This window comes from Protopterus annectens, chromosome 3.part0 (genome assembly GCF_019279795.1).
Source record: "Protopterus annectens isolate FY-2018-M chromosome 3.part0, PAN1.0, whole genome shotgun sequence".
Taxonomy (NCBI): domain Eukaryota; kingdom Metazoa; phylum Chordata; order Ceratodontiformes; family Protopteridae; genus Protopterus; species Protopterus annectens.
Genome location: NC_056731.1, coordinates 1,518,233,146 through 1,518,809,861, shown reverse-complemented (window position 1 = coordinate 1,518,809,861; position 576,716 = coordinate 1,518,233,146). Strand labels below are relative to the sequence as shown.

General features: G+C 42.3%; 1 protein-coding gene and 1 pseudogene across 1 annotated transcript; one reads left to right on the top strand and one right to left on the bottom strand.

Moving 5' to 3' along the window:
* The first annotated feature begins 98,411 nt into the window (after positions 1-98,411).
* On the top strand, positions 98,412-482,844 carry PLAG1 (PLAG1 zinc finger). The gene is made up of 4 exons (XM_044065550.1): positions 98,412-98,481; positions 479,916-480,017; positions 480,681-481,038; positions 481,369-482,844. Exons 3-4 carry the CDS (start codon positions 480,797-480,799, stop codon positions 482,621-482,623), a joined length of 1,497 nt encoding a protein of 498 aa, XP_043921485.1. The 5' UTR covers positions 98,412-98,481; positions 479,916-480,017; positions 480,681-480,796; the 3' UTR covers positions 482,624-482,844.
* Positions 281,976-282,186, bottom strand: LOC122797448 (annotated as a pseudogene).
* Positions 482,845-576,716: the final 93,872 nt, after the last annotated feature.

The window sequence follows — 576,716 nt, the reverse complement described above, 5'->3', positions numbered from 1 at the left end:
GTGTGTGTGTGTGTTTGAACAAATAAAGTAACTTCTGGTTTTAAATGCAACAAAACAAGTTTAATTTCATCAGAAAACAATAAAGCAAATATTCAGTTTTTCAGTAAAGGAACAAGGTTCTTCAGAGCAACAGTAGAACATTGTATGAACTTCTGTACACAGAAGATTATCCCTTAGCAGTTGGTACACATCTCAACTGTACCTCATTGTGAGGAATGCTCCTCCTTTTGAGTCTTAAAAATCCATGTTCCACATTGAAGGAGTCTGTGTTTAAGAGTAGTAAGTAATACTGCATTATTTTAATTTTTCAAACAAATGTTTTCAAGTATATTAACAGTTATTACCTAAGCTGTGAGCTTCCCAGCTAAACGTAACTGTTCTGTATTTTGCCCATTTGTTCCACATTGAGAGGTAGCGTTCCACATTTTGAAGGCAGAAAACTGAAGCTGGCTTAGTTCAGCTTTACACAAAGTAAATACTGCAATTCCTCATATGGGTTCATCCAGGAGTTAACAGTTTTCACATACCTTAAGGCAGGCTTTACAACAACAACCAACTAGTGAGTGCTTTATCGTGTCTCATTTGTAACTTTTTTTTCCCAAAATGTTTTTATTTATTTTATAACACAGTAACTTAACAGTATAGTAATACAAAAAAGCAAATAAACTATATACAGTGTCCATAACAACTAAAAAAAAAGCAACATACATAGGCGAACACTTAATATTTCTCTAGCAGATTAGACAGTTTTGTCTAAGCAATTAAATGATGAGTTATGTTGTTAGTTTTTTGCTTTTATAGTAGCAATCTCATTCTTAGAAATGTATTTCATAAGATGAATAAACTCAGCTTTAAAGATAGGAGTAGATTGGGATTTCCAATTTTTAGTAACAATTTTCCTTGCTATAGAGAGGATAGACCATAGTAAAAATGTTTGGTTTTTAGGAATGACTTCAGTAACAGGAACATTGAAAAGGATAAGGAAGTCAGACATTATACAGTTGTTATTCCCTAGATCTTTACAAAAATATGTAAGTCTAACCAAAATGGGGAAATTATTTTGCAATTAACAATCATATGTATCCAGTCAGCTTCAGGGTGTCCACATCTCTAGCATTTCATTTCATCTTTCTTGTACGTTATTGCTAGTCTATGTGGGATGAAAAAAATCTATGTAAAACTTTCCATGTGTATACATGCCAGAACAGGGAAGATGTGGATTCCTTCACCGACTGTAAACAAAGTTTTATCTTTTTCTGAGAATACTTGTCTATTAACTTCACTTGAATAATTCCAAAAAGAAACATCTGTTTTGCTAAAATCATTTCTGAGAATTTTATAAATAACAGATATGTATGGGTTAACTCGGATTTGTAAGTGTGGCTTTCAGTTTGGGGCATTTGTTTGTATTAAGAGAATAAAACTTCAATACTTGAAGATGTGCATAGTTTTGCATGTTAGTATTAATAGGTTTTAGGGGTGTACTGACGGTTTGTTTGATTTTTTGTTTTGTTTGAAGGTTTTCAATAAAACAAAAAGTTTTATAAGATGTGGCATAATGGCTCAAGTGGACATGACAAGAAACAACTATATAAAAGTTCAACCCGCCAAACAGTGTATGCATGTCACACAAAAGTTGGAACTAGACATTTAACAAAAAGTTGTTGTACATAAAAAGGTGGAAATAACTTTTTAATACAGAGATCCTTTCTATAATGTCTTTAAATGTCAGTGGTCTCACAGATGAATACAAAAAAGAAAGAATAGTGAAGTATGTTAAAAAGTATAGAGTGCAAATAGCTATGTTACAGGAGACACACTTAGAAAGAACCGAACATGTGAATTTGATAAAGAAAGGTTTTTAAGATGGATATTCAGCGGAATATCAGGGACAAAGGAAAAGAGGAGTACTTATATTAATTTCAAGAGGAGCTCCAATAGTGATAGAAGAGAATAAAAAAGATAAGGGCAGATTTATAGTGCTAATGGGCTACTGGCAGAGGAGGAAGATTACATTGTCATGTATCTATATTCCACTGAAAACTACTATAATGGAGTTTAAGAAATTTCTTGGCGAAATAATCCGTTTTCAACAAGGAATATTACTTATAGGTGGGACTGGTATTGATTTGCATCAGTGAAGATGTGTCTGGGGGGTCCAGAAGGAAAAATATAACAAAGCAGGGTAGAATTTTGAAGAAATTTTTGAAAATATTTGGAGGGAAGGTGTGAATTCAGTAATAGTAGTTCAGAGGGAATTTACATATTATTCCCCAAGATATAAAAACTGGGCTAAGCTAGACAGAATTTACATTTCACAGGAACGTGTGCATTTAATTGAAGATCTTGATATGCACCCAATAACTATTTTGGATCATGCACCAGTAATAACTAAAATAAAAACGTGGGGTAAAGAAATAAAAATGAGACATTGGTGCTTTCCCACCTATCTGTTAAAAAGAGAGGAATTTAAGGAATGGGTAGTGGAGATTATTCAGGAGCTATTCAAAAGGATAGAAATTACTTCTGAAAATATAGCTAGGGAGTGGGATAAAAATAAGGTGGAGTTTAAAAATAAGGTGGAAATAAAAGAAAGGGAGCTATGGCTAAGAAGTAACAGAAATTATTTAGAGTGACTGACAAATTTTAAAGTATTGTAGAATAGGGGAAATCTCACAACAAGAGATCAACTGCAGAATGCTAAGCAGAAAATAAGGTACTACCTCAATAATATACACAAGTTTAGAAAGATTACTGTTAAGCAACTGTGTTTTAATAATAACAGTAGAGCATAAAAACTTTTAGCACAACGACTCGGGCAGGAGAGTAGAAAGGGTTGCCGTCAACCTTAGGGAACCTATAACAAGGAAGGTAACGAGATCCTGTAGAGGTATTAGAGATATTTTATAAATTCTGTGAAAGCCTGTATAAAGCAGAGACATATGGAAATCAAGAAAAGATACCAGTGGAAATGTTTATGGAAAAATGAAATCTACCAGGGTTAGAGGTAGATGAGGCTCAATTACTAACTGTTACGATAGGAGGAGATGAGATAAAAATTGTGATGTACAACCAATCTACAGGAAAGTTCCCAGGAATAGATGGTATTCCTGTGGAAGTTTGGAAGCTAGGAGGGAAAAACTATAAAGGTATGTAAGGTCTTGTTTAACAGTATTTTAAGAGGAGCAGAAATACCAGCATCCTGGAAGAACACATTGGTAGCTGTAATAACTAAATACCTAAAGTGAGTAAAGATACATTAGATCTAGCTTTATATAAGGCCCATTTCTATAATAAACTGTGATTATAAAGTGTTCATGTGTGTAATGCCTAAAAGAGTGACAAAAGTAATGCCAAAATTAATATGCATTAGTGTGATTTTGTGAAGGGGAGGCAAACATTTGGCAACATTAATAGAACACTGATGATCCAGAGGGAAGCAGAATGTAAGACAATGCCATTATTTTTGGTAGATCTTGATGCAGAGAAAGTATTTGGCAGAGTAAGCTGGGACTTTTATGAGCAGGACAATGGAAACATTTGCATTTCCTGAAAAAAATGATAAGGTTGATTAAGAGGATATATGAGGGATCGGAGATGAAAATTAAAGTGGTTGGAATCCTTTCTAATAATTTCTGCTTGAGCAGAGGAACCAGGCAGGAATGTCCTCGTTTTCCTTTGTTGTTTGCATTATATTTAGAACCATTGGTAAATAAAATAAGGGACTCAGAAATTCAAGGATATAATTGATATGGTAGTCATGAAAAGCTGTCTCTATTTGCAGATGATATTATTTTATACCTAACAAAACCAGAAAGAGACATTACAGTGTTGTGGAATATTTGAGATAGTTTCATATCTGTTTGGGACACAAAATTAATGAAGCTAAAACAAAGGCAGTAGCTGTAAATTATGTACCCACATATGAATTGGTTCAGCAATATCCATATTTAAGCAATATCCATATTTAAGGGGACATAAAATGAAGTATTTAGGAGTATGGATTGAAAATGATTGTGGTGTGGCAGCTAAGGATATTTGGGAGGAGACTAAACAAAAGATAATACAAAAACTGAGAAAATGGAAGCTTTGTTTTATGGATATGGATAGTAAGAGACGAGCAGTTAATGTTTTTAGTCCCGTTAGTCAGGCATATTTTTTTCAACCAGAGGAGAAGTTTTGGTTAGCAATTAATAAAGAGCTGAAGGACTTTATCTGGGAGGGGAAGATGGAAAGAGTCTAGTGGGATAAGCTGATTCTTCCAGTAGAAAAGGGCAGATTGGGGTTACCCAATTTGAATGGGTATTTCAGAGCTACACAGTTAAGGATAACATACACAACACAAGCAAAAAAACTATAATTTTAAGTGGAAAGGGATAATAATGAAACTGTGAGGAAGCTCAAGACACAAGGAGAGACTGGGATTTTGGATACAGGCCTTTAAGGAGAATAGCAGTAATCATACAGAATATATCTATAAAGTAGAAGAAAGTATCTTAAGAACTAAGTCAACATGGGAATGGAGAAAGGAGATTCTGCCAGTAGGGATGACTGCAATTAGGGATATAGACAAAAGGCAAGAGGGGGCTGGATTTTATTAGAGAAAATTGACAAAGGAAACAAGGTGGTTGTTGTTGTTGTGTCTTTCGTCTTTTCCTGGTTAGGGGTCGCCACAGCGGAACTCCGGTCCGCTAATGATTGGCAGTAGATTTTTACGTGCCGAGTTGCCGGCCCTGACGCACAACCTTTAACGAAGGTACGCCCATTCCCGCATGTCCCCACACAGAAGACGCTCTAGCTGAGAATCGAACAGGACAATGTCTTACTGTGAGCAAATAACTAGAGAGGGAAAGTTAATAGAAAAAGAAGACTGCAAAAACTTATTTGGACTGCACGTTAGAGATTGCCTTCCCTATCAAGCAGTGATGTTAGAGTAAAGGCAAAGTGAAAGGAAATATGGGGGGGTCTTAAATGAAAGACCAGCACTGGTAGAGTTTTTAGTAGAATCTAGAACTGAAGTTGCCGTTAAGAAAGGAATAATTAGTAGAGCATATAAAATATTGCATGATGACTATAAGACTCAGAGGAGGTTAGAAATGATTGGGAAGAAAAATTGGATGAGTAATTCACAAAGAAATAATGGGAGGATATATGTATGTCTCCCAAATATTCAACAAAATTTAGAAGAGTTAGGATTTTTGCTTGGAAATGTTTACATAGATATTTTTGTACCCCAAGTAGACTCCAGAAAAATTTTCCTCAGGTAGACAGCAAATGCTGGAGGTGTGACGAGTATGAAAGAGGTAATTGGGAGCATATTTTCTGGGAGTGTGGTGAGTTGGTGGGCTTTAAGGATTCCCTGCAGGATGCACTGCTGGAGATGCTAGGTGGGCATATTGGAGTGACGAGTGAGATGATCTCTCTGCGCTATAATACAGAATCAGAATTGCCTAGACATGGTGGCTGCCAAAACAGCAATTACTAGAAAATGGAAATCAAAATCCAGGCCAGCTGTACTAGAAGTACTGAGTATAGTAACAGAGGTAAAACAACTGGAATTGAAATCTTTAGAAAAGAGTAAGAGAAAACCACTTAGTTAAAACAGGAGTTGTGAGATCAATACATACAGGTGAGGAATGAGGTTTAAAAGAAGGCGAGACTTAAATGAGCTATGTAATGTTTGACTGAAAATTATTGAGTAGTTTATAAGTGATATATAAACTGGGAGAATGTCAGTATGGTTTGTGATGTAAAATGCTTGTAACTGGGATTGTGTTGGTGTGGTTTGTTTTCACTTAAAATGTATGATTATGATTGCCTCTGTCAAAAGTGATGGTTTAATAAAGATGTTTATTGTTTAAAAAAGGGCAGGAATTGAATAATTTATGTAATGTTGCTTAGGTTATATGATATATAGCGATGTATGAGAAGTATAATGTCTGTAGACATGAACTTGTCAATACAGTTTGATTATTTTTATATAAATGTAAATTTGCCTATGTCACAAGTGATAATTCAATAAAGGTGTTGAAAATAAAAGTGGAAACTAGCTTAGGAACAATGTTTAGTAACAACTGTGAAAATAAAAACTTAAATTGAGTAATTATGTTAAACTAGCAAAGTGGAATAAGTAACTGAACAAGCCTTGTAAATACTGGCTGCTTGTAATACAAAATGTTCTTCATCTCACATTGCTGCAGTCCTTACTTATGGGTAGTCCGCTGTCCTCGGTCGGCCCGAATACCAAAGTATTAGGCTGACGTCGGTCATGGGCGCTTAGATCTGACATCAGAGCGTCAGGGTATAAAGGCGCATGATCGACGTCATATCCTCAGTCTTTTTTGCCGCATGGTCCGATGCAGAAGCAGCGTTGCAAGTGCCGTTCGGCGTTCTGAAATTTTTCGTTTTCTGAGTTTCAGACCGATACCAAGTTGGGCTAAGTACCCCGTTGGGGAATATTTTTGTTTTTTCTTGCCTCAGTTACTTACCGGATGTCAGAAAAAGTGAATAATTGTATTTCTTGTGGGAAACAGATACCGCTTTGTATTCCTTGTTTGAGACCGGAGCACGACGTAGTCGGGTGTTGGTTTTGTGCTAGGTTTAATAAGCGCACTATAAAACGGAGGTTAGATTGCGCTAGGTTAGTCTTTGGCAAGAGGTGTAATTATAATATGCCGTCGGATGTTCCGACGCCTGCTTCTACTCAGAAGCGCAAAGACAAATCTTTAAAGCCTAGGCAGGATGATTCGTCCATTTCGGACGCCGGACCTTTAGAAGCTACAGCTGAACAGGTGGATCCGGCTGAAGTTTCTGTTGAGTCCCAGGGGGAAACTTTGATTTTACAGGATGTGGCCTCTCAGGAGGCAGGTCAGGCTGAAGGGGCCTCTCAGGTTACTATTCTCCCTTCTATGCCTAAGGTGGTTAGGCCTTCTGCTACTGTTTCTAAGGCTCCTTCTAAGGGCAGGTCTGTCTTGCCTTCCTCTGGTGTCAGTTCTGGTTCTTCAGGGTCTGTGCCTAAAAGCACATGCTTAAAATGGCAGAGGATTTGATTACTTTAATTAGAGGTTCTATTCCCCCTCCTGATAAAAGGCCCAGGATGGAGCCAGAGTTGGGAAGTTTGGAGCAGGCCTCAGATGATTCAGAGTCTTCTGCTGAAGACATTCAAGATTTCCCTCCTTATTCTGATTCTGATGCAGAGGATTCCACTCCTTCTGCTTCTCCTCCAGAGGATTTTTCATTTTCAGAAACTCTGCATTCCATGAGGGAGCATTTTCAGTGGGAGGGACAGGATTACTCTGATTCATGGAAGAGACATAGGGAGTTCTTGTTTTTACCACAGCATAGACCCTTAGCTATACCTCCGGTTTTGGATGTTGTTTCAGATGTTTTTTCGGAAGCTTCCCTTAATCCAGATTCTGTGCCTCCTGCCCCAGTTAAACCGGACAGGTATTACATGGGTGCCTGAGGCTCATAAATATCTGTATAAGAGTCCTAGGGCGGACCCAGAAACTATTAGTCAGGGGCCTAAGGGTGTTAGAGCCTCTGTTGTTAAGAATCCGGTTCCTCTGGATAAGGAAGCTAGAGCTTTGGATAGATGGGGTAAGAAGGTGTATACCTCTTCTACTTTAGCAATGAGAGCTTTGAACTGCCAGTTTCATATGTTGAAGTATCAGAATTTCCTCCTTTCTCAGCTAAGGTCTAAAGTGGATGCTTTGGCAGAGGGCATAGAGTGTTAAGAATTGCAGGATTTAGTGCATGTTTCTGAACAGGTGGGTAAGCACTCTTTGCAATGTGGTTTTGATGCTTTACAGGCTTCTTCTAGGGTGGCTGCCACTGGTTCAGTTATTCGTAGGCACGCCTGGCTTAAGGATCAGAATTTGTCTGAGCATGTTAAGTCTAGAATTCTGGATGCCCTTTACAGTCTGAAGTTTTGTTTGGTCCTCCTGTGGAGTCAGTCTTAAAGAAAATGGAAGACAAGGCTAAGTCTATGCAGACTGTTAAAGATTTTTTGCAGGTACAACCTCCAAAGTTTAGTAGAAATTGGCCTACTAAGGGGTGGATGTACCCTTCTTCTGATTCTCAGTCTAGGGGTAGATCTAGGCGTGGTAGGGGCAGAGCTCAGAGTACTTTCAGGCCGAGACAATGGAGTTTGCCTGCTCAATCTGCTGGTGAGGGCAGGGGCCAGTCCTTTCGTAAACAGGCCCAATGACCTACATTTTCAGCTGCCAGATTCTTCTTGCCTGGCAGCTCCTTTGGGAGGAAAGTTGGCTCTTTTCAAGCAAAATTGGCATTTAGTCACCCAGGACAAATGGGTATTGGACATTATAAACCGAAGTTACAAGTTCTATTTCCATACCATGCCTCCTTTCAAAGGCATGCCAGGCGCCCCTCCTCGGCAAAGGATAGAGGCTGCAGACAAATTTCTTTACTTCTTCAAATAGGAGCTATACAGCCAGTTCCTCTGTCAGAAGTGGGCCTAGGATTTTATTCTCGCCTGTTTCTAGTTCCAAAGAAAGGGAACACGTGGAGACCAATTTTGGATTTATCTATCCTCAACACTTACCTGGACATTCCAAAGTTCAAGATGCTGACTTTACAACAACTTTTACCTCTGTTGGGAAAAGATCACTGGATGGTTACTCTGGACCTCAAAGAGGCTTACCTTCATGTTCCTATCAGGCCCAGTTGCAGGAGGTACCTGCGTTTTCGGGCTGGAGATTTACATTATCAGTTCTCTGCATTGCCCTTTGGCTTATCTACTGCGCCCAGAGTGTTCACAAAGGTTCTGGCTCCAGTGATAGCATTTTTCAGACTGAGGAATATAGATTTATCCTTATTTGGACGATTGCCTGATTATTGCACAAGAAAGGGACGAACTTCTTCATCATCTACAGTATGTGATGGCAGTGTTAAGATGCCTAGGGTATTCTGTGAACGAAACAAAGTCCAGTCTAGTACCCTCTCAGGACATGTGCTTTCTGGGTGTGAGACTGAATACAGCTTCCCAGATGGCTTTTTTGACCCCGGACAGACAAAGAAGCCTTTCTCTTTATTTCCATCAAATGTCTCTACGGTCCAGGCTGACTGCAAGGACAGTCCTTCAAGCCTTGGGGTTCATGGCATCTTGTATTCTGGTGCTTCCCAATGCCAAATTGCATATGAGGAAGCTTCAATGGTATCTCAAAAATGTATGGACACAGCACTGCCAAGATCTAGACACTGTCATTCAGATAATACCTTGCATTCGGAAGGAGTTTTTGTGGTGGGCTCAGGAATGTCACCTAAACAAGGGACTCTCTGTGACCCGGCCAGAGGCGAGTCAGATTCTAACGACAGATGCCTCGGACAAGGCTTGGGGAGCACACCTCAATGGAAAATGGGTGCAAAACACGTGGCCTGTCAAACTCCCAACATTTGCATATCAACTTGAAGGAAATGTTAGCAGTCCAGTTTGCATTGATGGCTTTCAAAGATTTACTTCACCCAGGGCAGGTGTTGATTCAAACAGACAACACTACTGTCATGTGGTACATCAACAAGCAGGGGGAACCCATTCTTCCCTCTTTGCAGGCAAGCGATGATTCTGTGGGAAACTGCTCTCAATCTACACCTCAATCTTCAGGCAAGGTTTCTACCAGGAGCACAGAACTCCTTAGCAGATGTATTGAGCAGACAAATAGTGGATCCTCACGTGTGGAAATTGGATCCTCATGTATTTCAACAGTTGACAGTGTTATGGGGAACTCCAGACATAGATCTGTTCGCTTCTCCACTAAATTACCAGTTGCCAAAGTTTTGCACAAAAATGTTTCATCACACAGCTTGGAAGGTGGACGCTCTATCATTCAGTTGGAACAATCTGCATGTATATGCCTTTCCACCTCTGCCTCTTCTTCCCAAGGTACTCTTGAAGGCCAGACAAGACAAGCCAACCATGATTTTGATAACACCGGATTGGCCTCGATAACACTGGTACCCACTACTGAGGAGCTTAGTACGAGAACCTCCATGGCCTCTGCCTTTGATTCCGCACCTTTTGTCACAAGAGGACAGTCACTTCCTCAATGTCAAGATTCAGTCTCTACATCTAACAGCCTGGCATATTCTGTTTTAGACTCTGGAGGGTCTCAGCTTCCACAACAAGTTTTGAATGTTATTTTGGAGGCCAGGAGGCCTAGTACCAGGAAAGTTTACGCTGATAAATGGAGGAGATTTTTTATTTGGAGCAAAGGAAAGGACTTTGATGTCTCCAAACCTGATTTAAGTGTTGCTCTTCAATATCTAACTGAGTTATTGGACAAGGGTTTGTCTTTCTCCTCAATAAAGGTCCATGCTGCAGCCATTTCTGCTCACTATGATTGTGACCCTCCTTTATTCTCTCATCCTTGGTTTAAGCAATTTCTTAGAGGGCAAAGAATATAAGACCCCCGTAGAGCTCCTACTCCTGCTTGGGATCTCAATTTTGTGTTGGAAAAACTTACTCTACAACCTTTTGAGCCTGCAGCTACTGCCGAGTTAAAGTATTTGTCATGGAAAACTGCTTTTTTGTTGGCCATTACCTCTGCAAGAAGGGTTTCTGAATTACAGGCCCTCATGGCAGTGGAGCCTTTCCTGATTTTTCATAAGGATAGGGTATCTTTGCATACTAATCCTTCCTTTATGCCTAAAGTGGTTTCTAGTGTGGCCTTAAATCAAACTATTCATTTGCCTACTTTTTATGCAAACCCCCAAAATAAAGGGGAGAAAATTTTGCATACTTTGGATATTCACAGGCAGTTGCGTTATTATTTGAGCAGAACCAAGGAGTTCAGACGGTCTCAGCAGTTGTTTGTTTCTTTTGCTTTGGGTTCACAGGGTAAACCTGTTTCAAAACAAACTATTTCTAAATGGATTGGGTTTTGTATTTCTTTCTGTTATTCCCATCATGGTAAGGAGATTCCTGCTGGAATCAGGCCTCATTCCACTAGGGCTACTGCTACTTCTACGGCCTTTCTAAGGGGGGTAGCTACAAAAGACATTTTGGAGGCAGCTACTTGGAGTTCAGTGCATACCTTTTCTAAACATTACCACCTTCCTCTTTATTCTAAGTCTAGGGCTGGATTTGCCACTGCAATTTTACAGGGCATTTTAGCGGGCCCTAATGCTTTATGATTTTTACCATCCTCCCTTTCCCGTTGCTTTGGGATTCTACCCATAAGTAAGGACTGCAGCAATGTGAGATGAAGAACATAGTACAGTTTTGTACCTACCATAAATGTAGATGTTCGAAGATCCACATTGCTGCAGTCCAATTTACCCTCCCTCCTTCCCCACTGTAGTTAGACTTGGTGTTATGCTTTAGGTGATGGTTGTTGTTGGGCATGTTTTTGGGAGGTATTCTGTTTTTGGCTGTGGCCTTTCTGGTTTGGCCTTCTGACATCTGGGGCAAGAAAAGACTGAGGATATGACATTGATCATGCGCCTTTATACCCTGACGCTCTGATGTCAGATCTAAGCGCCCATGACCGACGTCAGCCTAATACTTTGGTATTCGGGCCGACCGAGGACAGCGGACTACCCATAAGTAAGGACTGCAGCAATGTGGATCTTCGAACATCTACATTTATGGTAGGTACAAAACTGTACTTTTCTGCAGTGTTCCAAGTAATAAACCTTTAAATAGATGTCAAAGCAGGCAGGTGTATAATTTAAGTATGCACTATGCATGTGTATTACACAGCATATACAATGAAAAGTGTTTCATCACAACAAGCATTGATTATTATATAAAAAAATTCCTCCTCTTTTGAGAAAATGTCATGCCTCCTTAATATATCAGTTTTTGTGAGGGAATGGAATAGAATGTATTCACGATTTGTCTGCCTTAATAACCAGAAATGTAAACAAATATGTTTATAGCTTTTATGTTAAGAAGAATATTCATAACTAAACAAGAACAGTATAATATAGTGCAATCCAAAAAAAAAAAACAGTAATTCTAATTATTTTACCATTTGGGAATGTGAATACTATAATGTACTGAAAGAAGGGCTTCAAGATATGATTTAAAAAGTAAGAGTGGAGCCTTGAACGTGACCAAGCTGCCTGAGGTTTGAATAGCAGATGGAGTGCTGCAGGAACCATAGAGGGAGGGAGAGGAGGAGTAAAGTGATGTGGGGGTAGTGTCCCAGGGTGTATCTTCAGTTAATTAATGCCCAAAGCGAAAGGGGACCTAATGGGTGCTGTCTTTTCAACATGGGAGGGCTGGACTGTCTGATGGGCTAAATCTCTCATGGAAGCAGAACGCAATCAAAGACAGCACCCATTGCACATCCCACCCCCAATCACTTAATGTCACACATTACGGAGGGGTAAATGCAAACACAGAAAAAAATTACCTGATTGCCACCTGGTGAGGGCTATGCCACGATCGATTCTTGCCTGCTTGAGAACAAATGGTAAGCCTATAAGTGATTGAACTAATGGTTTGCAGGTACATGGAAGACCAAAAAATTTACAAAAAAAATGTTTTGAAGTAAATATTGAATGGTTAGGTTATAATAATGTAAATGTTTACTGTCTGCAAAGCGTTGTCTTGGAAAACTCCTTTCTTAACGTCTGTCACATATGCTCAGAGAATCTCCAAGCTATTGTCATGGTCACAAAAACTTAAGCAGTTTTTTCATCAAGACACTGTGTCTTCAGGACTAATAAAGTAACTCTTTTGTGCCAGATGATGTGGTTTCTGTCATAGCTCTGAGCCAACTTGTCATGTTACTAGTGCTCTTCACCAAGACACATAATGAAGGGGAAATGTACTTGCATTTGATGTGCACAAACAGCTGAGATATTTGTCAAGAATTAAATACTTCAGGAACTCTGAGCAGCTCTTGGCTTTCCTAAAAGTAATGATACAAGACAATGGAAAAACTAGTACAAGGACAAGTGAAGGCTCATTCTACTAAGGCAAATGCCATTATAGTAGCCTTTAAAAAAAAAGTATCAGTTCAGTGTAAAGCAGCTAGTTGGACCTCCAACCATATCTTTTTTTATCAGCGCCATTGTTTTGACAGTCATGGTTAATATATTAGTCCCAACCTGAGGAAGATGTTCTATGATTTGTACCCTTGATTTGTCTTTGGTTGTTTTTTCATTATGTCTATGTATGGGTCCCCTTCAGATGATCGAAGTTTCAAAACTTCGACTATCATGTGACTGAGGACTATATGATCAAAGATTTGAAACTTCGAACATTCTGAATGGAGATCGCTGTACAGAGCAGAATGGGAAAAATTTATGTTTTACTCGCTGTAGTGTGATCTCAGAATTGGTATATTTAATTAGCAGGGGGTGTAGGGGTTGCAGGGGGGCTTGCCCCCCCTGCAAAAATGTAACAGAATTTTTTTTCCTTCTTTTTATTAGATGTGCTAAGTTTCAAAACTGCAATCATATGGTTCTCGGCCGTAGGATGTTCGAAGTTGTGAAACTTCCATCATTTGAAGTAGACCTGTGTGTGTGTGTGTGTGTGTGTGTGTGTGTGTGTGTGTGTGTGTGTGTGTGTCCATCTGGGCCAGACCTGCTCTGTTCGCCCTTGCTGCGCTCAGGCTTACTCCGCTCCCCTACCCTATCCCCATTTCCACCCACCCCACTTGAATTAGATTTATAGTTACCAACCACACCCAACTGCCACTCAGTACCTCCCACTGTACTAGTTATCCTCCACTCTGCACTAAACACCTACCACATCCTGGTAACCAAACCACACCCACACTCTGCCTAAACATTTTAGCTATACTTTCCTACCTTATGTTAATACTCTTTAATATTGGTTAATATGAACCATAGTCTACACACTCACATACTTCCAATCCTTTAACTATCAATTACCACTATCACCTTATTCCAACTTTCTGCCATCACCACTTACCACACTCACTTCCAACATGATATTTCCTCACCAAGACAAACTTCAAATGCTGTCCATAACTACCTGCCCCCATATATCAAAATTGACTCTGGCCTTCTTAAACCCTAAACCCCTTCACACTGACTACTGCCTATACAAAATACAGTCCAATAAACACAAACCACAAACCTCCCTACAGAACCAAAAAATAACATATAAATTTAACAAACTCTACCTTCACATTCTAAATATACTAACTCGTAGTGGCGACATACACCCCAACCCAGGGCCTAACATCACTCAGAGCCCTGACACTAATTTCATCACATCACTAATTCGTAGACAGATAGCCTCTCTCTTATTTCTCGGTGTTAATATTAGGAGTATAGTTAATAAAGTTCATGAACTGCATGTCCTATTAGCTCTGTATAATCCAGAAATTGTGCTACTGACAGAAACTTGGCCTAAAGCAGAGGTAATCAATAATACCACCAGATTATAGTATCATTAGCATGGACAGGAAAAGTAAAAAGGGTGTGGGGTACCACTACTATACCAAAATCACCTCAGTTTAGTACAACCACAATTAAATATTCCACACCTAGATAATGTAGAAATTATCCTTACAAGACTGAAACTAAATCCCAATAAACATATAAATATTATAGGTGGCTGTTTCCCACCAGGTAGCAACATAACCAATATGGAAAACCTACTAGAATCAATCTCAAACTCATTACCTCAGGAAACCATCTTATAAGGAGATTTTAATATAGACTGGCAAAATTGTACCAGCCAGAATCCGTCCAACCATATCCACCTGCACGGCTTTACCCAACTTATCTCAACCCCCACTAGAACTGACAAAACATCTAAGTGGCAATCCATTTTGGACTGGATTTTAATATCTGATTCCTCACTCGCATCCCAGGTAGGCTGTCTGCCAGACAGCCTAGTGACCATCAGCCCACTTTCCTACTCCAAAAAAGAACTCACCATATTACCCAACCATCTCTCAAAGTAATCAGGAACAAAAAGAACTTTAAACCCGACAACTTTATCTTTGCCCGAAGACAGTGCAGCTGGAAACCACTAACACAACGACCCCTAGAAGAAGCAGTTCACTACTTTAACTCATCCTTCTTAGAAATACTAAGTCATCACACCCACCCACCAGAACCATTAGAACTAAAGCTACATATGCTGCCTGGTTAAGTAGTGCTACTAAATCCATCCTCAAAGAAAGAAACAAGGCATTGCTACAGTACCACAAAAATAGAACACAAAACAGCATTACTTAGAACTCTGCAATAAAGCCAAAAAGCAAGTTAAATTAGATAAAATTAACCACAATCAAAACTTCCAAGAAAAACATTATGACAACCCCCAAAAATTCTGGTCAGCTGTGAACTCTTTACTTCTACCAGGGAAATCTGTAACCCCAACCCCAGCTGTAACTAAAAACCTAGAAGATATCCCCACCCAGTTTAACAAATACTTCACCAAAAATGTTAAGACCCCAATAGTACCAGCAGTGACCCACCCCCCATCCAAATCAGCATAAGCACGTATGACAACAACCCCCACTTCTGCCTAAACCCAGTTCCAGTCAACTCCATGTTAAAACTCCTCCACAAGCTAAAGCCAACCTCCCTAGCTGCAGTTAACTTACCAGATGAATACCTACAAATGGCCCATCCAATCGCAATTCTAATAAACAGATCAATATCAGAGTGTAAAATACCCATGCTATGGGAAATTTCCCATATCATACCACTGCATAAAGAAGATAATTCCGTAGAATTAAACAACTACCGACCCATAGCTATCTTATCGCCCCTATCAAAAATACTAGAAAGAGTCATACACACACACAGCTATGAACTTCCTTCTACAAAATAACCTCTTATCCAAATATCAGCATGGATTAGACCCTTGCATAGCACTACCACTGCTCTCATGTCCTTTATCAACACAATCAATAATCACAGAAATATGGGCCACTAGTCTTAGCCATTTTTCCAGACCTTTGCAAAGCGTTCGATATGGTCAACCATAATATACTCCTCAAAACACTATCCAACCTAAATATGAGCACCCCCTCCATCTCATGGTTTAAAATCTACCTACTAGGGTGAAAACAAGCAGTATTATGGTAAAATCAACTATCCGGTCTGCTGCTAGTATCCTTAGGAGTACCTCAGGGCTCTATACTCGACCCATTACTCTTCTCTCTATTTACTAACTAACTCTGTACCACCACACTCAATGGCTCAGTCATTCAATATGCAGGCAACACCACTCTTATATGTGCCGCCCACACACTACATGACCTCCACACACTAACCCAAGAATGCTTCTCCCTTGCAGAGACTTGGTTCAGCAACTCCCAACTTATCCTAAATCCAAATAAAACAAAACTTCTCATCTTTGGACAGGCAAATCCCGTCCATCCGATAACTTCACCATAACCTACTTGAATAATACCATGATCACCTCCACCTCCGATACCAAACTCTTAGGGGTAGAAATAGTAACCTCCGACTTGATATTTATATAGCCCAGACTGTTAAAGTACACAAAAAACTCTGACTCCTGTATCAGAACAAACCATATCTCACTAAGCAAACTAAAGTTATCATTGCTAGGACACATTTACTGTCCACCCTCCTCTACACTACCCCAACACTGACCAACCTTAGCAAGACCAACCTAAACAAAGTAGAATCTTGTTGCAACAAAATCGCTAGATTTGCTACTGAAACCCCTTATAGGACCCACCGCTGTGTAGCACTCAAACAACTAAACTGGTTGGAAGTGCCTCGCCTACTAAAAGTCAACCAATTAATACAGGCACATAAGCTATTCTACTACCCAACTAAAATCGCAGCACTCCAAAAGCTAGTTACATCATATTATACAAGAAGAACCCTAAGATCAACAACCCCAAACCACCTACAAGTCATCAAACATAATAATGAAGCCAGAAAAGCTCTCTTTGGCTATTCTGTCTCATGGAATAACTAACCATGCCACCTTACCCCCATTACCACCACCATACAATTTAAAAAATCCTCAAGGCTTACTTTATGAACATCTGGCTATGCTCCTTTAACCCCCCAGGATAAACAGTAATTCAACAACCTGTCCCCACCTCATAGATATTGCACCCTTAACTTAAAAACCCTGATGCTCACACTCACCTGGCTCAACATCACTACTTCACCATCAATAACTCAGTATAAAAATCTTGACTAGGATTTTTGGTTTCCAACTATGTAGAACTTGATAGTAAAACTTAATGTCCTTAGAGCCAGGGGCTATATTACATCTGCTACCTAACAGACAATCTAGCCTCTCAGTCTTGTACTACCTATTTTACATACTCCTGCACTATTGATTGCACAAACTGCATGAAAGCATGTACTCTGGTTGTTCAGTTTTTTCCATATGCTGTGCTATGTACTATTGCATTTCATATTAATTTTATTTTAAGTAATAATTGTATTGTAGTGCTTGTATGTTATTCTTTTGTGATTTATAATTTTATGTAAGCATTATGTATTAATTAGAACTTTTCTCCCCGGGCCTCTGCTGAAAAAGGACCTGTGTCCAGTCGGACTTCCAAGGTAAAATAAAAATAAAATTAAATAAATCTAGGTATGCGTATTTATATATATATATATATATATATATATATATATATATATATATATATATGTATATACATACATATGTAGATGACCGAATGTGTCTTGGTCGAACTTGAAACAATGAAAAGGCAAAATAGCGAAGCGGCTTTTAAGCAAATTCTTTCCCGCTTCCATTACTTTGCCGTTTTCGGCACTGTAGTGCGATCTCAGAGTTGGTATATTTAAGTAGGGGGGTGGGTGATGTATTCTTTCAATTTTTTTTCTTTTTTTTTTTTTTTTGAACAGCGATTTCCCTTGGAAAAAAAAATCACTGTTCTGAGTTTTCAAGATTGTAAGCTTTCGCTTACATGGGGTCGATTATTCATCGTTTGCATTTTTAAGCATTCGATGATATAATATAGACCCATTAGGTATATATACATGTGTGCATATGTATGTATGTATATTTATATACACACACACACACACACACATATATATATATATATATATATATATATATATATATATATATATATATATGTGTGTGTGTATATATATATATAATATACACACACACACACACATATGTACATATATATAATTTCTGGTAGGGTTTTTACAATTTCCAGCTTATTTATCGTGTGTCATATAACGTATTAAAATATTTTTTTTCTCCTAAACTATGCAGAACCACTAAATGTTCAACAATGCTTATATTCATTTGATTTGCAGAATTACACAGTTTTCTGTTTCTTCTGTCTATATTGTCATGGAATACAGATTTTTTGTCCTTGCTTTTATTGTTCTTACACGTACTATTAATCTTTATGTTGCATAACCTCTACTAACATTGCTAAGCTTTAAGTATTAACTTTGATGATGTAGTAATATCTTTCTACATCCTAATACATCTTACTTTATTTTTCTTTATATGTTACAACACCTTTTCCAACAGTGATGCAAGTTCTCATGCAAGAATACTGTCTTTGTTTGATGCCTTCTTGGTCTGGGTTATTTAACAAAAGGGTCCTTGAACCTGTGTACTTACCCGGTTAACACACGTACATATACATGTATGTATGAATAAGTAAACAAGCAAGTACTGGACATTTTTTTTACTAGAAGTAGATCTGATTTTGTTACTGTAGTGCTGTAGGGCATGCTAGCTTCCCCCACCCTGGGTCTGTAATTGGAATAGCTATTGATTTACCACTCTTCCCATCTATGATTAATAATACTGCAACAGTGATTTTTGTGATAAACATAGGAAAGTTATGTGATAAACACACCATAGCAGTAGATCTTTGAATACATGGATCACTGCATCAGTCTAGGCTCTTCCCTTCCATCCACTTTACTTTTTCTTCTCCAAAATTGGCAAATATAGAAAAAAAACATCAGTTAGACTTGGGAGTTCTTGTTTTTTTTTTTTTATCGTTTTATTTGTAGTGCATTGAATTTATACATAAAGGAAGAATGTTCTTAGCCCTTCTGTAGGAAGAGCTTATCAGACAGTATTACCTCACTTAACTACTCTCAGGTACTCACCCAAGGTCCATCATTGTGAATGTTATTATTTGAGGATAACATGTGGCTCCTGAAAGCCACATGGCATAAGGGGCCTATAGGAAGTACCTATTAATAGTGATTGCTCAGCCCGGGCTCTATGCTGAAAGAAGACATTTGTGGCAGTGATTTGCCTCCTTTAACAGAACATTTTTGAGATGTGCTATCTGCTACCAATTAATCAATGCTGGATTCATCAGGGAAAAATGTAACAGTTTCCTTGTATGCAGCCATCTCCATGTTTCATTTTTGGGGGTATATTAAATGTAGCAGAATCTTGAGACTGGCAGAAGCCAGAAAACCTTGTAATCTTCCTCGTAAATGAGAGATTCCAGTGGAAGAAATCACCTATATATTTGCAGGTTGACCCCATGAAGTCCACTGGTATATGAACATTACTAAAAATATTTTCTTGGTCTCACTTTTTTTCTCATACTTTCACAAACACAGGGAACTGAATTTAGGATTGCAGGCAGTCAGATGGTGTCTTCCATTTGCTTCATCATTATTATTATTATTATTATTATTATTATTATTATTGTTGTTGTTGTTGTTATTGTTATTATTATTATTCCTTTGTGGGAGAATGTTAGTTGTTTTTGTGTACTTTGTATGATCATCTTTCCATTATCATTTTAAATTGTCCTTTGTTTGACAAATGTATTTATTCATTTATATGAGTCTTTCAGCAAATGCATGTATTACTGTACAATAACTATGTCCTGCACATCCCACTGAGTTACAGACTTGTTTTACATGACGTCTACAGCTTTCTGTTGCATGACTTCTCATCCGAAGTACAGATGCTGATGTTCATCGTGCATACAGCTGCAGTCATAACAGATGGGTTCTCCTGCCGTCAGGCGGGTCCTCGGTCGGCCGAATTCCAAAGTCTAGGTCCAGCGTCGGTTGTCGTCGCCTCTTCCCTGACGTCAGTGCGACAGGGGTATACAAGAACCAGCCAACGCCATTTTCTTCAGTCTTTCTTGCCGCGCGGTGCCCGAAGCAGTTCACAAGTGCCGGTCGGCCAGCTCCTGAAATTACGAAAATTTTGCAACCGAAGTCTTCTTGAAAGCTAAGTACCCCGTTGGGGAAACTTTTCTTGCCTCAGACCGATGTCAGACAAAGTTAATAATTGTATTTCATGTGGGAAGCAAATACCGCATAAGGATTTCCATTCCCTCTGTATTCCTTGTTTAGGCCCAGACCACGACGTCTCGGCCTGTCGCTTTTGTGCTACATTCAACAAAGGCACCATTAAGCATCGGGCGGAGTTCGCCCAGCATTATTTTGGCAAAACATTTAACTATATTATGTCGTCGGATACTCCGACTCCAGTTTTGTCTAAAAAGCGCAAAGATAAGGACTGACACACGAGGTCCGTGGCCTCTACCGACACCACGCCAAAGCCGACTACATGTGGTCCGGTTCTCAGTGAGGCACCTACGCAGTCCCTGACTACCGACGACACTTCATTGGCGGTGTCTCCTGTGCCCGAGGTCGCAGGCTACTCTCCTTGGCCCACACCCCGACTACAGATACCGAAGCCACTCTTGGCGGTGAATCTCAAAATGTGGACAGGTCCACCTCCTCTCAAGGTGTCTTCAGACCTTCCTCTTCTTTTTCCATCAAGGCTTTCACTAAGTCTAAAGCAGCCATGCATTCTAAGAGACAAGCTACACAGGGCCCATCTCCAGGCCCCATGCCTAAAAAACAGATGCTTAAAATGGCTGAGGATTTAATTACTCTTATCAGGGGTTCTCAACCCCCCCCAGACAAAAGGCCCAGAGTGGAGGAAGAATCCCCCTCCTCTGATCAGGGCTCCATTATTTCAGAGCACTCTGATGATCAGGAACATTCTTAGTCCCCTTTTGAAGACTCTGATGCAGAGGAGTCCATTCCTTCTGTATCCCCCCCACAGGATTACTCATTTGGGGAAACTTTGCATACCTCAAGAGAACACTTCCACTGGGAAGGCCAAGATTATTCAGATTCCAAGAAAAGGCTTAGGGAATTTCTCTTGCTACCTCAGCACAGGCCTCTGGCTATACCTCCTGTCTTGGACATACTAGATGATGTGTACTCGGAGGCCTGCCTTAACCTGGATTCTCTACCTCCAGCCCCAGTCAAGCCTGACAGGTACTACAGGGTTCCTGACTCACACCAATTTCTATACAAAAGCCATGCTGCTGACCCAGAAACCATCTCACAGGGCCCCAAGGGAATTAAGGCCTCCACTGCTAAAAATCCATTACCTTCCGAGAGGGATTCCAGATCCTTAGAAAGGTGGGGAAAAAAGGTATATACCTCGGCTACCTTAACCATGAGGGCATTAAACTGTCAGTTCCATATGCTAAAGTACCAACAGTTTTTATTATCACAATTGAAAAGTAAAATGTCACAACCTGAATAACCAGACTTGAAGGAGTTGCAGGATTTGATGCATAGTGCAGAGCAAGTGGGTAAACATACCTTACAATGTGGTTTTGATGCTCTAGAGGCCTCATGTAGAGCTGCTGTTACAGGATCAGTCATACGTAGACATGCCTGGCTCAAGGAACAAACCTTGCCAGATCATGTCAAAGCTAAATTGCTAGATGCCCCTCTACAAAAGGATGTATTATTTGGTGCTAATGCTGAGGAGGTATTAAGGAAAATGGGGGAAAAGGCTAAATCAATGCAAACTGTGAAAGATTTTCTACAGGTACAACCCCCACGTTTCAGTAGAAATTGGCTTTCCAAAAATTGGTCCTTTCCAGCCACGGACAGACCCCAAAGAGGGAGATACAGGCGCCCGAGGGACAGAGGGCAATTCCAAGGATCGTTTAGAGGCAGACAATGGCAAGCTCCTACACAAAGAGGTGGTGAGGATAACTCGCAACCATTCAGAAAGCAAGCCCAATGACTTTCCCCTTTGCATGCCAAGCAAGACTCAAATGGCAGCACCCTTAGGCGGAAAACTGGCATTATTTTAAAAAAATTGGCATATTGTCACAAAAGACAAATGGATCCTGGACATTATAAACAGAGGCTACAGATTCCATTTTCACACCCTTCCAAAAATGAGAGGCATGCCAAACCTGCCACACAATCAAAGGGCAGAGGCACAGAGACAAATTACAGATCTCATAGACATGGAAGCTATTCAAGAGGTGCCTACGCACGAACAAAGTCAAGGTTTTTATTCCAGACTATTCCTGGTACCAAGGAAGGGAAAAGATTGGAGACCTATTTTGGACCTATCCATCCTAAACACATTTCTACTCATACCAAAATTCAAGATGCTCACTCTACAGCAGCTTCTTCCCATGCTGGGCAAGGAGTCTTGGCTGGTAACATTGGACCTCAAGGAGGCATACCTGCATGTCCCAATCAGACAAAATTGCAGAAGATACCTCAGATTTCTTGCAGGTTCAACCCATTATCAATTCTCTGCATTGCCCTTTGGCTTATCTACTGCCCAGAGTATTCATGAAATGCCTGGCATCAGTAATTGCCTACTGCAGACTTCAAGGGATACAAATATACCCCTATTTGGACGACTGCCTGATCCAAGCGGACAGCAAGCACATTCTTCTGAAACATCTGGCTTATGTAATAATGTTGTTGAATTCTCTGGGATACACAGTCAACAAAAAGAAATCAAGGCTAATACCCTCTCGGAAAATAATTTTCCTGGGTGCCAACTTGGACACAAACACCCAGATGGCTTACCTCACGCCAGAGAAGCAGGGGCAACTAACTCAATACTTCAGAGCACTAGCAAATTGCACCAGGCTGACTGCAAGGAAAATCCTGCAGGCTCTGGGATTCATGGCATCTTGCATCTTACTAATCCCATGTGCAAAGCTGCATATGAGGAAACTTCAATGGTACTTGAAAAACCTATTGTCTCAACACAGCCACAGTTTGGAAACAATAATACCACTAATTCCATGTCTTCAAAAGGAATTTCTGTGGTGGGCTCAAGCATGTCAAACAAACACAGGTCTCCCATTCAGCAAGCCTCAAGCAAATTAAGTCATCACAACAGACGCCTCGGACTACGCCTAGGGGGCGCACATGACAGATCGGTGCATTCAGGGCAAATGGTCCCAAAAAGAAAAGCACCTTCACATCAATCAAAAGGAAATGCTAGCTGTAATAAATGCTATTATAGCTTTCAAAGACCTTCTGCAACCAGGTCAACTATTGATAAGAACGGACAACACCACAGTAATGTGGTACATAAACAAACAGGGAGGAACACATTCCTACCCCCTATGCAGACTGGCCATGTCACTTTGGAACATGGCCATGGACTTACAAATTGAACTACAAGCACAGTACTTGCCAGGCAAGGAAAACACGCTGGCAGACAACCTAAGCAGAAATATGACAGATCCACACGAATGGAAGTTGCATCCTCAAGTTTTTACAGAGATAATCCAACCATGGGGAAGGCCAGACATGGATCTCTTTGCCTCCCACAAAAATCACCAATTGACAAAATTCTGCTCAAGTATTTTTCATCCAAAGGCCTGGAGAGTGGACGCTCTCTTTCAGTTGGACATCAATGACAGTTTATGCCTTCCCACCTCTTCCTCTGCTGCCCAAAGTTCTGTTGAAAACCAGAGCAGACAGATGAAAGGTGATTCTCATTGCTCCAGACTGGCCAAGACAACACTGGTACCCACTCCTGAGGAGCCTGACGCATTCCCCACCATGGACCCTGCCTCTAATGCCTCTTCTCCTGACTCAGCACAGCTTCAAAACTCTTCACAGTCAGCTAAAAACACTCAATCTAGCCGCATGGAAGATCCCTTAGCATCACAACAGACCCTACTCTCCAAGGAGGTGCAGGATGTCAATTTGGAGGCCAGAAGGCCATCTACTAGAAAAGCTTACTCCGCAAAATGGAAACGGTTTTGTGTCTGGAATGAGAAAAAGGGCCAGGATCCTGGAAAACTGAATTTACCTCAAATATTACAGTATCTAGCTGAGCTGCTAAGCAGTGGACTTTCATTCTCCTCCATCAAAATCCATGCCTCAGCCATTTCTGCAGAATACAACACTGATCCACCCTTATTCTCTCACCCCCCTCTTAAGACAGTTCCTCAGAGGGGCTAAGAATCTAAAAACCCCAAGGAAACAACCAATACCTGCTTGGGATCTCAATTTCATTCTGGAAAAACTGACCTTGCCTCCTTTTGAGCCAGCTGCCTCATCAGATTTGCATTATTTGTCCTGGAAAACAGCTTTCCTTCTGGCTATTACCTCAGCTTGTAGAGTTTCTGAACTACAAGCTCTCATGGCTGTGCAGCCTTTTATCATCTTCCATCAGGACAGAGTTTTATTACAAACCAACCCATCCTTTATGCCAAAAGTGGTATCCAGGGTAACTTTGAATCAGGCCATACATTTACCTACCTTTTATCCTAATCCTCAAAACAAAGGGGAGAGATTACTACATTCCTTGGTCATCCACAGACAACTGCGTTATTATTTGGACAGAACAAAGCCTTTCAGAAAATCAGAACAGCTCTTTGTGTCCTATGCTATAGGAGCTCAAGGAAAGCCAATTTTAAAACAGACAATCTCAAAATGGATAGCCAACTGCATACGCTTTTGCTATTCTTTTCATGGCAAAACTGTACCTACAGGCATCAGATCTCACTCCACAAGGGCCACGGCTACCTCTGTAGCCTTTCTCAGAGGAGTTCCTACCAAAGATATTTTAGAAGCAGCCACTTGGAGTTCGGTGCATACCTTCTCCAACCACTACCACCTTCCACTATACTCCAAATCTAGAGCGGGCTTTGCCACTGCAGTCTTGCAGGGCATTCTGGCTCCTCCTAGTTCCACCTAGTGCCTACCACCCCTTTCTTAGCTTTGGGATTCTACCCATCTGTTATGACTGCAGCTGTATGCACGATGAACATAGTACAGTTTTGTACCTACCATAAATGTAGATGTTTGAGTGCTAATACAGCTGCAGTCCAGGTTTCCCTCCCTCCTTCCCCTCTTGGGACAGGCTTATTGGCTAACATATCCTCATGCAACCAGATTGGGGTATTCATTCATGATGTATTTGCTTGCACTACTGTATTTTGATTATATGGCATTGCTTTATTACACAAATTTATGTATTGCCTTCCTTCTGGGGGCACCTGACATCTGGGGCAAGAAAAACTGAAGAAAATGGTGTCGGCTGGTTCTTTTATACCCCTGTCGCACTGATGTCAGGGAAGAGGCGACGAAAACCGACGCTGGACCTAGACTTTGGAATTCGGCTGACCGAGGACCCGCCTGACGGCAGGAGAACCCATCTGTTATGACTGCAGCTGTATTAGCACTCGAACATCTACATTTATGGTAGGTACAAAACTGTACTTTCTTATTTGTCACTGTTACAGTAAAATGCCTGAGCAGTGGGAAATAGCTGCAGGCCTAATTTATTTTATTTTTATGTTACCTCTTTGTGACCAGGTAAGCCCACTGGACACATTTGTCTCTTTTCATGGGTGACCCATGAGCACTGGTTGATTGTGATTTTCAGAGCCCTGTGGGCATCTCATTGGGGATTAACTCCTCCCAAATATGATGATACACAGCTGCATTCTGGATAAACAGAAAGTCTGTGGATTTATCTTTATTTCTTTATGCACATCTTGGTGAGAAATGTTATGGTCAGTCAGTCTGGTGTTAGCCACAGAACTCATGTTCTTTAATTTACTAAAGAAGTGCCTTGTTGGTGAAATTTTTATTTCTAAATTTTGTTCTGTACTGTTCTGATTATAGTTGCTTTTTGGCCTTTTGTTGGTGGAGATTTTCAGAGAAGCTGTTTGTCTCCCAGGACATGCCTTGTGTAGGCCCAAAGATCCTTTGAATCTCCAATTTCCAAATCCCATACAAAGATTTATATTAAAAGTACTTTGCTTAGGAGCACCTCACATCATGGTTGACTACAAAGTCTCTGCAGGTTTTGCTAGTAAAACCCATATGAGTAGAGAGTTCATTGTTCTCATGTGGTTAACTCAGAAGAGGCTAGATGATGTAAGGCAGGCAAACAAACTTCGATGTTCATCGTGTTTCACTGCTGCAGTCATAAAACTTGGGTTATCCTGCCATCAGGCGGGCCTGCAGTCGGCCTGAGTTCAAAAGTCTTGGTCCGGCGTCAGCTGCTGTCGCCTCCTCCCTGATGTTCATCCTGTTACACTGCTGCAGTCATCACACTTGGGCTATCTGCCGTCAGGCAGTCCCGCAGTTGGCCCGAGTTCCAAAGTCTTGGTCTGGCGTCGGTTGCTGTCGTTTCTTCCCTGACGTCAGTGTGACAGGGGTATAAAAGAGGCAAACGACGAAATTTTCTTCAGTCTTTCTTGCCGCGCGGTGCCCGAAGCAGAAGCAGTTCGCAAGTGCCGGTCGGCCGACTCCTGAGATTTTCAAATCGAATTTCAGACCGAAGTCTTCAATAAAGCTAAGTACCCCGTTGGGGAACCTTTTCTTGCCTCAGTCTGATGTCAGAAAAAGTTAATAATTGCATTTCTTGTGGGAAGCAAATATCTCATAAGGATTTTCATTCTTATTGTATCCCTTGCCTAGGCCCAGACCACGACGTCACAGGTTGTCGGTTTTGTGCTAGGTTTAACAAACGAACTATTAAACGTCAGTTTGATTTCGCCCGACATTATTTTGGTAGAAAATTTAAATATGCCATGCCGTCGGAGCAACCGACAACCAGGTTGCATAAAAAGCGCAAAGATAAGGACAGGCAGCCGAGACCCAAACCAGGCACCGAGTCCTCTGCTAGGCCAGTCACCGGTTCTCCGGTTTTCTGTGAGGTGCCTACGCAGCCCCTGACGACCGCTGATTTAGAACCCCAGCCTGCATCCAACTCCCAAGCGGAGATTGCAGGGCCTCCAGAGCCTTTATCTTTAGGCCCTTCTGACTCCATGGCTGAAGGGGATTCCGGTGCAGTTGAAAGACCGTCAGTTGCTGAAGGTGTCTTCAGACCGACTGCACTTTCTATTAAATCCTATGCAAAACTGAAAACTCCATTAAAAGTAAGGAAGCCTGTACAGCAGTCTCCAGTGCAAGGCCCCATGCCTAAGAAACAGATGCTTAAGATGGCAGAAGACTTAATTACCCTAATCAGGGGTTCCCATCCCCCACCTGACAAAAGGCCTAGACAGGAGGAGGACTACGCTTCCTCTGACCAGTTTTCCATTTCCTCAGATTCTTCTGAGGAACAGGAGTATTCTTTTCCCCCCTTATGAAGACTCTGATGCTGAAGAGTCTATTTCTTCAGCATCTCCCCCAGAAGACTACTCTTTTGGGGAAGCTTTACATATCATGAGGGAACATTTCCACTGGGAAGGCCAGGATTACTCTGATTCTAAGAAAAGGCTCCGAGAGTTCCTCTTACTACCCCAGCACAGACCCCTTGCTATTCCACCTGTCTTAGACATTGTGGATGATGTTTATTCACAATCTAGCCTTAACTCAGATTCATTACCTCCTGCACCAGCCAGACCAGACAGATACTACAGAGTCCCTGACGCACATAAATTCCTATATAAAAGCCCTGTTGCTGACCCAGAAACCATTTCCCAGGGTCCCAAAGGGGTTAAGGCCTCTATTGCTAAAAATCCTGTACCGTCTGAAAGGGATTCTAGAGCACTAGACAGATGGGGAAAGAAAGTATATCCCTCAGCTACTCTAGCTATGAGGGCCTTAAATTGCCAGTTTCACATGCTGAAATATCAACAATATTTGATGTCTCAATTAAAACAAAAAATGAGCACACATACAGAGCAGCCTTATTACAAGGAAATGCAAAATGTGTTGCATGCAGCAGAACAAGTGGGAAAACATACTTTGCAATGTGGATTTGATTCATTGGAAGCTTCTTGCAGAGCAGCTGTAACAGGGTCTGTCATTCGTAGGCATGCTTGGTTAAAAGAACAAACTTTACCTGATCATGTTAAAGCAAAGTTGTTGGATGCACCCTTACAGCAGGATGTTTTATTTGGTGTGAAAGCAGAAGAGGTTTTAAAGAAAATGGAGGATAAGGTAAAATCTATGCACTTTTTGCAGACAATTGGCAAATCATTACAAAAGACAAATGGGTCCCAAATATTGTAACTCAAGGATACAGGTTCCACTTTCACACTTTACCAAGGATAAATGGAATGCCAAACCTGCCATCAAATCAATGGGCAGAGGCTCAAAGACAAATTACAGCACTCATGGACATGAGAGCCATTCAACAGGTTCCTACATAGGTGCAAGGACAAGGATTTTACTCACGACTCTTTCTGGTTCCCCGAAAGGATGAAGCCTGGAGACCCATTCTGGACCTTTCAATTCTAAACACATACCTGGAAGTACCCAAATTCAAGATGCTCACACCACAGCAACTTCTTCCCATGCTGGGCAAGAAGGCTTGGCTAGTAATGTTGGACCTCAAGGAGGCATACCTGCATGTCCCTGTCAGACAAAATCGCAGAAGATACCTCCGATTTATAGCAGGTACAACTCATTACCAATTCTCTGCACTGCCCTTTGGCTTATCTACTGTGCCCAAGGTCTTCACAAAATGCCTGGCACCAGTAATTGCATACTGCAGACAAAGAGGAATCCAAATATATCCATACCTGGACGACTGCCTTATTCAAGCAGACAGCAAGGACATTCTTTTAAAACCTCTGGTGTTTGTGCTAAGTTGCCTAGGGTACACAGTAAATGAAAAGAAGTCAAAACTAGTGCCCTCACAAGACATAATATTCCTGGGTGCCAGCTTAAATACAATGGCCCAGATGGCTTATCTCACGCCAGACAAGCAAGGACAACTGACTCAATACTTCAAAATGATGGCAACAAAGACCTAACTCCCTGCAAGAAAAATTCTGCAGGCCTTGGGATTCATGGCATCTTGCATACTACTAATACCATATGCCAAACTGCATATGAGGAAATTACAATGGTACCTGAAAAGCGTATGGACTCAACACAGCCACAGCTTGGAAACAATAATACCACTAATTCCCTGCCTTCAACAGGAGTTTTTGTGGTGGGCTCGGGCGTATCATCTCAACAAGGGTCAGCCTTTCACCTTGCCCACAGCCAGGCAAACAATGACAACAGATGCATCGGATTACGCCTGGGGAGCACACATGACAGGACAGTGTATTCAGGGCAAATGGTCTACAGATCAAGTGAATCTCCACATCAGTCAAAAAGAGATGCTAGCTGTACAAAATGCCCTAACAGCTTTCAAGGACCTCCTACATCCAGGGCAACTTCTAATAAAGATGGACAACACCACAGTGATGTGGTACATAAACAAACAAGGGGGCACACATTCCTACCCCCTATGCAGGCAAGCAATGACCTTGTGGAACACAGCACTGACCTACCAAGTTCAACTACAAGCACAATTCCTGCCAGGAAAGAAAAATACATTGGCAGACGAACTAAGCAGAAATACCATGGATCCTCACGAGTGGAAACTAGACTCACAAGTATTCACAATGATAACTCAAAAATGGGGGAGCCCAGACATAGATCTGTTTGCCTCCCCCCAAAACTACCAACTGTGAAAGTTTTGCACAAGGACATACCACACTCTAGCTTGGAAAGTGGACGCCCTCTCATTCAGTTGGAAAACACTAACAGTGTATGCCTTTCCTCCACTGTCTCTTCTGGCAAAGGTGCTGCTATAAGCCAGATTAGAGAGGCCACAAATGATACTCATTGCTCCAGACTGGCCACGCCAACACTGGTATCCATTATTAAGAAACATGGCTCAAGGCCCACCATGGATTTTACCTCAAATTCCTCACCTGCTGACTCAGCAAAACAATCAGATTCTACACAGCCAGCTCAAGACTTTAAATCTGGCTGCATGACAGATTATCTAAACAACCAGTCAACACTTCTCTCTACAGCTGTTATGGGTGTCATTCTGGAGGCCAGGAGACCCAGCACAAGGAAAACCTACTCAGACAAATGGAAAATATTCTGCGCCTGGAACCAGGCTAAAGGCCAAAATCCTCTTGTCCCAAATATTCCTCAGATTCTGCAATATTTAACTGAGATGTTGCACAAAGGCCTTTCCTTTTCATCTATAAAGATCCACGCTTCAGCTATTTCAGCTCATTACAACATGGATCCTCCTATTTTTTCACATCCATTATTAAGACAGTACCTCAGAGGGGCTAAGAACATAAGACCGCCCTGAAGAGCACCAGCACCAACTTGGGACCTCAAATTTGTTTTGGAAAAACTTACACTACCGCCCTTCGAGCCAGCTTTTTCAGCTGATTTACAATTTTTGTCATGGAAAACTGCCCTGCTGCTAGCAATAACTTCAGCATGAAGAGTCTCAGAGCTACAGGCCCTAATGGCAGTGGAGCCTTTCATCATTTTTCATCAAGACAGTCTCTTTACGAACTAACCCTTCCTTTATGCCAAAGGTAGTATCCAGTGTGGCTCTAAACCAAACCATTCATTTACCCACCTTTTATCCAAACCCTCAGAATAAAGGGGAAAGGCTCCTACACTCTTTGGACATTCACAGGCAATTACGTTTCTACTTGGATAAAACAAAGGTTTTCAGAAATTCTGATCAGCTCTTTGTATCCTATGCTGCAAGATCTCAAGGAAAGCCTATATCAAAACAGACCATTTCAAAATGGATAGGACATTGTATCCGTTTCTGCTACACACACCATGGGAAACCTGTACGTGGTAACATTAGGCCTCATTCCACCAGGGCTACAGCAACTCAGCAGCCTTCCTCAGAGGGGTACCAACCAAGGATATTTTGGAAGCTGCAACTTGGAGTTCAGTGCACACCTTCACCAAGCACTACCACTTACCTCTATACTCAAAAACCAGAGCTGGCTTTGCCACTGCAGTTTTGCAAACCCTGTTTAGTACCAACCACCCAGCCTTAGCTTTGGGATTCAACCCAAGTGTGTTTACTGCAGCAGTGTAACACGATGAACATAGTACAGTTTTGTACCTACCATAAATGTAGATGTTCGAGTGTTCACACTGCTGCAGTCCAGGTTACCCTCCCACCTTCCCCTCTTCTTACCTGGGTTTTATGTATAGCTCCCTGTTTATACAATCTCTAAGATGTATTTCTGTATGGTGTATTTGCTTACAGCTGTAGCTATTGTTTTCTACTTATGTAATTTACTTAGGATTATGTATTGCCTTCCTATTTGGGGGCACCTGACATCTGGGGCAAAAAAGACTGAATAAAATGGTGACGGCTGCCTCTTTTATACCCCTGTCGCACTGACGTCAGGGAAGAAGTGACAGCAACCAATGCCAGACCAAGACTTTGGAACTCGGGCTGACTACAGGACCGCCTGATGGCAGATAACCCAAGTGTGATGACTGCAGCAGTGTGAACACTCGAACATCTACATTTATGGTAGGTACAACACTGTACTACATTAGTGCGGCAGGGGTATATAAGAAGCAGCCGACGCCATTTTCTTTAGTTTTTCTTGCCGCGCGGTGCCCGAAGCAAAAGCAGTTCGCAAGTGCCGGTCGGCCAACTCCTGAGACTTCAAATTCGATTTCAGAACCGAAGTCTTCAATAAAGCTAAGTACCCCGTTGGGGAAAATTTTTTCTTGCCTCAGTCCAATGTCAGAAAAAGTTAATAATTGTATTTCTTGTGGGAAGCAAATACCTCATTAGGATTTTCATTCTTACTGTATTCCATGCCTAGGCCCAGATCACGACGTAACTAGTCGTCGGTTTTGTGCTAGATTTAACAAATGCACTATTAAATGTCGGTTTGATTTTGCTCGCCATTATTTTGGGCGAAGGTTTAATTACACAATGCCGTCGGAACAATCAATGACCGGAATGCATAAAAAAGCACAAAGATAAAGATAGGAAAAGGCTTCCGAGGTCCAAAACTGACGACGAAGCCTCTTGTAGGCCAGTTGCCGGTTCGCCGGTTATCAGTGAGGTGCTTTCGCAGCACCTGACACTCGCTACCTCAGAACCACAGGCCACGTCTGACTCCCACATGGAGGTGCCTAGGCTTCTGGAGCCTCAAGGTGTTGGGCCAACAGAGATTAACCCTTCAGATGGGTCTGGGGTCGCTGAGCAGGCATCGGCTTCTGAGGGTGTTTTCAGGCCTACTCAACTTACCATTACAACTTCAGCCAAGACTAAGCCTACACTAAAGACAAAGAAGCAAGTGCAGCATTCACCTGGGCAGGCCTCCATGCCTAAAAAACAGATGCTCAAGATGACCGAAGACTTGATAACTTTGATCAGGGGTTCCCATCCCCCTCCTGATAAAAGGCCTAGGCAGGATACAGACTATGATTCCTCTGACCAGGTTTCAATTTATTCTGATTCCTCTTCAGACCAGGGATATTCTTTACCCCCCCATGAGGATTCTGATGCTGAAGAATCCATTCCTTCAGCCTCTTCTGAGGATTACTCTTTTGGGGAAACGTTACATACCATGAGGGAGCATTTCCATTGGGAGGGCCAGGATTACTCAGAATCCAAGAAAAGGCTCAGAGACTTTCTTTTGCTGCCTCAGCACAGGCCCCTTGCTATTCCGCCAGTGTTGGACATTATGGATGATGTGTTCTCTGAATCTAGTTTAAACCCTGATTCTTTACCCCCAGCTCCAGTCAAGCCAGACAGATACTACAGAGTCCCTGACTCTCACAAATTCCTTTATAAAAACCCTGTTCAGACCCAGAAACTATTTCCCAGAGTCCCAAAGGGGTTAAGGCTTCCACGGCTAAGAATCCAGTTCCCTCGGATAGGGACTCTAGAGCATTAGATAGATGGGGAAAGAAAGTTTACACTTCTGCAACTTTAGCAGTGAGAGCTCTGAATTGCCAGTTTCACATGCTTAAGTATCAACAATATTTACTGTCTCAATTAAAACAGAAAATGAGTATAAATGCAGAACAATCTGACTATAAGGAAATGCAGGATTTATTGCATGCAGATGAACAAGTGGGAAAGCATTGGTTTTGATTCATTAGAAGCTTCTTGGAGAGCAGCAGTTACAGGATCTGTGATTCGAAGGAATGCTTAGTTAAAAGAACAAAGTTTACCAGACCATGTTAAGGCAAAATTACTGGATGCCCCTTTGCAGCGAGATCATTTATTTAGTATTAAGGCAGAAGAGGTATTGAAGAAAATGGAGGATAAGGCAAAATCTATGCAAACAGTAAAGGATTTCTTACAGGTACAGCCACCACGATTTAGCAGAAATTGGTCTACTAAGAATTGGTCCTTTCCAGTGTCAGACAGGCCACAAAGAGGCAGATACAGACGCCCAAGACGCAGATCTCAGCCACAAGGTTCTTACAGACCACAACAGTGGGGTGCTTCAAACCCAAAACAAGGTGAGGATAAGCCACAACCTTACAGGAAACAGTCCCAATGACTTCCCCCTTCCAATGCCAACTCTTACCTTTTGGCAGCTCCGTTAGGGGGGAAACTAGCACTTTTTTCTCAACACTGGCAAGCAATCACCCAAGACAAATGGGTGCTGAATATTGTGTCTCAAGGTTACAGGTTCCACTTTCACACTTTTCCAAGGCTAAAAGGAATGCCAGACCTGCCACAAAATCAATGGGCAGAGGCACAAAAACAAATTGCAGCTCTCATGGACATGAGAGCTATTCAAAAAGTACCACAGCAGGAAAAAGGACAAGGATTTTACTCAAGACTCTTCCTGTTACCCAGAAAGGACAAAGCCTGGAGACCCATTCTGGACCTTTCCACTCTAAATACTTACCTGGATGTTCTGAAATTCAAAATGCTGACTACAACAGCTCCTTCCCATGTTTGGCAAGAAAGCTTGGCTTGTTACTTTGGACCTCAAAGAGGCATACCTGCATGTCCCTATTAGACAAAATTGCAGAAGATACCTCAGATTCACAGCTGGTTCAATACACTATCAATTCTCTGCACTGCCCTTTGGCTTATCTACTGCACCCAGGGTCTTTACCAAGTGCCTGGCACCAGTAATTGCATTTTGCAGACAAAAAGGAATTCAAATATATCCATATCTGGACGACTGCCTGATTCAAGCAGAGAGCAAGGACATTCTTCTACAGCATCTGGCATTCGTAAAAAGATTAAGTTGCCTAGGGTACACAGTAAATGAAAAGAAATCAAAACTAGTGCCCTCACAAGAGATAATATTCCTGGGTGCCAGCTTAAATACAATGGCCCAGATGGCTTATCTCACGCCAGACAGACAAGGACAACTGACTCAGTATTTTCAGTTGAAGGCAATAAAGTCCCAACTCCCTGCAAGAAAAATTCTGCAGGCCTTGGGATTCATGGCATCCTGCATTCTACTAATTTTATTTTATTTTTATTTTTATTTAACATTTGTTGACCAGGAATGTCCGACTAGGTTCCACAGAGCCTGTTTTCAGCGGAGGCCTGGGGAGAAACAATTCCATATGCAAGACTGCATATGAGTAAATTACAGTGGTACCTAAAAAGTGTTTGGTCTCAACATTCACACAGCTTGGAGACAGTAATACCTCTAATTCCCTGCCTACAACAGGAGTTTCGATGGTGGGCACAGGCATGTCACCTCAACAAGGGTCAGCCTTTCATTCTCCCCACAGCCAGGCAGACTATAACAACAGACGCCTCGGATTACGCCTGGGGAGCACACATGGCAGGAAAATGTATTCAGGGCAAATGGACCACAGAACAAATGCCTCTTCACATCAATCAAAAAGAGATGTTGGCTGTACAAAATGCCCTAACAGCTTTCAAGGATCTTCTGCATCCAGGATAATTATTAATAAGGACGGACAACACCACAGTGATGTGGTACATAAACAAGCAAGGGGGCACTCATTCTTACCCCCTATGCAGGCAAGCCATGACCTTGTGGAACACGGCTATAACTTATCAAGTTCATCTGCAAGCACAATTCCTGCCTGGAAAGATAAATACTCTGGCAGACTACCTAAACAGAAACATCATGGATCCTCACAAGTGGAAATTAAATCCACAAGTTTTCAGCATGATAATGCAAAAATGAGGGTGCCCGAACATAGATCGCTTTGCCTCCCCACTGAATTGCCACCTACAAAAATTCTGCACAAGGACTTATCACACACAAGCATGGAAAGTGGATGCTCTTTCATTCATCTGGAAAAACCTAAGCGTTTATGCCTTCCCACCACTGCCTCTCCTTTCAAAGGTACTCCTAAAAGCCAGACAAGACAAACCACAGATGATTCTGATTGTTCCAGACTGGCCATGCCAGCACTGGTACCCAATCTTAAAGAACATAGCTCAAGGTCCACCTTGGATTTTGCCTCAAGTTTCACACCTTCTGACTCAGCAAAACAATCAGGTACTGCACAGTCAGCTCAAAACTTTAAACCTGGCTGCATGGAAGATTCAGTAGCCAAACAGACAACTTCTCTCTCTAAAGCTGTTATGGATGTCATTTTGGAGGCCAGGAGGCCTAGTACCAGGAAATCTTATTCAGAAAAGTGGAAGAGATTCTGTGCCTGGAACCAGTCTCAAAACCTTAATCCTCTGGTCCCTAACATTCCTCAGATACTTCAATACTTGACTGAGATGCTGGACAAAGGACTATCCTTCTCATCCATTAAGATTCACGCTTCTGCCATCTCGGCTGATTACAACACAGATCCTCCTTTTTTTCTCACCCTTTGCTAAAGCAGTACCTCAGAGGGGCTAAAAACATAAGACAGCCCCGGAGAGCACCAACACCAACTTGGGACCTCAATTTTGTTTGGAAAAGCTCACTTTGCCTCCTTTTGAACCAGCCAATTCAGCAGAGTTAAAATATATATCATAGAAAACTGCTCTGCTTCTGGCAATAACCTCAGCACGAAAAGACTCAGAGTTACAGGCACTAATGGCAGTGGAGCCTTTTATCATTTTCCACCAAGACAGGGTTTCTTTAAGGACAAACCCTTCTTTTATGCCTAAGGTGGTATCCAGTGTGGCTCTTAACCAAACTATTCACTTGCCAACCTTTTATCCAAATCCCCAGAATAAAGGGGAGAGACTTCTACAGTCCTTGGACATACACGGGCAATTACGCTTCTACCTGGACAAAACAAAAGCTTTCAGAAAAACTGAACATTTGTTTGTATCATATGCTGCAGGATCACAGGGAAAGGCTATTTCAAAGCAGACCATTTCAAAGTGGATAGGACATTGTATCCGGTTCTGCTACACACAGCATAGGAAACCTGTACCATCTAACATTAGACCACATTCCACCAGGGCAGCTGCTACTTCTACTGCCTACCTTAGAGGAGTACCTACCAAAGATATCTTGGAAGCTGCAACTTGGAGTTCAGTGCACACCTTTACCAAGCATTACCATTTGCCTCTTTATTCTAGATCCAGAGCTGGCTTTGCCACTGCAGTGCTGCAGGGCCTCATAGCCACACCAAATCCTCTATAGAGCCAGCCACCCAAACTCTGCTTTGGGATTCTACCCAAGTGTAATGACTGCAGCAGTGAAACACGATGAACATAGTACAGTTTTGTACCTATCATAAATGTAGATGTTTGAGTGTCTTCACTGCTGCAGTCCAGGTTACCCACCCGCCAGCCCCTCTTTCTTATCTGGGACTAACCTGTACTACTTTTGTGGTGTATTTGCTGGTTAATGAAGGTTTTATTTTTACCTTTTTTGTATGTTTTATTAGCAATATGTATTGCCTACCATTTTTGGGGGCACCTGACATCTGGGGCAAGAAAAACTGAAGAAAATGGCTTTGGCTGCTTCTTATATACCCCTGGCGCACTGACGTCAGGGAAGAGGTGACAGCAGCTGATGCCGGACCAAGATTTTGGAACTCTGGCCGACTGCAGGCCCGCCTGACAGCAGGATAACCCAAGTGTAATGACTGCAGCAGTGAAGACACTCGAACATCTACATTTATGGTAGGTACAAAACTGCACTTTCCTTGCCTCTGAAGGAAGCTTTACTCTGTTTCCCAGATGAAGTTTCTTTTGGTGAAACATTCAATGTTATGTGTTAAATCTAAATCTTATGAGAAAACTTTTTAAATTGGAATTTCAGGAGATGCTTGACAATAAGAAAAGATATCTCCACCTGTTTGGCTTAGAGGAACCAAAGTCCACAGTTGTCCACACCACCCCCACCCCAGTTGTTAAGGCATTCAAATATGCCTTTCTGGTATCTTCTTTACATCTAGATTCCCAGCCTTCTCCACCCAAGATATGCAGACAGTTCTGACAATATGTGGGCAAATCTACCCATCATCCTTCTGGATATGCAGCTAAGGTAGTTTAAATTGGTACAAAGGCCAGCACTGTTTAGTAGTAGGTAAAATAGAATCTTAAATATATTTAGTAAACAACAGTTTATACACTGGTCACATTTACCTTCAAGGTGATTAATTGCTAGATTCCTAAAGCAAAGTATCAGAGTGAAATCCTGCAACAGGTAGGGGATCTAGCTGCCAAGTGTAAAAGCTGGGACCCTGAGGATGAAAATTTCCAAACTGACCAACCTGACCTAAAAAGAAGATAAGCCTATGATTTAAGTGTGGCTCTGATACAGTGAGTGCTGCATTTGTAGTGGCAGTGCTGGATTGCATAGTCCAAAGGTATGCATGGTTGAGAATCCATCTGCTACTAGAAGATGTCAAGGGGCATTTACTTAGGGATCCTCATGACAAGACTTATTTTTGGGTCCTCTGACTCAGGATATTTTTAAGAAGCTTGAAGAAATGGAAGGACAATAGAGAAAGTATATCAGGCTTTTCATCCACCTATACATGCATGCATACTTGTATATGTACATACATAGCAATATTTCAAGCATGAGCATTAATACCCTTCTAGCCTGCCAAAATACCAAAACAGTTGTTCCCGTAATAGTTGTCCAGGCCCTTCTTAAAAATTTCTAAATTAGTGCTTGCTTCATTGTAATTTGGTAGTCTATTCCATGCATCAGCTGCTCTGTCAGATAACCAATTAGTACACTTCTCATTCCTGTAGAATCTTCTACATAGGTTGTCTGATGATTCTCTTCTGCTTTTTGATAACCCCAAACATTCCCATAGGTGGTTGCCTTTAAATGCCCTATATACACGAATTAGGTGTCCTCTTAAGCATTTATAAGAGACACTGTACAAGTTCAGATATGTTAGTCTTGCATAATAATTTTTCACATCCACGGATGCCTTTGGTATATTTCCACTGTACTCTTTCCAGTTTACTCATGTCTGTTTTCTTATAAGGTTTCCATATTGTTATTCCAATGATTGCTCATTGGTTGTTCTCTCCTACTGTTTTTGCTACTCCCACCATTGTAAATCTGTTCCATGCAAGGTTAAGGCAAGTTCCACCAAAGCCTTATGCTCTTCAGTGGCATATCGGAAAGGAGTGGACTCTAGAGGCAGCAACCTGGCTCTCTGTTTATACCTTTAGGAAGCACTACAAACTGCATTCTTAGGTTCCAAAGCCAGCTTTGTGAGGACTGTTCTCCAGGGGATCCTGGATCTTAATTCTTCCTCCTCCCTGGTAGGGTAAGCTTTGGGAATCTACCCATATGCCACTGAGACAGTGTGGATGATGAACATAGTACAGCTGCATAACTCCGATTCACCTGTAACAGTAGTTGTTCAATTTTCATACTGCTGGAGTGGGAGCAGTCACCCATCGTCCCCTTTTTTTTGTACATACTTCAATGGTATCCAACCTTGTGTTGTTGGTTGGGTTTCTTTGTGTTGTTGTTTTATTAATACTTTGTGAATGATCTCTCACCTGTACTGTAGTTTACAAGCTTTTCAAGATGTGTGATCAGCCGCTATGTGATCTTTATTGCATTGTCAAACCCAGACGTAGCAGTCCTCTTTTTTTCTCTTTTCTTCACCACAAGGCACCGCCAGTGAAAAAGTTTTGCACTCATGGCCATGGAGACTTCTGTATGCTTTATCTATTTCTTTTGATTTCCAAAGTGGTAGAGAAATTGAAACAAACCAAGACTAAGCTGATTCTGATAGCACCCTTCTGGAAGACCTAGTTTTCTACTTTATCTTCATAGTTTGTCCTACCCTCAGGCACCACATCATGTATGTTTGTTAAGCTTCACTGTAATCCCCATGCCCTGAAACTCACAACCTGGATGTTCATTGTGTTACCCTGCTGCAGTCATCACACTTGGGTTATTCTGTCGTCAGGCGGTCCCGCAGTCGGCCTGAATTCCAAAGTCTTGGTCCGGCGTCGGTTGCTGTCGCTTCTTCCCTGACGTCAGTGCGCCAGGGGTATATATATTGCATCCGACGCCATTTTCTTCAGTCTTTCTTGCCACGCGGTGCCCGAAGCAGAAGCAGTTCACAAGTGCCGGTCGGCCGACACCTGAGATTTTCGAAGTCGAATTTCAGATCCGAAGTCTTCAATAAAGCTAAGTACCCTGTTGGGGAAACTTTTCTTGCCTCAGACCGATGTCAGAAAAAGTTAACAATTGTATTTCTTGTGGGAAGAAAATCCCTCATAAGGATTTTCATTCTTACTGCATACCTTGCCTAGGCCCAGACCACGACGTCACTGGTTGTCGTTTCTGTGCTAGGTTTAATAAGCGTACTATAAAAAGACGCTTTGATTTCGCACGACACTACTTCGGTAGAAAATTTAACTACACAATGCCGTCGGAGCAACCGACTACCAGCGTGCACAAAAAACGCAAGGATAAGGACAGGCAGCCTAGACCCAAGCTAGACTCCGAGGCCTCAGCTGGACCGGTCTCCAGTTCACCGGTCTTCAGTGAGGCTCCGATGCAGCCCCTGACTACCGCAGATTTGGAACCCGAGACCGCTTCGGAGCCTTTGGCGGAGAGTGCTAGGCTGACGCAGCCATTTTGTTTAGCCCCTACCGACGACACTGCAGAAAGAGATGTCGGTGCTGCAGAAACACCTTCGGTTTCTGAAGGCGTTTTCAGACCGACGATGCTCACCATAAAAACGTATCCTAAGCTTAAGACTCCTATTAAACCTAAAAAGACTGCACTTCAGTCTCCAGTTCAAGGCCCCATGCCTAAGAAACAGATGCTCAAAATGGCTGAAGATTTGATCTCTTTAATCAGGGGTTCCCAACCCCCACCCGACAAAAGGCCTAGACAAGAGGAAGATTATGCCTCCTCTGATCAAGTGTCTGTTTCCTCAGGCTCCTCTGAGGACCAAGATTACTCCTTCGCCCCTTATGAAGATTCTGATGCTGAGGATTCTATTAGGTTCATAGGTTCATAGATTAGTACTAGGCTAACTGCCCTTCTGGGTCATTTTAAGCCTAGCCAATTACCCCATGTGAGAATCAAACCCTATACCTTGTGTCTGTAAGGCAAACACCTTAACCATTATGACATCCTCCCACTTTTCCCTCAGCTTCTCCTCCTGAAGACTACTCCTTTGGGGAAACTTTACATACTATGAGGGAACATTTTCACTGGGAAGGTCAGGACTACTCTGATTCAAAGAAAAGGCTCAGAGAGTTTCTTTTACTCCCCCAGCACAGACCACTTGCCATCCCCCCAGTTTTAGACATTGTGGATGATGTTTACTTGGAATCCAGTTTGAACCCAGATTCTCTGCCTCCTGCTCCAGCCAAACCTGACAGATACCGTAGCGTGCCTGATTCCCACAAATCCCTTTATAAAAGCCCTGTTGCTGATCCAGAGACTATCTCCCAGGGTCCCAAAGGGGCTAAGGCTTCTATGGTAAAAAATCCTGTACCCTCTGAAAGGGACAACAGAGCACTAGACAGGTGGGGGAAAAAGGTTTACACCTCAGCCACTCTAGCTATGAGGGCACTAAATTGCCAATTTCACATGCTAAAATATCAGCAATTTCTAATGTCTCAGTTAAAACAAAAAATAAGCACACTCCCTCAACAGTCTGAATTGAAAGAAATGCAGGATTTGTTGCATGCAACTGAACAGGTGGGCAAACATGCTTTACAATGTGGGTTTGATTCTTTGGAGGCTTCCTGCAGAGCAGGTGTCACTGGGTCTGTTATACGTAGGCATGCTTGGTTAAAGGAACAAACTCTGCCTGATCATGTTAAAGCAAAGCTTCTAGATGCTCCCTTACAGCAGGATGTTCTTTTTGGAGTTAAAGCAGAACAAGTCTTAAAGAAAATGGAGGATAAGGCAAAATCTATGCAGACAGTCAAAGATTTTCTACAGGTACAGCCCCTCGCTTCAGCAGAAATTGGCCAACAAAAAATTGGTCCTTTCCAGTTACTGACAGACCACAGAGGGGTAAATACAGACGTCCAAGAGGCAGAGGACAACCACAAGCCCAATACAAACCTCGACAATGGGGCACTGCAACACAGAAGGGATGAGAAGACAGGTCCCAAACTACCAGAGGGCAAACTCAATGACTTGCACCTCATCTGGCCAAGCAACACTCTCTTGGCATTCCCCTTGGGAGGAAAAATCGCACTTTTTTCAGACAACTGGCACATTGTCACAAAGGACAAATGGGTCCTAGACATAATTTCACGAGGATACAGATTCCATTTTCACACCTTGCCAATGAAAAGAGGAATGCTAAACCTGCCACAAAATCAATGGGCAGAGGCACAAAAACAAATTACAGCTCTCATGGACATGAGAGCCATTCAACTAGTACCTACACGAGAGCAAGGCCAAGGATTTTACTCAAGACTCTTTCTAGTTCCCAAAAAGGACAATGCCTGGAGACCAATTCTGGACCTTTCAATTCTAAACACCTTCTTACAAGTACCCAAATTCAAGATGCTAACACTACAGCAGCTTCTTCCCATACTGGGCAAGAAAGCATGGCTAGTAACGTTGGACCTCAAGGAGGCATACATGCATGTCCCTATCAGACAAAGTTGCAGAAGATACCTCCGTTTCATTGCAGGTTCAACCCATTACTAATTCTCTGCACTGCCCTTGCAGGTTCAACCCATTACCAATTCTCTGCACTGCCCTTTGGCTTATCTACTGCATCCAGGGTCTTCACAAAATGCCTGGCACCAGTAATTGTGTACTGCAGACAAAGAGGAATTCAAATATACCCATACCTGGACAACTGCCTCATCCAAGCAGAAAGCAAGGACATTCTCTTACAACATCTGGCTTTTGTAAAACATCTTCTAAGTTGCCTGGGGTACACAGTAAATGAAAAGAAATCAAAACTAGTACCCTCATAAAATATGACATTCCTGGGTGCCAGCTTGAATACAACGGCCCAGAAGGCTTATCTGACGCCAGAGAAACTACAACTGACTCAATATTTCAAAACAATGGCAACAAAGACCCAACTACCTGTAAGAAAAATTCTGCAGGCCTTGGGCTTCATGGCATCTTGCATACTAATAATACCATTTGCAAAGCTGCATATGAGGAAATTACAGTGGTAACTAAAAAGCATATGGTCTCAACACAGCCACAGCTTGGACACAATGATATCTCGTATTCCCTGCCTACAACAGGAGTTTCTATGGTGGTCACAGGCATGTCACCTCAACAAGGGTAAGCCTTTCACCGTGCCCCCAGCCAGGCAAACTATGACAACAGATGCATCGAACTACGCCTGGGGGGCACACATGGCAGGACAGTGCGTTCAAGGCATATGGACTACAGATTAAAGGAATCTGCACATCAATCAAAAAGAGATGCTAGCTGTACAGAATGCTCTGACAGCCTTCAAGAATCTATTACATCCAAGACAACTTACAATAAGGACAGACAACACCACAGTAATGTGGTACATAAACAAACAAGGGGGTACACACTCCTACCCTCTATGCAGGCAAGCAATGACCTTGTGGAACACAGCTCTGGCTTACCAAGTTCAGTTACAAGCTCAATTCCTGCCAGGAAAAAAGAACACATTGGCAGACGACCTCAGTAGAAACATCATGGATCCCCACGAGTGGAAACTGGATCCACAAGTATTTGCAATGATAACTCAAAAATGGGGCCTTCCAGACATAGACCTGTTTGCCAGTCCTCAAAACTATCAGCTAACAAAATTTTGTACAAGGACACTTCACCATCAAGCTTGGAAAGTGGACACACTCTCATTCAGTTGGAAAAACCTGACAGTATATGCCTTCCCTCCATTGCCTCTCCTCACAAAGGTGCTTCTTAAAGTCAGAAAGGAGAGACCACAACTGATAATCATAGCCCCAGACTGGCCACGCCAGCACTGGTACCCACTATTGAGGAATATGGCCCAGGGCCCACATTGGATTTTACCACAAATTGCCCATTTGCTCACACAGCAAAACAATCAGATTCTTCACAGCCAGCTCAAAACCTTAAATCTGGCTGCATGGCAAATCACCTAATCATCCAGCCAGCTCCTCTTTCCCAAGCAGTTATGGATGTTATTCTGGAAGCTAGGAGGCCCAGCACCAGGAAGGCCTACTCGGATAAATGGAAAAGGTTTTGCGCCTGGAACCAAGCTAAAGGCCAAAACACACTTCAGCCTCACATGCCTCAGATTCTACAGTATTTAACTGAGATGTTGCACAAAGGACTTTCTTTTTCTTCCATTAAAATCCACGCATCAGCTATTTCAGCCCACTACAACACGGATCCACCCTTATTTTCTCATCCACTTCTAAGGCAGTTCCTCAGAGGGGCAAAAAACATTAGGCCCCCCCAGGAGAGCACCTACACCAACATGGGACCTCAATTTTGTTCTGGAAAAACTTATGCTAACTCCCTTTGAACCAGCTTTCTCTGCAGATCTACAGTTTCTATCATGGAAGACTGCCCTGCTGCTAGTAATAACTTCAGCTAGAAGAGTCTCAGAGCTGCAGGCACTAATGACAGTGGAACCTTTCCTCATTTTCCATCAAGACAGAGTTTCTCTACAAACTAATCCTTCCTTCATGCCTAAGGTGGTTTCCAGTGTGGCTTTAAATCAAACCATCCACTTACCCACCTTCTTTCCAAATCCACAGAACAAAGGAGAAAGACTCCTGCATTCCTTGGACATTCACAGGCAACTTAGTTACTACTTGGATAAAACTAAGGTTTTCAGAAAATCTGACCAGCACTTTGTATCCTATGCTACAGCTTCACAAGGGAAGGCTATATCAAAACAAACCATTTTCAAATGGATAGTACATTGCATTCGTTTTTGCTATACCCATCATGGAAAACCAGTTCCTGCTACCATTAGGCCCCACTCTACTAGGGCAACAGCTACATCTACAGCCTTCCTCAGGGGGGTTCCAACCAAGGAGATTTTGGATGCTGCAACTTGGAGTTCAGTGCACACCTTTACCAAACACTACCACTTACCACTTTACTCTAAGACTAGAGCTGGCTTCGCCACTGCAGTTCTGCAGGGCCTTCTAGCCTCCTCTAACCCTCTATGACTCCTCCACCCATCCTTAGCTTTGGGATTCTACCCAAGTGTGATGACTGCAGCAGGGTAACACGATGAACATAGTACAGTTTTGTACCTACCATAAATGTAGATGTTCAAGTGTACACCCTGCTGCAGTCCAGGTTACCCTCCCTCCATCCCCTCTGATCTAACTGGCCAAATCTCTACAATACCTTCCTGATGTATTTGCTTATAGCTGGAGGGATTTTGTGTTTGTGCAAAAATTGCTTAATTTGGTACTAATTACTGACCATCTTTTTGGGGGCACCTGACATCTGGGGCAAGAAAAACTGAAGAAAATGGCGTTGGATGCAATATATATACCCCTGGCGCACTGACGTCAGGGAAGAAGCGACAGCAACCGATGCCGAACCAAGACTTTGGAATTCCAGCCAACTGCGGGACCGCCTGACGACTGGATAACCCAAGTGTGATGACTGCAGCAGGGTGTACACTCGAACATCTACATTTATGGTAGGTACAAAACTGTACTGTACTTTATGTCCAGGTGTAGCTCAAGACTCATTGCAGTCAAAAAGAGCTGCTTGCATCCTCATTGTTTTCACCAAATGTTACCAGTATACCATATGGAGGACATACACTTGTATCTTTTGGCTTTTCGCGGTTAGGTGTCGCCACAGTGGAACTCCGGTCCGCTAATAATTGGCAGTAGATTTTTACATACCGACTTGCCAGGCCTGATGCACATCCTTCAACGAAGGTACTCCCATTCACGCACGTCTCCACGCAGAAGACGCTTTAGCTGAGAATCGAACAGGACAACGTCTTACTGTGAGGCGACAACGCTACCGCAGCACCACCACCGCAGTAGGACATACACTGACAGATGAAAGTAAACTTCCAGCTGAGCACAGCATTGTCATTTGGACCATTATGTAACACCAATATCATAAATGTTCTGTCTGGAAAGCTCACTGATGAAAGATTGGCTTTAAACATTTAAGGTCCGTCTGTTAGTAAATAAGTATGTCTTATGTTACCAGATATCATTTATTTTACAAACTGTGTAGGTTTGTAGAGAGCTTTCCTCAGAGGCGTCTTCCGACTTAAACTTCCTGTACATTACCTTATCCCTGCTTGAGGCATATATTTCACATTGAAAAAATTGCCTTTTCAGCTTTTGATCCTCCCTCTAAAGCAAATGTAAAATATTCTTTCTGGAAGACATGATTCCCAGTGGCAGCAACCTTGGTCAAGAGGATTTTTGAACCACTGACCTTATTGTTTTAGCTGCTTCCATGTTTAGTGTTTCACAAGTAGCTTGTTTACCACTACACCAACCCTTTCCTTGTGCCAGACTTGGTACAGAAACTAGTATGAATCAGAGCTTCCACCTTTCAGTGATGTTCATCGTGCATAAGCTGCAGTCATAACACATGGGTTCTCCTGCCGTCAGGCGGGTCCTCGGTCGGCCGAATTCCAAAGTCTAGGTCCGGCGTCTGTTGTCGTCGCTTCTTCCCTGACGTCAGTGCGACAGGGGTATAAAAGAACCAGCTGACGCCATTTTCTCCAGTCTTTCTTGCCGCGCGGTGCCCGAAGCAGAAGCAGTTTGCAAGTGCGGTCGGCCAGCTCCTGAAATTACGAAAATTTTGCAACCGAAGTCTTCTTGAAAGCTAAGTACCCCGTTGGGGAAACTTTTCTTGCCTCAGACCGATGTCAGACAAAGTTAATAATTGTATTTCATGTGGGAAGCAAATACCGCATAAGGATTTTCATTCCCTCTGCATTCCTTGCTTAGGCCCAGACCACGACGTCTCGGTCTGTCGTTTTTGTGCTACATTCAACAAACGCACCATTAAGCGTCGGGCGGAGTTCGCCCAGCACTATTTTGGCAAAAAATTTAACTATATTATGTCGTCAGATACTCCGACTCCAGTTATGTCTAAAAAACGCAAAGATAAAGACCGACTCACGAGGTCCGCGGCCTCTACCGACACCACACCAAAGCCGACTACAGGTGGTCCGGTTCTCAGCGAGGCGCCTACGCAGCCCCTGCCTATCGACGACACTTCATTGGCGGTGTCTTCTGTGCCCGAGGTCGCAGGCTCCTCGGCCCACACCCCGACTACAGATACCGAAGCCACTCTTGGTGGTGAATCTCAAAATGTAGACAGGTCTGCCTCCTCTCAAGGTGTCTTCAGACCTTCCTCTTCTTTTTCCATCAAGGCTTTCACCAAGTCTAAAGCAGCTATGCATTCTAAGAGACAAGCTACACAGGGCCCTTCTCCAGGCCCCATGCCTAAAAAAACAGATGCTTAAAATGGCTGTGGATTTAATTAGTCTTATCAGCGGTTCTCAACCCCCGGACAAAGGCCTAGAGTGGAGGAAGAATCCCTCCTCTGACCAGGCCTCAATTATTTCAGAGCACTCTGATGAACAGGAACATTCTTACTCCCCTTTTGAAGATTCTGATGCAGAGGAGTCCATTCCTCTGTCTCCCCAGAGGATTACTCATTTGGGGAAACCTTGCATACCTTAAGGGAACACTTCCACTGGGAAGGCCAAGAGTACTCTGATTCCAAGAAAAGGCTTAGGGATTTTCTCTTGCTACCTCAGCACAGGCCTCTGGCTATACCTCCTGTCTTAGACATACTAGATGATGTGTACTCAGAGGCCTGCCTTAACCCGGATTCCTTACCTCCAGCCCCAGTCAAGCCTGACCGGTACTACCGGGTTCCTGACTCACACCAATTTTTATACAAAAGCCATGCGGCTGTCCCAGAAACTATCTCACAGCGCCCCAAGGAATTAAGGCCTCCACTGCTAAAAATCCATTACCTTCCGAGAGATTCCAGATCCTTAGAAAGGTGGGGAAAAAAGGTATACACCTCGGCCACCTTAACCATGAGGGCATTAAACTGCCAGTTCCATATGCTAAAGTACCAACAGTTTCTGTTATCACAGTTGAGAAGTAAAATGTCACAACCTGAACAACCAGACTTGAAGGAGTTGCAGGATTTGATGCATAGTGCAGAACAAGTGGGTAAACATACCTTGCAATGTGGTTTTGATGCTCTAGAGGCCTCATGTAGAGCTGCTGTTACAGGATCAGTGATACGTAGACATGCCTGGCTCAAGGAGCAAACCTTACCAGATCATGTCAAAGCTAAATTACTAGATGCCCCTCTACAAAAGGATGTATTATTTGGTGTTAAAGCTGAGGAGGTATTAAAGAAAATGGAGGAAAAGGCTAAATCAATGCAAACAGTGAAAGATTTTCTACAGGTACAACCTCCACGTTTCAGTAGAAATTGGCCTTCCAAAAATTGGTCATTTCCAGACACGGACAGACCTCAAAGAGATAGATACAGGCACCCGAGGGGCAGAGGGCAATCTCAAGGATCGTTTAGAGGCAGACAATGGCAAGCTCCTACACAAAGAGGTGGTGAGGATAGTTCGCAGCCATTCAGAAAGCAAGCCCAATGACTTTCCCCTTTGCATGCCAAGCAAGGCTCAAATGGCAGCACCCTTAGGCGGAAAACTAGCATTATTTTCAAAAAATTGGCATATTGTCACAAAAGACAAATGGATCCTGGACATTATAAACAGAGGCTACAGATTCCATTTTCACACCCTTCCAAAAATGAGAGGCATGCCAGCCAAACCTGCCACACAATCAAAGGGCAGAGGCACAAAGACAAATTTCAGATCTCATGGACATGAAAGCTATTAAAGAGGTACCAACTCAGGAACAAGGTCAAGGTTTTTATTCCAGACTATTCCGTGTACCAAGGAAGGGAAAAGATTGGAGACCTATTTTGGACCTATCCATCCTAAACACATTTTTACTCGTACCAAAATTCAAGATGCTCACATTACAGCAGCTTCTTCCCATGCTGGGCAAGGAGTCTTGGCTGGTAACATTGGACCTCAAGGAAGCATACCTGCATGTCCCAATCAGACAAAACTGCAGAAGATACCTCAGATTTCTTGCAGGTTCAACCCATTATCAATTCTCTGCATTGCCCTTTGGCATATCTACTGCACCCAGAGTATTCACGAAATGCCTGGCATCAGTAATTGCCTACTGCAGACTTCAAGGGATACAAATATACCCATATTTGGACGACTGACTGATCCAAGTGGACAGCAAGCACATACTTCTGAAACATCTGGCTTTTGTAATAATTTTGTTGAATTCTCTGGGATACACACTCAACAAAAAGAAATCAAGGCTAATACCCTCCCAGAAAATAATTTTCCTGGGTGCCAACTTGGACACAAACACCCAGATGGCTTACCTCACGCCAGAGAAGCAGGGGCAACTAACTCAATACTTCAGAACACTAGCAAATTTCACCAGGCTGACTGCAAGGAAAATCCTGCAGGCTCTGGGATTCGTGGCATCTTGCATCCTACTAATCCCATGTGCAAAGCTGCATATGAGGAAACTTCAATGGTACCTGAAAAACCTATGGTCTCAACACAGCCACAGTTTGGAAACAATAATACCACTAATTCCATGTCTTCAAAAGGAATTTCTGTGGTGGGCTCAAGCATGCCAAACAAACACAGGTCTCCCATTCTGCAAGCCTCAAGCAAATCAAGTCATCATAACAGACGCCTCGGACTACTTCTGGGGGGCGCACATGACAGATCGGTGCATTCAGGGAAAATGGTCCCAAAAAGAAAAGCACCTTCACATCAATCAAAAGGAAATGCTAGCAGTAATAAATGCTATTATAGCTTTCAAAGACCTTCTGCATCCAGGTCAACTATTGATAAGGACAGACAACACCACAGTAATGTGGTACATAAACAAACAGGGAGGAACCCATTCATACCCCCTATGCAGGCTGGCCATGTCACTTTGGAACATGGCTCTGGAATTACAAATCGAACTTCAAGCACAGTACTTGCCAGGCAAGGAAAACACGCTGGCAGACAACCTAAGCAGAAATATGACAGATCCACACGAATGGAAGTTGCATCCTCAAGTTTTTACAGAGATAATTCAAACATGGGGAAGGCCAGACATAGATCTCTTTGCCTCCCACAAAAATCACCAATTGACAAAATTCTGCTCAAGGACTTTTCATCCAAAGGCCTGGAGAGTGGACGCTCTCTCTTTCACTTGGGCAACAATGACAGTTTATGCCTTTCCACCTCTTCCTCTGCTGCCCAAAGTTCTATTAAAAACCAGAGCAGACAGACCAAAGGTGATTCTCATTGCTCCAGACTGGCCAAGACAACACTGGTACCCACTCCTGAGGAGCCTGACTCATTCCCCTCCATGGAACCTTCCTCTAATGCCTCTTCTTCTGACTCAGCACAGCTACAAAACTCTTCACAGTCAGCTGAAAACACTCAATCTGGCCGCATGGAAGATTCCTTAACATCACAACAGACCCTACTCTCCAAGGAGGTGCAGGATGTCATTTTGGAGGCCAGAAGACCTTCTACTAGAAAAGCTTACTCTGCAAAATGGAAACGGTTTTGTGCCTGGAATGAGAAAAAGGGCCAAAATCCTGGAAAACTGAATTTACCTCAAATATTACAGTATCTAGCTGAGCTGCTAAGCAGTGGACTTTCATTCTCCTCCATCAAAATCCATGCCTCAGCCATTTCTGCAGAATACAACACTGCTCCACCTTTATTCTCTCACCCCCTCTTAAGACAGTTCCTCAGAGGGGCTAAGAATATAAAACCTCCAAGGAAACAACCAATACCTGCTTGGCACCTCAATTTCATTCTAGAAAAACTGACCTTGCCTCCTTTTGAGCCAGCTGCCTCAACAGATTTGCAATATTTGTCCTGGAAAACAGCTTTCCTTCTGGCTATCACCTCAGCTCGTAGGGTATTGGAACTACAAGCTCTCATGGCTGTGCAGCCTTTTATCATCTTCCATCAGGACAGAGTTTCCTTACGAACCAACCCGTCCTTTATGCCAAAGGTGGTATCCAGGGTAGCTTTGAATCAGGCTATACACTTACCTACCTTTTACCCTAATCCTCAAAACAAAGGGGAGAGACTACTACATTCCTTGGACATCCACAGACAGCTGCGTTATTATTTAGACAGAACAAAGCCTTTCAGAAAATCAGAACAGCTCTTTGTGTCCTATGCTATTGGAGCTCAAGGGAAGCCAATTTCCAAACAGACAATCTCAAAATGGATAGCCCACTGCATACGCTTTTGTTACTCCTTTCATGGCAAAACTGTACCTGCAGGCATCAGATCTCACTCCACAAGGGCCACAGCTACCTCTGCAGCTTTCCTCAGAGGAGTTCCTACCAAAGATATTTTGGAAGCAGCCACTTGGAGTTCTGTGCATACCTTCTCCAAGCACTACCACCTACCATTATACTCCAAAACTAGAGCAGGCTTTGCCACTGCAGTCTTGCAGGGCATCCTGGCTCCTCCTAGTTCCACCTAGTGCCTACCACCCCTTTCTTAGCTTTGGGATTCTACCCATCTGTTATGACTGCAGCTGTATGCACGATGAACATAGTACAGTTTTGTACCTACCATAAATGTAGATGTTCGAGTGCTAATACAGCTGCAGTCCAGGTTTTCCTTCCTCCTTTCCCTCTTGGGACAGGCCTATTGGCTAAAGTGCCGGTCGGATCCTCATACAACCTGATTGGGACTTCATTTAAGTGGGGACTCTTTGCTTGCCTCACGATGTCAGAAAAAGTTAATAATTGTTTAACCTGTGGGAAACAAATACCTCATAAAGATTTCCATTCTTACTGTCTGCCTTGTTTAGGCCCAGCACGGGCGTAGCAGCCTGGTGTCTATAGGGGCGTCGTCGGTTGTTGCAGAACAGTTTTGGTTCTGACTTTTACATTATGTCATGAACCTCCGACTACACTTTCTGCCAAAACCGACAGCTGAAACCAACCTGACGGTTTGGCCGAAACCGAAAACTGATCTAGGTACAGCGAATCTATCTCACACTTGAGGCCCTGCTACAATTCTTGAATCGGCCTCTGAAACTTTACCCACTAACTTATCAGACACCATTCCCTGGATGTCTCTACCCCAGCACGTGGTGCTGCTAGGCCTCCAGCAGCCATGTCCATTAGGGCTAAAGCAGCCAAGACTACAAATCAGTGCCTGTTAGGCCCTCGTCTAGTTCCCTAATGCTCACCTTGGCAGAAGATTTGATTTCTTTAATTAGAGGATCTCAATCTCACAGATAAGAGACCTAGGGCAGAGCCCCTGAGCCAGTGTCCTCTGAGGATTCTGCAGATGAATCAGACATTACTGACCAGCCAGAGGCCCTTTCTCCAATTTTGAGGATTCTGATGCTGAAGAATCCATTCCAATCCTCCAGAAGAATTCTCCTTTGGGGAAACCTTGCATGCCATCGAGAGCAGTTCCAATGGCAGCAACAAGAATTCTCAGATTAAAAAGACTTAGAACCTTTCTACACCTTCCACAACACAGGCCCTTAGCTATACCTCCTGTTCTTTCTGTGGTAGATGACGCTTTAATGATGTCTGCAGGGTGCCTGACACTCATCACCACAGGGTCCCAAAGTTCACAAAACCATAGCTAAAACCCTACTTCTGAAAGGGAAGCAAGGGCATTAGACAGATGGGGTAAAAAGTATACACTTCAGCTACTCTCTCAGCTAGAGCTTTAAACTGCCAGTTTCACATGATACAATACAAGAGTTTATGCTTGATCAGTTAACTAAAAATTAACCACTGATGAAGCTCTTGATAAGAAATATGTATTAGAAATGGTAAATAATATACAACAGGTTAGTAACCATTCCTTAAAATGTGGCTATGATGCACTGGAGGCTTCATTTAGATCAGCCATGACTGGCACAGTGATAAGAAGGCATGCATGGCTAAAGAGCAAGCTCTACCAGATCATGTTAAAGCTAAATTGTTAGATGCTCCTATGGATAAGACAAGTTTGTTTGGTGCACCTGCCCAGCAGGTTATGAAGAAAATGGAAGAAAAGGCAAAATCAGTTCAAACTGTTAAAGATTTCCTGCAGGTTCAACCCCCAAGGTTTAGCAGGAACTGGCCTGCCAAGAATGGCTCCTTTCCTGACTCCACAAGAGTTCAAAGGGGAATAGACGTTCCAGAGGCAGAAACCAAACCAGAGGAAGTGCCTACAGAGGTGGCAAGGTAACAACAGAGTTTATTTGCAAGAACTGGCACCATATAACAAAAGACAAGTGGATTCTGCAAATTATACATCAATTCCACTTCCACACTATACCAGTCAAAGAGGAATGCCAAATCTACCTCCAAATCAAAAACAGAAGCTTTACAACAGATAATGGAGTTAGCAAACATGAGAAAAAGACTTCCACTCCATTAACTTCCTTCTGTCTATTACTGATACTTCCCAAGATGTCTCACCACTGTCTGGATAAGATTATCAAACTCCAAAGCATCATCCACCATGTATACTAAATCACTCACAAAATTTACTGAGGTCAAAATTTGATTATTCAGAGCATAAGGGTAGTAGATGTCCTGACTGAAGTCACTGTTGCAGTATTCGTAACAGATGGATTTGTCATCCGCTGACATCAGGCCGGGATAACAAAGCTATACCTTCCTGAGGGTGTCTGCCTGGATGATGACCTCAGCTTCCCGGCATAGGAGTGTATAAAAGGTGTATGCACAAGATCTTCAGACCATCTCGCTGCCAGCCCGAACACAGATCATTGCACCCGATGGACTGATATCGTTTGGTTGTTTGGTACCATAGCTTTGTTTGTTGGATTTAGATAAGTGCCTCATTGTAAATGCTTATTTTCTAACCCTATGACTATATATTAACTTTTATTAGATATCAGGTAGGAGGGGTAAGTGCGAGTATGCTTGGCAAATTCCATACAGTGACCTGCACACTAAGTGCCTGTTCTGTCTAGGGCCCAAACACGACTACAGATTTTGTTCTGTTTGTCAGTAGTTTGTTCGTAAGACTCTCCAGTCCAGGCTCTCCATTCTTAATACCTTCCTAAAGGTAAACCTCTTAGTCCACTCCACCATGTTGAAATCCCCAAATGACAGCCTTCCAAAAAGAAAAAAAAATGAAATGACCCAGAGAGGATTTGTCTTGTGTTGTTCTGAATTAGAACATACCTGTTGAGGTAGCTGAACCTACTTTATGTCAGAGTGTATCTCAACACCCTGCTACCGTGACCCTGGTGGAGAACAGTATGGCTCCTGAGGCTTTGCAGATGACCACTTGTCTGAAAAACCACACCTCATTATTTCAGAGGGTCCACGCAGAGTCCCTTTGATCTTAGTGTGGGAGGAAGTTCCAGGAACACTGATTGAAATGTGCTAAGGTTCTGAACTTCCTAAGTTGGTTCAGGCAGACATCACCCCTAAATATAATAATAATAAAAAAAAAAAACGTAAACATCTGACATCCCCTTCAGTTTCCACTGAAAATGTATGGATAGATTTTTCTCAGGGGTTATTTAAAACTGTTATGTCCCTGAAGCCTCCATTCTTTGTGACCCATCCTACCCAGGCTGCATCACAGAACTAGGCATTGGAACCAGAGGTGGATTCAAACCATTCTTTGGATTACTCTTTACAGCTACATTCTTCGGAATAGCTATCCTCTGACAAGGGAGACTCCCTGTCTCCTGATTCCCTTTAGAAAATGCTTCCTTTGGAGAAACTTTGCAAAGCAAGATGACGCACTTTGAATGGTAATCTAAACAGGAGTCAGAGATGCAAATGAAATTATACAACCTGTTTTTAGAGATGGGCAGTCCTGCATCACCCCCAGATATTCTTCGTGTTTCACTGTTGCAGTCATTACATTTGGGTTATCTGATTGCAGGCAGCCCTCAGTTGGCCTGATTAACAAAGTCTTGGGTCCTGTGTCAGTTGCTGTCCCTTCTTCCATGATGTCAGGTCGTCAGGGGTATAAAACATGCAGCCAACGCCATTACATCAGTCTTTCTTGCCATGCGGTGCCCGAAGCAGAAGCAGTTAGCAAGTGCTGGTCGGCCGACTCCTGAAGTTTTCATTTTCGAGTTTCAGAACCGAAGTCTTCAATTAAAGCTAAGTACCCTGTTGGGGAAACTTTTTCTTGCTCCTTACCGATGTCAGTAAAAGTTAATTGCATTACTTGTGGAAAGCAAATACCTCATAAAGATTTTCATTTGTACTCCTTGCCTAGGCACTGACCACGACATACCTTGCTGTCGGTTTTGTGCTTTATTTAATCAGCGCACTATCAGCCGTTGGTATATTTTCGCCTCTAAATATTTCGGTTCTCTGTTTAATTATCCAGAAATGTCGTTGTTTAGCCATCCGACTACCGGGATTCTGAAAAAACGCAAAGATAAAGACAGAGACAGGCCGCTGAGGTCCAAAACTGCCGATGACACTTCTAAGTCAGTCACCAGTTCGCCGGTACTCAGTGAGGTGCTTTCGCAGCCCCTGATACCCGCTACTTCTGATTCACAGGCCTCTACTGAGACCCATTCGGAGTCTGGTATGCCACGAGATGCTTCAACTATGGAACCCCATGGGTGTCTCTACCTTGGATTGGTCCGGAGCCGCTGTGCAGGCACCAGCTTCTGAGGGTGTATTCAGGCCTACTGACTTGCATATTAAACCTTCTTCACTTAGGCCTAAATCTCGAACCATGCCTTAAAAACTGACACCCAGGCCACATGCTCAGGCCTCTATGCCTAAAAAACAAATGATAAGAATGGCTGAAGATTTAATAACTCTAATCAGGGGTAGCCAACCCCCCCCCCCCTTTCTAAGAGTTCTAAGAGACCTAGGACTGAAATTGTTTATGAATCTTCTGCCCAGGATTCTGTTTTTTCTGATTCATCTGATGTAGATTTGCCCTTATCTATTTATGAGGATTCTGATGCAGAGGACTTCATTCCCTCTGCTTCCCCTCCAGAGGATTTTTCTTTTGGGGAACCTTACATACTCTAAGGGAGCATTTCCACTGGGAAAGCCAGGATTTTTCTGATTCAAAAAAAGAGGCTTAGGGATTTCTTACTCCTACCTCAGCATAGGCTTTTAGCTATTCCTCCTGTACTAGACATTGTTGATGATGCTTTTTCGGAATCTAGTTTGGCCCCTGATTCCTTGCTTCCTGCTCCTAGAAAACCTGACAGATACTAAAGGGTCCCTGAGTCACACAAGTTCCTTTTTAAAAATCCTATTGCAGATCCAGAGACTATTTCACAGGGGTCCCAAGGGCATTAAGGCTTCTACTGCTAAAAATCCTATCCCTTCTGATAGAGACTCCAGGGCGCTGGATAGATGGGGAAAGAAGGTTTACACTTCTGCAACCTTGGCCATTAGGGCTTTAAACTGCCATTTTCATATATTAATGTATCAGTAACATGTTATTGGATTGCTTAAACAGAAAATGATGTTGATTCCTGACTGTGTGGAAAATAAAGAATTACAGGATTTAATGCATGCTGCTGAACAAGTTGGAAAACCTATTTTGCAATGTGGTTTTGATTCATTAGAGGCCTCTTGCAGGGCTGCTGTTACTGGGTCTGTGCTCAGAAGGCTTGCTTGGCTAAAGGAGCAATCTTTGCCTGATCATGTTAAAGCTAAATTGTTGGATGCTCCCCTAAATCAGGACCGACTGTTTAGCAACAAGGCTGAGGAAGTTCTTAAAAAGATGGAAGATAAAGTTAAATCTATGCAAACTGTTAAAGATTTCTTACAAGTTCAGCCTCCTAGATTTTGTAGGCACTGGCCCTCTAAGTATTGGTCCTTTCCAGCCCCTTCCAGGTCTTCTCAAGCCAAACCCAGACACAGCAAAAGCCACAGGTTTCAGTCCCAGGGGACACACAGGACTAAGCAGTGAGGGGCCTCCACTTCCAAATCTGGGAGTAATAAGGCTCCCCCCTATGGTAGACTGTCTCAATGACTTCCGTTTAAAATTTCCAAGCACTTATCAACTGACTGCCCCTTTTGGGGGAAAGATTGCTCTTCATGCAAAGAACTGGGAAGTCATTACCCAGGACAAATGGATTTTAAATATAGTGTCCCAGAGATACAGATTTCACTTCCACACGTTGCCAACACCAAGCGGGTGGCTGGACCTACCCCCAAATCAGTGGGCAGAGGCCCAAAAACAAGTACTTTCTCTCTTAAGCATGGGGGCTATTCAGCTGGAAGAGGAAAAGGGACAATGTTTCTACTCGAGACTTTTCCTGGTACCCAGAAAAGACAATTCATGGCATCCTATCCTGGACCTGTCTACTCTAAACACCTTTTTGGAAATTCCAAAATTCAAGATGCTGACTCTTCACCAATTACTTCCTATGCTAGGCAAAGATGCCTGATTGGCAACACTAGATTTAAAAGAAGCATACCTGCACATCCCAATCAGGGAATGTTGCAGAAGATACCTATGCTTCAAAGCAGGCTACATGCACTATCCGTTCTCTGCGCTGCCCTTTGGCTTATCTACCGCGCCCAGGATATTCACAAAGTGCCTAGCTCCAGTTATTGCATTTTGCAGGCAAAGAAATATTCAAATATACCCATACCTGGACGATTGTCTAATTCAGGCAGAAAGCCAGGACATACTTTTGAATCATCTGGCCTTTGTACAAAGGGTTCTAATTTGTCTGGGGTACACCATGAACGAAAAGAAACCACACCTCGTACCCTGTCAACAAATTATATTCCTGGGAGCAAGCTTGAATACAACTTCCCAGATGGCTTACCTCACGCCAGAGAAACAAATTCAATTGACAACCTACTTCAAACAAGTGACCACAAAAACCCTGCTATCTGCAAGACAAGTACTGCAAGCCTTGGGGTTCATGGCCTCCTGCATTCTTCTGATTCCATATGCAAGACTGCATATGAGGAAACTACAGTGGTATCTAAAAAGCCTGTGGTGTCAACATTCTCAGGATCTAGAAACAATGATTTCTATCATACCTTGCCTATGCCTAGAATTCCTTTGGTGGGCAGAGGCCTGCCACCAAAACAAGGGACTACCTTTCACACCACCCCCTGCCGCCCAAACCCTAACAACAGATGCATCAGACTATGCATGGGGGCCTCACCTGGCAGGGAAGTGCATTCAGGGCAAATGGAACCCAAGTCAAATGCACCTGCATATCAATCAAAAAGAAATGTTAGCTGTACAGAATGCCCTTCAAGGACCACATTCTTCCAGGACAACTTATGGTAAAGATGGACAACACTACTGTTGTGTGGTACATAAACAAGCAGGGGGGTACACATTCTTACCCTCTCTGCAGACTAGCCATGGCACTGTGGAACACGGCCTTGAGCTACCAAGTGCACGTCCAAGCTCAATTCCTGCCAGGAAAATTAAATACACTGGCTGATGGACTAAGCAGAAACCTCATGGACCCACACGAGTGAAAGCTGGAACCAAGGATTTTCAACATGTTGACAAGCAAATGGGGGAGCCCAGATACAGACCTGTTTGCCTCTCCCTGGAACTACCAATTGGACAAATTTTGCACAAGGACTCCCCACAAGCCAGCCTGGAAAGTGGATGTTCTGTCCTTCAGCTGGAAAAACCTATCAGCCTATGCCTTCCCCCCTCTGCCTCTGCTTTCCAAAGTACTACTAAAAATCAAACAGGACAAACCAAGGATGATTTTGATTGCTCCAGACTGGCCATGCCAACACTGGTACCCCCTCCTGTGCAGTGTGTCATGGTTATCCCCATGGCACCTACCTCAGACTACTTCCCTGTTGTCTCAGCAGGAGAACCAGATTCTGCACCCTCAGCTTCTAACACTGAACCTTGCAGCCTGGCTAATTACATAATCTCTCCTCTATCTTCCCTCACCAAACCTGTGATGGATATCATTTTAGAGGCAAGGAGACCTCAGACTCCTTCCCTGTTTTCTCAGCAGGAGAACCAGATTCTGCACCCTCAGCTTCTAACACTGAACCTTCCAGCCTGGCTAATTACATAATCTCTCCTCTACCATCCCTCAGTAAACCTGTGATGGATATCATTTTAGAGGCAAGGAGGCCTAGTACTAGAAAATCTTATGCTGAAAAATGGAAAAGATTCTGTGCCTAGAACCAATTTCAAGGGATGAGCACAGCAGCACCCAATTTACCCCATATTTTACAATACTTGAGATATTTCACAAGGGCCTGTCTTTTTCCTCCATTAAAATCCACGCCTCAGCCATTTCAGCTCATTATAGCACAGAACCTCCCTTCTTCTCTCATCCACTGCTCAAGCAGTTCCTCAGAGGGTCCAAAAATTGAGACCACCTAGGAGAGCTCCATCCCCAGCCTGGGACCTTAACTTTGCTTTGGAGAAACTCACTCTACCTCCTTTCGAGCCAGCTGCTAATGCAGACTTAAAATGTCTTTCTTGGAAAACAGCTTTCCTTTTAGCAATCACTTCAGCTAGAAGGGTATCTGAATTACAGGCCCTTATGGCAGTGGAGCCTTTCATCATCTTTCATGCGGACAGGGTGCCCTCGGAACTAATCCATCCTTCATGCCCAAGGTGGTATCCAGTGTGGCTCTTAATCAGTCTATTCATTTGCCAACCTTCTTTCCCAATCCACAGAACAAAGGGGAATGGATATTGCATTCCTTAGATGTGCAAAGACAACTTAGATTCTACTTGGACAGGACTAAACCTCAAAGGAAATCTGAACAACTAATGGTGGCATTTGCTGCAGGGGCAGAGGGGAAGGCTATTTCAAAGCAAGCCATTTCTAAATGGATAGCCCATTGCATTGATTTCTGCTGTAAGCACCATGGAAAACCTATCCCCCAGGGGAACAGACCTCACTCCACCAGGGCTGCATCTACCTGTACAGCCTTTCTCAGAGGCGTCCCTACCAGTGACATCCTAGAAGCTGCTACCTGGAGTTCTGTGCATACTTTCACCAAGCATTATCATTTGCCAATTTTCTCTAAATCTAGAGCTGGCTTTGCCACTGCATTCTTGCAGGGCCTTATAGCTAGTCCTAATGCTGTCCAAATTCCTCCTCCCAACCATAGCTTTGGGAATCTACCCAAATGTAATGACTGCAACAGTGAAACACGAAGAACATAGTGCAGTTGTGTACACTTACCATAAATGTAGATGTTCGAGTGTATTCACTGTTGCAGTCCTGGTTACTCTCCCTCTAGCCCCCTTACTTCTTTTGGCTTTACCTCTATTTTCCTTTACTGTGCTTAAAAGCCTTTTTGGTGCATTTGTCTTTTGTTGGAGGTATATAATTGTACTTTTATATGTAATTGCTTCCCATTAGGGGAGCACCTGACATCTGGGGCAAAAAAAACTGATGTAATGGCGTCAGCTGCATGTTTTATTCCCCTGACGACCTGATGTCATGGAAGAAGGGACAGCACCCGATGCAGGACCCAAGACGTTGTTAATCAGGCCGACTGAGGGCTACCTGCAAGCAGATAACCCAAATGTAATGACTGCCACAGTGAATACACTCTTAACATCTACATTTATGGTAAGTGTACACAACTGTACTTTTCACCTCTGCTAGAGGCTTACCTGGATACATTTCAAGCTAACACCTCCACACCTGACCCTTAACGTCCAGTACCCAAAAGGTCATACACATTTTATAAAATTCTTGATGAATTTAAGGACCTATACGAAACTCCTGTGGAGGATCCAACTGCAGTTTCTCTGGCCTCAGACAAGCTTTCTAATCTGCTTCCTAACACTAATGTCCTTCCCACTGATAAGGACAGCCGAGCAATGGGATAGGTGGGGTAAAATGTGTGCAAGTTCTCCACACTGGCTTTTGGAGCCATTACCCACCAAATTCCAATGACTAAATACTTACTCTCTCTGCTTCAGTCTATCTGTAAGGTCATCACAGGGCCACAGACATCAGAATCTAAATAGTTAATCTAGACACAAGTGGCCTAGGTTTCCCAAAGAGTCAGACATTGTATTGAATGTAGCTATGATTCTTTGGATGCATCTTCCAGGGCAACTCCTACTCACTTAGTCATCAAGTGGTATGCCTGATGACTAAATGAGTAGCAGTGCAGTCATCAAGTGGTATGCCTGGCTGTGAGGTCAGACTATTCCTGATGACTTTCAAGTCTAAACTTTGAGTATATCCTCTGGTTCACAAGCTAGCAGTCTTTTCAAAAGCATTACAGGAACAAGGCAAAACAATGAAAGGCTGCCATCAGAGTCTTCTGTCCACAGTTTCTAGGTACCATAGAAATTATCCAGCAAAATCTACTTCCCTTGTGAAGAGAGTCTCAAGGCCCTCTCATAAGCAAAGGAAAACACTTGGGAAAAGATTCCCAGGTAAGCTTCAGAGGGATACTCCTCCAGGGAAACATCATTTTGGTAGCGGGCCTCTATGACTGTCTTCCCTTCCTCTCCCAGCCTGTCCCCAAACCCTCCAACCCTATCTCGCCCCTCTCAAGAAGACTTTCTCCCTCTTCCTTTCCCTATCGCTCTGTCCCCACCTTTCTGGGAAATAATGACCTCGGACAAATGGAAGCCAAACGTTTTTAAGGAGGGCTATGCTGTGACCTGGGAAAGCACTTCTTCTCTGGGGGAAATGCTCCTGCCTTCTCCCAACCAGATTCACCCTCTGGTCCCTGTCATCCAAGACTTGCTAGCACAGGGAACCATAGAGGAGGTCCCCTTAACCTTCTTAGGAGACGTGTTCTGTTCAAGAATATTTCATGTTCCAAGGAAGGAGGGCCATTGGGGATCTATTCTGGACCTCTCAACTAAACACCTTCCTAAAAGTCCCCACTTTCAAAATGCTTTCCTTGCACCCTCATATGTCTTTCCTGGTATCCTTAGACCTAAAGGATACCTATCTTCACATTCCCAGTCATCCTTCCTGCAGAAACTTTCTCAGGTTCTTTACTGGATCATCACATTTTCAGTTTACTGCTTTGCCCTTTGATCTCTCTACAGCTCCAAGGGTTTTTACAAAATGTTTAGGTCCAGTAGTGGCCATTTGCCGTACTCAGGGCATTCAAATCTTCCATTACCTGGTCAACCTTTTAATCCAGATTCTGTCCAAGTACATCCTTGTCAAGCATCTTCATTACACTTTGTTTCTTGGCTGCAGACTGGTCACTTCTGCAATGCATGCCTACATCCCGTTATACCCCTCAGATGAAAGTCACCATCCTAACCAACTACTAAAGAACACTTTCTACCGAGACTCATAGCATGGCAAGAGAGATGCTCAGGGCTGTATGCTTCATGGGTGCCACAATTTCTGTTCTCCCCCTTGTCAGACTTCACATGAAGGAGTCTCCAAAAGTTATGCCTCTAGCCCCCTTCTGACGAAGACAGTGTTGATTCCATTTTGTGTTCCATCAGTCAAAGAAACTTTCTGGAGAATTTGTCTACAACTGTACCTCATTACTCAACAGAAAGGGCAGCTCCTTCATCCTATTCTGACCTCTGTCAGTCTCACTCTCTGGATGATAGGATTTTAATCCCTAAGAGATATGTTTTCTCTTAAGAGATGACCAGGAAATCGTACACAGCCAAATGGAAAAGATTCTGCACTTGTTGCCTTAAAAACAAACTGCAACCCTTTTTGTTAGACATTCCCACTGAACTTCGATACCTCTGTGAGCTACCACATTCTAGTTTGGCCTATTCCATTAAAGCCCACGTATTTGCTATCAGTGCATGCTTACCTTTGGAGTCTTCTCACAAGTCCAGGACAGAGGTCAAACTTTTCTTGATATTTTTGCACCTTAAACCTTCAAAGAAGCCTATTACTCCACCATGGGACCTTAATTTTGTGTTTGAAACACTTACTTTGCCCTCTTTTGAGTGAGCAGCTTCTGCCATCCTCATATTCTTAACATGGAAAACCATGCTTCTTCTGGCCCTCACCTCAGCTCATAGAGTTTCTGAACTTCGTTTTCTCATGGCCATTTCCCTTCTCATCTTCCATAAAGATAGGGTAAGCCTAAGGGCCTATCCTTCTTTCATACCTAAAGTAGTTAATGAGTTCACCCTCAAGACTATTAGCTGTCAACTTTCTTTCCCAATCCCCAAAATAGGGGAAAACAAACATTATACTCTTCAGACATTGAAAGGCAATTGAGGTTTTACCTGAAGAAAATTAAGGATATCAGGAAAACAGATCAGCTGTTTGTCTCCTTCATGGACTCCACGTTGGGACACCCAGATGTTCTTCGTGTTTCATTGTTGCAGACATCACATTTGGGTTATCTGCCTGCAGGTAGCCCTCAGCCCACCTGAATACCAGAGTCTTGGAATTTCTGCGTCAGATGCTTTCGCTTCTTCTATGATGTCCGGTTGTCAGGGGTATAAAACATGCAGCCAACACCATTACATCAGTCTTTCTTTCCGTGCGGTGCCCGAAGCAGAAGCAGTTCGCAAGTGCCGGTCATCAGACTCCTGAAATTTTCATTTTCGAGTTTCACACCTGAAATCTTCTAAAAGATAAGTACCCCATTGGGATCCTTTTTTCTTGCTCTAACCGATGTCAGAAAAAATTAATAATTGTCTTGCCTGTGGAAAGCAAATACCTCATAGAGATTTTCATTCTTACTGCATCACCTGTTTAGACCCAGACCAAGACGTCCCTCGCTGTCAGTTTTGTGCCTTGTTTAACGCCCGAACTATACGTTGTCGGGCAATTTTTGTAGCTAAATACTTTCACTCTCTATCTCCGTACTCCGAAATGGCGTCGGTAAGCCATCTGGCTACTGATTCTTCCGAAAGAAACATAAGGATAAAGACAGAGACAGACTGCATAGGTCCAAAACTGATGATGCTACTGTTGAGCTAGTCGCTAGTCTGCTGGTACTCAGTGAGGTGCTTCCGCAGCCCCTGATACCCGCTGCTACAGATTCTCAGGCCTCTACTGAGAACCATTTGGAGTTCGGTATGCTGCTAGATGCTTCTTCGACTATGGAACCTGCGGATGTCTCTACTTTGGATGGGTCCAGATCCGCTGTGTAGGCACCAGCTTCTGAGGGTGTATTCAGGCCTACCAATTTTCATATTAAACCGACAACTTCATTTCAAGCCAAAAATACCGAAATTCTCAGGCCAAAGGTTCGAACTATGCCTAGGAAACCAACGACCAAAGCGCATTCTCAGGTCCACAGGCCTCAAAAACAAATGATTAGAATGGCTGAAGACCTTATTACCTTAATTAGGGGAGGCCACTCTTCCCCCTCAAAGAGACCTAGAACTGATTTTCCTTCTGATTCTTCTGATCAGGAATCTGATATCTCTGTTCCTTCTGACTACCAGGATATACCCTTATCTACCTATGAGGATTCTGATGCAGAGGATTCCATTCCCTCTGCTTCCCCTCCAGAAGATTTTTCTTTTGGAGAAACCCTGCATACCCTTAGGGCGCATTTCCACTGGGAAAGCCAGGACTGCTCTCAGTCCAAAAAGAGACGCAGCGAGTTTTTAAACCTGCCTCAGCACAGGCCTCTAGCTATCCCTCTTGTTCTAGAGATTGTAGATGATGTTTTCTTGGAATCCAGCCTTACCCCGGATACTTTGCCTCCAGCTCCCAGGAAACCTGACAGGTACTATAGAGTACCTGACTCTCACAAATTCCTTTTCAAGAATACTACTGCGGATCCGGAGACCATTTCCCAAGAACCAAAAGGCATTAAGGCTACTACTGCCAGGAATCCTACCCCTTCTGACAGGGATTCTAGGGCTTTAGATAGATGGGGTAAGAGGGTATACACCTCTGCTACTCTGGCCATCAGGGCTTTAAATTGAAAGTTTCATATGTTAAAGTATCAGCAGCATATTATGGGGCTAATTAAACAGAAAATGATGATGTTGATTCCTGACTGTACATGACACAAAGATTTACAAGAGTTATTGCATTCTGCTGACCAAATTGGTAAACACACTTTGTAGTGTGGTTTTGATGCTTTAGAAGCATCTTGTAGGGCTGCTGTCACTGGGTCTGTTCTTAGAAGGCATGCTTGGCTTAAGGAACAAAACTTGCCAGATCATGTCAAAGCAAAATTACTGGATGCACCCTTAAACCAAAAGCACCTGTTTGGCAATAAAGCAGAAGAAGTTCTCAAAAGGATGGAGGAGAAAGCTAAATCTATGCAAACTGTTAAAGATTTCTTACAAGTACAGCCACCCAGATTTAGTAGGCATTGGCCTTCAAAGAACTGAACCTTTCCAGTCCCTTCCAGGCCTTCTCAGTCCAAACCCAGGGGCAGCAGACCCCCAAGACTTCAGTCTCAGGTTATGCACAGATCTAAGCAGTGGGGTGCTTCCACATCCAAAACGGAGTAGTAAGCCACCCCCCCATGGTAAACGCACAATGACTTATCCTTAACTCCCCCAAGCCTTGCTCAAGTACTTGAACTTTTAGGAGGAAAACTCGCCCTGCATGCAAAAAACTGGGAATACATTACCCAAGGTAAATGGGTTTTAAACATTGTTTCCCTAGGATAAAGATTCCACTTTCACTCACTCCCAACCCTAAGTGGATGGCCAGACCTCCCCCCAAACCAGTGGGCGGAAGCCCAAAAGCAAGTACTTTCTCTCCTTAGCATCAAGGCTGTTCAACCCGTCCCAGCAGAACAAAGGGGGCAAGGCTTTTATTCAAGACTGTTCCTGGTTCCCAGAAAATAAAACCCCTGGTGTGCTATACTGGATTTATCTGTTCTCAACACCTTTCTGGAGGTTCCAAAATTCAAAACACTAACTCTCAACAGCTGCTTCCTATGCTAGTCAAGGATGCCTGGCTGGCAACCCTGGACTTAAAAGAAGCTTACCTGCACATCCCCATAAGGGAATCTTGCAGGAAATACCTTCGCTTCAGGGCAGTTCTCTGCACTTCCCTTTGGCTTATCTATTGCGCCCAGGGTATTTACAAAGTGCTTAGCTCCAGCCATTGCTTTTTGCAGGCAGAGAAGTATTCAGATTTATCCATACTTGGATGGTTGCCTGATTCAGATGGAAAACCAGGACTTGCTACTACAGCACCTGGCATTGTAAAGAGACTTATAACGTCACTGGGGTACACCATCAACGAAAAGAAATCACACCTAATACCCTGCCAACAGATTGTATTCCTGGGAGCAAGCTTGAGCACAACATCCCAGATGGCATTCCTCACTCCAGAGAAACACATTTTTTTGACAACTTACTTCAACCTAATGGCCACAAAATCCCAGCTATCTGCAAGGAAAATACTGCAAGCTTTGGGGTTCATGGCCTCTTGCACTCTGTTAATTCCATATGCAAGACTGCATATGAGGAAACTTCAGTGGTATCTAAAAAGTCTATGGTGTCAACATTCTGAGGACCTGAAAACAATAATTCCTATCATTCCATGTCTAAGGGCAGAGTTCCTTTGGTGGGCAGAGGCCTGCAACCACAACAAGGGACTCTTTCACTCTACCTCCTGCTGCCTAAATCCTAACAACAGACGCATCAGACTATGCATGGGGGGCTCACATGGCAGGGCAGTGCATTCAGCCAAATGGAACCCAAAGCAGATGCACTTGCATATCAATCAAAAAGAAATGTTAGCTGTACAGAATGCTCTGACAGCCTTCAAAGGCCTTATTCTTCCAGGACAACTATTGGTAAAGACAGACAACACCACAGTTATGTGGTACATAAACAAGCAGGGGGGAACACATTCCTACCCACTATGTAGACTAGCCATGGCTCTGTGGAACACAGCCTCGAGCAACCGAGTGCACCTACAAGCTCAATTCCTACCAGGCAAACTAAATTCACTGGCAGACGACTTAAGCAGAAATCTCATGGACCCACATGAATGGAAATTGGAACCCAAAATATTCAAGCTTTTGGGGAACAGATGGGAGACACCAGAGGTGGACCTGTTTACTTCCCCTCAGAACTATCAATTGAACAAATACTGCACCAGAACTCCCCACAGCCAAGCTTGGAAGGTGGATGCCCTGTCCTTTTCCTGGGAAAGCCTCTCAGTCTATGCCTTTCCCTCGCTGCCTCTCCTCTCAAAGGTTCTACTAAAGATCAAACAGGACAAGCCAAGGACAATCCTGATTGCACTGGCCACGCTGGCACTGGTATCCTCTTTTGCGCAGTCTGATAGTGCTACAACCATGGCACCTGCCTCAAACCCCTTCACTGCTGTCCCAGCAGGGGCGCCAAATTCTGCACCCTCAGGTTCATACCCTGAACCTTTGCAGCCTGGCTAATCCCCTGAACTCACCTCTAGCAACCCTCAGTAAGCAGGTGCTGGATGTCATTCTTGAGGCAAGGAGGCCTAGTACTAGAAAATCCTATTCAGAAAAGTGGAAAAGATACTGTTCCTGGAGCCAGTCTCAGGGAATGGGCACAATTGTGTCCAGCTTACCTCATATACTAGATTACTTAACAGAAATGCTCCACAAGGGCCTATCCTTCTCTTCAGTTAAGATTCACGCCTCTGCCATCTCAGCTCATTATAATACTGAGCCAACCCTCTACTCTCATCCTCTGGTAAAACAGTTCCTTAGAGGGGCCAAAAATTTAAGACCCCTCAGGAGAGCTCCCACTCCAGCCTGGGACCGTAACTTTGTATTGGAAAAACTTACACTCCCCCCTTTGAACTGGCTGCTACAGCAGAGTTAAAATTCCTCTCATAGAAAACAGCTTTACTTGTAGCCATCACTTCAGCAAGAAGAGTGTCTGAACTGCAGGCCCTTATGGCAGTGGAACCCTTCATTATCTTCCATGCGGACAGGGTTTCCCTCAGGACTAACCCATCTTTTATGCCCAAGGTGGTGTCTAGTGTGGCTTTAAACCTGTCCATTCATTTGCCTACTTTTTTTCCTAATCCTCAAAATAAAGGGGAAAGGATATTGCATTCTCTAGATGTGCACAGACAGCTTAGATTCTGTTTGGACAGGACTAAGCCGCTCAGAAAATCTGACCAGCTGCTAGTCAGCTTTGCTGTAGGGGCAGAGGGGAAGGCCATTTCAAAGCAAACCATATCTAAATGGATAGCACACTGCATCCATTTCTGCTACAAGCACCATGGAAAGCCTACCCCACAGGGGATAAGAACACATTCCACTAGGGCTACATCTACCTCTACAGCATTTCTCAGAAGAGTCCCTACCAGGGACATGCTGGAAGCTGCAACCTGGAGCTCTGTACACACTTTCACCAAGCATTACCACTTGCTTATCTTTTCTAAATCCAGAGCAGGATTTGCCGCAGCAGTCCTACAGGGCCTGACTGCCAGTCCTCATGCTTCTTAATCTACCTCCACTCTTCCTTAGCTTTGGGAATCAACCCAAATGTGATGACTGCAACAGTGAAACACAAAGAACATAGTACAGTTGTGTACACTTACCATAAATGTAGATGTTCGAGTGTATTTACTGTTGCAGTCCTGGTTACCCTCCCCTCCAGCCCCCTGATTGTCTTTGCTTTCACCTATCCTTTTTGGTTTGGCATATTTCTTATACTATGTCTGTTTGCTTTTTGTTGGGGGGTGTTCCACACCATATAATTGCATCCTATTTTGGGGGCACCTGACGTCTGGGGCAAGAAAAACTGATGTAATGGCATCGGCTGCGTGTTTTATACCCCTGAAGACCTGATGTCATGGAAGAAGCGACAGCATCTGACGCAGAAATCCCAAGACTCTGGTATTCAGGCTGGCTGAGAGCTACCTGCAGGCAGATAACCCAAATGTGATGACTGCAACAGTGAATACACTCGAACATCTACATTTATGGTAAGTGTACACAACTGTACTTTTCTAAACAAATTATTGCATCCTGAATTTCAAAGACCGTCTCCTTCTGCTACTCACACCATGGGAGGAACTTGCCCTCCTGTCAAAAGCACATTTCACTCTTGAGCAGTGATTTCATCTGGTGCCTTCAACAAGTGTGTAGACACCAAGTCCATTTTAGAAGAAGCCACGTGGTCTTCTGTTCACACATTCACAAAACACTACAAGTTAGATTTCTCAAGGTCCGGGATTGTATTTTCCAGAACCATTCTGTCCGGCCTCCTGGACTCTTCTCTTTTGTTTCCGGTTCCTTTTAATCTGCCACCCTCTTTCTATACAGCTTTGGGAATTACCCATCTGTTATGAATACTGCAACAGTGATTTCAATCAGGATGTTGTACAGTTGTGTAATAACTTTTACAGTAACAGTAGATGTCCTGCTGATCACTGTTGCAGTGTTCCTTCCCTCCTTTCTTATCACCCTACTCCACTCTTCTTCTCTTTCTCACAAGAAACACAAAAGCATATATACAGACACCCAGTTTTACATCACTCCTAGGGGAGTTTACTTACATGTTCAAACTGTGCTTCTCCTACCTGACCAGTCTTCTGTATCAGTTGTCTTCAGATGTTCATCGTGCATACAGCTGCAGTCATAACAGATGGGTTCTCCTGCCATCAGGCGGGTCCTCGGTTGGCCGAATTCCAAAGTCTAGGTCCGGCGTCGGTTGTCATCGCTTCTTCCCTGACGTCAGTGCGACAGGGGTATAAAGGAACCAGCTGACGCCATTTTCTTCAGTCTTTCTTGCTGCGCGGTGCCCGAAGCAGAAGCAGTTCGCAAGTGCCGGTCGGCCAGCTCCTGAGATTATGAAAATTTGGAAACCGAAGTCTTCTTAAAAGCTAAGTACCCCGTTGGGGAAACTTTTCTTGCCTCAGACCGATGTCAGACAAAGTTAATAATTGTATTTCTTGTGGGAAGCAAATACCGCATAAGGATTTTCATTCCCTCTGTATACCTTGTTTAGGCCCAGACCACGACGTCTCGGTCTGTCGCTTTTGTGCTACATTCAACCAACGCACTATTAAACGTCGGGCGGAGTTCGCCCATCATTATTTTGGGAAAGCATTTAACTATACTATGTCGTCGGATACTCTGACTCCGGTTTTGTCTAAAAAACGCAAAGACAAGGACCGACACACGAGGTCCGCGGCCTCTACCGACACCACGCCAAAGCTGACTACACGTGGTCCGGTTCTCAGCGAGGCGCCTACGCAGCCCCTGACTACCGACAACACTTCTTTGACGGTGTCTCCTGTGCCCGAGGTCGCAGGCTCCTTGGCCCACACCCTGACTACAGATACCGAAGCCACTCTTGGCGTTGAAACTCAGAATGTGGACAGGTCCACCTCCACTCAAGGTGTCTTCAGACCTTCCTCTTCTTTCTCCATCAAGGCTTTCACAAAGTCTAAAGCAACCATGCACTCTAAGAGACCAGCTACACAGGGCCTATCTCCAGGCCCCATGCCTAAGAAACAGATGCTTAAAATGGCTGAGGATTTAATTACTCTTATCAGAGGTTCTCAGCCCCCACCGGACAAAAGGCCCAGAGTGGAGGAAGATTCCCCCTCCACTGATCAGGGCTCCATTATTTCAGAGCACTCTGATGATCAGGAACATTCTTACTCCCCTTTTGAAGACTCTGATGCAGAGGAGTCCATCCCTTCTGTCTCCCCCCCCAGAGAATTACTCATTTGGGGAAACTTTGCATACCTTAAGGGAACACTTCCACTGGGAAGGCCAAGATTATTCAGATTCCAAGAAAAGGCTCAGGGAATTTCTCTTGCTACCTCAGCACAGGCCTGTGGCTATACCTCCTGTCTTGGACATCCTAGATGATGTCTACTCGGAGGTTTGCCTTAACCCGGACTCTCTACCTCCAGCTCCAGTTAAGCCAGACAGGTACTACAGGGTTCCTGACTCACACCAATTTCTATACAAAAGCCATGCTGCTGACCCAGAAACCATCTCACAGGGCCCCAAGGGAGTTAAGGCCTCCATTGCTAAAAATCCATTACCTTCCGAGAGAGACCCCAGATCCTTAGAAAGGTGGGGAAAAAAGGTATATACCTCTGCTACCTTATCCATGAGGGCCTTAAACTGTCAGTTTCATATGCTAAGATACCAACAGTTTTTGTTATCACAATTGAAAAGTAAAATGTCACAACCTGAACAACCAGACTTGAAGGAGTTGCAGGATTTGATGCATAGTGCAGAACAAGTGGGTAAGCATACCTTACAATGTGGTTTTGATGCTCTAGAGGCCTCATGTAGAGCTGCTGTTACAGGATCAGTCATACGTAGGCATGCCTGGCTCAAGGAACAAGCCTTGCCTGATCATGTCAAAGCTAAATTACTAGATGCCCCTCTTCAAAAGGATGTACTATTTGCTGCTAATGCTGAGGAGGTGTTAAGGAAAATGAAGGAAAAGGCTAAATCAATGCAAACTGTGAAAGAATTTCTACAGGTACAACCCCCACGTTTTAGTAGAAATTGGCCTTCCAAAAAACTGGTCCTTTCCTGCCATGGACAGACCCCAAAGAGGCAGATACAGGCATCCGAGGGGCAGAGGACAATCCCAAGGATCGTTTAGAGGCAGACAATGGCAAGCTCCTACACAAAGAGGTGGTGAGGATAACTCGCAATCTTTCAGAAAGCAAACCCAATGACTTTACCCTTTGCATGCCAACCAAGTCTCAAATGGCAGCCCCCTTAGGAGGAAAGCTGGCATTATTTTCAAAAAATTGGCATATTGTCACAAAGGACAAATGGATCCTGGACATTATAAATGGAGGCTACAAACTCCATTTTCACACCCTTCCAAAAATGAGAGGCATGCCAAACCTGTCACACAATCAAAGGGCAGAGGCACAAAGGCAAATTACAGATCTCATAAACATGAAAGCTATTCAAGAGGTACCTACGCACGAACAAGGTCAAGGTTTTTATTCCAGGCTATTTCTGGTGCCAAGGAAGGGAAAAGATTGGAGACCTATTTTGGACCTATCCATCCTAAACACATTTCTACTCGTACCAAAATTCTAGATGCTCACTCTACAGCAACTTCTTCCCATGCTGGGCAAGGAGTCTTGGCTGGTAACATTGGACCTCAAGGAGGCATACCTGCATGTCCCAATCAGACAAAATTGCAGAAGGTACCTCAGATTTCTTGCAGGTTCAACCCATTATCAATTCTCTGCATTGCCCTTTGGCTTATCTACTGCACCCAGAGTATTCACGAAATGCCTGGCATCAGTAATTGCCTACTGCAGACTTCAAGGGATACAAATATACCCCTATTTGGACGACTGCCTGATCCAAGCGGACAGCAAGCACATTCTTCTGAAACATCTGGCTTATGTAATAAGGTTGTTGAACTCTCTAGGATACACAGTCAACAAAAAGAAATCAAGGCTAATACCCTCTCGGAAGATAATTTTCCTGGGTGCCAATTTAGACACAAACACCCAGATGGCCTACCTCACGCCAGAGAAGCAGGGGCAACTAATTCAATACTTCAGAACACTGGCAAATTGCACCAGGCTGACTGCAAGGAAAATCCTGCAGGCTCTGGGATTCATGGCATCTTGCATATTACTAATCCCATGTGCAAAGCTGCATATGAGGAAACTACAATGGTACCTGAAAAACATATGGTCTCAACACAGCCACAGTTTGGAAACAATAATACCACTAATTCCATGTCTGCAAAAGGAATTTCTGTGGTGGGCTCAAGCATGTCAAACAAACATAGGTCTTCCATTCAGCAAGCCTTAAGCAAATCAAGTCATCACAACAGACGCCTCGGACTACGCCTGGGGGGCGCACATGACAGACCGGTGCATTCAGGGCAAATGGTCCCAAAAAGAAAAGCACCTTCACATCAATCAAAAAGAAATGCTAGCTGTAATAAATGCTATTATAGCTTTCAAGGACCTTCTACAACCAGGTCAACTATTGATAAGAACGGACAACACCACAGTTATGTGGTACATAAACAAACAGGGAGGAACACATTCTTACCCCCTATGCAGACTGGCCATGTCACTTTGGAACATGGCCATGGACTTACAAATGGAACTACAAGCACAGTACTTGCCAGGCAAGGAAAACACGCTGGCAGACAACCTAAGCAGGAATATGACAGATCCACATGAATGGAAATTGCATCCAAAAGTTTTTACAGAAATAACCCAAGAATGGTGAAGGCCAGACATAGATCTCTTTGCCTCCCACAAAAATCATCAATTGACAAAATTCTGCTCAAGGATCTTCCATCCAAAGGCCTGGAGAGTGAACACTCTCTCTTTCAGTTGGACATCAATGACAGTTTATGCCTTCCCACCTCTTCCTCTGCTGCCCAAAGTTCTACTGAAGACCAGAGCAGACATACCAAAGATGATTCTCATTACTCCGGACTGGCCAAGGCAACACTGGTACCCACTCCTGAGGAGCCTGACGCATTCCCCACCATGGACCCTGCCTCTAATGCCTCTTCTTCTGACTCAGCACAGCTTCAAAACTCTTCACAGCCAGCTAAAAACACTCAATCTAGCTGCATGGAAGATTCCTTAGCATCACAACAGGCCCTACTCTCCAAGGAGGTGCAGGATGTAATTTTGGAAGCCAGAAGGCCATCAACTAGAAAAGCTTACTCAGCAAAATGGAAACGTTTTTGTGTCTGGAATGAGAAAAAGGGCCAGGATCCTGGAAAACTGAATTTACCTCAAATACTACAATATTTGACTGAACTGCTAAGCAGTGGACTTTCTTTCTCCTCCATCAAAATCCATGCCTCAGCATTTTCTGCAGAATACAACACTGATCCACCTTTATTCTCTCACCCTCTCTTAAGACAGTTCCTCAGAGGGGCTAAGAATTTAAGACCTCCAAGGAAACAACCAATACCTGCTTGGGATCTTAATTTCATTCTGGAAAAACTGACCTTGCCTCCCTTTGAGCCAGCTGCCTCATCAGATTTGCAATATTTGTCCTGGAAAACAGCTTTCCTTCTGGCTATCACCTCAGCTCGTAGAGTTTCAGAACTACAGGCTCTCATGGCTGTCCAGCCTTTTATCATCTTCCATCAGGACAGAGTTTCCTTATGAACCAACCCGTCCTTTATGCCTAAAGTGGTATCCAGGGTAGCTTTAAGTCAGGCCATACATTTACCTACTTTTTATCCTAATCCTCAAAACAAAGGGGAGAGATTACTACATTCCTTGGACATCCACAGACAACTGCATTATTATTTGGACAGAACAAAGCCTTTCAGAAAATCCAAACAGCTCTTTGTGGCCTATGCGGTAGGAGCTCAAGGAAAGCCAATTTCCAAACAGACAATCTCAAAATGGATAGCCCACTGCATACGCTTTTGCTATTCCTTTCATGGCAAAACTGTACCTACAGGCATTAGAACTCATTCCACCAGGGCCACAGCCACCTCTGCAGCCTTCCTCAGAGGAGTTCCTACCAAGGATATTTTGGAAGCAGCCACTTGGAGTTCTGTGCATACCTTCTCCAAGCACTACAACCTACCATTATACTCCAAATCTAGAGCAGGCTTTGCCACTGCAGTCTTGCAGGGCATTTTGGCTCCTCCTAGTTCCACCTAGTGCCTACCACCCCTTTCTTAGCTTTGGGATTCTACCCATCTGTTATGACTGCAGCTGTATGCACGATGAACATAGTACAGTTTTGTACCTACCATAAATGTAGATGTTCGAGTGCTAATACAGCTGCAGTCCAGGTTTCCCTCCCTCCTTCCCCTCTTGGAACAGGCCTATAGGCTAACACATCCTCATACAACCTGATTGGTGTATTCTTTTATGATGTATTTGCTTGCAACTACTGTATTTTGATTATATTGCACTGCATTATTGCACAAATTTATGTATTGCCTTCCTTCTGGGGGCACCTGACATCTGGGGCAAGAAAAACTGAAGAAAATGGCGTTGGCTGGTTCCTTTATACCCCTGTCACACTGACATCAGGGAAGAAGCGACGACAACCGACGCCGGACCTAGACTTTGGAATTCGGCCAAGGACCCGCCTGACGGCAGGAGAACCCATCTGTTATGACTGCAGCTGTATTAGCACTCGAACATCTACATTTATGGTAGGTACAAAACTGTACTGTCTCTGGCTTGGATACAGTCTGAGAATCTTGCGCATATGTCTGTTTATATGCCCTTTATGCCGACTAGCTGAGGTCATCACCTGGATGTATGCCCTCAGGAATTTATAGCTTTGGTGTCCCCTGTGTTCATCAGCATACGACAACCCTATCTGTTATCAATGCTGCAACAGTGATCAGTAGGGCATCTACTGTCATGGTAAGTTCTTACACAACTTTATTTCCAGAACCAAAATGCATCATATTACATTTCTTGGCATTCCATTGTATCCCATTTTTGGTGTCCCACCTAGGGATCATTTTGCAGTTTATTATGGTTGTATGGTATTTGTATCTATACCCCCAGCTTAGTTTCATTGACAAATTTACTTAAAGTGTTGTCACATACTGGAAACCCAAGACTGTCGTTATGGTAGTTATTATTGTTTCAGAGAACAATGAAGTTGGTCATATTAGTATTAAGTTATTTGAAAGAATTTTTTCCGAGATGGTGGGATTAAGTAACTCCCAAGGGTTTAGACTGATAATTTAGTTATATTTTCCTAGTCCTTGTTATGTAGGTGTTAAAAAAAAAGTTAGCAAGGGAAATGACAAACGTCATACATAGTATTTCTGTAATCTAATCAATTCTGTCAAAATAATAACTACTTGGGAAGATTTAGAAGTTAAAAATAACTGCTTAAGCTGAAATGGGCATCAGTTGTGCCATTCCAGAAATAGATTAATAGGTAATTCCTTTAGGAAAGTTCATCTTTTTTAGATGGAGACAAACCCAAAAGGAAAATAGAAAGACTTCTAACGTGTCAGATATTTTCTGTGTTTCAGGCAACTAACAGTAATGTGCTTTCGATTCATTCTCAGGAGAACATTATGAATTCCTCTCAACACAGAATCGCCCAACATGACGACACCATTTTGTTTTTTTATCTCATTATGTCATGTTTCACACTGTTATCATACATTATGCCATGGAACAGAATTTCAGCATGTTCAAGAGATGCTTCTTTTGCCTATATATGTCAGAAGGGCACTTCCAAGCAGTCCACAAATGTGCAGCAAAATTTTTCTTGTGTTCATTACTGCACGACATGACATTCTGCAGATGTTTGGAGTGGCAGATGAAGGTCTTGGCAGGGCATTCCATACCAGTTGCACCAGCAGTGGAAAGGCAAGGTGGGCAGTCAGATTAGGCTCATATAGCAGCAGTACAACAACTGAGACGTAAAAGGGCACAATACTTTGCTGTACTGAGCAAGTTGGTGTCTTGTCCAAAGGTATGGGCCATGACAGTGAAGTGCAGAACAAAATGATGCATGTACTGTCACACCAAGGCTATGGAGGACTGTGCATGGTCTGCCCATGGTTTGCATAAGACATCACTGACATAACACAGTCATCACTTGCGCAGGTTAGAGTCACACATTGGCTGGAAAGCTGCAACACGGTGAGATAATAATACCCTTTAGGAAATCAAATACCCTTGCAAATTACAACATTGATAGCAGCCCCCTAAGAGTGGGACCAGTGGTGAGAGATCTGGGTACTCTGATAATAATCTAAGCTTTGAGCACCATGTCTCCATGGTGGTGAGGAAGTCTTCCTGTGTGACTCGGCTTGTTAGTAAGGGCATGACATCCAGATCTAAGGATTTCGTTTTGCCAATATACTCAGCCCTCATCAGGCCAATAATTGAGTACAATGCACCCTTTGGGATGTACCTCACCAGTCACCTGCAACAGTTGGAGCATACTCAGAGGTTTATCTACCCCCCCCCCCCAAAAAAAAATAAATGTCATATGCAGACCTAGTAAAAGTCCTATCATGGTATTTAGTTTTCTACCGATTTCGGAGGGGTGATCTGTGCATGATCTACAAGGCAGTGTCTGACATGGCCATGATGGAAATGTCGCATATTCACAAAACTAACTGAACAAGGGTTACCTGCTCCAAAACTCTTAACCTGATTATTGACATTAGTAGGTCATACTGGAGAGACAGATATGTGCCCCAGAAATTGCTCCTCCTCTGGAATAGGCTTCCTATTCACATGAAGCACAGCCCTTCCCTGACCTTCTTCAAGTGGAATCTGTACCAATGGATGGGAAATCACAAATTCACTCTTAGGTGGTAGGTGGTGCCTATGTCCCTTATGGACAGAGGCAGTCTGTAAAAATAGTTAATACCTACTTGCTGGCCCTTATCTTTCCCTCCTAGGGATAGAAAATTGGGTAAAATGTGGGTAAAACTGACTAGACTTGTAAGGACTCATTAGCCATTAGCCTAATAATCTGTGAACCTATGAAGATGGTTAGGCTGTGCATGGTGAAAATGGTCACCAGGTACTCTGGGAGGTTTTGGAGAGTCTGGGAATCACATCCTGGATTGGTGGATTCAAGCTGTCATAATGTGACTGCTGGAGTTCTTCATTCTTTTTGTTTGAGGAACTGGAGCTTGAAGCAATCTGTGGCAGGCAGGGAGTAAAGTACAACATGCAGTTCTACCCCTTCTGTGTCGTAGATTATAAGATGACAAGAGATCATCCTGATGAGGCATACTTTGTGCTGGTCCTGTTTCATCATTGCCCATGAAGTGATCATTATTCGTGAGTGGGTGTGACAATTTGTATGCCCATAGTTAACAGAGAAAGGGGAGAACTGCTGTATGTGGCATCCCAGGAGTAGCCATGAATGGGAATGAGTGGCCGTATACCCACAAGTGACAGTGATGTCACTCAAATGATCTGTGTAATCTGACTTGGGACAGTTTGTGTCCAGCTTTCACAGGTACTGACCCTCCAATGGGCATAGAAGTCATGGCCTCTGGAGGCAAACTGGAGGGCTGTTGTGTTGCAGTGTGTCTCGTGGGGGGCACTGACAGAGGCAATATTTTTCATCACTGACCTCAGCAGCACTGTCTGCTTTTTGTAACTATACATGTTGGTGTGCATTTGTTGCACATTGTCTCAGTCCACAGGCCACAGTTATTATCCTCATAAAGCTGTGGATGGCAGATAGCTGTACCTGGATCACTGAACTGCACATCTTCTGGTTAGTAACAAGTGTCACAGCTATTTCAGGGTTGTCCTGGAGTCATGATAGTGCCTAACCCTGCTGCATCTATATGTATGGTGTGTGTTTGTATAGATCAGTGGCAGCACACATTATAGATGCTTGTACACTGGGGCACTGCTTGAGGCTCTGAGGGACTCTCAAGTAGAAGCTGTCCATCATGCCCAGGTGAGGCTGTGTGCTTTGCCTGTACCTCTGCAGGGTCCTATGTAATGGCAGATGTGGGAGACCGCTCCCCTTGTAGTGTTGTAGACAGTTCTATAGCTTCATCTGCTTCAGTGTGACTGAAATCCACCACAAGGTTAGTTCTAGCTAAGGTACTTAACAGGCAGACCTACTCCTTAGACTGTAAAATCTCCTTAACTGTGTAAAACAGCAAGTTTACAGAATTTCTTTTGACTTTCTCCTATTCCAGTTTCACGATATTGAATCTAGTTGGACAGAATGCTTTCAGTCCTTCATATCCCACTAAAAAACACCAATTAGCTTGGTAGTTATTAGAATAAGTCTACTTAGCACTGTTTGTTTCTAAGTCACTGTTATAATGCATTCCACTACCCAGACATACTGTTAGTAGCCATGCACATTACAGTGATCATGAGGCATGTGATCAGTATGCTCATGCATATGGTATGTGTTCTGCAATAGGACTGTAGTGCACTGCTGCACCCGTTTATTCTGTCACAGTGCAGCGCTTGGGTAGTAACAGCAGCACCACTGTGCAGTACCAGATAACATGCCATGTGATCTACAAGGACTTCATTTTCCTCCTCAAGTGGATCTGAGTGAATGGCTGTGGCTAATCATCAGTGTGGTACTCAGAGCAATAATTTGTTAGTCATACATGCAAAAGGAGTTTCTGGACTGCCTTCTAGGCTGATATCATGGCTCTTGTGTTAAATAAGTGTCTAGTATGAGCTTGCCAGTGAGTTGAGTGATGCTACTGACATTGTCTGTTTTGGTGAGTTGTGTGGGTATTGTTACAGTGACCTGAGGCAGTGCCACCCTGACCTGTTTCGACAGTGGAAAATACAGTGACAGGCTGAAATGTAAAACTTATTTCTAGGACTGTTGTCTTCTATGTTACCTGTCTTATGTACATACTTAGAAATGCATACTTTGTTTTCCACCAGCAGTAAAGCATGAGCTTTACATGGTCAGATGTTACAGAAGGTCGGAGCAGGTCATCTAGCAGCAGGGTGTATATCACAACTGTGCCACTCAGCTGTATATTTGTGAATATAATACTAAGATATGTCTGCAGTTATATTTTTTCATTGACTCATCCTTCTCTAGGTGCATTTGTGGAAGAAGAGGAGGTGAGGCCCAAAGCCTTTAGCTCTATATCTTCAGTTTACCAGGACTGCGTCTTAGTAAGAGGGTAATGGTCTGCTGAAAGTGACCTGGAGGGTTCACTAGTCCACTCTGTGGCCACTTCTCAGTTTCAAGGGGTAAAGGCTTCTTTTCAGTGAATGGTTTGGAGGAGGCTGCCCTGGTCAGCCAGCAAAAGTTGCAGAAGCTGATGAATGCTGATGTGCAGCTGCAACTAGATGTCAGTCTCAGCAACAGGTACCGCATTCTAGTGCAGCTAACGAAGTCAAACAACTGGCAGGCTCCTTCTGTTGGATCACTAGGGGAACAGCTAGGCTATGACACAGACCACTGAGGTGAGTGATATCTGGGTTTGTTGCATTCTTGGCTGATTTAGCTTCTAAATATGGGGCCCTACTCTATCCCCATCTTGCTGTTTTCCACTCCTTTACATGTCACCCTCCTTTCTTGTTCACTATCTAGCTATCCCCATCACCATCTAGCTATAGCTATATGTCTGTGCCCTTCCATTGTTCTCCCAAACCCTTGTGTTTTAGTCACCAGTGCCTGTCTGAGTGTGTGTTTAATTGTCTGCCCTGGTGCCTGCCCTCCTCCCTCATTCCTATCTGCAGCACTCCTTAACTACCTTCCCCGTATAGCCATAAAAGGGTCTGTTTCCTTTAAAAAAAAAAAAAAAAAGTATATATGTATGTATGTATGTATGTGTGTGTGTGTATATGTATATATATATATATATATATATATATATATATATATATATATATATATATATATATATATATATATATATATATATATATATATATATATATATATATATATATATGGGTCTAGGACTGATGCTCGACGGTGCTTTTCACCAAAGGGTTAATGGCCGGGCATATTTACGCGAAAGTGCTTTTAACCGAAAAAGCACTTTCGCGTATCTATTCCTGCTGCCAGAGGGAGTCATGGGGGAATGACTGTTGTGGAGATCGTACTACAGTGTGGGTAAGGGAATTTTTTCCTTTTCCCCACTGCAGCGCAATCTCAGAGTGAGAATATTAAAGGAAGGGGGATGTCGGGGGCATAGCCCCCCTGCATAAACACCTTTTTGTTGTTTTTCCTCTTTTTTTTTTTTTTGATGGACTTTAACGAAAGTGCTTTTTTGGTAAAAGCGCTTTCATTAAAGTGTGTTCAGTGATTTTGGATTCGGACTGTTGAACTTTCGTTCAACAGTCCTAGATTTGTATATATATATATATATATACATATATATATATATATATACATATGTATGTATATATATATATATATATATATATATATATATATATATATGTATATGTGTGTGTGTTTGTGTGTGTGTGTGTGTGTATATATTTATATATATATATATATATATATATATATGTATATGTGTTTGTGTGTGTGTATACATATCTGTGTCTGTGTTTCCACATGTTTGCTGTTCTTCCCCTTTCTATTTTCTTTTCTGTTTGATTTCCTCATTCGTATGGTGAACAAGGTTGACAACATACTCTGCACACACACTGCTATGCTGCCCTTTTTTATGCCAGCCAAACTTGAATTTGCAGCTATGTGACATTGCACACATAAGTGTACATTACCATGGCCTGGCTAGCCTACATTCTTTGTGATGTATGTCAAGTCAGTCACACACCCTACTTTAGCACTGCCCCAGCTGTTGAGCAGCCTAACACTGCTTCTCCCATTAGCATTACTCTTCTCAATAAGTATGCAGTTGCTCGATGCACTATTCAATGCCTAATACATTTATGATTAGCTTTGTGGCTCTTTGCACAGTAACCTCCTGGAAAATTAATGCTGTGAAAGTGTGCAGTGCTTGTCTGTAAATTCTAGTCTGAATTTATATGCATGCATGCCAATAATGTTGGAGTTCAGTCTGTATAACTTTTTTCTTTAGGGAGAAGATAAAACTGACATCATCAGATTGCTCAAGGTGTGTGGATTTATGTTTTGGTTAACTTATACAGGGTAGTTGACTCTGGTTCTAATACTGTATCTAAAAATAGGATTGTGTTGGTATGAAGCACTTTGGGAAGATTTAAGTAGACAGTAATGTAGGAAGTATGCCTGCATCCCCTAATGCAACGCTTTTCATCAAGAGATGTTTGTAGGTATTTTGTGTAGATCATCTTCTAGCAAAATTTTTGCCTGGTACTTATTCTGCAGGTGTTCACTACTTTTGGATATTTTTCTTCTTTCATGTGGCACAGTGGTACAGCAGTTATTGAAACCTCACAGTGCTCTTTCTTCAGTTTGCTTCTTGGCTAAGTATCTCCTTCCTGTTTCTGCATGAGTTTTTGCCAGGTGCTCCAATTTCCAGCCATATTCCAAAGACATGTTATAGTTGAATTGTCAGTCCTTTAGACTTGAACATAAGTGCACACATCATGATTGACAGTGTAGTGTCTGTTTGGCTTCCACCCTTTCCAAGACTGTTTCCAGTGCTTTGTACCCACTGTGTTCTGAGATAAGCTTCGGCTCCCTCAGGTCCCTGAATTTGATTAAGCTGGTAATCAGAAAAGTAAGTTGTTTTTATTTTTTTTTGTTGTTTCCTGATGAGAACTGTTGTATTCACCTGCTACACGGTGCTGCTGTTAAGCTTCATATGTGTCATGGTGGAAGGCTCCTATCCTAGAGAAGGCAAAATGTGTTCACTGTTGCTGCTTTTGCTACTGACACACTGAAACACTCTTGGACTTGCAGATATGCTTATGGCGGTGGCGACAACAAAGCCTCAGTTTCACTGTATCTACTGTTATACAATAGCAGTTTAACATAAGGGCAGTCAAAACAAGTTTGGTTAAATAAAAGTTTGAACATCGTTAAAACAAGTTTGAGATGTTTTTTTTATTTTTATTTTTTATTTTACATTTGTTGACTGGGATAGTCCGACTGGATGCATGTCCATTTTCAGCGGAAGCCCAGGGAGAAAAGCTCCAAGGGTAAGCAGATACAGCATTTCATAATACTAGCATTACTTATTAAAAACAGACTATTTACAGAGATTACATAAATAAGCAAGTTAAACAAGTTCCACAGGTTACAGTTAATCCTGAGTGCAAGTCAGGATTAAATTAAATTACACAGTAAACTGGTTAACAGATTTTTACACATTCTAGAGAGAGTTAGCCAGGCTTGATACATTGACATAGCCAGTTAAGTGACAAATGTTGTTTGAGTCTAGTTTTAAATTGACCTAAGGTGGAAAGTGAGGTAATATCAGCTGGAAGAGAGTTTTAGGATCTACTTACAGAGTTTGCAAAGAGAGAATCACTGGCTGAGTTATTAATTTTGTTAGTTTGAATTAGTAGTTTGTTAGAGGATCAAAGCGGTCTAGGATTGTTATAGGGGGTGATAATATTTTAAGTGCAGGAGTTATGTCCGGATTATAGAGGATTTTATAGGCCATAATCAGTTGGTCATATTGGATTAGGCTGGGTAGTTCAAGCCACCCAAGCTGATTTAGATTGATGCAGTGATGTGTCCTAAAAGGCAGCCCAGTGGCAAACCTGGCAATGTGGTTGTAGCAAATTGAGAGTTTAAGGACAGTCTTGTTTAAATTCGAGAGTAGAGGGGATGCATACAGAAGGGTTGAAAGAAGGTGAGAGCGAGCTATGGCAATTTTAGCTGGAGGGGTTAGGAAGGCTTTTATTCTGTAAAGTGACCCTAGTTTTTTCTTGATGGTTTTGATAGTTTGGTTAACATGTAGGTCAAATTTTAGATTATTGTCTATGATGACACCTAATAGTTTTGTAGAGGGGTCAGGGGAGATTATTGTGCCATCATTTGATTTTATGGAAAAGGTGAAAGCGGTAGACCTACGTGTTGGTGAAAATAACAGCATTTTAGTTTTTTTGGGATTTAGGATCAGACGATGTTCAGAAAGCCAGTTTTCTATTGTATTAAAGGTGGTCTGGGTAGCTGACCATAACTCTACTGGAGATGTGGCTGATCAAATCAGAGTAGAGTCATTAGCATATTGGATACAGCTGACTTTTGGGATGACAGTGTACAGGTCGTTAATGAAGATGGAGAACAGCAAGGGCCCTAGTATAGAGCCTTGTGGTACTCCAAGGGTGTTAGGTAGAAGGTTGGAGAGTTTGTTCTGCCAGAGGACAGCCTGCTGTCGACCATTCAGGTAGGATTGAAACCATTAAAGGGCTCCAGTATCTAGACAGAATGTTTGCAGGGTGTGGATTAAAAGTTGGTGATCAACCATATCGAATGCCTTGGAAAGATCCAAGAAGAGGGCTGAGGATATATAATTATTGTTGCGATTATGGTTTATGGTGTTGATAAAGGCTAGGAGGGCTGAAGTAGTGCTGTGATGAGTACGGAAGCCATGCTGAGTGTCTGCCATAAGGTGATTCTGGATTAGGTGGTGCATGAGTTGTCTATGAATACATTTTTCCATAATCTTTGCAAGTGGAGAGAGTATAGCTATTGGCCTATAATTGGAGAATTCAGCAGAGCTGCCTCCTTTGTGAAGTGGAATTACATATGATATTTTCCAGATGGTGGGAATTTTAGCTTCTACTATGGTTCGATTGATTAGTATTGAGATGGGGTAAGCAATAACATCAGCTGATTTTTGTAGGTACTCGGCAGGGAGTTGATCAGCAGAAAGTGTAGTGGGTTTTAATTTTTTGATCAAGGTACGGATAAGTGAAGTGGCAACTGGTTGGAAGCTGAGTAGGTTTCTAGGGGTGCTACTTTCAGGACCAGGGGAGCTAGGAGGTAGTTGGCTAGCTAGGGCTTGAATTGTCTCAGTAAAGAATTGGTTAAAACTATCAAACATCTTCAGGGGTTTTATCAATAGTAGCAGCAGGGATTGGGGTTGAAGTTTGTCCAGGATGTAGTAGATTATTTAAACCTGCCCAAAACTTTTGAGGGTTATTTTGATTTACTGTCTGTAAATTACAGTAGTATTGTTTTTTTGTCTTGTAAAATTGATTTTTTGGTTTCGTTCCTGGATTGCCTGTATTTTATGTGATCTTGAGGGTCTTTAGAAGAATGTCATAAAGCCCATGCTTTGTTTCTAAGGGTAATTTTGAGTTTAGACTCTTTAGAAAGCCATGGCGCAGTTTTTGCCTTGGTTCTCTTTGAACGAACAGGTGCATGCAAATCAAGGATCTCAAGGAATTTGTTGCTGAAGTTTGCTACTGATTCCTCTAAGGGGAGGTGTTTTAGAATAGGCCAATTACATGAGTTTAGTTCTTGTTGGAATTTGGCAGGGTCAAAGTTTTTATTGTTTCTAACCTTTCTGAGTAAGAGTTGTTGAGAATTAATGGTTTTGTGCTTAATTACATATGTGAGAAGGTGATTGTTTAGGCCATCAAGGAGGGTACCAGAGGTGTACAGTTGGGGGTGACTATGAGTACCCAGTCAAGTATACATTATTTTTGGTTGGGTTTACCTATCCTGGTAGGGGTGGATATAAATTGTGTAAATGCATGCAGGTTAATATGGGTGGTTGAGGATTCTGAGGAACAGGTGCCCCAGTCTGTGTTAAAGTGTCCAAGTAGTAGGGTTTCTTGGGGGTAGTGACATGATAGCCAGTGCAGGATATCTTCAAATGTAGAAATGTTACCTGGGGGAGTGTACATACAGATGATATTAATGCATTTATTTTTATTAAGTTGTAATTTGGTGGCAAGAATCTCTGAGTTATTAATCTGAGGTGGTTGTATTACATCTATAGTGACATTCAACTCAGATTTACAGAGTACAGCTACCCCACCCCCCTTCCTCGAAGCATGATACAGCCTGTGTATGTTGTACCCAGGTGGTAACACTTCATTGTCTTTAGTGTTAGGTTTTAACCAGGTTTCAGATAAAAAGAGAATCTCAGGGGAGTGGGCATCCAGAAGTAATACCTTGTTATTAATGCTTCTAATATTGAGATAACAGACTAGGAGAGAGTTAGTTGGCCTATTAATTGTAGGTTTGTAGCTTAGATTGCAAGTAGAGGGGGTATGTGTATCTGAAGTGAGTGGGCCATGGTTGGGGTGAATATCACCACCAAGTATTAGGTTGAGTCTATACTCGGTGATGAACTTCAGGAATTTGTTTATTAGTTTGTGGTAATGTTTGGATCTAGAGCTAATGTGCCTGGTGTTGAGATGTTGATAGACTGAACAAGATGTTGGACAGGATCTGGTACTGTAAGTATGGTTGAAGGTGGGAGGATTTACAGCTGGAGTGATAGTATGGCCCTTTGGGACCTGAAATCCCGTGAAAAACTGGTTTTCGTACAAGGTAAGGAGGTATGGTGCGAACAAGAGGGGTAGTAAAGAGGAGTATATCATTATCTGTGATTCAGCTAGTGAGTTAAGGAACTGTTTTACCTGGTGATGCAACACCAGAAGATAGAGTGGTGAGGTAAAGGTACTGGAAGGGGGATGGGAGAATACCAGATGAAAGCTAATAGGTGCTATTAAAGTGTAGGTAGAAGAATGGGGGTGGGTGGAATTATCCCAGATGAAAGCAGATAGGATCTAGAAAGTGGGGGAGTGGCTATAGTACTATAAATTTAGAGGTACTGGGGGTGGGAGGGAATTGGGGGCAGGGAGGGGAGCGAAGAGAGCCCGAGCGTAGCAAGGGCGAACGTAGCGGGGCTGGTGAAGTTTACAAGGCTTCCTAGGTGTCCTAAAGCTATAAGGTAAGTATTATAGCTCTTAATGTAAGAGTCAATTTTCTTAAGTTACAGGGGAAGGAGGCAACCACTCAAGTAGAAAAAAAGAGCCCTATGGCTGACCAATATGGTGAACTGCTTAATTACACAGCACTGTAGGTGAAAGCTTAACAAATACTTTTTGTGTGTGCAACCTACTCTGTTTAAATTCTGAGAGAAACTGATTGCAGTCCTGTAGACACCGTTTTGTAGGGAACTGTAGAGTTCAATCTGTTTAAATTCTGAGAGAAACTGATCGCAGTCCTGTAGACACCGTTTTGTAGGGAAATGTGTAGAGTTCAATCTGTTTAAATTCTGAGAGAAACTGATTGCAGTCCTGTAGACACCATTTTGTAGGGAACTGTAGAGTTCAATCTGAGTCACACCAGGTCAGCCAAGGGGGGAAGAGAGAGGGAAATCCTAAGCACCTAGATTTGAAAAAAAATACAGGCACAAATAGTGGAAGTTTAAAGGTATGGCTGCGTATTAGATGCTATTTTCTAATTACTGGTATACACATGAGTATTACTGTTTTTTGTCATTAAAATTGCACCAGGAAGCACTTAGCTGCTGCTGTGCTACAACCAGTTTATAAGCAGAATAACAGTCGATGTCATGGCTGGTAGTGATCGTCTTACATCTGCATATGATTAACTCTGCCTATATTGTACAAACCATATTTAGCAGTAGAATATGCTTGTGTACGTCCACCAAAAGTGATTATTCCTCTGAAATGCAGGTGGGTGGTAGCCATTGGCCATGCCTGTAGTCTCCATTTGCAAGGCAGTAACAGAATGGATATAATTTAATGTATGGGAAATCTAGATTGTTTTGAGAGAAGATGCAGTTACTTCATTTTGTATGCCAAGCAATTGTATGTGCATTCTTTAAATTATGGTCGGAAGCAAAATACAGATGAATATAAACTGTATTTTTTTCCTGTCTAGTGACATTCTTATGGTTTAGCCATTGAGAGGCATTCAAACGGGGAAGAAATGTATTGGTATGCCGTGCTTTCCTTTTATTAGTGATTGCTTGATTTCAGAAATTCATAAATGTATTCCTTTTTACAGTTGTAATTGATAATCTCTACAGTGGATATAAAAAGTGTACACACCCCTGCTAAAATGCCAAATTTTTGTGATGTAAAAAATGAGACCACAATAAATAATTTCAAAACTTTTCCCACCTTTAATGTGACCTATAACCTGTACAATTCAATTGAAAAACAAATATGTTAGGGGAATAAATATAAAAAATAAAAAATGTACAATAAGCTGTTTGCATAAGTGTGCACACCCTTAAACTAATACTTTGTTGAAGCACCTTTTGATTTAATTACAGCATTCAGTCAGCTTGGGTACACACTTGCCATCAATTAAAGAGATTCTGATTAACCCCAAATAAAATTCATCTGTCCTAGTAGGATTTTCCTGATGTTTACTCAGTTGTTTGCTACAGCAAAAGCCATGGTTCGAAGAGAGCTTACAAAGCGTCAAAGGGATTTCATTGTTGAAAGGTATCAATCAGGAGATGGGTACAAAAAAATTTCCAAAGCATTGAATATACCATGGAACACAGTGAAGACAGTCATCAAAAAGTGGAGAAAATATGGGACAGCATTGACGTTGCAAAGAACTGGACATCCCTCAAAAATTGATGAAAAGACAAGACAAAAACTGGTCAGGGAGGCTGCCAAGAGACCTACAGGAACACTGAAGAAGCTGCAGGAGTTTATGGAAGTACTGGTTGTGTACTACATGTGACAACAATCTCCCGTATTCTCCATATGTCTGGGCTGTGGAGTAGGGATGCAAGACGGAAGCCTTTTCTTACACAGAAAAACATGCAGGCCGGGCTAAAATTTGCAAAGCAATACATCAAGTTTCCCAAAAGCATGTGGGAAAATGTGTTGTGGTCTGATGAGACCAAGGTTGAACTTTTTGGTCACAATTCCAAAAGGTACGTTTGGCGCAAAACAACACTTCGCATCACCAAAAGAACACAATCCCCATGGTGAAGCATGGTGATGGCAGTATCATGCTTTGGGGGTTGCTTTTCTTCAGCTGGAACTGGGGGTTTAGTTAAGGTCGAGGGAATTATGAACAGTTCCAAGTACCAGTCACTTTTAGCCCAAAACCTTCAGGCATCTGCTAGAAAGTTGAAGATGAAGAGGAATTTCATCTTTCAGCATGACAATTACCCCAAGCATACATCCAAATCAACAAAAGAATGGCTTCACCAGAAGAAAATTAAAGTTTTGGAATGGCCCAGCCAGAACCCATACATAAATCCAATAGAAAATCTGTGGGGTGACCTGAACAGGGCTGTGCACAAGAGATGCCCTCGCAATCTGACAGATTTGGAGCGCTTTTGCAAGGAAGAGTGGGCAAATATTGCCTAGTCAAGATGTGCCATGCTAATAGACTCCTACCCAAGAAGACTGAATGCTGTAATTAAATCAAAAGTTGCTTCAGATTATTAGTTTAAGGGTGTGCACACTTATGCAACCAGCTTATTGTACGATTTTTATTTTTTATATTTTTCCCCTAACAGATTTGTTTGTTTTTCAATTGAATTGTACAGGATGTCCTTCAAGGATGCATCTGCAGTCCTTACAAATGGGTTGTCCTGTCATCAGGCAGCCCTTCGGTCGGCCGGATTCAAAAGTCTGGGTCTGGCTTCGGCTGGTGTCGCACTTCACCCGACGTCATTGCGGCAGTTTTCGGGTATAAAGGCATCAGCCAACGCCATTTTCCTCAGTCTTTCTTGCCGCGTGGCGCCCGAAGCAGAAGCTGTTCGCAAGTGCCGGTCGGTCAGATCCAGAGATTACTACTACCGAATACTACTTCGAAGACTTCTATAAAGCTAAGTACCCCGTTGGGGACTCTTTCTTGCCTCAGCCGATGTCAGAGAAAGTTAATAACTGTTTATCTTGTGGGAAACAAATACCTCATAAGGATTTCCACTCCTATTGCATACATTGTTTAGGCCCAGACCACGACGTAGCAGCTTGTCTAGCCTGTGCTTCTTTTAACCGGCGGACGCTGAGACATCGCTCGGACTTTGCTGAACAGATTTTCGGCTCCGATTTTGCCTACATTATGCCGTCGGATCCTCTGACTACGCAAATAACTAAAAAACCGCAAAGAAAAGGACCGACACTCGCAGTCCGCGGTTTCGGCTGAAACCACGGCCAAGCAATCCACTAGTGTCTCGGTTTCGGCCGAAACCAAGCAAGCGGTTCTTTCTTCAGCCGATAACTTGCCTTCTACCGAGGCCTCTTCCATTCTGGTAGAAACGGCTTCTGAAATCCAGCCTTCTGTTGCGATTTCACAGGATTTATCAGACACCATCCCTCTAGATATTTCTACTCCTGCACGTGGAGCTGCTAGGCCTCCTCCAGCTATGTCTATTAAGGCCTTTGCCAGGGCTAAAGCAGCCAAAACTTCCAAACCAGTGCCTGCAAAGCCCCCCTCTCACAGGCCCAGCACCAGCTCCCATATGCTTTCTTTGGCACAGGATCTCATCACTTTAATCCGTGGATCCCAGCCTCATCCAGACAGGACCTCTCTCCCTCCTCCAGAAAAGAGGCCTAGAGCAGAGCCCCCTGAGCCAGTAGCCACAGATGATTCTTCTGATGATTCAGAACACTCAGATCCTCCTGAGGCTTCTTATTCTCCTTACGAAGACTCTGATGCTGAGGAGTCCATCCCTTCAGCCTCTCCTCCTGAGGAATTTTCCTTTGGGGAAACCTTGCATGCTATGAGGGAACATTTCCAGTGGCAGGGCCAAGATTTCTCAGACTCAAGAAAAAGGCTTAGGACCTTTCTACACTTACCACAGCATAGGCCTTTAGCTATTCCTCCAGTTCTATCTGTTGTTGATGATGCATTTAATGATGCTTGCACTTCTCCTGATACTTTACCTCCGGGCCCTGCTAAACCAGATAGGTACTACAGGGTCCCGGACACTCATCACCACTTATATAAGGCCCCTTTTGCAGATCCAGAGACTATCTCCCAGGGCCCTAAAGCTGTAGCAGCTACTTCTTCTAAAAACCCCTCCCTCTGAAAGGGATTCCAGGTCCTTAGAGAGATGGGGTAAAAAAGTTTACACCTCTGCTACTTTGTCAGCTAGAGCTTTGAACTGCCAATTTCATATGATTCAATATCAAGAGTTTATGCTTGACCAGTTGACTAAAAAGCTGTCCTCTGAAGAATCTTTAGATAAAAGTATGTTCAAGAAATGTTACATAACATTCAGCAGGTTAGTAACCATTCTTTAAAATGTGGCTATGATGCACTGGAGGCTTCCTTTAGATCAGCCATGACGGGCACAGTTATCAGGAGGCATGCATGGTTGAAAGAACAGGCATTACCAGACCATATCAAATCTAAGCTTTTGGATGCACCTATGGACAAGGTCAATTTATTTGGTGCCCTCGCACAGCAGGTTCTGAAAAAGATGGAAGAGAAAGCAAAATCTGTGCAAACAGTAAAAGATTTCTTACAAGTTCAACCTCCAAGGTTTAGCAGGAATTGGCCCTCCAAGAATTGGTCCTTTCCGGAGTCCTCTAAGGCACAAAGAGGCAGGAATAGGCGCTCTAGAGGCAGAAACCAATCCAGAGGTGCCTACAGGGGTCGCCAGTGGCAGGGTAACAACCAACGAGGCACGGACACAGCCACCACCACTACAACAACTCAATCACAGTGACTTGGCGGTGGCACCGCCTACCAGGGAACAACTAGAAGCTCCCTTAGGCGGAAAGCTAACCTTATTTTCAAGAAACTGGCACTGCATTACAAGAGAAAAATGGATTTTGCAAACTATAGACCAAGGTTACAGGTTCCATTTCCATACTCTACCAGGAAAGAGAGGAATGCCGAACCTACCACCTACTCAAAGGGCAGAAGCTCTAAAACAAATATCTCAATTATTAAGAATGAGAGCTGTGGAAAAGGTACCATCTATGGAGCAAGGGAAGGGATTTTACTCCAGGCTCTTCCTGGTACCAAGAAAAGAAAACAAATGGAGGCCTATTCTAGATCTCTCCGCTCTAAACACATTCCTCATTGTTCCAAAATTCAAAATGCTGACTCTACAGCAGCTTCTTCCCATGCTGGGCAAGGAGTCTTGGCTGGTAACTCTAGATCTCAAGGAGGCATACCTGCACGTCCCCATAAGACCAATTTGCAGAAGATACCTCAGATTTCTTGCAGGATCAGAGCATTATCAATTCTCAGCATTGCCCTTTGGCTTATCTACTGCGCCCAGAGTGTTCACGAAATGCCTGGCATCAGTAATCGCTCATTGCAGACTTCAGGGAATTCAAATCTATCCCTACCTGGACGACTGCCTGATACAAGCGGACAACAAAAACAAATTAACAGAAGACCTACAAAGAGTCATCTATCTGCTACAAGCCCTGGGATACACAGTCAATACAAAAAAGTCAAGGCTGATTCCATCCCAAATAATAACCTTTCTGGGTGCAGAACTGGACACATCAAAACAAATGGCATTTCTAACTGCAGAAAAGAAAGAACAACTTCCTCTCTACTTCTTGGCATTAACAAAGCAGAGCCACCTAACTGCAAGAAAAGTGTTACAAGCTCTAGGCTTCATGGCATCCTGCATAATTCTGGTCCCTCATGCCAGGCTTCATATGAGAAAGCTACAGTGGTACCTAAAGAATTTGTGGTCTCAGCACAAGCACAGCCTGGAAACCAAAATTCCAATGATCCCATGCCTGATGCAAGAGTTCTTATGGTGGGCTCAAGCCTGTCAGTCAAACACAGGACTGCCCTTCAGCAAAAGTCATCCAAGACAAACTATCACGACAGATGCCTCAGACCTCGGCTGGGGGGGCACACATGATGGACAAGTGCATTCAAGGCCTATGGACTCAACTGCATCTGCACATAAACCTAAAAGAAATGATGGCAGTAAAATTGGCAATCCAGGCATTCAGACTTCTTCTCCACGAAGGCCAGCTGTTGATAAGGACAGACAACACCACAGTTATGTGGTACATCAACAAACAGGGAGGCACACACTCATACCCCCTATGCCGGCTGGCACTAGACCTATGGGATGTGGCTCTGGGTTACAACCTTCAGTTACAGGCAATTTATGTACCAGGGAAGGAAAACATTCTAGCAGACATATTAAGCAGAACTACAACAGATGCCCACGAATGGATGCTGCATCCGGACATCTTCAAAGACATCACAAGAAAATGGGGATTACCACAAATAGACTTGTTTGCATCCCCATACAATTACCAGTTGAAGAAATTCTGCACAAGGACTTATCACCCACTTGCTTGGAAGGTGGACTCCCTATCTTTCAGTTGGAAAAGCCTGACAGCATACGCATTCCCACCACTTCCTTTGATGCACAAGGTGCTTCTGAAGATCAAAGAGGAACATCCGAGGATCATTCTGATAGCCCCAGACTGGCCAAGACAACATTGGTACCCACTACTGAGGAGCATGTCCAGGGAACAAATATGGAAACTACCACTGATCCCATTACTGCTGACACAGAACAACTACAACATTCTGCATCCAAGCCTAAAAACTCTGCAGCTAACTGCCTGGAACATTACATGACAGAAATTAACCCAAATTTATCCCAAAGGGTTAAGGACATAATCCTGGAGGCTCGTAGACCTTCAACAAGAAAGAATTATGCAGCAAAATGGAAAAGATATCTCATCTGGAGTGCTGCAAAAGGGCAAGATGTGACACTGGTGAACATAGCCAACATCCTGGAGTACTTGGCTGAGCTATACCACACAGGCCTGTCCTATTCCTCCATTAAGATACATGCATCAGCTATTTCAGCACAGTACAGCTTGGATCCTCCTGTCTTCTCGCATCCTCTGCTCAGACAGTTTCTGAGGGGAATTAAAAATGTAAAACCTCCCAGGAACCCACCATTGCCAGCATGGGACTTGAACTTTGTGCTAGAAAAACTGACTCTGCCTCCTTTCGAGCCAGCAGCTACAGCAGACTTACAATACTTCTCCTGGAAGACTGCCTTCCTGCTGACAATAACTTCAGCAAGAAGGGTCTCTGAGCTACAAGCATTAATGGCAGTACAACCCTTCCTGATCTTCCATCAAGATAGAGTGTCCATGAGAACAAATCCTACATTTATGCCTAAGGTGGTATCCAGAGTCTCTTTAAATCAGGCTATCCACCTTCCTACATTCTACCCCAATCCACAGAACAAGGGAGAAAAGCTCTTACATTCCTTGGATGTACACAGGCAATTACGCTACTACCTGGACAGGACAAAAAACAATAGAAAAACTGACCAGCTTCTGGTAGCTTATGCAACAGGAAAAGAAGGAAAACCAATTTCTAAACAGACAATCTCCAAATGGATAGGAAATTGCATTAGACTTTGTTACTCCTACCATGGAAAGAAAACTCCAGAGAACATCAGGCCTCACTCCACAAGGCCCACAGCCACTACCACAGCTTTCTTACGAGGAGTGTCTACCAAGGACATTATAGAGGCTGCTACTTGGACCTCCGTGCATACATTTGCCAAGCATTATAACTTACCTCTATACTCTAGATCCCGTGCTGGCTTTGCCACTGCTGTTTTGCAAGGGATCCTGACTACACCATAATCTATTCTCATTTCCTCCTCCCCTAGTTTAGCTATGGTATTCTACCCATTTGTAAGGACTGCAGATGCATCCTTGAAGGACATAGTACAGTTTTGTACCTACCATAAATGTAGATGTCCGAGAGGAATGCATCTGCAGTCAGGATTACCCACCCTCCTTCCCCTCTGAGGTACTCCTAGGGTACTTACCAATCTTCAGCTAGCTTGGGGATCTATTATGGTGTATTTGTTTGTATATATGTACATACATGTTTATTTTGTGTGTTTGCTCTCTACTATTTGGAAACTTTGACATTTATCCAAATTTAGCCTACCAAGAGGGCACCTGGCATCTGGGGCAAGAAACACTGAGGAAAATGGCGTCGGCTGATGCCTTTATACCTGAAAACTGCCGCAATGACGTCGGGTGAAGTGCGACACCAGCCGAAGCCAGACCCAGACTTTGGAATCCGGCCGACCGAAGGGCTGCCTGATGACAGGACAACCCATTTGTAAGGACTGCAGATGCATTCCTCTCGGACATCTACGTTTATGGTAGGTACAAAACTGTACTTTATATGAAACATTAAAGGTGGGAAAAGATTTATTGTGATTTATTGTGATCTCATTTTTTTATATCACAAAAACCTGGCATTTTAACAGGGGTGTGTACACTTTTTATATCCACTGCATCTTCTTCTTCTTTTGGCTTTTAGGGGTCGCCACAGCGGATCACCTGTCCGCTTATTATTGGCAGTGGAGTTTTACGGTGCTGAGTTGCCAGCCCGGCTCCCAACCTTCCACAGAAGACACACACATGCACATACTCACACCTAGGGCCAATTTAGAGTGTCCAATCCACCTACAGCATATTGACAAAATCATGACTGCTGATCCTGGGTTTTCATTCCAGTCAAAATCCCAATTTTCCTTTCATATTTCATGGTTTAAGTAATTCCTTTGTAGAGGTCTTTGAACTGTGTGTGTGGGTCAGCATGTGTCTGTCTTTGTGCACTTTGGTCTTAAAATCTACATATTATTGATTTCTAGCTATAAGAAAAATAGTTTTGTTACAGAGATGACCAGGAACCTAGCCTTAGTGGTTCTTTGATCCAGTGATTGTGACATCAGCAGAGCTTGCTGAAGTTTGCAAGGGCTTTCAAATGCATCAGTGTGTGTATTGCAGTTTGACCTTAAAATCAACATACTAGTGATTTTCTAGCTGAGACAAAAATAGCTTTGTTAAAGGGGAGTCTCAGAACCTAGCTGCATAGATATTTCGAAGGTCCAGAGGCAAAGAATGACATCAACAAAAATTGTTGGAAGTCCTGTATTCAGCTTCTATTCCAGGAGGATTATTTTTCTTTCAAATTCCATTATTTAAATAGTGTCTTTGAGGGGGCATTCAGTTGTGTGTGCTTTGAATTAATATCCAGTCACTGAACCTCAAAATAACTTTGTTGTGATCCTTTGAACAGTCTGCCATTAAATCAGTTCAGCTTCTTTTATATATAGCGTTTTGTGCAAATTTGCACCATCTATAAACTTTAAAGTAAAAGCAATTGGAAAGATTGTAAACAGGTATTTTTATATACACACTTTTAAATGTTTTAAGGCAGTGTTCATGTACAGTGATTCTACTATATTTATTTTATCAGGTCAGTCATTTTTAAGAAACCATGTTAATCTATTATCTAGTATTTCATGTGCATGTGATGAAACAATTTATGTAGGCATCTTTCCATGTAATTTTTTTCCATCACACTTTATAGTATTGGTCAGTTCAATAGAAAATTGTCATAAATAATGTTTCTGTTGACTATGAACCAGTATCTGGAAATCCTTTATCACCTATATCCCGTGACTGATATGATGATTTAAAGCTATTTTTGGTTTGCCTAGAAACCGTAAAAGTCTTAAAAATAAGTTGTAATAATCCTTTGAATATATTTGTCTGCAACCGTAGAGAAAGTCTGAATAGTATAAAACAGTTTAGGAAAAGCCATATCATTATCAGTTTTAATCTAGCCTCAGGTGTAAAGAAAACTGTATTTCATTTTTAATAGTGACTGGAAAAAAAGTCTGTAATAGTTAATTTGAGTGGTATTATGCCAGGATATTTGATGCTTCTTTTCTTCCAATGGAAGTTATATTTATGAGCTATATTGCCTGATTATGTATGACTTACATATACAATTACTCTTTTTCAGGTTATATTTCAGTTTGCATACATTTACAAATTCAGTTATAGTTTCCAAGTAACATCTACTGTCAAAAGAATGTTGTCGGCAAATAATTGCGTTTGAAATTGATCCCCAGCACAATTTCTAATCTTTTTAATTCATCATTTCATTATGTCATTTGTAAAGACTAGTAACATGAAAAAAAAAAACAAAACTGTGAGTAATTTGAAGAACAGAGAGACTCCAGTCAGTAAAACCAATTTAATCCGCAAAAGGTTAGCGGTTTCGTCCAACTACAGTAGTTTGAACTTTTTCAGACAAATCAATAAAATCACATGACCATATTTATACAAATCCATTAAGCAATTCACTAATAAACTCTAATTCAATTGGCAACTTGGGCTTAAAGGGGCAACAGTATAATAGTACATATAATACCAGAAATATATGTTGGATGTTAAAGGTTCTAATCAAGGGTAAAAAATAACCATAACATACAATATTAAATACACTGTCTTACGTTTTAGCATACATATTTCATCTATCTAATGATTTTAATCTTTGAAGGCAACCCAAGGAATAGTTCTTCTTCAATCCATGAAAAGAAAAAGCATTTAATTTGATTTGCCATAAAAGTTCTCTTAGTTCCAATTCTAAAAACCAAGGTCCCCCCTAATATTTTTCAATACTACATCTATCACTGTATATTTAAAATGATGTTCAGGGTTGTCATAAATGTGTTTTGGAAGAGCATTATTCAAGTTGCTTTTACTCACACTATGCTGGTGCTCATAAACACGTTGTTTCAGGTGTCACTCTGTTTTGCCAAGATAAAATGAGTTACAGAGGTGATGTGCCAAATAAATGGCACCTACTGTATTATAATTAAAATTCCCATTTATCCTGTATTTTACACCTCTAACAGTAAATTGATCACTAGTCGTCATATGTTTACAAGAGGAGGAAAAGACACATTTTTTTCATTCCTGCACTACGTGTATAAACCTGCGGGGACATTCAAGTAAATTCTTTAAAGTCCTGCCTCTCCTAACAATCAATGTAGGTTTTACATCTATCTTTTTTCTAGTAAATGGGTCGTTCAATGGATTATACCAGTTCTTATTCAATATATCCCTTATTATGTTAGTATCCATAGAAAAGGTAGTAATAAGGCTGATGGAAAAAACAGTAGTTAGATTTAATTCCGTCCTAAGTTGAAAATCACTGTCATCCGAATGTCTAGAGACAGCATTGTTATTTAAAACTGGGGCAAAATGACCTGTTTCCCTCTTATGACTAACTTCCAAAATCAAGTTATTCAAAAGGTCAAACAGGTAACCCCTTCTAAGGAACATAGATTTCAAATTGTCACATTCAGCCCTGAAGTCACCATCCAGTTAAGTCATACATGCAGCTCATAGCTGCCCTTTAATCACCCCTCTCTTTTGATGGTAAGGGTGCCCACTCTCGTAGTGTAGGAAACTGTTGGAATATGTAACCTTTCTATGAATCTTTGTTGTATATCTATTATTAGTGATATCTTTCATCAAAAAAAAATCCAAGAAGGAGATTGGTAGTCAAAATGAAAGGTAAAAACCAAAAAAATCTGTGGTTTAATGTATTCTACAAATTTCTCGGCACACTCAGAATCTTCTTTAATAATTAAGAAAATATGTTGCCCCTTTAAGTCCAAGTTGCCAGTTGAAATAATTAAAAGAGTTTATTACTAAATTGTTTAATGGATTTGTATAAATATGGTCATGTGATTTTATTGATTTGTCTGAAGAAGTTCAGACTATTGTGGTTGGACGAAAGCGCTAATCTTTCGTGGATTAAGTTGGTTTTACTGACTGGAGTCTCTCTGTTCTTCAAATTACTCACTCATTTGTAAAGACCTTATTAGGGAAATTAAATAGTTAAGGGTACAGAGGACAACTCTGTTTTGTGCCTTTGCTGATATTTGCCTCTTGTGATTTAAAAAAAAAAAGACTGTTTTAGCATTAGGTCTAGAGACGTCATACATTTGTGACATTAATTCAGTAAATTTGTTTGGAAATCCATAAATTTTGAGCACTGTGATGAAAATTTGCAGTTTACAGAATCAAAAGTTTTATCTACATCCCAACAGTCTGTGGCCATCTTATGCTTATTAAGGTTTGCATAATCAATTAAAGTAATTAATTGTTTTATATTGCCATGAGTTTGCCTTTTGGTGATAAATCCTGTTTTATCCTTATTTCTTAAACGTTGAACACATGCTGTCAGTCTTTGGAGAGGCATGCTATCAATCTTTTGACGAGAGTAGAGAGATTTTATAATCTACATTTATCAAAAATCAGTCTACATGAATTGGATTACGGGTTCTTGTCTTATTTTAAAATAAGCAGAATTGGCGCATAGTTTCATGAAAGTGGGATTTAATTCATATTGTGGATTAAATATATAATTTTTAAAATAATATAACTTTTATTTGTGATATTTTATATATTTCTGGTATTGGTCATCTAAACCTGGGGCTGTGTTGACTTTAAGTTTTTGTTTTTCTCTTTGATCTCTGCTATTTTTACAGCTTTCGTAAGAAATTATGTGTGATCTGGAGACATTTTATTTGGTATATTTTCTTTTTAAAAGCTTTCTACCGGAGTAGTTTCAATACAACTTTTTCCTTTTCTGTTTCCAAAAATATTGAATGAAAATAAAGTTTTAAGTATATCCTTTATCAGAAGATTTTTTATTTTTAATTTTGTAGGGAGTTGGCATAATGGTTAAGGGATTTATCTTACAGACACAAGGTACAGGGTTTGATTCTCACTATGAGAAGCAAAAAAAAAAAAAAAGAAAATCTGCATGGAGTCATTAGCCCAGTAATGACCTATGAACCTATATATATATTTTTTTTAACCTGTTCAGCTTTATATATTTTGTTCTGTTTGCTTCCCTATGTAAACTTTTATGATTTGATTATATGCTTGTAATCTAACTTTTTTAGTGCTATTGCATAGTATTTTGCTACAGTTCAACTGTTGTGCTTCTTTAATTTTTAATTACATTGACGTACTTATATATATGTCTGTCTGTATGCAACTATGTATTCATTGAATTTATTTTTGTTTCCAGCTGTGCTCTTCTTAGCAGAAAAGGTTGTGTGTGGCCCTAGCTGCTATGTTCTACCAGTGCTGCATGCTACAAGAGCCTTCACGAAGTAAGCATCATTTTCAGTCATACTTATGGAGAATGTCCAAAATGTGCTTTCTAACCATTATAGTAAACTTAAACACCAGGCTCAGAGGTTTTTGATGTGTTTAAATTAAACATAGCTATAATGGCATGTGCTTTTTAGTGGGTGCAATCATGCTTCTTTTTTTTGCAGATGATAATCTTTAAACAACTTTTTAATACTCTTGTTGATCATCGAAGTCTGTTGTAAGCACCTGCAAGCATTCTGCCATAACTGACACATCTGAACAGGATATATTGATATAATTATGAGAGAAAATAATAGGGATAATTGGAGAGGTGGCAGCAGTTCTAAAACAATTAGATAGCTACCAAACTACAAAAAAAAAAAATGATTTTAGCTTTTGTAAGTCTCCAGATTTACATCATCACAAATTCTGCAGAAAAGTGATGGCAGATTCACAGTAGACTTCCATGATGTTCGTCATATTGATCAATGCAACAGTAGCCTTAGCTGTATGGGTTATATTTTCCCAAAGATATAACAGCTGGCCAGCTTCTAAAGCTTCAGGTCACCCTCCATGTGTTCACACTGTCAGGCAGCTTGTGCGGAGATAACTAAAAGACAAGTTCACTTGTAAAGCCCTTCAGAGCTTTACTGCCACGAGGATCAGCAGTTGGCTTGTGATATTTAATAATTGTGTTTATTATTGATACTGTCCTCTTCAGGAAAAGTTATTTTAAAACTAGGAAATTTTCTTTTAATACACTGTCAGGAGACTGAACTATATTTTTAAATGGGAGCTGTCTTTTATCCTGTCAGTTTAAAAGTTGTTTAAAGTAACTGAAAACCATTCCTCTGTGAAGAGCTTGTATTGTGGGGCTGACACATTGTTTTAAAGTGCTTTTTATTGTGTTTTTATGAAAAAAGTGACTTTTAAAGGTTTGTTTTTCCACACTTTGCTGCTTGTTTTCCTAGGGAAAGAGACATAATTTTCGGTTTGACCTTTGAACAATCTGTCGGTCCCACAGTCAGCCCTACTTCCAGCCACAAAAAGAAAAAGTTAAGCAAATAGCCTTTGCCATCACAGCAAGCTAGCAGTTTGGCTCAGCTAAAAGTGGGTGACCCTGCTGTGGCCATTAATTGTACCTCAGACCACTCATATTTTTCCTGGATCCCTCTGGTGGAGCACTTGTGGCCACTATGGACTGGGAGTTAGCCACAGCCTCTGTGGCTGTTGGGGTCCCCTCAGTAGGCAAGGAAGATCCACTCTTGTCATTTCTGGGAAAGGGAACTGGGAAGCCTTCCCTGTTTTGTCAGAATGTTGTGCTCCATCCCTGGAGAAGCTGCTGCTTCCATTATTAACAGTATTGTCTATTTTTCCTGTCAAAAAGAAACCGAAAACTACACGTTTCTACTCCTCCTCATCAAATTTCATAAGATAGGAGTAGTTTACTCGGACTTGCTCATGGTTTAATTCATGCTATTAATCCTTCTTTAAGTTTGTGGTAAAAGAAAGAGGGATACCTCCTTTCCTGAAGAGATTAAAGATTCTGAATGTGGACAGGAGGATGAAAGGACACATACAGAGGCAGGTACAAGGTTTTCTACTCAGATTTCTTATTCAGACTCTGAATAGATCTCAATTTCTGACTCTGACTGGACAGAGGATGTTCTTCGTGTTTCACTGTTGCAGTCATCACATTTGGGTTATCTGCTTGCAGTAGCCCTCAGTCGGCCTGATTAACAAAGTCTTGGGTCCTGCGTCGGTTGCTGTCCCTTCTACTGTAACGTCAGGTTGTCAGGGGTATAAAACATGCAGCCAATGCCATTACATCAGTCTTTCTTGCTGTGCGGTGCCTGAAGCAGAAGCAGTTCACAAGTGCCGGTTGGCTGACTTCTGAAATTTTTGTTTTCGAGTTTCAGAACCGAAGTCTTTAACTAAAAGCTAAGTACTCCATTGGGGAAACTTTTTCTTGCTCTAAACCGATGTCAGTAAAAGTAAATAATTGCATTACCTCATAAAGATTTTAATTTGTACTGTATTCCTTGCCTAGGCCCTGACCATGGCGTATTTCGCTGTCGGTTATGTGCCTTATTTATACCAGGAACTATCCGTCGTCTGTATATTTTTGCTTCTAAATATTTTGGTGTTCGGTTCAATTATCCTGATATGTCTTCGGTAAGCCATCCGACTACCGACATTCTGAAAAAACGCAAAGATAAAGACAGAGACAGGCTGTCTAGGCCCAAAGTTGCCGACGACGCTTCTCCTAAGCCAGTCGCCGGTTCGCCGGTACTCAGTGAGGTGCTTTCGCAGCCCCTGATACCCACTACTTCAGATTTGCAGGCCTCTACTGAGACCCATTCGGAGTCCGGTATGCCATGAGATGCTTCAATTTTGCAACCTGCGGATGTCTCTACCTTGGATGGGTCTGGAGCCGCTGTGCAGGCACCAGCTTCTGAGGGTGTATCAGGCCTACTGACTTGCATATTAAACCGATGCCATCTTCTTCTTCAAGGCCTAAAACTTGTACCATGCCTAGAAAACTGATGCCCAGACTGCATGGTCAGGCCTCTATGCCTAAAAAACAAATGATAAGAGTGGCTGAAGACCTTATTACTTTAATTAGGGGAAGCCAGCCTTCCCCCTCTAAGAGACTTAGGACTGAGTTTGCTTATGATACTTCTGACCAGGATTCTGAATTTTCTGATGTTCTTCGTGTTTCACTGTTGCAGTCATTACGTTTGGGTTATCCTGCTGGCAGCTTGCCCTCAGTCGGCCTGAATTCCAAAGTCTTGGGTCCTGCGTTGGTTGCTGTTGTCTCTTCCCTGACGTCAGGTCATCATGGGTATAAAAGATGCAGCCAACGCCATTTTATTCAGTCTTTCTTGCCGTGCGGTGCCCGAAGCAGATGTTCATCGTGTTACCCTGCTGCAGTCATCACACTTGGGTTATCCTGTCGTCAGGCGGTCCCGCAGTTGGCCGGAATTCCAAAGTCTTGGTCCGGCGTCGGATGCTGTCACCTCTTCCCTGACGTCAGTGTGCCAGGGGTATATATAATGCAACCGGCGCCATTTTCTTCAGTCTTTCTTGCCGCGCGGTGCCCGAAGCAGAAGCAGTTCGCAAGTGCCGGTCGGCCGACTCCTGAGATTTTCGAATTCGAATTTCAGACCAAAGTCTTCTATAAAGCTAAGTACCCCGTTGGGGAAACTTTTCTTGCCTCAGACCGATGTCAGAAAAAGTTAACAATTGTATTTCTTGTGGGAAGCAAATACCTCATAAGGATTTTCATTCTTATTGCATACCTTGCCTAGGCCCAGACCACGACGTCACTTCTTGTCGGTTTTGTGCTAGGTTTAATAAGCGTACTATTAAAAGACGCTTTGATTTTGCACAACACTACTTCAGTAGGAAATGTAACTACACCATGCCGTCGAAGCAACCGACTACCGGTGTGCACAAAAAACGCAGGGATAAGGACAGACAGCCCCGGCCTAAGCCAGATTCCGAGACCTCGGCCGATCCGGTCTCCGGTCCTCAGTGAGGCTCCGACGCAGCCCCTGACTACCGCAGATCTGGAACCCGAGACCGCTACGGAAATTTTGACGGAATGTACCAGGCCGACGCAGCCTTTTACTTCAGGCCCTTCCGACGACTTTGCTACAAAAGACGTCGGTACTACAGAAACGCCATCGGTTTCTGAAGGCATTTTCAGACCGACGACTCTCACCATTAAAATGTTTTCTAAGTCTAAGACTCCTAAATCTAAAAGGACTGCACTTCAGTCTCCTGTTCAAGGCCCCATGCCTAAGAAACAGATGCTCAAAATGGCTTAAGATTTGATTTCTTTAATCAGGGGTTCCCCAGACCCCTCCTGACAAAAGGCCTAGACAAGAGGAAGATTATGCATCCTCTGAGCAAATGTCCATTTCTTCAGACTCCTCAGAGGACCAAGACTACTCTTTCTCTCCTTATGAAGATTCTGATGCTGAGGACTCTATTCCCTCAGCTTCTCCTCCTGAAGACTACTCCTTTGGAGAAACTTTACACACTATGAGGGAACATTTTCACTGGGAAGGTTAGGACTACTCTGATTCAAAGAAAAGGCTCAGAGAATTTCGTTTACTCCCCCAACACAGACCACTTGCCATCCCACCAGTTTTGGACATTGTGGATGATGTCTATTTAGAATCCAGTTTCAACCCAGACTCTCTACCTCCTGCTCCAGCTAAGCCAGACAGATACTATAGAGTGCCTGATTCCCACAAATTTCTTTACAAAAGCCCTGTAGCTGACCCAGAGACTATCTCACAGGGTCCCAAGGGGGTTAAGGCTTCTATGGCTAAAAACCCAGTACCTTCCGAGAGGGATTCCAGAGCACTAGACAGGTGGGGGAAAAAGGTTTACAACTCAGCCACACTAGCTATGAGGGCACTGAATTGTCAATTTCACATGCTTAAGTATCAGCAATTTCTAATCTCTCAGTTAAAGCAAAGAATAACCTCTCTCCCTCAACAATCTGAATTGAAAAGTACAGGATCTGTTGCACGCCACTGAGCAGGTGGGCAAACATACCTTACAATGTTGGTTTGATTCTTTGGAGGCCTCCTGCAGAGCAGCTGTCACTGGGTCTGTTATACGTAGGCATCCTTGGTTAAAGGAACAAACTCTGCCTGATCATGTTAAAGCAAAACTACTAGATGCTCCCTTACAGCAAGATGTTCTTTTTGGAGTTAAAGCAGAAGAAGTTTTAAAGAAAATGGAAGATAAGGCAAAATCTATGCAGACAGTCAAAGATTTCCTACAAGTTCAACCCCCCACTTCAGCAGAAACTGGCTAACAAAAAATTGGTCCTTTCCAGCCACTGACAGACCACAGAGGGGTAAATACAGACACCCAAGAGGCAGAGGACAACCACAAGCCCAGTATAAACCTCGCCAATTGGGCTCTACAACACAAAAGGGAGGAGAAGACAGGTCTCAAACCACCAGAAGGCAAACTCAATGACTTGCACCTCATCTGGCCAAGCAATACTCTCTTGGCAGCCCCCTTGGGGAGAAAACTCGCACTTTTTGCAGACAACTGGCACATTGTCACAAAGGACAAATGGGTCCTAGACATAATTTTACGAGGATACAGATTCCACTTTCACACCTTGCCAATGAAAATAGGAATGCCAAACCTGCCACAAAATCAATGGGCAGAGGCACAAAAGCAAATTACAGCTCTCATGGACATGAGAGCCATTCAACTGGTACCTACTCGAGAGCAAAGCCAAGGATTTTATTCAAGACTCTTTCTAGTGCCCAGAAAGGACAATGCCTGGAGACCAATTCTGGACCTTTCAATTCTAAACACTTACTTACAAGTACCCAAATTCAAGATGCTAACACTACAGCAGCTACTTCCCATGTTGGACAAGGAAGCATGGCTAGTTACGTTGGACCTCAAGGAGGCATACCTGCATGTCCCTATCAGACAAAGTTGCAGAAGATACCTCCATTTCATTGCAGGTTCAACCCATTACCAATTCTCTGCACTGCCCTTTGGCTTATCTACTGCGGCCAGAGTTTTCATAAAATGCCTGGCACCAGTAATTGCATACTGCAGACAAAGAGGAATTCAAATATATCCATACCTGGATGACTGCCTCATCCAAGCAGAAAGCAAAGACATTCTCTTACATCATCTGGCCTTTGTAAAGCATCTACTAAACTGCCTGGGGTACACAGTAAACGAAAAGAAGTCAAAACTAGTACCCTCACAAAAAATGACATTCCTGGGTGCCAGCTTGAATACAACGATATCTCTCATTCCCTGTCTACAACAGGAATTTCTATGGTGGTCACAGGCAAGTCACCTCAACAAGGGTCAGCCTTTCACCTTGCCCCCAGCCAAGCAAACTATCACAACAGATGCTTCAGACTACGCCTGGGGGGCACACATGGCAGGACAATGCATTCAAGGCCTATGGACTGCAGATCAAAGAAATCTGCACATAAATCAAAGAGAGATGCTAGCTGTACAGAAAGCTCTGATAGCCTTCAAGGATCTATTACATCCAGGACAACTTGCAATAAAGACTGACAACACCACAGTAATGTGGTACATAAACAAACAAGGGGGTACACATTCTTACCCTCTATGCAGGCAAGCAATGACCTTATGGAACACAGTTCTGGCCTTCCAAGTCCAGTTACAAGCTCAATTCCTGCCAGGCCAGAAGAACACATTGGCAGATGACCTCAGCAGAAACATCAAGGATCCCCACGAGTGGAAACTAGATCCACAAATATTTGCAATGATAACTCAAAAATGGGGCCTTCCAGACATAGACCTGATGTTCATCGTGCATACAGCTGCAGTCATAACAGATGGGTTCTCCTGCCGTCAGGCGGGTCCTCGGTCGGCCAAATTCCAAAGTCTAGGTCCGGCGTCGGTTGTCATCGCTTCTTCCCTGACGTCAGTGCGACAGGGGTATAAAAGAACCAGCCAACGCCATTTTATTCAGTCTTTCTTGCCGCGCGGTGCCCGAAGCAGAAGCAGTTCGCAAGTGCCGGTCGGCCAGCTCCTGAAATTACGAATATTTTGCAACCAAAGTCTTCTTGAAAGCTAAGTACCCCATTGGGGAAACTTTTCTTGCCTCAGACCGATGTCAGACAAAGTTAATAATTGTATTTCATGTGGGAAGCAAATACCGCATAGGGATTTTCATTCCGTCTGTCTTCCTTGCTTAGGCCCAGACCACGACGTCTTGGTCTGTCATTTTTGTGCTACATTCAATAAACGCACCATTAAACGTCGGGCAGAAGTTCGCCCAGCATTATTTTGGCAAAAAATTTAACTATATTATGTCGTCTGATACTCCGACTCCAGTTCTGTCTAAAAAACGCAAAGATAAGGACCGATACACGAGGTCCGCGGCCTCTACCGACACCACGCCAAAGCCGACTACAGGTGGTCCGGTTCTCAGCGAGGCGCCTATGCAGCCCCTGACTACTGACGACACTTCTTTGGCGGTGTCTTCTGTGCCAGAGGTCGCTGGCTCCTCGGCCCACACCCCGACTACAGATACCGAAGCCACTCTTGGTGGTGAGTCTCAAAATGTAGACAGGTCTGCCTCCTCTCAAGGTATCTTCAGACCTTCCTCTTCTTTTTCCATCAAGGCTTTCACTAAGTCTAAAGCAGCCATGCATTCTAAGAGACAAGCTACACAGGGCCTTTCTCCAGGCCCCATGAGTAAAAAACAGATGCTCAAAATGGCTGAGGATTTAATTACTCTTATCAGAGGTTCTCAACCCCCCCCCCCCCCAAGACAAAAGGCCCAGAGTGGAGGAAGAATCCCCCTCCTCTGACCAGGCCTCCATTATATCAGAGCACTCTGATGAACAACAGGAACATTCTTACTCCCCTTTTGAAGATTCTGATGTAGAGGAGTCCATTCCCTCTGCCCCCCCCTCCCCTAGAGGATTACTCATTTGGGGAAACCTTGCATACCTTAAGGGAACACTTCCACTGGGAAGGCCAAGAGTACTCTGATTCCAAGAAAATGCTTAGGGATTTTCTATTGCTACCTCAGCACAGGCCTCTGGCTATACCTCCTGTCTTAGACATATTAGATGATGTGTACTCGGAGGCCTGCCTTAACCCGGATTCTTTACCTCCAGCCCCTGTCAAGCCTGACAGGTACTACCGGGTTCCTGACTCATACCAATTTTTATACAAAAGCCATGCGGCTGACCCAGAAACTATCTCACAGGGCCCAAAAGGAATTAAGGCCTCCACTGCTAAAAATCCATTACCTTCCGAGAGATTCCAGATCCTTAGAAAGGTGGGGAAAAAAGGTATATACCTTGGCCACCTTAACCATGAAGGCATTAAACTGCCAGTTCCATATGCTAAAGTACCAGCAGTTTCTGTTATCACAATTGAGAAGTAGAATGTCACAACCTGAACAACCAGACTTGAAGGAGTTGCAGGATTTGATGCATAGTGCAGAACAAGTGGGTAAACATACCTTGCAATGTGGTTTTGATGCTCTAGAGGCCTCATGTAGAGCTGCAGTTACAGGATCAGTGATACGGAGACATGCCTGGCTCAAGTAACAAACCTTACCAGATCATGTCAAAGCTAAATTGCTAGATGCCCCTCTTCAAAAGGATGTATTATTTGGTGTTAAAGCTGAAGAGGTATTAAAGAAAATGGAGGAAAAAGCTAAATCAATGCAAACAGTGAAGGATTTTCTACAGGTACAACCTCCACGTTTCAGTAGAAATTGGCCTTCCAAAAATTGGTCCTTTCCAGCCACGGACAGACCCCAAAGAGGTAGATACAGGCGCCCGAGGGGCAGAGGGCAATCTCAAGGATCGTATAGAGGCAGACAATGGCAAGCTTCTACACAAAGAGGTGGTGAGGATAGTTCGCAGCCATTCAGAAAGCAAGCTCAATGACTTCCCCCTTTGCATGCCAAGCAAGGCTCAAATGGCAGCACCCTTAGGTGGAAAACTGGCATTATTTTCAAAAAATTGGCATATTGTCACAAAAGACAAATGGATCCTGGACATTATAAACAGAGGCTACAGATTCCATTTTCACACCCTTCCAAAAATGAGAGGCATGCCAAACCTGCCACACAATCAAAGGGCAGAGGAACAAAAACAGATTTCAGATCTCATGGACATGAAAGCTATTCAAGAGGTACCTACTCGCGAACAAGGTCAAGGCTTTTATTCCAGACTATTCCTGGTACCAAGGAAGGGAAAAGATTGGAGACCTATTTTGGACCTATCCATCCTAAACACAGTTTTACTCGTACCAAAATTCAAGATGCTCACTTTACAGCAGCTTCTTCCCATGCTGGGCAAGGAGTCTTGGCTGGTAACATTGGACCTCAAGGAGGCATACCTGCATGTCCCTATCAGACAAAGTTGCAGAAGATACCTCAGATTTCTTGCAGGTTCAACCCATTATCAATTCTCTGCATTGCCCTTTGGCTTATCTACTGTGCCCAGAGTATTCACGAAATGCCTGGCATCAGTAATTGCCTACTGCAGACTTCAAGGGATACAAATATACCCATATTTGGACGACTGCCTGATCCAAGCGGACAGCAAGCACATTCTTCTGAAACATCTGGCTTATGTAATAATGTTGTTGAATTCTCTGGGATACACGGTCAACAAAAAGAAATCAAGGCTAATACCCTCTCAGAAAATAATTTTCCTGGGTGCCAACTTGGGAACAAACACCCAGATGGCCTACCTCACGCCAGAGAAGCAGGGGCAACTAACTCAATACTTCAGAACACTAGCAGATTTTACCAGGCTGACTGCAAGGAAAATCCTGCAGGCTCTGGGATTCATGGCATCTTGCATCCTACTAATCCCATGTGCAAAGCTGCATATGAGGAAACTTCAATATTACCTGAAAAACCTATGGTCTCAACACAGCCACAGTTTGGAAACAATAATACCACTAATTCCATGTCTTCAAAAGGAATTTCTGTGGTGGGCTCAAGCATGCCAAGCAAACACAGTTCTCCCATTCTGCAAGCCTCAAGCAAATCAAGTCATCACAACAGACGCCTCGGACTATGCCTGGGGGGCGCACATGACAGATCAGTGCATTCAGGGCAAATGGTCCCAAAAAGAAAAGCACCTTCACATCAATCAAAAGGAAATGCTAGCAGTAATAAATGCTATTATAGCTTTCAAAGACCTTCTGCATCCAGGTCAACTATTGATAAGGACAGACAACATGACAGTAATGTGGTACATAAACAAACAGGGAGGAACACATTCATACCCCCTATGCAGACTGGCCATGTCACTTTGGAACATGGCTCTGGAATTACAAATCGAGCTTCAAGCACAGTACTTGCCAGGCAAGGAAAACACGCTGGCAGACAACCTAAGCAGAAATGTGACAGATCCACACGAATGGAAGTTGCATCCTCAAGTTTTTACAGAAATAATTCAAGCATGGGGAAGGCCAGACATAGATCTATTTGCCTCCCACAAAAATCACCAATTGACAAAATTCTGCTCAAGGACTTTTCATCCAAAGGCCTGGAGAGTGGACGCTCTCTCTTTCAGTTGGACAACAATGACAGTTTATGCCTTTCCACCTCTTGCTCTGCTGCCCAAAGTTCTATTAAAAACCAGAGCAGAAGACCAAAGATGATTCTCATTGCTCCAGACTGGCCAAGGCAACACTGGTACCCACTCCTGAGGAGCCTGACGCATTCCCCACCATGGACTCTACCTCTAATGCCTCTTCTTCTGACTCAGCACAGCTTCAAAACTCTTCACAGTCAGCTGAAAACACTCAATCTGGCCGCATGGAAGATTCCTTAACATCACAACAGACCCTACTCTCCAAGGAGGTGCAGGATGTCATTTTGGAGGCCAGAAGGCCGTCTACTAGAAAAGCCTACGCCGCAAAATGGAAGCGGTTTTGTGCCTGGAATGAGAAAAAGATCCAGAATCCTGGAAAACTGAATTTACCTCAAATATTATAGTATCTAGCTGAGCTGCTAATCAGTGGACTTTCATTCTCCTCCATCAAAATCCATGCCTCAGCCATTTCGGCAGAATACAACACTCATCCACCTTTATTCTCTCATCCTCTCTTAAGACAGTTCCTCAGAGGGGCTAAGAATATAAAACCCCCAAGGAAACAACCAATACCTGCTTGGGACCTCAATTTCATACTAGAAAAGCTGACCTTGCCTCCTTTTGAGCCAGCTGCCTCAACAGATTTGCAATATTTGTCATGGAAGACAGCTTTCCTTCTGGCTATTACTTCAGCTCGTAGAGTTTCAGAACTACAAGCCCTCATGGCTGTGCAGCCTTTTATCATCTTCCGTCAGGACAGAGTTTCCTTATGAACCAACCCATCCTTTATGCCAAAAGTGGTATCCAGGGTAGCTTTGAATCAGGCTATGCACTTACCTACTTTTTATCCTAATCCTCAAAACAAAGGGGAGAGATTATTACATTCCTTGGACATCCACAGACAACTGCGTTATTATTTGGACAGAACAAAGCCTTTCAGAAAATCAGAACAGCTCTTTGTGTCCTATGCTATAGGAGCTCAAGGGAAGCCTATTTCCAAACAGACAATCTCAAAATGGATAGCCCACTGCATACGCTTTTGTTACTCTTTTCATGGCAAAACTGTACCTGCAGGCATCAGATCTCACGCCACAAGGGCCACATCTACCTCTGCAGCTTTCCTCAGAGGAGTTCGTACCAAAGATATTTTGGAAGCAGCCACTTGGAGTTCTGTGCATACCTTCTCCAAGCACTACCACCTACCATTATACTCCAAAACCAGAGCAGGCTTTGCCACTGCAGTCTTGCAGGGCATCCTGGCTCCTCCTAGTTCCAACTAGTGCCTACCACCCCTTTCTTAACTTTGGGTTTCTACCCATCTGTTATGACTACAGCTGTATGCACGATGAACATAGTACAGTTTTGTACCTACCATAAATGTAGATGTTCGAGTGCTAATACAGCTGCAGTCCAGGTTTCCCTCCCTCCTTCCCCTCTTGGTGCAGGCCTATTGGCTAACATCTCCTCATACTACCTGATTGGGGTATTCTTTTATGGTGTATTTGCTTGCAACTAATGTATTTTGATTATATGACATTGCTCTTTTACACAAATTTATGTATTGCTTTCCTTCTGGGGGCACCTGACATCTGGGGCAAGAAAAACTGAAGAAAATGGCGTTGGCTGGTTCTTTTATACCCCTGTCGTACTGACGTCAGGGAAGAAGCAATGACAACCGATGCTGGACCTAGACTTTGGAATTTGGCCGACCGAGGACCCGCCTGACGGCAGGAGAACCCATCTGTTATGACTGCAGCTGTATTAGCACTCGAACATCTACATTTATGGTAGGTACAAAACGGTACTTTCGCCAGTCCTCAAAACTATCAACTGACAAAATTTTGTACAAGGACATTTCACCATCAAGCTTGGAAAGTGGACTCTCTCTCTTTCAGTTGGAAAAACCTGACAGTATATGCCTTCCCTCCATTGCCTCTCCTCACAAAGGTTCTTTTGAAAGTCAAAAAGGAGAGACCACGACTGATTCTCATAGCCCCAGACTGGCCACGCCAGCACTGGTATCCGCTATTGAAAAATATGGCCCACAGCCCACCATGGATATTGCCTCAAATCCCCCATTTGCTCACACAACAAAACAATCAGATTCTTCACAGCCAGCTCAAAACTTTAAATCTGGCTGCATGGCAAATCCTCTAAACATCCAACCAGCACCACTTTCACAAGCAGTTCTGGATGTTATTCTGGAAGCCAGGAGGCCAAGCACCAGGAAGGCTTATTCGGACAAATGGAAAAGGTTTTGTGGCTGGAACCAAGCTAAAGGCCAAGACACAATTCAGCCTCACATGCCTCACATTCTACAGTATTTAGCTGAGATGTTGCACAAAGGACTTTCCTTTTCCTCAATTAAAATCCATGCTTCAGCTATTTCAGCTCACTACAACACGGATCCATCTTTATTTTCACATCCTCTTCTAAGGCAGTTCCTCAGAGGGGCAAAAAACATTAGGCCACCTAGGAGAGCTCCTGCACCAACATGGGACCTCAATTTTGTTCTGGAAAAACTAACGCTACCTTCCTTTGAACCAGCTTTCTCTGCAGATCTACAGTTCCTATCATGGAAGACTGCCCTGCTCCTAGCAATAACTTCAGCTAGAAGAGTCTCAGAGCTACAGGCACTAATGGCAGTGGAACCTTTCCTCATTTTTCATCAAGACAGAGTTTCTCTACGAACTAATCCTTCCTTTATGCCTAAGGTGGTTTCCAGTGTAGCTTTAAATCAAACCATCCACTTACCCACCTTCTTCCCCAATCCACAGAACAAAGGTGAGAGACTCCTGCATTCCTTGGACATTCACAGGCAGCTTCGTTACTATTTGGACAAAACTAAGGCTTTCAGAAAATCTGACCAGCTCTTTGTATCCTATGCTACAGCTTCTCAAGGGAAGGCTATATCAAAGCAAACCATTTCTAAATGGATAGGTCATTGCATACGTTTCTGCTATACACATCATGGGAAACCAGTTCCTGCTACCATTAGATCCCACTCTACCAGGGCAACAGCTGCCTCTACAGCCTTTCTCAGGGGGGTTCCAACCAAGGAAATTTTAGAAGCTGCAACCTGGAGTTCAGTACACACCTTTACCAAACACTATCACTTACCTCTTTACTCAAAGTCCAGGGTGGGCTTCGCCACTGCAGTTCTGCAGGGCCTTATAGCCTCCACTAACCCTCTATGATACCTACCCCCTACCTTAGCTTTGGGATTCAACCCAAGTGTGATGACTTCATCAGGGTAACACGATGAACATAGTACAGTTTTGTACCTACCATAAATGTAGATGTTCAAGTGTTCACCCTGCTGCAGTCCAGGTTACCCCCCCCCTCCATCCCTTCTGATCTACTGGCTAAATCTCTTCTATGCCTTACTGATGTATTTGCTTATAGCTGAAGGGATTTTGTGTTTGTGCTGTGGTTACTCCTTTTGGTACTAATTTCTGACCACCTTTTTGGGGGCACCTGACATCTGGGGCAAGAAAAAACGAAGAAAATGGCGTCGGTTGCATTATATATACCCCTGGCGCACTGACGTCAGGGAAGAGGCGATAGCAACCGACGTCGGACCAAGACTTTGGAATTCCGGCTGACTGCGGGACCGCCTGATGACAGGATAACCCAAGTGTGATGACTGCAGCAGGGTGAACAGTCGTACATCTACATTTATGGTAGGTACAAAACTGTACTTTCGCAAGTGCCGGTCAGCCGACTCCTGAGATTTTCGTGTTCGAGTTTCAGATCCGAAGTCTTCATTAAAAGCTAAGTACCCCGTTGCAGAAACGTTTTTCCTTGCTCCAGACCGATGTCAGAAAAAGTTAATAATTGTATTTCTTGTGGGAAGCAAATACCTCATAAGGATTTTTATTCTTACTGTATTCCTTGCCTAGGCCCTGACCACGACGTTGTTAGTTGTCGGTTTTGTGCTAGATTTAACCAACGCACTATTAAGCGTCAGTACGATTTTGCATTAAGCTATTTTGGGTGAAGATTTAATTATACAAGGTCGTCGGATAGCCATCCGACTACTGGAGTTAACAAAAAATGCAAAGAAAAAGAAAAAAAGACAGGCAACTGAGGTCCAAAACCGACGACGAAGCTTCTCCTAAGCAAGTCGCCGGTTCGTCGGATCTCAGTGAGGTGCTTTCGCAGCTCCTGACGCCCGCTACTTTAGAGTCACAGGCCACTACTGACTCCCACATGGAGTTGGCCAGGCCGCAGGAATCTCAAGGTATTGGAGCCTTGGAGATTATTCCCTCAGATGGGTCCGGAGCCGCTGAGCAGGCATCAGCTGCTGAGGGTGTATTCAGACCTAATCAATTATATATTAAACCGACTTCAAAGACAAAGACTAAAACACCTTTAAAGACAAAGAAGCAAGTTCACCAGCCACAAGGACTGGCCTCCGTGCCAAAAAAACAGATGCTCAAAATGGCCGAAGACTTAATTACCTTGATCAGTGATCAGGGGCTCCCATCCCCCTCCTGATAAGAGGCCTAGGCAAGAGACGGACTATGAATCTTCAGATCAGGTTTCCATTTCTTCTGATTCCTCTTCTGATCAGGAATATTCTCTTCCTCCTTATAAGGATTCTGATGCTGAAGAATCAATTCCTTCAGCTTCTCCTCCTGAGGACTACTCTTTTGGGGAAACCTGGCATACCATGAGGGAGCACTTCCACTGGGAGAGCCAAGATTTTTCAGAATCTAAGAAAAGTCTCAGACTTCCTTTTACTTCCTCAACACAGGCCTCTAGCTATTCCACCTGTGTTGGACATTGTAGATGATGTGTTCTCGGAGTCCAGTCTGACTCCAGCTCCTGTTAAGCTGGACAGATACTACAGGTTCCCTGACCTTTTCAAAAACCCTACTGCAGACCCAGAAACTATTTCTCAGGGTCCAAAAGGGGTCAATGCTTCTACTGCAAAAAACCCTACCCCCCTCTGATTGGGATTCTAGGGCTCTGGATAGATGGGGGAAAAAAGATTTACACATCTGCTACTTTGGCTATAAGGGCTTTAAATTGCCAGTTTCGTATGCTCAAATATCAGCAATATATCATGACACTGCTTAAACAGAAAATTATGGCAAATTCTGAATGTGCAGAAAACAAAGAAATACAGGATGTTCATCGTGTTTCAGTGTTGCAGTCATGACTGTAGGGTTCTCCCCTGCCGGCAGGCAGTCCTCCGTCGGCCAGAATCCCAAAGTCTGGGTCTGGCGTCGGCTGCTCAGCCATGCTCCCTAACGTCAGAGCGCCAGGAGTACAAAGCTGACAGCCGACGCCATGTTCTCCAGTCTTTCTTGCCGTGCGGTGATAGCAGTTCGCAAGTGCCGGTTGACTGATTCCTGACAATTTTTTATAAACGTACTTTAGTCTGAAGACTTTCTTCTCCTACTCAAAGCTAAGTACCCCGTTGGGGAAACTTTTTTCTTGCTCCAGTCTGATGTCAGAAAAAGTTAATAATTGTATTTCATGTGGGAAGCAAATACCTCATAAGGATTTTCATTCGTACTGTATTCCTTGCTTAGGCCCTGACCACGATGTAGCTAGTTGTCGGTTTTGTGCTAGATTTAATCAACGTACGATTAAACTAAGGTACGATTTTGCATTTCATTACTTCGGTAGGCGTTTTAATTATAAAATGTCATCGGATATGGTTCCGGCTACCGGGGTTCACAAACAACACAAGGATAAAGACAGGCCTCCGAGGTCCAAATCAGACGATGTTGTACAAGCAGAGCCAGCTTCAGGTTCGGCCGTCATCAGTGAGGCGCTTTTGCAGCCCCTGCCATCGGCCATTTCGGAACCGATGGCCGGAACGGACTCCCACGAGGAGCCAACTAGGCCTTTGAATATTTCTGTTGCAGGACCTTCGGACAATGCTCCTTCGGATGGGTCCGGAGACGCTGTGCAGGTACCGGCTTCCGAAGGGGTTTTCAGGCCTACTCAGCTTCTAATAAAGGCAAAGCCAAAGACAAAGGCAAAGACTCCTTCCAAATCAAAGACTGCAGCCCAGGCTTCTTCAGATCCAGCACCCAAGTCTCAGAAACAGTTACTTAAGATGGCGGAGGACTTACTTACTATGATTAGGGGTTCACATCCCCCTCCAGATAAAAGGCCAAGGTTCACATCCCCATCCAGATAAAAGGCCAAGGCAGGAAGTGTATTATGACTCCTCTGATCAGGCTTCTGTTTCTTCAGTTTCATCTTCTGACCAGGAATATTCTTTCCCTCCTTATGAGGATTCTGATGCTGATGCTGAGGAATCCATTCCTTCAGCTTCTCCCCCTGAGGATTTCTCTTTTGGGGAAACTTTGCATGAAATGAGGGAACATTTCCACTGGGAAGGACAGGAGTACTCGGAATCTAAGAAAAGACTAAGGGATTTTCTTCTTCTTCCCCAACATAGACCCCTGGCTATTCCTCCTATTTTGGATATTGTGGATGATGCTTTTTCGGAGGCTAACTTAACTCCTGACTCTTTTCCTCCAGCTCCTGTTAAGCCAGACATATATTATAGGGTTCCTGATTCCCACCAGTTTTTATACAAGAATCCTACTGCTGATCCTGAAACCATTTCTCAGGGTCCTAAGGGGGTTAAGGCCGCTTCTGCTAAAAACCCCATTCCCACTGAGAAGGATTCCAGATCTTTAGAAAGATGGGACAAAAAAGTGTACAATTCTGCTACTTTATCTATTAGGGCTTTAAACTGTCAGTTTCATATGCTGAAATACCAGCAATTTCTTCTGTCTCTTTTAAAACAAAAGCTAACTTCCATTTCCTCCTGTGCAGATGATAAGGAATTACATGACTTAATGCATGCCACTGAACAAGTTGGGAAGCATGGTTTACACTGTGGATTTGATGCCTTGGAGGCTTCTTGTAGGGCTGCTGCCTCTGGCACAGTCATTAGAAGGCATGCATGGTTAAAGGAACAAAACTTGCCAGATTAAGTAAAAGCTAAATTATTGGATGCTCCTGTTCAGCATAATGTTTTGTTTGGATCTAAAGCTGAAGAGGTGATGAAGAAGATGGAGGACAAGGCAAAATCCATGCAAACAGTTAAAGATTTCTTACAGGTACAGCCACCCAGATTTAGTAGGAATTGGCCTACAAAAAATTGGTCCTTTCCCAATTCAGACAGGCCTCAGAGGGGTAGATACAGACGCTCTCGAGAAAGGCCTCAAATGCAAGCCTCTTATAGACCAAGACAGTGGACTGCTTCCACCCCTAGGGGAGGAGAGGACAGGTCACAAGCTCATAGAAAACAGACTCAATGACTCCCCCGGTTGGGCTGCAGGAACTTCTTGCCTGGAAGCCCCTCTCGGAGGAAAACTTTCTCTTTTTCACCTAAACTGGACTCATATAACCCAAGACAAGTGGGTTCTGGATGTGGTTTCAAGAGGTTACAAATTCCATTTTCATACCCTACCAAGACCAAGCGGATGGCCAGATCTTCCAAAACATCAATGGTTAGAGGCCTTAAACCAAGTGGAAGCTCTCTTGGCTATGAAAGCCATAGAACTGGTTCCACTTTCAGAGATGGGACAAGGTTTTTACTCAAGGCTCTTTCTAGTCCCCAGAAAGCAAAATTCATGGAGACCCATTCTGGATCTGTCAGTCTTGAACACTTTCCTCGAGATACCAAAATTCAAGATGCTTACTCTACAGCAGCTACTTCCAATGCTGACCAAAAATGCATGGATGGTAACTTTGGATTTAATGGAGGCATATTTACACATTCCCATCAGGCAGGAATGCAGAAAATACCTCAGGTTCAAGGCCGGATCGAGGCATTATCAATTCTCTGCACTGCCTTTTGGATTGTCTACTGCGCCCAGGGTCTTCACCAAATGCCTGGCTCCAGTAGTAGCTTATTGCAGACTCAAGGGAATTCAAATTTACCCTTATCTGGACGACTGTCTTATTCAGGCAGACAGCAAGGATGTCTTACTCCAGCATCTAGAATTTGTTCAGAATCTTCTCAAGTTCCTGGAATTCACTGTAAACATAAAAAAGTCAAATTTGACACCCTCACAACAGATAATTTTTCTGGGTGCTTTTCTAAACGCAACAACCCAGATGGCATTTCTGACGTACGAAAAACAATTACAGCTGGCTTCAACTTTCAAAACCTTGGCAACATTAACTCAGCTATCTGCAAGGAAATTCCTGCAGGCTTTGGGTTACATGGCCTCCTGCATCCTCCTCATACCATATGCAAGACTACATATGAGGAAAATACAGTGGTACCTAAAAAGTGTATGGTCTCAGCATTGCCACAGTTTAGACATACAGATCACCGTCCTGCCTTGTCTTCAGAAGGAATTCCTTTGAGGCATGTACTCTAAACAAAGGAAAACCCTTCAGTCTGCCTCCAGCCACTCAGATACTAACCACGGAGGCCTCAGATTATGCATGGGGAGCTCATTTTCAGGGCAACTGTCTGCAGGGCCTTTGGACAAAGGATCAGAAGCACCTGCATATCAATTTAAAGGAAATGTTAGCCGTAAAGAACGCTCTATTGGCCTTCAGGAATCTTATACAACCAGGACAACTACTGATACAGACAGACAACACCACAGTTATGTGATACATAAACAAGCAAGGGGGATCTCATTCCTATCCCCTTTGCAGACTAGCCGTGGATCTTTGGAACACAGCTCTAGCTCGCAAACTGGACCTTCAAGCACAGTTTCTATCAGGGAAGCAAAACTTCCTGGCAGACAGTCTGAGCAGAAACCTGTCGAACCCACATGAATGGATGCTGGACACTGAAATATTCAAGATGATTACAGCAGTCTGGGGATGTCCTCACATAGACCTGTTTGCATCCCACCTCAATCATCAACTACAGATTTTTTGCACCAGGACATTCCACGAACTAGCTTGGAAAGTGGATGCACTATCATTCAGTTGGAGAAACCTCTCTGGGTATGCCTTCCCACCTCTGCCTCTTCTTCCACGGGTATTATTAAAGATCAAACAGGACAAGCCCAGGATGATAATCTTGCTGGCTCCAAATTGGCCTCGACAGTTTTGGTACCCAACACTGAAAAATCTTTGTCTGGAGCCCCCTTGGGTTTTACCACAACACCAGGGTCAGGTTCTGCACTCCCATGGCAAAACTCTCAACCTGGCAGCCTGGTTAATCCAGGGTCTATGATTCATTCTCTCCTACCCAAGCAGGTTATGGATGTCATTTTAGAAGCCAGACATCCTAGCACTAGAAAATCTTATGCAGGAAAATGGAAAAGATTTTGTTCCTGGATGCAGGCTCAGGATTCAGATCCTCTTATTCCTAACATTCCTCTGATTTTACTTTACCTGACAGACCTCTTACATAAGGGTCTCTCTTTCTCTTCCATAAAGATACATGCCTCTGCTATTTCTGCTCATTATAATACAGACCCTCCAATCTTTTCCCACCAGCTCATGAGACAGTTTCTCAGAGGAGCTAAGAACTTAAGGCCCCCTAGATCTCCACCCATTCCTGCTTGGGATCTCAACTATGTTTTGGAAAAACTCACCTTACCTCCTTTTGAGCCTGCTGCCACATCTGACAACAAGTTTTTATCTTGGAAGACAGCCATCCTGTTAGCGCTGACCTCTGCCAGGAGAGTTTCGGAGTTGCAAGCTCTCATGGCTGTGGAACCTTATATTATTTTTCATCAAGACAGGGTGTCTTTAAGGACTAATCCTACTTTCATGCCTAAGGTGGTTTCCAAAGTGGCTTTAAATCAAACTATTCACTTGCCAACTTTTTTCCCCACTGCTCAAAATAAGGGAGAAAGAATCTTGCATTCCTTGGATGTACACAGACAACTACGTTTTTACCTGGACAGAACCAAGGACATCAGGAAATCAGAGCAATTGTTTGTTTCTTATGCTTCAAGTTCCCAAGGTAAAGCTATTTCAAAACAGACCATTTCTAACTGGATTGCTCATGGAATCAGATTTTGCTATTCACACCATGGAAAGCAAATCCCAGGGAGTATAAGGACTCACTCTACCAGAGCTGCTGCTACTTCAGCTGCCTTCCTCAGGGGAGTTCCTACCAAGGACATTTTGGAAGCTGCAACTTGGAGTTCAGTGCATACTTTTTCTAAGCACTACAATCTACCTCTTTACTCTAAGTCTAGGGCAGGCTTTGCTTCCGCAGTCTTGCAGGGCCTTTTAGCTGCCCCCTCTACTTTATGACCACCTCCCTTTTATTCTGCTTTGAGATTCAACCCTACAGTCATGACTGCAACAGTGAAACACGATGAACATAGTACAGTTGTGTACACTTACCATAAATGTAGATGTTCGAGTGTCTTCACTGTTGCAGTCTGGGTTTCCCTCCCTCCTGTCCCCTCTAATTTTTTCTTTTGTGTGGTTCCCTTTTTCACCCTTCTTCTGAGGTGTATTTGCAAAGGGTATGGGATCTTACTCATTTTAGAACACCTGACATCTGGGGCAAGAAAAACTGGAGAACATGGCGTCGGCTGTCAGCTTTGTACTCCTGGCGCTCTGACGTTAGGGAGCATGGCTGAGCAGCCAACGCCGGACCCAGACTTTGGGATTCTGGCTGACCGAGGACTGCCTGCCGGCAGGGGAGAACCCTACAGTCATGACTGCAACAGTGAAGATACTCGAACATCTACATTTATAGTAAGTGTACACAACTGTACTATTTATTGCATGCAGCTGATCAAGTTGGAAAGCATACTTTGCAATGTGGTTTTGATTCTCTGTAGGCCTCCTGCAGGGCCGCTGTTACGGGTTCTGTCATTAGGAGGCATGCTTGGTTAAAAGAACAAAATCTGCCTGACAATGTTAAAGCAAAAGTATTAGATGCTCCTTTACAACATGATACCTTGATGTTCATCGTGTTTCACTGCTGCAGTCATTACACTTGGGTTATCCTGCCGTCAGGTGGTCCTGCAGTCGGCCAGAGTTCCAAAGTCTTGGTCCGGCTTCGGTTGCTGTCGCTTCTTCCCTGACGTCAGTGCGCCAGGGATATATAAGATGCAGCCGACGCCATTTTCTTCAGTCTTCCTTGCCGCACGGTGCCCGAAGCAAAAGCAGTTCGTAAGAGCCGGTCTGCCGACTCCTGAGATTTTCAATTCGAATTTCAGAACCGAAGTCTTCAATAAAGTTAAGTACCCCATTGGGGAAACTTTTTCTTGCCTCAGACCGATGTCAGTAAAAGTTAATAATTGTATTTCTTGTGGGAAGCAAATACCTCATAAGGATTTTCATTCTTACTGTATTCCATGCCTAGGCCCAGACCACGATGTCACTAGTTGTCGGTTTTGTGCTAGATTTAACAAGCACACTATTAAACGTCGGTTTGACTTTGCTCGCCATTACTTTGGCTGAAGGTTCAATTATACCATGCCATTGGAACAACCGACAACCGGAATACACAAAAAACGCAAAGACAAGGATAAGGACAGGCATCCAAGGCCCAAAACTGACGATGAAGCCTCTTCTAGGCCAGTCACCGGTTTGCCGGTTCTCAGTGAGGCGCTTTCCCAGCCCTTGACACCCGCTACCTCAGAGCCACAGGCCGCCTCCGACTCCCACGTGGAGATGTCTAGGCCTCTGGAAACTCAAGGTATTGGGCCTACGGAAACTAACCCCTCAGATGGGTCCAGAGCCGCAGAGCAGGCATCGGCTTCTGAGGGTGTTTTTAGACCTTCACAACTTACCATTAAATCTACAGCCAAGTCTAAAACTCCATTAAAGACAAAGAAGCAAGTACAGCATTCACCTGGACAGGCCTCCATGCCTAAAAAACAGATGCTTAAAATGGCCGAAGACTTAAGTACTCTGATCAGAGGTTCCCATCCCCCTCCAGATAAAAGGCCTAGGCAGGATACAGACTATGATTTTTCTGACCAGGTTTCCATTTCTTCTGATTCCTCTTCAGACCAGGGATACTCTTTACCCCCTTATGAGGACTCTGAGGCTGAAGAATCTATTCCGTCAGCCTCTCCTTCTGAGGATTATTCTTTTGGGGAAACTTTACATACCATGAGGGAGCATTTCCATTGGGAAGGCCAGGATTACACAGAATCCAAGAAAAGGCTCAGAGACTTTCTTTTACTGCCTCAGCACAGGCCCCTTGCTATTCCGCCAGTGTTAGATATTGTGGATGATGTGTTCTCTGAATCCAGTTTAAATCCTGATTCTTTGCCCCCTGCTCCAGTCAAGCCAGACAGGTACTACAGAGTCCCTGACTCTCACAAATTTCTTTATAAAAACTCTGTTGCTGACCCAGAAACTATTTCCCAGGGTCCCAAAGGGGTAAAGGCTTTCACAGCTAAAAATCCAGTTCCCTCTGACAGGGATTCTAGAGCATTAGACAGATGGGGGAAGAAAGTTTACAGTTCTGCAACTTTAGCAGTGAGGGCTTTAAATTGCCAGTTTCACATGCTTAAATACCAACAATATTTAATGTCTCTGTTAAAACAGAAAATGCTTACAAGTTCAGAACATCCTGACTATAAGGAAATGCAGGATTTATTGCATGCAGCTGAACAAGTGGGAAAACATACTCTGCAATGTGGTTTTGATTCATTAGAGGCTTCTTGTAGAGCAGCAGTTACAGGATCTGTGATACGAAGGCATGCTTGGTTAAAAGAACAAGGTTTATCTGATCATGTTAAGGCAAAATTATTGGATGCTCCTTTACAGCAGGGTATTTTATTTGGTGTTAAGGCAGAAGAGGTATTAAAGAAAATGGAGGATAAGGCAAAATCTATGCAGACAGTGAAGGATTTCTTACAGGTACAGCCACCTCGATTTAGCAGAAATTGGCCCTCCAAAAATTGGTCCTTTCCAGTGTCAGACAGACCACAAAGAGGCAGATACAGACGCCAAAGAGGCAGATCTCAGCCCCAAGGCTCTTACAGACCACGACAGTGGGGGTGCTTCAACCCCAAAATGAGGAGAAGACAAGTCACAACCTTATAGGAAACAGTCCCAATGACTTCCCCCTTCAAATGCCAAGCACTTACCTTTTGGAAGCTCCCTTAGGGGGAAAATTAGCACTTTTTTCACAAAATTGGCATACAATCACCCAAGACAAATGGGTTCTGAATATTGTGTCTCAAGGTTACAGGTTCCACTTTCACACTCTACCAAGGCAAAAAGGAATGCCAAACCTGCCACAAAATCAATGGGCAGAGGCACAAAAACAAATTACAGCCCTCATGGACATGAGAGCTATTCAAAAAGTGCCACAACAGGAACAAGGACAAGGATTTTACTCAAGACTTTTCCTGGTCCTCAGAAAGGGCAAAGCCTGGAGACCCATACTGGACCTTTCTACTCTAAATACTTACATGGATGTTCCAAAATTCAAAATGTTGACTCTTCAGCAGCTTCTTCCCATGCTGGGCAAGAAGGCTTGGCTTGTTACTTTGGACCTCAAAGAGGCATACCTGCATGTCCCTATCAGACAAAATTGTAGAAGATACCTCAGGTTCATAGCTGGTTCAATGCATTACCAATTCTCTGCACTGCCCTTTGGCTTATCTACTGTGCCCAGGGTCTTCACAAAATGCCTGACACCAGTAACTGCATTTTGCAGACAAAAAGGAATTCAAATATATCCATACTTGGATGACTGACTTGTTCAAGCAGAGAGCAAGGACATTCTACTACAGCATCTGGCATTTGTAAAAAAGATTGCTAATTTGCCTAGGGTACACAGTAAACAAAAAGAAGCCAAAACTAGTGCCCTCACAAGAGAATATTCCTGGGTGCCAGCTTAAATACAATGGCCCAGATGGCTTATCTCACTGCAGACAAGCAAAGACAATTGACTCGGTACTTTCATTTGATGGCAACAAAAACCCAACTCCCTGCAAGAAAAATTCTGCAGGCCTTGGGGTTCATGGCATCCTGCATACTACTAATACCATATGCCAGACTGCATATGAGGAAATTACAGTGGTACCTAAAAAGTGTTTGGACTCAACACTGTCACAGTTTGGAAGCGGTAATACCACTTATTCCCTGCCTACAACAGGAGTTTCGATGGTGGCCACAGGCATGTCACCTCAACAAAGGACAGCCTTTCACTCTACCCACAGCCAGGCAGACACTAACAACAGATGCTTCGGATTACGCCTGGGGGGCACACATGGCAGGAAAATGTATTCAGGGCAAGTGGGCCGCAGACCAAATGCATCTTCACATTAATCAAAAAGAGATGCTAGCTGTACAAAATGCCCTAACAGCTTTCAAGGACCTTCTGCATCCAGGAAAACTACTACTAAAGACAGACAACACCACAGTTATGTGGTACATAAACAAGCAAGGGGGCACTCATTCTTACCCCCTCTGCAGGCAAGCCATAACCTTGTGGAACACAGCTCTAACCTATCAAGTTCATCTGCAAGCACAATTCCTGCCAGGAAAGAAAAATACTGTGGCAGACGACTTAAGCAGAAACATCATGGATCCTCACAAGTGGAAATTAAATCCACAAGTATTCAGCATGATAACACAGACATAGATCTTTTTGCTTCCCCAATGAATTGCCAACTACAGAATTTCTGCACAAGAACTTACCACACACACAAGCATGGAAAGTGGATGCTCTCTCGTTCTGCTGGAAAAGCCTAAAAGTCTATGCCTTCCCACCACTGCCTCTCCTTTCAAAGGTACTCCTAAAAGCCAGACAAGAAAAGCCAAAAATGATCCTGATTGCCCCAGACTGGCCACGTCAGCACTGGTACCCAATCTTAAAGAACTTAGCCCAAGTCCCACCGTGGATTTTACCTCAAATTCCACATCTTCTGACTCAACAAAACAACCAGATCCTGCACAGCCAGCTCAAAACCTTAAACCTGGCTGCATGGCAGATTCCTTAGTCAAGCAGACAACACCTCTCTCTAAGGCTGTTATGGATGTCATTTTAGAGGCCAGGAGGCCTAGCACCAGGAAATCCTATTCAGAAAAGTGGAAGAGATTCTGTGCCTGGAACCAGGCTCAAAGCTTTGACCCTCTTGTCCCAAATATTCCTCAGATATTACAATACTTAACTGAGATGCTGGACAAAGGCCTAACCTTTTCATCCATTAAGATCCACGCCTCAGCCATCTTGGCTCATTACAACACAGATCCTCCTATTTTCTCTCATCTATTGCTAAAACAGTACCTCAGAGGGGCTAAAAACATAAGACCGCCCCGGAGAGCACCAACACCAACTTGGGACCTCAATTTTTGTCTTGGAAAAACTAACTTTACCTCCTTTTGAGCCAGCCAATTCAGCAGAATTAAAATATGTGTCATGGGAAAACTGCTCTGCTTCTGGCAGTAAACTCAGCTCGAAGAGTCTCAGAGTTACAGGCACTAATGGCAGTGGAGCCTTTCATCATTTTTCACCAAGACAGGGTTTCTTTAAGAACAAACCCTTCATTTATGCCAAAGGTGGTCTCCAGTGTGGCTCTTAACCAAAGTATTCACTTGCCAACTTTTTATCCAAATCCCCAGAATAAAGGGGAAAGACTTCTGCATTCATTGAACATACACAGACAGCTATGATGTTCATTGTGTTACACTGCTGCCGTCATCACACTTGGGTTATCCTGCCGTCAGGCGGTCCTGCAGTCGTCAGGGTTATCCTGCCATCAGGCGGTCCCGCAGTCGGCCAGACTTCCAAAGTCTTGGTCCGGCGTCGGTTGCTGTCGCTTCTTCCCTGACATCAGTGCGCCAGGGATATATAATATGCATCCGATGCCATTTTCTTCAGTCTTTCTTGCCGCGCAGTGCCCAAAGCAGAAGCAGTTGGCAAGTGCCGGTCGGCCGACTCCTGAGATTTTAGAAGTCGAATTTCAGATCTGAAGTCTTCAATAAAGCTAATTACCCCATTGGGGAAACATTTTTCATGCCTCAGCCCGATGTCAGAAAAAGTTAATAATTGTATTTCTTGTGGGAAGGAAATACCTCATAAGGACTTCCACTCTTACTGTATTCCATGCCTAGGCCCTGATCACGACATCACTAGTTGTCGGAAGGTTCAATTATACCATGCCGTCGGATCAGCCGACGACCTCAATACCGAAAAAATGCAAAGACAAGGATAAAGACAGGCATCCGAGGTCCAAAACCGACGACAAAACCTCTTCTAGGCCAGTTGCCGGTTCGGTTCTCAGTGAGGCGCTTTCGCAGCCCCTGACACCCGCTACCTCAGAGCCACAGGCCGCTTCTGACTCCCATGTGGAGACATCTAGGCCTCTGGAAACTCAAGGTATTGGGCCTACGGAAACTAATCCCTCAGATGGGTCCGGAGGCACTGGCTTCTGAGGGTGTTTTCAGACCTTCACAACTTACCATTAAAACAATAGCCAAGACAAAGGTACCATTAAATACAAAGAAACAAGTACAGCATTCTCCTGGACAGTCCTCCATGCCTAAGAAACAGATGCTTAAAATGGCCGAAGATCTCATTACTCTAATCAGGGGTTCCCATCCCCCTCCTGAGAAAAGGCCTAGACAGGATACAGACTATGACTCCTCTGATCAGGTTTCCATTTCCTCTGATTCCTCTTCAGATCAGGGATACTCTTTTCCCCCCTATGAGGACTCTGATGCTGAGGAATCTATCCCTTCAGCCTCTCCTCCTGAGGATTACTCTTTTGGGGAAACTTTACACACCACGAGGGAACATTTCCATTGGGAAAGTCAGGAATACTCAGAATCCAAGAAAAGGCTCAGGGATTTCCTCTTATTGCCTCAGCACAGGCCCCTGGCTATTCCACCTGTGCTAGATATTGTGGATGATGTGTTCTCTGAATCCAGCTTATCTCCTGACTCTTTGCCTCCTGCTCCAGCCAAGCCAGATAGGTATTATAGAGTCACTGACTCTCACAAGTTTCTTTACAAAAACCCTTCTGCTGATCCAGAAACTATTTCCCAGGGTCCAAAAGGGGTTAAGGCTTCCATTGCAAAAAATCCAGTACCTTCTGACAGAGATTTCAGAGCTTTGAATAGATGGAGGAAGAAAGTATGCACGTCTGCAACTGTAGCAGTAAGAGCTTTAAATTGCCAGTATCACATGCTTAAGTACCAGCAATGTTTAATGGCTCAGTTAAAACAGAAAATGCTTGCTAGCTCAGAAGCTCCTGATTGCAAAGAAATGCTGGATTTATTGCATGCAGTTGAACAGGTGGGAAAACATACTCTGCAATGTGGTTTGATTCTTTAGAGGCCTCTTGTAGAGCCGCAGTTACAGGTTCTGTTATTCGAAGACATGCTTGGTTAAAAGAACAGAGTTTACCTGATCATGTTAAGGCAAAGTTATTGGCTGCTTCTTTACAACATGATACCTTGTTTGGTGTTAAGGCAGAAGAGGTGTTAAAGAAAATGGAGGATAAAGCTAAATCTATGCAAACAGTCAAGGATTTCTTACAGGTACAGCCACCTCGGGTTAGCAGAAATTGGCCAACAAAAAATTGGTCCTTTCCAGTGTTAGACAGGGCACAGAGAGCCAGATACAGACACCCAAGAGGCAGATCTCAACCCCAAGCCTCAAACAGATGACAGTGGGGCACCTCAACCCCAAAAGGAGGTGAGGACAAGTCTCAACCTTACAGGAAACAGTCACAATGACTTTTCTTTGCGTATGCCAAGCACGTCCCTTCTGGAAGCCCCCTTAGGGGGAAAACTAGCACTTTTTTCTCAAAACTGGCAAACAATCACCCAAGACAAATGGGTCCTGAGTATTGTGTCTCAAAGTTACAGATTCCACTTCCATACTTTACCAAAGCTAAAAGGAATGCCAGACCTGCCACAAAATCAATGGGCAGAGGCACAAAAACAAATTTCAACCCTCATGGACATGAGAGCTATACAAAAAGTACCACAACAGGAACAAGGACAAGGATTTTACTCAAGACTCTTCCTGGTCCCCAGAAAGGACAAAGCCTGGAGGCCTATACTGGACCTTTCAATTCGGAATACTTACCTGGATATTCCAAAATTCAAAATGTTGACATTACAGCAGCTTCTACCCATGCTGGGCAAGAAGGCTTCGCGTGTTACTCTGGACCTCAAAGAGGCATACCTGCATGTCCCTATCAGACAAAATTGCAGAAGATACCTCCGATTCAAAGCTGGTGCAATGCACTACCAATTCTCTGCACTGCCCTTTGGCTTATCTACTGCACCCAGGGTCTTCACAAAGTGCCTGGAACCAGTATTTGCATTTTGCAGACAAAAAGGAATTCAAATATATCCATACCTGGATGACTGCCTCATTCAAGCAGAGACAAAGGACATTGTTCTACAGCATCTGGCGTTTGTGAAAAAGTTGCTAATTTCTCAAGGGTACACAGTAAATGAAAAAAAGTCAAAACTAGTGCCCTCACAACAGATTACATTCCTGGGTGCCAGCTTAAATACAACGGCCCAGATGGTTTACTTCACGCCAGACAAACAAGTGCAACTAACTCAATATTTTCAACTACTGGCAAAAACATCCCGTCTTCCTGCAAGAAAAATTCTGCAGGCCTGGGATTCATGGCATCCTGCATACTACTAATACCATATGCCAGACTGCATATGAGGAAATTACAATGGTACCTAAAAAGTGTTTGGACTCAACATTCTCACAGTCTAGAAGCAGTAATTCCAATAATTCCCTGCCTACAACAGGAGTTTCGATGGTGGGCACAGGCATGTCACCTAAACAAGGGTCAGCCTTTTACCCAACCCACAGCCAGGCAAACTCTAACAGATGCTTCGGATTACCCCTGGGGAGCACACATGGCAGGAAAATGCATTCAGGGCAAGTGGACCACAGACCAAATGCATCTTCACATCAATCAAAATGAGATGTTGGCTGTTCAAAATGCCCTAACAGCTTTCAAGGACCTTCTACATCCAGGACAACTATTACTAAAGACAGACAACACCACAGTAATGTGGTACATAAGCAAGGGGGCACTCATTCTTATCCCCTATGCAGACAAGCCATGACCTTGTGGAACACAGCTCTAACGTTCCAAGTTCACCTGCAAGCACAATTCCTGCCAGGAAAGAAAAATACTCTGGCAGACGACCCAAGCAGAAATATCATGGACCCTCATGAATGGAAATTGAATCCACAAATCTTTAGCATGATAACACAAAAATGGGGATGCCCAGACATAGATCTTTTTGCCTCCCCTCTGAATTGCCAACTATAAAAATTCTGCACAAGGACTTATCACAAACAAGCATGGAAAGTGGATGCTCTTCTGTTCAGCTGGAAAAACCTAAAAGTCTATGCCTTCCCACCACTGCCTCTCCTTTCAAAGGTACTCCTAAAAGCCAGACAAGAAAAACCACAGATGATCCTGATTACTCCAGACTGGCCACGCCAGCACTGGTCCCCTATCTTAAGGAACTTGGCTCAGGGTCCACCATGGATTTTGCCCCAAATTCCACACCTTCTGACTCAACAAAACAATCAGATCCTGCACGGTCAGCTCAAAACCCTAAACCTGGCTGCATGGCAGATACTTTAGTCCAACAGGCAACACCTCTCTCTAAAGCTGTTATGGATGTCATTTTGGAGGCCAGGAGGCCTAGCACCAGGAAAGCTTACTCAGAAAAATGGAAGAGATTCTGCGCCTGGAACCAGGCTCACAGCCTTGACCCTCTTGTTCCAAACATTCCTCAGATTTTACAATACTTAACTGAGATGCTGGACAGAGGCCTATCCTTTTCATCAATTAAGATTCACGCCTCTGCCATTTCTGCACATTACAACACGGATCCTCCTTTATTCTCTCATCCCTTGATAAAGCAGTACCCCAGAGGGGCTAAAAACATAAGACCGCCCCAGAGAGCACCGACACCAACTTGGGACCTCAATTTCATTTTGGAAAAACTGACCCTACCGCCTTTTGAGCCAGCCAATACAGCCGATCTAAAATTTTTATCATGGAAAACAGCTCTGCTCCTGGCAATAACTTCAGCATGAAGAGTCTCAGAGCTACAGGCATTAATGGCAGTGGAACCTTTTATAATTTTTCATCAGGACAGGGTATCTTTAAGGACAAAACCTACCTTCATGCCAAAGGTGGTATCTAGTGTGGCTCTTAACCAAACCATCTATTTGCCTACTTTTTATCCAAACCCCCAAAATAAAGGGGAGAAACTTCTGCATTCTTTGGACATACACAGGCAGCTACGCTTCTACTTGGACAAAACAAAAGCTTTCAGGAAAACTGATCAACTGTTTGTAGCATATGCTGCAGGATCACAAGGCAAGGCTATCTCAAAGCAGACTATATCCAAATGGATAGGACACTGTATTCGGTACTGCTACACACAGCATGGAAAATCAGTCCCTAATAACATTAGGCCTCATTCCACCAGGGCAACAGCCACTTCAACAGCCTTTCTCAGAGGGGTACCTACCAAGGAAATTTCAGAGGCTGCAACTTGGAGTTCAGTGCACACCTTCACCAAGCATTACCACCTGCCTCTTTACTCTAAATCCAGAGCAGGATTTGCCACTGCAGTTCTGCAGGGCCTCTTAGCCAATCCTAACTCTTTATAGACCAGCCACCCAAACTTAGCTTTGGGATTCAACCCAAGTGTGATGACTGCAGCAGTGTAACACGATGAACATAGTACAGTTTTGTACCTACCATAAATGTAGATGTTCGAGTGTTCACACTGCTGCAGTCCAGGTTACCCTCCCTCCATCCCCTCTGAACTAGCTGGACTTATCTATACCCTTCTATCCTATACAACCTTTGGGGTGTATTTGCTGGTAACTGAAGGTATTGTTTTTATTTTATATGTATATTTTTGATTAGCAATATGTATTGCCTACCCACTTGGGGGCACCTGACATCTGGGGCAAGAAAAACTGAAGAAAATGGCATCGGAATCATATTATATACCCCTGGCGCACTGACGTCAAGGAAGAAGTGACAGCAACCGACGCCGGACCATGACTTTGGAACTCTGGCCGACTGCGGGACCGCCTGACGGCAGGATAACCCTTCCGACTGCGGGACCGCCTGACGGCAGGGTAACCCAAGTGTGATGACTGCAGCAGTGTGAACACTTGAACATCTACATTTATGGTAGGTACAAAACTGTACTTTTCTACTTGGACAAAACAAAAGCTTTCAGGAAAACTGATCAACTGTTTGTAGCATATGCTGCAGGATCACAGGGAAAGGCTATTTCAAAGCAGACCATTTCAAAGTGGATAGGACACTGTATCCGTTCCTGCTACATACAACATGGGAAAACTGTACCTAGCAACATTAGGCCACATTCCACCAGGGCAACAGCCACTTCAACTGCCTACCTTAGAGGAGTACCTACCAAAGATATCCTGGAAGCTGCAACTTGAGTTCAGTGCACACCTTTACCAAACATTATCACTTGCCTCTTTATTCTAAATCCAGAGCTGGCTTTGCCACTGCAGTGCTGCAGGGCCTCATAGCCGCCCCAAATCCTCTATAGAACCAGCCACCCTACCTCAGCTTTGGGATTCAACCCAAGTCTAATGACTGCAGCAGTGAAACACGATGAACAAAGTACAGTTTTGTGCCTACCATAAATGTAGATGTTCGAGTGTATTCAATGCTGCAGTCCAGGTTACCCTCCCTCCACCCCCTCTTTCTTAGCTGGGACTTATCTATACCTTTCTACCCTAAACTACCTATGTGGTGTATTTGCTGGTTTTACTTTTTTATGTATGTTTTATTAGCAATATATATTGCCTACCTATTTGGGGGCACCTGAGATCTGGGGCAAGAAAAACTGAAGAAAATGGCGTCTGCTGCATCTTATATACCCCTGGTGCACTGATGTCAGGGAAGAAGCGACAGCAACCGACTCCGGACCAAGACTTTGGAACTCTGGCCGACTGCGGGACCGCCTGACGGCAGGATAACCCAAGTGTAATGACTGCAGCAGTGTATACACTCGAACATCTACATTTATGATAGGTACAAAACTGTACTTTTGGTGTTAAGGCAGAAGAGGTGTTAAAGAAAATGGAAGACTAAGCTAAATCTATGCAAACGGTCAAGGATTTCTTACAGGTACAGCCACCTAGATTTAGCAGACACTGGCCTACAAAGAATTGGTCCTTTCCAGTCTCAGACAGACCTCAAAGGGGCAGATCCAGACGCCCTAGAGGCAGATCACAGCCGCAAGGATCCTACAGGTCTAAGCAGTGGAGTGCCTCTACCTCCAAAGGTGGAGAGGACAAATCACAATCATACAGGAAACAGTCCCAATGACTTCCCCCTGCCTGCACCAAGCACTTATCTTCTGGCATCACCCTTAGGGGGAAAGCTAGCACTTTTTTCTCAAAATTGGCACATTATAACCCAGGACAAATGGGTTCTAGACATAGTGTCTCAAGGCTACAAGTTTCATTTCCATACCCTACCAAGGGCAAACGGTTGGCCAGACCTGCCAAAAAATCAATGGGCAGAGGCTCAAAAACAAGTCGCAGCTCTCATGGACATGAGGGCTATTCAACAAGTGCCTCAGCAAGAGCAGGGACAAGGATTGTACCCAGAAAGGACCAAGCATGGAGACCAATACTGGACCTATCTATTCTAAACACTTTCCTGGATATACCAAAATTCAAGATGTTGACCTTACAGCAGCTTCTGCCCATGCTGGGCAGCAAGGCTTGGCTCGTGACTTTAGACCTAAAAGAGGCATACCTGCATGTCCCAATCAGACAAACATGTAGAAGATTCCTCGGATTCAAGGCTGGCTCAAAGCTTTACCAATTCTCTGCACTGCCCTTTGGCTTATTTACTGTGCCCAGGGTCTTCACAAAGTGCCTGGCACCAGTAATTGCTTACTGCAGACAAAGAGGAATACAAATATATCCTTACTTAGACGACTGACTCATACAAGCAGAGAACAAGGACATTCTACTACAGCATCTGACATTTGTGATAAGACTTTTAACATGCCTAGGGTACACAGTCAACAAAAATAAATCAAAACTAGTACCCTCTCAAGAGAAAATATTCCTGGGTACAAGCTTAAATACAACTGCCCAGATGGCTTATCTCACTCCAGACAAACAAAGGCAACTGACTATATTCCTGGGTACAAGCTTAAATACAACTGCCCAGATGGCTTATCTCACTCCAGACAAACAAAGGCAACTGACTACCTATTTCAAGGAAATGGCAACAAAGGCCCAGTTATCTACAAGAAAAATTATGCAGGCTTTGGGCTTCATGGCATCCTGCATCTTACTAATTCCATATGCAAGACTGCATATGAGGAAAATTCAGTGGTACCTAAAAAGTGTTTGGACACAACATTGCCACAGTCTGGAAACAATGATTACTCTAATCCCCTGCCTGCAACAGGAGTTTCGATGGTGGGCAAAGGCTTGTCACCAAAACAAGGGACAGCCATTCTCACTACCCCCAGCCAGGCAGAGCCTAATGACGGATGCATCAGATTATGCTTGGGGGGCACACATGGCAGGAAGAGGCATTCAGGGCACCTGGTCCACAAACCAAAAGCATTTACATATCAGTCAAAAAGAGATGCTAGCTGTTCAAAATGCCCTGACAATCTTCAAGGACCTACTCCAGCCGGGAAAACTACTGACAAAGACAGACAGCACCACTGTCATGTGGTACATAAGCAAGCAGGGGAGCACTCATTCTTATCCCCTGTGCAGACTAGCCATGGCTTTATGGGACACAGCATTGACTTACCAAGTTCATCTGCAGGCACAATTCCTGCCAGGAAAGGAAAACACTCTGGCAGACGAACTAAGCAGAAACCTCATGGATCCCCACGAGTGGCGCCTGGATCCACAAGTCTTCAGCATGATAACAAAGAAATGGGGACACCCATACATATATCTATTTGCCTCCCCTCAAAACAATCAACTAAAAAGATTCTCCCCAAGGACTTATCACAGACATGCTTGGAAAGTGGACACCTTATCTTTCAACTGGACAAACCTATCAGTATATGCATTTCCTCCACTACCTCTCCTCCCCAAGGTACTCCTAAAGGTCAGGCAGGAGAAACCAAAAATGATTCTGATTGCCCCAGACTGGCCCCACCAGTACTAGTATCTGATCTTAAGGAACTTGTCCCAATGCCCAGCCTGGACCTTACCTCAAATACCTCATCTACTGTCCCAGCAAAACAATCAGATTATGCACAGCCAACTCAGGAACCTAAACCTGACAGCATGGCGGATAATGTAGCCATACAAACCACATCTCTCAGTAAAGCTGTGACGGATGTCATTTTAGAAGCCAGAAGGCCTAGTACTAGAAAATCCTATGCTGGGAAATGGAAGAGATTTTGCGCTTGGAACCAAGCTCAAGGAACTGATACAGCTGTCCCAAATATTCCTCAGATTTTGCAGTACTTAACTGAGATGCTGGACAAAGGCCTATCTTTCTCATCAATTAAAATCCATGTCTGTGCCATTTCAGCTCATTACAATACAGAGCCACCACTCTTTTCTCATCCTTTATTAAGGCAGTACCTCAGAGGAGCCAAAAACTTAAGGCCTCCAAGGAGAAAGCCAATATCTGCATGGGACCTCAATTATGTCTTTGAAAAACTCACCTTACCCCCTTTTGAGCCAGATGCTACTGCAGATATAAAATTCTTATCTTGGAAAACAGCTCTGCTCCTAGCAATAACTTCTGCAAGAAGAGTTTCAGAGCTACAGGCTCTCATGGCCGTGGAACCCTTTATCATTTTTTATCCAGACAGGGTCTCTCTGAGAACAAACCCTACATTTATGCCTAAGGTGGTGTCCAGTTTAGCCCTTAACCAAACTATTCATCTGCCAACCTTTTATCCAAATCCACAGAACAAGGGGGAGAAAATTCTGCATTCTTTGGACGTACACAGACAACTTAGATTCTACTTGGACAAAACTAAAATTTTCAGAAAGACAGCACAATTACTAGTGGCATATGCCACAGCATCACAAGGAAAGGCTATCTCCAAGCAGACTATTTCAAAGTGGATAGGTCACTGCATTTGTTTCTGCTACTAACAGCATGGCAAACCAGTGCCTAAGGGCATTAGGCCACATTCAACCAGAGCTGCAGCTACTTCTGCAGCCTTTCTCAGGGGAGTACCAACCAAAGGCATTTTAGAGGCTGTTACTTGGACTTCAGTGCATACCTTTACAAAACATTACAATCTTCCTCTTTACTCTAAATCCAGGGCAGACTTTGCCACTGCAGTTCTGCAGGGTCTCATAGCTGCTCCTAATGCTGTTTAGCTCCAGCCCCCCAACCATAGCTTTGGGACTCAACCCAAATGTAATGACTGCAACAGTGAAACAAGAAGAATATAGTACAGTTGTGTACTATTACCATAAATGTAGATGTTCGAGTGTATTCACTGTTGCAGTCCAGGTTATGCACCCACCATCCCCCTTATTTTTGCTGGAACTTATCTTTACTTCTCTAATCTATGCAACCTATGTGGTGTATTTGCTTATAGATGAAGGTAAAGCTTATTTCTGGTGCATGTATGTTGTATTTACATACATTTAGCATACCCTTTTGGGGCACCTAACATCTGGTGCAAGAAACACTGAATAAAATGGTGTCAGCTGCATTTTTTATACCCCTGACGACCTGACATCAGGGAAGAGATGACAGCAACCTACACAGGACCCAAGACTTTGGAATTCAGGCCGACTGAGGGCAACCTGCCAGCAGGATAACCCAAATGTAATGACTGCAACAGTGAATACACTCTAACATCTACATTTATGGTAAGTGTACACAACTGTACTTTTCCTCTGATGACCAGGATTTACACTCATCTACCTATGAGGATTCTGATGCTGAGGACTCTATTCCCTCTGCTTCTCCCCCCAGAGGATTTTTCTTTTGGTGAAACCTTGCATACTCTCATGGAGCATTTTTGTTGGGAAGGTCAGGATTTCTCTGATTCTAAAAAGAGGCTTAGGGATTTCTTATTACTGCCCCAGCACAGGCATTTAGCCATACCTCCTCTACTAACATTGTTAATGATGCCTTTTCGGAATCTAGCTTGGCCCCTGACTCTTTACCTCCCTCTCCCAGAAAATCTGACAAATATTACAGGGTCCCTGACTCACACAAGTTCCTTTTTTAAAAATCCTACTGCGGACCCTGAGACCATTTCACAGGGACCAATGGGTATTAAAGCTACTACTGCCAAAAATCCTACCCCCTCTGATAGATACTCCAGGGTGCTGGATAGATGGCGTAAGAAGGTATACACTTTTGCAACTTTTGCCATTAGGGCCTTAAACTATCAGTTTCATATGTTAAAGCATCAGCAGCATATTACTGGATTGCTTAAACAGAAAATGATGTTGATTCCTGATTGTGCTGAAAATAAGGATTTACAGGATTTACTGCGCTCAGCTGAACAATTTGTTAAATATACTTTGCAATCTGGTTTTGATTCACTAGAGGAATTTTGCAAGGCTGCTGTAACTGGGTCTGTACTTAGAAGGCATGCTTGGCTTAAGGAGCAATCCTTGCCAGATCATGTTAAAGCGAAATTACTGGATGCTCCCTTAAACCAGGACCGCCTGTTTGGCAACAAGGCAGAAGTTCTTAAAAAGATGAAGGAAAAAGCAAAATCTATGAAAACTGTTCAAGATTTTTTACAAGTATAACCTCCAAAGTTTAGTAGGCATTGGCCTTCCAAGAATTGGTCCTTTCCTGCCTCTTCTAGACCTTCTCAGTCCAAACCCAGATCCAGCAGAGCTTCCAGGCTTCAGTCCCAGGTTACGCACAGGACTAAGCAGTGGGGGGTCTCCACTCCAAATCTGGGAGTAATAAAACTCCCCCGTGGTAAACTGTCTCAATGACTTCTTTTTAAAGCTTCCAAGCACTTCCCAACTAACTGCCCCTTTGTGGGGAAAGATTGCTCTTCATGCAAAGAACTGGGAACTCATTACCCAGGACAAATGGGTTTTAAATATAGTGTCCCAGGGATACAGATTTCACTTCCACACGTTACCAACACCAGGCAGATGGCCAGATCTACCCCCAAATCAGTGGGCAGAGGCCCAAAAACAAGTACTTTCTCTCTTAAGCATGGGGGCTATTCAACTGGTACCAGAAGAGGAAAAGGGACAAGGTTTCTACTTGAGACTTTTCCTGGTACCCAGAAAAGAGAGTTCATGGCGTCCTATCCTGGACCTGTCTACTCTAAACACCTTTTTGGTGATTCCAAAATTCAAGTTGCTGACTCTTCACCAGTTGTACCCTATGCTAGGCAAAGACGTGTGGTTGGCAACACTAGACTTAAAGGAAGCATACCTGCACATCCCAATCAGAGAATCTTGCAGAAGATACCTACGCTTCAAAGCAGGCTACACTCACTATCAGTTCTCTGCACTGCCCTTTGGCTTATCTACTGCGCCCAGGGTATTCACAAAGTGCCTAGCTTCAGCCATTGCATTTTGCAGGCAAAGAAATATTCAAATATACCCATACCTGGATGATTATTTAATTCAGGCAGAAAGCCACAACATACTTTTGAATCATCTGGCCTTTGTACAAAGGGTGCTAACTTGTCTGGAGTACACCATAAATGAAAAGAAGTCACACCTGGTACCCTGTCAAGAAATTATATTCCTGGGAGCAAGCTTGAATACAACTTCCCACATGGCTTTCCTCACGCCAGAGAAGCAAATTCATTTAACAACCTACTTCAGACAAGTGACCACAAAAACCCTGCTATCTGTAAGGCAAATACTACAAGCCTTGGGGTTCATGGCCTCCTGCATTCTTCTAATTCCATATGCAAGACTGCATATGAGGAAACTACAATGGTATCTAAAAAGCCTATGGTGTCAACAGTCTCAGGATCTAGAAGCAATGATTCCTATCATACCTTGCCTACTCCTAGAGTTTCTTTGGTGGGCAGAGGCCTGCTACCAAAACAAGGGACTACCGTTCACATTACCCCCTGCCGACCAAACCCTAACAACAGACATATCAGACTATGCATGGGGGGCCCACCTGGCAGGGAAGTGCATTCAGGGCAAATGAAACCCAAATCAAATGCACCTGCATATCAATCAAAAAGAAATGTTAGCTGTACAGAATGCTCTGACAGCCTTCAAGGACCACATTCTTCCAGGACAATTAATGGTAAAGACGGACAACACCACTTTTATTGTGGTACATAAACAAGCAGGGAGGTACACATTCTTATCCCCTCTGCAGACTAACCATGGCATTGTGGAACACAGCCCTGAGCTACCAAGTGCATCTACAAGCTCAATTCCTGCCAGGAAAACTAAATACACTGGCAGACAAAGCAGAAACCTCATGGACCCACACGAGTGGAAACTGGAACCAAGGATTTTCAACATGTTGACAAGCAAATGGAGGAGCCCAGATATAAACCTGTTTGCCTCCCCCTAGAACTATCAATTGGACACATTTTGCACAAGGATTCCCCACAAACAAAATTGGAAAGTGGATGCTCTGTCCTTCAGCTTGAAAAACCTATCAGTTTATGCCTTTCCTCCTCTGCCTCTGCTCTCCAAAGTACTACTAAAGATCAAACAAGACAAACCAAGGACGATTTTGATTGCACCAGACTGGCCACACCAACACTGGTGTACCCCCTCTTGCGTAGTGTGTCACTGTTGGCCCCATGGAACCTGCCTCAGACTCCTACCCTATTGTCTCAGCAGGAGAACCCTCAGCTTCAAACACTGAACCTAGCAGCCTGGCTAATTACCTAATCTCTCCTTTACCATCCTTCAGTAAACTAGTGATGGATATCATTTTAGAGGCAAGGAGGCCTAGTACTAGAAAATCTTATGCTAAAAAATGGAAAAGATTCTGTGCCTGGAACCAATCTCAAGGGATGAGCATGGCAGTGCCCAATTTACCTCAGATTTTACAATACGTAACTGAGATGCTTCACAGTGGCCTGTCTTTCTCCTCCATCAAAATTCACACCTCCGCCATTTCAGCTTATTATAGCACAGAACCTCCCCTCTTCTCTCATCCACTGCTCAAACAGCTCATCAGAGGGTCCAAAAATTTACGACCACCTAGGAGAGCTCCAACTCCAGCCTGGGACCTTAACTTTGTATTGGAAAAACTCACTTTTCCTCCTTTCGAGCCAGCTGCTGCTGCAGACTTACAGTTCTTTTCTTGGAAAACAGCTTTCCTTTTAGCAATCACTTCAGCAAGAAGAGTTTCTGAATTACAGGCCCTCATGGCAGTGGAGCCTTTCATCATCTTTAATGCGGACAGGGTGTCTCTCAGGACCAATCCCTCCTTCATGCCCAAGGTGGTATCCAGTGTGGCCCTCAATCAGTCTATTCATTTGCCAACCTTCTTTCCTAATCCACAAAAGAAAGGGGAATGGATACTGCACTCCTTAGATGTGCACAGACAACTTAGATTCTACTTGGACAGGACTAAACTTCAAAGGAAGTCTGACCAACTGCTGGTGGCATTTGCTGCAGGGGCAGAGGGGAAGGCTATTTCAAAGCAAACCATTTGCAAATGGATAGGCCATTGCATTCATTTCTGCTACAAGCACCATGGAAAACCTGTCCCACAGGGGATTAGACCCCACTCAACCAGGGCTGCGTCTACCTCTACAGCCTTTCTCAGAGGCGTCCCTACCAGAGACATCCTAGAAGCTGCTACCTGGAGTTCTGTACATACTTTCACCAAGCATTACCATCTGCCAATTTTCTCTAAATCCAGAGCTGGCTTTGCCACTGCAGTCTTGCAGGGCCTTACAGCTGGTCCTAATGCTATCTAAATTCCTCCTCCCATCTTTAGCTTTGGGAATCTACCCAAATGTGATGACTACAACAGTGAAACATGAAGAATATAGTACAGTTGTGTACACTTACCATAAATGTAGATGTGTGAGTGTATTCACTGTTGCAGTCCTGGTTACCCTCCCTCCAGCCCCCTTACTTCTTTTGGTTAAACCTCTACTCTCTTTTACTATGGCCAAAAGCTTTTTGGTGTATTTGCTTTTTTCTTGGAGGTATAACCTTGTATATTTATAGATTTAATTGCTTCCCATTAGGGGGGCACCTGACATCTGGGGCAAGAAAAAACTGATGTAATGGCATCGGCTGCATGTTTTATACCCCTGACGACCTGACGTCACGGAAGAATTGACAGCAACCAACTCGGGATACAAGACTTTGTTAATCAGGCCGACTGAGGGCTACTGCAAGCAGATAACCCAAATGTGATGACTGCAACAGTGAATACACTCGAACATCTACATTTATGGTAAGTGTACACAACTGTACTTTCTCTGAGTCTTTTTCTAGAATGTGCTAGTGTTTTCACTGGGAGAACACTGAGGTTTCTCAGTCCATAAGAAAATACTAAGAGCTGTTACAGAAAGAATTTACAGAACTTGTACCATTTCCTCCAGTTCTGTCAGCATTGGAGAATGTGTGTCCTTCTCCCTGCAGTTTTTCCAGACAGTTAGCCAACTGCCCTTAAGAGAGGCAGATAAGATGTATAAAGTTCCTCAGTCTTTTAAGTTTTTTTGTACTCTTTCCACACCTGATCCATCAGATATCTCTTTGGTTAATCCCACTGGTGATAAACATTTAATGAATTCCAATCCTATTAATTTCTAATAAGGATAGGAAGATTATTGATAAGTATAGGGATAAAAAAAGTGTATATCACTTGCTTCATTTGAGCCAGCTGACCTGGCTCACTTGAGGTTCTTTACATGGAAAAGTTTTACTGAGTGCTCTGACTTCTGCAAGAAGGGCATCTGAGTTGCAAGGTGTTATGGTGAGTCAACCCTATCTCATTTTCCAACAAGGATAGAGTTTCTGGAGAGTTGTTTTGAGAACTAATTCTCCTTTTATGCCTAAAGTGGTATCCACATTTTCTTTAAGCCAAGCTGTCCATCTCCTTCCTGAAGCCAAAAATGAGGGAGAAAGGATACTCTTACCTTGGATGTCCAGAGAAAATTTGGTACTATCTTGACAGAACTAAATCTCTGAGATCTTCAGATGAATTGGTCATTTCTTGTGAAGGTAAGAAAGTGACATGTGTCAAAACTGAACATTTCAAAATGGTTGTCTAAGGCTGTACTACCTTTTATTGCACTCAACACAGCAAAACTATTACAGGCGGGATCAAGGCCCATTGTACCAGGGCCTTGGCTTCATCTTTGGCTTTTTGGAAAGGGTTCGATGCTAGAAGTGTTCTGGAAGCTGCAACTTGGTCCTCTGTACGTACCTTTACAAAGTTCTATAAGCTTAATTCCTTCTCTAGGTCTGGTGGCTTTGCAAGGACCATTCTCCAGGAGCTTCTGGACTCTTCTCCTTCTACCTCCCAGATACAGTAAGCTTGGGTAATCTGCCCAGATAGCTAAGACTACTGCAGCAGTGATCAATATGATATTAGTATTGAAGAAGGGTTCTGCCCGAAAGCTTTGCTTTGTTATTAAAGGTGGTTTTTCCTATCAATATGATAAACATAGTACAATTGTGTAAGTAAAGTTACCATAACAGTAGATGTTTGAATGGTCACTGCTGCGCTAGCTGCTCCATCCCTCCACCCCCCCCCCCGTATTTTTTGGTGGTTGTTTATTTTTTGTTCTTCCTAGGATTGGCCTTTCAGAGCTCAGCCTCCCTCTTTCTGTTGGCAGGAACACTGTGAAGGGATTGGTGCCCAAACTTGTCTTTTAGTCAGCTCGGCTTGAGCTGCTGGACTGTTTGGGCACATGGAAGGTGCCCTGAAGCTTTGGAAGTTGGCTGGCTGTTATATGTTTGGCAGGATATAATCCAGTGATGGCAAACCTATGACACGCATGTCAAAGGTGACAGGCCGTGACATTTTGGGTGACACACCAATGTTCACCAATACCCAAGTTACCGAAGAAATTGAATGAACAAAAATACAAGAAATATGTGACCCTGCACTTGTTAAAGCTCAGCAACAAAAAAAGTCATTAATTGATGTTAATCAAATCAAATGAAATGTGTTCCATATTTTTTTTCAGTTCAGTTCAAAATTACTATTAAAAGTAGGGCAATTTTCTGGTGCACTGTTTTAAGCCCAATTATTAATGGGCATATCATTTTCTGTTTTGTAAGTAATTGATTTTTCTTTTACTTTTATAATATCTAACATCACACATGATTGAACTGTGTTTTTTAAATAAATGAATATATAAAGAATCATTTCTCTTTTGTTTGGGGGGGGGGGGGAGTTGACACACCAGCAGAGTCAAGATAGGCATTTTCTGAAATTTTGACACGCTGAGCCCAAAAGGTTCGCCATCACTGATATAACTCATGTAGCTCAGTATACTGCAACAGTAAGCATTCGAGTATCTACTGTTATGTTAAGTTCAAGTTATACAACTGTACTTTTAGCAGGAGTTTTAAAAAGTTATTTTAAGATAAAAACATGAAAGACGGCACCACTTTTTCTCAGAGAAGAGTTATGGCATTCATGGAGTTGCATTCTAATCCAACTGTGATTAAAGAACTGGAAATGAGATCCTTAGAAAAAGAAAGGGGCAAAATACGTAATAATAAGTGGAATTTGCAGTAACAATGCGTGCAAAATAATGTTCAGGAGGAGTAGTGACGTTTAAGAGAAGGCAAGAATTGAGCAATTTATGTAATGTTGGAGAAAATAATTTTTAAAAAGAAAACAGAAATAATGTATAATGCATGAGTATGACACAGTAATATAATTTGATTTTTTTTCTATTAATGTATGTGTATGTGTGCCTATATCTAAAGTGGTAATTTTGTAAAGGTGTTTAAAAGTGAAAAAAATATGGATTTAAAGCCAAGAAAGTATCCATTTTGGAAAACGGTAGTATTCTGTATGCCTTTGCTGCAAGAAAGGAGTGCAGTGCAACTTTAAATTGTTCCAGGCAGTACTGAACGTTCCTGAGTTGATACATTCAGAGGCACCAAATGCCTGTGCTAGATGAGGAGTACTGTTGTATTGATCTGTAAATCTTTTGGTAAAGGGTTAGCTATCATGGCAACCTAAACAGATAGTCTGTTTCAAGATGGCCAGAGTCATGCAGGTGTTACTTTGCCTGCAAACAAAATTCAACTGCCCGGTCTAAGCTCAAAGAATTATTGCCATTAATGTCCCTCTCTTAGTATGTGCCTTTATCATTTCCACTATGTGCCTTTATCATTTCCAGTACTTCCATGGTATTTCAATGATGTATTCAGTATTATTTGTTTAATTAATTATGGCCTAAAGCATTACACTTTGCATTATCGTTATCAACCCATCTTTTCACATTTTTCTACGTGGGGTTGGGATGTCCCATCAACTGCTGCCGTCTTTCTCAATTCCGTGTCACTTTTCTACCTTCTTCGATAGTCTTGGCTGACTGACATAGGTCTTCTCTGACTCAATCCACTCATTTGTTTGATGGATGCCTTTGTTTCCTCTTGTCTTCTTCCTCTCTCTTCCAAACTTTCTTAACCAGATTATCTTCTATATGTTCATCGTGTTTCACTGTTCCAGTCATTACTCTTGGGTTATCCTGCTGGCAGGCTACCCGCAGTCGGCCTGAATTCCAAAATCTTGGTCCGGCGTTGGTTGCTGTCGCCTCTTCCCTGACGTCAGTGTGCCACTGGTATAAAAGATGCAGCCAACGCCATTTTCTTCAGTCTTTCTTGCCACATGGTGCCCAAAGCAGAAGCAGTTCGCAAGTGCCGGTCGGCCGACTCCTGTGATTTTCGTGTTCAAATTTCAAATTCATTTAAAGCTAAGTACCCCATTGGGGAAACTTTTTTCTTGCTCCAGACCGATGTCAGAAAAAGTTAATAATTGTATTTCTTGTGGGAAGCAAATACCTCATAAGGACTTCCATTCTTATTGTATTCCTTGCCTAGGCCCTGATCACGACGTTGCTAATTGCAGATTTTCTCCTAGATTTAACCAACCTACTATTAAGCATTGGTACGATTTTGCATTTCATTACTTTGGCCGAAGATTTAATTGCACAATGTCATCAGATAGCCTTCCGACTACCACAATTCACAAGAAACTCAAGGAAAAGGACAAGGACAGGCATCCGAGGTCCAAAACTGACGACGAGGCTTCTTCTAAGCCAGTCGCTGGTTCTCAGTGAGGTGCTTTCTCAGCCCCTGACGCCCGCTACCTCAGAGCCGCAGGGCGCTTCTGACTCCCACGTGGAGCAGACTAGGCCACTGGAAACTCAAGGTATTGGACACTTGGAAAATATTCCCTCAGATGGGTCCGGAGCCGCTGAGCAAGCATTGGCGTCTGAGGGTGTTTTCAGGCCTACACAGTTATATATAAAACCGACTACAGCTTCAAAGGCAAAGACTAAAGCACCACTAAAGACAAAGAAACAAGTGCAGCAAGCCCATGGACAGGCCTCCATGCCTAAAAAACAGATGCTCAAAATGGCCGAAGACCTAATTACTTTGATCAGGGGTTCCCATCCCCCTCCTGATAAGAGGCCTAGGCAAGAGACAGAATATGAATCTTCAGATCAGGTTTCCATTTCCTCTGACTCCTCTTCTGAAAAGGGATACTCTCTCCCTCCCTATGAGGATTCCGATACTGTAGAATCTATCCCTTCAGCCTCCCCTCCTGAGGATTATTCTTTTGAGGAAACCCTGCATACCATGAGGGAGCACTTCCACTGGGAGAGCCAAGACTACTCAGAATCTAAGAAAAGGCTCAGAGACTTTATTTTACTACCTTAGCACAGGCCTCTTGCTATCCCTCCTGTTTTAGACATTGTCGATGATGTATTTTCAGAGTCCGGCCTGTCTCCTGACTCTTTATCCCCCGCACCTGTTAAGCCAGACAGATACTACAGGTTCATAGGTTCATAGGCAGGTACTAGGCTATCGGTCCAAGGGCCCTACGTAAGCCTAGCCAACAAGGTTCCCTGGCTTACACCACCCAAGAAAGTTATTTTCCTGTGCCACTGTCGAGCAGAGACACAAAAGTGATCCCCGGGGTGTATTTCCTATTTCCCATCCACTCATCAAGATTTTTCTTGAAGAGTGCTAATGAAGAACTTTGCTTGACATAGATGGGTAGCCTGTTCCAGAGTATGGGAAGTCTCTGGGATAGGAATCTATCCCTCCAGCATGTCCTGTTTATTGTGGTGACAAGGTTTAGGTCCCTAGAGCGTGTAGCTTGGAGGGATTGGGATTTCTTTAGGTGTAGCATGTCCAACAGCTCTGGGTTTGATATAGCTTTATATGTTAGGCAGAGATCACCTCTGAGTAGCCGATATGCTACGGAGTAAAGCTGGAGATTTTTGAGGCGGTCAGTGTAGGGCATTTGTTTGAGTCCAGTAATCCTCTTTGTGAGGTACTTCTGTGGCCTTTCCAGCTGCTGCAGATGTCTTGTGAGGTACATTCCAAAAGTGGCATTGTACTCTATAGTGGGTCTAATGAGTGTCGAGTAGAGGGGAACGATGACCTCTTTTTTCCTGGATGAGAACCCTTTTATGATGAGGTGTGCCACATAGAAGGACTTCCTGACTACTGTGGCGATGTGACTATCAAAGGAGAGACTACTGTCCACCTGGGTTCCAAAGTCTCTTATCACGCATTCAGTGTTAAGTAGATTGCTGCCTATGTGGTAGTTCATGGGTACAGAGTTTTTACCAAAGGGGATGACACTGCACTTTTTGGCATTGAGCTTGAGGCCATGGCTCTGACACCAGGCATCTGTCTCAGAGAGGCCCTTCTGTAGGATGTTCACATCATTTGGGGACTTGACTATGGCTCCTAGTTTGCAGTCATCTGCGAACTTCGTTAGCCAGAGGCCTTCTGTGTTAGCCTGTACTTCAGAGAAGTAGATACCAAACAGGAGTGGTCCCAGGACGGAACCCTGTGGTACTCCACTTGTCACTGGTTTGAGGTCAGATTTGGAGTCTGCAACATTTACAGTGTGGGTTCTGTCAGTGAGCCAGTTGGCAACCCATCTTGTGACGTAAGGATTAATGCCTAATTTATTGAGTTTAGCTATAATTCCAGAATGGGGGATGGTGTCGAAAGACTTGGCGAGGTCAAGATAGGCTGTGTGAACCACCTTACCCTCATCTACGGCTTTGGTGACTGCCTCAAATAAGTCGATCAGGTTCAGGAGGCATGATCTGCGTTTCACAAACCCGAACTGGGTGGGATCCAGAGTTTGGAGGTTACCAATGTCTTTGTTTATGAGTTCCATGATGATATGTTCCATGGCTTTGCAGACCAGGCTCGTCAGGCTAATAGGTCTATAGTTCCCGGGATCAGTGGTGGCTCCCCCTTTGTGGAGTGGGATAACTGTTGCTGTGCGCCATTCAGAGGGCACAAAGCCTGATGTGAGGCTATTATTGAACATGGTGCTTAGGTGGGGAGCCAGTTCATTCTGAAGTTCGTGTAAAACGCAGCCTGGGATGTTGTCCGGTCCCATGTATGCTGTGTTTTTGGCTTTAGAGAGTGCAGCTTTTACCTGCGTAGTTGTGATTACAGGGACTCTGCATTCTTCCTGTATAGATATGGGCCCTTTAGGGGGTGGGGGGTGGGGTAAAGTTAGCACTGAACCTATCTGCCAGGATGTTGGCAATATCAGTTGGCTCTGTAATTTCCGTGCCTTTGTGCTGTAACTCAGAGCAGATCTGAGTGTTGACATTGAGATTCTTGACATAGCTATAGAATGCTTTGTGGTTGTCCTTGGAATTAGTGGCGATTTTATTTTTGTAGCTAGCTATGGAGGATCTTATAAGGGATCTCAGCTTCTTACTGAGGCTGACCAGGGAGCTCCTCCACTCATGGGATTTTACTCTCTTTTGCAACAGTTTCTTCCTTCTGTTGTACAGTTTGTTTATAGCAGGGGACCACCAGATTGGCTTTCTTTTTTTGGAGGATAGCATCTTGGTTCTGTTTGGGATAGCACGATCCATGCACTCATGTAAGTGCTTATAAAGTGCATTTGTGTAGGATTCAGCAGTTGTAACTGTATTGTCCATCTGAAGTTCACTACTTCTGTCTTAAAAAGCATGAAGTTGGCTTTGCTGAATTTTTTTACTGTGGTTTCCTTAATGGGGGGTGGGGGTGGGATGTGGATATCAAGAGTGATTAGCTTATGGTCGGATCGGACCAACAAGAAGTTGACTTCAGGTGTGGAACACTGGTCACTCATGTTGGTAATGACTAGGTCTAGGATATTGTTGTCCCTGGTGGGGGTGTGGATAAGTTGATCTAGGGCATTGGAGTTTATGAATTCCAGAAAGCGTTGCGATAAGGAGTTGGTACATGAGTAGTTTTCCCAGTTAATGGTGGGGTAGTTGAAATCGCCCATTATTAGGGTGTTTGGTTGAACAGGGTTCCAGATTCACATAAATTTCTTTATAAAAACCCTGCTGCTGACCCAGAAACTATTTCTCAGGGTCCCAAAGGGGTCAAGGCTTCCACTGCAAAAAACCCTATCCCCTCTGATAGGGATTCAAGGGCACTGGACAGATGGGGGAAAAAGGTTTACACTTCTGCTACCTTGGCTGTGAGGACTTTAAATTGTCAATTTCATATGCTTAAATATCAGCAATACTTAATGTCACTGCTTAAACAGAAAATGTTAACAAATTCTGAATGTGCAGAAAACAAGGAAATGCAGGATTTATTGCATGCAACTGAACAAGTGGGAAAGCATACTTTGCAATGTGGTTTTGATTCTCTGGAGGCCTCTTGCAGGGCCGCTGTTACAGGTTCTGTCATTAGGTGGCATGCTTGGTTAAAGGAACAGAATCTGCCTGATCATGTTAAAGCAAAATTTTTAGATGCTCCATTACAGCATGATACTTTGTTTGGTGTTAAAGCAGAAGAGGTGTTGAAGAAAATGGAGGACAAAGCGAAATCTATGCAGACAGTTAAGGATTTCTTAAAGGTGCAGCCACCCAGATTTAGCAGGAACTGGCCTACAAAGAATTGGTCCTTTCCAGTGTCAGACAGGCCACAAAGAGGCAGATACAGACACCGCAGAGGCAGATCCCAGCCCCAAGGCTCATACAGGCCTAAACATTGGGGTGCTTCTACCTCCAAAAGTGGAGAAGACAAATCACAGCCATACAGGAAACAGTCCCAATAACTTTCCTCTGCCAGCACCAAGCACGTATCTTTTGGCAGCCCCCTTAGGGGGGAAAACTAGCATTTTTTTCACAAAATTGGCAAATGATCACCCAGGACAAATGGGTCTTGAACATAGTGTCTCAGGGCTACAGGTTCCACTTTCACACCCTGCCAAGGGCAAAAGGTATGCCAGACCTGCCACACAATCAATGGGCAGAGGCATAAAAGCAAGTTTCATCCCTCATGGACATGAGGGCCATTCAGCGAGTACCACAGCAAGAGCAGGGATAAGGATTTTACTTGAGACTTTTCTTGGTACCCAGAAAGGACAAAGCCTGGAGACCAATACTGGACCTGTCTATTCTAAACACATTTCTGGACGTCCCAAAATTCAAAATGTTGACTCTGCAGCAGCTTCTGCCCATGCTGGGCAAGAAGGCTTGGCTTGTAACTTTGGACCTAAAAGAGGCATACCTGCATGTCCCAATCAGACAATCTTGCAGAAGATACCTCAGATTCATAGCTGGCTCAACTCACTACCAATTCTGTGCACTGCCCTTTGGCATATCTACTGCGCCCAGGGTCTTCACAAAATACCTAGCACCAGTAATTGCATTTTGCAGACAAAGAGGAATTCAAATATATCCTTACTTGGACGACTGCCTTATTCAAGCAGAGAACAAGGACATTCTACTAAAGCATCTGGCGTTTGTAAAAAGATTACTAATTTGCCTAGGGTACACAGTAAACGAAAAGAAATCAAAACTAGTACCCTCTCAAGAGATAATATTCCTGGGTGCAAGCTTAAATACAACTGCCCAAATGGCTTAACTCACGCCAGTCAAACAAAGGCAACTGCCTTCTTACTTCAAAATGTTGGCAACAAAGACCCAGTTATCTGCAAGAAAAATTCTGCAGGCTTTGGGCTTCATGGCATCCTGCATTCTGCAAATTCCATATGCCAGACTGCATATGAGGAAACTACAATGGTATCTAAAAAGTGTTTGGACTCAACATTGCCACATCCTGGAAACATTAATTACCCACATTCCCTGCCTGTAACAGGAGTTTCGATGGTGGGCACAGGCCTGTCACTACAACAAGGGACAGCCATTCACTTTACCCACAGCTAGGCAGACACTAACAACGGATGCATCAGATTATGCCTGGGGGGCCCACATGGCAGGAAAATGTATTCAGAGCACATGGCCCGCAAGCCAGATGCATCTTCATATCAATCAAAAAGAGATGCTAGCTGTTCAGAATGCCCTGACAGCTTTCAAGGATCTACTTCATCCAGGACAACTACTGATAAAGACGGACAATACTAGTCATGTGGTACATAAACAAGCAGGGAGGCACACATTCCTACCCCCCATGACTTTGTGGGACACAGCATTGACTTATCAAGTTCACCTGCAAGTACAGTTCCTGCCAGGAAAGATACATACTCTGGCAGACGAACTAAGCAGAAACCTCATGGATCCCCACGAGTGGAAACTGGATCACAAGTCTTCAGCATGATAACAAGGAAATGGGGATGCCCAGACATAGATCTATGTGCCTCCCCTCACAACTGCCAACTACAGAGATTCTGCACAAGGACTTATCACAAGCAAGCATGGAAAGTGGATGCTCTATCATTCAGCTGGAAAACCCTAACAGTATATGCCTTTCCTCAACTGCCACTCCTCCCCAAGGTACTCCTAAAGGTCAGACAAAAGAAGCCAAAAATGATTCTGATTGCCCCAAACTGTCCCCGCCAGCACTGGTACCCAGTCCTAAGAAACTTGACTCAATGCCCAGCATGGACATTACCTCAAATTCCTCACTTACTGACCCAACAAAACAATCAGATCATGCATAGCCAACTCAGGACCTTAAATTTGGCAGCATGGCGGATAATGTAGCCATTCAGAACACTCGTCTCTCCAAAGCTGTGATGGATGTTATTTTGGAGGCCAGGAGGCCCTGTACCAGAAAATCATATGCAGAAAAATGGAAGAGATTCTGTGCTTGGAACCAGGCACAAGGAATTGACACGTTTGTACCAAATATTCCTCAGATTTTACAATACTTAACTGAGATGCTGGACAAAGGCCTATCGTTTTCATGAATTAAGATCCATGCCTCTGCCATTTCAGCCCATTACAATACGGAACCACCGATCTTTTCTCATCCTTTAATAAGGCAGTACCTCAGAGGGGCCAAAAACATAAGACCTCCAAGGAGAGCACCAATACCTGCATGGGACCTCAATTATGTCTTGGAAAAGCTCACACTGCCTCCTTTTGAGCCAGCCTCAACAGCTCACATAAAATTCTTATCCTGGAAAACAGCTCTGCTCCTAGCAATAACCTCTGCAAGACGAGTCTCTGAGTTACAGCCACTCATGGCTGTGGAACCTTTTATCGTTTTTCATCCAGACAGGGTTTCTCTGAGGACAAACCCGACATTTATGCCTAAGGTGGTGTCCAGTGTGGCCCTTAACCAAACCATTCACTTGCCTACCTTTTATCCAAGAACAAGGGTGAGAGACTTCTGCATTCTTTGGACATACACAGACAGCTACGCTTCTACTTGGACAGAACTAAAGCTTTCAGAAAGACTGAGCAACTTTTAGTGGCATATGCTGCAGGATCACAAGGAAAGGCTATCTCAAAACAGACTATTTCAAAATGGATAGGCCATTGCATTCATTTCTACCACTCACAACATGCAAATCAGTGCCTAGGGCATTAGGCCACATTCAACCAGAGCAGCAGCCACTTCAGCAGCCTTCCTCAGAGGAGTACCAACCAAAGACATCTTAGAGGCTGCAACTTGGAGTTCAGTGAACACCTTTACAAAGCACTACCACTTACCTCTCTACTCTAAATCCAGAGCAGGCTTTGCCACTGCAGTTCTGCAGGGCCTCATAGCCTCTTCTAATCCTATTTAGCCCCAGCCACCCATCCTCAGCTTTGGGATTCAACCCAAGAGTAATGACTGCAACAGTGAAACACGATGAACATAGTACAGTTGTGTACCTACCATAAATGTAGATGTTCGAGTGTATTCACTGTTGCAGTCCAGGTTACCCTCCCACCATCCCCCTTTCTTCCTTTCTTTTGCTGGGTCTTATCTGTACTTCTCTATTCTATACAACCTAGGTGGTGCATTTGCTTGTAGATGAAGGAAATGTTTACCGTAGTGCATGCATGTTTATTGGCATAATATTTTTAGCCTACCCTTTTGGGGGCACCTGACATCTGGGGCAAGAAAAACTGAAGAAACTGGCGTCGGCTGCATCTTTTATACCCCTGGCGCACTGGCGTCAGGGAAGAGGCGACAACAACCGATGCCGGACCAAGACTTTGGAATTCAGGCTGACTGCGGGTAGCCTGCCAGCAGGATAACCCAAGAGTAATGACTGCAACAGTGAATACACTCGAACATCTACATTTATGGTAGGTACACAACTGTACTTTTCCTGCACAAGTGTCCAGAACCATTGTAATCTGTTCTCTTTGACCTTCTCTGCAGTTGGAGCTACATGGACTTCTGCACTTATGTCTTCATGTCATCTGTCCCACAGGGTGCATCCTACCACCCATCTCAGGTACTTCATCTCTATCACTTCTAGCTTCCTCAACTGCTCTGCCTTCACTGCCATGGAATCTGCACCGTACAGTAGTACTTGGCCCATCACTGTTTTGTACAATTTGCTTTTCAGCTTCTTTAGCATTCTTCTGCCACATGCTACACTTGACACTCTGTACCAGTTGGCTGCAGCCCCTGACTCTTAACTTTGACCTCCTCATTCAGATTTCTTTTTGCCTCAACTACCCCTCCCAAAAATTTGGAGCTGTTAACTTGTTTAGTATTTTCCCTTATGGCTTCCATCATTTGCTGCCATGACAGCCGTCTTGTCTGCACTCTATTTCGTCTTGTATGCCTTTAGTTTTGCATTCCATTACTGCTATCATTTGCTAACATTTTTTTTCAGTTTTCTTGTAATGTGATATCATCTGCATACAGGAGCTTTTGGTTCATAGGTTCATAGGCGTGTACTAGGCTAACAACAAAAGGGCCTTTTTAAGCCTAGCCATACATCCCAAATCTCTGACAAGTTCTGGTACCCTTGATGATTGTATGCAGTGGCTTGGGAGACAAGCAGGGGCCTGGGAGATTAACAATTTTCAGGCTGCCTGTGTCCATTAGAGACTTAGGTGCCAAACCAGAGATGAATTTCTTGATGTTCTTCATGTTTCACTGTTGCAGTCATTACATTTGGGTAATCTGCTGGCAGGTTGCCCTCATTTGGCCTGAATATCAAAGTCTTGGGTCCTGCATTGGTTGCTGTCTCCTCTTCCATGACGTCAGGTCGTCAGGGGTATAAAACATGCAGCCGACGCCATTTTATTCAGTATTTCTTGCCACGCGGTGCCCAAAGCAGAAGCAGTTCGCAAGTGCCGGTCGGCCGATTCCTGAAATTTTTGCATTTGAGTTTCAGAACCGAAGTCTTCAACTAAAGCTAAGTACCCTGTTGGGGAAACTTTTTCTTGTTCCTTACCGATGTCAGTAAAAGTTAATAATTGCATTACTTGTGGGAAGCAAATTCCTCATAAGGATTTTTATTTGTACTGTATTCCTTGCCTAGGCCCAGATCATAACGTGTCTTGCTGTCGGTTTTGTGCTAGATTTAACCAACGCACTATTAAGCGTCGGTATATTTTTGCTTCAAAATATTTTGGATCCAGATTTAATTACCCAGAAATGTCGTCAGTTAGCAATCCAACTACCGGAGTTCACAAAAAACGCAAAGAAAAAGACAGAGACAGACCGTCGAGATCCAAAACCGATGACGAAGCTTCTCCTAAGCCAGTCGCCAGTTTGCAGCCCCTGATACCTGCTACTTTTGGGTCGCAGGCCTCTACCAAGACCCATACGGAGTCCAGTATGCCGTGAGATTCTCAGAGTATTGAACCCGCGGATATCTCTCCCTTGGATGGGTCTGGAGCTGCTGAGCAGGCACTGGCTTCTGAGAGTGTTTCCAGGCCTCAACATTTTTATATAAAACCGACGCCAGCTTCAAAAACAGTCAAAAACATCTTCTAAGTCTAAAAAACCGAGGCAAGAGCCACATGCTCAGGCCCCTATGCCTAAAAAACAGATTATCAAAATGGCTGAGGACTTAATTACCTTGATCAGGGGTTCCCAACCCCCCTGCTAAGAGGCCTAGGCAAGACACTGATTATGAATTTTCAGATCAGGTTTCCATTTATTCTGATCCCTCTTCTGATCAGGAATTTTCTATTCCACCCTATGAGGATTCAGATGCAGAAGAATCCATCCCATCTGCATCTCCTCCTGAGGATTATTCTTTCGGAGAAACCTTGCATACTTTAAGGGAACATTTTCATTGGGAGAGTCAGGATTTCTCTGAATCAAACAAGAGGCTTAGGGATTTCCTTCTTCTTCCTCAGCATAGGCCTTTGGCAATACCTCCTGTATTAGACATTGTTGATGATGTGTTTTTGGAATCAAGCATGGCTCCTAATTCCCTACCTTCGGCTCCTAGTAAGCCAGACAGATATTACAGGGTTCCTGACTCCCACAACTTTCTATTCAAAAGTCCTGCTGCTGCTGATCCTGAGACTATCTCACAAGGTCCCAAAGGTGTAAAGGCCTCTACAGCCAAAAATCCTACCCCCTCTGATAGAGATTCCAGGGCACTGGATAGATGGGGAGGAAAGGTTTATATGTCTGCAACCTTGGCAATTAGGGCCTTAAACTGCCAGTTTCATATGCTTAAATATCAACAGCATGCTATGGGCTTATTGAAACAGAAAATAATGTTGATTTCTGATTGTGTGGAAAATAAAGAATTACAGGAATTATTGCATGCAGCAGAACAGGTTGGAAAGCATACTTTGCAATGTGGTTTTGATTCCTTGGAGGCCTCTTGCAGGGCCACATTTACTGGATCTGTAATTAGAAGGCATGCCTGGCTCAAGGAGCAAAATCTGCCTGATCATGTTAAAGCTAAATTGTTGGATGCCCCTTTACAGCATGATACTCTGTTTGCTAGTAAGGCAGAAGAGGTTTTAAAGAAAATGGAAGACAAAGCTAAATCTATGCAAACTGTAAACGATTTCTTACAAGTGCAGCCACCCAGGTAGGCACTGGACTACTAAACATTGGTCCTTTCCTGTGTCCAACAGAGCCTCTCAAGGCAAATGCAGGTGCTCAAAAGGCTCAAGATACCAGTCACAGGGTTCTTACAGGTCAAAGCAATGGGGTATCTCCACCTCCAAATCTGGAGGAAATAAAGCACAACCCTTCAGAAAGCAGTCTCAATGACTTCCCTCTACCTTCACCAAGCACTTATCTTTTGGCAGCCCCCTGGGGGGGAAATTAGTACTTCATGCTCAAAATTGGCAGTTAATTACCCAGGACAAATGGGCATTAAACATAATATCCCAGGGGTACAGATTTCATTTCCATACATTGCCAATTCCAAACGGTTGGCCAGATCTGCCACAAAATCAATGGGCAGAGGCTCAGAAACAAGTTACGTCCCTCATGGATATGGGGGCTATTCAACCAGTACCAGAACAGGAAAAAGGACAAGGTTTTTATTCACGACTTTTCTTGGTACCCAGAAAAGACAATGCCTGGCATCCAATACTGGACTTACAGATTTTGAACACGTACCTGGACATTCCAAAATTCAGAATGCTGACTTTACAACAGCTACTGCCTATGCTGGGCAGGAATACTTGGTTAGTGACTCTAGACTTAAAAGAGGCATACCTGCATATCCCAATAAGGGAATCGTGCAGAAGATGCCTCCGCTTCAAGGCAGGTTTTTTGCATTACCAATTCTCTGCACTGCCCTTTGGCTTATCTACTGCGCCCAGGGTCTTTACAAAGTGCCTGGCACCAGTAATTGCATTTTGCAGACAAAGAAGCATACAAATTTATCCTTATCAGGACGACTGTCTCATTCAAGCAGAGAACAAGGACATTCTTCTTCAACATCTGGCATTTGTAAAAAGGCTTCTAACATGCCTAGGGTACACAATAAACGAAAAGAAATCCCAATTGGTACCCTCTCAAATAATTACATTCCTGGGTGCAAGCTTGAATATAACTGCCCAGATGCCAGACAAACAAAGGCAACTGACAACATACTTCAAACAGATGGCAACAAAAACCCAGTTATCTGCAAGACAAATTCTCCAGCCTTTGGGGTTCATGGCATCCTGCATTCTACTAATTCCATATGCGAGACTGCATATGAGGAAACTTCAATGGTACCTAAAAAGTTTATGGAGTCAACATTGTCACAGTCTGGAAACAATGATTCCTCTCATTCCCTGCCTACAACAGGAGTTTCTTTGGTGGGCAGAGACATGTCACCAAAACAAGGGTCTGTCATTCACTCTAAGCCCTGCCACCCAAACCCTAACTACAGACGCATCAGGCTATGCTTGCGGGGCCCACCTGGTGGGGAGATGCATTCAGGGCTGGGGCCCAAAACAAATGCATCTGCATATCAACTAGAAAGAGATGCTAGCTGTTCAGAATGCTCTGACAGCCTTCAAGGACTTACTTCATCCAGGACAACTACTGATAAAGACGGACAACATTACAGTTATGTGGTACATAAACAAGCAGGAGGGTACACATTCCTACCCCCTTTGCAGACTAGCCATGGCATTGTGGAACACAGCTTTGACTTATCAAGTACATCTTCAAGCTCAATTTCTGCCAGGAAAACAAAATACTCTGGCAGACGACCTAAGCAAAAATCTTATGGACCCGCACAAATGGAAACTGGATCCACAAATCTTCAGCATGTTAACACAGAAATGGGGAGCCCAGACATAGATTTATTTGCTTCTCCCCAAAATTATCAACTGGACAAATTCTGCACAAGAACTCATCACAAAAAAGCATGGAAAGTGGATGCCCTATCCTTCAGCTGGAAAAACCTATCAGTCTATGCCTTTCTCCCTCTGCCTGTACTCTCCAAGGTCTCACTAAAAGTCAGACAGGAAAAAATAAAAATGATCCTAGTTGCTCTGGGCTGGCCTCGCCAGCACTGGTACCCTCCTCTAAGGAATATGTCTCAACTTCCTCCATGGTACTTGCTTCAAATACCTTATCTACTGTCTCAGCAGAACAATCAAATTCTGCACACTCAGCTCCAAACTCTGAATCTTGCAGCATGGCTGATCAATTAATTATTCAAACACCTCTCAGTAAATCTGTGATTGATGTCATTTTGGAAGCCAGGAGGCCTAGTACTAGAAAATCTTATGCTGATAAATGGAAGAGATTCTGTGCTTGGAACCAAGAACAAGGAACGGACACAGCAAAGACCAATATTCCTCAGATTTTACAATATTTGACTGAGATGCTTGACTGAGATGCTTGACAAGGGCCTATCTTTTTCTTCAATAAAAATCCATGCCTCTGCCATCTCGGCTCATTACAACATGGAGCCTCCCCTCTTTTCTCATCCTCTGCTTAAACAGTATCTTAGAGGGCCAAAAAGTTTAAGGCCTCCCAGAAGATCACTAACTCCTGCATGGGACCTCACTTTTGTGCTGGAAAAGCTCACCCTGTCTCCTTTTGAACCAGCAGCTACTGCGGATATAAAATTTCTATCTTGGAAAACAGCTTTCCTCTTGGCAATCACTTCAGCAAGAAGGGTTTCAGAGTTACAGGCCCTCATGGCTGTGGAGCCTTTTATTACATTTTACCCGGACATGGTGTCCCTCAGGACCAATCCTCCTTTTATGCCTAAGGTGGTATCCAGTGTGGCTCTTAACCAGACCATTCACCTGCCAACATTTTACCCAAATCCTCAGAACAAGGGGGAGCGGATTCTGCATTCATTGGACATACACAGACAACTAAGATTCTCTTTAAACAGGACCAAATCTCTAAGAAAGTCTGAGCAACTACTGGTGGCATTTTCTTCAGGATCAGAGGGGAAGGCTCTATCAAAGCAGACAATTTCTAAGTGGATAAGCCACTGCATTCGTTTCTGCTACTTGTACCATGGTAAACCTGTGCCCAAGGGGATCAGATCACATTCCACTAGGGCTGCCTCTACTTCAGCAGCTTTTTTCAGAGGGGTTCCAACCAAAGACATTCTAGAAGCTGCTACTTGGAGCTCTGTTCATACCTTCACAAAGCATTATCATTTGCCTCTCTTCTCCAAATCCAGGGCAGGCTTTGCCACTGCAGATGTTCATCGTGCATACAGCTGCAGTCATAACAGATGGGTTCTCCTGCCATCAGGCGGGTCCTCGGTCGGCCGAATTCCAAAGTCTAGGTCCGGCGTCGGTTGTCGTCGCTTCTTCCCTGACGTCAGAGCGACAGGGGTATAAAGGAACCAGCCAACGCCATTTTCTTCAGTCTTTCTTGCCGCGCGGTGCCCGAAGCAGAAGCAGTTCGCAAGTGCCGGTTGGCCAGCTCCTGAGATTACGAAAATTTTGAAACCGAAGTCTTCTTAAAAGCTAAGTACCCCATTGGGGAAACTTTTCTTGCCTCAGACCGATGTCAGACAAAGTTAATAATTGTATTTCTTGTGGGAAGCAAATACCGCATAAGGATTTCCATTCCCGTTGCATACCTTGTTTGGGCCCAGACCACAACGTCTCGGGCTGTCGTTTTTGCGCTACCTTCAATAAACGCACTATCAAGCGTCGGGCAGAGTTCGCCCAACACTACTTTGGTAAAGCTTTTGATTATAAGATGTCATCGGACACTCCGACTACCGTTTTGTCCAAAAAACGCAAGGAAAAGGACCAACACGCGAGACCTGCAGTCTCCGCCGACACCATGCCAAAACAGGCTACACGTGGTCCAGTTCTCAGCGAGGCGCCTTTGCAGTTCCTGACTACCGACTACACTCCTTTGGCGGTGTTCTCTGTACCCGAGACCGCTGGGTCCTCGGTCCTTTTCCAGACTACAACCGAAGCCCCTGCTAATGTCGAGCCTACTAATGTGGACAGGTCCACCTCCACCCATGGTGTATTTAGGCCCTCATCTTCTTTTTCAATAAAGGCTTTTACTAAATCCAAAGCAGCCAGGCATCCCACGAGGCCTGTTGCACAGGGCCCGTCTCCTGGACCCATGCCTAAGAAACAGATGCTTAAAATGGCTGAGGATTTAATTACTCTTATCAGAGGTTCTCAGCCCCCTCCTGAAAAGAGACCCAGAGTGGAGGAAGACTCTCCCTCTTCTGATCAGGGATCCATTTTATCAGAACATTCTGATGCAGAGGAACACTCTTACTCCCCTTTTGAGGATTCGGATGCAGAACAGTCCATTCCTTCTGTATCCCCTCCTGAGGATTTTTCTTTTGGGGAAACCTTGCACACTTTGAGGGAACACTTCCATTGGGAAGGCCAAGACTTTTCATATTCCAAGAAAAGACTTAGGGAATTTCTTTGGTTACCTCAGCACAGACCTCTGGCTATACCCCCTGTTTTGGATGCACTGGATGATGTCTATTCGGAGGCTTGCCTTAACCCTGATTCTCTGCCTCCTGCACCAGTAAAACCTGATAGGTATTACAGAGTACCCAGCTCTCACCAAATTCTCTACAAAGGCCATAATGCTGACCCTGAAACCATTTCACAAGGCCCCAAGGGATTAAAGGCCTCCACTGCCAAGAATCCACTCCCTGCAGAAAGGGAATCCAGATCTCTAGAAAGGTGGGGTAAAAAGGTATATACCTCGGCCACCCTAGCCATGAGGGCCTTAAACTGTCAGTTTCATATGATTAAATATCAACAGTACCTGTTATCACAATTAAGGAACAAAATGTCTCAACCTGAACAACCAGATTTAAAAGAGTTACAGGATATGATGCATAGTGCAGAGCAAGTGGGTAAACACACCTTACAATGTGGTTATGATGCCCTAGAGGCTTCCAGTAGAGCGGCTGCCACAGGATCAGTCATTCGCAGGCATGCCTGGCTTAGGGAACAAAATTTACCTGATCATGTGAAAGCTAAACTTCTTGATGCTCCTTTACAAAAGGATGTATTATTTGGTACTAATGCTGAGGACATACTACGGAAAATGGAAGAAAAAGCCAAATCTATGCAAACTGTCAAGGCTTTCTTACAGGTCCAACCACCACGCTTTTAGCAGAAATTGGCCTTCAAAAAACTGGTCCTTTCCAGCCACTGACAAGCCCCAAAGAGGCAGATACAGACACACAAGGGGCAGAGGGCAATCACAAGGATCATATAGAGGCAGACAATGGCAATCTCCAGCACCAAGAGGTGGTGAAGACAGTGCACAACAATACAGGAAGCAAACCCAATGACTCCCTCATGTCCATGCCAAGCAAGTCTCAGCTGACAGCACCTTTGGGAGGGAAACTAGCATTATTTGCAAGCAATTGGCATATTGTCACAACAGACAAATGGATACTGGACATTATAAACAGAGGCTACAAATTTCAATTTCACACTCTTCCACAAATGAGAGGCATGCCAAACCTGCCACAAAATCAAAGGGCAGAGGCACAACTGCAAATTTCAAAGCTCCTAAACATGAGGGCTATACAAAAGGTACCTACACTCCAACAAGGTCAAGGTTTTTATTCAAGACTTTTTCTGGTACCAAGAAAAGGAACCGACTGGAGACCCATTTTGGACTTATCCATCCTAAACACATTCCTACTCGTGCCAAAATTCAAGATGCTCACATTACACCAACTTCTTCCCATGCTGGGCAAGGAGTTTTGGCTGGTAACATTGGACCTCAAGGAGGCATACCTGCATGTCCCAATCAGACAAAGCTGCAGAAGATACCTCAGATTTCTTGCAGGTTCAATCCACTATCAATTCTCTGCATTGCCCTTTGGCTTATCTACTGCGCCCAGAGTATTCATAAAGTGCCTGGCATCAGTGATTGCCTACTGCAGACTTCAAGGGATACAAATTTACCCTTATCTGGACGACTGCCTGATCCAAGCGGACAGCAAACGCATACTACTGGAACATCTGGCTTATGTGACCCGGTTACTGCTTTCTCTGGGATATACCATCAACAAGGAGAAATCAAGACTAACACCATCTCAGAAAATAACCTTCCTGGGTGCCAACTTGGACACAAACACCCAGATGGCATATCTTATGCCAGAAAAACAAGGGCAACTATCCCAGTACTTCAAAACACTAGCAAAAAGTACCAGGCTTACTGCAAGGAAAATCCTGCAGGCTCTGGGATTCATGGCATCTTGCATTCTTCTAATCCCATGTGCAAAGCTGCATATGAGGAAACTTCAATGGTACCTAAAAAATCTATGGTCTCAACACAGTCACAGTTTGGAAGCAATTATACCAATAATTCCATGTTTGCAAAAGGAATTTCTATGGTGGGCCCAAGCATGTCAAGTAAACACAGGCCTTCCATTCTGCAAGCCTCAAGCAAAACAAGTCATAACCACAGACGCCTCAGATTACGCCTGGGGGGCGCACATGAAGGACAGGTGCATTCAGGGAAGATGGTCCCAAAAGGAAAAGCACCTTCACATCAATCAAAAAGAAATGCCAGCAGTGATAAATGCAATTACAGCTTTCAAGGACTTCCTGCATCCAGGACAATTACTGATAAGAACAGACAACACCACAGTAATGTGGTACATAAACAAACAAGGAGGAACACATTCATACCCCTTGTGCAGACTAGCCATGACTCTTTGGAACTTGGCTCTGGAAAGACAAATCGAACTTCAAGCACAATACTTGCCAGGACTGGAAAACACACTGGCAGACACTCTAAGCAGAAATATGACAGATCCACACGAATGGAAGTTACATCCTCAGGTGTTTACAGAGATAATCCAAGCATGGGGGAGGCCAGACATAGATCTTTTTGCCTCCCACAGGAACTATCAACTGAAAAAGTTTTGTTCAAGGACCTTTCATCCAAAGGCCTGGAAAGTGGACGCCCTTTCATTCAGTTGGACAGTATGGACAGTTTATGCATTCCCACCTCTGCCCCTTCTGCCCAAGGTGCTTTTGAAAGCAAGAACAGACAAACCGAGGATGATACTGATTGCTCCAGATTGGCCAAGGCAACACTGGTATCCACTCCTGAGGAGCCCAACACATACTCCTCCCTGGTCCCTGCCTCTAATGCCTCTCCTACTGACTCAGAACAGCTACAAAACTCTTCACAGTCAGCTGAAAACACTCAACCTCGCTGCATGGAAAATTCCTTGACACCACAACAGTCCCTACTCTCCAAGGAGGTGCAGGATGTCATTTTGGAGGCCAGAAGACCATCTACTAGAAAAGCTTACTCTGCAAAATGGAAGCAGTTTTGCTGTTGGAATGAGAAAAGAGGCCAGGACCCTAGAAAATTGAACTTGCCTCAGGTTTTACAGTACCTAGCTGAACTGCTGAACAGTGGACTTTCATTTTCTTCCATAAAAATACATGCCTCAGCCATTTCTGCAGAATTCAACACGGATCCTCCTTTATTCTCTCACCCACTCTTACAGTTCCTCAGAGGGGCTAAGAATATAAGACCTCCAAGGAAGCAACCAATACCAGCCTGGGACCTTAATTACATACTAGAAAATTAACATTGCCTCCCTTTGAACCTGCTGCCTCAACAGATCTGCAACATTTGTCCTGGAAAACAGCTTTCCTTCTGGCCATCACTTCAGCTCGTAGGGTTTCTGAACTACAGGCCCTCATGGCGGTGCAGCCCTTCCTCATCTTCCATCAGGACAGGGTTTCCCTTCATACCAACCCATCTTTTATGCCAAAAGTGGTATCCAGGGTAGCCTTAAATCAAGCCATACACCTACCTACCTTTTATCCTAACCCTCAAAACAAAGGGGAGAGGCTGCTTCACACTTTAGACATCCATAGGCAGCTACGTTATTATTTGGACAGAACAAAGTCCTTCAGGAAATCAGAACAACTTTTTGTGTCCTATGCCAGGGGCTCAAGGAAACCAGTTACCAAACAGACCATTTCCAAGTGGATTGGCCACTGCATACGGTTTTGTTATTCCTATCATGGGAAATCTGTCCCTACTGGTATCAGATCTCACTCCACCAGGGCCACAGCCACCTCTACAGCCTTCCTCAGAGGCGTTCCTACTAAGGATATTTTGGAGGCAGCCACCTGGAGTTCTGTACATACCTTCACAAAACACTACCACCCACCCTTATATTCCAGAACAAGAGCAGGCTTTGCCACTGCTGTTTTGCAGGGCATTCTGGCTCAACCCAGTTCCTCATAGTACCTACCACCCTATGCATAGCTTTGGGACTCTACCCATCTGTGATTACTGCAGCTGTATGCACGATGAACATAGTACAGTTTTGTACCTACCATAAATGTAGATGTTAGAGTGCTAATACAGCTGCAGTACAGGTTTCCCCTCCTTCCCCACTTGGTAAAGGCATGGGGCCTAACAACCTCTTCATACCACCTGACTGGGTTATCCTGCTATGTTTTATTTGCTTGCTTACACTGATTTTGCATTACATTGCATTGCCTGCATATGTAGATAAGCCTTATTTATGTATTGCCTTCCTTTTGGGGGCACCTGACATCTGGGGCAAGAAAGACTGAAGAACATGGCGTCGGCTGTGTCTTATATACTCTGGCCTTACTGACGTCAGAAGAGTAAGCGACGACAACCGACGCCGGACCAAAACTTTGGAATTCGGCCGACCGAGGGACCGCCTGACGGCTGAAAACCCATCTGTGATTACTGCAGCTGTATTAGCACTCGAACATCTACATTTGTGGTAGGTACAAAACTGTACTTTCCACCTAGTGCCTACCACCCCTTTCTTAGCTTTGGGATTCGACCCATCTGTTATGACTGCAGCTGTATGCACGATGAACATAGTACAGTTTTGTACCTACCATAAATGTAGATATTCGAGTGCTAATACAGCTGCAGTCCAGGTTTCCCTCCCTCCTTCCCCTCTTGGGACAGGCCTATAGGCTAACACATCCTCATACAACCTGATTGGGGTTTTCATTTATGATGTATTTGCTTGCAACTACTGTATTTTGATTATATTGCACTGCATTATCACACTAATTTATGTATTGCCTTCCTTCTGGGGGCACCTGACATCTGGGGCAAGAAAAACTGAAGAAAATGGTGTCGGCTGGTTCCTTTATACCCCTGTCGCACTGACGTCAGGGAAGAAGCGACGACAACCGACGCCGGACCTAGACTTTGGAATTCGGCCGACCGAGGACCCGCCTGACAGCAGGAGAACCCATCTGTTATGACTGCAGCTGTATTAGCACTCGAACATCTACATTTATGGTAGGTACAAAACTGTACTTTGTCAGTAAACATAAAGCAATGCATACATTTTCATTGCTTTTTGTTGGTTTATTGTCTCAGGATTCCCATATCCACTAAGCTAGTAATGGAAATGGTGGGAAAGTTCATATCCACGGCAGCAGCGCCTTTTTATTGAGTAGACAGTTGCAGTGAGAATGTAAAGTAATGTCTGGAGTATCAGGTTTGCAACTCTGGGGGCTGTGCTTATCACTGTATACTAGTTGCTCTTTGTGTCACTAGGTATTGGTGAGATTTCAAGGGTGCTTTTACACAAAGAATGTCAACTCAGGGTGTCTATATCTTACAGGGCACTGCCAAACAGTTGAAGGGAAGCTAATATATATACCCTGATGATTTCTGGATTAAGCATTTAGGGAGATATTTTGAAGTTATGTTAAACAGCAGCTAATCGAGCAGTACTTACTGAAACGAAAAAAATTAGTTTCCTCAAGAATGATGAAAAGATGAGATTTGCCTGATTGGCTACTGCCTGGCTACTACTAGTGTTGATTTCACCACAGCTTCATGCTGCTTGGGATACAATGCTCCTTTGCTTCTCTCACCAGAAGCAAAACAGCAGCACCACTGCCAAGGTGGGAAGAAGGCCACAGGTTCCTTGGTGATCAACACTCTTGTCCCAGATGATGGAGCGGTCTGTAGGCTTGTAGCTTTTTCATGGTAGATGCCTTGAATAAAAAACAGACCAGGCAAGAATGTCCAACATTGAAACTCACTGATTTGTTAATCTGTCCCCACCAACATTCCACCACCAATATGACCTGCAGTGGACTCAAAGCTGATGCACACCCACTAACACTAGGAACTTTTCTTTGAGTCCAAACACTGTTTGTACTTGTGTCATTGAGTTATTGTACTTAGCGTGCAGTAATACTACCAATGTGTCCTGGACTTCAGAAGTTTGCAAGACTGCCTAAATCAGCTTTCTTGGGACATTGTCATACACTTTCTCCAAGATATTTCTCCTTGCATAGAGATTTTTTTTCTTAAGGTATTAACTATCATAATTTGTACAGTGGTGAGGGGTCAGTGGCACAAGTGATAGTTATTTCTTTTTTTACTAGTGGCTATAAATACATGTTAAGGACTGTAATGTGATAGTTTTCCCTGCAAAGCCACTTACAGAGTTTGATGAATTTACTTGTGCAAAGATACTTGCCTTGAAAAACTAAAGTCCATATTTGATTTTTATCCCATATCCCTGTCCACTTTAAACCTGTCCAAAACTTCCTGCTCGGAAAAGATCAATTGGGTAATCCTTTGCCAGTGTCATCTTCTCAGCAGGTGAGTGCCTGTTGGCATACCTAGTTTTGGAGTAACTGAAATGACATCTCAGAACAGGAAACAACCAAGACGGCAGTGAAAGTAAGAATCTTCATGGACTGCAAAGTGGATAGAAAGGGGCAGATTCTGTTTTTATAAGCTAGCTGTGCACAGCAGACTCGAGCATCAGAAAGCAAGTATGAATCTCCCAGCGGCTGGAAGAGATCGTAAATTGCATAAGATAGTCACAAATTTTTTCACACGGTCTTCATTTACATCTCATTACAACCATATTTGCATAATTTTTTTCTGAAACTGCTTCTTACTGCTACACTAACACATGTGCGGCTTTTGAATCATGGCTTAGCTGCATTTAGCTACACAAATACCCACCGCTCTTAACAGTGAATACCACCTTTTGACTTTTAACAAATATGGAGAGGTAAACAAGGTAACTGTTTGAAATGTTGGGCCCCACTAGAGTGAGTACATAAATGCGGAGATTGAATGGCCTAAAGAACGGACTTGCATATACTAAGTCTGAGATGCCATTTCTCTGAATATTCCCTTTTCTCAGAAGTATAGCAATCCTGGAGTTAGTATATATAAGTTCGGGGGTGTGGGGGTACAAAAAGAAGTTTAAAGGAGAGGAGTGATTTTTGAAATTCACTCTTCTGTGTTTTCTGTATTGTTTTTTTGGCTTGTCTGCACTCATCATTTCAAGTGCTGACATTTCAATAGGAAGCCACTAAATAATCCTGAGGGAACACTTTCTAAAAGTATTTGTCAACGTTAAATGTTTGGTAACAGATTTATATAGTTATTATGAAAACTGATGATGTTTTTCACATTTCACTGTTGCAGTCATCACACTTTGGTTATCCTGCCAGGGGTAGCCCTCAGTCGGCCCGAATACCAGAGGCTTATTATTTCTGCGTCAGTTGGTGCCACTCCAGGACTGACGTCAGGTCGTCAGTGGTATAAAATCAGGCAGCCGACACCATTACATCAGTCTTTCTTGCCAAGGAGCCCAAAGCAGAAGCAGTTCACACAAGTGCCGGTCGGCTACTACCTGAGTTTTCGTTTCCGAATTGAAGTTGAAGTCTTGTAAATCTAAGTACCCCATTGGGAATCCTTTTTCCTTGCTCTAACCGATATCAGAAAAAGTTAACAATTGTCTCGCCTGTGGAAAGCAAATACCACACCGAGACTTCCATTCTTACTGCTTCACCTGTTTAGGCCCAGACCACAATATCCCTCGCTGTCACTTTTGTGCTTTGTTCAACACCAGACCTATACGTCGTCAGGCCCTTATTGTAGCTAAATATTTTTGCTCTCAGTCCTCATATTCTGATATGCTTCAGTAAGCCATCCAACTTCCGATCTTCTGAAAAAATATAAGGATAAAGACAGAGACAGACCGCACAGGTCCAGAACTGCCGATGATGCTTCCATTAAGCTAGTTGTCAGTTCTTCAGTCCTCAGTGAGGCACTTTCGCAGACAATGATGCCCGCTTTTGTGGATTTGCAGGCCGCTACCGAGACCCGTTTGGAGTCCAGTATGCCGCGAGACTCTTCTTCGACTAGGGATCCTGCAGATGTCTCTACCGTGGATGAGTCCAGAGCCGCTGAGCAGGTACTGGCTTCCAAGAAAGTTCTTTGCACTACCGATACTAGACAGAAACCAACGACTTCTTTTGCATCTTCAGTTCTTTCTAAAATTACCGAGTTTCTAAGGCCCAGGGTACGAACTATGCCTAAAAAAACGATGACCCAAGCTCAGGCACCCGCTTTCATGCCTCAATCTCAAATGCTTAAAATGGCGGAAGACCTTATTATGCTCATTAGGGGAAGCCAGGCTACCCATTCCAAAAGAAAAAAAGACTTGTCCCCAGTAGTTTTATTTGAACAGAATTCCAATGACTCTGAGGTTTCTGAATATGAAGACATGCAACCCCTCTCTGCTTATGAGGATTCTGATGCAGAGGAATCCATTCCTTCTGCCTCTCCTCCAGAGGATTTAGGATTTTTCATTTGGTGAAACCTTACATACCTTAAGGGAGCATTTCCAATGGGAATGTCAAGACTATCCTCAGTCAAAAAAGAGACTCGGGGAATTCTCAATTTTATCACAGCACAGACCTTTAGACATTCCAGTTTGACTCCTGACACCCTTCCTCCTGCTCCCAGGAAACCTGACAGGTACTACGGAGTCCCTGACTCTCACAAATTCCTTTTCAAAAATCCTACTGCTGATCCAGAGGTAATCTCACAAGGACATAAAGGAATTAAAGCAACCACAACTAAGAATCCCACCCCCTCATACAGGGATTCCTGAGCTTTAGACAGATGGTGTAAAAAAGTATACACCTCTGCAACTCTTGCTATTAGAGCACTAAATTGTCAGTTCCACATGCTGAAATATCAGCAGCATACCATGGAACTCCTCAAACACAAAATATCTTCCTTTCCTGCTTGTGCAGAAAATAAAGAATTACAAGAGCTTATGCATTCTGCAAGCCAGGTTACTAAGCACACCTTGCAATGTGGCTTTGACGACCTAGAAGCATCTTGCAGGGCCGCAGTCACTGGTTCTGTCCTTAAAAGGCATGCTTGGCTTAAGGAACAGACCTTGCCAGACCATGTCAAATCAAAATTATTGCACGCACCATTGAACAAAGACAATTTGTTTGACACCAAGGCAGAAGAAGTCTTAAAAAAGATGGAAGAAAAAGCTAAATCTATGCATACAGTTAAAGACTTTTTACAGGTCCAGCCTCTGAGGTTCAGTAGGCATTGCCCCTTCAAGCACAGGTCCTTTCCAGCCCCCACCAGGCCAGCTCAGCCAAGACCCAGGGGAAGCAGACCCCCCCCCCCCCCCAGACAGCAGTCCCAGGGAGTGCAGAGATCTAAGTAATGGAGTTCCTCTTCTTCAAAAACAGGGAGTGCTAAGCCACCCCCTTATGGTAAAAACTCACAATGACTTTACACCTCCACCCCTTACCTCTTTTCACCTGCTTGTGCCCCTAGTAGAAAAACTCTCCTTCCATGCAAACAACTGGGCCTCTATTTCCAACGACCGATGGGTCCTCAACATAGTGTCCCAGGGATACAAATTTTATTTCCACACTCTGCCAACCCCAAAAGGGTTCCCAGATCTTCCCCCAAACCAGTGGGCAGAGGCCAAAAAGTAAGTCCTTTCCCCTGCTCTCCATGAGGGCAATACAGCATTTTCCTGCAAACCAGATACACCATGGTTTCTATTCCAGACTCTTCCTGGTACCTAGAAAAGAGGGCACCTGGCACCCAATCCTCAATCTATCCATTCTAAACACCTTTCTGGTGATACCAAAATTCAAAATGCTCACCCTCCAGCAGCTTCTTCCTATGCTTTCCAAGGATGCCTTGGCCTAAAAGTGGCCTACCTACAAATCCCAATCAGGGAATCTTGCAGGAAATATCTACGTTTCAGAGCAGGATCTGTGCACTTTCATTTCTCTGCGCTTCTTTTTGGCTTATCCACTGCTCCCAGAGTTTTTGCAAAGTGCCTGGCTCCATCCATTGCTTTTTGCTGACAAAGAAATATTCAAATTTACTGTTACAGCACCTGACCTTTGTAAAGGACCTGCTGACCTCCCTGGGGTATACTATCAATGAAGAGAAATCAAAACTAGTCCCCACACAAAAAATTGTATTCCTGGGAGCAAGCCTGGACACAGCATCCCAGATGGCATTCCTTACTCCAGAAAAACAAGCCTACCTGACAGGCTGCTTCTCTCAACTAGCCACCAGAACCCAGTTATCCTCAAGGAAAATCATGCAAGCTCTAGGGTTCATGGCATCCTGCATTCTACTCATTCCATATGCCAGACTGCATATGAGGAAACTACAGTGGTACTTAAAGAGCCTTTGGTGTCAACATTCTCAGGACCTGGAAACTATTATACCTATGATACCCTGTCTATGGAAAGATTTTTTTTGGTGGGCAGCAGCATGCAACCACAAAAAGTGACTTCCCTTCTCACAACCCCACGCTGCCCAGACCCTCACCACAGATGCATCAGACTATGCCTGGGGTGCACACCTGGGCGGCAGGTGCATTCAGGGCCATTGAAGCCCAAATCAAATACATCTGCTCATCAACCAAAAAGAGATGCTAGCTGTTCAACATGCCCTGACCACTTTCAGACCCCTACTCTTCCCGAGGCCTGTAGTGATCAAAACAGATGACACCACAGTGATGTGGCATATCAACAAGCAGGGAGAGACTCACTCTTATACTCTCTGCAGGCTCGCTATGACCCTTTGGCACACATCCTCAGCCATGCAAGTACACCTACTAGCACAATTCCTGCCAGGCTCCCTAAACTCTCTGGCACACAACTTAAGTAGAAACCTGCTAGACCCACATGAGTGGCAGCTAGACCACAGAACCCTCAACCTTGTAACCCAGAAATGGGGCACCCCGAAGGTGGACCTCTTTGCCTCCCACTCCAGTCATCAGCTCAGCAAATTCTGCACCAGGGAACCTCACAGCAAGGTCTGGAAAGTGGATGCTCTATCCCTCCAATGGGTAAACCTCTCCATATATGCATTTCCCTCTCTACCATTCATTTCAAGGGTACTGCTCAAAATAAGGGACGAAAAACCAAGGGCAATCTTGATTGTCCCAGACTGGCCATGCCAGCACTGGTACCCACTGCTACACAGCCTGTCACCCCTGCCACCATAGCACCTACCTGAGATCCCAACTCTCCTGACCCAGAAGAATGGAGAATTAATGCATCCACAATAGCAGACCCTGAACCTGGCAGCTTGGCTTATTCCCTGATCTCTCCTCCAGCTGCCAGCCTAAGCAAACAAGTATTGGATGTTATACATGAGACCAGATGCCCCAGTACTAGAAAATCCTATGCTGACAAGTGGAAAAGGTTTTGCACTTGGACCCAGGCTAAGGGAGCCAAAACAGCACAGCCCTCCCTACCTCTCATCCTGGATTACCTAGCAGACCTACTACACAGGGGTCTAACCGTCTCTTCTATTAAAATTCATGCCTCTGCCATCTCCACTCATTACAGCACAGAAGCACCTCTCTTCTTACACCCTGTCATCAAACAGTTCCTAAGAGAGGCTAACAACTTAAGGCCACCCAGAAAAGCTCCTACCCAGCCTGGGACCTTAACATTTTGTTGGAAAAGCTCATCCTACCCCCTTTTGAGCCTGCAGCTTCAGCAGAGTTAAAATTCCTCTCTTGGAAAACAGCCTTGCTTCTGGACATCACTTCAGCCAGAAGTGTTTCAGAGCCACAAGCACTCATGGCTGTAGAGCCCTTCATCATTTTCCATGCTGACAGGATCTCCCTCAGGACTAACCCATCCTTCATGCCTAAAGTGGTGTCCGGTGTGGCTCTCAACCAATCCATTCATTTGCCCACCTTTTTCCCTAACCCACAAAATAAGGGGGGGGATTCTGCACATTCTAGATTTGCACAGACAGCTCAGATTCTATTTGGATAGGAATAAATCTTTTAGAAAAACTGACCAATTGCTAGTCAGCTTCACTTCATCCATTTCTGCTACAAACAGCACAGAAAACCACCCCCAAAGGGGGTCAGGATGCATTCCACCAGGGCAACCTCCACCTCTGCAGATTTCTTTCAGAGGGGTCCCCACCAAGGACATCCTGGAGGCTGCAACATGGATTTCTGTTCATACCTTCACCAAGCATTACCACCTGCCTATCTTCTCCAAATCCAGGGCAGGCTTTGCCACTGCAGTCTTGCAGACCATCCTAGCCAGCCCCCAGTCTTCTTGACTGCCTCCACCCTTTTCTTCAGCTTTGGGAATCAACCCAAGTGTGATGACTGCAACAGTGAAACACGAAGAACATAGTACAGTTGATGTTCATCGTGCATACAGCTGCAGTCATTACATATGGGTTATCCTGCCGTCAGGCGGGTCCTCGGTCGGCCGAATTCCAAAGTCTAGGTCCGGCGTTGGTTGTCGTTGCTTCCTCCCTGATGTCAGTGTGGCAGGGGTATATAAGAGGCAGCCGACGCCATTTTCTTCAGTCTTTCTTGCCGCGCAGTGCCCGAAGCAGAAGCAGTTCGCAAGTGCCGGTCGGCCAGCTCCTGAGATTTACGGAAGTATTTCAGCCGAAGTCTTCTTGAAAGCTAAGTACCCCATTGGGGAAACTTTTCTTGCCTCAGACCGATGTCAGACAAAGTTAATAATTGCATTTCATGTGGGAAGCAAATACCGCATAAGGATTTCCACTCTTTCTGTATACCTTGCTTAGGCCCAGACCACGACGTCTCGGCCTGCCGTTTTTGTGCTAGATTCAACAAGCGCACTATTAAGCGCCGGGCGGAGTTCGCCCTTCACTATTTTGGCAAAAAATGTAATTATATTATGTCGTCGGATACTCCGACTCCAGTTTTGAGCAAAAGACGCAAAGATAAGGACCGACATACGAGGTTCGCACCGACTACTGAGACCACGCTAAGGCCGACTACCGGTACTCCGGTGCTCAGCGAGGTGCCTACGCAGCCCCTGAGTACCGATGACACTACATTACCGGTGTCTTCAGTACCCGAGGTCGCAGGCTCCTCGGCCCCATTCCTACTGAAGATACCGACGCCACTCTTGGCGGAGAAACTCAGAATTTAGACAGGCCTGCCATTTCTCAAGGTGTCTTCAGGCCTTCCTCCTTCTCTATTAAAGCTTTCACTAAATCTAAAGCAGCCATGAAAACCAAAAAACAGGGTCCTCAGACCCCCTCTCAAGGCCCCATGCCTAAAAAGCAGATGCTTAAAATGGCTGAGGATTTGATTACTCTTATCAGGGGTTCTCAACCCCCCTCTGACAAAAGGCCCAGATTAGAGGAAGACTACCCCTCCTCAGATCAAGCTTCTATTATCTCAGAACATTCTGAGGACCAGGATTATGCCTATTCTCCTTTCGAAGACTCTGATGCAGAGGAGTCTATTCCCTCGGTCTCCCCCCCTGAGGACTACTCTTTTGGGGAAACCCTACACACATTGAGGGAACATTTTCACTGGGAAGGCCAAGATTACTCAGATTCCAAGAAAAGGCTCAGGGAATTTCTTCTGCTCCCCCAGCACAGGCCCCTGGCTATCCCTCCTGTTTTAGATATATTGGATGACGTGTACACAGAAGCCAGCCTTAATCCAGATTCCTTGCCTCCAGCTCCTGTTAAACCAGACAGGTATTACCGGGTTCCTGATTCTCACCAGTTCCTATATAAAAGCCATACTGCTGACCCAGAAACTATTTCACAGGGTCCCAAGGGAATTAAGGTCTCTACTGCTAAAAACCCATTACCTTCAGAGAGAGATTCCAGAGCTTTAGAAAGGTGGGGGAAAAAGGTGTACACCTCGGCCACTTTAACCATGAGGGCTTTAAACTGCCAGTTCCATATGTTAAAGTATCAACAGTTTTTGTTATCTCAATTTGAAAAGCAAAATGACACAACCAGAACAACCAGATTTAACAGAGTTGCAGGATTTGTTGCATGGTGCAGAGCAAGTGGGTAAGCATACCTTGCAGTGTGGTTTTGATGCCTTAGAGGCCTCATGTAGAGCTGCTGTTACGGGGTCTGTTATACGTAGGCATGCTTGGCTCAAAGAGCAAACCTTACCAGATCATGTCAAAGCTAAATTATTAGATGCACCTCTTCAAAAAGATGTATTGTTTGGTGTTAAAGCTGAGGAGGTACTAAAGAAAATGGAGGAAAAGCGAAATCAATGCAAACAGTGAAAGATTTCCTGCAGGTACAACCTCCACGTTTCAGCAGAAACTGGCCTTCAAAAAATTGGTCCTTTCCAGCCACGGACAGACCTCAAAGGGGCAGATACAGACGCCCAAGGGGTAGAGGGCAACCTCAAGGATCTTTCAGAGCCAGACAGTGGCAAGCACCAACCCCAAGAGGTGGAGAAGATAGATCACAGTCATTTAGAAAACAGACACAATGACTTCCCCCTACACCTGCCAAGCAAAGCTTTAATGGCAGCACCTTTGGGCAGAAAACTGGCATTATTCTCTAAAAATTGGCATATTATCACAAAAGACAAATGGATTCTGGACATTATAGACAGAGGCTACAGGTTCCACTTTCACACCTTTCCAAAAATGAGAGGCATGCCGAACCTGCCACAAAATCAAAGGGCAGAGGCACAAAAACAAATTTCAGCTCTCATGGACATGAAAGTGATTCAAGAGGTACCTGCAAAAGAACAAGGTCAAGGGTTTTATTCCAGACTATTCCTGGTACCAAGGAAAGACAAAGATTGGAGACCTATCTTAGACCTATCCATCCTAAACACATATCTACAGGTACCAAAAGTCAAGATGCTCACATTACAGCAGCTTCTTCCCATGCTGGGCAAGGAGTCTTGGCTGGTAACATTGGACCTCAAGGAGGCATACCTGCATGTCCCTATCAGACAAGATTGCAGAAGATACCTCAGATTTCTTGCAGGTTCAACCCATTACCAATTCTCTGCATTGCCCTTTATCTACTGCACCCAGAGTGTTTACGAAATGCCTGGCATCAGTAATCGCCTTCTGCAGACTACAAGGAGTACAAATCTACCCATATCTGGACAACTGCCTGATCCAAGCGGACAGCAAGGACATTCTATTGCAGCATCTGGCGTTTGTAATAAAACTGTTAAACTACCCGGGATACACAGTGAACGAAAAGAAATCAAAACTAATACCTTCTCAACAGATAATTTTCCTGGGTGCCAGCTTAAATACAACCACCCAGATGGCCTACCTCACGCCAGACAAACAAGGGCAACTGTCTCAATACTTCAGCAAAATGGCAACTTTCACCAGGCTAACTGCAAGGAAAGTCCTGCAGGCTCTGGGATTCATGGCATCTTGCATCCTACTAATCCCATGTGCAAAGCTGCATATGAGGAAACTTCAATGGTACCTAAAAAACTTATGGTCTCAACACAGCCACAGCTTGGAAGCAATTATACCACTCATTCCATGCCTTCAAAAGGAATTTTTGTGGTGGGCTCAAGCTTGCCAAAGAAACACAGGTCTCCCTTTCTGTGTACCTCAAGCAACTCAAATCATCACAACAGACGCCTCAGACTACGCCTGGGGAGCACATATGATAGATCAATGCATTCAGGGAAAATGGTCCCAAAAAGAGAAGCACCTACACATCAACCAAAAGGAAATGCTAGCCGTGCAAAATGCTTTTATGACCTTCAAAGACCTACTGCATCCAGGCCAGCTATTGATAAGGACAGACAACACCACAGTGATGTGGTACATAAACAAACAGGGGGGAACTCATTCATACCCCCTGTGCAGGCAAGCCATGACCCTATGGAACACAGCACTGGAATTGCAAATTCAACTGCAGGCACAATTTCTGCCAGGGAAGGAAAACACACTGGCAGACAACCTAAGCAGAAATATGACAGATCCACACGAATGGAAGTTGCATCCTCAAGTTTTCACAAAGATAACTCAGGCATGGGGAGAGCCAGACATAGATCTCTTCGCTACCCACAGAAATTACCAGTTGAAAAAATTTTGTTCAAGGACCTTTCATCCACAGGCCTGGAAAGTGGACGCACTTTCTTTCAATTGGACAACATTGACAGTCTATGCCTTCCCGCCTCTTCCTCTGCTGCCCAAAGTTCTATTAAAAGCCAGAGCAGAGAGGCCAAAAATGATTCTCATTGCTCCAGACTGGCCAAGACAACACTGGTATCCGCTCATGAAGAGCCTGACACATTCCCCACCATGGATCCTACCTCTAGCCCCTCTTCTGTTGTCCCAGCACAACTACAAAACCCTTCACAGCCAGCTCAAAACCCTAAATCTAGCTGCATGGAGAATTCCTTCATTTCCCAACAGACTCTCCTCTCCAAGGAGGTGCAGGATGTCATCTTGGAGGCCAGAAGACCTTCTACTAGAAAAGCCTACTCCGCCAAATGGAAACGATTTTGTGCCTGGAATCAAGAAAAGGGCCAGAATCCCTGGGTAATAAATATACCTCAAATCTTACAGTAACTAGCTGAGATGTTAAACGGTGGGCTTTTCTTCTTCTCCATCAAGATCCACGCTTCAGCCATTTCCGCACAATACAACACAGATCCTCCTTTATTCTCTCATCCTCTCTTAAGGCAGTTCCTCAGAGGGGCAAAGAATATAAAACCCACAAGGAAACCACCAGTCCCTGCTTGGGACCTCAACTTCGTATTGGAAAAGCTGACCCTTCCTCCCTTCGAGCCAGCTTCTTCAACAGAACTACAATACTTGTCATGGAAAACAGCCTTTCTTCTGGCTATCACCTCAGCATGCAGGGTTTCTGAGCTACAGGCCCTCATGGCTGTGCAACCATTCATCATTTTCCATCAGGACAGAGTTTCCTTACGAACCAACCCTACCTTTATGCCAAAGGTAGTATCCAGTGTAGCTTTGAATCAGTCTATCCACTTACCTACCTTTTATCCTAATCCACAAAACAAAGGGTAAAGACTACTACATTCCTTGGACGTTCACAGACAGCTTCATTACTATTTGAACAGGACAAAGCCATTCAGGAAATCCGAGCAACTCTTGTCCTATGCTACAGGAGCTCAAGGAAAGGCTATTTCCAAACAGACAATTTCAAAATGGATAGCCCACTGCATACGCTTTTGTTACTCATTTCATGGAAAAACTGTGCCTGCATGCATCAGATCCCACTCCACCAGGGCCACAGCCACCTCTGCAGCCTTCCTCAGGGGGGTCCCTACCAAGGACATTTTGGAAGCAGCCACTTCGAGTTCAGTCCACACTTTCTCCAAGCACTATCACCTTCCACTATACTCTAAATCTAGAGGGGGTTTTGCCACAGCAGTCTTGCAGGGCATCCTCGCTCCTCCTACTTCCACTTAGTGCCTACCACCCCTACTTAGCTTTAGGATTCTTCCCATATGTAATGACTGCAGCTGTATGCACGATGAAAATAGTACAGTTTTGTACCTACCATAAATGTAGATGTTCGAGTGCTCATACAGCTGCAGTCCAGGTTACCCCCCCTCCGTCCCCTCTTAGGACAGGCCTTATGACATACACCTTATCATACAACCTATTTGGGGTATTCTCTTATGGTGTATTTGCTTGCAACTACTGTTTTTTGATAATTCTATTTTGCATGTCTGCATAAATTTATGTTTTGCCTTCCTTCTGGGGGCACCTGACATCTGGGGCAAGAAAAACTGAAGAAAATGGCGTCGGCTGCCTCTTTTATATACCCCTGCCACACTGACGTCAGGGAGGAAGTGACGACAACCGACGCCGGACCTAGACTTTGGAATTCGGCCGACTGAGGACCCGCCTGACGGCAGGATAACCCATATGTAATGATTGCAGCTGTATGAGCACTCAAACATCTACATTTATGGTAGGTACAAAACTGTACTTTTACACTTACCATAAATGTAGATGTTCGAGTGTATTCACTGTTGCAGTCCTGGTTTCCCACCCTCCATCCCCCTTCTTTCTCTCTCTCTCTCTTCCTCTCTCCTTACAGGGAATTTTTGGTATTTACTTTCTACTGGTGGTATTCTTCCACCATAACCTAGCTCCCTATTTGGGGAGCTCCTGACAATTGGGGCAAGAAAAACTGATGTAATGGCATCGGGTGCCTGATTTTATACCACTGACGACCTAACGTCACTCCTGGAGCGACATCAACCGACGCAGAAATACTAAGCCTCTGGTATTCGGGCCGACTGAGGGCTACCCCTAGCAGGATAACCCAAATGTGATGACTGCAACAGTGAATACACTCGACCATCTACATTTATGGCAAGTGCACACAACTGTACTTTTAGAGTAATACTGTGTGTGTGTGTGTGTGTGTACGTGTATATTTATATTTATCAACATAGAATAACATTGTAAACATATGTATGTGTGTGTGTATGTATATATACATATATAGATATATATATATATGTGTGTGTGTTTGTGTAAAAACGCACACACATATATACACGTATATATAAATATATGTAGGTACACACATGCATATAAATAGTGTTATATAATATTATTTTTATTATATTATATTATTTTATATATAAATAGTACATATGTGTATCTGTTAACTGAAGACACATTAACTGAAACCGGTATCATAAATTAAGTAATAATGCCAGTTTCATTGAAACAAGCACCTAGGAAACATTTTTGTATGGGGCTTCATCTTCTCCTGACAGTTAATTAAATATACTAATTCCATGACTGCACAGTCATAGGGAAAAATAAATATGCCTTGCATGTAAACAAAAATGTAACACATTTGCAGCACCAGAAAATAATAATAACAGTAAATTAAGAAGTGAAACAGACATTTAAGCAGAAATTCCAGCAAAACGAAATCAAAAGAAAAATTAAAAAAATCAACTAGAAAATAAGCAAGGATTGCAGATTTTTTATCAACAATACTGTCTCACTGTTACTTATTACAGGTATTTATTTGATATTACTTGAAATACAAGGACGCTGTAAAGGTGCCTAAGTAACAAATGGTGTCAACGTACCTTCAAAGGTTCAGTTTATTTAGGAGGACAAATGAGGAAAAACTGCATAAACATAAACATGATAGAAGTGATGCCAGTCATCCTTGTCCTGAAAAGCTTCACCTCACCCTAGAGCAAGGAGTTCAAGTAAAGACTGAAGAATACCACTGTCATGTCATACATTACAAGACAAGAGGAATGCATTCATAGGTTCATAGAGTAGTACTAAGCTAACTGCCCTTGCGAGCCATTTTAAGCCTAGCCAATTATCCCTTGTGAGACTCAAACCCTGCACCTTATGTTTGTAAGGCAAATACCTTAACCATTAGGCCACCCTCCCAACAAACCTGCTACCTGCTCTGCTAGCTGGCCATGCAAACTTGGGAGATAGTCTCAAAGGTGGGTATGACTCTTACTGCAACTTATATCCTCTCTCAGCTGAATGTGTTAGCAGACAGGCTGAGCAGATCTCATATGGGCTCCCATGAATGGAAGATAACAGAGATGTCTTTCTGGATCTGACCAGGCTGTGGGGTGTACTAGAAATAGACCTGTTTGCCTCCCATCTGAACAATCAAATAAAAAGGTTCTCTGGATGGATAGAATTGGAAAACCAATGGCATATTCCTGAATTGGACCAGTCTGTTCCTTTATGCTTTTCCTCCAGTTGCCTTGATCCCCCAGGATACTGCTCAAAGTAAAGGAGGAAAGACCGTAATTCGAATGCCACCCTTTTACCCAAGACAGCAGCGATTCCCTCTCTTGAACAACCTGACAAGAGGAAAATTATGAGTTGCCCAATCTTACAGACCTCCTGACACAAATAATTCCCTGCTGTACACAAACCTGGCAGGTCTAATGTGACAGCTTAGATAATATACCCTGATTCCTGGTAGACAGAGGTATTCAGATGACACTCTAAGTTGAGACTAGGAAATGTAATACAAGAAAAATTATTAATTTGTATTATTTTATATAAAAGCAAACTTTCAGCAAATTCATTTAACATAGATGGTCTCATGAAATGGTCACTTGCAGTATTTAAATAATTTCACAGCATTTATATCCTCATTGCAGTATAACAAATACTCTTTGAATTTCTGCAGACTCATACGTCATGCATACCCAAAGTCATTCCCCTCATACTATCCTTCCCTATTCATTTTGCACTGCATTATCCATCAGATGTAAGAGTCAGAGTACTCTGCTTCCTCATGTGCCATCCTTCAAGGTGGCTCCCTTACGGTAGATACAGTGACTCATTGCTGACACTCCCTGCTCTTGTAGTTAGTCTGACACCAGCTCTTTTATCAAGCAACTTATTTAAATTTTTCCTTTTCCATGGCTCTCAGCCTGTAATCTCTATTCTGAACTCCTCCTTGTCCCCCAAGTGTGGCAGCACTGCCTGACCATACGCTTAATATTTTCTTTATCTGTCAGTTAAGATCAGGGTTGATTTTCAAAATCACAGGTCAGAGCAGTCACCATTTCGAGTGACTAAAAAAAAAAGTCACAGAAACACATTAAAGAAGGTTGTTTAAGTGTAGCTTCCGTTAGGATGTGGGTTCGGACCACCATCAACACCTTCACAATTACCCGTGTCTCCTGGAGATTGCATTAAGTAAGAAATAGCCTCAGTAGTGCTTTACTATGTCTGCTGAATTCAGATTGTATGTCCCAGCTCAAAGTAATCATTTCTTTAAATACAGCCATTTGTTCTCCCAAAAGGATTTTGTCAAAGCGTTAAAGAATTTTTAAAATCTTCCAACCCAATTACATTTTTGAAAAATGTGCACCCAGATGTCCTTCAAGGATGCATCTGCAGTCCTTACAAATGGGTTGTCCTGTCGTCAGGCAGCCCTTCGGTCGGCCGGATTCCAAAGTCTGGGTCTGGCCTCGGCTGGTGTCGCACTTCACCCGACGTCATAGCTGCAGTTCTTCGGGTATAAAGGCATCAGCCGACGCCATTTTCCTCAGTCTTTCTTGCCGCGTGGCGCCCGAAGCAGAAGCTGTTCGCAAGTGTCGGTCGGTCAGATCCAGAGATTACTACTTCCGAATACTACCGAAGACTTCTAAAAGCTAACTACCCGTTAGACTCTTTCTTGCCTCAGCCGATGTCAGAAAAAGTGAATAACTGTTTAACTTGTGGGAAACAAATACCTCATAAAGATTTCCACTCTTACTGCTTTCCTTGTTTAGGCCCAGACCACGACGTAGCAGCTTGTTTAGCCTGTGCTTCTTTCAACCGACGAACGCTTAGGCGTCGGTCGGAGTTCGCTGAACAGTTTTTCGGCTCAGATTTTGCGTACATAATGCCGTTGGATCCTCCGACTACTCAAATTGTTAAGAAACGCAAAGAAAAATTTCTATGCAAAAATCCTAAAACTTGTGGACTTTGCTGCATATGTGGGAGCTTACAGATTTCTTCTCAAGTGCTCCTTTGTAAATTGCCTTGCAATTTTCTTTTCTCAGTCTTTTCTGTCATACTTTAATTGATTCTTATAGTTGTGCAATGTTTTATATACCCTACTAATTATCCATGTTTTTAATGATAGCTTCTTTTCTAGACTAAATTAAAAACACTTTCAGAGCTTTCACCTAGCTCTCCCCTTCCCTTTCTCTGTGCCTATGCTCTGTTACCATCCCCTAGTAGGCTTTTATTGCCTTTACCCTACAACATAACAAAATGAGGCACAACGTCAACAATTTTCAGAAAATCACAAATTTTATATAGAACAGACAACAGACAAAAATATGAGGAACAGACCAAAAATATGACGCAAACAATCTGGACATTCTGCAAAAATCTAGACAGTTGTATTGTAATCCTTACCAGTTTGGTATGCTTGTATGGAATTTGACTGGCTGTAATTGGTTTCCTTTACGACACTCCACCCCAACCCAGAGTAAATGTATGACTTAGAAAACGGTCAAAATCAAGTAGACATTCCGTAATGACATAAGTCGTCAATTCTTTGGACTTACACTATCCTGGCATACTGCAGAAATGTTTGCAGAGGGTTTAGGATCGGGAAGGTTTTAGTACTGTTGAACCGCAGTGGTTGAACTTTTTTTTTCCCCTTTTTTTTTTTTTTTTAAATGAGGTGACGGCATGCGTGTTATATGTACCAGAAGTACTGGAAAACAGTGTTTCATTCATTATCAGTCGCAGATTCTGCAGAAAGATTTTGAATAAGCTTATTTGTTCTGATATAAATGTAGATCTACTTTATAGTAACTTGCATTAGTAAGACCTATGTTGCAAGGGTGGGTTGTTTGACATTCTGTGAATACAATTATTCATGGTGTCGCATACTACATAGAAATGTTTTGTGTTGTGGCAGGACAGGTAGCTTACATCCTTCTAAGTTGCAAGTTGCTGATTGAAGGCTTAGTGTCTGTTATTCTAAGAGTGTATTATTTCTGTTTAAGCACTTGGGCTTCGGGCCAGTTATTTTACATTAAGAAGGTGTAGTCTGCACTCTTGTGGGAGGAGAGGGTAGATTCTGCCCTTCTGAGCTGGGAATTTCTGGTCAAAGGCTTATTGTGCCTGCTTATTTGAACTGTTTCTTTCTGAAATTGGTATGCCTTGTTTGCTGTAGCATAGACTAAATTCAGAACTACTTAATCTAGCTTTGTTTGTATAACTTGAGCACTAATCCAGACCATCTTTTCTTTTTGGAGAAGGTTCCCCTGCACCCTAGTGGCAGGAGTGTGCAGTTAGAACTTGTCTGATCTAAGACTGTTGGAACAGGGCTCAGTTTTTAGCTTTTATTGGTTAATTTGTTTAAATCAGTTTGCTCATTTGCTACTGTTATATTAAAAAAAATACACTTTATGCATCGCCGCTTAGGTAGGGTGAAACTATTCCTGGCGCCATAAAGTGTGCTCTTCAAAATTTCCCTTAGAACTAGCCAGTTTTTTAGTTTTAGCACTCAAATCTGTTTCTTTGAGCTCAGCGCTTGTTCAGAACTCATTGTAAGCACTAAATAAGCTACAAATTATTACAGCACTTAACTTTCCTCACTTGTCTAGAGGAAACCAGTTTTTAGTACATAATAAATAAGCACCTATCCAGGCATGTCCAAGGGTCAGCTCCTGGTGTTTTCTCCTGTCTACCTGATGAATCTGGGCATGTTGGGACAATGCAGCAATTGCCTCATGTACACAGACAACCCTCTCCTCCTACCACCCAACACTACAACCTGTGAGAGATGCACTTATATAGCCAAACTAGAAGCAAAGCTCTCTTCAACCCAAGACTGGACTAGACCATCAAGAGGAGAAGGTAAACACTTGCACCACACCACACTCATCATAGGTTCATAGGTTCATAGGTTGGTACTAGGCTATCGGCCATAACAATTCCCTGGAAATTTTTTCCCACAATATTTACTTCTCTGGGCCCCTGTCTAGCAGGGTGACTGACATGATCCCTGGGGTGAATTTCATATCTCCATCCAATCATCAAGGTTCCTTTTGAAGAGGGCCAATGAAGTGCTCTGCTTGACATGTATGGGCAATCTATTCCAGAGTATGGGGAGTCTCTGGGTCAGGAACCTATCCCTCCAGCATGTTTTGTTCAATGTGATGGTAAGGTTTAGATCCCTGGAGCGTGTGGCTCTGTGGGATTGGAATTTCTTTAAGTGGAGCATGTCCCAACAGCTCAGGGTTTGACATGGAACTCATTCACTCCAGTGCAACTATTTTGAGTATGTACCTTTAACTCCTAGTGGGTGTGGCCTGAGCCTTTAAAAATTAAATTATCACCTTACAATTCTAACAAATACTCATTGACAGAGGTCAAATATCAATACAATTGTGTTTGCCATCAGGTATGCTTCAAGATAAAATATTTTTAAACCTTGTATGTAGCATGGTTTTGGAATTATTAATGCAAATATGCATAAGTAATATTTGACGCCTAGAGGAGCAGTAGGAGGTAACTGCAGATGCACCTGGAGGCGTCACTCGGATGTAATGAGATCGCCTCTGAGTAGACGATATGCCACAGAGTATAGCTGGAGTTTTTTTAGACGGTCAGCATATGGCATCTGCTTTAGGCCTGTGATTCTTTTAGTGAGGTATTTCTGTGGCCTTTCCAGCTGTTGCAGATGTCTTGTGAGGTACATACCAAATGGGGCATTATACTCTATAATGGGTCTAATGAGGGATGAGTACAGTGGGACAATGACCTTCTTTTTTCTGGATGAAAAGCCCTTAGTGATGAGGTGTGCCACGTAGAAGGATTTCCTGACTGTTGTGGTGATGTGGTTATCGAAAGTAAGACCACTGTCCACTTGTGTCCCTAAGTCTCTCATCATACTTTCGATGTTTAGTGTCCTGCCACCTGTGTGGCAGTTCATGGGTACATGTTTTTTTCCAAAGGGGATGACTATACATTTCTTGGCATTAAGCTTGAGCCCATGGCTCTGGCACCAGGCATCTGTTTCTGTAAGGCCCTTTTGTAGAATATCCACATCATTTGGGGATTCAGTAATGGCTCCCAGTTTGCAGTCATCTGCAGACTTTGTTAGCCAGAGTCCCTTAATGTTGGCCTGTACTTCAGAGAAGTAAATGCCAAACAAGATTGGTCCCAGGACTGAACCCTGAGGTACTCCACTTGTCACTTGTCTGGAGCTGGATTTGGAGTCAGCTACTTTTACAGTCTGGGTTCTGTCAGTAAGCCAGTTGGCAACCCATCGAGTGACGTAGGGATTTATGCCCAGCTTAGTAAGTTTATCTATGATTCCAGAGTGGGGGATGGTGCCGAAGGCCTTGGCGAGGTCCAGATAGGCTGTGTGGACTTCTTTACCCTCATCCACAGCTCTGGAGACCGATTTGAAGAAGTCAATCAGATTCAGGAGACACGATCGGCCCTTCACAAACCCAAACTGGGTGGGGTCCAGTGTCTGGAGGTTGCCAATGTCTTTGTTTATAAGTTCCATGATAATGCATTCCATGCCCTTGCAGATCAGGCTTGTCAGACTGATGGGGTGGTAGTTCCCAGGATCCAAGGTGGATCCTTCCTTGTGGAGCGGGATAACTGTAGCTGTGCGCCACTCAGTGGGCACGAAGCCTGAGGTGAGGCTATGATTAAACATGACACTTAGGTGGGGTGCCAGTTCATTTTGTAGTTCATGTAGTACACAGCCTGGGATGTCATCTGGTCCCATGGATGCTGTTTTCTTAGCTTTGGAGAGTGCTATTTCTACCTGTGTGGCTGTGATTATCGGAATTTGTCAATCTTTTGGTATTGAGATGGGCCCTTTAGGGGGTGAGAGGGGAGTGAAGTTGACACTAAATCGATCTGCCAGGATAGTGGCAATATCCTTGGGATCAGTATATTTAATGCCATTCTGTTGTAGTTCAGAGCAGATCTGAGCATTGCCATTTAGATTCTTGACATAACTATAGAATGCCTTGTGGTTGTCTTTGGAACCTTTGGCAATTTTATTTTCATAACTAGCTTTTGAGGATTTTATGAGGGATCTCAGCTTCTTACTGAGGCTGGTGAGGGAGTTTTTTGCATCCTGTGATTTTCCTCTTTTCTGCAACAGTTTCTTCCTTCTGTTGTATAGTTTGTTTATAGCAGGGGACCACCAGATTGGCTTCCTTTTTTTGGAGAAGAGCATCTTGGTTCTATTTGGGATGGCACGATTCATGCACGAGTGGATGTGTTTGTACAGTGCCTTAGTGTAGGATTCTGCAGTCGAACTTCCAGATCCTGTCTGCATGGGTGTTGTGAAGTTTGTCACTTCTGACTTCAGTAGCATGAAGTTGGCTTTGGAGAAGTTTTTTAAGGAGGTTTCCTTACTGGGGGGTGGGGCTGGGATGTGGATGTCAAGGGTGATTTGCTTATGGTCAGACCTGACCAATGAGGGGGTGACCACTGGTGTGGAGCATCTATCTCCCATGTTGGTAATGACCAGGTCTAGGATATTGGAGCCCCTGGTGGGACAATGGATTAGTTGATCCAGGGCATTGGAATTGATGAATTCCAAGAACCTTTGGGAAAAGGAGTTGGTACCCGAGTAGTTTTCCCAATTAATGGCAGGGTAGTTGAAATCACCTAGTATTAGGGTGTTTGGTTGTATCTTAATAATTTCCAGTACGTTTAGGAATGTGTAGTGAGAATCTTGGGGTATGGTGGGGGATCTGTAGCAAGCTACAATTTGGATTGCAGTCTTACCTAGTGTTAGTTGCACCTGGAGAATTTCAGATGCATTGTGTTGGGCAACTCGCCTGGAGGTGTGAATATCCATGGTGAATATGGACACTCCTCCACCTTTAGTGTTTCGGTCTTGGTTTTGTGGCCGAAAAGTGTGGTAAGAATTGTAGCCTGGTATTGCAGGGGTGCTCTCTGGAACCTTGAACCAGGTCTCAGTCACTGCACGGATATCGATGTTCTCCATTTTTAGGAGTGCCTCGAGAGAGTGCATTTTGAGGTTTAGACTTCTAGCATTGAGTAGCATTACCTTCAGATTTTGCATGCTTGTATCTGTTACGGTGGTGGTTTTATCCTTTGAACCTTGCCTAAAAAAGGCACTATAGGGGTGGCAAGAGCTTTAGCCAGTAACCTGAATCCCAGGGGTGACAGGTGCAGACCATCTCTGGAAAAGCATCGTGGTTTGTCGATCATGTCTTCCCAGGCAGACAAATACTGGATCCCCTTTAAATTACACCAGAGTCCCTCAAAACCTATACCACCAAAACACACACATAGCAACACAAAACACACACTTACATTCACGGAGGCTCTCAATAAAAATCTGCTCAAGCAACAGAGACCTCCAAAGCAGAAACGCATGCAACCTCCACCCCCCCCAACACAACCCAAATGACACATAGCCCACAAACCCAGTGTGCCACTCAACCACAGCCCATAAGGCATAACAACTTACCCAACACTCTAGTCATAGGTGACTCTATAGTCAGGCACACTGATGTTCCACTCACCAGGCTAAACAAGTAGAAAGTTACTGTCATCTGCCTGTCGGGTGCCAGGATCCGCCACATAATGCACGCACTCAGTTCACTCCACAACAAGTACAAATATGACTCTGTCATTGTCCATGTTGGTGTGAATGACCTGAGACGTACCTCCCTGGACTACATGAAAAGAGAAATGGAGGAGCTCTCCGATCTTGTAGCCCAGGCAGGTATAACCCTAGCCCTGAGCAGCATCCTGCCATCACCCAGAATGATACCACAGTACAAGGGCAAAATGATTGGCTTCAACAATTGGCTAAGCTTCTGGTGTCATTCTAAGGGGATCCAGTATGTACCTGGGATGACATGATTGACAGACCACGATGCTTTGCCAGAGATGGCCTGCACCTGTCGCCCTTGGGATTCCGGATACTGGTTAAGGCTCTTGCCACCCCTATAGTGCCTTTTTTAGACAAGGTTCAAATGACAAATTCACCACCATAACAGGTACAAGCATGCAAAATATGAGGGTAATGCTACTCAGTGCTAGAAGTCTAAACCTCAAAATGCATTCACTCGAGGCACTCCTTAAAACAGAGAACATCGACATCTGTGCAGTGACAGAGACCTGGTTCAAGGATCCAGAGAGCACCCCTGCATTACCAGGCTGTAATTTATACCACACCTTTCGACCACCTAACCTGGACCAAAACACTAAAGGTAGAGGTGTGTCCATATTCATTAAGGATATCGACACCTCCAGGCTAGTTGCTCAGCATAATGCATCCGAGATTATCCAAGTGCAACTAACTCTGGGCAAGACCGCAATCCAAATTGTAACTTGCTACAGATCCCCCACCATGCCCCAGGATTCCCACTCCTCATTTCTTGATACACTGGAAAATGTTAGGGTACAACCCAACACCCTAATAATGGGTGATTTCAACTACCCTACCATTAACTGGGAAAACTACTCATGTACCAACTCTTTTGCTCAATGTTTTTTGGAATTCATAAATTCCTATGCCTTGGATCAACTTATTCACACCCCCACCAGGGGCAGCAATATCCTAGACCTGGTCATTACCTACATGGGTGACCGGTGTTCCACACCAGAGGTAAATTCCTCATTGGTCAGATCCGACCACAAGCTAATCAACCTAGACATCCACATCCTGCCCTTACCCCCCCATTAGGGAAACCACCGTAAAAAATTTCTCCAAAGCCAACTTCATGCTTCTTAAGACAGAAGTGGCAAACTTCACAACACCCATGCAGACGGACAATAGAGGTACGACTGCTGAATCTACACAAATGCACTTTATAAGCACTTACATGAGTGCATGGATCGTGCTATCCCTAACAGAACCAAGATGCTATCCTCCAAAAAAAGGAAGCCAATCTGGTGGTCCCCTGCTATAAACAAACTCTACAACAGAAGAAAGAAACTGTTGCAAAGAGAGTAAAATCCCATGATTGGAGAAACTCCTTGGTCAGCCTCAGGAAGAAGCTAAGATCCCTCATAAAGTCCTCCAAAGCTAGTTATGAAAACAAAATCGCCACTGATTCTAAAGACAACCACAAAGCATTCTATAGCTATGTCAAGAATCTCAATGGCAACACTCAGATCTGCTCTGAGTTACAGCACAACAGCACTAAATATACAGAACCAACTGATACTGCCAACATCCTGGCAGATAGGTTCAGTGCTAACTTTACCCCTCTCTCACCCCCTAAAGGGCCCATCTCTATACCAGAAGAATGCAAAGTTCCTGTAATCATGGCTCCACAGGTAAAAGCCACACTCTCCAAAGCCAAGAACACAGCATCCATGGGACCCGACAACATCCCAGGCTGCATTCTACATGAACTACAGAATGAACTGGCACCCCACCTAAGCACCATGTTCAATCATAGCCTCACCTCAGGCTTTGTGCCCACTGAATGGTGCACAGTGACAGTTATCCCACTCCACAAAGGGGGAGCCAGCACGGACCCCAGGAACTACCGCCCCATTAGCCTAACGAGCCTGGTCTGCAAGGCCATGGAATGTATCATCATGGTACTTATAAACAAATACATTGGTAATCTCCATACTCTGGACCCCACCCAGTTCGGGTTTGTAAAAGGCAGATCATGTCTCCTAAACCTGATTGACTTCTTTGAAGCAGTCACCAAAGCCGTAGATGAGGGTAAAGTGGTTCACACAGCCTATCTAGATCTCACCAAGGCTTTTGACACCATCCCCCACTCTAGAATTATAGATACTCACTAAACTAGGTATAAATCCCCATGTCACAAGATGGGTTGTCAACTGGCTCACTGACGGAACCCACACTATGAAAGTAGCAGACTCCAAATCTGACTTCAGACCAGCGACAAGTGGAGTTCCACAGGGTTCAGTCCTAGGTCCTCTCCAGTTTGGTATCTACTTTTCTGAAGTACAGGCTAACACAGAAGGTCTTTGACTAACGAAGTTCACAGATGACTGCAGACTAGGAGCTATAATTGTAACTCCTAACGATGTGGACATCCTACAAAAGGTTCTCACTAAGAAAGATGCCTGGTGTCAAAGCCATGGCCTCAAGCTCAATGCCACAAAGTGCATTGTCATCCCCTTTGGTAAAAACTCTGTACCCATGAGCTACAGCATAGGTGGTAGTCTACTTAACACCGAAAGTGTGATAAGAGACCTTGGGATATAGGTGGACAGTAGTCTCTTTTTTGATAATTGCATCGCCACAGTAGTTAGAAAATCCTTCTACGTGGCACACCTCATCACAAAAGGTGTCTCATCCAGGAAAAAAGAGGTCATTGTCCCACTCTACTCGTCACTCATTAGAACCATTATAGAGTACAATGTCCCTTTTGGTATGTACCTCACAAAACATCTACAACAACTGGAAAGGCCACAGAAATGCCTCATAAAGAGGATTACTGGCCTCAAACAGATGCCCTACGCAGACAGTCTCAAAAAACTCCAGCTTTACTCCGTCGCATATCGCCTACTCAGAGGTGATCTCTGCCAAACATACAAAGCTATGTCAAACCCAGAGCGGTTGGACATGCTCCACTTAAAGAAATCTCAATCCCTATGAGCTACACACTCGAGGGACCTAAACTTTGTCACCACAATAAACAGAACATGCTGGAGGGATAGATTCCTGTCCCAGAGACTTCCCATACTCTGGAACAAGCTACCTATCTATATCAAACAAAGCTCCTCATTAGCACTCTTCAAGAAAAGTCTTGATGATTGGAAGGGAAATAGGAAACACAGGAAAATAATTTTCTTGGGTAGCGAAAGCCAGGGTACCTTTTTGGCTAGGCTTGTATAGGCCTTAGGGCCAATAGCCTAGTACCTACCTATGAACCTATGAAACACGTGGGTTATCTCTTTATACTTTGTTTACACTTATTTTTTTGGATTTACTTCTGTCACTGTGAAAATGAATAGTGTTGATCTTGTAAGATTACAGCAATATATTCTTGCATTTATGGCATGGAAGTGGGCCAGAGGATTTGACTAATTTTGCAAAAGGAAAGGGTAGATGAGTTTCTTGTTCTGAGTCCTGACAGGTTAATTTGACCTTTTATATCAAAGTTGGAGCATCTGACTGAGCCGTGTCACTATGGCTTTATCATTTTTGTAGTGGAGTGGGGCAGTTATGAAAGTTATCAATAAGTTGACCAAATTTTATGTTTTCCCACTTAAATGAATAGCTTATTTAAATTAGTTTTCGGTAGGTTTTTTTGTTCAATCTTGATTTTCAGAGTGCAGTGCGGAGCTTGAGATTTGTCTGTTGAACTCGAGACTGTCCCGCTGAAATCAGGACATCTGGCAACTATGCTTAAGATCCACCCAGTTCTTGTCTCTGATTTCATCTACTGTATTGTAAACTTTGAGGCCCAAGTACTCCACCCCCCCCCCCCCGCCCACACACACATTTTTTTCATGGAGTGCATTGCTTTTCTTCATCTTATTCAAACCTGCTGTAATCACAACTGATTTTTGGGGATGTCAGTGTAGCCCTGATTTATAACCAACCTACTGAACATCACCAGTATGCCTAGAAGCTGCACAGCAACATTTTCAAGCAACATCATGTGATCATCAGTAAACAAATACTTCTCACTTCTTTTCTTAACATTGTTCTAATTTGACCAGTTGTCCCTCACTATGTGCACCAGACATTCAGTGACCATTAGGAAAAGCCCTGGCAATAGAGAGCAGCCCTGTCAGGATGTTCATCGTGTTTCACTGTTGCAGTCATTACACTTGGGTTATCCTGCTGGCAGGCAACCCACAGTCGGCCTGAGTTCCAAAATCTTGGTCCGGCATCGGTTGCTGTCTCCTCTTCCCTGACATCAGTGCGCCAGGGGTATAAAAGTTGCAACCGACGCCATTTTCTTCAATCTTTCTTGCCGCGTGGTGCCCGAAGCAAAAGCAGTTAGCACGTGCTGGTCGGCCGACTCCTGAGATTTTCAAATTTGAGTTTCAGAACCAAAGTCTTCTATAAAGCTAAGTACCCCGTTGGGGAAACTTTTTCTTGCTCCAGACCAATGTCAGTAAAAGTTAATAATTGTATTTCTTGTGGGAAGCAAATACCTCATAAGGACTTTCACTCTTACTGTATTCCTTGCCTAGGCCTTGGCCATGACGTTATCAGTTGTCAGTTTTGTGCTAGATTCAATAAACGCACTGTTAAACGTCAGTTCGATTTTGCTTTACATTATTTTGGCCGAAAGTTTAATTACATAATGCCGTCGGAACAACCGATGACCGGAATTTATAAAAAACGCAAAGAGAAAGAAAAGGACAGGCATCTGAGGTCCAAAGCCGACAACGAAGCCTCTTCTAGGCTAGTCGCCGGTTCACTGGTTCTCAGTGAGGCGCTTTCACAGCCCCTGATACCCGCTACCTCAGAGCCACAGGCCGTAACCGACAGCCACATGGAGACACCGAGGCCTGTGGAAACTCAAGGTATTGGGCCTATGGAAACTATTCCCTCAGATGGCTCTGGAGCTGCTGAGCAGGCAAGGGCTTCTGAGGGTGTTTTCAGACCTTCACAGCTTTCAATTAAGCCCACTTCAGCAGCCAAGGCAAAGTCAAAAACACCATTAAAGACAAGGAAACAAGTACAGCATTCTCCTAAACAGTCATCCATGCCAAAGAAACAGATGCTTAAAATGGCCAAAGACCTAATTAGTTTAATCAGGGGTTCCCATCCCCCTCCTAACAAAAGGTCTAGGCAAGACACTGACTATGATTCCTCTGACCAGGTTTCCATTTCCTCTGATTCCTCTTCTGATCAGGGATATTCTCTCCCTCCCTATGAGGACTCTGATGCAGAAGAGTCTATACCTTCAGCCTCTCCACCTGAGGATTATTCTTTTGGGGAAACCCTGCACACTATGAGGGAGCATTTCCATTGGGAGAGCCAGGATTATTCAGAATCCAAGAAAAGGCTCCAAGACTTCCTTTTATTACCTCAGCACAGGCCCATGGCTATCCCCCTGTGCTTGATATTGTTGATGATGTTTTTTCTGAATCCAGTCTGTCTCCTGATTCTTTACCCCCTGCACCAGTCAAGCCAGACAGGTACTACAGGGTCCCTGACTTTCATATATTTCTTTACAAAAACCCCGCCGCAGACCCAGAAACCATTTCTCAGGGTCCTAAAGGAGTTAAGGCTTCCACTGCTAAAAATCCTGTCCCCTCCAATAGGGATTCCAGAGCTCTGGACAGATGGGGGAAAAAAGTTTACATTTCTGCTACTTTAGCTGTAAGGGCTTTAAATTGCCAGATGTTCGTCGTGTTACACTGCTGCAGTAATTACACTTGGGTTATCCTGCCGTCATGCGGTTGACGTCGGCCGGAGTTCCAAAGTCTTGGTCCGGCATCGGTTGCTGTCACCTCCTCCCTGACGTCAGTGTGAAAGGGGTATATAAGATGCAGCCGACGCCATTTTCTTCAGTCTTTCTTGCCACGCGGTGCCCGAAGCAAAAGCAGTTCGCAAGTGCCGGTCGGCCGACTCCTGAGATTTTCATTCCGAATCCAGAACCGAAGTCTTCTACAAAGCTAAGTACCCCGTTGGGGAAACTTTTTCTTGCCTCAGACCGATGTCAGTAAAAGTTAATAATTGTATTTCTTATGGGAAGCAAATACCTCATAAGGATTTCCATTCTTATTGTATCCCATGCTTAGGCCCAGACCACGACGTCACTGGTTGTTGGTTTTATGCTAGGTTTAACAAGTGCACTATTAAACGTCGGTTTGATTTTGCCCGACATTACTTTAGCAGAAAATTCAATTACACCATGCCGTCGGAACTTCCAACGACCGGAATATATAAAAAGCGCAATGACAAGGATAGGCATCTGAGGCCCAAAACTGACGACGAAGCCTCTTCTAGGCCAGTCGCCGGTTCTCCGGTTTTCAGTGAGGCGCCTTTGCAGCCCCTGACAACCACTTCTGTAGAACCACAGGCTGCCTCTGACTCCCACGTGGAGATGGCTGGGCCTTCGGATGCACAAGATTTTCAGCCTACCGAAACTAACCCTTCAGAGGGATCCGGAGTAGCTGAACAACCCGTAGCTTCAGAGGGTGTTTTCAGACCTACTCAGTTAAGCATTAAATCTTCTGCTAAGGCTAAACCTCCTTTAAAAACAAAGAAACAAATACAGCATTCTCCAGTACAGGTCTCCATTTCTAAGAAACAAATGCTCAAAATGGCTGAAGACCTAATCGCTCTGATCAGGGGGTCCCATCCCCCTCCTGATAAAAGGCCTAGACAGGATGCAGACTATGACTCATCCGACCAGGTATCCATCTCTTCAGATTCATCCTCAGACCTAGGATACTCTTTACCCCCTTATGAGGATTCTGATGCTGAGGAATCAGTTCCATCAGCCTCTCCGCCTGAGGACTACTCTTTTGGGGAAACCTTACATACCATGAGGGAGCATTTCCATTGGGAAGGCCAGGATTATTCAGAATCCAAGAAAAGGTTCCGAGACTTCCTTTTATTACCTCAACACAGACCCCTTGCTATTCTGCCAGTGTTAGATATTGTGGATGATGTGTATACTGAATCCAGTTTAAATCCTGATTCTTTACCTCCAGCCCCAGTTAAGCCTGACAGATACTACAGAGTCCCTGACTCACACAGATTTCTTTATAAAAGCCCTGTTGCTGACCCTGAAACTATTTCACAGGGACCCAAAGGGGTTAAGGCCTCATCAGCAAAGAATCCAGTCCCCTCTGACAGAGATTCCAGAGAATTAGATAGATGGGGAAAGAAAGTATATACATCTGCAACTTTAGCAATGAAGGCCTTAAATTGCCAGTTTCACATGCTAAAATATCAGCAATTTTTGATGTCTCAATTGAAACAAAAAATGCTTCCAGATTCAGATCCTCCTAATTTTAAGGAAATGCAGGATTTATTGCATGCAGCTGAACAAGTGGGAAAACATACTTTGTAATGTGGTTTTGATTCTCTAGAGGCCTCCTGTAGAGCAGCAGTTACAGGTTCTGTCATTAGAAGACATGCTTGGTTAAAAGAACATACGTTACCAGATCATGTTAAAGCAAAACTATTGGATGCACCTTTGCAGCAGGATGTGTTATTTGGAGTTAAGTCAGAAGAGGTATTAAAGAAAATGGAGGTTAAGGCAAAATCTATGCAAACGGTGAAGGATTTCTTACAGGTTCAGCCTCCTCGATTTAGCAGAAATTGGCCAACAAAGAATTGGTCCTTTCCAGTTACAGACAGACCTCAAAGGGGCAGATACAGACATCCAAGAGGTAGAGGTCAACCACAAGGTCCTTACAGGCCTTGACAATGGGGTGCATCAGGCCAGAAAGAAGGGGAAGACAGGCCCCAACCATATAAAAAACAGCCCTAATGACTTCCCACTACAGCTGCCAAACAGCTCTCTCTTGGCAGCCCCCTTGGGGGGAAAACTGGCACTTTTCTATCACAATTGGCATATGATCACCAAAGACAAATGGGTTCTCAACATTGTATCTCAAGGTTACAGGTTCCACTTTCTCACTCTGCCAAGGTTAAAAGGAATGCCAAATCTGCCACCAAATCAATGGGCAGAGGCTCAAAAACAAATTACAGCACTCATGGACATGAGAGCTATTCAAAAGGTACCACCACAGGAGCAAGCACAAGGATTTTATTCAAGACTCTTTCTGGTTACCAGAAAGGACAAAGCCTGGAGGCCCATTCTGGATCTTTCTACTCTAAACACTTACCTGGATGTTCCGAAATTCAAAATGTTGGCACTACAGCAGCTTCTTCCCATGCTGGGCAAGAAAGCTTGGCTCGTAACCTTGGACCTCAAGGAGGCATACCTGCATGTCCCTATCGGACAAAACTGCAGAAGATACCTCAGATTCATAGCTGGTTCAATGCACTATCAATTCTCTGCACTGCCCTTTGGCTTATCTACTGCGCCCAGGGTCTTCACAAAGTGTCTGGCACCAGTAATTGCATTTTGCAGACAGAAAGGAATTCAAATTTATCCGTACCTGGATGACTGCCTGATTCAAGCAGAGAGCAAGGACATTATTCTAAAGCATCTGGCGTTTGTAAAAAAGTTATTAAGTTGCCTATGGTACACAATAAACGAAAAGAAATCAAAACTAGTGCCCTCACAAGAGGTAATATTCCTGGGTGCCAGCTTGAATACAATGGTCCAGATGACTTATCTCACGCCAGACAAGCAAGGACAACTAACTCAATATTTTCAATTGATGGCAACAAGAACCCAACTCCCTGCAAGAAAAATTCTGCAGGCCTTGGGTTACATGGCATCTTGCATACTACTAATTCCATATGCCAGACTGCATATGAGGAAACTACAATAGTACCTGAAGAGTGTCTGGTCTCAACACTGTCAAAGTTTGGAAACAGTTATACCACTAATTCCTTGCCTTCAACAGGAGTTTCGATGGTGGGCTCAAGCTTGTCACCTCAACAAGGACATTTTACTCAACCCACAGCCAGGCAAATACTGACAACAGATGCATCGGATTACACCTGGGGAGCACACATGGCAGGAAAATGTATTCAGGGCAAGTGGCCTGCAGAACAACGGCATCTTCACATCAATCAAAAAGAGATGCTAGCTGTACAAAATGTCTTTATAGCCTTCAAGGACCTTCTGCATCCAGGACAACTACTACTAAAGACAGACAACACCACAGTTATGTGGTACATAAACAAGCAAGGGGGCACTTACTCTTATCCCCTCTGTAGACAAGCCATGACCTTGTGGAACACAGCTCTAAACTATCAAGTTCATCTGCAAGCACAATTCCTGCCAGGAGAGAAAAACACACTGGCAGCTGACTTAAGCAGAAACATCATGGATCCCCACGAATGGGAATTGAATCCACAAATATTCAGAATGATAACACAAAAATGGTGGAGCCCGGACATAGATCTGTTTGCATCCCCAAAGAACTGCCAGCTACAGAAATTCTGCACAAGGACTTACCCATCCACAAGCATGTAAAGTGGATGCCCTCTCATTCAGCTGGAAAAACCTACAAGTATATGCTTTCCCACCACTACCTCTCCTTCCAAAGGTACTCGTAAAAGCCAGGCAAGAAGAGCCAAAGATGATCCTAATTGCCCCAGACTGGCCATGCCAGCACTGGTACCCAATCTTAAAGAACTTAGCACAAGGACCACCCTGAATTTTGCCTCAAATCCCACATCTTCTGACTCAGCACAACAATCAGATACTTCACAGCCTGCTAAAGACTTTAAACCTGGCTGCATGGCAGATTCCTTAGTCAAGCAAGCAATGGCTGTCTCCAAAGCTGTTATGGATGTCATTCTGGAGGCCAGAAGGCCTAGTACCAGGAAAGCCTATTTGGATAAATGGAAGAGATTCTGTGCCTGGAACCAGGCTCACAGCCTTGACCCTCTTGTCCCAAATATTCCTCAGATACTACAGTATTTAACTGAGATGCTGGACAAAGGCCTCTCCTTTTCATCCATCAAGATCCACGCCTCTGCCATCTCTGCTCATTACAACACGGATCCACCTATTTTCTCTAATCCCTTGCTAAAACAGTACCTCAGAGGGGCTAAAAACATAAGACTGCCCCATAGAGCACCTACTCCAACATGGGACCTCAACTTTGTGTTAGAAAAATTAACATTACCTCCTTTTGAGCCAGCTAACACAGCAGATTTAAAATATATCTCTTGGAAAACTGCTCTGCTCCTGGCAATAACATCAGCACGAAGAGTTTCAGAATTACAGGCACTAATGGCAGAGGAACCTTTCATCATTTTCCACCAAGACAGGGTGTCTTTAAGAAGTAACCCTACGTTTATGCCAAAGGTGGTATCAAGTGTGGCTCTAAACCAAATTATTCACTTGCCAACTTTTTATCCAAATCCACAGAATAAAGGGGAGAGACTACTGCATTCTTTGGACATACACAGGCAGTTACGCTTCTACTTGGACAAAACCAAAGCTTTCAGAAAATCTGAGCAATTATTGGTAGCATATGCTGCAGGAGCACAGGGAAAAGCCATTTCAAAACAGATTATTTCAAAATGGATAGGACACTGTATATGTTTCTGCTATACACACCATGGGAAACCTGTACCTAACAGCATTAGATCTCACTCCACCAGGGCAACAGCCACTTCAACTGCCTCCCTCAGAGGAGTACCTACCAAGGACATTTTGGAAGCAGCAACTTGGAATTCTGTACATACCTTCACCAAGCATTACCATCTGCCTCTATACTCTAAATCCAGAGCTGGCTTCGCCACTGCAGTCCTGCAGGGCCTTATAGCCACCCCTAATGCCTTATAGAACCAGCCACCCTACCTCAGCTTTGGGATTCTACCCAAGTGTAATGACTGCAGCAGTGTAACACGATGAACATAGTACAGTTTTGTACCTACCATAAATGTAGATGTTCGAGTGTATACACTGCTGCAGTCCAGGTTACCCTCCCTCCTTCCCCTCTTACTTGCTGGTACGTACCTATGTCTTCTACCCTTTACTACCTATGGGGAGTATTTGCTGGTAACTGAAAGTTGTTGATTGCTTTTCTTATGTATGTTTTATTAGCAATTTGAATTGCCTACCTTTTTGGGGGCACCTGACATCTGGTGCAAGAAAAACTGAAGAAAATGGCGTCGGCTGCATCTTATATACCCCTGTCGCACTGACGTCAGGGAGGAGGCGGCAGCAACGATGCCAGACCAAGATTTTGGAACTAAGGCCGTCTGGGGAACCGCCTGATGGCAGGATAACCCAAGTGTAATGACTGCAGCAGTGTATACACTCGAACATCTACATTTATGGTAGGTACAAAACTACTTTTCACATGTTTAAATATCAACAGTATCTCGTGTCATTGTTAAAACAGAAAATGGTTTCCAATTCAGAAAGTCCTGACAGTAAGGAAATGCAGGATTTATTGCATGCAATTGAACAAGTGGGAAAGCATACTCTGCAATGTGGTTTTGATTCATTAGAGGCTTCTTGTAGAGCCGCATTTACAGGCTCTGTTATTCAAAGGCATGCTTGGTTGAAAGAACAAAGTTTACCTGACCATGTTAAAGTAAAATTACTGGATGCTCCTCTACAGCATGATACTTTGTTTAGTGTTAAGGCAGAAGAAGTGTTAAAGAAAATGGGGGATAAAGCAAAATCAGTGCAGACAGTGAAGGATTTCTTACAGTTTCAACTACCTAGATTTAGCAGGGACTGGCCTTCAAAAAATTGGTCCTTTCTAGTATCAGACAGGCCACAAAGAGGCAGATACAGACGCCCAAGAGGCAGATCTCAGCCTCAAGGTTCCTACAGACCTAAACAATGGGGTGCTTCAGCCCCCAAAGGAGGGGAAAACAAATCACAACCTTATAGGAAACAGTCCCAATGACTTCCCTCTACAAATGCCAAGCACTTACCTATTGGCAGCACCTCTAGGGGGAAAGCTTGCACTTTTCTCAAAAAATTGGCACATAATCACCCAGGACCAATGGGTGCTGAATATTTTTTCTCAGGGTTACAGGTTCCACTTCCACACGCTTCCAAAATCAAAAGGTATGCCAGACCTGCCACAAAACCAATGGGCAGAGGCCCAAAAACAAATTGCTGCTCTTATGGACATGGAAGCTATTCATAGAGTTCCACAGCAAGAACAGGGACAAGGATTTTACTCAAGACTTTTCTTAGTACCTAGAAAGGACAAAGCCTGGAGACCAATACTGGACCTGTCAATCCTAAATACTTTCCTGGATGTTCCAAAATTCAAAATGTTAACACTACAGCAACTTCTGCCCATGCTGGGCAAGAAGGTTTGGCTAGTTACTGTGGACCTCAAGGAGGCATACTTGCATGTCCCAATCAGACAATCTTGTAGAAGATACCTCAGATTCATAGCAGGCTCAATGCATTACCAATTCTCTGCACTGCCCTTTGGCTTATCTACTGCACCCAGGGTCTTCACAAAATGCCTGGCACCAGTAATTGCATTTTGCAGACAAAAAGGAATTCAAATATATCCCTGCTTGGATGACTGCCTTATTCAAGCAGAGAGCAAGGACATTCTTCTAAAGAATCTGGTGTTCGTAAAAAGATTACTAATTTGCCTAGGGTACACAGTAAACGAAAAGAAATCAAAACTAGTGCCCTCTCAAGAGATAATATTCCTGGGTGCAAGCTTAAATAGAACTGCCCAGATGGCTTATCTCACACCAGACAAACAAAGGCAACTGACTCATTACTTTCAAATGATGGCAACACCCAGCTCCCTGCAAGAAAAATTCTGCAGGCCCTGGGCTTCATGGCATCCTGCATTCTACTAATTCCATATGCAAAACTGCATATGAGGAAACTACAATGGTATCTGGAAAGTGTTTGGACTCAGCATTGCCACAGCCTGGAGACAATCATAACTTTAATTCCCTGCCTACAACAGGAGTTTCGATGGTGGTCCCAGGCCTGTCACCACAACAAGGGACAGCCTTTCACCTTACCCACAGCCAGGCAGACAATAACAATGGATGCATCGGATTATGCCTGGGGGGCACATATGGCAGGAAAATGTATTCAGGGCACATGACCCAAGGAATAAATGCATCTTACATCAATGAAAAAGAGATGCTAGCTCTTCAGAATGCCCTGACAGCTTTCAAGGACCTACTACATCCAGGACAACTATTAATAAAAACAGACAATACCACAGTTATGTGGTACATAAACAAGCAAGGGGGCACACATTCCTACCCCCTGTGCAGGCAAGCCATGACTTTGTGGAACACAGCACTGACCTATCAAGTACATCTTCAGGCACAATTCCTGCCAGGAACAAAAAATACTCTGGCAGACAAACTAAGCAGAAATCTCATGGATCCTCATGAATGGAAACTAAATCCACAGGTGTTCAGCATGATAATGAGGAAATGGGGACACCCAGACATAAATCTTTTTGCCTCCCCTCAAAATTACCAAATACAGAAATTCTGCACAAGAACTTATCACTCTCAAGCATGGAAAGTGGATGCTCTATCATTCAGCTGGAAAGGCCTGACAGTCTATGCCTTCCCTCCGATGCCTCTTCTTACCAAGGTGCTCATAAAAGTCAGACAAGAAAGGCCAAAAATTATCCTGATTGCCCTAGACTGGCCACACCAGCACTGGTACGCAATCCTAAAGAACTTGTCTCAAGGCCCAGCTTGGCTTCTACCTCAAATTCCTCACCTTCTGACACAGCAAAACAATCAGATTCTGCACAGTCAACTCAAAACCTTAAATCTGGCAGCATGGCAGATAATGTAGCCAATCAAGACTGCACCTCTCTCAAAAGCTGTTATGGATGTCATTTTAGAAGCCAGGAGGCCCAGCACTAGGAAATCTTATGCAGAAAAATGGAAGAGATTCTGTGCTTGGAACCAGGCACAAGGCCTCGAGCCACTTGCCCCCAATATACCTCAGATTTTACAATACCAAACTGAAATGCTGGACAAAGGCCTATCTTTCTCATCAATTAAAATCCCTGCCTCTGCCATTTCAGCTCATTACAATACGGACCCTCCTATTTTTTCACATCCTCTACTACGACAGTACCTCAGAGGGGCAAAAAACATAAGACCGCCAAGGAGAGCACCAGTACCAACTTGGGATCTCAACTTTGTTTTAGACAAACTCACACTGCCGCATTTTGAACCAGCCAGCACAGCTGATCTAAAATTCTTATCATGGAAAACTGCTCTGCTCCTAGCAATAACCTCAGCAAGAAGAGTTTCAGAGTTACAGGCATTAATGGCTGTGGAACCTTTCATCATTTTCCAACAGGACAGGGTTTCTCTTAGGACAAACCCAACATTCATGCCAAAAGTGGTCTCCAATGTGGCCTTGAACCAAACCATCCATTTACCTACTTTCTACCCAAATCCCCAGAATAAAGGGGAGAGACTTCTGCATGCTTTGGATATACACAGACAGCTATGATTCTACTTGGACAAAACAAAAGCCTTCAGAAAAACTGAGCAACTGTTTGTAGCTTATGCTGCAGGATCACAAGGAAAGCCTATTACAAAGCAGACCATTTCAAAATGGAGAGGACATTGCATCCGCTTCTGTTATGCACAACATGGCAAATCAGTGCCTAAGGGCATTAGGCCTCATTCTACCAGAGCAGCAGCCACTTCAGCAGCTTTTCTCAGAGGAGTACCAACCAAGGACATTTTAAAAGCTGCAACCTGGAGCTCAGTGCACACTTTCACCAAGCACTACCACTTACCTCTCTACTCTAAATTTAGAGCATGCTTTGCCACTGCTGTTCTGCAGGGCCTGGTAGCCTCTCCCAATCCAATTTAGACCCAGCCACCCAACCTCAGCTTTGGGATTCTACCCAAGTGTAATGACTGCAACAGTGAAACATGATGAACATAGTACAGTTGTGTACCTACCATAAATATAGATGTTCGAGTGTATTCACTGTTGCAGTCCAGGTTACCCACCCACCATCCCCCTTTTCATTGCTGGGACTTTTCTGTACTTCTCAACTCTATACAACCTATGTGGTGTATTTGCTTATAGATGAAGGAAATGTTTATAGTAATATATGCATGGATTTTGGCATATTTTTATCTTTACAGCCTTCCTATCTGGGGGCACCTGACATCTGGGGCAAGAAAAACTGAAGAAAATGGCGTTGGTTGCAACTTTTATACCCCTTGCGCACTGACGTCAGGGAAGAGGCGACGGCGGACCAAGACTTTGGAACTCGGGCCGACTGCAGGTCGCCTGCCAGCAGGATAACCCAAGTGTAATGACTGCAACAGTGAATACACTCGAACATCTACATTTATGGTAGGTACACAACTGTACTTTCCTCTTCCTAATGTTATTTCTTCTGTATGTCCACCATTCATGAAAGCTGCAGTTTTTGGACCCTACATAGGGCTTTCAGTTTCTTGAGCCACCTAGAGTTTGCAATAGCATCTGTCAAGATTTCTCTCATGAATTCTCATGTGACATAGTCAAAGGCCTTCTAAATGTTCCCTAACACAACTCCTGCTTTACCATAGCCTTTGTCCTTAGCCCTCTGTGCAAAATCTATAAGAATGTGCCAATGATCCGTGGATGATCTGCCTTTAATAAAGCCTGCTTGCTCTTGCCATGTTAATCTCAAGAGAAACTTTACAATTTTGCTGTCAAACTTTAAGCAAAAACATTTGTATCGACATTACATAAAGATCTAGGGGTGTTTGTTAGCACTGGTCTCTTTCCCTTTCTGTTTATACAGTACTGTTGCTTCACTCCTCTTCCATACATTTGGTTAACTTCCCTTTCTCTGTAATATCATTGAAAATATCTGCCACTGTACTACTCATCTGGAAACCCACTCTTCTCTTTTATAAAAGTAAATTGGATAACCATTTGGTCCACTTGCCTTACCACCTCCCCTCCTGTGCCTGATAGCCTCAATTATGTACCCACTATGTATGGTAGATGTTCTTCGTGTTTCACTGTTGCAGTCATCACATTTGGGTTGTCCCTGCCAGGGTAGCCCTCAGTCAGCCCAAATACCAGAGGCTTAGAATTTCTGCGTCATTGCTGACGCTTCAAGACTTGACGTCAGGTCATCAGTAGTGTAAAGTAAGGCAGCCAACGCAATTGCATCAGTTTTTCTTGCCGAGGAGCCCGAAGCAGATGCAGTTCGCACGAGTGCTGGTCGGCCGCTACCTGAGTTTGGTTTTCTGAATTGAAGTTGAAGTCTTCTAAAGCTAAGTACCCTGTTGGGAATCCTTTTTTCTTGCTCTAACCAGTGTCAGAAAAAGTTAACAATTATCTCGCCCGTGGAAAGCAAATACCACAGTGAGACTGTCATTCTTACTGCATCACTTGCTTAGGCCCAGACCACGACATCCCACCCTGTTGTTTTTGTGCTTTGTTCACCACCAGAACTATAAGTCGTTGGGCCCTTATTGTAGCTAGATATTTTCGCTCTCAGTCCTCTATTTACAATATGGCTTCAGTAAGCCATCCAACATCAGTTCTTCTGAAAAAACGTAAGAATAAAAACAGAGACAGACCGCACAGGTCCAAACCTACCGACAACGCTTCAGTTAAGCTAGTCATCAGTTTCTCCGGTCCTCAGTGAAGTGCTTTTGTAGCCCCAGATGCCAGCTTATGTGGATTCACAGGCTGCTACCAAGACCCTTTCGGAGTCTGGTATGCAGCAAAACTCTTCATCGACTAAGGATCCTGTGGTTGTCTTTACCTTGGATGGGTCTGGAGCCACTGAGCAGGCACTGGCTTTCGAGGAAGTACTTCACAGTACCAATTCTCGACACAAACTGACGACTTCTTTCACGCCATCTGTTCTTTCGAAAACTACAGAGTTTCTAAGACCCAGGGTAGGAACCACACCCAAGAAACCGACGACCCCCATCTCGGGCACCTGCTTCCTTGCCTCAGTCTCAAATGCTTAAAATGGCAGAAGACCTTATAACGTTGATCAAGGGAAGCCAAGCTACCCCTTCCAAAAGAAAAAGAGATTTGTCTCCATTAATCTTATCTGAGCAGGTGTCAGATGACTCAGATGCTTCTGAATATGAAGACATGCAACCCCTCTCTGCTTATGAGGATTCTGATGCAGAGGAATCCATTCCTTCAGCCTCTCCACCCGAAGATTGTCATACTTTAAGGGATCATTTCCAGTGGGAATGTTAGGACTACCCTCAGTCTAAAAAGAGACTTGGGGAATTTTTAGATCTTCCACAGCACAGACCCATGGCCATTCCTCCTGTCCTGGATGTTGTGGATGATGTTTTCATGGAATCTAGTTTAACGCCTGACACTCTTCCTCCCACTCCCAGGAAACCTGACAGGTATTACAGAGTCCCTGACTCTCACAAATATCTTTTCAAAAATCCTACTGCTGACCCTGAGGTTATCTCCCATGGGCTTAAAGGAATTAAAGCAACTTCTACTAAGAATCCCACCCCCTCAGATAGGGATTCCCGAGCATTAGACAGATGGGGTAAAAAAGTATACACCTCTGTTACTCTTGCTATTAGAGCACTAAATTGTCAGTTTCATATGCTAAAATTCCAGGAGCATACCATGGAACTCCTCAAACAAAAAAATATCAACTTTTCCTGCTTGTGCAGAAAATAAAGGGTTGCAAGACTTAAAGCATTTTGCAAGCCAAGTGACTAAGCACACCTTACACTGTGGTTTTGATGCCCTAGAAACATCTTTCAGGGCAGCAGTCACCAGTTCTGTCCTTAGAAGGCATGCTTGGCTTAAGGAACGGCCCTTGCCAAACCATGTCCAATCTAAACTATTGGATGCACCCTTGCACAAAGACAACTTATTTCGCACCAAGACAGAGGAGGTCTTAAAAAAGATGGAATAAAAAGATAAATCTATGCAGACAGTTAAGGATTTCCTGCAGGTCCAGCCACCCAGGTTCAGTAGGCATTGCCCCTCCAAACACTGGTCCTCCAGGTCACTTCAGCCCAGACTCCGGGGAAGCAGACCCCCAGACAACAGCATGCAGAGGTCAAAGCAATGGAGTACTTCCAATTCTAAACCAGGGAGTGCAAAGCCACCCCCTCAAGTTAAGAACTCACAATGACTCTCCACTTCCACCCCCTCCCTCTGCCCACCTGCATTTGCCACTGGGAGGAAAACTGTCCTTCCACGCAAGCACCAGGGCCACCATTACCAACGACTGCTGGGTCCTCAACATAGTGTCCCAGGGATACAAATTTTCTTTCCACACTCTACCAACCCCAAAAGGGTTTCCAGATCTACCTCCAAACCAGTGGGCAGAGGCCAAAAAGCAAGTCCTTTCCCTGCTCTCCATGAGGCCAATAGATTATGTTCCTGCAGAACAGATAGGCCAAGGTTTCTACTCCAGGCTTATCCTGGTACCCACAAAAGAGGGCACCTGGTGCCCCAGCCTTGATTTATCCATTCTAAAAACCTTCCTGGTGATACCAAAATTCAAAATGCTCACCCTTCAGCAACTTCTACCTATGCTGTCCAAGGATAGCTGGCTAGCCACCCTAGACCTAAAAGAGGCGTACCTACACATCCCATTCAGAGATTCATGCAGGAAGTATCTACATTTCAGGGCAGGATCTCTGCACTTTCAGTTCTCTGCACTTCCCTTTGGCTTATCTACTGCTCCCAGAGTTTTCACAAAATGCCTGGCTTCCACCACTGCTTTTTGCAGGCAAAGAAATATTCAAATTTACCCATACTTAGATGACTACCTAATTCAGGCAGACAGTCAGGAAAAGCTGCTGAAGCACCTGGCCTTTGTAAAGAACCTGCTGACCTCCCTAGGGTACACCATCAACGAAAAGAAATCCAAACTAGTACCCACCCAAAAAATTATATTCCTGGGAGCAAGCTTGGACACAGCATCCCGGATGGCATTCCTTACACTAGAAAAGCAAACTTACATGACAGCCTGTTTCTCTCAACTAGCTACCATACCCCAGTTATCCACAAGGAAAATCCTGCAAGTTCTGAGGTTCATGGCATCTTGCAGTCTACTCATTTCATATGCCAGACTGCATATGAGGAAACTTCATTGGTACCTAAAAAGCCTTTGGTGTCAAAACTCTCAAGACCTGGAAACTCTTATATCAATGATACCTTATCTAAGGAAAGATTTCCTTTGGTGGGCAGCGGCATGCTACCACAACAAGGGGCTACCCTTCTCACCACCCCATGCCACCCAGACCCTCACCACAGACGCATCAGACTATGCCTGGGGTGCACACCTGAACAGCAGGTGCATACAGGGCCAATGGAGCCCACAACAAGTATATCTGCACATCAACCAAAAAGAGATGTTAGCTGTCCAGAATACATTGATAGCTTTCAGACCCCTTCTCTGTCCAGGGGCTGTACTGATCAAAACAGACAACACCACAGTGATGTGGTTTATCAACAAGCAGGGAGGGACTCACTCCTACCCTCTGTGCAGGCTCGCCATGACCATTTGGCACACAGCCTCATCTATGCAACTACACCTGTTAGCACAATTCCTGCCAGGCTCTATAAACTCTCTGGCATACAACTTAAGCAGAAATCTTCTGGACCCACACAAGTGGCAGCTAAACCAAAGAACCTTCACCCTCATAACTCAGAAATGGGGCACCCCGAAGGCAGACCTCTTTGCTTTCCACTCCAACCATCAACTCAGCAAGTTCTGCACCAGGGAGCATCACTGCAGGGCCTGGAAAGTGGAAGCTCTATCTTTCCAGTGGGTCATCCTCTCGGTCTGTACATTTCCCCCACTGCTTCTCATTACCAGGGTACTGCTCAAAGTAAAGGAGGAAAAACCAAGGACAATCCTGATTGCCCCAGACTGGCCACACCAGCACTAGTACCCACTGCTGCGCAGCCTGTCACCTCTGCCACCATGGCATCTCCCTCAGATCCCAAAACTCCTGACCCAGAAGGAAGGAGAATTCATGCATCCCCAATTGCAGGCCCTCAGTTTGGCAGCCTGGCTTATTCCCTGACCACTGTACAAGCTGCCAATCTCAGTAAACCGGTTTTAGATGTTATACGTGAGGCCAGACGCCCTAGCACTAGAAAGTCTTATACTGACAAATGGAAAAGGTTCTGCACCTGGATCCAGGCTAAGGGAGCCGATACAGCACAGCCCTCTCTACCTCTCATCCTGGATTACCTAGCTGACCTACTACACAGTGGTCTATCCTTTTCCTCTATTAAAATTCATGCCTCTGCTATCTCTGCTCATTTCAGCACTGAGCAACCTCTTTTCTCACATCCCCCCCCCCCATCCAAACAGTTCCTCAGAGGGGCTAGCAACTTGAGGCCACCCAGAAGAGCATTTACCCCAGCTTGGGACCTAAACTTTGTGTTAGAGAAACTCACCCTGCCCCCCTTTGAACCAGCAGCTTCTGCAGAATTAAAGTTTCTCTCATGGAAGACAGCCTTGCTTCTGGCCATCACTTCAGCAAGAAGAGTATCCAAGCTACAAGCACTAATGGCTGTAGAGCCCTTCATCATTTTCCATGCTGACAGGGTCTCCCTCAGGACTAACCCATCCTTCATGCCCAAAGTGGTGTCCAGTGTGGATCTCAACCAATCCATTCATTTGCCCACCTTTTTCCGTTACCCACAAAACAAGGGGGAAAGAATACTGCATTCCCTAGATGTGCACAGACAGCTCAGATTCTGTCTAGACAGGACTAAATCATTCAGAAAGACTGATCAATTGTTAGTCACCTTTGCTGCAGGAGCAGAGGGCAAAGCCATATCCAAACAAACCATTTCCAAATGGATAGCACACTGCATCCATTTCTGCTACAAGCAACACGGGAAACCTCCCCAAGGGGGTCAGAACTTACTCTACCAGAGCAACCTCCACCTCTACAGCTTTCCTCAGAGGAGTCTCCACCAGGGACATCCTGGAGGCTGCAACATGGACATCTGTTCATACCTTCACCAAGCATTACCACCTGCCTATCATCTCCAAATCCAGGGCAGGCTTTGCCACTGCAGTCTTGCAGGGCATCTTAGCCAACCCCCAGTCTTCTTGACTGCCTCCACCCTTTTCCTCAGCTTTGGGAATCAACCCAAATGTGATGACTGCAACAGCGAAACACAAAGAACATAGTACAGTTGTGTACACTTACCATAAATGTAGATGCTTGAGTGTATTCACTGTTGCAGTCCTGGTTTCCCTCCCTCCATCCCCCTTCTCTCTCTCTCTGTCTCTTATTACAAGGAACTTTTTGATATTTACTTTCTACTGGTGGGGTTCTTCCACCATATCCTGGCTCCCACTTGGGAGCTCCTGACAGGGCAAGAAAAATTGATGTAATGGCTTCGGCTGCCTTACTTTATACTACTGTCAACCTGACGTCAGTCCTGAAGTGACAGCAACCGATGCAGAAATACTAAGTCTCTGGTATTCGGTCTGGCCGTGGGTACCCTGGCAAGGATAACCATAAATGTGATGACTGCAATAGTGAATATACTCGAACATTTACATTTAGGATAAGTGTACACAACTGTACTTTTTTATTCTCTGCTGATGTTCATCATGATGTTCATTGTGCATACAGCTGCAGTCATAACAGATGGGTTCTCCTGCCGTCAGGCGGGTCCTCAGTCGGCCGAATTCCAAAGTCTAGGTCCGGCGTCGGTTGTCGTCGCTTCTTCCCTGACGTCAGTGTGACAGGGGTATAAAAGAACCAGCCGACGCCATTTTCTTCAGTCTTTCTTGCCGCGCAGTGCCCGAAGCAGAAGCAGTTCGCAAGTGCCGGTCGGCCAGCTCCTGAGATTACGAAAAATTTGGAACCGAAGTCTTCTTAAAAGCTAAGTACCCCGTTGGGGAAACTTTTTCTTGCTTCAGACCGATGTTAGACAAAGTTAATAATTGTATTTCTTGTGGGAAGCAAATACCGCATAAGGATTTCCATTCCCTCTGTATACCTTGTTTAGGCCCAGACCACGACGTCTCGGTCTGTCGCTTTTGTGCTACATTCAACAAACGCACTTTTAAGCGTCGGGCGGAGTTCGCTCAGCATTATTTTGGGAAAGCATTTAACTATACTATGTCGTCGGATACTCCGACTCCGGTTTTGTCTAAAAAACGCAAAGACAAGGACCGACACTCGAGGTCCGCGGCCTCTACCGACACCATGCCAAAGCCGACTACACGTGGTCTGGTTCTCAGCGAGGCACCTACGCAGCCCCTGATTACCGATGACACATCTTTGGCGGTGTCTCCTGTACCCGAGGTCACAGGCTCCTCGGCCCACACCCTGACTACAGATACCAAAGCCACGCTTGGCGTTGAAACACAGAATGTGGACAGTTCCACCTCCACTCAAGGTGACTTCAGACCTTCCTCTTCTTTCTCCATCAAGGCTTTCACCAAGTCTAAAGCTACCATGCACCCTAAGAGACCAGCTACACAGGGCCCATCTCCAGGCCCCATGCCTAAGAAACAGATGCTTAAAATGGCTGAGGATTTAATAACTCTAATCAGAGGTTCTCAGCCACCTCCGGACAAAAGACCCAGAGTGGAGGAAGATTCCCCCTCCTCTGATCAGGGCTCCATTATTTCAGAGCACTCTGATTATCAGTAACAGTCTTACTCCCCTTTTGAAGACTCTGATGCAGAGGAATCTATTCCTTCTGTATCCCCCCCTGAGGATTACTCATTTGGTGAAACTCTGCATACCTTAAGGGAACACTTCCACTGGGAAGGCCAGGATTATTCAGATTCCAAGAAAAGGCTCAGGGAATTTCTTTTGTTACCCCAGCACAGGCCTCTGGCTATACCCCCTGTCCTGGACATCCTAGATGATGTTTACTCGGAGGCCTGCCTTAACCCGGACTCTCTTCCTCCAGCTCCAGTTAAGCCTGACAGGTACTACAAGGTTCCTGACTCACACCAATTTCTATACAAAAGCCATGCTGCTGACCCAGAAACCATCTCACAGTGCCCCAAGGGAGTTAAGGCCTCCATTGCCAAAAACCCATTGCCTTCCGAGAGAGATTCCAGATCCTTAGAAAGGTGGGGAAAAAAGGTATATACCTCGGCTACCTTATCCATGAGGGCCTTAAACTGTCAGTTTCATATGCTAAAATACCAACAGTTTCTGTTATCTCAATTGAAAAGTAAAATGTCACAACCTGAACAACCAGACATGAAGGAGTTGCAGGATTTGATGCATAGTGCAGAACAAGTGGGTAAACATACCTTACAATGTGGTTTTGATGCTCTAGAGGCCTCATGTAGAGCTGCTGTTACAGGCTCAGTCATCGTAGGCATGCCTGGCTCAAGGAACAAGCCTTGCCTGATCATGTCAAAGCTAAATTACTAGACGCCCCTCTTCAAAAGGATGTACTATTTGGGGCAAATGCTGAGGAAGCATTATGGAAAATGGAGGAAAAGGCTAAATCAATGCAAACTGTGAAAGAATTTCTGCAGGTTCAACCCCCACGTTTTAGTAGAAATTGGCCTTCCAAAAACTGGTCCTTTCCTGCCACAGACAGACCCCAAAGAGGCAGATACAGGCGCCCGAGGGGCAGGGGACAAACACAAGGCTCGTACAGAGGCAGACAATGGCAAGCTCCTACACAAAGAGGTGGTGAGGACAACTCACAATCTGTCAGAAAGCAAAACCAATGACTTTCCCCTTTGCATGCCAACCAGGTCTCAAATGGCAGCCCCCTTAGGAGGAAAGCTGGCACTATTCTCAAAAAATTGGCATATTGTCACAAAGGACAAATGGATCCTGAACATTATAAACAGAGGCTACAAATTCCATTTTCATACCCTTCCAAAAATGAAAGGCATGCCAAACCTGCCACACAATCAAAGGGCAGAGGCACAAAAGCAAATTTCAGATCTTATAAACATGAAAGCTATTCAAGAGGTACCTACACACGAACAAGGTCAAGGTTTTTATTCCAGGCTATTTCTGGTGCCAAGGAAGGGAAAAGATTGGAGACCTATTTTAGATCTTTCCATCCTAAACACATTCCTAGTCGTACCAAAATTCAAGATGCTCACTCTACAGCAACTTCTTCCCATGCTGGGCAAGGAGTCTTGGCTGGTAACACTGGACCTCAAGGAGGCATACCTGCATGTCCCAATCAGACAAAATTGCAGAAGATACCTCAGATTTCTTGCAGGTTCAACCCATTATCAATTCTCTGCATTGCCCTTTGGTTTATCTACTGTGCCCAGAGTATTCACGAAATGCCTGGCATCAGTAATTGCCTACTGCAGACTTCAAGGGATACAAATATACCCTTATTTGGACGACTGCCTGATCCAAGCGGACAGCAAGCACATTCTTCTGAAACATCTGGCTTATGTAATAATGTTATTAAACTCTCTAGGATACACAGTCAACAAAGAGAAATCAAGACTAATACCCTCTCGGAAGATAATTTTCCTGGGTGCCAATTTGGACACAAACACCCAGATGGCCTACCTCACGCCAGAAAAGCAGTGGCAACTAATTCAATATTTCAGAACACTGGCAAATTGCACCAGGCTGACTGCAAGGAAAATCCTGCAGGCTCTGGGATTCATGGCATCTTGCATCTTACTAATCCCATGTGCAAAGCTGCATATGAGAAAACTACAGTGGTACCTAAAAACATATGGTCTCAACACAGCCACAGTTTGGAAACAATAATACCACTAATTCCATGTCTGCAAAAGGAATTTCTGTGGTGGGCTCAAGCATGCCAAACAAACACAGGTCTTCCATTCAGCAAGCCTCAAGCAAATCAAGTCATCACAACAGACACCTCGGACTACGCCTGGGGGGCGCACATGACAGACCGGTGCATTCAGGGCAAACGGACCCAAAAGAAAAGCACCTTCACATCAATCAAAAAGAAATGCTAGCAATGATAAATGCTATTACAGCTTTCAAGGACCTTCTACAACCAGGTCAGCTATTGATAAGAACAGACAACACCACAGTTATGTGGTACATAAACAAGCAGGGAGGAACACATTCTTATCCCCTATGCAGACTGGCCATGTCACTTTGGAACATGGCCATGGACTTACAAATGGAACTACAAGCACAGTACTTGCCAGGCAAGGAAAACACGCTGGCAGACAACCTAAGCAGGAATATGATAGATCCACACAAATGGAAGTTGCATCCAAAAGTTTTTACAGAAATAATCCAAGAATGGGGAAGGCCAGACATAGATCTCTTTGCCTCCCACAAAAGTCATCAATTGACAAAATTCTGCTCAAGGATCTTCCATCCAAAGGCCTGGAGAGTGGACGCTCTCTCTTTCAGTTGGACATCAATGACAGTTTATGCCTTCCCACCTCTTCCTCTGCTGCCCAAAGTCCTATTGAAGACCAGAGCAGACAGACCAAAGATGATCTTCATTGCTCCGGACTGGCCAAGGCAACACTGGTACCCACTCCTGAGGAGCCTGATGCATTCCCCACCATGGACCCTGCCTCTAATGCCTCTTCTTCTGACTCAGCACAGCTTCAAAACTCTTCACAGTCAGCTGAAAACACTCAATCTAGCCGCATGGAAGATTCCTTAGCATCGCAGCAGGCCCTGCTCTCCAAGGAGGTGCAGGATGTCATTTTGGAGGCCAGAAGGCCATCGACTAGAAAAGCTTACTCTGCAAAATGGAAACGTTTTTGTTTGGAATGAGAAAAAGGGCCAGTGCCCTGGAAAACTGAATTTACCTCAAATACTACAATATTTGGCTGAACTGCTAAGCAGTGGACTTCGTTCTCCTCCATCAAAATCCATGCCTCAGCCATTTCTGCAGAATACAACACTGATCCACCTTTATTCTCTCACCCTCTATTAAGACAGTTCCTCAGAGGGGCTAAGAATTTAAGACCTCCAAGAAAACAACCAATACCTGCTTGGGATCTTAATTTCATTCTGGAAAAACTGACTTTGCCTCCTTTTGAGCCAGCTGCCTCATCAGATTTACAATATTTGTCCTGGAAAACAGCTTTCCTTCTGGCTATCACTTCAGCTCGTAGAGTTTCAGAACTACAGGCTCTTATGGCTGTCCAGCCTTTTATCATCTTCCATCAGGACAGAGTTTCATTACGTACCAACCCGTCCTTTATGCCTAAAGTGGTATCCAGGGTAGCTTTAAATCAGGCCATACATTTACCTACTTTTTATCCTAATCCTCAAAACAAAGGGGAGAGATTACTGCATTCCTTGGACTTCCAAAGACAACTGCGTTATTATTTGGACAGAACAAAACCTTTCAGAAAATCAGAACAGCTTTTTGTGGCCTATGCGGTAGGAGCTCAAGGAAAGTCAATATCCAAACAGACAATCTCAAAATGGATAGCCCACTGCATACACTTTTGCTATTCCTTTCATGGCAAAACTGTACCTACAGGCATTAGAACTCATTCTACCAGGGCCACAGCCACCTCTGCAGCCTTCCTCAGAGGAGTTCCTACCAAGGATATTTTAGAAGCAGCCACTTGGAGTTCTGTGCATACCTTCTCTAAGCACTACAACCTACCATTATACTCCAAATCTAGAGCAGGCTTTGCCACTGCAGTCTTGCAGGGCATTTTGGCTCCTCCTAGCGCCACCTAGTGCCTACCACCTCTTTCTTAGCTTTGGGATTCTACCCATCTGTTATGACTGCAGCTGTATGCACGATGAACATAGTACAGATGTTCTTCATCTCACATTGCTGCAGTCATAACCTGTGGGTAGTCCGCTGTCCTCGGTCGGCCCGAATACCAAAGTGTTAGGCTGGCGTCGGTCATGGTCGCTCAGATCTGACGTCAGTACGCCGTGGTACTAAAGCGCATGACCGACGCCATATCCTCAGTCTTTCTTGCCGCATGGTCCGAAGCAGAAGCAGCGTTTGCAAGTGCCGTTCGGCATCCTGAAATTTTCGTATTCTGAGTTTCAGACCGAAGACCAAGTTGGGCTAAGTACCCCGTTGGGGAATATTTTTGTCTTTTCTTGCCTCAGTTAAATCCGGATGTCAGAAAAAGTGAATAATTGTATTTCTTGTGGAAAACAGATACCTCATAGGGATTACCACTCTCTCTGTATTCCTTGCTTGGGGCCTGAGCACGACGTAGTCGGGTGTCTTTGTGCTAGATTTAATAACCGCACCATTAAGCTGAGGTTAGATTGTGCTAGGCTTGTCTTGAGCGGTGTAACTACAATATGCCGTCGGATCCTCCGGCCGCTACCGCTAAGAAGCGTAAGGAAAAATCGTTAAAGTCCAAGCAGGATGAGTCGTCCGTTACGGACGCCGGTTCTTAGAAACTACGGTGGAATCTGTGGATCCAGCCGAGGTTTCAGCTGAGTCTCAGGGGGAGCCTTTAATTTTGCAGGAGGTGGCCTCTCAGGAGTCGGGTCAGGCTGAGGGGGCCTCTCAGGTCTCTGTAGTCCCTTCTTTGCATAAGGTGGTTAGGCCTTCTACTTCTGTCTCTAAGGTATCTTCCAAGGTCAGGCCTGGTTTGTCTTCCTCTGGCGTCAGCCCTAGTTCTGCAGGTTCTGTACCTAAAAAGCATATGCTAAAAATGGCAGAGAATTTGATTACCTTAATCAGGGGTTCTATGCCCCCTCCAGATAAGAGGCCTAGGGTGGAGCCAGAGGTGGAAGGATTGGAGCATTCTTCAGATTACTCAGAGTCTTCGGCTGAAGACATTTAGGATTTTCCTCCTTATTCTGATTCAGATGCAGAGGATTCTAGTCCTTCTGCCCCCCCCCCCCCCCAGAGGATTTTTCTTTTTCAGAAACCCCGCATTCCATGAGGGAGCATTTTAAGTGGGAAGGTCAGGATTTCTCAGACTCTCGAAAGAGACTTAGGGAATTTTTGTTTTTACCACAACATAGGCCCTTGGCTATACCCCCTGTTTTGGATGTTGTTCAGGATGTTTTCTCTGAAGCTTCCCTTAATCCTGATTCTTTGCCTCCTGCCCCGGTCAAGCCAGACAGGTATTGCAGAGTGCCAGAGGCTCATAAATATTTGTATAAGAGCCCTAGAGCTGACCCGGAAACTGTTAGCCAGGGACCTAAGGGTGTCAGGGCTTCTGTTGTAAAGAATCCAGTTCCTATGGATAAAGATTCTAGAGCTTTGGATAGGTGGGGTAAAAAAGTGTATACCTCTTCCACTCTAGCAATGAGGGCTTTGAATTGCCAGTTTCATATGCTGAAGTACCAGAATTTTCTCCTAAGTCAGTTAAAATCTAAGGTAGATGCTTTGGCAGAGGGCATAGAGTGTAAGGAATTGCAGGATTTAGTTCATGCCTCTGATCAGGTGGGTAAGCATTCTTTGCAGTGTGGTTTTGATGCTCTACAGGCTTCTTCCAGGGTGGCTGCCACTGGATCAGTTATTCGTAGGCACGCCTGGCTTAAGGATCAGAACTTGTCAGAGCATGTTAAAGCTCGAATTTTGGATGCTCCCCTTCAATCTGAAGTTCTGTTTGGTTCTCCTGTGGAGTCAGTTTTGAAGAAAATGGAAGACAAAGATAAGTCTATGCAGACTGTTTAGGATTTTTTACAGGTGCAGCCCCCTAAGTTTAGCAGAAATTGGCCTACTAAGGGGGATGGGCTTATCCTGCTTCTGATTTTCAGTCTAGGGGCAGAACTAGACGTGGTAGGGGCAGAGCTCATGCTCAGGGTTCCTTCAGGCCTAGGACGTGGAGCTCCCCTGCACAATCTTCAGGTGAGGGCAGGGGTCAGCCTTTTCATAAACAGACCCAATGACCTGTATCTCCAGCTGCCAGATCCCTCCTGTCTGGCAGCTCCTCTGGGAGGAAAGTTGGCACTTTTCAGACAAAATTGGCTTTTAGTCACCCAGGACAAATGGGTGTTGGACATTATAGACCGAGGCTACAAGTTTTATTTTCACACCTTGCCTCCTTTCAAAGGCATGCCAGACGTTCCTCCTCAGCAAAAGTTGGAGGCTCACAAACAGATTTCTTTACTTTTAAAAATGGGGGCTATCCAGGAGGTTCCTCCGTCAGAAGTGGGCCTAGGATTTTATTCTCGCCTGTTTTTGGTACCAAAGAAAGGAAACACTTGGAGGCCAATTCTGGATTTGTCTATTCTCAACACATACCTGGACATTCCCAAATTCAAGATGTTAACTTTGCATCAGCTTCTGCCTCTGCTAGGCAAAGATCACTGGATGGTAACTCTGGATCTCCAAGAGGCTTATCTTCACATTCCTATCAGGCCCAGCTGCAGGAGGTTCCTGCGTTTTCAGACTGGCACTTTTCATTATCAGTTCTCTGCATTGCCCTTTGGCTTATCTACTGCGCCCAGGGTGTTCACAAAAGTCCTGGCTCCGGTGATAGCCTTCTTAAGACTAAGGGGAATACAAATTTATCCTTATCTGGACGATTGCCTGATTCTTGCTCAAGACAAAGTCAAGTTACTTCACCATCTTTAGTATGTTATGACAGTGTTAAGGTGCCTAGGGTATTCTGTGAACGAAACAAAGTCCAGTCTAGTACCCTCTCAGGACATGTGCTTTCTGGGTGTGAGACTGAACACAGCCTCTCAGATGGCGTTCTTGACCCCGGACAAACAAAGAAATCTTGCCCTTTACTTCCAGCAATTATCTCTACGGTCCAGGCTGACTGCAAGGACAGTCCTTCAGGCCTTGGGGTTCATGGCATCTTGTATTCTGGTGCTTCCCAATGCCAAACTGCATATGAGGAAGCTACAATGGTATCTCAAAAGCGTATGGACTCAACATTGCCACAATTTGGACACTGTCATTCAGATAATACCTTGCATCCAAAGGGAATTCTTGTGGTGGGCTCAGGAATGTCACCTAAACAAGGGACTCTCTGTGACCCGACCAGAGGCGAGTCAGATCTTAACGACAGATGCCTCAGACATGGCTTGGGGAGCACACTTCAATGGGAAATGGATTCAAGACACATGGCCTCCCAGACTACAACATTTGCATATCAACATGAAGGAGATGTTAGCAGTCCAATTTGCCCTGATGGCTTTCAAGGATCTACTTCGACCAGGACAGGTGTTGATTCAAACAGACAACACAACAGTCATGTGGTACATCAACAAGCAAGGGGGAACTCATTCGTACCCTCTTTGCAGACAAGCTATGATTTTGTGGGAGACTGCTCTCAGTTTGCACCTCACTCTTCAGGCAAGGTTTCTGCCGGGAGCACAGAACTCCTTAGCAGATGTTTTGAGCAGACAGATGGTGGATCCCCACGAGTGGAAATTGGATCCTCATGTATTTCAACAGTTGACGGTGGCTTGGTACATAGATCTGTTCGCTTCTCCACTAAATTTCCAACTGCCAAAGTTTTGCACAAAGCTGTTTCACCCAAAAGCTTGGAAAGTGGATGCTCTATCATTCAGTTGGATCAGCCTTCACGTCTATGCCTTTCCTCCTCTGCCTCTTCTTCCCAAGGTGCTCTTGAAGGTCAGACAGGACAAGCCTTGCATGATTCTCATAGCTCCAGATTGGCCACGTCAGCACTGGTACCCTCTGCTGAGGAGTTTAGTACGGGAGCCTCCTTGGCCTTTGCCATCAGTTCCACACCTTTTGTCCCAGGCAAGCAATCATTTCCGCAATGTCAGGATACAGTCCCTGCATCTGACAGCTTGGCATATTCTGTTTTAGACCCTGGGGGGGTCGCAGCTTCCTCAACAAGTTTTGAATGTCATTTTGGAGGCCAGACGGCCTAGTACCAGGAAAGTTTATGCTGATAAATGCAGGAGATTTTTTCTTTGGAGCAAAACAAAGAGCTTTGATGTCTCTGTGCCTAATTTGAGTGTTTCACTTCAGTATCTTACAGATTTATTAGACAAGGGTTTGTCTTTCTCCTCTGTAAAAGTTCATGCTGCAGCCATTTCTGCTCACTATGACTGTGACCCTCCTTTATTTTCTCACCCTTTGTTTAAGCAATTTCTTAGAGGGGCAAAAAACATAAGACCCCCACGTAGAGCTCCTACTCCTTCCTGGGATCTCAATTTTGTGTTGGAAAAGCTCACTTTACCTCCTTTTGAACCTGCAGCTACTACGGAGTTGAAGTTTTTGTCTTGGAAGACTGCTTTTTTGTTGGCCATTACGTCTGCTAGAAGGGTATCTGAATTACAGGCTCTAATGGCAGTTGAACCCTTCTTGATATTTCATAAAGATAGGGTCACCCTGCGTACTAACCCTACCTTTATGCCTAAGGTTGTTTCTAATGTGGCATTAAACCAATCTATTCATTTGCCTACATTTTATGCTGATCCCCAAAATAAAGGGGAGAAAATTTTGCACTCTTTGGATATTCACAGGCAGTTGCGTTATTATTTGAGCAGAACCAAAGGGTTCAGGCAGTCTCAACAGTTGTTTGTTTCTTTTGCTTTGGGTTCTCAGGGGAAACCTGTTTCAAAACAAACTATTTCTAAGTGGATTGGCCATTGTATTGCTTTTTGTTATTCTCATCATGGTAAGGAGGTTCCGGCTGGAATCAGACCTCATTCCACTAGGGCTACTGCCACTTCTACTGCTTTTTTAAGGGGTGTAGCTACTAAAGATATTTTGGAGGCAGCTACTTGGAGTTCAGTGCACACTTTTTCTAAGCATTACCATCTCCCTCTTTATTCCAAATCTAGGGCTGGGTTTGCCACTGCAGTTTTACAGGGCATGTTAGCAGCTCCCAATGCTTTATGATTTTGCCAACCCCCCTTTACCTTTGCTTTGGGATTCTACCCACAGGTTATGACTGCAGCAATGTGAGATGAAGAACATAGTACAGTTTTGTACCTACCATAAATGTAGATGTTCAAAGATCCACATTGCTGCAGTCCAATTTACCCTCCCTCCTTCCCCTCTGTAGTTTGGGGTGGTTTTGTTGTTGGTGTTGTAAATATTGTTTCTACATGGGTGATTGGGTGTTTTTCCATGTTTGGCTATGGCCTTTCTTTTTGAGGCCTTCTGACATCTGGGGCAAGAAAGACTGAGGATATGGCGTCGGTCATGCGCTTTAGTACCACGGCGTACTGACGTCAGATCCGAGCGACCATGACCGACGCCAGCCTAACACTTTGGTATTCGGGCCGACCGAGGACAGCGGACTACCCACAGGTTATGACTGCAGCAATGTGGATCTTCGAACATCTACATTTATGGTAGGTACAAAACTGTACTTTTTGTACCTACCATAAATGTAGATGTTCAAGTGCTAATACAGCTGCAGTCCAGGTTTCCCTCCCTCCTTCCCCTCTAGGGGTCTTCTTTTATGGTGTATTTGCTTGCAACTACTGGTCTTTGATTATATTGCATTGCATTATTACATAATTTTATGTATTGCCTTCTTTCTGGGGGCACCTGACATCTGGGGCAAGAAAAACTGAAGAAAATGGCGTCGGCTGGTTCTTTTATACCCCTGTTGCACTGACGTCAGGGAAGAAGCGATGACAACCGACGCCGGACCTAGACTTTGGAATTCGGCTGACCGAGGACCCGCCTGACGGCAGGAGAACCCATCTGTTATGACTGCAGCTGTATTAGCACTCGAACATCTACATTTATGGTAGGTACAAAACTGTACTTTTCACTGTTGCAGTCATTACACTTGGGTTATCCTGCTGGCAGGCTACCCGCAGTCGGCCCAAGTTCCAAAGTCTAGGTCCGGCGTCGGTTGCTGTCGCCTCTTCCCTGACGTCAGTGCACCAGGGGTATAAAAGATGCAACCGACGCCATTTTCTTCAGTCTTTCTTGCTGCGCGGTGCCCGAAGCAAAAGCAGTTTGCGAGTGCCGGTCAGCCGACTCCTGAGATTTTCAAAATTGAGTTTCAGAACCGAAGTCTTCAATAAAGCTAAGTACCCCGTTGGGGAAACTTTTTCTTGCTCCAGACCAATGTCAGTAAAAGTTAATAATTGTTTTTCTTGTGGGAAGCAAATACCTCATAAGGACTTTCACTCTTACTGTATTCCTTGCCTAGGCCCTGACCACGACATTACTAGTTGTCGGTTTTGTGTTAGATTCAACAAACGCACTATTAAACGTCGGTTTGATTTTGCTTTACATTATTTTGTCCGAAGGCTTAACTACATAATGCCGTTGGAACAACCGATGACCGGAATTTATAAAAAACGCGAAGACAAAGAAAAGGACAGGTATCCGAGGTCCAAAACCGACGACGAAGCCTCTTCTAGGCCAGTCGCCGGTTCGCCGGTTCTCAGTGAGGTGCTTTCGCAGCCCCTGACACCCGCTACTTTCAGAGCCACAGGCTGGATCTGACAGCCATGTGGAGACACCGAGGCCTGTAGAAACTCAAGGTATTGGGCCTGCGGAAACTATTCCCTCAGATGGGTCCCGAGCCGCTGAGCAGGCATCGGCTTCTGAGGGTGTTTTCAGACCTTCACAGCTTACTATTAAGTCCACTACAGCAACCAAGGCAAAGTCAAAAACACCTTTAAAGACAAGGAAACAAGTACAGCATTCTTCTGAACAGTCATCCATGCCAAAGAAACAGATGCTTAAAATGGCCGAAGACCTAATTACTTTAATCAGGGGTTCCCATCCCCCTCCTGACAAAAGGCCTAGGCAAGACCCTGACTATGATTCCTCTGACCAGGTTTCTATTTCCTTTGATTCCTCTTCTGATCAGGGATATTCTCTCCCTCCCTATGAGGACTCTGATGCAGAAGAGTCTATACCTTCAGCCTCTCTGCCTGAGGATTATTCATTTGGGGAAACCCTACACACCATGAGGGAGAATTTCCATTGGGAGAGCCAGGATTACTCAGAATCCAAGAAAAGGCTCAGAAACTTTCTTTTATTGCCTCAGCACAGGCTCCTGGCTATTCCCCCTGTGCTTGATATTGTTGATGATGTTTTCTCTGAATCCAGTCTGTCTTCTGATTCTTTACCCCCTGCACCAGTCAAGCCAGACAGGTACTACAGGGTCCCAGACTCTCCTAAATTTCTTTACAAAAACCCTGCTGCAGACCCAGAAACAATTTCTCAGGGTCCTAAAGGGGTTAAGGCTTCCACTGCTAAAAATCCTGTCCCCTCGGATAGGGATTCCAGAGCTCTGGATAGATGGGGGGAAAAAAGTTTACACTTCTGCTACTTTAGCTGTAAGGGCTTTAAATTGCCAGTTTCACATGCTTAAATATCAACAGTACCTCATGTCCATGTTAAAACAGAAAATGGTTACAAACTCAGAAAGTCCTGACAGTAAGGAAATGCAGGATTTATTGCATGCAGCTGAACAAGTGGGAAAACATACTCTACAATGTGGTTTTGATTCATTAGAGGCTTCTTGTAGAGCTGCAGTTACAGGCTCTGTCATTCGAAGGCATGCTTGGTTGAAAGAACAAAGATTACCTGAACATGTTAAAGTAAAATTATTGGATGCTCCACTACAGCATGATACTTTGTTTGGTGTTAAGGCAGAAGAGGTGTTAAAGAAAATGGAGGATAATGCAAAATCAATGCAGACAGTAAAGGATTTCTTACAGGTTCAGCCACCTAGATTTAGCAGAAACTGGCCTTCTAAAAATTGGTCCTTTCCGGTGTCAGACAGGCCACAAAGAGGCAGATACAGATGCCCAAGAGACAGATCTCAGTCCCAAGGCTCCTACAAACCTAAACAATGGGGTGCTTCAGCCCCCAAAGGAGGAGAAGACAAATCACAACCTTATAGGAAACGGTCCCAATGACTTCCCTCTACAGATGCCAAGCACTTAGCTTTTGGCAGCACCCCTAAGGGAAAAGCTAGCACTTTTCTCAAAAAATTGGCATATAATCACCCAGGACAAATGGGTACTGAATATTGTTTCTCAAGGTTACAGGTTCCACTTTCACATCCTTCCAAAATCAAAAGGTATGCCGGACCTGCCACAAAACCAATGGGCAGAGGTACAAAAACAAATTGCTGCTCTCATGGACATGGGAGCTATTCAAAGAGTACCACAGCAAGAACAGGGACAAGGATTTTACTCAAGACTTTTCCTAGTACCCAGAAAGGACAAAGCTTGGAGACCAATACTGGACTTGTCAATCCTAAATACTTTCCTGGATGTTCCAAAATTCAAAATGTTAACACTACAGCAACTTCTACCCATGCTGGGCAAGAAGGCTTGGCTAGTTACTTTGGACCTCAAGGAGGCATACCTGCATGTCTCAGACAGTCATGCAGAAGATACCTCAGATTCAAGGCTGGCTCAATGCATTACCAATTCTCTGCACTGCCCTTTGGCTTATCTACTGTGCCCAGGGTCTTTACAAAGTGCCTGGCACCAGTAATTGCATTCTGCAGACAAAGAGGAATACAAATATATCCTTACTTGGATGACTGTCTAATTCAAGAAGAGAACGAGGACATTCTTCTACAGCATCTGGCGTTTGTGAAAAGACTTCTAACATGCCTAGGGTACACAGTCAATGAAAAGAAATCAAAACTAGTACCCTCTCAAGAGATAATATTCCTGGGTGCAAGCTTAAATACAACTGCCCAGATGGCTTATCTCATGCCAGACAAACAAAGGCAACTGACTACCTGTTTAAAAATATTGGCAACAAAGGCCCAGTTATCTGCAAGAAAAGTTCTGCAGGCTTTGGGCTTCATGGCATCCTGCATCCTACTAATTCCATATGCAAGACTGCATATGAGGAAACTTCAATGGTACCTAAAAAGTGGTTGAACTCTACACTGCCACGGCCTGGAAACAATGATTACTCTCATTCCCTGCCGGCAACAGGAGTTTCGATGGTGGGCGAAGGCTTGTCACCAGAACAAGGGATAGCCATTCACATTACCCCCACTCTGACAGACACTAACAACAGATGCATCAGATTATGCCTGGGGGGCGCACATGACAGGAAGATACATTCAGGGCACATGTTCCTCAAACCAAATGCATCTACATATCAATCAAAAAGAGATGCTAGCTGTTCAAAATGCCCTGACAGCCTTCAAGAACCTACTACATCCAGGACAACTACTGATAAACACAGACAACACCTCGGTTATGTGGTATATAAACAAGCAGGGGGCACATATTCTTACCCCCTTTGCAGACTAGCCATGACTTTGTGGGACACAGCATTGACTTACCAAGTACATCTGCAAGCACAATTCCTGCCAGGAAAGGAAAATACTCCGGCAGACGAACTAAGCAGAAACCTCATGGATCCCCATGAGTGGCAGCTGGATCCACAAGTCTTCAGCATGATAACAAGGAAATGGGGATGCCCGGACATAGATCTATTTGCCTCCTCTCACAACTACCAACTAAAAATATTCTGCACAAGGACTTATCACAGACAAGCATGGAAAGTGAACGCCCTATCTTTCAGCTGGAAAAACCTGTCTGTATATTCCTTTCCTCCACTACCTCTCCTCCCCAAGGTACTCCTAATGGTCAGACAGGAGAAGCCAAAGATGATACTGATTGCCCCAGACTGGCCCCTCCAGTACTGGTATCCAGTCCTAAGGAAGTTGTCTCAATGCCCAGCTTGGACCTTACCTCAAACATCCCATCTACTATCCCAGCAAAACAATCAGATCCTGCACAGCCAACTCAAGACTTTAAACCTGGCAGCATGGCGGATAATGTAATTATACAAAACACACATCTCACTAAAGCTGTGATGGATTTCATTTTGGAAGCCAGAAGGCCTAGTACTAGAAGATCTTATGCTGGAAAATGGAAGAGATTCTGTGCTTGGAATCAGGCACATGGAACTCATACAGCTGTACCACATATTCCTCAGATTTTGCAATACTTAACCGAGATGCTGGACATAGGCCTATCTTTTTCATCCATTAAAATCTATGCCTCTGCCATTTTAGCTCATTACAATACAGAGCCACCAGTCTTTTCTCATCCTTTGTTAAAGCAGTACCTCAGAGGAGCCAAAAATTTAAGGCCTCCAAGGAGATCACCAATACCTGCATGGGACCTCAACTATGTCTTGGAAAAACTCACCCTGCCTCCTTTTAAGCCAGCTGCTACTGCTGACATAAAGTTTTTATCTTGGAAAACAGCTCTGCTCCTAGCAATAACTTCTGCAAGATGAGTTTCAGAGCTACAGGCACTCATGGCTGTGGAACCTTTTATCATGTTTTATCCAGACAGGGTTTCTCTTGAGGACAAACCCAACATTTATGCCTAAGATGGTGTCCAGTGTGGCTCTTAACCAAACTATTCATCTGCCAACTTTTTATCCACACCCACAGAACAAGGGGGAGAGAATTCTGCATTCATTGGACATACACAGACAGCTTAGATTCAACTTGGACAGAACAAAAGTTTTCAGGAAGACACAGCAATTACTAGTGACATATGCTGCAGGATCACAAGGAAAGGCTATCTCAAAGCAAACTATTTCAAAGTGGATAGGCCACTGCATTCGTTTCTGCTATTCTCACCATGGCAAACCAGTTGCTAAGGGCATTAGGCCACATTCAACCAGAGCTGCAGCCACTTCAGCAGCCTTTCTCAGGGGAGTACCAAACAAAGACATTTTAGAGGCTGCTACTTGGAGTTCAGTGCACACCTTTACAAAGCATTATCCTCTGCCACTTTACTCTAAATCCAGAGCAGGCTTTGTCACTGCAGATGTCCTTCATGGATGCATCTGCAGTCATAACAACTGGGTTGTCCTGTCGTCAGGCAGCCCTTCAGTCGGCCGGATTCCAAAGTCCGGGTCCGGCTTCGGCTGATGTTGCACTTCACCCGACGTCATCTCTGTTGGTCTTCGGGTATAAAAGCATCAGCCGACGCCATTTTCCTCAGTCTTTCTTGCCGCATGGCTCCCGAAGCAGAAGCTGTTCGCAAGTGCCGGTCGGTCGGATCCAGAGATTACTTCTACCGAATACTCCCGTTGGGGACTCTTTCTTGCCTCAGCCGATGTCAGAAAAAGTTAATAATTGTTTAACCTGTGGGAAACAAATACCTCATAAAGATTTCCACTCTTATTGTCTGCCTTGTTTAGGCCCAGCCCACGACGTAGCAGCCTGTTCGGCCTGTGCTTCTTTCAACCGACGAACGCTTAGGCGGCGGTCGGAGTTTGCAGAACAGTTTTTCGGTTCTGATTTTGCGTACATTATGCCGCCGGATCCTCCGACTACCCAATCTGCCAAAACGCAAAGATAAAGACCGACACTTCGGTCCGCGGTTTCGCCGAAACCATGGTTAAGCAAACGCGAGTGTCTCGGTTTCGGCGAAACCGAGAAAACTGATCAAAGTACAGCTGAACCTATCTCTACAACTGAGGCCCCTGCTACCACTCTTGAATCGGCCTCAGAAATTTTATCCACTACGGTGGTTGCCACTGACTTATCAGACACCATTCCCTTGGATGTCTCTACCCCAGCGTGGTGCTGCTAGGCCTCCAGCAGCCATGTCCATTAAGGCCTTCGCCAGGGCTAAAGCAGCCAAGACTACTAAGACAGTGCCTGTTAAACCCCCACAACCAGGCCCTCTTCTAGTTCTCAAATGCTTACTTTGGCAGAAGATTTAATTTCATTAATTAGAGGATCTCAGTCTCACCCAGACAGGGCCTCTCAGCCCCAGAGAAGAGACCTAGGGCAGAGCCCCTGAGCCAGTGTCCTCTGATGATTCTGCTGACGAATCAGACATAACTGACCAGCCAGAGGCTCCTTTCTCCAATTTTGAAGATTCTGATGCTGAAGAATCCATTCCAGCTGCTTCTCCACCAGAAGAATTCTCCTTTGGGGAAACCTTACATGCCATGAGAGCAGTTCCAATGGCAGCAACAGGATTTTCAGACTCCAGAAAAGACTTAGGACCTTTCTGCACCTCCCACAGCACAGGCCCTTAGCTATACCTCCTGTTCTCTCTGTGGTGGATGATGCTTTCAATGATGTCTGCTCGCCAGATTCCTTACCCCAGCCCCTGCCAAACCAGACAGATTTTACAGGGTGCCAGATACTCATCACCACCTTTACAAGGCCCCACTTGCAGACCCCAAAACTATATCCCAGGGTCCCAAGGCAGTAGCCGACCATAGCTAAAAACCCTATTCCTTCTGAAAGGGAAGCAAGGTCATTAGACAGATGGGGTAAAAGGTCTACACTTCAGCTACTCTCTCAGCTAGAGCTTTAAACTGTCAGTTTCACATGATACAATACCAAGAGTTTATGCTTGATCAGTTAACTAAAAACTAACCACTGATGAATCTCTTGATAAGAAATATGTATTAGAAATGGTAAATAACATACAACAGGTTAGCAACCATTCCTTAAAATGTGGCTATGATGCACTGGAGGCTTCATTTATATCAGCCATGACTGGCACAGTGATAAGAAGGCATGCATGGCTAAAGGAGCAAGCTTTACGGATCATGTTAAAGCTAAGTTGCTAGATGCTCCTATGGATAAGACAAGTTTGTTTGGTACACCTGCCCAGCAGGTTATGAAGAAAATGGAAGAAAAGGCAAAATCTGTTCAAACGGCTAAAGATTTCTTGCAGGTTCAACCCCCAAGGTTTAGCAGGAACTGGCCTGCCAAAAATTGGTCCTTTCCTGACTCCACAAAATTTCAAAGGGGCAGGAATAGACGTTCCAGAGGCAGAAACCAATCCAGAGGAGGTGCCTACAGAGGACGACAGTGGCAAGGTAACAACAGAGGCACAGACACAACCACTGCCACTACATCAGCACAACCACAGTGACTTAACCCTAAATCCGCCTACCAGGGAACAAATAGCAGCTCCTCTAGGCGGAAAGTTAACCTTATTTTCAAAGAACTGGCACTACATAACAAAAGACAAGTGGATTTTACAAACCATAGATCAAGGTTACCGGTTTCACTTCCACACTTTACCAGTCAAAGAGGAATGCCAAATCTACCTCCAAATCAAAAACAGAGGCACTACAACAGATAATGGAGTTAGCAAACATGAGAGCTGTGGAAAGAGTGCCAACAGCAGAGCAAGGAAAGGGTTCTACTCCAGACTATTCCTAGTTCCAAGAAAGGAAAAAGTTGGAGACCAATTCTCGACCTGTCCACCTTAAATACATACATCATTGTCCCAAAATTCAAAATGCTGACCCTACAGCAACTTCTTCCCATGCTGGGCAAGGAGTCTTGGCTGGTAACTCTAGATCTCAAGGAGGCATACCTGCACGCCCCATTCGACCAATCTGCAGAAGATACCTCAGATTTCTTGCAGGATCAGAGCACTATCAATTCTCAGCATTGCCCTTTGGCTTATCTACTGCCCAGAGTATTCACAAAATGCCTGGCATCAGTAATCTCCCATTGCAGACTACAGGGAATTCAAATTTACCCATACCTGGACGACTGCCTGCTACAAGGGACAACAAAAGCAAGCTGACAACAGATTTACAAAGGGTCATTTACTTGCTACAAGCACTGGGATACACAGTCAATTTACAAAAGTCAAGGCTGATACCATCCCAAACAAGGACATTCTTGGGCGAATTGGACACAGTAAAACAAATGGCATTCCTGACTACAGAAAAACAAAAGAACTCCTCTTTACTTCTTGGCACTAACAAAACTGAACAAGTTAACAGCAAGAAAAGTACTGCAGGCCTTGGGCTTCATGGCATCATGCATAATCTTGGTCCCATTTGCCAGACTACATATGAGAAAACTACAGTGGTACCTAAAGAATTTATGGTCCCAACACAGACACAGCCTAGAAACAGAAATCCCACTAATTCCATGCTTAAAGCAGGAGTTCCTATGGTGGGCTCAGGCATGTCAGTCAAACCCAGGCCTACCCTTTCGCAGATGTCAAGCAAGCCAGACCATCACAACAGATGCTTCAGACCTAGGATGGGGGGCCCACATGCTGGACAAATGCGTGCAAGGATTGTGGACACAGGATCAACTTCACCTGCACATCAACCTAAAAGAAATGCTGGCAGTAAAACTGGCAATCCAAAAGTTCAAACCATTTCTCCAAGAGGGCCAGTTGATGATAAGGACAGACAACACCACAGTCATGTGGTACATCAACAAACAGGGAGGCACTCATTCATACCCCTATGCAGAATGACTTTGGAGCTGTGGACCCTGGCACTCAGCTACAACATCCAGTTACAGGCAATATTTGTACCGGGAAAAGAAAATACTCTAGCAGACATGTTAAGCAGAACCACATCGGATGCCCACGAATGGAAGCTGCACCCGGACATCTTCAAGACCATCTCAAAGAAATGGGGAATGCCTCAGATAGATCTATTCGCATCACCTCTCAATCACCAGCTCAAAAAGTTCTGCACAAGGACATTCTACCCACTAGCATGGAAAGTGGATTCGCTCTCCTTCAGCTGGAAAGGCCTAACAGCATATGCATTCCCACCTCTTCCCTTGATACACAAAGTACTACTAAAAATCAAGGAAGAACGTCCAAGGATAATCCTGATAGCTCCAAACTGGCCAAGACAACACTGGTACCCACTGCTGAGGAGCATGTCTCGGAACAATATGTGGCCAATACCCTGATGCCTTTGATGTTAACTCAGAACAACTACAGCATCATACATCCAAACCTAAAACGTTGCAACTGACTGCATGGAACATCACATAGCAGCAGCTAATCCAGAACTTTCCCAAAGAGTTAAAGACATTATTCTTGAAGCACGCAGACCTTCAACTAGAAGGAACTATGCTGGAAAATGGAAAAGGTTTGTCATTTGGAGTACGGAAAGAGGAAAAGATGTGTCAAACATAGATATGCCTAACATTCTGGAGTATCTGGCGAACTTCTTCATTCAGGCCTGTCCTACTCCTCCATCAAGATACATGCATCAGCTATTTCAGCAGAATACAGCTTTGATCCACCTGTTTTTTCGCACCCTTTGCTCAGGCAGTTCCTCAGAGGAATCAAGAATGTAAAACCTCCAAGGAAACCACCATTACCAGCTTGGGACTTAAACTTTGTGCTAGAAAAGTTGACACTATCACCCTTTGAACCAGCAGCAACAGCAGACCTACAACACCTGTCATGGAAAACTGCTTTCCTACTGGCAATTACTTCAGCAAGGAGGGTTTCAGAACTACAGGCCTTAATGGCAGTGCAACCCTTCCTAATCTTCCACCAAGATAGAGTGTCCATGAGGACTAATCCTACATTTATGCCTAAGGTGGTATCCAGAGTGTCTTTAAACCAGGCAATCCACCTACCTACCTTCTTTCCCAACCCACAAAACAGAGGGGAAAGAATACTGCATACCTTGGATGTACATAAACAGCTACGCTACTACTTGGACAGAACAAAAAATAGCAGAAAGACTGACCAACTTTTTGTAGCCTATGCAACAGGAAGGGAAGGAAAAGCTATTTCCAAACAGACAATCTCCAAATGGATAGGAAATTGCATACGATTCTGTTACTCCTTCCATGGAAAACCAATTCCACAGAACATAAGACCTCATTCTACAAGGGCAACAGCCACTACCACTGCCTTCTTACGAGGAGTGGCAACCAAAGACATTATTGAGGCGGCTACTTGGACCTCCGTGCATACATTTGCCAAGCATTATAATTTGCCTCTATATTCCAGATCCCGAGCAGGGTTTGCCACTGCGGTACTGCAAGGGATCCTAAACACACCATAATCTACTTTTATCCTCCTCCCCTAGTTGGCTATGGTATTCTACCCAGTTGTTATGACTGCAGATGCATCCATGAAGGACATAGTACAGTTTTGTACCTACCATAAATGTAGATGTCCGAACTGGATAGCATCTGCAGTCAGGATTACCCTCCCTCCTTCCCTCTGTGGTACTCCTAGGGTGTTTACCCTCCTAATAGCTAGCTGGTGGGGGGGAGTCTTTTATGGTGTATTTGTTTGTATATATGTACATACATGCTTATTTTTGTGTTTACCTCTATCTTTTGGAAACATTGGCATCTATCCAAATTTTAGCCTTCAAGAGGGCTACTGGCATCTGGGGCAAGAAACACTGAGGAAAATGGCGTCGGCTGATGCTTTTATACCCGAAGACCAACAGAGATGACGTCGGGTGAAGTGCGACATCAGCCGAAGCCGGACCCGGACTTTGGAATCCGGCCGACTGAAGGGCTGCCTGACGACAGGACAACCCAGTTGTTATGACTGCAGATGCTATCCAGTTCGGACATCTACATTTATGGTAGGTACAAAACTGTACTTTCTGCAGGGACTCATAGCCATTCCTAATGCTGTTTAGCTCCAGCCTCCCAACCTTAGCTTTGGGACTCTACCCAAGTGTAATGACTGCAACAGTGAAACATGAAGAACATAGTACAGTTGTGTACACTTACCATAAATGTAGATGTTCGAGTGTATTCACTGTTGCAGTCCAGGTTACCCTCCCGCCATCCCCCTTTTTCCTGCTGGAACTTATCTTTCCTTCTCTGATTTATACAACCTATGTGGTGTATTTGCTTGTAGATGAAGATAAAGTTTATATGGGTACATGTATTTATATATATATATATATATATATATATATATATATATATATATATATATATATAAATTTTGCCTACCCTTTCAGGGGGCACCTGACATCTGGGGCAAGAAAAACTGAAGAAAATGGCGTCTGCCGCTTCTTTTATACCCCTGATGACCTGATGCCTGACAGCAACCGATGCAGGACCCAAGACTTTGGAATTCAGGCCGACTGAGGGCAACCTGCTAGCAAGATTACCCAAATGTAATGACTGCAACAGTGAATACACTCAAACATCTACATTTATGGTAAGTGTACACAACTGTACTTTATTTGTGTCCAAGATAACCCCTATGAATTCTGTCGACTGAGATGGGGTGAGGTTGGATTTTTGCCAGTTTATGGTTATGCCTAGCCTTTGTGCAGTGAGGAGAGAGTATGCCAGGGCTTCTTCCAATAGATGTCTGGTGGGGCGGAAGTGAGTCAGTTGTCTAGGTATGGAAACACCTGGAATCCTTGAAGTCACAAGTGAGCTGTGACAACTGCCATGCACTTTGTGAACACTCTGGGGGCTGTAGAGAGTCCGAAGGGTAGTACTCTGAACTGGTAGTGACTGGCTCCTGCACAGAAGCGCAGAAATCTTCTTGGTGGCCTGTCCACTTTTATGTAGTAGTACGCATCTTGAAGATCTATCGAGCACATCCATTCATCTTTTTCCAAAAGCGGGAGGATAGACTGTATTGTGACCATCCGGAATTTTTGTACTCTCACAAACTTGTTCAGTACACTGAGATCCAAAATTGGTCTCCAGTCCCTGGTTTTCTTTGGCACCAAAAATAGTTTTGAGTAGAATCCGGATCCTATCTGGTCTGGAGGGACTATTTGGATGACTCTCTTTCTTAGCAGCTTTTCTATCTCTAGTGCTGCTTCTTCCCTTTGACTGGGTGGAACGTCGGGAAGGTTTTTTGAAGGGACAGGACAAAGATTGAAGGGGATATAATAATCTCTGGTTATAATCCTTTGTACCCAAGAATCGGTGGTGATGGTTAGCCAGGCAGAAGGGTATAAGGAGAAACGTCCTCCAACCACCTCCAGAGGAAAGGAGTTGGGCCGCTCTTCAGGAGCACTGGTAGGATTGACCAGGGAAAGAATCCCTGGATCCCTGGCTATGCGGACCCCATCTGCCCTGAAAGGAGCATCTTCCCTGTGAGTTCCCCCTCTGCCTCTAGGGGAGAACTCGGCCTGTGTGTCACGGAAAGGACCCTGAGATTTCTTCAACCATGTCTTCCCACTCTTTTGGTTTTGGGAGAAAGCATGTTGAGGGGAAGAATAACAGACACCTATGGCTGAAAGGCTCTTACCGTCCTGTTCACATCTGGCCAGTGTGCTTTTAACTTTGGGTCCAAACAATGAGGAGGCCTCAATGGGAGCATTAAGAAAGGAAGCCTTAAAGGGTTCCATGAAATTGCACAAGCGGATCCAGGCATGTCGTCTCAAGACTGCAGCTGAACCCGCTGCTCTAGCTGCTCCTTCTGATGCATGAGATAACAGTCGCATTGAGGAGTTGGATATTGACTCAATGGTGGCCAGCTGAGAGTTCTCTTTGTCACGGACCTCATCAGATATGGCACCAGCCAAGGTTTCAGAGAGCTCAGAAATCAAATCCCTTTGAAGTCTGTTAAAGTGTGCCATATAATTCAGGGACCTGATAGCAAAGGTCGCTGATGCAAAGGTGCACTTCCCTATCCTGTCCAGGGCCCGGGACTCTTTGTTAGGCGGATGGACAGTCTGGCTTTCTTCTTCTGCGAGATCTTTTTTTGTTGCGGCCGCCACCACCAAAGCATCCACAAGAAGACCTTTTGACCAATGGAGATCCATAGCAGGAGGGGACAAAATCTTATCTGGCCTCCAGGGAATAGCTTTTTCAGTGTCAGGAGCCTTCCAAGCATGCTGCACGATAAGCCGGACAAGTTCATCGGCAGGTGGAGTAACCCAGGAGGTAGGGGGCTGGGCACGAAAGGCCTGCAGGAACAGAGATTCCTCAGAAGTTGGATTAGAGGACTGCCAGTCACCTCTCTGTTTCAGGATTTTGAGGATATCACCAAAGGATACTCAGAGGGTGACCGAGGGGATCCTTCCCTCTCATCAAAATCTATGTCTTCAGTGAGGGACTCTTCTGTGGAGTCCATGTGCTTCCTCTTACACAAACTTTACCAGTGGACTTCCTCAGTGGGAGAAGCTGGGGAACACAGCGGAAAAGGGGTTTCCTGTGGGAATATATCCTGAGGCCCTTGCACCTGGTGTCTGCTCAGTGCAACTTGTGAAACCAGTATACCAGAGGAGGGCGGAGGGATGGACAGTCCAGTATCGCCAGCAGCAGCGAAAGCCTTCTCCATCAGTTGGAAGGCTGGCCCACCTGAAGAGGAGTGAATGTCTAGGACAGGGGTCACCCACCCTAATTGGCTCAGCCTGCCGACCCGGAGTCCCTGGATGGCTGTGGAGCAGCAAACTATGCATGTCACAACTGACATCCTGGGTCATAGCAAAACTTTTCTGCCATGAAGGCAACTGCGGTTCCTTAGTGAGATCCATAAAGGGAACCGCAGAAGGGGAAGACTGTGCTATATCCATGGACTTCAAAGGCAATGAAGGAGGAGAATAAGAAGGGGTCTTTGGAGACGGGTAATCACCTCCCAAGGAAGGATAGTTCCTTGGGGGGGTGGGATACCTCTGGCCAAGAGTACCTGATCCACAAGACGCAACACATCGTATTCGGAAAGGCTTCTAGTGGACCTCACGGAGACTGAGGGAGAAACAGGCCTGTCCACACAAGAGGCAAACTCGGTGCCCATCTCACCAGTCCGCACCGAGAACAACGGTGCTGTGAGAGACTGGACTACGGGTGTCTGCACCAAAGAAGTCATCGTTGCCGAGGTCATGGTCTGCACCGACACAGGGATCGGTGTCGAAGTGGTTGTCACTACCAAAGAGGGAACCAACAAAACTGGAGTCAACAATAAAGGCGTCGGTTCCGAGGAAGATCTCGGAGCCGACTTGGTCAAGGTCTGCACCGACTGAACAGTCAGTGCCGATGCAGTGGTAATAGTCTGAACTGAGGAGCCCCTCGGTGCCGATATAGTGAAGGCTGCAGGAGAAGACGGAGCCGAGATCACTAATGGAGCTGAAGGCCTCGGTGCCAAAGTTCTAAGTACCAAAAGCACTGAGGCTGACTGAGCTCCAGAGCCGAAACTTTAGCCTTTTTAGGATGTTCATCATGTTACCCTGCTGCAGTCATCACACTTGGGTTATCCTGCCATCAGGCAGTCCCGCAGTCGGCCCGAATTCCAAAGTCTTGGTCCGGTGTCGGTTGCTGTTGCTTCTTCCCTGACGTCAGTGTGCCAGGAGTATATAAGAGGCATCCGACGCCATTTTCTCCAGTCTTTCTTGCCGCGCGGTGCCTGAAACAGAAGCAGTTCGCAAGTGCCGGTCAGCCGACTCCCCGTTGGGGAACATTTTCTTGCCTCAGTCCAATGTCAGAAAAAGTTAACAATTGCATTTCTTATGGGAAGCAAATACCTCATAAGGACTTCCATTCCTATTGTATTCCTTGCATAGGCCCAGACCACGATGTCACAGGTTGTTGGTTTTGCGCTAGGTTTAATAAACGCACTATCAAATGCCGTTTTGACTTCGCACGGCATTATTTTGGTAGGAAATTTAATTATATCATGCCGCCGGAGCAACCGATGACCGCAATTCATAAAAAACGCAAGGATAAGGACAGGCAGCCTAGGAATAAGCCAGACCCCGAGGCCTCAGCTGCGCCTGTCACCGGTTCTCCGGTTTTCAGTGAGGCGCCTACACAGCCACCGATGACCGCAGAGCTGGAACCCCAGACAGCTGCTGACTCTCAAGCGGAGTCTACTAGGCCGACGCAGCCATCTACCGACATCGGAGCAGAATTAGACACCGGTGCAGAGGAAACACCTTCGGTTGCAGAAGGTGTCTTCAGACCGACTGCACTCACCATTAAATCTTATGCTAAGCTTAAAACTCCTTTAAAGCCTAAGAAAACTGTTCATCAGTCTACAGGTCAAGGCCCCATGCCTAAGAAACAGATGCTTAAGATGGCTGAAGATTTAATTACCCTTATCAGGGGTTCCCATCCCCCTCCTGATAAAAGACCAAGACAAGAGGAGGATTATGCATCCTCTGACCAGGTTTCTCTCTCCTCAGACTCTTTTGAGGAACAGGATTACACTTTTCCACCTTATGAGGATTCTAATGCTAGAGACTCTATTCCCTCAGCATCTCCCCCTGAAGACTACTCCTTTGGGGAAACATTACATACCATGAGGGAACATTTCCACTGGGAAGGCCAGGATTACTCAGATTCTAAGAAAAGGTTCCGAGTGTTCCTTTTATTACCCCAGCACAGACCTCTTGCTATCCCTCCTGTTTTAGATATTGTGGATAATGTCTACTTGGAGTCTAGTTTAAATCCAGACTCTCTACCTCCTGCTCCAGCCAAACCAGACAGATACTACAGAGTAGCTGACTCACACAAATTCCTTTATAAAAGCCCTATAGCTGACCCAGAAACCATATCCCAGGGTCCTAAGGGAGAAAAAGCTTCTATGGCTAAAAATCCTGTGCCCTCTGAAAGAGATTCCAGAGCCCCTAGCTAGATGGGGAAAGAAAATATACACCTCTGCAACTCTGGCTATGAGAGCATTAAATTGAAAGTTTCACAGGTTGAAATATCATCAATTCCTGATGTCTCAGTTAAAACAAAAAATGAGCACACTTTCAGAACAGCCTGAATTCAAGGAAATGCAGGATCTGTTGCATGCAGCTGAACAGGTGGGCAAGCATACTTTACAATGCGGATTTGATTCATTGGAAGCATCCTGTAGAGCAGCTGTTACTGGCTCTGTCATTCGTAGACATGCTTGGTTAAAAGAACAAACCCTCCCTGACCATGTTAAAGCAAAATTGTTAGATGCACCTTTACAACAAGATGTATTATTTGGTGTCAAAGCAGAAGAGGTTTTAAAGAAAATGGAGGATAAGGCTAAATCTATGCAAACAGTCAAGGATTTCTTGCAGGTACAACCCCCTCGCTTCAGCAGAAATTGGCCAACAAAAAATTGGTCCTTTCCAGCTTCAGACAGATCACAGAGGGGCAAATACAGACGCCCTAGGGGCAGAGGTCAGTCACAGGGCCCTTACAAACCTCGCCAATGGGGTTCTGCTACCCAGAAAGGAGGAGAAGACAGGCCCCAAGCTAGCAGAAGGCAGACACAATGACTCTATCCTCAAACTACCAAGCAAATCTCTCCTGGCAACACCCTTGGGAGGAAAACTAGCATTTTTTGCAGACAACTGGCACATCATCACAAAAGACAAATGGGTTCTAAACATTGTCTCTCAAGGATACAGATTCTACTTTCATACCTTACCAAGGATCAAAGGAATGCCAAACCTGCCACAAAATCAATGGGCAGAGGCACAAAAACAAATTACAGCCCTCATGAACATGAGAGCCATTCAACAGGTACCTACACAGGAGCAAGGACAAGGATTTTACTCAAGACTCTTCCTAGTTCCAAGAAAGGACAAAGCATGGAGACCCATTCTGGATCTTTCAAATCCGAACACCTACCTGCAAGTGCCAAAATTCAAGATGCTAACACTACAGCAGCTTCTTCCCATGCTGGGCAAGAATGCTTGGCTAGTCACTTTGGACCTCAAGGAGGCATACCTGCATGTCCCTGTCAGACAAAATTGCAGAAGATACCTCCGCTTCATTGCAGGTTCAACACATTATCAATTCACTGCACTGCCCTTTGGCTTATCTACTGCGCGCAGGGTCTTCATAAAATGCCTGGCACCAGTAATTGCATACTGCAGACAAAGAGGAATTCAAATATACCCATACCTGGACAACTGTCTTATTCAAGCAGAAAGCAAGGGCATTCTTTTACAACATCTGGCATTTGTCAAACACCTTCTAAGTTGCCTAGGGTACACAGTAAACGAAAAGAAATCAAAACTAGTGCCCTCACAAAACATAATATTCCTGGGTGCCAGCTTGAATACAACGGCCCAGATGGCTTATCTCATGCCAGACAAACAACGACAGCTGATTCAATATTTCAAAATAATGGCAACAAAGACCCAACTCCCTGCAAGAAAAATTCTGCAGGCCTTAGGCTTCATGGCATCTTGCATACTACTAATACCATTTGCAAAACTGCATATGAGGAAATTACAATGGTACCTGAAAAGTGTATGGATTCAGCACAGCCACAGCTTGGAAACAATGATTCCACTCATTCCCTGCCTTCAACAGGAGTTTCTATGGTGGGCACAGGCATGTCACCTCAACAAGGGTCAGCCTTTCACCTTACCCACAGCCAGGCAAACTATGACAATGGATGCATCGGACTATGGCTGGGGAGCACACATGGCAGGACAGTGCATTCAGGGCAAATGGACTACAGATCAGAGACACCTGCATATCAATCAGAAAGACATGCTAGCAGTGCAGAATGCCCTAACAACTTTCAAGGACCTTCTACACCCAGGACAACTACTAATAAGGACAGACAACACCACAGTTATGTGGTACATAAACAAGCAAAGGGGCACACATTCCTACCCTCTATGCAGGCAAGCAATGACCTTGTGGAACACTGCACTGTCTTACCAGGTTCAATTACAAGCACAATTCCTGCCAGGAAAGAAAAACACATTGGCAGACGACCTAAGCAGAAACATCATGGATCCACATGAATGGAAACTAGATCCACAAGTATTTGCAATGATAGCTCAAAGATGGGGGCGCACAGACATAGATTTGTTTGCAAGCCCCCACAACCACCAACTTCAAACATTTTGCACAAGGACCTTCCATCCACTAGCTTGGAAAGTGGACGCTCTCTCATTCAGTTGGAAAACATTAACAGTGTATGCCTTCCCTCCACTGCCTCTTCTAGCAAAGGTACTGCTGAAAGTCAGATTAGAGAGGCCACAAATGATTCTCGTTGCACCAGACTGGCCATGCCAACATTGGTATCCAATTTTAAGGAACATGGCCCAGGGCCCACTATGGATTTTGCCACAAATTCCTCACCTGCTCACCCAGCGAGACAATCTGATTCTACACAGCCAGGTCAAGACTTTAAACCTGGCTGCATGGCAAATTACCTAAACAACTAGCCAACACCTTTATCCAAAGCTGTTATGGATGTCATTCTGGAGGCCAGGAGGCCCAGCACCAGAAAAGCCTATTCAGACAAATGGAAAAGATTTTGCGGCTGGAACCAGGCTAAAGGCCTAAATCCCCTGGAGCCGAACATTCCTCAGATTCTACAATATTTAACTGAGATGTTACACAAAGGACTTTCCTTTTCATCTATTAAGATCCATGCCTCAGCAATTTCAGCTCATTATAGCACGGATCCTCCTTTATTTTCACATCCACTCCTAAGACAGTACCTCAGAGGGGCTAAGAACCTAAGACCACCAAGGAGAGCTCCAACACCTACTTGGGATCTCAACTTTGTCCTGGAAAAGCTTACACTGCCACCCTTTGAGCCAGCTTTTTCAACTGATTTAAAATTTCTTTCATGGAAAACTGCCCTACTTCTAGCAATAACCTCAGCTAGAAGACTCTCAGAGCTACAGGCACTAATGGCAGTGGAACCTTTACTCATTTTTCATCAAGACAGAGTTTCTGTATGAACTAATCCTTCCTTTATGCCAAAGGTGGTATCCGGTGTGGCCTTAAACCAAACCATTCACTTGCCCACCTTCTTCCCAAATCCCAAGAACAAAGGAGAAAGACTCCTGCACTCTTTGGACATTCACAGGCAATTACGTTACTACTTGGATAAAACTAAGGCTTTCAGAAAAACTGAACAGCTCTTTGTAGCCTATGCTACAGGATCACAAGGAAAAGCTATCTCAAAAAAGACCATTTCTAAATGGATAGGACATTGCATACGTTTCTGCTACACACATCATGGGAAACCAGTACCTGGTAACATTAGCTCCCACTCCACCAGAGCTACAGCTACATCAGCAGCCTTTCTCAGGGGAGTGCCAACCAAGGATATTCTGGAAGCTGCTACTTGGAGTTCAGTGCCCACCTTCACCAACCACTATCACTTACCTCTTTACTCTAAGACTAGAGCTGGTTTTGCCACTGCAGTTTTGCAGGGCCTACTAGCTTCTTCTAACCCTGTTTGACTCCACCTCCCCTCCTTAGCTTTGGGATTCAACCAAAGTGTGATGACTGCAGCAGGGTAACACGATGAACATAGTACAGTTTTGTACCTACCATAAATGTAGATGTTAGTCCAGGTTACCCTCCCTCCATCCCCTCTGAACTAGCTGAACTTATCTCTACCACTTTATCCTATTCTACCTCTGTGGTGTATTTGCTTGTACCTAAGGGTTTTGTTTTATTTTTATATAGCCATATGTACATATATATATATATATATATATATATATATATATATATATATATATATTTTGCCTACCTTTTGGGGGCACCTGACATCTGGGGCAAGAAAAACTGAAGAAAATGGCGTTGGATGCCTCTTATATACCCCTGGCACACTGACGTCCGGGAAGAAGCGACAGCAACTGACGCCGGACCAAGACTTTGGAATTCGGGCCGACTGTGGGACCACCTGATGGCAGGATAACCCAAGTGTGATGACTGCAGCAGGGTGAACACTTGAACATCTACATTTATGGTAGGTACAAAACTGTACTTTTTGGTTGGCGGGAGTCCCCAGCCGGGGACGAAGGCAAAGATTTAGCCTTGGTAGGAACATCCAAGATTTTCTTATGGGCTCTAGGAGGGGTTGAGGCCTCCAACCCAGAAATAGCCTCTGAAAAGGGAGATTTAAGAAGTCCCTTCAGTAACAGCTTGTTTTTCTTTTCCAACAAGGTTCTATTTGAAAAGTTCTCACAAAATAGTACAGGGCGGGTCAACAGACAAGTGGGACACCCCCAAACAATAAACTCACAAAGAGTGTGCATCAGAAGTAGGTAGTTTGTGTCCACAATCAGAACACCGTTTAAACCCCGGACTACCTTTCTTATCTGCCATAATAGTTAAAATAGAAAGCAGAAAAGGGTACCAGCAATTGTACAAAAGAATACCTGAAGGTATGAGAAAAAGGGAAGGATTACCAATGATGGTAAGGGGAAAATACCTCGCGGTAAAAAGGTAGAGAAAAGAGAAGAAAAACCTGAATAAAGTATGATCGCTAGATGCGATAGGGTAAGAGACAATGAAATAGAAACGTTTCTGACAGAAAAGTAATATAAATGTTTTTTAAACAACAAACAACTGTACTTAGCTCAAGAGAAGCAGATTGACGTGATCGAATGGCAATGCGGCAAACAAAATCTGGGGTAACAGGGAGAGGGGGATTGTGGGTAAGAGTTTAGCTCGAGAGTTTGAAGCTGACGCGAGCTTGGAAAATGGCCGGCTCGGTTCCGAGGTCGGAACCAATACCTATACGTAAGGAATGAACGAGGATTAACAATATCAGATCTTGTTTTCTCTTGCAGAATGTCATTGCAAGCATGGAACTCTTTCATTGACACTTTACAACACTTTCCATACTACAAACATTTTGCTGCATACAACATAACATTTGCTGCTCCTTTTTTATGATTTGCAGTGTCATCATGAACCTTTTAGACATCTCAAAATGCTGCAGGATCTTGTCAACCTTTCCTTCCATTTTACCAAATTAAATCATCCACAAAATACATTTTGCCTTCTAAACCACTTAGAACACAATTTTCTTCTCATTATTGGTTGAATTATCATCCAAACTCCATGAAAAATATACTGTTAACATCCACCAGTCTGGCTAAATGGAAGTAGTTCTTCTCGACTTTACCAATTCAGGGACTTTGACCCAAAGGAAGCTAAAGAGTCTATAGTCCTGAAGTATGTGCCAGACCTTTTCAAATCAGGTGTGTGCTTCTGCTGTTTTGTCCTGTGTCCCTTTGTCACCCTCTGCGCACTCCAAACCTTCAGCTAATTAATTTTTTAAAGGAGGGCTATTACCACTGACCATCAAGAAAAAAGATTGCTCCATTGCAGGATCTAATCTAAATTGTGTGTTAGAAAGACCTGATACCAAACAAACTTTTTCAAAATGTCTGGCTTACTGTGTTTTTTTTTTTTCTTTGTTCAAACCATAACACGCCTGTCTTGGACCAGAACCGGGCACGCTGCACTAGAGCCACTGCTGCCACCACAGCTGTTCTTACGGGAGTTACTACTCTGGCTGTCCATGAAACAACTACTTGATTATCTGTGCACACTTTCTCCACGCATTAGAACATAGCTCTTACTCCAGAGGTTGTCCATGGGTTTACTTTTGCTGACTTGCATAGCCTCATATCCAAGTATCCTTTACCCTTGTCCCCAAAACACTGTGTTTTTGGAATCTTCCCAAATGAAGAGTGCAGCAGTGAAGAGTGCAGTGACATAGTACACTTGTGTTTAGAACTCGCTGTAAATGTAGATGTTGCGTAGGCTCCCTGTTGCAGTCTAGGTATCCTTCCACTTTTTTCTTATTTTCCTATGGGCTTTTGTGGCTCCCTGTTTCCTGTTAGATGACTTCCCCTCACTTCCATACTCTAGGTCCCCATCCTTCATTTGTCTGTCTACTACCTGAAATGAGAGATCAGGGTTCCTTTCAGGTGGACCTGAAGCATTTGGCCTGTACTGTTTGGTCCAGTAGGATGGCAGTACCTAAATAATTTGAGATTGTTCCTTTAGTCCACTGTGGCCCTGGCACCATGGTCTTTTTCCTGATTATTGTGGGAGCAAGCAAGATCTGAAGATTGCACTGGCCAATACAGCCTTTATACCACCATCTTCCTTACACCTTGGATGGAGAGCATTGGCTGAAGCCCTGGGAGAGGGTAAGGCTCTAGACGTTGGGCCTGCCACAGGCTACCTGCATGCCTAATATCCTTAATGTGGGGACTGCAGCAGTGAAGCTTCTTGAACATGTGCATTTGTGGTGAATTCCTAGCAAAAATTGTACTTTCCCCACCAATTAATTGCCTTAATCTTATTGTTTAGAATGTTCTTAGTGTTGTTTTCTCTCAGTTGTCAGATACTGGCTTCACCTTTGCAGTTTCCCAGCTACATTCTGAGTGAGACATCTCTTCTCTTTGTCAAACTGCTGACTGGCTGAGCATTTTATGATCCATTTGTTAACTGTTTAAGCCCACTTGGCAAAAGTGTGTCTTTTCACTAGTGAATCTGCAACATTTTCATGTTAAATAATGTCTTCAAAGTGATATAGTTTGCAAGTGGCGATTAAAGGAATCAAACCCCTGACCACAGTATGAATGTCATTAATTGCTCATACCTGTATTCCCTTTGCTAAACTGTCATATTTGCCAAAATGTTTGTGTAGTGACAGTGAATAGCCACCAATGGAAGCATATTTAGAGTCGTATGAGTTGCTCTTTTGAATCCTTCCAGAAACTGCAAATTGCTTGGATATTTTGGTGCCTTGCAGGTAGAAAGGCAAGAAATAAATTGTCTGACAATGGGATAATGCATTATTTATAATAAAGATTTAGATAACCATTGACTGGAAGAAAACTACACTTCAGGGCATCAACATCGTTGAGTTAGGGGTAATGCTTGTTACATCTGTACTGCTCAGCACTGTATATGTTGCTTGTCAAACATTTAGGTTATGATGCTTACTAATGCACAAGTTCTCTCTGTAGTTATTTGCAGTACGGGTTGATAGACTGAAACATGTACAGCTTTATGCAGTGCCAATGTGTAGGAATCAACTGGTATGATTTCTTTGATAGGTAGAGTATATCCATTTCACAGGTCTTAATAAATGTGGCTCTTGATCTGTTGTTCCTGTACTCCAAAAGTATGCCTCAGGGGCAAAAAGTTAGCTTACACGTAAGATATTTCTTTCCTATAAATATCTGCATACAAGATGTAGAGCTGTATCTCAGCATTTGTTAAAAAATTTAGGGTCTAGTTACTGCATATTGTAGACCCTCCTCTGTTAAGTAAGGTGCTTCTGTATCGTCTGACTTACTTTTCACTGAGAGAATGCACATGATAATAAAGTCATGACTTGCAGAATGTAAAATAAATGTTTGCTTATCGTATTTGTAAAGTGCAGGTTGTTTATAGAGAGTGTTGGCCAAGGGCTGAAAATGGCAAAGAACAGGACAAAATGTGTGTGGCTTATGTGTGCGTAAATTCTAACATTTTAATAATTGCAAGGCAGAGCTGTAGACTTACATATGGCTGTCCTTGGTAAAATGTTGTAGTATGGAGGAAGTTGAAGAGACAAAGAAGGGGGCTAAGATTTTCAAACGGATTGTGTAACTCTGAGGTGGGTTAACCATTTGAATGTCCATGACTCATAAGTTCGAGTCCTGGAACAGCAAGACAAAATGTGCTAAAGTTTAAGGTTTGCATGCCAAGTTTAAGACTGCTATATCTTAGAGTATTCCCCCTTTCCGTGAGGTACCCCAGTCATAGAGTTAGTATATGTAAGTAGTGGGGTGTGCAAGGGGGCTTGCCCCCTAAAAAGAAAATCTAAAAGGAGAACAGTGATTTTCTTGCTATTCTTTTTAAATCTTTTTATTTTTTTTATTTATTTTTTTCACCTTTTGGGAATTTTAGAACTTAGTTTCATCCATCCAGTGCTGCCAAGTCAGATTGGACTCTGAAGTGAACCATGAGTAGCCAACACTTATAAGTCTCAAAATTACAGTAGGATGTCCCAGAGCTGGTATGTCTTATGACTTCCTTCTAGAACTGTAAGTTGTGATGTTGAAGGAAGGAAGTGGTATTACCACTCTAGGGATGAGGACTTCAAAGTCCAGTGCATTTCATTTATATGTTTGTTCAGCACAGCTTTAATCTTGCTGAGATTGTCTGCCAAGAGCAGACAGTGGTAAGCTCCCCCCAACATCCTAGAAAGAAGGTAGTGTTAGGTTATAAGTATTCATAGGCACTACTCCCACTTCAGCCCACATTAGTAAGCACCTAGGACCATGGATTTGCACTTTCCAGCCATCTCTGTAGCTAGCTTGGCTGAAATGGACATCCTGAAACAATGTAGCAATTATCTCATATCTGCTGACATCCACTTACTACTTAAACAAATTGATACAGTGCATGAGAGATGTAGTTATGTAATGCTGTTGGAGGCCAAGCTCTTACAGTAAGCCATGACAAATAATATGCAGGTTGTCAGTACCACACAACACCACACTAAAGTAATCACACATAGCTCAGACCAAACACATGGACCTATATATGGTGAGGCTCTTAAAATCAACCTACCTAATCCACAAACAGCACCCATAATGAAACATGCGTTTAAGAGTCATACTAACTTCAAAAGCTCTTAAGGCAAACCTCCATACAATCCAATATCATAGTCACAGTTGACTCCATAGTGAGACACAGTGATGCATCACTAACCAGGCTGTGCAAAGGGACGGTCAAGGTCATTTACTTATCAGGTGCCAGGATTCACCACATCAATCATATGTTCTAGTCCTTGCATCACAAATACACCTATGACACAGTTGTAGTGCACATGGGTGGAAGTGACTTGAGATGTACCTCCCTAGACTATATGAAAAGAGACATTACGGAGCTCTCTGAATATCTGTCTGATGCAGGTATGAACCTAGCCTTGCGCAGCATTCTACCATCACCAAGAATGGTGCTGCAGCAGCGGTAGATACAGGCTTTGGCACAGTGGCTCTCGCCACTCCCTTTTCTGGTACGGCCACTCACCCATACGTGATCTACTTCAGTCTATTCTTTAACGTATAACTATACCTGTAGTTGTACCTGTAGTTGTACCGCTTTTTGTAGTAGTTTCCAATACTTATTTTTGCTTTACCTCTTTTTGTGAAACACCGATTTCATCTGCTCCAGAAAACAGTTTACTAACTTTTTTTTTTGCAAATATGCAGCATCATCAGACCAGGTAATGTTATTGGAGACTTCAGGATCAGGGGAAACTAGCCTCGGGAGCTTCTGTAGGAGTCACTTCATTGTAAATTTAACCTGGCTAGCTTATAACTCCTAAAGGACAGGATGCGTTTTGTCTGCAAGTTGTATGTATCTGTTTTTAAAATGTAGTTAGCTCGCCTTTAGAGAATCAAGCAATCGGTTTCAGTGAGTGAGAGTGGAGATGAGTTGACATTTGTTTTACATCAGCAGCCATCCACTGCAACTAGTAAGGTAAAACAAATGAACAAATGAAATGTGCATTATACAAATTTTCATTTTGTTTAATATTTGTGTAAAATTAATTCTGATATTGTCTTGTTAACATTTAACCCATTATTAAAACCATGTCAAGGCTCCTGAACATCATTTTCAAAAAAAAAAACAAATTAATGAAATTGCCTGTGTGTGTGTGTGTGTGTGTGTGTGTGTGTGTGTGTGTGTGTGTGTGTGTGTGTATGCGTGTGTGCGTGCGCACGCGTGTTTGTATGCGTGTGTGCATGTGTGTGTGTGTGTGCGCGTGTGTGCATGTGTGTGTATGTGTGTGTGCGTGCGTGTGTGTGTGTGGATGTATTGTGTGTGTGTATTGTGTATAAATGTTGTGTTGTCATAAATCCCATAGCTATTTTAAACATTGTTTTACTAAATATATTGGATTCTGTAGGTTGGCTTTAAGCTGAGCTATCTGGTACACATTGTTGTTAAACATAAACGTTTAGATAGTGTAATGGCATATTATACAGCTTCTGTTGAAATATATTGGATTTATGCCTGATTACAAGTGTTTTGTTACATTGCCTCAAGAATAAAATGCTAAATGTCCATCAAATATTACATATCTAAAAGCACTGGTTAGAAAGTGTTAGCTTACATGAATTAAGGCATAATGACAGCATACTGCAGTTGGTGCTCTATAATTTGTTTTAAATTAATATATGGCTTTGGAATAAAAGAGCTTGTATGCATGTATGGTGTGTGTGTAAGACAGAGAGCAGAAAAAAAACAAAGGGAAGGAAGATTTTTCTTCAGTATTGTTATCTCATAACAAAGATATGAAATATGCTTATATTTTTGCATCATTTTGTCGCGCTCATTTTTAAACTTGTGTTTCAAAGTAGTACCCTACAGCCCTATTGGAAATTAATTTATATATGTATATTTTGAGGTAATTAGGTGTCCTTTATTTTTGGTCTGGATGCACCTACATTTCAGACCAACAAACCTTGCTCCCAGCATGCTCATTGGGCCCATTTGGGTTTCCTCATGGTGAGGGCTCATCTTCACTGTTACTGTTTCTCTCTTCCCTGGGAGCAAGGGTTGAACTACCTTGAGTAACTGTAATCTTGAAAGGCACTGGAATTTTCCTAACTCTTATACACTCCCCATACCTGTTGATGACAACTGTATTGGGATGAGGGTGCAATGTGAAGTAGCTGAAATCTGTGCTTGCTCTTTCCTCCTACCCATTCAGCCTGTTGTCATCTGAGTTCTAGCCTCCACCAGAGCTCTAACAGAGAGATTTCCCAACATGGTCCTTCATCCCAAGGGCAGGAAAACAAAACCTCCCTGCTGGTACCATCAGATGCCTGAACCAGTAATCAAACCTAGTTTGCCTGGGTTGTAGTCAGGGTTTTATTCCTTTGTGTCACTGTGCTGGTGACACCTCATCTTTTTTTATGTCTGTAGGTTATGAGGTATGTGTCTAAGGAGTATGCCCTGAGAGAATTTTTCTTCAATACAAACTGTCTGTGGGCAGTGGTGACAGTGTCCACTACCCACAACAGCATTCCAGTCATTTTTTTTATTAATTACAAGAATCATGGCAGAGGTAAGTGTTGTATAGCAGCAAAATAGAATACATTAGTTTTACTACTTTCTGCTGATCCCATTTTAGAGTTGATCAACAGAAGTGGCTGTAATACTGGTGGTGTTGCAGTGGTGGTACAGTGGTCTCCATATCCTCTGACATCCCACGCACCAGCTGCCTATTAAAACATCTAGTGGAGTACAGATAATAGTATCATATGTTGCTCACTGGGGTGGTTATAGTACAACTTTACAGGCATGCAGAAATAATTGCTGTTCATAGGTAAGTACTAGGCAATCGGTCTACAGACCATTACACACATAGCCAAAAAAAAAATATATATATATTTTCATAAATTCCCTCCAGGCTTTTGAAGGGGAAGGCAAGGTAGACCAGGGTAGAAATTCAGGCTGCCCATCCAGTTATCTAGGTTAAGATTGACGATGACAAGGATGCTATTCTGACTTGTAGTGGAAGTTTGTAAAAGAGGTGATGGCTACATTGAGATAGAAATCTGTCATGCTAACATGTTTTATTTATCTAAACCAAAAACATCCAAAGGCAACCACACAGTGAAGAAATATCTGTTTATTTAGCGTTTTCGACCAAAGTCTTCATCAGATTGAATCCTATTCAGTGCAACACTGTTCATGTTTTCTATGAGATGTGTGAGAAACAGATTTTGGAGTTGGGAAATGTTAAACCTAAACCAGAGTTATATAATTTAGATGTTAAACAAAGAAGCTTTAATGCAACTGTCTAAAAGACCTGATTTATGTTTTATGAGTGCAGATAAGGGGACTGGGTTAACTTTGATATAACAAAGTGACTATGTAAATGAAATACAGAAAAAGTTGGATGACTGTGATGAATGTGAGATAGTTCCTTTATTCGTGGTTAAAAAAGTTATGATTGTATACACACTGTACTTTTTGGTTTATTAGTCAGTAGTGACATTCCTCTCAAAGTTTATCAGTTCTTGTACAACTCGGAGCCAAAACTGCTTTTGGAATACCCAAGGTGTTCTTCGTGTTTCACTGTTGTAGTCATTACATTTGGGTTATCTGCTTGCAGGTAGCCCTCAGTCCGCCTGATTAAAAAAGTCTTGGGTCCTGCGTCAGTTGCTGTCCCTTCTTCCATGACGTCAGGTCGGCAGGGGTATAAAACATGCAGCCGATGTCATTACATCCGTCTTCCTTGCCGTACGGTACCTGAAGCAGAAGCAGTCGCAATTGCTGGTCGGCCGACTCCTGAAATTTTTGTTTTTGAGTTTCAGAACCGAAGTCTTCAACTAAAACTAAGTACCTCATTGGGGAAACTTTTTCTTGTTCCTTACCGATGTCAGTAAAAGTTAATAATTGCATTACTTGTGGAAAGAAAATACCTCATAAAGATTTTCATTCGTACTGTATTCCTTGCCTAGGCCCTGACCACGATGTACCTTGCTGTCGGTTTTGTGCTTTATTTAATCAGTGCACTATCCATCATCGGTACATTTTTGCCTCTAAATATTTCGGTTCTCGGTTTAATTATCCAGAAATGTCATCGGTTAGCCATCCGACTACCGGGATTCCAAGAAAATGCAAAGATAAAGAGAGACAAGCCGCTCAGGTCCAGAACTGCCAACGATGCTTCCCCCTAAGCCAGTCGCTAGTTCGCCGGTACTCAGTGAGGTGCTTTTGCAGTCCCTCATACCCACTACTTCTGATTCCCAGGCCTCTACTGAGACCCATTCGGAGTCCGGTATGTCGCGAGATGCTTCAACTATGGAACCCGAGGATGTCTCTACCTTGGATGGGTCCGGAGCCGCTGTGCAGGCACCGGCTTCTGAGGGTGTACTCAGCCTATGGACTTGCATATTAAACCGACGACTCCTTCTTCACTTAGGCCTAAATCTCGAACCATGCCTAAAAAACTGACGCCCAGGCCACATGCTCAGGCCTCTATGCCTAAAGAACATATGATAAGAATGGCTGAAGATCTAGTAACTCTAGTCAGGGGTAGCCAACCCCCCCCCCCCTTCTAAGAGGCCTAGGACTGAAGTTGTTTATGAATCTTCTGACCAGGATTATGTTTATTCTGATTCTTCTGATGATCTGGATTTGCCCTTATCTACTTATGAGGATTCTGATGCAGAGGACTCTATTCCCTCTGCTTCCCCTGCAGAAAATATTTCTTTTGGTGAAACCTTACATACTCTAAGGGAGCATTTCCACTGGGAAAGCCAGGATTTTTGTGTTTCAAAAAAGAGGCTCAGGGATATGTCCTTCATGGATGCATCTGCAGTCATAACAAGTGGGTTGTCCTGTCGTCAGGCAGCCCTGCAGTCGGCCGGATTCCAAAGTCCGGGTCCGGCTTCGGCTGATGTCGCACTCCACCCGACGTCATCTCTGTTGGTCTTCGGGTATAAAAGCATCAGCCGACGCCATTTTCCCCAGTCTTTCTTGCCGCGTGGCGCCCGAAGCAGAAGCTGTTCGCAAGTGCCGGTCGGTCGGATCCAGAGATTACTTCTACCGAATACTACTTCAAGACTTCTAAAGCTAAGTACCCCGTTGGGGACTCTTTCTTGCCTCAGCTGATGTCAGAAAAAGTTAACAATTGTTTAACCTGTGGGAAACAAATACCTCATAAGGATTTCCACTCTTACTGTCTGCCTTGTTTAGGCCCAGCCCACGACGTAGCAGCCTGTTCGGCCTGTGCTTCTTTCAACCGACGAACGCTTAGGCGTCGGTCGGAGTTTGCAGAACAGTTTTTCGGTTCTGATTTTGCGTACATTATGCCGCCGGATCCTCCGACTACCCAATGTACCAAAACGCAAAGATAAAGACCGACACTCGCGGTCCGGGGTTTCGGCCGAAACCACGGTAAAGCAAACCGCGAGTGTCTCGGTTTCGGCCGAAACCGAGAAAACTGATCAAAGTACAGCTGAACCTATTCTTACAACTGAGGCCCCTGCTACAACTCTTGAATCGACCTCAGAAATTTTACCCACTACGGTGGTTGACTTATCAGACACCATCCCCTTGGATGTCTCTACCCCAGCACGTGGTGCTGCTAGGCCTCCAGCAGCCATGTCCATTAAGGCCTTCGCCAGGGCTAAAGCAGCCAAGACCACTAAAACAGTGCCTGTTAAACCCCCCTCATCCAGGCCCTCTTCTAGTTCTCAAATGCTTTCTTTGGCAGAAGATTTAATTTCTTTAATTAGAGGATCTCAATCTCACCCAGACAGGGCCTCTCAGCCCCCAGAGAAGAGACCTAGGGCAGAGCCCCCTGAGCCAGTGTCTTCTGATGATTCTGCTGATGAATCAGACATTACTGACCAGCCAGAGGCTCCCTTCTCCAATTTTGAAGATTCTGATGCTGAAGAATCCATTCCAGCTGCTTCCCCACCAGAAGAATTCTCCTTTGGGGAAACCTTGCATGCCATGAGAACAGTTCCAATGGCAGCAACAGGATTTTTCAGACTCCAGAAAAGACTTAGGACCTTTCTGCACCTCCCACAGCACAGGCCCTTAGCTATACCTCCTGTTCTCTGTGGTGGATGATGCTTTCAATGATGTTTGCTCCGCTCCAGATTCTTTACCCCAGCCCCTGCCAAACCAGACAGATTTTACAGGGTGCCAGATACTCATCACCACCTTTACAAGGCCCCTCTTGCAGACCCAGAAACTATATCCCAGGGTCCCAAGGCAGTAGCCGTCACCACAGCTAAAAACCCTATTCCTTCTGAAAGGGAAGCAAGGTCATTAGACAGATGGGGTAAAAAGGTCTACACTTCAGCTACTCTCTCAGCTAGAGCTTTAAACTGTCAGTTTCACATGATACAATACCAAGAGTTTATGCTTGATCAGTTAACTAAAAAACTAACCACTGATGACTCTCTTGATAAGAAATATGTATTACAGATGGTAAATAACATACAACAGGTTAGCAACCATTCCTTAAAATGTGGCTATGATGCACTGGAGGCTTCATTTAGATCAGCCATGACAGGCACAGTGATAAGAAGGCATGCATGGCTAAAGGAACAAGCTTTACCGGATCATGTTAAAGCTAAGTTGCTAGATGCTCCTATGGACAAGACAAGTTTGTTTGGTACACCTGCCCAGCAGGTTATGAAGAAAATGGAAGAAAAGGCAAAATCTGTTCAAACTGTTAAGGATTTCTTGCAGGTTCAACCCCCAAGGTTTAGCAGGAACTGGCCTGCCAAAAATTGGTCCTTTCCTGACTCCACAAAATTTCAAAGGGGCAGGAATAGACGCTCCAGAGGCAGAAACCAATCCAGAGGAGGTGCCTACAGAGGACGACAGTGGCAAGGTAACAGAGGCACAGACACAGCCACTGCCACTACATCAGCACAACCACAGTGACTTAATCCTAAATCCGCCTACCAGGGAACAAATAGCAGCTCCTCTAGGCGGAAAGTTAACCTTATTTTCAAAGAACTGGCACTACATAACAAAAGACAAGTGGATTTTACAAACCATAGATCAAGGTTACCGGTTTCACTTCCACACTTTACCAGTCAAAAGAGGAATGCCAAATCTACCTCCAAATCAAAAAACAGAGGCTCTACGCCAGATAATGGAGTTAGCAAACATGAGAGCTGTGGAAAGAGTGCCAACAGCAGAACAAGGAAAGGGGTTCTATTCCAGACTATTCCTAGTTCCAAGAAAGGAAAAAGTTGGAGACCAATTCTCGACCTGTCCACCTTAAATACATACATCATTGTCCCAAAATTCAAAATGCTGACCCTACAGCAACTTCTTCCCATGCTGGGCAAGGAGTCTTGGCTGGTAACTCTAGATCTCAAGGAGGCATACCTGCACGTCCCCATTCGACCAATCTGCAGAAGATACCTCAGATTTCTTGCAGGATCAGAGCACTATCAATTCTCAGCATTGCCCTTTGGCTTATCTACTGCGCCCAGAGTATTCACAAAATGCCTGGCATCAGTAATCGCCCATTGCAGACTACAGGGAATTCAAATTTACCCATACCTGGACGACTGCCTGCTACAAGGGGACAACAAAAGCAAGCTGACAACAGATTTACAAAGGGTCATTTACTTGCTACAAGGACTGGGATACACAGTCAATTTACAAAAGTCAAGGCTGATACCATCCCAAACAAGGACATTCTTGGGCGCGGAATTGGACACAGTACAACAAATGGCATTCCTGACTACAGAAAAACAAAAAGAACTTCCTGTTTACTCCTTGGCACTAACAAAACTGAACAAGTTAACAGCAAGAAAAGTTCTGCAGGCCTTGGGCTTCATGGCATCATGCATAATCTTGGTCCCATTTGCCAGACTACATATGAGGAAACTACAGTGGTACCTAAAGAATTTATGGTCCCAACACAGACACAGTCTAGAAACAGAAATCCCACTAATTCCATGCTTAAAACAGGAGTTCCTATGGTGGGCTCAGGCATGCCAGTCAAACCCAGGCCTACCCTTTCGCAGATGTCAACAAGCCAGACCATCACAACAGACGCTTCAGACCTAGGATGGGGGGCCCACATGCTGGACAAATGTGTACAAGGATTGTGGACACAGGATCAACTTCACCTGCACATCATTCTAAAAGAAATGCTGGCAGTAAAACTGGCAATCCAAAAGTTCAAACCATTTCTCAAAGAGGGCCAGTTGATGATAAGGACAGACAACACCACAGTCATGTGGTACATCAACAAACAGGGAGGCACTCATTCATACCCCCTATGCAGAATGACCTTGGAGCTGTGGACCCTGGCACTCAGCTACAACATTCAGTTACAGGCAATATTTGTACCGGGGAAAGACAATACTCTAGCAGACATATTAAGCAGAACCACTTCGGATGCCCACGAATGGAAGCTGCACCCGGACATCTTCAAGACCATCTCAAAGAAATGGGGAATGCCACAGATAGACCTATTCGCATCACCTCTCAATCACCAGCTCAAAAAATTCTGCACAAGGACATTCCACCCACTAGCATGGAAAGTGGACTCACTCTCCTTCAACTGGAAAGGCCTAACAGCATATGCATTCCCACCTCTTCCTTTGATACACAAGGTACTACTAAAATCAAGGAAGAATGTCCAAGGATAATCCTGATAGCTCCAAACTGGCCAAGACAACACTGGTACCCACTACTGAAGAGCATGTCTCGGAACAATATGTGGCCAATACCCTGATGCCTTTGATGTTAACTCAGAACAACTACAGCATCATACATCCAAACCTAAAACGCTGCAACTGACTGCATGGAACATCACATAGCAGCAGCTAATCCAGAACTTTCCCAAAGAGTTAAAGACATTATTCTTGAAGCACGCAGACCTTCAACAAGAAGGAACTATGCTGGAAAATGGAAAAGGTTTGTCATTTGGAGTACGAAAGAGGAAAAGATGTGTCAAACATAGATATGCCTAACATTCTGGAGTATCTGGCCGAACTTCTTCATTCAGGCCTGTCCTACTCCTCCATCAAGATACATGCATCAGCTATTTCAGCAGAATACAGCTTTGATCCACCTGTTTTTTCGCACCCTTTGCTCAGGCAGTTCCTCAGAGGAATCAAGAATGTAAAACCTCCAAGGAAACCACCATTACCAGCTTGGGATTTAAACTTTGTGCTAGAAAAGTTGACACTATCACCCTTTGAACCAGCAGCAACAGCAGACCTACAACACCTGTCATGGAAAACTGCTTTCCTACTGGCAATTACTTCAGCAAGGAGGGTTTCAGAACTACAGGCCTTAATGGCAGTGCAACCCTTCCTAATCTTCCACCAAGATAGAGTGTCCATGAGGACTAATCCTACATTTATGCCCAAGGTGGTATCCAGAGTGTCTTTAAACCAGGCAATCCACCTACCTACCTTCTTTCCCAACACACAAAACAGAGGGGAAAGAATACTGTATACCTTGGATGTACATAGACAGCTACGCTACTACTTGGACAGAACAAAAAATAGCAGAAAGACTGACCAACTTTTTGTAGCCTATGCAACAGGAAGGGAAGGAAAAGCTATTTCCAAACAGACAATCTCCAAATGGATAGGAAATTGCATACGATACTGTTACTCCTTCCATGGAAAACCAATTCCACAGAACATAAGACCTCATTCTACAAGGGCAACAGCCACTACCACAGCCTTCTTACGAGGAGTGGCAACCAAAGACATTATTGAGGCGGCTACTTGGACCTCCGTGCATACATTTGCCAAGCATTATAATTTGCCTCTATATTCCAGATCCCGAGCAGGGTTTGCCACTGCTGTACTGCAAGGGATCCTAAACACACCATAATCTACTTTTATCCTCCTCCCTAGTTGGCTATGGTATTCTACCCACTTGTTATGACTGCAGATGCATCCATGAAGGACATAGTACAGTTTTGTACCTACCATAAATGTAGATGTCCGAACTGGATAGCATCTGCAGTCAGGATTACCTCCCTCCTCCCCCTCTGTGGTACTCCTAGGGTGTTTACCCTCCTAATAGCTAGATGTTGGGGGAGTCTTTATGGTGTATTTGTTTATATATATGTACATATATGCTTATTGTTGTGTTTACCTCTATCTATTTGGAAACATTGGCATCTATCCAAATTTTAGCCTGCAAGAGGGCTACTGGCATCTGGGGCAAGAAACACTGAGGAAAATGGCGTCGGCTGATGCTTTTATACCCGAAGACCAACAGAGATGACATCGGGTGGAGTGCGACATCAGCCGAAGCCGGACCCGGACTTTGGAATCCGGCCGACTGCAGGGCTGCCTGACGACAGGACAACCCACTTGTTATGACTGCAGATGCTATCCAGTTCGGACATCTACATTTATGGTAGGTACAAAACCGTACTTTCTTATTCCTGCCTCAGCATAGGCCTGTAGCTATCCCTCCTGTACTAGACATTGTTGATGATGCTTTTTCGGAATCTTGTTTGGCCCCTGATTCCTTGCCTCCTGCTCTGAGAAAACCTGACAGATACTACAGGGTCCCTGAGTCACACAAGTTCCTTTTTAAAAATCCTATTGCGGATCCAGAGACTATTTCTCAGGGGTCCAAGGGCATTAAGGCTTCTACTGCTAAAAATCCTACCCCTTCTGATAGAGACTCCATGGCGCTGGATAGATGGGGTAAGAAGGGTTACATTTCTGCAACCTTGGCCATTAGGGCTTTAAACTGCCAGCTTCATATGTTAAAGTATCAGCAACATGTTATTGGATTGCTTAAACAGAAAATTATGTTGATTCCTGATTGTGTGGAAAATAAAGAATTACAGGATTTAATGCATTCTGCTGAACAGGTTGGAAAACATAATTTGAAATGTGGCTTTGATTCATTAGAGGCCTCTTGCAGGGCTGCTGTTACTGCGTCTGTACTCAGAAGGCATGCTTGGCTTAAGGAGCAATCTTTACCTGATCATGTTAAAGCTAAATTGTTGGATGCTCCCTTAAATCAGGACCGCCTGTTTGGCAACAAGGCTGAGGAAGTTCTTAAAAAGATGGAAGATAAGCTAAATCTATGCAAACTGTTAAAGATGTCTTACAAGTTCAGCCTCCCAGATTTAGTAGGCACTGGCCCTCTAAAAATTGGTCCTTTCCAGCCCCTTCCAGGTCTCTCAAACCAAACCCAGACACAGCAGAAACCCCAAGTTTCAGTCCCAGGGGACACACAGGACTAAGCAGTGGGGGGGCCTCCACTTCCAAATCTGGGAGTAATAAGACTCCCCCCTATGGTAAACTGTCTCAATGAGTTCCTTTTAAAATTTCCAAGCACTTATCAACTGACTGCCCCTTTGGAGGGAAAGATTATCAACTGACTGCCCCTTTGGAGGGAAAGATTGCTCTTCATGCAAAGAACTGAGAGCTCATTACCCAGGACAAATGGGTTTTAAATATAGTGTCCCAGGGATACAGATTTCACTTCCACACATTGCCAACACCAAACGGGTGGCTGGACCTACCCCCAAATCAGTTGGCAGAGGCCCAAAAACAAGTACTTTCTCTCTTAAGCATGGGGGCTATTCAGTTGGTACCAGAAGAGGAAAAGGGACAAGGTTTCTACTCGAGACTTTTCCTGGTACCCAGAAAAGACCATTCATGGCATCCTATCCTGAACCTGTCTACTCTAAACACCTTTTTGGAAATTCCAAAATTCAAGATGCTGACTCTTCACCAGTTGCTTACTATGCTAGGCAAAGACGCTTGGTTGGCAACACTAGATTTAAAAGAAGCATACCTGCACATCCCAATCAGGGAACTTTGCAGAAGATACCTTCACTTCAAAGCAGGCTACACACACTGTCAGTTCTCTTCACTGCCCTTTGGCTTATCTACTGTGCCCAGGGTATTCACAAAGTGCCTAGCTCCAGTTATTGCATTTTGCAGGCAAAGAAATATTCAAATATACCCATACCTGGACGATTGTCTAATTCAGGCAGAAAGCCAGGACATTTTTTTGAATCATCTGACCTTTGTACAAAGGGTTCTAACCTGTCTGGGGTACACCATAAACGAAAAGAAATCTTATCTGGTACCCTGTCAACAAGTTATATTCCTGGGAGCAAGCTTGAATACAACTTCCCAGATGGCTTACCTCACACCAGAGAAACAAATCAATTCGACAACCTACTTCAAACAAGTGGCCACAAAAACCCTGCTATCTGTAAGACAAATACTGCAAGCCTTGGGGTTCATGGCCTCCTGCATTCTTCTAATTCCATATGCAAGACTGCATATGAGGAAATTACAGTGGTATCTAAAAAGCCTATGGTGTCAACGTTCCCAGGATCTAGAAGCAATGATTCCTATCTTACCCTGCCTACGCCTAGAGTTCCTTTGGTGGGCAGAGGCCTGCCACCAAAACAAGGGACTACCTTTCATACCAATCTCTGCCACCCAAACCCTAACAACAGACACATCAGACTATGCATGGGGGGCTCACCTTGCAGGGAAGTGCATTCAGGGCAAATGGAACCCAAGTCAAATGTACCAGCATATTGATCAAAAAGAAATGTTAGCTGTACAGAATGCTCTGACAGCCTTCAAGGACCACATTCTTCCAGGACAATTAATGGTAAAGAACGACAACACCACTGTTACATGGTACATAAACAAGCAGAGGGTACACATTCTTACCCCCTCTGCAGACTAGCCATGGCATTGTGGAACACAGCCTTGAACTACCAAGTGCACCTACAAGCTCAGTTCCTGCCAGGAAAATTAAATAGACTGGCAGACGGACTAAGCAGAAACCTCATGGACCCGCACAAGTGGAAACTGGAACCAAAGATTTTCAACATGTTGACAAGCAAATGGGGGAGCCCAGATATAGACCTATTTGCCTCTCCCCAGAACTACCAATTGGACAAATTCTGCACAAGGACTCCCCACAAACAAGCCTGGAAAGTGGATGCTGTGTCCTTCAGCTGGAAAAACCTATAAGTCTATGCCTCCCCCCCTCTGCCTCTGCTCTCCAAAGTACTACTAAAAATCAAACAGGACAAACCAAGGTTGAATTTGATTGCTCCAGACTGGCCGCGTCAACACTGGTACCCCTTCCCGCGCAGCGTGTCATGGTTATCCCCATGGCACCTGCCTCAGACTCCTTCCCTGTTGTCCCAGCAGGAGAACCAGATTCTGCACCCTCAGCTTCTAACACTGAACCTTCCAGCCTGGCTAATTACCTAATCTCTCCTTTACCATCCCTCAGTAAACCTGTGATGGATATCATTTTAGAGGCAAGGAAGCCTAGTACTAGAAAATCTTATGCTGAAAAATGGAAAAGATTCTGTGCCTGGAACCAGTCTCAAGGGATGAGCACAGCAGCACCCAATTTAACTCAGATTTTACAATACTTAACTGAGATGCTGCACAAGGGGCCTGTCGTTTTCCTCCTTTAAAATCCATGCCTCAGCCATTTCAGCTCATTATAGCACAGAACCTCCCCTCTTCTCTCATCCACTGCTCAAGCAGTTCCTTAGAGGGGTCAAAAATTTGAGACCACCCAGGAGAGCTCCAACCCCTGCCTGGGTCCTTAACTTTATTTTGGAGAAACTCACTCTACCTCCTTTCGAGCTAGCTGCTACTGCAGACGTAAAATTTTTTTTTTGGAAAACAGCTTTCCTTTTAGCAATCACTTCAGCTAGAAGGGTATCTGAATTACAGGCCCTTATGGCAGTGGAGCCTTTCATCATCTTTCATGCGGACAGGGTGTCCCTCAGAACCAATCCATCCTTCATGCCCAAGGTGGTATCCAGTGTGGCTCTTAATCAGTCCATTCATTTGCCAACCTTCTTTCCCAATCCACAGAACAAAGGGGAACGGATACTGCATTCCTTAGATGTGCACAGACAATTTAGATTCTACTTGGACAGGACTAAACCTCAAAGGAAATCTGAACAACTGCTGGTGGCATTTGCTGCAGGGGCAGAGGGGAAGGCTATTTCAAAGCAAACCATTTCTAAATGGATAGGCTATTGCATTCATTTCTGCTATAAGCACCATGGAAAACCTATCCCCTAGGGGATCAGACCTCACTCCACCAGGGCTGCATCTACCTCTACAGCCTTTCTCAGAGGCATCCCTACCAGGAACATCCTAGAAGCTGCTACCTGGAGTTCTGTACATACTTTCACCAAGCATTATCGTTTGCCAGTTTTCTCTAAATCCAGAGTTGGCTTTGCCACTGCAGTCTTGCATGGCCTTATAGCTGGTCCTAATGCTATTTAAATTCCTCCTCCCAACCATAGCTTTGGGAATCTACCCAAATGTAATGACTGCAACATTGAAACAGGAACAACATAGTACAGTTGTAGATGTTCGAATGTATTCACTGTTGGAGTCCTGGTTACCCTCCCTCCTGCCCCCTAACTTCTTTTGGTTATACCTCTACTTTCCTTTACTATGCTTAAAAGCTTTTAGGTGTATTTGCTTTTTTGTTGGAGGTATGTCATTGTACTTTTATATTTAATTGCTTCCCATTAGGGGGGCACGTGACATATGGGGCAAGAAAAACTGATGTAATGGTGTCGGCAGCATGTTTTATACCCCTGACGACCTAACGTCATGGAAGAAGGGACAGCAACCAACGCCGGACCCAAGACTTTGTTAATCAGGCCGACTGAGGGCTACCTTCAAGCAGATAACCCAAATGTAATGACTGCAACAGTGAGTACACTTGAACATCTACATTTATGGTAAGTGTACACAACTGTACTTTACATTGTAAGATATATCCCATTCCCTTTAGGTCAATAGTGGCTGCTAAGGATAGTTCTGTGGAATCCATCCCTGTATTTTTAGATTATTTTTTCAACCCATTGGTGCAAAAGTTAGATAGTTATGTAAAAGACTTGGCTTTTTTACGTCATATACATAATTTATCTGTTAATAAGACCTTTATTATGTTCACATTAGATGTTAAATTGTTATACACTTATATTATAGGTGTTCATTGGTATTTACTAGGCTAACAACCACAAGGGCCTTTTTAAGCCTTGCCATGCATCCCAAATCTCTGACAAGTTCTGCTACTTTTGATAAATGTAAGCATGGGCCTGGGAAATGAACCATTAACAGGTTACCTGTGTCCATTAGAGACACAGGTGCCAAACCAGGGATGAATTTCCAGTTTCCCATTCAATTGTCCAAGCTGCACTTGAATTGGTTTAGGGAAGAACTCTGCTTCACATGGATGGGGAGCATATTCTATGGACGGAGTAGTCTCTGGGATACATGCCTATCTCTCCAGCAGGTCCTATTTACTCCACAGGAAGAGGGGCTGGAACAGTTGAGGTTATTTTTGGCCATGTTTAGCTCCTGTAATAGCCACACCATAAGTACCATCTGCAAACTGATGGAAGTAATGTTAGAGAATATTTTTTTCTTATTTCAGGAAGAAATTTATCAGCAGAAAAAAGGTGTGGCAATGGGGGCCATTGTGGCCCCTTCTTTTGCAAACATAATCATAGAGTGGTGGGAGACCCAAGTACTAAAACATTTTTCTTGGTTTGGAAAAGTAGTCCTATATACAAGATTTGTGGATGACTTGTTCTTTTTAGTAAGTGGTGAGACTGAGCAGGTTGAAAATATGCTTTCAGAAATTAACTCTAGTAGTGAATTTTTATCCTTCATCAAAGGGGATGTAGGTTTAAGTGTCAGGTTTCTGGACAATAGACTCTCATGGAACTGTGAAAACTCACAATTTCACAGTTGCATAATGTTTTTTTTTTTGTCTGCTATTCAAGACATTATACGTATGTTTATTGAGAGAGGATATGCTCCCCAGTTGTTAACATCTACAGCCAAGGAAATGTTTAGTAAAAAAGAAAACAAGTTTCTCTCTTTTAATGACAGGTATGCCTGTTCCACACAGAAACAAGCAGGAATTGCAGGGTGAAAATAGTTTTGTTAACAGTTTGTGTTTAATAATGACAGTCGATGATGTGAAAATAAAAAGTATTGTTTATCTGAACTGCAAGGTTTTCCAAGGTAATAAAGATTTTGCAAATGTAGTGGGGGAAGGCCCACAGTTTATAGTAAAAAGGCCAAGTCAGCTGAACAATGTTTGGAGACAGAACACTCAAATATGCAGTGTGAAAACTAACAAAAATAATGGGATGCTTCCATGTTGGTGTTTTGATGTGTGTACCTACATTTTCTGGGTCCTAATATGTTTTTGCACAGTCCTGAACGTGTATTGGAAGTGAAAGGGCATTATAACTGGTACTCTTTAGGGCTCATTTACATTGCCAAATGCTCAGGATGTTATTCATTTTATATAGGTATGACCACGAGAAAATTAAAAACTAGAATTAAAGAACATCTATATGCTATAAGAAGTGAAGATGGCAATAATGCACTTTACAAGCATATTTTAACATGTGATGTTTACAAAAATGTTTTTGTTTTCTGTACTAGGAACAGTGGAAAAATCAAACAAAACAGCTTCTGGGTTAAGAGCCTCCTCAGATTCAATGTAGTAGCTCAGAAACAAACAGAATGAGGCTCACCACAGCACAAAATACACCAAGAAAACAATTTATTAACTGCAGTAAAGTAAGCGCTTTCACGTTTCACGCTTCATCAGACTTTTTACAACTGCTAACAACTCAGTTCTCATTTAAATAAAAACATAATGCACCTTCTACTCAATCAATCAATCACATCAGCATGAGACCATTTTCATTCTAAAAGCAACAGTCACATAATAGCAACATCATATATATACTGTTATTTAAATATATAAAAAATATAAAAAACAAATAATAAGTATATGACGATATATCAAAACACATAAAAATCTGTATATATATATATATATATATATATATGCATACAAATTATGCGAAATGTACATAAAATATAAAATATACCTATATACATGTATATAAATACGTATCAAAAAGTACATATAAAGAATTTTTCACATATTCATATATATATGTGAAACTACTATAATCCTAATGGACATAGGGGTGTGCTGCTAAAAATGGTTTTAAAGTTACTCTTCATTTAAACCATGTCCCCTATAACTTTGTAATCTGATTATCCATCTATTCTCACGTTCCTCCGTGTAATTCTTTACATCTCCCAGTCTATTTGTTACACCAATCAATTCTAAAACACTAAATTTGAGTTTGTGTCATGCCTTTGTCTAAAACATGCCGGGCTAAGGTATTATGTTAATCTTCTCTATTTATTGCATAGACATGCTCTCGAACCCGTTCCCTAAGACTCCTATTTGTTTTTCCTACATAAAAACACGAGCATGTCTGGCAGACAGCTATGTATATTAAATTCCTTGACTTACAGTCAGCATAAAAATTAAACTTATACCTATAATTTGTATCTGGATGTATAAAGTAATCATTCCCTGACATATATAAACAATGATTGCATCCTCTACAAGGTAGCGTACCCTGTCTATCTGACTTAATAAATGTTTTCTTCTTATTATTATCTTCATAACATAACAGCCTCTTGAGCAACTTCGTATTTTTGTATGAAAAAAGGTCTTTGGCCTACCATTTCAACTATTTTTTCATCTGTAGTAAGTATCCCCCAATTCTTTTCTATTATTCCTCTAATTCTTGTATTCATATTCGAGTAAGAAATCACTACTCTATTTACGTTATTCTGTTGATTTTTCTTATTATTAATAACCCCACCATTTTTATATAAATACGGTCTCCCTTTTCCTTTCCTTATTGAATCATTCATTTGGTAAACAACGTCGACTTCATGTTTACTGTACCCTCTTGATAATAAGTTATTAACTAACATCTCTTGTTTCTTATTATAACTATCATCACTTGTAGTGAGGCGGTGATATCCTCAAAGTCTGGCCTTTCACTATATTGTGATATATATGCTGAGGGTACATACTATTTTGATGTAACATATTATTCTTCCAACATGGTTTCCTATATATCTCAGAATGTATTTCCCCATTAGTCTTTAACACCTGAACATCTAAGAATTCCATCTTCTCATAAGAGTGTTTCTGTTCAAATCTCAGGAAATCTGTAGTATCATTAATATGTTCAGTAAAGTCATTCAATTCCATTTCTGTACCTTCACATGTCAAAAACACATCATCTACAAAACGTTTGTAGAATTTTATGTGTTTATTGAATACAGCATTTGATAAAACATAACTGCTTTCCCAATATGCCAACACAAGGTTGGCATAGGAGTTGCACATGGGGTACCCATTGCGACACCTTTTTTCTGTAGGTAATACACATTCTCATATAAAAACACATTATTACTCAATACTAAATCAAGTAAGGCTAGAATCTAAATGATGGAGCTCCTAGATACCTCTTTCTCAATCAAAAATAATCTCAAAAACTCCATTCCTGTATTATTTGGAATAGATGTAAATAGAGAAACCACATGTGCAGAAAATAAGGACTTACAAGACTTAATGCATTCTGCAAACCAAGTCGGTAAACATACTTTACAGTGTGGTTTTGATGCCTTAGAAGCATCTTGCAGGGCTGCTGTCACTAGGTCTGTTCTGAGAAGACATGCTTGGCTGAAGGAACAGATCTTGCCAGACCATGTCAAGGCAAAATTACTTGATGTTCCATTAAACCAAGAATGTTTGTTTGGCTCTAAAGCAGAAGAAGTTCTTAAAAAGATGGAGGAAAAAACTAAATCCATGCAAACTGTTAAAGATTTCTTACAGGTACAGCCACCTAGATTCAGTAGGCATCGACCTTCAAAAAACTGGTCCTTTCCACTCCCTTCCAGACCTTCTCAGCCCAAACGCAGGGGCAGCAGACCACAAAGACTACAGTCTCAGGGTATCCACAGATCTAAACAATGGAGTGCTCCCTCCTCAACCCCCCCCCCCATGGAAAAAGTTCACAATGACTTGTCCTTAATCCTTCCCAGCCATGCCCAAGTACTTGCACCCCTAGGAGGAAAACTTGCCCTGCATGCAAAAAACTAGGAGTATATTACTCAGAACTAATGGGTCTTAAACATTGTGTCCCAGGGATACAGATTCTATTTCCCACTCTCTGCCATCCCCGAGTGAATTGCCAGACCTTCCTCCAAACCAGTGGACAGAGCCCCAAAAGCAAGTACTTTCACTTCTCAGTATCAGGGCTAGTCAACCTGTGCCAACAGAGCAAAGAGGACAGGGTTTCTACTCCAGGCTGTTCTTGGTGCCCAAGAAAAAGAACTCTTGGCACCCTATTCTGGATCTGTCATCCCTAAACACCTTCCTGGTGGTACCAAAATTCAAAATGCTTACACTCCAGCAGCTCCTTCGTATGCTAGCCAATGACTCCTGGCTAGTCACCCTAGACTTAAAAGAAGCTTATCTGCACATCCCCATAAGGGAATCTTGCAGGAAATGTCTATGTTTTAGGGCAGGCTCTATGCACTGTCAGTTCTCTGCACTTCCTTTTGGCTTATTTACTGCATCCAGGGTATTCACAAAGTGCCTGGCTCCAGCTATTGCTTACTGCAGGCAGATAAATATTCAAATTTACCCATACCTGGATGATTACCTGATTCAGGAGTAGAGTCAGGAATTGCTACTTCAACACCTGATGTTTGTAAAGAGACTCCTAACTTCTCTGGGGTATACCATCAGTGAAAAGAAATCACATCTGATACCCAGCCAAAAGATTGTATTCTTGGGAGCAAGCTTGAACACAACTTTCCAGATGGCATTCCTCACTCCAGAAAAGCAGGTTTATTTGACAACTTATTTCAAACTACTGGCCACCCAAACCCAGCTATCTCCAAGAAAAATACTGCAAGCCCTAGGGTTCATGGCCTCATGTATTCTTCTGATTCCATATGGAAGACTGCGTATGAGGAAACTTCAGTTGTACTTAAAAAGTCTCTGGTGTCAACATTCCCAGGACCTGGAAACAGTGATTCCTATCATTCCTTGCCTAAGGACAGAGTTCCTTTGGTGGGCAGAGGCTTGCAATCACATCAAGGGACTCCTTTTCTCACAACCCCGCCGTCCAACCTCCGACAACAGATGCATCAGACTATGCATGGGGGGCTCACATGCAGGCAAATGCATTCAAGGGAAACGGAGCCCAGGACAAATTCACCTGCATGTCAATCAAAAAGAAATGTTAGCTGTACAGAATCTACTGACAGCCCTCACATACCTTATCCTGCAAGGACAACTCCTGATAAAGGCAGACAACACCACAGTTATGTGGTACATAAACAAGCAGGTGGGAACTCATTCCTACCCACTGTGCAGGTTAGCCATGGCTCTGTGGAACACAGCCTTAAGCAACCAAGTACACCTGCAAGCTGAATTCCTGCCAGGTAAACAAAATTCACTGGCAGACGACAAGCAGAAATCTAATGGACCCACACGAGTGGAAACTGGAACCAAACTCATTCAAACTTCTAATACACAGGTGGGGGACACTAGAGGTGGACCTCTTTGCGTCCCCCCAAAACCATCAACTAAACAAATTTTGCACCAGAATTCCCCACAGCCAAATTTGGAAAGTGGATGCCCTATCCTTCACATGGGAAAACCTCTCTGTCTATGCCTTCCCCCTCTGCCCCACCTTCCAAGAGTACTCCTCAAGATCAAGCAGGACAGGTCAAGGACAATCTTTATTGCACCAGACTGGCCACTCCAGCACTGGTACCCACTCCTACGCAGTCTGATAGCAGTGCTACCCTGGCACCTACATCAGACCATCAGGAGGGACAGATTTTGCATCCTCAGCTACAAACCCTGAACCTGGCAGCCTGACTTATTCCCTGAATACATCACCAGCAACCCTCAGCAAGCAGGTTCTGGATGTTATCCTTGAGGCCAGGAGGCCCAGTACTAGGAAAAAACTATTCAGAAAAGTGGAATAGATACTGTTCTTGGAGCCAGTCTCAAGGGAAGGACACAGCCATGCCCTCCTTGCCTCAAATCCTAGACTACCTAGCAGAGCTGCTCCACAAAGGCCTATCATTCTCATCAATTAAGATTCATGCCTCTGCCATCTCAGCTCATTACAATACTGAGCCACCCCGCTTCTCTCACCCTCTGATCAAACAGTTCCTGAGAGGAGCTAACAATTTAAGACCTCCAAGGAGAGCTCCCACTCCTGCCAGTAGGGACCTTAACTTTGTACTAGAGAAGCTCACGCTTCCCCCATTTGAGCCTGCTGCTACAGCAGAGTTAAAATTCCTCTCTTGGAAAACAGCCTTACTGCTAGCCATCACTTCAGCAAAAAGAGTGTCTGAGTTACAGGCCCTTATGTCTGTGGAACCCTTCATGATCTTCCATGCAGGCAGGGTTTCCCTCAGGACTAACCCATCTTTTATTCCCAAGGTGGTATCCAGTGTGGCTTTAAACCAATTCATCCATTTGCCAACCTTTTTTCCTAATCCATTTCCAGCCAGCCAGCCTGAATACCAGAGTCTTGGATTCCTGCATCGGATGCTGTCTCTTTCTCCATGACGTCAAGTCATCAGGGGTATAAAACATGCAGCCGATGCCATTACATCAGTCTTTCTTGCCACGTGGTGCCGAAGCAGAAGCAGTTTGCAAGTGCTGGTCGGCCAACTCCTGAAATTTTCGTTTTAGAGTTTCAGAACTGAAGTCTTCAAAATAGCTAAGTACCCAACAAACCATTTCTAAATGGATAGCACACTGCATCCACTTCTGCTACAAACACCATGGAAAACCTACCCTACAGGGGATAACGCCTCATCCCACTAGGGCTACCTCAACCTCTACAGCTTTTCTCAGGGGAGTCCCTACCAGGGACATCCTGGAAGCTGCAACCTGGAGTTCTGTACACACCTTCACCAAGCATTACCACTTTCCTATTTTTTCTAAATCCAGAGCTGGATTTGCCACAGCAGTCTTACAAGGCCTGCTAGCCTGCCCTACTACTTCTTGACTGCCTCTACCCTTCCTCAGCTCTGGGAATCAACCCAAGTGTGATGACTGCAACAGTGAAACATGAAGAACATCTACATTTATGGTAAGTGTACACAACTGTACTTTTTAAATGTTTTTTTATACATGCTTTTATAAATGTTATCTATGCAGGGTGATGTGTGAATTTTGAGATGTTACTTGAAATTTTTATGAAGGTTTTCATTGGATAGTGTTAATTGAAATGGGTTTTTAAGCGTGGATGGAAAAGATGTTTTTTCTATTTGGATGAAGAGTTTGGCCGAACGCGCTAATTAAACAGATATTTCTTCACTGTGTGGTTGCCTTTGGATGTTCATCATGCATACAGCTGCAGTCATAACAGATGAGTTATCCTGCCGTCAGGCGGGTCCTCGGTCGGCCGAATTCCAAAGTCTAGGTCCGGCGTCGGTTGTCGTCGCTTCTTCCCTGACGTCAGTGCGGCAGGGGTATAAAAGAGCCAGCCGACGCCATCTTCTTCAGTCTTTCTTGCCACGTGGTGCCCGAAGCAGAAGCAGTTCGCAAGTGCCGGTCGGCCAGCTCCTGAGATTTACGAAAATATTTCAGCCGAAGTCTTCTTGATAGCTAAGTACCCCGTTGGGGAAACTTTTCTTGCCTCAGACCGATGTCAGACAAAGGTAATAATTGCATTTCATGTGGGAAGTAAATACCGCATAAGGATTTCCACTCTTTCTGTATTCCTTGCTTAGGCCCAGACCACGACGTCTTGGCCTGCCGTTTTTGTGCTAGATTCAACAAACGCACTATTAAGCGTCGGGCGGAGTTCGCCCATCACTATTTTGGTAAAAAATTTAATTATATTATGTCGTCGGATACTCCGACTCCAGTTTTGAGTAAAAGACGCAAAGATAAGGACCGACATACGAGGTCCGCGACTTCTACTGACACCACGCTAAGGCCGACTACCGGTTCTCCGTTTCTCAGTGAGGTGCCTACGCAGCCCCTGTGTACCGATGACACTTCATTACCGGTGTCTTCTGTGCCCGAGGTCGCAGGCTCCTCGGCCCCCATTCCGACTACAGATACCGACGCCACTCTTGGCGGGGAAACTCAGAGTTTAGACAGGCCTGCCATTTCTCTAGGTGTCTTCAGGCCTTCCTCCTTCTCTATTAAGACTTTCATAAAATCTAAAGCAGCCATGAAAACTAAAAAACAAGGACCACAGACCCCCTATCAAGGCCCCATGCCTAAAAAACAGATGCTCAAAATGGCTGAGGATTTGATTTCTCTTATCAGGGGTTCTCAACCCCTCTCGGACAAAAGGCCCAGATTAGAGGAAGACTACCCTTCCTCAGATCAAGCCTCTATTACCTCTGAACATTCTGAGGCCAGGAATATACATATTCTCCTTTTGAAGACTGATGCAGAGGAGTCTATTCCCTCGGTCTCCCCCCGTGAGGGCTACTCTTTTGGGGAAACCCTACATACTTTGAGGGAACACTTTCACTGGGAAGGCCAAGATTACTCAGATTCCAAGAAAAAGCTCAGGGATTTTCTCTTGCTCCCCCAGCATAGGCCTCTGGCTATCCCTCCTGTCTTAGATATATTAGATGATGTGTACACAGAAGCCAGCCTCAACCCAGATTCTTTACCTCCAGCTCCTGTTAAACCAGACAGGTATTACCGGGTTCCTGATTCACACCAGTTCCTATACAAAAGCCATACTGCTGACCCAGAAACTATTTCACAGGGTCCTAAGGGAATTAAGGCCTCTACTGCTAAAAACCCATTACCTTCAGAGAGAGATTCCAGAGCTTTAGAAAGGTGGGGGAAAAAGGTGTATACCTCGGCCATTTTAACCATGAGGGCATTAAACTGTCAGTTCCATATGTTAAAGTATCAACAGTTTTTGTTATCTCAGTTGAAAAGCAAAATGACACAACCAGAACAACCAGATTTAAAAGAGTTGCAGGATTTGTTGCATATTGCAGAGCAAGTGGGTAAACATACCTTGCAGTGTGGTTTTGATGCTTTAGAGGCCTCATGTAGAGCTGCTGTTACAGGGTCTGTCATACGTAGACATGCTTGGCTCAAAGAGCAAGCCGTACCAGATCATGTCAAAGCTAAATTACTAGATGCACCTCTTCAAAAAGATGTATTGTTTGGTGTTAAAGCTGAGGAGGTACTAAAGAAAATGGAGGAAAAGGCGAGATCAATGCAAACAGTGAAAAATTTCCTGCAGGTACAACCTCCACGTTTCAGCAGAAACTGGCCTTCAAAAAATTAGTCCTTTCCAGCCACGGACAGACCTCAAAGAGGCAGATACAGGCGCCCGAGGGGTAGAGGGCAATCTCAAGGATCATTGAGAGCCAGACAATGGCAAGCACCAACCCCAAGAGGTGGAGAAGATAGATCACAGTCATTCAGAAAGCAGACACAATGACTTTCCCCTTTACCTGCCAAGCAAAGCTTTAATGGCAGCACCTTTAGGTGGAAAACTGGCATTATTCTCAAAAAAATGGCATATTGTCACAAAAGACAGATGGATTCTGGACATTATAGACAGAGGCTACAGATTCCACTTTCACACCCTTCCAAAAATGAGAGGCATGCCAAACCTGCCACAAAATCAAAGGGCAGAGGCACAAAAACAAATTTCAGCTCTCATGGACATGAAAGCTATTCAAGAGGTACCTGCAAAAGAACAAGGTCAAGGGTTTTATTCCAGACTATTCCTGGTACCAAGGAAAGACAAAGATTGGAGACCTATTTTAGACCTATCCATCCTAAACACATATTTACAGGTACCAAAATTCAAGATGCTCACATTACAGCAGCTTCTTCCCATGCTGGGCAAGGAGTCTTGGCTCGTAACATTGGACCTCAAGGAGGCATACCTGCATGTCCCTATCAGACAAGATTGCAGAAGATACCTCAGATTTCTTGCAGGTTCAACCCATTATCAATTCTCTGCATTGCCCTTTGGCTTATCTACTGCACCCAGAGTGTTTACGAAATGCCTGGCATCAGTAATTGCCTTCTGCAGACTTCAAGGAATACAAATATACCCATATCTGGACGACTGCCTGATCTAAGCGGACAGCAAGGACATACTTCTGAAATACCTGGCGTTTGTAATAAAACTGTTGAACTTTCTGGGATACACAGTCAACAAAAAGAAATCAAAACTAATACCCTCTCAAACAATAATTTTCCTGGGTGCCAGCTTGAATACAAACACCCAGATGGCCTACCTCACGCCAGACAAACAAGGGCAACTATCTCAATACTTCAGCAAAATGGCAACCTTCACCAGGCTGACTGCAAGGAAAGTCCTGCAGGCTCTGGGATTCATGGCATATTGCATCCTGCTGATCCCATGTGCAAAGCTGCATATGAGGAAACTTCAGTGGTACCTAAAAAACTTATGGTCTCAACACAGCCACAGGTTTGGAAACAATTATACCACTCATTCCATGTCTTCAAAAGGAATTTCTGTGGTGGGCTCAAGCATGCCAAAGAAACATAGGTCTCCCTTTCTGCATACCTCAAGCAACTCAAATCATCACAACAGACGCCTCAGACTACGCCTGGGGGGCACACATGACAGATCAGTGCATTCAGGGAAAATGGTCCCAAAAAGAGAAGCACCTACACATCAACCAAAAGGAAATGCTAGCAGTGCAAAATGCTATTATGGCCTTCAAAGACCTACTGCATCCAGGCCAGCTATTGATAAGGACAGACAACACCACAGTGATGTGGTACATAAACAAACAGGGGGGAACTCATTCATACCCCCTGTGCAGACTAGCCATGACCCTTTGGAACACAGCTCTGGAATTGCAAATCCAACTTCAGGCACAATTCCTGCCAGGGAAGGAAAACACACTGGCAGACAGCCTATGCAGAAATATGACAGATCCACACGAATGGAAGTTGCATCCTCAAGTTTTTGCAAAGATAACTCAGGCATGGGGACAGCCAGACATAGATCTCTTTGCTACCCACAGAAATTACCAATTGAAAAAATTTTGCTCAAGGACCTATCATCCACAGGCCTGGAAAGTGGACGCACTTTCTTTCAATTGGACAACATTGACAGTCTATGCCTTTCCGCCTCTCCCTCTGCTGCCCAAAGTTCTATTAAAAGCCAGAGCAGAGAGGCCAAAAATGATTATTCTCATTGCTCCAGACTGGCCAAGACAACACTGGTATCCACTCCTGAAGAGCCTGACGCATTCCCCACCATGGATCCTACCTCTAGTGCCTCTTCTGTTGTCCCAGCACAACTTCAGAACTCTTCACAGCCAGCTCAAATCCCTAAATCTAGCTGCATGGAGAATCCCTTGATTTCCCAACAGACCCTCCTCTCCAAGGAGGTGCAGGATGTCATCTTGGAGGCCAGAAGACCTTCTACTAGAAAAGCCTACTCCGCCAAATGGAAACGGTTTTGTGCCTGGAATCAGAAAAAGGGCCAGAATCCTTGGGTAATAAATTTACCTCAAATTTTACAGTACCTAGCTGAGATGTTAAACAGTGGACTTTCCTTCTCCTCATTCAAAATCCATGCTTCAGCCATTTCTGCACAATACAACACAGATCCTCCTTTATTCTCTCATCCTCTCTTAAGACAGTTCCTCAGAGGGGCTAAGAATATAAAAACCTCAAGGAAACCACCAGTCCCTGCTTGGGACCTCAACTTCATATTGGAAAAGCTGACCCTGCTCCAACAGAACTACAATACTTGTATACAATTATACAATAATTGTATACAATTCATCACCCAGAGACTCCCTATGCTGTGGAACAAAATCCCGGTACATGTGAGGCAGAGCACCTCGCTGGCCTTGTTCAAGAGGAATCTTGACCAATGGATGGGAGATCGCAGATATACCCCAGGGATTACTTTCAGTGTCACTGCTTGACAGAGGCACAGAAAAATGATAGGCATAGTTTTTATTCAAACTAAAGGGGTGGCGAAAGCCACATAACTATGGGCTAGGCTTATAAATACCCTTGGGCAGATAGCCTAGTATGAACCTATGAACCTATGGAAACCAGCCTTCCTTCTGGCTATCACCTCAGCACACAGGGTTTCGGAACTACAGGCCCTCATGGCTGTGCAACCTTTCATAATTTTCCATCAGGACAGAGTTTCCTTACGAACCAACCTTACCTTTATGCCAAAGGTAGTATCCAGTGTAGCCTTGAATCAGACTATCCACTTACCTACCTTTTACCCTAACCCACAAAACAAAGGGGAAAGACTACTGCATTCTTTGGACATTCACAGACAACTTTGTTATTATTTGGACAGGACAAAGCCATTCAGGAAATCCGAGCAACTCTTTGTGTCCTATGCTACAGGTGATCAAGGAAAGGCTATCTCCAAACAGACCATCTCAAAATGGATAGTCCACTGCATACGCTTTTGTTACTCATTTCATGGAAAAGCTGTGCCTTCAAGCATCAGATCCCACTCCACAAGGGCCACAGGTACCTCTGCAGCTTTCCTCAGGGGGGTTCCTACCAAGGACATTTTGGAAGCAGCCACTTGGAGTTCAGTGCACACTTTCTCCAAACACTATCACCTTCCACTTTACTCTAAATCTAGAGCGGGCTTTGCCACAGCAGTCTTGCAGGGCATCCTTGCTCCTCCTAGTTCCACTTAGTGCCTGCCACCCCTACTTAGCTTTGGGATTCTACCCATCTGTTATGACTGCAGCTGTATGCACGATGAACATAGTACAGTTTTGTACCTACCATAAATGTAGATGTTCGAGTGCTCATACAGCTGCAGTCCAGGTTTCCCTCCCTCCATCCCCTCTTAGAACAGGTCTTATGACAAACACCTTCTCATACAACCTATTTGGGGTATTCTTGTATGGTGTATTTGCTTGCAAACTACTGTTTTTTGATTATTCTATATTGCATGATTACATAAGTTTATGTTTTGCCTTCCTTCTGGGGGCACCTGACATCTGGGGCAAGAAAAACTGAAGAAGATGGCGTTGGTTGGCTTTTTTATACGCCTGCCGCACTGACGTCAGGGAAGAAGCGACGACAACCGACGCCGGACCTAGACTTTGGAATTCTGCCGACCGAGGACCCACCTGACGGCAGGATAACCCATCTGTTATGACTGCAGCTGTATGAGCACTCGAACATCTACATTTATGGTAGGTACAAAACTGTACTTTTTGATTTGTGCTTCATATATCCATGGGAATTGGTGGTTTTATGTTTTATTTATCTGTTGAAGATTTAGTTCCTTTAACCGGTTATTTGAGGGACCATTTGTTCTGGGAAGGAACAGGAGGTAAAACATGGTTAGATCTTTCATGGCTTGAAAAGATCGACAAAGATGTCCACAGAAGACTGTAAGAAACTGAGCAGGCAGAGAGAGCTACCATTCTATCCTGATAGCTAGGATTTTTGCGGCCATAAGGCAAACTGCTCTTTTTAGCTATGAATCTTTGAGGTCTCTAATGTTGAATGATATGTTTAGACAAATGCATGCCAAAAGGGGCAATATATTCAGTAACTGGTCTGATGCAATATGAGTAAAGGGAAATTAAGACTTCTTGGATCCAGTGGAAATGACTTTAGAAATTAGATGTGCAGATAAGAGGCTTTCTGAACTACTGCAGAAACATGATGGTCAAATGATAAAGAATTATCAACAGCAGTGCCTAGATACCTTGTGACCATGTCTGATTGGAGGATGTGTCTTTTATATGTTATGTAAAACGTTTTATTTATCAAAATAAACTATGCTGCATTTTTTCACATTTAATTTGAGGCCATTGTCCTTGTACCAGTTAACATGGTCTAATCTATGTTGGAACAATTGTGTGAGTCAGTGGAAGATCGAAACACAGCACCTAATTTATGGTCATTTGTAAACTTAGATAATCATAAGCCAGGAATGTTGGCCTGAAGGTCTGAGAAATAGATGTCAAATAAGTGAGGGCCCAATAAGGAGCCCTGTTGTACACCACTGATTATATTTTTGGTTACAGAAGTTGTATCTGTGACTTTAACCATATTGTTTCTGTCAGACGACCAGTTAACAATTACTGCACAAAAGAATTTGCATTCAAATTTGCAATTTTGCCAACATTGCCTGCTTGGGAAATAGTGTCAGAGGCCTTGGCCAGGTCCAGATATGCTGCATGTAGTGCATAACTGCTACCCACTGCATTTATTACTTTTTTCAAAGAAATTCATGAAGTTAAAGAAGTAGGATCTTCCTTTGACAAATTTGTATCAATGAGGGCCCAGAGTTAAGAAATTTTCAATGCCCAGATTAATGAGCTTTGAGCTACTACATTCCATAGCTTTACATGTAAGGCTAGTGAGACTAATATATGAATAGTAGTGTTGTCGCCTCACAGTTAGACGTTGCCCGTTCAATTCTCAGTTACAGCGTCTTCTGTGTGGCGACATGCATGAATGGGCATTCCTTCGTTGAAGGTTGTGCGTTAGGCTCGGCAAGCCAGCATGTAAAACTCTACTACCAATCATTAGCGGACCGGAGTTCCGCTGTGGCGACCCCTAACCGGGAAAAGCCGAAAGACACAAACAAACCAGGGTCCTTGGTCTGGCCATCCTTGTGTAATGAAATTACAATGGCTGTTTTCCAGGTTTCAGGAATGTAACCAGCAGAGAGGCTTAGATTAAGGATGTTAAGTAGGGGGTTTATATTGATTATGTTGTTTGTCTTTTCGGCTTTTCCCGGTTAGGGATCGCCACAGCAGAACTCCGGTCCGCTAATGATTGGCAGTAGATTTTTTATGGTGGCGAGTTGCCAGCCGTACACCCAACCTTCAGCGAAGGCACGCCCATTCACGCATGTCTTTCGGAGGCCACTCGACCATGGGGAGGACATGCAGACTCCACACAGAAGACATTCTAGCCGTGAATCAAACAGGAGAACCTCTTGCTGTGAGGCAACAACGCTACAGCTGCACCACCGTGGCTTTTTGCACTAATAATCAGGCAACCTGGTATATTATCAGGACCTGTGGATGAGTCGTTCTTACCCTTTGAAAATGCTGTGAGAAAATGTGACAAAGTAATTAAAGGAGATGTCAGGGATTGTGGAATCTGTGGAAAAGCTGTATCTGTAGGTGGAGTAAAATTTGGACAAAACTTGTCAGCTAGGGGAATAGCCATTTAATTTGGGTGAGTGTACTGTATCATTGTGGACTATGTCTGAATATTTTAGGTATTAATTCTTAACTTTCTGACATAGTTAAAGAAAGATTAGTAATTTATGGCTGTAGCAGTTATTTTAAGTTTATACTCAGCTCTGAGTTCCCCAATGATGTTCTTAAACTTTTCACTAGTTTGAGTGCTCTTTTCTCTTGTTATATAATTTATTTATACAGGTATTTCTCCATAATGTTTTTATTTAAATTTCTCATTGTATTTGTTGTAGATAGGGATTGCCTTTCAGTACAGCTATTTAAGTGGGAGTACAAGCAAAAGGCATAGACAACAGCTTTAGCAATGGGATCCATCAGAGGAGGATTGCAGTGAAATTTATTTAGGCCATCAAGTCGCTGAAGATTTGCTTTATGTTTAGAAAAAATGTACTATGGGCTGCCGATACCTCTGTATATTTTTAAAATATGTTTGCACATACATGCATGTATAACAGAGGCTTGCAACATGTGTAGTTCACTGAGCTGAATGGAATTTGATGGCAGGCTATTAGCCTTGTATAAACACAAGACTGACATCTGTTTTGCTTTAGTTATCTTCAGTTAAAATGACATGGCGTTGTACTTGTTTGTTGTTTGTTACTAAACTTGGATGGTTGTTAAGACTGAGAAAAATATGATTAGAAATTACCTGACTGAGTTTAGCTGCAGTAAGTAAAGTTATAGTGCTGTTGGTGTCACTGCTTAGCTAGTTAAGGTTAACATAATCCAACAGACTGAAATTCTTTTTCATTGATAAAATGTTGAATGTCATTAATCAACATAGTGTAGAAAGAGTGGCTGATGGAATGAAAAGATGCAGTCATCAAACAGCCTGGAAGTCTTTGCGTGTTCAGGGGGCATTGTGTGTCCCATGAGTAACCAGATGAAATACATTACTGCTGTCTCTGTTTCACTGTTCTCACAATCACACCTTAGAGGTATACATAGAAGGCAGCTATCTTTTGGACGAAGAGATGAGAAGAAATGATGTCTGGGAAAGCAAAGGACATTTACAGGATCCCAGTCAAACAGTTTGATATGGCTTGTCATAGGGGAAGCATGTCTCTTGAATATCCAGTTGAAATACATTAATGGGGTTATTAATTCTTTCACAATCCTCAGAATCAAATTTCAAAGGTGAACACAAAAAGTGAACATCATTTTGATGTGCCTTGCCAGGGAGTAGAATATGTATCTATGAATAACCAGTTCAAATACAGTAGTATGTTCATTAGTTATTGGAATTTCTTCACAGTCAAATCGCAGGTGTACCCAGAAGTAGCTGATTTTTTGGTGTGGGTTGTCAGGCTGACAGTATGTGCATCTGTTAGCAGCCAGTTGAAATGGATTGCTGTGGTTATTATAGGATCATAGGAGTTACAAGGAAACTGAGTCAAGAGGCTATTTCCACCTTGCCAGTACTCACCCTTATGCCTTACTTCACTTTTGAAGAAGGAAGAGAACACTCATACCAGGTATGAATTTATCAATACCCATCCAAAGGCAGACAGTGTCACACTAATTAATTTGGTGAGGAAGTTTTTTTCCATAGACTGGGTAGGTGCTGGATCACAGGATCATAGGAAGTTACTAGGCTACTAGTCCTGAGGCCCTTATAAGCTTAGCCAAGAGTTTAGCCCATGTTTAGACAAGTCAGCACTCGATGCCCCTGTCCAGCAGGGACAGTGGTGGAATCCCAGGGATCTATTTTCTGTTTCCCATCCAGTTGTCCAGGTTATGCTGAAAAAGGGGCAAAGAGGTGCTTTGCTTGACATGGAGAGGGAGTCTATTCCACAGATGGAAGAGTCTGTGGGACACAAATCTGTCCTGCCAACAAGTTCTATAGATATCACAGACCAGGTTGAGGCCACACGTGCGGGTTACTCAAGTGGAGCTTGCCTTGCAGATATGCAACAATCCCATCAAGGTGGTGTCTGAGATCATCTTGTGTGCCAGACAGAGGTCACCTCTGAGGAGTCTGTATGAAACTGAGTAGAGGGACAGGGCTTTTAGCCTATCTGTATATGGTAGGTTTTTGAGGCCCTGGATTCTCCTAGTGAGGAACCTCTACGGTCTGTCCAGCTGCTGTATGTGCTTAGCAAGGTACATGCCAAATGGGGAGTTCTACTCAATAATGGTCCTTATAAGGAAAGAATACTGGGATTTTATGACCTCATTGTCCCTGGGATGAGATACCCTTACTTATGAGGTGGGCACATAGAAAGCTTTCCTTACAACGGAAGCAATATGGTGATCAAAAGTCAGGTTGCTATCAACCTACATGCCCAAATTCCTCACGACGGATTGCGTGCTTAGGACATTGCTATTAATGTGATAATTTGTGGGGACATCACTTTCCCCAAAGGGGATGATGATGCATTTTTTGGTATTCCACTTCAGGTCATGTTTTTGGCACCAGTCATTTGTTTGGGTGAGACCCTCTTGGAGAATGTCCACATCACTAGGGGAATTGATGACAGTGCCCAGCTTGCAGTCATCCGCAAACTTGGTCAGCCATAGGCCAAAACCCTGGGGTACGCCACTCATTAAAGGTCTACTGCTTGAGGTGGCTTCCCCTGTGTTGACTGGGTGGGTTCTGTCAGTGAGCCAGGTAGCTACCCATTATTTGTTTGCTCAGGCTAAGGAGAGATTGCTTCCAATTGGGCACCTGCTCCTTCTTCCTGGACAGCAATTTTTTCCTTTTGTTATAGAGTCTATTTATTGCAAATGTCTACCAGACAGGTTTACTGATGTCCTTCAAGGATGCATCTGCAGTCCTTACAAATGGGTTGTCCTGTCGTCAGGCAGCCCTTCGGTCGGCCGGATTCCAAAGTCTGGGTCTGGCCTCGGCTGGTGTCGCACTTCACCCGATGTCATAGCTGCAGTTATTCGGGTATAAAGGCATCAGCCGACGCCATTTTCCTCAGTCTTTCTTGCCGCGTGGCGCCCGAAGCAGAAGCTGTTCGCAAGTGCCGGTTGGTCAGAACCAGAGATTACTACTACCGAATTCTTCTAAAAAGCTAAGTACCCCGTTGGGGACTCTTTCTTGCCTCAGCCGATGTCAGAAAAAGTGAATAACTGTTTAACTTGTGGGAAACAAATACCTCATAAAGATTTCCACTCTTACTGCTTACCTTGTTTAGGCCCAGACCATGACGTAGCAGCTTGTCTAGCCTGTGCTTCTTTTAACCGACGGACGCTTAGACGTCGGTCGGAATTTGCTGAGGAGTTTTTCGGCTCCGATTTTGCTTACATTATGCCGTCGGATCCTCTGACTACACAAATATCAAAAAAGCGCAAGGAAATGGACCGACACTCGCGGTCTGCGGTTTCGGCCGAAACCGCGGTTAGGCCAACCGCGAGTGTCTCGGTTTTGGCTGAAACCGAGCAAGCGGTTCTTCCTTCAGCCGAAAACTTACCTCCTACCGAGGCCTCTTCCAACCTCGTGGAATCGGCTTCTGATTTACCTTCTGCTCAGGCAGTTTCTCAGGAATTATCTGACACTATCCCCTTGGATATCTCCACCCCTGCACGTGGAGCTGCTAGGCCTCCTGCAGCCATGTCCATTAAGGCTTTTGCCAGGGCTAAAGCAGCTAAAACTACTAAATCTGTGCCTGCTAAGACCCCCTCTCACAGGCCTAGCTCTAGTTCACAAATGCTTAGTCTAGCAGAGGATCTCATTTCTTTAATCCGGGGATCCCAATCTCACACAGACAGGGCCTCTCACCCACCTCCACAGAAGAGGCCTAGAGCAGAGCCCCCTGAACCAGTTTCTACAGATGATTCCTCTGATGATTGAGATAATACTAACCCTCCAGAGGCTTCTTTCTCCCCTTATGAAGACTCTGATGCTGAAGAGTCCATCCCTTCTGCCTCTCCGCCTGAGGAATTTTCCTTTGGGGAAACCTTGCATGCTATGAGGGAACAATTTCAGTGGCAGGGCCAGGATTTCTCAGACTCTAGGAAGAGGCTTAGAACCTTTCTGCATTTACCACAACATAGGCCTTTAGCCATTCCTCCAGTTCTCTCTGTTGTAGATGATGCATTTAATGATGCTTGTACTGCTCCTGATTCACTTCCACCGGCCCCTGCTAAGCCCGATAGGTACTACAGGGTTCGGATACTCATCACCATTTGTATAAAGCTCCTTTTGCAGATCCCGAGACTATCTCCCAGGGTCCTAAGGCTGTAGCAGCTACCTCTGCCAAAAACCCCCTCCCCTCTGAAAGGGAATCCAGGTCCTTAGAGAGATGGGGTAAAAAAGTTTACACTTCTGCAACTCTTTCAGCTAGAGCATTGAACTGTCAATTCCACATGATCCAGTATCAAGAATTTATGCTAGACCAGTTAACCAAAAAGTTGTCCTCAGATGAACCATTAGACAAAAAATCTGTTCAGGAAATGGTACATAACATTCAGCAGGTCAGTAACCATGCCTTAAAATGCGGCTATGATGCACTGGAAGCTTCCTTCAGATCAGCCATGACTGGCACAGTTATCAGAAGGCATGCATGGTTAAAAGAGCAGGCCTTACCAGACCATGTGAAATCCAAATTACTAGATGCTCCCATGGACAAGATTAATTTGTTTGGCTCTCCTGCACAACAGGTGCTCAAGAAGATGGAAGAGAAGGCAAAATCAGTCCAAACAGTAAAAGATTTCTTACAGGTCCAACCTCCAAGGTTTAGCAGGAATTGGCCCTCCAAGAATTGGTCCTTTCCCGACTCCTCCAGAGCCCAGAGAGGCAGGAATAGGCGTTCAAGAGGCCAAAGTCAATCCAGAGGTGCCTACAGGGGACGCCAGTGGCAGGGTAACAACCAGCGAGGTGCAGCCACGGACACAGCCACCACCACTACTACAGGACAATCACAGTGACTTGGTTCTAGCACCGCCTACCAGGGAACAACTAAAAGCACCCTTGGGCGGGAAGCTAGCTTTATTTTCAGTAAACTGGCATTACATCACAAGAGACAAGTGGATTTTGCAGACAATAGACCAAGGTTACAGGTTTCACTTCCATACTCTACCAGGGAAGAGAGGAATGCCAAACCTACCTCCAAATCAAAAGGCAGAAGCTCTAAAACAAATATCTCAATTATTAAAAATGAGAGCTGTGGAAAAGGTACCATCTATGGAGCAAGGACAGGGATTTTACTCCAGACTCTTCCTGGTACCAAGAAAAGAAAGCAAATGGAGACCTATTCTCGACCTGTCCGCTTTAAACACATTCCTCATTGTTCCAAAATTCAAAATGCTGACCCTACAGCAGCTTCTTCCCATGCTGGGCAAGGAGTCTTGGCTGGTAACTCTAGATCTCAAGGAGGCATACCTGCACGCCCCATACGACCAAATTGCAGAAGATACCTCAGATTTCTTGCAGGATCAGAGCATTATCAATTCTCAGCATTGCCCTTTGGCTTATCTACTGCACCCAGAGTGTTCACGAAATGCCTGGCATCAGTAATTGCTCATTGCAGGCTCCAGGGAATCCAAATCTACCCTTACCTGGACGACTGCCTGATACAAGCGGACAACAAAATCAAGTTAGCAGAAGACTTGAAAAGGGTCATTTACCTACTACAAGCCCTGGGATACACAGTCAATATAAACAAGTCAAGGCTGATACCATCCCAAAGGATAAACTTCTTGGGTGCAGAGCTGGACACATCGAAGCAAATGGCATTCCTAACAGTAGAAAAACAGGAGCAACTCCCTCTATACTTCTTGGCATTAACAAAGCAGAACCATCTAACAGCAAGAAAAGTCCTGCAAGCCTTGGGTTTCATGGCATCCTGCATAATATTGGTTCCACATGCCAGACTGCATATGAGAAAGTTACAGTAGTACCTAAGGAATTTATGGTCTCAGCACAAGCACAGCCTAGAAACCCAAATTCCAATAATTCCATGCCTGAAGCAAGAATTCCAATGGTGGGCTCAGGCCTGTCAATCAAACAAAGGATTGCCCTTCCACAACACTCAACCAAGCCAAACCATTACCACGGACGCCTCAGACCTCGGTTGGGGCCCACATGCTAGACAAGTGCATACAAGGCTTATGGACTCAAGACCAGCTGCACCTACACATAAATCAAAAGGAAATGCTGGCAGTAAAACTGGCAATTCAGATATTCAGACCATTTCTTCGACAAGGTCAACTGTTGATAAGGACAGACAACACCACAGTTATGTGGTACATCAACAAACAGGGAGGCACACATTCGTACCCTCTATGCCGGATGGCAATGGATCTCTGGAATGTGGCCCTGAGTTACAGCGTTCAGTTACAAGCAATTTTTGTACCAGGAAAAGAAAACATTCTAGCAGACATACTAAGCAGGACTACCACGGATGCCCACGAATGGATGCTGCATCCGGACATCTTCAAAACCATTACAAGAAAATGGGGACTCCTCAAATAGACTTATTTGCATCCCCACGCAATCACCAACTAAAGAAATTCTGCACAAGGACGCACCACCCACTTGCTTGGAAGGTGGACTCCTATCTTTCAGTTGGAAAAACCTGACAGCATATGCATTCCCACCACTTCCTTTGATGCACAAGGTGCTATTGAAGATCAAGGAGGACCGTCCAAGGATCATCCTGATAGCTCCAGACTGGCCAAGACAACATTGGTACCCATTACTGAGGAGCATGTCTCGGGAACAAATATGGCACCTACCCTTGTTCCCTTGCTGTTAACACAGAACAACTACAACACCCTGCATCCAAACCTGAAAACACTGCAGCTAACTGCCTGGAACATTGCATAAGAACAAATAACCCAAATTTATCCCAAAGGGTAAAGACATTATCTTGGAGGCTCGCAGACCCTCAACAAGAAAAAATTATTCAGCAAAATGGAAAAGATATTTCATTTGGAGTACTGCAAAAGGAGAACATGTGTCACTGGTAAACATAGCCAACATCCTGGAATACTTGGCAGAGCTCTTCCACAAAGGCCTGTCCTATTCTTCCATCAAGATTCATGCATCAGCTATTTCAGCAGAATACGACTTGGATCCTCCAGTCTTCTCACATCCTCTGCTCAGGCAGTTTCTGAGAGGAATTAAAAATGTAAAACCGCCTAGGAAGCCACCATTGCCAGCATGGGACTTGAACTTTGTGCTAGAAAAATTGACACTTCCTCCTTTTGAACCAGCAGCAACAGCAGAATTACAATACTTATCATGGAAAACTGCTTTCCTGTTGGCAATCACTTCAGCAAGAAGGGTATCTGAGCTACAGGCACTAATGGCAGTACAGCCCTTCATGATCTTCCACCAAGATAGAGTATCCATGAGAACTAATCCTACTTTTATGCCTAAGGTGGTCTCCTGAGTATCTTTGAATCAGGCTATCCACCTACCTACATTCTTCCCCAACCCTCAGAACAGGGGAGAAAGGCTGTTGCATACCTTGGATGTGCATAGACAATTACGCTACTACCTGGACAGGACCAAGGGCAATAGGAAAACTGACCAGCTACTGGTAGCATATGCAACAGGAATGGAAGGAAAAGCAATTTCAAAACAGACAATCTCTAAGTGGATAGGAAATTGCATTAGATTTTGTTACTCCTACCATGGAAAGAAAACTCCAGAAAACATCAGGCCTCACTCTACAAGGGCTACAGCCACTACCACAGCTTTTCTACGAGGAGTGGCTACCAAAGACATTTTAGAGGCTGCTACTTGGAGCTCCGTGCATACATTTGCCAAGCATTATAATTTACCTTTATACTCCTGATCCCGAGCAGGTTTTGCCACTGCTGTTTTGCAAGGGATCTTAACTACACCATAATTTTATTTCTCCTCCTCCCCCAGTTTTGCTATGGTATTCTACCCATTTGTAAGGACTGCAGATGCATCCTTGAAGGACATAGTACAGTTTTGTACCTACCATAAATGTAGATGTCCGATAGGAATGCATCTGCAGTCAGGATTACCCACCCTCCTTCCCCTCTGTGGTACTCCTAGGGTATTTGCCCATCTTGTAGCTAGCTGGGGGAATCTATTATGGTGTATTTGTATATATGTACATACATGCCTATTTTTTGTTTGCTCTCTACTATTTGGAATCATTTGCATTTATCCAAATTTAGCCTTCCTAGAGATCACCTGGCATCTGGGGCAAGAAATGGCGTCGGCTGATGCCTTTATACCCGAATAACTGCAGCTATGATGTCGGGTGAAGTGCGATACCAGCCGAGGCCAGACCCAGACTTTGGAATCCGGCCGACCAAAGAGCTGCCTGACGACAGGACAACCCATTTGTAAGGACTGCAGATGCATTCCTATCGGACATCTACATTTATGGTAGGTACAAAACTGTACTTTCCTTGCAGAGGATGATTTAGTCCTGTTGGGTATTCCTTATTCCATGCATCTCTATAAATGCTCGTATAGTGCTTTGGTGTAGTTTTGGATACTGGTGCCAGTTCCTAGAGAGGGGGAGGGGGCTGTGAAGCTGTTTTTTTTACCATCCCTCAAGAAGGTGTAATCAGCTTTGGATAATTTTTTTTTTGTTTGACCCCAGCTAGAGGGGGGTGGGGGGAGATGGTGACTTCGAAAGTGACTGCTTTTTGGTCTGATCTTACCAGGGAGTATGATACTGCAGGGATGCTGCACTGGTTACTCATGTTGATTAATACCAAGTCCAAAATATTATCACCTGTCGTGGGGGTATCAACTAGCTATTCCAAGGCATTTGCTTTGACAAAATTGAGGAATCTCTGGGCATTTGTGTTCTGGCATGAGTAGTTCTTCCAGTCTATGTTTGGGTAGTTAAAGTCACCCAGGATCAGCGTAAAGGGTTGAATCTTGATAGATTCAAAGAGGTCAAGATAAGCGAATTGGGCATCTTGAGTCAGATTTAGGGGCCAGTAGCTAGTTATGATTTGTGTAGGGGTCTTGTCAGTGATTAACTGCAGTTGTAATGCCTCCTGTGTATCATACTGTTTGATCAGCCTGGAGGTGTGTATGTCTTTAATATGTATTGAAACTCCAACTCCTTTGACTTTACTGCCCACAGTTGGGGGTCTGAATGTATGACAGGGACATGTAACCAGGTAAGGCTGGGGTGCTCTTTGCAGCTTTGAACCAGGTTTCTGTGACTGCGCAGATGTCAGCATTTTCCAGGGTTAAAAATGCTTGCAGTGAGTACAGTTTCATGTTTAGACTCATTTAGCAGCATGACCTTTAATTTCCTTTGGGTGACAAATGTATCCCTCTCTTTTGCCCTATTTATTTGTTAAAACTACTTTAGATATTTGGAACTACTATTATTGTAACTGTTTGATTTTTAAAGGTACAAGAGTGAGTTATTGGACAAGTGGATCCCTTATTGCTGTGTGAGTAAGGCATAATCACCCCAAAAGGAGTCTATAAGATATTGAATATAGAGAGATATCCTCCAGTCTCTCAAAATAGCTAAGGTCTTTTAGCCCTTAGTCTTTTTAGTTAAGAGCATTTGGGGTCTTTACAACTACTTGATATGCTTAATGTCCATCTCAGTGGGGGGCATTGTACTGTATTCATGGATTGAATTAGTGCAGAATACAAGCAGGGGAGGACTTCTTTTGACCTGGAGGAGATACCTTTTATTATGAACTTTTCAAAGTAGAAGGATTTCCTCACCACCATTCAACATGGTGGCTGAACATAAGAGAGCAATCACCCAAATACTTAGATCTCTCACTAATTTCTCATTTTGAAGTGGTGTGTTATCTATACGTTAAGCTAGAGGTAGGGGGTTGCTTACTGAATTCAACAATGTTGCAGTTTTTGTGTCAAGTTTGTCCATTTTAATAGTATAATCTCCTTTTAGAGTACCTGTATGTCAGAAGACTTGGCAATCATTCAGCTTACAATTATCTGCAAATTCCATTAACCAAAGATCATCGTTTCATCGTTTGATAGACAGAGATTTGCGAAGGAGTTGGCAAATAGCAGAAGTCCCAACACAGGTCCTCAAGGGTATCCACTCTTCACCTTTGTGCTCTCTGAGAATGTGCACCCTACTCTTACTGTACAAGTTCTGTCCCTCTGCCAGTTTGCTATCCATCTAACCATGCATAGCTCAATTCTGCGCTCACTTAGCTTGTTTACTATATTTGCATGTGGTATGTGGTCAAATGCCTTGGCATTAGTCCTTTCATTTTCCTTAAATCTGGACCTCAGAGATGCACAGAGGAGGTGGTTGTCTTTTTTATGTGGTTTATCAAGGGGCAGTATGTGTCTGTGGTCAGCCAGTTAAAATACATTACTGTGGTAAGTAAATTGCTTGCTTTTCTCACAATCACACCTTAGATGTATACAGATAAGGCAGCTGTCTTTTGGGGGTAGGGGCAATAAGTCATGCTGTGAAAACATAGGTCAGTACACGGTCATTGTAGAAGAATTTGATCTGGCTCTTCATGGGCAATATCTGTGACTTTGAGCAGCAAACTGAAATACATCATTGTGATCATAATTTTAAGGTGGCATACCCCTACTCTTTGGTTTGTTTTCATGCTTTTTCTCAGAGCAGCTCCTCTTGGCTTACTGTCTGTACTGTGCACCCCCCTTTGTAAATTTGTGGATCCACTACTGTACAATATAAACAAAATGTTGTTGACCTCAGCAAATTGCTTAACTTCTGGTGTCATTCTAGAGGGTACAGTGTATTCTAGCTAGGGAGGTGATGGGAGCTAATGATAACGGATTTCCCAGGGATGGCTTGCACCTATACCTCTCAACCTCTTAGACCAAGAAGTCTGGACAAAGCAATAAATAAAAGTGGGACAAAGGCCCAAAAAATAGGGACAGTTTTGAAATATTGCTCTTACAAACTTAGAAAGTCAATAGAATAACAGGTTTTGCGTTAGCATGATTTTTCTGGAGGGTATGAATCTGCAACTCAACTGTCTGCATTATTTTCTAACTTCAGTCTTTAATGATTTGCTACTAATTTCCCAGAAAACTACAGTTTTATGAAAAACGAACCAAAATATGAGGAAAAAATGTGGGCATTCTGCGAAAATTTGTACAGTTGAGACGTATGATTGCACCTGTCCTCTCAAAGCTAAATCCTTGTACAAACCCATAGTGTCTTTTTAAAGGTGATATCAGTCTTCTAAAGCTTCCAACATAACAAAACAAAATAAATGTTACATAAATTTACTGTTGCTCAACACTAGGAGCCCTAACAAAAAAGCTCCACTTCCTACAAGCACTCCTTACCCCTGGAAAACATTGGTGTGTGCTTCATCGCAGAGACCTGGATAAAGACCAATGAGAGCACTTCATCAGTGCAAGGTTTCAGTGTCTATCACATGTTGTGGCCCACTGCATTAGTCGAAAATACTAAAAGAGGAGGTGTCTCCATTTTCACTTCCAGACTCGTTGGACATGAAGACAGACTGGAACTCCACATCCAAATGAACACTACACTTGATCTTAGCCAAAAGGCCAAGAAGCGATACAGAACCCCTTTTCATATTGCAACTAACTGTAGAACCCCCTCTATGTTCCTCAAAGCCCATACCTAGACAGTATGAACTCCCTATGCATTAAGCCTAACACCATTCTCCTACGAGGCTTTAACTACCCCTCGATTAATTAACTGGGTGACTTGTACATTCTCAAAGATGTATACCCAGAAATTTCTGGACTTTATCAATACAAACAATCTGGGCCATTTAATCAGAACCCCAACCAGCAGCAATAAAATCCTGGACTTTGTCCATGTCAATGTGGGGCAGTTTTGCTCAGCATCAATTATGACTTCTTCCCTAGACAAATCAAGTCATAAATCTGTCTCAGTCACCTTAAGGCTAAAGCCACAAACATCCTCTAATATTTCAGTATTCAGAGATCATGCCAAGGCTAATCTACTAAAATTGAGTGATGATCTGGTTAAATTCAAAAGTCCCTTCCATCTTCATGACCCCACTGGTTATGCAGAATCCTTTACCGCCACGTTCTGGGCATTTGTAAATAGCTACATAGATTCATATGTCCCCCTCACAGGTAAATACAGTGTTACATTTAAAAATAAACCCCCTGTGATGGAACCATAGCATAGGCAAACTCTATCCATTCTCAACTCCTTTTCTGGGTCAGGGTGTCACTTCAGCAGTGACAGTCATCTAGAGCTATTGTTCAAACTGCCAGGTGGCTGGCCAAGGGAAACAACTCATTACACACAAAAATAAATTTAAATCTCAAGATGCCAATAATGCTGTTGCTAAACTTAACAAGGACTTTTTGACCTTGATCAAATCAAACAAATCCAGGTATGAGGTAAACTTAGCCACCCAGGTGAAGGAAAACAACAAAGCCTTCTTGGACTGTGTTAGAAATCTCAGAAACAATGCCCAGTACTGTGCAGAGCTAATAGTAAAGGATATCATGTACTTGGACCCAGAGGACAAAGCCAGTCTAACAGCAGACAAATTCAGTTAAAAAGGTATCCCCCCACTTTATTCTCAGATAACATACAGTACCTGCATCTGCACTAGCCCCTCAAATCTCTAAAGAACAAAAGGTGCTATCCAAGGCCAAGAGCACTACTTCAGTTGGACAAGATAACATACCAAGCTGCCTTCTGGTCATCCTGAAACATGACTTGCCAGAACCCCTACAGAGGTTATTCAATGTTTGTCTCCAAATAGATTTCTTGCCAGATGAATGGAACACAGTAACAGTCATCCCCATGCACAAAAGTTGGGCATCAGTGGACCTAGGTAATTATAGACCTATAAGCTTTACCAGCTTAATCTGTAAGGTTATGGAAAACATTGTTATGCAATTAATAAAGAAGGACATAGGTATTCTACAAACTCTCGATCCAAGTCCATTCAAATTTGTCAAGGCTGATCATGCCTATTAAACTTGGTTGACTTCTTTGAAAAGGTTGCTGACACAATGGATGAGGGCACATCAGTACACATTACCTGTGTAGACCTCACAAAGACAGTCAACACTATCCACCCCTTGGGCATAGTAGATAAACTACCCCAGCTAAATACAAATCCCTGTGAAACTCATTGGATTGCAGATTTGTCTCATAAATAAGTAAACACCCAGGAAATTAGGGTGGCTGACTCTATCTCCTCCAAAAGACCTATCACAAGCAATATACCCCAGAGTTCAGAGCTATTCATCTTTCACTTTTTTTTTTTTACTTTTCAGAGGTCAAAACAAATGTTAAGGGTTTATGAGTGCCCAGTTTTTCAGACAGTTATAAACTTGGGGCCGTCACAAACTCCCCCAAAGATCACTAAATTCCATCAAGAGGGCCTTTCTCAAACAAATAACTGGTTTTAAAACTGTGGACCAAGTCTAAATGCAAAGAAATGTATAGTTGTACCATTAGGCAAGTGTAACTTCCCTTGTAACTATCACATTGACAACACTCCCCTGAAAATGATCCCATTGTCAGGCATTTGGGAGCCTGTGTTAAAAGAACTGTCCTTTGATCAGCATGTGATGACTAGTGTAAGGAAGTCCTTTTTCATTGCACAGCTTATATCTAAAGATATGGAGTCCTGGTCCAGTGATATAATCATTCCACTGTACCCTGCTCTTATCAGGCCAGTCATTAACTATAATGCTACATTCATTATATACCACTTGTCACAATGAAGAGACCACAGTGTTTCCTTGCTAAAAAAAAAAACACGGAGGTCTAAATCACATAAACTATGCGGGCATTCTCAAAGCTGTGTCCCTGTTCTTGGTATCCTACAAGCCTGTAAAAGGTGAACTCTGCTTTGTGCATAGAGCTTCAACAGGCTGTATCCTGTCTAACTTGACCTCTTACATATTTACAAGTCCACTGGTAGCATGAACACCCTCTCAAGGGATCTCCATCTCTTTTGCAATGTAAATAGAGCATGTTGGAGGGAAGGGTATGTACTACAAAGAGTATCTCTTCTGAGGAACTTTCACTCCAGATAAAGAGAAGAACTTCTGTTACTCTCTTATAGGTTCATAGGTAGGTACTAGGCTATCTGCCCAAGGGCATTTATAAGCCTAGCCAGAGTGTGTCGGCTTTCACTGCCCCATTGATTAATTAACTGATCTTCTGTCAAGCAGAGCCAATGAAGTGATCCCAGGGATGTATTTTCTGTTACCAATGTAATTTGGTATGAATGTATGGGAAACCACAAACTCACTCCCAGGGTATTACCCATGCCCTCATTGACAAGGGCAGTAAGTAAGTGTCACTTCAGGGTTATTCATACACAAAATATAAGGGCTAAAGACTGCCATGGGAATGTAGGACTAGGTTTCTTAAGATTCTCAAAGACCAACAGCCTAGGAAGTACCTATGAACTTAAAATGACCGGAGTAGAGGATTTTAGACTAATTTTGTTCTCTAGAAACAAAGTGTAGGTTTAGAAGTGCAAAACGCTTTGCAATAGATGGGCTGCTGCTAATGTATGCAGTATTCTCACTTTGTATTTATGTGCTCGATCCAGCTTTAAAAGTGTCACAGGCTGTGAAAGAACAGTCTCTTGCAGTTCAGTATTCCTTTAGAGCTGCTTTTCTTCTGTGTTTTGTCCATGTCAGAGAACCTTCATTGTGATATAAGAAAAATAATCTTTGGTTTTATGATGAAAATCTCAGCTGTTTTTTACAGGGAGTATAGCAGAGTAGTATTGCCAGCTGCGCTAGTAATAATTTTTGATAATGTTTACAAAGCATATTATTTTCATGAAGGTATTAAAGGAAAAGGATAATAAAGACCATAATGTTTCCTGTCTTATTTTTCTTGTAAAAATATCTTAAGAACATAAGCATGGTCCTCTCCTCATTTCAAGAGTTATTGTACACTACTTTCGCACTGCATTTGTAGCCTGACAACTGAGCACGATAAATCCTGAGTGGTGACCAAACTAGATAGACTTCTATCTTGAAGTGCACAGACTAGGTCATATAAGGACAGCATTGCAGCTTGTATCCAGGCACCTCCAGTTCAGTAAGGCTTGACGCAATCATATGTCGAAAGGGTGGTCTCAGTGTTTCTGGCCAAAGTGTGTCACAGAGTGGAGGTGGAGTTTTAAAAAATGCCAGAACTTAAAACATGCTAGTTTCCTTTTCACTGAAGACATGAAGAGAGTGTGCTAAAGAGAATTCCTTTGGTTTATGGGCTAGATTAAACCCACAGTCAGAAAATACTGTCAGGGTTACATATCTGTAAAAAAAAAAAAAAAAAAAAAAAAAAAAGTGAGGAAGTTATTTTTTAAGGCCGTCTTATTGTATGTTTTTTTTTTTCAAAAGAGTTGTACTGACACTCATTCTGACTCCCAACAATGAAACACTGCCTTCTTGCCGAGTTCCTGGAGACATTTTATTGCATGAGTGTCTGAAGTACTGCAGTGTCATTGGTTGCTAGCATTTTGAGCACTTTTGATTATCTTCAAAATTAATATGTTAATGTATTTGGGGAGCCTAAGTTCTGGAATCCTTCAGCAGGAGGAGCCAGACTGCTCTCATCAACGTGGCTGGTTACACAGTAAACAAAACCTTTAGGTGAGCTGTAAAGTAAAACTTCTTAATGTTGCTTATACGGAGGTGTGAATTAATTATTTTTTTCCTTTATTGCACTTCCTTGTATAAACACATTACATGGTGAACTTTCTGGTTTTTTTCCCCTTTTTTCCTCAGCCTTTATTCTGTTTTTCAGGCATATTTCTTGAGTCTGCCCTGATAGTTACACAGCTGACTGAATGTGCTAAAGTACAACAGCCTCCTTTTTTTAGTGTTCTTAGAGTGCTGTCAAGTGTATTCCCACAGGGGAACTAACCAGAAACACTGGCTCATGTATTATATGCCAGCCATTCCTTGCTAAGCATACAGTTTGTTGTAACTCTTGTAAACAAACTGCAAAAAAGTATGCAGTGCAATAATGTTCGTGTTTCACAAAAGGACAGCTGGAAAACTCTGTTACAAAGGTGGAACTAAGCTGAACAGCTGAACCTTTCTGAGATTATAAAAACGTGTTCATTAGGATTTTATCTGGATACTTTAGGGCAGGATGGTGTCCCATCCCCAAAATATGCGTCTTTCTTTCTTTCTCTGCAAAACAGTGTAGGAGAAAAAAGACATTTGAATAAAAGTTAGAAAGAAAATGCAGTCTGCACTTGTATGCAACAAGATTCTGACAGCTACAGCTAACTCACTGACACCGTCGAACAGGAACCTTGCCTACTCTGTATGTGGTAGTGGTTCATTTAGCTGCCTTTATATTGGATAACAAGTTGGGGGGGGGGGGTAAATTCATTTCTCTGCAGAGAGGATTTCTCCAATGCTTCTCAACCCTGTGGATGCCCCAGGGATCTGTACTGTAAGTATTCAAATTTATGACTAGCTGACCTTATAACACTAGTGTCGTACAGAAATGTGTTTATTTAAGATTGCTCCAAGGGTGTGCTGGACCTCTGGGGGTTGACACTGGTGAGGAGGATAAAAACAGCCATCCTCGAAGGACAGGAGCTCTGAGGAATCTACCACTCAGTTATTGCCTCTAGTGGGAATACGCAGCCATTGGCTTTTGATGTATCACCCAGTTTCAGAAGTTTACAGCAAGTGCAACCCTTGCAGAATATTTGTAATGTTATAACACAACAAAAAAATAACAGAGGAAAATAATCTTTGTCAGTGAACAAGTACAAGCAGTATTAAAAACAATTGTTTCCCAGTTCTCTGTCTCCTGGTAAAAATCTAATCATTCACAAATGTAATATTGTATAGATGAGAATGTATTGGCTCACCCTATTTGTCTGGTTTATGCCTGTTGCACAAGCTGATTCATAACCAGTAACTTGTTTTGTATCATCTACAGCTACCACACATAGTAAGGACCAGACATCATAGACCCACGTATCCTGAGACTCTTAAATTTAATCTTTCTAAACCACAAAAACCTCTCAGACATTGCACTCACAATGAGTATCCTCTACAACCTTAAAAGTACTCTACCAAAACACAACACCCACCACAACACATTAAGCCACATCTCACCGTGTCTCAGCTTCTAAGCATGCCATCACGCAAACCAATAGTTTGGTCATAGGAGAGACCATTGTGAGACACATACATGTCCCATTCACCAGGCTGAGTAAGAAGAGAGTCCCAGTCAGTTGCCTATCAAGGACCAGAATCTGCCAGGTCATGCACAGACTCAGGTTATTGATACACAGGTGCCAGTATTCCTCAGTCATAGTCTACATGGTTGTAAATGACTTGAGACATCCCTGGACTATATGAAGAGAAACATGATGGCACTCTTGAACTGTGTGTCCCAGGGTGGTAAGCCTGACAGTGAGCAGCATTCAGAAGCATTCTACCTCCTCCAAGGATGATGCTACAATATGATCAGAATATAATTAACTTTAGTAACTGGCTTAGATTTGGCATAATTTAAAGGTGATATAACATTTGTCATCCTGAGAGTATATGGTTTTCAGACCACTTTACTTTACCATGGATAGGCTGCACCTATGCCCTGTGGGCTTTCAAATATTGGCTAAAATCTTGTCCACCCCTGTAGTGCCTTTTTTAGGCATTTCCAACCTGATAACCTGTTACTCTCTTTCTCTAATATTGAGTGTCTAATTACTATTGTTAAATTGTCCTGTATTACATGCCTGGAGCTTTTCTCCCCGGGCCTCTGCTGAAAAAGGGCTTTGGCTCCGTCGGACACTCCCAGTCAAAAAATGTAAATAAATAAATAAATAAATAAATCCAAGCCAAGAAAATCTGAAGGTGTTAATGCTCAACGTCAGGAGTCTAAATGCAAAACTCCACACCCCTCCCCTCAAGCTCTCCTCACCTTGGGGAATGTAGACATCTGTGAAGTAACTGAGACATGGTTTAGAGCTGCATAGAACACACCAGTAGTTCAAGGATATAATACCTTCTGCACATTTAGAGCAGTTACTGTTCAGGAAGGAACAAAAGGTGGAAGTGTCTCAGTTTTTACCAACAGCAAACACATTTAATGATTCATCTAACAGTATGATATGCTTAAGCTCCTCCACGTCCAAATTACCATAGGCAAAGTCCAATACCTTATCCTTGCAAGCTATAGGTCCCCCTCTGTGACCCATAAAGTCATAGTTCTTGCTTAAGTGTACTGGAGACACTTCCCATTCAACATAACCCAACACCATATTCTTGGGTGACTTTAACTACTTTACTGTAAACTGTGAATCGCACACAGCCACAAGCATGCAGGCCCAGAGATTCCTGCATTTTGTTAGCACAGACACCATGGACCTGGTAGTTCACATGCCCAGTAAGGGCAGAACCTTCCTGGAACTGGTACTTAAAAACATGGGATAACACTGCACCCTCCTCCAAGTATACCATTTTCACTGGTCAGGTCCAACCATAAAGCTGTCGTCTTTGAAGTAAAGATAAAATCTGGGAACCCAGCAAACCTTGGTACTTTTAGGAATTATGCTATGGCAAACTTCCTGTTATTAAGTGACAAAATGACAACAATTAAAGCCCCCCTGAACCCTGAAAACACAGCTACCTGCGGGGAATTGTTCATGGAAACCCTGTACAATAATGTTAATATCTGCATTGAGACAGCTATACCCACCTGGAAAAAGCACATGACAAACTCAGAAAACAAGGCACCCTGGCAGACTCCCTGCATCAGTAAGAAAGAAAGACCGAACCAAAAACAAATGTGTAAAACAAGCAAAGAACACCAAGATCACCACTGGTACTACTGCCAAAACTTTTAATTATAAGCGCTTTCATCTTACAATGTAAGAAGACTTAATGAGATTATGAACCATTTAAAAATCAGCATATAAATATCCCTCTTAAAGTCACGATTAACAAATCCTCTTCTTGAACCTAAACTTTTAAAGAACCATGACATGTTCATAAATTTACAAAGGTATCCATCATTGAATTTTAAAAGATGTTCCAAATATTTTAAAGTCATCATACAACAAACTATAACTATTATGCTACTTTTTCAGAGAAACTGTTTTAAAAATACATCAACATTCAAAAGCACCGCTTATTATTTCTATTAACTAGATAGTGTTTTTAACTTTAATAGGCAGGCTATGTAAATAGAGCCATCTATACAGAAAATGTAGCAAATCTAATGGCTGACAAATGTAACACTAATTTCATCCCTCTCTCCCCAAAGACTCCCCTCAGAAAATATCCTCAACCATAACTCCCCCAACTATTACTAGGGAACAGGTCGTCAATAAACTCTCCAAGGCTAAGAACACTACATCAGTAGGCCCTGATAGCATGCGACACGATCGGTCAAGACCACTAGAAACCATAGCCACCAAACAGACTTTATACCAGGTAAATGGAGAACTGCAACCATCATCCCTCTGCACAAGGGCAGGCCATCTACAGACCCAGGTAATTACAGACCCCCATAAGTGTGACTAGTCTCATGCAATGCCATGAAAAGAATTATAATGGAAATAATAAACAATGATATAGGAAACTTTCAGCAACTAGATTCAGCCCAGTTTGGTTTCATCAAGGGCAGGTTATGCCTTCACAGTCTGGAGGACTACTTAGAGAAGGTCACCAAAGCAGTAGTCAAGGGAAAAACAGTGCATAGTGTCTGTCTTGACCTGACCAAAGCTTTTGACACAGTACTCCACTCAGGTGTTGTTGATAAACTCAAAAAATTAGGTATTAACCCCTATGTCACCTGCTGGATAAAAGTTGGCTCATAAATAGAACCCAAGACATTAGGATAGTGGACTCTACCCCCACAAAGAAGCCAGTCACTAGCGTCCCTCAGGGCTCTGTTCTGAGGCTGCTTATTTTCGGCATCTGTTTCATTGAGGGCAAGGCCAACATCAAGTGCTTCAAGCTTATCAAGTTTGCAGATGATTGCAAGCTGAGTGCAGTCATAGAATCCCCCAGTGCCACAAACACCCCCCCCCCCACAAGAAGACCTAACACTGACCAGTAACTGTTGCCAGACCCATAGTCTAAAGCTCAATGCCATGAAATCCATAATAGTACCCTTTGGGATGATGGCTACCCCTGAAAACTACCACAGTGGCAACAGACCCCTAACAGTAGACCAAGTGGTCAGAGATCATTGAACACAGAGACACACATTTGGCATTTGACCATCATGTGTCTGTGGTGGTAAGGAAATTATTCTATGTTGCGGAGCTTATAAGCAAAGGTATGGCAACTAGGTACAGTAATGTCATTGATGTTCTTCGTGTTTCACTGTTGCAGTGATCACATTTGGGTTATCTGCTTGCAGTAGCCCTCAGTTGGCATGATTAACAAAGTCTTGGGTCCTGCATCGGTTGCTGTCCCTTCTTCCATGATGTCAGGTCGTCAGGGGTATAAAACATGCAGCCGATGCCATTACATCAGTCTTTCTTGCCGTGCGGTGCCCGAAGCAGAAGCAGTTCACAAGTGCCGGTCGGCCGACTCCTGAAATTTTCGTTTTCGAGTTTCAGAACCGAAGTCTTCAACTAAATCTAACTACCCCACTGGAGAAACCTTTTCTTGCTCCTTACCGATGTCAGTAAAGGTTAACTGCATTACTTGTGGAAAGCAAATACCTCACAAAGATTTTCATTCGTACTGTATTCCTTGCCTGGGCCCTGACCATGAAGTACCTTGCTGTCGGTTTTGTGCTTTAGTCAAGAGGAGAAAGTAAACACTTGCACCACACCACACTCATCACATAGTCCCTCAAAACCTACACCACCAAAACACACACATAGAAACACAAAACAAACAACTACTTTCACAGAGGCTCTCAATAAAAACCTGCCCAAGCATCAGGGACCTCCAAAGCTGAAATGCAAGCAAACTCTACCCCCCAACACAACCCAAATGACACATAGCCCACAAACTCAGTGTGCCACTCAACCACAGCCCATAAGGAATAACAACGTAACCAACACTCTAGTCATAGGTGACTCTGTAGTCAAGCACACTGATGTTCCACTCACCAGGCTAAACAAGGAGAAAGTTACTGTCAGCTGCCTGTCAGGTGCCAGGATCCGCCACATAACGCACGCACTCAGGTCACTCCACAAGTACAAATATGACGCTGTCATTGTCCATGTTGGTGTGAATGACCTGAGATGTACCTCCCTGGACTACATGAAAAGACAGGGAGGAGCTCTCCTGTCTTGTAGCCCAGGCTGGTATGACCCTAGCCCTGAGTAGCATCCTGCCATCACCCAGAATAATACCACAGGACAAGGACAAAATGATTGACTTCAACAATTGGCTAAGCTTCTGGTGTCATTCTAAGGGGATCCAGTATTTGTCTGCTTCGGATGACATGATCGACAGACCACGATGCTTTGCCAGAGATGGCCTGCACCTGTTGCCCTTGGGATTCTGGATACTGGCTAAGGCTCTTGCCACCCCTATAGTGCCTTTTTTAGGCAAGGTTCAAATGACAAATTCACCACCGTAACAGGTACAAGCAAGCAAAATCTGAGGGTAATGCTACTCAATGCTAGAAGTCTAAACCTCAAAATGCACTCACTCGAGGCACTCCTTAAAATGGAGAACATTGACATCTGTGCAGTGACAGCGATCTGGTTCAAAGCTCCAGAGAGAACCCCTGCATTACCAAGCTATAATTCATACCACACCTTTCGGCCACCTAACCCGGAATGAAGCACGGAGGTGTGTCCATATTCATTAAGGATATCCACACCTCCAGGCTAGTTGCACAGTATAATGCATCTGAGATTATCTAAGCGCAACTAACTCTAGGCAAGACCGCAATCCAAATTGTAGCTTGCTACAGACACCCCACCATGACCCAAGATTCCCACTCCTCATTTCTTGATACACTGTAAAGTATTAGGGTACAACCCAACACCCTAATAATGGGTGATTTCAACTACCCCACCATTAACTGGGAAAGCTACTCATGTACCAACTCTTTTGCTCAACGTTTTCTGGAATTCATAAATTCCAATGCCTTGGATTCTCTTATTTACACCCCTACCAGGGGCAGCAATATCCTAGACCTGGTCATTACCAACATGGGTAACCGGTGTTCCACACCAGAGGTCAATTCCTCATTGGTCAGATCCGACCCCAAGCTAATCACCCTAGACACCCACATCCCGCCCCCACCCCCAATTAGGGAAACCACCGTAAAGAACTTCTTCAAAGCCAACTTCACACTTCTTAAGACAGAAGTGGCAAACTTCATGACACCCATGCAGACGGACAATAGAGGTACGACTGCTGAATCCTACACAAATGCACTTTATAAGCACTTACACGAGTGAATGGATGATGCTATCCCTAATAGAATCAAGATACTATCCTCCAAAAAAGGAAGCCAATCTGGTGGTCCTCTGCCATAAACAAACTCTACAACAGAAGAAATAAACTGTTGCAAAAGAGTAAAATCCCATGACTGGAGGGACTCCCTGGTCAACCTCAGTAAGAAGCTGAGATCCCTCATAAAGTCCTCCAAAGCTAGTTACGAAATAGCTATGTCAAGAATCTCAATGGCAACACTCAGATCTGCTCTGAGTTACAGCACAATGGCAATAAATATACAGAAACAACTGATATTGCCAACATCCTGGCAGATAGGTTCAGTGCTAACTGTACCCCCCTTCACCCCCTAGAGGGCCCATCTCTATACCGGAAGAATGCAAAGTTCCTGTAATCACGGCTGCACAGGTAAAAAAACACTCTCTCCAAAGCCAAGAACACAGCATCCATGGGATCTGACAATATCCCAGGCTGCATTCTACATGAACTACACAATGAACTGGCACCCTACCTAAGTACCATGTTTAATCATAGCCTCACCTCAGGCTTTATACCCACTGAATGGCGCACCGCAACGGTTATCCCACTCCACAAAGGGGGAGCCACAACAGACCCTGGGAACTACCGCCCCATTAGCCTGATGTGCCTGGTCTGCAAGGCCATGGAACATACCATCATGGAACTCATAAACAAAGACATTGGTAATCTCCAAACTCTGGACCCTACCCAGTTCGGGTTTGTAAAAGGCAGATCATGTCTCCTAAACCTGATTGACTTCTTTGAAGCAGTCACCAAAGCCATAGATGAGGGTAAGGTGGTTCACACAGCTTATCTAGATCTCGCCAAGGCTTTCGACACCATCCCCCACTCTAGAATTATAGATAAGCTCACTAAACTAGGTATAAATCCCTATGTCACAAGATGGGTTGCCAACTGGCTCACAGACAGAACCCATACTGTGAAAGTAGCAGACTCCAAATCCGACTTCAGACCAGTGACAAGTGGAGTACCACAGGGTTCAGTCCTGGGTCCTCTCCTGTTTGGTATCTACTTCTCTGAAGTACAGGCTAACACAGATGGTCTTTGGCTAACAAAGTTTGCAGATGACTGCAAACTAGGAGCCATAATCGAAACTCCTAACGATGTGGACATACTTTAAAAGGGCCTCACTGAGACAAATGCCTGGTGTCAAAGCCATGGCCTGAAGCTCAATGCCAAAAAGTGTATTGTCATCCCCTTTGATAAAAACTCTGTAACTGTGAACTACCACATAGCTGGTAGTCTACTTAATGCCGAAAATGTGATGAGACCTTAGGACACAGGTGGACAATAGTCTTTCCTTTGATAATCACATTGCCGCAGTGGTCAGGAAATCCTACATGGCTCACCTCATCACAAAAGGTTTCTCATCCAGAAAAAAAGAGGTCATTGTTCCCCTCTACTCATCACTCATTAGACCCATTATAGAGTACAACACCTCTTTTGGTATGTACCTCACAAGACATCTACAACAACTGGAAAGGCCACAGAAATACCTCACAAAGAGGATTACTGGCCTCAAATAGATGCCCTACACAGACCGTCTCAAAATACTCCAGCTTTACTCCGTCGCATATCGCCTACTCAGAGGCAATCTCTGCCTAACATACAAAGCTATGTCAGACCCAGAGCTGTTGGACATGCTCCACTTAAACAAATCCCAATCCCTATGAGCTACATGGTCTAGGGACCTAAAACTTGTCACCACAATAAACAGAACGTGCTGGAGGGATAGAGTCCTGTCCCAGAGACTTCCCATACTCTGGAACAGACTACCTATCTATGTCAAACAGAGCTCCTCATTAGCACTCTTCAAGAAAAATCTTGATGATTGGATGGGAAATAGGAAATTCACCCCAGGGATCACTTCTGTGACTCTGCTCGAGAGGGGCACAGGAAAGTAGTTTTCTTGGGTGGCGAAAGCCAGGGTCCCTTTTTGGCTAGGCTTATATAGGCCCTAGGACCAATAGCCTAGTACCTACCTATGAACCTATTTAATCAGCGCACTATCCATCGTTGGTATATTTTCGCCTCTAAATACTTCGGTTCTCGGTTTAATTATCCAGAAATGTGGTCGGTTAGCCATATGACTACCGTGATTCCAAAAAATGCAAAGATAAAGACAGAGACAGGTCACCTAGGTCCAAAGCTGCCGACGACACTTCTCCTAAGCCAGTCACCAGTTCGCCGGTACTCAGTGAGGTGCTTTCGCAGCCCCTAATACCCGCTACTTCAGATTCGCAGGCCTCTACTGGGACCCATTCGGAGTCCGGTATGCCACGAGATGCTTCAACTGTGGAATCTACGGATGTCTCTACCTTGGATGGGTCCAGAGCTGCTGTGCAGGCACCGGCTTCTGAGGGTGTATTCAGGCCTACAGACTTGCATATTAAACCAACGCCACCTTCTTCATTTAGGCCTAAATCCGAACCATGCCTAAGAAACCAACGCCCAGGCTGCATGCTCAGGCCTCTATGCCTAAAAAACAAATGATAAGAATGGCTGAAGATCTTATAACTTTAATCAGGGGAAGCCAACCACCCCCTTCTAAGAGACCTAGGACTGAAGTTTTTTTATGAATCTTCTGACCAGGATTCTGATTTTTCTGATTCTTCTGATGATCTGGATTTGCCCTTATCTACTTATGAGGATTCTGCTGCAAGAGGACTCTATTCCCTCTGCTTCTCCTCCAGAGGATTTTTCTTTTGGTGAAACCTTACACACTCTAAGGGAGCATTACCACTGGGAAAGCCAGGATTTTTCTGATTCAAAAAAGAGGCTTAGGGATTTCTTACTCTTGTCTCATCATTGGCCTTTAGCTGTACCTCCTGTACTAGACATTGTTGATGGTGCCTTTTCAGTATCTAGTTTGGCCCCTGATTCTTTGCCTCCTGTTCCCAGAAAGCCTGACAGATATCACAGGGTTCCTGATTCACACAAGTTTCTTTTTAAAAATCCTGTTGTGGATCCAGAGACTATTTCACAGGGACCCAAGGGCATTAAGGCTTCTACTGCTAAAAATCCTACCCCTTCTGATAGAAACTCCAGGATGCTGGATAGATGGGGTAAGAAGGTTTACACTTCTGCAACCTTGGCCATTAGGGCTTTAAACTGCCAGTTTCATATGTTAAAGTATCAACAACATGTTATTGGGTTGCTTAAACAGAAAATGATGTTGATTCCTGACTGTGCTGAAAATAAAGAATTACAGGATTTAATGCATTCTGCTGAACAGGTTGGTAAACATACTTTGCAATGTGGATTTGATTCATTAGAGGCCTCTTGCAGGTCTGCTGTTACTGGGTCTGTGCTCAGAAGGCTTGCTTGGCTTAAGGAGCAATCTTTGCCTGATCATGTTAAAGCTAAGCTGTTGGATGCTCCCTTAAATCAGGACCACCTGTTTGGCAACAAAGCTGAGGAAGTTCTAAAAAGATGGAAGATAAAGCTAAATCTATGCAAACTGTTAAAGATTTCTTGCAAGTTCAGCCTTCTAGATTTAGTAGGCATTGGCCCTCTAAGAATTGGTCCTTTCCAGCCCCTTCCAGGTCTTCTCAAGCCAAACCCAGACACAGCAGAAACCCCAAATTTCAGTCCCAGGTGACACACAAGACTAAGCAGTGGGGGATTTCCGCACCCAAATCTGGAAGTAGTAAGACTTCTTCCTATGGAAAACTGTCTCAATGACTTGATTTTAAAACTTCCAAGCACTTCCCAACTGAATGCTCCTTTAGGCGGAAAGATTAGTCTGCAGGCCAAAAACTGGGAACTCATTACCCAGGACAAATGTTTTTTAAATATAGTGTCCCAGGCATACAGATTTCACTTCCACACGTTACCAACACCAAGCGGGTGGCCAGATTTACCCTCAAATCAGTGGGCAGAAGCCCAAAATCAAGATGTTCATCGTGTTACACTGCTGCAGTCATTACACTTGGGTTATCCTGCCGTCAGGCGGTCCCCCAGTCGGCCTGAGTTCCAAAGTCTTGGTCCGGCGTTGGTTGCTGTTGCTTCTTCCCTGACGTCAGTGCGACAGGGGTATATAAGATGCAGCCAACACCATTTTCTTCAGTCTTTCTTGCCGCGCGGTGCCCGAAGCAAAAGCAGTTCGCAAGCGCTGATCAGCCGACTCCTGAGATTTTCATTCCGAATCCAGAACCAAAGTCTTCTACAAAGCTAAGTACTCCGTTGGGGAAACTTTTTCTTGCCTCAGACCAATGTCAGTAAAAGTTAATAACTGTATTTCTTGTGGAAAGCAAATACCTCATAAGGATTTCCATTCTTATTGTATCCCATGCCTAGGCCCAGACCACGACGTCACTGGTTGTCGGTTTTGTGCTAGGTTTAACAAGCACACTATTAAACGTCGGTTTGATTTTGCTCGACATTATTTTGGCAGAAAATTCAATTACACCATGCCGTCGGAACTACCGATGACCAGAATACATAAAAAGCGCAAAGACAAGGACAGGCATCCAAGGCCCAAAACTGACGACAAAGCCTCTTCTAGGCCAGTCGCCGGTTCTCCAGTTTTCAGTGAGGTGCCTTCGCAGCCCCTGACGACCGCTTCTTTAGAACCACAGGCCGTCTCTGACTCCCACGTGGAGATGGCCGGGCCTTCGGGCTGCACAAGATTTTCAGCCTACCGAGATTAACCCTGCGGAGGGATCCGGAGTAGCTGAACAACCCGTAGTTTCAGAGGGTGTTTTCAGACCTACTCAGTTAACCATTAAATCTTCTGCTAAGTCTAAACCTCCTTTAAAAACAAAGAAACAAATTCAACATTCACCAGGACAGGCCTCCATGACTAAGAAGCAAATGCTCAAAATGGCCGAAGACCTAATCACTCTGATCAGGGGGTCCCATCCCCCTCCTGATAAAAGGCCTAGACAGGATGCAGACTATGACTCATCCGACCAGGTATCCATCTCTTCAGATTCATCCTCAGACCTAGGATACTCTTTACCCCCCTTATGAGGATTCTGATGCTGAGGAATCAATTCCATCAGCCTCTCCGCCTGAGGACTACTCCTTTGGGGAAACCTTACATACCATGAGGGAGCATTTCCATTGGGAGGACCAGGATTATTCAGAATCCAAGAAAAGGCTCGGAGACTTCCTTTTATTACCTCAACACAGACCCCTTGCTATTCTGCCAGTGTTAGATATTGTGGATGATGTGTATACTGAATCCAGCTTAAATCCTGATTCTTTACCTCCTGCTCCAGTTAAGCCAGACAGATACTACAGAGTCCCTGACTCTCACAAATTTCTTTATAAAAGCCCTGTTGCTGACCCTGAAACTATTTCTCAGGGCCCCAAAGGGGTAAAGGCCTCTTCAGGAAAGAATCCAGTCCCCTCTGACAGAGATTCCAGAGCATTAGACAGATGGGGGAAGAAAGTATATACATCTGCAACTTTAGCAATGAGGGCCTTAAATTGCCAGTTTCACATGCTAAAATATCAGCAATATTTGATGTCTCAGTTGAAACAAAAAATGCTTCCAAACTCAGATCCTCCAAATTATAAGGAAATGCAAGATTATTGCATGCAGCTGAACAAGTGGGAAAACATACTTTGCAATGTGGTTTTGATTCTTTAGAGGCCTCCTGTAGAGCAGCAGTTATAGGTTCTGTCGTTAGAAGACATCCTTGGTTAAAAGAACATACGTTACCAGATCATGTTAAAGCAAAACTATTGGATGCACCTTTGCAGCAGGATGTGTTATTTGGAGTTTAGGCAGAAGAGGTATTAAAGAAAATGGAGGATAAGGCAAAATCTATGCAAACGGTGAAGGATTTCTTACAGGTTCAGCCTCCTCGATTTAGCAGAATTTGGCCAACAAAGAATTGGTCCTTTCCAATTACAGACAGACCTCAAAGGGGCAGATACAGATGTCCAAGAGGTAGAGGTCAACCACAAGGTCCTTACAGGCCTCGACAATGGGGTGCATCAACCCAGAAAGAAGGGGAATTCAGGCCCCAACCTTATAAAAAAACAGCCCCAATGACTTCCCACTACAGCTGCCAAACAGTTCTCTCTTGGCAGCCCCCTTGGGAGGAAAACTGGCACTTTTCTATCATAATTGGCATACGATCACCAAAGACAAATGGGTTCTCAACATTGTATCTCAAGGTTACAGGTTCCACTTTCACACTCTGCCAAGGTTAAAAGGAATGCCAAATCTGCCACCAAATCAATGGGCAGAGGCTCAAAGACAAATTACAGCACTCATGGACATGAGAGCTATTCAAAAGGTACCAACACAGGGGCAAGGACAAGGATTTTATTCAAGACTCTTTCTGGTTCCCGGAAAGGACAAAGCCTGGAGGCCCATTCTAGAACTTTCTTCTCTAAACACTTACCTGGATGTTCCAAAATTCAAAATGTTGACACTACAGCAGCTTCTTCCCATGCTGGGCAAGAAAGCTTGGCTCGTAACTTTGGACCTCAAGGAGGCATACCTGCATGTCCCTATCGGACAAAACTGCAGAAGATACCTCAGATTCATAGCTGGTTCAATGCAATATCAATTCTCTGCACTGCCCTTTGGCTTATCTACTGCATCCAGGGTCTTCACAAACTGCCTGGCACCAGTAATTGCATTTTGCAGACAGAAAGGAATTCAAATTTATCCGTACCTAGACAACTGCCTGATTCAAGCAGAGAGCAAGGACATTCTTCTAAAGCATCTGGCGTTTGTAAAAAAGTTAAGTTGCCTAGGGTACACAGTAAATGAAAATAAATCAAAACTAGTGCCCTCACAAGAGATAATATTCCTAAGTGCCAGCTTAAATACAATGGCCCAGGTGGCTTATCTCACACCAGACAAGCAAGGACAGCTGACTCAATATTTTCAATTGATGGCAACAAAGACCCAACTCCCTGCAAGAAAAATTCTGCAGGCCTTGGGTTACATGGCATCTTGCATACTACTAATTCCATATGCCAGACTGCATATGAGGAAACTACAATGGTACCTAAAGAGTGTCTGGTCTCAACACTGTCAAAGTTTGGAAACAGTAATACCACTAATTCCTTGCCTTCAACAGGAGTTTCGATGGTGGGCTCAAGCTTATTACCTCAACAAGGGACAGCCTTTCACTCACCCCACAGCCAGGCAAACACTGACAACAGATGCATTGGATTACGCCTGGGGAGCACACATGGCAGGAAAATGTATTCAGGGCAAGTGGTCTGCAGAACAATGGCATCTTCACATCAATCAAAAAGAGATGCTAGCTGTACAAAATGCCCTTATAGCTTTCAAGGACCTTCTGCATCCAGGACAACTACTACTAAAGACAGACAACACCACAGTTGTGTGGTACGTAAACAAGCAAGGGGGCACTCATTCTTATCCCCTCTGCAGACAAGCCATGACCTTGTGAAACACAGCTCTAACCTATCAAGTTCATCGGCAAGCACAATTCCTACCAGGAGAGAAAAACACACTGGCAGACGACTTAAGCAGAAACATCATGGATCCTCACGAATGGGAATTAAATCCACAAATATTCAGAATAACACAAAAATGGTGGAGCCCGGACATAGATCTGTTTGCATCCCCAATGAACTGCCAGCTACAGAAATTCTGCACAAGGACTTACCACCCACAAGCATGGAAAGTGGATGCCCTCTCATTCAGCTGGAAAAACCTACAAGTATATGCTTTCCCACCACTACCTCTCCTTCCAAAGGTACTCATAAAAGCCAGGCAAGAAGAGACAAAGATGATCCTGATTGCCCCAGACTGGCCATGCCAGCACTGGTACCCAATCTTAAAGAACGTAGCACAAGGACCACCCTGAATTTTGCCTCAAATCCCACATCGTCTGACTCAGCACAACAATCAGATACTTCACAGCTAGCTAAAGACTTTAAACCTGGCTGCATGGAAGATTCCTTAGTCAAGCAAGCAATGGCTGTCTCCAAAGCTGCTATGGATGTCATTCTGGAGGCCAGAAGGCCTAGCACCAGGAAAGTCTATTTGGATAAATTGAAGAGATTCTGTTCCTGGAACCAGGCTCACAGCCTTGACCCTATTGTCCCAAATATTTCTCAGATACTACAATATTTAACTGAGATGCTGGACAAAGGCCTCTCCTTTTAATCTATCAAGATCCACGCCTCTGCCATCTCTGCTCATTACAACACGGATCCACCAATTTTTTCTAATCCCTTGCTAAAACAGTACCTCAGAGGGGCTAAAAACATAAGACCGCCCCGTAGAGCACCTACTCAAACTTGGGACCTCAACTTCGTGTTGGAAAAATTAACTTTACCTCCTTTTGAGCCAGCTAACACAGCAGATTTAAAATATGTCTCTTGGAAAACTGCTCTGCTACTGGCAATAACATCAGCACGAAGAGTTTCAGAATTACAGGCACTAATGGCAGTGGAACTTTTCATCATTTTCCACCAAGACAGGGTGTCTTTAAGCACAAACCCTACTTTTATGCCAAAGGTGGTATCAAGTGTGGCTCTAAACCAAACTATTCACTTGCCAACTTTTTATCCAAATCCACAGAATAAAGGGGAGAGACTTCTGCATTCTTTGGACATACACAGGCAGTTACGCTTCTACTTGGACAAAACCAAAGCTTTCAGAAAAACTGAGCAATTGTTGGTAGCATATGCTGCAGGAGCACAGGTAAAACCCATTTCAAAACAGACTATTTCGAAATGGATAGGACACTGTATACGTTTCTGCTATATACACCATGGGAAACCTGTACCTAACAGCATTAGGTCTCATTCTGCCAGGGCAACAGCCACTTCAACTGCCTACCTCAGAGGGGTACCTACCAAGGACATTTTGGAAGCAGTAACTTGGAGTTCTGTACATACCTTCACCAAGCATTACCATCTGCCTCTATACTCTAAATCCAGAGCTGGATTTGCCAATGCAGTGCTGCATGGCCCGATAGCCACCCTAATGCCCTATAGAACCAGCCACCCTACCTCAGCTTTGGCATTCTACCCAAGTGTAATGACTGCAGCAGTGTAACACGATGAACATAGTACAGTTTTGTACTTACCATAAATGTAGATGTTCGAGTGTATACACTGCTGCAATCCAGGTTACCCTCCCTCCTTCCCCTCTTACTTGCTGGTACGTACCTATGTCTTCTACCCTTTACTACCTATGGGGAGTATTTGCTGGTAACTGAAAGTTGTTGATTGCTTTTCTTATGTATGTTTTATTAGCAATTTGCATTGCCTACCTTTTTGGGGGCACCTGACATCTGGGGCAAGAAAAACTGAAGAAAATGGCATTGGCTGCATCTTATATACCCCTGTCGCACTGACGTCAGGGAAGAAGCGACAGCAACCGACGCCGGACCAAGACTTTGGAACTCAGGCCGACTGGGGGACCGCCTGATGGCAGGATAAGCCAAGTGTAATGACTGCAGCAGTGTATACACAAGAACATCTACATTTATGGTAGGTACAAAACTGTACTTTCTCTCTCTCTTAAGCATGGGGGCTATTCAGTTGGTACCAGAAGAGGAAAAGGGACAAGGTTTCTATTCGAGACTTTTCCTGGTACCCAGAAAAGGCAATAAATGGAGTCCTATCCTGGACCGTTCTACTCTAAACCATTCTACTCTAAACACCTTTCTGGTGATTCCAAAATTCAAAATGCTGTCTCTTCACCAGCTGCTTCCTATGCTAGTCAAAGATGCATGGTTGGCAACACTAGACTTAAAAGAAGCATACCTGCACATCCCTATCACTTGCAGAAGATACCTACACTTCAAAGCAGGCTACATGCATTATCAGTTCTCTGCACTGCCCTTTGGCTTATCTACTGCGCCCAGGGTATTCACAAAGTGCCTAGCTCCAGTCATTGCATTTTGCAGGCAGAGAAATATTCAAATATACCCATACATGGACGATTGTCTAATTCAGGCAGAAAGCCAGGACATACTTTTGAATCATCTGGCCTTTGTTCAAAGGGTGCTGACTTGTCTGGGGTACACCATAAATGAAAAGAAATCACACCTGTCAACAAATTATATTCCTGGGAGCAAGCTTGAATACAACTTCCCAGATGGCTTTCCTCATGCCAGAGAAACGGATTCATTTGACAACCTACTTCAAACAAGTGGCCACAAAAACCCAGCTATCTGCAAGGCAAATACTGCAAGCCTTGGGGTTCATGGCCTCCTGCATTCTTTTAATTCCATATGCAAGGCTGCATATTAGGAAACTACAATGGTATCTCAAAAGCCTATGGTGTCAACATTCACAGGATCTAGAAGCAATGATTCCTATCATACCTTGCCTACACATAGAGTCCCTTTGGTGGGCATAGGCCTGCCACCAAAACAGGGGACTACCATTCACACTACCTCCTGCTGCCCAAACCTTAACAACAGACGCATCAGACTATGCATGGGGGCTCACCTGGCAGGGAAGTGCATTCAGGGCAAATGGAACCCAAGTCAAATGCACCTGCACATAAATCAAAAGGAAATGTTAGCTTACAGAATGCTCTGACAGCCTTCAAGGGCCACATTCTTCCAGGACAACTAATGGTAAAGATGGACAACACCACTGTCATGTGGTACATAAACAAGTAGGGGGTACACATTCTTACCCCCTCCGCAGACTAGCCATGGCATTGTGGAACACAGCCTTGAGTTACCACGTGAATCTACAAGCTCAGTTCCTGCCAGGAAAAGTAAATACACTGGGAGATGGACTCAGCAGAAACCTCATGGACCCACAAGAGTGGAAACTGGAACCAAGGATTTTCAACATGTTGACAAGCAAGTGGGGGAGCCCAGATATAGACCTGTTTGCCTCCCCCCAGAACCATCAATTAGACACACTTTGCACAAGGATTCCCCACAAGCTAGCTTGGAAAGTGGATGCTCTATCCTTCAGCTGGAAAAAAAACTGTCAGTTTATGCCTTTCCTCCTCTGCCTCTGCTCTCCAAGGTACTACTAAAGATCAAACAGGACAAGCCAAGGACAGTTTTAATTGCACCAGCCTGGCCACGCCAACACTGGTACCCCCTCTTGCACAGTGTGTCATGCTTGGCCCCATTGCTCCTGCCTCAGATTCCTTCCCTGTTGTCTCAGCAGGAGAACCAGATTTTGCACCCTCAGCTGCAAATCCTGAACCTAGCAGCCTGGCTAATTACCTAATTTCTGCTTTACCATCCCTCAGTAAATCAGTGATGGATATCATTTTAGAGGCAAGGAGGCCTAGTACTAGAAAATCTTATGCTGCAAAATGGAAAAGATTTTGTGCCTGGAATCAATCTCAAGGGATGAGTGCAGCAGTGCCCAATTTACCTCAGATTCTACAATACTTGACTGAGATGCTTCATAAGGGCTTGTCCTTTTCCTCCATCAAAATTCATTCATCAGCCATTTCAGCTCAATACAGCACAGAGCCTCCCCTCTTCTCTCATCCACTGCTCAAGCAGTTCCTCAGAGGGGCCAAAAATTTAAGGCCACCCAGGAGAGCTCCAACTCCAGCCTGGGACCTTAACTTTGTCTTGGAGAAACTCACTCTTCCTCCTTTCGAGCCAGCTGCTACTGCAGATTTAAAATTCCTTTCCTGGAAAACAGCTTTCCTTTTAGCAATCACTTCTGCAAGAAGGATATCTGAATTACAGGCCCTTATGGCAGTGGAGCCTTTCATCATCTTTCATGCGGACAGGGTGTCCCTCAGAACCAATCCCTCCTTCATGCCCAAGGTGGTATCCAGTGTGGCTCTTACTCAGTCCAATTCATTTGCCTACCTTCTTTCCTAACCCACAGAACATAGGGGAACAGATACTGCACTCCTTAGATGTGCACAGGCAACTTAGATTTTACTTGGACAGGACTAAACCTCAAAGGAAATCTGAGCAACTGCTGGACGGAGGGGAAGGCTATTTCAAAGCAAACTATTTCAAAATGGATAGGCCACTGCATTCATTTCTGCTATAAGCACCATGGAAAACCTATCCCACAGGGCATCAGGAAACCATTCAACCAGGGCTGCATCTACTTCCACAACCTTTCTCAGGGGCGTTCCTACCAGGGACATCCTAGAAGCTGCTACCTGGAGTTCTGTACATACTTTCACCAAGCATTATCATTTGCCAATCTTCTCTAAATCCAGAGCTGGCTTTGTCACTGCAGTCTTGCAGGGTCTTATAGCTGGTCCTAATTCTATTTAAATTCCTCCTCCCAACCTTAGCTTTGGGAATCTACCCAAATATAATGACTGCAACAGTGAAGCACGAAAAACATAGTAGAGTTGTGTACACTTACCATAAATGTAGATGTTCGAGTGTATTCACTGTTGCAGTCCTGGTTACCGTCCTTCCAGCCCCCTTTCTTCTTTTGGCTATACCTCTACTCTCCCTTGCTATGCTCAAAAAGCTTTTTGGTGTATTTGATTTTTTGTTGGAGGTATATCCTTGTAATTATAGATTTAATTGCTTCCCATTAGGGGGGCACCTGACCTCTGGGGCAAGAAAAAATGATGTAATGGCGTTGGCTGCATGTTTTATACCCCTGTTGACCTGATGTCATGGAAGAAGGGACAGCATCCGACGCAGGACCCAAGACTTTGTTAATCAGGCTGACTGAGGGCTACTGCAAGCAGATAACCCAAATGTAATGACTGCAACAGTGCATACACTCGAACATCTACATTTATGGTAAGTGTATACAACTGTACTTTCTGCAGTACTCTGCCTTTTTCAGACCAGTCACTGAGTACCGCGCCTGCTTTAGTAGTGTCCACAGACATTCCTCACTATAGAATACAGGGTGTAATCATGTCCTGTGTGAACCACCTCAAAGCCCTGTCCCTGTACTTTGATATCCTACAGGCTGCTAAGAAGTAATCTGTGCCTGGTCTGCAAAGCATTCTCTTACCCTGCTGTTCTAGACTTGCTGCACATTTACAAAACAAATAATATCAGAATTACCCAATTTGGGGAACTAAACTTTGGCTGCAACTTAAATAGGACATAACTAGACAGACAGGTATGTGTCTCAGAGACTGTCCCTTCTCTGGAACAGGCTTCCCATCCATATCAAGCAGAGCTTTTCCCTAACCCAGTTCAAGAGCAATATGGACCAGTGAGGTGGAGAATCCAAAATGTACCCGTTATCTGGCACCTATGTCTCTTGTGAATAGAGGCAGCCTGTAAGTGCTTCACCAGCCATGTCCAAGTCTGCGTATACCCCTTAAAAACAACTCTGGAGTATCAACCTGACAGGTACATTTGGAAGGCTTGGCTAAGCTTAAAAAAAACCCCAGGGATTATTAGCCTGGTAATCAGTTATGCACCTTTGAACCTATAATCAAATGTACTTGTGTGTATTTGTGGTCTCTGCATTATGAAGGGGAAAAAATATATTTTCTCCTTGTAAAATAAGAATGCAGTAGTTGTGAGTTTAATAAACTTGCAAATTTCAGAAGATGAGGTTTCTTTATGCAGACAGCAAACTAGTCCTGATTTGTTTGATGAAAGGTACTAAAAGGATGGAAGGTTTCTAATTCAGGTAAGTCACCTTAATTATGAATCTTGTTTTATGGGGTGCATAAACTGAATCTTCTGTTATGGAGTACATAAACTGTTCTCAACCTCATAATATAGTAGTGGTGTACTATCTCCTAAGTAACCAGATGTGGAAGTGAAGACTTGGACTAGTAGTTTCATAACAAATGAAGACTTGGACCAGTAGTTTCATAACAAGTGAAGACTTGGACCAGTAGTTTCATAACAATTGTTCTTTTCTAAGGATATCATTGTGTCAAATCAGTGAAGTCTAAGCACCTCTAAACAAGGGTTCATCATAGTATGTAAGGAAATGCTTTCACTTTTTTAAAGCATGTCAGCCCATGTACTGGTGTTATGGGATTATAAACAGTGTGCAGGTTCGGAGAGGAAATCTTTGATCAAGGTCTGACACTGATTATAATTCAGTGCATTGTGAACGGCCATGTGGTAAATCCATACCATTTTAATATGATAGGGCTAGGAACTGCACACTAATGCCTTTGGCAGTCTCATTGATAATGGAATAAAATTTAAACAGAAAAAGTTATGCAGTTAACATTTAGTACAAACTGTAAGTTTTGATATTGTGTTTGATGTAATATGCCAAGTTTAGCTAAGTTTCTGAAACTTTGTCATAGTACAGCTTAAGTTGTAACGCCACATGTACTTATGAGACCCACTGTAGTAATGAAACTTGATACAATATATGTAGCGTAAAAAGTAAACAACCAAGTCTAGTCTTGTCAAAAAGGATGTTATAAGTAAATATAGTTTCTTTAGAAACATTTATTGTCTTTAATGTACAGTAGAAGGGATTAAGTTAAGAAAGGCTTTTAAAGGATCCAAAGTACCACTTTGGTTAAGGTAACATAAAAGCGAATACCTGTTGCTTGATGCTTGACTCTCATCAGGCCCACTTCTTTGCTGATTCATCTCTGTGGATCCATTTCTCTGCAGCTTTATTGATGGCTTCTGTGTTTGCCATTCTGTGTTTGTCTGGTGTTCCCATTGGCTAAATGTCTCTCCCGTTGCCCCAGATTTGTTTTTGCAATGGTTAATCTCTGTTGGCGGTGTCTCTCCAGTGGCAGTAGTAGACTTTTAAAGTGTAGCAACTGTTTTGTTTGACTTGTTTCATCTTTAATAATGAGACTGTGAGTTTTAATGTAGAGAAGCACTATATGTTGAGGCTCGTGTTATACAGAGTCTGAATTCCAAACCACTGTCAAAAGTATTACCATTCCAGTAAAAAGTGTGTGCTGTCATAGTAAACTATTCATTTCCTTTTTTTATCTGTCTTGTGTATGTTTGCATAAGGTAAAAGAATGAGATTTTTTTGTATACAAACAGTTGCTACCTTTCAGGCCATGTAAGAAATGTCATTTTAGAATATCTGAACAAAGTACTATTTAGCATAATAACTGAATAAACCTGCATGGAAGTAAAAAATGAGGTATATTAAGTAATGCAAAATATTTTTTTTGTAAATAAGAAACTGCAACCACAAATTGTTTAACCACAAGCTGATTTTGTTGTTCCCTTGTTTTGTTAACATGATGGCCTGTTAATCTGTAAATATTAGTGTCTGACAAAAATAAAGTACATTTACCAGGGATTTCATCAGGGCAGTGCTACTGTAAATGATGGTTGTATTCTGATGTTTTCAGATGAGTAAAATAATGAATGCAGTGTTAAATGCATTGAGTGGTTGTGATGCTGTGGTGGTGTGGGTTAATAGCAACTCTAACTTTATTTTTGCATTTCCTTCATTGAGTCAAAACATTGATATTTTCTTTCCTTATTTCACTTGACTATTAATCAAACAAGTGACTTTTGCATCTTATCCTAGCTTGCACACCTCCCTGTCATTCCATCACACACCATAGTTAACTGTGATCTGTCAGACTGTCATTTCTAAGTTTGTAGCAACTTGGCTGTTTTCTTTTAACTCTTTAGTCCTGTAACTGCATGTCTGTGCTTTGTAGTTTTCCATTGATCAGAAAATGACAGTAATTCTTTTTCAGACGCAAACTGATGCATCATTGCGTCACACACCATGATCCGATGTGTTCATGAAATACCTTTTTTGGTGTAGTCGTTTCGTTTTGGATAAATGAAAATTTGATTATGGGAGGTAGATCCATAGCAGGATAGAGCTATGGATCCCCAAATTAAGGAGAAACCAGTGGAGCAGGAAATAACTGATCAGTTGCCATATCAAGATATTTTGGAGCCTTCCACAGAAAACCAGTGCAAAACTTCAGTTGGAGTTGCACAGCAAGGGAAGGAACAGCAAACTGTGGCAACTTTAATGCAGTCAGTGTTGTGGAGTTACAGGCCAGCGAGTTCCCATACTAAGAGAAACAGATGGCACAGGATGAAACTGAAGAGAATGTGGCACAAGAAGATGCTCTGGAACTTTCTGTAGAATGCTTGCAGGGAATGGAGAACAAAGAATGCACCCTCAGTTTAGAAGAAAATGATCTAAGAGAAGAGTTGCTTGATTTAATAGAGATAGACATATTAAGATAAATGAAAGAAATAAAAAGTTAGAAGTTTGATAAAATGAACACAGTAAGTAGGACTGTTCATACATATTCATGCGATATAACAGAAGTAAATGGAGTATATTATTGTGCAGCTAAATTAATAACAGATAAAGTCTTAACACAAAAGCACAAAAAAAAAACACAGAGCAGTAAGGGAAAGGAAGGGGAGAAGTCAAAGGTCATCATGGAAGTATTGAATAGAGAAAACTGTAAAGTAGTTAAGACAAGAATTGTCACTTTTAGAAGAGCATGGAAGAGGGAACAGATCAAAAAATCCTTGGAAAAATGGATGTGATAAAACCAATGCACACTATCAGAACAGATTAGGATCTATTGTGCACTGTCGGAAATAAACTAAAAATTTCATCACAGGCAGAAAAACTTAGAAGATATACAGATAAATATAAAGGAAAAGTGCAAAAGAAGCAATTTATAGATGAACCCAAAAAATAAATATAAAGGAAAAGTGCAAAATAAGCAATTTATTGACGACCCAAAAAGTTTTATAGAGAATTGTAAACAAGCTAATAGAAATTAAAACACCAAAAAAAAAAAAAAAAAGAAATAGATACATTTTGGAACAATATCTATAAAGATCCCATGAAACGTAACAAAGATGCTGAATGGATAGAAGTAAAAGAAAGAATCAGAAGTTCAAATGTGCAAGATATGAAATGGGATGAAATAACGGACAGAGAGATTGAAACAAAGATAAGGAAAGCTCCTAATTGGAAAACTCCAGTCCCAGATGCAGTACTTAACTTCTGGCTAAGAGTATTAACATCGTAACATGAAGATTTAGCCATGAGTAAGAGCTATTTATATGCGCACCCCCAGACAGATACCAACCTGGTTAACAATGGGAAAAACAGTACTACTACTTAAGAGCGAACTTACAACCTTTCATAAAAACTATAGACGAATGACTTGCCTTCTGACGACATATAAACTATACACTGGAACTTATGCCGACAGAGTTTATAGTCATTTAGAAGAAAACTCAGTCATGGCAGTAGTACAAAAGGGTAACAAAAGAAAGTCATATGGAACAAAGGATCATTTGTTGTTAAATAAAGTCATAATGGAGAACTGTAAAAAGGGAAAGAATCTAAATGTGGCATGGCTAGACTACAAAAAAGCATTTTACAGTATCCCACATTCTTGGATAAAAGAATGTTTAAAAGTATATAAGATACACCCTACACTGAACAATTACATTACTGCGACCATGAAAGAGTGGCAAACCATTTTGCAGTTAAGCTATATAATAAAGGACAAATTATTATTCCAGGGATAAAAATTCAAATGGGATATTCCAAGGTGACTCTGTCACCGCTGCTCTTTTGTCTTGCCCTTAACCCATTAAGCTGTCTACTTAACAGATTAGGTCATGACTACAATTTGGCTTCCAGAAAACAGCAAAGTGTAAAGACTCTTTATGTGGATGATTTAAAACTGTAGTTCATCAGACGAGGGACTGAAAGCACAACTGCAAGTGGTCAAAACTTTTTCAGGTGATATAAGAATTTCATTTAGTCTTGATAAATGTGCAAAAGCAACCTTTAAAGCAGAAAAAAACTGCAGCACCAAGAAAACATCAGCCTGGCACAGGAATGTGATATAAAAGAAACTGAGCAAGGGAGAGTGTATAAATATTTGGGAATTGATGAATGATTAACGATATAACATGAAGCAATGCAAATAAAACTTAGTAAGGAATATTTTAGAAGGCTAAAATTAATGCTGAAAACAGCGTTGACATCTAGGAACAAAGTCCAAGCTGTAAACCAGTTTGCTGTTCCTGTCCTAACTTACAGTTTTGGAGTGACTGACTGGCCCCAAAAGATATTGGATCAGTTGGACAGGAAAACAAGAAAGATGCTTCATCCTTATCAAATTATTTATAAAAATAAGTGTATACCAAGACTATATATTTCCCGTTCTGAAAGGGGTATGGGCCTCCTTGAAACTGATTACATGTATAAATCTGCAATTGTAGGACTGCATACATAACATAGTGAAAGTTTTAAAAACATGAGGAGAATAACTAAACTTCCTTGCTTAGTTTAGCAGAAGCATATCCGTGTAAAGCCTTGAATGGAAATCAAACCAGAAGTAGATAAAAATCTACCTACTAAATGTACCAAAAAAAAAAAACAAAAGAAAAAACATAAGGTGAAAGATCAGATGAGAAGGAAAAAAATGTGGAAAATGCATAAATATAGTTAAGTATAGAAGACTATTGGAACAACCGCATGTTGATCAGGATCGAATGTAGGAATGGCTAAGGAGAGATGAATTTAAACCAAAAGATGAAAGGTTAATATTGGCAGCCCAAGATAGTGGACTTGCGTACACAGTGGTTTACAAAGTCCATTGAACATGTGGGAAAATCGGACAAATGTAGGTTTTTTAAAACAGAATTGGAAACAGTCGCACATGTTGTTATTGGATGTGATATACTAATGGCAGAAGGACTGTATACTGAAAAGCATAATAATGTGGAAAGGCTGTTCCATCGGGGATTGTGCAAACATTATAATACTGAAGTAGCTGAAAAACATTGGAAACATGAGCCACAAAGCATTATAGAAAATGAACTTTATATCACATGGGATCACCCATTACCAACTGTTCAAAAAGTAGATGTGAGTAGTCCATGAAAGGCAGAGAGAATTAGCATTGATCTTTGAAATTGCTACACTCAGTGACTACAGTTTCTTACGTACAGAGAGACATAAAGTAATAAAATACCAGGGTCAGGCAGAAATTAGGGCAGTGTGGAAGAAAGATACCCAGACAGTTCCAATAGTATTAGGAGCAACGGGTCTTATAAAAAAGAATTTACAGTCGTACTTGGATATGTTACCTGTACATATAAATCTGTATGAATTGCAGAAGGAGACATTACTGGGCACATTGCAGGTGCTGCAAAGTGCACTTCTAGCTAACATCAAAGATTGAAACAATGCTAATTTCATGAACTTTAATCATACTTTAACTTAGGAATGGGGTCCATTCTTGTCATGGTATTAGAAACCCAAAAGACTTTGAGAAATTAAAAAAGAACGTAAAGTTATATGTTGTTATAGCTTTTATTGGATAAAGATGAGTATGCTCCTCCTTTACTTTTGGGCAAGAAAGTCCTGAAGAAGTCTTTGCCATGACTGCTGTTTTCTCTCCACAGGGCCGCTCAGTCAGTTGTCAGAATGAAGGTGTGGGAGGGAGCCAGGCATTTTGGAAGCTGGCTGATCATTGGACCCTTGGTGGAACACAACCCAGATGTCCTAAAGTCTACTTCAGCAGTCAGGAATTCAAACGTCTACTGTTATGGCAAGTGCATCTCACTCAGCTGTACTTCATGAATGTAGACAGTACATGTTATAGTACAGCACGTATCTGAAGTCAAGAATGCACTGTGGCAACTCTCTCACTAGGTAGACTTAAATTGCGTGATTTCCTTTTTAGTTATTTGCTTGCTGGAGCTATTAAACTGTTTAAATTCTAAATTCTAATAATATTCATAAATGCAGATTTTTTAAATTAAAAAGTCACAAACAAGTGTAAATACTATACCTTTTTAAGTTCCTTTAAAGTAAGGACAAAGATACAATAGCTGATTGACATGATATGTATTTTTCAACCAGCAGGAATTAGATCATTGGCAGAAGACGCTAGGTTGTCACCGTCTTCCTTTACCCACATTGCACAGCACACCTCTCCATCATTCCTGATATCTCTTGTTGCTCAATGACCTTGCATCACAGCAACAGACCCAGGCTGCTTTTTATAATTATGTGGTGCCTAATAGGATTTTTGGCTACTATTTGCTTTCCACTGGGTTTATGTTTTAATCATTTACTAATGCTTTTGTTAACAGCTTAAAGGAAAGCCTAACTAGCTGGAAGCCTTCAGAGCCTTAAAGGGAGTATGTGTGTTTCATATAATTTGTTTGCAGTGAGGGGGAAATGGTTTTCATGCAGTACTCCAAAATTCGTGTAACTCTTGCTGTCACTGGAAGACATTTGTGCTTGTTTAGTGTAAAGTAATGGTGCTTCTGTTTTTGTCAAATCAGTAAATCTAAAGATTTTGTTTTCAGTTGGTTGAAGTAGTGAGGATTCACAGATTGTAGAAAAGTCTACATGGACAGACAGTACAATAGTAGGGGGAAGGACAGGCAAATTCAGGTGCGGACAATATAAACAGTGCTACTATATAGCGAACAGTTCAAGTATTACATTGAATGCTCATAACATGGTTTTTACTGCTAAGAAAAGATTTGACTGCACTTCCATTGGAGTAATTTATTTGGCCTTATATGACTCATGTTCAAGTTTTTATATAAGTAAAACAATGAGATGTTTAAAATGTAGGATCTATGAACATAACTTAGCTGTCAGAAAATGCAATACAAACAATGCATTGGCTAAACACATTTGATTTGTAAAAGTTTTTAGGAAGTATACATTCTTTGTCATTGACTCTGTAGCAATCCAGGCCTTAGAATGTGATTATAAGGTTTGCTTGGAATGCTGCAAATCTAGATGGTAAATAACATGTATGGCAGATGGACCGCCAGGACTGAATGACATGATCAGCATAAAATGTTTTGTTTTGGAAGCAAATCATTAGTTTAGAATACATATGCCCGATCTTGTCTGAATTCAGAAGCTAAGCAGGATTGAGCCTGGACAGCATTTGGATGGGAACCAATTTGAGAACATCACTTTTTGACAATGAATTGTAATCCGCGGTGGTGCAGCGGTAGCATTGTTGCCTCACAGCAAAAAGATTCTCCCGTTCGATATTCTCGGCTAGAGTGCGGGGAGTGCCTTCTGTGTGGAGTCTGCATGTCCTCTCCGCGGTTGGGTGGGCATTCAAAAGACTTGCATAAATGGGTGTGCCTTCGTTGAAGGTTGAACATCGAGCTGGCACCTCGGCGTTCGTGAAAATCTACTGCCAGTCATTAGTGGACCGGAGTTCCGCTGTGGCGACCCCTAACTGGGAAAATCCGAAAGACAAACAACAGCAACTTTTTGACAATGAATTTTAACACTGTTTTTTGATTGGTGAAAAAAGAAGCAATCATAGATCTTGATTGCCTATTTTCTGATTGGTAAAAAAAGCCATTAAGATGTATTGCTTGACTTGTCTTTAGTGTATAACGATTGGTCCTGATACCAGGAAATGTTTATTTTTTGAGATTTTTGAAACTAATTTAAATATTTTATTTCATTGGGGGTATATGCTTTGAATTGCAGTTGTTTGGTTGCATGTGTTTGGTGTAAAGCCTGGAAAGTATTTAAATGGCATAGAAACGTTTTTTAGCAAGATTCTGAGGAAGTTCCAAAGTGAATATATTAAAGAATGAAAGCGCTTAATCTTAGAAGGACTCTCGTGGTTTGTCCTTTGGAACTTGTTATTTAGTTTGGTTTCTGTTTTGTTCCACACTGTTTCTGTTTGGATTTAATTTTTATCAGCTTTGGCATGCCTGGAGAGTCCTTTTCACAGGGCATGTTTTTTTCATTTTATCAGTGCACTCAGTTTCAGATGATCTGACAGATTTAACACTAAAATTTTCGTCAGCTGTGTCACAGATTTCCAGCATCCTAGAACAATTTGCTAGAAGATCTGCACCTGTCGATCCATATGGAACTGCCACTTTGAGCAATGTGAATTCTGTGAATAATGATTGTAGTTTCATGACCCACAAGTCGAGCAATATAGAGAATGTTTTTGATTTCATCTGTAAGACTGTAAGTAACCCCTTTTCCATTTCGAGTGCGTCTTCCAACAACATTCTTAGCCAGATGGCAACACAGTTGGATGATTTTAATATTTATAAAAGAGACATTTTCAAATTAGAAAATCTTGTGACCAAATATAAATCTTGGGAATTTGAGATTTTCTATTTAGAAGAATGTGTTAAACTCAAGTGTGTACCATTTGGTTTGCGAATTTCAACATGTCTGAATGGTGTTGTTTACAATAGTGGTTTATTCAAAGGTTTGGTTGCTTTATTCAATGAGACTGGCTTAAAAGTATTGAGATTACTTATAAATGAATATTCTCATATAATCAGACAACTTAAGGAAGAAATAAGGGTGCTGGACAGTAATATAAAGTCCTATCAGAGTTTTTCCCACTTTCAATCGTTATATAATGGAATTGCTGCTAAAGTGGACTGACATGTAGCCACTATTGTCAATAGGAAAAGGGGTATGCTTCAAAGGATTTAAAGGCATATCAAAATGGTTCTGCTTATGTCATCAACCAGTTGATGACTAAAAACAACACTTCACCACCAGTTTTGGACAAAATTCATTGAGGGTCAACAATAACGGTACTGCCATCATTTTAATTAAAAAACATCGTCTGGATTACAAAAAACTCCCAGTACATCTACAGATTTTCATAGGTTCATAGATGTGTACTAGGCTAATGGCCCTGGAGCCTTTACAAGCCTAGCCCATAGAAGTGCCCTGGCATTGTGCCACTCGATGTTAGATGTTCTTCATGTTTCACCGTTGCAGTCATCACATTTCTTTCTTGCTGTGCAGTGCCTGAAGCAGAAGCAGTTCGCAAGTGCCAGTCGGCCGACTCCTGAAATTTTCATTTTCGAGTTTCAGAACCAAAGTCTTCAACTAAGCTAAGTACCCCGTTGGGGAAACTTTTTCTTGCTCTAAACCGATGTCAGTAAAAGTTAACAATCATATTTCTTGAGGAAAACAAATACCTCATAAAGATTTTCATTCGTACTACATTCCTTGCTTAGGCCCAGACCACAACGTACCTCACTGTCGGTTTTGTGCCTTATTTAAACCACAAACTATTCGCCGTCAGTTTATTTACGCTTCTAAATATTTTGGTACTCGGTTCAGTTATCCAGAAATGGCTTCGGTAAGCCACCCGACTACCGACATTCCGAAAAATGCAAGATAAAGACAGAGTCAGACCACATAGGTCCAAAGCTGCCGACGACGCTTCTCCTATGCTAGTCGCCCAGTTCGGCCTTACTCAGTGAGGCGCTTTCGCAGCCTCTTATACCCACTACTTCAGATTCACAGGCCTCTACTGAGACCCATTCGGAATCCAGTACGCCGTGAGATGCTTCTTCAACTGTGGAACCTGCGGATGTCTCTACCTTGGATGGATCTGGACCCACTGTGCAGGCACCGGCTTCTGAGGGTGTATTCAGGCCTACTGACTTGCTTATTCAATGCCTAAAACTCGATCCATGCCTAGAAAACCGATGCCCAGACTGCATGGTCAGGCCTCTGTGCCTAAAAAACAAATGAAAACAATGGCTGAAGACCTTATTACTCCAGTCAGGGGAAGACACCCTTCCCCCTTTAAGAGACTTAGGACTGATTTTCCTTCTGATTCTTCTGATCAGGACTATGAAATTTTTGTTTCCTCTGATGACCAGGATTTACCCTTACCTGCCTTTGAGGATTCTGATGCAGAGGACTCCATTCCCTCTGCTTCCCCTCCAGAGGATTTCTCTTTTGGTGAAACCTTGCATACTCTTAGGGAGCATTTTTTCTGGGAAAGCCAGGATTACTCTGACTCTAAAAAGAGGCTTAGGGATTTCTTACTCCTGCCCCAACACAGGCCTTTAGCTATCCCTCCTGTACTGGACATTGTTGATGATGCCTTTTTGGAATCTAGCCTGGCCCCTGACTCTTTACCTCCTGCTCCCAGAAAACTTGATAGGTATTACAGGGTTCCTGACTCACACAAACTCCTCTTTAAAAATCCTACTGCAGATCCTGAGACCATTTCACAGGGACCCAAGGGCATTAAGGCTACTACTGCCAAAAATCCTACCCCCTCTGATAGAGACTCCAGGGCGCTGGATAGATGTGGTAAAAAGGTATACACTTCTGCAACCTTGGCCATTAGGGCCTTAAACTGCCAGTTTCATATGTTAAAGTGTCAGCAACATATTATTGGATTGCTTAAACAGAAAATTATGTTGATTCCTGACTGCTGAAAATAAAGATTTACAGGATTTAATGCACTCTGCTGAACAAGTTGTAAAACATACTTTGCAATGTGGTTTTGATTCATTAGAGGCATCTTGCAGGGCTGCTGTCACTGGGTCTGTACTTAGAAGGCATGCTTGGCTTAAAAAGCAATTTTTGTCAGATCATGTTAGAGCTAAATTGCTGGCTGCTCCCTTAAACCAAGACCGCCTGTTTGGCAACAAAGCAGAAGTAGTACTTAAAAAGATGGAGGAAAAAGCTGAATCTATGCAAACTGTTAAAGATTTCCTGCAAGTACAGCCTCCCAGATTTAGTAGGCATTAGCCCTCTAAGAATTGGTCCTTTCCTGCCTCTAACGGGCCTTCTCAGTCCAAACCCAGAATCACCAGAACACCTAGGCTTCAGTCCCAAGGTACTCACAGGACTAAGCAGTGGGGGGCTCCCACTTCCAAAGCAGGGAGTAGTAAGACACCCCCTATGGTAAACTTGTCTCAATGACTTAACTTTAAAACTTCCAAGCCCTGCACAACTGACTGTTCCTTTGGGGGGAAAGATCGCTCTGCAGGCAAAAAATTGGGAACTCATTACCCAGGACAAATCGGTTTTAAATATAGTTTCCCAAGGATACAGATTCCACTTCCACGCCTTACCAACCCCAAACGGTTGGACAGATCTACCCCCAAATCAGTGGGCTGAGGCTCAAAGACAAGTTCTCTCTCTCTTAAGCATAAGGGCTATTCAACCTGTCCCAGAAGAAGAAAGGGGACAAGGTTTCTACTCAAGACTTTTCCTGATGCCCAGGACCTGTCTATCCTAAACACATTTTTGGTGATCCCAAAATTCAAGATGCTAGCTGTTCACCAGCTGCTTCCTATGCTAGGCAAAAATGCCTGGTTGGCAACACTGGACTTAAAGGAAGCCTACCCGCACATCCCAATAAGGGAATCTTGCAGAAGATACCTACGCTTCAAAGCAGGCTACATGCAGACAGTTCTTTGCACTGCCCTTTGGCTTATATACCCAGGGTATTCACAAAGTGCCTAGCTCCAGTCATTGCATTTTGCAGGCAAAGAAATATTCAGATATATCCATACCTGGATGATTGTCTAATTCAGGCAGAAAGCCAGGACATGCTACTGAATCATCTGGCATTTGTACGGAAATTGCTAACTTCTCTGGGGTACACCATAAATGAAAAGAAATCGCATTTTGGACCCTGCCAACAAATTGTATTCCTGGGAGCAAGCTTGAACACAAATTCCCAGATGGCTTACCTCACGCCAGAGAAACAAGTTCATTTGACAGTCTACTTCAAACTACTGGCCACAAAGACCCAGCTATCTGCAAGGAAAATACTGCAAGCCGTGGGGTTCATGGCCTCCTGCATTCTCCTAATTCCATATGCAAGACTGCATATGAGGAAACTACAATGGTATCTGAAAAGCCTATGGTGTCAACATTCTCAGGATCTAGAAGCAATAATTCCTATCATACCTTGTCTACAGATAGAGTTCCTTTGGTGGGCAGAGGCCTGCCACCAAAACAAGTGACTGCCATTCACTCTACCCCCTACCACCCAAACCCTAACAACAGACGCATCAGATTATGCATGGGGGGCTCACTTGGCAGGGAAGTGCATTCAGGGCAAATGGAACCCAAGTCAAATGCACCTGCATATCAATCAGAAAGAAATGTTAGCTGTACAGAATGCTCTGACAGCCTTCAAGGACCACATTCTTCCAGGACAATTAATGGTAAAGACGGACTACACCACTGTTATGTAGTAGATAAGCAGGGAGGAACCCACTCATACCTTCTCTGCAGACTAGCCATGGCTCTGTGGAACACAGCCTTGAGCTACCAAGTGCATCTACAGGCTCAATTCCTGCCAGGAAAGCTAAATACACTGACAGACAAACTAAACAGAAACCTCATGGACCCACATGAGTGGAAACTGGAACCAAAGATATTCAACATGTTGAGAAACAAATGGGGGAGCCCAGAGATATACCTGTTTGCCTCCCCCCAGAACTACCAATTGGACAAATTCTGCACAAGGACTCCCCACAAACAAACTTGGAAAGTGGATGCCCTGTCCTTCACCTGGGAAAAAACAGTTTATGCCTTTCCCCCTCTGCCTCTCCTCTCCAAGGTACTACTAAAGATCAAACAGGACAAACCAAGGACAATACTGATTGCACCAAACTGGCCACGCCAACACTGGTACCCCCTTTTGTGCAGTGTGTCACTGCTGGCACCATGGCACCTGCCTCAGACCCCTGCCCTGCTGTCCCAGCAGGAGGGCCAGATTCTGCACCCACAGCTTCAAACCCTGAACCTGGCAACCTGGCTAATTATCTGATCTCTCCTTTACCATCCCTCAGTAAGCAAGTGATTGATGTTATTCTGGAGGCAAGGAGGCCTAGTACTAGAAAATCCTATGCTGAAAAATGGAAAAGATTCTGTTCCTGGAACCAAACTCAGGGGATGGGCACAACAGTGCCCAATTTACCTCAGATTCTTCAATACTTAACTGACATGCTTCCCAAGGGCCTTTCCTTTTCCTCCATCAAAATTCATGTCTCAGTCATTTCAGCTCATTACAACACAGAATCACCCCTCTTCTCTCATCTACTGCTGAAGCAGTTCCTCAGAGGGGCTAAAAACTTAAGACCACCCAGGAGAGCCCCAACTCCAGCCTGGGACCTTAACTTTGCATTGGAAAAAATCACTTTACCTCCTTTTGAGCCAGCTGCAAATGCAGAGTTGAAATTCCTTTCTTGGAAAACCGCCTTCCTTTTAGCCATCACTTCAGCAAGAACTGTGTCTGAATTACAGGCCCTCATGGCAGTGGAGCCTTTCATCATCTTTCATGCGAACAGGGTATCTCCCAGGACCAATCCCTCTTTCATGCCCAAGGTGGTATATAGTGTGGCCCTTAATCAGTCCATTCATTTGCCAACCTTCTTTTCTAATCCACAAAACAAAGGGGAATGAATACTGCACTCCTTAGATGTGCACAGACAACTTAGATTTTAGTTGGACAGGACTAAACCTCTCAGGAATCTGAACAGCTGCTGGTTTCATTTGCTGCAGGGGCAGAGGGGAAGGCCATTTCAAAGCAAACCATTTCTAAATGGCTAGGCCATTGCATTCATTTGTGCTATAAGCACCATGGAAAACCTACCCCACAGGGGATAAGACCACATTCAACCAGGGCTGCATCTACCTCTACACCATTTCTCAGAGGTGTACCTACCAGGGACGTCCTAGAAGCTGCTACCTGGAGTTCTGTACATACCTTCACCAAGCATTACCATTTGCCAATTTTTTCTAAATCCAGAGCTGGCTTTGCCACTGCAGTCTTGCAGGGCCTTATAGCTGGTCCTAATGCTATCTAATTTCCTCCTCCCATGCTTAGCTTTGGGAATGTACCTAAATGTGATGACTGCAACAGTGAAACACGAAGAACATAGTACAGTTGTGTACACGTACCATAAATGTAGATGTTAGTGTGTATTCACTGTTGCAGTCCTAGTTACCCTCCCTTCAACCCCCTGACTTCTATTGGCTATATCTCTATTCTTGTTTACTATGCTTAAAGCTTTTTGGTGTGTTTGCTTTTTTGTTGGAGGTGTAACCTTGTTTATATAATTGCTTCCCATTATGGGGGCACCTGACATCTGGGGAAAGAAAAACTAATGGCGTCGGCTGCATGCTGTATACTCCTAACTACCTAACGTCATGGAAGATGAGACAGCAACCGATGCAGGACCCAAGACTTTGATAATCAGGCTGACTGAGGGCTACTGCAAGCAGATAACCCAAATGTGATGACTGCAACAGTGAATACAGTCGAACATCTACGTTTGTGGTAAGTGTACACAACTGTACTTTCCCAGTGCCTCTATCAAGTAGAGCCACTGGAGTGATCCCTGGGGTGAACTTTCTATTTCCCATCCACTTATCAAGATTTCTCTTGAAGAGGGCCAGTGAGGTGCTCTGCTTGAGATATAGGCATTTTCTGCCTATTTTGTCTCTGACCCCCCACTTGACAAATTTTTGGGGCAATTCTGAAACCCCCAAAGTGACATCAAAGAGGGAAATTCAAAGGCAAAGGGAGACATCATTGGAAATTTTTAATTCAGACACTGAAATATCAAATTCAGATTTTGGTCCAGTGGTCTTGAATCTTAGTTCTGCAGCATTGTGTCCTGAGCATTTTAAAGTACTGTCTTTTATTCCCACACAATCTACAAGTAGGCCGATACCATTGTCTGTTTAGACCGTACTTGAGAAAATTAAATTTAATTAACATTTTACACGTCATTCCACAGTATCAAGAAGACTTGAGGAAACCACATAAAAGAAGTACTTGCATTCCAGTCTTACATAACCATTGCAAGTTTTTCAAGAGTATGTTGAGCCTGATATAAGGAACAAAATGGGCAAAAAATTCCAGGATATACAATTTGTGTGGTTCTGTTAGAAAAGCCCTAATTGAATTGTCATCTAATAGTGAGACATTCTTATTATGAGAGCTGATAAAGGTGGGACTTTAGTGATCATGGATAGCATTAAATGTAATGAAAGAATGGAACAGTTGTTATCTGATGCTCATTGTTAGGAAAAAAATAATAAAGTTCAAGTGTTGAAATGCTTTTCCATGATAGACAGTACTTTGGATGAACTTCTTCATGGGGATTTGGATGATGACATTTATGAATATATGAAGGTTGAATTACCTCAAATGGTGAAATTATTTGTAATTCCCAGAGTGCACATAGATGCTATGAGTCCACCTCTCAGAGCAGCGGTATCGACATGAAAATACAAGACTGAACAGATTTCACGATATTTACATTATTATATTTTGAACCCAATAGTTCAGTTCTCAGAGTTTTGTCTTTGAGACTCATGGCATTTATTGGAATTACTAAAAGAACATCAGGCATGTTTTTGCAGATTGGCATTTTACATCTCTGGACACTGTGTCTCTTTACACGTGTGTAGATCAACAAGATGGAATAGAAGCCATGAGGGAATATTTGTCATCATTCTTAAATTTGAATGTGAACACTATAAACACCATATGTATGTTATTATCTCTGGTACTGGAGAAGACTTTTTTTCTGTTTTAATGGAAACGTGGTGTTGTGATCGGTGCCAAAGTTGCACCAGCCTTTCCAAATTTGGTAATGGCACTTTGGGAACATGAGATGTTAAAACAACATCCACTATTCAATAAAGTATATATTTTTTTTAAGATAAATCAGTGATTTGATTTTCATATGGAATGGAAAAGAGGATGAATTTTATTCACTTCTCAATGACTTGAACATGAATACAACTTTTTTTGAAATTCACTAAAGGTGGCTTTGGCAAGTCAATTAATTATATACAGCAGTCCCATCAAGGTTGGGTCCAAGTTCGCCTTGTATGCCAGACAGAAGTCACATCTGAGGAGTCTGTATGAAACTGAGTAGAGGGATAGGGCTTTTAGCTTATCTGTGTATGGTAAATTTTTGAGGCCCTGGATTCTCCTGGTGAGGAACCTCTGTGGTCTCTCCAGCTGCTGCATGTGCTTTGCGATGTACATGCCGAATGGGGCATTGTACTCCATAATGGGCCTTATAAGGGAAGAGTACAGGGATGTTATGACCTCCTTGTCCCTGGATGAGATACTCTTACTTATGAGGTGGACCATGTAGAAAGCTTTCCATACAGTGGAAGCAACATGGTAGTCAAAAGTCAAGTTGCTATCAATCTGGGTGCCCAAATCCCTCACAACTGATTGCCTGCTTAGGACATTGTTATTAATGTGATAATGTGTGGGGATGTCATACTCTCCAAAGGGGATGATGATGCAGTTTTTTGTATTTATCTTGAGGCCATGTTTCTGGCACCAGTCATTTATTTGGGTGCGACTCTCTTGGAGAATGTCCACACCACTAGGGGAATTGATAACAGCACCCAACTTGCAGTCATCTGCAAACTTGGTCAGCCATAGCCCACTGGTTTTGGCCTGCACCTCAGAAAAGTATGTCCCAGGTAACAGAGGCCCCAAGACCGAGCCCTGTGGTATGCCAATTGATATGGGTCTACTGCTCGAGATGGCTTCCCCCTATTTTGACTCGGTGGGTTCTATCAATGGGCCAGTTAGCTACCCATCTGGTAACATATGGATTGATGCCTAGTTTAGAGAGTTTATCTATTATGCCCAAGTGCTCTTATTGTGCTCTTTTTCTTAGACATTAGTTTTTTTTTCTTGTTGTATAGCCTGTTTATACCAGGGGTCCACTATGATGGCTTGTTTTCTTTTTTCAAGACCTGGTCCTAATCCCTTCAGGTACAGTTGATTCTGTATAACTTAAGTGGTTATAGGGGCATCGGTGTACATCTCTGCATAGGAGTCCATGTTATCTGCGTTTGAGGGGAGTTTGAAACTTCTTATACCATCACTTAGTAGGAGGTAGTTTGTCTTAGAAAAAGTCTTAAGCATTTTTGACCTTAATGGGGTATTTGGTCTTATAATTACATCAAATGAGACAAATTTATGGTCTGATCTTACCAGGGAGGTTATCACATGGGGGGGGGGGGATGCTCTCCCATGATAGTGAGTACTATGTCCAGGACATTTGAGCTTCTTGTGGGTGTGCTGATTAGCTGTTCCACAGTATTTGCATTGACGAAGTCCAAGAACCTCTGAGCCACCATGTTTGTGGTTGCGTATGTTTCCCAGTCAATGGTAGGATAATTAAAATCACCCACGAGTAAGGTGTTGGGCTGTATGGCAAGTGACTCCAGTAAGTCCAGGTATGCGGTATGCTTTTCCTGTTTCATGGTGGGGGACCTATAGCTAGCTATGATGTGGTAGGGGTTTTGTCTGTAATTAATTGGACATGGAGTAGCTCAAGAGAGCCATACTGCTTGACCAGTCTCGAGATATACCTATCCTTAATGAAGATGGCTACACCTCTTCCTTTAGTTCTTTGATGCTCAGTTTGTGGTCTGAATGCATTGAAGGCATTGTAGCCCTCCATGGCCGGGGTGCTTTCGGCACCTTTGAACCATGTCAAAGTTAACTACACAGATGACAGCATCTTCCAAAATGAGGAGTGTTTCCAGAGAGTGTGATATCTGGAGTTTATCTAAAGAGGATTTTGTTGTGTTGGGAGATTGGTTATTTTGACACTGCCTTAAAATGTCAGAAAAAGGGGTGGCTAATACCTTTGCCAGTATCCAAAAGACTAGAGGAGACAGGTGCAGACCATCTCTGGCAAAGCAGCATGTCCTGTCAACCATGTCTTCACAGGCTGACAGATATTGAATTTCCTTGGACTGACACCAGAAGCTAAGCCAGTTGCTAGTCAACCATTTTTGTTTGTATGGTGGCATCATCCTTGGAGAAGGTAGAATGCTGCTTAAGGCTGCCTGTGGCACATAATCTGAGAGCTCAGTCATGTCTCTCTTCATATAGTCCAGTGAGGAATGTCTCAAGTCATTCACTCCCACATGGACTATTACTGAGTCATACCTCTACTTCTGGTTGCGTGACTTGAGTGCTTGAGTGACTTGATGGTTCCTGGCACCTGACAGGCAGCTAACTATAACCCGCTCCTTATCCAGCTTGGTGAGGGGAATATCTGTGTGTGCCTCACAGTAGAGTCACCTATGACCAATAGATTAGGTTTTGTGGTATTATGCCTTATGGGCTTATTTGTTGAGACACTGGTGTGCATGTGTTATTATGTGTTGTGGTTGTTTTTTTTTTTGCATTGTTTTGTGCGTAAGTGGTTTCCATTAGGGAGGCCTCTGATCTTTTGGTAAATTGCTAGTGAGTTTCTACACATATGTGGGTTTATATGTCATGTCCTTATTTAGTGTGGGAAGTGTGTGTGTGCTGACAGCCTGTTTGACATTCCGTTTGCCCTTATGTGAGAGTCTTGCCCTCCAGTGTCATAGCATAACTACATAAAGTATTTGTTTGTTTCAGGAGTAAGTGATTGTCAGTACACATGCGACAATTACTACATTGCTTCAGGATGTCCATGTCTATCAGGTTGGCCAGAGAGATGATGGGAAACTGCCTGACTGTGATGGCAGGCTCTTAATGTATGTTTTATTATGGAATGGAATGGGTTAATTTGACAGGACTGTGCTGGTAGCAGCAACACTACAAAAGGGTCCTATACTTTGTGTAGGCTAAAGGTTGATCCGTAAGGCAGTGCTGCTCAGTGTGCAACTGAGTTGCTCCTAGAGCAACAGAAAAGCTTGGAAAGGCTTCACTGGCAGCTGTTTAGCGAAAAACTGAGCTTCAAGGCTTTTGCATCTATGCAAGGGCACTGCTAACAGCTGCTGCGTGAAGAGACTTGAAACTGTCTGAAAATGTTTCACAACAGTGAAATATCCTTTCTGAATTTATTAGGTACAAAATAATATTGAATGCAACTTGATTATCAAACTAATTATATTCTAGCATTTCTGAGTCCCTTATTTTCTTTGCCAGTGGCTATAAATATAAAGCAAATAAAGGGGAAAGATGGCACCCTTGCCTGGTTCCTGTGTTCATGCACTGCTTATCAGAGAGGAACTCTCCAACTTTAATTCTTGCCTCCAATCCTTCATAGATCCTCCAAATTAACCTTATTGTGTCAGGGAATACAAATGCCTCCATTGCCCTACTCATAAAATCCCAGAGTATTCTGAATGCTTTCTCTACATCAAGACCCAGCAACAGAAGTAGTATTTTCTTACATTTTCCTTCCCTCTGGATTATGTTTGCTCTGTTAATGTTTTCAAATGTTTGGCTTCTCTCCACAAAACTACATTAGCTAGGGTAGACATAAATACTTTATAATCATGGTTTAAAACTGAAATGGGTGTATATGAAAATGGGTCTGATAGGTCTTTATTCTCTTTAGGTAATACAGCCACATCATCTTTCTTCCAAGATGCTGGCGCTTCCTGTCCTTTATAAATACTGTCAAAGAAAATCATTATTACTTTCTTTCTAAGTTCCAGACTTCCACAGGAGTACCATCTGTTCTTGGAGAAGTTCTTGAAGATTGATTATACATCACCATTTTTATATCATGTCCTCCTATCTTAACTGTGAGCATAATTAAGTCTTCCATAAATATCTCCATTTGTGCTGTCTTGATTTCCATATTTCTCTGCTGTGTACAAACTTTTTGGAATATCTCTAACACCTCTAAAGGATGTCTGGTTATTTTTCTTGTTATAGGCTGCTAAGTTTGTTGACAACCCTTTCCACTTTATTTTGTGTAAATTATTGTGCTAAGTTGTGCTATGGGCAGCCACGGTGATGTAGTATTTAGCATTGTCACCTCACAGCAAGGGGTTCTCTGGTTCGATCCTCGGCTGGGGTGCCTTCTGTGCGGAGTCTGCATGTCCTCCCTGTGGTCGCGTGGGTTTCCTCTGAGTACTCCGGTTTCCTCCCACATACTAAAGGCATGCTGTAGGTGGAATGGGCACTCTAAAATTCGCCCTAGGTGTGACTGCACGCATGTGTGTGCCTTCTGTGGAAGGTTGGGCTCTGGACTGGCAACTCAACACCGTAAAACTCCACTGTCAATCATGAGTGGACAGGTGATCTGCTGTGGCGGCCAGTAACCGGGAAAAAGCCGAAAGAAGAGGAAGATTGTGCTAACAGTTGTGCTGTAGAGTTAATAGTTGCTTAACAGCAATCTTCCTAAACTCATGCATATTATTCATATACTCCCTTATTTTCTCTTTATCATGCTGCATTTGTGTCTCTTCTTGTTCTGTGAGATTCCCCTTATTTTGTAATATTTTAAACTTTGTTATCCTCTCTAACAATTCCTATTACTTATTAAGCATATTTTTGTCTTATTTCTTCCCTATTTTCAAACTCCATTTTATTTTTATCTGATTTTTTAGCTATAAATTCTGAAGATACTGCTGTCTTCTCCAATAACTCTCAATTTCCACTACCTGTTACCTATTTAGCATGTAGGTGGGAAATACCCAGTATCTCATTTTTAATTCATTACCCTGCATCTTTATTTTAGATGTTATTCGTGTTTCACTGTTGCAGTCATTACATTTGGGTAATCTGCTGGCAGGTTGCCCATAGTTGGCCTGAATTCCAAAGTCTTGGGTCCTGCGTCAGTTGCTGTCTCCTCTTCCATGACGTCTGGTCGTCAGGGGTATAAAACATGCAGCCAATGCCATTTTCTTTAGTCTTTCTTGCCGTGCGGTGCCCGAAGCAGAAGCATTTTGCAAGTGCTGGTCGGCCGACTACTGAAATATTCGAGTTTGAGTTTCAGAACCGAAGTCTTCACTAAAGCTATGTACCTCATTGGGGAAACTTTTTTCTTGCTTTTTACCGATGTCAGGAAAAGTTAATAATTGTATACAACTTTCCTCTTGCTACAACAAAATTGCCAAGATATTCTTCATGTTTCACTGTTGCAGTCATAACTGTAGGGTGCTCCTGCCGGCAGGCAGCCCGAGGTCGGCCAGAATCCCAAAGTCTGGGTCCGGCGTCGGCTGTACAAGCTAGTACCCTGACGTCAGTACGCTCTGGTACATAGCCCTCAGCCGACGCCATCTTCTCCAGTCTTTCTTGCCGTGCGGTGGAAAGCAGCTCGCAAGTCGTTGGTTGGCGATTTTCGAACAGCGTATTTCGTTGTTGTCGGTCCGAAGTTCTTACTTCTCTTCTTAAAGCTAAGTACCCAGTTGGGGAATCTTTTTCTTGTTCCTCCGATGTCAGAAAAAGTTAATAATTGTATATCGTGTGGGAAACAAATACCTCATAAAGATTTCCACTCTTACTGTCTACCTTGCTTAGGCCCTGACCACGACGTTTCTTGTTGTCGGTTCTGTGCCAGGTTCAATTCTCGTACTATCAAGCGCAGGTACGATTGGGCTCTAAATTATTTTGGCAGACGCTTCAATTATAGAATGTCATCGGACACTACCGGAATTCAAAAGAAGCGCAAAGACAAAGACAGGCCTCCGAGGTCCAAACAGGACTCGTTGCAGCTGGAGCCAGCGTCCGGTTCGGCTGTCGTCAGTGAGGCGCTTTTGCAGCCCCTGTCGTCTGCCACTTCTGAACCGATGGCCGATACGGACTCCCATGGGGAGCCATCAAGGCCTACTATTTTAACTGCTGCAGGACCTTCGGACGTCGCTCCCTCAGATGGGTCCGGAACCGCTGTGCAGGTACCGGCTTCTGAGGGGGTTTTCAGGCCTACTCACATCACTATTTCAAAGGCAAAGACAAAGACTCCTGTTAAGTCTATGTTCCTGCCCAAGCTACTTCTGAATCTACTCCCAGGACACAGAAGCAATTATTAAAGATGGCTGAAGATTTACTTACCATGATTAGGGGTTCTCACCCCCCACCTGAAAAAAGGCCTCGACAGGATGTTCCTCTGGATTCCTCTGACCAGGCTTCTGTATCTTCTGTCTCTTCCTCTGATCAGGAGTATTCTTTTCCTCCTTATGAGGATTCGGATGCTGAGGACTCTTTGCCCTCTGCCTCTCCGCCTGAAGATTTCTCTTTTGGGGAAACCTTGCATGAGATGAGGGAACATTTTCATTGGGAGGGTCAGGAGTATTCTGCTTCCAAGAAGAGGCTTAGAGAATTCCTTCTTCTTCCTCAACATAGGCCTTTAGCTATCCCTCCTGTTCTTGACATTGTGGATGATGCTTTTTCTGAGGCTAATTTGAATCCTGATTCCATGCCTCCTGCTCCTTCTAAGCCTGATAGGTTTTATAGGGTTCCTGACTCTCATTTATTCTTATTTAAGAACCCTTCTGCGGATCCTGAAACTATTTCTCAGGGCTCTTAAGGCTGCTAAGGTTGCTACTTCTAAGAATCCTATTCCCTCTGAGAAGGATTCTCGTGCTTTAGACAGGTGGGGAAAAAAGGTATATACTTCTGCTACCCTGTCTGCAAGGGCTTTAAATTGCCAGTTTCATATGTTTAAGTATCAGCAATTTCTTTTGTCTGTTTTAAAGCAAAAGCTTGCTTCCCTTCCTGCATGTGCAGAGGATAAGGAACTTCAGGATGTATTGCATGCAACTGAACAAGTGAATAAACATAGTTTGCATTGTGGTTTTGATGCCTTGGATGCTTCTTGCAGGGCTGCAGCCTCTGGCACTGTTATCAGGAGACATGCCTGGCTTCGTGAACAAAGTTTACCTGAACAGGTTAAGGCTAAGTTATTAGATGCCCCTGTTCAACACGATGTTCTTTTTGGATCTAAAGCTGAGGAGGTTATTAAAAAGATGGAAGAAAAGGCAAAATCTATGGAAACTGTAAAAGATTTCTTGCAAGTCCAGCCTCCTAGATTTTCCAGGAATTGGCCCTCCAAAAATTGGTCCTTTCCCATGTCTGACAGGCCTCAAAGGGGAAGATATAGACGCTCCAGAGGTCGTGGTCAAGCTCAGGCCTCTTACAGATCTAGACAATGGACTGCTTCTTCACCTAGAAGGGGAGAAGACAGATCCCAATCTCAAAGAAAACAAACTCAATGACTCTCTCGGTTGGGCTACAGGACCCCTTCACCTGGATGCCCCTCTCGGAGGAAAACTGTCTCTTTTTTACAGAAATTGGACTCATATTACCCAGGACAGATGGGTATTGGACGTGATTTTAAAAGGCTACAAATTCCACTTTCATACTCTGCCAAGGCCTTACGGTTGGCCAGATCTGCCAAAACATCAATGGTCAGAGGCCTTAAATCAAGTGGATGCTCTTCTGGCCATGAGAGCCATAGAGCCTGTTCCACTCTCAGAGATGGGAAAAGGTTTTTATTCAAGACTGTTTCTGGTTCCAGGAAAACAAAGCTCATGGAGACCTATTCTGGACCTTTCTGTGTTAAACACCTTTTTGGAAATTCCAAAATTCAAGATGCTTACTCTGCAGCAACTAATTCCAATGCTCTCTCAGGACGCCTGGATGGTGACATTGGACTTAAAGGAAGCCTACTTACACATTCCCATCAGGCAGGAACGCAGGAAATTCCTCAGATTCAAGGCAGGTTCGAGACACTTTCAATTCTCTGCACTGCCCTTTGGTTTATCTACTGCGCCCAGAGTCTTTACCAAGTGCCTGGCACCAGTAGTGGCTTATTGCAGACTTCAGGGGATTCAGATTTACCCCTATTTGGACAACTGCCTTATTCAGGCAGACAGCAAGGATCTTCTACTTCAACATCTGAAATTTGTTCAACGTCTTCTCTTCCTTCTGGGATTCTCAGTGAACACAAAAAAGTAACATTTGATCCCTTCTCAACAAATGGTGTTCTTGGGAGCCCTCTTAAATACGACCTTACAAAGGGCCTTCCTCACTCCAGAAAAACAATCACAGCTGGCTACAATTTTCAACACCTTGGCAACTCTATCTCAGCTCACTGCAAGGAAATTCCTGCAGGCTCTGGGCTACATGGCTTCCTGCATTCTGTTGATTCCAAATGCAAGGCTTCATATGAGAAAGCTTCAATGGTATCTGAAAAGTGTATGGTCACAGCATTACCACGATCTGGACATTCTGATTCCTCTGATCCCCTGCCTCCAGAAGGAGTGCCTCTGGTGGTCCAGGGTGTGTGCTTTAAATGAAGGAAAGCCTTTTCGTCTACCTCAACCTTCTCAAATCATAACCACGGACCTCGGATTATGCTTGGGGAGCACACTTTCTAGACAGTTGCCAGCAGGGAACCTGGACAAAGGACCATCTTCACTGGCACATCAATCTGAAGGAAATGTTGGCAGTTCAAAATGCTCTTCTAGCCTTCAAGAACTTTTTCCAAGCCGGGCCTCTGCTAATGCACAGACAACACCACAGTCATGTGGTACATAAACAAGCAGGGGGGTTCTCATTCGTACCCCTTTGCAGACTAGCTATGGCTTTATGGGACACAGCTCTAAATCTGAATCTACATCTCCAGGCTCAATTCATTCCAGGAGAACAGAATCTCTTAGCAGACAGCCTGAGCAGAAACATTTCAGATCCTCACGAGTGGATGCTAGACACCAACTTATTCAACAGGATTACTACAGTTTGGGGATGTCCCCAGATAGATCTGTTTGCTTCCCATCTCAATCATCAGCTGCCTCGCTTTTGCACCAGGTCCTTCCACAAGACAGCTTGGAAAGTGGATGCCCTGTCCTTCAGCTGGAGAAGCCTTTCGGGATATGCCTTCCCTCCTCTTCCTCTACTACCTCGGGTATTACTGAAGATAAAACAGGACAAGCCCAAGTTCCTCATCTTGATTGCTCCAAATTGGCCTCAACAGTTTTGGTATCCCACTTTAAAGCACCTGTTCTTGGAGCCTCCTTGGATTCTCCCTCTGAACCCTTCTCTTCTGTCCCAGCATCAGGGTCGGTTACTACATCCCAACCTCAAGACCCTTTGCCTGGCAGCTTGGCTCTTCTAAGGAATTTGATTTCTTCTAGCCTTCCCAAACAAGTTTTGGATGTTCTTCTAGAAGCTAGACGGCCTAGCACTAGGAAATCCTATGCCTCTAAATGGAAGAGGTTTTGTATTTGGATGCAGGACCGAGGCTCGGACCCTCTGGTGCCTGATCTCTCTTCTATTTTGCTTTACCTTTCGGATCTTGTCTAAAGGACTTTCCTTTTCTTCCATCAAGATTCATGCTTCTGCTATTTCTGCTCATTTCAGTTCTGATCCTCCTGTTTTTTCTCATCCTTTGGTGAGACAATTCTTGAGAGGGGCCAAGAATTTAAGACCTCCCAGGACCCCTCCTGTTCCTGCTTGGGATCTTAATTATGTTTTAGAAAAACTTACTTTGCCTCCTTTTGAGCCTGCTGCATCTTCAGATATTAAGTTTTTATCTTGGAAGACAGTTCTTTTGTTAGCATTGACTTCTGCCAGAAGGGTCACAGAGTTGCAAGCTCTCATGGCTGTGGAACCATACCTTATTTTCCACCAGGACAGAGTATCCTTGAGGACTAATCCTACTTTCATGCCTAAGGTGATTTCAAAAGTGGCTTTAAATCAGACAATTCACCTTCCTACTTTCTTTCCTAATCCTCAAAATAAAGGGGAAAGGATTTTGCATTCATTGGATGTGCACAGACAGTTACGATTTTACCTGGACAAGACTAAAGAGTTCAGAAAATCTAATCAATTGTTTGTTTCTTTTGCCTCCAGTTCTCTTGGAAAAGCTATTTCAAAACAAACTATTTCCAAATGGATTGCTTATGGAATCAGATTTTGTTACACTCATCATGGGAAACAGTTTCCAGGTACTGTGAGAAGTCATTCTACTAGAGCAGCTGCCACTTCTACAGCTTTTCTCAGAGGAGTTCCTACCAAGGATATCTTGAAAGCTGCCACTTGGAGTTCTGTGCATACTTTTTCCAAGCACTACAATCTCCCTCTGTATTCTAAGACCAGGGCAGGCTTTGCCTCTGCTGTTTTGCAGGGTCTTCTTGCTGCCCCTTCTTCTGTCTAAGCCTCCTCCCTTTTCACTGCTTTGGGATTCCACCCTACAGTTATGACTGCAACAGTGAAACACGAAGAACATAGTACAGTTGTGTACACCTACCATAAATGTAGATGTTCGAGTGTCTTCACTGTTGCAGTCGGGTTCCTCCCTCCTATCCCCTCTTTTTCTCTTATTTGTGGTGTATTTGTGTTTCCTTGTTGGATTCATTTCTGATTTATTGGGACTTCTGACATCTAGGGCAAGAAAGGCTGGAGAAGATGGCGTCGGCTGAGGGCTATGTACCAGAGCGTACTGACGTCAGGGTACTAGCTTGTACAGCCGACGCCGGACCCAGACTTTGGGATTCTGGCCGACCTCGGGCTGCCTGCCGGCAGGAGCACCCTACAGTTATGACTGCAACAGTGAAGACACTCAAACATCTACATTTATGGTAGGTGTACACAACTGTACTTTCGCCACCAGCCATAAGTCCTCTACCCACAATTGCTCCTCTCTCCAAAAACTAAAATGGCTAGAACTACCCAATCTTCTCACCTATACTCAACTAATTCTTGCACACAAGCTGATTTTCAACCCCTCTCTCTGTCCCTCCATTTCTTCTGCCTTTAAAATGCACCTACCTGATAGAGTATTAAGGTCTAATAACCAAAATCTATTAGAAGTGTACAAACCAACTCATCCCCCAGGCAAAAATCTTCTTTCCTATGGTCTGGCTCGCCTCTGGAACTCCCTGCCACCATCCATTCGTATCAGCTCTAACCATTTTATTTTTAAAACCTCTCTTCATTCTCATCTAGTATTCCTCTGGGAATGCTCTTGCTCCCATCCCACATAACTAGAACTGGCATTTCCCATCTTCCTTACTTCCCCTGATTACACCAGCGTTTTTCTGTTTCATTACTCCTAACTCATACATTCTTATTATTATGATATCTGCATGAATATTATTATGATATTTGCATGAATATATGACGCTGCTCATTTAAGTGTTTGAATCCCAGGACAAAATGTCTTCTAAATATTTACTTGCACTATTCCTTTTTTAGTTTGTATCATCTGTTAGTTTCAATCATTACTTTGTATTAGTTGTAACGTTTGTGTACTATTTGTTATTGTTTGCTTGAATTGTTTTTTAAAATTGTATAATTATCATTCATATTTTTTACATTTGTATAATTATCATTCATAACCTACTGTAACCTTGATTGTTTGGAGCTTTTCTCCCCAGGACTCCATTGAAAACTGGTTCATTTTGGCCCAATGGACTATCCTGGTAAACCAACTGCAATAAATAAATAAATAAATACTTGTGGGAAGCAAATACCTCATAAGGATTTCCATTTATACTGTATTCCTTGCCTAGGCCCTGATCACAATGTGCCTGGCTGTTGGTTTTGTGCTAGATTTAACCAACGCACTAATTAAGCGCCGGTATATTTTTGAATCAAAGTATTTTGGAAACAGGTTTAACTACCCAGAAATATTGTCGAATAGCAATCCAACTACTGGAGTACATAAAAAATGCAAAGAAAAGGAAAGAGAAAGGCAGTTGAGATCCAAAACCGACGACAAAGCTTCTCCTAAGCCAGTCACCGGTTCGTCGGTACTCAGTGAGGTGCTTTCACAGCCACTGATATCCACTACCTTCGAGTCGCAGGCCTCTACCGACACCCATGTGGAGTCCGGCATGCCACAAGATACTCAAGGTATTGGACCGACGGATGTATCTCCCTCGGATGGGTCCGGAGCCGCTGAGCAGGCTCCAGCTTCTGAGGGTGTATTCAGACCTCAACATTTGTATATCAAATCAACGACAGCTGCAAAAACAAAGACAAAAGCAACTTCTAAAACTAAAAAAACTGACGCATGAGCCACATGCACAGGCCTCTATGCCTAAAAAACAGATGATGATCAAAATGGCCGAAGACCTTATTACCTTGATCAGGGGTACCCATCCCCCTCCTGATAAGAGGCCTAGGCAAGACACTGATTATGAATCTTCAGATCAGGTTTCTATTTCTTCTGATTCCTCTTCTGATCAGGAATTATCTATACCTCCCTATGAGGATTCTGATGCTGAGGAGTCTATTCCGTCTGCATCTCCTCATGAGGATTATTCATTTGGAGAAACCTTGCATACTTTGAGGGAGCGTTTTCACTGATGGAGTCAAGACTTCTCAGAATCAAAAAAGAGGCTTGGGATTTCCTTCTTCTCCCTCAGCACAGGTCTTTAGCCATTCCCCGTTTTAGACATTGTGGATGATGTATTTTCGGAGTCAAGCTTGTCTCCTGATGCCTTACCTCCAGCTCCCAGTAAGCCTGACAGATATTACAGGGTCCCTGACTCACATAAATTTTTATTTAGAAACCCTGCTGCTGATCCTGGAACTATTTCACAGGGTCCAAAGGGAGTTAAGGCCTCAACAGCAAAAAAATCCTACCCCCTCTGACAGAGATTCAAGGGCACTGGACAGATGGGGAAAAAGGTTTATACATCTGCAACCTTGGCAATCAGGGCCTTAAACTGTCAATTTCATATGCTTAAGTACCAACAAGATGTTATGGGATTGCTGAAACAAAAAATGATGTTGATTTCAGAATGTGCAGAAAATAAAGAATTGCAGGAATTATTGCATGCAGTTGTTCAAGTTGGAAAGCAATGTGGTTTTGATTCCTTAGAGGCCTCCTGCAGGGCCACAGTTACTGGATCTGTGATTAGGAGGCATGCCTATTTAAAGGAACAAAATTTACCTGATCATGTTAAAGCTAAATTACTAGATGCACCTTTACAGCATGATTCTCTGTTTGGTATTAAGGCAGAAGAGGTTTTAAAGAAAATAGAAGACAAAGCTACGTTTGTGCAAACTGTTAAAGACTTCTTACAAGTGCAGCCACCAAGATTCAGTAGACACTGGCCTACCAAAAATTGGTCCTTTCCTGTGTCAGACAGAGCTCAAAGGGGCAAATCCAGATGCCCTAAGGGTTCCAGATACCTTGCGCAAGATTCATACAGGTCAAAGCAATGGGGCGCTTCCACCTCCAAATCTGGAGGAGATAAAGCGCATACCTACAGAAAGCAATCCCAATGACTTCCCACTGCCTTCACCAAGCACTTTACTTTTGGCAGCACCCATAGGGGGAAAATTAGCACTTTTTGCTCAAAATTGGCAGCTAATAACCCAGAACAGGTGGGTACTAAACATTGTATCACAGGGATACAGATTCCATTTCCACACTCTGCCAATGGCAAATGGTTGGCCAGATCTGCCAAAAAATCAATGGGCAGAGGCACAAAAACAGGTTATGTCCCTCATGGATATGGGGACCATTCAGACAGTACCAGAACAGGAAAAAGGACAAGGTTTTTACTCAGGACAGATCTTGGTACCCAGAAAGTACAAGGCCTGGCGGCCAATACTGGATTTATCGATTTTGAACACATACCTGGACATTCCAAAATTCAAAATGCTAACTTTGCAGCAGCGTCTACCCATGCTGGGCAAGAATGCTTGGCTGGTGACTTTAGACCTAAAAGAGGCATACCTGCATGTCAAAATAAGTCAATCGTGCAGAAGATACCTCAGATTCAAGCCTGGCTTAATGCTTTACCAATTCTCTGCACTGCCCTTTGGCTTATCTAATGCGCCCAGGATCTTTACAAAGGCCTGGCACCAGTAATTGCATTTTGCAGACAAAGAAGTATAGAAATATATCTTTACTTGGATGTCTGTCTCATTCAAGCAGAGAAGAAGGACATTTTTCTTCGACACCTGGCATTTGTGAAAAGGCTTCTAACATGCCTAGGGTACACAATAAACTAAAAGAAATCACAACTGGTACCCTCTCAAAAGATAAAATTCCTGGGTGCAAGCTCGAATACAACTGCCCAGATGGCTTACCTTACGCCAGACAAGCAAAGGCAACTGACTACTTACTTCAAACTGATGGCAGCAAAAACCCAGTGTTCTGCAAGACAAATTCTGCAGGCTCTGGGCTTCATGGCATCCTGCATACTACTGATTACATATGCAAGATTGTATATGAGGAAACTTCAATGGTACCTAAAAAGTTTATGGAGTCAACATTCTCACAGTCTGGAAACAATGATTCCTCTCATTCCCTGCCTGCAGCAGGAGTTTCTATGGTGGGCAAAGGCATGTCACCAAAACATGGGATGGACATTCACTCTACCCCCTGCCAGCCAAACCATGACAACAGACACATCACATTATGCCTAGGGGCCCACATGGCAGGAAGTTGCATTCAGGGCATATGGTCACCAAAACAAATGCATCTGCATATCAACCAGAAAGAGATGCTAGCTGTTTAAAATGCCCTAACAGCCTTCAAGGACTTACTTCATCCAGGACCACTACTAATAAAGACAGACATTACCACAGTCATGTGGTATATAAACAAGCAAGGGGGCACACACTCATACCCCCTCTGCAGATTAGCCATGGTACTGTGGAACACAGCTTTGACCTACCAAATACATCTTCAAGCTCAATTCCTGCCAGGAAAACAAAACACTCTGGCAGACGATTTAAGCAGAAACCTTATGGACCCTCACGAGTGGAAACTAAATCCACAAATCTTCAGCATGATAACAGAGAAATGGGGGAGCCCAGACATAGATCTATTTGCCTCTCCTCAAAATTATCAATTGAAAAGATTCTGCACAAGGACTTATCACAGACAAGCATGGAAAGTGGACGCCGTATCCTTCAGTTGGAAAAACCTATCAGTTTACGCCTTTCCTCCTCTGCCTCTTCTCCCCAAGGTCCTCCTAAAAGTCAGACAAGAGAAACCAAAGATGATACTAATTGCCCCAGACTGGCCCCACCGATACTGGTACCCAATTCTAAGGAACTTGTCTCAATACCCAGCTTGGACCTTGCCTCAAAGACCACAACTACTGTCCCAGCAAAACAATCAGATCCTGCACAATCAACTACAAACTCTGAAGCTGGCAGCATGGCTGATCATGTAGTCATACAAACAACACCTCTCAGTAAAGCTGTGATGGATGTAATTTTGGAAGCCAGAAGGCCTAGTACTAGAAAATCTTATGCTGACAAATGGAAGTGATTCTGTGCTTGGAATCAAGCACAAGGGACTGATACAGCAGAACCAAATATTCCTCAGATATTGCAACACTTAACAGAGATGCTTGACAAAGGCCTATCTTTCTCATCAATTAAAATCCATGCCACTGCTATTTCAGCTCATTACAATACAGAGCCACCAATCTTTTATCATCCTTTACTAAAGCAGTATCTTAGAGGAGCCAAAAATGTAAGGCCTCCTAGAAGATCACCATTGCCTGCATGGGACCTCAATTATGTGTTGGAAAAGCTCACCCTGGCTCCATTTGAACCAGCTGCTATCGCTGATATAAAGTTCTTATCATGGAAAATGGCTCTGCTTCTATCAATTACTTCAGCAAGAAGAGTTTCAGGGCTACAGGCCCTCATGGCTGTATAGCCTTTTATCATATTTTACCCAGACAGGGTATCTCTGAGGACAAATCCTACTTTTATGCCTAAGGTGGTTTCCAGTGTGGCTCTTAACCAAACAATTCATCTGCCAACCTTTTATCCAAATCCGCGGAACAAGGGGGAGAGAATTCTGCATTCCTTGGATGTACACAGACAACTAAGATTCTACTTAAGCAGGACTAAAGCTCTAAGAAAAACTGAGCAATTACTAGTGACACATGCTGCAGGATCAGAGGGCAAGGCTATTTCAAAGCAGACAATTTCAAAGTGGATAAGCCACTGCATCCGTTTCTGCTACTTACACCATGGTAAATCTGTGCCCAAGGGCATTAGGTCTCATTCCATCAGAGCTGCAGCTACTTCAGCAGCCTTTCTAAGGGGAGTACCAACCAAAGACATTTTAGAGGCTGCTACTTGGAGTTTTGTTCACACCTTTACAAAGCATTATCATTTGCCTCTTTACTCTAAATCCAGAGCAGGCTTTGCCACTGCAGTCCTGCAGGGCCTTATAGCCGCTCCTAATGCTGTTTAGCTCCAGTCCCCCAACCATAGCTTTGGGATTCTACCCAAATGTAATGACTGCAACAGTGAAACACGAAGAACATAGTACAGTTGTGCACACTTACCATAAATGTAGATGTTCGAGTGTATTCACTGTTGCAGTCCAGGTTACCCTCCCGCCATCCCCCTGTCATTCTGGAGTGTATCTTTCCTTTTCTATCTTCTACAACCTATGTGGTGTATTTGCTTGTAGATGAAGGTAAAGTTTATATTGATGCATGTATATATATATATATATATATATATATATATATATATATATATATATATATGCTACCTTTTTAGGGCACCTGACATCAGGGGCAAGAAAAACTAAAGAAAATGGCATTGGCTGCATGTTTTATACCCCTGACGACCTAACATCATGGAAGAGGAGACAGCAACAGACGCAGGACCCAAGACTTTGGTATTCAGGCCGACTGAGGGCAACCTGCCAGCAGATTACCCAAATGTAATGACTGCAACAGTGAATACACTTGAACATCTACATTTATGGTAAGTTTGCACAACTGTCCTTTTTGGTTGGTGCATGATCTGAAATAGTTATCAAATGTGTGTTGAAACTTTCAGTTAAATGCAGACATTGCTGTGTAATATAATTCTTATCTAGTCTATCACAGTTATTGTACATTGGGGAATAATACGTAAATTCTTCGAGTTTCTGCTGCTGAATTCACATCTTCCTGACCAAATGTTTTTTATAACCTTCTCCAGAAATCTCTCTCCCTTTGTTATATTTCCCTTCCAGGTCCCCCAGATACATCCTCACTATTGCAAATCAAATTCCAGTTCCCACATATAAGTCATATTTCCTGCTGAAAGCTGATTATTTCTGCCAACATTTTCTTAAGCTTAATAACAGTACATGCTAATGAAATCCTCCTCCCTTGCCAGTTGCCCTTTACTATAACAAGTCTACCATTATTGTCTTTTTGTCCTCCTCTATCACTATTGGGGCCCCTTTAGCAATTAGTGAAATTACTTCCTTTTTCCTTTGTCTCTGATATTCTTGTTGAATATCCATTCTGAAATCCTTTCTTATCAAATGCGCATGCTCATTTATTTCCAAATATGTTACCTGCATCATTGCTATTTGCAGTAAGTATTTCTTAATATAATTCTGCACTCTTTTCATTTTGTCTAAACATGTAAGGCCATTTATGTTCCAGGGTAAGATGGCTTGTGTATCCATTATGACTTCCTTTGATATAACAGGTTTTTTTTGAATATTTGTTTCCAGACATTGTGTTACATGCAGCCCTAATGTTCTGCAGGCCGATATTTTTATACAACTGTTTATTATCTCTGTTTGAAATGGTCACATTCTTTAAGACTTATTTTAATGACAACCCTCAAACAAAAAAAAAACTAAATATATTTCCGTAACACCCCCATCCCCTTTTAACTTAGAACAAATGCACAAAACTGTGTACATCTGAAGTTTGACACTCCAGATAAGAGCAATTTTCCCAGATCAACAACTGCACTTACAGGCATTACCTAACCTAAAATTAAGGATGTTCTTCATGTTTCACTGTTGCAGTCATCAGGTTTGGGTTATCCTTGCCAGGGTAACTCTCGTCAGGCCCGAATACCAGAGGCTTAGTATTTCTAAGTCGGTTGTTGTTGCTTCAGGACTGATGTCAGGTTCTCAGTAGTATAAAGTAAGGCAGCCGATGTCATTACATCAGTCTTTCTTGCCGCGGAGCCTGAAGCAGAAGCAGTTCGCATGAGTGCTGGTCGGCCGCTACCTGAGTTTCATCTTCCGAATTGAAGTTGAAGTCTTCTAAAGCTAAGTACCCCATTGGGGATATTTTTTCTTGCACTAACCGATGTAAGAAAAAGTTAACAATTGCCTCGCCTGTGGAAAGCAAATACCACACCGAGACTTTCATTCTTACTGCATCACTTGCTTAGGCCCAGACCATGACGTCCCCCGCTGTCGCTTTTGTGCTTTGTTCAACGCCAGAACTGTATGTCGTCGGGCCCTTATTTTAGCTAGATATTTTCGCTTACAGTCCATGAATTCTGATATGGCTTCGGTAAGCCATCCAACAGCAGATCTTCCAAAAAATGTAAGGATAAAGACAGAGACAGATCGCACAGGTCCAAACCTTCCGACGATGCTTCAGTTAAGCTAGTCGTCAGTTCTCCGGTCTTTGGTGAGCCGCTTTTGCAGACCCTGATGCCCACTTTTGTGGATACGCAGGCTGCTACCAAGACCCTTTCAGAGTCTAGTATGCCGCAAAACTCTTCTTTGACTAAGGATCCTGTGGATGTTCATCGTGCTATACTGCTGCAGTCATCACACTTGGGTTATCCTGTCGTCAGGCGGTCCCGCAGTCGGCCGAATCCCAAAGTCCTGGTCTGGCGTCGGTTGTCATCGCCTCTTCCCTGACGTCAGTGCGACGGGTATAAAAGAGACAGCCGATGCCATTTTCTTCAGTCTTTCTTGCCGCGCGGTGCCCGAAGCAGAAGCAGTTCGCAAGTGCCCGTCGGCCAGCTCCTGAAATTTTCGAATCGAGTTTCAGCCCGAAATCTTCTCTAAAGCTAAGTACCCCATTGGGGAAACTTTTCTTGCCTCAGACCGATGTCAGACAAAGTTAATAATTGTATTTCTTGTGGGAAGCAAATACCTCATAAGGATTTTCATTCTTATTGTATTCCTTGCCTAGGCCCAGACCACGACGTCTCTGGTTGTCGGTTTTGTGCTAGGTTCAACAAACGTGCAATTAAGCGTCGGGCAGAATTTGTCCAACATTATTTTGGCAGAAAATTTAACTATAGCATGTCGTCGGAGCAACCGACATCAGCAATGATTAAAAAATGTAAAGATAAGGACCGGCAGTCAAGGCCAAGACCAGATACCGAGGCCTCAGCAAGGCCTGACGCCGGTTCTCCGGTTTTCAGCGAGGCGCCTTCGCAGCCCCTGACTACCGCTGATTCAGAATTTCTGATGGCATCCCAAACTGAAACAGTTGGGCCTCAGGATCCGGTTCCACCTCACTCCTCAGACGCCAGCCCCGACGGGGATCCGGAAATTTTGGATAGGCCTTCGGTCTCAGAGGGTGTTTTTAAACCGACAACTGCCTCTGCCAAGCCTCATGCTAAGCTCAAAGCCCCCTTGAAAGTTAGAAAATCAGGGCTACACCCCCCCCCACAGGCCCCTATGCCTAAAAAACAGATGCTTAAGATGGCCGAGGATTTAATTACCCTTATCAGGGGATCCCAACCCCCACCTGACAAAAGGCCTAGACTGGAGGAATATTATCCTTCCTCTGGCCAAGCATCCATTTCCTCAGGCATCTCTGACGACCAGGATTACTCCTTCCCTCCTTATGAAGACTCAGATGCTGAAGAGTCCATTCCCTCTGTCTCCCCCACTGAAGACTACTCTTTTGGGGAAACTTTACACACCATGAGGGAACACTTCCACTGGGAAGGCCAAGATTACTCTGACTCCAAGAAAAGACTCCATGAGTTTCTTCTTCTTCTACAGCATAGACCCTGGCAATCCCTCCAGTTTTAGACATTTTGGATGATGTTTTCTCTGAATCCAGTTTAAACCCAGATTCCTTACCTCCAGCACTAGCTAAACCAGACGGATACTACCGAATTCCTGATACTCATAAGTTTCTATACAAAAGCCCTAATGCAGACCCTGAGACCATTTCCCAGGGTCCCAAAGGGGTTAAGGCCTCTACTGCTACGAATCCACTTCCTTCTGAAAGAGATTCCAGAGCATTAGAAAGATGGGGAAAGAAAGTGTATACGTCTGCCACTTTGGCCTTGAGGGCATTAAACTGCCAATTCCACATGCTAAAATACCAACAGTATTTGATTACACAGTTAAAGCAGAAGCCGATCCCTCAGACAGATCAACTAGATTTGAAAGAGATGCAGGATTTGCTGCATGCAGCAGAACAGGTGGGAAAACATACCTTACAGTGTGGTTTTGATTCATTGGAAGCCTCATGTATAGCAGCTGTCACAGGGTCTGTCATACGTAGGAGTGCTTGGCTTAAAGAACAAGCATTACCAGAGCATGTCAAAGCAAAGTTATTGGATGCCCCATTGCAGAAATATGTGTTATTTAGTGTCAAAGCAGAGGAAGTTTTGAAGAAAATGGAAGAAAAGGCAAAATCTATGCAAACAGTTAAAGATTTTTTACAGGTACAACCTCCTCGTTTCAGCAGAAACTGACCATCAAAAAACTGGTCCTTTCCTGCATCAGACAGACCCCAAAGAGGTAGGTACAGGCACCCAAGGGGCAGAGGCCAGCCACAAGGTTCTTTCAGGCCTAGACAATGGCATACAACAACTCAAAGAGGTGGAGATGGAAGATCTCAACCCTTCAGGAAACAAACATAATGACTTCCCTCTTCGCCTGCCAAGAAAAATTGCCCTGGCAGCACCTTTGGGGGGGAAACTGGCTCTATTTAATTAGCACATCATAACAAAGGACAAATGGATTCTGGACATTATTACCCGAGGCTACAGATTTCACTTCCACACTTTACCTCGGATGAGAGGCATGTCAAATCTGCCTCCAAACCAATGGAGAGAGGCTCAAATGCAAATTTCAGCTCTCATGGATATGAAAGCAATTCAAAAGGTACCTACAAAAGAGCAATGTCAAGATTTTTACTCAAGACTGTTTCTTGTCCCAAGAAAGGACAAAGCCTGGAGGCCCATCTTAGACCTCTCAATTCTGAACACATACCTGGAGGTACCCAAATTCAAAATGCTCACACTACAGCAGCTCTTTCCCATGCTGGGCAAGGAGTCTTGGCTGGTAATGTTGGATCTCGAAGAGGCATACCTGCATGTCCCTATCAGACAAGATTGCAGAAGATACCTCAGATTTTTGGCAGGTACAGCGCATTATCAATTCTCTGCATTGCCCTTTGGCTTATCTACTGTGCCCAGAGTATTTACGAAATGCCTGGCATCAGTAATTGCATATTGCAGACAACAAGGAATACAAATTTATCCATATCTGGACGACTGCCTGATCCAAGCGGACAGCAAGGACATTCTATTACAGCATCTGGCTTTTGTAACACAGCTGCTCAGTTGCCTAGGGTACACAGTAAACAAAAAGAAGTCAAAACTAATACCCTCGCAACAGATAATATTCCTGGGTGCCAGCTTAAATACAACGGTCCAGATGGCTTACCTCACGCCAGACAAACAAAAACAATTGACTTAATACTTCAAAAAGATAGCAACTTTTACCCAGCTCACTGCAAAGAAAATCCTGCAGGCATTGGGGTTCATGGCATCATGCATTCAACTAATCCCATATGCAAAGCTGAATATGAGAAAATTACAATGGTACCTGAAAAGTGTATGGTCTCAATACAGGCACAGCCTTGAAACAAATATACCTATCATTCCCTGCCTTCAAAAAGAGTTCCTATGGTGGGCTCAAGCATGTCAAACAAACAAGGGTCTTCCTTTCGTCTTACCTCCAGCTAACCAAACCATGACAACAGATTCTTCAGACTACGCCTGGGGAGCACACATGGCAGGACAGTGCATACAGGGCAAATGGTCTGCAAAACAAATGCATCTTCACATCAACCAAAAGGAGATGCTAGCTGTGCAAAATGCACTGACAGCCTTCAAGGACCTCTTGCATCCAGGACAACTTGTAATAAGGACAGACAACACCACAGTTATGTGGTACATAAACAGGGAGGAACACACTCCTACACTTTATGCAGACAGGCTATGACCTTATGGAACACAGCTTTGACCTACCAAGTACAACTACAAGCACAATTCCTGCCAGGAAAGGAAAACATATTGGCAGACGAATTAAGCAGAAATATGGTAGACCCTCACGAGTGGAGACTACACCCACAAGTATTCTCAATGATAACTCAAAGATGGGGATGTCCAGACATAGATCTATTTGCCTACCCAACAATTGCCAATTACAAAAATTCTGCACAAGGACTTATCACTCCCTAGCCTGGAAAGTGGATGCACTATCATTCAGTTGGACAACACTGACAGTCTATGCCTTCCCTCCACTACCTCTATTGACCAAGGTATTATTGAAGGTCAGATCAGAGAGACCACAAATGATCCTCATTGCTCAGGACTGGCTACGCCAGCACTGGTACCCATTACTAAGGAACTTGACACATAGCCTTCCATGGATCTTGCCTCAATTCCCACTACTGTTGACTCAGGAAAAATATCAAACCCGTCACAGCCAGCTCAGAACTTTAAATTTAGCTGCATGGAGAATTCCTTAAATTATTAATCAGCACTTCTCTCAAAAGGACGTCCTGAATGTAATTATGGAGGCTAAGAGGCCCAGCACCAGGAAGACTTACTCAGACAAATGGAAAAGATTTTGTGCATGGCACCAGGCTAAAGGTCAAAATCCTTGGACACCAAACATTCCTCACATACTGCAATACCTAACTGAGATGCTACACAAAGGCCTTTCCTTCTCCTCCATTAAGATCCATGCTTCAGCCATTTCAGCTCACTATAATATGGATCCCCCAATTTTCTCACACCCTTTACTTAGGCAGTTTCTCAGAGGGGCTAAGAATATAAGACCCCCCAGAAAACCACCAACACCAACTTGGGACCTGAACTTCGTTTTAGAAAAGTTAACACTGCCTCCTTTCGAACTAGCTTTCTCAGCAGAACTACAATACTTGTCTTGGAAAACAGCCTTGTTACTGGCTATTACCTCAGCACGCAGGGTCTCAGAACTACAGGCACTTATAGCAATGGAACCTTTCATCATTTTCCATCAGGACAGAGTCTCTTTACGAACTAACCCTACCTTCATGCCCAAGGTAGTATCCAGTGTGGCTTTGAATCAGACCATTCATTTACCCACCTTTTATCCTAACCCACAGAATAAAGGAGAAAGGCTCCTTCACTCTTTGGACATTCACAGACAGCTATGTTACTATTTAGATGAGACAAAAGATCTTCAGAAAAACTGACCAACTCTTTGTATCGTATGCTGCAGGTACACAAGGAAAGGCTATTTCAAAACAGACCATCTCCAAATGGATAGCACATTGTATCCGCTTTTGCTACTCACACCATGGGAAGGCAGTGCTTGTCAATATTAGATCTCATTCTACCAGGGCTACTGCAACCTCATCAGCCTTTCTCAAAGGGGTTCCAACCAAAGACATTCTGGAGGCAGCTACTTGGAGTTCAGTGCACACCTTTACCAAGCACTACCACCTTCCATTTTACTCAAAAACCAGAGCTGGTTTTGCCACTGCAGTTCTGCAGGGCATCCTAGCATCACCTAGCCCAGTTTAGTACCAGTCACCCTCCCATAGCTTTGGGATTCTACCCAAGTGTGATGACTGCAGCAGTATAGCACGATGAACATAGTACAGTTTTGTACCTACCATAAATGTAGATGTTCAAGTGGTTATACTGCTGCAGTCCAGGTTACCCTCCCTCCATCCCCTCTACATACCGGGGTGTTAGTTACAACTCCATGTACATCAATCTATTGGATGCATGTATATATGGTGTATTTGCTTACAGCTAGTACTATTGCTTATCTACTAAGGTATTGTTGCATAACTATTGTATTGCCTTCCTAGTTGGGGGCACCCGACATCTGGGGCAAGAAAAACTGAAGAAAATGGCGTTGGCTGTCTCTTTTATAGCCCTGTTGCACTGACGTCAGGGAAGAGGCGACGACAACCGACGCTGGACCAGGACTTTTGTGATTCGGCCGACTGCGGGACCCCCTGACGACAGGATAACCCAAGTGTGATGACTGCAGCAGTATAACCACTTGAACATCTACATTTATGGTAGGTACAAAACTGTGAAAAAGACAATGGAGGCTAGCACTCGAAAAAATCACGACCAAACAAAACAAAAAGTACCAGTGGAGTAAAACTGTACTTTGTCTCTCCCTTGGATGGGTCCAGAGCTGCTGAGCAGGCACCGGCTTCCGAGGAAGTACTTCACACTACCGATTCTCGACACAAACCGATAGCTTCTTCCGCGTCTACCGTTCTTTCAAAAACTGCTGAGTTTCTAAGGCCCAGGGTATGAACCACACCCAAGAAACCGACGACCCAATCTCAAGCACCTGCTTCCTTGCCTCAGTCTCAAATGCTTAAAATGGCAGAAGACCTTATCATGCTGTTCAGGGGGAAGCTAGGCTAACCCTTCCAAAAGAAAAAGAGATCTGTCCCCAGTAGTTTTGTCTGAACAGGAGTCTGATGATTCTGATGCATCTGAATATGAAGACATGCAACCCCTCTCTGCATATGAGGATTCTGATGCAGAGGACTCCATTCCTTCAGCCTCTTCCCCCAAGGAGTTTTCCTTTGGGGAAACCCTTCACACCTTAAGGGAGCATTTCCAATGGGAATGTCAGGACTACCCACAGTCAAAAAAGAGACTCAGAGAATTCTTAGATCTTCCACAGCACAGACCCCTGGCCATTCCCCCAGTCCTGGATGTTGTGGACGATGTTTTCCTGGAATCCAGTTTGACTCCTAACAGGTATTGCAGAGTCCCTGACTTGCACAAATTTCTTTTTAAAAATCCTACTGCTAACCCTGAAGTAATTTCTCAAGGTCCTAAAGGAATTAAAGCAACCTCTGCTAAGATTCCAACCCCCTAGATAGGGATTTCTGAGCACTAGACAGATGGGGTAAAAAAGTATACATCTCTGCTACTCTTGCTATCAGAGCACTAAATTGCCAGTTCCATATGCGAAAATTTCAGCAACATACCATGGAACTCCTCAAACAAAAAGTGTCTTCCTTTCGTGCTTGTGCAGAATCTAAAGAATTACAAGAGTTAATGCATTCTCCAAGTAAAATAACTAAACACACATTGCATTGTGATTTTGATACCCTAGAATCTTCCTGCAGGGCAGCAGTCACCTGTTCTGTCCTTAGAAGGCATGCATGGCTTCAGGAACAGCCCTTGCCAGACCATGTTAAATCAAAATTGTTGGATGCACCCTTGCATAAAGGTAACTTGTTTGGCACTAAGGCAGAGGAGGTCTTAAAAAGATGGAAGAAAAGCTTAATCTGTGCAGACAGTTAAGAATTTCTTACAGGTCCAGCTATACAGGTTCAGCAAGCATTGTCCCTTTAAGCACTGATCCTTTCCTGCTCCCACCAGGTCAGTTTAGCCCAGACTGCATGGAAGCAGACCCCCCAGACAGCAGCCACAGGGAATGCAGAGATCAAAACAGTGGAATTCCTCCACTTAAAAAACAGGGAGTTCTAAGCCACCCCTCATGGCAAGAGCTCACAATGACTGTCCTCCCCACCCCCTTCCTCTGCCCATCTTCGCTTACCCCTAGGAGGAAAACTCTCCTTTCACACAAGCACCTGGGCCACCTTTAACAATGACCGCTGGGTCCTCAACATAGTGTCCCAGGGATACAGATTTTCTTTCAACACTCTTCCAACTCCAAAAGGGTTCCTAGATCTACCCCCAAACCAGTGGGCAGAGGCGCAGAAGCAAGTCCTTTCCCTGCTCTCTATGAGGGCAATAGAGCACGTTCCTGTAGAACAGAAAGGCCAAGTTTTCTACTCCAGACTTTTTTTGTACCCAGGAAAGAGGACACCTAGCGCCCCATCCTCAATCTATCCATTCTAAACACCTTCCTGTGATACCAAAATTCAAAATGCTCACCCTCCAGCAGCTGCTACCCATGGTCTCCAAGGATGCTTGGCTAGCCACCCTAGACCTAAAAGAGGCCTTCCTCCACATTCCTATCAGGGAATCCTACAGGAAATATCTACGATGTTCTTCGTGTTTCACTGTTGCAGTCATTACATTTGGGTAATCCTGCTGGCAGATTGCCCTCAGTCGGCCTGAATTCCAAAGTCTTTGGTCCTGCATCAGCTGCGGTAGCCCCTACCCTGACATCAGATCATCAGGGATATAAAAGAAGCAGCTGATGTCATTTTCTTCAGTCTTTCTTACTGCTCGGTGCCCAAAGCAGAAGCAGTTTGCAAGTGCCGGTCGGCCGACTCCTGAGATTTTCGTGTTTGAGTTTCAGATCCAAAGTCTTCAATAAAGCTAAGTACCCCGTTGGGGATACTTTTTTCTTGCTCCATACCAATGTCAGAAAAAGTTAATAATTGTATTTCTTGTGGTAAGCAAATACCTCATAAGGATTTTCATTCTTACTGTATTCCTTGCCTAGGCCCTGATTACAACTTTACTGGTTGTCTGTTTTGTGCTAGATTTAACCAATGCACTATTAAGCGTCGGTATGATTTTGCTTTAAACTATTTTGGACGCCGGTTTAATTATTCTGAAATTTCATCGGATAGCCATCTGACTACCAGAGTTCACAAAAAACGCAAAGAAAAAGAAAAACAACCGAGGCCCAAAACCGTCAACGAAGCTTCTCCTAAGCTAGTCACCAGTTCGCCGGTTCTCAGTGAGGCGCTTTTGCAGCCCCTGACGCCCACTACTTTAGAGTCACAGGCCACTACCGACTCCCACGTGGAGTCTGCCATGCGGCTGGATACTCAAGGTATTGGAGTCTCGGACGCTAATCCCTCAGATGGGTCCGGAGCCGCTGAGCAGCCACCGGCTTCTGAGGGTGTATTCAGACCTAAACATCTTTTCATTAAAATGACTTCAGCATCAAAGGCAAAGACTAAAGCACCTTCTAAAGCAAAGAAACAGACTCAAGAGCCACGTGGACAGGCCCCTATGCCCAAAAAACAGATGCTCAAAATGGCCGAAGACTTGATTACTTTGATCAGGGGTTCCCATCCCCCTCCTGATAAGAGGCCTAGGCAAGAGACTGACTATGAATCTTCAGATCAGGTTTCTATTTCCTCTGATTCCTCTTCTGATCAGGAATGTTCTCTTCCCCCCATGAGGAATCTGATGCTGAAGAATCTATACCTTCAGCATCTCCTCCTGAGGACTATTCCTTTGGGGAAACCTTGCATACCATGAGGGAGCATTTCCACTGGGAGAGCCAAGATTTTTCAGAATCTAAAAAGAGGCTCAGGGATTTTCTCTTATTACCTCAGCACATCTAGCTATTCCACCTGTGCTAGACATTGTAGATGATGTGTTTTCGGAGTCTAGTCTGACCCCTGACTCCTTACCCCAGCTCCTGTTAAGCATGACAGATATTACAGGGTTCCTGACTCACACAAATTTATTTTTAAAAACCCTGCTGCTGACCCAGAAGCTATTTCACAGGGTACAAGGGGAGTTAAGGCTTCCACTGCAAAAAACCCAACCCCCTCTGACAGGGATTCAAAGGCACTGGATAGATGGGGAAAAAAGGTTTACACATCTGCAACTTTGGCTATAAGGGCCTTAAACTGTCAATTTCATATGCTTAAGTATCAGCAACATGTCATGGGATTGCTTAAATAGAAAATGTTAAATTCTGAATGTGCAGAAAACAAGTAAATGCAGGATTTATTGTATGCAGCTGAACAAGTTGGAAAGCATACTTTGCAATATGGTTTTGATTCTTTGGAGGCCTCCTGCAGGGCCGCAGTTACAGGTTCTGTAATTAGAAGACATGCTTGGTTAAAGGAACAAAATATGCCTGATCATGTTAAAGTTAAATTACTAGATGCACAGTTGCAGCATAATACTTTGTTTGGTGTTAAGGCAGAAGAGGTGTTAAAGAAAATGGAGGACAAAGCTAAATGTATGCAAACTGTCAAAGAATTGTTACAAGTGCAGCTACCCAGGTTTAGTAGACACTGGCCTACAAATAATTGGTCCTTTCCTTTGTCAGACAGACCTCAAAGGGGCAGAACCAGACGCCCTAGGGGTAGATCCCAAGCGCAAGTTTCTTATAGGCCCAAGCAATGGGGTGCTTCTACCTCCAAAGCTGGAGAAGATAGATCACAAACATACAGAAAACAGTTCCAATGACTTCCCCCTGCCTGCACCAAGCACTTATCTTCTGGCAGCACCCTTAGGGGGAAAATTAGCACTTTTTGCTCAAAACTGGCGCATCATAACCCAGGACAAGTGGGTTCTAAACATAGTGTCACAAGGATACAAGTTCCATTTCCATACTATGCCAAAGGCACACGATGGCCAGATCTGCCAAAAAATCAATGGGCAGAGGCGCAAAAACAATTGTCATCCCTTATGGACATGGGGGCCATTCAACAAGTACCAGAGTAAGAGCAGGGACAAGGATTTTACTCAAGACTGATGTTCATCGTGTTTCACTGTTGCAGTCATTACACTTGGGTTATCCTGCTGGCAGGCTACCCGCAGTCGGCCTGAATTCCAAAGTCCTGGTCCGGCGTTGGTTGCTGTCGCCTCTTCCCTGACTTCAGTGCACCAGGGGTATAAAAGATGCAGCCAACACCATTTTCTTCAGTCTTTCTTGCAGTGTGGTGCCCGAAGCAAAAGCAGTTCGCAAGTGCCGGTCGGCCGACTCCTGAGATTTTCAAATCCGAATTTCAGAACCGAAGTCTTCATTAAAGCCAAGTACCCCATCGGGGAAACTTTTTTCTTGCTCCAGACCGATGTCAGAAAAAGTTAACAATTGTATTTCTTCTGGGAAGCAAATACCTCATAAGGATTTTCACTCTTATTGTATTCCTTGCCTAGGCCCTGACCACGACTTTGCTAGCTGTCGGTTTTGTGCTAGATTTAACCAACGCACTATTAAGCGTTGGTTCAATTTTGCATTTCATTACTTTGGCCGAAGGTTTAATTATATAATGCCATCAGAACAGCCGACGACCGGAGTTTGCAAAAAACGCAAGGACAAGGAAAAGGATAGGCATCCGAGGTCCAAAACCGGCGAGGCCTCCATTAGGCCAGTCGCCAGTTTGCCGGTTCTCATTTGCAGCCCCTGGCGCCTGCTGCCTCAGAGCCACAGGCCGATTCTGACTCCCACGCAGAGCTGACTGGGCCTCTGGATACTCAAGGTATTGGATACTCGGAAATCATTCCCTCAGATAGGTCCGGAGCCGCTGAGCAGGCATTGGCTTCTGAGGGTGTCTTCAGACCTACACAGTTATATGTTAAACCATCTTCAGCTTCAAAGACAAAGACTAAAGCAGCTCTGAAGACAAAGAAACAAGTACAGCATTCTCCTACTCAGACCTCCATGCCTAAAAAACAGATGCTTAAAATGGCCTAATACCTAATTACTTTGATCAGGGGTTCCCATCCCCCTCCTGATAAGAGGCCTAGGCAAGAGACAGAATATGATTCTTCTGATCAGGTTTCTATTTCCTCTGATTCCTTTTCTGAACAGGATTATTCTATTCCTCCCTATGAGGATTCTGATGCTGAAGAATCCATTCCTTCAGCCTCTCCTCCTGAGGATTATTCTTTTGGGGAAACCCTGCATACCATGAGGGAGCATTTCCACTGGGAGAGCCAAGATTACTCAGAATCTAAGAAAAGGCTCAGAGACTTTCTGCTACTTCCTCAGCACAGACCCCTTGCTATTCCACCTGTTCTAGACATTGTAGATGATGTATTTTCAGAGTCCGGCCTGTCCCCTGACTCTTTACCCCCTGCACCTGCTAAACCAAACAGATACTACAGGGTCCCAGATTCTCATAAATTCCTATATAAAAACCCCACTGCTGACCCAGAAACTATATCTCAGGGTCCCAAAGGGGTCAAAGCTTCCACTGCAAAAAACCCTGTCCCCTCTGATAGGGATTCTAGGGCACTGGACAGATGGGGAAAAAAGTTTACACTTCTGCCACCTTGGCTGTAAGGGCTTTAAATTGTCAGTTTCATTTGCTTAAATATCAGCAATACTTAATGTTACTGTTTAAACAGAAAATGTTGACAAATTTTGAATGTTCAGAGAGCAAGGAAATGCAGGATTTATTGCATGCAGCTAAACAAGTGGGAAAACATACTTTGCAATGTGGTTATGATTCACTGGAGGCCTCTTGCAGGGCCACTGTTACAGGTTCTGTTATTAGAAGGCATGCTTGGTTAAAGGAACAGAATCTGCCTGATCATGTTAAAGCAAAATTATTAGATGCTCCATTACAGCATGATACTTTGTTTGGTGCTAAAGCAGAAGAGGTGTTGAAGAAAATGGAGGATAAAGCGAAATCCATGCAGACAGTTAAGGATTTCTTACAGGTACAGCCACCCAGATTTAGCAGGAACTGGCCTTCAAAAATTGGTTCTTTCCAGTGTCAGACAGGCCACAAAGAGGCAGATACAGATGTCTCAGAGGCAGATCTCTGCCCCAAGGCTCATACAGGCCTAAACAATGGGGTGATCCTACCTCCAAAAGTGGAGAAGACAAATCACAACCTTACAGGAAACGGTCCCAATGACTTTCCTCTGCCAGATCCAAGCACTTTTCTTTTGGCAGCCCTTTAGGGGGAAAACTAGCACTTTTTTCACCAAATTGGCAAATGATTACCCAAGACAAATGGGTCTTGAACATAGTCTCCCAGGGCTACAGGTTCCATTTTCACACCCTACCAAGAGCAAAAGGTATGCCAGACCTGCCACACAATCAATGGGCAGAGGCACAAAAGCAAATTACAGCCCTCATGGACATGAGGGCCATTCAGCAAGTACCACAAAAAGAACAGGGGCAAGGATTTTACTCGAGACTTTTCTTAGTGCCCAGAAAGGACAAAACCTGGAGACCAGTACTGGACCTGTCTATACTAAACACGTTTCTGGAGGTTCCAAAATTCAAGATGTTGTCTCTACAGCAGCTACTGCCCATACCTGCATGTCCCAATCAGACAATCTTGCAGAAGATACCTCAGATTCATAGCTGGCTCAATGCACTACCAATTCTCTGCACTGCCCTTTGGCTTATCTACTGCACCCAGGGTCTTCACAAAATGCCTGGCACCAGTAATTGCATTTTGCAGACAAAGAGGAATTCAAATATATCCCTACTTGGATGACTGCCTTATTCAAGCAGAGAACAAAGACATTCTTCTAAAGCTTCTGGCGTTTGTACAAATATTACTAATTTGCCTAGGGTACACAGTAAACGAAAAGAAATCAAAACTAGTACCCTCTCAAGAGATAATATTCCTGGGTGCAAGCTTAAATACAACTGCCCAGATGGCTTATCTCACGCCAGACAAACAAAGGCAACTGACTTCTTACTTCAAAAAGTTGGCAACAAAGACCCAATTATCTGCAAGGAAAATCCTGCAGGCCTTGGGGTTCATGGCATCCTGCATTCTACTAATTCCATATGCCAGACTGCATATGAGGAAACTACAATGGTATCTAAAAAGTGTTTGGACTCAGCATTACCACAGCCTGGAGACAGTAATTACCCTCATTCCCTGCCTACAACAGGAGTTTCGATGGTGGGCACAGACCTGTCACCACAACAAGGGTCTGCCATTCACTTTACCCACAGCCAGACAGACACTGACCACGGATGCATCAGATTATGCCTGGGGGGCCCATATGGCAGGAAAATGTATTCAGGGCACATGGCCTGCAAGCCAAATGCATCTTCACATCAATCAAAAAGAGATGCTAGCTGTTCAGAATGCCCTGACAGCTTTCAAGGATCTATTTCATCCAGGACAGCTACTGATAAAGACGGACAATACTATGGTCATGTGGTACATAAACAAGCAGGGAGGCACACATTCCTACCCCCTCTGCAGACAAGCAATGACCTTATGGGACACAGCATTGACTTATCAAGTTCACCTGCAAGCACAATTCCTGCCAGGAAAAACAAATACTCTGGCAGACTAACTAAGCAGAAACCTCATGGATCCCCACAAGTGGAAACTGGATCCACAAGTCTTCAGCATGATAACAAGGAAATGGGGATGCCCAGACATAGATCTATTTGCCTCCCCTCACAACTGCCAATTACAGAGATTTTGCACAAGGATTTATCACAACCAAGCATGGAGAGTGAATGCCCTATCCTTCAGCTGGAAAAATCTAACAGTATATGCCTTTCCTCCACTGCCTCTCCTTCCCAAGGTACTCCTAAAGGTCAGGCAAGAGAAGCCAAAAATTATACTGATTGCACCAGACTGGCCATGCCAGCACGGGTACCCAATCCTAAAGAGCTTGTCTCAAGGTCCAGATTGGATATTGCCTCAAACTTCTCACTTGCTGACCCAAGAAAACAATCAGATCCTGCACAGCCAACTCAAAACCTTAAATCTGGCAGCATGGCGGATAATGTAGCCATTCAGAACACTCCTCTTTCAAAAGCTGTTATGGATGTTATCTTGGAGGCCAGGAGGCCTAGTACCAGAAAATCTTATGCAGAAAAATGGAAGAGATTCTGTGCTTGGAACCAGGAACAAGGCATTGACACGTATGTACCAAATATCCCTCAGATTTTACAATACCTAACTGAGTTGTTGGACAAAGGCCTTTCCTTTTCACCAATTAAGATTCATGCCTCTGTCATTTCAGCCCATTACAATACGGAACCACCTATCTTTTCTCATCCTTTAATAAGGCAGTACTTCAGAGGGGCCAAAAACATCAGGCCTCCAAGGAGAGCACCAATTCCGGCATGGGGCCTCAATTATGTCTTGGAAAAACTCACACTACCTTTTGTTGAGCCAGCCTCTACAGCTGATATAAAATTCTTATCCTGGAAAACAGCTCTACTCCTAACAATAACCTCTGCAAGACGAGTCTCAGAGTTACAAGCACTCATGGCTGTGGAACCTTTTTATCATTTTTCATCCAGACAGGGTTTCTCTGAGGATAAACCCAACATTTATGCCTAAGGTGGTGTCCAGTGTGGCCCTCAACCAAACCATTCACTTGCCTACCTTTTATCCAAACCCACAGAACAAGGGTGAGAAAATTCTGCATTCTTTGGACATTCACAGGCAGCTACGCTTCTACTTAGACAGAACTAAAGCTTTTAGAAAGACTGAGCAACTTTTAGTGTCATATGCTGCAGGATCACAAGGAAAGGCTATCTCAAAACAGACTATTTCTAAATGGATAGGCCATTGCATCCATTTCTGCTATTCTGAGCATGGCAAATCAGTGCCTAAGGACATTAGATCTCATTCTACCAGAGCAGCAGCCACTTCAGCAGCCTTCCTCAGAGGAGTACCAACCAAAGACATCTTAGGGGCTGCAGCTTGGAGTTCAGTGCACACTTTTACAAAGCACTACCATTTACCTCTTTACTCTAAATCCAGAGCAGGCTTTGCCACTGCAGTTCTGCAGGGTCTCATAGACTCTACTAATCCTATTTAGCTCAACCACCCATCCTCAGCTTTGGGATTCAACCCAAGAGTAATGACTGCAACAGTGAAACACAATGAACATAGTACAGTTGTGTACCTACCATAAATGTAGATGTTTGAGTGTATTCACTGTTGCAGTCCAGGATGTTCATCGTGTTACCCTGCTGCAGTCATCACACTTGGGTTATCCTGTCGTCAGGCGGTCCCACAGTCGGTCGGAATTCCAAAGTCTTGGTCCGGTGTCGGTTGCTGTTGCTTCTTCCCTGATGTCAGTGCGCCAGGGGTATATATAATGCATCCGATGCCATTTTCTTCAGTCTTTCTTGCCGCGCAGTGCCCGAAGCAGAAGCAGTTCGCAAGTGCTGATCGGCCGACTCCTGAGATTTTCGAAGTCGAATTTCAGATCCAAAGTCTTCAATAAAGCTAAGTATCCCATTGGGGAAACTTTTCTTGCCTCAGACTGATGTCAGAAAAAGTTAACAATTGTATTTCTTGTGGGAAGCAAATACCTCGTAAGGATTTTCATTCTTACTGCATACCTTGCCTAGGCCCAGACCACGACGTCACTGGTTGTCGTTTTTGTGCTAGGTTTAATAAGCGTACTATAAAAAGACGCTTTGATTTCACATGACACTACTTCGGTAGAAAATTTAACTACACTATGCCGTCGGAGCAACCGACTACTGGAGTGCACAAAAAACGCAAGGATAAGGGCAGGCAGCCTAGACCCAAGCCAGACTCCGAGGCCTCGGCTGGTCCGGTCTTCGGTTCACCGGTCTTCAGTGAGGCTCCGACGCAGCCCTTGACTACCACAGATCTGGAACCCGAGACCGCTTCGGAGCTTTTGACGGAAAGTACTAGGCCGATGCAGTCATTTTGTTTATCCCCTACCGATGACACTGCTGAAAAAGATGTCGGTGCTGCAGAAACACTTTCGGTTTCTGAGGGCGTCCTCAGACCGACGACGCTCACCATAAAAACGTATCCTAAGACTAAGAAGAGAGGCAGAACACCTTTTAAATTTAAAAGTTTTAAGCCTGGTTAAATGCCAGTAGTGACTTAAGTAAAGGAATATGTACCCACACCCCTACAAGAATAGAAGGATCCAACCAATTTACGTGATGATAATGCACACATGCACATTGCAGCAACTTAGAAGCAGGAAGTAAACAGATGGGCGGGTTGTCTGTTGCTATGGCAGAAATTTGATGGAAGGTTAAACCAGAGTCCAGTTAAAGTGAGACCGGATAAGAGGGAGTCTACTGTAATTAATGCGTTGTTCAAGAGGGTTAAATAATCCTTGCCACTCTATAGATTTTAAAATAAAAGTAGTCCTACAGTCTAAACCTGTTTGACATGAGATGACCATATGTAGTGGAAGTAAATCTGGGCAAATATGTAATTTGTTTGCATTTAAACTGCAATCTGAAAAGGTTGTAAACAAGATGGTGTCCTTCATAAGGATAATTTTAGAGTAGCCTAAGCTGTATGGGCTGTATCCTGTACAGGATACAACAGACTGTCAGTTTCTAAATCTTTCAGGGCATCTTACACTCATGCAAACCATTAGCCAGTTCAAGCTGGGCTGACTACTGACTAAAAGACAAGTTTGGGAGCCAGGCCTTTCAGAGCTTTTCTGCTGCTGAAGAGAACACCTCTCTGCTGTCTTTTGAGATTGATCATCAGCTAATGGTCTTCCATTGCTTGGTATCTAAGTTCCATTTGTGAAACAAAAACTTCCACTTGTCTTTTTATGACTGAACATATTACTTTTCTGTAAAAATATTGTTTTAAGCTAGGAGAAAGTGTTTTAATGACTGTCACATGACTTTTGTACACCTAATAAACAAGAATGTTACTTTACATTTCTAGCAAAAAGTTATTATTAAAAATAATTATTTTTTCTGTGGTAAAAGTTGTGCTGTTTTACTTCTAGAGGCTGGAGTGAGTGCTTGGAAGTGCTTTTTTTCCCTGTGTTTTAATGGGGAAAAAGTTAACTTTTACTGACTTGCTGCCAGGCTTTCCTGAGAACCTGGCACGTTTTGCAGCTTAACCATGGAACAACCTACCAGTTCCTCTGTTCTGCCGTTTTCCAGCTACAAAAAGAAAAAGATTGTTAAGCAGCCCCAGCCACAGGTGGGTGACTCTGCTGTGACCTCAGATGGTTATACGGACCCCTCATTTTTTTCCCATGGGACCTGCTGGTGTAGTCTCTGCAGCCACCATGGACATGGGGGTTGGACACATCCTGTACGGCTGTTGGAGCACCCATGCTAGACAAGTTAGAAGCACTCTTGTCTGTCCTGGGAGAAGGAGCAGGAAATGCCACTCTGCTTAGCCAGAAAGCTTTTTCCATCCCCTGAGAGGTTTTTGCCAGCAAAAGTGGGTCTGTTTCTTCAGATTTTGCTGTCAGAAAAAGAAAAGAAAGAAAAAACTTACAGTATGTCTTCTCCTGCCTCAGTTACCCTGGACAGGGATAATTTATTGGGTTTAGCTAAGGATTTAATGCAGTCTTTTGATATTCCCATACAGTTGTTTCTGGTAAAAGAAAAAGTGATTCTTCATTTTCTGAAGAGATTCAAGAGTTTGACCTTCAAAATTATTTTGAAAGCACACATTACATGTTGTTTCCACATAATTCTGATTCAGATTCTGGGAAGAGTGTGGCTTTGGCCATTAATTTTAAAGGGTTTTCTTTCTCTGAAACTGTTTCTAGAATGAAAAGGTTGTTTCAGCAGGAAAACAGTGATGTCTGTCAGTCCCTCAGTTAGTTGTATAACATATGTATAACTGGAATTGCCAGAACCTTTTCTATTTCCTTCTGTTCTGTCTGCTTTGGAGGATGTTTGGTCACAGCCTGCAGTTTCCCTGACATGCAGCCTGCTGTCTCCCAAGAAAGCGGGTAGACTTTAAAAACTGCCTTATAGTTTTTATATGTATCCTTTATCTAGCCCAGCAGCTACAAATTTAGTGAATCAAGCTGCTACTAAACATATGGTTAATAGTAATCTCTGACAAGGATGGGAAGGCTTCTGATACATTTGGGAAAAAAACTGCATTCTTCTGAAACTCTTGTTTTAGGAATTCTCAGCTGTCAAGCTCTTATGATGACGTTTATGCATGCCTCTTGTGAGAATATGAAGAATATTTTGACATCTGTTTCCCCTTGAAGAGATATCTGCTTTGCACAACTTCATGTCTTCTTTCGCTGTTTGAAATGTCCTTAAGATTCTGCTGATGCCACTTGCAGGGCTACTGCCACTGGAATTGTTATGATGAGGTTTGCTTGGTTGCACTCTCAAAACCTCCCAGAGGTTTTAAATTCTCCCTTGGATAGAGAACTGTTTTTTGGACTCTCTTCTGCAGAATTCATTAAAGTGTGATGATACAGTAAAACGGATTCAAGGAATATCTCAGAATTTTCAGCCTTCCTTCTCTAAACTCCATCCATAACTTTCTTTTAAAGGCAAAATAAACAGTTCCAGCAAGCTGCTGGAAAGCAAATGTTCAAAAAAAGCAATAGCAGGGAGGTTCCAAAAAGAAAGCAAGAACCCCATCAGAACAAAGGACAGTCTAATTACTCTAAATGATTATTTGAAGAATTATCCAACCTCCCTCTCACTCTGGCAGTCCTTTAATATTTCCAGAAAGACTGAACCTCAGTTTCTGTCTTTGGCAACAGGTTGTTTCAGATAGGTGGGTTCTGAGAGTAATCCGTCAATGTTACAGATGGCACTGGGACTCTATTCCTCCTTTTTGGGGATTTTACCTCACTCGCCAGACCAGACATTTCTTTTCCTTCCTTTCAGCATATGCTTGCTCTGGGAGAGATAGAAGTTGTCACTCCTCTTCAGTTAGGGAAAGGATTTTATTCCAAAATGTTCTTGTGACAAATAAAGATTCTTAGAGCTACGTTCTAGATCTTTTTTTTTTCTCAGTTAGCGATAGTTCTCAAGTTCGAAATGCTCTCTGTTCACAACTTGTTATGCCTAATTCCCCATTTGAGTTTTTTAGGGATTTTAGATTTAAAAAAATGCACATTATTGCATTCCTAAAGATCCAGATTTCTGTCTTGATTTAAGGTTTTCTGTGTCTGGATTACATTATCCGTTCTCTGCATTACACTTTGGTATATCGACTGCTCCAAGAGTGTTCACAAAGTTTCTAGCTCCTGTGATACCGTACTGCAGACTGCAAGGTATTCACATTTTTTTCCATGTTTAGATGACATGCTTATATTTGCAGAGTCTTTTTCAGTGTCCAGAATCTCTCATTTGGGTAAGGGATCTCCTACACAGGCTGGAATTCTATGAGAACTTATAGAATATTTGTTTGGCTCCTTCTCAGAGGATTGTTTTCCTGGGGTGTTTCCCAGATATATCAGTTTAAAGAGCATTTCTTCCCCAAGAAAAAAAAGCATATCTGTATTTAGATGTTTTTCTTAAATTTTCCATACACTGGTGCCTGAAATCTATTTGGTCCCAGTGTCAACATCCCATTACATTTCAAATTCTAGTTTTGGGATTTGTGAAAAGGGAGATTTTGTGGTGGAAACTCCAGATTTCTCCAAACCCAGGTGACCAGTTCTCTCTTGCTTCTCAAGGCCAGTCACGACTGATGCCTCAGACTTTGCATGTGTAACAGTGACTGTGCAGATAAAACTGTAGGGTCTTTGAAACAAAAAAGACAGACCCAAACACACAAACATTGAAAGAGATGTTAACTCTTATGAATGCACTCAGTTTTCTCACATTTGGGATTAGTGGGATCTCTTTTAAGTGTTTACAGATACAGAGTAATGTGGTACACAAACAAACACAAGGGGCAAGATCTTATCCCTGGTGCTGACTTAGTCATGGTAGCCTCGGTTATAGCTTTTCAACACTGTCTCATTCTACTGCCATCGTACAAACCATCAGAGCAAATTTGTGTGGCAAATAAGCTAAGCAGGACCAAAAGAGACCTTCATGAATGGAAAATGAATCAGGGAGAGTCTTTGAAGAATTGATCCAGCTGTGGGGAACACCTCATATAGATCTATTTGTTTCCACTATCAACAATTGGTTGGCAAACTTCTGCCCCTGGACTCCATGCAAGATGTTCTGGAAAAGAGATACAGTTTCGATTTTGGGTAAGAATGATCCTGTATGCTTTTCTACCCTTTCCACTAGTATCAATGGTTATTCTGAAGATTCAAAGGGACTGCCCAAAGAAGATTGTGGGGACTTCCTTCTGGCCCAGGCAACAGTGGATGTTCTTCATGTTTCACTGTTGCAGTCATTACTCTTAGGTTATCCTGCTGGCAGGCTACCCTCAGTTAGCTTGAATTCCAAAGTCTAGGTCCGGGGTCGGTTGCTGTTGCCTCTTCCCTGACGTCAGTGTGCCAGGGATATAAAAGATGCAGCTGATGCCATTTTCTTCAGTCTTTCTTGCTGCACGGTGCCCGAAGCAGAAGCAGTTCGCAAGTGCCGGTTGGCCGACTCCTGAGATTTTCGTGTTCGAATTTCAGATCCAAAGTCTTCATTTAAAGCTAAGTACCCCATTGGGGAATACTTTTTTCTTGCTCCAGACCAATGTCAGAAAAAGTTAATAATTGTATTTCTTGTGGGAAGCAAATACCTCATAAGGATTTTCATTTTTACTGTATTCCTTGCCTAGGCCCTGACCACGACATTGCTTGTTGTCGGTTTTGTGCTAGATTTAACCAGCGCACTATAAAGCGCCGGTACAATTTTGCTTTTCACTATTTTGGTAGAAGATTTAATTACACGATGCCATTGGATAACCAACCGACTATCGCAGTTCACAAGAAACGCAAAGAAAAAGAAAAGGACAGGCATCCGAGGTCTAAAACCGACGACGAGGCTTCTTCTAAGCCAGTCGCTGGTTCGCTGGCTCTCAGTGAGGCACTTTCGCAGCCCCTGACGCCCGCTACTTTGGAGCCGCAGGCTGCTACAGACTCCCATGTGGAGTCGCCTAGGCCACTGGAAGCTCAAGGTATTGGACCTTCGGAAACTATTCCCTCAGATGGGTCCGGAGCCGCTGAGCAGGCATCGGCTTCTGAGTGTGTTTTCAGACCTACTCAATTGTACATTAAAGCGACACCAGCTACAAGGGCAAAGACTAAAGCATCTTTAAAGACAAAGAAACAAGTGCAACATCCTCATGGTCAGGCCTCCATGCCCAAAAAACAGATGCTCAAAATGGCCGAAGACTTAATTACTTTAATCAGGGGTTCCCATCCCCCTCCTGATAAGAGGCCTAGGCAAGAGGCAAAATATGAATCTTCAGATCAGGTTTCCATTTCTTAAGATTCCTCTACTGATCAGGAATACTCTCTTCCTCCCTATGAGGATTCTGATGCTGAAGAATCTATCTCTTCAGCCTCTCCTCCTGAGGAATACTCTTTTGGGGAAACATTGTATGACATGAGGAAACATTTCCACTGGGAGAGCCAAGATTATTCTGAATCTAAGAAAAGGCTCAGGGACTTCATTTTACTCCCTCAACACAGGCCCCTAGCTATTCTGCCTGTGTTAGACATTGTAGATGTATTTTCAGAGTCCAGTCTGACTCCTGACTCCTTACCTCCAGCTCCTGTTAAGCCGGACAGATACTACAGGGTGCCTGACTTGTCATAAATTCCTTTTCAAGAACCCTGCTGCTGACCCAGAAACTATTTCTCAGGGTCCCAAAGGGGTCAAGGCATCTACTACAAAAAACCCTACCCCCTCCGACAGGGATTCTAGGGCATTAGACAGATGGGGAAAGAATATTTACACCTCTGCTACCTTGGCTATAAAGGCTTTAAATTGTCATTTTCATATGCTCAAATATCAACAATATATTATGTCACTGCTTAAACAAAAAATGTTGATAAATTCTGAAGGTGCAGAAAACAAAGAAATGCAGGATTTATTGCATGCAGCTGAACAAGTTGGAAAGCATACTTTGCAAATTTACCAGCTCATGTTAAAGCAAAATTATTATATGCTCCATTACAGCATGATACTTTGTTTGGTCTTAAAGCAGAAGAGGTGTTAAAATGGAGGACAAAGCTAAATCAATGCAAACAGTCAAGGATTTCTTACAGGTACAGCCTCCAAGATTTAGCAGACACTGGCCTACAAATGAATTGGTCCTTTCCAGTGTCAGACAGATCACAAAGGGGCAGATACAGATGCCCAAGAGGCAGATCCCAGCCCCAAGGTTCATACAGATCTAAACAATGGGGTGCTTCTACCTCCAGAAGTGGAGAAGAGAAATCACAGCCTTACAGGAAACAGTCCCAATGACTTCCCCCTGCCTGTGCCAATCACTTATCTTCAGGCAGCACCTTTAGGGGGAAAACTAGCACTTGTTTCTCAAAATTGGCACATCATAACCCAGGACAAATGGGTCTTAGACATAGTGTCACAGGGCTACAAGTTTCACTTTCATACCCTGCCAAGGGCAAACAGTTGGCAAGACCTACCAAAAAACCAATGGGCAGAGGCACAAAAACAAATCTCATCCCTCATGGACATGAGGGCCATTCAACAAGTACCGGAACAAGAGCAGAGACAAGGATTTTATTCAAGACTATTCCTGGTACCCAGAAAGGACAAAGCCTGGAGACCAATACTAGACCTATCTATTCTAAACACATATATGGATATGCCAAAATTCAAAATGTTGACCTTGCAGCAACTTTTGCCCATGCTGGGCAAGAAGGCTTGGCTTGTGACTTTGGACCTAAAAGAGGCATACCTGCATGTCCCAATCAGACAATCATGCAGAAGATACCTCGGATTCAAAGCTGGCTCAATGCACTACCAATGCTCTGCACTACCCTTTGGCTTATCTACTGCGCCCAGGGTCTTCACAAAGTGCCTGGCACCAGTAATTGCATTCTGCAGACAAAGAGGAATACAAATATATCCTTACTTGGACGACTGCCTCATACAAGCAGAGAACAAGGACATTCTACTACAGCATCTGGCGTTTGTAAAGAGATTACTACCATGCCTAGGGTACACAGTCAACGAACAAAAATCTAAACTAATACCCTCTCAAGAGATAATATTCCTGGGTGCAAGCTTAAATACAACTGCCCAGATGGCTTATCTCACTCCAGACAAAGGCAACTGACTACCTATTTCAAACTGTTGGCAACAAAAGCCCAGTTATTTGCAAGAAAAATTCTGCAGGCTTTGGGCTTCATGGCATCCTGCATCCTATTAATTCCATATGCAAGACTGCATATGAGGAAACTTCAATGGTACCTAAAAAGTGTTTGGACTCAGCATTGCCACAGCCTGGAAACAATAATTACTCTCATTCCCTGCCTGCAACAGGAGTTTCGATGGTGGGCGAAGGCCTGTCACCAGAACATGGGACAGCCATTCACCTTACCCCCAGCCAGGTAGACATTGACAATGGATGCATCAGATTATGCCTGGGGGGCATACATGGCAGGAAGATGTATTCAAGGCCATGGTCCCCCAACCAAATGCATCTACATATCAATCAAAAAGAGATGCCAGCTGTTGAGAATGCTCTGGCAGCCCTCAAGGACCTACTTCATCCAGGACAACTACTGATAAAGACGGACAATACCACGGTTATGTGGTATATAAACAACCCCCTCTACAGACTAGCCATGACTTTGTGGGACACAACATTGACTTATCAAGTACATCTGCAGGCACAATTCCTGCCAGGAAAGATAAATATTCTGGCAGGCGAACTAAGCAGAAACATCATGGATCCCCACGAGTGGAAATTGGATCCACAAATCTTCAAAATGATAACAAGGAAATGGGGATGCCCGGACATAGACCTATTTCCCACTCCTCACAACTGCCAACTAAAGAGATTCTGCACAAGGACTTATCACAGACAAGCATGGAAAGTGGATGCCCTATCTTTCAGCTGGAAAAGCTTAGCAGTATATGCCTTTCCTCCACTGCCTCTCCTCCCCAAAGTACTCCTAAAGGTCAGACAAGAGAAGCCAAAAATGATACTGATTGCCTCAGACTGGCCCCGCCAGTACTGGTATCCAATCCTAAGGAACTTGTCTCAATGCCCAGCCTGGACCTTACCTCAAATACCTCACCTACTGTCCCAATAAAACAATCAGATCCTGCACAGCCAACTCAAGACCTTAAATCTGGCAGCATGGCTAATAATGTAGTCATACAAAACACACCTCTCACTAAAGCGGTGATGGATGTCATTTTGGAGGCCAGGAGACCTAGTACTAGAAAATCTTATGCTGGAAAATGGAAGAGATTCTGTGCCTGGAACCAGGCACAAGGAATTGACACAGCAGTGCCTAATATCCCTCAGATTTTACAATACTTAACTGAGATTCTGAACAAAGGCCTATCCTTTTCATCAATTAAAATTCATGCCTCTGCCATTTCGGCCCATTACAATACAGAGCCACCAATCTTTTCTCATCCCTTGTCAAGGCAATACCTTACAGGAGCCAAAAATTTAAGGCCTCCAAGGAGATCACCAATACCTGCATGGGACCTCAATTATGTTTTGGAAAAACTCACTCTGCCCCCTTTTGAGCCAGCCACTACAGTTGACATAAAGTTTTAATCCTGGAAAACAGCTCTGCTCCTGGCAATAACCTCTGCAAGATGAGTCTCAGAGCTACAGGCACTCATGGCTATGGAACCTTTTATCATTTTTTTATCCAGACAGGGTTTCTCTGAGAACAAACCTGACATTTATGCCTAAGGTAGTTTCCAGTGTGGCCCTTAACCAAACTATTCATCTGGCTACTTTTTATCCAAAACCACAGAATAAGGGGGAGAGAATTCTGCATTCTTTGGGCATACACAGACAGCTATGCTTCTACTTGAACAGAACCCAAGCTTTCAGAAAGACTGAGCAACTACTAGTGACATATGCTGCAGGATCACAAGGAAAGGCTATCTCTAAACAGACTATTTCTAAATGGATAGGCCATTGCATCCGTTTCTGCTATTTTCAACATGGCAAATTAGTGCCTAAGGGCATTAGGCCTCATTCCACCAGAGCAACAGCCACTTCAGCAGCCTTCCTCAGAGGAACACCAACCAAAGAAATCTTAGAGGCCGCAACTTGGAGTTCAATGCACACCTTTACAAAGCACTACCACTTGCCTCTCTACTCTTAAGTCCAGAGCAGGCTTCGCCACTGTAGTTCTGCAGGGTCTCTTAGACTCTCTTAATCCTATTTAGCCCAGCCACCCATACTCAGCTTTATGGTTCTACCCAAGAATAATGACTGCAACAGTGAAACATGATGAACATAGTACAGTTGTGTACCTACCATAAATGTAGATGTTCGAGTGTATTCACTGTTGCAGTCCAGGTTACCCACCCACCATCCCCCTTCTCTTTGCTGGGACTTATCTGCACTTCTCTATCATATACAACCTTTTTGGTGTATTTGCTTGTAGATGAAGGAAATGTTATTTTTGTGCATGCATTCGTTATTGGTATATTTTTCAGCCTATATATTTGGGGCACCTGACATCTGGGGCAAGAAAAACTGAAGAAAATGGCATCAGCTGCATCTTTTATACCCCTGGCGCACTGACGTCAGGGAAGAGGTGACAGCAACCGACGCCGGACCTAGACTTTGGAATTCTGGCCGACTGAGGGTAGCCTGCCAGCAGGATAACCCAAGAGTAATGACTGCAACAGTGAATACACTCGAACATCTACATTTATGGTAGGTACACAACTGTACTTTCTGCAGGGCCTCATAGCCGGTCCTAATGCTATTTAGCTCCAGCCTCACAACCATAGCTTTGGGATTCAACCCAAGAGTAATGACTGCAACAGTGAAACACGAAGAACATAGTACAGTTGTGTACACTTATCATAAATGTAGATGTTCGAGTGTATTCACTGTTGCAGTCCAGGTTACCCTCACACCATCCCCCATTTCTATTTGCTGGAACTTAGCTGCACTTCTCTAATCTATACAACCTATGTGGTATATTTGCTTGTAGATGAAGGTATTATATATTTTGATGCATGCATATTTTATTGGCGTATTTTTAGCCTTCACGTTTTGGGGGCAGCTGACATCTGGGGCAAGAAAAACTGAAGAAAATGGCATCAGCTGCATCTTTTATACCCCTGGTGCACTGACGTCAGGGAAGAGGCAACAGCAACCAACCCCGGACCTAGACTTTGGAATTCAGGCCAACTGAGGGTAGCCTGCCAGCAGGATAACCCAAGAGTAATGACTGTTATGGTAAGTGTACATAACTGTACTTTCTCCCTTCTTTTGGAAATGGCCAGGGCCAGTTAACACAAACTTCCTCACTGACTGGATTGACTCACACAAAATCAGGGTTGTTTGATACGTCCCGACTCCAAACACCTACATCTGACTGCCTGGATGATAGAATTTTTTACCTTATAGGCTTCTTTTTTTTCCTGAGTATGTGCAACACATTTCAGTGGAGGCAAAAAAGCCTGCTTCTAGAAAATCATATCTTAACAAATGGAAAAGGTTTTCTTGTTAGTGCCAAGAAAAGAATCCGTACCTATTTAGAGTTACTGTTTCTCTGGTTCTGCAGTATTTGTGTGAGTTACTGTTCTATGGCCTGTCCTACTATACAAAAAAGGTTCACTTGCTGGCCATTTCAGCATGTCTGCCCATGAATCCCCCTCTTTCAGTGCAACCTAATGTGAAAATATTTTTGAAAGGGGGTTTGCATAACAAGTGCCTAGGAAACAGCTGGCTGTTCTTGGGATCTTAATTTTGTGTTAGAAAAGCTAACTTTTCCTCCATTTGAACCAGCTCATCAGGCTGACTTCAGCTTCTTAACATGGAAAACAGTCTTACTAATTGCTCTGACTTCTGCAAGAAGATAGGGTTACCACCTGTCCCACTTTGAGAGGGACAGTCCCTCTTTGGGCAGTTGTGTCCTGACAAAAAATTGTAAAAATGGCAAATGTCCTGAGATTTTAGGACAAAATTATTTCCTATATTTTATGCAATAGTTGCATAAAACAGTTATTCTGTATCTAAAATACCTAAATGTTATAAGAAACAGAATAAGCAACTAAAATGCTACAAGAATAAGCTTTTATTTAGGCAAACAATTTAAGTTCTAACTTTTGTACTGACCGTGGGTATGTGTCGGCCTGTAAAGTCTGGTTTGTACCAAAAATGTCCCACTTTGGCCATTTGAAAAGGTGGCAACCCTACAAGAAGAGTATCTGAGCTGTATGTAAGCTCTCATGGTGGATCTCATTTTCCACAGTGATAGGGTTTCCTTAAGATCTAGTGCTTTGTTTATGCCTAAAGTGGTAACCAAGTGTCCAGAACTTAAAAAAGGATATTCCATATGTTGGATGCCTAGAGTCAACAAGGGTACTGTCTTGACAGAACAAAGTCTTTCAGAACTTCTGGTCAGTTCATTTCTAGTGAAGGTAAAAAAAGGACAGCCTGCTTTTACACAAGTTATTTCAAAATGTTTGTCTCATTGCTATTACTTTTTGTTATACCCATCACAAAAAATCTAGGCAGCTGTTTTGGCCTAATCTATGGCTTTTTGGAAAGGGTTGGATGCTAGAAGTATTCCCGAAGCAGCAACTTGGTCCTCTTTGCACAATTTTACAAAGCACTGTAAAAGACATTCCTTCTCCGGATCTAGTACAGGCTTTGCTAGGATCATTCCCCAGGGGCTACTAAACCCTCATCCTTCCTGCTCCCAGTCTGTCTAAGTTGTGGTAATCTACCCATATAGTTTAGGCTGCTGCAGCAGTGATCCTTATGAGGAACATGGTACAATTGTGTAAGTAAACTTACCATAACAGTAGCAATCTAGGTGATCACTGCTGCATTAGCCAATCCCTACCTTTCTCTCTTCCCCCTCTTTTGTATTTTCTATGATTGGGTGTAGATGTTTTATGTTCCTAGCAGTGTCCTCCCAGGGCTTTAGGGTCCCGCTCTCTGTTGGCATGAAAACTGTGAAGGGCTTGGCATCCAAACCTGATGTTTTGTCAGATAAACTCAGGGTAACTAATGGCCTGGGTGCATGGAAGATGCCCTGAAAACTTTGGAAGTTGGCTGATTCTTGTATCCTGCAAAGGATACAACCCATATAGATAGCTTGGGCAACTCCTATTATACAGCTGTGCTTTTTGTTCACTGCATATGCATTTTCTGTCTGTTTTGTGTTTTACTCATCAAAGGGCTTATGGAAGCATGAAGCTGATAAATGGGAACTCTGGAGGCCATGGCTAAGGAACAGCAGACTTTAAGGAAAACAAAAGTAAAAGCTTAGTAGATCATATTCACCGAGTGCAGTTTAAGCCTTTACTTATTGTTTAGAATGCCAGCTGTCTGTATGTCTGCTGTAATTGTAAGTTAATTTCTGATGGTTCTTTAGAGTAAGGTATCAGTTAAAAGGTCTGGACTAAGTAGCTCTGTAGTATGTATGTAACAACCATCAAAGAGAGAGAGCAAGAGAAATGCATAATGTGAATTATATGGAATATGTGAACTGGGTTCAAGCTCTTTAACAACAACGAAGCCATAACAAATTTATGTAACAGAAGGATGTAAAGATAAAATGCTACATGGGGTTATAAGAAATGAAAAGCTCTGTAGCAACAAAAGTAAATCAAATCAAACTGGGATTATAAAACAGGATTTTATTCCAGGACACTGAAGTTCAAATAAAATGTATGATTTTTAAGTTTGATTAAAAAAATAAAAACCATCAGTGATGGTAAGATAAAGCAGTTGTCACTGACAGTGTAAGATTCGACATACTGCTATGGCTGAAAATAAAGAAGAGTTACATTGCTGAGTGATCACTGATACGGATGTGTCTGAGTGACAAATTGAAATGCATTATTGAGGCAGTTATGCATTTTCTGTTCATGTTTAGGATCTCACTTCAGAAATGTATACAAAAGTGGCTGTTTTTTGGGGGATAAGCAAATAGGTAGGCTGTGTATGGAAGCAGAAAGCAGCTGTATGACCCATGTAAAACAATCATAGCTTGTCGGAGTGAAGTGTAGGTGAGCCTGAGAGTGAAAAATTGAAATGTACAACTTCTTTCATTTTTCCTCATAATTCTATTTATTACTCCAAAATGTTGCTGTTATTACATATTGCCTCATAACCACTGCTACCCTTTGATATCTGAGCAAAATGCCTGTAGTTCGTAACATTTTCCGATTTAACTTTTATAATATTGCTCTAGCTGTACATTTTATGTTTCTATGCAATTTTTGCTGTTTTATTTTAAGTGCCACTTTGGCCTAGGCATGACCAGAATGGTCCTTGAGCCAGTTTACTTACCCAGTTACCAAATACAAACAATAAACATCAAGGGGTGTACACCAGAAGATTATCATTGGGGGTAGAGTGAAGTGGCATGTTACTTGTGAAGTGCAGGACAAGTAAATGGTCACTGTTGAATGAATCGCTGATATGACTTTTTGGGGAGGAGAGAGAGAGATTGTGTGTGTGTGTGTGTGTGTGTGTGTGTGTGTGTGTGTGTGTGTGTGTGTGTGTGTGTGTGTGTGTGTGTGTGTGTCTGACAGTAACTGGTTGAAATAAGTTATTGTGGCTGTTACACCTTTCATTTTCTCCTCAATGAGACATTAGAGGTGTACATAACTATTTTTTCAGTGGGTATGCTATGTGTGAAAGAAAAAGAACAGTTTCATGATCACTGTTGAGTAATCATTGCTATGGCTTATTGGAGTTAGGCAGTGTGTGTTTCTATGAATAGTGTGACTAAGACTTTTCTGTTTGTAACCTTTTCACAGTGATGTACCCTCTAAGAAGGGGCAAATTCCACTGGGATAATATTGTGTGAAAGTAAGCTGAAGCTTGTGGTTGTAGTGTATTTTAGAAACACAGTGAAAATACAACTCACGATGTTCATCTTGTTTCACTATTGCACTAATAACCTTGTGGGTTTTCCTTGCTGTTTTAGCCCTGGGCGTACCTGAGTACCAGAGTTTAATTCCATCCTCCTGGCATATTGGACACCCTGCACCTGATGTCTAAATGTTTGAGGATAAGGGTCATAAGCCAGTGCCATCTTGAAACTCTTTTTTGACGTTGAGGCCTGAAGCATCCGCAGTGTAGAGAGCATCAGTCAGTCTGAAGATCAGAGTACTTCACAAAGCAAAGTGCTCCAATGGGGGAAAACCTCCTATTCTGATTGTGCGTATTTAGTTGAGTACTATTACTAATGTCTGTCTTGACTGTGGAAGACAGATTCCACATCAGGACTTTCACTCCCTTTACCTTTTTTGCTTAGGTCCAGAGCACGATGTCCCAAATTGTCTTCATTGTGCTCACTTTAATAAGTGTATGATTCGTAGTAGGGTCATGCCACTTGCTTAGTTCTTAAAGAAAGAGAAAGGGAATCAGAAATCTTCATGCATTATGACATCCATCAGTGCAGCTCTCGACCCCTAGCAAAAACAGAAGTGTCCAAAACCACGTAATGGGGAAACAGCATGACTTCATCTTCAGCTAATCTGCTCAGACATGCGATTTTTGGGAGACAAGCGATGCCTTTGCAGTCCCTTCCAAAAAATGAGGAAGTGTCAGAGACTGCTGTTGCCTGCCCTTTGGAGTCTGACATGCTTCCTGAACTCTCTCTGTTTGGGTAAGTCCATGAGACTGCTTTGCAAGCCATGGCTTCTTATTCCCATTTTATGGCTTTGGAAAGGGAGAGCTGAATCCTGAGAACCTCAAAGGGGTCATTGTTTGACCATGTGCAAGCCACAGCAGCCTTAGACACCACACCTAGGACCAATCCTAAGGCCAGACCTAAAAGTGACCTTACAGCCATGCCTCAACTAAGGCCTTCAGGCCTTCTGGCAAGACCTGCTCAGACTGGCTGAGGATTTACTTAATGTTGTAGCTTATAGACAGCACACAATAAATGGAGGATAAGACTAAATCTTTGCAGACTGTAAAAGGTTTTCTGCAAGTTTAATCACCTAGGTTTAGCAGAAGCTCTCCTAGTAAGTCCTGCCCCCCCCCCCCAGCAGCATAGGCAAACAGGGAAAAGCCCAGAAGGGGTAGATCACTGAGGCAACAGAAACATTGGCAAATGGAATCTGTTTCCAAGCCTAGTAGACCCCAACCCCCAGGGGCCCAGCAGGGAGCTTTCATGACTCAGTTGAACCCCTCCCTGTCCTTCAAGTCCCACCCCAATGTCTCCTTCCATCCTTTTCCCACAAAAATTAGGAGAAATTTTTCCTCACCTGTGGGAAAAGATTACCCAAGACAAATGGATGTTCAATATCAGTTATGTTCCAGACTATCCTTAACCTCCCTTCCAGTGCATGGTGATATTCTTTCTGGCCCACCAAGTCAGCTAAAGGAAACTCTAAACAAAGTACATCTTCTGTTACAGAAAAGATCCCTTGAAGAGATACTCTGTCAGGAAATGGGAAAGAGATATTACTCAAGATTCTTTTTTGCCCCAAGAAAGCAGGGAACATGGAGGCCCATTCTTGATTTGTCAAAACTAAATCGATTTCTTCTGGTCCCTAAATTCAGAATGCTTACTTTGCAAAACGCTTCTGGCTATGCTTGCCCTCAAAAGCTTATGTGGTCATATTGGATCTAAAAGATGATTACCTTCACATTCCCTTAGCATAATCTCACTGGAAACGTCTATACTGCAAAGCAGATGGAAATTGTGATCAATTATCTGCTCTGTCCTTTGGTGTACTTGCTATGCCAAGTGTTTTTACCAAATGCCTTGTTCAAGTAATTGCAAAACTAAGGGTATTCAAATCTGCCCATACCTAGATGACTGACTGATCCATGGGGACTCTTTGAAAGATCTTCTATTAGTCCTACAAAAGATTGTGATCATTTTCTCCTCTCTAGGTTACACCCTAAATCTAAAGAAATCCATCCTATCTCCTTCCAGTAAACCAGCTTTTCTGGGGGCCTTGCTGGACACTGACCTACAGAGAGCTTTCCTTCCACAGAAAAATATATATTTTCTAACAACCTATTTCCAGTCTCTGCTTTCTCTCCATCCTATTCCAGCATGGGAGTTTCTCAGGCTTCTGAGATTTATGGCCTCATATATACATATGTTAATGGTTCCGCTAGTCAGGCATCACATGGCAGAACTCCAGTGGTATTTGAAAAATGTTTGGAATCTGCATAGCCAGTCTTTCACCAGAAAATTCCACTTTTACATTGTCTAAAAAGGGAGTTTCTGTGGTGACTCTCTACCTATATCAGAACCTGAGTATCCCTCAGGATCCTACAGTCAACATAGATTCTGACCATAGGTGCCTTTGACTCGGCTTGAGGAGCACACACCAACAGCCTCCAAGCTCATGACAGATGGGAATAAAATTTCCTGAAAAAACAAATCTAGAGGAAATGATGGCTATTCTCAAGAGTATCCTAGTTTTCAAGGAAATCTGGAATCCAGGGAGTCTGCTAATGTAGATGGAGAATTTCACAGTGGTATGGTATATAAACAAGCAGGGAGGCACACACTTTTTCCCTTTGTGCTGCCTGACCATGTCCTTTGAAGCATAGCACAGCACCTGGGTCTTCAACTTCTAGGCCATTACATGTCTGGGAAAAACAACTCTCTTGCAGAGAACCCCAGTAAGTCAGAAATAGGTCTTCACAACTGCATCCTGAACAATAGTAGTGTTTTCAAACTTGTCTGCCATGTTTGGGTATGCCAGATACAGACCTTGATGACTCAAACCAAAACTTCCACTTACAAAAATTTTGCACAAGGGCCAAACATCCAAAAGTCTGGAGGACAGATGTCTTCTCCTTTAAATGGACAGGTCTGTTTCTTTATGCATTCCCTCCCATACCCCCTCATCACCAGGATATTACTGAAAATCAGGAATGAAAGAGCAAGGATGATCCTTATTGCGCCTTTTTGACCAAGATGACATTTTTTTCTCTCCTTCACAGCCTGAGTAGGGAAATACCATGCATGTTACTTCAATAGGTGGACCTTCTGACACATAACAGGGGTTCTGTCATACACCCCAACCTCAGCACCTTGAGACTGATAGCATAATTGATCCATTAGCTGCTTCTCAAGGCCTCATGTTTGAAATAGGATGTACTGGAAATTTTGAAAGAAGCTAGAAAAACTAGTACCAGGAAATCATACAGTTCTAAGTGGGTTTTCTGTTTGGTGCCAGCAGCAACATATCTCTCCAAAATCAGCTGAAATCTACCAGGTTTTTGCTCATATTACTCGTTCTTTTAAATCTGGCCTCTCCTACTCATCCATAACACTTCACTCTTCAGCCATATCAGCTTGTCTTCCTATGCAGCCTCCTCTTTTCTCACTACATTTTGAAGCAATTCCTTAAGGGTGTCATTCATCTGTGTTCTCACAGAACAGCTCTGACTCCTTCTTGGGCTCTCAATTTCATGCTGTAATAACTTTCTGTGACTCCTTTAGAGCCTGCTGCTACAGATGATTTTCAATTTCTGTCCTAGAAAGCAGCATTTTTAGTGATGATAACCTCAGCTAGACAGGTTTCAGAAGTCCAAGTGCTTACATGCATTAAACCCTTCTTCATTTTTTTACCAGGAAAGAGCTTCTCTCAGGACTAACCCCACTTCATGCCAAGGGTGGTTTTCAGATTTACCCTTAATTAGTCCATTCACCTTCCTGCGTTTTTTCCTCACCCTCAAAATGGGGGTGAAGTGGAGTGGAGATGTATTCTTCATTTACTTGATGTTCATAGCTCAAATACTACCTGGACTGGACCAAGGTAGATAGAAAATCTAACCACCTATTTGTAGCTAATCCAAGCACCATGTTGGGAAATTTTATCAGCAAACAAACCACTCAAAGTGGATTTTTAATTGTATTGCTTTCAGTTACAAGTATCATGGAAAGCAAATTCCACAACATATTAAGTCTCCTTCTACCACATCTACTGCTACTACCAGTGCCTTTCTTGGAGGGAGGGGTGTCCACCAGGGAAATTTTAAAGGCTGTCACTTGGTCCTCCTTCTACACCTTTACGAAACACTACAATCTTCCCATTTTCACCACATCCAGGGCTGAATTTGCATGTGCAGTCCTGCAGGGCATTCTAATCTCTGCTTAAATCTACCTTTTTTGTTCCAGCCACACATAATCTCAGCTATGGGAATTCTCCCACATGGTTATTACTGCAACAATGAAACACAATGAACATTTGAGTCTACTTACCATAAATGTAGATGTTCAAATGTCTTCATTGTTGCTTTATGTCTTCCCTCCCTCCATCCTCTTTCTCAAAAGGTAGTTCTCCTTTGTCATGAGAATGAGATCCAATGTAGCGGAGGCTGTTATGGATATGAAATTGTGCATAAGAAAATTTAACTTGATATTGTTTTTTGGTAAGAACTTAAACCTGAATAACGATCACTTGAAATTGTCTGGTGTTTGTACACCCCCCTCTGCACCCTATGCTAAACATTTTTGAAAAAATGTGTGAGCTAGATTTTAGGTTTAGGTTATCCAGAAGTTATGGACAATTTTTTTCTGATATTACCAAGGATAAATTGGACATCATGAATAAACTGAAGATGTCTAATGTCTGTATTATGAAACCAGACAAAAGGGGAGGGTAGTACTTATGGATAACATGCAATACGTAGAAAAATGTACAGAGTATTATTTGAGGATACTTATACTCAAGTATTGAAGAATGAGGTAAGTGTTGCTTATCGTAAGATAAATTCAGCATTCTACAACATGTTTATGCAGGGACAAATAGACGTCAATGAGTACAGTTTTTTGTCTACTGAAAAACTTATGATAACCAACAATATTTGACATCCACCCATGAGACCTATCGTGGATGCCAGATTTTCTGTTACCTCTTCATTAGCAGAATTCCTAGACCACCATTTAAAGGTCTATTTTCAAAGTATTGATCATTTATGTAAGGACTCTTGGCATTTTGTTGAAGAAGTGTAATAGTCTTTCTTTTGATGAGACAGGTGTATTTCTGATGATAGACGTTAAGGACCTCTACACTGTCATACCACATAATGTAGGATTAACGTGGTTTACTGAGATTTTATATGACTATACTGAATTATCTCAAGATAAGGTTAATTTGTACACCCAAATCTTTAACATAGTTTTGTGTAATAACAACATAGTTTTTGAGAATCAGTTCTTTTTGCAACAATAAGATGTGGCAATGCTGTAACATGGTGATGATGGAATGGGACAAAAAGTATATTTTCGATAGTGTCTTCAAGGATTCCTGGTACCAGGACGACTATTTAATGTTTGGAAAGAAGGCGTGGACAAGATGTATAAATTTGTAGAGTTTGTCAATCACACCACTGATTTCTTACGATTCATGCATGAAGTAGGAGAGGATGTCAAATTAATGAAGAATAGGATCAATAAAAGAGTAACTGCTAGGATTTTTCGGAAACCTACTTATTCAGATTCCTTCCTTCATTACTCTTATTTCCCATCCTATTGAACAGAAAAGGCTGTTGTTAAGGAGCAGTTCATCAGAGCAGCGCATATGGTCACAGTTTTTGAAGATTTTGTGGAGGAATGTGGGACACTTAAAAATATGTTTTTAAAGAGGGGTGACCCCAATACCTTTATTAGTAATTCTGTGAATTAAATAATTGCAAAGAGGAGGGCCAAGTTTTATAGACCAATTTTTATTGGACACTAAGAAGCAGGATCAGTTTGTAACTGTAAATGTCCTTCATGGATGCATCTGCAGTCATAACAACTGGGTTGTCCTGTCGTCAGGCAGCCCCTCAGTCGGCCGGATTCCAAAGTCCGGGTCCGGCTTCGGCTGATGTCGCACTTCACCCGACGTCATCTCTGTTGGTCTTCGGGTATATAAGCATCAGCCGACGCCATTTTCTTCAGTCTTTCTTGCATACCAAGCAGAAGCTGTTCGCAAGTGCCGGTCGGTCGGATCCAGAGATTACTTCTACCGAATACTACTTCAAGACTTCTAAAGCTAAGTACCCGCTGGGGACTCTTTCTTGCCTCAGCCGATGTCAGAAAAGTTAATAATTGTTTAACCTGTGGGAAACAAATACCTCATAAAGATTTCCACTCTTACTGCCTGCCCTGTTTAGGCCCAGCCCACGACGTAGCAGCTTGTTCGTCTGTGCTTCTTTCAACCGACAACGCTTAGACGCCGGTCAGAGTTTGCAGAACAGTTTTTCGGTTCTGACTTTGCGACATTATGCATTCTGCCAAAAGTCCGTGGTTTCGGCCGAAACCATGGTTAAGCAAAAAACTGATCAAACTACACCTGAAACTATCACTACAACTGAGGTCCCTGCTAACACTCTTGAATCGGCCTCAGAAATTTTACACGGTGCTTACCAGTGACTTATGAGACACCATCCCCTTGGATGTCTCTACCCCAGCATGTGGTGCTGCTAGGCCTCCAGCAGCCATGTCCATTAAGGCCTTCGCCAGGGCTAAAGCAGCCAAGACTACTAAAACAGTGCCTGTTAAACCCCTTCCACCAGGCCCTCTGCCAGTTCTCAAATGCTTACCTTGGCAGAAGATTTAATTTCATTAATTAGAGGATCTCAATCTCACCCAGACAGGGCCTCTCAGCCCCAGAAAGAGACCTAGGGCAGAGCCCCTGAGCCAGTGTCCTCTGATGATTCTGCTGATGAATCAGACATAACTGACCAGCCAGAGGCTCCTTTCTCCAATTTTGAAGATTCTGATGCTGAAGAATCCATTCCAGCTGCTTCCTCCAGAAGAATTCTCCTTTGGGGAAACCTTGCATGCCATGCGAGAACAGTTCCAATGGCAGCAACAGGATTTTTCAGACTCCAGGAAAAGACTTAGGACTTTCTTGCACCTACCACAGCACAGGCCCTTAGCTATCCCTCCTGTTCTCTCTGTGGTGGATGATGCTTTCAATGATGTCTGCTCCGCTCCAGATTCTTTACCCCAGCCCCTGCCAAACCAGACAGATTTTACAGGGTGCCAGATACTCATCACCACCTCTACAAGGCCCCTCTTGCAGACCCCAAACTATATCCCAGGGTCCCAAGGCAGTAGGCGCGACCATAGCTAAAAACGCTGTTCCTTCTGAAAGGGAAGCAAGGTCATTAGACAGATGGGGTAAAAAGGTTTACACTTCAGCCACTCTTTCAGCTAGAGCTTTGAATTGTCAGTTTCACATGATACAATACCAAGAGTTTATGCTTGATCAGTTAACTAAAAAGCTAACCACTGATGAATCTCTTGATAAGAATTATGTATTAGAAATGGTAAATAACATACAGCAGGTTAGTAACCATTCTTTAAAATGTGGCTATGATGCACTGGAGGCTTCATTTAGATCAGCCATGACTGGCACAGTAATTAGAAGGCATGCATGGCTAAAGGAGCAAGCTTTACCGGATCATGTTAAATCTAAATTGCTTGATGCTCCTATGGATAAATCAAGTTTGTTTGGTACACCTGCCCAGCAGGTTATGAAGAAAATGGAAGAAAAGGCAAAATCAGTCCAGACAGTTAAAGAATTCTTGCAGGTTCAACCCCAAGGTTTAGCAGGAACTGGCCTGCCAAAATTGGTCCTTTCCTGACTCCACAAGACCTCAAAGGGGCAGGAATAGACGTTCCAGAGGCAGAAACCAATCCAGAGGAGGTGCCTACAGAGGACGACAGTGGCAAGGTAACAACAGAGGCACAGATTCAACACCTGCCTCTACATCAACACAGCCACAGTGACTTAAACCTAAATCCGCCAACCAGGGAACAAATAGCAGCTCCTCTAGGCAGAAAGCTAACCTTATTTTCAAAAAACTGGCACCACATAACAAAGGACAAGTGGATTTTACGAACCATAGATCAAGGTTACCGGTTCCACTTCCACACTTTACCAGTCAAAAGAGGAATGCCAAACCTACCTCCAAATCAAAAAACAGAGGCTCTACAACAGATAATGGAATTAGCAAACATGAGAGCTGTGGAAAAGTGCCAACAGCAGAGCAAGGAAAGGGTTCTACTCCAGACTATTCCTAGTTCCAAGAAAGGAAAAAGTTGGAGACCAATTCTAGACCTGTCTACCCTAAATACTTACATCATTGTCCCAAAATTCAAAATGCTGACCCTACAGCAACTTCTTCCCATGCTGGGCAAGGAGTGTTGGCTGGTAACTCTAGATCTCAAGGAGGCATACCTGCACGTCCCCATTCGACCTATCTGCAGAAGATACCTCAGATTTCTTGCAGGATCAGAGCACTATCAATTCTCAGCATTGCCCTTTGGCTTATCTACTGCCCAGAGTATTCACAAAATGCCTGGCATCAGTAATCGCCATTGCAGACTACAGGGAATTCAAATTTATCCATACCTGGACGACTGTCTGATACAAGGGGACAACAAAAGCAAGCTGACAACAGATTTACAAAGGGTCATTTACTTGCTTCAAGCACTGGGATACACAGTCAATTTACAAAAGTCAAGGCTGATACCATCCCAGACAAGGACTTTCCTGGGAGCGGAATTGGACACAGTAAGACAAATGGCATTCCTAACTACAGAAAAACAAAAGAACTCCTCTTTACTTCTTGGCACTAACAAATCTGAACAAGTTAACAGCAAGAAAGGTACTGCAGGCCTTGGGTTTCATGGCATCATGCATAATCTTGGTTCCATTTGCCAGACTACATATGAGAAAGCTTCAGTGGTACCTAAAGAATTTATGGTCCCAACACAGACACAGCCTAGAAACGGAAATCCCACTAATACCATGCTTAAAACAGGAGTTCCTATGGTGGGCTCACGATGCCAGTCAAACCCTGGCCTGCCCTTTCGCAAAGTCAAGCAAGCCAGACCATCACAACAGATGCTTCAGACCTGGGATGGGGGCACATATGCTGGACAAATGCGTGCAAGGATTGTGGACACAGGACCAACTTCACCTGCACATCAACCTAAAAGAAATGCTGGCAGTAAAACTGGCAATCCAAAAGTTCAGACCATTTCTCAAGGAAGGCCAGTTGATGATAAGGACAGACAACACCACAGTCATGTGGTACATCAACAAACAGGGAGGCACTCATTCCTACCCCTATGCAGAATGACTTTGGAGCTGTGGACCCTGGCACTCAGCTACAACATCCAGTTACAGGCAATATTTGTACCAGGAAAAGAAAACTCTAGCAGATATGTTAAGCAGGACTACATCAGATGTCCACGAATGGCAGCTGCACCCGACATCTTCAAGACCATCTCGAAGAAATGGGGATGCCTCAGATAGATCTATTCGCATCACCTCTCAATCACCAGCTCAAAAAATTCTGCACAAGGACATTCCACCCACTAGCATGGAAAGTGGACTCACTCTCCTTCAGCTGGAAAGGACTAACAGCATATGCATTCCCACCTCTTCCCTTGATACACAAAGTATTACTAAAAATCAAGGAGGAACGCCAAGGAATAATCCTGATGGCTCAAAACTGGCCAAGACAACATTGGTACCCACTGCTGAGGAGCATGTCTCGAACAATATGTGGCCAATACCCTGATGCCTTTGATGCTAACTCAGAACAACTACAGCACCATGCATCCAAACCTAAAACGTTGCAACTGACTGCATGGAACATCACATAGCAGCTGCTAATCCACAGCTTTCACAAAGAGTTAAAGACATTATTCTTGAAGCACGCAGACCTTCAACAAGAAGAAACTATGCTGGAAAATGGAAAAGGTTTGTCATTTGGAGCTCAGAAAGAGGTAAAGATGTATCAAACATAGATATGCCCAACATTCTGGAGTATCTGGCAGAACTACTTCATTCAGGCCTGTCCTATTCCTCCATCAAGATTCATGCATCAGCTATTTCAGCAGAATACAGCTTTGATCCACCTGCTTTTTCACACCCTTTGCTCAGGCAGTTCCTCAGAGGAATCAAGAATGTAAAACCTCCAAGGAAACCACCATTACCAGCCTGGGACTTGAACTTTGTGCTAGAAAAATTGACTCTTATCACCTTTTGAACCAGCAGCAACAGCAGACCTGCAACACCTGTCATGGAAAACTGCTTTCCTACTGGCAATTACTTCAGCAAGGAGGGTTTCAGAACTACAGGCCTTAATGGCAGTGCAACCCTTTCTAATCTTCCACCAAGATAGAGTGTCCATGAGGACTAACCCTACATTTATGCCTAAGGTGGTATCCAGAGTGTCCTTAAACCAGGCAATCCACCTACCTACCTTCTTTCCCAACCCACAAAACAGAGGGGAAAGAATACTGCATACCTTGGATGTACATAGACAGCTACGCTACTACTTGGACAGAACAAAAATAGCAGAAAGACTGACCAACTTTGCCTATGCAACAGGAAGGGAAGGAAAAGCTATTTCCAAGCAGACAATCTCCAAATGGATAGGAAATTGCATACGATTCTGTTACTCCTTCCATGGAAAGCAAATTCCACAGAACATAAGACCTCATTCTACAAGGGCAACAGCCACTACCACAGCCTTCTGTGGCTACCAAAGACATTATTGCTACTTGGACCTCCGTGCATACATTTGCCAAGCATTATAATTTACCTCTATATTCCAGATCCCGAGCAGGGTTTGCCACTGCTGTTCTGCAAGGGATCCTAAACACACCATAATCTACCTTTATCCTCCTCCCTAGTTGGCTATGGTATTCTACCCAGTTGTTATGACTGCAGATGCATCCATGAAGGACATAGTACAGTTTTGTACCTACCATAAATGTAGATGTCAATTGGATAGCATCTGCAGTCAGGATTACCCTCCCTCCTTCCCCTCTGTGGTACTCCTAGGGTGTTTACCCTTCTAATATCTAGCTAGTGGGGACTTCTTTCATGGTGTATTTGTTTGTATTTATGTACATACATGCTTATTTTTGTGTTTACCTCTATCTTTTGGAAACATTGGCATCTATCCAAAATTTTAGCCTTCTAGAGGGCTTCTGGCATCTGGGGCAAGAAACACTGAAGAAAATGGCGCGGCTGATGCTTATATACCAAGACCAACAGAGATGACGCCGGGTGAAGTGCGACATCAGACCCGACTTTGGAATCCGGCCGACTGAGGGGCTGCCTGATGACAGGACAACCCAGTTGTTATGACTGCAGATGCTATCCAATTCGGACATCTACATTTATGGTAGGTACAAAACTGTACTTTACTGACCCTAGGAGCCCTGGGGTGACAAGCAACAAAACTTTTTATACTTTTACCTTTATTATCACCTTCTCATTGGATGCTGATTTCATAAGGTGATCTTGAATAAAAATTGGGCATTAGTATATGACAATACAGACCTGGGGAAGAACCTTTGCAATAAGCCTATGGTTATTTATAGGAATGGCACTAGGAAGAAAAATATGTTTGAATCTTCATTTAAAACTAAAAAAGATGGTATGCAGAAGTGTATGTTTAAATGTGGTTCGTGCAAGTTTTGTAAGGATATATTGTGTGCTAACTGGGCTGTAATAAAAGTGAAACGTTGCACATTAATGGTAGGATTAATTGTTTGTCTAAAGGAGTTGATTACATTGCTCTATGTCAGAATTGTCCATTGTTCTGCATGGGAAAGACTGGATGCATGTTAATAGAAAGAATTTATGAGCATTTATATGCAATCAGGACAAAAAAATGATACTTGGGGGGGGTTGTCCCTGGGGTTTACTTTTAGAGAAAAAAAAGAGTTAATATGGCAGTTACACCTAAATGCTTATAGCCTCCCAGGACTTAATGGGACTTTATCTGTTTATTAAAATTAAAAGCTTATCTATGCTAGTTGGTTTATTAGGGGCCATATTCAATAAAGCCTACTCTAAGTGTATATGATATGTATTCAATAAAATTCTTATCACATCTTTTGTGCTTTCTAGTCACTCAGAAAGATTTCACTAAGTATACATATAGTCGACACTTTGTGGTAACCTTTATGAATCCCTGTCAGTTTTTAAAGCTACAAGAATATCAGTAGGAAAACTAAAATAAGGAGGAAGAAGGTGTGAGTTATGTCTGTGTTGTCTGTTCACTCAGGATGGTGTACACTTAGTGTAAGCATTATTGAATCCCGGGGTAGGTTTATTGTGTAATTTTTCATATTTTTTTTAGTATGTACTTTTATGGAAATTTAGAATTTATTGCACAGAGAGTTTTGAACTAAACTATTTATACAGTGTTTGTAACAGTATTTTAGTTGCATTGTTGAAGTATTTTGGTGCCAATGTATCATGATTTTTTTTAGAGCCTTTAAAAACATTGTATATGTTTCTTTTGGTTATCTGATGAAGTCTGATAATTTTAAGACAAAAGTGCTTGTATTGTTTTTAATTAAATGTGGTATGCCTTGCAATGATCACAGAGCATTCGTGCCTTTGTTTATCCCCTTTCTCATGCTTTCAGGTTGGGGTGAGCATTCCCTTCCTATCCCTGTCCATAGTCCTCAGTCTTTTTCACTCCTTCCAAGTAGGTCTTCAGGGTTCCTTCCCTTGCACAATGGGAACCTTTGGGTGTTTGTGCTCTGGAGCTGGAGTTTCTCTTGGGTTGCTTTTACTTTTACTAGGGGCAAGAAAAACCTACAAGATGGCACTGGCTGATGACCTTTAACCTAGATGTCCTGATGTCAGGTGCAGGGCATCTGCCAGCCTAGGAGGAGAGAGTTAAAACTGTGGCACTTGGGACGGACAATGGCTACCACAGCTAGGAAAGCCCACACGGTTATTACTGCAACAGTGAGGACACTGAAACATCTACATTTATGGTGAGTATACACAAGTGTAATTTTTGGCTTTCAAGTGGTTACTTATTTTAATTTCACAACCTCCATAATTTCAAAGCAGACATGCATTTTCACCCATTTTTATGGAGTTGAGTGTGTAATACTTAAAGTCAAAAATCTTTGCATAATACTTGGCTAAGCAGAGGACTTCAGTGATTTCAGAAGGGATCCTTATGCCACTGGTTCAATTCTGTCTCAGAGTTTGAGTTGTGAACCTATATATCCTTTAAGAGGGATAATGATCCATTATTTGTTGGGGTTTGGTATTATAGTTAAGGTGTTTATCTTGCAAACATAAGGTGCAGGCATTGATTTTCACCTTTGAAAGGGAATTGGTTAGAATTAAAATGGGTCACAAAGGTAGCTAGCCTAGTATTTATCAATGAACCTATGTGTATCTATAACATAAGAATGCACACCATTGTTTCTTTGTCCCTGGAATGTATGATTCACAGTATTTGAATTGCTTTTGCAGAAAAGGAGGGAGGCATTTTCTATTAACCCTGCCCCTAAAAGCACAAATTTGTAACTAAACATTCAGATTTGTTGTTAATTATTTTCTAGAAAATGCCAAACTGATTCAGAGCTGTAACCCTGTCTTGATAGCCCCCCACAAATAGGGTTACATGAACATTAGAATGTGCCAGGCTGTCAGGTTGCATTTTATCCAGAGTATACTGATGTTTTCGGGTGGAAATGTTCAGCCCATATCCAAAATTAGTGTTTATTATGCTGTCATGGCATCATTAAAAAAATCCTACACACACATATATATATATATATATGTGTGTGTGTGTGTGTGTGCATTTTTCCATGAATTACCATAGGGAAATGGCATATGGCCTTTTTATGTACAGCTGAGTACTTTACAAGACTTTTGTTGTCAATCTGGCATTCTACCCAGTTTCAGTGAGGGGCTGTTTCACATCTGCTCAAAAAGCTAGGTGAAAATAATAACAAGAATATATGTGCCCTGAGTTCTCATTACTTCAAAGGTCAAAATCCTATATGTTTCACCAGAATTATTTGTTTCAATTGTAATGTAGTATGGCAACAAGTTCATGCTTCCAAGCAAATGAAATGGTGAGATCAAATTCGGCATTGAGATGCACTTAAATTTCTGTAATAAGATTGAGTTTTAAGTATAATTTGTAGCTGACCACTGTTTTACTGCCTGAATGTATCGTAATGAAATCTCAATGGGGGATTGAGATATGTCCTTTTATATATTAGATGTCAGATGCCCTGACTAATACGTCCTCACCACAACAATCTGACATTTTTCATTATATTCTGTTTCCACTGGAAGTATTGCGTTGAACTTGTGCTCAGTATTCAAACTGTATTAATAAGTTAGAATGTTTCTTTACTGAGGTTTACACTACAATTTGATCCCCCATCCATGCACACACTTTAGACTCATCTGCAGTAAAGTACATGACATTAAGCTAAGGTCATGTATGTCTCTATAGATCTAAAATCACCATTTTGGTGCATTCTTTGGCTCTGTCTCACTTCATTTGCATACAGAGATACAGTCCTATTTTGACAGGTACTTCCAATACAGCAGTACCCTTCCATAGCCATTTGGGCACTCTGTTTTGTCCTACTTACCTCCCAACAATGTCCATGTTTTTTTTCAGACTGATAAAACTGTGTGTATCTGAATTGGATGGCTGTGCTATGGGGATACCATTTTACCTGCCACACAACATTCTTGTTCCTTCCCTTAATTTTTTTGTATGTGCTTGTACAAGACCTAATTATTGTCATTTACCCTTACAGCAATTTTATCTTGAATTTTTATTTTGATTGTTTTAACTTTTAGTTCCTTTTTTAAGGAGTTGTCCTCAGTCATGTGGTGGGCTGTTTGGCTTTGTATGCCATTTTCCCTTCATTTAGTAATTTGTTGATTTTTGTAACTTCAGTGTTTGTTGACCAATTTTCTACTAAATGTAGGACTCATAGGATGACTTTTTCAGAGCATTGTTTAATGTGTGTCGTAAAGGGCTGTGAGTAATTCACAAATAGGTTGTGAGGTTGGGCTAACATACAGTCCTAGTTAACTGACACAAGGTGATTATTCAGGGTGCCATAGTTGCTTGAAAAATAGACTAAAGATAGACTTTTTTTTGTGTAAGCGAAAGAAAAGTCACAGTATTTTGGTCAGTGTGAAAAGGGAGTGTTTCAACATTTATCTTGGCACAGCTGGTGGGCACATTTGCCAGGCTGATATCCATAAGGTTTTCCACATCTTGACAGTGTTTTTGCCATAAGTTCAAGATTAAGCTGTAGCTCTATCCTTTAAAGAATAAGAGCTACTATTTGATTCTTCAAAGTAGCAGTTATGAAGTGGAAAACTGCATGATAATGGACTTGTTTCTGCATGTTCTGGTACTGTTCAAAAGCTACTCATTATTCAAACCATAATGCATTACAAAAACAAGCCCCCACTCCCATGAAACACCTTAAAACATGTGCCACCTCTTCAGATCCATAATGTAGTGTAATGCAGTCTCCACCTCCTTATACCTGTGGTGCACTGCAGTACCTTGCCTGGCCATCCCTTGATGGTTGTCTGACTTTTGTTCCCCATCAGAATTTTTCTGAATATGTCACTGGCATGTGATATTCTAGAGTTGTTCGGTGACAAGATCATACGACCTGTTGTCTGATTTAAGTACTAAACCATAGCTAGATGGTGAGCTGTTCTGTAATACATTGCTTTCCCTTGTTGCCACATGTGAGAAATGTAAAACCTATGTAAAATTCACACTTTTGTGTGCTTGTTGCTCTGCGTACTGCATACCCTCTCATCTGCTGCATCCTCTCCCTTCCAATTTGGTCTGTAAGTAGTATTATCATTGCAGCTAAATGTTTTTCCCCCCGTGTTTCACTGCCTGCTGATGTAACTGCATCATACTGGTGATCTTTGTACTAAAACTGCTGTGCAGAGGCAGCGACTTTGCAAACATTAGTATTCTGTTGTAGGTAACAATATGCTAGAGTATGTCAAGTCATTTCTACATTACCAAAACAGCCATCATTTTTCCGGGCTGTCCAGAAAAAATGTGTAGTTGACAAAGTTTACTCCCACCTGAGCTTGTCTGTTGAATAAATAGCAGATGACTAAAAAGTCTTTTATGCCTTTACGATTTTGAGGTCCTAAAATACAGTTCTGCTTTGTTCAAAGCAGTCTCCAGGCCCCAGACTTAATCTCCTAATATTGTTTCCTCCTCCTCTGTTAAACAAAGCACAACACCACTTGTTACTTTGTCATGTTTCATGCACATTATTACCAGCCAGTCTAATATAAAATGTCTTATGTTTCAGACATATCCATCAACTAATGTCTGTAACTGAAGTTGAATCACAGGTGATTGGATCTCAAACGTCTGAGGTGTCTTAAAATACCCACAGACCTGGGGGCTCACAAAATTCCATCAGGTAATAAAGGAAAGTGTGGAAGCTCTGGAAAGTGTCTTTTAATGATAAGATTTTTGCAAATAGCCTAAATTCAAAAACTCCACACTCTGTCCATCCACAAAAGGCATAAGAAACTAAGCTATCATGTCTGCTTTAAAAAGTAACAAGATGTGAAATTGTTAAATACAGTGCCTGCATCATATTGTGAGACATCATTGAGAGCCGGGGTTAACTTAAGACTTCCTTTTCCACATTCTTTAGCTTACCTGCGACTCATGTGCTCTTACTGGCAAGTGCTCTGCCATCATGCAGCTGGCTAGGAGAGACTGGCTAGTCACAGTACTTCAGTTATTTTATTTTTTTTTGCTTAGTTGAGGTAGTAATCCTTACATCTTTCATAGAATATGTTATGTTTGATGCTTACAAAGTACAGTTGTTAAAGTGTTTGTGTCATTGCCGTATCACAAGCCAAAACTAACCCTGTCATTGTCTCTACTTCATAGAGGAAGAACAGCAAAGTGTCAGCTACTGCCTGTGTGTCATCATTATAATCCAACCACTTGGCAACAAAGACATGAAAAGCCATAGCCCTACTTGACATCTTAAAAGTTGGTGGTCTTTGTGAGAGCCCAATAAAGGGATAAAAATAAAGGATCCATTGTATAGCCATAGGCCAGTGTTGCAGTACTAAAAGAAGGTGAAAGGCATGGTGGACAAACATCAGTCACAATCTCCTACAACTAAGACCATTACCAAGATTGCTTTACTGTCCTTAAGTCCCTTTTGGCTGAACTTGTACCGGTCCTCACTTTAGTGGGTTGTGATAGACATTTAAGAAGTTCATCCCTGCCCAGAAGCCACTTTATAACATGTATAGTGGTGGTGTCAGCACCACTCCTCCTGTGGTCAGAAAAATTGTGGCTTTTACTTCGTAAGTGTGCACCAGAGGAAAGGTCCCTTGCATCACCTTGTGCATGCTGTGTGGTAGCAGTTGGAACAGAGGACTGTTGCAACCTAACACAAGTTTGGTGCTCAGGTTGAAAAAGGTAGACTGAATCCTCTTGCACCTGCACAGTATGTACAGGTATACATCACACCTTCAGGGAACATGGTTTAAAGTCAATGCCAAGCCCTGAAAAGGACTGTACAGTCCCCACACTGCTTGTAATGGGCATATCCACCAATATTGGTGTCCCATTACCCAACTTTCAGTGTTCAGTCATCACTCTGTTGCACGATGTGGAGTACAGAAGGATAAAGCACTGAACTTGAGCCCACAAACCCAGGATGCAGTAGCAACCCAAGAGCTGTAAGAGCTGGCTGGGGGAGGTTGGGACTGAATGGCTAATGTTGACATTATTCCCATTATGGAGGGAGAAAGACAGCCAAGTTGGTTGCTGCACTGATACCCTACAAGGAAAGGTCACTAGCTGTTGAGCATAGTCAGTGGTGCATATGCTAAATGGTACATAATGTGGTCAGGCCAAGCATGCATGGAAGCACTTATGTTTGGGGTCGGGATTTCAGGTATCCTTGACAGCTACTACAAAGATGTGGGGGTTAAGGCATTCCACAAGAAAATAATCGTATAACATTTATGGCGTCCTTTATGGTGGCCCTTCTTAGGATGACTCTGTTAAGACGATGTTTAATGGGGACTGGAGATTCTCCTCATGGGTTGATTTTGGGGATCTTAACCAGCTGATGTAGGAAGGGCATGTGGCTGACAGCCTGTAAGGAAGGATCTGATGGGACAGCTGGCATTAGAGCTAAAAAAAAAAAAAAAATCACTCTAACTCCACCACAGTTGTCTAACAAATCTGAGCCCATGCAATCAAGATTAAGGAGCATAAGGATAGGTGTGGTTTCTTTCTTTTTCTAATTGTTCTTGGGGTGAATTGACAAAGTGTGGATACTCATGGCCATAGTGTGTTGCAGTACAAGACAGAAAAGACACAAGTAATGGAAGTCTTTATGTAAAATTAGCTTACCATAATCTCCAGTTATTTTCCCTAAAAAGCTGCAGAAAGGACAAAATAGATTCAGCTATTTTGTTACTCATTTTTCCTCTTGAAGTAGGCCAGCTGACAGAGTGATGATGCTCAAGGCTCATGCAACCATACTGCTGCTGCAGCAAGAAAATCTGAAGATGGCAATAGCCAGTAATCCTTTTATATTAGCCACATCCTTGTCTGAGGGAGAGGGATTCAGTCAAAGCCACTGGGAGAAGGAGTAGCTCTGCAAGTCGGGCTGACCTTCCTACTAGCAGGATAGTGCACAAATGTGGACTGAAACAGTGTATGTACTCGGACATCTACAGATATGATAAGTTCCTAACACAACTGCAGTTTATTTCTTCTACTGAGGTTAATAAGGATAGGCCCAGTCCTGCTGCCTCAGCATGTGTCTCAACAAAGGGCCACATTTACACCTCATCCTTAAGGCTGACAGCTTGGATGATTTAGCTTTCATCCCTTTTAGGTATATGTTTTCAGAGGGAGACTAGGAAACTGAGCACAAGGAAGTCATACCTAGCTAAATGGAAATACTTCTTCCTTTGGTGCCAAAAAAAAAGATCGGGACTAAAATGCAGCTCATGTGTTTGTGTTCTTGGTAATCACATACTCATGAGTCCTTTACAAAACAGGGATATCTTATGCCTTAGTCAAGATACCTACTTCAGTAATAACAACTTGTCGGTTGTGGGATTTCTCCTCCTTTCTCTGTTGCCAGTAAATCAGTTCTAATAAGAGCAAGAGTGAAAGATTACTGTACCATGGGACCACAGTTGAATTTTAGTGATTGTTTTCATGCCTCATTTGAGAGGGCTGCTTCTGCATGCCTCAGGTTTCTTTTCTGAAAAACTGTCTTAGTGGCAGTTAGGTCTGCTAGAAGAATATCTGGGTTTCAGGCCCTCCTGTACAAAGAGCCCTTCCTCATAGGTATGATCATCCCATGTACCATTCCAGCTTTCTTGCCCAAGATGATAAAATAATTATCACTGAACCAACTTCTGGTATTCCTTTCATCAGCCCAAACCAAAGGGAAATGGATCTTGTATTTCTCAGATGTGCATAAGCACCAAGGATTTTACACAGACAGTACAAAGTAAATTACAAAATGTGAATAGTTGTTCATTTCATTTGTTAAAGGCAGGTGGGGGACAGTTTTCAAATAGACCATATTCAAATGGCTAGCCTACTGTGTCTGCGTCTGTTACTGTTTTCATTGAAATATTGTCTCAGTGTATATTAGGCCACATTCTATGAGTGTCATTGTTGAGTGGGTCCATACACAATCCATTCTGGAAGCAGCTACTTGGTCATCTGTCCATACTTCTAACACAACAATGTAGATATTGTATCCAGGGCGTAGGCGGGGTTTGACATGGTCATTCTGCAGGGACCTCTCCAACTTTGTTCGCTTAAGGGTCCACCATGGATCTCTTAAATTTGAAACTGTTCACAAGACATTACTGCAACACTGAATTGTAAGATGAACATGGTACAGTCAATCGCTTGAATCATGCACTTATGGTGATACATCCAGTAGTGATATTTGTAAAACTCTAAAACGCATTGTAAATGGGCAGATTTGAAGTTATTATGCCCAGTCTTAAGTAGTACTAGCAAGCATTTTCTCCTGTATTCTGTGTTTCTGTCCTGCAGAGCTGAAGATAACGTCATTTATTCAAACACCCTATTTATTTGGGGAAAGTGCAATTTACATTTTCTTTTTTTTCTTTATTATTTAGAGGTGTGAACCTACTGCTGTGACAGTTTTGTTCTTTTGGTGGCCTGGACTTCTTTACTTAGCTGATGATGCAGAAGTGGGTTTATCATCTACATCTGTTTTACCACTTTAGGGTGGCACAGTGACACAACAGGTAATGATGGCACCTCACAGCAAGAGGTTCCCTGGTTTGATTCTCAGCTGGGGTGCCTTCTGCATGGAATCTGCATGTCCTCCCTGTGATTACATGGGTTTTCTCCAGGTGTCCCAGTTTCCCCCCACATTCCAAACACATGCAGTATGTGGATTGGGCATTCTACACTGGCATAGGTGTGTGCATGTGTGATATGGAAAGGCAACCATGGCAGGGCTCGCTACCTGGTGGTGTGAACATTGGCTCTAGATGACTGTTAGTGATATCTTGATCCCATGTGCAGTAATGGGAAAAGGGGGTTATGGATGGATCTATTTTACCAGTTTCTTTTTGGCCTACCTTTCTACCTGCATTACTTACATGTTTTTTTTTCAATGCATCATGTGAATTAACCAAGGAATTAAGCATTTGCATCCCATACCTGATGCTTGAGTAACATTGCAAGTTAAAGTAATCCATACTTTATACCTTTTCTTTAAGCGCACCAAATGTGTTCTAAGCATCAATACTTCTGTGCCTCTGGCACATATATTAGTTTTGTAGTCCATTTTTTTCTGGTATAAAAGAAAAAATATGGTCTTGGATTATTGCAGGATCATGTTACTGCATAACTCTCAACCTGGAAACATCAAAATCTGGACAAGGCCCATGAAAAGTAGGTACAAATCTGTATAGTAATTAACATAAAAGTTGCATACATAACTGTGTAACCCAGCTCACTCCAATGGAATTGTGGGATACCAACTTTCAAACACAAACTGAAGAACATACAACCAAAATATGGCACCAGAGTCCCCCTGCAGCCATTCCAATGTCCCATTACCTGGCTATTTCGCCCCATTTACCATAAACACTAATGTGTACTGCTTTACTTCTACAGTGATTATTTGGATTTTATTTTTACATTTTATAGCAAAATGCACAAACACTAATAGACATCTGCAAAACAAAGGAATACTGTCTCACAATGAAAATAGACTTAGCATTAAAATTTCTCTGCTCGTGAAACTCACATTCATTGAAACGGCCTTGAAACCCACACCACATCCAAAGAAAATGCATCTGGACAGTGGTGGATAAAGATTACCTTTGGGCTGTTTTCAAATCATAGGCCCCTTGTGCACAAAACAAGAAACATACATGTGTTCTTTGGTACACCTTCCTGACTTTATTAAATTACATTCCTTGCATAATACAGCACACTTGTTAGACTTAGAGCTCATTTTAAATTTGTTTGAACATTTTTCCAGTAGGCAATAAAAGAAAACAATAATGACAAAACTGCCTAATTCAGAACAGAACATTTCCATCATAAAATCCACACACAATGTGTGTATGTTTGTGTGTGTGTGTGTGTATATATATGTATATATATATATATATATATATATATATATATATATATATATATATATATATATATGTATACACACACACACACACACACATAGAATGACAGTAGTGTAAGCCATAGGTATCGTGCACAGCTCCTTGCACTTATTTTCAATTTCATTTTTTTTTTGGGGGGGGGAGGGGGACAAAAGACCAAAAACCAGGGACACATTTTAAACATTGCTTGTATAATTTTTAAAAGTTGCTAGAATAAAATGTTATGTTACCACCAAGCATTTCACTGCCAATGCCAAAACTTGAACCCTGGACTATGTGCATTGCAATCAGAGCAATATAACACTATACCAAATCAGTTCCTGAAAGATAGAAAGACTGAAACTTAAATGGCTGTCATTTAGTGAATTCAGTTATCACTTCTCATCATAACTCTCAACCTCTCAACCTCTTAGCACAAAAAAACCTGGACAAAGCCAGTAATGGGGGAATACAGAATTCAGTTCTCACTTCTCACCATAGCTCTTAATGTCTTAGCACAAAAAACCTGGACAAAGCCAATAATGGGAGAATACCGCCCCAAAATAGGGACAAATTTCAAATACTGATTGTATAAACTTAGAAAATTGCTAGAATAAAAGGTTTTGTGTTACCATTTATTCCCTGAAGATTATAAAGTCTGAAATTCAAATGCTTGTCATTATTTAGTGAATTCACTCCTTCAGTGATTTGCCACAATAATCCTGAAAACCACATATTTTATGAGGAACAGAACAAAAATATAAGGCATAAATTTACAAGTGGTGGTGGCCAGGGAATTTAGGCTCTTTTTACCTGTACCCAAGGTACAGGGTTTGAGCCTGACTGAGTACCTCTCTAGACACCAGGTGTATTCACCTGGGGCATTTACACACACACACACACACACACACACACACACACACACACACCACCTGAAGCTCTGCAAAGATCTCAATCCATTCCCTGCTCGCAATACACCATAAGCAGCTCAGCAGCCAGGCTCGTCTGTAGTATTCACTCGATCCCGCTTGCTTAAGCAGCTCTACAGACTCCAGCAGCTATTTGAATTCCCGCTCGCAACAGTAAGCAAAGCAGCCAGCATAAAATAAATGTTTCCTGCTTGCTACTAACAGCCGGAAATGTGTGTACGTGAGCCCTTGAGCTCAATTCCAACAGGGTGATGGAGCTGATGTCATTGAGCACGCAATGACGTCCGCTCAAAAAGCGGAAAAAAAATTAATAAAGGTGGAAAAATTCGGAAATGAAGGGGTGCCACTTGGGAATAGTGGCACCCCATTACTTCAACCCCAAAATTCGGTAAAAAACAAGTAATTCAGTACGGTTGGGAGATGTGTGTTACTGGTGACTGTGTTTGACTCAGTCCATGCTAACATTTCTAAGTGCCAGGCTTTCCTATTATTGAAGGGATCCAGTGTTAAAAACATCACTCTAGATAATTGCTGTCAGTTTGTCCTGTGAATGAAGATAGAGAACCTTAAATTGTTGTTTCAGAGTTGCTTCCTTAATCCTGCATATCTAGTCTCCTATTTTTTCAACATTATGTATATTTTAGATGTAATAGTGTCCCTCATTTTACTGTGTTTGTCAAGGGATACAATTACAGATTTCAGCTATTGCTGGCCTGAATTTCAAAGTCAGCCACAGCTGTTCAGATTGATTGGTTAACCATTCACAGCCTGTGAGGATGTCATCGTCTTTCAATCTTCTGTTTTCTGGTAGAGAAGAACTACCCAGTCAGACAGTTATGATGTGATAATTTCTAATGAATATTCATTTTGCTTCCAGTTTTCATTTTATTTCTTTTTGCACATGCATTGCATAACAGGTACTTAAGTTAATTTTGATACAATTTGCAACATTACTTACATATAACATTTGTAAGTAGAACATGTCCAATACCAAAAGTTGCTGTTTGTTAAATGGCTAACATCATTAGATGTTATTGGGGTTGAGAAGTTTGCCCGTAGTTATTTTCAGATTTGTACAGGCAATGAATTCTTGAACTGTAGCATGAGATATTTTGTCTTTTTACAGAAACTAAATTTTTTAAAGCAAATGCATGTGGCAGAGACTGCAGCTGTAAGAAAATACATGATCAGTTCACCAAAGTAAAAACAAAAGTCTTGCGGAGCATGTTGTATTGCAATTACTTTCAAAACATCAGGGAAAGACAAGCTTGATAAGCATTTTACTGACATTGGGAAGTGAGAAGCTGCTAAACACTTCATTCAGCCTTCTAAAAAATTAGTTGAGTGAAGAGAAGAGTTCAGCAACATTTAAAGCTATTTCTTCCACTGCTGTTGTCCAGTGGCTGCCCTTTGTGTGGCAGTGTAAAGTGCATTAGACATTTCAAAGCAATAAAACATGTAGTGGTCCTGCATTGTTTCCCTGTAAGTTTTGTAATATGTGGAGGGAAGTGAAGCTCCATGCACTCCAAAGAGTAGTGATCAGGCTTCTCTAATCATAACCCAGCTTATGTGTTCCCAACATAGGTGTTATCAAAATTCATCCCTTGAGCTTCAGTCTGGACTTGAATTTCTTGACATCCGTAGATCAAACATACAACCGACTAGTTATATATGGAAAGCTGATCATAATCCTCTGTTTTCCCTTTTTTGTTTGCACTGACTAAAGTGGTTATGCCTCCTTGCCCCTGTAGTTCTGGAAAAGGGAAGGTTGATATTCCAGATGTGTTTTTTTAACCATATTGACCATTTCTCAACGCCAATGCTCTGAGTGAAACTTAAAGTGTAATAGGACAGTAGTTAAGATGGTAGTTTTCAAATTATGTTAATGTGTGTTTGACTTTCAGCCAGACCCTGCTTTTGCACGCTTTAACTCTGAGCAAGTTTCTTAAAACATTTTTCTTACCTTACCTTACTTAGCATGTGGTGCAAAAACTGCTAAGCAGCACCTCTGACCATTATGGAGCATTTCCAATGGTAATGTAGAGAAGCATACTTTTAAAATGCCTGTTTTACATACACTGATGTCATAGAGGAAAACAGTACATTTTAGCCTTAGAGGCATTAGTGTACATGTGTTGCATCCATAGACTTTAATGGGGAACCACCGCACATGCACAAAGATACCCCATTAAAGTATGTGGATGAAATGTACGTTACTCCAAGTGTAACATCATGCTAAGAAATACTACATTGATTTGGGGTGTGGTTTAATAAACAGTTTATGAAGCTTTTTATTAAAAATGGCCCAGATAGAGTAGTAAGGACAAGCAGAAAAATGCATCATGGCATTAAACTCATCAAATGCGGCTATGCATTTACAAACATCTGAAAATCACTTTAGCGTAGATCTTCTAGGTCACCCTCTGTAAAAGTGCTGTGCTGCAAAACCTTTGTATGGGTGCTATTGGTTTGGGCTGTTTCCTTGCCTTGTGGCTGTGTACAGTGGTGGTTAACAACAAAAGTATTGATTCACTTCTGTACTGTAGTGTCCAGAGGACAGTTTAATTTAAATGCTGGCTTTGGGCAATGGGTGGTACATAAAATGACATACATTACAAAAACATGAGTCAGGAGTGTTTCTCCCCAGGCCTCCACTGAAAATTGGCTCATTTCAAGTCGGACTTTCCTGGTAAACAAATGTTACATAAAATAAATAAATAAAATGAGCACACTAACAGTAAAAAATAAGCGTTGTTCTGCTAACTCCTTAAGTTCAGAATCATGTTTTAAATATGAAACTTTTTATCTGTTTTAATTACTGCTACTAGGCTGTACAAATGAGATGTTGTATCTTTGTAGTTATTTAAATTGGTTAGAGAACAGAATAGTAATGCATTCAGTTGCAGATGTACAGCTATTATGATTGCTTCAAAGATAATGTCTAATTTCATTAGTTAACCTAATTGGCAAATCTCTAGGGTATTTTCAGAACAGCAGTTTCACTTGTCACCAAACAGTGCTTTGTGAGTCTCCATGCAGCATGTCAGATCATATAAGCTGCCATTTCATTAAAAACACAGTTCTGTGAATTTTTATGTCATAAAACATTTTATCACATTAGTCCCCTCCTGTGCCTGAGTTATTTGTCTGTTTGTTGTGCATTTGCTAGGCCACTCACACCCTATTCTGAATACTTCCCCAGTTTATTGATAAATTGCATTCAAGTCCTGTAATTCTCCTTCACCTGTATTAACACGTCAAAATCACTTCTGCCAAGCGTTAGACTTTATGTATACACTTCTACTGCTAACATCTCTAAGCTTAAGTTTGTCAGAGTGGAGTTTTGTTTACTTCAAGGGAGAAATTACTTTCACCCTTCCAGTGTGAACCTTAAGTCTAGACTGTTTGCTTAAAGTTTTCAGCCAAATTTCTCTAGTCATATTCCCCATTCTAAAATGCTGCTGTTTCTATTAAGTTCTGCAGCTGTTTAAATTGTTTGGGTTGTGGTTGTAATGACAGCTGTAAGCGTTGTGTAAATTTATATGATTGTTTTGCGGCTGATAGTTTGCTTAGCTACTTAAGGTGGTTAAGCAGAAGCCACATAAAGTTTATCCTTACTTCACAAATATTGTAGTATGACTGGACTTTAGTAACCACAGGCAGTTTAGATGTAATGTCTTGTTTAAAATGTTGAGGGTAGGTCTGCTTTTAAGGTTCTTTTGGAAGCATTTTCTGTGATGCAGCAATTGGTGGAATAGCAAACAGTTGTGTGCTTATTTGTAAAGTCCTATAACGTTTACTGCATTCCATTTGGTTGTGTTAGGAGTAAGCTTTTATGCTTTTTAGTAGTATTTTCCTCTACTGATAAAGGGACATGAGTTGCAATACTTTGGAATCAACTGCTTAAAAGCAGTACTTTGACTCTGTGCCCTTTATTATTAAAGAAAAAGTCAGATTTTTTGTCCCAGCGCAGCTAGGATTGTATGATGCCTCTTACCTCTCGCTCTCTTTAGTGTTGATGGTGAGAGGGGTTACACAAGTGAAGAAGGGCCATCTTGTACAATTCCTGAATAAGTTTTCCCTAAAATAAAAGGTAGAGTAGGAACTGGATAAATGTGCATTTATTCTGCCATTATTGTTTGCCAAACACTCTTTTACAGCACTGTTTGTCTGTACTTTGGGCCAGACACTGCATAATTTGAGTTAACATTGTTTTGAATTGCTTTTTATGTCCAGAATCCAAAAGGCTAAGTTGTAGCACCTATACTGAGGAAGAATCTGGAAACCAATAAGGTTGTACACAAATCTTACCTTGTTTTTTTTTTTTTTTTTTTTGTCCAGGGTTATTTCACCATACCTGCCAGACACCAGTCCCCTCCATATGGCCTATTAGCCCATGAATTTTTGGGTCCATATCATATGAGCGAATCGCACAAATTGCAAACGCTCATAATATTGAACGTACTGGACCGCAATGTGCTTTTTCTGAGATAGCGGTACAGTGAAGAGTGGGATATGTGCCCTTTCCTCACTGTACTGCAATCTTAGAGTTGGAAAATATATTTAGCAAGGGGTGTGGGGGCCACATCCCTCCACAGTAGGAAGTTCGAGGTCCATTACGTTTGATATTATGAGCGTTCGCAATTTGTGTGATTCACTCATATGATATAGAGCCAAATTTTTCTGTTGCACTGATTATTGCACCCCCACATTTTTTTATTGCACTGATTGTTACACTCCCAGATCACTGTGTAGGGAGGAGTACATGCTCCAACAAAGATGTACTTGTCTGGGTCTATTCTACTGATTACAGCTGAGCTGATACTGGAGTTAAGAGCTATCCTTTGGAGGAGCTATTATCTAGATTGTAACGAGGTTGATGCTTTTCTGTACAGTTTATTTTCCTGTCCTTTGAGTTCTGACATGAATGCCACTCGAGCCATGCTGTCAGTACAAATTAGATGATGGTTGGATACTGTGTATACTTGATGTTATTCATGTTTCACTGTTGCAGTTATTACATTTGGGTTATCTGCTTGCAGGTAGCCCTCAGTCGACCTGATTAACAAAGTCTTGGGTCCTGCGTCGGTTGCTGTCCCTTCTTACATGACGTCAGGTCGTCGGGTGTAAAACATGCAGCCGACGCCATTACATCAGTCTTTCTTGCCGTGCAGTGCCCGAAGCAGAAGCAGTTCGCAAGTGCTGGTCAGCCAACTCCTGAAATTTTCATTTTTGAGTTTCAGAACCAAAGTCTTCAACTAAAGCTAAGTACCCCATTGGGGAAACTTTTTCTTGCTCCTTACCGATGTCAGTAAAAGTTAATAATTGCATTACTTGTGGAAAGAAAATACCTCATAAAGATTTTAATTCGTACTGTATTCCTTGCCTAGGCCCTGACCACAATGTACCTTGCTGTCGGTTTTGTGCTTTAATCAGCGCACTATCTGTCATCGGTATATTTTCGCCTCTAAATATTTCGGTTCTCGGTTTAATTATTCACCCCAGGTTTCAGTCCCAGGGGACACACAGAACTAAGCAGTGGGAGGCTTCCACTTTCAAATCTGGAAAGAATAAGACTCCCCCCTATGGTAAACTGTATCAATGACTTCCTTTTACAATTTCCAAGCACTTATCAACTGACTGCCCCTTTGGGGGGAAAGATTGCTCTTCATGCAAAGAATTGGGAAGTCATTACCCAGGACAAATGGGTTTTAAATAGTGTCTCAGGGATACAGATTTCACTTCCACACATTGCCAACACCAAGCGGGTGGCCAGACCTACCCCCAAATCAGTGGGCAGAGGCCCAAAAACAAGTATTTTCTCTCTTAAGCATGGGGGCTATTCAACTGGTGCCAGAAGAGGAAAAGGGACAAGGTTTCTACTCGAGACTTTTCCTGGTACCCAGAAAAGACAATTCATGGCGTCCTATCCTGGACCTTTCCACCCTAAACACCTTTTTGGAGATTCCAAAATTCAAGATGCTGACTCTTCATCAATTGCTTCCTATGCTAGGCAAAGATGCCTGGTTGGCAACACTAGATTTAAAAGAAGCATACCTGCACATCCCAATCAGGGAATCTTGCAGAAGATACCTACGCTTCAAAGCAGGCTACACGCACTGCCAGTTCTCTGAACTGCCCTTTGGCTTATCTACTGCACCCAGGGTATTCAGAAAGTGCCTAGCTCCAGTTATTGCATTTTGCAGGCAAAGAAATATTCATATATACCCATACCTGGACGATTGTGTAATTCAGGCAGAAAGGCAGGAGATACTTTTGAATAATTTGGCCTTTGTACAAAGGGTTCTAACTTGTGTTGGGTACACCATAAACAAAAAGAAATCACACCTGGTACCCTGTCAACAAATTATATTCCTGGGAGCAAGCTTGAATAGAATTATCCAGATGGCTTACCTCACGCCAAAGAATCAAATTCATTTGACAACCTACTTCAAACAAGTGGCCACAAAACCCCTGCTATCTGCAAGGCAAATACTGCAAGCCTTGGGATTCATGGCCTCCTGCATTCTTCTAATTCCATATGCAAGACTGCATATGAGGAAACTACAGTGGTATCTAAAAAGCCTATGGTGCTATGGTGTCAACATTCTCAGGATCTAGAAGCAATGATTCCTATCCTACCTTGCCTATGCCTAGAGTTCCTTTGGTGGCCAGAGGTCTGCCATCAAAACAAGGGACTACCTTTCACACCACCCCCTGCCACCCAAACCGTAACAACAGACGCATCAGACTATGCATGGGGGGCTCACCTGGCAGGTAAGTGCAGTCAGGGCAAATGGAACCCAAGTGAAATGCACCTACATATCAATCAAAAAGAAATGTTAGCTGTGCAGAATGCTCTGACAGCCTTCAAGGACCACATTCTTCCAGGACAACTAATGGTAGAGACAGACAACACCACTGTTATGTGGTACATAAACAAGCAAGGGGATACACATTCTTACCCCCTCTGCAGACTAGCCATAGCATTGTGGAACACAGCCTTGAGCTACCAAGTGCATCTACAAGCTCAAGTCCTACCAGGAAAATTAAATACACTGGCAGACAGACTAAGCAGAAACCTCATGGACCCACACGAGTGGAAACTGGAACCAAGGATTTTCAACATGTTGACAAGCAAATGGGGGAGCTCAGATATGGACCTGTTTGCCTCTCCCCAAAACTACCAATTGGACAAATTTTGCACAAGGACTCCCCACAAACAAGCCTGGAAAGCGGATGCTCTGTCCTTCAGCTGGAAAAAACGTCAATCTATGCCTTCCCCCCTCTGCCTCTGCTCTCCAAAGTACTACTAAAAATCAAACAGGACAAACCAGGGATGATTTGGATTGCTCCAGACTGGCCGCGCCAACACTGGTACCCCCTCTTGTGCAGTGTGTCACAGTCATACCCATGGCACCTGCCTCAGACTCCTTCCCTGTTGTCTCAGCAGGAGAACCAGATTCTGCACCCTCAGCTTCTAACACTGAACCTTGCAGTCTGGCTAATTACATAATCTCTCCTTTACCATCCCTCAGTAAACCTGTGATGGATATCATTTTAGAGGCAAGGAGGCCTAGTACTGGAAAATCTTATGCTGAAAAATGGAAAAGATTCTGTGCCTGGAACCAATCTCAATGGATGAACACAGCAGCACCCAATTTACCTCAGATTTTACAATACTTAACTGAGATGCTTCACAAGGGCCTGTCTTTTTCCTTCATTAAAATCCACACCTTAGCCATTTCAGCTCATTATAACACAGAACCTCCCCTTTTCTCTCATCCACTGCTCAAGCAATTCCTCAGAGGGGCCAAAAATTTGAGACTACCCAGGAGAGCTCCAACCCCAGCCTGGGACCTTAACTTTGTTTTGGAGAAACTCACTCTACCTCCTTTCGAGCCAGCTGGTACTGCAGACTTAAAATTTCTTTCTTGGAAAACAGCTTTCCTTTTAGCAATCACTTCAGCTAGAAGGGTGTCTGAATTACAGGCCCTTATGGCAGTGGAGCCTTTCATCATCTTTCATATGGACAGGGTGTCCCTCAGAACCAATCCGTCCTTCATGCCCAAGGTGGTATCCAGTGTGGTTCTTAATCAGTCCAATCATTTACCAACCTTCTTCCCAATCCACAGAACAAAGGGAAATGGATACTGCATTCCTTAGATGTGCACAGACCACTTAGATTCTACTTGGACAGGCCTAAACCTCAAAGAAAATCTGAACAACTGCTGGTGGCATTTACTGCAGGGGCAGAGGGGAAGGCTATTTCAAAGCAAAGCATTTCAAAATGGATAGGCCATTGCATTCATTTCTGCTATAAGCACCATGGAAAACCTATCCCCCAGGGGATCAGACCTCCCAACCATAGCTTTGGGAATCTACCCGAATGTAATGACTGCAGCAGTGAAACATGAAGAACATAGCACAGTTGTGTACATTTACCATAAATGTAGATGTTTGAGTGCATTCACTGTTGCAGTCCTGGTTACCCTCCCTCCAGCCCCCTAACTTATTTTTGGCTATGCCTCTACTTTCCTTTACTATGCTTAAATGCCTTTTTGGTGTATTTGCTTTTTTGTTGGAGGTATATCATTGTACTTTTATATTTAATTGCTTCCCATTAGGGGGGGCACCTGACATCTGGGGTAAGAAAAACTGATGTAATGGCACCGGCTGCATGTTTTATACCCCTGATGCCTGATGTCATAGAAGAAGGGCCAGCAACCAATGCAGGACCCAATACTTTGTTATTCAGGCCGACTGAGGGTTACCTGCAAGCAGATAACCCAAATGTAATGACTGCAACAGTGAATACCGTCGAACATCTACATTTATGGTAAATGTACACAACTGTACTTTCCTAAACCCACACAGAATATGTGACACTGCTTCGTGTGACCAAGCATGTATCATGATCATGAGCGCATTGTGTTAGCAGATTGAAGTGCATCCCTCCCTCCCTCTGAGATAGGGAAATCAGTGTCATCTACTCCCCGCCCACACCCCTCCCAGCCCTCTTTCACTGCCTGGATCATTAGGTGGTCCAGAGTTCTCTAGTTGTCTAGGTTATATTCACAACTTTATCCTTTTGTACCTCTGATCTGATCTTTCTTTGTACTAGGCACATACAAGCAGTAACCTTTTTACAGTACCCAGACTTTTTTCCTAAGCACAGTCCATTTCTGCAAGAAAGCAGAGCATGTTTTATATAAAGTACACAAGGAACTTGATTGAGTCTTTCACCGAAGCCAGATTGTTCCAATTTGTGGTTCAGTATGGAAGCCATATTTATCCAGTTTGTGGGTTTAGTAGGTTTGGTGTTGGAAGAGACCACTTACATTTTTACTTACTGTAATTCTAAATCTTTATATCTGCTTCTGCAGTTTCAGAACTTTGTGTGAAGGTATCCTGCTTGTTATTACAAATTTAAAAAATGATGTGCTCTACTACACCCCTGACAAGGGATTCCTATTTTATTGGTTTACGCAAAGATTCTTCCTACTGAATTACAGCTGTGTTACTTGTTAGTCTTTTATGAAGTGTATGGTAATATGCTGCATCATGCTTCCAAGTATGTAAATACTCACACTGGATATAAAGTCAGCATCACATGAATAAGTTTCTTTCTTTCTACAAGCAACAGCAATAGAACAGGTCACCAAAAGGACCCGTGACATGGAATTGAGAATGGGTCTGCTAAAGCATGTTCCTGTGTGAGTCAGTGTGTTAAAGAATTAGAGCAGTGCATTATTTTTAGGAATTTATTGATGCTTCAGCTGCTAATGAGATCAGTTGATGGAGTCAGATAAGTGGAATTAAAGTCCTGGTGCTATTTTGTTAGACAAGTAACTCTTGGCCATGGCTCATTTCTAGAGGTAACTTCTATAGCAAGCTGCCAGCAAGACAGTGTAACAGTTTATTTAACTGTTAACCTAATAGGCTGGCTAATCCAAAAGGACCCATTTTAACTATGCCTTGCTAAAATAACTGCATGTTACTAAAAAGTGAGAGCTAAACATATGAAATCAACAGTCAAGTCTGCTGAAAGCATTATTCTAAAAGTATAAAGGTAAGTATTACCACTTGGCATTTATAAGGCTTGTTATTGCTACCATTAGCTGAAGGTGAATGGTAGCACATTTCCCCCTGGACTGATTTCCCCCCTGAAATGATGTATTGGTAATACTCTGCTTTTAAAATATTTGATCCTCCAAATTTTGAAAAGGATGTTGTTTCAGACTGCGGTTACTGAAAGTGAGATTGCTGCCACCAGTTTACAAGTCAGATTTAGGACTTTTCCAGGGATGAGAGACCTCAGAGGTGGGCCTCCAGCATGTGTCTTACTCGGACCAACTAAAGTCCCTGTCACTATACTCCGTATCATATAGACTTCTTAGTGGAGACTTATGCCTGGCCTACAGAGAAACCCAGGTCCAAAACCTAATGAACTTACTGCATATCCATAAATCAAATGGGTCTAGGGCTACCCATTTCAGGGACTTAAATGTGGCCTCTGACTTAAATAGGACATGCTGGAGGGACAGATTTATCTCCCAGCGACTTTCACATCTTTGGAACAGGCTTCCAATTCATGTGAAACACAGCCTCTATGACACTGTTCAAGAGGAACATGGATGACTGGATGGTGCACCATAAATCCTTACTGGGAATACTGCCCGCAACCCTTCTGGACATGGGCCAGCATCACTAAATGCAATCTTGGGTATTGACTAGTACTTCTGCGGTATTACATTGGGGTGAAATGGTTAGGCTTAAAATGGCCTCTGGGTCAATAGCCTAGTAATCTCCTATGATTGTATGTTAAAGCACTGAAGGAGGGGCATAGGTTACATGTTTTTATGAAGTTTGGTAAGCTTATGCACTGAGATTGAACAGTTTGTTAAAGGGATAGAGCCAAATTCTTTCTTCTTTAGTGAAGACATGTTGATTTTCTGAGGGAGACCCTACTTCAGCTAAGCTTAAACATCTTCAGCTACTCAGTGCTCTGCAGGACTGTTCACATAAAGGACAGCTACACCCCACAATGGAAAACAAAGAAATGTGGCTTGATCTTTTCTGTCAGTATTGATTTCCCTGCATCACTGAAGTGGTGGTTTTATTCTTAATTTGTTATACCCCAATTTATTATCAAGGCGTTTCACCCATCTGGTATAATTTTGTAGGGAGCAAAGATGCACTGTGGTGAGAACATTTACCAACGTGTAATATCTGGCCATCATGGTGCAGTAAGATTACTTTGATTTGCTGCTTTTTAATAATGTCTGGCAGGAACATAAGCTTGTCTTGCCAGTGGCATCCCTTGATTGTTGTTAATGGCAATCAAAAAAAAAAAGCAAAGATAAGCTACCTAATAGCTAAAAGTTTAAGAAGAAATGGCAGGAGAGAACTAGTCTGAAAGCCAGGAAACAAGGATCTTTTCCAAAAAATGGACAAGCACCAGCTACTGAATGACTACACCAGGGAGCTGTCACCTTTCCTCCCCCTTCTTCCCCTTTATCTCTTCCTCTTTCACACAATTGGACTCTGAATACCCCAGCTTGTAAGAAAAAAATGGATTTTGAAGATTATCTGGGTGAGTTGCAACTGGCAATATATGTTAGGTTCTTATTCTTGGTATTCAGGTTAAGTGGTAAACCATAATACAGATGGAAGAATGAGACAACACCAAGCTGTAGCTAAAAGCAGTTTAATCAAAAAACAGCTACTTACAAAAATCATCAGCTTAATCATATTCCACACAACACCAAGAGACCGTCTTTGTTGTTACAGTTGCAGCTCTGCTTAGCCAAGGCAGTTTCTGAATATGTCAATCAGTCAAATCAAATCAGGATGAAGCTGGCAACTGCAGACTTCCAAGATGATTGCACACTGAGTAAAGCTTAATTTCAGCTGACCCAGTGTGAAAAAGAAACTCAGAAAAGAGAGCCAGTGAATTTGTCTTTTTGGTAGATTTCAGTTGCTGGCTAGTAAGTGCACTTCCTGGAAGCCAGTGAATTTGTCTTTTTGGTAAATTTCAGTTACTGGATAGTAAGTGCACTCTCTGGATGCCAGCCAAGTAAATATTTAGAGAAACTGAAAGAAAATTAGTCACAAAAGGTGAGGAGAAAACACTGTCTGGGAATAATCCCACAGCTGTTCAGCAAAAAGCAGTTCATGTTCCAGCTTTGATGGAAGACATGATTTCCAGTAATCTAGAAGGAAAATAAATAAAATCGTCTCAAAGCTGATTAAAATAAGAAACACTGACAGAGTATAAAAATTTGAATAAAAGGCTGGAGAAAATTAGGAAGAATTTTTAAACAGATATTCAGATGAGCTGATAAAATTGCAAAAATCGGAGGCAAAAGTCAAGAAAAGGCTGGGTCAAGAAGAGGTGTTTCAAAAGTGGTAGAATTAGGGGACAGAACACATAGGAAAAAACTGAGATTTTTTGTTGTACCAGAGAAACTGGAAGGAACAGACTGTATTAATTTTATGAAAGCACAAATAAGAAGCTGAACTGGTATCTCACACCACGAGTTGTTAACTGAAGGTGTGTGCACTCCAAACCTGGCCATGAGAAAGAGGCCAAGACCTCTAATAGTTAATATGCAATCATACCAGCAGAAAGAGTCGATTTTGACAAAACTGTGGCAGAAGGACAAAGTACTAAAATTTGGAGATGATAGTGTGTGTGTGTGTGGAAAATGATTACTTCTCTTGTGCCTGGTGTACAGTGAGTAAATTTATTCCACCAAACAGGGAATGTTGAGAAGTAGGTGTAAGATTCAAGCTGCTGTATCCCGCTATCTTCAGAGTATTTTCCTGGAGGGTCAAAGTCATTTTTTGATGCAGAACATGCTAAGGAGGAAATACAAAGGTTTGTCAAAAAATGAACTATCAAACAGAAAGGGATTCTGCTTCTTTGGGAAGGGAAATGCTTGAGAGACAGAAAAGCACAGGAGTTGCCTAGAAGAACCAGGAGTATGTTGGAAGTAAACCAGAGACTGAATTTGGGAGATGAACATCAACAGGAAGAAAACCAGCAACTCAGAAATTGAGTAAATGTGTGATTACAGAGCTTCAAAAAACATTTCTGAATTATGGCAGAATAAGAAAACCTGGAAATGTTGGACTTTTTTGACTTTGTTAAACATAGAGAATTCCAGAGCGTATGCTCTACTTTGTGTTATTAATGTTCAGAAGAACATGAAGAAGAGGAGAAGACAAAAGAAAGAGGTAACTCTAAGTAAAACAGACTTTGTTCTTAACATTATTTGTATAAAACATGATGTATACTGCTTGTTATAAAGTAAAGCTTTTTCAGTTCTTTTGTGTGAAATAGGAATGCCAAAGTAAACAGGTGCCCATTTTTCCCTTCTTTCTTTCTTGTTCATTTTTAAGAAATGTAGGCACTGCAATGTAAACAGAGAAGAAAACCTGGACAAAAGAGCATGGTGTAAGTAAAAGAGATATGATGTTTATCATGTTTCACTGTTGCAGTCATTACTCTTGGTTTATCCAGCTGGCAGGCTACCCTCAGTCGGCCAGAATTCCAAAGTCTAGGTCCGGCGTCGGTTGCTGTCGCCTCTTCCCTGACGTCAGTGCGCCAGGGGTATAAAAGATGCAGCCGACGCCATTTTCTTCAGTCTTTCTTGCCACGCAGTGCCCGAAGCAAAAGCAGTTCGCAAGTGCCGGTCGGCTGACTCCTGAGATTTTCAAATCCGATTTTCAGAACCAAAGTCTTCATTAAAGCTAAGTACCCTGTTGGGGAAACTTTTTTCTTGCTCCAGACCGATGTCAGAAAAAGTTAACAATTGTATTTCTTGTGGGAAGCAAATACCTCATAAGGATTTTCACTCTTACTGTATCCCTTGCCTAGGCCCTGATCACAACGTTGCTAGCTGTCAGTTTTGTGCTAGATTTACCCAACGCACTATTAAGCGTCGGTCTGATTTTGCATTTCATTACTTTGGCCGAAGATTTAATTATGTAATGCCATTGGACCAGCCAATAACCAGAGTTTACAAAAAACGCAAGGACAAGGAAAAGGATAGGCATCCGAGGTCCAAAACCGACGACGAGGCCTCTGCTAGGCCAGTCGCCGGTTCTCAGTGAGGCGCTTTCACAGCCCCTGGTGCCCACTACCTCAGAGCCACAGGCCACTTCCAACTCCCACGAGGAGCCGACTGGGCCTCTGGATACTCAAGGTATTGGACACTCAGAAATCATTCCCTCAGATGTGTCCGGAGCCGCTGAGCAGGCATCGGCTTCTGAGGGTGTCTTCAGACCTACACAACTATATATTAAGCCATCTTCAGCTTCAAAGACAAAGACTAAAGCAGCTCTAAAGACAAAGAAACAAGTACAGCATTCTCCTACTCAGTCTACCATGCCTAAAAAACAGATGCTCAAAATGGCCGAAGACCTAATTACTTTGATCAGGGGCTCCCATCCCCCACATGATAAGAGGCCTAGGCCAGAGACAGAGTATTATTCTTATGATCAGGTTTATATTTCCTCTGATTCCTCTTCTGAACAGGATTATTCCATGCTTCCCTATGAGGATTCTGATGCTGAAGAATCCATTCCTTCAGCCTCTCCTCCTGAGGATTATTCTTTTGGGGAAACCCTACATACCATGAGGGAGCATTTCCACTGGGAGAGCCAAGATTATTCTGAATCTAAGAAAAGGCTCAGAGACTTTCCGCTACTTCCTCAGAACAGACCCCTTGCTATTCCACCTTTTTTAGACATTGTAGATGATGTATTTTCAGAGTCCGGCCTGTCCCCTGACTCTTTACCCCCTGCACCTGCTAAGCCAGACAGATACTACAGGGTTCCGGATTTTCATAAATTCCTATATAAAAACCCTGCAGCTGATCCAGAAACTATACCTCAGGGTCCCAAAGGGGTTAAAGCCTCCACTGCAAAAAACCCTGGCAACTCTGATAGAGATTCTAGGGCTCTAGACAGACGGGGGGAAAAAAGTATACACTTCTGCTACCTTGGCTGTAAGGGCTTTAAATTGTCAGTTTCATATGCTTAAATATCAGCAATATTTAATGTCACTGCTTAAACAGAAATTGACAAATACTGACTGTTCAGAGAACAAGGAATTGCAGGATTTATTGCATGCAGCTGAACAAGTGGGAAAGCATACTTTGCAATGTGGTTATGATTCACTGGAGGCCTTGTGCAGGGCCACTGTCACGGGTTCTGTTATTAGAAGGCATGCTTGGTTAAAGGAACAGAATCTGCCTGATCATGTTAAAGCAAAATTATTAGATGCACCATTGCAGCATGATACTTTGTTTGTTACTAAAGCAGAAGAGGTTTTGAAAAAAATGGAGGATAAAGCAAAATCCATGCAGACAGTCAAGGATTTCTTACAGGTACAGCCACCCAGGTTTTGCAGGAACTGGCCTTCTAAAAATTGGTCATTTCCAGTGTCAGACAGACCACAAAGAGGCAGATACAGGCATCCAAGAGGCAGATCTCAGCCCCAAGGCTCATACAGGCCTAAACAATGGGGTGCTCCTACCGCCAAAAGCGGAGAAGACAAATCACAACCTTACAGGATACAGTCCCAATGACTTTCCTCTGCCAGATCCAAGCACTTTTCTTTTGGCAGCCCCCTTAGGGGGAAAACTAGCACTTTTTTCATCAAATTGGCAAATGATTACCCAAGACAAATGGGTCCTGAACATAGTGTCCCAAGGCTACAGGTTCCATTTTCACACTGTACCAAGGTCAAAAGGTATTCCAGACCTGCCACACAATCAATGGGCAGAGGGGCAAAAACTAATTATAGCCCTCATGGATATGAGGGCCAATCAGCAAGTACGACAACAAGAGCAGGAGCAAGGATTTTACTCCAGACTTTTCCTAGTACCCAGGAAGGACAGAACCTGTAAGCCAATACTGGACCTGTCTATACTAAATACGTTTCTGGAAGTTCCAAAATTCAAGATGTTGACTCTACAGCAGCTACTGCCCATGCTGGGCAAGAAGGCTTGGCTCGTAACTTTGGACCTAAAAGAGGCATACCTGCATGTCCCAATCAGACAATCTTGCAGAAGATACCTCAGATTCATAGCTGGCTCAATGCATAACCAATTCTCTGCACTGCCCTTTGGCTTATCTACTACGCCCAGGGTCTTCACAAAGTGCCTGGCACCAGTAATTGCATTTTGCAGACAAAGAGGAATTCAAATATATCCCTACTTGGATGACTGCCTAATTCAAGCAGCGAACAATGACATTTTTCTAAAGCATCTGGCATTTGTAAAAAGATTACTAACTGGCCTAGGGTACACAGTAAACAAAAAGAAATCAAAACTAGTACCCTCTCAAGAGATAATATTCCTGGGTGCAAGCTTATATACAACTGCCCAGATGGCTTATCTCACACCATACAAACAAAAGCAACTGACTTCTTACTTCAAGAAATTGCAACAAAAACCCACTTATCTGCAAGGAAAATCTTGCAGACCCTGGGTTTCATGGCATCCTGCATTCTACTAATTCCATATGCCAGACTGCATATGAGGAAACTACAATGGTATCTAAAAAGTGTTTGGACTCAGCATTGCCACAGCCTGGAGACAGTAATTGCACTCATTCCCTGCCTGCAACAAGAGTTTCGATGGTGGGCAGAAGCCTGTCACCACAACAAGGGTCTGCCATTCAATTTACCCACAGCCAGACAGACACTGACAACTGATGCATCAGATTGTGCCTGGCGGGCCCATATGGCAGGAAAATGTATTCAGGGCATATGGCTTGCAAACCAGATGCATCTTCACATCAATCAAAAAGAGATGCTAGCTGTTCAAAATGCCCTGACAGCTTTCAAGGACCTGCTTCATCCAGGACAACTACTGATAAAGACAGACAATACTACGGTCATGTGGTACATAAACAAACAGGGAGGTACACATTCCTACCCTCTCTGCAGACAAGCAGTGACCTTATGGGACACAGCATTGGGTTTTCAAATTCACCTGCAAGCACAATTCCTGCCAGGAAAAACAAATACTCTGGCAGACGAACTAAGCAGAAACCTCATGGGTCCCCACGAATGGAAACTGGATCCACAAGTCTTCAGCATGATAATAAAGAAATGGGGATGCCCAGACATAGATTTATTTGCCTCCCCTCACAACTGCCAATTGCAGAGATTTTGCACAAGGATTTCTCACAAGCAAGCATGGAAAGTGGACGGCCTATCCTTCAGCTGGAAAAATCTAACAGTATATGCCTTTCCTCCACTGCCTCTCCTTCCCAGGATACTCCTAAAGGTCAGACAAGAGAAGCCAAAAATGATACTGATTGCACCAGACTGGCCACGCCAGCACTGGTACCCAGTCCTAAAGAGCTTGTCTCAAGGTCCAGCATGGATATTGCCTCAAACGTCATACTTGCTGACCCAACAAAACAATCAGATCCTGCACAGCCAACGCAGGACCTTAAATCTGGCAGCATGGTGGATACTGTAACCATTCAGAACACTCCTCTTTCAAAAGCTGTTATGGATGTTATCTTGGAGGCCAGGAGGCCCAGTACCAGAAAATCTTATGCAGAAAAATGGAAGAGATTCTGTGCTTGGAACCAGGAACAAGGCATTGATACGTGTGTACCAAATGTACCTCAGATTTTACAATACCTAATTGAGATGCTGAACAAAGGCCTTTCTTTCTCTTCAATTAAGATTCATGCCTCTGCCATTTCAGCCCATTACAATACAGAACCACCTATCTTTTCTCATCCTTTAATAAGGCAGTACCTCAGAGGGGCCAAAAACATTAGGCCTCCAAGGAGACCACCAATTCCGGCCTGGGACCTAAATTATGTTTTGGAAAAACTCACACTGCCTCCTTTCGAACCAGCTTCAACAGCAGATATAAATTTTTTATCCTGGAAAACAGCTCTACTCCTAGCAATAACCTCTGCAAGGTGAGTCTTGGAGTTACAAGCATTCATGGCTGTGGAACCTTTTTATCATTTTTCATCCAGACAGGGTTTCTCTGAGGACAAACCCTACATTCATGCCTAAGGTGGTATCCAGTGTGGCCCTCAAACAAACCGTTCACTTGCCTACCATTTATCCAAATCCACAGAACAAGGGTGAGAAAATTCTGCATTCTTTCGACACACACAGGCAGTTAAGTTTCTGCTTGGACAGAACTAAAGCTTTCAGAAAAACTGAGCAACTTTTAGTGTCATATGCTGCAGGATCACAAGGAAAGGCTATCTCAAAACAGACTATTTCTAAATGGATAGGCCATTGCATCCATTTCTGCTATTTTCAACATGGCAAATCAGTGCCTAAGGGCATTAGGTCTCATTCCACCAGAGCAGCAGCCACTTCAGCAGCCTTCCTCAGAGGAGTACCAACCAAAGATATCTTAGAGGCTGCAACTTGGAGTTCAGTGCACACTTTCACAAAGCACTACCACTTACCTCTTTACTCTAAGTCCAGAGCAGGCTTTGCCACTGCAGTTCTGCAGGGCCTCATAGCCTCTCCTAATCCTATTTAGCCCAGCCACCCATAGTCAGCTTTGGGATTCAACCCAAGAGTAATGACTGCAACAGTGAAACACGATGAACATAGTACAATTGTGTACCTACCATAAATGTAGATGTTCGAGTTGATTCAGTGTTGCAGTCCAGGTTACCCACCCACCATCCCCCTTCTCTTTGTTGGGACTTTTCTGCATTTCTCTATCCTATACAACCTATTTGGTGTATTTGCTTGTAGATAAAGGGAATGTTATTTTTGTGCATGTATTTTTATTGCCATATTTTTCAGCCTACCAATTTGGGGGCACCTGACATCTGGGGCAAGAAGAACTGAAGAAAATGGCATCGGCTGCATCTTTTATACCCCTGGTGCACTGACGTCAGGGAAGAGGCGACAGCAACCGACGCCGGACCTAGACTTTGGAATTCTGGCCGACTGAGGGTAGCCTGCCAGCAGGATAACCCAAGAGTAGTGACTGCAACAGTGAATACACTCGCACATCTACATTTATGGTAGGTACACAACTGTACTTTTTTTCTTACTGTTGCATAGGGGAATGACTGGATTAACATCCTTGGCTTGATCTAGTAACAAGTTTTAAGGGGAAGCAAGTAAGTAAAAAACACTGAATGTAATGAAAAGTTTTTCTCTGGCAAATAAATGTTGACAGTGCAACATGAGAAGCTTATAGTTGAAGGCAACAGTGTATCTGGTTCTCATGTTTCTATGGGGACAAGCTGATGAGGGTAATAAAAACTGAATACTCTTTTTTTTTTTTTCTTTTTTGAGCGGCTAAAAGATAATGTTTTCTGAAAGCATTCAGGTTGTTTTCTACATCTTGGAAAGGAGTAAAGATAAGAAAAAAACAGACAACACTTAGTGTAGGTAGACGCATAGGCTGTACCATGGATGACTTTCATTACAGGTCAGTTCACGCCTGTGAGTGTAGCTGTCCATGTAGGGCAATTGTTCCCATTACGCGGGGTTAAACTTCATTATTTGAAGATATACTTAGTTTAGTGCATTTTCATTACGCTGATAGGTTATAGAGTGTTCTGAGGGTGTGTTTGTTCTTTTCATTTTTAGGGTTTTCATTAAAAAAAAAAGTCTTGTAAGATGTGACATAGGCTCAAATGGATATGAAAAGAAACAACTGTATAAAAGATCATTCTTCCAAACCTTAGTTTATGCATGGAACACTAAAGCTGAAACTAGACATTTTAAAAAAGCTGTTGTACATATGGCAACACTTTACATTTTATATTTAACTATGTGTGGTCTCACAGGTATATAAGAAAGGCATAGTGAACTATATTAAAATATGCAACGTGCAAATAACTATGCTACTGGAGACACATTTGGAAAGAACTGAGCATGTGAATTTGCTAAAGAAAGGATTTCAGGGTGGTTATTAATCAGAATATCTGGGACAAAGGGAGTACTTACATTAATTGTTAGAGGAGCTCCAATAGTGATAGAAGAGGTAAAAAAAAATAATGGTAGAGTTCTAGTAGTAAGGGACTACTGACAGGGGAGCAGAATTATACTGGCATGTAATTATATTCCACATAAGCCTGCTACAATGAAGCTTAAGACATTTCTCTGAGAAATAGTCAGCTTTCAGCAGGGGATATTACTTATATGTGGCTATGGAATTTGATTTGCAACAGTGAGGATCTATCTGAGGGGTTTAGAAGTGAAAATATAATAAGAGGGTAGAGTTTTGAAGAATTGTATGAAAATAGTTGGCATGGAAGATATGAATTCAGTAGTAGGAGCTCAGAGAGAATTTACATATTCTCCAAGGTACAAAAACCTGTCTTGGCTAGGCAGAAATTATATTTCACAGGAACATGTGCATTTGATTGAAAGTTTTGATACGCATCCAATAACTATTTCAGTTCATACACCAATAATAACTAAAATAAAAATATAGGATAATGAAATAAAAATTAGACACTGGTGATTCCTCACCTATCTGTTAAACAGGGAGGAATTTAAGGAATGGGTAGTGGAAATTATTCAGGAGTTATTAAGGAAGATATACATTTCTTCCAAAAATATTGCTAGGGAGTGGGATAAAAAGAAAGTGGAGTTTAAAAATAGAGTAGTAATAAAAGAAAAAGAGATATGGTTAAGAAGTAACAAGAATTATTTAGAGGGACTGACAAAGGCTAACGTATTACAGAGTAAGGGGAATCTCTCACAGAAGAAGAAAAGGAGCAACTGCAGAGTGCTGAAGAGAAGCTAAGGGACTACCTTGATGATATGCATGAGTTTAGAAAGATTGCTGTTAAGCAACTGTTTTTTTTTTTTTATTATAACCCCAGAGCACAAAAGCTTTTAGCACAATGGCTCAGGCAACAGAAAGTAGCAAGGGTTGTTGCCAAGCTTAGTGAGACGATGACAAGAAAAATCACCAGAGGTCCTGTAGAGGTGTTAGAAATATGCTGGAAATTTTATGACAATCTGTATAAGGCAGAGCAATGTGGAAATCAAGAAAAAGTACAGATAGAAATGTTTATGGAAGAATTAAATATGCCAAAGTTAGAGGAAGATGAGCCTCAGTTGCTAACAGTTAGGATAGGATGATATGATATATAACCAATCTACAGGAAAGTTTCCAGGAATAGGTGGTATCCCTCTGGAAGTTTGGAAGCTAGGAGGGAAGAAAGTGATAAAGATCTAGAGGGTATTTTAAAAGGTGGAGAAACACCAGCATCCTCTATGAATGATGTGGTGGCTGTAGTACCTAAAATGGTAATGACCTATCAGATACAGGTTCATGTAGGTCCATTTTAATTCTAAACCATGATTGTAAAGTATTTGTCTGTAATGGCTAAAGGAATGCCAAAGGTGATGCCAACATTAATAGGTATGGATCAATGGGGTTTTGTTGAAGGGAGGCAAGCATTTGACATAGATCAGTGGCGATCCAGGGGGGAGCAGAATGTAAGAAAATACCATTGTTGGTGGGACTGGATGCAGAGAAAGCATTTGACAGAGTAAGCTGGGATTTTGAGTTGGGCAGTTGAAGCATTGGCTTTCCCTGGTAAAATAATAATATTGATTAGGAGGATATATGAGGGATCAGAGGTGAAAACTAAAGTAGGTGGAGGGGGGGGTTCTTCTCTCATAAGTTCTGTTTGGACAGAGGTTCCAGGCAGAGGTGTCCTGTTTCTCCTTTGTTGTTTACATTATAAATTCAGGGATGTAATTGCCATGATAATCAAGAAAAGTTGGCTTCATTTGTAGGCATTATTTTGTACCTGATAAAACCAGAAAATGATATTTCTATGTAGGCTGTCTGTCAATATGTACTGTCACCTGCCACAATTTGTCATATTTTTATTGTAAGCTAAGCAGTGTATGGCAGATGAGTGCTGGAACACCAAGTAGTGGTTATACACTGACAGGAGATCATCCAAGAACTTAAAACTATGGGCACTGTAAGTAGTATACACTGCCCACAACAGTTTTTGTCCTTTTGTTTAAGTAGTAAACTACAGTCAGAGATTGAATGGGTAGTTACCTAGTAATCGCTTTGACTACTTTCAACAGGAACATTGAGAAAGTAGTATATTTGATCTATTTGAATGGGACAGATGCACCATATTATATTTTAACAATCCTAAAGTATAGTGTTGCTTGATATGCCCAGTAGGAAAAACAAAGAACACCACTTTCTAGCTCAGAAACATATGGGTGACTGCTTATTTATATTAGTCACAGAAAAATGGTTAATTGTCACTGCAGACATCCACATTTTGAAGAGAGAGAGAAATACAGACTGTATATGTGTATCTACCTTAAGTTAATTGTGTAGGTGGTTAACTTTAAGAAGGAGTAATTGTGTATTTGGTGTGGTAGCTTGATATAGCTGGTGGCAACATGATACAGTAAAAGCAGAAAGGGGTAGTGGCAATGAAAAAGTATATCTTGGTCCCTCCTGAAAAACAATTAATGTGTAAGAGTGCACTGAAAGGCACTGGAGTGAAAATGAGGTGGAGAAATTCCTAGAAAGCTAGTATCTGGTGTGAGGCTTGTTTGGGTGTATATGGCTCATTGGTCATTGCCCAATCAGCAGTATTAATCTGAAATACTCTTAAGATAAAACACCTTTTATATCATGGGAATTGGAAAATTCATGGCATCTGGGACTTGCAGCCATCACTCCTTGTTAATTCTCACCCTAGACTGTACCACCCCTCTCAAGAAGAGCCAAGCCAGTCAGGCCCAGGGGAATTTATGACTACCCATACAATTATCCAAGTCACTTTTGAAAGAAAGTAGTGTGTCACACTGCTTGCTTAATACACAGTGAAAGTCTATTCCAGAGATGAGGGAGGAGCTGAGTAATGAATCTGTCTGCCCACATTGTCCTATTAGTCCAGTAAAGTAGATTCAGATTTCTGGTTCTGCTATTTGTTGGACAGTTAGACTTGTGACTGTGCAAGAGTTCCTGGATCAGCAGGTCCCTGATTGCATGGAAGGCAAAGGCTTAGGTCCCCCTTGAGGAGCCTGTATGACATTGAGAGACTGGGGTACTGCTTCAAGTCTTTTCTGGTAGACTGTGATTTTTAAGCCTGTGATCTCCTTAGTTAGGAGACTCTGTGGTCTTTCCATTTGTTTGTCTAGTAAGGCATGTCCCAAATATAAAATACAAACAGAGACAGACAGACCTCAATGGCAAGGTTTACAGTCCCATCCCTGGTGTCTATCATTCCAGTTCTTTTGCTCATATGAAACCTGAAATAAAATAATTAGTTTGCTGTAAAGAGGATATGGTCTGTCATTTTCAGTGTTACACTGAAAAAAATATAGTTTAGATGTGTAGATAAACATGAATTTCTTGTGTTCTTACTGACTGTGCTCTTAGCTTTTGAAATGTGCTGTATACAGCTGAGCTTCTAGGTGTCTTGCTCTGAAATTTTTGTTATAAGATGCAGAAGCAGTCCATGAATATTGAACTTTGTAGATATCGCTGAACATTAGAAACTGACTCTGAATTATTTGCAAAACTTCACGTTAAAGTAAAAGTGTGGGTAAGTTAGCTTTGGTATCTGTTGCCATAAAATTATCAAAAACATAAGCATATTGTGGCTGTAGACCAAAGTCAAATTTGCAGTTTTGTATTAAAGTGGTATTTTTATTCTTTTTAAATGTTTTGGACATTAAAAAAAATGATATCAGTTATTTTTAATAAAACTCGTATGCAGCTGCTTTTCTTCCAGTTAGGGAGCAGAATCTATTGATGGTTTACAGGTAATTACCACATAATCATTATGTGAAAAATTTCTTGGGAACATATGAAACCATTTTGGATATACAGATCTTCTTATACAGGGAGCAAAAATACCAAATAACAGTGATCAGCTTGGTGATTTGCATTTTTGAAAATGCTCAGTAGTAAAGGAGTTAAGGAACTACAACCTTCTTTTTTCTTGTGAAGGAGTAAAAATGACTGTTAATCTCATATGTAATTTATATTCCCTTATGTGACACAAAAACGTTTTCTCATTCTATCACTGTACAATGTAACAGTTTATTTTTCTTTACTTGTTTATCATTCTTATCAGTGCAAAGTATTTTTCAAACCTGATGGACCATACCACTTTCCACATCATGTACTTTCAAATCTTTCTCTGATTCACTCAAAAATCTGACATCCTTCACACAATACCCATGTTTTGGACTTCCAGAATGGCTACACACTGATCAACTAGTTGATTAGAGCTTTTCCGGTGTGAGAACTGCAATCAGTTTTGGGAGTTAAAAACAGTGAAAACTACCTAACAGAACAACATTAATTTACTGGCATATTAATTACAGTGCCTGGATGCCAGCAAAGAAAAACATGTGGAGAAAATAATGACAAATCAACCACAAAAGGAGAAGAGAAACTCTATCTAGGAAGAATCTTGCAGTTTTCAACAAAAAAAAAAAACAGTTCAGGCTTTTGTTTTGATACAAAAGATAGCTTATAGTAATTTAGAGGATAAATAATTCAGTTGCACTCAGTGATTAAAATTAACAAAACATTGAAGGAATTATATTCAGTCAAATAACAAAAAGCTAAAAAATAGGAGAAGCTTTAACTAGCTATTCAGATGAGTTGATAAAACTGCAAAAAATCAGAGGTTGAAGTGAAGAAAAGATGGCTTTTCAAGAAGAGCTGTTATAAAAAATAGTAGGATTAGGAGACAAGAGCACACAGAGAAAACATGGATTTTCTGGTGTATCAGACAAAATGAGGGGAACAGACTATATTAAAGTACAAATAAGCAACTGGTGTTTTGTTTAACAGCAGAATTTAACTTGTATCCAAATCAATGTCCTTGGTTTAAGCTGTAGACATTTTTAAACAAATAGTTTTGAAAATTAGATGAAATGACGAAGGGCATGGAAAACAGTAGTTTTCTTGTATTGGCAAAGTCATTAGCTTTTTTTTTTCATTAGCAGATGCTCTTAATGAGACACAAGAACTCTACAGGTGCAGTTAACAATGGGAAGTCTGAACAGTGTGTTCTGAGTGTGATTTACAAATATTTTTTATGCATCTGCAAAGTTATTCAATTTTTTTTCATTATCAACTGTTTTCACATTGAGACAAGTTTTCTGCAAGTACAAACAATTAGTTACAAAACCTTTAAAGAGTATGTGCCAAGAGAAGTGTATGAGATACAACATTTATAGATTCATAGGTGATTACTAAGCTAATGGCAAAAAGAGCCTTTTCAAGCCTAGGCAGTTATACCCAGGATATGACAATATTATATCGTAATTCCCCAGATATGGGATGGGATAGTATCAGGGTAGTGGGTCTTTGGGTGTTGCAGTCCTGAGTCATTTTACAGACTGCCTCAGACTGCCTCTGTCCATAAGGGACATGGTCAGTACCCCAGGAGTGAAGTTACGGTTCCCAGACCATTTATCCAAATTCTTTTTGAAGAGAGTGAGGGATGGGCTTTGTTTTACAAAGATGGGAAGTTTATTCCATAGACATGGTAGCCTGTAGGATACAAATCTGTCTCTCCAGCATGTTCTGTTGGAGTCACAAATAAGGTTCAGGTACATGGAATGCATAACCCTCAAATAATTTTTCTTGCAAATATGTAACATTTTCATCAGGGCTGGGTCAGAGAATGCCTTGTTAGGTCAGGCATAAGTCACCTCTCAATAAACTATGTGAGATAGAGTAAAAGGATAGGGCCTTTAGTTCTGCATATGATGTCTGTCTTACGCTTTATATTTTTTAGTGAGAAACCCCTGGGGCAACTCCAGTTGGTATAATTGCCTGGTTAGGTACATACAGAAGTGAGCATTGTTACTCAATTGTGGGCCTGATGAGGGCCGAGTACAGTGGCGCTGTGATCTCCTTTGATTGTGATGCCATGCCTTTACTTATAAGTTGAGCCATACAGAAGGATTTCCTCACTAACGTAGCTACCTCATGGTCAAAGTTTAAGTTCCTGTCTATCTGTGTTCCTAGGCCCCTCACCACTGGGTCTACTTTTAGGGGTGTGCTATCAATATATTTTAATTTACAGATGTCTCTGGTTTACTGAAGGGTAGGATTACACATTTTTGGCATTTAGTCTTAGACCATGGTTTTGGCACCCATTGTTTCTCATTTTTAGACCTGTTTGTGGGATGTCAACATTGGGGATTCAGTGATTGCTTCCAGCTTACAGTTGTTGGTGAACTTGGTAGGCTAGAGGCTTCCAAAATTGGCCCTCACTTCGGAGTAGTATATAGCAAACAGAAGGGGTCCCAACACAGAGCCTTCTGGGACACCACTAGGAACAGGTTTCTTATCAGAAGTGGATTCATTTATCCAGATGTGTTCTGCCAGTGAGCCAGTTGGCTACTCATTGGATGATGTGGGGATTTATGCCTAACTCAGTAAGTTTATCTATGACACGTGAGTGGGAGATTGTATTGAAAGCTTTGGCCAGGTCTAGATAAGCAGTGTGTACCATTTTACCCTTATCCGTGGCCCTTGTGACTTTCTCAAAGGAGTCCACCAAATTGAGCAGGCAAGACCTCCCTTTAACAAAGCCAAGTTGGGTCTGGTCCAGTGTTTGGAAAGTTCTTATGTTGTTATTGATCCGGTCCATGATAATTCTCTCCATGGTGTTGCAGATAAGACTGTTCAAGCTTATGGGTGTGTAGTTCCCTGAGTCAGTTGATGGCCCCCTCCTTGTGCAGAGAGATGACTGTTTCAGTCCTCCATTTCTCTGGAACAAAGTCCGTCTGAAGGCTGTAGTTAATGAAAGTTTCTAGTGGCCCTGATAGACTCTGTTTTAAGCTATTTAAGAACCATCCTGAAATGTTGTCGGGACCAATGGCGGCTGTGTCTTTGGCTTTAGCAAACATAGTAAAGACGTGTTCCTTCATAATGATTGGTGAGGGGGTGGTTGTGGGTATTTCTTTGGGTGCAGTAGGAAGTGATGGTGGGGGGAGAAGTTTGAACTGAACTTGTCAGCCAGCAGGTTTGCAGTAGTTTCAGACTGGTTGTAAGTGTTGCCATTCATGATTAACTTGACACATTGATGATCAATTCCCATGAGGTCTTGAACATAATTTATAAAAGCCTTATGGTTATCTTTCACCTGGGAAGCTGTCTTGCCTCATAGATTGCTTTGTCAGATTTGACCAGCTCTCTAATTTCTTTGTTTAGACTAGTGAGTGTCTTTTTGCACTGTTTTGTCTGTTCCTTCTGGGCTTTGGAGATTTTTTTTCCCTTTTGTTGAATAGCCTGTTTATGCTAGGAGGCCACCAAATTGGTTTATTTTTGCCAGTAATCAAAGGTATGACTCAGACAGGTACTGCCTTATCTATGCAGCTATGAATATAGTTGTACAGTGCCTCAGTGTCATCCAGGTTCAGAGGGGCTTGGAAGTTTAATAAGCTGTCACTTAGTTTGAGGTAATTCACCTTAGCAAAGTTCTTAACAGGTTTGGAGTTTGACATTGGTTCTGAGTTAGTTTTAATATGAAAGGAGATAATTTTGTGGTCTCATATTATCAGAGAGGAGTTAATGCATGGTAGGGAGCAGCATCCCCCCATGTTCATGAGTACTAGGTCAAGGATATTTACATCTCTAGTTGGGGAGCTAACTGGGTGCTCCAGAATGTTTGTGCTGATGAAGTCCAAAAAGGCATGTTGGCAGGCAGTTCACTGAAACTTAAATGAAGTTTGAAACTGTACATCTGGAAGGAGAACAGAAATAAGAAAAGAACAGATAGCATTCTTTGTAAGTTGTTATACAGACTGTCACATTGAACCTTAATTTTAGAGTAGATATAATGCCTGTGATGCAACTGCCATTTTGGGCAAGTGCTCTAATTGGGGGGGGGGGGTAAACATCAATTTTTGAAAAAATAATATAGGTTTGTTTGTTATAAGTTAAGAGTATGGCTGGGGTTCTGAAAACTGCTTTTTCAGTGAAGAAAAAGTCTTGAAAAATGTGACAGGTTTAGATGGAAATGCAAAGGAGCAACGGCTTAAGAGATCAGCTTGTCCAACATTAGTGTATGCATGTAAACTAACAGAAATATACATTCAAAAGAATTGTCATGTGTAATATATTGCCCATTGTAATAGGAAGCTATTATTCCACTCTGTCCATATCATCATGGAATGTAAATCGTCTTACAGATATATACAAAAATAGAGTGCCGAATTATATTAAGAACTATAAGGTGCAAATAGCTGTGTTGCTGGAAACACATTTGGATAGAAATAAACGTGAATTTGACAAAGAAAGGATTTTAGCATGGATATTTAGCAGAATATTAAGGACAAAGGAGAAGGGGATTAGTAATGTGGGTCTATATTTGCATATTGTTAAAACATTACAGCAAACAGCTACTTAATCAAACATTAAACAGTGGCAGTTTTAACATTCTGAACATGCTTAATAGCAAATATAGTGTGATCATGGATTTGATATATATATATAATTAGGCTGGGTGTGGAGGGCACAGCTCCCACCTTGGTTGGTTATGTTTGTGATGTTGGCCAACTATGGCCATTTGAGTTATTTTTCATTGTTAAGCTTTTTCAGAACACTAACCTTACTCTGTTTAATACTTGATTACTAGTGGTTCACTCTAATCTTTTTTTCGATACGCGAATGTAGACCCGTAGTAATACTCATTGCTTGAGGGGCTCCAGTAGTGATAGAAGATGAAAAAAGACACTAATGGCATATGTGTAGTAGTAAGAAGTTGTTGACAGAGGAGGATTACACTGGCATGTACGTGTATTCCACCTAAAACTGCCATTATGGAGATTAACAGAATTTTGGAAGAAATAATCAGCTTTCAACATAAAATATTTATGGGTAGGCAATGGAACTTGATTTGCAGGAGTGGGGATTTGTCAAGGGGACCAATAAGGAAAAATGTAATGAAAAAGGATACCATTCTGAAGAAACATGAGAATATTTGGTATGGGAGATGTGACTTTAGTAGCAGGAACTTGCAACAGAATTTATATATTATCCCCAAGGTACAGTGACTGGATTAAACTAGATAGAAAGTACATCTCTTAGGAATGTGTGTATTTAATTGAAAGCCTTGACACATTTCCAATAAGTAATTCAGGTCAAAATGAAGGCAAAGATGGAAGGTAATGAAGTACCTACTTACCTGTTAAAAAGAGAAGACTGTTAAGAAATGGGTGGTAAAAATGATTTGAGGATTGTTAGGAAATACAGATATTTCATCAGAAGGGACAGCTAGTGAGTGAAATAACATGAAATTAGAGTTTAAAAATAAAATAGTAATGAAAGAGAAAGATATATGGGAAATAATTAGAAGGGTTAATAAAGGTTAAATTATTGCAGAACAAGAACAATCTTGCAGGACATGAACAGAAGCAACTGCATGGTTTCTAAATAGAAATGAAGGGTGTATTTGGATAATGCACATGAGTTTAGAGTGGTTGCATTTTTAGATAACAACTCCAGAGACTTAGGTAACAAAGTAGAAAGGGTTATAGCCAAACTTTGGGAGTCTTTGGCAAGAAAAATAACCAAAGATCCTATACAAATATTACAGATATTTCAGAAAATTTATGAACATCTGTAACATGAAAACCAAGGAAAGGCACAAATAGAAATATTTATGTGAGACTTAATAATGCCAAGGTAAGAGGAAGGTGAGGTCAACAACTAACAGCTAAGATAGGAAGAGATGAGATAAAAACAGTGATTTATAATCAATTAACAAGGCATTTTCCATGAACAAATGATATTCATCTGGAAGTTTGGAAGAAGGAGGGAAGAAAGTGATAAGGATCTGGAAGGTTTTGTTTAACAGGTTATTAAAAGTGGAAGTGTACTAGCATATTGTAAGAAAGCTGTGATGGTTGCATTACCCAAAGAGGGGAAAGACCCTTCAGACTCAGCTTCATATAGACCCATTTCCATTTTAAACTATGCATTGTTTGCAACTGCACTCGCTAAGAGAATAGCAAAAGTGTTGCCAAAATTGACAGATATGGATTATTGTGGTTTTGTGGATGGGAGGCAAAAATTTGACTACATCATTAGATGTTCCATATGGAAGCAGAATGTAAGAAAACATTGTTTGTGTTGGTGGGTCTTGATAAAGAGAAAGCATTTGATAGTCAACTGAGTGTTTGCATTCCCTGATTGAATAATCTCCAACAAGCTGTGTTTAGACAGAGGAACAAGACAGAGTTCTCCCCATTTTCCTTATTTTCTTTGCCAAATAGTAAATAATGGGCTCACACATTTAAGGATATAAATGGTGAGGTAATAAGAACACTTAGCTTTATTTGCAGGTGATATTATTTTGTACTTGAAAAGCCAGAAATGGACTTTTCAGTGTTGTGGACACTTTGAGGCAGTTTCAAGTCTTTTTAGATTATACAATTAATGCAGATAAAATAAATTCTACAGCAGCAAACTATGTACCCACACATAGGTTCATAGGTGTATACTACGCTAATGGCCCTGGAGCCTTTACAAGCCTAGCCCATAGGATTACCCTGGCATTGTGCCACCCGACCTTAGTTCCCAGTGCCTCTGTCGAGTAAAGCCACTGGAGTGATCCCTGGGGTGAATTTTCTATTTCCCATCCACTCGTAAAGATTTCTCTTGAAGAGGGCCAGTGAGGTGCTCTGCTTGACATGTATGGGAAGACTTCCATGGCATGGGCAGTCTTGGATTATGAACCTGTCCCTACAGCATGTTCTGTTGATTGTGGTAATGAGGTTGAGGTCTCTGGAGCATGTGGTGCGGAGGGATTGGAATTTCTTTTGAAGTAGTATTTCTAACAGAGCTGGGTTAGACATGGCTTTGTAAGTCAAGCAGAGATTGCCTCTAAGTAGGCGATGTGAGACAGAGAATAGCTGGAGTTTTTTTGAGTCTGTCCATATAGGACAAATGTTCATGGCATAGGATCCTCTTTGTGAGGTACTTTTGTGGCCTCTCCAGTTGTTGCAGGTGTTTGGTGAGGTACATGCCAAATGGGGCATTGTACTCAGTGATTGGCCTAATGAGGGAAGAGTAGAGGGAGACAATGACCTCTTTCTTCCTGGATGCAAACCCCCTAGTAATGAGATGTGCCACATAGAAGGACTTTCTGACCACAGTGGCAATGTGGTGGTCAAAAGAGAGGTTGCTGTCAACCTGTGTTCCCAGATCTCTTAACGCCTTCTGTGTGCAGTGGACTACCATTAATATGGTAATTCACGGCAACCAAGTTTTCCCCAAAGGGGATGATGACACATGTTTTGGCACTGAGCTTAAAGCCATGGTTCTGACACTGGTCATTGGTCTCAGTGAGGCCTTTCTGTAGGATGTCAACATCACTTGGGGAGTTAGTAATAGCTCCCAACTTGCAATTATCTGCAAACTTTGTCAGCCAGAGTCCCTCTGTGTTGGTCTGGATTTCAGAGAGGTAGATACCAAACAGGAGAGGACCCAGGACCGAACCCTGTGGGACTCCACTCGTGACTGGTCTGCAGTCTGACGTGGAGTCAGCTACTTTCACACTGTGGGTTCTACCTGTGAGCCAGTTTGCAACCCACCTAGTGATATAGGGGTTGATGCCTAGCTTAGTGAGTTTTTCTATGATTCCTGAGTTTGGAATGGTATCAGAGGCCTTGGCCAGATCAAGGTAGGCTGTATGAACCACCTTGCCTTCATCCACAGCTCTGGTGACTGACTCAAAGAAGTTGACCAAGTTGAGCAGGCATGATCTACCCTTCACAAAACCAAACTGTGAACATGAATTGGTTCAGCAAAGCCCATACTTATGGGGATGTGATAAGATGAAGTATTTAGGTGCATGGATTAAAAATTATTCTGTTATGATAGCGAGGGATGTGGCAAGGGCCTATTACAAAAATCGATTGACTAGAAGCTGTTGATTATGGATACAGATAGTTAGGTAAAAGCAATGAAAATATTTTTATTCCATTTAGCTTTGTATAGGAATATATTTTTGTCAACCAGAGGAGAAGTTGTGCTATAATTAATAAAGAGTTGAAATAATTTATTTGGGAAGGGAAGAGGGCAAGAGTTAAGTCTGATAAATTGATCCTTCCCATAGAACAAGGTAGTTTAGACTTACTTGATTTAAAGGGATTCTTTTGAGCTATACAGTTAGGGCTAATATGCATAATATAACAAGAAAGTTATAAATCCAAGTCAAGCGTGATGTTGAAGGGGGGGGGGGGGGGTTGAAGAACTAAGGAGATTGTTGGATTTTGGATGCATGTCCTCAAGGAGAAAAACAACCACACAGAATATTCATAAACTATTCTAAGAACTAAGCCAACGTGGGAATGGATATAGGAGATTTTACCAATATGGATGGCTTCAAGTAAGGGTACAGAAAGTAAGCAATGGGATTGCTGGAATTTACTGGTGAAAACTGGAAGAGGACCCAAGGTATTGGGAGCAAATAACTAAAGAGGGAAAAGTTAATATTGTGGGATGAGAAGGGGCAGAAGTTTGGACTGCAGATGTGGGAGAATGACATTTTTGTGTGACTCTTAGCAGCTTCTGGGAGTTATCCTTCAAAGTGTGATACCAGGTGCAATACACAGCAGGAGTCATGCTAGGCTGGCATGGCAGAGAGTGCAGTCATCTAGAGAATGAATGTATCAATGTTTTCTCATATTCACTCTAAAGCCATCAAGAAGTACTGATTTCTGTGCTTCACTCTTAATACTCAGAACTGTGGGAATTCTGTAATTCATTCATCCATTCTGTAATACCTGCTTTATTCAACTAATGGTCATGGGGTACTGTAGCATATCCCTCTAGTCAGTCGATGTAAAACAGGCGAACTAATCCTAGATGGGACACTGTTCCATTCCTTTAAAGTACATAACACAGACACACAAACTTGCTCACAAATAACAGTATGTTTGGGATTACAGAATTAAGAGCTAGGGGGCAGCAGTGCTGACCATTGCATGACTTTGTCACCCTCCTGCACTGCTTTTGCGGATGAAGTACTACTAGCAGAGCTTTTAACGTGTCTGATATTCTCACAATTGCTTAGATACAGGTATACATCAGTAATGCTTGGTTTGGTTGTGTTAAGAGGTGTTTTTTTTTTTATTTTGCATACATTTATCATGAAGTACACCAGTGAGTATTCAGAATATGATTTTCAAGTTTTTTACTCCATGCTAATGAGGAATCTTGTATCTCTGGATGAGTACTCAGCTAAGCTGAAATGTAGAGCAGATTTTAAAGATAAAGTGGATTTCAGTATAGCGATAGTGTGGCAAAAACAAGGGGACTAAAACCAGTGGGTATTTTTAGTGGTTTACAATCTTATCCCTGTGATTTCTTCCAAATAATGATAGTACTAGTCAAACTCTAACAAGTCACTATGCTGTCTTTCCTTTACCAAATTTAGCTAATGCTTTTCTTTATGCTTTTAAAGTGTTTTGTTTATGTTCAGAGGTACATCGCACCATCTATGAGTCAAATACCATGATCTCTTTTTTTTAATCAGTGATGTTCTTTATTTGTCTGCACCATTTTTAATACAAAGCTTTGTGAACATTTTATTAAACCACCATTTTATTAAATCACTTTCCCTAGAGTGATGTCAGTGACTGAAGTTTAAGTCTACCTTTTATCCTCAGTGGCATTAAGATGTCTTAAATACTATTAAAAAAAAAAATAATTAAAAACAGTTTGTCATTTCATGCAACATATGCCATGGTTTCAAAGTAAGTAAATGTTATTGTTGCAAAACACTTTAAGGTAATGTTAGTTGAACCCCAGAAGTGTAGGATGAGCTAACATTGTTACAGTTCATTGTGTCACAGATGTAGCCAGAGCACCGTGAGAATATTTGTACATTTTTGGGTTCCACAATCAGATTATAGCTTTAGAGAAAACAAAATTCAAAAAATATTGTCCCTCTTATTTTTAACTTCAAGGACAAATGCACATAAAACAGAAAGTAGTGGCATTGTTGCATGTATATTTTTCTAGTTACATGGCTGCTAAGATATTTACTTAATGCTGTCTTGGCTCACTGTTGTATGATTATAGCTGCCATTTAGTTTTTAAAACCCATTTTAGCTTTCTTGTAATTTTTCCTTTAATGTTGCACTTCCGCATATAGCTGTTTATTTAAACTAACAAACACAATAGATTTTTTTTCTTATTATCCCTAAAGTCGTGAAAAAGTATTTGTTTTCGGTATATCTCTCTTTTAAAAAAATGTCTGTATTCTTTTGCGTATTATTAGTTTTGTTTCAAAGCTGAAATATAATGATTTTACTGAAATGTAATGTTCTTACTGCATCACTCATTGGCTTAATTTACAGATTCTTGTTATACTGTATTGTCGGTATATTGTAGTGTCATTCTCTTTCTGTAGGTATTTACCTGGTTACTGAATTCTTTTGAGAAATCATGTTTTATGATCTGAAAGTGATTAAAACTGTTATGATTTCTAGCTTTATAAGACTTTCAGACATTATTGCAGTAGTATGAATGAAAGATATTAAAACAGTTAAATGTTATTGTAGCATCAGTTGCCTTCAGACATTATTGAAGTAATATGAATGAAAAATATTAAAACAGTTAAATGTTATTGCAGCATCATTTGCCAATATGGAGATCATCCTGGGTGTTTCTGTCATTTGTATGTGTAATTTACTAATATGTCTCATTTCCCCTGTAAATGTGTTTTCCATCTGTGCTTTTTCTGATGAAGTTGCCAACTAACTTTTTTTTATTATTTTAGCAAGTGTCCATATGTTTTCAGATCTGCATTAAAAGTTAAACAAATTGTTTGTGTATGCACTTTTAGATGTCAGAATACATTCATTTAAAAGGTCATGGTGGATCTAGGTGTTTCATAGTAGATTAGTTTTTTGGCACATGCAAATACTTCTGATTTGCTGTGAAAACTTAAGCATTAATCTGATTATATTTAATTGTACTCTTTCTTTCATTCTTAGTTACATCATTTGTTAGATTTTTCTTACACAAATGATGACATTCTGGCTGGGATTCAGAAACAGATGGTGCAATGTTTAAGGCAAAACTGAGAGATGAGCAGAGACATGCAGGGTGAAAGTGATTCAGAGACATTGTTAGGGGTGGTCAGTCAAGGTTGTAATGACCATGTAATGAGATTGTTAATGTGGTCAATAGTTAATACAAATGAAGGTAAACAACATGGAGAAGTGATTAAAAAATGCATAAAACTGCATATTGAGCTGCAATCGCTATTGTAACATGTGGAAAATTCAAGATGCTAACTCTTCACCGGTTGCTTCCCATGATAGGCAAAGATGCATGGTTGGCAAACTAGATCTAAAGGAAGCCTACCTGCACATCCCAATCAGGGAATCTTGCAGAAAATACCTACGCTTTAAAGCAGGCTGAATGCACTATCAGTTCTCTGCACTGCCCATTGGCTTATCTACTGCACCCAGGGTATTCACCAAGTGCCTAGCTCCAGTCATTGCATTTTGCAGGCAAAGAAATATAAAAATATACCCATACCTGGACGATTGTTTAATTCAAGCAGAAAACCAGGACATACTTCTGAATCATGTGGCATTTTTACAAAGGGTGTTAACTTGTGTGGGGTACACCATAAACGAAAATAAATCACATCTGGTACCCTGTCAACAGATTATATTCCTGGGAGCAAGCTTGAACACAACTTCCCAGATGGCTTTCCTTATGCCAGAGAAACAAATTCATTTGACAACTTACTTCAAACTAGTGGCCACAAAAACCCTGCTGTCTGCAAGGCATATACTGCAAGCCTTGGGGTTCATGGCCTCATGCATTCTACTAATTCCATATGCAAGACTGTATATGAGGAAACTACAATGGTATTTAAAAAGCCTATGGTGTCAACATTCTCAGGATCTAGAAGCAATGATTCCTATCATACCTTGCCTACGGTTAGAATTCCTTTGGTGGGCAGAGGCCTGCCACCAAAACAAGGGACTTCCATTCACTCTACCCCCTGCTGCCCAAACCCTAACAACAGACTCATCAGACTATGCATGGGGGCCTCACCTGGCAGGGAAGTGCATTCAGGGAAAATGGAACCTAAGTCAAATGCACCTGCATATCAATCAAAAAGAAATGGTAGCTGTACAGAATGCTCTGACAGCATAAAGGACCACATTCTTCCAGAACAATTAATGGTAAAGACGGACAACACCACTGTTATGTGGTACATAAACAAGCATGGGGGTACCCATTCTTACCCCCTCTGCAGACTAGCCATTGCTCTGTGGAACACAGCTTTGACCTGCCAAGTGCATCTACTGGCTCAATTCCTGCCAGGTAAACTAAATACACTGGCAGACGAACTAAGCAGAAATCTCATGGACCCACACGAGTGGAAACTGGAACTAAAGATTTTCAACATGTTGATCAAAAATGGGGGATCCCACATTTAGACCTGTTTGCCTCACCCCTGAACTACCAATTGGACAAATTCTGCACAAGGACTCCCCACAAACAAGCTTGGAAAGTGGATACTCTGTCCTTCAGCTGGAAAAATCTATCAGTTTATGCCTTTCCTCCTCTGCCTGTCCTCTCCAAATACTACTAAAGATCAAATAGGACAAACCAAGGATGATACTGATTGCACCAGACTGGCCACGCCAACATTGGTATCCCCTCTTGCACAGTGTGTCACACCTGGCCCCATGGCACCTACCGCAGACCCCTAACCTGCTGTCTCAGCAGGAGAGCCAGATTCTGCACCCCCAGCTGGCACAACAAACTAATGGGCACAGTATTTTTTCATATAAGGGGTGGCGTAAGCCACAAAAATTTGGGCTAGGCTTATAAATGCCTTAGGGCAGATAGCCTAGTATAAACCTATGAACCTATACCCCGGGAATCATCTCTGTGTCACTGCTGGACAGAGGCACAACAAACTAATGGGCACAGTATTTTTTCATATAAGGGGTGGCGTAAGCCACAAAAATTTGGGCTAGGCTTATAAATGCCTTAGGGCAGATAGCCTAGTATAAACCTATGAACCTATGAACCAGCTTCAAGCCCTGAACTTGGCAACTTGGCTAATTACTTAATCTCTCTGTTACCATCCCTCAGTAAACAAGTGTTGGATGTCATTTTGGAGGCAAAGAGGCCAAGTACCAGAAAATCTTATGCTGAAAAATGTAAAAGATTCTGCGCCTGGAACCAAACTCAAGGGATGACCACAGCAGCATCCAATTTACCTCAGATTCACAAGGGCCTTTCCTTTTCCTCCATCAAAATTCATGCCTCAGCCATTTTATCTCATTACAACACAGAACCACCCCTCTTTTTTCAGCCACTCATGCAGTTCCTCAGAGGGGCCAAAACTTAAGACCACCCAGGAGAGCCCCAACTCCAGCCTGGGACCTTAATTTTGTATTGGAAATACTCACTCTTCCTCCTTTTGAGCCAGCTGCAACTGCAGAGTTAAAATTCCTTTCTTGGAAAACAGCCTTCCTTTTTACCAATCTGAAGAAAGCTTGAAAAAGCAGAAAGTGCTTGTCCATTGTTTACATCAGAAGGGTTCTTTACTTTTATGTTCGTTTTTTTCTGTTTTTATGACATCCACATGCTTTAAGGCTGTGGAATTACGCCACTTGACTTTTACAACAGCAAAGCTCTATATTTCATATATTGTGGATTCAACATGGTAAAAGCCTGTTATTGAAGCTGTTGTTTTGAAACTGTCTTTCTGCCATTTTGGTTGTTTAGCAAGTTTTGAATACTCAGATGAAATGCTAATACCTGTGGTGCAACGCTCTTCCAATATTTACATTGTTTTTTGTTCTGCTGAGCGTTCTTTAGCAGAATACACTTATTTTTCTGGATTTTTAGCAATCACTTCAGCAAGAAGGGTATCTGAATTACAGGCCATTATGGCAGTGGAGCCTTTCATCATCTTTCATGTGGACAGGATGTCCCTCAGGACCAATCCCTCTTTCATGCCCAAGATGGTATCCAGTGTGGCTCTTAATCAGTCCATTCATTTGCCAAACTTCTTTTCTAAGCCACAGAACAAAGGGGAATGGATACTGCACTCCTTAGATGTGCACAGACAACTTAGACTTTACTTGGACAGGACTAAACCTCAAAGGAAATCTGAACAACTGCTGGTGGCATTTGCTGCAGGGGCAAAGGGGAAGGCTATTTCAAAGCAAACCATTTCTAAATGGATAGGCCATTGCATTCATTTCTGCTATAATCATCATGGAAAACCTATCCCACAGGGGATTAGACCCCATTCAACCAGGGCTGCATCTACCTCTACAGCCTTTCTCAGAGGTGTCCCTACCGGAGACATCCTAGAAGCTGCTACATGGAGTTCTATACATACTTTCACCAAGCATTACCATTTGCCAGTTTTCTCTAAATCCAGAGCTGGCTTTGCCACTGCAGTCTTGTAGGGCCTTATAGGTGGTTCTAATGCTATCTAAATTCTTCCTCCCATCCTTAGCTTTGGGAATCTACCCATATGTGATGACTGCAACAGTGAAACATGAAGAACATAGTACAGTTGTGTACACTTGCCATAAATGTAGATGTTCAAGTGTATTCACTGTTGCAGTCCTGGTTACCCTCCCTCCAGCCCCCTGACTTCTTTTGGCTATACCTCTATTCTCTTTTACTATGCTTAAAAGCTTTTTGGTGTATTTGCTTTATTGTTGGAGGTATAACCTTATATATATATATGGGGCAAGAAAAACTGATGTAATGGTGTCAGCTGCATGCTTTATTCCCCTGACTACCTGACGTCACAGAAAATGAGGCCGCAACCGACGCAGGACCCAAGACTTTGATAATCAGGCCAGCTGAAGCTACTGCAAGCAGATAACCCAAATGTGCTGACTGCAACAGTGAATACACTCGAACATCTACATTTATGGTAAGTGTACACAACTGTACTTTCCAGTGGTCCTAAGTGTGCAAGAAAAAGTCCAAAATCTTTTATTTTATTATTTCCTGAGTAGACACTTAATTCTGAGGACCTCTTATGAGGGTCCACAGTACAAACCAGGTGCCTGGCACTGACTTTCCAGGGCAGTGAGTAATGACATGGGTATTACACACACTGAAAAACAATGCAAGCATCACTACAGCAACCTTACATGGTGCCACCGTGACCTTATTTGCCAATAGGAGGAGGAGGAGGAGGTGAGAGAAAAGTGCTGTAGTATTTTATAGCCAGCATTCATAATAGGTGAGTTCTACTCTCCTTTAGTCTTAACTGCTCAGCCATATGCAGGACATTTGATTCATGGACATTTTTCAGTTGCTGGATTGACTGAGGAGAATATAGCAGAAACATATATGAAAGGACTCTCCAGATGCAGGGTTTTGTATATACTGATGATTTTATAACTACATGTATATATTAGATACCTGCAGAATAGCTTATTGTTAGAATGCTGCTAGTAGTTGAAACCTTTCCTACTTCTGTTGTATGCCTCCTTACACACTTGCCCTGAACATTTGGCCTGACATGCTCTCGTACCCACCCATTCTGTCTCTGACGAGTGCCAGCACTGTCAAGATTTTAACAGTTGGCCTGCCGCAGGGTGCCCCTCCAGCATGCCATGTGTCATATTCTGCATCACAACTCCATGATATCCTTCAAGGATGCATCTGCAGTCATCACATATGGGTTGTCCTGCCTCAGGCAGCCCTTCGGTCGGCCGGATTCCAAAGTCTGGGTCTGGCCTCGGCTGATGTCGCACTTTCCCTGACGTCAGAGCATCTGGGGTATAAAAGCATCAGCCGACGCCATTTTCTTCAGTCTTTCTTGCCGCGTGGTGCCCGAAGCAGAAGCAGTTCGCAAGTGCCGGTCGGCCAGCTCCTGTGATTCAGCTACCGAAGACTTCGAAAAAGCCAAGTACCCCGTTGGGGACTCTTTCTTGCCTCAGCCGATGTCAGATAAAGTTAATAATTGTTTAACTTGTGGGAAACAAATACCTCATAAGGATTTCCACTCTTACTGCCTCCCCTGCCTAGGCCCAGACCACGACGTCTCGGCCTGTTCAGCCTGTGCTTCCTTCAACTGACGAACTCTTAGACGTCGGTCGGAGTTTGCAGAGGAATTCTTTGGGGCTAGTTTTGCTTACAAGATGCCGTCGGAGACTCCGACTTCGCATTTAGTTAAGAAACGGAAGGACAAGGACCGACACACGCGGGCCGCGGTTTCGGCTGAAACCACGGTCAGGCCTACCGTGAGTGTCTCGGCTGAAACCGAGTCCTTGGTACTTCCAATTACCGAAACCGTGCAGCCGACTACCTCGGCCCCGGAGGCCCCGGCCGAGTCGGTTATTGAATTACCTACTGAAACTGGTGTCCAGGAACCTTCCGACACCATTCCTTTAGACAAATCTACTCCTGCACGTGGTGCAGCCAGACCTCCTGCATCCATGTCCATTAAGGCTTTCTCTAGGGCTAAAGCTGCTAAACTTTCTAAAGCTTTGCCTCCCAAGGTTACCTCTCAGAGACCCTCTACTGGCTCACAGATTCTTAGCTTAGCAGAGGATCTTATCTCCTTAATTAGAGGTTCTCAACCTCATCCGGACAGGGGCTCGCAACCACCTCCAGACAAAAGGCCCAGGGTTGAGCCCTCTGACCCCCACTCCTCAGATGAGTCCTCTGATGGCTCTACTCTGTCAGAACACCAGGAGGAGGCTTACTCGGCCTACGAGGATTCTGATGCTGAAGAATCTATTCCCTCGGCCTCCCCTCCTGAAGAGTTTTCCTTTGGAGAGACATTACACTCTATGAGAGAACATTTTCAATGGCAGGGTCAGGAATTCTCTGATTCTAGAAAGAGATTAAGGACCTTTTTACATTTACCTCAGCATAGGCCTTTAGCTATACCTCTTGTTTTGAATGTCATTGATGATGTGTACTCTGATGCTAGTACAACCCCTGACTCTCTCCCTCCGGCTCCTGCCAAACCTGATAGGTACTACAGGGTCCCGGACTCACATCTTCACCTGTACAAGGCCCACTCTGCTGATCCAGAAACTATTTCCCAGGGCCCAAAAGGGGTTGCAGCTGCCACTGCTAGAAATCCTCTACCCTCTGAAAGGGAGACCAGAGCTTTAGAGAGATGGGGTAAAAAGTGTATACTTCTGCAACTCTTTCCATGAGGGCATTAAATTGTCAATTTCATATGATACAGTACCAAGAGTATTTGTTAGATGAATTGCATAAGAAACTGTCTTCATCTGAACCGCTTGATCGCAAATCCCTTCAGGATCTGGTACATAACTCCCAGCAGGTTAGTAACCATTTCTTGCAGTGTGGTTATGATGCATTGGAAGCTTCATGTAGGTCAGCTATGACAGGTGCAGTCATACGTAGGCATGTCCGGCTGAAGGAACAATCTCTGCCAGACCATGTTAAAGCTAAGCTTTTGGATGCTCCTATGGAAAAGCAAACATTATTTGGTTCCACGGCTCAAGAGGTCCTAAAGAAATTTGAAGAAAAGGCAAAATCTGTGCAAACAGTCAAAGACTTTCTGCAAGTCCAACCACCGAGATTCAGCAGAAATTGGCCTACTAAGAATTGGTCCTTTCCGGGCTCAGACAGATCTCAGAGAGGCAGGAATAGGTGTGCCAGAGGTAGAGGGCAAGCTAGAGGCTCCTACAGAGGCCATCAATGGCAGCCTCCCAACCAGAGAGGTAGTGCAGGAACTACAACTGCTACACCAGGACAGACTCAATGACTTTGTTTTGACTCTGCCGACCAGGGCTCAATTAAAAGCACCTTTGGGTGGAAAGCTTTCTTTATTTTCAAAAAATTGGCACAGCATTACAAGGGACACATGGATACTGCAAATAATAGACAAAGGATACAGGTTCCATTTCCACACATTGCCAAAAAGAAAAGGCATGCCAGACCTGCCACCAAATCAGAGGGCAGAGGCTTTGAAACAAATTTCCAACTTAATACAAATGAAAGCTATAGAAAAGGTTCCTCTTTCAGAACAAGGCCAAGGATTTTACTCCAGATTATTCCTTGTTCCAAGAAAAGAAAATCAATGGAGGCCTATTCTCGACTTGTCCGCACTGAATACTTACCTCATTGTGCCAAAATTCAAAATGCTGACTCTACAGCAACTCCTTCCCATGCTGGGCAAGGGGTCTTGGCTGGTGACTCTAGACCTCAAGGAGGCATACCTGCATGTCCCTATCAGACAAGGTTGCAGAAGACACCTCAGATTTCTTGCAGGGTCAGAGCATTGTCAATTCTCAGCATTGCCCTTTGGCTTATCTACTGCGCCCAGAGTATTCACAAAATGCCTGGCATCAGTAATTGCACACTGCAGCCTTCAGGGGATTCAGATTTACCCATATCTGGACGACTGCCTTATACAAGCGGACAGCAAGCAAACTTTGTTAAAGGATTTGGATTATGCCATCCACCTACTGCAGGCCTTGGGATATACAGTCAACATCCACAAATCAAGACTTGTTCCATCCCAAAGAATAACTTTTCTGGGTGCGGATCTAGACACAACCACCCAAATGGCCTTTCTCACAGAAGAAAAACAAAAACAACTACCGGATTACTTCAAGAATCTGACAAGACAAACTCAGCTGACTGCAAGGAAAATCCTGCAGGCCCTGGGTTACATGGCATCTTGCATTCTTCTGATTCCACAAGCAAGGCTGCATATGAGAAAGTTACAGTGGTACCTAAGGAGTGTATGGACTCAGCACAGTCACAGTTTAGAAACTTTGATCCCACTCATTCCATGCCTCCAAAAGGAATTTCTGTGGTGGGCTCAAGCCTGCCAGTCGAACGGGGGGTTTCCCTTCAGCAAGCCGAGAGCCAACCAAACCATCACTATGGACGCTTCAGACCAAGGTTGGGGAGCACACATGGAGGACAGATGTATCCAAGGGCTATGGTCACAAAGGGAGCTACGCATGCACATAAACCAAAAGGAAATGCTGGCAGTGATACATGCAATCAAGGCCTTCAAACATTTTCTTCATCAAGGCCACCTACTCATAAGGACAGACAACACCACAGTTATGTGGTACATAAACAAGCAAGGAGGCACCCATTCCTACCCTCTTTGCAGACTGGCAATGAATCTATGGGAACTTTCCTTGAAACTCAATATACAGCTGCAGGCCCAGTTTTTGCCAGGGACAGACAATATACTGGCAGACAGCTTAAGCAGAAATATCATGGATGCACAGGAATGGATGCTGCACCCAGACATCTTCTTACTCATAACACAATCATGGGGAAGGCCGGAAATAGATCTGTTCGCCTCCCCCCACAATCATCAACTGAAAAAATTCTGCTCAAGGACATACCACCCACATGCATGGAAAGTGGACGCTCTCTCTTTCAGCTGGAAAGCTCTAACGGTGTATGCTTTTCCACCTCTCCCATTAATGACCAAGGTCTTACTGAAGATCAGAACAGAGCAGCCTAGAGTGATTCTGATAGCTCCAAACTGGCCAAGACAGCACTGGTACCCACTGTTAAAGAGCATGTCACATACGAAACCGTGGCCTCTCCCCCTATGGCCACTTCTACTGACACAGCACAATTTCAAGACTCTGCATTCCAACCTGAAAACCTTGCAACTAACTGCCTGGAAAATACCTTGACCCCTCCTCAGGATAAGCTATCCCAGAGAGTCAAGGATATTATTATGGAAGCTCGCCGGCCTTCCACAAGGAAGGCATACTCAGCAAAATGGAAAAGATTTCACACTTGGAACACAACAAAGGGCCTAGATGCGACAGTGATGAACATGGCACATATACTGGAATATTTGGCAGAATTGTTCCACAACGGCCTGTCTTACTCTTCCATTAAGATACATGCCTCAGCAATTTCAGCAGAATACAATGTTGATCCACCTGTCTTCTCTCATCCTCTCCTGAGACAGTTTCTAAGAGGAATCAAAAACATCAATCCTCCAAGGAAACCACCTCTACCTACTATGGACCTTAACTTCGTGTTGGAAAAACTAACACTTCCTCCCTTTGAACCAGCAGCATCTGCAGATCTACAGTTTCTGTCTTGGAAAACTGCCTTCCTTCTGGCCATAACCTCAGCAAGAAGAGTATCTGAGTTACAAGCTCTAATGGCAGTACAGCCATTTCTTATCTTCCATCAGGACAGAGTTTCATTGAGAACCAATCCTACATTTATGCCAAAGGTGGTATCCAGGGTATCTTTGAACCAAGCTATTCACTTGCCTACATTCTTCCCACAACCACAAAATAAAGGGGAGAAACTTCTGCACACCCTGGACATACACAGACAGTTGCGCTACTACTTGGACAGAACTAAAAGTTACAGAAAGACTGACCAGCTGTTTGTAGCATATGCTGCTGGGGCACAAGGAAAAGCAATTTCCAAACAGACAATTTCAAAATGGATAGGAAATTGCATTCGCTTTTGTTACTCCTTTCATGGAAAAACTGTGCCAGCTAACATTAGACCTCATTCCCCGAGAGCCACAGCCACCTCCACAGCCTTCCTAAGAGGGGTGGCTACCATGGACATTTTAGAAGCTGCTACATGGAGCTCCATGCATACATTTGCCAAGCATTACAATTTACCTTTATACTCCAGATCCAGAGCAGGCTTTGCTATGGCAGTCCTGCAGGGTATTTTAGCTACACCATCTTTTACTTAGTACCTCCACCCCCAGATTGGCTATGGTATTCTACCCGTATGTGATGACTGCAGATGCATCCTTGAAGGACATAGTACAGTTTTGTACCTACCATAAATGTAGATGTCCGATAGGTATGCATCTGCAGTCAGGTTTACCCTCCTTCCTTCCCCTCTGTGGTATTTGTTGGGTGCTTACCCCTTTTATAGTGGTATTTCTTGGGTACTTACCCCTCTTATAGCTAGCTGGGGGGATCTATTATGGTGTATTTGTTTTTATAGTACTGTGCATGTTTGGATTTGTTTTTAAAATGCATCTCTCCAAATTTTAGCCTTCCTTAGAGGGCACCTGGCATCTGGGGCAAGAAAAACTGAGGAAAATGGCGTCGGCTGATGCTTTTATACCCCAGACGCTCTGACGTCGGGGAAAGTGCGACATCAGCCGAGGCCAGACCCAGACTTTGGAATCCGGCCGACCGAAGGGCTGCCTGAGGCAGGACAACCCATATGTGATGACTGCAGAGGCATACCTATCGGACATCTACATTTATGGTAGGTACAAAACTGTACTTTGTGGTGTGTGTGTGCGAAGAGAAAGTAGCTTGTGTGGTGGTGTTATGTGTGTGTTTGTATGTAGTGCAACCTCAGAGTGAGAATATTTAAGTAGGGAGGGTGGGGGCGCTTGCCCCCCTTCTTTCATGTAGTAGAGTGATTGTGTGTGTTTGTGTGGTGGATGGAGTGTGTGTGTGTGTGTGTGTGTGTGTGTGTGTGTGTGTGTGTGTGTGTGTGTGTGTGTGTAGTAAAATCGCAAAATTCAAAACTTCCGGTATTCGAGGTTTTGAATTTCGCGGTTTTTAGTTTTTGTTGTTTTGTGGATTCCACTTCTTGGGCTCGAGATACTGAAATTCGAGATTTCAGTGTTTCAAGCTTCTGAAGTGAATCCATTTATATATATGTAGATAGATACACACACACACACACACACACACACACACACACACGTCATATATCCCTGCTTCTTCATCCCCATTTCTGTCTTCCCTTCCTCCTGCTTTTCTGATTGCTCTTTTCTGAATGTTAAATACACCCATTTCATTCACATTTAAACCAGAAAATTGGTAGGGGTTTTGCTATGAATCTGTTATTAGGGCTCTCAGTTGAATTCACAGTGGCATGTTTTTGTTGGTGTGAACATACATCGTGAGCATGCTAAAAACATGGTACTGTCTCGTTAGACCATGTAACTGTTGTACAAGGTTAGTCTCTGCTTGTCCTATAAGGATTTTGCCAGCATGTTCTCTCTCTGTGGAATGTTTTTTCAGGGAGCCCTAATCCCTAATTCATACCACTGCAATTACAGACATTTAGAACTTATTTTGGTGGGGGTTATAATACACTTGTTTTCCTCTGTGCTGCTATGTTGAATGATATCTTTGACTTCTGGCAGATGCTTGATAGATAAATATCATTTTCAGAGGTTGCCAAGAAGTTTAGTGCCATCATGGTTTTTGATGATTTTGTAAAAATGTTTACTGAAACCACTTTATTTTTCATCCCTTAGAAACTCTCATTTGTGTTCCATAAGTACATTTTCCTTTATTGTGAAATTTCGATTTTAAGAGTCAGTAAGTGATATTTTAAGGCTTTTGAATGTGATGGATTTGCTCATCTATGTGCCTTGTTAGAAATGTGTGTAAGTTTATGGTGGTCTTAAATAATTTCTATAAAAGACATTCTTAAATGTGCTTCACTGGGCTACAAACTTTTCCTAGTTTGATTTAATTACTTTTACTGTGGCACTTAAAAATTAATTAATTCAGGTAAAGTCTGAAACTTCATGGTTGTGTCCATCTGATATTTTTTCAAAGTTTTGAGTTAAAAAATAAACGAATGAAGGCTGTAAATGGAAAAAACTACTGTTTGCCAGGGGCCAGATGACTGATGCTGGGAATATTGTCACTTTAATATCAGGCATTTTGTGAAGGCATTTGGAGAAGAGTGAAAAGGTTAGTATTTTGTTATCACCTTCTCCATCTTCTCCATGTTTGTATGATTTTGGACTTCATGTAGATGCAGTTCAGAGGTTTGGGGGCTTGTCCCTATGTTGAAGTTACAAGGGACTTGCCACTGTGCAAAAATGACCAAGAGGTGTCACTGTTTTGACTAGCATCTTCCCAAGATTTTAGATGTTTTGGAGTTGAGAAATCTGGTTCAGATTAAATGAAGTGCAGTTACTCATAGTGTACCCCTCTAAACTAGTAACACGGAGAATTGTAATGGCAACACAACAAAAAATAGTCTAATAAAGCAAGTTTTTAAGGATGAAAGCAGTTGCTAGAGACATTTTTTTCAGTGAGTTTAAACAAACATCCATTTTCTCATTCAGTAAAGAATGAGTCAAATGTAGATTTGTTTGTTGTAACTTTCCCAAGTTGACACTAGTTAAGCCATGCTTCTTCTAATACTTTGCTATAAAACAATATGCATTCTTTAGAGATTCTGAATATTGACACTTAATTTCAGATTTCCAAATCTTGCATTACACAAGAACACCAGAGGAAACATATTACTATTCTTAGGCAGTCTCCCTGTATGTGTAAGTAATTGTATCGCTCAGCTATTCTCTGCAAATATGTATTAATATTTCTTTGTATATTTGCAATGTTACAGTCCAGTCCATATTTAAAATTAAACTGAGAAGGTAGATATCTTTAACCCCAAATGCTGAAGTTGTTGGAAGTCAGACAGGTATTCGTAATTTCAACAGAATTGATAATATCATTTTCTTTCGGCTTTTCCCGTTAGGGGTCGCCACAGCGGATCATCTCTTTCCATTTCTTCCTATCCTCTGCATCTTGCTGTGTCACACCAACCGCCTGCATGTCCTCTCTCACCACGTCCATAAACCTTATCTTAGGCCTTCCTCTATTCCTCTTACCTGGCAGCTCCATCCTTAGCATCTTTTTCCCAATATACCCATCATCCCTCCTCAGCACATGTCCAAACCAACGCAATCTCGTCTCTCTTGCTTTGTCTCCAAACTGTCCAACATGAGCTGACCCTCTAATATACCGATTCTTAATCCTATCCATCCTAGTCACACCGATTGCAAATCTTAACATCTTTAACTCTGCCACATCCAGCTCTGACTCCTGCCTTTTTGTCAATGCCACTGTCTCCAACCCATATAACATAGCTGGTCTCACTACACTCTTGTAGACCTTCCCTTTCACTCTTACGGATACCCGTCTGTCGCAAATCACTCCTGACACTCTTCTCCACCCATTCCACCCTGCCTGTACTCTCTTCTTCACCTCTCTTCCACATTCACCATTACTCTGAACTGTTGATCCCAAGTACTTAAACTCGTCCACCTTTACCAACTCTACTCCCTGCATCCTCACCATTCCTCTACCCTCCTTCTCATTTACACACATATATTCTGTCTTAGCCCTGCTGACCCTCATTCCTCTGCTCTCTAGAGCATATCTCCACCTCTCCAGAGTCTCCTCAACCTGATTCCTACTCTCACTACAGATCACAATGTCATCTGCAAACATCATAGTCCACGGGGCCTCCTGTCTGATCTCATCTGTCAACCTGTCCATCACCACTGCAAATAAGAAAGGACTCAGAGCTGATCCTGGATGTAATCCCACCTTCACCTTAAATGGATCTGTCACTCCCACTGCAGTCCTCACCACTGTCACACTACCCTCGTACATATCCTGTACCACTCTTACGTACTTCTCTGCCACTCCCGACTTCCTCATACAATACCACAACTCTTCTCTAGGCACCCTGTCATATGCTTTCTCCAAGTCTACAAAGACACAATGCAACTCCTTCTGACCTTCTCTGTATTTCCTTGCTTAATCATTCCAGGCATTTCCACAAAAGGCCGAAGCTCTGTGGTATGAGGGGGATGCTCGTAGCACTCAGTAATGTTTTGCCTTCATAGAAAACCATCATTACCAAATAGATTTCATAAAACCCCATATTGTTTCCCAAAGTTAAGGGCCATTGTTACCCAGACCAGTAGTCTTAAGATCTTCATCCATTTCATCTAAAAATCTGGCCAGACAGAACAGCACTATGAGCCATATTCCAAAACTGTTTATTTGGAGCAAGGTGCTGTTTTATAGATTCATAGGTGTTTACTAAGCTAATGACCACAAGGGCCTTTTTAAGTCTAGCCATGCATCCCAAATCTCTTAAAAGGTCTGATACCCTTGATAAATGTAAGCATGAGCCTGGGAGATGAACCATTTACAAGTTACCTGTTTGCATCAGAGACATAGGTGCCAAACCATGGATGAATTTCTTGTTTCCCATCCAGTTGTCCAAGTTGCACTTGAATTGGGTTAGGGAGGAACTATGCTTTACATGGATGGAGAGCCTGTTCCATAGATGGGGTAGTCCCTGGGATACATACCTCTCTCTCTAGCAGGTCTTGTTTATATCACAGGCAAGGTTTAAGTCTTTAAAATGGATAATTTTGGTACTGCTTGTTTTGTGGATATGCAGGAGGCCCATCAGAGTGGGGTCTGACAATGCCCTGTATGCCAGGCATAGATCTCCCCTCAAAACCCAGTAGAAGACAGAACACAGGGATAGGGCCTTGAGGTGGTCTGCATAGGACTTATTACTTATGCCCTGTATTCTTTCAGTGAGGAACCTCTGTGGACATTTCAGCTTTGGATATGCCTGGCTAGGTACATACCAAAGGGGGCATTGTACTCAGTGGTCAGTCTGATGAATGCCGAATACAGTGGAACAATGACTTCCTTGGACTTAGATCCTTTGTTTATAAGTTGTGCAACACAGAATGATTTTCTCACCACTGAAGACACATGATGATCAAAGGCTAGATTACTATCTATGTGTATCTCTAAGTCCCTGACTGTTGAGTCAGTTCTAAGGGGTGTGTTGTCAGTATAATAGTTACCAGGGATGGATGACTTCCCAAAGGATACTATTATGCATTTCTTGGCGTTTAGTTTTATTCCATGATGCTGACACCAGTTGTTTGTCTGTGTCAGCCCCTCCTGGAGAACATTTGTGTCAGTGTGAGATTCAGTGACAGCTCCAATTTGCAATCATCTGCAAATTTAGTCAACCAGAGACCACTGACATTGGGCTTGACTTCTGAGAAGTAAATGCTAAAAAGGAGTGGTCCAAAAACTGATCCCTGAGGTACTCCACTTGTGAATGGCCTATTTTTGTAAAGTTGGACTCCCGAATTCTAACTTCTTGGGTCCTGTCTGTGACCCAGTTGGCCATCCACTGGGTGATATATGGCTTTGTACCTAACCTCTTGAGTTTGCCAGCAATGCCTGATTGGGATATTGTGTCAAATGCCTTGGCCAGCTCAAGGTAGGCAGTGTGAACGATTTTGACCTCCTCCATTGCTTTGATGACCTTCTCAAAGAAGTCCCCCAGGTTGAGTAGGCATGATCTGCCCTTTACAAAACCAAACCGGGTTAGTTCCATTGTCTGGAGGTTTACTATATCTGTTGATCATCTCCATGATGATTCTTTCCATGGCTTTACATGTAAGACTAGTGAGACTTATGGGTCTGTAGTTTCCAGGGTCTGTAGATGGCCCACCTTTGTGTAGAGGGATGACTGTTGCCTTTCTCCATTCATGAGGCACGAAGCCTGTTTGGAGGCTACATTTAAATAGTAATTCCAGAGGCCCTGATAATTTATGTTTCATTCTATTTAGAAAGCATCCTGGGATATTGTCTGGGCACACTGATGCAGTGTTCTTGGTCTTAGAGAGAACATTAAGGACCTGTTTCGTAGTGATAGTAGATGGAATTATATTTGATGATATTTCCTGAGGGAAGGTTGAGTGGGGGAGAGGAGTAAATTTGGAACTGAATTTATCAGCCAGAAGGTTTTCTATATCTTTTGGCTCAGTATAGGTGGCTCCATTTACAGTGAGCTGTGCACACAATTGTGTATTGCCTTTGAGGTTGTGGACATAGCTAAAGAATGCTTTGTGGTTGTCCTTGGCCTGGGAGGCCAAACTTATCTCAGATTTGGCTTTGGTAGACTGTCCTCTGAGTTCTTTGTTTAGTTTGATGAGAGTGCTTTTATCCTGCTGGATGCTGCACCTCCCCATTTGTGACATGATTATCTTCCTCCTGTTATACATCTGATTGATTTTGTGATTCAGCCAGGGTGGCTTGTTTTATGAGTTAGTTCTGTACCTCTTTCTGATGGGTACAGCTGCCTCTATACAGTGAAAATTCCAGAAAGATTTGCTTTAGGTATTGTATGCAAATAAAGCATACAGTCAGTCAGTAACTGTTTGAGGACTGTGTATGTTTTTGTAAACTGCGAGTGTTGCAACATCTGTAGCAGATTTTTTGTTGTAGGCAACAAGAGACCACAGACAAAGGAGAATGCCTCCCTTCCTTACTGCATATCCCATGCTGGTGAATAGGCTGATTGTACAGGCACCGTACAGTAAAGAAGGGCCTGGCTAGTCATTGCCAACAGCTCTTCTTACATGAGAAGACTTGAGTAGGAGGTTCTCAATATATACCAAGTGGACAGAGAGAAGGCACTGGGTGTGTATGGTGTGTGCCGTGTAAAAGTCTCCACAAACAATGTGGAATTCTATCCTTGTAGAAGCAAAAGCTTGCTTATTTCTGGCCATACTTGCATTTTGGAAATTGCAACATCACATGGGTGATACAATAGGGGTGTCACAAATAGATGCCTCTCAAATCCTGAGCAGGTTCCTGGCTGTCATGTGTCACAAAACTGAGCACTGTATAAAGTTTCCACCAAAAGCAATCAGCTTTCATACATTTACAGTGTATGAGGTAATTCATCTCTCTCATCATGTTGGGAGCATCGCCTGCACCCACCTCCTGATAGGGGACCCCCAGTGATGGCAAGCAGAAATATATCAATGGGAAGAGGTTACATTTAGTCATTTTTCAGGGCATATTTTCCTCAGATGGCCCAGTCCTCCAAATTACATTATCAGTCCATGGCATTTTACACAACTCTGTCTTATGGAGATATATATATATATATATATATATATATATATATATATATATATATATATATATATATATTCATGAGGACATCTAGTGGATGAGTAGCTGCTTTTCTGATGTACAACAGGTTATCCAGATGTAAAACATATATCTTTACTCTAATGTAATCTGTTCTGATTCACATGTGACAGTGGGTGAACTTGGAGGACTGAAAGATGATGATGCTACCAGTACATCATCCTTGACCACCTGCGGAAGAAGCATGTGACAAAACTTTTTATTTATTTATTTAACATTTGTTTTCCGGGAAAGTCCGACTGGACACAGGTCCTTTTTCAGCAGAGGCCCAGGGAGAAAAGCTCCATGAGTAACAGTGCATTTTCATGCACACATTACAATAATCAATAAAGTATAAAGTAAACAAAATTTAGTATACATAAGAACATACAAATTTGTTACATCTTGACAACAAAACCTAGGCTTTGAACATAGCTAGTACTATTTGTAGGTATGACTTATGTCAAGATATAAGGTTAAGACAGGTCGGTAGGAACAAAGGATTAAACACCGGGGGAGAAGTTGGATATGTTTTGGGTATACTGTGATGTATCAGAGCACACATGAGAGGTTAGTACAGGAACATAGCCACTTTTTTTTTGGATAAGCATACATATTAAGAAATGTGACAGAGCTTGTGATTGGGTTCCTGATGTCCTAACTTGGGTGTCTGAACTTATGCAGTGGTGTTCTGCAGTGTAAACCTTAGAAAACATGTCATATGATCACCACATGTACAGTTCTGCACCACATAAAAATAGTGAAGCACTTTGATGTTCCAGTCCACAGAGAGAGGAAGTGTACAAGAATATTAAACTTTATAAGTGCAGCAACCGGTAGTGAAAAAATAATAGCAGTGCACAATCATGAGGCATTAGGCACATGTCTGTGTGTGATAACACAGAATGTGGTACATAAATAAGCACCATGACATGCCATATGTGAAATTAGTTCACAGTGAAACTTGATGCCCACACAGGTACATTTGTCTTGGCATTACCAACATAAGCCGTACTGATTTGTACATGTGTTGATAATCTGTGGAAGCATACTTATGTTTTACAGTTGACATGACAGCCATCTTCTCTACATGCATCAGTGACCACACAGAATAGTTATTTATATACATGTACACATGTACAATTGGAGTTTGTTGCACAAGACACGAACATGTGTGGTACATCTTGAATGGTGGCAGCCATGTTATGAGGATCATAAAGCAGAAGTGTTTTACTGCCTTGAGATAAACCTTCCACATTTGCAGATGAAGCATTCTCACCATCAAGGTTTGATATACAAATACTAGTAGCTACAATATGCTAAAAGCAGTAGGTAGCAGTGTTGATGTTTGTGGAGAAGCAGTGGAGGCTGGTGGATGGTCATTGCATTGTGTGTATGATATAATTATGATGCTATGGGTCTAAAGAGGAAGGCCTGTGCTCAGGTCCCTGGTTCAGTCATGATACTGATGCATGCCAGTGTGTCTGCCCTGTCCTCAGCAATGCACTGAGCCACATTGTTATGGCATTATGCACACATGCCAAGGTTGTCATCTGGTGATGAGCTCTCATGGCCAGTGCAATCGGCACACTGATGCAGTCATCATTGATCATTCCAGCTCACCTAGATGTCTGATGTATCTTTCAGCCCCATCAAGTACAGTGGTAAGGATACATGACCCATACAATGTGTCACCACAGTAAAGTCTGCATGGGAACCAAGTGCAAGTGCTCACTAGATGGACTGCACCGACATGCACAGTATATGTAGGTTCTACATTCTTTTGCATATACTTGTTCCCCGTGGTAATCACATGCCTTATTCTGCTTTACCCTAGCCACCAGTATTGTAGTGGAGCTCTGTGTGTGTACAAGGACTGGGCTTTGTGACCACCATTCTCCAATTCCTTCTCACTGGAGTCACTTGATGCAGACTCCCACTGCATTCTTCTGTTCTCCCAGATCAAGAGAGCGTGCTTTGTCTGTTATGGCAGCATCATAAGGAGATGCTGCTGTGTTTGCTAACACCATGCTCTGTGTATTACATAACTGTTGTGAATGGTGCAGTGTCATTCTATACTGTGTTACTGTAGGGGACATACTGGCCTTCATGAGTGTAAGTAGCAGTGGAGTTTAGGCCAGTGTCTTCAGCTCATTATTTAGGTTTCTATACAGTTATTCAGAGCTAAAAGTGAAGACAGTTGTATAGCAGAGATATGTTTTGCCAAAATACTTAGTCGTGGGTGGCTTAAGTCATAATATGCAATAAGAGAAGCCACCCCCTATTGCTGCTCTCCTGAAGGCCCTGAAACACATACCAGAAATGTGTGTCATATCTGCTGAAGTGCTTTTACAAGAATCTGTGCAAGTTGATATACAGTTGCATGCATCATGCCTGTTGCCATCAACAAGTACATTGTATGGGCATCATATCCTGCAGTAGATCAGTTGCATGGCAGTAGTGTCATGGGTAAATGTCAGTATGCAATGTGCAACCCAGAAAATGTGAATTGCAGGCAACATAACACATGCTGTTTGGGGGATGGTCATCAACATTAGTACCACCACAAAAGTTTCTTTGGTACCATCACCATCCACTGATACTAGACATTCTTTTATCACATTTAGTGGAGCTGCTTGGTGGCAGTCTGTACATTAGCATTCCTAGCCACCTCTGTATCCCTTGCAGTTTGCCGTATCCATTCATTATTCTTCTGAGACTGTAACTGCAGGCTTGGCTTGCTTTGCAGCAGTCGGTAAATCAGTAATGTGGCACAGATATATGTCAGCATACAGCAGCACCAGCACATTAGTCACCCTGCCATGAAGGTATGAATTATAGGCATTATACCACATATCTGCCAGATGTGGGCCTAGAGTACTGCTTTCAGGGATTCTGTGGTTGACACCATGGCCACTCAATGAAACTAGGAATTGTAAAACCACAACAGGCACCCAAAGAGGCAGAAGGTAATAATAAAACACGAGCCTGTAGGTGTAAGCAGCAGCAGGTTTAATCACATAAACGCCACACAATACAAAGCGTTTTCATCCACCAGACTTCTTCAGATGTAAAATGAATGAATGAAGGCTGTGCCTGCTTATATACCCCTACCAATTTAATTAATAGTTAAAACAATTGTTTAATTGACACCAATTAAATCCTGTAACTAAAATATTTGTGACAACCTACCAACTTGCCACAAATACAGATGAAAGTAGATAAAACATGCACATTTTTTTAAAAGAACTTTAAAATAAATATATAAATACTAAAACCATCACAATGTGTTGGACAGATGAATAAACTTGAATCAAAAACCAACAAAAGGAACTTGCAAAACAATATATGTACTTATTTTATAGTTTTGCAGCTCTCATTTTTAAAATAAGGGCAATGGATATGTATTCATTCAGCCCTGGGAATCTATTGGCTTCCAATAACAACTGCCAAAATATTTCTCTCACCTCTATCCTATTTTCCCATGCCCCCCCCCCTCACATCACATTGCACCTTCTCTACAACCAAGAAGCTTTTCTCTCACCTCTGTCCTATTTTTCCACGCCCCCCCCCTCACATCACATTGCACCTTCTCTACAACAAAGAATCATTTTAAAAATTCATTCATTTTACATCTGAAGAAGTCTGGTGGACGAAAACGCTTTGTATTGTGTGGTGTTTATGTGATTAAACCTGCTGCTGCTTACACCTACAGACTCGTGTTTTATTATTACCTTCTGCCTCTTTGGGTGCCCATTGTGGTTTTACTGGTTCTTGGTTTTGTGGCACCCTTTCCTTGGAGTTTTTAAACTAGGAATTGTTCTATATTATTTAGTGGTCTCAGTGATGGTTCTCTAACAAAAGACATTTCTAGCCACCTCAGTATCCTCTGTACATTGTTGTGCATAGCCACACATGTCCATTACATTGTAGCAGTAGGCTTGAATTGTGCAGCAATGACTACCAGCTGTATTCACCCTCCTGACAGTGTCAGACCATAGCAGCTCATGATGAGTGCAACTTGATCTCCTCAACATACACACTTCCATCACACCTATGCCATACTAATGTAATGTCTTCAGGTATACCTGATTGTGTGTGTGGCTTTAAAGTTGTCCTGCAACCAAATCTGCACAACTGTTCCCTAAAATGTGGGATATGAGTATATAGTAACAAATTTCACACATTTACAGAAATATTTATTTATAGTTATGCCATGAGCATTGTCATATACTATAAGGAAACATTTTCATGCAGTGTGTTTCATTGCACTCACACATGCACTGGAGTACTGCATGCATTGCCACAGTAAAATAGTAACAGTCATCACCTGCCTTTCCAGGATAGGACCTGCCACATGGAATCACATCTCAAATGAATTAAGGAAGCGGGAAACCTTTAAAAACATTAAAAGAACACATACATAAAGCCATGCGCACATCATTTTGTGATAATGCTTGAATACACAAACCTCATAAGCTAGCATGATGGTACATTTAATTGCAATATCTGCATAGCAATTGAAATTTGTGCATTTTTGTGTGATATCTGCATAGCAATTGAAATTTGTACGTTTTTGTATAAGTGTACATAGTTATATATTTATTTCATTTTGTACTGCCTTCATGTTCTGGTGATGTATAGTCTACATTCTGTTGCAATACTGTTTTGTCTTATGCATTCTATGTGTTCTTCTTATTTATAGCTTGATTATAATTTGTACTTTTGCTTTTGACTCTCTCTGTTTGCTATTTGAGCCCAGATTGCAAATGAAAAGGATCTACACTCCAGTCCACCAAACAAAAAAGTCAGCAAGGCTTATGGACAACTGTGCATCATTATTCCCTTTTGCTGTTGTGTTTATTTAAGTGAGATGTAAAGACAATGCCTGGAGAAAGTATACAATTTGATCATCTTAATAAGTGATTTTTTTTCTACATAGATGACTAACACATTTCATTTCCCAAGTCTCCTTTAGAATACTATTAATTTGTGCCATAATTCAGTCCTTGATGGTCTCAGGTTTGAAATTTAAACTCACTCCTATATACTTGAATTCAGTAATTTCTCATTTAAGTAGGCATGTGTCCTCAGGGATCACACATTTCCTTGACATACCTGGCAACTTTATTGTATTGATTCAGAATTCTGATGTCTCCCCATATGTCTCTAAGATAAACCCCCTGGTGTCATAGGCAAAGTATCCTGTGACCACAAAATTGTATCATCTGTAAACAGCATTTTCTGCCCTCTTTGAACATCTCCATTGGTGTAGATGGGTGAAGCTCTAACTGTGAGCCAGGTGATTTAGTTTCAGTTAGCAACTTGGATGCCTGCTAGAGCTGGTCAGACAGAAGTGGAATGATGAGGTGTTGCTTGTTAGCTTCTTGCATTTAAAAGTGTGTGAGGACATACGAGGGGCACAGCCATCTCAGGAACTTTGGTGGTGGTATCAGGCCATGAAAGATAAGCCATTGCTATTGTAATTGGGCAAGCAGAGAGGAGATGTGCCACCACATAGGTGAAGGAATTTCCTTCACTACACCATACATGTCCACCAAAGTGATAGTGCAGTAGGATGTTCCTGGCTTGTCAGCTCCTATCTCCCATCGCTGGAGGAGTCATGGCCTGTATGGCTATAGAGGTGTTCTCATCCAGAGGGACATATCTTAACCAATGAAAGGACATGCCATTTTGCCCCCAGTGTGGCAGCCCAGGAAGAGAAGAAGTTCTAGGTGAAAGACTGAGATACTGAGTCAGCAGTAAGCTGGCGAAAAAATCTGCTCCTCTTTGAAAGGTTTTGTCCTCAGTTTCATTTGTATTACAGTTGTGCCTTCAGGCAGGCTGCTTATAGTTCATGACCAAAATAGACACCATGTAGGCTATCAAATAGCCCTGCTGTCTTCCAGTGAACATTTTCATGTACCTTAGTATGAAGGAGTCGGCTTTAACTACCTTGGTAGCTCTTTCATATAGTTTTGCCAGGGTAGAGATGAAAAATATAAAAAAAATGTTTCAACACTCCATATAAAAAGAGCTAGTATGTCATGACATATACCTTCTCTGCATCCAGAGAAAGGGTAAAGTGGTTCTAACTTTTTCAACAGAAAGCAAGCAGCCATATAGCACACAATGTTTTGCAGGGTATGCTGCCTAGGAGCAAATCCTGCATGATTGCTTTGCACCAAGGGTGGCTTGATTCTAACAACCCAGGTCTCCATCCTTGTTTAGTAAGGAGACAGGGTGGTAGCTACTTACTTGGTTTCAAGGGTTCCCAGGTTTTGCAGTGAGTGCTATAGATATGTCTACAGGAGAAGGGCATTTATTTCTCTCCATTTGTACAAGAAAACATGTCTCATAGTAAGCAAGTACCAGGTGGTGGTAAACTCTTATTCCAGTAGCAACCCATTGAGGCCTGATGCCTTTATTTTCAGGTTGCCAGTCTGCTGGATTCCCTAAACAGAGTAGATAGTGCAGATTTGATTTCTTCTCCTTAAGAGACTATTCCACCTACATTTCCGGGTAAAATTCCAAGGGGTCCTTTTTCCTAGTGAACTTGATTGAAATTAACTTGATTGAAGTGCTCCACAGCTGTTCTGAGGTAGTTCACGGAGGATCTGATGTAATCACTATTTTTGGGGAGTTGAAGAATTGCTCTCTGCCTTGCTTGGTTCTTACCTCTGCAGTCCAGTCATCAGTATGTTTGCAAGAACATTGCTGTGACACAGCTTACATCTCTGTTGCAAATGGTTAGTCTTGTGTTTGCATATTATCTCACAGTACTTGGATTAACTCCCAGCTTTCACATCAATCTCTAGACACAAAATAAGTGGAGCAGAGTGTACAGTATTTTACAAATATCCTCACTACACATGTGAATGCTCCTGCTCCTGCTACCACCCTGAAAGATGCTTGTAACATGGAAAAATAGTACTCCCACCCTTATTAGGATAGCCATCCTTGGTGCAGAGTGATCATGCAGGATTCTGCTCTTACTCTTGTCATATGATGAGAAAAAGGAAGAAAGAAAGAAAGAAAGAAGGAAAGAAAGAAAACTTAGAAGTCGGTACTGGTTGCAGAAGAGCCTCTTTGAGTAAGATGGAATCAGGATTAAGCTGCACAGTCCAGACGTGTTCATTTGTGGCATATCTCTTCCTTGCATGACTTGAAACAGAGGCATCCCCTTCCTCTACATGTTTGTGTGGGTCACTGCCTCTTCTTGGAATAGCTTCTTTCTAATATCACTACTCCCACCACTGCAATCAAAAGGGAACTGTTAAGAAAATAATTGCAATAACGTCTCATCTGTACAATAAATTTATTTTTCTGGCTCTACATAAGCACTCTCAAGATATTAAAGGCTACACTTGCCCCACTCTAGGAATTTGATCTGGGAATAAGTTAAAAGTCTTCCAGTGCATGAGTCGCATCATTTTAATGTGAACATCAGAAAGATTGTAGAATATCAGTGTATGCTATTGAGATATTTATCGTATGCATTTAACACTGAAAGTCTCATAAATAAACACAGTCAACAGTTGAATTACGAGGCAAACATTCTGTATTATGAAGCATCCAACTCTTTTGTTCACCTCTGTCTCTCAACAACAAAAAATCATATTGAAGATTCAGGTGTGGGTCATTAAAGGAACCGTTTGTAACAAGTGCAAGATCAAAAGACCATAGCTTTTCACTCTGACAACCTTCGCAACTTCTGTTACCTTTGGATTCCCAATAAAACAGGTAAAATTCCCATCACTGTCCACACATCTTCAGATAATATAGTGCATCCAGAAAGTATATAGATGGATGGAAAAATAACTCCTTACTGTTCACTGATCTAATACCGATGTCCATGGTGCCCCCCACTCATTATTATCATATGGCAGTGCTTAGAAAGCTGCATCTTTGATGTTGTATCAGTACAGCTGTTAATGATCAACAAATTGTTTTAAGAGTGTTGGCATCCTACCTCACTCAACATTTGTTTTACAGTTAGCTTTAGCTCCTAATTATTTTTATATTATCAGCTGTCCTGCATGACATTGTGTATATCAACTTCTACTCCAGCAAATGGCTTGGAGCTATCTTTTTAGATTTGTTCATAAAAGATTGCTCTTTTTGTATTCACCCTTTGAGATAATTAATATTTGTGATAGATTCATATATAAATAAATGCATACACATGGAAAACACCTACATTCATAGTCTCCTAAAGGTTTGCTGTTTTGCTGTTTACAATCCATGTGATGGCACCCTTTGAGATAGTTAAGATTGACAGATGTCGAATGTTTTTCTGTCCTTTTTCTCCTCCTTGTTAGCTAACTATTAGCCCTACTGTACGTCAGCTAACATGTTTCTTCCTTATGAGTGAATGTTAGTCATAGTAGCAATCATATAGGTGGCCATCATTATTTTTAATGCCCCTAACCTAACAAAATCCCCTAAGTGAGGACCCACATCACCACAGGGGCCACTGCATCTTTCCCCTTGTATGTTTCTGTGCACCTGCATGGAAGGCTGTCATTAGGTGGGGATTGGTGAGCCAAACACATGCCAGCTGGTTGCATTTTGCATCTGTCACTCTTCCTGTGTGGGATTTGGCAGCCCATGGCCTGTTGTACCCCCTTCCCACCTAGGATAGGCATTGCTAGTTGGTCTTGCAGCTTCACAGAGGAAGCATTCATCATATGTGCACTGATAATAGTTTTGTCATGTTTGACCTGCAACAAACCCAGAAGGCTTCCATTCAGTAAACATAATGCTGAACTGGGAATTTCAAAAGTTAAGAAATCACGCCTTTGTCTGAGAAACAGCTTTTCAGAAATTTATTGTACTAGTTTTCATGAAGATAAGAAAGGTGTTCCGGACAGTACACAGAGAAAAATATTTTTAGAGGTAAAAGTCAGTCAGATTCACTAAAACTACTTCATCAGTAATGCAGTGTTCATCTTTCTAAAGTGTAGAGCAACTTTGGAGATGGTATATATATATATAGGAGCACTTTACATTATCGAAATACTGAAATCTCGAATGTCATATGGTCGAGACCATATGATCGACATTTCAGTATATCGAATATGTAAAGTTTTAAAAAATAACACTTTACTTACCTTAAAACGTTACGTGCACACAGAGGAAGGCTTCTTGTATGCTCTGTGTGTAGGTAATGTTGTTATCTATTTTGTGGTGTTGACAGGAAGTGGGAAATCTCCCATTTTGCGCTTCCGCATACAGCGCAATATGGGAGATTTCCCTTTTCCCCACTGTAGCACGATCTTGGAGTTGGTATATTTAAGTAGGGGGGTGTGGGGGGCACAGCCCCCCTGCAAAAGCAATGTTTGACTTTTTTTTTTTCGTTTCATTTTAGAAGTTCGAGTTTCCAAAACTCGATCTTTTGGTCTCGATAATATGAGGTTCGAGATTTTGGGAATTCGATCTTCTAAAGTGAATCCATATATATATATATATATATATATATATATATACTGGAGTTGCGGCCCCCTCAAGGAGCTGCAAGGAGCAAAAAAAATTTCCTGTAAGATTTGTTGAAAGTAATTTCAGCAAATTTTGTTAGAAGTGCTTGTCTTCACTGTAATTGCTGACAATCTGTTGACAAGATTCTATGCATAAGTCGTGATATCACTCTGTTTCTTAAATCTATTCAGCATTTCCCAGTCACCAAAGCATCACAATAGCAATATCCTGTAACTGTTCACGGGATTTACCCCAGACGTTTTACTACTTTTATATTTGTTTGGTTTTCTTTTACATCACCTTGCTTGTCGTTCTGAGCTAAAGTGCTTTATAACTGCTTTGGATCTGAATAATGCAGCCTGTGTAATTGAACCTCACTGTAATGACCTAGTTTATTCCAGAAGCCTGGACCTCCAAGAAGTAGATGCCAAACAGGAGTGGGCCCATCACTGAGCCCTGAGGTACTCCACTGGTGACCAGTCTGTTGGTGGAGGTGGTCTCCCCAATCCTGCAAGTCAGCTGGCAGTTGTCGCGGGATCCAAAAGTCCGGGTCGGCTTCGGCTGATGGCATCAGCCAAGCAGAAGTAGCTGTGAGCGCCGGTCGGTTGATTCGGATCAGAGATTTCATCAATATTACTTCAAGACTTCTAAAGCTAAGTAATTCCCATTGGGGACTCTTTTCTGCTCAGTCCGGCGTCGAAAAAGTTAGATAAAGATTTCCACCTTGTTGTTGCCCTTGTTTAGGCCCAGACCAAGCAGCCCTGTTCGCCTGTGTTTCTTTCAACCGACTTTTAACTTAGAAGCCGGGTCGGAGTTTGCAGAACCTTGTGTGTGTAAAAAACCAAAGACATTATTGGCTACTACTTGGACTCCGTGCATAAGAGATGGCGTCGGGTGAAGTGCGACATCACGAAGCCGACCCGGACTACTGCAGATGCTATCCAGTTCGGACATCTACATTTATGGTAGGTACAAAACTGTACTTTGTAGGGATTTATACATATTTCAGTGGGTTTGTCAACAATACCTAAGTAGGGGATTGTATCAAATGCTCTAGCCAGGCCTATGTAGGCAGTATGCATTATTTTTCCCTCTTCCATTGCCTTGGTGACCCTGTCAAGGAAGTTTATCATGTTAAGTAGGCATGATCTTCTTTTGACAAAACCAAACTGGGGTGGGTCCAGTGTTTGTAGGTTGCCAGTGTCTTTGTTGATCATTTTCATAATTTGTTCCATGGCTTTGCATATTAGACTAGTCAGACTAATGGGTCTGTATTTTCCAGGATTGGTTGATGGTCCACCCTTATGAAGAAGGTAACTGTTGCAGTCCTCCATTCACACGCTGTGTACCCTGTTTTGAGATTGTAATTGAAAAGTGTCTCAAATGGTCTTGATAGGTTGTGTTTCAAGCAATTTAGGAGGCATTCCTGGGTATTGTGTGGGTCCACTGAGTTGTGTTTTTGACCTTAGTAAGTGCCACTATGACCCACTTCCTGCTAATATTTGTAGGGGATTTTGCTAGTAGAAATTTCATGGGGGACACCAGGGGACAGTGGGCAGTGAAGGGAGAGCTGTCAGTATGCAGATTCCTTATGTCACTCTGCTCAGTGAATGTGGTACCATTTACCACCTGTTCAGCACACTTCCGTGTGTTACCTTTAAGGTTTTGGACATAGCTGTGGAAGGCCGTGTGGTTGTTTTTAGGTTAAGAGGCTGTCTTTACCTTGTAATTGGCCTTGTTGCATTTAATTAGTCATCTTAGTTTCCAGTTGAGTTTATTTGGTGAACTCTTGCCATTATGAGAGTTGCTCTTTCTGATTCTGGTCATGATTTTTTTTTCCTTTTATTATATATCCTGTTAGTTAGGATTCCACCAGTGTGGTTTGTTTTCAGGATTTTTATTGAGCTTAACTGTGAGAGGTACAGCAGCCTCTGTGCAGCCATTTACTTTGTTGTACAGGTTTTTGTGAACAATTCCACATAAGTTGCTGTGAACTTGGGGTCCAGAAGGGCATTGAATTTTGACAAACTGTCAATAAGATGTAGTTTGTTTTATAATAGTTCCTAACTGTTACAGGTTTTGCTGTATTTTCCTTGTTGATTTTTATTTCAAAGGAGACAGATTTGTGATCCAGCTTCACCAGTGATGATCTGACATGGGGGAGGGGGTGCAGCACTTTTCCATATTGGTGAGTACTAGGTCCAGTATGTTTGAACCTCTGATCAGAGTGTGCACTGTCTGTTCGAGGGTATTTGTGTTAATAAAATCCAGGAAGCCTTGTGCCTGCAAGTTGGAGGCAGTGTATGCTTCCCAGTGTATAAAGGGATAGTTGAAGTCTCCCATGAACAAGGTATTTGGCTGGATGGTGAATGCCTTCACCAGGTCTAGGTATGAGTTTTGGGATTCTTAGGGCATATATGGTGATCTGTAGTTTACTAGGATATGGTAATGGACTTTTTGTATGGTGATTTGCATGTAGATGAAATCCGCATTATCTACCTGTTTAACCAATGCAGATCAAGCCACCTTTAGCCCATTTCTGTGCAGTTGATGATCTAAATGTGTGGAAGGCACTGTAGCGTGGCACTGCCAGAGTACTTTCTACAGCTTTAAGACACATCTTGGTAATGGCACTGATGTCTGTATCCTCCAGAGTGATAAGAGCGTGTAGGGTGTGGAGCTTTTTGTAAAGTTTCCTATCATTGGGCAGTTTCACCTTTTGGTTCCTTTTGGTGTTTATTTGCTAAGTTGATAGCTTTAACAATATGGTATTGCCTAAAAAAGGCTGTAATGGGTGGATCAAGTTTTAGCCAATATATGGAAACTGGGAGGGGGGGGGCATGTATAGACCATCCTTTGCAGAGCAATATAGTCTATTAACTATGTCCTCCCGTGTTGCCAGTCATTTTTTGTTCATATTGTGACATCATCCTTGGTGAAGGTAGAATGCTGCTCAATGCAAGACACATACCTGCCTGAAACATATTCAGAGAGAGCCACAGTGTGAAATCATATAGTCCATTGAGATATGTCTGGTCATTTACACCTGCATGGACTACAGTAGAGTCATACTGGTGCCTGCGGTGCATTAATATGAGCGCATGCATAACATAGCAAATCATGGATCCAGATAAGCAGTTATCTTCTGCTTGTTTAGTCTAGTGAGTGGGGCATCTGTTTCATACAGTGGAATCCCCTATGACAAGAGCCGTGGGTAAAGTGTTTGCTTGCCTTATGGACTTTGTTCTTGGGGGTCCATTAGTTATATGTGTATGTGTGGTGTTTGGTGTTGCTTTTGGTCTGTATTTTACAGATTGCAGAGGATAGGTGTTGCCATTTGTAGATCAGTTGGTTTAATGATCTGGTTATGCTATGTATGTGTTGGTTGGCCATAGCAACTGCAGATGGGCGTGTTCTAATCACTGCAGTTAACACAGCGTTGTAACATTCCAGGGGCAGTTAATAAAGAAGCTATTAAACTGAAAACAGGTCTCCTCGCTCATTTCAACATGGTGTCAGAAGTTGCTTGCCAATGAGCATTTTTTCATCATTTTTCCTCGTTCAAGAAAAAAAAAAAAAAGAGGTACGCGTTACAAGTGGCTAATGGGCTAACAGAGCATGGCGGAAGGATTTCGCAGACCAGACCCACTCGTCTTCGATGGAGACGTTGCTGAAAATTGGCGCGTATTTGAAAGGGAGTATGACATCTTTATTGAGGTGGCCCACTCAGATAAACCAGACAAAACGAAAGCTTATATCCTCCTCAATCTAGCAGGGGCAGAAGCCATCGAAAGGGAACGCTCATTTGTCTATGCCGCAGAAATTAGGGTGCCACCCGCAAGAGACGGGCAGGACAGAGCCATTATTCATCCAGCAGAGTCCAGAGAGGACCCCAACTGTTTAAAAAAGAAATTTCGGGAAATGTGCAACCCACAATATAATAAAATAATGGAGAGACACAAGTTTCATTCCCGAAATCAGAGACAAGGTAAGACTATTGAGTCTTTTATTAGTGATTTAAAGATTAAAGCCAAAAGTTGTCATTTTGGAGATTTAACAGATGAGTTAATCTGTGACAGGATTGTTTGTGGCATAAATAATGACAGTATAAGGAAGGCCCTTTTACGTGACAGTGACTTGACCCTATCCAAAGCCATTTCTATCTGTCGTGTTTATGAAATGACTGAGGAGAATACTAGGGCTCTTGCCAAACAGCCGGCCACAACGGTGGATGCACTGCAGCCAGGCTCCACCAGATGGCGTCCCAGGACAAATTATAAGCCTGTAAGTGGGCAGGATGTAAAACTCGTCAGGAACTGCAACAATTGTGGAGGCAACCACGCTGCACAGCGAGACAAATGTCCTGCATTTGGCCAGCAATGCCACAAATGTCAAAAATGGAACCACTACAAAAAATGTTGCAGATCCAAGCCTCATCATGAACATCCTAAAAGGAAAAGTTTTGTTAAAGAATACCATAACAAACAACCCATGCATCAGCTAGAGCTGGAGCCGCCGGACATCAACACTGATGACACGTTCTGTGTAGATGGTGTCAAGCCCATTGCAGTTGTGGACAATGTAAATACCCAAGTAGAGTACCAGGATGAAGGATTTGTCACCCTGTATGTACGAGGTAAGCCTATTAAAATGAAAATCGACACGGGGGCAAAATGTAATGTGATGGCAAAAAGCACTTTTCTCCAGCTGTATGAGGGACAGATTTTGACATGCAATAAAACAATAAACCTAGTGGCCTACGGAGGCAGCAAGATCGAAACAGCCAGTTCTGCTACACTTTCTCTGTCACTGGATGGACAACAACACTTACTACCGATGTCCTTCAAGGATGCATCTGCAGTCATAACATATGGGTTGTCCTGCCTCAGGCAGCCCTTCGGTCGGCCGGATTCCAAAGTCTGGGTCTGGCCTCGGCTGATGTCGCACTTTCCCTGACGTCAGAGTGTCTGGGGTATAAAATTATCAACCGATGCCATTTTCCTCAGTCTTTCTTGCCGCGCGGTGCCCGAAGCAGAAGCTGTTCGCAAGTGCCGGTCGGTCAGATCCAGAGATTTCAGCTACCGAAGACTTCGAAAAAAGCTAAGTACCCCGTTGGGGACTCTTTCTTGCCTCAGCCGATGTCAGACAAAGTAAGTAATTGTTTAACTTGTGAGAAACAAATACCTCATAAGGATTTCCATTCTTACTGCCTTCCTTGCTTAGGCCCAGACCACAATGTATCAGCTTGTTTAGCCTGTGCCTCCTTCAACCGACGGACTCTTAGACGTCGGTCGGAGTTTGCAGAGGAGTTTTTTGGAACTGCTTTTGCTTATAAAATGCCGTCGGAGACTCCGACTTCGCATATGGTCAAAAAACGCAAGGAAAAGGACTGACACTCGTGGCCCGCGGTTTTGGCTGAAACCACGGCTAGGCCTACCGTGAGTGTCTCGGTTTTGGCTGAAACCGAGTCCACGGCTATTCCTACTACAGAAACCATACCTCCGACAACCGAGGCCAGAGAGGCCCCGGCTGAGTCGGCTTCAGAACTCCCTACCCAAGCTAGTGTTCAGGATTTGTCCGACACCATACCTTTGGACATTTCTACCCCTGCATGTGGGGCAGCTAGGCCCCCAGCTTCTATGTCTATTAAGGCCTTCTCCAGGGCTAAAGCTGCCAAACTTTCAAAAGCTTTGCCTGCCAAAACTACATCCCAGAGGCCTTCCTCTAGTTCTCAGATCCTCAGTCTTGCTGAGGACCTTATCTCCTTAATTTGGGGTTCCCAACCTCACCCAGACAGGGCCTCCCAACCTCCTCCAGACAAAAGGCCCAGGACTGACCCCTCTGAACCTCACTCCTCAGATTACTCCACGGATGGATCTGATTTGTCAGACCACCAGGAAGGGGCCTACTCGCCTTATGAGGATTCAGATGCAGAAGAATCTATCCCTTCGGCCTCCCCCACTGAAGAATTTTCTTTTGGGGAGACTTTACACTCCATGAGAGAGCACTTTCAATGGAAGGGTCAGGATTTCTCTGATTCTAGAAAAAGATTAAGGACCTTTTTGCATTTGCCCCAGCATAGGCCCTTAGCTATACCTCCAGTTTTAACTGTAATTGATGATGTGTACAATGATGTCAGTACTGCACCAGATTCACTTCCTCCGGCCCCCTCCAGACCTGACAGATATTACAGGGTCCCGGATTCTCACTTCCACCTGTATAAAGCCCATGCTTCAGACCCAGAAACTATTTCTCAGGGCCCTAAAGGGGTTGCAGCCGCTACTGCCAAAAATCCCCTACCCTCTGAAACAGAGTCTAGAGCATTAGAGAGATGGGGAAAAAAGGTTTATATATCTGCTACTCTTTCTGCCAGGGCATTAAACTGTCAATTCCATTTGATACAGTACCAAGAATTTTTGTTAGATCAGCTAAATAAGAAACTTTCTTCACCTGAACCTTTAGACCGTAAATCCCTTCAGGATTTGGTACACAACTCACAACAGGTCAGTAATCATTTCTTAAAATGTGGCTTTGATGCACTGGAGGCTTCATTTAGATCAGCTATGACTGGGGCAGTAATTTGTAGGCATGCCTGGCTGAAGGAGCAATCTTTACCAGACCATGCCAAGGCTAAACTCCTTGATGCTCCAATGGAGGAAACAACATTTATTTGGCTCCCCTGCACAGGAGATTCTAAAGAAGGTTGAAGTAAAAGCAAAATCTGTGCAAACAGTTAAAGATTTCCTGCAAGTTCAACCTCTGAGGTTCAGCAGAAACTGGCCTACAAAGAATTGGTCCTTTCCAGACTCCTCCAGAGCACAGAGAGGCAGAAACAGGCGCCCTAGAGGCAGAGGTCAATCCAAGGGTTCCTACAGAGGCCGTCAGTGGCAGCCTGCAAACCAGAGGAGTAGTGCAACAGCTACAACTACTACCACTACTACAGGACAGACCCAATGACTTGACTCTGATTCCGCCTACCAGGGATCAACTGGAAGCACCCTTGGGTGGAAAGTTGGCTTTATTCTCGAAAAACTGGCATTGCATTACAAGGGATACATGGACTTTGCAAATAATAGACAAAGGATACAGGTTTCACTTCCATACTTTGCCAAAAAGAGGCGGAATGCCAAACCTTCCACCAAACCAGAAGGTAGAGGCTTTAAGACAAATCAGCAAGTTACTTCTGATGAAAGCTATAGAAAGGGTACCATCTACAGAACAAGGCCAAGGATTTTACTCCAGACTATTCCTTGTGCCAAGAAAAGAAAACCAGTGGAGGCCTATACTCGACCTGTCCGCACTGAACATTTATCTCATTGTGCCAAAATTCAAAATGCTGACCCTACAGCAACTTCTTCCCATGTTGGGCAAGGAGTCTTGGCTGGTGACTCTAGATCTCAAGGAGGCATACCTGCACGTCCCTATCTGACCAGATTGCAGAAGACACCTCAGATTTCTTGCAGGATCAGAGCATTATCAATTCTCAGCATTGCCCTTTGGCTTATCTACTGCGCCCAGAGTATTCACGAAATGCCTGGCATCAGTAATTGCACACTGCATACTTCAGGGAATTCAAATTTATCCATACCTGGACGACTGCCTAATACAAGCGGACAACAAGAAGAAATTGTTAAAGGACTTGGCCTATGCCATACACCTGCTACAAACCTTGGGATACACAGTCAACATCCAAAAGTCAAGACTAGTACCATCCCAAAGGATAACCTTTTGGGTGCGGATCTGGACACAATCACTCAGATGGCTTTTCTCACAGAAGAAAAACAAAAACAACTTCCAGATTACTTCATGACTCTGACAAGACAAACTCAGCTTACTGCAAGGAAAGTCCTGCAGGCCCTGGGTTACATGGCATCCTGCATAATTTTAATTCCACATGCCAGGTTGCATATGAGGAAATTACAATGGTACCTAAGGAATGTATGGTCTCAACACAGTCACAGTCTAGAAACCATGATACAAATCATTCCATGCCTTCAAAAGGAATTCCTGTGGTGGGCTGAGGCCTGCCAGTCCAACAGAGGGTTGCCTTTCAACAAACCAAAAACAAGGCAGACCATCACCACGGACGCCTCAGACCGAGGATGGGGAGCACACATGGAGGACAAACATATCCAAGGCCTATGGCCTCAAGGGCAGCTAAGCATGCACATAAACCAAAAGGAAATGCTGGCAGTAAGGCATGCAATCGAGGCATTCAGACCCTTCCTCCAGCAAGGACACCTGTTAATACGGACAGACAACACCACGGTCATGTGGTACATAAACAAACAGGGAGGCACACATTCCTACCGTCTATGCTGGATGGCTATGAATCTGTGGAACCTATGCCTGAATCTCAATATCCAGCTGCAGGCCAAATTCGTACCAGGAAAAGAGAATACACTAGCAGACAGCTTAAGCAGAACTACCATGGATGCACACGAATGGATGCTGCATCCAGACATCTTCAAACTCATAACAAAGAAATGGGGAATCCCAGAGATAGATCTGTTCGCCTCCCCACTCAACCACCAACTGAAGAAATTCTGCTCAAGGACATACCACACACAAGCCTGGAGGGTGGACTCTCTCTCTTTCAGCTGGAATGCCCTAACAGTATATGCCTTTCCACCTCTCCCATTGATGTACAAGGTTCTACTGAAGATCAGGGAGGAACAGCCAAAAGTCATACTAATAGCTCCGGACTGGCCAAGACAGCATTGGTACCCGCTATTGAGAAGCATGTCTCAGGCAAACTCATGGCCTCTTCCCCTATGGCCTCTTCTTCTAACGCAGAACAATTTCAAGACCCTGCATCCCAACTTGAAAACATTGCAGCTAACTGCCTGGAAGATTCCTTAAAGCCCAACCAAACCGTTTTATCTCAGAGGGTGAAGGACATTATCCTGGAGGCTCGCAGACCTTCCACAAGAAAGACATACTCAGCTAAATGGAAGAGATTTCTCATTTGGAGCGCATCAAAGGGCACAGATGTCACAGTGGCAAACCTAGCACACATCCTAGAATACTTAGCAGAATTGTTCCACAATGGCCTGTCTTATTCATACATTAAGATTCATGCTTCAGCAATTTCAGCAGAATACAATATGGATCCACCTATCTTCTCACACCCTCTTCTCAGACAATTTTTGAGAGGGATCAAAAATGTTAAGCCTCCAAGAAGACCCCCCCCCCTACCTGCATGGGATCTCAATTTTGTGCTGGAAAAATTGACACTACCTCTTTTTGAACCAGCAGCATCAGCAGACCTCCAGTTTTTATCTTGGAAAACTGCATTCCTTCTGGCAATCACTTCAGCAAGAAGAGTATCTGAGTTACAGGCATTAATGGCAGTGCAGCCTTTTCTTATTTTTCACCAGGATAGAGTGTCACTGAGAACCAATCTTACTTTCATGCCAAAGGTGGTATCTAGGGTATCCTTGAACCAAGCTATTCACTTGCCTACATTCTTCCCTAACCCACAGAACAAAGGGGAAAAACTTTTGCACACCTTGGATATACACAGACAACTACGCTACTATTTGGACAGAACTAAAACTAACAGAAAAACTGACCAACTTTTTGTAGCATATGCAACTGGGGTGCAAGGAAGAGCAGTTTCCAAACAGACAATTTCAAAATGGATAGAAAATTGCATTTGTTTTTGCTACTCCTTTCATGGAAAGACAGTTCCTGAAAATATCAGGCCTCACTCCACAAGGGCCACAGCCACCACTACAGCTTTCCTACAAGGGGTGGCTACCAAGGACATTTTAGAAGCTGCTACTTGGAGCTCCGTGCATACATTTGTCAATCATTACAATCTACCTTTATACTCCAGATCCCGAGCAGGGTTTGCAACTGCAGTACTGCAGGGGATCTTAACTACACCATAATTCTCTTAGTACCTCCTCCCCCAGATTGGCTATGGTATTCTACCCATATGTTATGACTGCAGATGCATCCTTGAAGGACATAGTACAGTTTTGTACCTACCATAAATGTAGATGTCCGATAGGTATGCATCTGCAGTCAGGATTACCCACCCTTCTTCTCCTCTGTGGTATTCCTAGGGTGCTTACCCCTCTTTCAGCTAGCTGGGGGAATCTATTATGGTGTATTTGTTTGTTTGTTTATATATGTATATAATTTGCAAATGTTTGGAACTTTTCAGCCTTTATCCAAATTTAGCCTTCCTAGAGGGCACCTGGCATCTGGGGCAAGAAAAACTGAGGAAAATGGTGTCGGCTGATGCTTTTATACCCCAGACACTCTGACATTGGGGAAAGTGCGACATCAGCCGAGGCCAGACCCAGACTTTGGAATCCGGCCGACCAAAGGGCTGCCTGAGGCAGGACAACCCATATGTTATGACTGCAGATGCATACCTATCGGACATCTAAATTTATGGTAGGTACAAAACTGTACTTTCTTCCTTGTGGATCGTGATGTTGTGCCACTGCTGGGGTTTCCAGCATGTGTACATCTAGGACTTGTCACACTGAGCCCTCATGTCCACCAGGTCAGTACAGAGCCTGACATTGATTTTACAAAAAATGTCCGTGAACAGTATGATGATGTGTTCAACGACGAGCTTGGAGAACTTCCAATAATATATTCCATGACTCTAGATCCTGAGGTGCAGCCCGTCATCCGGCCAGCGCACCGCATTCCTATAGCTATGCAAGCCTGAGTTAAGTCAGAACTTGAAAACATGGCCAGCAAAGGAGTCATTACAGCGGTCTCTGAGCCCACAGACTGGGTTTCATCAATGGTGGTAGCACACAAGAAAGACAAAGAGGAGATAAGGCTGTGCATTAATCCTAAAGACTTAAACACGGCTTTAAAGAGACCCCATTACCCAATGCGCAGTGTTGAGGAAGTTGCCACCCAAATGGCAGGTGCGACTCTGTTCTCAGTGCTTGATGCGAAGAGCTCGTTTTGGCAGATAAAGCTCGACCATAAGTCATCAATGCTAACTACATTTAGCACACCCTTTGGGCGCTACAGGTTTCTACGTATGCCTTTTGGCATCAATTCAGCAAGTGAGGTTTTCCAGCGCTCAGTGGAGCAACTATTCGCTGGCTACCCTTGTGCCATCATAGTTGACGACATCATTGTGGGAGGTCGTGATGCTGCAGAATACGACACGAACCTAAACGTGCACGAGAGATCAGACTCCGACTAAACCCCCACAAATGTAAGTTCTGTCTGGATCAAGTTTGTTACGTGGGACACATGTTCACAAAAGAAGGTCTCAGGGCCGACCCCACAAAGATGGAAGCTATCACAAATATGCCAGTTCCCCAAAATTCCCTGGCTGTACAGCGTTTCCTTGGTATGGTAAATTACCCGGGAAAATTTATCCCAAATCTCAGCAGCATTGCAGCACTGCTCAGGCACCTAATACACAAGGATACCATCTGGTGTTGGCTCCCACAACATCAACAAGCATTCGAACACCTCAAATCATGCCTAGCCAGCTCACCAGTCCTATCGTATTTTGATGTAAAGAAGACAGTGACATTAACCTGTGATGCTTCACGTTACGGACTGGGTGCTGCATGTCTGCAAAGTGGTAAGCCAGTAGCATACGCGTCTCGCATGCTCACCGATACCGAGACACGCTACGCACAAATCGAGAAAGAATTGTTGTCAGTTGTGTTTGCGTGTACCAAGTTTAGAGACTACATATACGGAAAACCCACGGTAGTTGAAACAGACCATCAGCCCCTTGTTACAATCCTAAAGAAGCCAATCCACACTGCCCCAGCTCACCTACAGAGGATGTTACTGCAATTACAAGCTTATGACCTAAATCTTGTTTACAAGAGGGATAAGCACATGTACCTTGCGGATACTCTGTCATGAGCCCCAAGCAACAGTGTTTCCCATACTCAAAGTGCAAATAACAACTTCGAGGTGATGTCTGTCAGCTACATCTCTACAGCCAGGCTGGAGGAGCTACAAGCCCACACGGCAAGGGACCAGGTCCTGCAAACTCTAAGCACAGTGATTCAGAATGGCTGGCTCAACAAAGACTGCCAGGTTCCACCGTCTGTGCGTCCATTCTTCCCATATAGAGAAGAGTTGATAGTGGAGAACGGCGTTGTCGTTAAAGGTCACAGGTCGGTCATCCCCGACTCCCTACAACAAGAATATATTAATATTATGCACAGAGGTCACCCAGGCTTAGAAGCCACAAAGCGCAGAGCAAGAGGCACTGTATTTTGGCCAGCAATGAACAAAGACATCGAAAGAGAGCTGCTCTCCTGCTCTGTATGTAACAGTACCCGACCACACCAACAGAAGGAACCTCTACAACTACATCCGGTTCCTGCCCTGCCTTGGTCTACGGTCGCCACGGATATGTTCGAATGGCATGGACAACAATACATGGTGCTGGTCGACTCCTATTCATGGTGGTTTGAAATTGACCTTTTCCGGGACACATCTTCAGCAGCGGTGATCACAAAACTGAAAAGACACTTCTCCGTCCACGGAGTACCTCACACCCTGATTTCTGACAATGCAAGACAATACACCAGTCAGCGTTTTAAAGTGTTTGCCCAGCGGTGGGACTTTGTCCACATAACCAGCAGCCCAGAGTACCCCCAGTCCAACGGATTGGCTGAAAGGGCTGTCTGCAGTGCCAAGCTACTGATGGAAAGGTCTCACAGAGACACCTACTGAACATCAGAAATGTCCCGCGTGACAAAACGCTGGGATCACCCGCAGAACGTCTAATGTCCAGGCAGACTCGCTCAACTTTTCCTGTCAGCACCCATCTGCTGGAACCGGCCCCAAAGGACGTGGAACAGGTCAATGTGCAACTTAAAAAGAACAGGCTCATTCAGAAGCAGTACTACGACTCAACAAGCCGCCCATTATCACCACTCAGAGAGAGTCAAGTGGTCAGGTTGCAGGCAATTAAGGGACACGACCGCCTGGGCACAGTGAAGGAGGTATGCAGTGAGCCACGCTCATACGTCATCGAATCTAATGGTGGCATCTACAGGAGAAATCATCGCCACATCTTACCCGTTGGTGAACCGCCACCACCTCGACAGATCGATCCTTCCGATGGTTGTTCCCATCCAGCTGACCCTGCCACACCGGACACTCCTTCCCCTCACTCCACGGCCCCGGCAGGCACTTCAACCAATGCCTGCGCATACTCAGCATTCCAGTGTGCAGCAAGTTCCTGTAGCTTGCTCTCCCACCAAGAAGACACACAGTGATACCCCCTATGTGACACGTTCAGGTCGCATTTGTAAGCCTAACCCCAAATACTGTTCTTAAGGAAAAAAAAAAAAAAAAGGATGTGATGTATTAATGCATTGTATTTTGGTTCTTACTTATCTAGTATTCAGTTGCCATGTTAGATAGCCAGTGGTGAAAGCTGAACGTTGTGTTCCATACCATCTGTTTTACTAGCTCATCATTCATTATTTAAGTTTGAGTCATTGTGGTTCAACTTTGCAATACACAGCATGAGTTGGTTTTCATACAAAGGAGTAACTAAAAGGAGAGGATGTAGATCAGTTGGTTTAATGATCTGGTTATGCTATGTATGTGTTGGTTGGCCATAGCAACTGCAGGTGGGCGTGTTCTACTCACTGCAGTTAACACAGCATTGTAACATTCCAGGGGCAGTTAATAAAGAAGCTGTTAAACTGAAAACAGGTCTCCTCGCTCATTTCAACACCGTTTGTAGGCTTAAGAGGTTTTTAAGGTTTGGGAAGGTTGCTTTTTAGTGGCTCAGCATAAGGTGGTCTTTATGTGTGGTGGACACTATATGTATGGTGGATGTAGTTTGGGTGTTCCTGACAACTTTGTTAGCGAGATTTTTGCCTCCAAGGAAGTTGTGTATGTACATCTATCACATACTGTGTTTAGTTGTCTGTGAACATGAGACAATTGCTACATTGTCCCAGGATACCCATATCTGCCAAGCTGGCTATAGAGACATTTAGAAATGGCATATCCATGTTGTTTGGACATGTATTAGGGTAGTCTATTATGGTTTGAGGACTGGGTTAAACAGAGGTTTTCTAAGGTGATCTGTATGATTAAGGAGTAGAGATAAATAGTGCTAAGACATGATATTAGTGCTGTTAGATGTGCAAGCTAGCTGCTGTAAGCTTATATCCGCACAAAGCAACAGAAAAGAAACTCCTGAGCGCACTGGCCAGTAATCAACCACAATTTGAGCTCTTCTGGAGTGCTTCCCAACATAGAAAGATCAGGCAAATACCTTCTAGCACAAGGTGGATGATCTGGACCTCTTAATGTAAAAACAAAGCAAAAAAAGAACCAACAAGTGCAATGCAACAACAAAACAGCTTTTGGCAACTGTCACTGCTACAAGATCTGTTGACTTCCTTTCGGTTAAAGACATTGTTTGGGAGGACAACAAAGAAAGTGCTGGAGGAGCTGCTATGCATTTTTTCTTGTCTAGAAGAGTTTTTGCCAGATGTCTTTTTTGGTTTGATTTTCTTTCAGCCTAGGCTTCATAAGTAATATCCAGGCTATTTAGCAAAAATATTCTCAGGTGTAATCAGTATAACAATTATCACTCTTAATTTCAAAATTGCTACCTGCCATTCTTCACCTTCTGCCACCTCTCAGCTAGGTCAATAGCCAATGTCTGGAAGTCGGGGACTATGAATATTGTTTACTGACTGCTTTATTTTCAACATCTCCATATTAAATATTTCTTTCTCTGTCATCTAAATTGGAAGCAGAAATGTATTTATTTATTTATATTTGTAACAAGTATTTTGAGGGTTGTCTTGAGAATGGAAATTTAAAAGTGCATAATACATTTTCTTAATGATTCATTGTACAACATTTTTGAAAAAGTAGTTACATTTTCCAGTTCTGTTGGCATGGAGGGTTATAGCCGTCACTATGAGCCAGGTGATTGGAGTTTGAGTAGTGACTCAGGCACCTGCTGGAGCTACCATGGAAGGTGGAGGAGTGACATAGATTAGCCAATTTTCTACCCTTCAGGGGATAGTGTTGGATGCATATCCAAGGTGCACATTCCTGAGGATGAATCCCAGATGGACACAGGAGACCCCACAGGAGTGCTGGCTTCATGGAGGACATGATTTTTCTGAGGCGTTGTCACTTACAGAACCAAGTGACATACCTCCACTGATGCCCCTTGCATGCTAAATCATGTAAAAAGAATAGAAAAAAAACCCCCACTCCTTATGGCTGCCTATATGTTGACCCTTCTCAGTCAGCTCTCGCCTTGGTGTATGGTGAATTAAAAGGTCAATAGACCAAGCAAAGGTCTAATGGGTGGCAGGCAGTGACGTCAGAAAGGTTAAAAAATGCTGTACAATTTTCATGTTATAGAAAAAGGGCACATAGCAGCAGGAAATTTTGGAGTAACTGCATTATACATATTGGATATATATATCTGAAGCTTAAAGTGCAGGTATTGTGAGTGCCACAGTATCTTGTTTTTTTTATTAATATGTTGGACAATTTAGACGTATACTGATTTTTAAGAATCTCTCAGCAGTTTGCTTTTAAATATTTTAATGTTATGAGTTTAATGAAGAGATCTTAACATTCCATTATCATCCTCAAGGATGTATTTACAGCTTTTGTTTTTAAAAATCAATGCTTAAATTATGAAACTTCATTTATGGATAAGAGACATTAAAATCTGAGTTTGTTTGACAGTTTTGCCACAACTGAGTGAATTAAATTTGGCACCACCATATCTGATCCTTAAAGTGCTGGTATACATTTTCACCCAGTCTGCAAATATTTTCAGTCCCCCTCTTCATCTGAAAGGTTCCCATAAAATGTGTTTTCCCTGCCCATTTATAGTGATCTTCAACCTCAGTGACATCAAATCAGGGGAAAGTATAAGATGTGTCCATAGACTGCTGCACGACTGCATCTCTGCATTTGCGCAGCATGCACAGATGCAGAAATTAAAGCTTATGGAAGATCCGTAAGTTGACATCACAGAAGGAAGCATTTGGGGTGAGGTTTCAATTAAAAAACTGCCCAAAGCTTTTTATTTAAAAAAAATGGCTCAAATAAGTTAGAACAGACCAGTTCAGTAATCAGCGGTCATAACTCACTAGATGCTGTGATGCACTCTTAAAGCATGACAAAAACAGTTTAGACATAACTTTATATGTCATCATAAAGCCATGAAGAGCCATTGTAAAGCTGCAGTTTGCAGACCTCAGTTGTGCAAAAGCTATTCCTTCACTGACAGTTTAATAGACTTATGAACTGTCTTGCTTGAACTTTGCAAGCTTGTGTGGGAGTTTAAAAATCTAGTTGCATTTATGATCCACATTACGGAAGGAAGATGGACATCAAAATGTTGATTCCTGACCATCCCAATGGGAGTTACCAGTTGTGACCCACATGACTCAGTACATGGGACACAGCTGTTTTTGCATTAACATTCTTAGGCATACAAATTGGAAATAGACTCTGGATTATGAAATATGGTGATATTTGCAAACTAGGAAGCACAGTTGCTTCAATAAAATGTCAAAGTTGTCCAAGATTGTTTCCAAAAAAAGTTCTCCATAATAACCTCAACTTTAATGTTAGTAAATGTGAGACTTGACAGAAATTAAATGGCCACATCATTAAAACAAACAGAAAAAGTCCTTAAATATCAAGGGACAGTGGTAGACATAGTTTAAACTTTGACTAATTTATAGTCAGAAAAAGAAGTGCTGCAGCCCGCTTAGTTCTAAACAGCATGTGTAGTCACTCTGGGAACAAAATTGTACCACTTTTATAATGGCACAAGCCTTCCTACACCCCTGAGATCATATGGGCATGTGTAAAGGGAATATGTTTTGTGCTGCCTTTTTCTTCTGCTCCATAACTGCACAGTCTCCACCAGACCATTGCATATGGGCAGTGGCTTCTGAATAATACTGCTTGGTGACTGGGTTATTCCATCATCAGCAGTAAGCAAGAAAATCCACTTGTAGTCAGTGGGGCCTGGTTAGGAAGAAATCACCACTTGAATATGCAACAAGGGGTTTATTTTATTTTTATTTATTTATATTTGGTTTTCAGGACAGAGCACTGATATCCATGAACCTTTTTCATACTCCAACAGAGAGTAGTGTCTGATTAAGTGACTTGCTCAGAGTCACACAGTTAGGCAGTGGAAGCTGAGGGGATCAAACTTTGTACCGCTTGACCACAGGAAACAGCTTGTTAACACCTCCTTAATCTGTAAGTCAGCTGCTCATCAGCAGTAAGCAAGAAAATCCACTTGTAGTCAGTGGGGCCTGGTTAGGAAGAAATCACCACTTGAATATGCAACAAGGGGTTTATTTTATTTTTATTTATTTATATTTGGTTTTCAGGACAGAGCACTGATATCCATGAACCTTTTTCATACTCCAACAGAGAGTAGTGTCTGATTAAGTGACTTGCTCAGAGTCACACAGTTAGGCAGTGGAAGCTGAGGGGATCAAACTTTGTACCGCTTGACCACAGGAAACAGCTTGTTAACACCTCCTTAATCTGTAAGTCAGCTGCTACACTGTTCTGGACAGGACAGGCATCCTATTCCTCTAAAGAAAACTTTTTTACCCATAACCTTTTATATTAGGTTAATTTTGCAGTTTGAGCCAGATGATTTGATGATTGCTGTAATCATCTTTTCTGTTTTGTTTATTCTACTTTTTGTGTAATTTAATGATTTTCTAGTATCACCGCAGGATTTTACCTTTACATTTTCCTGTATGTTTGTGTCATGTTGTGGACTTACACTGACTACTGTAGGAAACAATACTAGAGAAGTCACTTGTTACATCCGACACAAATTTGATGAGGGTGTTAAGAAGCACATGACAGTTTTCTTTAGCAAGGATCCCATTTATTGGATTAATTCACATTTACAAATTCTAAGAAGGTTCCTAGTGTGACAATAATAGGATCAAGACCAGAGTTAACTAGCGAAGGAATCATTTTTGAGAAGGAAACACTAAGATTCTACGTCTGTTAATAAATACTCTGTCAAAGGTGTTGATACCCCTTGTAGGTTTGTTGACTGTTTGACGCAGACTGAGTTTATTTGTATATAGTTGTGGTACAGTAATTTATGCAGTTTTAAGATAATTTCAATTTCCTATTAGAGCTGTGTTATCTTTGATTGCCAACACCAGCTTTTTTTCAGAAAATATTTGTTGAAGTATTCTATGACAGAATAGTCTGTGCCATTGACTGATTAATAATATGTAGTAGTTCTTATGTAATTGTGTACCTCAGTATTGAGATTGTCCCTGAGAAATAAAGGATGTTTGTGCGCTGCAGTGTTGCAGTCATTGCTTCAGGGAACTCTGCCACACGCTAATCTGGCTGATGTCACTGTTACTATAGACATATTCTTACAGCTATTATAAAGGCTGATGTACAGTTCGATATCTTCAGTTCTGTTCTCGCCACTTATGCTGCTTGCAGTGCAAGGTGTTCAAACAGTCTGTTGGACATGGCCACAACTCTGAGTCAAGCATCTCAGTGGATAGGTGACCCTGTTGAACCCTTTTTTCCTTGTATTATTTTAGAGAAAGTACAGCTGTATTTTTAGGAGTAGTTGACATCTGCTGCTTTTTGTTGCTTAAGTGCAGCTATCTCTTGGAGGTCCTTTCTTGAAGGAGAGGGATCAGGCATGCCATCCAAGAAAAACAAGTGTGTCTGTAAGTCAAAAAATCTTTTTAAAGACAAATATGATTAATGAGTGTACTGCTTAAGCTTTGAGCATGATGTTGTGATATTTGCCAGACATTTGAGTCGAATACCTTATGCACGAGACAAAACACCATTCAGGCCTACCTTAGCAAAAAAAGTCATGCAGGCCTACACTTAAAAGTCCATCATATCATCAGACAGCAACCAGCCAGATGTCTCCTCCATGAGAAGGGATAATTACAAGGAGTGGCAAAAAGGTGCCAGAACCCCACTGGGCCTACTAGCTCTGAAGAAAGTAGTAGGGCAGGGGCAGTCAACCACCCCAAAGACCTAATGTCTAGTTTGGCTGGAGATTCTAGTGATACCCCCAGTAGGCTGTCATGTCTGCTGCAAAACGTGTGTCTTATCAGACTGAACTGCCTTCAGACTTCACTGGAGAAGATGACGGGTCATCTGTCAGAGAGTGACATCGTCCGATTAAACAAATAAAGGGAGGTTTGCCCATGGGTGACAGGAGGCTGTCTGCATAGCTACATGGAAGTCAGAATCTAGGGATGCACCCACAGCACTCTTCAGACCCTGCCCTTTGACAGGACCACAGCCCACCTATGCCTTCCTCCCAGGACTGGGCTAATCTGGCTGAAGGCTTTTTCCAGTTTCTGTAAGGTAGAAGGAGACCTCACAATGGAGACATACTGAATCTGCTGGTTCTGAAGATGGTGTTTAGGATCTGGACTACAAATCTCAGATATCCTTCCAATTAGCATATCACATAGGTAGTGAGAATACCATGGTATTTGACTCCGCACATGAGAGAACATTTCCAGTGGCATGCCTATGAGTCCTGTACCCCCTGGAAGGCAACTGTGGAAATCCTAAGGCTTGTTTGGCTCATCAAAACCTGTTGCTGTTCCTGCAGTACAGAAAATCTTTCTGGATATTTTTGATACAAATAGCCTGGTGCTAGACTGCCAGCCCCCTACCGCAAAGAGACCTGACCATTTCTACAGAATGCAGATCTAGACTCTGGATCACAGGAGTCTGTTAAGGAAGCTAGATTGACTTCAGGTTGTAACATACTCCCTAATGGTAAGGGGAGTAAGTTTTAGGATCGATATTTCAAGAAAATGTACACTTCTTGCAACCCTGCTTTTTAGACACCTCATTTGCCAGACTCATATTCTCAAATACCAAGAATATCAGACAGTGATAGAAAGCTCAGTATCAATTCTCAAAAACCAAGAATCAGACCAGTATCTCTTACAGTTACAAACCCGAAAAATCTATCAAAACCTCTACAGCTACCTTCCTGCACTTTCATGGAATAAACTTCCCACAACCCTCAGAAATATTACCCATGTCCATGAATTCAAGAAATCTCCCAAAAAATGACCTAGTCAGTACCTGGACCTGTCACTGCAATCATACCACATGAAATCTATCCCTCTCTACTCCGTTATCTTCTCCTCTCCTCACTTTCCTCCCCACGTCTTCCTCTCCTCCAATAATGCTATCTAAACTAGCCTACTGTGATTACAGTGTTTATCAACTTCTGACCTCAATTTCAGCAATTTTACTGTAGCATGTCAAACCAGCTGCTATGTATATCATAATAGCCCACCTAAGACCATTCTTATCCACTTTTTCTGCCACTTTGCTGATACCTCCTGCCTCAACACTTATTACATGGTTGACGTGCCTCATTTGCTGAAATCTCTCACTCATACTGTAATGGACATTTACTTAACTTTTCTTGTATAAATTTATTGTATTTTATTTCAGTCCCTGTTAAACTTCTTTCATGTATAATTGTTCTGTGGAGCTTTTCTTCCTGCGCCCCTGCTGAAAAAGAGTGCAGGCTCAGTCAGACTTTCCCAGTCAACAAATGTCAAATAAATATGTTTTAAAGCAAGTACTTAGAAGGTCATTTAGGGAGTGTAGGATAAGAAGAGAAGTACTGCGTTGGTCCAGCAAATCCAGACTGTGCTGCAGTTAAGTAAGTTATGCGTGCATTTTTCCAGGATTAGGACTGCTGCTGTCGTGGAATCAGTCCTTAGAAGGTACTCGTGACTGAGGACTCAATCCCTGTCCAGAAATGTCAAGGTGCAACCACTTAGTCCTTCTCAAGATAAAGAGGGATGTTCTTTGGAAACCACACGAAAATGGAGGACAAGGGTAAGAATGTGGAATCTATCATAAGCACATGTTATGTTGTGTAAGTATAATAGGAACTGCCCCTCTAAAGAAGGCCCTTTCCAGTAGAGACAATGCAAAGGAAAGCAGCCCAAAGGTAGGAAGGCCTTTCAGAAAAAAAAGTAGCAGCCATAAGATACAGGAAGGCAGGAGATTAGGCAGTGCTCTCCTGTCCCTGTAACACAACCACAGCCATATCCTCCTGAAAAACATCACCCTGGCCCATTTCTCCTTCATGCCTCCCCATCCAGACCATAGCCACATGATAAAAGGCAAACTGGCTCCTTCCTTGAAGCAGCAGCTGTAAATCATTTCCGACAAGCAGCTTGAGTGGCTACAAATTACTATTATCAAATCCATAAAAGTGAATCCCCAAGATGCTAAGAGATTAGAAGCATCTCAGAGGGGAGATGTTATCTCAGCGCACTATAGAAATGGTTCCACTAGAACAGGGGGAGAAGCACTTCTTTTTTAGATTCTTCCTAGTACAAATAGGAAATTACCTTTGGAAACACATTTTGGACCTCTGAAAGCTAAACAAATTCTTAAAGATGCCCCCAAGTTCAAATTGTTGACCCTTTAGGACTACTGTATTCATGACGAGTCTGGCTCTAAAAGACACTTGCCTGCATATTACAATTTTGAGAGGTCTCATACAGTTTTTCAGGTTTGTGGCAAGGGAACATTTCCACTTTGTCATAGATACTGCATTTACCAAATGTCTAGTGCCATTGATAGCACACTGTAGGGCATCCACATTTATTGCTACCTGGTTGACTGCCTCCCTACTCCAGCCATAGTTCTTGCAGGAGCCGAGAACAGCCTTAGATTACACTTTGAGTTGCCTAACCAGAATAGGTTTTGCCTTGATCCTTTAGAAGCCTGACTTGAGCCCCAGGCAAAATGTCATCTTTCTGGGTGCTTTCCTGGCCACAGTAATATATAAGGCCTTCTTGTCAGTGGAAGAAATGGAGAGCCTTATAGCCCTCCAAAACTATGATAGCAAAGTCCCTGTGGACTTCCAGGTAGATCCTTTGCATTATGGTTCTTATGACCCCAACGGTCATCGTGGTACCCCTCACCAACATCTGCATGAGGAAGCTGCATTGGTATATGAGGAGTCTGTGGGACTAACAAAACTGGCCTTTGGAGACCATAATCACTGCTTTATCCTCTATCAAGATAAAGTCATTATGGTGAGTGAAACAAATCAAGGCCATCGAGGGTCTGGCCTCAAGGAAGATCTCTCCAAACAAGTATCTAAATGCTGATGCCTCAGATCAGGCTTGTGGAGCCCATACCTTACGGCAGAGAGTACAGGGAAACTGAAAGACAGGAGACAGCAAGTTCTACATAAATCTGAAAGTAGTACTTGCAGTTCAGCATGCACTGCATGTGTTCAGTACAGTTTTGAGACTTGGCACCTTGAAAGTGGTTACTGACAGCAACAGTCTAGTGGTACGTCAACAGAATTGCAGTCTGAAAATCCAGAACTGGGGCCTAGCCCTGAAGTTCGTTCTTCTACAGACAGCTACTTACATCCCATCAAAGAACAACTGCATTGCAGACCAGATGAACAGGACTTCAACAGATCCACATGAATGGATGTTCTATAGGAAGGTCTTTCTGTCACTGAAAAACAAATTGAGTATGCCAGACACTGACTACTTTGCTTCTGTTAGTAAGAGTAAACTAATAAGATTTTGCTCCAGAGCACCTTAGAGGAAAGCTGTGACTGGGAATGCATTCTTCCTGAATTGGAGAGACCTATGTTTGTATGCTTCTGTTTCCCTTCCCTTGTCCCAAGGGTAATCCAGAAAATTCAGCATTGGTTCTCATCTGGCTGGGGGGGGGGTCCTAGCCTGCTGCTTCAACCAATGGACCTTTTGTTACAGTATGAGAGATCTTTCATACATCTCAGTCTGTCTACTCTGAACCTAGCAGTTTGGAGGATACAGTACTTCTTCCCTTTGGGGCATCTGTATTTCAGAAGCATGCGTAACATAATGAAGACAGTCAGGAGACCATGTGCCAGAAAATCATACTTAGCCAAGTGCAAAAACTCTCCCTCTGGTACAAGAGGATGTCTCCACGGTACTGCAATCTCTTTTGTAAGCTGTTTTCTACTTACTTAGCATATTTTTTCCATTAAAGTGCATGTGTCATCCACCTCAGCTTGTTTACTCTTGAATCGCCTCTTGGCATGCAGGCCACTTGTTAAACAGCTCTTAAAGGGCCACCCAGTCAGACTGTGACACCAGTCTGGGACTTCAACTTTATGCTGGAAAAGCTAACTTTTATCTGCTTTTGATCCAACTTCATTGGCTGATCTCAAAATTCCTCAAATGGAAGACTGTTTTTCTAATTGAGATTATCTCAGCTAGGAGGATTTTTAGTATTACAAGTCCTCAATTATAAAGAGCCTTTTTCTTTTCCTCCATTATGACAAGGTCACCTTACGCACTAGTCGCTCCTTTACGCCTGAAGTAATTACAGAGGTAGCACTCAGACTATTCCGTTACCAGTGTTTTCCTTCTCATTAGAATAAGAGAGAGAGAATCATACATTCCCTGGATATTCCTGGGCAGTTATTTGGACAGAACCAAAGATTTCAGGAAGTCTTTGCAACTTTTTGTGTCCTTTGCTGAAAAGAAGAAGTGCTGCTTACATCCGAACAGACCATTTCTAAATGAGTGGCAGACTATATTTATTTCTGCTGCAGACTTTATGGAAGAAGCTTGCAGAACAAACGCCTCACTCCACCAGAAACACAACTACTACCATGACCTTCCTAAAAAGGGCTGGATTACAGATTGGACCTGAGCTTTATGATATATTCCAGGGGCAGTGTCTGCAATTCTGAAGGCCATGCTGACCCGTTCTGCTATGTTCTCTCCAACGTTCAAGGACTTTTGATGGTTTTCCCTGATTTAATGGCTTCAGCAATGAGCTACATAGTGCTGTTGTGTGTTCAACTTGTCATGATAGCAGATTTTCAGATGTAATCACTGTTACAGTCCAGTTTCCCATTCACCATCCTCTCTCTGAAACTGGAAGCCGGTAGGGCCAGGGTGGGTAAATACCCATTCCCCCTGTTTTACCTTACAGTTAGCCATTATTTTCTAGTGTTCCCTTCACTTCTTTCTGTTCAGGTACCACAGAAGGGTAAAGTTTCACCTGGGCTGTCCTAGTAACATGTGCCTTCCTAACAGCCAGGGTTTCTCTAGTTGTGCATTTCCAATCTAGGCAGTTGGAGAACAAGAAAGATCCAAAGATGGCCAGCCTTATATCACCCTTTATACCAGGTGTGTGGAGATGCCTGCTGCTGTATAGATGATGATAGTCAGAATAGGGAGAAAAGTGCTTGGTTTTTAAAGTCGTGATGGACATTGATATCATCCTAAGACAGTGTTCCCTGATGCAGTGGCTGCAGCAGTGACCACACACAACCAATTACATACAGTTAAGATAAGTCGAAGACACGTGTGCTTCCATCATACATGTTTATAAAATATAGCACCTTTTAACAAGTGGGTGTCCAAGTACCATTTAGGACTTACTACGGCAGGCAATAGAACTGCTCAGAGCATGGAACTTTCACTTTCTTCACGAGAATGTATGTGGATGACATTCGTGCAGCTGCAACTTGGGCATCCCTGAACATCTTTTTTGCCAAGCACTGCACACTACATTATAGCCTCTGGCACATTTTACCATGTGACCATGGGTGTATTTTGTTGAAACCACCCAACAGAGTTCTAGGAACTTGGCACTAAATGTTACCAAGGATGTGCATTGGTAACAGAAACAAATGTTATTTCTTACTGTAAGTGTAACATCCTTAGTAATGCATTCTACCTATCTCACTTGCTGGATTCATCAGACTCATTACATATTATAGCTCATTCTACTGATATTCATTTCCCTTCTCTTTCAGTTGTTGTGGCTTCTGCCTACCTTGTCTCAGTCTGTGTCGTTTGGCAGCTTCCAGTAACAATATCTGTAACTGTAATTTCTACACTTCGTTATCTGGCCTGCATAGTCTGTATGCAGCAACTGAGAATGGAGAAGGAGAAACAGAATGGAATTTTGTGAGTGACAATGTCAAAATCCTAAGAGGAAGTTCCATGCACTGCTGCATTATGTCCTAAATGTTAATAAGGAAGTCACACTTGTTAAAGATATACTGTTATGGTAAGACTTGATTTTCATTTTTCCTCACACTGCCCAAAGCCTTGCTAACTGATTAGCTGCTCTTGTGCAAAAATTTAATTTGCGATTTATACTGCATCTGATTTTTGAAGTAAGAAATTAAACTATGCCAAATGTTTTCATATTATGTGTTAAATAATGTTTTTCTTCTTTTGTGGAGCTTTTCTGCCTGAGACTTGGCTCTGCTCAGTTGGACTATCCCACTTAAACAAATAAGCTGTACATGCATATATAGTCTTTGCTTTTAACCGTGTGGCCTAGGTCAGTGGAGTTATTCATCTGTTGAAATGCAACTTGTCAATGTGCATATTAGTAAAGGATCTTTTTTTTCTTTCTTTTTTGTAGGCCATCAAAAATGGGAGCAGCTGAACTTTGGTCACCTCCAAAAAGAATAAGTGGGACTGGTTAGGCCCACACATCAAAGGAAATATAGTGAGCCAGCTGCAGGTGTGAATTAAACAAATGGTACCATTGAAAATTAAATATGCATGTTTTTGTAGCTCAGAAACTATTTCAGTTTTAAGTTTTATTGCATGCTTTTGCATAAACGCTAACTTGAAGTGTACCAGCATTTTAAAATATGCAAGTTAAAACTACAGTTGAGGAAAACAATGTTAAATGGTGTGCTAAAAACTATAGAATCACACATCATTTAGAAATGATTTTGTGTACCTGAGTGGGATTCCTGTATTGTTGTTGATGCTGACAGTGGCATAGTAGGCAGAATACCAACAAAATGTGTCACAAGACTGATTTATTAGAACTTCTACTACTTTTACTTTAATTTTCAGTATGACTTAAATTGCCCTATATCGTCTTTACATTATTGAAAAATCATACATTTTTCTGCCAGAAACCACACTAGGATTATGCAACCTTTGGAAGGTAACATGTTTGCCTGGAGGTGGAGTTCAGAGGCCTTTTATCCATAATTCCTGTTGTGTTTTAGTTTTTAAGTACAACATGCCGGGCTACTAGGTTCAAGTCCCAGTTGCAGTGAGTTTATATTGTTAATTATCTGCTTGATTATGGCAAAGCATATTTTCTGGAATTATTTTGAAATGAAACTCCATAGTATATTACAAAAAATCAGCTTTTTCTCTTTTTCAGGCTCCTTTTATTTTTTGTGATGACCACATGAACCCGGAAAGGCCACTTAAAGTTAAATCATTTTTGGGACTTGGCCATTGCCTAGTATCCAGCAAGAAGGCCTGAGGTAGGCTGCAATGGCCACTGTCATTCCAGCAGATCTGTCAGAAGTAAGAGATGCTCAGAAAGTCCCAGTAGGGAAACGCAAGCGTGGAGAAGGCAAACCAAGAAAAAATTTTCCTTGTGTTTTGTGTGACAAGGCCTTTAACAGTGTTGAGAAATTAAAGGTGCATTCTTACTCTCACACCGGAGAGAGGCCCTACAAGTGTTTACATCCAGACTGCACAAAAGCTTTTGTCTCTAAATACAAATTACTAAGGTACTGAGAAAAAAAACTTCTGTTTTGCACTATTTCGTTAATTTTAGCTCTTTAACCTTAAATCAGTGGTTACTGGTAAAATGTAATTTACATTTTCATGTCTTTTTAAGCCAGTTAAGTTTAATTACAGGTGTTACTAATTTCAGATTGTCTGTTTCTCATATTGTTTATATATATATTGCCACTACCCAAAAAACACTAAAATTAGTATCTTGTTACTTTGTCTGCTAAAAAAAGAAAATGTGTACTTGCATTTACCATCCATTGTAAGTTATGTGAAGAAAGGTAATATTGCCTAAAATGCTTAACAGAATGTATTCATTTTTAAAGGCATATGGCTACCCATTCTCCTGAGAAAACCCACAAGTGCAACTTCTGTGAGAAAATGTTTCATCGAAAAGATCACCTGAAGAACCATCTACACACTCATGATCCCAACAAAGAGGCTTTTCAGTGTGAAGAATGTGGAAAGAACTATAATACCAAACTTGGTTATAAACGTCATTTGGCCTTGCATGCAGCAACAAGTGGTGACCTCACATGTAAAGTGTGCTCTCAGACTTTTGAAATTACAGCTGTTTTGCTTGAACACCTGAAAACACATGCTGGCAAGCCATCAGGTGGAACAAAAGAAAAAAAGCATCAATGTGAACATTGTGACAGACGTTTTTACACCCGTAAAGATGTCCGTAGACATATGGTGGTACATACTGGAAGAAAGGACTTCCTCTGCCAGTATTGTGCGCAGAGATTTGGGAGGAAAGACCACCTGACACGTCATGTGAAGAAAAGTCACACACAGGAACTTTTAAAGGTGAAATCAGAACCAATGGACCTGCTGGATCCCTTCAGTTGCAGTGTACCTGTTCCTATAAAGGATGAGCTTCTTCCAGCAATCTCTTTGTCTCCTAGCGAACTGACATCGAAACAATTTGCAAACACATTGCACATGAACCTGTACAATAGTCAGATGCAGTCCATGCAGAGTTCTGGTTCTGCACACCAAATGCTCACCACATCATTACCTTTGGGAATGACCTGCTCAGTGGATGCAGAGCCTGTTCCATGTTCCCACCAGCTTTCCTTAAAATATCCACTCAGTTCTACCTCATATGGACTTACAATGCCTGATAAAGAACAACCATTAAAAGGGGAAATTGAAAGCTATATAATGGAGTTGCAAAGCAGCATGCCATCTTCTTCCCAGGATGCTCAAGCATCTTCATCTAAACTAGGCTTGGATCCCCAGGTCGGGCCCCTGGATGATGGGTCTGGGGGTATTTCTCTCTCAAAAAATTCTGCTGCTATAAGTGAAGCCCTTAACTCTTCATCTTTGGACTTCTCTCAGTTGTTTAACTTTATACCAGTAAATGGTCCTCTCTATAACCAGTCTGTTTCCATGGGGATGAATTACACACAAGAAGAAGCTCATCCATCGATGACACAACTTCCTGCACAACCTCAGGACCCACAGGACCTTGGGAACAACATAAGCCTTGCTTCCTTGCATTCACTGTCAACAGCATTTACAAGCAGTTTAGGTACAACCACAACACTGCCACGATTCCATCAAGCCTTTCAGTAGGATTTGCAAATGGAAATACCATAAAATATCTGTATTGTGAAATGCCCTGTTAATGATGCATTTTGTGATTGTGCCAATTTTGAAATGCCACCAATATCTTCCATAGCACACTAATGACTTTATTGAGCCAGTAAAAGGTTGTTTTATGCCTTTTAGTCCTATACACTTGTGCATGTTGAAAACACATTTCAATAGCAATGTTTCTGACTTTGAAGAAAAAACCTGGGTTTTTAATATATATAAACACACACGTGTGTGTTTTGTGTGTGTTTGTGTGGGTGTGTGTGTGTGTGTGTGTGTGTGTGTGTGTGCGCATATGTCCTCACACCTACATGTACTTGTGCGGTGTGTGTGTATGGACATAAGACCACACCCCACATTCATATGTGTGTATATGTACATATGTCCACACACCTACATGCATGTGTGTGGGTGTATATATATATATATATATATATATATATATATATATATATATATGAGTGTGTATTCATATATGTGTGTGTGTGTGTGTGTGTGTGTGTGGTGCGTGTGTGTGCATGTGTGTGTGTGGGGTGCGTGTGTGTGTATGTATATATGTATATGTATATATATATATATATATATATATATATATATATATATATGTATGGGTCTACCTGAGATGGTCGACAGGCCATATTATCGACACTCATTTGGTCGACAATTCATTTGGTTGACAGGCAGATTTGCCCCCCTCCCCAATGTTTTGCGACCCTGGAGTTGATATATATAGTTAGGGGGTGTGTTGGGGGCACAGACCCCCACATTGGGGGTGGGTGGGGGGTGAAGCCCCCCACATAACATGCCTGTCGACCAAATGAATTGTCGACCATATGGCCTGTCGACCATCTCAGGTAGACCCATATATATATATATATATATATATATATATATATATATATATATATATATATACACACACACACACACACACACACACACACACACACACATATATGCGTATGTGTTTGGTATATGTATATATAGTACACACGTGCCTGGTTGTGTATGTACAACAAAATGACAAGTTTATCATGTAGTTTGTGTAAAACACATACCACATAATCTTGCATGATTCCACAACAGAGGCACATCACCACTTCCTTTTATTAATGAGCATCACCTTTGCATGGTATACGAACAGTAATACATTGTACAGCTATGCTGTGATATGTACACCCCTGTAAACAAGTCTGTCTTTTGTTATCAGGTGTGGCACAACATCCAATGCATATTTTCAGAGCATTACTTTGTTGTGTGTTTATAAATGTGTACATATGCAAACATGTGTATGTATACATGTATGTATATACACACATGTCATACACACTCACACATATATTTGACATAGTTATAAAATTATGTTGGAGTAATTCAGTACCAGTAACATGTTTGGTATTGATAGCTGATAAGTGATCCCCAAAAGTGATCATTAATAATCCATTAGTACTGACTTTGTGTAGTGCTTTGACTTACTTTTGTCCCATTCTTGCATTATTTTGTTTTGCTAACTCATTCTAGCCAATTCATGAGGTTTTGTAAAACATGTCATGACTAAAATGTTTGGAACTGTAATGTCAAAACACGGTCCCCATACCCAGAATAGTCTGTTATCTTTCAATAGTCATGCAGACTTCAGCAGTTAAGTTTATTCATCTGAAACACTGTTTTATACTGTAGTCTTCACCCCCTTCAAGGACATCTCTGTGCAAATGTCGAGATTATTTCCCATTACTTTTAGTCTCTTTACGCCAACACTGATTGTCGTATGTGAAAACATGATTTCATTATCTTTCCCTCTTTTTTGCCTGTACCTGATTTTTACAGTTTTGCAATTTCTATGTATACCTTTTGTTTATCTGTAAATTCAAATATTATCTTCTTCTGGTTTTCAGTAGTTCACCTGCTATCTCACTGGGACACACTGGCATTCATAATGTGTATATTTAGGGTTGTGGGGAGGGTCCACATAAAAACCATTGACAGTGATAAGAGAACTAATTAGGTCATTTAGTTCAGATAAGGATAGGCCAGTGACGTCTAGGAGCTTGAATTTTGGTAAAGAATGTATGGGGTCACTGGTATATAGATTGTCAGTCAAAGATGATTAGTAGAAGCCATCCAGTACATAGAAGCAGATAGTTAAGAAAAAGGCAAGTAATTAAGCACCTGTTTCTAAGAGAGCATTAAAATTGATGTAAATTCCATTTAGTGGGATGCTTGTAATGCATTTCCGAGGGAAACATGGAAAATAAATGCTAACAGTATATCAACAGGCATTCAAAGCAAGCATAAATTCATGATTATTGCTGTATGCCACTGGAGATAATGAGCACATTGTGGGAAGACAACAGAATAAAATCACATCAATATAACAGCTGCCAGGGGTAATACATTACAAAATATTACTAACACCTATTGTGAGCCAGAGGTGTTAGTGCTGTATATAAAGTCAAGTTATGACACACATCCCGTTTTCTTCCATTTTGGGGCTGAGATGTCTTGAAGTGTATGTGAATATAGGCATCCAAGGAACTTTGGGGAAAAAAATGGGTTAGCTTGCACCGCTAGGCTTGTAGTGACCCTGGTGGTCATTAGCCTAATATGAACATATGAACTGTATTGTAGACTAGGAGATTGCTGTCACATTACAGCAGAAACTCATCATGTATATGCACCTTCTGATTCTATTGTTGCAACTTCCCTGTAAGTGATAAGCTTGAAAGTTATAACTGTATGCTTTAAGCAATATACCGAATGCATTAGCAACTGAAGAGTTTTGATGCCTGAAAACATTAAATATAAATATGTAACCATAGTAATGTCCACCTTCAGGTACTAGGTAGTGTTATTTTAGTGCTGAACTTCAAATCAGGGAGTAAAGTTCTTTTTCTTATTCGTAAGTAGCCATGAGAAATGGCTGCACTTAACTGGTCCACAGAAAATTTCACTGGTACTCACACAGAGCCGTACAGGTAAATTTTGAATCCATATTTTATTTTTCTTGTGCCAGGTTATTAGCAAGTATATATTTTCTTAATTTCTGTGCAAAACATTTTGTCTACTCAGCATATAAAGTGCTAAAGTGACAAAGTTTAGATTAGTCTTTCAGTGAGGTTTAATGTTCTGGTATACAGTTGTTTTTGTTTAATACTTTTTCATTTTACATTTACCACATCCTTTTATAGGCTGTTCAGATCATCCAGTGTCACCATCTTATTCCCACACCTCCAACTTTACCTTGTATTCGTTAGTATTCACTTTCAAAATTGTTCAACCATCTTGCATTTTCATCTTGCTCCTCTATAAAATAAGTTTGACTTGTTTTGGGGGTACCTTTCCATTTATTTTCACTTACTTTTCCAGCTTTAAAAGGGTGTCTTTCTTAGACTTTTCTTTGTCTGCTTGAGTGAATTGCATTATGTTTCTCTAGTACCAATTTTTGTTGTAGCTCTTCTTTTGACTTCAGCTTACTAGGACTTCTAAGATACCAAAATGAAAAGTTGCTCTATAAAAGCCGGACACTAAATGCAAGCAGCAAGGTTGGTTGTTTTCATATAGTTGAAATATAGCTTTCTGAATGACAAAGGTACATAAAACATAAGAGGTTCAATTTTAGAAGCTTGAAGCTCACTATTATGGGTCTGTCACTTTGAACATTTAACTACAAGTGTAGCAAACAACACTGAATTATGGAAGTCACAGACACTCCTTTAAAGCATTTTTTGCAGAGGGATGCTTTGATTCCTGGACCACTATTCCCCAAAGTTCTACAGATTATTTGTACTTGCTGTGAAATCCTATAACTCTGAGAAGGAGAAGTAGTCTAAGATACCACAGTTTTAGAGCTTGTGTGTATTTATTCTAATTACATTTTAGATTTCACTAAATCGCATGTAATATCCTCAAAACTTTCAACAGGCACGCATGTATCATATTGTTTTATAGGGGAGCAAGGTTCCCTTGCATCCTCCATGGGGGAGTGGGTGCTTCACTCCCTTATACCCCATTACGTAAATGTACTAAGATCAGAGTTGTACACTTTTGAGAAAAGGAAGCAAATCCAACATGGGTGATAACATTAAATGTACAAAGTGTTATCTCTCGGTTTAGCCATTGTAATAGCAAACACAGTCACCATGTGGACACTTCCAGGTATTCCACTAGCTGCTTAGGACACTTTCCAACATTCTTCTACCTGCTTCCACTCACTTCTCAGTCTACCATTGGTGGTTCACTCCACATTTGTTTTCTTTTCATTTGTAACCAGATAAACTCACTTGCTACTCCCCTCTTCTCTGAGGCAACCCCGGAATACCTTCTGGTTGAGTTGCTCTGTGGGCAAGTAGATTCTGAGGGAATGAAAATCATGGACTACAAAATAAAGCTTGTTAACATCTCATAGCCTTACTCCTTTGCACTAAGCATGTGTTCAACGCTCCCACATTTTGTTCCTTCTCTGTTATGAATTCCAGTTTCTCCAGGTGATGTTTCTTATGTTTCTTATGTTTCTTATCACTGTTGTAGCTGCCATCTGTGCTTGCCCAACCTTTGCTGATGTTATGGTAGACCAGGCATATCTTCTGGCACTTCCCTAACAAGTCATAAAACTCTTGTCTGGTTTCTGTTCTTACCGTGAACCCATGTTGGTTGTTGTCCTGAAGCCTATTTCCTATAGGCCAGCAGTCAACCTTCCCCTCCTACCCAGATTCTTTCCCATTATATTCACTGCCACTGCTATTAGATGGTCTGAATGCTGAAGGTCCATTGTCCTAAAAATAATAATGACAACATATTTTGCCGCCATAGTCAAGCAATAACTAAGCCATACCACGTGTATACAGTTCTGTGGCCTGAGTATATAGTTTTGTGTACCAGTCAGCTCTTAGTAGGATTACCACTCACTCTTTCCATTTCTTCTTTCTGTTGTGGACTTAGTCTTCTTGTAAAATGTCAATATTTTGTGCTTTTTAGGCCTTTTAAAGTCTGTTTGGTGATTATATTTTGTAGTCATGATACTATTACCCACCTCACAGCTATCAGATTTCGACTACATCACAACAAGATGTAGTTTAGGTTTTGTTCTTGAAATTCATACAGGTACGTTCGTATCCTTTTTGTTTTGCTTTTTGTCTCATCATAGCTGACCTTCAGCTGCCCCCTGGGGCCATACTTAACTAACCTCCTCCCAGACAAACTCCAACAATTTTGTGGGGTCAGTGTGGAGATCAAGATAACCTAGGGTAGTATTATACGGCTATCAGGGAGCTGAGACCCACAGTACTACCCCTTGCATGCACACATTCCCATCTAGGGTTGGATATGCAGTGGGTATGCTGGAGCATTGTCCTGCATCTATGAAGACTCATTTAATGCCCCCCCTGTCTGAGTACAGTACTCCCAGTGCATCTGCGGCATTCACTGGAGATGAAAGGCAAGGTCCGGCCAAATGTGTGCCTGCACTCAGATTGGGCTCACCCATCCTCCTCTGTCAGCACCTAACCCAGCCATAAATTGACCTAGGTCACCTCCGCTGTGCTCAGGGCTTCATCCCTCTACAGCAAGGCACTGGCACATGTACTCTAATACCCTGCATTTTTTCTTCCTTTACCTTCTTGGATTTAATTTGCAGTGTTTCTAGTCCCGTTTTGATCTCCATCCTTTTGTGAATTGTATTTAATATTCATTTCTTCTTTGCTTTCATATATGTCCATGAAATCTGCTTACTTTGGTTGTGACTTTTGTGTCTTTATTCGACAACTTCAGTAGTTTTGTTTGTTATTTTGGGGTAGAAGTAGTCATATGGCTTATTGTCAGTGTACATATGTAGTCTGAGTTTAATGTTCTGCCATTAATTTGCATTATTCTGGAACCTGGCGTAATATTATGTCATCCACATTTGAGTGCTTAACTGAAACCAGCATTGCTTTGAGGAAGTGAAAACCTTGTCTGCATCTTTCCTTCTGACTTGAAATATTTGTAGAACTTCAGAGAACATGCTTTCTCTGCTTTGTTGCATAACTTTCACCCATTCATTAGTGTTGCTTGCTCTGGACATATTCATCCTAATGGCATTCATAGTACATTCATTGTATCCATTTGCCTTACTGAGAGCCTCCTGGCATGTTTTGCCAGCTTGGTTGATAGATTAGGAAATGTTCCTGTCCTGCTAATATAGTTCTGTTCAGCTGTTAATGAGGGTCAGTTCTCATTGTTTACATTTCTTCCTTATAAATCTGTGTTGTTCACAACTTTTTTTTCCTGACACACAAACCTACATTAGCAAGTGGCATAATACACAAACCTACATTAACAAGTGGCATAGTGGAAGCTGACACTATAACATTCTGGAGGAAATTCCTCTTTTCAGAAGCAAGAACTGTTTGGAGGTGTGTATACTCTTCCTTCAGAGATACATTTTCCCCTTTGTTTTCCATATTCTGCTTGCTGTTCAGTTGCATTTTGGTCATGAAGTGCTGTCGCCTTGCTACTCAGATTTTGTGTACAGGGTAGAGTGTACTCAAAGTTCTAGGCAATATATGTAGAGTCCAAGTTTTCAGGGCAGATTTATTTCAACATTTCCTTTAAATATGTAACTCTAATCCCCATTTCCCTGCAGGTATTCTAGTAATGTAGGCAGCTCGCATCACTTGCCTTGTATTATAGATATTTACTGCTCTTATTAGTATTTTTAATTCATGTATGTTATATGCATATATAATAGAGATATTGATGGTTGTGTTTAATATTTGCTGTACTCTTCTATGAAACAAAGTATTCATATATAATTTTGTGCTTGCCATTTATGACTTAAGCAAAGTTGGCACTGTAGCTTTTATATTTTGTTAGCCTTTTCTTTGCAGGGTACTTCAGTTCACAGAAGAGATTTCTATACTGGAAGATAAAAGCACTTAGCGCATTAGAGCACTGAAAAGTATGAGATAGGAGAGTTAAATATTGTTAAAGCAGTTTTGTCTAGTAATTAGAATTATTTTGTTGTCATTTATCAGATTCTGTTTGTCAATGATTGTCTGCCGTTAAGAAGCATTTTTGTTTCTGGGCCCGTGATTACCTATTTATTTCCCATCTTGGAGGACTTGTGTGTGTCCTAAGGGAACTCTTGGCCATTGCTATAGAAAGGGCATTTTAAGATAGTTTTAATTATCTTGGAGGGAGTGTTTTCTTCAAAGCATCATCATGCACTTTCTGATACTTGTCTCTTTTTTTAATTTGTTAATCACATGGCACTTTTGAGAATAAGTAAAAGGAATCTGGTGTCCAGATGTATTACAGTTCTGCTTACGTCCCCTTCTGCTTCACTTTCTTTATCACTTCATTAGTATGAGAGTCACATTACCTTTTTTGTCATATACTGTGCTTCACTTTTGTTGTTTGAGCAGAATTGCAATTGTATGATCATTTTGGTTTCAGTAGGAGGTATGTTCTTCAAAGATGCCATTCAAAATTTGCTGTACTTGGGGTTGGTAATGCACCCATGATGGCGCATTCAGTGACTTGTCTGTTCATCCCTTGTGCCCCCATTTTTTGTCACTTCCTCGGGTTAGACCTTGTTGGTTGATTTTATTGGTAAAAGTTCTTTTTGCATGCCCTTTTCAGCTTAAGATCATTGCAACTTTTGAAACTCATCCAAATCCTACACTGGATGGCAGAAGGAAGCTCTAGTTGGAACTAGGAGGGTGGTCTGTCCTTTGGTCACATTTGCTTCACTGGGATATTGTCTGGAGGACTGGTGGGGCCTAGCACAATGAGAACTATGTCTGCATCTTACTCAGTTTCTGGTTCTTTATTGAATTGTTACTGCCAAAAATCAGTGTGTTTTGAGCTTGCCATGATCTACCCATAAGAGGAGTGCTGCTGTTGCCATCTGGGGGAGGGGCGGCTGCATCCCTTTGTGGTCTAAGCTTGTCCAGCCTGATCTTGAGTAGCTGCCCTTTTTTCATCCTGTCACAGATCAGGAGTGTTTAGGACTAAGACTGCTTTTTCTCTGATCCCCTTGGACTCAACAGGGAAGGGCAGTCCCAGCTGAGAAGGGAATGTCACAGTCTTGTATGATTTTTGGTGGAATGATGTGATCTTCAGCATGATGCCAACTCTAGAGAAAGTGTGGACCTATTCCCCTGACATGTCTGTGGCATGCACCCACTTGTGGGTCCTCATCTATCCAGTGCCTGTGAAGTGGTCCTTTGCATCCTTAGGTTATTGGAGAATGTGTGCGTTTCTTCTGCTGGACTCCTTTTGTGTACCTGATGGTTGTTTGGCCCTTGTCATTAAAATGGGTGCACATTATAAGACCTTATGTTCCTCATGTCATCTGGGGATTATGTATGGCTTATGAGGTCTAATATGTTTTGATCTACATTCATGTCTCCTTTCAGTACTTCAGGGTAATGAGCTTGTTGGACTTTGTCATCCCTTCCTTGGAACCATCATTTAAGACTGTTACCATGAAAACCTGAAAGTACCATCATTCTATATTCAAAGATACTGCAGACTGTTTTCCTGCCACCTGACAATCACTATAAAGCTTTGTACAGCTGTAGCAAGAAGGTGTATGATTCCTCTTACATGTTTGGGCTTATGGCCCACAAATGCATACCTCATTTGTCCGTCTTCCAGGTTTTCGTGGTGGAATAAAAACTGGGAAAACATGAGGAAATCATGGAGTTTGGGCTCAAAGAGCACTTATTTTAAACCATATCTGTTTTGTTCAGAAGAGCTTCTAGGCACCTGTATGTAGTTTGGACTGTTTGTCTTTTGTGGCTTTGACTCCATACTTAAATGTGTGCTTATCTAGACTGGCAATGTCAGTGTTATTTTCCTTTAAGGACTGGCTTAGCTGTTGTGCTCTGGGCTGTCCATCCAGGTAAGGATTGTTTTTTTTTTTGTCTGGGATAATCAGGCTGTGGTTTGTAGCCTCCTTAACAGGAAGCCTGTTACCTGCTCAATGACAATTTGAAATTTCTTCTTCTTTAGGTCCACCATTTTTCTTGCAGAAAGAAGAAGCCTCATTGCCTCCCAAGGAAATATATATATTATTTCCCTTCTCTGTGCCAGCCACGAACCCTTAAGGACTGGCTCTTTTGACCTCCTTGCTGTATCCTGGATACTGGATCCTTTCTGAATTTACCATGGCAGGCGGCTCTCAAAAGTTACCCTACCATGAAGACCTTTTTTATTTGGAGCTGGGTTGCTGGTTGTCCCCCATTGTCTTTTTATTCTTCCCCTGCTGCATAATTTGTGGATAGTTCTACTGTTTTGGAAATCTTGAGATGGTCTGGACTGTACAGCTATAGGAACAATAGAGACTACCTCATTTTGAGGAGGAAAGTAGAAGTTTGGCCTTTCCTTGTCCTGCCTTGAAATGGATAGGTGTTTTTCATCCTGTTCTTAGCCTCAGGATCCTTTCTGTTCTTAGGTGACTTATGAGATCCCTTAGCTCCCTGGAGGATGATTAGTCCTTGAGATGTATTTATAGTGTAGGAGTGGGGACCTCATGTTGTTTCCATTGGTTTCACTGTAGCTGTGCATCAAGACCAAGAGAAAGCTGCTGTTTGTAGTTCCTTCAGAGTCCATAGCCTTCACAGATTTGATTATTTTCAGCTTAAGCCTTGGGGCAAGTGAATCCATTTGTGGACCTTGTGGGATGACCAGCTTATGCAGCCCTATATGGGATGACCAGCTTATGCAGGCCTATCTGGGGATTCCCAGGGGATCCCCACCTTGGTCAAAGTGTAATAAGGCCTGCATGATTTATCCTGACTTGCCTGAATCATGCTCGGTTTTCTGCCTATGTGGCACAGAGCTTTGTGCTACTCCTGCCAGTTGCTTGTGCCCTTTGAGAGTGTTCATGAGGTCTTGGGCATCCTGGCATAGATGCAGTTTATGGCCTAAATTCAGAAACATTTGTGTAGGAATGCAGCAGCATTCATTGTAGTGCCATGACATATCTGTAGATATGGGTTTTGCTGTAGTCTGTGAATAGTCAGTGGTCCTCCGCATGCTTTAAAATATTACCTGGTGTCAGTCCCTTGTCATAGGATTCCAGATTGGTAGGTAGTCCCCATGAACCTCAGGTGGGCTTTCTGTTTCTGCAGCCTATCAATTGCTGCTATTGGATGTTTGCTTGTAAATGTGTAGCTTATTTTATTTATTTACACTTTCTTGTCCAACTTAGTGGCAGTTGGCCAATAGCCTCTTTTCAGGGGAGACCCAAGGTGGCATTCATACTAACTAGGGGAAATTTGACCAGGGCAGCGGAGAACTATTTGACCATGGCATCGGGGAAACATCCTCAACTCAGGCAGATGTGGCCACAGTTTAAAATTTCATCCAAAGCACGGCACCCTCTTATTTCTTGGCTGGTGCCATTTCCTTAGAATGTAGTTTTGATTTTTCCAAAACCAGTCAGTTCTCCCATTTCCACATTAAGAAAGAGACTGGAAGAGAAATGCACTCCTTCACACTAGAGGAATACCTGTTCTAGTTTTCCCTTTAGTTGCTGTGTTGATTTAGCTAGACCAGTCAGTTTTTCATCTCTACTTGAGGGAGGGAAAGGGTCAAATTTACAGATAGATACTTCTTAGTTGATTGATGGCTATGTTCTGCTTGCTGTTGTGTGGCTCCACTCTAGGAGTAGCTGTCTGTACTACTCACTTGAGAATGTTTTACTGCAAACAATGGTGGTGCAGCCATTTGGTCTGCTGTGCTCAGTTTATCCAGGTATTGTTGCCTAAACTATAATGGTAAAAATGAGGCCTGTCTTGGCTAGATTTCACTGCAGGACTGAGACTGCTAATTTCTGTCCTTTTGTGGGGCTCTGGCTCCCTCATGGCTTACTGCTTGAGATTCATCCCAACTAAAGGGCTTAACAAAGAGGATCTTTTGCAAGATATAGGTACAGTCTTGCAATATAATTTTATCCATGAGAGAGCCAGCTTCAGTGAGTCAGGAATACCCTCCCACCATCCAGCTGTAAGATAGCAGCTGCTGCACGCACCTTAGATGTTGCAGTTCCACGGAAGTCATTTAGATGTGTGCTAGTCCATTTGTTACCAGCAGTGTGTTCCAAATCTTTCATTCTTTACTGATTTGCAGTAAGGTGCCTCCTATTGACTAATCAATAGGAGGCACCTTCCTAATCAATAGGAAGGTGCCTCCTATTGATTAGTCATCAAAGTTGCATGTGGTGTAGGGGTTGTATGCACACTGTGATCAGCAGTAGAGTAGTTGACTTGGGGAAAAGGTGGTTGCACCAAGGGTACAAAATGATGGGGGGGGGGTGCAATCAGCAGATGCTGATCAGTCTTCACTGCAATACTGGTATTCTGAAATGTATTTCATTTGTTGTCAGAACTGAGGTGGTTGGCATTCCCTGTGTGGCAGAAACTTCTATAGTTTGAATGGAAAAAAAGTTGTTGTTTTCAGTAAGCCCTGTTCCAGGACTTCAGAACTGAAGTGCTTTAGTGCTTTGGGCGTGGGCAGCAGCAACTGCTTGCTACAAATAGCTAAATACACCTCTCTCATGCCTCTCATGCTCGTAATGCAAGAAATCTGGACAAAGCCAAAAATAATTGGGGTACAAAGGTCCAAAAATAAGGATAGATGTTAATTATTTTTCTTATAAACTTGTAGCCTTAAATTTGCTAGAGTAACAGGCTTTGCATTAACATGCAATTTCTGAAGGATATGAAGTCTGAAACTCAAATGACTGTCAGTATTTAGTAACGTCTGTCTGTGATGATTTGCCCAAAACCCACAAATTTTAAGGAGCAGACAAAAATATGAGACAGAAGTCTGGAGAGTTGACAGGCATGCACCTGTAGTAGTTGACATGTTACATCAGCGCATGTCATCATGTGTTTATAGTCATCTTTGATGGGAATTTTCAAAGAAAGCTGAATTCTGATTGACGGAACAGACAAACCCAAGCACAGAGCCCATCAAGGAAAATCTTCCCATAGATTAGCCAGTTTAGTAAGGATTTGATTTGTAATAAGGTAATAGGTTTTTTATCAGAATTTCATTCACCTCATATAATTTGTATATTATTTAAAATGACAAGTTGTTTGAAGTAGGCCACAGATGTACTGCCTCCTGTTGTACGTTTGTGAGTATGCACTTGTTTATAAATGTAACCATTACCTTGTTAATGTAATGCATGACAAAAGAAGTGTAGCGTACCTGTTTGAGGTAGTTTTGTGTGCAAACAGATTACAGCAGTGTTGAACAAGATTTTCTCTGCTTAAAACAGAAAGTTGAGACATTAATATCCCTGACATTAGTATCTAGTACTTAGAATCATGCTGTTCTGTATTGTAAAGAAAACAAAATGCCATTATACTTACTATGGAGAGGGAGAATCACTGTATTCAGACTGAAAGTTCAAATGAAGTTTACTGTTAAACACAATACATACATTTTAGTATTTGCAGATGTGTATGATTTATAGCACAATGTACGTAGGAAGGCATTAAGCAAGGTAGGTGTATGGCAGCAGCTAATATAGTTTGCAAAAGCTCTACCCCCCCTGTCATCCAGCACATTTACTTCTGTTCAGTACTTGTATGTTATGTGATCATTTTTAGCTTCTTTTTTTCCTGTGAAACATTATTGCTGATAGCACTTGTGGTATTGGCTCTGCCTCTACTTTTAACTCTTTGAGACTTCTTCATTGAGGTATCAGGACACTGTCCCATGCCTTTTTTCCAGAGTTCTCTATTCATATCTATGTACAGTTATGCTGGCAAACCTTCTAGAACTAGTGTCAGGTCATGGCTGCTATACCAGCTGTGCTGGCAACTAAGAAATGTTCTTCTGTGTCAACACACGCCCCCCCAAATCTTCTTAAGATACTTTTTCTTTCTGTTACCATCAGCTAAACCTAAGAAATGAGATTGGTCTTTTGGAAAAGAGAATAATGTGTTACTGGTTTATATATATAATAGTTAACTGTGGATGCGTTAATTGTAACATTTCTGAATTTTGCGGTGTTGGTTACTAACATCAGCTGAGCAGTGCAAATACAGCAGTAGTGTAACTGTGAGTTGTGCTACCTGTACAGTGTTCTGCTGCTGGAACATTACAGCATCAGTGATTATTTCAAAATTAAAATAGCATTACTGATAAAAAGAGTATTGCCCAGTTAATCACAGCAGTGGTGAACAAGTTAGTCATTAGTGATGAAAGTTAGTGAATCAGGACAGTGAACTGCTGCTGTTAAAAGTTGATGGCCAGAAGACTAAACAAAAGCAGTGTACTGCAGTACTTTAGTAGCCTTTTAAAGTGATATTGAAAATGCCGTCAATTTGCATGAGAAGGTTCTATAATGGTAGAATAAAATTAGAAATAATTCCATTCTTACCATTCAGCAGAAGGGAGCAACAGGCATGTTACCCCCCATACAGTGACATTATATCATTCTAGCCCTCGGTGAGTAAATAATTTGTGTACATTTACCACTCACACAGTAGCACAGTAACTTAATATACTGTGCAAATGAAAGTTTAATGCCGTGCTCATCACAGCCTGTCAAGTTTAAGTAATTAAAACAAAACAGAAATTTATGCAGATTCATTAGCATATTTAATTAGATGCATTCATCATAAAATGTAACACTCAAATGAATTAACATACCGTAGGTATAATTAATGAGCATAAAAATGAAGTAACATAATTAATTAACTATATCATTATATTTCAGGAACACATAAAAGTAAACACTGTACTTCCTAATTAGATAAATATTATCACTGTGTTACATTGTAAAGCTAATTAAGTAATTTTTGATTAATTAATACATTTCTGAAATTTAGTGGACAACAAATAATATGTTAAAAGAGAAATAAACTCTTTATTGAATTGTAGTAGTCAAAAGAAAAATACAAATCACCTTTATAGTCTTTTAAGTCAGAAGATGAAAAATATAAAAACAGCTAGAAGGGGAAAATATTCCTGTACGGTAAAAACGTAATGAGGATGTATTAAGAATGAAGTTTATTTGATTTTCTTATGCTATAAAATGTTGCTGCTTCTTTCATAAGACTTGTAAAACATGCATTCACTGTTTTTATATATCTGTCTTTTTCTCAAAATTGTGTTGAAGCACGATGTATCTCTTCCGTTACATTGCTTTTATTTCTTTGCTGTTGTGTCGAAGTACTGTGGTACCATTGATCCAGCTGTTTTGCTGTTACTTTTTGTACTTATTTCTTTGCTCTTGTGTCAAAGTACCATGGTACCACGAATGCAGATTTCATTATTATTTTTTAATTTTTTAGTTTGATGTTGTGTCAAAGTACCATGGTACCACGAATGCAGATTTCATTATTATTTTTTATTTTTTTAGTTTGATGTTGTGTCAAAGTACTATGGTGCCATTGATGCAGCTGTTCCATTATTATTTTTATTATTTAATTGTTTCTTTCCTCTTGTGTCGCAGAACTATGGTACCATTGTTGCAGATATTCCGTTACTTTTTTAAAATTATTTTTTTGTTCTTGCTCATATGCTTCACCATGGTTAGCGTGCGCGCCCTTGACATGATCAGTAAAATTTGAACTGTGATTTATAGTAAAATGTTTCTGATTTTTCCCTGGAATACTCTCATTACTGTTGTACATATCCTCATATCCAAATGAATTATAGAATTTGTCGGAACTTGTGTGTGTGTGTGTGTGTGTGTGTGTGTGTGTGTGTGTGTGTGTAATGCGGTGAAAAGAGCCACTTGTGTTACACATGCACATTAATTCCTTTGTTGTACTTCTCTTTTTGAAGTATGGATTCATCAATCTATGTGTCACTGTTCTTTCCCCCATGTGTGCATGTATCATTGAAAAAGTTTTAGCTGCATCTCTCTTGAATGTACTGGTACCAAACACCACACAATCTCTTACGTTTTGTTTTGACACACTTTGTAAATGGTGTGACCATACTACACAAGTAAATTCTCTCTAATGCATTAGTACACTCAGTTTGAAATTGCTTTTTGAAAAATACATGCAAATTTTTTTCCCTGCACCCGTTTTCAGGACACTTAATATCCCAGACTTTCTTTATATGTGTTACACTTTAGTAGCATCCCGTTCCCACATTTCTGTCATTCTTTTTCTGGGAATCATGTTGCTGACCATGAAATAATTTGATAACTTCAGTATGTCTTCCATTCTTTTCCAAATCTCATCCTGTTCCACAATTTGTACAAGAGCCATAATAGATAACAGTTTGTTTAGTACAAAACATTCAATCAAACCATGAGACTCCAATTCGCAAATACAAAGTCTTTACCACAGGAAAAAATGAAAAACAGCTTAAAGTAAAAGTTTTTTTCACATCAGAAGAAAACTCTGATGAGGAAATTTTTTTTATTTAAATCACGTGAGCACGTGGAACACTACAGTGGTGGCACTAGTACCACCAAGCTGGTAGTATTATTCAGAGCATGCGGGGGAGTACATAATATAAACATCACTCTCAGAATTAACACTGGTTGTTTATAAGAATTTCATTGTCAAAACATCTTTTTGTTTTTTACTGGGTTTTCCACTTTCTTCCATTTGGACTGTCCCGGTGCCTCTCATCCTTGCTGGTTCTGCCAGCACTCTACCATCAGTCCAACGTTCGCAATTTCACTGGGACCAGAAGGGATTATAAGGACATCCTGGGTGGTTTTGCTGTCAGTCATCCATCCTGGGAGGTTTATATTTTAGAGCATAGTCCTTGTTACCCCCCTCCCTTCACAGACATTGTGGTATACCCGAGGAAGGGGTGTGCAGTGAAGATATGGTGAGCATCACCTCACCTCTGCAGCAGCTCAGCCAAGTCTCCACCCTGTTCCACTCTTATGGACACACCTGCTGATGTACCGTCTCTGGCCTCCACCAGAGTTTGATGCAGGTGGTGCTCATAGGTCCACCCACTCATATCCCACCCCCCCAGATGGTAACATCCTTCCCTTCCTGCTGCTCTTCAGTCACCCAAGCTGCTAATCAATCCTGGATTGCCAGGGCTGTAATCAGGGTTTATCCCTCTACACCACCAGAGTAGCTTGACAAAACATATGGATTTTACTTGTTTATGTTTATCTTCTGTAGATTTAATTTCTGTGTGTTCCAGGTAGCCCAAGGAAACAATGCTGCTAGTCATATTTTTCAGTGGGTGTGACAGATCCGTAATCATGGAACAGAGAAAGCTGTGACTGTTAATCGTTTACGGCTCTGAAAAAGAAAAAGAAAGTCTGGAAGATTTTATAAATACTTTTAACAACCTGGAAAACTTTCTTTATTTTAACAATAAGTGGAAGTCACACATTTTCCAGATTTCTTCAGTGCCAAGGTAGACTTCAGCATTTCTTAGTGTAGTAGATAATGGGAGAATGCTATTCATTTCTGCATTCAAAAAAGAACCTGCGCTGCCAAGTTACACTTGTCTGTTGTCAATAACCAACACTGGCTTTTCATCCTCTTTGTTTCACATCTTTACAGTAATTAATACGATTGTTTTAATCTGTTGCTTATTTCCATTTTTATTGGATACCCATTGGGCCCTCCTTTAAATAAAATGTGGGTTCCTGTTTCATACCTGAAAAGGAAACTTCTCTATAAATATGGACTACGACAGAAGATGACCTTGGAGTAGTAAAGGAAAATGTATGTATGATATTTAATTTTCCTTACTGAGATTGCACTGGGATCTTGTATGGCATTAAAGATTCACTGCTGAAGTGACACTCTAGCCCCATGTGCAAAAATGGGAAAAAAGGTTTGTGTGCGGATGGATAGAAAAGTACATCAAGATGATGGAACCCTGGATTAGTGAAATATGCTGTGTGTCTCTATCGTGTGGTCTGATCATTTTATTTTGTTTGCTAAAGCTGTTTACTGTCAGAATTTAATATACACTCCCATTTAGAACTAAAGATTTAGATCTAAAGGTATTTTTTCCCGTCCATTTAACTTCTCTCTGACCATCTGATTTTTTGTGGCTGATGTTATTAAATACTTCTTTTTTTAATGAAAGTTGCAGATGGTTCTGACAAAACATTTTCCTAATGAATAAGTACGTTGTACTGCATGACAGAGTAAGATGCTTTATATTGTTTCAGGAAGTATGTGTAAATGTACCATAAGTGTAACTCGGAGCATAATGTAATAATCAGTTTTATTTGGCAGTCTAGTACACCTTCTGTGAGATATCAGTGACATAGCTTATGACGGTAACAGTTTCCATGTAGAACTGTTATGCTGAACGTTTTGACAGCTGATGATGATAGCTTACTGATACAGTGAACCCCCTACTCTGCTGAGCTTGGCCTGAAGGAGAGAGGTGTTTCTGAAGTTCTACACCTCATGTATGTTCTTCCACCTGAGGTTTGCAGTATCCCTGGCCTTGTCACCCAGGCATGTGTATCACGGTTTCCCCATTGTCCGTTTCCTAGATTTTTGAGTGTTACGAGCAGCTTCCTTCACACCATTGTACAAATGTACCACATCCTTGACAGTAGTCATACACCCTCCTTAGCTGTAAAATTGACATAACCTGATTTTGGCTGGGACACAGGGATGTTAATACAAATATAGTACCTTTACAGCAGTTTGAGATCCTTGCCTAGAAGAACTGGCTGATATATTTAAACTCAGTGGGAGGGGGGGGGTGGAGCCAACAGAGCAGCACTAAGTTGCTCAGCAGCTATAACCAGATAGGTACCCAAGCCAATAACACAAGCAGTTATAGCAATAAAAAGAATAGGTCCAACCCATTAGTTTTAAGTACTAGAGAAGTTGTGAAAAAGTTATTAAACCAAAAGGAGTTTTTGTAGTGGAAGGAGCATGCTAAGTTGTGTGTAAAATGTGTATCATCAAACTTCATATGACAAAGGGAGGAAATGTTCCTGCGTCCATTTGTGATGTGTTGTCAGACTGCTGTATGGCTACAGCAGGATAGAAATAACTAATGAAACTGATGGCCCTCAGTGTGCCATTTGCTCCATATTTTCAGAATGCTGGTTGTGTACCAGATTGTTTTATCCCATTAGTGGGCTGCATCTTTATCATTATAAAATTGGTTACGCAAATAATGGAAGATAAGTAGATCAGTTAAACTTCACACATAGCTTATGGTTTTTGCTTATAGCTGAGTATGACTTTTCAGTGTTAATTATATTCTTTTCCATGACATCATTGTCACAGTATTTATGTATATTTTAGACGTAGACATGTAGACGTTAACATTATGGAATACAAGTAAGTCAGATTACCCAATCACTTTATTCTGACATACAATAAGTACGGTCATGCGACCTGTCACTTTTAGCTGCTACTTTAAATTAGATTTCTGCATAGCATACATAGTGGAATAATGCTTTTCCTAATCTGATTTTACTGCTTAAGATTTGTAGGGTGATGTGCTTTATACTCCCTTTTTCTTTTTAAGATGATTTGTGGTATTGTAAGCACTTGACTTGGGGCAGTCTTCAGTTTATCCAGAATGCAGTGACTCCTTGCATACTTCCTTATATGTGATGTGCTATAAAGATAATATTGGCTTTGTAAGGTAATTATTCATATTTTGTGACAGATGTAGTGTTGTTTGTCCAAAATGTAAAATGACCTGAGGTTATATTGTGTTGTGTTTTCACTAATGCCTGTATTTTCCTGTATATTGCCAGTGTATGAGGAAAACAGAAGTACTGGACTTGACTCTCATAGGACTTGGAAATAGTTAAAAGTATGATTTGCATTCATTAGCCCCACTGGCTGACACTTTAGTAGAAAATGCATTTTGTAAACTGCCTTATGAAGGTCTCATAGAAGTGGTCAGAATTGTCAGGTAGGTCAGTTGATTTTTTTATTTGTGTGTGCCTGGCAAGCTATTAGTTTTTCTTTCCTTGTATAACTCTCTTTTGAAGTTGAAGCAGCTGTCTAACAGTACTTTCTAGTTGCTGCTTAAGTTTTTATTTTAAGTGGAATGAATAAATTGGACAGCAATTGTTGTGAAATATCATACTGACTGAAACATGAGCCAGAGCAGAGTGCTTTATAAGCTAATTATGAATGTTAAGAGTATATATTTTTTCAAGACAGAAATATTCATTTAAAAAGACTTGTAAATGTGTTTGTTGGCCAGCACTTCTTTTCCAGTATGTTTGGTCAACCTCTATGTTACACATATTACAAAAATAATAGCACTTTCAAAAAATCTTGGCCTTTAAGAAAGTTCTTAAAGGTTTTGCTTTTTATAAACCTTTTATTATAAACTTGTTTTAAGTGCCATTAGATTTCATATATTTAGATCTGCAATATAAAGATTTGTATATAAATATATATATATATGTATATATATATATATATATAATGGGTAGGCATTATATTCTTACAGGTACCACATTTTACAGTGTTGTTGTCACATTGTCCATTTGCTTGTTGCACAAAACTGCCGTGTCTTGCTGAAGGAGTTTTTACAATATTTTTACTATGGTTTACTTGCAAAATGCACTGTCTTCTTTCATTCAAGTTTAATACCTGTCCAAGTGCAGTATTTGGTCAGTTTGTAGTGAGCAGCTGAGTAAAAAAAATGTATTGTTTACAACTACCTTTTGAAACCATACCACATTAAGTTACTCTTCCCTTAAAAGGTGTCTGCTGTGCCAGATTCAGCTTTGTATTTATTGCTTGAAACTTGGTGGAATGGTAATACGAAGGATTTTGACATTGTTCCATACTTATCTATTTCATTGCAAAGCTAAATGCAGGAGCTTGACATATGAATGTAAGAAAATATCCAAATGAAACAAAAAAAAAAACACAAGTGGCTCCTCTTACCTGCGTACCTGTGCAGTTAGCCACACTTCAGCTGTCCTTCCTTAAGTGGATTTCTTTGAATGAAGCACTTACCATTCACTTTAACTTGACATAGTCCCAGTAATTTCTAAGTGGTTGCATATTACTGCTGTCTACTTACCTGTATGGGAACTTTTTCCATTAGCAAAACTGTCTCCGTAAAGTAATTCCCATTCCAGTGCTGACACACAGCTTTGTCCATCTTTATTATTGGTAGACTGCAAAGAACCATCCTTACATATATTTAGGTACCATTCAAATGTTGGTTGTTGTAGCTGTATGATTCTTTCAGGCCTACATCATTGATGCACTGTTTCATCAAAAGTCGATAATATGCTCAGAAGGTGAATTTATAGGATGTTATATTAAGTAAGTTGTACCCCCCTCCCTGCTTTATCCAAGACTTTTAGTTTTTATGTTTTTATTTCAAACTTTAATTGAAATGTTTGGTTAGGGTGGACTCAAGAAAACAATCATTCCTTTTTGTTCTTCAGCATAAACCGTTTCATTAACTGTTCACAGCCATCACGTCTGTTCTTCCTTGTGTTGGTAATCATTTAACTGGCATTGCTGTTGCCATTAGACTAAGAGGTTGAGGGTGTTATGTAAACTGTAGCCTTCAAAACTACACAAAGTAGTTGATGTACCACCTCTTCACTGCTATATACACTGGTAGGATTAATAGTTTCTTAGCTGAAGTCCTGTGACAAACCTTGATTCAGTTTTACTATGAAACTCCCAACTTCCTGAAAGCCATCATTCAAAAATGTAGTTTAGTCCAGTAATGCAGAATCTGATTGCTTTAGGTAGAACAAGGGCTGAGTTTAATTTTTCCAGGTATTTTTGGTTTTTAATACCATGATTGGAATGGACTATATTCTTACGTTAGGGCATAAGGTTCACAAACAGTTTTTCATCTGTCTTTGATGTTTAAGAGTGTTCTTTTCATTACATTTAGTGCACTCTAAGTTTCCTCCTCCTGTAGTTCATATGGAGTTATCTATATTGGGAACATATGTAAAAACACTTGGAAATTACTTTTATTAGCCCAGTTGCTCCTGCTACTAACAGAACTGTTTGGCTGTCATTATTACACATTGCTGTACTTTCTGCTTCATGTATTGATATTTTATACTTTTGTTTGTCAGCACTCAAAGACAGTGTAGTTATTGTGATAAATAATTCTGCTTTTGCCTGTTTTTTTCTTCAGCATAACATGTATTTTCTGTCTTCTATTTTTTTTTAACTGTTGGTATTGGTTGATCCATCTTGATAATTACCGCTACTTTTGTTTCAGTAATTCTTTGTGGTTTATCTTTGCAGTGCCTACTAAGGGCAGATGGTAGGCATCTGGTGTTCTTAAAAGAAGCATTAGTTTCTGCAGTTGCTAGTAGTTTTCAGACTAGGTAAGGGCCTTATTTTCAGGCAAGGGAAACTTGAAAAAGGATGCATAACTCCCCAAGCCCAGTGAATCATTGGTAACTGACATCAACCGTTCAGTTTCCGTCTTATGTCACTTGGCAGAAAGGCTGTAGATTTGCAGATATGACTGTTAAAACAACTGTATTCCACAGTGGTGCAGCGGTAGCATTGTTGCCTCACAGCAAGAGGTTCTCCCGTTCGATTCTCGGCTTGGGTTGGGAGGGCCTTCTGTGTGGAGTCTGCATGTCCTCCCCACGGTCGAGTGGGTGTTTGAAAGACATGCAGTGACTGGGCATGCCTTCGTTGAAAGTTGGGTGTTGGGCTGACAACTCGACACCATAAAAACCAACTGCCAATTATTAGCGGACCGGAGTTCCGCTGTGGCGACCCCTAACTTGGAAAAGCCGAAAGACAAAACAAACTGTTAAAACAACTGTAGCATAGTGTACATCTTGGCACAGTTCTACATTTATGTGAATTACACCACAGCTATTGATCAAGTAACCATGGTACAATTTGAACTTACAATCTTGTGATTCAAAAATCTAATATCTTATCCACTAAGCTACATTGGATGGTTGGTTTGGCATAATGGTTAAGGTTTTCACCTTATAGACAGAAAGTACAGGGTTTGATACTGACCTTGAGATATTAGGTAGATTTAAAATGCCCCCCTCAGGGCAGTTAACCTACTATTCACCCATGAACCTTTGATCAACAGCAGACATTCTTATGGTTAAGATTTTTGCTTACTAACAGGATCCATGCTTCTTGACCTAAGACCTCTGATTTGGTGGTTCTTGTTTAGTCATTTTATTTTAGCCTGTTTCTTGATGACTTCAAGGACTTAAGCACATCAGTCCTGTCTATCAACAACTGCTACTTTAAGTTTTTGCAGTTTATTTCAGCAATGCTGTGTGTCCTTCTTGGCCTCTGCCATCCCCTTCTTCTTTTGTCTTTGATCTTTCCCAACTTCAGTATCTTCTATAATGAATCATATCTTCATGAAATGTGGCCTAAGTATTTTAATTTTGCTTTTACTGTTAGATCTTTCAGTGATTAATCTGGATTTATTTCCTTAAGGATTGCATGATTTAGTTTTGTTCTATTCCACAGAAATCTCAAATGTTCAAAACATTAATTTTCCAGTACACTCACATACTTGTATATCCAACTCTCAAGACCATATGTTTTATACCTTTGATTATATAGACCTTTGCTGACAATGTGATATCTTTGCTCTTTAACATCTTGTCCAGATTCGGTGTAATTGTCCTTCCAAGAAGCAAGCATCTTTTAATTTCATGACTATAATCAATATCTGCAAAGATCTTTCTGCCAAGGAGAAAATCTGCCACTACCTTACTCCACTGCCCTTTTGCCCTTACTGCCCTATATGTACAAAGAATTGATAGTGCAAGAAGACATAAGTTTAGTGTTAGTGTTTTTTTTAGAGGTTCTCCCGTTTGATTCTCGGATGGGCTTGGGAGTGCCTTCTGTGTGGAGTCTGCATGTCCTCCCTGCGGTTGGGTAGTGTTCGAAAGACATGCGTGCGTAAATGGGCGTGCCTTCGTTGAAGGTTGGGCGTCGAGCTGGCACCTCAGCGTTTTGTAAAAATCTTCTGCCAGTCATTAGCGGACCGGAGTTATGCTGTGGTGACCCCTTACTGGGAAAAAGCCGAAAGACAAACAACAACATCAAGCCAGATTTTGCACTTCCTACTTTCCTCTTCATCAACACACTGTTTAACTGTTTAACTTCATCAGAGTGGTATCACCTGCATATCTGAGGTTAATATTTCTCTTGAAAATTTTGATTACAGCATCTAATTCGTCCAGGCCAGCATTTCACATGATACATTCAGTGTACAAATTATGTAAGGTGACGGTGTACAGCTTTGTCATGCGTCTTTCACAATTTTGAATCCAGTCAGTTATCTCTTATTCAGTTATGTTGTTTCTTGTTCCACATTTAGATTTCTTGGGTGGCAAGTAAGTTCATCCAATATCCCCATAGGAAATTGCCACATTTCATTATGGTCACAGAGTTAAAAGCTTTAGTCAGTAAAACAGAAGTAAATAAAAACTCTCTTGCTATCTGTGTTTTCCAGTGGAGGATGGCAAATTGATTAATGGTGCCTTTGCCCCTTCTAAAACCAGAAGTAAATAAAAACTCTCTTGCTATCTGTGTTTTCCAGTGGAGGATGGCAAATTGATTAATGGTGCCTTTGCCCCTTCTAAAACCAGTTTGTACACCTGGCAGTTCATGGTCCATATATCGGTGGAGCCTAGCTTGTACAAGCTACAGCATTACTTTGCCAGCATGCAAAACAGGTGCAGTTGTTAGATGGTTTAAGCAGTCTTTAACATTGCCTTTTTTGGATTGGAATACAAACTGTCCTTTTCTAATACAATGGTCTCTGTTTTTTTAACTCAAATTTACCGGTAAATTCTAAGCAACACTGTATTGTCATCATTTTGTAAGATTTTAAAATAGTTCAGCTGGAATTCCATCACTTCCTGCACCGTTGTTTTTAGCAAGGCTTTCACTGGCCCATTTAACTTTACTGTCCAGGACTTCTGACTTAACATCAGGGAATATACCTTGATATACATCAGTGATGTCAGGGTCCTTCTCATAAAGTTTTTCTTTGTTTTCCTACCACTTCTTGTCTTCTTCATCTTCTGCTGGATCCTTCCCAAATTTTTCTTTTATTATTCTCATTTACCAGGAAGGCCCCATTAATATGACCAGTCTTGAAGACCTCTCTTATCTTGCCCATTTTACTCTCTTCATCCAGTTCTTTACACTGCTTAGTTAAATATGCCTCCTTGTCTCTTTTTCTGTTCTTTGAAACTGTTCATTTGGTTTGACTTATTTTCCCATCTCCATTGTGTTTTGCTCTACTTTCTGTGACTACTTATAAAGCTTCCTAAGACAGAAGTTTTGCTTTCTTAATCTTTTTGTCTAGAATATTGTTGTCCCCTCCTGGACAGTATCATGAATTTTCTGTCCTTAATATTTCAGGTAGGTCTCATTTAATCTCCATTACATATTAATTTGGAATACTATTACTATTACAACTACAGGGTCAGAGTTGCTGGAGCCATGTCAGACTCAAAGCCTGTCACAAGTGGTGTCCCACAGGGCTCAGTCCTGGGTCCACTCTTGTTCGGCATCTACTTTTCTGAAGTACAAGCAAACACAGGAGGGTTATGGCTGACAAAGTTTGCAGATGACTGCAAACTGGGCGCCATAGTCGAAAACACATCTGACACAGATATCCTCCAGAAGGGCCTCACAGAAACGGATAACTGGTGCCAGAGCCATGGCCTGAAGTTAAACACCAAAAAATGCATAGTCATACCCTTTGGGAAAAACAAGGTTACCCCTAGCTACCATATAGGTGGCAATCCACTGAGCACAGAAAAAGCCATCAGGGATCTGGGGACCCAAGTTGACAGTAGCCTTCGTTTGACACTCATGTTGCTAAAGTAGTTAGGAAAACCTTCTATATCGCCCACCTGATCATGAAGGGATTCACATCTAGATCAAGGGAGGTCATCGTCCCCCTGTACTCATCACTCATTAGACCTATGATTGAGTACAATGCCCGTTCGAATGTATCTGACCAGACACCTGCTGCAGCTTGAAAGGCCCCAAAAGTTCCTCACCAAAAGGATAAAGGGTCTCAAAAATATGTCTTATGCTGCCCAACTGAAAGAACTCCAGCTCTATTCAGTCTCATACCGCTTGCTCAGAGGTGACCTGTGCCTGACATATAAGGCCATGTCAAACCCAGATTTGATGAATATGCTTCACCTCAAAAATCTAGATCCCTCAGAACCACAAGGCGGGAGACTTAAACCTTGACACGGTTATAAATAGAACATGCTGGAGGGACAGATTCATCACCCAGAGACTCCTATGCTGTGGAACAAAATCCCGGTACATGTGAGGCAGAGCACCTCGCTGGCCTTGTTCAAGAGGAATCTTGACCAATGGATGGGAGATCGCAGATATACCCCAGGGATTACTTCAGTGTCACTGCTTGACAGAGGCACAGAAAAATGATAGGCATAGTTTTTATTCAAACTAAAGGGGTGGTGAAAGCCACATAACTATGGGCTAGGCTTATAAATGCCCTTGGGCAGATAGCCTAGTATGAACCTATGAACCTATTAAGCTTGCATCTAGTTTGCCTGAAGGCTTTTCTTCTATTCTTCAGCTATGTGCAGTTGTTCAAGCTTAGTGGTGTAATTGACAGAGTAGTGCAGATGTTCTACAGGTACCTGGATGACGATGATGTTAAGGTAAGAGTTACTGGCTGCAACCTTAACCCCACTGCATCATTGATTTTTTTTTATCTTACACAGTAGTACTTTTGGCATGCTGCAGTCCATCATTAGCTAGACAGTGACTGACCATTTTCCTAGTATTTACTGTTTTTACATCACAAAATACATAATGTATACCTCCTTGCTCTTAGTACTGGCCCTTTTATAACTTAAGGTCTGGCAGCCTACATTGGTTGTTTCTGTGCCTTTAGTGTTGTAGCTATCTGCCCATAACTGTTAGTACCATTTGTTTAAAGTCTTCCACTCTACCAGTGCCTCTTCTGGTGATCACCAAATTTGTCATAGACTAATGTTTTATAGTCTGATTTTTTCTGTATTCTAATTTCCCTCATTTTTTCAGAGCTGTGGTTCACAGTGATCAGTTCCACATGCACCCCTGTATCCTGTCTGTGTTGTCAAGAATGAGATTGAGCATATATCACACATACATATGTATATACATATACACACACACACACATATATGTATATGTGTATATATATATATATATATATATATATATATATATATATAGATATAGATATATATAAATTTTCCAGTTATCTTGGTTCACTTGCTACCTATTCCATTCATCTTGGATGGATTCCTTTACTGGTATTTATCACTTGGCTGATATCCACTGATTGTGACTGAATCCAATGCTTCACTCCAGTCACCTGCTGTCTGCAGTATCTGTGACATCAGTATTTTTTTACACTGTCCACATCTGTCCCATCATTTTCTTGTTAGTTGTGTGGTGCCTGGAGTTTTCCCACATTTCTTTGTATATTTTTAGTAATACAGCCTTTAAATTCTCAAAGTAATACTTTTCCCCCCTCATGGAACACCTTTTGTTTTCTTGCTTAGGCTGTTAAATCAGTGTGAAATATTTGCAGCTTTTTAGTTGGATGCATAATGGCATTCATGTGGTAGCAGAAAGCAAAGCACCAGCATACTGCACTTGGATGGTTTAAAGTGTCTTATTTTATTTTAGAAGGCACTGCCTTTTGGTATTTGTCACTGACTCCTAGAGGCAGCACAGAACTATAATTATCATGTCTAATGAACACTTTCTTTCAGTATAAGCTTCAGTGGTACAGTTGAACCATATTGAATGTTTTATCGTCTCAGAAACACTCCTGCAATACTGTTTGTGTTGGATCACGCTGCTAATGCAACTTGGGATACGTCGTTTCATCATGGTGCTACCAAACCTCCCAGTCTCATTCAGATGTATTTACCTACAGAAAAAGGGCTATATATATTATAGACTTAAAGGTGTATGATATATTTTTTATACTGTGACTTAATATGTCATTTATGAACTTCTTTACAATGCCACAATGTAATCTTATGCACTTGGAAAAGGAAAATCTTGGACATGCAGAATTTTACCCCAACAAAGCACAGTTTGTGTTCAGAATACTGACTAGAAAATGTGGAGACAATGGCGTAAGTGGGATTCCTTTGTATAATGTGGAATGAAGGTAATACTGTGTGTTAGTTGGAACCCTCTGATTGTCAAAGTGTGGGAATATTCTTGCTGAATTGGCAGCATTCAGACTTTTGATTTCTAAAAGTATATTTTTTAGCAAGATAACTTGATTTTGGGACTGGTAAGGTATAAAATATTATATTCATTTAGGATTCTATGACTAACCGGAAAAACAAAAACAAAAGAAACTGCATTCCAGACAGATTTTTATATGTATATATTATATATATTTTTTGCATTTAAAACTGCTACCCTGTGATATGGGAAATTTGTTGCTTATCAAGTATATGTACTTAAACATGTATTCACAAACTACTGTTGTATTTGTATAAATATAGACAAAAGATTGCATATATATTTTTGTGTATAAGCTCTGTAAAGATAGCAGTCACAGTGTGAAACTGTAGCAGTACTTCATTTTAAAACATTCACATCCAAAGAAACAGACTATTTATTATCCACATACAGTCATTTTATGGATAAATTGCTGCTATTAAACAATAGTGCTGCAGTTTCTCGTGACTTACAGTGTTACATTTGCTGTACAAAAAATATGTGAACTCCACAGAATTTATCAATAAAAGTTCAATCTGGTTTTAGTTAACAAGCATCTTTGTACCAAAATGCTTTGCTGCTTAATAATGAAGAACAAATTAAAATGCTAATAGCTTTTTTTGACCTTTTTAAAGATTAATTATTTTACACCTGTTCAGTCTGAAGTGCATTGTAGTTAAAGGATTGGCTTATTTTACCTAGAGTGGTCAAAAAGAAAAATACAAGTACCTGCACTTATGAATGGTAATATCTCTTTTGGCTGTTTCTTTCTGGTAGACAGCGGGTGACATAGGGGTTTATTCTAAGTTGTTTAGCTTTTCTACTGTGCCTGAGTGGCTAATTATGTTGAGAACTTTGGCCAGGTCGAGGTATGCACTGTTTACCGTTTTGCCTTCATCCATTGCTTTGGAGACTTTATAAAAAAATTCCACCAGGTTGAGTAAGCTTGACCTCCCTTTCTTGAATCCAAACTGAGAAGAGTCCAGTGTTTGGAGGTTCCCTTTGTCCTGATTGATTAGATCCATGATAAGTTTTTCCATGGATTTGCATATGAAGCTGCAAATATGCATATATGCATTGATAAACTAGCTAGTGTGTAATAACTCCTTTAATCACCTGGTGTCACCTTATAAAAAATTTGAAAAACATAATTGGTTGCAGTGCAGCCAACTTTGCATTTGTACAGTTTGCTTTGCTGGTCACGGTGTTTATTAGGCTTATTGTGTTGTCAAGGTTGCAAACTGTTGACCTTCAAGAATCTTGATTGCCATTTTCCCATGTCATTGTTTTCTGTTGCCCACATGGTCATCAGTCTTGTTGAATATTCTGAGGTGTTTTAACTTTATAGTAAGTGGTACTTTATTCCTATGTTTTGGTAGTCGTGGAAAATGAGTCTTGTCCCTTGTTACTTATGTTAATTTTAACAGGGTTCCTATTATACAATTGAAGACGCAATCCTTCAAATGCGTCTTGATCGAACTTGAAAGCACGAATCAGCAAAATAGTGAAACGGCAATCTCGGAGTTGGTATATTTAAGTAGGGGGGCACAGCCCCCCACATCAGGGGGTGTGAGGGAGAAGCCCCCCACTTTATGTAATGTTTTAAAGTTTTTATTTTTATTTATTTTTTTTTGTGGCTAGGGAAAAATTCGCTGTTACGAGTGTTTGAGATTAGAAGCTTTCGCTTACATGGGGGGGGGGTCGATAAATCAGTATTTGCTTTTTTAAGCATTCGCTGATTTAATGTAGACCCTTTTAACGTAGTAGGTTATATATTAGTTCCACTCACTGTACTTTCTAGAAACTTTTCAGATAGTGCTGGCAGTTTTGGTTTTGCGTAACAAGCACAGGTTCCCATTGCAGAGAACAAACTTGGCTCTTGTAGTCTGATAATGATGTTCCTGTTTCCAGCCTTAAGAATAACTGAAATTTCTTGAGCTGATTCAAGTAGCTTTTGTAAACAACAAAATTTAACATTGCATTCTGTAATTAGCCAACTAAAGTTGCATATAGGGGTCAATGCCTTCCTGTAATCTAATGATTATACCTTTGAGTATGAAAAGTGCTGCAGAAAAGCTTTTCTGACTTTGGTTGCTGCACACAGATTAAAATGTATTGCCTATAATGATTCCTGTTTTCTTTCAGTGTACTTTTAAGTAATTTTCCATTTATATGGTAATCAAAGTATGTACCCTTTTCCCACAAATTTGTCAATAGTACATTTAATAGGTTCATTGGCCCTAGGTGTGAGTGTGTGTGTGCCTTCTGTGGAAGGTTGGGCACCAGGCTGACAACTCGACACCGTAAAACTCCACTGCTAATCATGAGCGGACAGGTGATCCGCTGTGGTGACCCCTAACCGGGAAAAGCCGAAAGAAGAAGAAGATTAATTAGTACTAGGCTAGCTGCACTTTAGGGCCATTTTTAAGCCTAGCCAATTACCCTATGTGACAATCAAACCCTACACCTTGTGCTCATAAGGTAAACACCTTAACCATAATGCCAACCTCCCACCCTTAATTAAGCTCTTCAATTTCTTATCATTTAGCACATACTACTCTTCTCCCCACTTTACCTGATAATATCTCCTCTTTGCTATCCCTCTTATCTTTTGTAATGGTACAGCAAGACTGTTATTATCTGAATTATTATTTTTATTTTTTTTTATTTTATTTAAAGGTCTTTTCTTGTATCATCTAGTTTGCAGTTAGCAATGTATTTTGTTGTACACAGTTTACCAGCAGTAGTTATAGCCAAGAAATGTAGTCCAAATAGGAGTTATCTGAACAGTAAGCCCTGAGGGCTCCACTAGACACCTCAGTAGGTTTAGATAAGTAACCTGCTGTTTTTGTCCAGATTCTTCCATGTAGCCACTCACTTGCCCATTGAAATACATAATCATTAACATGGAGATGAATTTGTTTATAATACATCCATGGAAGATACTGTCAAATGCTTTTGCAGGATTCTATGCATGCAGCATGTTTGATCAATCTTTTGCCAGTATTATGTTTTCAGAAATTTCCACCATGCTTATGTAGGTAGGATCATTATTTAATAAAACCATATTTCTATATGATTACCATACAAGTCAAGTGACAAATGTTTGCTCCATTTTTGGGGTTGTAATGATGTGCTGTGTGTTGCAGTCTTTTGCCTTGTTAATACAGGTATTCCGATGTGCTCATGAAGGAGAGAGCAACTGATGACACTGTCAGGATTAAAACTCTTTTTCTGTGAGCCTATAAACATTAATGGGAATATATTTTGTAACATTAACAACATAAGTGTATCCTAAGAACTATGCTTTTTAGAAGGCCCCTGAAATGTGTTATGTATTTTTTAATCTGTGACTTGCGTATAACAGATGACTTATTTGAAATTCTAGTAATGAGGTGTGGTATTATGTCATTTGTTTCAGCAGGATGGCAGGATGAAAGTCAAAAGTGATTTGTTTTGCCCCAAGAACACTCCACAAGAATTGGAAAACACAAGAATTATCATTCTGAATAGGAAATCATTGATGTTGATGTTTGCATTATATGAGTCATGAAATGTCCAGTGTTTAAATCTATTAATGTATGATAAAAAATTGAAGTTTGGTAGTTTTCCACCTTTGTTACCACATCCATTGTTCATAGCTATAGTAGTACCCAAAATTTGCATTCACCCTTTGTAGTTAGTCCTATTTTCAGTTGATTTGAAGTTACTGCAGTTTGCTAACATTGCTGCCTTTACGGTGAATCAGTCCAGTGGCTATAATGTTACACAGTTTTGACAATCTCTAATGCTGCAAGTGTACCTCCCCCTCATAGAATTTCATTTAGTATAATATTTTCTCATAGCTGTTCGACTCCTTTCCACTGTCTAGTTGTTTCACCATCCAGGTAAGTGGAGGTGTTGTTGGTATTGACAACTTTTGCAGTAGTAACTTGTAGGAACACAGACAAAGTTGAGACCTGATAACTGGCTCAACTTTAAAAGCTCTGTATCCACCCCTATTTATGCTGAATCGTCCTTCCAAGAGATAGCTGCATTTTTTTTATGAGCCCTCCTATGTCATGTTCTTTCTTCTCACAATCAGTGTCAGAAGTCCACTGTGTTTTATATATTGTGTCCAGTTTTGCATTTTGGTTGTGGCTATACAGCATCTGACAAGAGGTAAGTACCCTACTGAGGAAAACTGTTTTTGCTGTTTCTTGGCAGATATCAAAATTAATTTCTTTATATAAAGCACTGTTACAGTAAATCATCACACTGGGACTTCAGACTCAGAAGGCCCAATGTCTGACTGGACTTCCAAGGATCAAATCCTCCCCTGGCAAGACAGACATTCACCTTTAAGCGAGGTTAGTATGCTCCTTGTATAAAACTGACATCTGTCAGTGCCATAGATCTTTCTTGGAATTTCTTTTCTTAATGATTAGTTGAAGTGTAGAGCAAACCCAGCCAGTATGTTTGCTTAATTCTGGAGCTCTGAATAAACCAGCTGAAAGTAAAAGGCTTCCAAGGGGAGATAAAGCAAACTGAGCAAAGATGCAAGAATGAAGTGACAGCTCCAAATAGGATGCCTGAATTCTGAGCTGGCAAACAAGAGCAGCATCTTCATATTTTATTTAAAAGTCTAATGGATGTGAAAAACAATACAGAAAATAACATGGGAGAAGTTAAAATGAAAACGGATTTCCACAAAGTGAATTAGAAAGCCTGTGATTGAAGGTATGAAGATACACACGATGAGAGAGCAGTATTAAGAGCAGAGATGTTGCAAGCAAAGAACACTCCAAAGGAACTGGATCAGGTGATTAAATGTCAGAGTGCTAAAGTGGAGTATTTGGAAAATCAATTCAATTTGCTATAATGCAAGGATAACATGAGTAACAGCATTTCAAACAAGGAGCTTGAAAGCTTTTTCAGTACATTGCCTCAAGAAAGATTTAACATCTAAGATCAGGGTAACTACAGGATTAACACTGATAGAAATAAGAGCCACGATGAAGGAAACATTCGTACAAGGAACTTGACCACAAGGCAAAACGAATGTAGCAGTATACTGTGTAAAAAGTTTAATAAATGCTATTTCTAATTTATTAAAGTTTTTACACTGTACATTGCTGCATTTATTTTTTCTTGTGATGACTGGATCAATCAGATCCACAGAGTCTGAAGCCAAAGTGAAGCAGGACCCCCCCCCCAAAGCATGTGTTGGCCATTGGCTTTTTATAAGTAAATAATTGGAGTAGTAATGCAGACAAGAGCTGTATGGCTCACATTTTGGAGAATGTTCATCATCAGAATAGTAGAAGAGTTATCTGATGCATTGCTTGAGCAAAGGGAAATCCTGATTCCAAAGCTACAAGAACTGAAAGCACTTATAGTATCAGCCCTGACCAATTACCTGGTGAACATAATGGGCTTTTGGAAAGTAGAAAGGCACAGAATCCATTATGAAGAGGAGCAACATTTTTTCTTTTATAATGGTAGAGAAATCAGGGCAATCATTTGAATTTCCCTAGATATGTCCACAGGGTTTGGCAGAAAGAGGAAGAGAAGTTGAGCGTGGAAGAGAAAGACAGAGGAAGAACCTGGCTCACCCCAACAGAAGAAAGTGAATCTATGCAAGACTAAAGTGAATAGAGCAGTGGAAGTAGAAAATCTAGGCAAACTGAATGCAAGACAAACACTTGCAGACAAGACGAGATAAAAAAATGAGTACAAAAAGGTGCAGATAAGCAGACCAGAAAATTCCCACAGGGCAAGCAGCCAAATGAGGAGTCAAGGATCACAGAAAAACAAAAAAGGATGCTTATAGGGAACACAAGAAGAGTGAGTAAAGGAACAAATGAAAAGGCAAGAGCTCAAAAGAAAATGAAGATTAACAGGCTGTACTGGAATTAAGGGGCTGCAAAAGCTATAAAAATCACAGGAGGGCTTCAAGAAGACAGTACACAAGGAGTATAAGCAGGGGAACTGGTGGTGCAAAACACTGGAAGAAGCTGGAGGTAATCCATATGTGGCAACAGTCAGCATATAAAGATCACTGATAGTTAAGGTGCTGTAAAATTAAATAACTGCCAAAAACAAGAAGACATACTCAGACCAACTTGGCAGTTGTAATGATCAAGCCATAGCTGTCTCGCCTGGCACCTGGTGCCATTCCCCCATTCAGGCATCCTTCTGTACTGCAACACTCCTCACCAGGGTGCCATGTCACCTCTGTATTGCCGTCACATTTATGTGAGGAGCAAAAACGAGAGAGAAAAAACAGCAAAAGGGACATTTCCATTATCAGAATTATGCCCCCTGGCATCTTGCATCTGAGGCGACTGCCCTTTCACCCCACTCTGAAGCAGTTCTTCAGTGTACAGTAGACTGTCATTGGAGAGTGGAATCATATATGAAAATTTGCCCAGGGGAACTAAAGAAGAGTCTGCAAAAGATGTTGACAGATATTAAGGCTGTGATAAAGGGAAGAAAGTGGAAGGGCTTTGGTGCATGCTCCAAGGTGACAAATTAGAAGCAAATGAGAAATGTGCAACACTAAAGGTAATGTGTATATGGTGTAGAATGCTGTGACAATGAGTGGTAAGAGGGGAGCATCTGGACTTGTGATCTGTGGCACTGGATTCAAGTGTACTGCATTAGAACAGGCCGCATGATGGCACATGTGAATTGAAATAAAAAGAGAGTAAAAGCTCCTGGGAACAAATAAAATCATAGTTTAAAGGGAAAGAAGAGGAAGAAGTAATGAAAACATTGAGATATGAACAAAACATAACAAGAAAGAGAAAGGGAAGAAAAGGATAAACACAAGAAAAAAGGGAGCAAGCATACAAGTTGCACAAAGGACTGGCAAGTGCTCTGGTTGCAGACCATGGTATATTGGGAAACCCTTAAAGCAGTGAGTAAGGAGGAGTTTGGGTGTGAGTATGTGCAGAGGGACTAAGGTCCAGCTCAGAACAGCTACCCACAGGGATTATGGGAAGTGAAGGAGAGGGGTGATAAAGGGGAGAAAAAGTAGACACTGAGGACAGTTATGCAGAACACGGGAGGGTTCTTGAATTGAATTAAGAGAGTTTAATCAATACTGTGTGTAGAAAAATAGCAAAGGTGGTACTGGAGAAAACAATACTGAAAGTATAGAAACTGAAGGGCCAGAGCTCTGGCATAGAGGAATAAGGAATAAAACCCTAAGTGTGGCCCTGGTGACCTAGATGCAGTTAGAGGCTCTGGCATCTGAGATACTGTCAGAGAGTACAAGAGGGCTGCAGGTAATCAGGGTAGATATGTGTACAGGCAAGGAGGTTAGGTGAGTAATAATTCGGGGAAGGATTGTGGAGGAGAGGTGGGACAATAGACAACATGTATGCCTCAGGTAAAGACAAGGGACATTTTTCTTCAGAAAGATGGAATGGGAAGGGAGGGTGGCTTAGTGACAAGATGAGGTTTAAGTGTCACACTAGAACTAATGAGTAAAAGACTGGGAAGAAAGAGTACAGTAGGTGAATACAAAAAGACCTAAAAGAAACATCGAACAAGGAACATAAAACATATGGTGAGAACTATACGCAGGTACCAAGGAGAATGCATTTATTCTAAACAGTGTAGTATAACCTAATAGGATAGATTCATAAGAAATCAGGGGCTGCTACAGAGAGGGACAAAGGGATACAGATAAGAGTGATATTTTGGACTATGCCCTGGTAGCATGACAGTATGAGTCTGTGATGATGTGAGGTAGTGTCAGCTGTGCCAATGGGAGTAGTGCAGTGCATGTGTAAAATATGCCAGCATGGCTAGCTGGAGTTATCAAACTGATTTGTAGAGATGCTTGTGTTAAAAATGTATTTCTAAAGTTGCTTGTGGTAAAAATGTACCAGCAGTGGGTCCTGCTGGACAGAAAAGAAATATACGTGTATGTCAGATTGTATTGTTGTAACTGATGAAATGTATATAGTCTAACAGAGGGTACTGGAAGGGAAGGTGTTAAGTTCAGCCCAGCTAACCTTAAGAAAAATAGCCTGAAATTAAATGACTTAGTTTAGGCTATAAAGATTTTATCTCACAGATATGAATGTGCCAGAGACGCAATGTCTGTGAAGAGCTTGGGCTGGGATCCTGCTCTCTTGTCTTTAGTGATGAAGTAGTTGCTACCCTGGGGTGCCAGAGAGTGGCTTGTTAGTTTCTGCACTAAGTGTGGAATTGTTTTACAGTTTTCAGATGCTGTAATAAATCTTAGCTAAAGTTCTATGTTTGTGTTGTGATACATCAGTGCCAGATTCTGGCTCAGTTTCTAGTGAGAGGGTAGTGTGTGAACCACAGAGTCAGGTGACCAGATGTGATGTCATTCTGTAGCCAGCACTGAAATTGTATTTGAATACTAGTGAGAGATATGAGGTGTGCACTCTGTTTTTTGACCTGACAAGACACTCATCCACTATTATCTTGCCTTGCTTTAGTAAGTAACTAGGGAACAGTAATTCTTCACTCAGTTAAAAAAAATAGTGAGATTAGCTAAAAGTTGGTTTTCTGTATCTGTACGAGTCTTTCCATCTGTATTGTTTTTTTATATTTCTAGTGTGTATTGTAAATAGATATTCAATATTTTCATGGTTTATTATTATTATTTATTATTAAATAAGTGTAATTGGATATCCTGGTAAGAGCCTTAAAGTAACTGGCTTCAGGTGTTCTGGTGGCAGTAGATCTACCTTATAGTCTGGGTGAAAGTGACAGAGTGGGTAAGCTGGGCCAGCCTTTCCCAGGTGTGTGTGTGTGTGTGTGTGTGTGTGTGTGTGTGTGTGTGTGTGTGTGTGTGTGTGTGTGTGTGTGAAAAAAAATCAAGTCTGAAAGAGAATGTGTATGACAGCTACTTTGAAAAGGGACACTGAAAGCACTGATTTCACAGAGAGGTTGGTGGTGGACTTGACTTGGAATACCCCGGTTAAGGATTCAGCTCTATAGTGGTCAGTGGTGAGTCTTATTTGGGGCCTGGAGAGAAAACCCAGCCCCAGGACTGGAGTGTGCATTCCCTGTATGCTCTTAAGGGAAATTGTACTTGGTACAGAGAGCTGCGTCTGAGAACATTGTGTATGTCCATTTTTCTTACAGTGAATGTTCCCCACCAGTGTCACTGGTGTGGATTGAGGCTCCTTGATCACTGGCCCAGAGGGACATCACAGAGCTAAAAAGGGATAAAAGGGGATTGGCTGGAGCTGGGCAAGCCAGTAAATGAAGGAACAAACACAAAGGTAAAAGCTAGAGGAAATAGTGATGGGGATAATACAAAACAGAAAAGATGACAGTAAGTGATTTGAAGTATGATCTGATGAAATAAAGGCAGCAGTCAGCAGAAGGGTCAAGCAGGCTGAATAAACAAAGGTGAATCTGCTGGAGAACAGGTTTGGAAGATACCCCCTCCCAAAAAAATAGGAATGGGGGGCCTGGAAAGGATAAAATAATTTGCAGGAAAGAAGCACTAAAGGTAGAACTGAAAATAAAGATCTGCTCAACCAAAGAGGTAGCAGCATGGTATTGGAAAGGCTGTTGGTGGGGAACAGGGGAATTGGCAAACATAGACTTGGAAAATGCAAAGAAAAAAAGCAAGGTAAGACATTGCATGAAGTACAAGGATAGGAGGGCTGTAGCAGAGGACAACCAAATAGGAGAATCTTTCTAAGAATGCTACTAGGATCTATACAGGGAAAATTAGCACAAAGCAGCAGGGCAATTAGGAGTGGGAGGTAAGAAGAGGTAAGAGAAGTCACAGAACAAAAGGGGAAGCTAGATACAGTCATAATACTGGAGGAAGTGGGAAAGGCATTGAGAGAACTGAATGTCAGGAAAACAGAAGGATCAAATGGCTGCCAAGCTGAAGTTTAAAAGTGGGGAGGGACGAACTCCTGGTAAAGGACAGTGGAAGAATCTGAGAGAGTAGGATGAACAGGGATAGTTTATAGCCACAGTAAGAAAGGCCAGCATAGTGATTCTGCCTAAGCAGGGTTGTGATCTGAGTCAAGAGATGAGCAGCTACAGAGTGATATTGTTACATACCAATAATGCTCCTAGCAGGAACATTGGCAAGGAGACTGGATGCTCCCCCCCCCCCCACAACAGAAGAAATGCAGAATAGTTTCATTAAGAGGAAGGGGTCTGAAGACAGCTGGGAAGCCTTAAGGTATTTCACACAGCAGGAGAAATAGGAACAAAGAACAAAAGGATTAGTAGTGTTGTTTGACCAGTAGAAGACATTTGATTCCATAAGAAAGGATTTTTAAAGAAATGTGCTACAGGAAAAGGGGTTAGGGCAGAGGTATATAGGATATGAAAAAGATCCTTTAACTGGAAGTAATGGTAAGTGAAGAAATGTTATGGACAGTAAGGTTGTAAAACAGAAGCATACAGGAATGCCATTCTTTTTTTTTCAAGAATATTTTTATTGCATTTTCTTCTTTCTTTTAATACAAGAAAAAGAATAAAACACAAATATGTATGAAATATCAATTTGCAATAAGCATAATAAGATATACAGAGCATATACCATCAGTGTTCAGTTATCAATATGCAGAATTAACTAACATTCAAACTGTTCACTTTAAGTCGTAAGACAAAATCTACTCTGTGATATTTTAATCATAATAGAATCTGACATTAAAACAGTTGCATCAAGACATTCTAGCTTACCTAACTTAAATTGTACCTTGTACTAACTGCATACACTATATACAATTGATATCACCTCAAAATGTTTATTATATTTACACTTCCTAGATCTTTCCAGTTTTAAAATGGGTACAAGTTTTGCAATATTTTCTTTTATTTTTCCTTATTTACTTAGAGTAATAATGATGTTGTAGTCCCTTGTTCATGAACCAGTTTTACATAAAGATTTCTATAAGTGTTTTCCAATATTTCTGATAATAGGATAGTTTTTTGGGCTTCTTGTAATTAGTTTGCTGGCTAATATGTATTTTATAGCCATTCCTTTAAATTCGTCCCATGTAATTTTAGTTCTATCTAACCAATTTTGAGGTATATATGATTTCATCACTGCACACAAATGTTACTATGACGTGTTTGTTTTCATATGAAAAGTTCGTGGGGAATACATGTAAAATTGCAATTTCCCATGACAGGGTACATTTAGTATATCCCTTTATTCTAACTTGGTTCTGAACGAACACCGTAATTTGTAAACATTCTTACAGCTCCAAAAAATATGAAGGGTGTCAGCTACGCTGTTTGGAGATGTGGGGCAATAAGGAGAGTGAGAAGGATTTTTACTTAGAAAGAGTGGTGTTTGATAGGCATTATTGTTAATCATAATTTGGGTATAAATTTGGTTTTTGAGAGGGGTTAATTTCAAAGTGAGTTCAGTTGCAGGAAATTTTTGTTCAACAGTAATCTTTTTAATATCCCTTCCCAAAATTTTAAATATAGAAGTGCATCTTGACATCTAATTCTTGTTATTAATCTGTATGTGTTTGATAACATTTTGGATCTTGAGACCAACAGCTTAATAATTTGTTGATATAGCTGCATATCTTGGTTGTCTATTTTAACTTTTGTAGTAATTGTGTTAATCAGGTATAGTAATTGGTTGATTATGGTGTTATAACCTATTTACTTCTAATCTTTGCCTAATATTTTCAAATGAAAGGCTTTTGACTTGGTAGAAGTCCCATACAGTGGTGTTTTTAATTAGTGGGTATTGATTCAGGTTTATCATAGTGTTAGTTAATTTAATATTAGGATTTAGGTGTATTGGTTGTCCTAGTAACAAAGCATCCTTAAGATTTAGGGAGGGTACTAGCTTTTGAAATAGTAATGTATTTCTTGTGATTATGGGGTGGATTTTAAAATACCTTATTATCAGGAATGCCATTCCTAGCAGTAGTAGACTTAGCTATAGAGGTAAGAGTGGAACTAAAAGAAAATGAGATGGGAAATGGATATCTATTCTTATATGGGGATGACTGTATTCTTCTGTTTGAGGAGATCGCACCTTTTTCAGTAAATTCAGATATATGAGTTAAGATGCAATAGGAAAAGTGCAGTGCTGGCAAGGATGAACAAGGAAAAGAAGAAGGATGGTATAGGAGAGATACAGAAGATACAATATCCTAAATGCCTGAGTCTGAGGGTGCACACTACCATGGAAGACATTTTAAAAGATGATATAGGTTCATAGGTAAGTAATAGGCTAGTTGTCCTTGCAGGACATTTTAAGCCTAGCCAGTTTCCCTTTTTGTGCTCAAAATAACCTAACCCATTTGGTTATAGATTGACCATACCCATCCCATGATCGATAATTATGTATTACCCATAATGTGAATAACTGGGGTCATACCATAAATAATGAGAGGGGACTTGTGCATGGGATAAAGCATTTAGGATCTAACTCTGCCCATTAGTAGTACAGTGGGTAGTACTGGGGAAAACTTTGTTTCCCATCCATAGATCTGTATTATGCTTGAAAATGGACAGGGGTGGATATGGGAGAAATGAGGGAGAAGGTAGGCAGAGTTATAAAAAGACAGAATTGAAGCACATTCAGAACACTGAGGTGCATAAATGCAGTAACATGAATAAGCCCAATAATGTTGTACACACTAATGCATATACCAATGGACCCAAATGCTGGATATCTTTTCCCATCCTTTGCCATAGCCCTCAATGTTAAGTGGATAAAAGGGATAGGGGAGAAAATACAAGGAGTAGATAAGGAGGAAGTTGGGTGGTGAGGCACAATTGAAAGATAAAATATGATCACATTAAAAAAGGTGTGGAAATGTATGGGAGAAAAAAACTATTTCCTTGTCTGGGGGAATAATGGATGGGGAAAATGGGAAAGAATTGGGAAATATGTAGGGGAACACAGGATAAAAGAAAAAAGTGACCCAATGAATGAATAATGAACAGAAAAGTTTCAAGGCAATAAAAGTGATGCATCCTGACTACCCAAAAAAATGGTGGGGCTGCCTCACAGACAAAAACAAAAAGAAAGTGAGTACATCTCCATGGGAAACCTGTGGCAAAGCAATGCAGCTGAAATGCAAAATGATGATCCAAGAAAAGAAAAGTAGATGGTAAAAAGAGATGTCAGGATGCAGTAGAAAAAAGAAAGGGTGATGTCTAAATAGGTATAGAATAATGTGATAAAGGTAATAGAGCAAGCCAAGAAGGTGTAGGGCATGGGAAATCAGTACCAAAGGATTCTGCACCAACAAGCCTGTAGACCCAAACACCAACAAGGCTGAAGATAGGCAAAAGCCAGATAGTGCTTGCTAGAGATACAAAAACCAAGAGAGTATGAATGAACCCATGTATTTAGATAGTAAAAATAGGCACATCGAGTGAGAGGAACACAGTTTAAAGAGATAAAGAGGATGTATTCAGGAAAGAATTAGAGGCTACATGGAAATACTGCATGCAGGGACTGGACAAGGACAGCCAGAAGTATAAAGGAAGTAAATAAATCACAAAAGGTGATGATATATGAAGTAAAGAATGTAATAGCAAGGAAATGGAAAAGCAGACAGGTTCTGTTGAAGCAATACCCACACAAGAAGTTTCAGATGATCATAAGAATGACTAGACTTGCAAGGATAAGGGAGGATACAGAAAAATTCAGAAACACATGGAAAAGCCCCCAGAATGCATGGAATAGAGAAAGGGGACAGTGGAATAAAGCAGGGCTGTAGAAAAAGATCGGAGTGAGAGAAAGGGAAAAAATATATAGAAAAGGAAGAGCAATGAAGCACCTAACTACCAGTGAAGAGATTGATGCACCATATATGATATCTACATGTGTGTGTATTGTAAAGCAAAACAGACAAACAGTATTTCTTTCTCCAGAAGCTTAATAATACAAAACAGAAGTTTTCTGGAACAGGAATTAGCATTACTAATATTAGGATTATTTTTGCAGTATACACATTGTAAGTAACATTTCTTAAATTTTGCTGTGATTAAACAAAATCATTTACACATTTTTCAAGTTTTTCATAAATTTGGCTTATTAATTCTTGTTTTGCAATATCCAGTGCTGAATCTGAACTTGGTTCATTGTAATCAGTGCTCTGCCCTGGTTAATGTGTGTGGGTGTGTGTGTGTTCAGCCCCTCTCACACACACAAATACATATCTATCTGGATCTACTTTAAAAAAATGAGGATCCGAACTCTGATGTTCATTTTCACGAGACTGAAAATGCAAAAATCTGACATACCTGAATGCCGAAGCTTTCCCAGGGTAAGTTAACACTTGCCCAAATCCCTTTTTTTCCACTGTAATGCAATCCCAGAGTTGGTATATATAATTAGGGGTGTGTGGAAGGGGCAGCCCCCCCACCTGGGTGGGTTTTAATTACTTTGGTGTGTATTTAGTTTGTTTGGGCAAGTGTTTACTTACCCTAGGAAAGCTTCAGTGTTTGAGTATGTCAGACTTCGGTATTTTCAGTCTCATGAAAATGAACGTCAGTGTTCTGATCTTTTTTTTTTTTTTTTTAAAGTAGAACTATATATCTGTATGTGTATGTGCATGAACAGATATAAATGTCTGTTATTGTGATGGAAGGCAAGTGCTTTTGAGGTAGACAGATCTCACAAAAACACTACCATAGTTACTGCATTTTCTGCTTAGGCCCAGAGCATGATACCGAGGGTTGTAGAGTCTGTCAGTGGCGTAGAGCAAAATTTCTTAGGAGAAGGAAGTGTTCCCTGCAAAACTAATTAGATAAGAATAGACTCAATGTCTTGACTTGTACAGCTGTGGCCCTCTTCCAGCTCATTCCCATCTTTGGCCATCCCATCTAAGATGTAATAAAATGTATAATCTAAAGAGAAGGTAAGCAACGGCATCTGGTGTCCCTTTGCTTGAAGTTTTGGACCCAGTTGAGGTGTTTATGCAGCACTCTCAACTCGGGAATGTGATACCTTTGACAAATCCCCTTTTTAGGCCATTATGCCTGCAGATCTAGGCATGGCTTTCCAAAATGAGAGCTTTCTCCTGCATTTTGAATCAGATGTACCACATGATGTTCTTCATACCACATTGCTGCAGTCCTAACACTTGGGGTAATCCGCTGTCCCAGTCGGCCCGAATACGAAAGTATATGGCTGACGTCGGTCAAGGCGCATTAGTCTGACGTCAGGACGTCAGGGTAAAAATGCGCATGACCGACGTCATATCCTCAGTCTTTTTTGCCGCATGGTCCGATGCAGAAGCAGTTTTGCGAGTGCAGGTTGGCGTTCTGAAATTTTCTGAAGTCGGAGTTTCAGACCGAATCAAAGTTGGCTAAGTACCCGTTGGGAATATTTTGGTTTTTTCTTGCCTCAGTATTTAACCGGATGTCAGAAAAAGTGAATAACTGTATTTCTTGTGGGAAACAGATACCTCATAGGGATTACCATACTTTGTGTATACCTTGTTTAGGGCCTGAGCACGACGTTGTTGGATGTCGCTCTTGTGCTAGATTTAACAAACGCACTATAAAGAGAAGGTTAGACTGTGCCAGGTTAGTTTTGGGAAGCATTGTAATTATAAAATGCCGTCGGATGCTCCGACGCCCGCTTCGTCCAAAAAGCGCAAGGACAAAGCAGCAAAGCCTAGGTTGGAAGAACCGTCAGTCCCGGACGTCGGTTCTTTAGAAGGCTCAGTGGAGCCGGAGGTTCTGCCAGAAGTTTCTTTGGAGTCTCAGGGAGAGACTTTACTGTTACAAGATGTGTCTTCTCAGGAGGTAGGCCAGGCTGAAGGGGCTTCTCAGGTGGCTGTTCTCCCCTCTCTTCCTAAGGTGGTTAGGCCCTGCCTTCTGTTTCCAAGGCTTCTTTGAGAGGCAGGCCAGGTTTATCTTCAGTGGGGGTCTCTCCTAGTTCTTCAGGATCTTTGCCTAAGAAACATATGCTTAAAATGGCAGAAGATTTGATTACTATGATTAGAGGTTCTATGCCCCCTCCTGATAAGAGGCCTAGGGTGGAACCTGAGCTTGAGAGTTTTGAGCAGTGTTCGGAGGCTTCTGAGTCTTCGGCTGAAGACTTGCAGGAGTATCCTCCTTATTCTGATTCTGATGTGGATGATTCTACTCCTTCGGCTTCTCCTCCTGAGGATTTCTCTTTTTCAGAGACTCTTCATTCCATGAGGGAGCATTTTAAATGGGAAGGCCAAGATTTCTCTGATTCCAGGAAGAGGCTTAGGAAATTTGTTTTACCCCAGCATAGGCCTTTAGCTATACCTCCTGTTCTGGATGTGGTGGAAGATGTTTTTGCAGAGGCTTCCTGAACCCTGATTCTTTGCCTCCTGCCCCAGTTAAACCAGATAGGTATTATAGGGTGCCTGAAGCTCATAAGTATCTATTTAAGAGTCCTAGGGCAGACCCAGAAACTGTTTCTCAGGGGCCTAAAGGTGTTAAGGCTTCTGTTGTTAAAAATCCTGTTCCTCCTGATAAAGAGGCAAGGGCTTTGGATAGATGGGGAAAGAAGGTGTATACTTCTTCCACTTTACCCATGAGGGCTTTGAATTGCCAGTTCCACATGTTAAAATATCAAAATTATCTCCTTTCACAATTGAAGTCTAAGGTGGATGCTCTGGCGGAAGGTATTGAGTGTAAAGAGTTGCAGGATTTAGTTCATGTGTCTGAACAAGTGGGTAAGCATTCCTTGCAATGTGGTTTTGATGCTGTGCAGGCCTCTTCGAGGGTGGCTGCCACTGGTTCTGTTCTTCGTAGGCACGCCTGGCTAAGGGATCAGAATTTAGCTGAGCATGTTAAGACAAGGATTTTGGATGCTCCGTTACAGTCTGACGTGTTGTTTGGTTCACCTGTGGAAGCTGTTTTAAAGAAAATGGAGGACAAGGCTAAGTCTATGCAGACTGTTAAAGATTTTTTGCAGGTTCAGCCTCCGAAGTTTAGTAGAAATTGGCCCACTAAGGGATGGTCATATCCTGCTTATGATTCCCAGTCTAGGGGTAGGTCTAGACGTGGTAGGGGCAGAGCTCAAGGTTCTTTTAGGCCTAGAACAGGGAGTTCACCTGCTCAGTCTTCTGGTGAGGGCAGGGGTCAGTCCTTTCGTAAACAGACCCAATGACCTGCCTTTTCAGCTGCCAGTGCTTTCTCGTCTGGCAGCACCTTTGGGAGGAAGGCTGGCACTTTTCAAAGAAAATTGGACTTTAATTACCCAAGACAGATGGGTATTGGATATCATTCACCACGGTTACAGGTTTTATTTCCATACCTTGCCTCCTTTCAAAGGCATGCCAGACATTCCTCCTCTACAAAGAAAAGAGGCTCACAAGCAAATTTCGCTGTTACTCCAAATAGGGGCCATTCAGCCGGTTCCTGTGCCAGAAAGGGGCCTAGGTTTTTATTCTCGCCTGTTCCTAGTACCAAAGAAGGGGAACACGTGGAAACCAATTTTGGATTTATCTATCCTCAACACTTATCTGGACATTCCCAAGTTCAAAATGTTGACGTTACAACAGCTTTTACCTCTGCTGGGCAAGGATCACTGGATGGTAACTTTAGATCTCAAGGAGGCTTACCTTCATGTACCTATCAGACTAAGTTGCAGGAAGTATCTGCGTTTTCAAGCTGGGAATTCCCATTATCAGTTCTCTGCATTGCCCTTTGGCTTATCTACTGCGCCCAGAGTATTCACAAAGGTTCTGGCTCCAGTGATAGCTTACTTCAGGCTAAAAGGAATACAAATCTATCCTTACTTGGACGACTGCCTGATTCTGGCTCAAGAAAAGGAAGACCTTTTACAGCATTTGGAATATGTGATAGCAGTGCTAAGATGCCTGGGGTATTCTGTGAACGAAATAAAGTCCAGTCTAGTACCCTCTCAAGACATGTGCTTTCTGGGTGTGAGACTGAATACAGCAACCCAGATGGCCTTTTTAACCCCGGACAAGCAAGAGAATCTTTCCCTTTACTTCCATCAACTATCTCTTCAGTCCGGGCTGACTGCAAGGACAGTCCTTCAAGCCTTAGGGTTCATGGCATCTTGTATTCTGGTGCTTCCCAATGCCAAACTGCATATGAGGAAGCTGCAATGGTATCTCAAAAATGTATGGACACAGCACTGCCAGGATTTGGACACTGTCATTCAAATAATACCTTGGATTCAAAAGGAATTTTTGTGGTGGGCTCAGGAATGTCACCTAAACAAGGGACTCTCTGTGACCCGGCCAGAGGCGAGTCAGATTCTAACGACAGATGTCTCAGACATAGCTTGGGGAGCTCATCTGAATGGAAAGTGGATACAAGACAAGTGGCCTGCCAGACTACAGCATCTACATATCAACATGAAGGAGATGTTAGCAGTTCAGTTTGCATTAATGGCTTTCAAGGAGTTACTTCTTCCAGGGCAGGTGTTGATTCTAACAGACAACACAACTGTCATGTGGTACATCAACAAACAAGGGGGAACACATTCTTACCCTCTATGCAGGCAAGCAATGATTTTATGGGAGACTGCGCTCAGCTTGCAACTAACTCTTCAGGCAAGGTTTCTGCCGGAGCACAGAACTCCTTAGCAGATGTGTTAAGCAGACAAATCATGGATCCCCACGAGTGGAAACTGGATCTTCATGTATTTCGGAAATTGACAGTGTCATGGGGAACTCCAGACATAGATCTGTTCGCTTCTCCACTAAACCACCAGCTGCCAAAGTTTTGCACAAAAAGGTTTCATCACACAGCTTGGAAAGTGGATGCTCTTTCTTTCAGTTGGACAAATCTTCATGTGTATGCCTTTCCACCTCTGCCTCTTCTCCCAAAGGTACTCCTAAAGGTCAGACAAGACAAGCCAAGGATGATTTTAATAGCTCCAGATTGGCCTCGGTAACACTGGTACCCATTACTGAGGAGTCTGGTAAGGAAGCCTCCATGGCCTTTACCTTTGATTCCACACCTATTGTCTCAGAGGGACGGTCATCTACTCAATGTCAAGCTTCACTCTCTTCATCTAACAGCCTGGCATATTCTGTTTTGAAACACAGCAGGTCTCAACTTCCTCAACAAGTTTTGAATGTGATTATGGAAGCCAGAAGACCTAGTACAAGGAAAGTGTACACAGAAAAATGGAAGAGATTTTTATTTTGGAGTGCAGCAAAGAATTTGGAGGTTTCTGAGCCTAATTTGAGTGTGGCTCTTCAATATCTGACTGAGTTATTGGACAAAGGTTTGTCTTTCTCTTCCATTAAGATTCATGCTGCAGCAATTTCAGCTCACTATGATTGTGACCCACCATTGTTTTCTCATCCTTTGTTCAAGCAATTTCTTAGAGGGGCAAAGAATATAAGACCCCCACGTAGAGCTCCTACTCCTGCTTGGGATCTCAATTTTGTGTTGGAGAAACTTACTCTACAACCTTTTGAGCCTGCGGCTACTGCTGAGTTGAAATATTTGTCATGGAAGACTGCTTTTTTGTTGGCCATTACTTCTGCAAGAAGGGTTTCTGAATTGCAGGCCCTTATGGCGGTTGAGCCTTTTTTGATTTTCCATAAGGATAGGGTATCATTACGTACTAATCCTTCCTTTATGCCTAAGGTGGTTTCTAGTGTGGCTTTGAACCAAACTATTCATTTGCCTACTTTTTATGCAGATCCCCAAAATAAGGGGAAAAGATTTTGCACACTTTAGATGTACACAGGCAGTTGCGTTATTATTTAAGCAGGACTAAGGATTTTAGGCAGTCTCAGCAGTTGTTTGTTTCTTTTGCTTTGAGTTCTCAGGGCAAGCCTGTGTCAAAACAAACTATTTCTAAGTGGATTGGGTTTTGCATTGCATTTTGTTATTCCCATCATGGCAAGGAGATTCCAGCTGGGATTAGGCCTCATTCCACTAGGGCTACTGCCACTTCAACAGCATTTCTAAGGGGGGTGGCTACTAAGGATATTTTGGAGGCAGCTACTTGGAGTTCAGTGCATACTTTCTCTAAGCATTACCACCTTCCTCTCTACTCTAAGCCTAGGGCTGGTTTTGCCACGGCTATTTTGCAGGGCATGTTGACAGCTCCTGCTTCTTTATGATTTGCCAGCCTCCCTTACCTCTGCTTTGGGATTCTACCCAAGTGTTAGGACTGCAGCAATGTGGTATGAAGAACATAGTACAGTTTTGTACCTACCATAAATGTAGATGTTCAAGATCCACATTGCTGCAGTCCAATTCCTCCCTCCTTCCCCCTGTGTTTAGGGGTGGTTGTGTGGGTGGGGTTATACTCTTGTAAATTTGTATATATTGTATATATATATATATATTTGGTGCAGGAGTGTTTGGTGTTTTTTGGTTTTGGCCTTATCCTTTTAGGGTCTTCTGACATCTGGGCCAAGAAAAGACTGAGGATATGACGTTGGTCATGCGCATTTGTACCCTGACGTCCTGACGTCAGACTAATGCGCCTTGACCGACGTCAGCCATATACTTTGGTATTCGGGCCGACTGGGACAGCGGATTACCCCAAGTGTTAGGACTGCAGCAATGTGGATCTTCGAACATCTACATTTATGGTAGGTACAAAACTGTACTTTCTTCATTTTCACTGTTGCAGTCATCACATTTGGGTTATCCCTGCCAGGGTAGCCCTCGGCCCGCCCGAATACAAGAGACTTAGTATTTCTGTGTCGGTTACTGTCACTTTAGGACTGACATCAGGTCATCAGTAGTATAAAGTAAGGCAGCTGATGCCATTACATCAGTCTTTCTTGCCATGGAGTCCAAAGCAGAAGCAGTTTGCATGAGTGCCGGTCAGCCGCTACCTGAGTTTTCATCTACCGAATTGAAGTTGAAGTCCTTTTTTCTTGCACTAACCAATGTCAGAAAAAGTTAATAATTGTCTCACCTGTGGAAAGCAAATACCACACTGAGACTTCCACTCTTACTGCATCACTTGTTTAGGCTCAGACCACGATGTCCTCATTGTTGCTTCTGTGCTTTGTTCAACGCCAGAACTATCTGTCGTTGGGGCCTTATTGTAACCAGATATTTTCACAGTCCTCTAATTCTGATATGGCTTCGGTAAGCCATCCGACCGCAGATCATCCGAAAAAATGTAAAAATAAAGACAGAGACAGACTGCACAGGTCCAAACGTATCGACGACGCTTCCGTTAAGCTAATTATCAGTTCTCTGGTACTCAGTGAGGTGCTTTTGCAGTCCCTGATGCCTGCTTCTCTTGATTCACAGGCCACTACTGAGACCCTTTTGGAGTTTTTTTATGCCACAAAACTCTTCTTCAACTAAGGATCCTGTGCTCATCTCTACCTTGGATGGGTCCAGAGCCGCTGAGCAGGCACCGGCTTCCGAGGAAGTCCTTCGCACTACTGAATCTTGATGCAAACCACCGTCTTCTTTTGCAACTACCGTTCTTTCAAATGCAACAGAGTTTCTTAGCCCCTGGGTACGAACCATACCAAAGAAGCCGACGACCCACTGTCAGGTGCCTGCTACCTTGCCTCAGTCTCAAATGCTTAAAATAGCAGAAGACATTGTCATACTGATCAGGGGAAGCCAAGCTACCCCCTCCAGAAGGAAAAGAGATCTGTCCCCTGTAGTTTTGTCTGAACAAGAGTCAGATGAATCTGATGCATCTGAATATGAAGACATGCAATCCCTCTCCACTTATGAGGATTCTGATGCCAAGGATTCCATTCCTTCAGCCTCTCCCCCAGAGGATTTTTCCTTTGGGGATACCCTGCATACTTTAAGGGAGCATTTCCACTGGGTGAGTAAGGACTACCCTCAATCTAAAAGAGACTCAGGGAATTCCTAGATCTTCTGCAACACAGACTTTTGGCCATCCCCCCAGTCCTGGATGTTGTGGATGATATTTTCCTCGAATCCAGCTTGACTCCTGATGCCCTTCCTCCAGCTCCCAGAAAACCAGACAGGTACTACAGAGTCCCTGGCTCATACAAACATATTTTATAAAATTCCTACAGCTGACCCTGAGGTCAGTTGTCAAGGGCCAAAAGGGATTAAAGCAATCTCTGCTAAGAATCCCACCCCCTCAGACAGAGATTCCCGAGCATTGGACGGATGAGGTAAAAAGTATACACCTCAGCTACTCTTGCTGTCAGGGCACTAAATTATCAGTTCCATATGCTGAAATTTCAGCAACATACCTTGGAACTCCTTAAACAAAAAATGTCTTCCTTTCCTGTTTGGGCAGAATCTAAAGATTTAAAAGAGTTATTGCATTCTGCAAGTCAAGCAGCTAAACACACCTTGCACTGTGGTTTTGACACTCTAGAATCTACTTGCAGGGCAGCAGTCACTGGATATGTCATTAGAAGGCATGCATAGCTTAAGGAACAGCCCTGGTAGACCATGTCAAATCTAAATTGTTGGATGCTCCCGTGCACAAAGATAAATTATTTGGCAGAAGAGGTCTTAAAAAAGATGGAAGAAAAAGCAAAACCTATGCAAACAGTTAAGGATTTCTTGCATGTCCAGCCGCCTTGGTTCAGCAGGCATTGTCCCTCCAAACACTGGTCTTTCCTGCACCCAGTAAACCAGCCCAGCCTAGGCCCCATGGAAACAGACCCCCAGACAGCAGCCACAGGAAATGCAGAGATCTAAGCAGTGGACTACCTCCACTTCAAAACCAGGGGAGTTCTAAGCCACCCCCTTATGGTAAGATCTCACAGTGACTCACCTCCTCCACTCCCTCCCTCTGCCTAACTTCACTTACCCCTAGGAGGAAAATTCTCCTTTCACTCAAGCACCTGGGCCACCATTACCAAAGATCACTGGGTTCTGAACATTGTGTCTCAGGGATACAGATTTTCCTTCCACACCCTTCAACCCCAGAAGGGTTCCCAGATCTACCACCAAATCAGTGGGCAGAGGCTCAAAAGCAACTCCTTTCCCTGCTCTCTGTGAGAGCAGTAGAGCATGTTCCTGCCGAACAGATAGATCAAGGTTTCTACTCCAGACTGTTTCTGGTACCCAGAAAAGAGGGCACCTGGCACCCCATCCTCGATCTATCCATTCTAAACACCTTCCTGGTGATCCCAAAATTCAAAAGGCTCACCCTCCAGCAGCTGCTACAGATGCTCTCCAGGGATGCTTGGCTAGCCACCCTAGATCTAAAAGAGACCTACCTCCACATTCCTATCAGGGAATCATGCAGGAAATATCTCCACTTCAGGGCAGGATCTCAACACTTTCAGTTCTCTGTGCTTCCCTTTGGCTTATCTACTGCTCCCAGAGTTTTCACAAAATGTCTGGCCATTGCCCTTTGCAGACAAAGAAATATTCAGATTTACACATACTTAGATGACTGCCTTATTCAGGCAGACAGCCAGGAAAAGCTGCTCAAGCACCTGGCCTTTGTAAAGACCCTCCTAACCTCTCTAGGGAACACAATCAACAAAAAGGAATCCAAGCAGGTGCCTACCCAAAGGATAATCTTCCTGGGAGCAAGTCTGGACACAGCATCCCAGATGGCATACCTTACACAAGAGAAACACATTTTCCTGACAGCCTACTTCTCTCAACTAGACACTAGGCCCCAGCTAACTGCAAGGAAGATCCTGCAAGCTCTGGGGTTCATGGCATCTTGCATACTACTCATTCCATATACCAGACTGCATATGAAGAAACTTCAGTGGTACGTAAAGAGCCTTTGCTGTTAACACTATCAAAACCTGGAAACTCTTCTACCTATAATTCCTTGCCTCAGAAAAGATTTTTTTTGGTGGGCAGCAGCATGCTCCCTCAACAAGGGACTGCCTTTCTCCCCACCCTCGCCACCCAGACCCTCACCACAGATGCATCAGACTATGCTTGGGGTGCACACCTGGATGGCAGGTGCATACAGGGCCAATGGAGCCCACAACAGATCCCTCTGTGCATCAATCAAAAAGAGATGATGGCTGTGCAACACGTGTACTTTCAAGCTCCTTCTCTCCAGGCACTCTCCTGATCAAAACAGACAACACCACTGTGATGTGGTACATCAACAAGCAGGGAGGGACTCACTCCTATCCCTCTATGCAGGCTGGCCATGACCCTTTGGTACACAGCCTCTGCCATGCAACTACACCTGTTAGCACAATTCCTACCAGGCTCACTCAACTCTCTGCCAGACCAGTTAAGCAGAAATCTTCTGGACCCACATGAATGGCAACTCAACAGAAGTACCTTCACCCTGATAACTCAGAAATGGGAAACCCCGAAGGTTGACCTCTTTGCCTCCCACACCAACCATTAGCTCAGCACATTCTGCACCAGGGAGCATCACTGCATGGCTTGGAAAGTCGATGTCCTATCCTTCCCGTGGGTCAATCTATCGGTCTATGCCTTTCCTCCCCTACCTCTCATCCTCAGGGTACTGATCAAAATAAGGGAGGAAAAACCAAGGACCATTCTTATAGCTCCAAACTGGCCCTAGCAACACTGGTTACCTATTGCTGTGCAACCGCTCCCTGCTGCCTCCATGGCATCTTCCTCAGATTCCAAACCTCCTGACACAGAGAGAAGTGGAATTCATGCACCCCCAATTGCAGACACTTAATTTGGCAGCTTGGCTTATTCCCTAACCCCAGACCAAGCTGCCAACCTCAGTAAACAGGTTCTGGATGTTATCCATGAGGCCAGATGCCCTAGCACCAGAAAGTCTTATGCTAATAAATGGAAAAGGCTCTGCACCTGGATCCAGGTTAAGGGAGCCAATACGGCACAGCCCTCCCTTCCTCTCATCCTGGAATACTTAGCTGACCTACTACACAGTGGCCTCTCTTTCTCATCTATAAAAAATCATGCCTCTGCTATTTCTGATCATTTTCACACTGAGCAGCCCCTTTTCTCACACCCTTTGATGAAACAGTTCCTAAGAGGGGCTAGCAACTTGAGGCCACCCAGAAGGGCACCAACACCAGCTTGGGACCTTAACTTTGTATTGGAAAAGCACACCTTGCCTCCTTTCAAACCAGCTTCTTCTGCAAAGATAAAATTTCTCTCCTGGAAGGCAGCATTCCTTCTGGAAATCACTTCAGCCAGAAGAGTCTCTGAGCTGCAATCACTCATGGCTGTGGAACCCTTCATCATCTTCCATGCAGACAGGGTATCCCTCAGAACTAACCCATCCTTCATGCCCAAGGTGGTGTCCAGTGTGGCTCTCAACCAATCCATTCATTTGCCCACCTTTTTTCCTAATCCCCAGAACAAGGGGGAAAGGATTCTTCACTTTCTAGATGTGTACAGACAGCTCAGATTCTATCTAGACAGGACTAAATCCTTCAGAAAGTCTGATCAGTTTCTGGTTAGCTTTGCTACAGGGGCAGGAGGCAAAGCCATCTCCAAACAAACCATTTCCAAATGGATAGCACACCGCATCTATTTCTGCTACAAACAGCATGGAAAGCCTCCCCCAAGGGAGTCAGCACACACTCCACCAGAGCAGCCTCCACCTCTGCAGCTTTCCTCAGAGGAGTCCTCACCAGGGACATCCTGGAGGCTGCCACCTGGACATCTGTTCACATTTTTACCAAGCATTACCACCTGCCTCTCTTCTCCAAATCCAGAGCAGGGTTTGCCTGGCATCCTAGCCAGCCCCTAGTTTCCTTGACTGCCCTCACCCATTTCCTCAGCTTTGGGAATCAACCCAAATGTGATGACTGCAACAGTGAAACACGAAGAACATAGTACAGTTGTGTACACTTACTATAAATGTAGATGTTTGAGTGTATTCACTGTTGCAGTCCTGGTTTTCCTCCATCCCCCTTTCTTCTCTTTCTCCTTTCATTACCATTATTCCTTATTGTTTTTCTTTCCATACAAGGGACATATTGGTATTTATTTTCCACTGGTGGGGTTCTTCCACCAGAGCCTGGCCTCCTCCTTGGGGACTCCTGACAGGTCAGGGCAAGAATAACTGATGTAATGGCATCGGCTGCCTTACTTTATACTACTGCCGACCTGACATCAGTCCTCAAGCAACAGCAACCGACGCTGAAATACTAAGTTTCTAGTATTCGGGCCGGCCGAGAACTACCCTGGCAGGGATAACCCAAATGTGATGACTGCAACAGTAAATACATTCAAACATCTAAATTTATGGTAAGTGTACACAACTGTACTATCCAATGCTTATGGCAATAGTGTGCATTTCCTTTCTGGAAGTGACAGATGATATATCCACTAATTTAGTCATGGAGGATACCCAGTGTCAGAGTGTGGAGATCAGGGAATCCTGTCCTTACTCTCTGGTCTCCAAGATGGCAACATCACTTAAGATGATTCAGAAGCTCAAATGCTGCCTACACCCATCTCCCTGCTTTTGACTGGGTCTTAGGCAACAGGTATGTCTCTGTCATATCCTTCCCTTCCAGGCTACTCCCTAGGAATGGATCTTTTGGGCTGAGGGGTTTCTTCAGGTTCTGCAGAGCTTGCAGCCAGGTTCAAATCAACCTTCAGTGGCTGGAGGCCCCTTTGCCAAGAGAGAATGAACCTTCTCAGAGTGACTAGGAAGTATTGGACTACTTCTATCATATGTCGTCTGTGCAGGCATGGCACAGACACTAATGACACCATGTGTCCTGTTTCACTCATCAAGGAAATCCTGTTTGGAGACACTCTTTGTATGATAAAACATCACTTCATGTGGGAAGGCAAAGAGGTATCTAACACCCAGGAATGATATTTTGATGTACTGGATCTGGTTGCCCATAAACATATGGCAATTCCTTCAGTTTTGTGGGCACTAGAGGATGCATCCTTAGCAGCCTCCAAGGAGCTGTATCCCTTGGCTCCTGACCCTAAAGAAGGATGATGGATTGTACAGGGTTCTTAAGTCCATTACGCTCCTTTGCATGGATCCTGTATCAGATATCACACCCCAGTGATACTGGACCCAGAGAATGAATCAAAACGTATCTTCTCCCAGTACTCTTCCAATGATAAGGAAAGGAGAGTGCTGGGCTAGTTAGGAAGGAAAGTGTACATAGCTATCAGTCTGGCATTTAGGGCCATTAGTTGTCCGATACCGAGTATAAAATTGCTGTGCTAGATCAGAAGAAGGAGACACTTGGGGAGGTGTCTAATTGGGATCTGAGGGCAAAGTTATTGGACCTCACCAGTCTAGTTTTAAACATTCCATCAAGGGTGGATATGATGTCATGAGTGCAATGTCTAGGGCAGCAGATACAGGATCAGGAGACCTACCTGGCTGTGTCTGCAAGCCTTCCCAGGGTATGTCAAAGTACAGCTCCTTAACACCTTTCTGGATAAGGTGCTGATATTTGAGAACCACACTGATGAGGTTTTAAAAATGGTGGAAATTGGGAAACTATGCAATCAGTGAAACATTGTTTTCACTCCTCCTCATCTAGGTATAACAACAGTTACCCATCTAAGTCTAGGTCCTAGTGTCTCAGGCAAGGAAAAGGTAAGAAAGCCAAGGCTAAGAAGGGCCAGCATAAGAAAAGATAGCAGAGAGCAAAAGGGGAATTCTGGGGGGGGGGCTTGGGTCCTTTACACCATAGGGAGCTGTCTTGGCAACATAGAACTTCTGTCTACTCCTCTGCAAAAAATCCCATCCCAGCCTTATGCATCCTTCTCACTTTAAAGCTAGAAAGGGTAACCCAGTGCATAAAAAACTGGGAAAGCATAACAAAATGCAAGTGGGTGCCACAAATAATATCTCAGTGTTCTAAACTTAAGTTCTTCCTAACAAAGCCAACAATGTCAGTTATTCCACCAATACTAAGAGACCAAGTGCATCTAGTCTCCCTCACCTGGACTTCACAGGTTTTACAACTAGGGACCATATGGACTGTACCAAAGTGGGGCCAGAACAGAGGCTTCTTCACTAGACTGTACTTGGTGCCCTGCAAGGGCCTGTGGAAGTTCATCTTGGACCTAATAAGGCTAAACACCTATCTAAATGTCCCAAAATTCAAAATGCTGACATTTCAAGCCCTCTTAACACTCCTGCTCCTTCAGACCCTTAGAGTTGCCTGGATCTCAGAGACAGGGACCACAGACACTTTCTCAGATTTGCACTGGGGAAATCACACTGTCACTTTACATCTGTACCCTCTGGATTGGCTATTGCACATAAGCTACTTACATAGTGTCTGGTATTGGTAATTGCATATTGCAAGACCATGTGCATTCAGATTTATCTCTACCTGGACAACTGTCTAATTCAGAAACTATCCCAGGAGGTGGCAGAGAAGGATCTGCACATCACAGTGGACTACTTTCTAAGCCCTGAGTTTTACTTCCAACTGCTCCAAGTCAGATCTCACCCATTCCAAGAAAGTGGTGTTCCCTGGATCTTTACTGAATATCAACAATTAAAAGACATTCCTTTACCCAGACCGAGGGAATTTCTGTCTTTTGAAGATGACTATATAAACAGTTGTTTACAGCCAGGTATTTCCTGAGGGAATAGGGATTTTTGGCCTCATAATTCTGATGGTCACCCTGGCCAGACAGCACATGAGAAGCTGTGGTGGAACCTAAGGTGTACTTGGAGACAACATTCATAAACTTGGAGAAGAAGATCCTTGTGCAACCATGTATCTTCCAGAAATCTAGAATGGTGGTCCAGCCAAGTCAAACTAACCAAGGGATGGCCTTTAAAAAAACCTCACAATCAGACAGTAACAGTAGATTCTTCAGACCTTGCTTGAGGAGCACACTCAGGAGACTTCATAGAGCAAGAATTATGGGATGAAATTCATAGAGGAAAGCATATAACTATAAAGGAGATGCAATACTGGATTCAGGCACTGGGAGCATTGAAGCTCATCTAGAAGACGGGTTTTACAAATGACAACAGACAACACTGCTGTGAATGTGAATCTGGCATTTGGCACAAAGCATTAAGGTTGTGAGCTGTAGTTCCTGTGGTACAGGGTTTGATTCCTTCAGCCCTCATTTGCCTATTTAAAAACACAGAAGTGACCTCACCAAAGGTTGTATTGCCCACACAAAGTAGGTGCAAATAGAAAACAAAGGCAGCAGTAACTACAAGGTGAAAGTCCAAAATTTAATCAAAAACATAATTTGTCAGGCCATTCATGATGCTGTCCTAGTACATATTGCTTTTCCCAAAATACCAAGACTAGGTTGACATACATATTGGCACAAGGGGTGCCCATGGCTACCCCTTGTACCTGATGAACAGTGGATGAATTAATGGCATTTGTGAATTATTTGGAATCCACCACTTGCTTTTTAAAGTTTTCCATGAGACATTCTAAGACTGAGTTAGCTTTTTGGATGTAAGGATTATACAAGATCACAAGGGCTTTAAAATTACCCTTTATAGAAAAGAATGTTGGAGAACTAGTTTATTGATGGCAAGATAGTATGCATCCCAGATTTACTTTTGACAACAGAGTGGCAGGGCAGTTGGGCAGGATTTCTAGGTTATGCACAGAGGAAGACATGTTTGAAGCGGATGTTAAAAATTTAAAGCATAATTTTACGATGAGAGGGTACAATAAACATAGGGTTGAGAAGGTCATTCAGAATATAAAAGGGCAAAGGAAGGATAGAATTTATCCTTGGTTAGCTCATGATAGCATGAAAGATAAGAGTCAACAACCTCAATCGCATGAAAGTACAATGAGGCTTATGTTTACATACAGCAATAATATACGTGGAGTCTGTGATATAGTAAGACAAAATTGGAAGATTCTTCTCTCAGATGAAAAGATAAAGAAGGTTGTAGGAGAAGAGCCATTTTTTTAGGTCCAGGAGAAATAAAAATTTAAAAGATTTATTGTGCCATGAAGGAAGAAAGGGACCATGCTTTACTTCTAGGTATAAGGGGACTAGACCTTGTGGATCTTGTAAGGCATATACGTATATTAATTTGGACACAACTTTTGTACATCCCAATACTGGGAAGCTATATAATTTTAATGCACATGCCAATTGTAGAACGATGAATGTGATATATCTTGCTGTATGTAAAGCATGTGTAACTTTCTATGTAGACAAATTGTATGCTAAAGAATAGGATACTGAACCATCTGTCTTCCATTAGACTGCAGAATGAACATAATGCTTTATACCAACATGTCTCACAGAATCTGGGGCATGACTTTAAATTTAGTGTTGTACAGAACATATATAAATGCTTTAGGGGAGGGGATTTATTCAATGAAACAGAATATCAGGAATCCAGGTGGACTATAGAGCTCACAGCACATAGGTCTCCAGGCCTTAATGATGTAATCCCCCTTAAACCAGCCCCAAAGAGAGGACGGGTTAATTACTGATCCATGATTGGTTAATGTCTTATATAAAAGGATTTCTTTCATTATTAACAAATTATCTGATGAAGGGTATCAGCTCGAAAGCACTTATCACAGTTTGGAGTATCATCATTGTTTTTACCAAGTGTTTTTAACAGGTTGATTAAATTTTGGACTTTCATCTTGTGGTGGTTGCTGCCTTTGTTTTCTACGCATTTGCCTATTGTGTGACCTTGAACAAGTCACTTACTCAGATATTGCACCACATTGCCCCTGCAAAAGGATTGAGACCAGTGCATCTACCTGGTTAATAAATAGGTTGTAGTTATTATATGATACATCAGCAAACAAGAGTGAACCCATTCTTACCCTGTGAAAAAAATGTTCATGACTGAGTGGAAGATAGTACTTCATTACCAGATGACTCTGACAGCAGTCTACACTCCATTCCAACTAAACTCAGTTGTGGCCCAGCTAAGCAGATCAGAGGTGTTTTGCACCAGATTTTCCACAGGTGAGGTGGCCCAATGGTAGACCTGCTTGTCTGTCTGCACAACAAATAGCAACAGAAGTCCTGCTGCATAGAACCACATAGAGGCATGGGCAATCAAAATCCTTTCCTTCTGTTGGACTGGTCTTTTTTCTGTATTCATTCACTCTTTTCCTCAAGGTGGTCAAGAAAATATGGTGAAAGGGCCAATGATACTCTCAAAGAGCACCCTTCAGACCCAGATGTCAGTGGTTTTCCCTCCTCATTCAGATGTCTGATGTAAAACCTTACATGCTGCATTTGCAAGTTTATTTATTTAACATTTGTTGTCTGGGAAAGTTCAACTAGGGCATAGCCTATTTTCATTGGAGGCCAGGGGAGGAACATTCCAGACCTCTTAACTCTGCACAAGGGATCTTTGATGGCTCCTAACCTAAGGGAACAATACTTAGGCTAGAAGGTCTTCCACAAAGAAATTCCACTTTTTCAGTTAGAGGTTTTCTTTCTGGTACCACTGAAAGATCAGGACCTGACCACTCACTGGTGTGCATGATTCTGCATTGTGTAAGTGACCTGTCCAGTTCAGACCAGACATATGCCGCTAAAGACATACACCTTTTGGCCATTTCAGCCTACATGTCTGTAGAGCCCTCTAGCATCCTTTCACCCATTTAAACATTTTTTGAGTGAAATCCTGTATCTGAGATCACCAAGAAAACCTATTTCTCCTCTATGAATCTTGAACTGTGTCCTGGAAAAAATGGCACATCCTCTTTCCTTTGAGGCTGCTGCCAGAGCCCCCCCCCCCCCCCGATGTATAACATGAAAAACAGCTTTACTTTCAGCTATTACCTCAACTAGAGGTATTTCAAAACTACAAGAGCTCAAGTGCAAGGAGCCTTTAATTTTTCATAAAGACGGGGTCAGTTTTAAAACAAAACCCACATTATGTCAAAAGTACTGACTGAGTTTTTGTCTCAATCAACCTTGCTCAATGACCTATTTTCCTTCCCTAACTCCCAGAACAAGAGAGAAAGCTAGTTGTGTCATTCAACAGATATGTACAGGCAATTGAGATGCTACCTAGATAAACCCAAGTACATTTGAAACTCTCATTAGTTGATTGTGTCCTTTAGCTCCAGGAAGGAGGAAAAAGTTTCCAAGCAGACCATCTGAGTGACTGGCTCATTGCATTTTGTTACTCCTTGTGATGCCCAACACTGCTACCAATATGTGATGACCACCAATATGTCACTATCACATTTATAAACCTTACACTTAAATCTCATCAACGTCTCCTCCTTGCTACTGTACTACCCCACCCCTCCTTTTTCTTATTATAACTGTTTTTCTCCTACTGTCTCGACTCTCCTATAGATTTCTCTTCCTTAGCTACTTTTCCATCCCACCCCTCCTTTCTCTTTTTATTACTGTTTTTCTTCAACTCTTTTGTCTCTCATCTATTTCAGCCCCTCTGTCTATTACCTTTGTTACCTCTCAACCAACTTAGTTGACTCATTAAGATATGATTGGGACTTTTTTTATTTACCTGTTGCTATATTGCAATACACTTTTATCAACTATTCTCTCTACTGAGCTGTTTTCATTTGTTAATTTTCACTATGGCTTGAATGCATGTAGTTATATTTTCATATGCGTATATCTTATATGTAACATTGTTATTGTTACTGTGTATTGTTACTTATTGTCACTGTGTATTGTTACTTATTTATGTGTGGAGCTTTTCTCCTTGAGTCTCCACTGAAAGTGGCCACTGGCCCAGTTGGACTAACCCAGTCAGCAAAAGACAAATAAATAAATGTGTTGTTCCCATGCTGGGCCAGTAATCAAGGAGCCTGAATCCTTACCATTGACACTGGTGAGGGACATGCACTTGGAATGCAATTTAATGGATGCTTTATTTCAGGGGGTGCTTGATGAAAATGAATTTAAATTTCTGAAGGTTGATCATCCAACAATCCCGGTCATCTTTGGGATCCCCAAGATCCACAAAAATGTCAACAATCCCCCGTTTAGACCGATTGTTGCAGCAATGGGCTCTAAAACTGAGCCCCTGGCAGCATTCATGGACTTGGGGATACAGGAAATAGTAAAAGACACAGGACATATACTAAGAGATTCATAGCACTGTTTCGAACATTTAAACACTATAAAGGATCTGGGTGAATTTACTTTTTTGACCGTTGATGTGGAGAATTTATTTACAGTAATACCACACAGCGAGGGTTTGACATATTTCAGTGAAAGCCTCCACAGAAGTAAAAAGTTAAATATGACTAAAATTAACATCTTAGTAGACCTTATGGAAATTGCTCTAAAGAACAATTACCTCATGTTTGAAGGTGAATTGTTTCACCAGATCTCAGGGTTTGCCATGGGGGAAAAATGTGCCCCAAGGTTTGCTAATCTTGTGCTACTTCATTGGGAGGAATCATTTATTTTTCAGCCCAATTTTAAGGAGGAAATCAGATTATGTAATAAATTTTTAGATGATATTCTCATCTTATGGAAAGGGAATGAAAATGAGGCCAAATTGTTTGTTGATTATTTGAATCACACCACCCCCTTCTTTAGATTCACTAGTCACTGGGATGCTGATATGATTGAATTCTTGGATATTCAATTAATAATCAAAACTGAGGAAGGGTTGCAAAGTAACATCCATAGGAAAGTGACATACTGTAACTCCCTACTGCACTACGACAGTTGCCACCTATTTCACCAGAGAAAAAGTGTTATTAAAGGCCAAATGGTGAGATTGCCACAGTTGGTAAGTGACAACAATACATACCAAAAGGAAATGTATACCCTGATAGGGATGTTTTTGGAAAGGGGTTACCTTTGAAATTGCTCTTGAAAGTGCACCAGGAGGTATTAAGCAAGATAAACACTTTTTTCCACCAGTAATGTGGGATAAGGATTGTATTATACAAAATAAAAGACTGGGAAATCAGTGAAACATTTATATTGAGATATAACCACCAGGCACCCCAGTTGGTTGAAGTGGTCAATAGATCACGGTATGTATGTTTTACGGAAAAAATAAAAAAAAGGTTGGCACAACACCTAGAGAAATTTTTAGTAGAGGGAAGAACATCAAAAATATACTTGAGAGATCTAAGGTAAAAAAAAACAAAATTCACTCGTATAAATGGGCATGCAAAAATTGTAAATATATCAATGATGGCCCTTATGTTTCTGTGCAGGGGTACAATAGGACTATACCATTCCCAGGTCGATGCTGTTGCAATACACCTATGGTGGTATATATTGCAACTTGCACAAGCTGTTTAGGTTTCTACGTGGGCAAAATGGTCCGTAGGTTGGAAGATAGGATATCTGAACATCTAAGAGGCATTAAAAACACAGATGAACATAATGCCCTTTTTTCTCATAGTAAGGTTTGCCCTAATTTCAAGAAATTTATTTGTGATTGATAAGGTTATTTCAAGTGACAGGGTTGGCAACGACAGGTTGAGAGTGGAGGAGAAAGAATATAGATGGCAGGTTAAGCTTAATGCCACTAGCCCCTCTGGTCTAAATGACAACATATCTATCATGCCAGTTTTAAAACAGGCAACAAGTAAAATATAGGAAACTTGCAGTAATATTTATTATCTTAACTTTATATTTGATTCATGCTGGATGTTGCAAAAAAAATTGTGTGTGTTTTAAAAGATTTTGTTGATGCATTATTGTGCTTGTGAAAATAATCTGTTTATTTTAACATTTAATAGTTTTTATGAGAAAATGTGGAGTGTATTATTGTCTTCAACAAACGCAGTATATAAGAGAGAGTATATTTTAAGGGAATGACTATTTATTAGGTGGTTGCTAAATCACTATTTAATTAATTAAGCTGATTGGCTAAATTCAAAGTGATGATGCATTTATAGTTCTGTTTTTTTGCTCTCATTAACTCTGAAGAAGCCAATTTGTGTAGCAAAAGCGCTATGTTTTTGGGATAATTCATATTGTTTGTGGCATTAAAGTGGAAGTTTTTGGGATAATTCATATTGTTTGTGGCATTAAAGTGGAGTTTTTAGCCCTTATTGTGTGCCTTTTTTGTTTTTCAAAATGCTAAGGGCTTGTTCCCTCACCAAAATGTCTTCCCACCCTTGAAAAGTTGTGACCTGTCACCCACTCACCCACCTATGAAAACAAGTAGTTCAGCAACGTAATCACATACACTTTTATCTACCTTGCATCTGTGCTCATGAAACTTTTTTTCTGTAAGCTTTAGGTGTTAACTTAACATTGTAATAAGCAGTGGTTCACTTTTTTAATCTAAACAATCAGTATCAGACAATTTAGAAACAACAGTTACAGCTTTGCCATGGAGTGAGGCGGTGAGGAACTGTACCCAGAGCCCTTTGTCAACATTGTACTGTTTGCATACTCTTTCAAACATATGAATAAAACTATCAAAATTATCACCTTCTTGGTACTGAGGAAGAAATTTACTGACCTTTATCGCTTATGGGGTATGGTTACTCCCTTCCCCATTACCTCCGTGACCCTGGAGAAGAGTTAGTATTTCCTTTTTGTGTTACCTCTGCCCATAATTTTCTTTGGCTTCCAGCCATCTCAGTCTTTTTCTTCAGCCTCCAAATTTTGCATTTGCTGTGCTGATTCTAATTCCAACCATTTGGCCTCTAGTTCATCTGTTGAACTCCAGACAGATTTTAAGTCCTCTGAGGAAAAGTTAAATTGACCTGTTTCTGAAGGCTGCAAATTCCCATCACCAAACTGGTTATCCTCCTGGTTGCTCATCAGTGCTGCAGTTGTGGTTAAGGCTGCAATCATTTCTCATTTAGTCAGGTTGGTATGCCCCAGTCATTTGACTTGGCACATCTCAGCTAACTGGTTCCTTGTCAGCTTGCCTTAATCCTCTGCTGACATCCTTGCCTGCTCTCCCTGACTAACTGAGCTAACAAAAAGTAAATAAATGCACTCAGATCACTGGACCACAATTACCAATATGACTCGGTCATAGTCCATGTGGGAGTTAATGACCCGAGACGTACCTCCCTACACTATATGAAGAGAGACATCATGGATCTCTCAGAATATGTGTCTCAGGCTGGTATAAGCCTAGCATTGAGCAGCATTTTACCTTCTCCAAGGATGTTGCCACAATATAAACAAAAGATGATTGACTTTAATAATTGGCTTAGTTTCTGGTGTCATTCTAAGGGAGTTCAGTATTTGTCAGCATGGAAGGAGATGGTCAACAGATCACTCTGTTTTGCCAAGGATGGTCTGCACCTCTCCACTCTAGGCTTTCGAATATTAGCTAAAATATTGTCTTCCCCCATAGCGCCTTTTTTAGGCAATGCCAAACTGAAAGTACTTCCGACATAGCAAATCAAAACCAAGAAAATCTAAAGGCATTACTTCTCAATGCTAGGAGTTGAAACAAAAAACTCCACTCCCTAGAAGCTCTCTTTACCCTAGAAAATGCTGATATCTGTGCTGTCACTAAGACATGGTTTAAAGCCGCAGAGAGTGCACCAACAGTGCAAGGTTATAATGCCTTCCACACATTTAGGCCAGCTACTTCACAGGCAGGGACTAAAGGTGGAGGTGTCTCTATTTACGTCAAAAATAAGTATATTTCAAGGCTGGTCAAACAGGACAATGCACTTGAGCTGCTCTATACTCAAATTACAATAGGTAAAATCCAATGCCACATCCTTGCAAGCTATAGGTCCTCCTCTATGACCCAAGAAACCCATACCATGTATTTAAATGTATTAGAAACACAAACCATCCAACCCAATACCATATTCATGGTTGACTTTAATTACCCCACTATTAACTGGGAATCCTATATGATACCAAATGTACATGCACAGAGATTCCTGGATTTTGTAAACACAAACTCCCTGGACCAGATAGTCAATACACCAACCAGGGTTGCAACCATACTGGATCTGGTCCTCACTAATATGGGATATTGCTGCACACCCCCTACTGTAATGCTTTCCCTGGTAAGGTCAGACCACAAAAAGGTCTCCTTTGAAGAAAAAATAAAACCTGGACCCCCAGCTAAACCTGGAATATTCAAGAACTATTCTAAGGCTAACCTCCTGCTATTAAGTGAAAACCTGGCAAAATTTCAAGCCACCATAAACCATGAGATCACTTCTGCCTACGCAGAACTGTTGACAGAACAGTTGGAAACAGGACGCTCTTCACGAAATTGCTGGAGTTAACTTTCGTTTATTAACTTATTAACTTGAAGTGCGTTCAATATCATACACTTTTCGATAAGCAAATACTTTTCTTCTTCAGAAGACAAAACAGTGGAGCCCTCAAGTGGGCTTGCCTTTATACATCAATTAATTAAAACTAATTAAAAGGTTAATGAACCTATTGACCTCATTGTATACTACAGTCAATTAAATACAAGTGTCTGATGCAACCTTTGAAAAACAAACCTTGCAAGACATTTGCATAGTTTTTACTGTACATTCAAGCCCCAACAATGAAGTACTTTAAAAAAGGATACATAAGAAATAAATAAAAAATATATATATGTTGCAATAAAAATGTATGTTGCAATAAAAAGTATGTTGCAATAAGAAATTGTATACTTTGTGGTGTAAAAAGTATAAAAAATGTTGAAATGTCTAAAGAATACAGAGTGCATACTTATTTAATATAAAGTGTATCATCACCCATGTGTAAAAATGTCACACATTCTGCAAGTTGATGTTTAAAAGTTGTAACCAATTTTAGAAAATTTTAAAACAGTTTATTACAAAACCATTTTTAAGGGTGCTATCCAACTAATAGTGAACAGACCCAGATGTGAAACCAAACCACATTCCTGCATACTTTACCCTTTATTTTATTTTACATTTGGTGCATACTATACTGTAATGTATATATTGATGTTATGTTCCGAAATTTTAATCTTGTATGTATGTAAGTCTGTGTGGAGAAGTCCATCTATTATACTAGTGTAGAACAGGTCCACAAAGCTCACACTACATAACAACACTATACAGATCTCCTTTGTCCTGCATAAAAATCACCACTAGGGAAATAGTAAAAGGGTGGATAAATGGGTAAGTACCTTGGTTTTACCAGGTATTTACTTCTTAAGGTAGATGGAAACTGGAACAAGCATTTTGGAACTAACAAACTACTCTCAAAAGTGTAGTGAATAAATATTATGAGTGGAAAGTGTAATAGATTAATGGGTAATAATGTTTTAGGAAAGGGATTCACTACCTCTCTAAATTCTTAAGCCTCAATATGCACTGGATTGAACACATTTCGTTGATACCTAGTCTCTGGTTCGCATTGACCCTCAGTTGCCAGAGAAGCTCTTTCCTTTCAAGTTTTAATGAGTCATAGCCACCCCTTCCGTCACTGACCTGTTGGTCAATGGCCCTGAATTTAAACTCGTGTCCTGGGTTGTCATTTATATGTCTTGCCAAGGCATTGGACAGTCTATTACTCCTGATGCTGTATAGATGTTCATATATTCTCTCATTTAGCCTTCTGTCCATCTTCCCAATGTAGAAGGCCGGACATTGGCAACACTTAGCCAAGTACACCACTTGTTTACTGTTACAATTAAGTTTATAGTGTGTTTTAAACTTCCACTCCCATTTCAAGTTGCAACCTTCGTTAATGAACTTACAATACTTACACATATTACATTTGAACATTCCTTTCCTAGTTGTGTATGCCTGTTTACTACTCTCAAGAATCTCTTTCAGGTTACTACCCCTTTTATATACCATCTTTGGTTTAATCGGCAGTTTGTTTCTTAGTTCGTCATCATTGGACAAAAAGTCCCAGTTTTTTAAGGTGATACTAAAAATCACATTGGAATCTAAATTGAAGGTGCAGCAAAAGCTAGCTATATGACTCACTTCATTCGATTCGGTTTTTACACATGGGTGATGATACACTTTATATTAAATAAGTATGCACTCTGTATTCTTTAGACATTTCAACATTTTTTATACTTTTTACACCACAAAGTATACAATTTCTTATTGCAACATACTTTTTATTGCAACATACATTTTTATTGCAACATATATATATATTTTTTATTTATTTCTTATGTATCCTTTTTTAAAGTACTTCATTGTTGGGGCTTGAATGTACAGTAAAAACTATGCAAATGTCTTGCAAGGTTTGTTTTTCAAAGGTTGCATCAGACACTTGTATTTAATTGACTGTAGTATACAATGAGGTCAATAGGTTCATTAACCTTTTAATTAGTTTTAATTAATTGATGTATAAAGGCAAGCCCACTTGAGGGCTCCACTGTTTTGTCTTCTGAAGAAGAAAAGTATTTGCTTATCGAAAAGTGTATGATATTGAACGCACTTCAAGTTAATAAGTTAATAAACGAAAGTTAACTCCAGCAATTTCGTGAAGAGCGTCCTGTTTCCAACTGTTCTGTCATTGGTTTCTTTTTCGTTTTGTCGGTGGTTTGTGCAAGTGTCGAATGGACCCAGGAAGCTCTCCAGCGAATATTAGTAACTCGCAAGAGAATGAGGGGAATCTCACAATGCTTATCGAATTACTAACTCAGAAAGTGGACCGGTGGTCCCAGCAGGTTAGCGCTACAACACACTTTCAAGAAGAACTGCAAGAAAGGGAGAACAGGACTCGTGAAGGCGTACTGGGTACGCAAAGAGCACAAAATAGTGGAACTAGTAGTGGTTTCAACCAACCGGGAGGTAATAACCAACCAGGAAGTAATAACAGCAGGGAACAGCACCCGGTTGATCGGCGACGTGATTATGGCGATGTTGAACAAACACGAACTGGAGACCAGGGGTCTAGACCTACACAAGCTCAAAGAAACAACGTTTCGACACCAGTTCTGGAAGTATGGGTGCATAGAGAATTTTACTTCAACAATGAAGGTGCGACAGTCAATTTGGCAAACCAAGATGAGGTAAGCCATGATTTAGCAACAAGATTGACCATTTTTGACAACAAACTTTTTAAAGTGCGGAAGTTGCAACTTGAAGTTGCATACTTCCATGAATGTATTAAATTAAAAATAATGCCGAAGGGATTAAGGCAATGGCAATTTCCTGCAGGACTTGTGGAAGGTTCGTCTTTCCACAGTGCTTTGCTAACACTGTTTGATAGACATGGGCTAGAGCTGTTAGGTTTACTCTGTGAACAGTACCAACTACTGATAGATGCTTTGCTAAGTGAAATAGACGAACTGGACAATGGTATTAAAAACGATACCAATTATGGGAGATACGAGTTCGAATACGAGAGATGCTTTAAAAGCATCGATGAACATCTCAGTAGACTTAACTTAACAAAAAACAAAAAAATCACCAGAGATTTAAACGACTACAGGTCTGGCAAAGCATACCCCAAACCACCTGTGCATACTAGTGGTAAGGCTTTAACCACTGGGGATTCAGGTGTGAATGTTAGTGCCTCCAGGGACATGGAGGGAGACTCAAGGAACCAAAATGAGGAGCAATGGGATGAGGAGATGGAATACAATGGCCAAGTCAACAGTGCTCATGCCAGGAGGAGTGAAAGGATAGCGAACCAAAGTAAAAACAACAATATAGGCACCAATAACAGCAACAGGGTCAACATGAATGGTAATAACCAGGGTGGAAATTTTCGATCAGGAGCCTCCTCTACTCGGGGGCAGAACAACAACAAGAGGAGGGGGGCCAGAAGGAAAAGGTGGTGACTTTGGCACAATGCGAGGACCCTTCAGAAACCTCAAACCATAGTTGTAGGATCCTATTGAATGAGGGTGGTGACTTTAAGGTGTTCAACTACACCAACTACAACATCAGCATCGAGACGGTTGAACTGCTAGCTAAAGGATACACCTTTGTACCTTCCTGCCACTTTGATCTGGCTAGTACCTTGATAGACTTGAAACTGTTTACGAGGAAGCTCAATTTACTACATCTCATGGGTAACGACCTAAACAGGAAATCTGAATTTTATGTATCTAGTGTTTTCAACCCCCCACTACACACTACACTTGCAATCTTCGAGAGGGCAATGGAACTAGACTTGAGGAACATAAAAAGACAAAAACTTAAACATGGTCATAATAACTACAACATAACCATGGAAGAAAGATCTGAATTACAGTTCCTCAGGGAGGCCCCAGTCCGTTTAATGAAGCCGGATAAGGGGGGTGATATCACTATTATGCCTAGGGATGACTATAATTCCAGAATGTATCAGATTCTCAATAGTGAAGCTTACTCTAAATCATCTATTAGTGAGATGAACACGGCACACAACAGGATTAAGGGCTTCACAGAAAAGTTGTACATTGAGGCACGTATTGATAGAGAGACATATAGTTACATGCAGCAAATCACACCAAGAACCCCCATGCTGTTTGGAATCCCTAAAATTCATAAGAACATCAATAACCCACCAATGAGACCTTTGGTAGATGGGAGGAACAGTATCACATACACCTGTGCCAAGGTTTTGGACAGGATTTTACAAAAATATGTGGTAATGGAAAGGCAAATCACAAAAGATTCATGGTATTTCTTAAGTTCCATCAACACTTTAGGGTTCCATCCCAACTGCTTGCTAGTAACCATCAACGTGAAGGACCTTTATTCGTCTCTTCCTCACAATATAGCAGTAGATTGGGTACTTGCAATGTTAAGGTTATTGGGAGCAACAAGTGAAGAAAGTCAACTGGTAGGAGAGTTGATTGATGTTGTTCTTTCATACAACTTCCTCAAATTCGAGAAAGATCTATACCACCAAAAAATTGGGATAGCCATGGGTTCCCCATGTGGGGGGAGTATAGCTAATTTAGTCATGGCATTTTGGGAGAGATCTTTTTTACTGAATGAAGGAGGTTACAATTCTAAATTACTCTTCTATACCAGGTTTCTTGACGATATGTTCGTAATGTTCAATGGAACTAATACTGATATTGAGGAATTCATGAGGTACCTCAATAGTTCTACGGATTTCCTCTCTTTCACATTCTGTTACAATAGTGACAGAATCGATTATCTAGATGTAGACCTTAGGAAGGATTACAACAGGAAAATTTGGGTCTCCAAGATACATCGGAAGGAGACATACTCTAATTCCTTCCTACATTATTCTAGCTGCCACCCCAAATACCAAAAGAAATCAGTGGTAAAGGGTCAGTTAGTAAGGGCGGCTAGAATGACAACATATGATGAGGAATTTTCCACAGAATGTGAAACTTTATTCCAGTTCTTTTTGAGGAGGGGTTACCCTCACGACTTCCTTCTCGAGATCATGGAAGAAGTCCAAACTAAAAGAACTATGAAGGTATATGTACCATTGCTAAATGACAGTGGTACGAACCAGAATGTGATAGTACCTCATGAAGGCAGCGAATTGAATGAAGTGAGTCATATAGCTAGCTTTTGCTGCACCTTCAATTTAGATTCCAATGTGATTTTTAGTATCACCTTAAAAAACTGGGACTTTTTGTCCAATGATGACGAACTAAGAAACAAACTGCCGATTAAACCAAAGATGGTATATAAAAGGGGTAGTAACCTGAAAGAGATTCTTGAGAGTAGTAAACAGGCATACACAACTAGGAAAGGAATGTTCAAATGTAATATGTGTAAGTATTGTAAGTTCATTAACGAAGGTTGCAACTTCGAAATGGGCGAGTGGAAGTTTAAAACACACTATAAACTTAATTGTAACAGTAAACAAGTGGTGTACTTGGCTAAGTGTTGCCAATGTCCGGCCTTCTACATTGGGAAGACGGACAGAAGGCTAAATGAGAGAATATATGAACATCTATACAGCATCAGGAGTAATAGACTGTCCAATGCCTTGGCAAGACATATAAATGACAACCCAGGACACGAGTTTAAATTCAGGGCCATTGACCAACAGGTCAGTGACGGAAGGGGTGGCTATGACTCATTAAAACTTGAAAGAAAAGAGCTTCTCTGGCAACTGAGGGTCAATGCGAACCAGAGACCAGGTATCAACGAAATGTGTTCAATCCAGTGCATATTGAGGCTTAAGAATTTAGAGAGGTAGTGAATCCCTTTCCTAAAACATTATTACCCATTAATCTATTACACTTTCCACTCACAATATTTATTCACTACACTTTTGAGAGTAGTTTGTTAGTTCCAAAATGCTTGTTCCAGTTTCCATCTACCTTAAGAAGTAAATACCTGGTAACACCAAGGTACTTACCCATTTATCCACCCTTTTACTATTTCCCTAGTGGTGATTTTTATGCAGGACAAAGGAGATCTGTATAGTGTTGTTATGTAGTGTGAGCTTTGTGGACCTGTTCTACACTAGTATAATAGATGGACTTCTCCACACAGACTTACATACATACAAGATTAAAATTTCGGAACATAACATCAATATATACATTACAGTATAGTATGCACCAAATGTAAAATAAAATAAAGGGTAAAGTATGCAGGAATGTGGTTTGGTTTCACATCTGGGTCTGTTCACTATTAGTTGGATAGCACCCTTAGAAATGGTTTTGTAATAAACTGCTTTAAAATTTTCTAAAATTGGTTAAAACTTTTAAACAACATCAACCTGCAGAATGTGTGACGTTTTTACACATGGGTGATGATACACTTTTTATTAAATAAGTATGCACTCTGTATTCTTTAAACATTTCAACATTTTTTTATACTTTTTACACCACAAAGTATACAATTTCTTATTGCAACATACTTTTTATTGCAACATACATTTTTATTGCAATATATATATATTTTTTATTTATTTCTTATGTATCCTTTTTTAAAGTACTTCATTGTTGGGGCTTGAATGTACAGTAAAAACTATGCAAATGTCTTGCAAGGTTTGTTTTTCAAAGGTTGCATCAGACACTTGTATTTAATTGACTGTAGTATACAATGAGGTCAATAGGTTCATTAACCTTTTAATTAGTTTTAATTAATTGATGTATAAAGGCAAGCCCACTTGAGGGCTCCACTGTTTTGTCTTCTGAAGAAGAAAAGTATTTGCTTATCGAAAAGTGTATGATATTGAACGCACTTCAAGTTAATAAGTTAATAAACGAAAGTTAACTCCAGCAATTTCGTGAAGAGCGTCCTGTTTCCAACTGTTCTGTCATTGGTTTCTTTTTCGTTTTGTCGGTGGTTTACGCAGAACTGTTCACAGAAACCCTGTATAAGCATTTTAATAGCTGCATAGAGGCAGCTGTACCCACCAGGAAGAAGTACAGAATTAACTCAAAAACAAGCCACCTTGGTGTAATCACAAAATCAGTCTTCTGTATAACAGGAGGAAGAAAAGCATGGCAAAAATTAGGAGGTGCAGCACCCAGCAGGATAAAAGTACTTTCTACAAACTAAAACAACTCAGATGACAAATAAAGTCTACCAAAGCCAAATTTGAGGTAAGTTTGGCCACCCAGGCCAAGGACAACAAAGCATTATTTAGCTAATGTATGTCTGCAACCTCAAAGACAATACACAATTGTGTGTATAGCTCATTGTAAATTGAGCCACCTATACTGAGCCAGAAGATATAGCAAACATCCTGGCTGATAAATTGAACTCCAACTTTACTCCTCTCTTCCCCTCAACATGCCCTCAGGAAATATCAAATATATCTCCCCCTACTATCATTAGGGAAAGGTCCTTAATGCCCTCTCTAAAACCAAGAACATTGCATCATTGGGCCAAGAACAATATTCCAGAATGCCTTCTAAATAGCATGAAATATGACCTATCAGAGCCTCTGGAATTACTATTTAACCGTAGACTCCAAACTGGCTTCATGCCTTATAGATTAGAGAAAGGCAGCAGTCATCCCTTTGCACAAAGGTGGGCCATCTACAGACTCATAAGTCTCACTAGCCTTATATGTAAAGCCATGGAAAGAATTATCATGGAGAGGATCAATAGAGATATAGTAAACTTTCAGACACTAGACCCAACCCAGTTTAGTTTCTTCAAGGGCAGATCATGCCTACTCAATCTGGTAGACTTATTTGAGAAGGTCACCAAAGCAATGGATGAGGACAAAATCATTCACACTGCCTACCTTGACCTGGCCAAGGCATTTGACACAATACCCCACTCGGGAGTTGTTGACAAACTCAGGAGGTTAGGTACAAACCCCGTATGTCACCTGGTGGATAGCCAACTGGCACACAGACAGGACCCAGGAGGTTAGAATTGGGAAGTTCACTTTTATAAAAGGGGCCAGTCACAAATGGTGTTCCTCAGGGATCAGTCCTTGGACCACTCCTTTTTGGTATTTACTTCTTAGAATTCAAAACCATTGTCAGTGGTCTCTGGCTGACTAAATTTGCAGATGATTGCAAATAAGGAGCTGTCATTGAATCTCACAGTGACACAAATGTTCTCCAGGAGGGGTGACACAGACAAACAACTAGTGTCAGAGCCATGGACTAAAACTGAATGCCAAGAAATGCATAATAGTATCCTTTGGGAAGTCATCCGTCCCTGGTAACTGTCATATTGACAACACACCAATTAGAGTTGACCCCCAGTAGTCAGGAACTTAGGGACACACATAGTAATCTAGCCTTTGATCATAACATGTCTACAGTGGTGAGGAAATAATTCTATGTTGCGCAACTTATAAACAAAGGTATGGCATCTAAGTCCAAGGAAGTCATTGTTCCACTATATTCGGCATTCATCAGACCTATGCTTGAGTACAATGCACCCTTTGGTATGTACCTAACCAGGCATGTCCAACAATTGGAACATCCACAGAGGTTCCTCACTAAAAGAATACAGGGTGTAAGTAATATGTCCTATGCAGACCACCTCAAGGCCCTATCCCTGTATTCTGTCTCCTACAGGCTTTTGTGGGGAGATCTATGCCTGGCATACAGGTCATTGTCAGACCCCACTCTGATGACCTCCTGCATATCCACAAAACAAACAGCACCAGAATTATGTGTTCTAAAGATGTAAACCTTGCCTGTGACATAAATAGGACCTGTTGGAAAGATAGGTATGTTTCCCAGAGACTACCCTGTCTATGGAACAGGCGCCCCATCCATGTGAAGCAGAGTTCCTCCCTAACCCAATTCAAGTGCAACTTGGACAATTGGATGGGAAACCAGAAATTCATCCCTAGTTTGGCACCTATGTCTCTAATGGACACCGGTAACCACAAGCATCTCCCGCACTCCTCCTTACACTAATCAAGGGTATCAGAACTTGTCAGGGATTCAGGATGCATGGCTAGCCTTAAAAAGCCCCTTGTAGTCATTAGCCTAGTAAACACCTATGAACCTATAAATAAAACTGTTATGATATGAAACTCTGAATGTCTGCTGTGTCTCTAATTCATTTCTTTAGTGATCACTGCTTACAGGCTACAAGAGTTCAATATCTACACCGCTGATCATCAGTGTGTGAGCATGTGATGATCCCACCACTGCTACCAATTAATGTGATGGCCACTAATATGTGTCGTCCCCCATGCTGGGCCAGTAATCAAGGAGCCTGAATCCTTACCACTGGCACTGGAGAGGGATTTGCACTTGGAATACAAATGGATACACTCAGTATTTCTAGATGCAGGCCTCTGTGCATCAAGTATAGTTTCCCTTAAGAGTGCACAGGGAACATATTCAGACCCCCCCCCCACTGGTACAGCTGTAGGATTAGGTCTTCAGCTGAGTGTCCAAGCCAAGTCCTCCAGCACACACTCTGTGAACCCAGTGCTTTGTGTCCTTGCCCCAAGTAGCTGACACACACTTACTGAGAGATTTGATTACACACACACACACGCACACACACACACACACACACACACACACAAAAGGCTGGCACAGATGTACCTGGTGTGCTCCCTTCTGCCCAGAGTATACGGTAGTTGTCACTACCACCAGGCACTTCACAATCAGCTACTCTGAGGCCTTTAATAAAAGGGTGTCCAATTATACTGTGTAATACTAGTACTACTACAAATGGTAGTCGTTGACCAGATAAATATAAGTACTCTCAAAGGTTAGATACTCTCTACAAGGGCCAGCCACAATAAAAGTTTTAAATATATTTAATAATAATAATAATAGTAAAATTACATAAAAATACTGAATATATATTTACAGTAAACCACACAGTTCAAATCACAGAAAATATTGAAATTAACATCGCTGGATGGACTCATACAAATAAAGAAAAACACTCTCTGAACTAAGCTTCACTCCATTCTTGACTGAATCTAAAAGAATTACTGTTCCCTAGTTAAGATGCTTACTACCACAAGGCAAGATTCTGTGGGTGAGGGTCTTTCGAGTCAAGCTTCCCAAACAGAATACTCAATACTCTGAGATTTCTCATTGTAATCTCTAAAATATAATTTCCAAGAGGGCTGGCAGAATAAACTCATCTGGTCACCTGACTCTAGGCTTTCACAGTATTCCCCTTTGAAGCTGAGTACAGACAGCCACAATATACATCCAAATGTTTATGCCAATGCCTGGGGCCTCCCCTCTTTTCAGTGAGCTAATGAACAAAGGCTCTGTTCCAGACCCAGCATCTCTGCTCCTATTCAGCACTGTGGGGTACCTTTTAATGATTTAACAGCTCATTTACATGTTCCTTATTTTTCTTAGTTAACCTCTGCCATGCTAGTATCCTCTATTAGAACATATACATTTAATTTAGCTATGATTATACATGCACATTTCTCTTTCTTTCAGCAGGGTGCACTGTTGATACATTTCAACACAAGCAAAGCTCACAAATACATTTTCAGCACAAGCATCTGTACAAAATCAATTTGATATACAAATGACATACAGTTCTAATACATTTGTAACACAAGCATCTTGTATAAATCAGTTTGATATTCAAAGGACATCATTTTTTGCAAAACTCGAGCTGTTGATGCTGGCACTTGTCCATATCATCATACTTCCATTATGAAGAGAAGTTGCAAGGGACCATGAAAGCCCATAGTGCTAGGACACATTAACTACTGTGGCCCCTCTGAGGGAATGAGTGCACTGGCTGTTCTTAAAGCAGCTTCATGGTCATCAGGCCTCACCTTTTCCAAGTACTATAGGCTGTATATTGATCCCAGGGTATAGCCAGATTTTTAGGGTTGCCGCCTTTTCAAATGCCCACAGCGGGACATTTTTTATAGAAATGTGAGATTTTCCAGGACAGACCATGCTCACAGCTGATGCAAAGGACAGATCTTTACTTTTCTGACAAGATAAAAGCTTATTGTGCAGCATTTAAGTTTCAGGTGTTGCTTCATATAACATTTAGGTGTTTCAGATACAAGTAGTTGTTTTATGCCACTGTTAAAGAAAAGGTAGGAAATATTGTTTGTTCAAAACTCACAGGGTGTTTGCCACTTCATTAGATTTTTTTCCACAGGACACAACAGCCCAGATAGGGACTCTCCTGTGCAAAGAGGTACAGGTAACCTAAGGTTTGCAACTGCTATTCTGTTTGGCTTATTGCCGCCTAACCCTTCCAGTCTCCTCTCTAGCTTCCTAAGCTTTGGGAATTGTCCCAGTGCTAAGAAGTACTGCAACAATGATCTATATGAGGAACATAGTGCAAATAGTGTAAGAGCTTAACCATATCGCAAGGTATTTGAGCAGATCACTGTTGCAGTACTTGTTCACACTGGCCATTCCCTCTGCGGTTCATGGGCATCCTGAGCTGATGTGAGGTACTATATCTCTGTACAGTTTGTCACTTCTCCCCCCCCCCCCCCCTCAGGGCTTTTAGCCTGTTGTGGTCTGGGTAGCCCTGGGAGTTCCTTTTCTCTTAGTTTTTGATCTAGGGAATGCACACCTATGTTTCTGTCTGGACAGGAATGGCAAATTCTTCTGTGAAGCCTGTGAATGCTGCTAGTGAGTCAAGGGTTGCTCAAGCTCAGAACACACTTCCCTGCAACTGGGAGCATAGAGATCAACTGATTTGGGAATTAGATCTACATTGCAGCAATCACAGCCTACAGGGCTCTTAACTTGTCATAAAACATATGCTAAAGTACCATGAGGAAGTGCATCAAAATGTGGACATGTTAGGGAGACCACCCATCAGATGAGATGATGAACTGGAATAAACTTGCCTAGACAGCTGTGCGGGTGATTGGACTTGCTATTAAATTTGGTTGTGATGTATTAAATGCTTTATCTATTGCCACTGCTGCAACATGGTCTCTAATCAGGAGACACACACCTTGCTGAGGATCCAACCCCAGCAAGAGAATGTTTAGGCACAGCTCTTTAGTACCTGATTATATAAGATGTTAAACTGAGGCCTCATCTGCTTTTGTTAGTGGAAGCTCAGGTGGAAGTAAAAGATCCTGTGGCTCCTGTTGAAATAGTAGGGGTCCCTTATTTAACACAACATAAAAGAAAACCATGATTTACATTTTTATAAAATGTACATATTTACAGGCACATATATACACATTTATATTTTTCACTATCATTTTTTTATAGCATCATTATTATTCTTTTATAATTGACCCCCACTCCTTCTTCCACAACTGTAGTCAAATGTTTCACAGTATATCTGGTTAAATCCATTTCCCATTAAAGAAAATTTAATTTAATCTTTCATTCCAAATAACCCATGTTACATAAAATAAATTCTTATCTACCCTTCTCACATATTCTTTCTTGTTGTTCTTGTAATATGCATACATATTCATATCTATATTACTTGTTATTAATATTCTCAAAACATTTCTTCACAAAACTTTTTTCCAGAATTTCACCACTCTTTCACATTTCAAAAAACATGCATTATTGTTTTTTTTCCTCCACACCAAATAAATATTCTTTCAGCTTTCTTTTAATATGGCATATTCCACTTTACTGGTAAATGATATATTACCTGTCCCCATAGGAAATCCTGAAACTCTGCTATCTCGGGGCAACACTTTTTCTTTACTTTAATGGCTTTAATCACTTCTGATAATGTATTTTCATAATAATATTGTTTCATCACATTATTCTACCACATCACTCTATGTTTCTCTGTATCATCAGTTTTTATTTTTCATGTTAGTATTTTTCTTGATAACATTTAATGCCTTCATTCACATATTGTTTTTCTCCTTTTCTCATTCTCATCATCTCCAGGAATGTTTCATACTTGTATTTAAACATTCTCACTATTAATTTCTTATTCTCTTACTTTTCCCATTGTAGTATTCTATACAAGTTAAAAGAAGCAGAATAAATAACTGGGTTTAGTAACTACAATCCCCCTTCATCTTTACTCATATAGAACACATCTCTTTTCACTGGGTTTAATCTTGAATCACATATGAATAAAACACCAACTGCACAAATTTCCTTTTTATATTTTCTTTCTGGGAGCATATAAATATTTGGCATATATGCTGTGTTTACCATTAATAATGAATTTACCAGATACACCTTTTTCCTGAATACTATTTTATATGTTCTCCACAAAAGACATATTTCTTCCATTTCTTTCCCCAGGCAAAGACACTTCATTCCTTGAAAAATACACAACCCTAATTTTCATGTTTCCATTCAGAGAAATCAGTGCTTCCGTCATCTATATTTTGTTCTTAGCAGCTACAACTATACTGTCTGCATATGTCATAAATACTGGAATCACCACCTCCTTTTGCGTCAGGGTGGCCAAATGGTTAAGGTGTTTGCCTTACAAACAGAAGGTGCAGGGTTTGAGTCTCACAAGGGATAATTGGCTAGGCTTAAAATGGCTCACAAGGGCAGTTAGCTTAGTACTAATCTATGAACCTAAAAATCACATATGTAGCATCTTTAATTGTATAAGCTATGTCACTCACTATTGCATTCATTACCAAAGCAAACAATATTGCACTCATGGGACATCCTTCTCTTATACCACACTAAATGCATATTTCTTTACTCAGTCACCCATTCACTAATGCTCTCACTCTATTATATTGATATGCTGACCTACACATACTCCTAATTCTAGTAATTATTCCATAGTTCTCCATAACACCCCACAAAGCACCATGTCCTACTGTATCAAATGCCTTGGTAATACCACCTACCATAAGTTTTACATATTCCCTTTTATTTATAACATCATTCATAATTTCTGTCACTACCAGTAAAAACTCTTGACATCCCTTCACTTTTATACAATATATACTTTCTTTCATAATATCCTTCAACCTTCCTTCCATTCTCCTCTGTATTATAAAAAAAAAACAGTCTGTGCTTAGTGTGATGGGACTCCAAATTTTTATTTCATTCTTCCCATCTTTCTTCCATATAAATTTTAATATCACAGAATACTCTGTTTGCCAATCCATTCATTTCCTGTACATTCGATTTCCTATACCATGTGGGCCTGATACTAGAACAACTTGTACTTTCCTAAGTACTTTACCCAGTTCACTAATAGTAATTTATTTTATAAATTCTTCACTAAATTGTTCTAGATGATTTTCTTTCTTTCCAGTCTCTCTCATTTTCCTTCTTTTTACTCTTATACATATTTTCCAGATGTATTAAAATATTCATAATTTCTTTTGAATTTTACCTCTCTTTTTAGATTTTGCATATTATACTAATAACCTCCTTTACTATATTTTACCCAAATATGCAGATACTTTGTCTCTTCTCTCTTGTAAATAATATTGCTGCCTAAACATTAATGCCTTATTTTTTTTTCTTTTATATATTTCTTTTTCAATATCGTAATACTGTTTTGTATTATTCTGTAAATTCTCTAATACATTTCTATACATTTTCCCATACTTAACTTTCTGTTCCTTTCTTCACCATCCTGCCATTGAAAAAGAAACACTTTTTATACTTCTTTTTAAATTTAATCCACCATTCAGACCAGTTTTTATAAACGGCCTTTGTGGTTATATGATCCTTCCATAACTGCAATGCTTCCCACTCTCCAGTTTTATCCCATAGTTTATCATTTATTCTTTTTATTTCCTTTCCTGTTTTATTTTACTCTATTTCTTCCATCTCCTCCCTCCATATTGCTAAATGGTCTGAAAAAAACATTAACAACTGTATCACCATATGCTACTGTAAGCTTTCCAGTAATACAAAGTAATCAGTTTCAGATCCAAGTTGCCCCCTTCTATAAATCTCCCTACTTAACTGAATAAATTACTAGAAACTTCAACAAGGTGTCTTTATTCCTCCCACAGGGAGGGTATCAGAGACAGAGTCTCCTAGATCTGCTAGCTAAAGTGATTTTATCTGGACTTATCCTTTATGCTCTGTTTCTTGTTTGTCCTGTCACCCTCTGGGTCACAGGTGGGATACCAGACTTCACTTGACCCCTCTAGATTACCTGTGCCTTCTATAAATCTATTGGCTTTTGTTCCATACAGCTAATTTACCACATTTGATCACTTTCTGTATTTTTTTACTCTTTCCCTTTATTTTTACATTTTCCTTTAAATTTTAAAGTCCCCTGCAATTTTAATGTTTGTTAATCACCGCATAGTCTAATATTGGATGAAAAAGATTCTCTCTTTCCATGCTAGATATATATGCCTGTAATGCTATAATTTGATAAATGTTCTCTCCATCTCACATATATAATAGCTAACCTTCCCATTCTCAGCAGCATTACATCCAGTATTTTCACTGTTTTTTGTACTATACGGCCACTCCAAAACAATGTTCACTTTCTAAGGTCCGTATTGTATTTCCACCCCACACTGTTTGCAGTCTTTTTTTCACTAGTCAATAATCCTGCATCTCTAACAGAATAACATCCATATCTCACTTAGCACACCATTCTAGTATCAGTGTCCTTAGTGTTAATAATCCTGTTCACATTTACTGAAAGTGCTCTAAACTTATTACTTTTCTTTAAGTTTAGGGAAAATATTAAGTTTTTGTTTTCTTATTTTTACTCTTTCCCCAACCAAATATTTTCCTGGGTTTATGTACAAATTATCCTTGATCCTTGGAGTAAGATTTTCACTGGCTACTTCAAAAAAATTATAGTCCCGTCTCTCTTCCTATATGCACTCTCCTCGTTTTCCCCTTCAATTTTTTTCTTCTTTTACAGTTTCTTTTTCACTTGGTTCACCCTCTCCTCAAGCCACAAGTTATTCTTTCTCCTTTCTCATGTATGTTTTCTTCACCTTCTTTTTCATTATTAACTGTTTGCTCTTAACAATCCATCCAAAGGGTGGAGACATAAGTTTTAAGTGCTGTATTCGCTGCTGCTGTGTTACACGGTTTTCCACATTACCATCCTCATTTTTATCTGCCATGTCACCCCATGAAATAGAAAATCTGTCACCTGGGTCTTTTTGCTCAGTTATTGTTAACAGAACATCATCTGCAAGATGTTCTGCTGTCTGCACCAATTCAGCAGATCTGATTATGTCCTTCTTTATGGAGACAGATAAATGTTCATTTGTAATATTCACCACACAGGAATCCTTGTTTACATTCTGAAGCTCCATATTGAGCATTTTTCTCCAATTTCTGGCTTTTCACCTCCAAACTCTCTGTAGCTTTTCTCCTCCTCCATGCTGCTGCTTCCCTTAAGCCTCTTTGTTGATGCAGGAGCCCTCCAGCACCATCTAGCAGAGTAGAGCTCCCCAATGCCCAGGACAGATTTCCCCTAGTAGTATAAATGCCACCTCAGGCTTTCCCTGGAAAGAGGTCACTAGCATATGGAGACCAACCCAGTCAGCAAAGGATAAATAAAAATAAATACATAAATAGATGAGGTGTTGCTGTTTTGGCCCCCCTTTTCAGGAGATTGTCAAGAAAATGGAGGAGAAGAACAAAAGTCTGGAATCAGTGAAACACCTTTTCCATCTGCCTGTCACAAAATCCATTAGACACTACCCTACCAAATGCTGGTCCTTCTAATGATGCCAGTCAAAAAGAAACAGCTGATTGGTAAAATAACCTTTGAACAAAAAATAAGTGGCAAGGCCAAAAAGGGATGTCTAGTGGTCTGTACAGTCATAACCCAAACACGAAGTAACAATTACTATGATTCACTGTTGATATCCATTCCCTCCACCCTAAATCCCACCCCAGCTGTTAAGTCATTCTTTCCTCAATTAAATGCTCTCCAGAATTGGGGAACACCTGACAGTTTTCATTTAAAAATGGAAAGAAATCACATGGGGCAAGTGGGTACTGCGGACTGTCAAGATTGCAGACTGTAGTCCTTTCTATTTTTTTTTTTTACGATCTAAGGAATGCCACTTGCATCAAAGGACCAAAGACACTTAGAGTTATTTGTTATAGTAACTGTTGCAACAGGCAGCAATTAAGAATGTCCCTTGGGGAGAGAGAAAGAACAACCCTGACTTTTTTTTTAGAGCTTGGCAAGGAGTAGCCATTGAGGTCTATCCTAGATGTGTCTAATTTAAACACATTTGTAATGGTTCCATTGTTGCAAAGACTTGCAGGCTTTTCTGTGTTTCCTGTTTCTTGGGACATGATTGCGTCCCCTGAGTCTGCAGAATGCCTGCCTACACATATCTATACATAAGTATCGCAAGTACATTCTCTGATTTAGTGTGAGGGAATCCCACTGACAATTTACCTGCTTGCCCTTTGGGTTAGTTAGTAGAACCAGAGTCTTAACAAATTCATGCTTTTTTGACAGCTGACTGTAAAGCAAGGGGCAGCCCCATATACCATTATCTGAATGATGGCTTAATTCAGCCCTAGACTCAGATGAAGGTACAGAGGACATTAACCTATACTGTGAATTGTTTCTGAGACACCCAGTGTTCTCATTGAGTCTATCCAAACCCAGTCTGCATATACTGAGGACAGTAATCATTTTGGGTGCATTGCTAGACTAAGGCCAATGCAAGAATTATCTTCCCAGAACATAGCAGCTGTCCTCACTCACCTTTTAGAGATGGCCATGACCAGGAGAGAATGTGTGATGGAAATACGTAGACCGGGTGCATGACAACCATCAGGAACATAGGGAAGTTACAGTGGTACCTCAGGAGTGTTGGGTAGCAGCATATTCAGTCCCTCAAGCAGATTAACCCCATGGTCTCTTGTGTAAAGAACAAGATCATGCAGTGGAATCACTAGGTATTGATTAAAGTGGAAGCGTCTTCATAGAGTCTCCTGAAACTTTGGTCATAACCATGAATGCCTTAGGTATGACCTGGGGTTCCATTCAGCCAGTCTGAAGGTCCATGGCACATGTAACAAAAACCACATCAGGAGGAACATCAATTCAGAGGGATGATGGCAGTGATTGCTGCTTTCAGAGCTTTCTAGCCAAAATGGAGACCAGGAGTCTTACTCCTAACCACAGCCAAAGTGACTGTATAGGTATATTTCAGTAAATAAACAAGGAAGAACCCGTTCATTCCCTGTCTGCAGTCTGGCTGTGGAAGTATAGGAGGTAGCCTTAATGTGGTCCTAAGGAAATCAGCTTAACCTAGTGCTCTTGTGATTCAGCTGAGCAGGACAGTTACAGACCCACATGAATGGATGCTGAACAAGGACATTATTGTTTCTCCAGGTTATGAGTAGCTAATGAAATTCTGCTCATGAACTCTGTCAAGGAAGTGTGGAAAATGGTTACCTTTGCCTTCAGCTGTGCAGGACTGTTTCTCTGTGCTTATCCTTGAGTTCCCCTCTTCCCCAGGATAATTCAAAAAGCAAGGGAAGAAAAGCCAAAATTTAATAATACCCCCTTTTTCACCAAGGCAGCATTTAGTCTTCCTACTGATGCAAATGGCAGTAAGAGAACCAGTAACCCTACTTCAGCATGTGCAGCTCTTTGTTTATGTGCCTCTTTATTTATTTACTGTATGGTGATGGGGTGGATGAACTGGGCCATTGATCCTTTTCTGTAAAGACTCAGGCTTGTAGAGCATTATACAGTCAGTCTGCATGGAGTGATATTTTAAATGAGCAAGCTATGTTTACAGTGTTTGCATTAGTTTGTGTGAAGAAAACAAAGCTTTTTAAGGGCTTTTTGAAATTCTCATTGGATTCTTGGTTTTTTTACTTCAGTAGGCAGGCAGTTTCAGGTTGAAAGGTCCCAGTATGGAAAAAGTTGTCTTGCCCGGTGTAGATTTGAATGAAGGGTGACACAGAGACTGAGCTCTCTTTTGTGATGCTGAGATCACCAAAGTTTTCTTGACTAGGAAGTTTTCTTTTTAGTGGAGGACAATAGCCTTGTTTTAGGACCTTGAAAATCAGCATGCCCAGGAGAAGCATAATTCTCTTAGATTCTGAGAGCCGTGTGGTGCTTTCTAGCAATTCACACTGATGAGGTTAGGGGTCAGTTAACAGTATAAATCTAGATATTTTGTTTTCCACTATTTGTATTCTGTGGATATACTTTGAGTGCAACACTAGAGAAGGTAGTCCATATTCCAGTTTAGGTATTAAAACATTTATGGCAATAACCAAGTGGACTTTTTAAAAGCGAAGGTAAGTGATCTATAACATAGTTTAAACTAAGTGGAGTATATGTTGGCTACTGTGTGTGTGTGTGTGTGTGTGTGTCTGTGCTCTAAAGGAAAGATAATTGTTCAGAGTAAGCCTTAGTTATCTCTGTTTTGTGACACTGGTTTTAGTGTTAACATTGAGATCTGTAATGTGAATTGGAGGAATGCTGGGCAGTTTCATAGGGATTGATTAGAGCATCTTATTAGTCCTTTTGTGGTCAGTTAGTAGCCTGTTGGAGCTGGACCAGTTGCATAGTTGGGTAATATCTTCCAGCACATTATTTACAAGTTCAGTATATTTATTGGCAGATTGTAAGAAGTATTATGTTCATACATAACCAAGTTAAGCTTTAGGAATTCAATGGAAAGGTCATTGACAAAGTAGGAGAACAGAAGGAGTCCAAGTACAGAGCACTGAGGGACTCCTACATTCAGAAGTCCTATGGAGGAAAGAGGGTTATTTTAACAAACTTAGAAGACTCTACCCTGTAGATCTGTCTGAAACCAGTGAATTGTCTTATCTTGAAAGTTTAGTTTTACTACTGTATTGAGAAATATATTGTGTCTGACAATGTTAAAGGCCTCCATCATATCTACAGAGGCCTACGCTGATGGGGCCTTTATTTATGTTGCAGCAAATTGAATCTGTGTCTGTTAAAAGGGCAGTAAAAGTGCTGAAGGCATTTCAAAATCGATCCCAAGTATCACATAGCAGGCTGTTGCTGTTAATGTGTTTTAGCAATTGTCTACAAAGTAGTTTTTTTCAAATATTTTTGTGATGAGGCAAATATTAGGGTTGGCTTTGCAGTCTTTATTTTCCTTGTGGGAAGATAATGTAGGAAGTGAGATTATGTACACATATTTTAATCCTGAAGGGACAGTAGCAGGTTTAAGAGAGAAGTTATATATGTGTATATATATATATATATATATATATATATATATATATATATAAGCGAGGAGATTAGCATTATTTTCAGCACCAAGCACTACAAAGGTTGGGTGAAGCCTACAGAAGTTTGCACCAGATTTGTTATGTTTTTGTAGTAAGGAGGGTCATGACTGGATTGTGGAGGATTACTTAAAGACATTGTGAGCTGCATTTATTTCTTGCAAGATTCTGTTTGCTTTAGACCAGTTTTTCTCCTGTTTCTGTCTAAGGTATTTGGATTTTTGCCAAGTTGGTAATAATTTTAACTTCTTTACTTAGACTAAAATAGGCTTGATGTAGTTGTGAATAAAGAGTTTCCTTCTCCCATGCTTTCTATGCATCATCTGTTATTCTCATTTTACCCTTATTGTCAGAAGTTAGCGAGGGACAGATCTGAGCATGGAGCCTTCTTTTTGTGACTGGGTATAGTTCATCCTGAATAGGAGATAGTATTGAGAAGAACATGTTGAGTGCATTATCATAGTTTGATGTACTAAAGAGGTTAGACCAGTCTATTGAATAGAGGTGCACGATGATACAGCTTTGAACTTGAGAAGGATTTTCCTGTAAATATTTGGGTGTTTTTTTTTTAGGATTGATAAAGAACGATAGGGATCTGTTGGTGAATGGTCACTTATGGAATTGGATAATATGTTGCTGTAGAGGCAAATATATTTATTTAAGCAGTAACCCATGTTTGGGTGTGGGTAATGCTGGATTTACCCACGGTTGGTGAAGCTTGAGTGACCAAATAAAGCCAGTCATGGGTAAATCCAGCATTGCCCACACCCAAATGTGGGTTATTGCTATTATACAATGAAATTATTTGAGAAAAAAATACTTACTTTTCTTAAATAATGTCTTTGTATAATGCCTCCGTGCTGCCCTTCCACGTTTTTCGGTATTCTGAGGCTTTTCTGATGTACTGCTCATGTGTATGAGACTTGCGTTCCAATGCTTACCCAGTACATCAGTGCTTTGCAAAAGGAAGTAACGGAAAAAAGAAGGTCTCCGTTGCTCCTTTTTTTTTTTTTTTCTTAATTAGAAAGGTTTCTAACAGTTTAGGGGTAGGAGAGAGGCAGAATGCAGGAAATACAAAGAAAATCAGGTATGTGTTTTTAGTTTTAAACAACGTACTTGATTTTCATAGTATTTCCTCCATCCTGTCTTTCTTGTATGTCTGGAGTCCAGATTACAGATTTTTTTTTTTATTTTTGTTTAAAAAAAACAAAACATTCAGAATATAACAGTGGAAAAAAGTCTGGACAACTGGGCCTTTTTCCATTGGTATATTCTCAGATTTACAATGGGCACGCTGGTTGGGCTGGCCAATCAGGGTGCTCGGTTTAGAATATTAATGGCCAGTCATTGTATAATATATCAATAGCCCATGGCTGAGTATGGGTAATGCTGGATTTACCCATTGTTGGTGTGGTTTGGTCACAAGGGTTAAGCCCAAGTGACCAAACACAGACGGATGATGAGGAACATAGAATAACCCAGCCCAAAAATGTGTGTGACCGCCTAGGGTGATATGAGTGATGACCCAGTTTGGGCTTTTGTCATGGTTACTTTGAGACTTGTATACATAAAGTATATTAATGGTTGTATTCTTTTTTTTTTTAAGAAGCAAAGCTCCCCTACCATGTATTTGTCCAGGTCTGTTGTTAGTGAAAATGAAGTAGCTGTTTGTAATGAAGGAAGAGGCAAGTGCCATATTTTTAACCAGGTTTTGGAAATGGCAAGGAAATGGCAGTTTTTTGCAATTAACAGGTCACCAGATTTGTCCATTTGATGTTTAAACTACACACATTTAGGCAAGCAATTTTAATGCCTTTGTTGGTATGTGGGATGTTGCTAATTGTAACAGTCTGTGTATAAAGTAGAGATTATTCTGGATTAGTTTGTATATTGCCAGATGTGGGTAATTGTAGCTGAAAATGGAAGAGATCCAGAATTCAGAATATCATATATAATATATCCTGTATAATATTCAGATAATCCCTAACTTTATTAAAATAGTTTGGAATTTTTTAATAGGATTGTTTACATAAGAAATTGTTAAGTTAGATGGTTAAATAAGGTTTGTAGAAGGGATGTTTGTATAAAAAAATTGTTTACAAAGAAGGTAGGTCAACATTTTGGTTATATTCATGGATCAAGAGGCCTATTATTATTTGGGAGAAATGGGCAGGGTTTGAATAGTTGATTTTCTAGATGTGTATAGTGTAGTGGTTTAGTATTTGTAATACTGGTAAAGGTACATGTACCTAGGAGAAGTACAAGTGCCTGTAAGGGAGATTATTAGTGTGTAGTGAAGCAACAGCTATGGAGGCAGCATTGAGCTAAGCATCCTAATGAAGGCCCTAACAGAATGATGGAGTAGTTAAGCAATAACCGACAATGTGGTGTGGTATATTGAAGATTTACTCGCGGTTGATGTGGTTTAATCATGAGGATGAAGCCTGAGCGATTAAGTAAAGCCATCTGTGGGTAGATTTCATTATACCACAACCACGGAGTTGGTTATTGCTATTATACAATGGCATTATTTAAGAAAAAAATACTTTTCTTAAATAATGTCTGTGTATAACGGCACATTACTGTTCTTCTGCTGGTTGTGGTACACTGCTTCCCTGTTTTGATGTACTACACATGCGTATGGGACTTGCATTCCCACGCATACTCAGTACATCAATGCTTTGAAAAGGAAGCAACAGAGAAAAGAAAGTCTCCGTTGCTCCATTTTTTTCTTTTTTTTTTATTATTAAAAAAAAAAGTTTGGGCTACTTTAGGGGTAGGAGAGAGAGAGAGAGAGAGAGAGACAGAATGGAGGTAATGCAAAGAAAATCAGGTACGTGTTTTTAGTTTTAAATAATGCACCTGATTTTCTTTGTATTTCCTCCATGCTGCATCTCGGGTATGTCCAGAGTATGGACTATAGTTTTTTTTTTAATTTTTGTTGAAAAAAAAGTAAAAGTTTTGGAATATATACAAACTGAAAGAAGTCTGGGTGACCGGACCTTTTTCCACTGGTGTATTGTGAGATTTACAATGGGCACAGTGGTTGGGTTGGCCAATCAGCGTGCACGTTTTTGAATACTAATGGCCAGTCATTGTATAATAGGGAATTATAATTTAAGAAGGGAGTGGTGAAAGTTAATGGTGAAGAGAAGTGAAAAGGAAGACTTGACTAGAGTGGAAATAATGGGTGAAGTAAAGAGTTTAGTTGTAGAGAATAAAGCATGTGTACCATGTAAGTGAAGTGGCAGAAGTGATAATGTGTGCCAGCTGCAAGTGTTTCTATTTGAAGATGAATATAGTAAGAGAGAGGACAGTCTGATTTATGCTTTGCTTGTGAAATGCAGAGGGTCTAGGGGTTATATGTGTTTATAACTGAAGAAGTTGTGACAGAAATTATGCCACTAACAGTAGGATGGTAGCAAAGTAGAGTAGCAATCTAACAGTAGAGTAGGAAAGTAGGTGAATAGAAATAACTCATTGTATTTGCAACCTAGACTGTAAGAAGGAATGGTGATCTGTATAGGTTTCTGAATCTGCAGATTAACAAGCAAGAGAAAGTGAATGTAAACAGTTGTGTTTTTATTAGGTTTCTAAATTGGTAAAGATTGCTTTGTCTTTAACCCAGTGTTAAGACTGATAGGAAAAGAGTGAAGGATAAAGACAGAGGTAGATGGGTTTAACTTTGGATCCTGTGATCATAGTCAGTGTTGCAGTACTGATTCTTGGCTCAGTCTGATTTACAGCTGATAGATGTCCGAAGACTGGACATCAGTTTATAAGAAGAGTGTCTGTCAGTGCCATCTTCACTTCTTTCTAGTTGTGCAGTCCAATGCTGTTCACATGTGCCCAGTATAATCTCAGTTCATTTGTCAGCTTGTTTTTCCAGAGAACCTTCTTCCAGTCAGACAAGTAGCCAATTTCTCTACTAATTTGATGTTCAAAAAAGGTCAACAATTGCTTGAAGTGTGGGAAGCAAATCCCGCATAAAGATTTTCACTCTTTTTTTCTTTTCTGTCTGGGGCCTAAACACAGCATCTCTAATTGTCCTGACTGTGCAAAATTCCATGTGAAAACTGTAAAACATGGGGCCAATGTACTAACTGTCTATATCTATATGGAGTTTTCCTCTACAGCATCCTTGGTGGTGTCTCATTCCACTGCTACTGCAGTGCCTTCACAGACTCTGCCATTGGCTATGTCACAGAAAAACGGAAAGGTCAAGGACCCTGACAGTACTGAAAAAGCTTCAACTATAGGTCTTAAGTTGTCTGACAACCCAGGTGAGGTGCCTTTGCAACCCCCTGGTCCTGTGACTCCTAGGCCTGATCCCTGGAGTGTGACCCCTCAGAATACTGCCATGGTTTCCAGCCTGCATACGAATGCTACCATGACACACTCATTGGTCAGGTTTTAGGTTGCTCTGCAGACCTCAGCATCTGACATCTGCACTGTGGGTTTTGAGGGAGATGCCCTGTCTTCCTTGACTACTGAAGCTACAACCAAAGTCATATTGGGACGAGAGCATCCTCTGGTCAGCCCTTTAAAATGGACACCCAAACCGTTGTGATCCACTTCATTTTCTTCACCACCTCATCTAACCACTTCTTTTCAGACAGAAGTCTAAGTCCTCCTTAAAATAGCACAGGAGTTTATGCTCTTCATGAAATCTTGAGAGCCCTCTCATTCTTCAGTCCATGAGGCTTCCCCATCTAAAAGGAGCAGAGAAGTAGTTTTTCAGGAAGAGGAAGATTCCTCTAGCTTTGAGGATTTGGAGGAGTCATTTGCCACCTAGTACTTACCCAGACCCAGATGATACCTCTCTCTTCCACCTTCTCCCTTGAGGGCCTTTCCTTCACAAATATCCTGCATAGAATGAAAGAGGCTTTCCGTTGGGAAAGTAAGCAGCTCTGTCAGGCCCAGACCCACAACAGGGAACTGCTAAACTTGCCTTCACCCAGACCACTGGCTATTCTTCCTGTACTCGTCATATTGGATGATGTCTTTGAAGACATTGCTTTACACCGATTCTCTAAGCCCTGCTCCTTAAAAGTCAAACAGGTTTTACACAGTGCTTGAATCTCACAAGCACCTCTACATAATCCCTAAAGCTGACCCTTCTGTTGCCTTCTTTGAATCCACAAAAGGTGTATATGAGGGACCAATAAGATATCCCCTGCCTAATGACAGGAAAAGATTATTAGACAGATTTGGGAACAAAGCTCACCTCTACCACCCTGGCAATAAGCTTTGAAATGTCAGTTCCATATGCTAAACTACATTGACTTTCTTCAAGACAGAATTCTAAGGTAGACTCTATTGTAGATAGAACCTTATTAAGGAAGTCAAGGAGATAGCCAGATACTCCCTAAATTGTAGTTATGATGCTGTAGATGCTTCTTACAGAGCAGCTGCCACAGCTTCTGTCATCCACAGATATGCATGGCTTGGGATCCAGCTCCTGTCAGATCAGTTAAAGGCTAAACTACTGGATCCTCTATTAGACAAGGAATTTCTTTTTGGTTCTTTGATGAACACATTTTGAGTAACTGGATAAAAAAGGAAAGCAAATTAATACTGTGAAAGAATTTTACCTGTCACCAACCCCAAGGTACAGCAGGAATTACTCTTCTAAACTTTGGTCTTTTCCACCTAATCAAGACAAGGCTAGGCCTCCCTATGGCAAAAGAGGAAGACAATATAGGAGATGGCATCCAAAGCAATCACACAGAGCAGGAGGACAACTGTGACTATGTTCCACTCCTTCCAACCCAGCACAGAGGACAACTGTGACTATGTTTCACCCCTTCCAACCCAGCACAGAGGACAACTGTGACTATGTTCCACCCCTTCCAACCCAGCACAGAGGACAACTGTAACTATGTCCCACCCCTTCCAACCCAGCACAGAGGACAACTGTGACTATATTCCACCCCTTTCAACCCAGCACAGAGGACAACTGTGACTATGTTCTACCCCTTCTCACCTTCCCCTCTAAGCCTCTGGCATGAAGACTCTCTTTCTTTCAAAAACAAATGGAAGGCCATCACCGGTGACCAATGGGTCCTTAGCTTCACAGAGAAGGGTACTATATTCAGTTCAAACAGATACCACCCCCTTGGGCATTCCAAAGTCACCAAAAAAAAAAAAAGAAAGCTCTTACCACCTGCCTCAGTGAGCTACTTCACCAAGAATCCATCCAACTGTCCCTCCAAGCAAGAGGGAAAAGGTTTCTACTCAGTAATATCTCTAGTTCCAAGAAGAGGGCAACTGGAGGCCCATCTTGGACTTCTCAGTGCTAAACAAGCTGCTCAACATCCCAAAATTCAAAATGCTTGCATTGCAAAAAATACTGCCCATGATCTCCCAAGATGCCTCTCTGGTTACTGTAGACCTAAAAAATGCTTACCTCCATGTCCTCACATTAGATGATCACAGAATGTACCTACAATTTGTAGCAAAAGGTTCCCACTTCCAGTTCTGTGCTTTTCCATTTGGGCTGTCCACTGCTGCCAGAGGTTTTACAAAATGTTTAGCTGCTCTGATAGCACACTGCAGAACTCTGGGGGTTCATATTTACCCATTCTTAGAGGACCGTTTCATTGAGGGAAGATCCACATCAGAGACCCTTCATGTGTTATAGATCACTGTAGACTGCTCTCACAAGGTGGGTCACCTTAAATCCTCAAAAATCCCAAACTGTTCATCAGACGAGGATCGTTTTCCTGGGACCCCTCATAGATTTGGTTCAACATAAAGCCTTCCTTCTCCAAGAATTCCTGAGAGTACTGGGGTACATGACATCCTACAGTCTCTTGAATCCATTTGCAAAGTTACAGTATATGTGAGGAAATTCCAGTGGTTCCTGAAAAACTGTTTGGGAACAGTATTCCCAACTCCTGGAAACCCTACTGCCTCTTATACCATGCCTGAAAAGGGAAGTCCTGTGGTGGAAAAACAGCATAACGAGGATCCCATGGGCATGTTTAAGTTTACCAGAAGCAGACAAGAGCACCACCACAAACAGTTCAGACAGAAGTTGAGGAGCCCACTTAAGTTCCCCAAAAGTGCAGGGTCCCCACAGTTGCATATAAATCAGAAAGGTGTTACTAGCAGTCTACCTGCCTGGTCATAAAAGCTTTTTAACAGAACTTAAGCCCAGGGACCCTGCAAATCTGGGCACACAACACCACAGTGATGTGGTGCATGGACAAACAAGAAGGAACTTTGTCTTACCTTCTGTGCAGCCTTTCCAGGAAAATTTGGATGTTGGCTCAAGAAATAGGACTGACACTCACAGCCTGTTGTATTCTGGGAAAAAACAATACCGTGACAGATTCTCTAAACAGGGACCCTCTATTTATTTTATTTATTTTTATTTATTTTACATTTGTTTACCGGGAAAGTCAGACTGGACACAGGTCAATTTCCAGTGGAGGCCCGGGGAGAAAAGCTCCAAACATTAATACAGTTAAAAGAGATAAAACAGTCTTATATAAGAAAGCATAGTGCAATATATGTTAAACATACATTGCAAATACATTACATTTGAACATAGCTAGGCCTGGGGAGAAAAGCTCCCAGCACTACTACAGTTCTAAGGAGACAGAAATAGTACCAAAGAAAAAAAACAGAGTCATACATGTTAAGAATATGTTTGAGCATAGATAGCAGAGATTAACAATGTCTAATTTTGTGGTAGTAAGCTAATACCCATGTAAATATTTTTACAAGTGGGACTTGGGGAGCAACCATTTGATCCTTAGCAGAGTCCTAGCAACAGTGCAGTGGTATGGCCTAGCCTGGGGAGTAACATGAGCAATGCCAGTTATTAATGTAGTGAGTTTTGAGAAGTTTTTTAAATTGGGAAGTAGAGGTCGTGGAAGTTAAGTGGCTTGGAAGTGAATTCCAGGTTCTGGCAATGAAGCAGGCAAAGAGAGATTTACCAGGATCATTTTTATGTTTGATGACATTTATGTGGTTCTGAGAACTAGATCTTAAGGTTCTAGTGGTGGTATAGGGGTGAATCAGATTCTGAAGTGCAGGGGTTTTGTTGGAAAAGTAGTAGAGCTTGTGAGCTATTGAGAGTTGGGTGAGTAGGAGTAGTTGGGGTAACTCAAGCCAATTAAGTTGCTTGAGGGCTAGATAGTGATGGGATCTATGAGAAGCATCAGTAGCAAACTAGGCAATCTTGTTGTAGCAGGATTCCAATTTGCTTAGTTCAGTGTGGCGAAGGTTAGTTAAGATGGGGAGGCATAAAGGAGAATGGATAAGAGGTGAGTACTTGCTAAGGTGTCTTTGGTAGGTTTAGTGATGAACTGTCTGTTTCTGTATAGCAGACTGAGCTTTTTGTTAACTTTCTTAATTGTTTGGGCTATGTGTATGTCAGATTTTAGATTATTATCAATTTCAGTGCCTAATAGTTTTGTGTGTGTTGTTGGAGTGATTTGTATGTTATCTTTAGATGTTATGGTAAAATCATTATTTAGTGGAGATCTACCAGGCCTAAAGAGAATGAGTTTGTTTTTTTTTAGGGATTAAGAATAAGTTTTATGTTAGTGAACCAAGCTTCTGCTAAGGAAAAGTTTTTCTGGGTTACGTTTTTTAGCTCATGTAGGGTGGGGGAGGCACATATAATAGTGGTATCATCTGCATATTACACTACTGAGGCAGGGAGTGAGGATGAAGCTGTCTGGTTAGTAAATAGTGAGAATAGCAAAAGCCCTAGTATGGACCCTTGTGGAACACCTATGGCTACTGGTAATAGGGAGGACAGTTGTTCTTGCCATAGAACAGCCTGCTGACAGTTTGATAAGTAGTTATTGAACCAAGATATGGTGGAGGAGCTTATGTTAAGGAAAGATAGAGTTTATAGAAGCATACTATGGTTCATCATATCAAAGGCTTTTGATAAGTCTAAGAATATTGAGGATACAAATAGTCCATTGTTTCTATGGTGGGTGACAATGTTGGTAAAATATAGTAGTGCTGTAGTAGTGTTATGGGAGGTTCTGACGCTATGCTGGGATGTGGATAGCAGGTCATTCTTAAGGAGGTACTGCATTAGTTGGGAATGAAGAACTACTCTCACTAATATTTTTGATAGAGGTGATAGGATTGCAATAGGGCAGTAGTTGGTAAGCTCAAGGGACTTACCCCCTTTGTGTAGTGGTATAATATGTGATATTTTCCAGGAGTGAGGTACTTTACATTCTGATATTGACCTGTTTATGAGAATGGATATTGGATAGGCTATAGCTTCAGTTGTTATTTGAAGGAAGTCTGCAGGTAGATTGTCAGCTGCTAGATTGGTTGGTTTCAGTTTTTTGAGGAGTTTCACAATTGTATTAGTGGTGACTGGGTCCAGTGAAACACTGGAGGAGTTGTTTGTTGTACTGAAGGGAGGGGTCTCTGTAGTTAAGGGGCTGATAGCATTATTTGGAGTGTTGGCTAGGGCTTGGACTGTTTCAGTAAAGAATTTGTTAAATTGGGTGGGGATATTGTCATGGTTGTTTGGTAATACAGGGGTAGGAGTGGTTGATTTACCTGGGTGCAGTAAAATATTTATAGTGGCCCAGAATTTTTGAGGGTTGTGAGCACATTTTTCTTGTATGGTTATATGGTAATTAGTTTTGTCATGTTTTATTATTTTTTTTGATTTGTTGTGGAGTTCAAGATAAGTCTGTCTCGAGGTGGTGTTTTTTTGTTTGTGGACTTGTAACCAGGCTTTGTCCCTTTCTTTCATTATGGTTTTAGTATCTTTTGTTAGCCATGGGGCATAGCTAGCTTTGATTCT

Excerpts from the sequence above, each read along its gene's own strand:
- PLAG1 (XM_044065550.1), top strand. The coding sequence starts at position 480,797 with ATGGCCACTGTCATTCCAGCAGATCTGTCAGAAGTAAGAGATGCTCAG. Across the intron at positions 481,039-481,368 it reads TCTAAATACAAATTACTAAG|GCATATGGCTACCCATTCTC; the intron begins GTACTGAGAAAA and ends TCATTTTTAAAG.